General features: G+C 40.2%; 4 protein-coding genes across 6 annotated transcripts in view; 3 read left to right on the top strand and 1 right to left on the bottom strand.

Moving 5' to 3' along the window:
* The first annotated feature begins 92,093 nt into the window (after nucleotides 1-92,093).
* Nucleotides 92,094-266,267, top strand: LHFPL2 (LHFPL tetraspan subfamily member 2). 2 transcript variants are annotated; one of them, XM_082620319.1, is made up of 5 exons: nucleotides 92,094-92,136; nucleotides 104,087-104,165; nucleotides 185,310-185,367; nucleotides 242,040-242,685; nucleotides 262,072-266,267. In XM_082620319.1, exons 4-5 carry the CDS (start codon nucleotides 242,256-242,258, stop codon nucleotides 262,326-262,328), a joined length of 687 nt encoding a protein of 228 aa, XP_082476445.1. In that variant the 5' UTR covers nucleotides 92,094-92,136; nucleotides 104,087-104,165; nucleotides 185,310-185,367; nucleotides 242,040-242,255; the 3' UTR covers nucleotides 262,329-266,267. The 2 variants fall into 2 exon arrangements, with proteins under 2 accessions (XP_082476445.1, XP_082476446.1); XM_082620320.1 differs by lacking the exon at nucleotides 92,094-92,136 and adding an exon at nucleotides 92,143-92,256.
* Nucleotides 266,268-272,936: 6,669 nt separating this feature from the next.
* On the bottom strand, nucleotides 272,937-382,611 carry SCAMP1 (secretory carrier membrane protein 1). The gene is made up of 9 exons (XM_082620318.1): nucleotides 382,441-382,611; nucleotides 356,085-356,162; nucleotides 335,589-335,687; nucleotides 334,214-334,322; nucleotides 331,904-332,032; nucleotides 327,494-327,653; nucleotides 299,622-299,723; nucleotides 295,929-296,046; nucleotides 272,937-276,290 (listed from the first exon to the last, which is right to left on the bottom strand). The coding sequence occupies exons 1-9, from the start codon at nucleotides 382,495-382,497 to the stop codon at nucleotides 276,126-276,128; spliced, it is 1,017 nt and encodes a 338-aa protein (XP_082476444.1). The 5' UTR covers nucleotides 382,498-382,611; the 3' UTR covers nucleotides 272,937-276,125.
* Nucleotides 382,612-445,525: 62,914 nt separating this feature from the next.
* Nucleotides 445,526-576,716, top strand: part of AP3B1 (adaptor related protein complex 3 subunit beta 1) — a 263,029-nt gene continuing 131,838 nt past the window's right edge. The window contains exons 1-14 of one of the 2 annotated variants that reach the window (XM_082621919.1): nucleotides 445,526-445,805; nucleotides 480,146-480,221; nucleotides 493,775-493,849; nucleotides 514,159-514,254; nucleotides 514,899-515,059; nucleotides 517,599-517,665; nucleotides 526,691-526,873; nucleotides 552,284-552,439; nucleotides 556,007-556,104; nucleotides 557,841-557,895; nucleotides 557,983-558,054; nucleotides 560,074-560,136; nucleotides 562,683-562,815; nucleotides 569,752-569,861. In XM_082621919.1, coding sequence (XP_082478045.1) covers nucleotides 445,678-445,805; nucleotides 480,146-480,221; nucleotides 493,775-493,849; nucleotides 514,159-514,254; nucleotides 514,899-515,059; nucleotides 517,599-517,665; nucleotides 526,691-526,873; nucleotides 552,284-552,439; nucleotides 556,007-556,104; nucleotides 557,841-557,895; nucleotides 557,983-558,054; nucleotides 560,074-560,136; nucleotides 562,683-562,815; nucleotides 569,752-569,861 — 1,473 coding nt within the window. In that variant the 5' untranslated portion in view covers nucleotides 445,526-445,677. The remainder of the gene's footprint in view (nucleotides 445,806-480,145; nucleotides 480,222-493,774; nucleotides 493,850-514,158; nucleotides 514,255-514,898; nucleotides 515,060-517,598; nucleotides 517,666-526,690; nucleotides 526,874-552,283; nucleotides 552,440-556,006; nucleotides 556,105-557,840; nucleotides 557,896-557,982; nucleotides 558,055-560,073; nucleotides 560,137-562,682; nucleotides 562,816-569,751; nucleotides 569,862-576,716) is intronic. The other variant, XM_082621920.1, reaches the window with a different exon arrangement.
* On the top strand, nucleotides 495,452-496,622 carry LOC309804236 (BET1 homolog). Its single transcript, XM_082621471.1, has one exon. It carries the CDS (start codon nucleotides 495,470-495,472, stop codon nucleotides 495,824-495,826), a length of 357 nt encoding a protein of 118 aa, XP_082477597.1. The 5' UTR covers nucleotides 495,452-495,469; the 3' UTR covers nucleotides 495,827-496,622.

The raw sequence follows: 576,716 nt of genomic DNA on the forward strand, positions 1-576,716 counted from the left end.
CTCAGCCTGATGGCAGCCCTGCCCCGCTGCCTGCTCTGGGGAAGTGTGTGTCTGGAGCATTGGCTATCTTCAGAGGGCTTTGTCTGGCTCAGCTGGAAGGACTTCAGCACCTTCATCCAATCGGGGTGAACATTACACTATCCAGACTCCTCAGGCAGGTTTTGTTTACTCTGGGATCTTCTCCAAGATACCAGCTGATGGCTTCAAACACTTTTTATGGTCTCACATTTGGACAGACTCAGATTTTCCTCCTTCATCTTCCAAACCTTCCCTAAGATTTTCCCTCTTCATTTGTTCAAGCTTTATTATAAATGCTTTTCCCTGTGCGACTTTCCCTGCAGAAAACTGGCTGCGTAGCTTCTGCCTAGAGCTGAGAAGTACTGCAAATGCCAAGGACTAGCTGCAAAGGGCAGGCGGCATGTCTCCTGATGCCCTTTAGTTATCCAACCATCTTTAAGAGGCTTTTCTCCTTCCACAGGGTAGAGTAGGTGGGTTTTTTGGTGTAGATACAGTGGAGGTAAACTAATGGTTTCCTTAAGGAAAGTGGAGTTGGAATTTTTTTTTTTTAAGATCGGGGCTGGTGTTAATAGAGATCCACTCTTAGTCACCCAGGCGCAGAGTAGGATAGCATGAACCTTGGTGAAAAGTGTTAAGACACAAATGTATTTAGGGGACTTCCCTGGTGGTCCAGTGGTTAAGACTCTGTGCTTCCACTGTAAGGGGTGCGGGTTCAATCCCTGGTCGGGGAGCTAAGATCCTGCATGCCACATTGCACGGCCAAACACACACACACACACACACACACATATACACATACACACACACACACACATGTATTTAAAACACACACATACATTTGTTGGGCACCTACTATGTCTGGCACAGCCAGTAACAAAGATACGTAAGCCATGGTCTTGACCATCAAGGAGCCCACAGTATATTAGGACAGTGACAGCATGGAATGGTGAATGCCATGTAGAGGTAGGGAGGCGGGAGTTAAAGATAGGGAGAGCAGAACCATCTGGGTTGCACACATGACCCCTGACCTGGCAGCACTGGTACTGACTGTGGCAATGGGACCTAGAAAGCCAGTTTTAAAAAGCCTCAAATCCCTGGGGCCCCAGATCCCAGATGTCTTCACAGTCATCAAGATTGTTTGAGTCTCATATTTTTCTCTCAGCTGGACTCAGAAACCAGGGAAACAACCCAAACACAATACTCCTGCCCCATGTATTGATTACCTATTGCTGTGTAACAAATTACCACAAAATTACATCTGGAGACAAAAAATATTTATTATCTTGTAAAACAAAGGATGTTGCCCACCATCCACTTCTATAAGGATCAAGTCATTAGCCACTGCAATTACTGATTGACAGTATACCCCAAAAGGAATGCAGGATGAGGCACTCTGTGCTTTGGGGGAAAAGGCCCCTTAGAAAGTTAGATATATCTCAGGAGAACTTGTTTTGTGAACCTGTGTTCTTGCATCTTCCCCGTACTTAGCAAAGCATTGAAATCATTCACTGAGATAGTTCCTCGTTAAGTAGCAGTAATCTTCTACTGAGATGTAGGCTTGACTGCACGTACTCCTTAGCCAAAATCACACATATACTGTACTGGCCTTTCCTCCACCGCTTCAGAGGAGTTCCTCGCAGCTACCTGAGAGGCTCTCTCTTGGGCTATAATCCTCAGTAGGACTCAACTCACAGCTCTTACATTGTGTGTATGTGTGGGGGTTTTTTTCAGTCAGCAATCTCCTCCAGTTTCTGAGGGTAAGGAATCTGGGTGCATCTTGCCTGGGTGTTTCTCAGGCAAGGTTTCTCATAGGGTGGCCATCTCAGTGAAGACTTGACTGAGTCCGGGGGTGGTAGGATTTGAGAGAGGGCACAAGTACCCATGATGGAAGCCACAATCATTTATAACCTACTCTCTCAGAAGTGACATCAATTACTTCTCTCATGGTCTATATGTTAGAAGCCAGTCACTAAATCTAGCCCATACTCAAAGGGAGGGGATTACTCAAGGGTGTGGATACCAGGGACAGGGATCCCTGGGGGCCTTCTTAGAGGCTGCCCACTGTGCCTCTCCCCTGGCCCATTCTCCTCCCTTTCTCATTGTTTTCTTCCCAGTTCAGGTTTCACTTATAAAAAGGACTAGTGATTGCTTTCCTCTTTCCTCTGTGTCACCGAGAGTGGGGAATGGCCTTACATCATAGCAGGATATTAGGTTGGATGTTCCACTTGTACATGTGGGGGACTCAGAAGCACTTGGCGGTGCTGGCAAAGCCTCCCTCTCAAGAGGCCAAGTACTGGACTTCCCTGGTGGTCCAGTGGTTAAGACTCAGTGCTTCCAATGCAGAGGGCACAGGTTTGATCCCTGATCAGGGAACTAAGATCCCACACTCTGCCTGGTTAAAATAATAATAATAAAGTTTAGCTTTAAAAAAAAGAGGCCAAGTACTGAACGGGAGGCAGTATGTTCAGGAAGAGGTCATTTCTGGAAGTGTTTGGCTAGAGGGGAATCATTTTTCAAATTATGACTTGAAGCCCCGGCCTGTCCCTTGATGCTGCTAAATCACCTGCCATCTTCTAAAGATGCTTGTAGTCTCCTTGAAGGCACAGGGCCGAATAGCTGTCTTGCAGAAGAGTACAGTTTCTGTGCCTTTTCAGGGCTAAGCCTTTCCCATATGGTCACAGAGGCCAAACTGTTCTTGGTACCTTCCCCATCTTCCCTTTCAGAACTTCCAATCCCTTCCTGGCTCTGCGACTCAGCATAGTCACCCTTAGAACCCAGTCATCCTTGTCTCCTGTAAGCTCTCTGCAAGATCCAGTCAGTCCTTGCCTCCATCTTAGCTGAGAAGCTCTTAAGGTACAACTCCTTCGTGGGGACAGGCAGAGGCCCTTGCTTATCCCAGGGTTCAGGATTTAAGCCCCAAAGTTATAAGGTGGCATGGGGAGCAACAGTTGTTATCACACAATAGTGACAATGAACTTACCCACCACTCATAAAAGGTGTCATGCAAATACCTTGATCCTAATTAAACCAGCCTCCTTCCTAACCAGCCACATCCTCCTCCTTGTCAGCCATCCTCCAGCTGATTTCCAGTGTCTTACAAATGCAGAATAAGATGTAAATCGAATGCACTTTGATGAAGTTGGAGAACTACTCACTCATGGGTAAACCCCCTAACAAAGAAGGATCTGGCAGAAATGGAGCAGTTAACAGAGGAGAGAAAATCGACAAGGATATTGACACAACAGGCTCTTCAAAAGAAGGTGATTTGAATATCAGAGATGGAAGAGCAGCCCTCAGGAAACTGATGAAATTCTTGAATATTTTTGCAAAAATATTCCTTTTTATCTTCCTGTCCTTGAATGTAAAATGAAGGAAGACATACTGTGTTGTTATATAATTTTATCAAACAGCTAATGCCCAAAAAACACAACTCATTCTTTTTATTAGTATAAGAATTGGTGCACAATTACACAACATCCATTTTATAGAGTAGATTAAATATGTATGTATAATTTTGGGGTTTTTTCGAAGATCAAGTTCTAACCAAACCCATTTTTTCCCTTCCTATTTACCACGATATTTTAGGTAAGGTTGGTGAGAGCACTGTTATGAGGTGCAAGGCAGGTCTAAGGAAATAAAAACACTATTTTAAGCAGAGACAACAGCTAACAGGATGTGGAATGGAACTTTTCCTGTAGTCTCAGGTGTTGGCTAAAGCTTCAAAGCTCAAGCCAATGTGATAAGAACCCGCACATTCTAAAGAGAGGTGCTAAAGAAATCCCACAGGACGTGTGAAGGAAAGGCTAGAGGTTCCTGAGGGTTCTTTGAAGGGAATTTGTTAGAGAAGCAAGCTTGGTTTTTTTCCCTCCCTCCCCAGGGGGAAGGGAATCCAGCCACCCAAAGCAAGAAAAGAGGGGGGCCAAGAGACCCTCAGGTTTGGGGGTGTCTTGCAAGAAAGGGAGACAAACTTGCCTCTCATTCCAAAGAATCTTGTTGAGTGGTGAAAACATGTTGGTCTGCATAGTGCTGCTACTGGAATGGAGGATGCCAAGCGTCTTGGGAGAGCTTGCCTTGTGTCTCCTAGAGTCTGGGGCTTGAAGACTGGGAGTTCTGAAAGTAGGAGGCTAGAGTGGAGCTGGGTGGCAGGGATAGCAAGATGAGGCTCTGCCATTTGAAAGGCTAAGAGTGAGAAGATTCCCATGCTTGCTTTAGTAGTGAGAGGACTACCTTCTGGGGCAGGGGGTTCCAGCAGAGAGAGAGACTAAGAGATCAGCTGGAGACTGCAGTGTGGGAAGTCCCTGTAGTGGAGGTGGAAGAGGGTACCTCAAAAGTCCCATTCATATGCCTTATGAAAGAGCTAGACTGAGAATGCAGGGGACTCCAGACCTTCAGACACAAGCCACACACACTGCACATGTTGAACACCATGGCCTCTGCCCCTTTGCTCTCATTTTTCCTCATCTGCTAAGCCCTAGAGGATCCTGAAGAAGGCGGGATGGGGGAGAGAGGAGGAGGGTGGAGGAACAAGCCATGCCCCCATCTCCATTATAGGGCCGTAACCACCATGTCAGACCCAAGTTGGAGGGAGGGAAGAAACATTAAATTGGAGGTGAGACTCAGGTTGGGTGTAGATTGGAACTTTTAAGATCCTAAAATGGAACTGATATTTGAAAGCGATCGAAGTTCTGAGATCTGCCTGGAGAAATCACCAAAGAACAAGAAAGGAGACCCAGACAGAGCTCATTTGAAGATAGTGGTTTTGGGGGGCGGGGGAAGGACTCTTACCAAGTTCAGCTTGCTCACAAAACTGATGAAGTGTTTGGGGAAGAGTAGTATTCTAAATTGCAATAGAGGAGTTTTCTCATTTCACAAGTGTACTTACTCCTGGAATTTCATACCCAAGACATCACTCCTTTCCTAAAAGAATGCACAGTCTAGTGGGAAAACTGGAAAGAAAGGATTATGGACTATAACACAGTGTCATATTGGGAAAGTACAGGGCACTATATGAACAGAGAGGAGGGCCACCAACCCAATCCTGGGGGCCAGGCAAGGCTTCCAGTGAGGTGATATCTTGGTTTTTATGGAAAAGACAGAGCCGACCAGACAAGGGGGGAGTGTTGATGAATTAACTTTTAGTTGTGTTGGTCATGTAAGTATCAACTGAAGAAAAAAAAAAAAGGCACAACCTAAAAGTTGAGAATTATGTTTTATTCGGCAGACTTTCTGAGGACATAAGCCAGGGAGGCAGCCTCTCAGATCCCTCTGAGGGACTGCTCCAAAGAGGTGAGGGATGAGCCAGGATACATAGGAGTTTTTGCAAGAAAAAAAAGAAAAAATCCAGGTAGTCAGAACATCAAACGATTACTTTTAATTAAATAAAAACCAGACATCCCAAGTTAATGAAGTTAGTGCTTTTCTGTGTATGGGAAGATGCAAGAGTCTGGGCTTATTGAAATCACTGCTTTGATATACACCTTGACTATCTAGGGCCAGCATCCTGCTTTTCTACAGCCTGAATCCCCAGAGTGCACAGTCGGGACAGCTACAGTGGCTGATGGCTTGATGGCCGCCACATCATTTGTTGGCTTATATGGCAGGCAACATTTTTCATCCACATAAGTGAATATGGGCCTGGAGGTCAGGAGCCCTGTCTGTGTACTACAGATCGTGATTCAGCAACATCACCAGAGTGCAGAGTTTGGAGCCCTGCAGGTGGATCAGATCTCTCAGAAAAAGTACATATAGAGAAGACAGAGGCCGTGGATACAAGTTGGTCAGATTGGGATGCACTTGAGAATACCTGTCCCCAGGACCTCAACACCTAAATCCTGTTCTAGGACGCTGGGGCAGGTAAGTACATGAAGAATGTAGCCAAACAGAGGAATCCCCCAAGGAATGGACGTTTGAGGGCTTTAGCCCAGGACCTCAAAGAGGAGCCCTAGCCCTGGTGAGCTGGGCTTAGGTAATAGAGCTGCACAGACTCTCTGGACTGCGGTAGGCAGATCTAAGAACAGACTGAGTGGCCACCTGTCTTCATAAGCCCAGATGCAAGTCTCCACTCTGTCTTATCCCCTTTAGAGAGAGACCAGGTAAACCCTAGAAAAGGCATGACCCAAAAGATAAGGAAACAAAGAGAGGTTTATACTGGTGCTTGGAGCATTGCTAATGGACATTGCACCTTTAGGACATGTGCTTTCCCAGCAGCAGGTGGCCACCGGCTGACTCACTACACCAGATAGCCAGGAAGATAAGAATCCCAAAGAAGGGGCCAAGAGAGAAGGCACCAACTCCAAAATTTGGGGCTCAAGAAAGGGTCTTGGCTCTGAAGTAACTATGTGCCAACCAGTTTCCTCCTAAGAGTTAAAGAACCATCCATGCCCCTAGAGGCCAAGAGGGATCCCCAATATTTGAGGAACGAATAGAGGAAGAAAAATGGGACATGACGGTTGGAAAAGTGAGAGAAACAGCAGGAGGGTGTGTTCCCATAAAAGCTGAGGGAAAAGAGTTTAGGAAGTTGATCAATATAAGAGCAAAATTGTGTCCTTTGGATTTAGTGGGTGTGGTCACTGACCACCTTGACAACACCAGTTCCTGTGCAGTGATGGATTCAGGAGCCAGAATATACTGAGCTCAGGTATGAATAAAATGTAAGCAGCTGGAGGGAGGGAGTAGAGATTGCCCTTTCCTGATGCTGCCTATGAAGAAAAGGCAATCGTGTGAGAAACAAGAAGTACCTGTAGGAATGTAATGGCATGAGAAAGGGTTTTTCTCTTTTCTAGTTGTGAAATCTTAGAGCTTGTTTGAATGATGATGGGGAAGAGTGAACGAATGGGTCATAACTGATAAAACAAAGACTCAGGAAGCAGGGAGGGATGGATCTAGAAGAGCACAGGCATTGCACAAGTAATTAACCTTGGATAACAATAGGAACAGTCTGTGACTAAGCTTGGGAAAGAGCAAAGAGCAGAGGAGATGGGGTAGATATAGGTAAGTGATAACCGGAGGGGAAGAAAGATTGATGTTTATTTGCTTTCCTGGTGGATAACAAGGGTGGTGAATAATATATCAATGAAAGCATTTTGTACTTTCAAAATATTTGCATAAATATTTAATCCTCCCAAGAAGCCAAAGAGGTCTTCTGGTTGGTTCCAAGTCTGGGTACACACCACGGGTGCTATACTACCCTTGGCTCTGAATTGGTGTTCTCTCCTCCCACACAGCTAAGAACTCCCTCAAACTAATCTTTCCCCACACACTGGCCCAAGCTAACTCATAAGTATTTCTTACAGCTGCTGCCATTGAGGGAGTCCAAACAACAATGGGTTCTTTTCTACCTTACCTCTGTGCCACAAACTTCCCTGCCACCCAGTGGCAACCAGCACCAGCATGGCTCTCCCGTGTTCGTGTTCTGGGCTGTTGCCAAAAAGGACCTTGACCAAGGTCCAGATCTATATTAGATGCATGGTGCTACCTCTTGGCTATAGCCAAGAAATATTCCCTGACTTAATGAGGGTCCAACTTGAGATGATTTGGGTTGAGGACACTTTGGCCAGTTATCCGCTTCAATTTCTTACAGTGACTCAATATCCAAAGGACCTGAGGCAGTGGCCATGCTCCATCAGTCTCTCAGATTCCAGGCTGTTGTTTGTCCCACAGTCTTTCTCCCGGACCTTTCCATTCTCAGGTAGCACCATTACAACCATCTCTTGGGATCCCCTAGTTATTAGTTCATGATGGGAAGGAGGGGAAGAGCAAGGTTAAAATTGCAAAAAATGTGAAAGGCAGAGAATTGCATTGGATCAAAAAAAAGCAACCCTGGGCTTCCCTGGTGGCGCAGTGGTTGAGAGTCCGCCTGCCGATGCAGGGGACATGGGTTCGTGCCCCGGTCCGGGAAGACCCCACATGCCGCGGAGCGGCTGGGCCCGTGAGCCATGGCCGCTGAGCCTGCGCGTTCAGAGCCTGTGCTCCGCAACGGGAGAGGCCACAACAGTGAGAGGCCCGTGTACCGCAAAAAAAAAAAAAAAAAAAAAAAAAAAAGCAACTCTGTGACTATTAAGTTAGGTGACATCTTTCTGCTTTTGTGCCAGTTGTTTTGAAGGCAACTCAGAAAGAGAAATTCGGAAAATGCTTTGGGCAATAATGGCATCATTTGACTAAAAAGATGCTTTCAAGACCAACATTTATTTGGGTATATAGACATATATTTGGGTTGCACATTCTAATGTATTTGTTAAAAAATTTCATTATTTTATGGTCATAGTTTATAAGTCTATCAAGCGGGCTTTGACAGTTAAAATGAAGCTCTTCCAGCTGAGATAGAAAGATTTCTTTTTTTTTTTAATGTGGATTCAGTATCCAACTTGGTGCCAAGTATCTTTAAAACTTTCCAGTCCAGAAGAAGTTTGAGGCTTTTTGACATTGTGAATCAACAGTGCAGTTAAAGGTCATAGGTTTTAAAAATTTGACACAGTTTAGCTTTGACTTGTACATTCAAGAGGCAGATCTTTTTGACCCCAGAGTGAAGATGAGACTGCTAATGCTGATAGGGCAGCTCCAGAAAGCAAAATCACTTTGTTCTGAAGGCAGCTGTTTTCCTGGGTGCTGTGATTTAATGTAAACCAAACAGATTCGCCATGCACTGGGCAAGCAATAAAACACAAGCTGGGACATTACGTCTGCTCAGGGAAACTGTCCTGGTGACCCAGGACAATTAATACAGTAGATCATCCTGGCCTCTCCCTATCACCTCCTACCCTTTCTTTCACTTTCCGTCCATTTCAGCAGCCAATCCAGCGGGCTTTTTGTACTTGTTCCAGGCACCATGTTAAATGCACTGGACACAGACTCGGGCTCCCCCAGTCTTGACCCTTGGCACAGTCCAGGCATGATGGACACACTCCCTGTGGCCCTCTTATTCTTGGCTGTTTCAGGAACCACCTCTCAGTACCTCCACTGGACAAGGCCCAGTCTCTCTGGAGAACAGCCAGTAACTATCATAGTCTGTAACTCCTGAGGGGACCACGGGGCCATATGCAGCAGGTGGGCTGTAACAGGGAGTGAACAAAACACATTTCTCCAAAAATGCTGAGGTCCTAAGTTGCTTTTTTTTTTAAGTAGATGTCTCCCCAAAGAGGCCTTTTTGAATGCTATCCTACTACTGGAGAAGTGCCTTTGTACCCTGATTTTTGCAGTAAAATCCCACTTAGGCTCATTTTACATTTACTAAGCTCCCAGTGTACACAAGTCATTGCAAGTATGTCTACTCTGATTTTCTCCTCTCCCTGAAAACCCTCCCCAGCTCCAGGGCAGAACCAATGCCACCCAGGCCCCATCTGCTGAGTGTCAACAGCTCTTTCCTCTCATGAACACTGTACATGACCACGGGTTTGGGGTTTTTTCTTCATTTTGGAAGAAAAGAAAAACATGCAGGGTAAGGACACAGTTATGTTGTCAGAGTGATTTTTTGGCTTTTGGCTAAATCTTGGTCTCGTGGGGGGAGAGAGGAGAAGACTTGGTAAAAATTAGCTCAGTTTTTCCTTTTTGTAAACACAATCTGAAAAAAATGTAAACGAGCTGAGTCAGCAGAGCATTTGCCTGCCCCAAATGGAGGCATTTATGGTATCAAAGAAAGTTTACTTAAAGACATTTCAACTTGGGTTTCCTGTGAATGAGTTGGGAAGCAAGTGAATAGATAAGACCTGAATGGAACTGGACTTTCTTCATTCACACAGTCCCCTAGAAACCAGTGCCCTTTATGGAAAACAGGGAGGTTTTGTTTGGAGGATAGGTCTGGGGCATTTGAAGAAACCTCACACCAGAACACACTTTGATGTGCCCTGGATTGAAATTCTGTTTTCTTGGCCATCAGCCTTGGGGTGGACATTAAGACTGGGGTAACACTTCAGAGAAGGTTCTTGGATATCAAGGTTTTCTCCTCCAAAATTATGATGCTAATAATCCAAAGTATACAACCACGGTGGCTCAGGCAGCCAGCCCTACCTTAACAACACAGAGTTAGTGGAACCATATTTTTATTCATAGCATCTTAAATCAAGGCTCTTGGTTAAGGTGTTATATTCTACAGCTATTTCCTCTACAGACTATAGACTGAGTAAAGCACAAACTTTCCTACTCATGATATGTGGTCCAAAATATGTTTAAAAGACTAAAGCTCATTAAGTTGTTTGGACTCACACATCAATTACATTTATATCTAACAGATGTAATATCCTTACTTTTTTCCATCTAAGTCAGTCACACACACGCATCTGGCACCTTCAAGGAAGGCAGTGTTTCAGGGTGGCATACGGAAGCCTTAGATGGGGTCCTGGCCATTGGGAAACTTCATTAAGGAGACAGAACTGTGTGAAAAGTACTGATGTCTGCAACTTACTTGAAAATGCATTTTTAAAAGCAGATGAATTGATGGGTATATAAGAGATTTAATAAGTACGTGGTAACTCATTTATAGCAAAATGCTAATTATAGAATCTAGGTGATAAGTATATGGATGTTCAGTATATAGTTTTCAACTTTTCTGTATGTTTGAAATTTTTTGTAATAAGACATTGAGGAGAAAAATCCACATAGCTCTGACCATTGAAGAGAGCAAATGGCTTTCAGCTCTCACAGACTGGGAAGACCACAGAATATAATGATGTAGGTAGGTTACTGAGTCCTCGCTGTTCACTAAGCATTTTATGTGTACTATCTCACCTGCTCTCACAACCACCTATGAAGTACCTCACTTTATAGATGGGGCACACAACCTGGAAAAAATGGCGCAGAAAGGTCCAGAAAGCATGAAATGTTTGCGCAGAGTCACACAGCTGGTAAGTGTCAGGTTCAGGATTTGAACCCAGGTCTGACTGACTCCAGAACTCAAAGCCATGACTAATGTACCACACTTGGGCCCCAGATGTGGATGCCTGACATGGTGCCTTGTGTTGGGAGGAAAGCACTTGATGTTTGGGGGAAAGTGGGAGGGATGCCCTCATGCTAGCCCTGCCTTCCCCTCTAATGGGTTTCAAATGGTTTGGTTCTTTTTTTTTTTTTTTTTTTTTTGTGGTACGTGGGCTTCTCACTGTTGTGGCCTCTCCTGTTGCGGAGCACAGGCTCCGGACACGCAGGCTCAGCAGCCATGGCTCACGGGCCCAGCCGCTCCGCGGCATGTAGGATCCTCCCGGACCAGGGCACGAACCCGTGTCCCCCACATCGGCAGGTGGACTCTCAACCACTGCACCACCAGGGAAGCCCAGATTTTTTTTTTTTAATGCAGCATGTTTGTGCACATACACCATTCCTGGATATACAATAAAGGAACAGGAAAAGGAAAATAAAAGAATAGAGAAAACTGTTTTGTAGTCAGGATGTGGTGGAAACAGATTGTGGTTTTCTTTTTTTTTTTTAATTAATTTATTTTATTTATTTATTTTTGGCTGCGTTGGGTCTTCGTTGCTCTGCCCGGGCTTTCTCTAGTTGCAGCAAGCGGGGGCTACTCTTCCTTGCGGTGCACAGCCTTCCCATTGCGGTGGCTTCTAGCTACTGCACACAGACAGGCTCAATAGTTGTGGCTCGCGGGCTCTAGAGCACAGGCTCAGTAGTTGTGGTGCACGGACTTAGTTGCTCTGCGGCATGTGGGATCTTCCCAGACCAGGGCTCGAACCTGTGTCCCCTGCATTGGCAGGCAGATTCTTAACCACTGCGCCACCAGGGAAACCCCAGATTGTGGTTTTCTAATCGTGAATGTACTCGTGGTCTGTAGGAACAGAGTTCTGGAGTAAGGTACCAGATTCCTTTTTGGCAGACACGGCTAGAACACATTGATTGTATCTTCTCCTCCATTTCCACTTGTGCAGGTGTGTCTGTTTCATTGATTGGCTGCCCATGAAATCAGAATCTGGTCTGCCTCACTGACAAACCCTGTTGTTTACAACAGGCTTCCATTAGGTGGTATAAAAATGCCTCTTAGAGTCCGCCTGCCGATGCAGGGGACACGGGTTCGTGCCCCAGTCTGGGAAGATCCCACATGCCGCGGAGCGGCTGGGCCCGTGAGCCATGGCCGCTGAGCCTGCGCATCCGGAGCCTGCGCTCCGCAACGGGAGAGGCCACAACAGTGAGAGGCCCGCGTACCGCAAAAAAAAAAAAAAAAAATGCCTCTTAAACTGCACCACAGGACCAGCCACCTTCAAGTTAATGTCATCTTCGTTCTCAGTCTTAACTCCTTCCTTGGGTTGTTTGTCGACCTTGGTGAGTGCTGGGGTCTCCTCAGCTCTGCATCACAAGAAGGGTACCAGATCCACACTGAATGAACATCATCTCATCTTGCCCCTTAGTGTCCCTGTGGAGTTGCTTCCAGCTATTTGTTGAATAGATGAAATATGAAAACACTCCCTAAATCAGGCCCTTGATGTAGTTTTCAGTTGCCTGGGCGATCTCCCAGAGTTTGTAAAAAGAAGAAGAAAATCATTGAAAAACCAAATACTCTAGGCCCTCATTTTTCACTTCAAAGACCCTGAATATCTCTTGACTGAGGTGCAGAACCTTTCACATTGTCACGGGGGTTGGGGGTGGGGTGGAGGGGTGGAGGGGAGGGGCTTGGCCATCAGACCTGGGTGCTACTTCTTGGAGGGTCTGGAAATCCCAGTGCAGCCCCAGGGAGGCAGCCTGAGGGTGCTGACCCAGTCAAGAGCACCAAGGCAAGTGTGCTCGGGTCACACAACAGCATGATTGCCCTTTGCCGGCCCACATGAGGCTGTCTGTTCAGGCCTCAGATTCAGCTTGTTTGGGGTTTCTGTTGTTTTGCCCTTCCTTTCACCTTTTAAATGGAAGAGAGGAGGCTGCTTCCCACAACTAGGGAAAAAGAATTAAAGCCCAACTGGATAGCTTTCCCACCTGCATGCCAACAGCTCTCTAAACCCACCACCGCCCTAGAATAGATAGCAGGAGAAAGGATTTTAAAAACCGAAGACAGGGAGCAGGGAAGGAATTTCTCAGGGCTGGGCCTCTGGGTCCTCTCTGAGTTGGCCCTCAAGAAAACTCAGAGGTCAGGCTGTCAGAGGAGCATTTGCTTGCATTTAATGCCCTCCAGGGATTCTGAGCCCAGGGGTTCTAGCGGGAATCACTGTTCTGATTTCTCGGGGATGTGTTTAGTGTTTAGGCTTCACTAGACCACTCAGTTCCAGGACAGTGCGCGTGAGGGGTTGTGCACAGGGGTGCTGAATGCCAGCCTCCCTCATTCTGGACTGAGAATCTCCGTCAGCATCTTGCCACCACTTTCCATGGAAGGCTCAGATCTGAGCCTGGCCTTTCAGGCCTTTAAGTCAAAGTATTGTGGGGTCAGATGGTAAAAAGCTTTACAAATGTTCAAAGGAGTCTTAGAGATCATCTTATCTAACCCTCTCTCTTTTTTTTAATCGTGGTAAAATATACATGACATAAAAGTTATCATTTTGACCATTTTTAAGTGCACTATTCGGTCACATTAAGTACATTCAAAATGTTGTGCAACCATCACCATGACTCATTTACAGAATTTTTTCATCATCCCAAACTGAAACTCTGTACCCATTAAACAATACAGCCTTTTTTTTTAAACAATGAAGAAATCAACCAAAAAGGAGAAGGGCTGGCCCAGTGTCATGCAGGTAGGACAAGGGTTTACAATCTTGGAATCAAGGGCTCTGACATATCACCTGATTTCTTAAAATAGGATTTTACACACACACACACACACACACACACACACACATCTATATTCACCAAGTACTCAGTTCCTTGTTCTGGAAGCCGCACTTTCAGAAGAATGTTGGCAAATAAGTGGGTGTCCAAAAACAGTGGACAAGATGATGGCGAGAGACCTGGGAACCCTGTCCCTTAGAGATAGAAGGAGTTTGTGATGGGGGAATTCAGGACAATAATGGGTGTTGTCTTCAAAAGGTTTAAAATACAGTGTGGAAAAGAGATTGAACTCACCTGGCTTCAAAGGGCAGGACCAGATGGAGGAATGCACATGGCAGCAAGGTCATTTTTATTAGAAGTGTCAAAGATCTCTTTAATAACTCAGCTAAAGCAGCAGGCAGTGAGCTACTGGAGATGGGGAGCAGAGGCTGGGTGACCACCTGTGCTGACACATTGGGGAAGGAATTTACGCAGCTGAGAAAGTGTCCCTTCCCCTCCCTTCCATGAGTCACGTCGTGAAAGAGTAGGAAGATGATGCCTGAGACCGAGAACCCGCCTACTTAATCTAGCACAGTTCATGTTCTCCTGGGGCCAGAGTCCTGAAACAAAGGGCTCTGGAAGCATTTGATGAGAAGGTGTTCATAGTTTTAGCTGATGACGCACTTGGGCAGTGCATGGAATGGTTGGACTATATACTCTCCAAACTGTAGGTTGTGACCTGTCATGAAATCAGTATACTCAGCAATTTTTTAAAAAATGAAATAAAATAATAGAATATATCAGAGTGCAATACGATGGCAGGGGTAAATATTGGTCATTTTTCAAAAAAATATTTTTGGTTATATTGTGTGTGTGTGTGTGTGCATGTACTACTTCAATGTAAAATGTATGTTTTACCATGGGTTTAATTTTCTTTAAAAGTTTAAAATCCACTACTTAACACAAAGCATGGAACAGACATGTCTGGAGTCTTAGAAATGGCTCACAGGTTGATAGAAAGGTCACATGCCAGAGGAGCAAGGTGACGGTACCCACCAGGCAGCTCTGACTGTTTGCTTTCTTGGCTCAGTACACTGTGACGTTCGTGTCTGTGTCCCCATAGTTGGTCCCATAGGGTAAGCAAGTTGCTTGGCTGAGAGCAGTCAAAAACCTCTGCACACCTGAGGAGCAGACAGAAGTTCAGGTCTGACTTTTTGTTAAAGTCTTCCCATCACGCTGAGGGACTGTGGTGAAAATGAATTTTGCTCCGCAGAGAGTAATGAGAAACAAACCCTGGAGACAGAAAACTAAGGGAACGTGCAATCCTTCCCTACCTATCCCCATACGGATCCCCACACCTGTGTGCAATGACTTCACTCTGTCTTACCTTAAATCAGGAATTTCAGTCTCCCTGGGACAGGACTATGTGCACAGATGCTGGGGACTGTAATTAAAAGGGAACTGCTAAGAGGTTCTAGAGAGGGTTTTGAATGGTTAGGCATGTTATGGAGTGCACCTTTTTGGACCACACGGTGCAAGAGGATGTCTATAGTAAGACCAGGAGACAGTTATACATATATAATTATATATATACACACACGGTGTTTTCCAAATTAAGGGGTAGTGCTGCCAGTTTTCTGCTGAATCCTTTCTATAATGCAGGCATGTATAACAGATCTGTTTTTGTCCAACATCCCTTCCCAATTCTGACATCAGTATCCACCTTCCTCCACTTCCTACATGCAGTTGTTCCTGTCCTGCTACCCATTCCATGTGGTTCTCATGGGACTGCGGGTCACAGTGTATTGCCCCATCCCCCTGGCTTCAGGGATTGGTCCATGGAAAAGGCAACATACCCAAGCTGGGCCAATCAGGGATTTTCCTTATACATTATATTAAAACAGTAGGCAAGAACTCAATTTTTCCTATGGGGTTGCTAAGCTTGGAAGCTGTAAGTTCGAACCATTTTTGGCCCCCATTTTCCTCCAGCCACGTTGAGGAAGATTACTGACAGAGTAAGAGAACAAGAAATCTGATGACAGTCATGCTACTTTGGCCAGTTCTACCCCCTACCACCCTCCAGCCCACCCCACTCATGTAAAAGGACGTATAGAGGGGTGTGTATGGTGGGGAGAGGTGTGTGTGTGTTGCTTAGGCTGGTAGGAGTTGGGTTTTGTAATTTACACCTGAGAGAGTTGCTTCAGCATGCATATAATGGATTCGGTTCAGGATTTAGAGTGAAGACCTGTGTTGGAAGTGTAGAGCCGATTCTTATTAACTGTTCAAGATATACAACTTGTCCAAACCTCGGTCTCTTCATCTCTACAAGGTATTTGCGAGGCTTAAATGAGCTGCTGGTGTGAAAGTGCTTTGTATGATGATGAAACATTGTCTGAATGTTAATTACTAATCCAAGCACCTTTCTCCTACAAAAAAGGGAGGTGGGGGGTCTCCCTCGTGACCCTCCCAGCCAATCCACTCTACCCAAAGGAACCACTGTTCTGACCTCTTTCATTAGAGGTTGTCAGAAAACCTGGATTTGAATCCCAATGTTGCTAATTATCAACAGTGAGACTTTAGACAAACTAACTTCTTTGAGCTGTTGTATTATCAGTAAAATGGAGTTAATTAAAAAAAAGAAAAAAGCCTTGGAGGGTCATTGCAAAGTATACTAGGCTTTCTAATATAAGCTTTCTAACAAAGATCCTTACAATGTGGTGAGCTAAGGAATAAGTGGTTTATTTCTCTTCTATGAAACCATCCAGACAGGTGCTTGGGTTGGTGGGTGGCTTAGGCACCAGGTCTGATAGGAACTCATGGGTTTTAAGACCATTATGTTTTACACCAACTTAGCCAACAGGAAAGGGGGAAAGAGCATGGAGGAGGCAGCTCCAGTTGAGTGTGGCACGCTCTTGCTCAGGATCCACCAGTGAAGGTGTAGGCATGTGACCTCACTTGGCTCAAGGGAGGCTAGGAAATGTAGTCCCAGGCTGAACAGCCATGTTCCAGCTACAACTCTTGCCAGCGATGAGGGAAGAACAGATTTCAGTGGAGAGCCACTGCACTGGTGTAAAAGAGATAGTGGGGCTTCCCTGGTGGCACAGTGGTTGGGAGTCCGCCTGCCGATGCAGGGGACACGGGTTCGTGCCCCGGTCCGGGAAGATCCCACATGCCACGGAGCGGCTAGGCCAGGTGAGCCATGGCCGCTGAGCCTGCACGTCCGGAGCCTGTGCTCCGCAACGGGAGAGGCCACAGCAGTGAGAGGCCCACGTACCGCAAAAAAAAAAAAAAAAAAAAAAAAGAGATAGTGCATTTAAGGTGCTTAGAATATTCCCTAACACAGGGTAGTTCTCAAATATTAGCTGTTGCAGTATTGTCAATTCTCTCATGCAATAGGAATTAAGAAAGAAAGCTTTTCCTCAAATTAGGCTACAAAATGACTCTTTCTAGGAAAAATGTTTCTGATCTCATTATCATATTCTGCCAGGTTCCCTTGGCAGCTCTCAGCACATCACTCACCCCTTTTCTCTAAGGGCCTCCATTCCTCTGGCCCGAAGAGCTTCTAAAATACTCCCTAGTGACAATTCTGAAAGACAAGCCATGGAGAAAGTCCAACATCGTCTGCTGGAATGCCCCTTTTACTTATGGGATGAGCTCAGAAGAGAAGACAATTAATGATAAATGTGTGTTAGACTTGTTACATTTGCCAGCCAGTTTTGGCCGAATTATGAATTCATGCAAACCAGTATGTAGACTCTGGGGATCTCTCTTGTTATCTCTGACACTGACTACCTCCTCTTCTGCTGACAGACTCCTGGGGGAGACGGGGTGTGGTGGGCCCCTGGCTGTAAGAGGATGGCTAAGATTGATGGTACGCCTTCTGATGCCATAAATGAAGCAGGCCTCAGTTCCATTAGCCATGAAAATTTGCACTAGGAAACTAATGAAGTCTTTAATTATAAATTCCTAGCTGTTTAGTCTTCCAAGGATACAGCGTTCCTAATTAGTACTCTGGCAGAGGCCATAAGCAGGGGGTGGGCTGTGTTGTGTAGCTGGATGTGTGAGAGGCCACCCACAAGGCCAGGATGGCAGGAAGGCCAGAATAGGGCTTGTTCATGAACTCAGCAGATGGGCTGCCAAGGAAACAAAATTCTCCACCGCTCTTTTCCCCGCCCCTGACCCTACCCTCTGGACCACCCAGATCCAGGAGGAATTGGGCCACTCTGAGGACAGCCCACTTGCACTTAGCTCATCCACAAACGTTACCTGGTTCCTTAACAACCTTGAGCATCTCCATGAGTAATTAATGTGCAGTTTCACCCATCAGCTGTGAGTAAGACCTGACTTCTTCCACCCTGCTTGTTATAGTTTCCAGCTGTGACCAAGTACAGGCATGGCTTAGGAAAGAAAAAGAAGTAGGAATGATTGTCTCCCCTACATGGACTATAAAGGAATATGGGGGAACCAGGAAGCGCTTCTTTGGTCAATCACTCTTATAAAAGTGCCTGCAGGGTAGAGGTGTCTGGTTGGGGATGGGTAGGGGAGGTGGAGTGGTAGGATGGACTGCCCGAGGCCCTGTCCACACACGCAGTGTGAAGTAGAAGCCATTCTCCTGATCATTTGGGCTAAAATTCTTTCACTGAAAGATCCAGAAGATTGAAGCCAGGTTGCTTATCTTTTTTTTTTTTTTTTTTTTTTTTTTGCAGTACGCGGGCCTCTCACTGCTGTGGCCTCTCCCGTTGCAGAGCACAGGCTCAGGACGCACAGGCTCAGCGGCCATGGCTCACGGGCCCAGCCACTCCACGGCATGTGGAATCTTCCCGGACCGGGGCACGAAGCTGTGTCCCCTGCATCAGCAGGCGGACCCTCAACCACTGCGCCACCAGGGAAGCCCCAGGTTGCTTATCTTTATTTATTTCTAGCCTGACTGTCTCAGAAAATTACCTCAGTTTTCTATTTCACTTCACTTGTCCAGCCAGCCTACAGGGAACTCAGTTAATTGCCTTGTTCCCGACAAGGTTCAAGTCCCAAGTCCAAGAGGCAGCTTCTAGAGGCAGCCACGGTGTTTAGGTCACTGCAGTGTCACCTTCCCTATCACCGAAGGGAACTGGTGCCAACCTGGGGTAGAGGACCACGAGAATGCCATGTTGTCTGAACACTAAGAGCCAGATGGACCCCACCGTGGATTTCCAAGGGAAGGACCGAAAGACAGAGGAAGCCTATACTAGAAGCATCCAAAGCCCCTTCGGGTGGTGTCCATAAAAACTGGAGGAAACAGTGGTAACAGGCAGTCTGACTTCAGGCTGCAGAGCCTACCCAGGGTAAGTCAGAGCTAATAAAAATGCTCTGTAATGTCCCTGCACGAACTGTTGAGATGCTTGCAAGCCTCAGAGCATTTTCACTTTGACCTGGAGCCCCAGAATCCATTCAGCTGGTGATTAATTGCAGGAAAGATCCTGGGGAATAGATCAGGAACAGAAAATGGTTTGTATCGGTGTGATCATTAAAACTTGATCAAAAGCTGGACTTGGGGCTTCCCTGGTGGCACAGTGGTTGAGAGTCCGCCTGCCGATGCAGGGGACACAGGTTCATGCCCCGGTCCGGGAAGATCCCACATGCCGTGGAGTGGCTGGGCCCGTGAGCCATGGCTGCTGAGCCTGCATGTCCGGAGCCCGTGCTCAGCAACGGGAGAGGCCACAACAGTGGGAGGCCCGTGTACCGCAAAAAAAAAAAAAAAAAAGCTGGACTTGGCTTACATTTGGATGGCGTTTTCCGAAAGCAAGTTCTAAAAAGCATCTCCCAGTCTTCCCCACCATGAACTCTCCTTGAATTCCCAAGTAATATGTTGAGGCAACACTGCATCATGGGTCAGAAAGAAGTGGAGCAAAGCAGATGAGTGCATTGGGATCTTTTTAGGTGGTAATGTGGAAGGCAAAGCAACAGAAATAGTTTCAGCCTTAAGACAACTGGTAAAAATCAGAAGTCTTAGTAACAATGAGTATGGTTGTTTTTTCTCTGTATTAAGAAGAAATAGTATACAAGCAATGTGAAATTTATATCCTGGCTAGGTCTTTAGTTAGTAAGTCTGAAGTTTGGACTTATAACATTTTCCCATAGTTACAAGGCCAAAGATCCTTATGTTGTAGACGTCACCACAGATGACCATTACTCCAAAAGCATCCCATCCATCCACCCAGGCTGCACTGAGGACCACTTCTCCTGGGGCCCTTGTAGCACCTGAATCCACCCAGTTTCACGTTATTACACTGTTGTGGTTGCCTTTTTATATCTGTGTCCCCTAATAGACTCTAAGTTCATTTTGAGAAAACTCTCTGGCTTTAGCTCATTGCTGGATCCTCAGTAAGTGTTCTGTAAATATCTGTTTAACTAATGAAAAAAATGAGCCGTTGTTAAGTTTTCAGCTCTTCCATAGAAATCTATACACTTCAACAGGAGAAAAATAAAACCCTAACTCTGGTTTTTTATAGATGATATCTGTTGTTCCCTGCTCCCATCCTGATATGAGTATACCCCATGTGAGACCATTCCTCATAAAGTTATAGATTTCCATTGCTTCTGTTGGAAAATGCATTTTGGCTTCGAACCAGGATCTCAGGACTCCCAAAATGTGTTTATCCTGCTTCAGTGTTTTTAATGAAGACAGTTGCTTTCTGCCTCCCCACCTGCTCTTTTCTTTTCTTTATACACCACCCCCTGCACTTAGTGCATAAAGAGGATGTCTCCTAGGTTGTCACAGCAGAAAGAATGCCACCTACTCACATTCATAAACACATACTTGTATCCTGGGGAACATTCCTTAAGTGATGTATTTGTATCCTGGTAACTGCCTCTTCTTCCTCCTTCCCTTCCCCTCCTTTCCTTTCCTTTCCTTTCCTTTCCCTTCCCTTCCCTTTTCCTTTACATTTTCCCTTTCCCTTTTCCTTTCTTCCTCTCTCCCTCCCTCCTTCTCCCCCACCTTCCTTTCTTCCTTCTTTTCTTCCTTTCTTCCTCCCTCCCTCTCCCCCTCCCTCCCTCCCTCTCCCTCTCTCTCTCTCTCTTTCTTTCCTTTTTTTCTTCCTTTCTTTCTTTCTTTCTTCTTTTGAAAGGAAGGAAAATAAGAAGACAGTTTTGAACTTTTACTTTCTCCTGTCACAAAATCATTAAGAATGGTCAACTCCCAGTCTCTTCTCTCTTTGCATTCTCACATTTAGCCAGAAAGAAACAGGTATTCCCATCCGCTTTGAGAGCGCCTACTTCATTTCATTTTTATTCTTTAACACTATTTCATTTGTGCACTCCTTAGCTTTGCTCTTACCATCTTGCAATATGCAAACACATCTCTTTCCATCTTGAGTTGCCATTAACTCAGGGAAGATTTTGCCCTGGCAGTCTGGATTGTGGAGATTTGTAACTACTCAACTGGTAGGTGATGTTGGCGGTTGGGGTGAGGTTTGGAGATGGCAAAGGTATGAGAAAGTCAGTTGGGTAAATAACAGTTAAAGATTAATCTGCTTTGAAGGCAACATCTATCCCATTCATATTTTGTGGAAAATATTTACATAGCCAAAATAATATAAGTAGTGAATATTAATTTAAACAAAATATGCTGTAACTATTTGGGAAGATGGGGAAAGAGAGAAAGGATATATTGGGGGTGGGGTAGGGGGCATAAGAAAATTTTAAAGAGTTAAACTTAGCTCTTCCATAATAGAAAGTCAATAGGCAATGTCCAACAGTTTAAAATCAAGAAATTTCCCCATACTTTAATATATAACATTTTCGTTCATTTCACGTAGTCCCAAATATTTTCTAATTTTCATTGTGATTTCTTCTTGGACACAGGGATTATTTAGAGGAACATTTCTAAATTTCCATATATATGGATGTTTTCTAGTGTATTTTTGTTACTGATTTCTTTTCAAATGCAATATGGTCAGAGAGCATATGCTATGTGACTTCAATCCTTAAAAATTTGAGACTTGCTTTATGACAAGTATATGATCAACTTCTCCATATATGCCTTAAAAGAATATATACCCTTCAGTTGTTGAATACTCCATGTTGTCTATTAGATTATTTCTTAGTCACATTGCTGAAGGTTCTGTGTTCTTACTGATTTTTGTCTGCTTATTCAACAGTTACAAAGTATGTTTTTAAAACTCCCAGTAAAATAATATTTTTGACTATTCCTATTTAGTTCTGTCAATTTTTGCTTTATATTTAAGCCATATTTTTTAAGTGAATGCAAATTTACAATTGTTATATCTTCCTAATAAAATGTACATTTTATCATTATTGTGTCCCTCTTTACAGATATAGTTTATTGTATCTGATATTAATAAAGTTATACCCACTTCCTTTTCATTGGTATTTACATATATTTCTTAATCCATCTTTTTACTTTCAACATTTCTGTATTTATATAGATATAGATAATTCTTATAAGCATAGTTTTTTTGTTTGTTTGTTTTTTGTTTTTTTTTTTTTTGCAGTACGCGGGCCTCTCACTGCCGCGGCCTCTCACGTCGCAGAGCACAGGCTCCAGACGCTCAGGCTCAACGGCCATGGCTCACGGGCCCAGCCGCTCCGCGGCACGTGGGATCCCCCCAAGACCGGGGCACAAACCCATGTCCCCTGCATCGGCAGGTGGACTCCCAACCACTGCACCACCAAGGAAGCCCATAAGCATAGTTTTTTAAAATATGAGTTCAAAGATATTTGACCATTAATTGTCACATTGCGTTATATGCAATTACTGTGATATTGGGGTTTGTAAACTTATTAAGTAACTTACTGTTACTCTTATTTGGTCTACATTCTTTTTTTTTTTTCCTCTCCTTTCTTCTTATTTTGAATTTTTTCCCAGTTTCATTAAGAAATAATTGACATACAGCACTGTGTAAGTTTAAGGTGTACAGCACGGTGTTTTGATTTACATATTTTGTGAAATGATTACAATAGGTTTAATTAACATCCATCATCTCATACAGATACAATAAAAGGAAAGAAAAAAATTTTCTCCCTGTGATGAGAACTCGTAGGATTTTGTCTCTTAACAACTTTCCTATATACGATACAGCAGTGTTAACTATAGTTATGTTGTCATTACATCCCTAGTTCTTATGTATCTTATAACTGAAAGTTTATACCTTTTCACTACCTTCCTCCAATTCCTCCCTCCTCCCACCCAACCACAAATTTGATCTCTTTTTCTTTGGGTTTGGGGTTTTATTTTTGTTTTTTAGATTCCACATATAAGTAAGATCATACAATATTTATCTTTTTCTATCTGAATTATTTCAAGTAAAATGCCCTCAAGCTTCATCCATGTTGTCACAAATGGCAGCACCTTAAAGTTCCATTGTCTTTTGTTTTACATAATTTTACATTGCTTCTGTTAAACTCACTTGTCTGTCTCATTGTTCCTCCTTGAGTGTTGTCTGTATCATAATCAGGATCAGTTTAAGATTTTTCTCTTTGTTTTTAGATTTACAAGTTTTACTATAATGTAACTAGATGTGGTTTTCTCTTTCTTTTTAAAAAATCTGTTTGAGATTGGTGAGATTTGTTGAATATATGGCATATTATCTGTCATCAACTTTGAAAAATTCACATTCTTTCTTCAAATATTACTTTTGCCTCATTCTCTCTCAAATTTGTGTTATCTTCTTATGTATCTTTTTTTTTATCATTGCCTATATGTTGTCCATTAGTTTATCTCATCACAGTTCATTCTGAATTATTTGCTCTGACCTATCTGCCATTTCACCAATTCTCTCTTCATCTGTCTTAAAGTCTTTGTTCAGTCCATCTACTGAGTTCTTAATTTCAGTTGTTATCTTCTTCAGTTCTAAGATTTCCACTTGGTTCTCTCCTATAGTTTCCAGTTCTCATCAAAAATTCCCAGTCTTTCCGTTTGTCTCTCTGAATATAGTAAACAGTTAATATGAGACTTTTCCTGATACTAATTACCATATCTGAAGCTCCTGTGGGTCTGTTTCTGTAGTTTGTTGTTTCTGATTTTGTTTGTTAGTTTGTTTCATGTTGTCTCATCATCTACTTGGTTATTCTTTATTGTGTGCCTGACGTTGTATTTGCAGCATTGCCTGTAGGATCAACTTTAGGTCTAGGGTGACATTTTCCTCCAGAAAAGAATACCACCAATTTGTGTTACCTCAATCCAAGCTCAAAGATGAGCTCTTTTGAAGTTGAGCTCCAATCCTTGTAAGGCATTTCTAACTCCAGTTCACCCTTATTCCTAGAGTAATCTTCTTGGGGTCTCAATCTAGAATTCACCAGAGGTCCCTTTGGTGAGCACTAGTCCAATATGACTGTCAGAAGTGACCTTCAGGGCTTCCCTGGTGGCGCAGTGGTTGAGAGTCGGCCTGCCGATGCAGGGGACATGGGTTCGTGCCCCAGTCCGGGAAGATCCCACATGCCATGGAGTGGCTAGGCCTGTGAGCCATGGCCGCTGAGCCTGTGCGTCCGGAGCCTGTGCTCCGCAATGGGAGAGGCCACAGCAGTGAGAGGCCTGCGTACTGCAAAAAAAAAAAAAAAAAAAAAAAAAAAAAAAGGGACCTTCAGCCTTTCAGCCAGCTCCTTCAGAGTGGCAAAAGTCCCCAGGGAAAACCATCTCCACATGCTGGGTCATTCCTCAGCCTCCCTCCTCTAGCCTGGGAATTCTTTGCTATCTTGATTCCTCTCAGATGCTTTCAAGCAGGCATTTAAAATATTTTGTCCCCCTCTTCTAATTTTCCTCAGTGGATGTACTGGTTTAAGTTAGCCAGTCTATCATTACCAGAATCTCAGCAATTTTTAAAAAGTGAGTAGGGAATCTACATAATGACACCACATCATTACATCATTGAAGTTAAAAACATATCTCAGTTCCAGAGTGATGTATTCCATTTCTATACCAATATTAGAGCATAAAAATACTTTTTCTTATATTAGAATCTAGAAAGAAACCTGCCAATATTACAGTCACAATTTGGGGATTTCCAATTTTTTTCTTATGGTATGAAGTAAACTGATATAAGATATCTCTCTCTTCCCATTTTCAGTCTTCAACTCTGATTTTTAAACTTATTTTAGATATATTCTCACAGGGTAAAAATATATAAATGTAGAATTGCATAAATTTGGTTTGGCCTCTATTCTTTTCGGGAAAGTCTGAAAATGTTTTGGCCCTTGAAAAACTCAGACTTCAAATTTTAAAAAATTCTATATTTCTAAGATTTCTCCTCCTTCCCAAAGAGTATTTAGCTCCTTTCTCACTGGTGGCTATCTTGTGCCAGAATCCCAGGGAATCCTCACTTTAAAGGAACCAGCATCATGGTCATAAGACAGCCATAAAAGTGGAATTTTAAACATTTAAAACAGGCAACGGTATCTAAGGTCTGAGATGACCAGAGTCCAAGGAAATCATTGAAATTAACATGTGCTGGAGCCTCTGGAATTGGGGTTGAATAATCCCTGGGGTCAGTGTCTTGTCAAAGCAGATTGAAGAATGGTTTTTGCTTGATATATTTTCCAATTAAATAATCTTATACACTATGCTTCCCCATAACTGCACCATTATAACTGGATTAGAGCATTTGGGATTTGCTTTTTAAAAAATCAAGCAGTTTATATGTAGGTTGGAAGATTTGGACTTAAAAATTTGCCCAGTGCAATCTTGATACTCCCTTTACTGAGGTATGTAGATTAGAAGATCCTTTCAAGTAGATGGTGGTTCCCTTCCATCATAGTGGGTACCTCTAGTTAGGTGAGTAAGTGACTGACTGACTGTACCTTCCTGAATGAACTATTGTTGGAATTAGAGCATAACCATCCATGCTGGAAATGCTAGCTGGCCACACACCAAGATCAAGCAATCCCAGTCAAATTTGCCTATGCATTTTATTCATAAAAAGCATTTATTGAGTACTTCCCATGTACCAGTACTGGGAATAGAGCAGTAAAAAGTCAGACTTGGTCCTTGCCTAATGGGACTTATGTTCTAATAGAGAAAATATGATAATAGTACTTAGCAGATAAGCTAGAGAATTGCAGGTTGTGCTGTGTCATCAAAAAATAAGCAGGATGGGGCTTCCCTGGTGGCGCAGTGGTTGGGAGTCCGCCTGCCGATGCGGGGGACACAGGTTCGTGCCCCGGTCCAGGAGGATCCCACGTGCCACGGAGCGGCTGGGCCCGTGAGCCGTGGCCGCTGGGCCTGCGCGTCCGGGGCCTGTGCTCCGTATCGGGAGAGGCCGCAGCGGTGGGAGGCCCGTGTACCGCAAAAAAAAAAAAAAAAAAGCAGGATGATGTGAGAGTATCCAGAGAGGCCACTTTAGATAAGGCGATAGGGGAGAGGCTAAGGAAATCAACCTTGGCCGGAGGCATGAGATTGAGCCAGCCATACAAAGATCTGGGGAGCAAGAGGTCCAGGCAGAGGGAACAGCCAGAAAGGTATAGTCAAGGCCCAGAAAGGAGGCCCCCCCACATTAGAATATAGAGAGAAGAGGAAAAAAAAAATTAGGAAGGTGGGCAGGAATCTGGTTTTTAGGAATTTAGAGACCTTTGTAAAGGTTATATGTGACTCTAATGGTGAGTGAATATTTTCTCAGTATGGAGTGATCCAATATCCTCCCCATAAGGCCAAGGAAATTTATCAGGATTGATCTGTCATAAACTGCCTGGAGGTCTGTATTCTATGGGAAAAGCACCGAATCACTAAACCCAAAGTCAGGCCACCTGGAGTATTGGTCTCAGCTGTGCTCATAGTAATGGGATCATAATGATACCTGGCCAATCCATTTCATGAAGGTCTTATCAAGTCTGGATGGACAAACTCATCTGAAAGCACTTGTCAACATGGAGAACTGCATGAATACACAGTGTTATTCTTTTGATTTCTGGCACAATCTATCACCTGTAATGATCCTTTCAAAGAAATTTCAGAGGAGTGACAAACCATCTGGGTGTTACATCCTGGGTAAAGCAGAAAAGCCTGTGCCCACCTACAGGGCTGTAGGAAGGATTAAATGGAGTGGCTTGTGTGTATGTGACACACCCAACACCCACCCCAAAGGCTGTGGCCTCCGCCTCCTACCAATCTTTGTTCAGTGCCTTCTGTTCTATGTTTATATATACTATATCACCTCTAGCCACCACTTCAAAACATACCTGTCCTTCCCTGATGAGTAGTGATTTGAGCATATTTTCATAGACCATTTTTATGTCTCCTTTTGTAAAGTTTCTGTTCAAATATTTGCTTAGTTTTTTTTTACATTGGGTTGTTTAGCTTTTATTATTGATTTGTAAGATTTCTTCTAATTTTTTCTTTATATATTCTTGATATGGAATTTTTGTTTTAATCCATGAAAAAGGTAATAAACAAAAGCTTAGATGGGTACAAGACAAAAACAAAACAAAACAAAAAAAGTACCTATCCTGTGACCCATGTTCTCATGATTCTTCTCCATAAGGTAAAGAAGGATTCATTTATGATATTCCTGCCAAATTATACCACTCAGATAAAATGCACTAGTTTCCAGAAGGCCTAAGCAATAACTTTGATTTGGGGAATATCAGGTACTGCAGAAGTCATTAGTAAGACAGAGAGAGAGAGAGAATTCTGGATTTTTCTGGACTCCCCAAATTACATGGAGTGCATAGCTGCTGATTCTGCCCATAGGTAGTGTTGGCTTTCCCCAGAATGTTAGACAAAATCAACACAACATTGATTGTCCATACATTTCCCCCCTCATCTGAGTCTTATTACCCAATTCCAGGCCAGATCACCCCAATTAATCTACTGCTCTAACACTCCCCACACCTAATCCAACATTTTCAGCAGTTTTCTCCTTCCTTCCTCACTAGAATACCTATAGCTAAGGTGACAATATATATCCCAGGATGATCATGGATTCTACCTGTTTTTCTGGCACAATTATCAATATATTGATCACTCTTTCAAATGTGTGCTAGTTTGGAAAATAAAATACATGGTAACCTGACCTGTAACTGAATGAATTTGAGAGAAGCCTGAAGGCAAATCTAGGGTGAGGAAAGAGAAAAAGCAGAGCTATAAGGCCAAGTTTAGAAGGTGCCAACCATTGTCTCTCCTGCATCCCCATTCCCCCACTCACTGGTCCTCAACCAGATTTGCTGGCATCATAGTGGGGATGAGACTGGTTCTCAGGAGAGGTGTCTGATAAGCACACTGAAAACAAGAGATTCACAGAAATTAGAGGTGAAAAGACTCAAAAGATAATGGAGGATGGTCTTAAGGGGGCATCAAAAGGTTATATACACCCCATGAGGATGTGGGAAGACAGCGTTTAGTTGCTTGAATTTTATCTCCATTCCAGAGGGGTTGGTGGGGTGCAAAGTATTGGCATCTGGGCTGATTCCCTTTGCTCCTTACCACTCAGGTGTTCCTGCCAAGGACCATAGAGGACTCACCCTGACCAGGCAGGTTGCCAGGATTAGATCTGGCTGCCTGGACAAGGAGGTAGGAGACCATTTGTCACTTGGTGACCATGAGAGTTATTTTCACTTTGATGAGCAAGTTTTTAATCTGCAAAGTAAAGAGCACTAAACCAGATAGTCTCTAAGGCAATAGTTCAAAATATTTGTATATTGCTTAAAGAATTTGAAGAACTTTCTCCCTTAGGCAATTTTACATTATTTAAAATGTTTCTTTAACACAAGATGTAATTTCCAACACATGATAAATATGAACATTTTAAAAACCTTGTTACATCATTCTTTAAAATGTATCCAAATACCACAGCCATTTTATACCCACCATCATCATTTTGAAAATATATCAAAAAATTATTCTTAAATGCATGGAAATTTTACATTGTTCCCTTTTCAGTTTGAAGTCATTTTATTCTACTTCCCCCAAAGAATTTTACCCTTGATATAATTTATCTGTATGCTTGAAAACTTTTTTTAAAAAATCACTCTCATTCTTTGATACAACAAAAGTGTGTGAACACATTGAAATTTTAAAAATTTCCTGCTATTGTAAAGCTCAAAGGTAAAAAAAAGAAAAAACAGAAGAAAAAACTTTAGATGGAGTTATCACTACAATTGATCTGACCAACTGTAATCATTGAACATAAAAGTAAAATTTTAGGGCCTCCCTGGTGGCGCAGTGGTTGAGAGTCCGCCTGCCGATGCAGGGGATACGGGTTCGTGCCCCGGTCTGGGAGGATCCCATATGCCACGGAGCGGCTGGGCCCGTGAGCCATGGCCGCTGAGCCTGCGCGTCCGGAGCCTGTGCTCCGCAACGGGGGAGGCCACAACAGTGAGAGGCCCGCGTACAGCAAAAAAAAAAAAAAAAAAAAAAAGTAAAATTTTATTGGAAATGTATCTCTTGGTAAGATAGATAGAGCTGCCTTAGTTTTGGGGGCAAATAAATCTAAATAAATCTAAATTTATTTATTTATTTTTGGCTGCATTGGGTCTTCGTTGCTGTGCGCGGGCTTTCTCTAGTTGCGGCAAGAGGGGGCTACTCTTCATTGCGGTGCACGGGCTTCTCATTGCGGTGGCTTTTCTTGTTGCGGAGCACAGGCTCTAGGCACTCAGGCTTCGGTAGCTGTGGCATGTGGGCTCAGTAGTTGTGGCTCATGGGCTCTAGAGTGCAGGCTCAGTAGTTGTGGCACATGGGCTTAGTTACTCCACAGCATGTGGGATCTTCCCAGACCAGGGCTCGAACCTGTGTCTCCTGCATTGGCAGGCGGATTCTTAACCACTGCGCCACCAGGGAAGGTGGGAGTTGCCATAGTTTTTAAGCAAGTTCAGTTATTTATGGTTGAGTATAATTTATCACATCAAAGTTATTCCCCTTTTTTTGTTTTTACAAATGTCAATGCTGAGGAACGTTATTTATATACGAGCACATGGCAATGGAAGGATTTTTCTTACAGCAATATCTCTTCAATTTTTCTTTGAAGTCCCGAGTTATATGTAAAAAATGGCCCTGTGATCCATTATTAAAAATAATTTTTAATGTTCTATCAGCTGATAATTCAATAGGTCCTCTTTCAATTATTTTGAAAGCAAAAACTTGGAAACTACCTTTCGCAAGAAATTAGACTTGCAAAAGGATTCATTTCCCAATCTTTAAAGTTGTTCACTTTCTCAAAACCAATGCCAATATTTTGAATTGTTCTTTTGTTTGGCCTCCCAGGGGTCTTCCTTCTCTGGGCAACACCCAGAATAAAATGCAGGACAGGTGAGACTAACTTTTGTCAAGTAAGAAAAGGAGGACTGGGAGATAAGAAGTGAGAAAGTAGAGCCAGCCCGGCAAGGTACTTTCCCAGACAAATGAATTTTAGGCCCGAGCACTTGTATTCATTCTACATCTAGAAACTGATTCCAGCCTCCTAACCCATGAATATACACCCTGGAAGAAAATATTCCTGATCCTCAGGACTACATGAACCTCAGTTTGAAGATCCAGCTCTAATATCTACAAGTCCAGACAGTGTTAAGTTAAAGCAAAACAACTAAAAGAGAAAAATTTCAAGTTCATTTTGCTTATTTATTTCTGATTAGGTAATACATTCACCTGGTATAAAATTAAGAGGCATTGGGCTTCCCTGGTGGCGCAGTGGTTGAGAGTCTGCCTGCCGATGCAGGGGACACAGGTTCATGCCCCTGTCCGGGAAGATCCCACATGCCGCGGAGCGGCTGGGCCCGTGAGCCATGGCCGCTGAGCCTGCGCGTCTGGAGCCTGTGCTTCGCAACGGGAGAGGCCATAACAGTGAGAGGCCCGCATACCGCAAAAAAAAAAAAAAAAATTAAGAGGCATTGAAGCACATACAGTAAATCTCCATACACCCCCTGTCTGTCAGCCATCCATTCTTTTCTCCAAGCAATGGGTGTAAATGTGCCTTGTGTAATTTGTGGAGATGATCTATGCATATTCATGCAGTTATGATCAGAGAGATTCTTTTCTTCCTCCTCTTTCACAACTGCTACTGTACTATACATACTGCCTTGTACCTTACTTTTTTGTTTTGTTTTGCTTAGAAATTACAATGCAGTTTTTTTTAATATCATCATACAAAGAATACCCTCATTTTTTGTTGAACTGAACAGCATTCCATTGAATGTTATAATTTGCTTAAACAGGCCCATATTGGTGTCCTTTTAGGTTGTTTCCAACTGTTTCTATTTAAACAATATTGTGATAAATATATTGTACGTATATCACTGTGCATATGTGTGAATATATTCATTGGGAAACTTCTAAAAGTGGAACGTCTGGGCCAAGGGCCTGTATGTATTGATTTTAATTAGACGCTAGTAAATTGTTCACCTCCAAGGAGGATATACCAATTTAATCTACCACCAGCAAGATATGAGAGTGCCTATCTTAGGTATCTATAAATTCTGTAACTATTCCTATAACAAATCATCCCAAACCTTAGTCGCTTCAAACATCAGTGATCATTTTTTATCTTTCATAATTTCTGTGGGTCCAGATGATGAGTCACTTGGCTGGGTCATTCTGGTTTGGCATCTCTCAGGTGCATTCAGCTGGAGGCTGGGGTCATTTCAAAGACTTCTTCAGTCAAGCATCTGGTGCAGGACTGGTAAGAACTGAGTCTCCAGGTGATGGAATTGTGGGGACCACTCAGGTGGCTCTGTCCTTTCATGGTCTCTCTACATAGTTTCTCCAACCTGGTGGCATCAAGGTCACTTGTGACTTCCTTTGGAAGCAAGAGGCAAGAGAGGTCTCTGGACCACAGGGTTTAGGAGGGCATTTTTTTTTAAGGCTGACCCTACACTTGCACACCCTTGAGGATAAGTGCTTTCTGACATTTTGTGCCCTGGCCCCTCTCTTGCCTCATCCTATTTCCAACCCTGCTTTTGTGTCACATAGCATCTCTTCCACACTCCATTCTTCAGAAGAGTTACAAGCCCAGAGGCAAGGGGAGGGAACCCACCGGAGGGAACTCCATTTTGATAAGAACAGTGTCAGTCACACTGTATAAAGGGATAAAGATATGTGCTCAAGTTTTGTACCTTTCCAATCTGAAACATGGCTTTCTATTTGGTTTTTAAAATGAACTTCTTTCTGAATATAATTGAATTGTGCTTTTAAATTTGCATTTCTCTTATTGTGAGTGAGATGAATATCTTTTGAGTGTTTACTTCCTCTCTGGCTGTCTTTAGCAGCTTTGTTCATTTTACTATTGATTTTCTATTGGTTTATGCCCATATTTCTATTGGTTAATGCCCATATTTCTATTGGTTAAGCCAATGTGGGAGGAGGGAAGAAAGCTAATTGTTCTTTTGTCTGTGATGTGAGTTACAAACATTTTTTCCAGTTTATTGTTCACCTTTTGACTTTGCTTATGGTGGCTTTTCTTTCTTTTCTTTTTTTAAAATTGAAGTATAGTTGAGTTACAATGTTGTGTTAATTTCTACTGTACAGCACAGTGATTCAGTTATACATATATATACATTCGGTTTTTTTTTCCATTATGGTTTATCACAGGATATTGAAATTAGTTCCCTGTGCTATAGAGTAGGACTTTGTTGTTTATCCATGCTATATATAATAGTTTGCATCTGCTAATGCCCAAACTCCCAGTCCATCCCTCCCCCATGCCCTCTCCCCCTTGACCACCACAAGTCTGTTCTCCATGTCTGTGAGTCTGTTTTTTAGATAGGTTCATTTGTGTCATATTTTAGATTCCACACATAAATGATATCATTATGATATTTGTCTTTCTCTTTCTGACTTACTTCATTTAGTATGATAATCTGTATGTCCATCCATGTTGCTGCAAATGTCATGATTTCATCCTTTTATATGGCTGAGTAATATTCCATTGTATATATGTACAACATCTTATTTATCCATTCATCTGTCGATGGACATTTAGGTTGTTTCCATGTCTTGGCTATTGTGAATAGTGCTGCTATGAACATAGGGGTGCATGTATCTTTTTTCATTATAGTTTTGTCCATATATATGCTCAGGAGTGGGATTGCTGGATCATATGGCAACTTTATTTTTAGCTTTGTTTTGTTTTGTTTTGTTTTGAATTTGTGATACGCGGGTCTCTCACTGTTGTGGCCTCTCCTGTCGCGGAGCACAGGCTCTGTACGCGCAGGCTCAGTGGCCATGGCTCACGGGCCCAGCCACTCCACAGCATGTGGGATCCTCCTGGACTGGGGCACAAACCCATGTCCCCTGCATCGGCAGGTGGACTCTCAACCACTGCGCCACCAGGGAAGCCCTATTTTTAGTTTTTTGAAGAACCTCCAAACTCCTTTCCATAGTGGCTGGACCAACTTACATCGGTGGCTTTTCCATGAAAAAAAATCTTGTGTGTGTGTAGTTAAATTTCTCTTTTCTTCTAGCCTTCTGGGTTTTTTGTCATATTTGGAAAGGCTTTTCTCACTCTGAAATTGTGAGTGTTCCCATGTTTTCTTCTATTCTGTGTGTGTGTTTGGCTTGGTTTAGTTTTTACATTTTTACCTTTGATGCAGTTAGTATTTATTTTAAGGTGTGAAGTGTGGATTCAAATGTCCTATCTCCCAATGGCTATCCAGTGGACTTGAAATGTTGCCTGTGTCATGTTACATTCATGAGATCTGCATGTCTTTTCCTTCTGTCCCGCTTGTTCCTGTGGGTCTTTATGTGATGGTCCCACACTGTTTTGAGTATTGTAGCCACATAATGTATTTTAACACCTGGTAGGACTACTTCCCCTTATTTATCATATAATTAGATATAATTATCTAGGCTATTCTTTCTAGTTTACTTTTCCATGAAAACAATTCCTTAAGTTAATTGCATGGTGATATTATCGGTCATGAACTGTGATTAGGCTGAGATATTTGGGATTTTCTGCACATAAAAGAAGGAAATGGGAGGTAACTTGATGTCCTAGAAAGAAAACACACAGGGACAAATTTCAATCTCAAATCTGCAGAATATTCTGTGGCCTTGATCTAAGCCATGATGATACTTAAATAGAAATGACCCAGAGTGGTAAAGATTAATGAGGAAAAAAAAAAAAGACCCTAACTTTTTATAAGATCATTTTCCTCTCTTAAGAATTTTAGTGTGCCAACTCTCCCAGGGTAATTGAATCTTTCTTAATGATTAGGAATCATGCAAAAATTCTGATTGTTTGTCTGTATTACTGTTTAAGTCTAGTTTGCCAAAAAAGAAAATTGTCCCTGAAAACATGGTAAGGGGGTAGTGGATGGGATTCAGTCTTTAGAGGTTTTATTCACAAATATTGTGTTAGGCTTTTCCATATATATATATATATATATATTTCTTTTGGTGGTACACGGGCCTCTCACTGTTGTGGCCTCTCCCGTTGTGGAGCACAGGCTCCGGATGCGCAGGCTCAGCGGCCATGGCTCACGGGCCCAGCTGCTCTGCCGCATGTGGGATCTTCCCGGACCGGGGCATGAACCCATGTCCCCTGCATCGGCAGGCGGACTCTCAACCTCTGCGCCACCAGGGAAGCCCGGCTTTCCCATATTTTTCAACAAACCAATGAATCTAATGAAAATCTCTTAGAAGTACATTTTTGTTACTTTTCCATTTCAGTTTCAGGGTTGTAAACACTCACATTTCTGTGTTCTGAGTAATGTACAACAATATTAAAATCATAGAACTTGGCTCTTATTGCAACTTTCCTACTGAAGGGATCAAAGGCATTTGCTATTGTTCCTTCCTTGTTCTCCTGGGATACTGTGAGATCCTTCAGAGTCTCTTGCGTTACATACTTGTAAAATGCCTTGGATTTGCAGAGGTTTTGATATTATTATTTAATAATGTGTCTCAGAATTTCAGGATTTCTATCATGGGAAAAAACCAAAGCTCGAAAGTTCAAATAAAGTATGAATAAAAAGCAAACAGAAACTGAAAACTGTATTGTATATCGAATTGTGGCTCCAAAAAGATATGTCCAAGTCCTAACCTCTGTACCTGTGAATGAGACCTTGTTTGCAAATAAAATCTTTTTATTTTTAAGTTAGTTTTAAAATTGAGATATAATTGACATATAACTGTATAAGTTTAAGGTATAAAACATGTTGATTTGATCCATTTATATATTGCAGTATGATTCCCACCATAGCTTCAGCTAACACCTCTATCACATCACATAATTATTTCTATTTTGTTAAGAGAACATTTAAGATCTAGTCTCTTAGCAATTTTGAAGTATCTAATTCAGTATTATTGAATATTGGAAATAGGGTCATTGCAGATGTATTTTAAGTTAAGTTTCTCAAGAGGCCATCATCCTGCATTTAGAGTGGGCCCTCAATCCAGCAAGTGATGTCCTGGTAAGGGAAAGGAGAGAAAGATTTAACACAGAGACACACAGAGGAGCAGTTGGTGTGAAGACGGAGGCAGAGACGGGAATGATGTGTTTACAAACCAAAGAACACTAAAGACGTCCAGGCAGTGAGCAAAAGCTAGGAAACAGGCATGGACTGGATTCTCCCTCAGAGCCTCCAGAAAGAACCAACCCTGCTGACACCTTGATTTCCGACTCCTAGTCTGCAGAACTGTGAGAGAATACGTTTCTGTTATTTTAAGCCACCCTGCTTGTGGTAATTTGTTATTGGCAAAAAAAAAAAAAAAAAAAAAAAAGGCAGACACAGGAAACTAATATAGACCTCTGTACCCATCAAGAGAGGCTGAGCAGAAAAGCTTTCATTCTCAGAGTCCAGGAAACGTGAAGTAGAAGAAATACCTCTACCCAGCTTCCTCGCTCCCCTCAGGTCCCCCCTGTTCGGGCTCCCAAGCCCCAGCACCCACTCTGCAGGCCTCACTCAGACTTCTCCTCTGTGATTCACTCTCCCCCAGATTCAGGAGTATCCTCACTTCCTCTTCAAATATTCTCCTGTGCCCAGACATCCACCCATGATCAGCTTACAACAGCTTGCGAGCTTGTTCACAGCATGGTGGAAACCAATAACGTGGGGTGTTGACCTTCTCAGGAATAGTTTTATTTTTAAAACAGTTGGAAAGGACCCTATCACAAAGGAATTCCCTCTCCTGGTGGAATCTCTGGAATTGGCATGTGGTGGGGTGGATAATTTTGCAGAGGGTCTTCTCCCCACCTTAGTCCTCCCTGCCTTCTCCCCTTCACTGCTTCCCCAGGACCCTGGATTCTGTGGCTTCATCAGAGCAAAGGAAGGACCCCACCACCTCCAGCTGCACAAAGGCCCTTTCCAGGCCCAGCGCCCTGCAATGAGTGGAGGCCTGGGTGGGCAAGGCAAATTTACCTGGAGGTTAAGGATTGTGGGGTGCTGTGGAGAAACTGCTTTGAAGGAAGGGAGATCTTCCATGAGGGTTGTGAGGCCAGAAGTGGCTACATAATTTTCAGGGCCCAGAACATATTGAAAATATGGGCCCATTGTTCAGACTCATTAAGCATGTCATCATGGTGACAGCCGAGCACTGAACCATGGAAGGGCCCCCCCTTTTTTTTTTATGGGGTATAGTTGTTTTACAATGTTGTGTTAGTTTCTACTGTATAGCGAAGTAGAGTTCCCTGTGCTATACAGCATGTTCTTATTAATCTATTTTATACATATTAGTGTATATAGGTCAATCCCAATCTCCCAGTTCATCCCACCCTACCCCACCCCTACTTTCCCCACCTTGATGTCCATACATTTGTTCTGTACACCCATATCTCCATTTCTGCCTTGCAAACCGGTTCATCTGCACCATTTTTCTAGATTCCACATATATGCGTTAATATATGATATTTGTTTTTCTCTTCCTGACTTACTTCATTCTGTATGACAGTCTCTAGGTCCATCCACATCTCTACAAATGACCCAATTTCGTTCCTTTTTGTGGCTGAGTAATATTCCATTGTATATATGTACCACATCTTCTTTATCCATTCATCTGTCGATGGACACTTAGGTTGTTTCCATGTCCTGGCTATTGTAAATAGAGCTGCAATGAACATTGTGGTACATGACTCTTTTTGAATTATGGTTTTCTCTGGGTATATGCCCAGTAGTGGGATTGCTGGGTCATATGGTAGTTCTATTTTTAGTTTTTTAAGGAACCTCCATACTGTTCTCCATAGTGGCTGTATCAATTTACATTCCCACCAACAGTGCAAGAGGGTTCCCTTTTCTCCACACCCTCTTCAGCATTTGTTGTTTGTAGATTTTTTGATGATGACCATTCTAACTGGTGTGAGGTGATAGCTCGTTGTAGTTTTGATTTGCATTTCTCTAATAATTAGTGATGTTGAGCATCTTTTCATGTGCCTCTTGGCCATCTGTATGTCTTCTTTGGAGAGATGTCTGTTTAGGTCTTCTGCCCATTTTTGGATTGGGTTGTTTGGTTTTTGGATATTGAGGGTTCAGCCCTTCTAAACATGGGGCCCTATGCCACCACATGGGTTGCGTGTCCATGAGGCTGGCCCCACGTGGGAGTCACAAAAAGTTTGAAATCCGAAGTGAGGGTCTGTGGTAACTTGGGTCATTGGGCATCTATTTGTGGACTTGAGCTCATTCCAGAAACTGTGTAGCACAACGAGAAGCTGCCATCATCAAAGACATGGGCTTGGCAAGTGGACCTCGAGGGAGGTACTGTTCAGGCTGCCCAGATGAGTTGGTATAGGTGATGGGGAAAAAAAAGTAAAACAAACATGATCAGGTATTTAAAATTCCTCCAGCAGGAAGGCTCCTGGTAGCTGAGGGAGCTCTTGTTTTTGGACTCCAAGGTCATCTTGCCTTTGCAGGATGCTCTTGCCTTTGCATGAGCCAAGGAGTAAGGGCATTGGAATGGGGAGTTTAGGGTGAGGGGGAAGGTTAGTTTGCTGATGCTGAGGGAGCTTACAGGGAAGGTGAGAGATCTGGGAGGAAAGACACATCTGGGGGACTTTTCTAAGTGCAATTCTGTGTGGGTGGTGTAAACACCCTGCCTCTATACCCCTGGGCGCCACTCCCACCCCACACCCTGGCAAATCTTCAGTAAAGGAATGACTTCTCAGGAATCTGTGTAGAGAGCTTTCTTTGGGGGCATGAAGAGACGGGTTTAGTTCAGGTAAAGGCAGAGAGTTGGGGTGAGGGCTAGTGTATTGCAGCCTTGTCAGCACAGAGAGGTAAGCTTCTGCAGAACTCACTGAATTGAAGGGGGCAGCTGAGCTGAGCAGCCTCAGAAAAATCTCAGTGAAAAAATTTTGCATTTATTTTTGGTCCCTGAACTTGGAAAAATCAGGAGGGGGAAGAATATGGCTGGTGGGCCCAGTCTGGTTGGGGTGGGTCCAGTTACTGTGGAGAGAGGTGTGTGTGCTGGACTGGTGTTTGCTTAGTTCTGGAAGCCAGGGGCAGAGTCCGGAAGAGTACTGAAGCCTCAGTCTCCCTCCTGGTTGACAGCAGATAAGGCCCTGAGAGTCCCTGGGGCTAAAGCCAGGCAATTTCTATTCCTCCTGCCAGACTAGCTTTGGGCTATTTCCTAACCAGGTTCAAAATTGTTGCACTGTTACGTTCTCTCTGGCTCCTGGATATTTTGCTGATGGGTATAACCTTATTATTTTCCTAGTCAGCAAACACTGGGAACTGATATTTAGTCTAGAAAGTGTTATCTCTATATAACTAGTTGGTGGGTTGTGAGTATGTTTGGTTGAACTCACCTATCAAATTGGTCTGAGGCCAAAGTACACGTTTTGGTAACTGTCAGTTCCTGAAATGAACTCAGCATATTTTCTCTTTCAACTAGCACAAAAAGTTTTTATTTGTCTGAAGTAAATGGCCAACAGTGTCCCACCTAAGCAGGTTCTACAGATGAAATACCTCAAGATATAATGTGCCCCCTAAAAACCCTGAGAATGTGTCCACTAATGTTTAATTTCTGTAAACTACACTGGTGTGAACGAAGCAGGAGCCATGGTTGATGTTTGTCATTCTTGTGTTGGGTGGAGCAAGGTATTTCCAGTTACCTGGTTCACCTCTGAGGCCACTTTTCTGAGAAACACCACCATCTTTTACCGCTCTTCCAAACTAAAACCTTAGCTGACCTCAGCTCTGGTGAGATTCCCAGGCACAGCCCACTTGTATATGACACAGCAAAAAAAAAAAAAAAAAAAAAAAAGACATTTACTCCTAGCTGGCAGGTTTTACCTCCAGTTCTCGGGCACAGAATTAACTCAGGTATGTAATCTTCTAAAGCTATGGCTTCAAATCTACTATATGTACATTGGTCTCTGCTTATGGAATTGCTGTTTGTATTCATTTAAGCAGGCCAGAAAATGTTAATATTATAAACTCCTAAAATGTCATTTGGTAGCAAAGTTTAAAAATATATTGTACCCTTAAGCCACAAAAATATAGTAAAACTTAATTTTAGGACTCTATATTTTAAGTTAGGGTTGTATGTGGCATCTGATCCCTGAAAAGTGTTGTTTGCTAGTTTCAAGTAATCCTCTGCCTTTTTCATCCTTTACCACTTGTTATCTCTCCATTCCAGCCCACCACTCCTCCCTCACCCCCCACCAAGAGAAAGCCTGCAGGAGGCCAGTGGTTTTATTCCATTGTTTAAAGGGCTGAGTGAAATCAACCACTTGGGGATTCCATCCATCAAATCCAATGTTTGGGTTTGTGTTGTTTGGTAGATGAAAAAGTCCAAATTGGCTGTTTCCCAGCCCATTCTATATACCACCATGTGAAAGCCAAGACCAAGGGTCCTCCCAGGAAACAATAGAAAATAGGTAATTCTGTGAGCTAAGAGGCCGGCAGTTCTCCATCCTTCCCACCAAAGCCCTTTCAAATTCCAACATGTTTGCTTGTCCATAGTCTCCAGAAGTGGAGGGCAAAGGAGCAGTCACAGCAGCCAGGTTCATTCACTTATTCATTCATTCACTCATTCCAACAAACATTTACTGAGCACTTACTATGTGCCAGATACTGTTCTGGGTCTTGTGGCTACAGCTGTGATCAAGATGTTGATGTGGAGGAAGAAGGTTCAAGAACCCACAAATCATGCCATAATAGATGTAAGGTCAACCCCAGAGAGAAATATAGGCTGAGAACCTTATGGCAAGGACATTGTCATCGACTGTCTCTGCCTCTGCCCTCCATCCCACATCCATCCCAACAAGTGAATATGGCCAACGGCGGAGACCTCTCTCATGTAAGACTACCCTTCCCATCAGTCCCAGCTTTGTCCCCTAGAACTTTACAGAACCACCATGCTGTTTCTCCCTGTGATCACCCTTCCACTGTTTGAAAGCAGCTGCCATGTTTCTATTATTCTTCACATGAAATGTAGGGACAAGGGTGTGGGAGGATGGCCCCAAGTGAGTCCACGCTAAAGTGCAGAAATGCCTGAGCTTTTCTGGAAACTGCTGGAGTGTCTCCACCAGAAGTCTGAATGAGAATGTGAAGATCCTATTAGGAATGAATTCACCCAAGGAGAGGAGTAAGACTGAGGTAACAGCTTGACCCACCACTAAGCCTTGATCACTGGGAGAAAGGGACAAACCTGAGCAGAACTCTGGGTCCCAAAATAGTTTTAAAATACACAGGTGTGGGACTTCCCTGGTGGCACAGTGGTTAAGAATCTGCCTGCCAATGCAGGAGACGTGGTTTGAGCCCTGGTCCGGGAAGATCCCACATGCCGTGGAGCAACGGAGCCCGTGCACCACAACTGCTGAGCTTGTGCTCTAGAGCCCGCGTACCACAACTACTGAGCCCACGTGCCACAACTATTGAAGCCCGAGCACCTAGAGCCTGTGTTCCACAAGAGAAGCCATTGCAATGAGAAGCCTGCACACCGCAAGGAAGAGTAGCCCCCGCTCACCACAACTAGAGAAAGTCTGCGCGCAGCAACGAAGAAGACTCAATGCAGCCAAAAATAAATAAATAAGTTTATTAAAAAATAAAATAAAAAAATAAAAATGAAATACATGGGTGTGTATATGCATAGAAAAGGAGGTAGACAAAATGGTGATTTTTTTATTTTCTGAGAGGTGGGGTGATTTTTAATGTTTTCTTTATACTTTAAAATATTTTTCATATTTTCTACAATAAATACATAAAACATACTAATAGAATAAAATTTTATTTAAAAAATCATGTAGAAACTAATTTTCCATAGTGATTGACTTATTTCCTCCTTTTCACTGTAGAACAAAGGCCCTTTAGTTTACATAATAAACAACCTTCATAGAATGCTGTTGAGATCAATAAGGATGCATTGTGCAATTGTTCCCGTGTTATTTGTTGGTATTAGCCCTCTCTCTCTCCAAGTGTATGATAGAAAGCACCTGGCACCAGGTCCATAAAGACACTTTAGTAGACCTTAATGACTTTCTTTATACAAGCTGCCAGCAAATCTTCATTAGCATCTGTATAGTTTGAAAAAATAAAAGTGACCACCAGTAAAAATCTATGTCTCCTAAAAGATTGCAAAGGATCTCTCCGAGAAGGCTGGGGACCAAGACAATAGGGCAAAATTTCTAGAGCAGTTAAGCACTGCTTCTTAACACATAATCACGTTCAACTAAAATTGATTTTCAAATTTTTAAGAGATTTACAAAAGTGATCAAAAACATTCACACGTGTGAAAATGACCATCCAGAGAACTTGCGTTGTAGTTACAGGATTTAAGGAAAGAGTAACTCTAAATTATATTTTGCGACCAAGTGATATTGAATGCATGGGATAAGATTTCTAGTAAGCATCCTAATGCTTCCAATACTATGAATTCCGTTTTTCTTAACTCTGATTGTTGGGTGGTCATCAGATTCTGTTTCTTTCTAAGATGATGGTAATCACACAAACATGCTGTTTTCTATTTCTTTGCTGGGTTTAAGGTTACAGGGTGAAAATGGTCACAGTATACCAATTTTAAGGCTGGCTCACTTGAGACACATGTTTCCAGATGGGCCCTGGGATGGGATGGGATCTCCTTGGAAACCAGAGGCATTGAGAAGTTCGACAAAACGAGGTTAGGAGTAAACTTGACTCATTGACAATTCATTGATGGTCTTTGGTCTGGACAATGCTCTTTAGTGTAACTAAAATAAGTATTTCAAAATCGAAGTGGAGTGGGGAAGAATGAAAAGGTTAAAATTATTGCCTAAGACTTGAGGTTTTATGGACCAGTTTTTTTTTTTCTTCTCCAACTCTTATTTAGTCTTTTTTTTTTTTTTAAACAAATACTTTTGGGTTTTTTTGGCCATGCCTCGCAGCTTGTGGAATCTTAGTTCCCCGGCCAGGGATCGAACCCGTGCCCCCTGCAGTGGAAGTGCCAAGTCCTAACAATTGGACTGCCAGGAAATTCCCTATTTAGTCTTATATAATGATGACATCTTCACAGTTGCTACGGGGGTAACTAATTTAAGTGGGACACATTGAAGTGACCCTTGTTCCTAGAAAGAAGTGTAGTATACATGAGGGATGACTCTCACCTCAGAAGGAAGGTGAGTTTAGGGCAAACAAACTTGGAAAAGTTCACTTTTTTAGCTTTAGGAAAACATACTTGGGATCCTCTAAACTTACCTTGAAATGAACTCCATGTTGCCTCTGAGCTAGTGATCTAGTAGGTTACCCAAACATTCACTTAAAGTCAATCCTCAACTGTTAGTCAATTCTCAACGTTCTTTTGTGTGTTTGGGAGGTCTTCTTGCTAGAAGCACAATTTAGTGTCCAAAACCTGAACTCTGAAACCAGTCTGAGTTCAAATCCCAGCTTCATTACTTACTAGTGTGACCTTGAGCAAGTCACTTAATCTCCCTGTGCTTTGGTTTTCCACATCTATAAAGAAGAAATAATAATAGTAGCTACCTCATAAAATTGGTGTTAGGATTAAAAGAGTTACTATACCTAAAGCAGAGAGAATAGTGCTTAGCATATGCCATGTAACTCCTCTCTATGTTGTTATTATTATTATTTTTAGAATTAGCCCTTTCTTTCCAAAATGTATGAAAAAATAAGAGTAACCACTGTTATTATTGTGGCCTAAAGGAATGAATATTCTTCCTGAAGTTTCTAATTTATTATCAAATTGAAAATCAAGCATTGGAGAGACTGCAACCCCATATTTCAAAATCATAAAGGTATTTGTTTCTCTACAGGTTTCTTTTTTGTGGTTCATTTTCAAATGTGACAGATGTGCCTTTTTTAAAGGGGCATTTGATGAATTCTCTATATGGGAGAAAGGCTGGAAATGTTAGTTTTTTTCAAGATAATAAAGCAGTGAACCTAAATGAGATTTTAATCTAAACCTTCTATAGGAGTAACAGCCCTTGCTATCATATTATATCATCTTCCCGTTCACTCCAGCGTCCTGTTTACCTTTTCTTCGTGCAGCTGTTTGTTGTTTGTTGACACTGGAAAATCCCCTACTCCCAGGACCCATTTAGCCTTCCAGGTCTTCATGAAGCTCATTCTCCCCCAGACAAGATAGATTTGTTTTGTTTTGTTTGCTTTGCTTTTCTTTTGTTCACTTTTCCTTTTATATTTTCATTTCCTTCAAGAGTTTTAGTGCGATTCTTTCTTTTCTCTTCCATTCCCTTTAATAGTTACTTGGCGTTTCCTACATGTGGGCTACACTTTCTGAACTGTGTTGCTCCACACCTTTTTGGAAGACCTGCTTTCATTTTTCCTGTCCAGGTCATTTGTGCAAATCCTTAAAGTTAGAGAATTAGTACTAATGACTGGTCAACTCCATCAATGCAGTCTCCCCTCTGTGAAAGTTTACTTTTCTAGTTCAATGTCTTTTACCGCAAAGCTTGTTAAGAGCCGTTATTACTTGAAGAAGGTGCCTCCTGGAACCTTAAAACTTCCTGTTTATGCACAGGGCAGGGCCCCATTGAACTCTTGACAGTGTGGGCAGCGCCTGAGCTTTGCCAAAGAGCTTCAAGTAGGATCCAAGAGGAACCACGACTGGGACTTAAAAGCAAATGTCTGCTTAGCTGCCATGTCTCTGCTAGAGGCCGTGAGGAAGCAACCAGCCAGACAGACTGTTGTATTTAGCTCCTGTTCATACAAATAGTGTTTATAGAAAATCCAGACTTCCTCAAATCCCTTCAGTGTCCACCAGGGTCTAGAGGGGTCATAATCTGTTTCTGCTATTGTGTGACACTTGTCACAGATCTGAGCAGGTCTGCAGGAGCTCAAAGTCTTCTGTCCCCGCTGAGTTTCTAAGCCCTACTCTGTATCAAATGCTCTCTCTCTATAAAGCTGTCCCTATGGAATAATTGTTACAATGCCAGCAAACTCCTGTCTCCAAGCAGGGGATCTCTTCCCGGATTGAGGAGTGGGGCGCTTGAGGCTAAATTAATCATTGGAAGCTGCTTGATGAAGCAGAATCTCAGCAGGGAGTCCTGGAGAGGAGCCAGGACAAACCCAGCAGGCTTGCCCCCATGGTGTCAAGTTTCTGGGTCAGGAAGAACCAGATGAGGCACTCGCCCACATGGCCAGAGCAGCAAAGCCAAGGAAAGAGTGTGCATTTTTCATCATGCAGGAGGGAAGAAAGCCATGGATTCAGGAACAGCCCCCTGAGGGGGTCTTACCCAGGCCTGGAGAAGCATGTGCTCCTAGAATGCCCACCCTCCGGCCAGGTTCTTGCTAGCATGACCCTGAATAAAGCTGGCATCATCTTGCTTCCTGGTTCCCTGTTATCCGGGCTCCATACCATTCAGTCCCTTCCGGTTGGTGCAGTCATATTCCAGGTAGCAGGTGAGATACAGCTCTGTTCCAGTATAGTCCTCCTAGATTAGACATACAGGGTTAGTATGTGTTGTTATTGTCAAAGCCCACTGCCAGTTTTCCTTCTAACCAGGTTCCAACTGTACAACTGTAGAGAAGAGCAAAAGACTCCTTGAGGTTATCATGTCTTCCTCCTTTTAAAAGCCATTTTCATCCTTATATGCTGGCCTCACAATACTGCTTATCTCTTACCTCAATCATCTTGTGTAATAAATGACCACAAAATCTCCATGACATATAATGGTAACCAGTGTTTTGCTTGGGTGTCTGGGGTGGTCAGCCAGGCCATCTGCTGGGGTGCCTCACACATGTAAGAGTGAGCTGGCTGTTGGCTGGGTGACCAAGGTGGCTGAGTTCAGCAGGCTAGCCCGGGCATGTTCTCATGGCATGGTGGAGGAACACAAAGGAGGGAGTGGAATCATGTAAGCCACTCTATTTTCTGTTTATGAGGTGTTGCTAACATCCTACTAGCAAACTCAGTCACATGGCCAAGCCCAGATTCAAGGAGTAGGGAAACACATTGCCTCTCTAGGGAGAGGGACCATAGAGTAACATGGCAAAGGGTGCTGGATACAGGGAAGGTTGCAAATATCACCGCCATCCTGGTCTCAACTGGGGTTAGGCTCACTCCATAGAGAAGATAAACTCCCACAATAGCAATCCCAACATAGTGATGAGTTACAACCCACAAAGTCAAATCTTTGTCCCCATGAATGATCTAGAGAAAGATCCCTTTGTTAGAGTGTTAATAACAAGAAATATTTACCACAAAGTTGGTTCTTGTTTGTTTTGGTTTTTTAAACAAGTGTTGGGAGATAATTCTCCATGGATTGCTCTCATTTCTTCATGTCTTGTGAATAGAGGCACTAACTGCCATTTGTTCCTAGCTGTATTTCCAAGTATGTTTATATAGCAGATAGACTTGGAAGGTAGCGTGGCTCCCTGTGGAGCAGGGTCAGAGAGCAGTTGTCTTCCTCTAGAGCAAAAGCCACCAGACCTGCTTACTGCCCACTATAAAATATTCAAGTTCCCCAAGCCCAGGGTTTCAGTTGTGACACAAGCCACTGTCTGTGCACATTCACCTGTGTCCCTCAGCATTGCCCCCGTGGGATCTGGGATGGGGGTGGTGTCAAGAGGCACCAATGCAGATGTGAAGCTCATGCTGCTTGCTGTGCCATGAACAATAAAATTTTTTGTCTCTGACTCAGGAGTCCTCTACCAGCATCCATGAAACTATGGCAGGCTACTTGGTTAGTTTGTAATTAGGGCAAAAACTCAGACCCTTCATGATTCTTGACAAGTCAAGTAGCATCCTCCCAGTCATGTCCATGTATCTTGCTCCTAGAAGCACCATGATCTACAGCCACTACCGTAGAGCCCTCCCTGTTGGCCAGAGCACCCTGATTGCTGCCATGTCCTTCCCGCCCATTATGGCAATTCTGTCTCCTTTGCTCTGATGGTTCACTGCCACCATCCCGTCTGTCATTTCAGAATTCTGTCATTTCCTTTGATACTAGGGAGCCCATTTCTGTGACAGCATCTCCTACTATCAACCCTGGTCCCTGCCAAGAACAATCACCACCAAACTTCTCTAGGATGTCAGTGCCTCCCTCACCTGTACCCATTATTGCCTTAGTGAAGGGAACTTTCCCTTGGCCATCCTGAGGTGTATTGGTGGCTCCTATGGTCTTGCACAATAAATCTATTCTAACATTCCCACATATCTGAACTTTATGACCTCTTCATCAACACAGTGCTAAGGCCATTCAAACATTTCCACTTCATTTCCTGTGGCCATTGTTTGGTCCAAACTTCAAGGAGCTATCCCAGCAGTATATTAGCATCAGTCCTAGATATCATTTCCCTGATGTTCAAGCATGGGAGAGGGCTCCTATATCCAAAAATTCTCTCCTCCAGCCTTGTATTCTGCTTTTGCCACCGATTCCACCTACCCACCCCTGCCCCAGCTGATTCATTAAGACGACCCCTCATGTGATCCTTGGTTCCTACTGGTCCATAATAACCTGGTCCTGCAATGTCTTTGGTGTGTAAGATTTTTACTCCTGGAGAAGGAGCTGTGTTTCTCTGCTCAGACTATGCTGGGACCTACTCTTTTTTTATTATCTGGAGACAATAAAAGGAGGCAGGGTAATCTTGAGGCACAAAGACATCACGGACAGACGTATTTGCTTTCCTCTGCAGAGGGAGGGGCTTCAGAGGAGTGTGCTTCTCAGGTGAGTGCTTCTCAGGCCCATCAATCCAAATTTCCCCAAACCAAACCTCAGGTCTTACCCTTTTTTTTTTTAACCCTGACTTTGACATAAGAGATTTGTTGAAGCTGTGATTTAATTTCCTCTGCAGCTCTGCCATTTTTATAACTATTCTGGGGCCAATTTTGAGCACATTCTATCCTGCAACTGCTGGAGGCCTTCTGGCTATCATATCATACCTTCAGTTGATAGTTGGCTAAACTGAATCATTGGTTTTTCAAGGCGTCCAGAAAGTTAAAATTGGGCCAGCTTCCCCATGTTTTAATTTCCCTTACTGCCATTCCATTCAGGTGTTATAGCTGCCATATAACCCAGTGTTTCATCTTTTACCTGTACCTGTACAGGTGAGTCTTAGTGACCATGATCCTACTGCATGCCGGGGGTTATCCCTGCCACACTCCAAAATCCCATCTGGAGAGCCTGCTTTTTAGGACAACTGCTACCAACTCTCTTAGCCATGTCTCTCTTAAAAGCAGAGTCTGAGACAAAAGCTCGTGTCAGCTGGTTTTCTTGGGAGTGACCCCAACGAGTAGGAGTGTGGAACCAGTGGAATAAAACTGGGAAGGAGGGAAAGCCAATGAAAGAATACAATGTATAACAATGTTTGCCTCACCCCACTCCTATTAATGATTGAGTGCTACACTATTTATGTCTTTAAAATTTTGATTAGAATATCCTTTCTGGGTAATTTTGAATATTTTTAATGAAGTTGCAATCTTTTTCTCATGTTTTTAAATTGCTATTCTGTTTGAGATTTTGTTCTTTCTGTTCTTTGTTCATTTATTTATTAAGATCCAGGCTTGGTTCTTTAAAAATATCTTCAACCATTTTCGTAGTCACTCTTATACATTACTAGTAGGATAAATATTGATAGAACATTTCTAGAAAGCCTTTTGCAGTGTGTATCAAGAATTTTTAAAACGTTTCCACCTATTGAAATCTCTCTAAGGCAAGCTGGACCCAGGGCCCTGGAACAGGGTAGGTTTCAGGGAGCATGGCTTAAGGGTCTGGGTAACACAGAGTTGACTTTTCATGGTCACTTTCGCCTAATTTGTTGTTTGTATTTGTTGTTGTTATTGTTAGTGATATTTCAGGGCATTAGAAATTTTAAGCTTTTATCTATTCAAGCCTGTTGACTTTAGAAAGTCATCCCCCACCTGAAGTCTGAACATTTCAACCATATTTTCTTCCAGTTTTTTCTCCAAAGATTTGATATTTTAAAAACATTTAACTCCTCTAGACCTATAAAACCACTAACATAAAAAATGTAATAACACCAAGTGCTGGAGAGGGTGTGGAGAAACTGGGTCTCCTACATTTCTGGTGGGAATGTAAAATGGTACAGTCTCTCTGGAAAACAGGTTGTTAGTTGCTTATATAGCTAAACGTTACCATTACAACCCAGCAATTGTGTCCTTGGGCTTTATTCCAGAGAAATAAAAATTTATGTTTACACAAAAACTTATATGCAAATGTTCACAGCAGCTTTATTCACAACAGCAAACTATTGAAAACAGCCCAAAGTCATTCAATTGGTGAATAGGTGAACAAACTGAGGTACATCCATACAACAGAATAAATACTACTCAGACATAAAAAGGAATAAGCTATTAATGGCTGCAACTACATGGACCTCAAGGGCATTATTAGTGGAAAAGGACAATCTCAGGAGGTTACCCGTGTGACCCCAATTATATATAACATTTTTGAAATGACAAAACTGAAAGATGGAGAACAGATTAGTGATTGTCAGGACAGGAATGGCGGTAGGCGGGAAGTAAAAGGTGTTGAGGAACCCAGGGGAGCGGAATGGTTGGGGATGTGTAAGGACATAAAGAGGTAGCATGAAGGAGTTATTCTCTGGTGGTAGAACAATTCTGTGCCTTGTTTGTGGTGGTGCTTACACAATTCTGCTCATGGGATAAAATTGCATAGAACCGCACACTCACACACACGTGCACACACATACACACACACAAATGCAGGTTTTAAAAAAATGGTAGAAACTAAGAATAGTGTGTAGTCTGGTTTAAAAGTAACTTTTCATTGTCAGTTTCCTGGTTTTGTACAGCAGCTATGGAAGATGTCATCACTGGGAGACGCTGGGTGAAGGACACTCAGGACTTTACTGTTTTTGCAACTACCCATGAGTCTATAATTTTTTTTCAAAATAAAAGTTTTAAAAAATGTAACACTTTAATTAATCTGAAACTTATTTTATAAATTGTATGAGGTGAGAAACTGAGTTGATTTATATCCACATGGTTACCCAAGATCCTACTATTATATCTTGACTAATACTTTCCTGCCCCACTAATTTATGGAACCTCTTATGGTTTTCATTGAACTCTTAAAAATTCTGGGATCTCTTGCTAAGTTACCCAACTCTACTGTTCTATGTTTTCTTTCATCTTGTGCCAAAGTCTCACTGATTTAATTGTTGTGACATTACAATGTTTCAGTAGCTGATAACACTAGTGATTCTTTATTGCTCTTAATAATAATAAAGAGGGAGGAGGAGGAGGAAGGAAAGTCATGTTTTCTGAATACTTACCATGATCCAGATATAGGGCTAAGATCTTCACTTGGATTGTTTCACTTAATCCTCCCAATACTCATATGAAGTAGGTTTTATTATTATTTCCCTTTAACAGATAAGGAGTGAGAGATTCAGAGAAATTGGGCACTTACTCAGGATCACAGGCTAGTAAGCAGCAGAGCCAGGATTCAAACCCAGGCCTGTAGGATTCCAAAGACTATTCTTTTAACTACTGTAACATACTGTCTCTTTTTTTAAAAAAAGAAAATTTATTTCACTTGTTTATTCTTCTAGTTCAACTAACAAAATCATACAGTCATGTTCTGAATAGAAAAAAAATGATATTTTGGTTGTATATTCTCAACTGTCTAAATTAATTTTGAAAAGAGTTAGCTATCTTGACATTTACTTTTCCTATGCATGGTCATGGCATTCAAGTCTTATATCATTCAAAACAGTTGGTTTGATTTTAAAATTACTTTAAATATCTTTGAATAGGTAATTCAGGTTCATGATAAAAATGTCAAAGGTACAAAAGGGTACACAGTGAAATGTAAGTGTCCATCCCAGCCCATCCCACTGTTACCAGTCTCTTATGTGCCCTTCTAAAAATAAACGATGGAATTGTAATTGTATATGTGTATATAGTCTACACATACACACATACTACTTTGCAACTTGATTTTTCTTTGTTTAAAAATCTCAGAGTCTATTCCATGTTAGTATATAGGGAGCTGCCTATTCTTTTAATGCCTACATTGTTTTCCATTGGCTGAGTATAATAAAATTTATTTTACCTGCCCCACATTGATGGACATTAAGGTTTTCATTTTTTTCCTATTATGAATAATGTTATAAAGAACATCCTTGCACATACTTTATTTCATACATGTGCAAGAATATGTGTATATTAAGTCCCTAAGAGTGAAATTTCTGGATCTAAGGGTTTGTGCACTTATAATTTGAATAGGTGTTTTCCAAACTGACTTTCAGAAACTTGAACAAATTTACACTACCACCACCAAGAGAGTGCCTGTTTTTCCAGAGCCCTTATCAAATTCTTTATCTTTGCCAATCTAATAAGTGAAAATAGTATTTTATTATAGTTTTAATTTGCCTTTCTCATATTACAAATAAGAATGAGCCTGAGTTGTCAGTCATTTTCTTAATGATTTGTAGGAGATTTTATATATTAGAGGATTTTACCCTTTCCTTGAAATTTAAATTTTTCCCCCTAGTTTGTCTTTTTTTTTTTTTAACTTTTTAAACTTTGCTTATGCAGAGGAGTTGCCATGCAGAAATTGTTTCTTCTCATGTAGTCAAGTCTGTCAATCTTGTGTCATACTTAGGTTCCTCTAGTAATTGTATGGTTCTTTTAAGCCTTTCACTTATCTAGAATTTATTTTGTCTTTGTTTGGCTGACTACCCAGTTGTCCCAATATTATTTTTAAAGTGAGCCATTTTTCTTTCTTGATTTGAAGTGCCAACTGAGTCCATCTATACTAAATTTCTGTTTGTATTCGGGTCCATTTATGGACTTTCAAGGCTGTTTCATTGAACTTTATGACAATTCATGTGTCAGTACCTCACAGTTTTACTTATTATATTTTGATAACATGTTTTATTGTCAGATAAAGCTTGTGTCTTCACCACTTTTATTTTTCAAAACAGTGAGCTTGTTTATTCTTAACTGTGATGCTGGGCCCATACCTCAGGGCTCCAGCCAGTTCATATATTCTTCCCAGGCCCAGTCCTGAGTCAGGGTCTCTATTTCTTGTTCTCGTGCACATTTAGAAGACTGCTTAGCAGAAATATGAGCCCCCTTTACTCATCCCCCTCTGGCAGGGGCTTCCCTAAAGGCCTTCACCAATAGTGCTTCCGCGTCCTGGAGGGATTCACCCTCCCTGGATCAAACACAGCGCTTGAAGTAGTCCTTTTGCTGAAGTTCTCAGAATAAGTTCTGAGGTTTGATGTTTTTCTCCAACTAATGTCAAATAGCAGGCCTGTAATTTTCCCAAATTTAAAAGCATTTTCCCCTGGCTTCCTGGCTGGCTCAGACTTGCAAAAATAGTCTCGATTTCAACCTCACTTCCTCTAACATTGTGCAAGACAGTGTGTGGCAAAGCCTTAGAATATAAAATGTTTCTGACATTTTCACTCTGTGACTTGCCAGTTTTTCATTTGATTCTTTTTCCTTTTTATAAAGACAAATTAGAAAGCAATCACTCCATAACCTTTGGCTTTGTTATTTCTTTATCCTTTGTGCTACCCAGTTCTGTTTCCTTGTCTATCACTCTTCTCTATTGATTTTGGATGGTTTGGTGTTTGCCTTTGTGCTTTGTAAAGAGAGCCATTGATTTTGAACAGATCTAGAAACGTTGGGAGCTTTTGGTGACATAGCCAATCTTAGTGTTGCTACTAAAGGCATGAGAAGTTGCCTTGCAAGTGAGTTTATTGTCTCAGTGTATGATTATGGAAATAAAGACTGATGACGGTTTTTGGCAAAGACCTTCAGAGTTATCATCTGCCTATTCATGACAACAAGAACCAAGAATGACCTGTTGAATGTCCTGCTGAACCACTGATGGCAAATGTGTCTTCAATTTCAACTCTAAAAACTAGGATACGCTGTAATGGAGAGAGAATTTTGGAAGGAGAAGCAGGAGAATATAGTCTTAATGTGCTCTGGCTAGATGGAATACCTCACCATGCTCTGGAGAAAAAGGCTGCTGAACAACTCATAAATAGGAGGTTGTATCATACAGACTCTTCTAGATGGTCCCTAAATGATAAGCACTGGGGATAATGTGAATAGTGAAGGCTACCTTATTTTTTCACCTTTCTTCCTCACAAATCATCCCCCAGTTTTGCCCAGTCTCTTGCATACAGCACATGAGAAATTAATGGCCAAAGGACAAGCAGTAGAAAAGAGTGAAGGAAAAAATTTAAGTCATCCTCAGGCTGGATGACTAGATGCTAAACAGTTGAAAGTTTCCTCTAGGGACTTCCCTGGTGGAGCAGCGGCTAAGAATCCGCCTGCAGGGCTTCCCTGGTGGCACAGTGGTTGAGAGTCCGCCTGCCGATGCAGGGGACACGGGTTCGTGCCCCGGTTTGGGAGGATCCCACATGCCATGGAGCGGCTGGGCCCATGAGCCATGGCCGCTGCGCCTGCGCGTCCGGAGCCTGTGCTCCGCAGCGGGAGAGGCCACAACAGTGAGAGGCCCGCGTACCGCAAAAAAAAAAAAAAAAAAAGAATCTGCCTGCCAATGCAGGGGACACGAGTTTGATCCCTGGTCCGGGAAGATCCCACATGCCGCGGAGCAAAAGAGCCCGTGCGCCACAACTACTGAGCCTGCTCTCTGGAGCCTGAAATCCACAACTACTGAGCCCTTGTGCCATAATTACTGAAGCCCGTGTGCCTAGAGCCTGTGCTCTGCAACAAGAGAAGCCACCGCAATGAGAAGCATGCCTACCACAAGGAAGAGTAGCCCCTGCTCGCCGCAACGAGAGAAAGCCCGTGTGCAGCAACAAAGACCCAACAGAGTGAAAAATAAATTAATTTTAAAAAAAAAAAGAAAGAAAGAAAGCTGCCTCTAATTATATAGCAAGGATGATGGTGAGGGATGAGCTCAGCCAGCTCCCCAGCCCGAGAGATGGTGCCGTGAGAATGACCACAATGAAGCCTTTGCCCAGGAACTAAGGTACTTGCTGCTGGCACATGTGGATCCTGCCAGGCTGACCAAGCATCCCCTCCCTGTCACTGGCTCTGCCTCTGGAGAGGTAAGGAGCTATCCCTCCATAAAAAGTGCTTAGGGATTCATGGGCTGAAGTATGGTGATGCTCCAAGCTAAAGGGAGTATTTCAAAACAAGAAGTGCACCTGCCCTTTGACTCAGCAATTCCTGGGTGAAAACCTGTGAGGACATTAATTTGAAAAAATGGATTTTTCGGTTGCTTGGGCTGTGGTGCAAAATATGCCCCCCCCACCGAAATCATCAATAAATTCTATGATTCTCGTGAAAGCAGTAATTTTAATGGCAACTGAGGAAAGAGCTCACACATAAGGTGATGGATGAAGAAATGGGTGGCTCCATAGTGAGAGTTGGGCTGATGACTCGCAGGTTTGTGAACTGATTCACCTGCCAGTCAAGCAAGACTGTGTCCAAGACAAACTTTTGAAGGTAGAATGAAGAAATGTCTCATGAACACTCACCCATATCATCACAGGCTGAATCATTCTTGGTTCATTCAGATTTTCATGTGTTGGCTCTTCCTGGATATTCAGGGAAGCAGGGGTCCTGTGTCCAGCTAGAAGTCGGAAATCTTTTGGAGGTCATCTTATTCTTGATTTTCATCTAATGGGGCATTCTCACATTGGTGAGTCACTGTGTCTTGGGTCAGCTTTCTAGCCACATCTGTCTCTTCCTCGACCAGACCAGCCCTGACTCCTTACTAATCATGGCAGTGAGTGGGGTGAGGGTGGAGTGGGGCAGGGAGCAGAACAGGCATCCTTTCTCCCCTGGTTGAGCACATCTGCGGGTGGCCAGGGAGAGATCCTGCCTATGCCACACCTCAATTTTCATTACCCAGCTCTTCCTCCCTATTGATGAAATGACTCCCTCACGTTTACTCTTGGTGGAGTATCTGGAATCTCATAATCTCACAACATTCATTCCAACTTGTTATCTTCCACAATTTTTACCTCACCCCATATTTGATATAAAAGGACATAGGCAACGTGACAACTTGGATATGAACTTAGTTCAGGGAAAGAAAGCAGTCATCTTTAATATGATAAAGGATACCTAACAGAATCCTACTGAGCATGGAGCAGTACATAATGGAATATTACCTAGCAGTGAAAATAAATGAATTACAGCTCTGCAATAAAATAGGTAGGTCATAGGGCTTCCCTGGTGGCGCAGTGGTTGAGAGTCTGCCTGCCGATGCAGGGGACATGGGTTCGTGCCCTGGTCCGGGAGGATCCCGCATGCCATGGAGCGGCTGGGCCCATGAGCCATGGCTGCTGAGCCTGCGCGTCCGGAGCCTGTGCTCCACAACGGGAGAGGCCACAACAGTAAGAGGCCCACGTACCGCAAAAAAAATAAAAAATAAAAAAAATAAAAATAAGGTAGGTCTTAGAAACAATGTTGAGCAAAAAAAATGTAATTCCCAGAATCTACATATATAATAATATAGCAATTTTATGAAGATAAAATCTAGCTAAGATGACCTACATAGATAGATATTTTACTCGTACCTATGTGTAAAACACTATATACGTGTATTCATTTCCTGTGGCTGCTCTAACAAATTACCACATACTTGATGGCTTGTGATGACAGGTTATCATTCTCTCCCAGTTCTGGAGGCCAGAAGTCTGAAATCATTCTCACTGGTCTAAAGTCAAGGTGTCAACAGGGCTGTGCTTCCTCTGGTGGCCCTAGGGAAGCGATGGTCCCTTGCTTCCCCCAGCTTCTTGTGGCTGCCAGCATTCCTTGGCCACATCACCCCGATGTCTGCCGCCAAGGTCACGCCATTTTCTCCTCTCCTACAGTTAAAGCTCTCTCTGCCTTCATTTTATATGGACACCTGTGATTGTACTCAGGGCCCACCTGGATAATCCAAGCTAGTCTCCCCATCTCAAGATTCTTAACTTAGTCACATCTGGAAAGTCTTTGCCGTATAAGATAACAATCACATGTTCCAGGGATTAGGATATCTTGGGGGTCCATTATTCAGCCTAGCACTACTGAGTGTGTGTGTGTGTGTGTGTGTGTATGTGTGTATACATATATATGTATACACACACACACACACACATACATACATATACATTTTTTTTTCTCCTAGAATGATGAATACTAAATTCAGGGTAAGTGGTGCTGGGACAGGATTGTACAGTCTTGTAAGAGCTGGTTCTACACATCTCTTCCCAGCTCCACACTCAGTTACTTCAGCTTGGTAGTTTGAAATCAGTCATGTGGGAGTATTTACATTGCAAAAATGGATGAGCACTGTAAATGAGAGCTTTTTCCCCAGAGAACTGGTTTATACTGTCAGGAGTGTGATTACTCTCTTGGTGGGTGAGGCAGAGGGGTGAAATTGGGTTTGGTAATGCTCTAGTTTTTAAATTGGGTCGTGTGTTTACAGATGTTTGTCCTATTATTATGTTTTGAACATATATATATATATATGTACACACACACACACAACTGTATAGAATATTGAATTTTTTTATTTAAAGAGAAAAGAAAAGGAAGGTAGTAGGAGGTTTCTTATCCTTCAAAAAAGAAAGAAACCTATACCAATGGCTGGCAAGGATGTGAAGATACTGGATCTTTCTTCTGTTACTAGTGGGAATGTAAAATGGTAGAGCCACTCTGGAAAATGGTATGGCAATTTCTTACAAAACTAAACATTCTCTTATTATACAACCCAGGAATGGCAGTCCTGGGAATTTATCCCAGAGAAATGAAAACTTGTGTCCACATAAATCCTGGACACAATGTTCATAGCAGCTTTATTGGCAATAGCTAAAAAGTGGTAACAACCAAAATGTCGTCCAATAGGTTACTGGTTCAACATACTACTCTGTTTAATTACTGATACACACAAAGACCTAGATGGACCTCAGAGGTATTATGCTGAGTGAAAAAAGCCAATCATAAAATGTCATATATTGTATGAATCTATTTATATTCTCAAAATGACAAAATTATAGAGAACATGTAGTGGTTGCAAGGGGTTAGGGATGGTGGGTTGAAGAGGGGTAGTGAGCAAGACTATAACAGGACAGGAGGAAGAGGAGTGGTGGGTAGCAAGAGGGAGATCTTTGTAGTGGTGAGATAATCAGTATCTTGATCATTGGGATGGTTTCATGAATCTATGTATATGATATAATGGAATAGAACTATATATATGCATTCTATCAATGCAATTTTCATGGTTCTGCTATTTAGTTACCTAAGATGCAGCTATTGAGAGAAACTGGGTGACAGAGACATGGAACCTCTCTTATTCTACCTTTGTAACTTCCTGTGAACCTGTAATTAAATTCACAAAACTAATTAAAGGTAAAAGAAATTTAAATTTTTCAAAAGAAAAAAGCAAAAGGCTGTCATTAATTTTATACCTTCCCCTGCAAAATCAGCTCAAAACCTAACTTCAGGGGCTTCCCTGGTGGTGCAGTGGTTGGGAGTCCGCCTGCTGATGCAGGGGACACGGGTTCGTGCCCCGGTCCAGGAAGATCCCACATGCTGCGGAGTGGCTGGGCCCGTGAGCCATGGCCGCTGAGCCTGCGCGTCCGGAGGCTGTGCTCTGCAACGGGAGAGGCCACAACAGTGAGAGGCCCACATACCGCAAAGAAAAAAAACCCCTAACTTCTGTGCTAATATTTCCTTTGATTTTCCCCAAGTCACCCTTCAAATCAGGGTAAGTGCCAAATCAGAGCACCCACAGTTGTTCAGCATCATCACTGAGCACCCCCGCCTCCCTGTGTAATCTATTTCTTCTGAGAGTCATCATTTAAGATGCCTTTCACGCATTTCTCCCTGTCTCTCCGATGTGTTTATGTAACCTCTCTCTGGCTCCCTTAATCACACCTTATCTTGAGTGAGCATCCCCCAGATCTCCCTAGGACAATTTATTTATCAGTATGGGGAACAAACACAAGGTTTTTTCCTTATCCTGACTTGCTGGAAGTTTCCTTCTGCAACCTGTTCTTAAATCTCTGTCCCAGCCTGCCTTGCTACCCTTTGTCACAGACACTGACCACTGGGAAGCAGGTTAAAAGTATTTTCTGACAAAAGCAGCCCGCTGAGTTGTATATATTTCCTCTTCTTTTATTATCACATTCCCATTTTCCCTAGCCAGCGGGTAAATAACAATTTTTTTTTTCTCTTCTCTTCCAATAAGTGAATTCCAGCCAGGATCAATAACATCCCTGAATAGGCCAGGAAATTTTAACTTTGATAAACCAGGAGGTAGTTAATGGAGGACTTTCTGATCAGGGGCTCTCAGCTTATAACATACAGAGTTACAGGCTCTTAGGGGAGGGGACCTTGCAGCCCTCACACATCCCAGAGGATGATGCCTGGGACCAGGGCAATTTCAGGCTATGATATTCCTCTCACCATTCTTTCCTCAACCATTTCTGCAGATTCCTGCTGAGACCAATGCCTGTTGATGAGGTTTCCACTTCCTGCCTCTAAGTTTTCTATCTTTTTGTAAACTCATTTTTTGTCTACATGCACAAAGTTAAAGTCAAATTGTGTCACAAGACTTGTGAAGGAAGACAGCACTCCTCCACCTTCTACTCAAGTCCCATTTCCCAGAGTAACAATTTTGACCTCTTTCAGTGGTTTCTCCAGATATTTGCCATACTTACATTGCTATTACAGACATATCAGGTTTTTAGACATACCCACATTATCTGTTGACTTTCTAACCAATGGTAGAGTGGGGATTGAACTTTCTTTCACTACCATCCCTCCTTCCCCTCCCCCAATAAAATATCAAAACTTTAAAAAATGTAATTGACATTTAGTTTTTATATTATGTTCCCAGCCAAGCTAAGTAGTGTAAGGTAATTATATTTCTTCTGTTTTACGATTTTTGTCTTACCTGCAGTTATTTGCCTTTCCTTTTTCTTAGGCTTGTATATACTTGTCTCTGAATCTTTCTAGACTCTCCCACAATATTGTAGACAAATTCCTCTTAAAACAATTTTCCTCATGGTAAAGACAGGTTTTCTGATCAGGTTTTTTTTTTTTGCGGTACGCGGGCCTCTCACTGCCGTGGCTTCTCCCGTTGTGGAGCACAGGCTCCGGACGCGCAGGCCCAGCGGCCATGGCTCATGGGCCCAGCCACTCCACAGCATGTGGGATCTTCCCGGACCGGGGCACGAACCCGTGTCACCTGCGTCGGCAGGTGGACTCTCAACCACTGTGCCACCAGGGAAGCCTCTGATCAGGTTTTTGTTGTTTGTTTGTTTTTTAATCTGGAGGTTACCGTCTGGGAGCCTGAAGGCTTTCTACCCTTATGTGGGCTGGTTACTCACCAGGCCTTCTGAACAACCATCAGTCTAGGGCTCCTCTTTTCTCCTCTCCTTGGTCCTGGGCCAAGTTGAATCCTTTGAGGAGACACTAAGAGTTAAGAGAGCAAGAGATTTATTGAGGAGAAATACCAATGCAAGGAAAGAGAAGAGCAGGACTGGACAGGAGAGCTATCAGATTGTGTTGCAGACCCGACTCTACCAGCCCTATAAGGAGTGCCAGTGCAAACAGTGTCCCCTTGGGAGGCCCCATGATAGTGGAAATGGCTCGATCCTTTTGTCACCGCCTTGCTCAATTGTTGACCAAGGGCCACCCCAAGAAGAATGTAACCTTGGCTCAAAGCTGAAGCATAACCCAAAGGAGCTACCATCTAGAGGCTGTCAGCTAACCACACTTCTTTCAGTTGGGCAACAAGTCATTTTCTGAAGGGGGTCTGAGCAGCACATTTCTAGGTCTGCACAGATCACATTTTCTGAATCCTGTATCTTCCTCTTTCTTATTTTCCTGCCTCATTTTGTTGGCGCACACTCTCAGTAGTTCCTTAAAGCACTTAGAATGTAAATTTTTTGAAACCTGGAATATCTATAAATGTCATTATTCTACCCTCATACTTGGTAGTTTGGTTGGGTATAGAATTCCACATCCCTTTGACTTATAATTTTGAAGTAATTGTAAGAAGATAACTGCTCTGTCGTCTTCGGGATTCTGATGTTGCTGTTCATAATTCTGATGCCACTGTGTTTCCCACCCCTTGTATTCTCTTTTTTCCCTACTATTTTCTCTCTCTGGAAACTTTTAGGATCTTTATTCCCAGTGTAATTCCCACTGTAATTTAAAATGATGTGACTTGGTAAACTTTTTTATTAATTATGTTGGGCACATAATGGGCATGTTGAATCTGGAGAATAATGACATTATACACTGAGAAAATTTTTTTAATTACCTATTTAATAATTTTCTTCACTTAATTTTTTCTGTTCTCTCTTCCTTGAGCATCTGTTAGTCAGAGGTAGAACTTTCTGGATTGATCCTCTTTTGTGATCTTTTCTCTCCTATACGTATCTTTTGTCTTTTTTCATAAACTCTCTAAAAAAAGATTTTATCTTCCAGTCTGTCCATTGAATTTTTCATTTCGCTGTCATGGCTTTCATTTTCAAGGGTCTTTTTAAAATTCTCTGATAATTCCATTATAACATCCCGTTCCTGTTTCACAGACACAGCATCTTCTCCCATTTGTTTGAGGATGTTAGAGTTTTGTTGTTCTTTTTTAAAAAATTCTGCTCTCTGTATTATCTCAATTTCCTCCAGGTTCCTTTTTTTTTTCTTTTTTTCCTTTTCTTGTATATTCTGTTCTCTGTCTTTCAGGTTGAAGGTTTTCTTCAAGTATCTGATGATCTTTAGTTGTCTGATCAAATTTAAGAGTGAGATACTGTAGAGCGCATTGAAAGGTATACAGGTAGGCTTATTAAATGGTAGGCTCTGCTCTAGAGAGACCAAGTGGCAAGCTGGCCTTTTAATTGGGGGTCCTAAAAGGTCAGAATCTGTAGAACTTTTCTGTGGAATCTTTAAGTTTCTCTCAAGGAAGAAAACTCTAGTCTCCTATCTGTGTGCTGCAATCCTGGCTACCATTGTTTTGAAAGCCAGGAGGAAGAGAGACTGAGGGACTCTCCATTTAGTACACAGATTTTTATTCAGCCTCTGTTTTCAATAGGGCATATCCCTCCCATCCTCTCCTAAGATCTAAGATGTGCTGGTATCCCAGAATGGGGAACTTGTTATGTTTACATGTTCCAGAGAATAAATATCTAGTTTCTAAACTAGAGGGTGCGGTTAGGAGGTGGTTGCCTGCTGGGTAGGGGAGAGGAAAGACATGGGGCTATAAATTCTCTTTATACAACTTTCAACTAGTCCCCTGTTTTCATTTCCATACTTAACTGACATCTTCCATAACACCTAACACTCCAGTTCTTGAGACTTTCCAGGGTTCTGTAGTGTGAACTGTCATGCTCCTCACTGTGCCTCTCTCTGCAAGCACATTCTTACATTCAGCTTTCTCTGCTCTGCTGTATCAGTCACTTCTCCTATGTCTATCTCTTCCAAAATCTTTATACCTTTAAGTGACTGTTGTCTTCTGTAATTTGGAATATATATATACATATTTGTTAAATATCTTTACTAGCGCTTTTTCAGACAGAAGAGATATAAATGTATATATTTAATATACCATGTTTAATTGAAAATCCCTGACATGAATTTCCGGTGGGTTTACAGGAAGACCATAGTCATTTCCCTTTAACTTTATTCCAATTCTTGCAAACATTTGGGCATCCTTATGATACAGGGAAAACAGCAGTTCCAGAGTCCCATGATTCTCTGATATGCTGTTTCCTTGATTGTCCTGGATGTTACACAGTGTTCTTCATGCAGTGTGCTTGTCAGGCAAGACTTTGGTTCAGTTATTTTCCCAGCTCTTTTGGAATGTACTATGCCATAACTTTGTTTTGTGATTCATATTCCAAGCTTTGGTATTAAGGGTGGAATAGGAATGAACATTGTGTAATATCATAACTTCCCAGTAGAAATTCACATCATAAGTCCTCAGATTTTTAAACTCAAAGGCTAAGTGTTGGCTGCCTAGAGAGAGTAAATGTTTCCACAAAAGGAAAAGAATAACCTTTTTGCAAGCATAAAACTATGTTCTCTACCTCTTCTAAGATAAACATAAAATTGCTCACGGTGAAAAGGACATGAAAAGTTGTCCAATTCAACCACTCATACAAGGCTTAGAGCCCCCCACTCTCCATCATCCCCATCAACCTGTAAAAGGAGGGTGGAGACCGTGCTTGAACTCATCTGGTGATGAAAATTTACTCTTCCTTTAGGCGACCTCTTCCCCCTTCACAACTCTAACTGTTCTGATTTTTATTATCTACCCCTTACTGAGCACCAATGATGAGCCTAGCTCTCTGCCACGAGCTTTACAAATATCTCATTTAATCCTCACCACAGCCCTGGACGTGTTATCATTCCCATTTTGCAATTCAGAAAACTCAGAGAGATTAACTGTTTGCCCAAGATCCCACAGCTAGTGAGTGGCAGGGCCAGAAGAACAGTGGTCTCTCTGGCTATAACTCCTCATTTTTTCTATTGGTTTTTCCTTTTGTCAAGCCCATAACACCCCCTTTTGATAGCTTTCATCCACCAGGGCTATTTCTCTCCCTTGGGAGCATAGAGGGAAAATCCTCACCTCTCTTCCACATTAACACTCTTCAGCTATTTCAAGATATTTATCTGATGTCCTTTCCACTCCAGGCTAAAGCTTTCTTAAAAAAAAAAAAAAGAAGAAAGGAAGATCAATATCTGTTTTAAAGATATTAAATGTATTTCTCCCTTTAGTTTCTGAGTTCTTTTCCTACTTGTGATGCTGCAGGACCACTGGTCCAACCTCATAAGGGGGCGTACCCTGGATCTCTTCAGTGTGTGGTTGGAAGCTGCTGCCCAGAAGATAGCTATGACTCTGCCCCAAACTGATGGTTGCAAAGGGCCAAGATGGGCCTATATAAACTGGGAGCATCTAATACATCAGCCTCTGAAGTTGCACCAATCATAATGGAATTCCTTCGGGAAGAGACCCAGATGAGTCCGGGGCAATATTAATTGCTTAATAAAAGGGTTCTTACATAGACTTTGTTGTGTGCCCTAAAGCAACTTCAAATTATAAATTGACGTTGAACCACTGCCCATATAAGTCCCACCAGATAGCCTGGTTCCTTGGTTGCAGGTAGATTTGTTTTATGGTGCTGTTGCCCAAATTTGCCTGATCATAAGCCCCTGGGATCTTATTTAAACTACAGAGTTCTGCACATCACCCCAGACCTCCTGAGTCAGAATCTGCAGGAGAGGGATCTGCATTTTTAATAAGCCTTTCCAAGGGATTCTCATCATCACCAAGTTTGGAAAACACTGTTTTGAGGAGTTCATTGCCTGAAATTCCATTCCTTGTTTTTAAAATTTGGAGAAGAAAAAGAGTTGAATGAAGATTATGAGGGTTAATTTTATGTGTCAAATTGGCTGGGCCACCATGCCCAGATATGTGGTCCAGTGTTATTCTGGATGTTTCTTTGTGGGTGTTTTTGGATGAGATTAACATTTAAATCAGTGGACTTTGAGTAAAGCCAAGTGCCCTCGGTAATGCAGGTGGGCCTCATCCAATCAGTTGAAGGCCTGAATAGAACAAAAGGCTGATCCCCCTCGAGCAAAAGTGAATTCTGTAGCAGACGGCCTTAGACTTGAACTACAGCATGGCTCTTCCCTGAGGGAGGTGGATAGAATAGTTGAGAAGAGAAGAAATGAAGAGAGCCGTAGTATTCTTCTGAAGGGGCAAGGGGAATTGAAAGGTACAAAAGAGCTGTAATAACCTTGCTGTGACAACAACCCATAACAAATACTTATGGAAAGCAGCAGGAGTAGAGACTGAGGCCTGTTTTTAATACTAGATTTGTTTTTACATCAGACTAACTGAGGTATAATTTACACACAATTAAACCTACCCTTTTAAAGTAGAAATTGGATGAGCTTTGATGAATGTATAATATAAACTCATGTAACCACTATAAGAATCAAGATGCAGAATATTTCCGTTACCTCAAAAGTTCCCTTGAACTCCTCTTTAGCCAATTCCCTCTGCCATACCTGGCTCCTGGCAACCACTGATTTGTTTTCTGTTGATATAGTTTGATTTCTAGAATTCCATGTAAATAGAATCACATGGAATATAGTTTTCTGTGTCTGTCTTCTTTTACTTAGCATGATGCTTTCAAGATTTATCTATAAATTTTTTTTTTTTTTTTTTTTTTTTGTGGCACGCGGGCCTCTCACTGTTGTGGCCTCTCCCGTTGCAGAGCACAGGCTCTTGACGCACAGGCTCAGCGGCCAAGGCTCACGGGCCCAGCCGCTCCGTGGCATGTGGGATCTTCCCGGACTGGGGCACGAACCCATGTCCCCTGCATCGGCAAGCGGACTCTCAACCACTGTGCCACCAGGGAAGCCCCAAAATTTTTTTAAGTAAAAAATTAAAAAAAAATTTTAATATATAAAATAAATTAATTTAAAAAATTTTTTAAAGATTTATCTAATACTGCTGCATCTATCAGTAAGTTTTCCTTTCTGTTGCTGACTAGAATTCCACTGTATGGATGTACCACAGTTTATCTATTCACCAGTTAATAGACATTTAGGTTGTTTCCAGTTTGGGGCTAGTATAAATAATGTTGCTATGAGTATTCCTACTCAGGTCTTGGTCCAGACATGTGTCTTAATGTCTCTTGGGTAAATACCCAGGAGTGGGATTGCTGCGTCATATGTTAAGTGTATGTTTACCTTTATAAGAAATTGACCAACTGTTTTTCAATGGCTGTACCATTTTGCATTTGCAACTGCAACGTAGTACTGAATTTTTTTGACAAAGACATGATGTAGACATGTACAACAATTCATTGCAGACAGATCTACAAACACCTTTCTTTGGTGTCATCAGTGTTACCGAGTCCAAGCTCACTCTGCTTGCTGCACAACAGGCCAATAAATCAGGAGACGAGGTGTTGAGGCAAGGAATAGCGACTTTATTCGGAAAGCCAGTAGACCATGAAGATGGCAGACTAGGTTCCCCAAAAAAACATCTTATCGGGGTCTGGATACCAGTTTCTTTTATGGAGCAGAGAAGGGGAGGAGGTGAGGAAGTAAAGTAAAAGGGCCATTAGTTTTCCCTGGCTTGGCCAGCATCGGGGAGGGGATGTGTTCATTTCTTCTTTTTTGCAGCCATTCACAGGTGGGCAGGCTCAGGTTATCTCCCTGTGAGCTGAACAAAGGCATGTTAGTTTAACATTCAGGCAGAGGTGCAGGGTTCCCTGAGGCAGGCCATTCTGTATGATTATATTAACAAAAGCAAAGAAACAGATCCAATATGGGGTCAGATTTTGCTCTTCCCTGTTACATCAGCAGGGACAGAGAATTAGCTTTGTATAAAATACTGCTTAAGAGCACTGGACCTGGAGTCAGACTGAGCTGGGTCTATCACTAGATTCAACAATATTACTTCTGTAACTCGGGAAAAGTCACTGGATCTCTCCAAGCCTATTTCCCTCATCTGTAAAATGGAAATAGTAATAGTTCCTCTCTGCTTAGGCATGTTGTGAGGATTAAATGAGATAAAGCACATAATGTACTTAGTATAGAACCTGGTACATAATGAGTGGTCAATATAAATTACTCTTATTGCTCTCATTACCTTCTTTGAAATAGTATTTGTTGCAATAGGGTTTAACTATGTGAGAACATGGACTATGAACTTGACTTCTTCGGAGTTTCTTTTTGGTAATAACTTAGAACTCAAGAAAACCATAGGAAGCTGGAAAGGATGTTTTGTCACTGAAAGAAGGTATTTGTGGTTATCTGGAATGAAAAACCAGCAAGTCTTTCTACATCCTCTCTAAATTTTCTGACTTTAGTTTCCTAATCTCTAAAGCACGGGTAATAATTCTTGCCCCTTCTCTCTCACGGGTTTGATGTGGCAGTTAAAGGAAAAACACTTTCATTAGAAAGTGTTAAGTGTTATAGAAAAATCTGCCACCAGTGAAAGTTTTAGAAGATAGCTTTCATAAGAGATGATTTAGTTAGAAATAATCAGAAAATGGTGTCCTTTAAAAATTTCCTTTTTCCAATGTTACATTGGAAAAAATAAACTGTTAGTTGGGGAAAATTGCAACAAAATGCTATTAAAGTAAGACTTGTAAGAAATTCGTACCAAGAAGATCAAATTACCACATAGGTCCTAAGCCAGCACTAATGTACCTCCAGTGTAAAAAAGAACACCATACACCTGGTACCTTTCAAACCTACAGTAGGCTAGCAAGCTGAATTCAACATGGTATTTTAGTGGCTACAGGAGAATGGTTTGTCTGTGTATGCATCCAAACATCTGCTTTCAGTTGCTTAGTTAGATGACACATGAGTTTGAACATGTGACTTGAAATCTTTTTTGAGACCCTATTAATTGCGTGAAAAAAGCTGTTTACACAATGGCATTTTCTACAGTCAGGAAAGTTTTAATAGAAATATAAATTATATAACTCTCCATCGCAACCATGTGAAGAACAGAATATAAAGTACAAAGTTGCATTTGGGAACAGAGAGTAATGTGTATTCAGAATGGAAAAGAATTAATTGTGCCTTCCATAATTTATGAGCATTGCCAGCAGTCAGCCTAAGCATCTAAGTCATGTTTTTCCCCAGGATCCAGATCATCAGGGTTTGGTCCTACCTGTCTTGTGGAGGAAGTCTAATTCCACCTTATTTCCCCAATAAGAAGAGGAGAGAGAGGAGAGAACCTTTGACACAGCTGCCCCCAGCCCTATCTAGGTGATGTGGACTCTCAAATGCAGATACTTAGCATTTCTTATTTAATAAGTTGCCTTTTTAAACCAAAGTCAGAGCATTTATCATAAATTATTTTTAAAACTCAGAAATAAATGAATGAAGTTGTATTTTTAATATGCTAATGGATAAATGTATTCATCCATTTTATTTCTCCTATATATTTTTAGTGTGGACATTCTGATATTTACTATGTGGATTGAAATTATTATGTGTGGCCAGACATATAGAACATATGGTTTAATCAGAACTCAGCCCCAAATGTCACCATTCAGAAGCATTCACTGAGCACCTATCTACCTCAAGAATACTTAGAATTATCATGAAAATGAAATATGATCATGTTTGTGAACATGCCTAAATATTATATATACTAAATAAATAATAGTAAATATAAATATATACATACATATACATATATGTATATGTATATATACATATATGTGTATGTGTGTGTGTGTATATATACATATACATATATATATATATATATATATATGTATATATATAACAGATGAGGAAACCAAGACCCAGAAAGGTACAATAACTTATCCAACATTTCACAGCTAGTAAGCAGGAGAAATAGAATTGAAATTTAGGTCCTGCTATTTGGCTGTTGCCAAATAACAGATGTATAACCCAAAAAACTCAGGACATGAAAACTCTAGAAATATATTTTGACCTGTGACCCCAAGGAGAACTGCAGGAATACCTCAGTTGTTCTCCAAGGAAATCAACCTCAAAATTAAGACATACATCTCAAATATCACTACTTTCCTTAATAACCTGAATAGGTCTGTAATCTATAAATTTCTTAATATTTCCTAAATTTATTTCTAGTTCCAACCCGGAATATCTCTTGGGATAAGAAGTAACTTAAGTTTACTAGCAGTTGTGTTTTTCAGTATTGCTTTTATATCAACATAAAATATTTTTCACACTTCAGTGAATATTCCCCATTTCTAGTGTTCTGAATTTTGGGGTACATATTCTTTCCCTATCCATACTTTCAGAATTTTATAAAGTTTGCTTGTATCTTCCTCCCTAATTAAGAACACTCAGTTTCTGAGTCTGCCTTAACCACTGCGCCACCAGGCCTCATAAGCAAGTCTCTTCAGCGCAGAAGCTGACTCTGGGCATCTTACAGATGAAAAAAAAGATAAAACCTGCCTACCTGTCCTCCTTCACAGGCCTCCCCCTGGTTGGACATGGTCTCCTCCCCACTGTGTCTGGCAGGTCTTCCTTTAGGACACCTACTCCCTTCTCTTCTTTCCACTCAAGGATTAATAACCAACTAGAATTTAGGTTCTTTCTTGCCCTTCATTATTTCACACAGTTAATAGGCCATAATATCTCCTACCTTTCTGATGAGTGTTAACATTTTAGTTTATGAAAGCTGTCACATTACAAAAAAAATTTTTTTAATGAATCAAGCAAAGGATGTGGGAGAAAGAGAGAGGAAAAAATCCCACTATCTTTGGCAATCAAAAGTTCTGTGCTGGGCTTCCCTGGTGGCGCAGTGGTTGAGAGTCCGCCTGCTGATGCAGGGGACCACGGGTTCGTGCCCCAGTCCGGGAGGATCCCACATGCCGCGGAGCGGCTGGGTCCGTGAGCCATGGCTGCTGAGCCTGCGCGTCCGGAGCCTGTGCTCCACAACGGGAGAGGCCACAGCAGTGGGAGGCCCACATACAGCAAAAAAAAAAAAAAAAAAAAAAAGTTCTGTGCTACTGTATAGCACAGAGTACTGTGTTCAATATTCTATGATAAACCATAATGGAAAAGAATATTTTTTTAAAAAAGAAAGTATCTATATGTATAACTAAATCACTTTGCTGTACAGCAATAATTAAAACAACGTTGTAAATCAACTATACTTGAATTAAAAAACTAATAAAATAAAATAAGATTTTAAAAATTAATTAATTAATTTATTTTTGGCTGTGTTGGGTCTTCATTGCTGCGTGAGGGCTTTCTCTAGTTGTTGCGAGCGAGGGCTACTCTTCATTGCAGTGTGCGGGCTTCTCATTGCAGTGGCTTCTCTTGTCGTGGAGCACCAGCTCTAGGCTGCAGTAGTTGTGGCACATGGGCTCAGTAGTTGTGTTGCACAGGCTCAGTTGCTCCACGGCATGTGGGATCTTTTCAGACCAGGGTGTGAACCTGTGTCCCCTGCATTGGCAGGTAGATTCTTAACCACTGCGCCACCAGGGAAGTCCCAAAATAAAAATTTTTAAAGGAAAAAAAAAGTTCTGTGGATCACAAGTGTGGTGGGCATCAGAAACATCTGTAGATTCCTTGGCTCAATCCCAGACCTAATAAATGAAGCTCTCTAGAATGGATTCCAGGAATCTTCAATTTAACTAGGTCCCCCCCAGTTTAATTCTGATGTAAGGGGTCAGAAGCACTGAAATGGTGTGATGTGATCAGTCAAACCATTCTCTTCCGGAAAGAGGCAGTGTAGCTGATCTAAAACTAACACTATTCATGACTTCTCACTTGTGATAGAAAATTCCACTTAAAACTATGAGCAGTCTGGTTCTTCCCTGGTGGCACAGTGGTTAAGAATCCGCCTGCCAATGAAGGGGACACGGGTTTGAGCCCTTGCCCGGGAAGATCCCACATGCCGCGGAGAAACTAAGCCCGTGCTCCACAACTACTGAGCCTGCGCGCCTAGAACCCATGCTCCACAACTACCGAGCCTGTGCTCTACAGCCCACGAGCCACAGCTACTGAGCCCACGTGCCACGACTACTGAAGCCCGTGCACCTAGAGCCCGTGCTCCACAACAAGAGAAGCCACTGCAATGAGAAGCCCGCACACCACAACGAAGAGTAGCCCCTGCTCGCTGCAACCAGAGAAGAGCCTGTGTACAACAACAAAGACCCAATGCAGCCAAAAATTAAAAATAAATAAATCAAAACAAAAACAAAAACAAAAACTATGAGCAATCTTAGAGGCTCTTATTCTTCTGAATAGTCTAAAACAAAAGACCAAAACAAAACAAACAAAAATATCCACACGTCGAATCAAATAAATGCTGCCTGAAGCAATAACAACCACTTCTTGCCCATGATTCGGAGAGAGGGTTTTTAGTTCTTCCCCATAAAGTAATAGAAAAATAAATGAGTAGAGATCTGTGGGCTCCTCTTTCATGGGCCCTCTGTAAAACCTTTGGTTTTTGCCCTGAATGAGAAATGTTTAAATGTCCACATGCACAATCAGATAATTTCCAAAATGCCTTCCCCTTGGTCTAACTCAATTCAGATAACCGTGTTTGTCTGTGAGAAACCCTCAGGGAAAACATTCAGGCCGAATGATCTCATGCCTGGATTTTGCAAAACAATATGTGCACAAGAGCAGAATTTATATCATCATCGAATCTGTGCCATTTCCCAATCCAGCCCCGGAATATTCTTCAACAACGTGTCTTCTTCTCCATGTCTGAGTCATTTCCTAGGCCTGGATCCAGGACAGCCTGCAGACCCCTAGCCACCACGCAGGCCACATGGGGAAGCACTTCTGTACTATTTCTAGGAATGGCGTCTTTTAAAATTATTTTACACTTACCTCACCCATTTTGCTATCCCAGATGGTTTTAAAAGGGGGGATTGCATGGCTGAAAGTTTTATCTTTCCTCAAAATAATTTAAAATTTCTGTTGTGTCCAACTGAGAGAAAAGTCAAAGTTGTGCCATGGTGGTTATGACTGTCTTTGGAGATATTGGACTAGTCTCTTGGGGCAACATTCTGGAAACTTGTTTGCTGCCTTTGGAAATGAGTTGTCTTTGCACCCCTGTTTTGCGGGACATCTGGCGTACTCAGACTCTACCTCTTTTTCAGGGAGATAGAAGAAGCAGTGAACGTTGTTCTGGATAGAACCTCTGACCACAAACAACTGTTAGTAATATTTCTTGGTGCTTGTGTTTATTAGACTACATCTTTGTGGTCGAAAAGCTTTGGCATCATTTTCCTGGTTGTCATCTCCAGAAAGGCACATAGCATGTGTGATCTACACGTATATTTTCCCACTGAGGAGAAGAGTCAGGGAGAGTTACTCTGTGCTCAGCCTCTGGAGAGGAAGCTGCAGTTTTCAGACAGGCCTGCTCAGAAGATTGTCCTGGAGGCTGGTCTGGGATCCCCCGAAAGGGGGCACATCCAATTTGGTGACTGCAGGGTGAGACTCTGAGCTCAAATTTCCCCACACATTGCCTGTTCCAATTAACTCTTTTGGCTTGGTTATAAGTTCTGAAATCTCACCATTGGAAATTCATTTGAGTTGATAGATCTCCTCTTTTAGAGGTCAAACAAGAATGAGTTGGGGGCCTAGAATGTTCTTTCTGTAGCTCTTGTTACCTTACCAACCGGGTCCTATAAAAATCAGGTATCACCTCTTGCAGAAACCTCTTTCTGGTCATTGGCCCTTCTTTGAGCTCTCATAGTCTAGGGCTGTGTCGTCACTTCCTGTTTGTGGTTAATGTTCTCTACTGGCCTTTCTGAAGGTAGGAACTGTATATGTTCATCGTTGTATCTTCACGGGACCTGACACATGGTCTTCACTGTATAATAGTTGAATGAACCCCAGTTTCTTCCCTTGTAAAATGGGGTTGATGGTGGTAATGCTCCCTTTCTCAGGGTGTCTGTGAGCATGAGGTGAGATAATCCATGTCAAAATGTTGGTCAACTATAAGGAACTGTGCAAATGGAGGTCATTATAATAACTTGAGAGGAGGTGGGAGAGAAGTCCCGAAGAGGGACACACAAACCTCACCATTTTGGATATTTTCCTGGGGCCCAGTCTAAGTGATTACACATAGAAGTCATTATATATTGGACTTCACTCTGTCTTTATACCAAGATCCTTTGCTCTGTGTAAACCTGAAAGGATTAATCCCATAGATGTTCCCAGAGCTCATCTTTTTGTAGAATGAATAACCAGAGGTAGGAAAATCAGATACTAATTTTCACAGAATCTGTTTGATAACTGCTTCGGTGGATAATGGCGTTAATTGTTAAGAGCAAAAAGAGACCGGAATCTGTTCATTACTCACATGGACCATAGTCGAGCGAAAGACTGTAGCAAATTGTAGAGGAGATGCTAGTTGCTTCCTCCCCACTCACATCTGCTCATTAGAGAACCTGCCTCCCCTCCCAGCCCTGTTCTCAGCTGTTTGGACAGGGCTGGAGAGCCACAGTTCAAACCTTCTCACCCCAGAGAAGTAAAGTCATGACAGGGCTATGCCATTTGGATTATTAAGAGTTTGAAGAGAGACACTGAGGAAGAGTCTACCTTGGAAACATGAATGGGGAGGCCATGTTACGCTAAGCTTGAAGCACCGGTGCACATCAAAGCAAAGAGAGCCAGGCCTTGACCCTGACCTGCCATTTTACCAGGCCCTGTCTGGTAACATTTCCACTGTCACCATGCCGAGTTCAACTCTAAGAAAGGATCTGTCATTTAAAAGGTAGCTGAAATGTAATGGGAATGAAGAGGATTAGAAAGCAACACACCTGTATTTAAACAAGACAGGAAAAAAAAAAGTAAATAGAAAAATAGTGTTTATTTATGGTAAATGCTAGAGCATGCAGCAGTAAACTGATAGAGATTTTTTTTGGATATTCTGGATGGAATTTCTAGGCTGGTTTAAGTTCTTTAGGGACTGACGATGCTGGTGTCTTATATTTATTCAGGTTAAGAAAAAATAAATTGCCTAAGGCAAAAGTAAATGTCATATGAAAGGTGGAAAATGGAGGTAAAAAAGGACTCATGTCCAAGATTAAAACTGAGGAGATGAAGGAAGTGGTGAGGAGGCAACAGAGGAAATGTTATTATCCAAGCTTGTCATCTGTGCCATGTAGTTTGGCCGCCCTCTGAAGTTGGTAGCAAGAAGGATTTTGATGGGGGTAAGGGTGTCAGAATTGGCTATGACCTGGCATAGCATTCTAAGTCATATTCATAACTGAGTTGTTCTTACTTGGAGATAGTATTTCTCCTTGAGAGAAAGAGGGATTCATAGGAAATCTGGATTGCTGTTGCAATGTAAACATAAAACACCAAGCTGTATTTATAAGACGCATATATGGTATACTTTTAAATTTCAAGACTTCCCGAAAGACTTTTGCTCTGTGGTTATATTTTTACTATTTTTGCAGATAGAGCTTCAAAGGTCCTCCTCTTATACTTATAAGGTCCTAGAGTCTTTATTCATACTCGTGCTGTCTTTTTTTTTTTTTTTTTTTTGTGGTACGCGGGCCTCTCACTGCTGTGGCCTCTCCCATTGCGGAGCACAGGCTCCGGATGCGCAGGCTCAGCGGCCATGGCTCACGGGCCCAGCCGCTCCGCGGCATGTGGGATCTTCCCAGACAGGGGCACGAACCCGTGTCCCCTGCATCGGCAGGTGGCATACTCGTGCTCTCTTTTCCTTTGCTAGTCCTTAATCTTTTTTCTTCTTTTTCCACATATTGTATTGTTTTTTTACTTTTGCTTTTCTTTCTACCAACCTCCGTTTTGCTTTCTAGATCTTTATCCATTTAAAAAAGTAGCTGGACTTCTGAAACATGCAGTCAGGAAGAAAACAGGCAGTCCCTCTTCCTGTTTATCCACCTTGCTTGCTTTTTTGGCATAAACCTCACACTCTTATGGTATTTCAGGCCCACCACGTATTAGAATAATAATGTGAAAAGTTTAAAAGAACTGTAAATCTGAGGCCATTTGCAAAGTGTTCATTCTGCAAGTACAAAGTTTAAGTGAGTTTGAATGTCAGCTTATCTCCGATTCCCATTTGTTGTCCATTTAAGTGATAAATATACTCAGTTTATTGCTCTAATCTTGTGCTGGCTGAACTCAGGATCTGCCTGAACCATTTGTGGTCCTTTTCCAAGTCTACAGCATTTCCACTGATTGCCTCCTTATAGCTCTTCACTGTGATCCAAGGTTCTCCTTTACTTGCCAAACTGCATATTATGTGGGGAGATTGGTGGTGCTGGGGGTTTTCTTTTGGGCTACTTCTTTACTTTCATAAATAAAAAGTAAGCTATGTAATACTCTCAGGCAGTAGGTAATCAAATCTATTTTTTTTTTGTTTAATCAGTTGCTCTGTGAGTGCCTACCCTGAGCCAGGCACTGTGCTTGATCCTGGGGATGTGGTGATGACAATCATGCTCATAGTCTAGCACATGTATCACAAAGAGAAGTAATAAGAGGGCTAAGGTGCAACCCCTAGAGGCCCAGTTTTACACCAGCCTCATAGAAGAAGATTGCATTATTCAGACATTTAGTTAGAAAATATTTTATTACATCTTCCTGAGGGTCATTCTGGACATCACTGTTGAATTTAAGATGATTTTTTTCTTATTCTCAACAGCGGCGAAGACCTTCTGCTCAGCATCCTCCTAAGGGGAACTCTATAGATTTTAGTAGAGTAGCTATTAAGTTGCTCTTTTCTATTTTTCTATTGCACTATTTATCTCTTGAAGGTCTTATTTGTCAGGAGTTCCTGCAGAGCTCATGCATATTGTCAAGCATCTAACTGGTCCCTAGGGGGGTTTCCTTGACTCCAGAGAGAATAGAGCACTAGGATATAAGCTGAATAACAGTGGACAGCACTTTAGAAAGAGATTTTTAATTTTCAAGGGGGAAAAGATTATGTTCTGGAAGTATAGCATGCATTTTCTTTTAGATAACGCATTTGTTCATTTGGGCCACTAGCTTAAAGGAAGTAAGAAGCCCTAAGTAATATATTTTTCATCAGAACTACTACAGCCCCAAATCATGCTAGGTTTTATGTAGCATCCAAATGAAGTTTAATGCCTGACCTTATATAAACAAAAAGTGTCGTTATTATAAGCAGGGCTGTTGTTCCAGTCCTGTGTTACTAATGGCCTTTTGCTGAAGGTAATGGCCGACTCTATATGTTTAAGCAATTAAAACATATAGAATCCTACATTAGAATCCTACAATGTTATATCTTGGTTTCCATGATCTGTTTGTACATTTCCATCCCATTACCTTTTGAGGAAGCTTACCAATACCTGCAACAATCCTAATGATTCTACCTTGTGAGACCCTTTGGGTTTTCGAAGGCAGCTGCTCTGCAAATCAAAGACTCCCCATTTTCCTTAAGAATTTCTTACATACTATCCTGGCTGCCTGCTTCCCAATCCAATTGGGCAATAAGTCCTACATTTCTTCCTTTGCTGTATCTCTTACATTGGTCCCTTCTTTCTTTGTCTTCCAACACCTTTACCTGTACTTCTGTGAAAATTCACTACCTCTCCCTAGACATGATCAGACAGTTCAAATTTTGGGAAACGTAACATTAGGCTCAATTGTATGATTGTCTTTTGGAGAATGTGGGAACAAAACAATGGGTATCATCACTACCAATCATTCTGGGGCAACATTCAACATGACATTTAGTTGTAGCTTCACCTGCAATTTGCAAAAGAGACTAGGACTAACACTTGTGGACACAGAAAAGTGGTATACCTCCTCCAAGTCTAATTCTGACAATTCTAGGCAGAGCAAGTACCCACTGTAGAAACTTTTTTTTTTTTTTTTTTTTTTTTGCAGTACGTGGGTCTCCCACTCCTGTGGCCTCTCCCGTTGTGGAGCACAGGCTCCGGACACGCAGGCCCAGCGGCCATGGCTCATGGGCCCAGCCGCTCCGCGGCATGTGGGATCTTCCCGGACCGGGGCACGAACCCGTGTCCCCTGCATCGGCAGGTGGACTCTCAACCACTGCACCACCAGGGAAGCCCCTGTAGAAACATTTTTATATCACTTAGAACTTCTCCCCTCCTCAAAAACCATCAATGGCCTCCCATCACATAAAGTGTAGAATCTAAACTTCTGAGCTGCCTTTGAAGCACTAATATACACAGCAAAATTTGTCTAAATTATTTCTTACCCGTCCTCCCCAAAATAAAAGCTCTGTGCTTTCCTGACTTTCCTCTTTGGTTACAGCTGTTTCCTCCATCTGAAATGCCATCCTTCTTCTCTCTGCCTGGCAAAACCCAACAATTCTCAACACTGATGACCTCACTCAATCACCTGTGCAACTTAAAAAAAAAGAAGAAGAATTCAGCAAGTAGATCTCCACTTTGCGGGTAGAGCCCAGCACATGTATTTCTTTAAAATGCATTTAGGGGCTTCCCTGGTGGCGCAGTGGTTGAGAGTCCACCTGCCGATGCAGGGGATGCGGGTTCGTGCCCCGGTCCGGGAAGATCCCACATGCTGCAGAGCAGAAGGGCCCGTGAGCCATGGCCACTGAGCCTGCGCGTCCGGAGCCTGTGCTCCGCAACGGGAGAGGCCACAGCAGTGAGAGGCCCGCGTACAGCAAAAAATAAAATAAAATAAAATAAAATAAAATAAAATAAAATAAAATAAAATGCATTGAGAACCACTAGCCTGACTAATCCATTAATATTCAGTTCAAATCCCACCTCTTCTGGGAAGACATCCCTGACCATTCCAGGGAAGAAAGTCCTTCCTGATTGCCAGTATGAGTACATTCAATGGCACCTAACACTTATAGCCTTATATGACCCTGAGTTAGCTCAGAAGCTCATGGACCATGAAACTAGTCTTATAATCTTCTATTCTTGGGCCATTACTGAAACTGAGTCCCCCAAAACCAAGTTCTCTTACTGAGTTTAGGTTTAATCTCTCTATCCAAAACTTTATACCCTTTCGTGTCCCACCCTGTTCCCCTCAGGATCCAGGAGTATCAAAGAAAAGGGGTGGATTGAAACCAAGCAGGACTCTTCGGGGCCTTCCTAAGTACAAAAGCCCCCCTGTGTCCCTCATTTCTTGTTTGTAGGGAAAAAAGGCTTTAGTCTCTTAGGCTTTCCCCCAGTTCCAAAGAGCAGACTCAAGCAGTTAATGATTAGAGCAACAGAGTCACAGGACTCCTAGTTCCTCCTGTAAGGATATCGATAACAATCTTTGAGTTGTTCTGTAGAAACTAAGATCCCCACCCAGGTGGAGTATAGTGACTACATGCTGACCACAAGCACGTAGACCCCAGAGAGGTTGGAGCCAGAAGGTTGACATTCCCCAACATCCCGCTATTCCTGTAACAGAGAAGAACAACATCCCCCTGTTCCTGTAACAGAGAAGAACAAACCTGACACCATATTGGATCTATTCCTTTAGCTCTAACCCCTGTGCTCTCTTGCCTGCACTTTAGTCATGCTGGCTCTGTACCTTTGTAAAAGAATGTTGCCTACAACCTGAAATATACAGGATAACCCATCCTCAAGGCTCTGACCTTTAAAGGTATAATACTTTTCCATTCATATAAGGATAAAAAGTTGCAGAACAGAGAATAACATTTGTCTTACTGGAGGTTTACAGGAACATTGGGAAGAGCTATATAGACAGCTGCAAAAACAAAGGATTCCTGCACCAAGAAGTCTTCAGCAACTAGCCACACCCACCCCCCCTTTTAGTATAAAAGAAGCTTGAATTCTAACTCTGGTAAGATGGTTCTTTGGGACATTAGTCCACCATCTTCTTGGTCTGCTGGCTTTCCAAATCAAGTTTCAATTCCTTACCCCAACACCTCATTTCCCGATTTATTGGCCTGTCTGGTGGGAAAAGCTTGGATTCAGTAATATTACCTCACTACCAACCAATCAGAAGAAGGTCCACAAGCTGATAATGCATCCTTCAACCCTCTCCCCTAACACTGTATTTAAAATCCCTTGCCTGAAAGCCATCAGGGAGTTCAGTTCTTTTGAGCATGAGCTGCCCGTTCTCCTTGCTTGGCTCCCCGCAAATAAACTCTTTGCTGCAAACACTCACTGTCAGAGTTTGGCCTTCTGTGCTGCCGGCACATGAGCCCTTGCTTGGTAACACTAGCACAGCGCCATGCCGCAGGGACCTTTGTAAGTATTTCCCAGTTGTTTGCCACAGGCTGGAGGGGCAGGTGTAACCAAAAATAGATATGGAACATGTGATGGAAGAAATCCAAGGCAGGATGTGGGAGCAACAGGGAATTCTCTAACACCTTATGTCCAGAAGCGAAGGCAAGCTGCAAGAGGGCAGGAGCTCAGTTCAGGCCAGATGAGCCCAGCGTGGGATCCTCAGAAGTGGGGCGAGGTGGAGTGAAAGTCCATGCAAAGTTCTAAATGCACTGCATTTTAGAGGCTTGGGGAGGCAGCTTTCAATTGGAGAGAGGCTGCCCCCCGGTCCAGGCAGATAACTTTGTTACTGAATTAAGTCCTATGGACCCTGCTCGGGCTCTAGCCCAGCTGAGGCTCTCTGCCTTAGCAGGGGAGGGTTTGTTTTCTGTTGGGGTTTGAGCAGCCAATAACGATAGTGAAGCTGAGATGGACACAGCAACAAGCTTTGTTCACTGGCCAAAGAATGAAGAAGTGGGAACTAAGTTCACAGATCAACTTCTCACCCACTTGGTGAGAGGTGTCTTTAAAGAGTAAAGACGGAGGAAGAGGGAGGCTGATGATGGGGAGGCATATGCATTAGTCTGTTGGGGAAGGGGCAGTGCTTTTTCCGAGGGAGTGGGGTGCCACTCCCTTTTTATCTTTTTTTGATTCCTTAATGTCCAGCCCTGGCCTTTGGTAGGTGCATTGTTTAATATGGTAATGTAGTAAAAATCAGCTTATAATGAGATTCAGGGTTTGTTGGAGGTCCGATTTATCATCATCTTGGACCCAGCTGGTTCCATCTGGTTTTTGGACTGTAGCTTCCTTTCTTATCTCTGGACCCTCTAACTTAAAGATTTATGTTAACTCCTGCTAAAGGTGTGGGTTGGCAGGTTTTGATCAAAGACCTGGAGCAGCTCTGACAACAAGTTGAGTCTCCAAGGTGGGTTTAAGGATATTAAAGAGGAGATCCCAGACTTGGATAGGGGGCTGAAAGTAAGGCAAAATACAGAAAAGGAGCTGTTCCAAGATGGAGTTGGAGGAGGAATCAGGATTTGGGGGGTGGAAGAAGCAGGCCCTCCTCAGAGACAGATAAACTTCTGGAGTCATGTTTTCATCATTCATGAGATACTTGAGTACCAGACTTACATATTAATTGTTTCCTTTTATTCCCTTTCCTAATTCCCAGAGTAGTTAGGCACTTTAAAAATGGCTGAGCCTACGTGCTGTGCTGCAGTAAAAGGGGCAAAGAGAGGGACCACCATCCAAGGCCCTGTCTGCTGAGAACCACCTCTTCTCCAACTGCTGTCCCGCACTCTGTGGACTTGCCTGGGGCAGGCCAGCCAGAAAGGAGCCTTTGAAAAGTCACCCAAAGAAAACTCTACAAAGAAATCTTCTGTTTGGGAATGGCCTGGGGTGCCTGTTTCATCACAAACCCTTCCATTTCTGTGATTCCACAAGTGGTAGATATTTTTTAAACAGAGAAACTAGATCTTTCCGATAATACATTCATTGAAACATTCCCACCCTACCACAGCTGGAAAAGTCCTCCAGCCCTAATATTTGATGAGAAACAAATTAAGGAAACTCAGACAGTCTGCTGGCCCAGGGGTCCCTCTCACATCCATGGGTGGGTCTCAGGGTAGTGAGGACCCCTGAGGCCTCTCCACTTAGTCGTCAAGAAGGAAGCCACCCAAATACTGGCAACTGTGCCCACTTCCTGCCCTTAAAATCCTCTGTCTCCAAACTTCTCCCCTCAGTTCCCTGAACACTTGCTCTGTGGTGTAAAAGGGGCAGCATCTTATAAAAGGAGCCTGAGACCACCACCTCCTGTGTGTCGGCTGAGAGCAAGTCCTGTAGCTGCTCTGTTTTGAGTTCATTTAAATGTCCATCCTCACAGCAACCCCATGAGATGGGTGTTATAAGACCAATTTTAGAGGGTAGAAAACTGAAACACTGAGAGTTTAAACAAGGTGCCCACTGACATTTGGGAACAAGTAGAAAATAGGGGCTTCCAGCCCAGGGCTGTCTGTTTCTGATGAATAATAATAATATCTAAAATGTATTGAGTATTTATTACCTGCCAAACATCGTTATAAGTCCTTGACATGTATGTCCTCACAACAAACCTACATGGTAGGAGCTATTACTATCATTTTCCTCCTTTTACTTATGAGGAAACTGAAGTACAAAGAGATTAAATAACTTGTCTGAGATCACAGGGTTACATAGTATGGCTGGGTTTGAACGTAGACAAGTAGTCCAGACGCCTCACTGCAGGCAGGCCTGGGTCTTCCTTACTCTGTTTGTACTGCCTGGGCCTTCTCAGGCTGGCGGTAGAAGGTACCGTGTATCAGCAATGCAGGACACGTGGTGTGATAGAAAATTGAGGTGTTTTTAAAAATGATTATTGAAATATATAGGGTCTTAACAGAGATGCAGGAAATCCATGAGGATTGGAGTGGACAGACTTTTTACTAACATGAGGAAATGTATAGGTCATGGTGTTAAGTGAAAAAAGAAAGTGACATAGCTACCTACACGGTTGAAGTATATCTGAGTATGATCTCAATGATGTAAAGAGATACATAAAAATGATGAAATAAATGAACTTACAGTTTTTTCAAAAAAGATTTGTTAATTTTTTAAGTCAAGCAACGAGAAAGAAGAATCTTTCCACTGGTCTATGTTATTCTAATTCAGTAATAGTTCAACAAAGATTTTTGAGTACCTGCTGTGCCGGTGGTTCAATGACACAGGTGTCTTGGCCTTGCCCTGAGAAGCCTGCCCACTGGTGCAGGCTGCAGGGGCCGTGAAGTCTCCTCCCCACTACCGCCCGATCCTGGGTAAGCAGACTTAACCCAGCCTGGCTGGGCAAACTTTTGAAGTAGGCAGACGTTTCAGTTGTACACTTTCTACCATCTCCTTTCTGCATCCTGTCCCACCACCCAGCCAAATTTCTGGCATATGGAAGGAATTTTAATGTTTGTAAACTAAAAATACATCTCTCCCTGTCACTCAACATAAAAATGTTCCTTAATGCTGAATAACTTTTTTAAAATTTGCTAATCATTAACAAATAACCTTGAACATATTATTTGTATTGAAATTAAATCAGCATTATATATGTACAAAGAAAAAAGCCTTACCACCTTTCAGTCTCACCTTTCTATTTTATACTTTCTCAAGATAAACCGATGGCTTTTAATATAGGAGTGGAATTGTTGGGTCATGTTTTAACCCCTATGTTCAACTTTTTGAGAAACTGCTGAGCTGTTTTCCTAAGCAGCTACATCATTTTACATTCCCACCAGTGATGCCTGATGGTTCCCATTTCTCTATATCCTCACCAACACTTGTTATTTTCCCTTTGTTTTTTATTGTAGTCATCCTAGTAGGTATGAAGTGCTGTCTCATTATGGTTTTGATTTACATTTTCCTAATGACTAATGATCTTGAGCATCTTTTTGTGTGCTTATTGGGCATTTGTATATCTTCTTTGGAGAAATATCTATTCAGATCTTTCACCCATTTTTAATTAGGTTGTTTTTTTTTGTTATTAAGTTATAAGAACTCTTTATATGTTCTGGATACTAGATCTTTATGTACAGAAGTTTTAATTTTTGATGAAATGTCACTGACTTATTTTTCTTCTTTTTCTTTTGACTGCCATATCTAAGAATCCATTGCCAAATCCAAGCTCTGGAAGATTTACTCCCATGTTTTCTTCTTAGAATTTTATAGTTTTAGCTCTTATATTTAGGTTCTTATCCTTTTTTTTTTTTTTTGCGGTACGCGGGCCTCTCACTGCTGTGGCCTCTCCCGCCGTGGAGCACAGGCTCCGGATGCACAGGCTCAGCGGCCGTGGCTCATGGGCCCAGCCGCTCCGCGGCATGTGGGATCTTCCCAGACAGGGGCACGAACCCGCGTCCCCCGCATTGGCAGGCAGGCTTTCAACCACTGCATCACCAGGGAAGCCCTCTTATCCATTTTGAATTCACTGTTTTATATGGTGTGAGGTAAGGGTCCAACTTACCCTTCTAATAAATACTTTGAGAGGTTACTGGAAATTGGTCATGAGACATTGAAGAGTGAGACCTGGGTCAATAGACACTTGGTGTCTTCTGGAACTTCCCACTCAGCAAATTATATCATCATGAGTTTGTCTCAATGGGGGATATAGTCTAACATAAGTTCTCTCAAGATGTAAATAAAGTGAAACCTAGAAATGAATCTTTTAAAAGCATTTCCTCACAATCCCACTGCCATATAGAATGTTTGGTTAGGTTACTTTATTCAAAAAATGGTCTATAATTAAATCATGATCCTGATTGGATCATGATTTAGACAATAAATTGTGAGACAAGAAACCAATGTTTGGTTCTCCCATTCTGCCACTACCTGAAATGGCTCAAGATAATAACTGAACCATCACAGCTACAGTTTGTACTTTGTAAAATGCTATAAACTATTGCTAATACTTTCCATAAAACTTTGTGAGATTTGGGGTTTAAAAAATGTGATAAAACTTTGAGTTCATTAAAGTTCAATGTATGCATATAAGCAAGCATTATTAAATGGCTTTATTTTGCAATATTGAGAAATGAGAGACATTAATACATTTTCTCAAGGTAATTTCATAAGTCAGTTCCTTGAAGAACACAGTAAATGCACAAACAATCTCTTACATTAAAATGTTAGCAGGGTGCTGGCATTGTTACCTTCAGGCATTGGCAGATTTCCTTTACTTACAATGTCATGAGCTTGGAAGCTTTAAGAGGTGTTCTGGGCTGAGAGAACGAAAAGCTATGCTTCTGGACTACAGCCAGTTTCAGACAAAGAATAAGAAAGATTTAACAATTTGTCTTCTAAGTTTGAAATGTTTCTCCTGAATTCCTTTTGTATTATCAGTAAACGTGGCAGTTGCTTTTTCTTTTGAGGTCTCCGAGGTTAAAATGCACTTTAAATAATGCTTTAGTTCTGAACAGGCATATCATATTGTCTTTGTATTGCTGAAGTGGCTAGTTCCTATCAGGCCAAAGAAAGTTCAGGTTTCTAAGAAAACATTGCACTGACAGGAAAAATCCCACATTAGAAGACACAGAGATGGTGTCTGATGTAACTTTATTTTTAGGATATGTTTATCGATTATTTTTTCATGTTAATTTTGATCCCATCAGCAATCACTAAATGCATTAAGCCTTGCATTGAAACTTTATTTTGACTTGAGGATCAATAATTCCCTTAGGATTTGAAGGCCTTATCTGGTTCACAAAGATATGAAGTTTTCGAAAGTAGTATTTTGTATAATTACAAAAGAACAACTCAGAAGAAGGGAAATTTTCTTTTTACTTGTTATTAAGTTGTTGAACTAGGTAATGAGGTGACACCCATCAGGAATACTGATTTAGACCACTAGTAGGTTTCACATGTGCCCATAATAAATGACAATGATATATAATTTAACCCAACCAGGATAAACTTCTAGAAAGAGTTTCCCAGCCTCTCTCAAACCCTGGATCATAAAATCGCCTGGGAAAGTCTTTCCCACAGCCTGTTAGCTGACATTTTTCATTTGGCTGGAAAGCGTGCAGCATGCCAACATTTATCAGCACTATGTAATGTTGGTGTAGTTCAAGTTATTGAGACAGAAGCTGGTATCTTCTAGCGCCTGAAGGCCTGTTCCTGGCTTGAGTACCAAGGAAGGTATAGCTGAGCCCAACTCCACCATCTTTTGGCAAAGGGAAGGATTTGACATTGGTCTTTAAAGTTTCCGGGAGGGAAGCTCCAGTGTCACATATCTGTGGCCCCTCACATTCACCATGCCTCTCCCGGAATCTGGTCACTTGTCCCATGTTTGCTGCCTCTGTGACTGATGCAACCTGCTATGCATCCCCCAGCCTGGAAACCTGGAGGCCATCCTTGACTCCTTTTCCTTCACTGACCACCCAGTTGGTGCTGCAAGCCCACTGCCATCGCCAATGTAAGTCCTCATCCCCTCCCCTGGAAGGTAGGTCTCTCCATTCCCGGTATAGCTCTCATCCAATCCATCTCTTCACATGGCAGCCAGAGCAATCTGTCTAAAACAAGATCTGATGGTTCCTGGGATTTAAAACCTTCAACGGCTTCCCATGGACCTCGGATTGAACTTCTTAATGTGACTCCTAGAATGTTAGTGGTCCCACTGCCATTCACCCTCCTTCCCCAGTCAACTTCTTCTCATCCCTCGCTTTTCCTCTCTGAATACCCTCAGCCATGCATTCTCTGGTGCTTCGGGGCCTTTGTGCAGGCAGTATCCTTAGTCTGAGTGGACTGCCTTCTACCTTTCACCTTGCGAACTCTTACTCACTCGTGAAAAAAAGGTCACAACTCCCAGAGAACCTCCTCTAATACCCTCCCCTCTCCTCACCTGTTTTCACTGCTGCTGGGCTCCCATGGCACATGCTCTTATCTGTAGCACAGCACTTTTACCTAGATCCTTCCTCTCACCCCCAAAAGGCTGGGTGCCTTTAGAGGACTGGGACATGCAAACTCTGCATCCTTAAGCTTAACACAGTGCTCAGCATTGTGTATTAGAGGAATGCTATGTATAACAACTATTTATTTTATCCTGGCCTCACTGGCAATCAAAATATGCATTGATCTTCATTGAACTACATCCATTCACTAGATTTTATGCTCTTTGAGGATGGAGTCCATGCTTAGTCATCTTTGTATCCTCCTTACACACAGTAAGTGTTTAGCAAATGTTTAACAAAATTATTCCTGGTTGTATCTGATAGCGCAACCATTTTCTCCTATCATTTTTCTTTTTTTTAATTGAGATGTATTTCATGTACCATAAAATTCACCCACTTCAAGTATATAGTTCAGTAGTTTTTAGTATACTCACAGAGGTGTGCAACCATCACACAACGTAATTTTAGAACATTTTTGTCGCTCCCCCCAAAAGAAATCTGTACCAATTAGCAGTCGCTCCTCACTTTCCCCTACCCCCAAACTCCACCCCAGCCTAGGCAACCACTAATCTATTTTCTATTTCTATAAATTTGCATATTTTAGGCATTTCATATAAATGGAATCGTACAGTATGCAATCTTTAATCATTGGTTTCTTTCACTTAGCATAATGTTTTCAAAGTTCATCCATGTTAGAGCATGTATCACTACTTCATTCATTTTTATGGCTGAATAAAATGAGAGCATATTATGTGTATATATACCACTTTCTCTTTGTCCATTCACCAGTTGATGGATATCTGGATTTCCACCTTTTGGCTATTATGAATAATACTGCTTGAACATTTTTGTACATGTTTTTATGTAGACATGTTTTTATTTCTCTTGGGTATATAACAAGAGGGAAATTTCTGGGTCATATGGTAATTCTATGTTTTGCCTTTTGAGAAACTATCAAACTGTTTCTCAACATAGCTACACCATTACAGTCTCACCAGCAATGTTTGAAAGTTTCAATTTCTCCATTTCCTCACCAATACTTGTTATTATCAGTCTTCTTTATTTTAGTTATCTTTGTATGTGTAGTGTGGTTTTCACTGGCATTTTCCTGATTGCTAATGATGTTGAGCACCTTTCCAAGTGCTTATTGGTCATTTGTATGTATTCTTTGGAAAAAATATCTATTTAGATTCTTTGCCCATTTTTTATTTTATTATTATTATTGACTTGTAAGCATTCTTTATATATTCTGGATACACATCCTTTGTCGGGAACATGTTTTGCAAATATTTTAACCCATTTTATTATTTTTTCCACTTTCTTGATGGTGTCCTCATGCCAACAAAAGTTTTTAGTTTTTATGAAGTACAATTTATGTATTTTTCTCTTTTGTTACTTGTGATTTTAGTGTCATGTCTAAGAAGTTATTGCCTAACCTAAGGTCATTAAGATTAACTCCTATGTGTTCTTCTAGGAGTTTTATAGTTTTAGCTCTTACATTTAGTTGTATGATCCATTTTGAGCTAATTTTTTTGGTATGGTGTGGGGTAGGGATTCATATTCCTTGTTTTGTATGTGGATATCCAGTTGTCCCAGCACCATTTGTTGAAAAGACTATTCTTTCACCATTAAAGTGTCTTGGCACTTTGTTGAAAATCAGTTGACCATAAATGTGAGAGTTTATTTCCGGACTTTCAATTTTACTGCATTGAGCTATATGTCTGTCATCATGATAACACTACAGTGTTTTGATTTTCATATCATTTTTAAAAAGAAGACTAGGAAAGCTGTGTATTGGCACGTTGGAAAGAGTGGTCTCCTTGAACTGGGAGAAGATTCTTTTTGCAAAAATATGGATGTCAGGGAAGGAAATAAACATCTACTGAGCACTATTATATGTTAGGCATTATAGTAGACGCCTTCACATATGTTGTGATAACAATCATGTAATAGTTGTAATAACCCCATGCAATAGGTAGAATTATCTCCATTTTAAGGCAAGAAAACTGAAGTTTGGAGAGGCTAAGTATCTTGCTTAAAATAATTTAGTAACTGGTGAAAGAAGTGGGATTTGTACACAGTCCCTAGGACTTCAAACTCATGGTCTTTTCATAACAAGGAACTTTTCTTACCACACATCCAGTGAACACAAGCTGCACGTGAAGGCAGTGGAGGGACTTGAATTCATTAATATCAAACATTTTTCTCATGACACTCTAGGAATTAAAGGAGTACTTGTAACTATTTTGAGACAGTTGTCTAACAGCAAAATTTCACAGGATATGTCAAGAAATCACTCTTCAACTATAAAAACTAGCTTTGTGGTTAATTTTAACTTCACAGCATATGTTATTCTCATTTATATGACCTCAAAAGTGTTGAACGTTATTTTGTATAATTAGCATAGCACAATGCCATCCTGTTGGAAGAAAAGCTAGAACTAATCTCAGCTATGTGGGTGGATTAGCCTTGTCCTTAGTTCTTGTTTTCATTGAAAACCTTCCCAAGGTTGTTCTGAAATGAATACAGGTCATAGTTGTCAAATGAGTTGTATGTGAAATAATAGAAGATTTAGAATTGAGAAAGATTTGTGAAGTCAACGAAGAAATGGCATTATTTTTTTTTGCATAATTCAGTTGATACAAGCTCCATTCTTTTTTTTTTCTTAAGTGAGAGCACAGAGAGTATCTTCTGGGTCCCAGAGTCTGGGTAGAAGTTAAGTTTAGATAATGCAGATTCAGCCATGACAGAAACACAGTCTAGACAATTCTGTCATCTCTTGTTAACTTTCTACCCTCTCTGCTCTGCAGGGCAAGAATCTGTTGCTTTCTTTCAGTGAAGATGCTGCACCTAGATGTTTAGATTGTTCAGTGTCGCTTATGTAAAGATTCCCATGACTCAATTCCTCTTAGAAGTTAGTGCCAGGAAAAAGTTTGCCTAACTTAAGAGCAGCTATGATGTTTTTGCCAGACCATGAGAACTATATTATTCATTGTATGTCATTCTTGTCTTGACTCTTGGAAGCCCAGAGCTAAATTTAACGTTCGACTATGTTAATCCAGGACCCCGGCAAGAGGATCTCTTACCTCCTTCTGTTGTTTTTAACAACAAGTTACTCCAGGGCAATTTGGAAGTAGGTAGAGTACATGTTATAATCCATAATTCTAAATATTTTTATTATCAATAGAAAATCATATATATTCTAACTCTAGCACTGTGTGAAAATAGGGTGCCCGACAGTTGCTAGTTTTACAGATATACATGTTTATGCTCCTTGTTTCCAGAAAGAGAATTGTAAGGAAAGAAAAAGAAAAAAAAGTTTCTTATAGGCCAGGTTTTCAGATTGGAGATTAGGTTTTTTCAGTCTGGGTTATATTAGGCACAAGTATCCTCTTCACAATGCAAGAAAACAGCAGGAATTTCCTCAAATTCTCATCCTAGCATTGCTATTAAAACAGGCTGAATATTTTCCAAATTTCACTGTAGGTACTAGTGAGGGTAACAGTAAAACCTTACCTATTAGAGGTTTTGAGAGCAACACATAATTCATAATCGAAAACATAAAGCTCCTGAAAGCACAAGTCAGGGACCAGATGCACAGCATTGTTCTTATAAAGGGCTACAGCATGCTTTCTCGGGGTGGTTTTATGTACGTCATGAATACTGTAAGACAGCAAATCCCCCAAGCTTCTCTGTATTTTGTACCTCTTCCGAGAAAGGTTTGTAATCCAGGAAAATGTCTGCAGGTGAAGATTCAGAGTGAATAAAAGTTCAGTGAATTGAGTTTGCCAGTAACATATTCTTGAGCAGCTAAGAATGTTGCAGAATTTGCATGCAACTTATAAAGTAATATTGCAATAAAACATTCTCTCATATGGAAATTTCCACCTCACTTCACAGTAAGCTCAACTGGATGAGGGCCAGATACATTTGTTTATGGCCGTGATGACATAATAGGAGGAAATAAATGAAGCACCTTCTTGGGTTTAGTTTTACCAGAGTCACATGAAGTCTAGTTCTGGAACTAGAGGCAGGAAATTTGACAATTACTTTAGTAGTCAGTGGCAAATTAAGGCTATTGCTTCATTGATAGAAGAAGGGAAGGCCTGGAGGTAGATACTGTGGCTGGAAGATAAAAGTGGCTGACAGCCCTCAATTTCTTCCAGAAGAGGGCAAATGCCCAAAGTTCAGTGCTCTTATTTCTCTCATGACTTAGCCGTGGTGTATTTTCAGGGCCATGTTTCTCCTTGGCTTGAGTGTGGACAGTGTCCTTAATAGATCCATGAGGGAAAAGGAAGTCTTTTCTACAGTTCATTGAGATTTCATCAGGAGCCCATGGCTGACTTGGTCCTACTGCTGTCCCTTTATGTGGTTATTGGAAAATCCGACATGCTCATCTGCACTTGTAATATTTGTTCTCAGTTGGAGACATTTTGCTATCCTCATTCAACAGATTCAACAGCACCTTGGTAATGGGGGAAAATTTCTTTTGTATTTACAGGCTTAATTTTCACCCTTGACTTAACTGCCAGTTGGAAGCAGAAATTGAGATATGACATTACTAAGTCCATTGGAGACTTTGGCCAGGTCATTCCTATGGCCCAAAGGGTGGCTTCTGTCTCACATAGATCAGAGAGCACTAATTTTAATTGACAGAGTCCTTTTAAATCAGTAGAGCCCTTCAAAATTGCCTTTTATCAACATGTACTTGTCAAGGAAAATGGATTCTTAGAATTTCAGATGGCTTCTTTGTATAATTCGATCCATGGAATAAAAAGGCAGAATGAAAATTTTTAAGAGAGTGATTTTTCAGAGGACCCCAAGTTGGTAAACTATAATTTTGCTAGTTTCCTTGAAGAGATTCTCAGCTTAAATTGTTTCATTTTTTAAGTGATCTTCAAAAGACATGATTTTCAAGTTTGTGTCTAGCACTGAAATCCTATGATTACAGTTTTAGGAAACAGCAAGCTCTCAGAATGGGGGTGAGGGGGCTGGTTCTGAGTGATAGATTTTTATAAAGATGAAGAGACAAACTTAAAGCTACTCAATGAAATAGAGTTATTTGTAGTGAGGTGGATGGACCTAGAGTCTGTCATACAGAGTGAAGTAAGTCAGAAAGAGAAAAACACATATTGTATGCTAACACATATATATGGAATCTAAAAAAAAAAGGTTCTGATGAACCTAGGGGCAGGACAGGAATAAAGATGCAGAGGTAGAGAATGGACTTGAGGACACAGGGAGGGGGAAGGGTTAGCTGGGATGAAGTGAGAGAGTGGCATGGACATATATACACACCAAATGTAAACTAGATAGCTAGTGGGAAGCAGCTGCATAGCACAGGGAGATCAGCTCAGTGTTTTGTGACCACCTAGAGGGGTGGGTTAAGGAGGGTAGGAGGGAGACGCAAGAGGGAGGAGATATGGGGATATATGTATATGTATAGCTGGTTCACTTTGTTATACAGCAGAAACTAACACATCATTGTAAAGCAATTTTACTTGAATAAAGATGTTAAAAAATAATCAATATTCATTCTGCTGAAAATCATAAAAATATATCCAATGTATCTGTCATAAATGCATAGTTTATTTACATTCCAGATTCATACTCAGAATAGGATAAAAAGTGTTCACACATGAAAAATATCTAGCTTTGTTGACGCCAGTTACACTAGGTGGGGTATAATGTTCAGAGAAATGAGTGATCTGCACAGGCAGTTAAGTTCAGAATCACAACATTCTAGCCAGGCACCACTGTAATTTTACCTTATGACCCACTGGCTCATAATTATTTTCTCCCAAGGTCTCCTTGTCATCTGACCAAACGTTGTAGGTACGCTTTAATTCCTTATAATTTCCTCCTCACTTATCTCCCAGTAAATATTTCTTGAACATTTGGCTGAAGCCCATGATAGAAGCAGCATTCACAATAACCCAAAGTTCCCGCTATTGTTCTTTCTCCAGCCCTGCCTTTCCAGAGAACTTAGCGGCACTTTCTTCTTGAACTACACCTTTTAGCCTCTCTCTCCTTCTGTTCTCCCTCCCCTGCCCATGCCTACTTTCTTGCTTCCTGTTAAGCATAATTTATCTACTCTTCAGATCCAAATGACCCTATCTGGGGATACTTGCTTTGACTTTAGTCCAAATAGCAACAAACATGGTCCTGAAAAAAACTTTCTTTTTAGATTTCCCAGGTGGTTCTCCTGTGAATTCAGTAACACAAGGTATAAAATGGGTGTAAACTCCCTTTTTTACGTATTCCGGTAGGTATTTACTGTGTCAGACATTGCAAAAGATACACAGATATGAGGCCTGACTCTAGCCCTCAAAGAGACTAAAATGTAGATGAGGCATCAAGTTACATAGATACGAAACATAATACAACTCAATAATATGGATCATCCTGTGATGCCATGTTCAAGTTCCCACCATCCATGAGGGCAGACATTTTTGTGTTTCTCTTTATTCACCGATGCATTCCCAGTGCCTGAAACAGTCCCTGGCATATAGTAAGTGCTCAACAGATGTGTGGAATGAAGTAGAATCTATTTTCTAAGCATGGAATTCAGTACAGTACAGTCTACTCTGTTACCAGCATGTTTCTGTAATGAAAGCATGTGTAACAGAAATTAACTCATTCATGACTGATATGTAGGGAAAGGATATTAGTAAAATGCAGTGGTTATGTTGGTTCACATGCAATTGTTGCCAGTGCCTTAATATTCTGCACCATCAAGAAACAGAAGCTGCAAACAAAACACAGCAGAATGCCAGTTGGGGAGGACACACAGTGCTACGCCCGATGTTCATTCACTCTATGTTCTTTCTCTTGGATTGGTTTGACCATGAGCTCTAACTTGGGAGGGGTGAATTCACTTCTTACTTGTACATTTTGTGCTTATCTTCCTAACTCAGCAGCCTCAAACAACTCTCCTTCCAATCTCTTCATCAGTTACTTCCATCTTTTTATAAAGGTAAAGTCCTATATTTATATTTACTGTCATGTTTATTAGGAATTGAACGTGGCTCTTAAACTCTCCTAGCATGTTTTTTGGAATGGTTACTATTTTTGCTGGTGCTCTGGTTGCAGTGTTACATAACCTCTGAGTTGTTTGTTTCTTATCCTATTTCCCCCATAAGCTTTGTTATTTCTAGTGCATGATTTCAAAAGTGGGAAGATCCCACACATCCTTTTATAGAAGAAATGTTGTACTACAAACTTCATTTTCAACGAAGATAAGTGGGATTTGGCTGTGGGAGAAGATGAAAGACAGCATTCCAGTTCTGGCAAGAGCATCAGCACCTCCCATGTTTCATACAGTATGGAACCTTCGGGGGGAGGGGAGGATCCCCCCCCCCACGCTGGTGAGAGTGCCAGGCTCCAAGGAGTGGGTAGGTGGATGGCTTTGAATGGAAAAGTTTTTAAGTAATTCATAATTTTCTGTGGCAAAGTGCCTCCTAGAGCTTCCAGAACAGGAAGTAGCCTGTCAAAGCGGTGTTCTAGAACCATTAGCGTGCAGGCTAGGCGTGTGCAGATGGATGCCAGTACAAAGAAGGCCAAAGCAGGGAACCAGGGAGGAGGTCACTCAAGTTATGAAGTCCTGAATCAGCGAGAATCAGGAAGGTGGCAGTGGGCTTGGAAAGGACGGGGCAATTGGAAGGACCTTAAAGAATCAATGGGGGCGGCTATTGGCAGTGGAGGAGGGAGGCCCCAAACTGACTGCTAGGTTCTGAGTTCTCGCGACTAGTGGCTACAGGTGACCCAGACGAGAGGCTGAGAAGCTGGGGACAGGAGCAAGTTTGCCAGGAAAAAAAGACAAGAAGGGTTTGCTTGGCTAAATGCTGCGTCCCGACGTTAAAATCACAAGGAATCTTGTCACCTTAATTCGTGGCCATTTAACTCTGGGTTCTTTGCTCACCCCCCCCCGGGGGGGCGGTGTGGGGCAGTTAGTGAGTCCCCTCTCTGGGCAAAGATGCCTTTCCAGACTATTAACTAAAGTGCCTTAGAAATTCACCCCGAAACCATATTTTAAGTTCAGGGGAGGATGTATCAGGATCCCAAGCAATCAATTTACGTATATTCTTCGCGGCTGTTCGCACTGAGTTTCCTTTCTTAGAGACTCCCAGGGCGAGGAAATTTACGCCCGGAGCCTCGACTCCGGGCGAGGAAGGCGAGGATGGGGGTCCAGGCACCCCCAGCCCACCCTCCCGCTTTGGATTCTCCAGGACCAGCGGGCGGACATTCTTCCCGCTCGGGCCCTGCCTGGGGAAGCGCCCCGGGCGCCGCCGAGCACGCTCTCCGCCGAAAGAGTCCGGGCTCTCACCCCCGACTCCGACTTCGCCGTTCCCCGCCTCCCCGGCCGGGCGGTGCGCGCTCTCCGGGCTACGAAGACGATTTCCCGGAACTGTGCTCGGAGGTTCCCCGGCGCGGCTCGGGGGACTCTGGCGGAACTCCGGGAGACGCTGCCGCCGCCCGGCGGGCGCAAGGACCGGCTCCCAGGCCCACGGGCCTCCGCCCCTCCTCTCGGGGATCCCCTTTCGCCCACACCGTCCCGGGCCCCGCAGGACACTCCCCCCGGAGGCCGGGCCTCATCCGCCCGCCCCCGCCGCGTCCCCGGCCGCCCGCCCCGCCCCGCGCGCCGCGCCGGGAGAGCCCCGGGCCCCGACCCCTCCTCCCGACGCCGCCCGAGAGCGGGACGCGGCGGCGATGGTGACTGGGCAGCGGCTCGGGGCCGGGTCCTGGGCAGGGAGGCTCGGCGGCCTCTTTCTTTCTCTGCCCCCGCCCCTCTTTCCCCTTCCTGAGTGCTAGCCCCGGCAGCGGCCGAGGTCGGCGCTCTCTCCTCGCCTCCTCTTCTTCCTCCTCCTCCTCCTCCTCCCCTGCCCGGGGACCCTCTCCCCTCCCTCAATCGCCCCCTCCTCTCGCCGCCTCCTCTCCTCTCCCCTCCCCTCCCTCCTCCTCCTTCCCCGAGTGGCCGGCCGGGCCAGAGAAAGAGAGACCGAGAGAGAGAGAGAGAGAGAGAGAGAGAGAGAGACAGAGACAGAGACAGAGACAGAGAGAGAGACAGAGGTGGCTGCGAGGAGGCGTAACGGTAAGCCCCGGCTTGGGAAAGCCTGCGGGCTCGGAGCCGGGATCACAGAGCCGGGACCGGCTGAGTTGAGGTCGCCGGGCCCGCGCGCTCTGCGGAGGGAAAGCCCGCAGCCTCCGCTAGGTAGGGCACCCGGCGCGGGGCTCGCGGAGCCGTCGGCGACCAGCCGAGTCCGGGTTGCGTGCGCGGCGGCCGGCGCGGGAACTTCTTCCCGGCGCCCGAGGAGCCCGAGGGGAGGGAGGACCGGGCCGGGGAGGTGCTGGAGGGACGGGTGCTGGACGCTGGGAACGGGAGGGAGCGCCGCTTCGGCTCTGGTCGCCGTGGTCGCCGTCAGCAGAAGTGGAAAAAAGTTGTGCCTGGAAAGACGATTTGCCGGGAAGCCGGCAGGAGCCCAGCTCTCTCGCCGCCGCCGGCGGACTGCGACCGGCGCTCGGGTTCTGGGCGCAGCTTGGCACGGGGCTCAGCGCGCCTGGTACCGCGCCCGGGGGCCGCCCCGCGGTCGCCCCCGCGGGGCCTGGTCTGTGGCGTGTGGGTCACGCCGGCCACAGACGTCAGCGGCTTCTCAGATCTGCGCTGCATTTTTGTGGGCAGCGCAGGGATTGGGGGTGCGGGCTGGAGGAGGAGGAGGTGGGCGTGGAGTGGGGAAGACCACATCTGGCCTGAGTGGGTTGAACCCAAGGGATGGGGTGAAGGACGGGGGGGGACTCTGTGTTTCCGGACGTTTTTTAGGCACAGAGTTGTGTGTGTGTCCTTTTCCCCCTTTCATTCAGCGGTCTGGTGTCCTTTGAACTCAGAAGGGCGAAAGCATTTTCTTCAATCCTGTTCACCTTTTCTCCCGTTTCAGGAGGGTCGTGAGTTTTATGAGAATCCTTGAGCTGTTTCTTCAATGGGAGTAAAGACTCACCCCCCCATCCCACCCCCACCCTCACTGCCACCTGGGCCATTTCCTGTATTTAGCGCGTTTTCTACTGTGATTGTGTGCGTTCCTGTAGGTTGCCATCAGCGACCCACAAGTAAAAGGAGAGCTTCTGTCTGAAATCGCAAAGCGGCCTCTGTAGACAAGTGTGTGCTGGAGCCCGAGCGGGGAGAGGTGTGGGCGGGAGGGAGAGGGGGAGCTGTTAGAGCCTGGTGCGGATAGTTAAACCTGAGTAACCGAGTTCCGAGGGACGTTTCTCCTCCGCACGTTGCTTTTGCTTCGCCCATTCGCCTGAGAGAGCTCCACCCGCGCCAGGTTTAAGCGATGGTGGATGCGAATTTCTTTGGCGTTGCTCTTTCCCGGATATTCCTCTTTTCTACTGGTCCTCTTTAAAAAACGACTTCTCCTTTTCAAATGTAAGAGATAGGGAACACATGCTGGTGGGGAGATTAAATGTTTTTACAGATAGGGAAAAGAAAACCCAAGATTCTCATTTCTTTTTGCTGTCATACTGTGATAGACTTGTTATTAATCTTTGTCAGAGATCTGATTCTGATGAAATAATATTGGAGGAGTTTGAGGTAATACCAGATAAAACCCAACGTCATGATAATATTTTTCCTAACTGGTCACACAGGGAGCAGATAGTGTGGATTGTTGTGGTGTGTTTGCAAAGGGTGCAGCAAACATTTTATGCCAGGAAAGAAGACATTGTGTGGTGCAGGAGTTGATGGGGTTAGGGAGGGGAAATCATTTGTCTTCAGAGCAGTCCAATTAAGAAGAATAATTACACTGCAAATGAACATTCTTGAATATAATATAATTTGAGTCGCGAGACATGAACCAGTAATTTGTCTATAGGAAGGAAAATGAATCTTTGTGGATTAGAGCAAAACGGTGCCTTCTGGAAAAAATAATATATGCTGTTTATGCATGTAGATGGGCTCAGATGTGTGGACTGACGAATTATAGAGATTTTACTGCATGTAGTGTTTGGGCAGGGCAGGGAGGAAAAGTCCATAGTAGGAGAAGATAGAAAACATATAGAAAAGTATCCATTTTTAATGGACAACATATACAACTTCTCAACTTCTTTATTGCAAAGAATTGACAAAATAGGAGACCAAAATGTAGGAGACTGTTGAGTTTCCAGAGGTGTCACTTATTACCTGAACCTGGGACAAGTTACTTAATTTCTCTCAGCTTTGGTTTCTGTGTCTGTAAAATGATGGTAATAAAGTTCAAGTCAGAGAATCACCTGGAAGTTTAACTATGATTATGTACTTTTGTATAGAACTTAGGGTGGTCCCTCACGCTGGGTAAGTGCTCAGAAAATGTTGATGATGGTTGTCAAGTATTTCAAATGCCCGGGAGAAAGCAGTGCCATTCAGAGAACCGGGCTGCAAGGGGAGCTGACTTTGAGCGACTGCTGATTTTAGGTTGGCCGATGGTCGACCCTTAGTTGAGGCTGTCCCTGTGCCCCCAGCAGCCGACACTCAGAAATATTTGATCTTTCTAGAGCTTGTAGGCTGCATCTTTTTGGCCCCTCTAGTCAGCCTTTTCTGGGACTCCAGCTGTGGGGAATGTGTAGTGCAGGCTCTGTGTGGGTCTGAGGACCTGAGCACAGGTGTGGCCTGTAATTCCAAGCCTCACTGCCCCCTTGCAAAGGCACCTTCTCAGGTTCCAGGTCTCACCAAAGTCAATATCGACATTTTATTTAAGAAAAAAAAGGAAACTTGAGTGGTGGACATGGTGTCTCTCTTGGGAAGTCTAAAGCAGTGTTTTCTCAGTGTTTACTGCCCTTAGAAAAATACAAATAGTAAGCAAATACCTGATCTGTAGAATTTATTCCAAAAAGCACCTTTAAAGTATGTCTTGGGGTTAATGGGACATTGCCCAGTTTTTCCTAAGGTTGTACCTAGTTGCAGAATGAACAGAAGGCATTCTTAGCAAAACAGTAGTTTATGGAGCTGGGGAACTATGCTGTATATTTCTTTTCTAATCTGGGAGGAATGCCTGTTTGCTCATTCATCCATTCTTTTATCCAGTCGTTCAGCAAATACCCATGGAGCCTCTTCCATGGGCCAGGAGGCTCTGTTCTGGCCTCTGGGAGCATAGGAAGAACCAAGAGCAGGCCTCTCCACTCACAGAGCCCTCATTCTAGTTGGGGAAGCAAACTCTGTGTGCGAAGGAGCTCCATAAACCCAAGAAGTTCTCTTTTTTGTTTAGAAGTGCCTGCGCTGGGAAAGCAGCGTGCTGGGCGTGCTTCTCTTCCACAAGCCAGCCATCTTGGAGGGAAGTGATCTGGCTGGGGGGTGGTGGCTGGGGCCAGCTGGTCCTATGGGTCCTCCACAGGGAGAAGGAAGAAGGGGGAGCCTGTTTCTTTCTGTGCTTTATAATAAAGCATGTGTCCTGTTTGAGTACAATCACCAGCCAAAGTGCCATGAGAACAAACAGGTTTTTCTCCGAAGTGAGACTTCACAGCCTTAGAAAGGCAAAGAAGGAATCAAAGGTCAGATCTGATCATCAGCTTATAAAACCCAGATTGTGTCCAGGGAAGAGTCTGGTCTGGTACTTAAAATACTGGACCCTTCGCTGTAGGAGGCAGGCCCGTGAGTAAAGGGAAGAGTGGAGACTTAGTCCCTCATGTACCTTCAAGGTTTTTTTTTCCCCCATTACTTTTAAGATTACAGTAATACCTGGTACAGTAAGGATGCATTATGTTTGGAGTCTAGAAGGCTCGAAATGGTATAAGGTCAACAGGGCACTGAGAGTAGCTGTTTGGACTAGAGGCAGAGTGGTGTAGGGAAGTCCCTGAGGGTGCTGGATCTTGGGTGCTGAGCTGGGGAGTCTGAACTTCATCTCGAAACCTGTGTGGAAGATGGGAAACTTGCAGCAGGTGATTGACCTGATCATATTGTGCTTTAGAAGGAACTCTAGGTGGGCTCGGTGACAAGGAGGCCAGGGCCGGGGATAGCAGGTGAGCCGGGAGGTTAGTACAGGAATCCCGGTGGGACTTGGTGAGGGAGAGCGGGAGAGACCCGGAGAGGCTGACCGCACTTCCTCGGTCTTGTCCCATGGGTGAGAGTCCAGGGTGACTGGAGTGGGTCATGGCGCCTTTCACTGAGTTAAGCAGCTATGGGAACCTCAGTTTGGGGAGATGGCGAGGAGTAACGAGTTCAGTTGAATCCACAGCTGAGTTGTGAGGCGCCCAGGGAGAGATGCCCAGCAGAGCATTGGATCCACAGGCAGGAAGAGAGGTCTGGAGCTGGAGGTGAAAGATGGAGTTATTTTTACAGTAGCAGCAAGTGGTTGGCTGGTCTCTTGAGGTTTACTGAATAGTGCTCAGGGTGAGAGTAATCTGTGTCCTTGTAACTGAATTTTTCTCTTTCATCCTTTCAATGGGACTAATGGGGTAATCAAGCCCCTGACCTTGGCCTTCAATGATCAGACTCTTACTGGTGTTATTTTGCCGACTTGTGAGACCTGTTTATTGTTTTGAACTGAGATAATTTAGAGGAATGTACGTAGAATGGCTCTGAACATTTTTAATAGCTAGGATGTACAACTGCTAAAATTGATCCTCCTCCACCCCCGACACATCTACATATTCTGGACAGACTGTGTTCTTCCCCGAATTCCTAAATAGAAACCCTAATCCCCATTGTGATGGTATATGGAGGGGGCACCTTTGGGAGGTAATTAGGTTTAGATGAGGTCATGAGGGTGGAGCCCCCATGATGGGATTAGTGTCCTTCTAAGAAGAGGGAGAGAGTCTGGAGCATGCTCTCTCCACCATGGTGAGACTGTGGCCATCTGCAAGCCAGGAGGAGGGCTTTTCCTGGGAACCCAGTCTGTAGGCACCTTGAGAACTTGTACTTGGAGAACTAGTGTTTTCATTTCCACCAGGGACAAGGCTTGTCTGCCTTCTTTTTTGAAGTTACCATATGGCCCTCAAGGGGCTGTTAATTTGAATTTCATTCATTTGTGGAATAAAAAAACGTGTGCAAAGTAGGCCCCAGTGAATGCCTGTTAAAGGGCAGGCATGCAATTTGATTTGTGTACAGCCTTACTCCTCTTACTGTTGTGGATTTAGGGTACGGCCAGTGGGAATTATTAATCATCGTTAGTCTGTGTAACCAGCAATAATGCCTCACCTTGCTCTTGCCTGCCTAACTGATCTGCCATTGAAAGGAAAACTGGTAGCCTAGACAGACTGCAAGGATGTAGACTAAAATTCTGACTGGTTATTTTGGACTCGTGGGGTTACAGGTGACTATTTTCTTTACTTTTCTGCTTTTCAGATTTTTAAAAAGTAGATGTTACTTAAAAAACCAGAACAAAACAGTTGTTGGTGTTTTCTTCCATTCTTTTTTTGTGCAAAACTGTATCAGCAGTTTTGGCCACAGCACCATACACCTCCTTACATCTGTGCTACATCCATGGTAAAGCAGGTCTCTGTCTTTAAAAAGACTTGAAGTTCCTATTTGTTGTAAATGTAGTTGTGGAGGAATGTAACCAGGCCTGGGTCCTGTGACCCAGAGCCAGAATGGGGCAGCTTCCTCCCAACAATAGGGAAGGACCCACTCCTTCCTGTCGGTGCACTTTGTATGTTTTCATAAACACTGTTAAGTGTGATCTGAGAGGTGTTTCACTTCTATATCTAAATGTGTAAACTTCTGTCAGATTGATATGTACCTAATTAAATATCTATAAATATCTATCTATCTATCTATCTATATATATACTATACTCACATGTAAGTTTTTTTTTTTTCTTGTTTTCAGTTGTTTCAGTGTTCAGTAGAACTCAAACCAGCAGTGAGATCTTAAATATCCCTTTAGCATCAACCTCCCCACATTCCCGGAAAATTAGAGGGACTCTCTTTCCTCTACTGATTCTATTGTTCAGCAGTTTCTCTCTTTCCACACTGAGCTGTGTTGTCAAGGGCACCTGGAGTTCAAGCTTCCTTTCTCCTGGAGCAGGCTGCAGTTGGGCTGAATTTCACATGTTGTTTTCCAGTTTTGAGGCAGATAGCCAGTTGTTTAAAGATGCCTGTAACTGCATAGACAGTAGCCACATTTAATCTTCAGATAAGTGGTGCATGACACACTTATTACTCAGGACAAATTAACCTCTTAAAAATTTATAACTTTTCTCTCACCCATAGGGATCAAATTTTCTGAAATTAAAAATAATAGACTGGCCAGTCTCGCAGCTACAGACTTCACCAGTAATTGGTGTTTTTGTGTTTATAAATGGCTACCCTTTGTATATGAAATATACACGTAAGGAAAACACGGCTCACAACTTGAAAAACAATCTAAAAATCACTTTTTTTTTTTTTTTTTTAATGGCTAACTGTCCATTCCTAGAAGATGATTCTGCACAGGGAAGTATGTTTAAACAGATATTTACTCTGTCATTTGCTCATTCTTATTATAGCCATTTCAGGGCTTTTCTCTGCTGGAAGCTCATAATTTACCAACCTGATTACGATTCTGCACAGATCCATGCTGTAATATGTAGCCTAGGGTGCCAGCTTACACAGGTGACTATAGGTCTTTTGGGTTTGAATCCTTTTGGTAAATGGGTTGCTTAGGTTGTCTTGTCTTTTTTTTTTTTTTTTTTTTAATGTGTTTTTTCCAATTTGTGCTCGGGTCTGTTGTTCTTTTCTTGATTAGTAAAGAAAAGGCAGCATGAAAGGGAGCTAAGCTGATGTGGGGAATGTTTAAACTATAATCCAAAGCCAAAAAGAACGGTAGCCAGGTGCAGAGGCCATACTGAATAATAAGAACACAAGTGGTGGTAGCGATGAAGAGATGGGACAGGTTGTGTATACACCTGTGTGGACAGGTGGCCGGGGGACTGTTGAGGATAGTCTGGTCAGCTGTGCTACACAGGGACCACTGTTCCCCTTGGTCTGGAAACTAGACTCATGGACCCTAAGTATGTTAGCTTTCTTAGCAACTACATTAGTCAACAAAACTTACATGTTTAAAAAAAATTTAAACATTTTAAAACATTAAAACATTTTAGAACTGTCGTCAGGTTAGATTTCCTCTAGCTTACATATGTGTATTTGATTTTTAAAATCTTGGCTGTAGGACTTCCCACTTCTTGTCAAATTTCAGCTTTCTCATCCTGGTGTGTGTTGTTCAGCCCATTGGGATGATTTTGAATTCTCACGGGTCATCTGTCATGTCAGCCACCCCTCTGGGCTGAGTGCTGTTCTTCAATCCATTCTGCTCACCAGTCATCCAAGCTCTTTGAGTCCTTTTCTGCCGCTGCTCTGTTCAGCCTCCCCAGTCATTCTCTTCTTAGTAACCAGGGGTGTGTCAGCCTTTGCAGGCAGCTAGAGGGCAGAGGGTTGGAGTCTGTGCCACGATACCCGAGGAAGCTAATCATACTCGTGACCTCGACCTCATTAACATTGTGCTGGCAGAGAGCGAGCCAGCATTCCGTAGTATTGTTTGACTTTGGGTCGTCTCTACTGATTTGTGGTCGTGGGGTCCATATTCCTGCCCCCTCAGGGAGCCTGATAGGTAGAGGAGCCGGAGGAGAATGTGAGAGACGGTCAGTACTTACCGCCTCCTTTTAACTCCCTAAGGTGGTGGGGCTTTGGATTGTCAGCTGTCACTGGGCCCTGCTGATGGTGATTTGGCTCCAAGACAAAGCAAGTCTGAGAAGATTTGTGTAAGGATTGTGAGGGAAGAAGGCCTCTTAGAGTGTGGGGTCGCAGTGGGTGCGCTGGTGAGCTGGTGGCTGTACAGGTGGGGTGAGAGTCTCCCCGTGGTGGCGCTCTCCGTGCCTTAAAGCAGGGCTTCTCACGCTGGAAGGTGCACAAGAATGATCTGGAATCTTGTGAAATGGCAGATTCTGATGAAGCAGGCCTGGGCTTCTGCATCGCTGATAGGCTCCCTGTGAGGCTGGTGCCGCTGGTCCTGTGGAGCAAGGCCTCACATAGACTGGGACACAACTGAGGCTACGGATCAGTCAGCCGGAGACTCAGACCTGTAAAGGCTGACACCAGGAGGGCACCAGCAGGGTCTGGTTTAGAGATTGCTGCCTGCTCCTTGGGGCTGTCTTTATTGGGATAACCCTGAGGGCTCTCAACCCTGTCACTGCCATTCGGGCCAGCTGCTCGGGGATTCCCTTCCATCCTTAGGGCAGGGAGGGAGGTCATGGGAGGTCTTCCAGGTGGAATATGGTTAAGCTAAAGGGAGAGGTTTTGTTTTTGCTACATTTTAATCAAATTGACTTCCTCATTACCTGATGATTATATTCCATAATTTTAACTACTTAAAGAAGGCTCTGACTTCCTCCAGTTAAGCCTACCTTTTCACACATACCCTATCACTTTGAAGTTATGTGACTACAACGTTTTAAAAAGTTACATATTGTTCCCTTTGGAATTGTTTCTGAAACTTGCCTGACCCTCTGCTGGGTGCTGGTTAGACCTATGTGTTCTCAGACCCTGCCCTGGAGTTTTGACTTCATAGGTTTGGTGTGGGTCCTGGGAATCTGAATTTTTTAAACAAAGTGTCTGGATGGTTTTTATAATTGGGCACGTTCTAGAAACACCATTTTCGAGAAACATCAGTTTAGAACCCTGTCCATCTGAGCCTGTGTTATCAGCCATGTCTGAGGGGCACCCTTACCTGTTCTTTTCTTGGCCTCTTAGATACTTGGTTGTGAAGGGCTGGCTTTTGTCCCATTGGACCCACTTCAATTTTTATCTTGACTCATGTTTTCATTCTTACAATAAGGCTCTTTTTTATCTTGGATGGGACCAAATCAGAGTCCCTTGTCAACAGTGTAAGAGTCAGTTCTGAAGCCGTTATTTTTAGGAAGGTTTTACAGACACTGATTATTAAGTGCTTTGGGGCATTCTTGGAGATACTGGGCTGTATGCTTTGGGCCTCTGCAGAGAAAGGAATGTCTTGAGGCTGACTTCTCCCACTCTCTCCCCTGCTTGGGATCAGCGTGTCCCCTTCCTAAGTAAGCGCTGACCAGAAATGGATGGAGAAGGGATCCTCATCCTCCAGAGACAGTTTGGTTCTGACACAGGTGAATTGACAGATGGAGGAGATGGACTTTGCACGTTATTGTATCAACATTAACCTCCATTTTTACAAATGCAGGATCCATCTCATCTCCATCCTAGGAGGTGGAGGTGTTTTCATAAGCTGACACTTATGAAACAAATGAAGTGGGAAGTGGTCAGTGTGATGGGATTGGAGGAGTATGGAAGGGGCTCTGTAGCGAAAAGCTGGAATTCACTTATTGTTGTGCCTAAAATTTTACCGTTAGAGGAATTTGGGCAAAATGGTTCTCTTTAAACCTCTTATTCAACATGTAAGCATCCATAGAACAGGCACTACATTAGTTACTTAGGACTTAACAGGAAGAATTTCATAAAATGCCAGCAAAGATCAGGGTATGAAGAGAGTGGACTTTGATGGGTGAAGTGTGGGCACTGTGAGGGCAGGGCTGGGGCAGGGCCACCAAGGACAGCTCAGGTGTCCAGAGGAGCCCAGGATACCTGGTGGTGGGGGGCACTAGGCAGAACGAATTCTCATTCACTTAATGTGTGTGTGTGTGTGCGCGTGTGTGTGCACGCTGTGTAATAGGGGCTTTAATATCTCTGATGATGCATCTGGCATACTTCTTTCTATCTAGTGTGGCCATTTCACATATACCTGACCAGTTGTAATGAAAAGCCAGGTGATCTAGATATGAAAGTTAAGATTAAACACCGTACTTGTGCTTGGGATTATGTTGCTCTTTTTTTTTTTTTTTTTTTTTTAGTCTATTTGATTTTGAGAGAGAAGCTCAGGAAATGATCCAGTTTCTGTACATGCTTATCAGGAGAACTTGGCCCGCAGCAGAAACCTTTCCTTCTCCACTAAGGGCCTTTTCCCAGTCAGTTCTGAGGAGGGGCTTGACTCTTCTGAGACCTCATGCCACCTAGAAAGTGCTTTAGGGCATGCTTTCTCTCTCATAACTGAAAAAAATATTTACATTTTAAAGAACTTCTCAGCTCTTAGCTGGCTGAAAGAAACTCTGAACTTGGCCATTCTGGTGCCCAGCTGAAGCTTGTCTGAGTGGCCTAGGGTGTTTTCAGAATAGCGTGGAGATGGTGGGGAGAGTCTTTTTGCTACTGCTTGACCAACAGAGAAGTTACACACAAGTACATCCCAGGGACCAGAACTCTGGGAACTTTTACAAACTGACCAACTCCAGAAAGAAACTTGACCCTTTGATGAAACCACGGGAGCTTTCTGGATGGCTTCATTGTTTCTTTTCTGGAGTGGTCAGGTTCTGTATCTGGGTGGGAGGAGAAACATTGTCCCTGTTCCTGAAGCTGGAGTTTCCTTTGTCTATTCTGAAATAAAGGAGGGCCACAGAAAGGATGGGGCATTTCTTAGGGAAATGAAATTCTCCCGAAGTACTACATCCCCACTCCAGAAGTGGGCCCGTGTACTCTTCCCCATGGTCCACAGGGCTAGCATCATTTCTAAGTATCGATAAAAACAGCATTGTGTGAACTTCCCTGGTGGTCCAGTGGTTAAGACTCCACACTTCCACTGCAGCGGGCATGGGTTCGATCCCTGGCTGGGGAGCTAAGATCCCGCATGCCGCGCGGTGTGGCCAAAAAAACCAACCCCCCCCCCGCCCCCGGCAAAAGCTGTGTATTTCCTTTTAAGCATAAATGGACATCACAGTCCCTGTAGAGTGTGAGGCCTTGAGCACGGAGGTGCTGTTGGGGTATCAGACCGGGCTATCTCTGTACCCTGTACTCTGCTCACCGCCACCCCCGTGCTGGCACTGCCCCCACTTAGTGCTTGCTGCCTTTAGGGAGCATCAGAATCACCTGGAGGCTGGTTAAAACACACACTGGCTGGACCCCACTCCCGGAGATTCCGAGTCACTAGGTCTGGGGTGGGCTGAGAATTTGCATCTCCAACACATTCCCAGGTGATACTGATGCCTCTGGTCTGGGGAGCACAAGTTGAGAAGCACTGTGACACCAGTCACTTCTCCACCTTCTGGAGGGTGTGTTGTCACAGGCAGACTCTGCTCCTGATGGCGTGTCTGCCTGGGTGGAATCACTTAATGTTGGAGGAACCTGTAGTTCAGAAGCTGTGGTTCCCTGGAGGGAGCCCTAGCCCTGTCTCCCTGGGGCCTTCTCTCCTGGTCGTTCCCACAGAAGACCAGGGATGTGGCATTTGGGGTAGCTGAGGGGGGCATTCCTGGCCTCCTTGCAATCCTTTCTCTTTGCTGTTGCAGAAAGCTTTCTGGAGCATGCCACTCTCCTATGGGAGACCCTTCATTGGCTTGCCATTGGCCTTAAGAGAAAGTCCAAGCTCTCCTAAAATGACTGCCAGTCTCCCTCTCGGCCTCTGAAATATTCCTTTTTCTTGTGAACTCACTATGTTCTTCTTGCTTCCTGGGCACCCATTTTGCTGTTTCCTCTGCCTGGTATGCTGGTAATCTGGCCACCTCTTGCTTATCAGACCTCAGCTTAGCCATCACCTGCTCTGGGGAGCTCCCTTTGACCTCTCTGGGGTCAGCTGGTGCCTCTGCAAAGGCTCCACGTCACTTTGTATTTTCCTCAATTCAGCTTCTCTCAGCTGCGTCAAGGTCATGATTACCACCCATTTACTTCTCTGTCTTTGTGGACTGTTGGCTCCCCGAGGGCGGGGAACCCATGACATGGTCATTCGCATGACTCCAGGCTTGGCATGGTGCCCGGCATATTGAAGGCCTTCTTGATCATTCTGTGAGATAGCTATGGCGGGGTGGAAACCAAGACACAGGTAGGTTAAGTGCCTGGCTCACCATTACCCTCCGAGTTAAACACCACGATTCTCACCCACTTCTCTGATCCAGCCCCTTGGCCAAGTGACGCTGGCCAGGTTTTCTGCTTTGAGACCAAGGAGCCTTAGGCAGGGTCTGCAGGTCTCTACTGGGGCTGTTAAAAGACTGGCTATTCCAAATTAACAGAAATGGCCCTCTCCTGTTGTTTTTCAGGTAAACTGGGAAGCAGACTCCTGAGTTCACAGCTGGCCTGTGGTTTTTGCATCTCATCAGGGAGCTCCTCCTCGTACAGGTAAGGGGTTGCTTCCTGGATCTGCTCATGTTCAGGCTGGTTCTGGGAAAACTCCAGCCATGCGATGCACTCTGATAACCACCCCAAGTTCTCGTGCATTAAAAAGACAATCCTTAAATATAGGGTGGCAGCTCCTCTAAGAAAGGTGTAAAGGGACTTCCCTGGTGGTCCAGTGGGTAAGTCTCTGCACTCCCAGTGCAGGGGGCCCGGGTTCGATCCCTGGTCAGGGTAATTAGATCCCACATGCATGCCACAACTAAGAAGTCAGCACGCTGCAGGTAAAGAAGTCCGTATGCTGCAACTAAAAGATCCTGCATGCCGCAACTAAAAAAAAAAAAGATCCCATGTGCCGCAACTAAGACCTGGCACAGCCAAAAAAAAAAAAATTAAAAAAAAGAAAGGTGTAAAGTGGTTACCTGCCCTATTGAGTTATCGGGTGAAGATGTTTATTGACCTGCCTGGCTTTCTCCTGGATGTTGCTGCCCGTCTCAGTGCCCAACGCTCTTTCCTTTTTGCTGGGCACCTTCACCTCTCCATTTGAGTTGGTGCTTTAGAATTCCTTTTCCTCATTTAAGACTCAGCCAACATTTCACTTGTTATTTACAAACTGTCTGAAAGAGAGGGTGTTCGGAGCCTAGCCTTTTCCCAGCTTTCCAGCAGAACGAATCGCTGCCCCTCTGCTGACACAGCACACTGCACGTGCCCGTGGTGAGCTTTACTTACTTGTTTGTACACGTCTTTCCCCCTAGTGTGTGAGTTCTTTTTGCTACCATCTCCAATCTCGCATGGTTTCTGGCGTGGAACAGACTTTCAGTAAATGAGTGAATGTTCATCTGAGGAGGAAAAAAAAAAAAAGCCCTAGTAAACTAAACTGAGGCACAGCTACAAAAAAATGTATTCCTAAGCCAATGAACTGATGTGTAGAGTGCCTTTTTGGATTAATGACATGGCTGTTTGCTCACATTACCACGGGTAATTGAGAATGTGCCATAATATGTTAAGTCGGCAGGAGTTTAGATTCTTACCACTATTGAAAAGGATGAGAAATCAGGAGTTTTTGTGTCATTGTCAGTAAGGTGCTAACTGACAGCCTGGGACCCTGAGCCGCCAGCCCCCTTGGCTGCCCCGGGAGAGACATCTGTCTGCCAGCCCCTGGGAGTCTTGGGCAGCCCCAGGATTGAACGTGTAACCAAATGTATGGCAGTAAGGGAGCAAACAATTGACTTGACCAATTTATAACCCAGAGGAAGTAAAAATATTTCTAAAACACAGTTTAGCTTTAAATAATTTTAATAAAAAGCTTTTAAATCATGCATTTCCATTTCCCCTGTAGTCTTAGTATGCTGGGATCTTTGAGAGACACACTGATTGGCTTGATGCCATTTTGCTTCATCCTGTGGGTTGGGAGTAGCAACCCCCAGGGCAATGGTTCACCTGAATCTGGAGCCAGAATGGAGCCTGGGTCCTTTTAGGAACTGGCAGGTGGCTGGGTTCCCAGAAGCCAGGGTGGAGGTGGGGCGGGAGGGACTTCAATCTGATTAAAGACCACATTCACACAGGAGAATGAGGTCTTGAGTGTTTGTTCCTGCCTTTTTATTTATTTATTTGTTTATTATTTATTTATTTATTTATTTATGGATGGCTGTGTTGGGTCTTCGTTTCGGTGCACAGCCTTCTCACTGCTGTGGCTTCCCTTGTTGCAGAGCATGGGCTCTAGGGCGCAGGCTCAGTAGTTGTGGCACACGAGCTTAGTTGCTCCGCGGCATGTGGGATCTTTCCAGACCAGGGCTCGAACCCGTGTCCCCTGCATTGGCAGGCAGATTCTCAACCACTGTGCCACCAGGGAAGCCCCCGTTCCTGCCTTCTTACCCTGCCTCTACATGAACAATACTCATTGTTCACCCTTTCCATTTGCTTTGTTTGGGTGTGTGCAGCACGAAAGCAAAGAGAAGTTGTTTTCTGCTTTCTGGGTGTGCTTTCCACCACTTAGCAGAAGTACCAGCCACCTAGTCTCACATAAAAAAAGCGGTCACGTCTCCATGGTTTCTTCTGCTTGGTGCTGAGCCCCAGCCAGAGAGCTGCCTGAAGGAGAAGTTAGTGGAAGGCAAAGCAGTAGAGGAAATTGGACTCTCACCTGACCCTGTTCATCTTAAAGTTTCCTAGGGCTTGGGGAGAGGGAGGGTTTCAGCTTTGGCCAGGGATTTCTAGTCTCCATGAACTCCATTTTGTCTATCATACTTGAAAAATAAATGAAGAAAGTTACAGTTTAAAAGCCCAGATGTTAATATATGAGTGAGTTTTAGCTTTTTAGTAGGTTATGGAATTTGAGATATTACCAACTGTTTTCTGTTGTACCAATGCCTGCAGAAGCTGAGTGCAAGGTGGTGAGTATGTCTGGTCTTCCTGCCGCCAAACACATGGGGAGTACTTCCCAACTGATAATAATTGGCCACTCACTGAGCTCCTAAGAGATCTCTGATTCTCTGAGCTTCTAGAAGACCTCTGATTCTCAGAGTGTCTCCTGTTTTATGATAACAATTCTAATCTGGTTAGAAAAAAAAAATGAGGCAGGTTAAGTCATCCAGTTACTGAGCTGGTCCCTCTCCACCCAGGGCGTCTCACACGTGAGTGTGCGTTTGGGCACACTTCACAGAGCTCTCTCGTTGAATCTCGGCAACCCAACGTCATCCTAATTAGAAAGTCCAAGAAGTGATCTAGTTCCTGAATTTCCTTAGAGCTTCTGAACTTTGTTTTGGATTTCTAATGTGGTGTTCTTCTTTCATGCAACTGAATGTTTACTGTTTTCTAAAGAACAGTTTTCCTAAGAAACCGCTAGTGCCCCAGCAGCAGTAAAATTGTGTATCAGGGTGCGCGAGCATGTGTGTGTCTGTGTGTGTGCGTTTGATTTAGCCATTTTGGAGCCTTGGCCTTGATCCAAAGACACTGTCCAGCATGGGCCCCTTGTATCCAGGGCAGACATTTGGGAGCAGTCAGAGCAAAGGCAACTAGCAGACACAGCAACTGGTCTGCTGGTCCCGGACTCCAGTGTTGTTAGCATGCTGGTCTCTGACCAGCCAGTTCCTTTATTGCTGAAATGAGTGGGAAGTCAGATTGCAGCTGCTGACAGATACACACACAAAGTGGCACGTCCCCCCTTAGGTGTATGGTTTTTCTGGGTGAAGCCTTTATCTTCAGCTTCAGGTGGGCCTTTATCTTATCCTTCTCTTAAAGAAGAAGCAAAATCTCCAAAATCGGTTTCCAAGTTTCACTGTAAAGCTGCATCCAGGTATTGACATCTCTGGGGAAGAATTTGGTTTTTTCTGCTTCAGAACACAGTTGACGCATAATTTGGGAACCACTTTCTACTTTGATCACGTCACTTGTCAGCTGTGATTTGATGGCTGGTTTGTCTTATCTACTGTGGGGATTTTGATATTGATGTGAAAGAAAAACTTAGAAGTACTTGTTTCCAGGGAACGTTGGTTTTAAATGGAATATCTTAGGCTTTTGCTTTACAAAAGGACAGTAGGTGTTTTTTTTTTGTTTTTGTTTTTTGTATTTATTTTTGGCTGCGTTGGGTCTTCGTCGCTGTGCATGGGCTTTCTCTAGGTGCGGAGAGTGGGGGCTACTCTTCGTTGCGGTGCGTGGGCGTCTCATTGCGGTGGCTTCTCTTGTTGCAGAGCACGGGCTCTAGGCATGCGAGCTTCAGTAGTTGTGGCACGTGGGCTTCAGTAGTTGTGGCTCGCGGGCTCTAGAGCTCAGGCTCAGTAGTTGTGGCGCACGGGCTTAGTTGCTCCGCAGCATGTGGGATCTTCCCAGACCAGGGCTCGAACCCGTGTCCCCTCCTCCCTTGGCAGGCGGGTTCTTAACCACTGCACCACCAGGGAAGCCCCCTGTAGGTGTTGTTTTGATCACTCTCATGTCCTCTTTCAGTTACGAAGTGACTATTTTCTGTTTCTTAAGAGTCTTTTTACAATTATTATGGATCTGAGTTGGAGGGAGGCCTTCAGATAACTAGGTAATAAAAGTAACTTTTTTTTTTTTTTTTTTTTTTGCGGTATGCGGGCCTCTCACTGCCGTGGCCTCCCCCGTTGCGGAGCACAGGCTCCGGATGCGCAGGCCCAGCGGCCATGGCTCACGGGCCCAGCCGCTCCGCGGCATATGGGATCCTCCCAGACCGGGGCACGAACCCGTATCCCCTGCATCGGCAGGCGGACTCTCAACCACTGCGCCACCAGGGAGGCCCAAAAGTAACTTTTTCAAATAGGCGAGAGAGTAAAAAAATTTTCTCTTCCATCTCTTAATGAGAAAGAGTAAATTCCCTGCATTTTAAACGCTTCCTTTTCTCTATAGAGTATTTCTTAGAAGGAGCGGTTTCTGAGGCTTTCGGAATTCTCTTCTCTCAGGTTCCTTCTTCAAAGCTAGAGGCCAGCCCTGGCTGGCTCCCTTTAGACTGATGCCACGGATGCTTATCTTTCCTTTCCTTTATTTCCTGGTGGGCAAGCCCTGCTGCTCACCTCGCCTGTGTTTTATGTGCCTGCCTGGGGTTGCTGCAGAGAAGTGCTTCTACCCTTTATGGCTACAATCTGAAAAAGAAAACAAATAGCTGAAGCTCCATCAAGTCCCAGCAGGCTGGGGAAGATAGTTCTCATCCTCCTTGTTCCTGGGTTCAAAGTGCACGTTGCATTTTACAGGGGTGATCAGCCCTCCCAGGTGCTGGTTTGAGTGGGCCTGCGTTTGAGCCTGGTGGACAATTAACCACGCCGACCTCCTCTTGCCTCTGCCTTTCTGGCTGAGTTGCCATTACTGCTCTGAGTGGGAAGCAGCTGCTGCTCCTTTGAGCGGAGCACCAGGCAGGGGTGCGGGGACATTTGATCCTGTTCAAAGGGGATGTCTCTGAAGCATGAAGATTGAACTGATTGTGACCCCACCCGAGGGGGGAAAGCAGAAGCACCCTCTGGAGAGCCGGCCAGGAGGAAGCCATCAATTACTAATCCCATTGGCCTGTGGGGTCTTCAGGGTCTCATATCCATTTAAAAGAGAATTAGGGTTGAAGGTAATAAAACAGGCCTTAAATTAGAGGAGCAGGGGGTCATTCTTATCAAATTTTGTGGTTGTTACAGAGGAATAAAAGGCAGAGGAGATAATTTCATTAGCCCCTTGAAGATCTGTATCACAGGGCCATGGCATTTGGGGATGGGGCAGAGCCTCACAGGGGCTGGCCAGTTGCCTCCTGGTAAACCTAGAGCCCGATTTCAATAGCACTGGGGAGGGCTTGCGAGGCCCAGTGATCAATTAGGGCACTGTGGCCAGGAAAAGAGTTTCTCCTGCTGCAAATGAGTTAGCGACTTCAAACCAGCTGATACAGGTCTTGATGGACCACTTGGCCTGTTACTCAGGAACATGGCATTCACACTGAAAATACAGACATCCGCCGGACAAGAGAGCTCGTTCAGAGCTGGGACGGTGCCTTTACCTCTGAGGAAGGCTTGCCAGTCATCTGTTGTCGAGGTCACTGCTTCAGAGCATGATGGCCCCGAATTCCCGCGAGCGAGCTGAGCAGTGTCCAGGTGCCGGGGAATGAGCAGAACGGTGAGGCTGTGCCTTCTGTTTGATGAGCCCTGTTCTGTTCACGGTGTACTCGCACTTCTGCTGCTTCATAAAGACCCTGCTGGGTAGGCAGGTCTTTCTGTCCATGTTTACAGAGAAGGGAGCGAGGCAGAGAGAGGTTATGTGACTTGCCCTCTCTGGGTAGGGAAGTGGGGCATCTGGGATTCTATCCCTGGACTTCTGACTTTCAAATTCAGCCCTCTGTGATGGTAATGAGAAGAAACCGAGGAAAGAGGAATAGGGGATGAATGATAGAGAGTCCTCCAAGAGAGGGGAGAGAAAAGTTTGGTGATCAATAGATAGTTCTCTATACCAGCCACCAGCTGGCACCATTCCCCAAGGCAGCCTGGTTTCTTTCTGAGGGTGAGCAGAGTGATCCAGGTGGGCAGGGCAAGGGAGGTGGGAGTTGGGGGAGGTTGGAGAGAGGGCAGGATGGGAAAGGGCTCTTTGTATGTATGAAACAGTCCTAGGTAAAGTGTTGAGTAACGTCTGGAGAGCCTGTGTCTATGATCACAAAGGCCAAGGCATCAGCTGTCTGCATCACTGCTTCTGGGTGGTTTATTTCCAGGGCCCAGCCTTTTCCGTGTCCATCTTCATTTACACTCTTATTATCTCATATCTGCTTGCTTTCCAGTCTCCAGCTTCTCCCTCTCTGCTGTAGACATTTCCGCCTAATATTTGTGAACTCAGCTCTGAATAAAAAGAAAACTTCTATTAAGATGTGCTAATAAAAACCTTAACTACTAGTAAGTACATTTAATCATAGCTTCAGTTTGTATAGTTCTTATAAAATCCTATCCCCGCATTGGTTCAGGAGCCAGTATTTTCCCATACAAGTTGATAATGGAGACCATAGATGCCTCCCTTTTGGGTGTGTGTGGTGCTCTTGGGAACTCCAGCCAGTGTTTTCCTGAAATGTTGTCTGAGGGGAATTCCAGGGGTTGGAGGAAGATTTTCACTTGTTTCACTGGTGCTTCTCCATATCCTGTACAAACATCTTTGCCCTTACAGTCCTCAGAGGCCCTCTTACTTTGGCCATGTACTGTTCTTTTCCTTCATTACTGTGGCTAATCAGAAGTTGGCTGGACTTCAGTGACTCTTAAAAGCCTTTCTTTCTAGCTGTGTCCAGGCAGTTGAAGTGCAGTGTCAGAAATGATGTGAGTTGATGAAGAAGAAATAAACAAACCCAGGCAACATGTGAGGAAGCCTTGGCAGCCCCGCTCCTGTTTTTCTGTAGTTTTGATCTCAAGGAACCAGATTGCCTCTGTGTAGAAGGAACAAGGCCGTGAGGGTCCCTGTGCCGGGAGCCTGAGCTGTGCCTGCCTGTGGGCCTTCTTTGTTAGGGCTACACTTAGTCTCCTAAACTCTGGGATGAAAACGAGTCATTTATGTTCAGCAGAGTGCAGAGAAGTCACACGTCTGCAACCTGAGCTATATGAATATGGAGTAAAACTAGCATTTGTTCAGGGACGCAGAACATTCCAGAATGCTTCAGTCCCCTCTTGGCACCAAAGCCAAGAGTGGAGAATAGGAGAGCTGGGAGGGACTTGAAAGAGCTTCTTGTCCAAGCCTTTTAATTTCAGTCCAAGACACTGAATGACTTGGCCCAGGCTCTGCCCAAGCTGTGTCTTGTTTGGACAGCTTCATACATTTGGTCCCTGGCATGTTTTATAATAGGTGCTTCATGTGCACTTGTTAGGCGGGTGAATGATGTACATGAAGCTATGACTTCGGACTCCCAGTCTAGTGCTCTTTGACATACTTTGATAGGCTGAAAAGTCTGTAAGAAGTGGTGTCAAGTAGCTTGTACATAGTTGAGGCTTTCTTGAGATTACAGGTAGGTTAGAAAATTGAGACGTAGCAAGGTTAAACTGATGCCGTAAAGTTGGTGGTGCAGTTGACGCAAGACAGGCTTTCTCAGGCTTGGGGGTGGCTGGGAGGCAGGATGCCACGTGGTAGCCTGGGTGAGCGGTGCCCTGTGGAGTTGGGCGGAGCCTGTGCCTTATGGAGGTGGTGGTCCCAATCAGTCCGGAGGAATCAGGACAGCTGTGGAGGTTGGGCTTGAAGTTGCCCCTCTACCCAAGAACAGTACCCGACAGCCAGAGCCCACCCTCCTTTCATGGTTCAGTGCTTCCTTTTCAGAGGGACATGCTACTTGGAGCTTATCAGACTTGCAGTCTGTTGGTGGATGTGTGTGCGTGTGTACATGGTGCTGTGGGTATGAGCGGAAGGCCCTGATACGTCTGAGCACAGTAGCCAGAGGAGGAGGACTCAGGCCTCCACACTGATAGATGCCACTGACCAGTAAATCAGGCTCGCCACCACTCCCAGCCTCATTTTGAAAGTTGCAGCCCTTCTGTCAGTGGCCCCAGCCAAGTAAATCAAATCGTGCGGTGTCACGTGCCTAGAGACCCACAGTGGCGGCAAGCACGCAGCTGCTTTCAGGCTGGTAACTCCAAGCATTGCAGTTCATTTACCTCCCTTATCTAACCTCCCAGTTAACTCACAAAAAGATGTACCATTGCAAGCGAGTTTTAAACTTTAGAGTAGTTAATAGGAGATTCATTCAAGATGAAAAGTTGCCAAAGAGCATTTGGAAGGTCAAGATATTCTGTTTGAGTTCACAATCACTGAAGAGATGTCATTGTTTACTGCTTGGTTGGTTTCATCCACCCACTCTGGCCCAGCCTCCTAGCCTAGCTGAGCATTTTGCATCTTTTTAAATTGACCTCTAGGCTTCACCACGTGGCCTTGATGTCTGCGGGTGAGTGTCCTTCCTCTGGAACCCTTGGCACCTGACCACTTTCAGGTGGACTTTCTGTGCTGCCTCCGAGGGAGAGAGCACAGTTCCTTCTGGAAACCTGTTCTAGCCGATAGTCCCTTCACAGGTTCACCAGACCTCTGCTGATGCTGGCTTTGCATGATATCGCCTTGCTTCTCTTCAGGAAATAGGCAGCAGACATTCAGTCTCCTGGTGGGTCTAACCCTGATTGATGCCTGCAGGAAGGTACCACTGGGTTATCAGCTTCTGCTCTGTGTTATGGATCACAGGGCTTATTGATCTAAAGCTGGCAGGCATTCTGCAGGCCAGAGGTGGGCCTGACCAGGTCTCCATAGCAGCAAGAAGAATGATGACTGTTGGATAAGTTATTAGATCTTGAATAAAAAGAACAAACTTTATCTTGCACAGTGGCATTAATCATTACTTTGTTTTTTGGTGAAAGTCAGGCCTGGGGAAGTGATTTTGTGATAGTGCCGGCATGGTCGGGTGTTTGAACTTCTCATGGGGGCTGTTCCTTGGCACTGATATGGTTCTTTGTGATCCTGTGCTGTTCAGTGCTAGCATAGTGCTTTGGAAGTGAACAGTAAATATTATACTCGAACCCAAAACATTTTATATGAAAAACCATGCAAATGGGAAACAAATTCAGTTTTTAAGAATACATATATGTTGATAAAAACAGTGTGTTTGGAGCATCTGGTTTCTTGAATTCATTTACATGTGGGGAAATCTTGATTATTCTCTTTAGATTTCTTGAAAGTACAAAGAAAATTGAGGTGGGAGTGCCTGACTTCCCAGCTGTAAGCCCTGAGCTTTTATTAAGGGTGATTTAGAAAGCAAACCTTTTAGTGGAAAAGTGTTTTGATACTGCCTGTTGGTGAAGGCATACTTTTTGTTTATTTATTTACTCATTTTATTGCATGTGATAATCGTTTCAATTCAGTAGTTCTCTTTCTCTCTTTTTTTTTAAGCAATCTATGGGGATTTGTAACCACAATGGCAAAAAAAAAAAAAAAAAAGGCTCATGGAGGTTTATATAGTAGTGTTCATGTTTACAGAATTAAATGCTGAAATGTGATGGAATTCTCTATTCATAGGGTTCCAACTTGCTATAAAAGTTTAATAAGTTAGAAGATTGATTCACATTCATGATTTTCTTATTGGAAAGTGAAATCATAGTATATGTACCTTCATTAGTCATTCCCCAAATAAGGTATAAATCATGTACGTACAGTTTTATAGGGAGTAGGAGAGTAAGAATCAAAGTTTGTAGTTATTTTGCAAGCACCTTGCTCCTATTTTTTTTTTTGTTTTTTTGTTTTTTTTTTTTAAAGAAGATGTTGGGGGTAGGAGTTTATTAATTAATTTATTTATTTTTGCTGTGTTGTGTCTTCGTTTCTGTGCGAGGGCTTTCTCCAGTTGTGGCAAGTGGGGGCCACTCTTCATCACGGTGCGCGGGCCTCTCACTATGGCGGCCTCTCTTGTTGCAGAGCACAGGCTCTAGACGCGCAGGCTCAGTAGTTGTGGCTCACGGGCCTAGTTGCTCCATGGCATGTGGGATCCTCCCAGACCAGGGTTCGAACCCGTGTCCCCTGCATTAGCAGGCAGATTCTCAACCACTGCGCCACCAGGGAAGCCCTCCTGTTTTTTTTTAAAATTTATTTATTTTATTTATTTTTGGCTGTGTTGGGTCTTCGTTGCCGTGCATGGGCTTTCTCTAGTTGCAGTGAGCAGGGGCTCCTCTTTGTTGTGGTACACAGGCTTCTCATTTGCAGTGGCTTCTCTTGTTGCAGAGCATGGGCTATAGGCGTGTAGTGGTTGTGGCGTGTGCGCTCAGTAGCTGTAGCTCATGGGCTCTGGAGCACAGACTCAGTAGTTGTGGCACATGGGCTTAGTTGCTCCGCGGCATGTGGGATCCTCCCAGACTAGGGCTCGAACCCTTGTCCCCTGCATTAGCAGGTGGATTCTTAACCACTGCACCACCAGGGAAGCCCTTGCTCCTGTTTTTGTAACACAAATCAGAGAAGTCTTTCATGCGCCCATCTGTTTTTCTTCCATTTATACCTTCTGTATTTTTTGTAGGTGATTTCCTCCCTTGCCGTGCTCTTTCCCCAGAACCTGTATTAAATCCCAGATCATCACCCCAGTTTCATCACCCTCTGTTTATAAGGACTCAACCGCAGGGTCTTCATGAGAGGACCAAGTTCTTCCTCCAGTCAGGCCAGGTCCCAAGGATGTCTTGGTCTGTGTCTCTGGGTCCTTTCTGGATCCCAGTTGTACTTAACAAGCAGCCCAGCTCACCTTGAATCTGAAGAGTATGCATTTTCTATAGCCTAAACTTGTTAATGATTAAACACACAGGATTAGATGTTGTTTGGTGAGTATGCAGCCTGTTTAAGTATATATTTTACCAGTTAGCAAACACTAGAGAGCTATATATCAGGCTCTTTGGAGGAGAGAGTGTTTGGAGACAGCCCTTCTCAGCCCCATGTTGTCACAGGGGAGAGTGGGCTCTGTGTTTGGGCAGGATCTGGGATGGGGCAGAACCAGCCTTGAGTCAAGCAGGCCTAGGTTCCAGTCCCCACCCCCCATTCCTAGGATCCATGGCCCTAGGCAAGTTACCAATCTCTCTAGGCCTTGGTTTCCTTATCTGTGAAATGGAGAGAACTGTTATAATAATAGAGGCAACCTCTGTAAGGCATATCTGGAACACAGTAAGTGGTGGTTATCACCACTGTTAAAATAGGAGCAAGTCAGCTTTAAGTAACCCAAGAACTCTGAAAGTTTCTCCCGAATTTTTGGCCCCTCAAGCCAAGGTGCTCAAAGCGGTTTTTGTAGCTGACATTTTCAGGCATGTGGTGTGTTTAATGCTGGTGCCGCCCTTTCCATGCTGAAGCTCGCCGTGAGTTTCCTGGCACTCCTTGCCTTGCTTGCCCTTTCTTCAGCTGGCAGCTTCTGTAATCTGGCCTTTCCCAGGGCTTCCTTTGCCTTAAGGATCAAAGGAGTGTGTGTTTTTGTTTTTTTTTTTTGCCGTACACGGGCCTCTCACTGTTGTGGCCTCTCCCGTTGCGGAGCACAGGCTCCGGACGTGCAGGCTCAGCGGCCATGGCTCACGGGCCCAGCCGCTCCGCAGCATGTGGGATCCTCCTGGACCGGGGCACGAACCCGCGTCCCCTGCATCGGCAGGCGGACTCCCAACCACTGCGCCACCAGGGAAGCCCAGGAGTGTGTATTTTGACATGAGGTAAAATTAATAGTCGTCATTTAAAAGTTAGTCCTGTGGTCAGATTTGTTAGCGGGTATGTGTTTCTCAGGAGTGAGGGCCACGCTCCATGGTGATGTGTGGGATAGCTAAGGTTCTCCCTCCTGGGGCAAAAATCTTTGTTGGAAAGGGGGGTTCAAAACCCAAAAATTGTATAAAAAGTGTTTATGTTTATCCTGGGAGAATGGCAACACATCACGTGCTGTTAACGGGCCTGGCCCACACTGCAGTTTGTGCCAACTCAGCGATGTAATTTATTTCACTGAGGGAATTGTGGTTTTTTTGTGCCATGGATGGGTGTCACTGAAACCTTATTTTAAGAGGAAAATAGCAATTAATGTTAGAAGTAGGAAATAGCTTTACAAATTTGTGGTGGAAGAGACCCAATAAAAATGACTGTCAGAAGTTCCCCAAAGGTGAACATCAGAATCTATGAAAAGTGTTCTCTGCCTGGTAAGTTGACAGCTTTTGATTTGTAAGTATAAACCGAAGGATGAGTGCCATGAACAGAGCAGAGCGTGTGTGAACGTTACTGTAGGGAAGAAAGTCAGTCCCTGGGCTCTTCAGGCAGTCATCTGTGTTGTCTTACGGACAGGTGGCGGAGGACCGGCTGTGTTTGGTCAGATTCGGCCTTGTCTGTGTCAGTGTTGCTGTTCTCCTGCTGGGAGATGACAGATGGGAGAGGCTGTCCTGAAAGAGCGGCTGTTAATCTGTAACTCAGGGTTTGCTCGCACCCATGCATAAACATTTCAGCTCATTATTTTAAGAAACAAAAGACCACAGCATACGGGAGCCCCTCAGTTCTGATTCGTTTAGAGTTCGTTTTTGGTTTGCCTGTCTGTAGTATTACTGATGTGACTGGGTCATCTAAATTAAAAGGGACTCTTAAAAATTAAGTTAAAGAATGATTTCATGATGAGAATTATGAGTTTCAGACTTTGAGAACTCTTTGTTTAAAATGCCATATTCCGGTGGAGCCATGGCATCTGTGCATTTGACTCATAGAAATTCCACTGTACATGCATGGTGCAAAAACAGAGGAGAGAGAAATAACAATGAAAATGAGAGAAATAACAATGAAAATGATGGGGAACTGCTAAACAGTCTGCTCAATTAGAGTGTGTGCTTTAGAGCAGGATTTCTCAACCTTGCCACCATGGGCATTTTTGTGCTGAATCATTCTTCGCTGTGGAGGCCGTCCTGTGTATTGTAGGATGTTAAGCAGCATCTCTTGTCTCTGCCGACTGGACGCCAGCAGAACTCGCCCACCCCAGTTGTAAAGATCCGAACTTCTCCGGACACTGCCCCTTCTCCCCTGTGGGCTGGGGACAGGAAACGGGGAGAAGCAAGATCATCTTGGCTGAGAACCACTGCCTTAGAGTGAGAGTGTTAGGTTCTTTTCACTCTGTTGTTACCTCAGGTGACCTGGGTTCCAGGTCCTCTCATACATCATCTTGCCTTACGGGGTATGATTGAGTTAAAAGAAAATAAAAACTGAGGCCTAACAAGTGTAAATTGCAAAGGATAACTCAGAGAAAATGAGTTTAAAGCATTGGGGATTATGCCTCAAGGGAGAGCGGCCTCAGTGAAATCTCTCCTAGAAGTTTCTGAAGGCCAAAACCTTATAAAGAAAAGCGACTGGTCCAAGGGGGAAGGGGGGAGGGTGGGAGGAATTGGGACATTGGGATTGCTTTATATACGCTATTGGTACTATGTATAAAATAGGTAAGTAATGAGAACCTACTGTATAGCACAGGGAACTCTACTCAGTGCTCTGTGGTGACCTAAATGGGAAGGAAATCCAAAAAAGAGGGGGGATATATGTATACGTATAGCTGATTCCCTTTGCTGTACAGTAGAAACTAACACAACGTTGTAAAGCAACTATACTCCAATAAAAATTAATGTAAAAAAAAGAAAAGTGATTGGTGCTTTTACACAAATCCTTGCCTTGTCAGTTTAGAATTTCTTGGTAATAGTTGGGGCTCATTGCCAATTTCTAAACCCCAAGTCTGTTTATTGAGTCTGGATAATACCACTGGGCTGGTTCCCTGCTGTTTTTGACCAGTTTTCTGAAAAGCAGTCACTGGTTCCTTTTTCTCAGGCTCAGCATCCCGAAACAGGCAATTCTGAATGGATATGTTCAAGGCTCGGTGCAAACTACCTTTGTCAGAGTCTTTGAATTATTTTTTATACAGTATGGCTGGGCAGGTTCTGGATTTTAAAAACAAGCTTTCTTTCCTTGAATCTGGGTGGGCTTGTCACTCCTCTCACCAGTAGAGTGTGACAAAAAGTGTCAACATGTGACTTCCAAGGCTAGGTCATAAAAGGCCATGCAGTTTTGCCTTGATGGTGGGAGCACTGCTCTTCAAGTCCTGAGCCGTCATTTAAGAGGTCTGCCGTACGGTCATTGTGGTAGGTGCTCCAGGGGACAGTCTCAGGTAAACCCAACCTTCCAGCCAGCCCCACTGACATGTGAATGAACCATCTTGGACCCTCCAGACTAGCCCATCCGTCTACTACCTAATGACCCCTGCCATTGCTGCATGGAATAGAAGCATCACTCAGCTGTTCCTTGCCCAGATTCCTGGCACACAAAATGTGAGACACTATCAAAGTTGTTGTTTTAGATGATCCCTAATAAAATAAATCAACCACTTTGTCTAGTGTGCTATAAAACTTATTCTGGAAGCTTCTTGAGAGGTGGTTTCTTGGTCTTCTAAAGAAATTTTGAAGGGTAATCATGACTGCACATGTCATGCCTCACTGCCGACTGTGATGCCTCTCGGGCATTAAAAAAATTTTAATGTTAACAAATATCGCTTAATAACAACTATTCAGCAAATAAAAGTGAAGTTGCTATGGTTTAATCTGGAGATAAGGGTCAGAGCCCCTTGCCTTCATCTGGTGCCTTATCCCACATTAATGTTCTCTTTGCCCAAGGCAACTCTTTGGAACCTCCTTGAAGTGCACAGTTCGAAAGAGCTTTTCAGTTATTCTTACTAGATTAGATCAATTTGCCCTAAAGCCAGTACTGGGGTTGCATGCACTCTAAAAGGTATGTCTCCTGGAGGTGATCAGAATTAAAGTATAGGTTGTAAAAATGGGATCTTTGGGAGTATGGCTGCGTGTCTGTGTGCTTGTGAGCAGCCAGAATGACTATCCCTGAGGCTGACCCAATTAGGGAGGGAAAACATACAATTATTTGTACTTGCCTTTTTCTTACAAGAGAACTGTTAGTGTCCTTGTAAATGTGAAGTTACTGGCACTCTTAAGAAGCCTGGCAATAACATAATGACCATCGTAAGAAGAGACGTGCGATGCTTCAGATTTGAAGTGTGCATAATGAGTTCTCCCAGAAGCCAGGGTTTGCTTCAGGAAGGTCAGGATTAACAATTCACATGCAGGGATCATCTCTCCTAACTTAGGGCAGGTGGGTGGGGTGAGCTGCCCACATATCAACAAGTCCAGGTTGTCAGGGGTGTGGGCGTCCAGGATGCCACTGTCGATGCTGATGTCAGTGCACGAGCATCATACTAGTCTCAGGGACTGTTGGCTGTAATCTGACAAGGAGAGTGGTGGTTACCTTCTGCAGAGCCGGGGAGGGCTGCTGGTGCACATCAGGCTGCCTTAGGGTGAGCTGGAAGGCTACCCACATTCTGAATTCCTTGTAGCATCCGTTCCTTTTCTCCCTGGGATATGTCATTTCACAGTCCAGGGGTTAGGGGGTGCTGAGCGTCTGTTGGCATGGTGTTCTGAAATTTGGATATGACTATCTTGGAATTCTTGCCAAAATCCCTTTCTGGCTTTGTGATTTTTGTGTTAAATGTCCTCAGAAGCAATCCATAGTCAGAATGGCTACAAAGAAAACCTGAGAAAGGATGTTTGCATTTGCTAAGGGAATGGGAGAGTGGGGAAGAGAGGAATAGAGGGAAGAATGAAGGAGGAGAACAGGAGAGAGGAGGAATGGGTGAGGGGCTGGAGGACACAGTGTGACTGTTGGTCCTGAGAGCATGAGTACCACTGGCCCCTTCAGATCCCACATCCTGGCACCAGCTTTGCAAAGGTGAGCTCCCTCTGTGTCGTCATCTAGGGGAGTTACCTTTGGGTGTTCCTGCTGGCGTGTTGCCTCATTAGATGGCAGAGAAGAGAGGGCAGGCTGAGGAAGGAGTGTGGTTGTGTTTCATGCATATCTATCATTATGACCATCTTGGTTATTTGTATTTTTGGAGCCAATTGAGCGGTTCCCTTTGTGTCACAATAGAGGTTCTTATTAATTGTAGTACCAGGTTTTGGCTCCAAATTGGATTTTTTATTTTTGGACAATCTGAGTTCTTTTGTGTTAGTCTGAACAAAGGGAAGGGCTTCTCATCTGTAGATTGGAGATCGTCTGGCACGTCCTAAGTTAATTTGAAATCTTGGGCTTAGAGTTTATGAAAGAACAGATTAAGAATGCCTACCATATATGGATTTTTTTTTTTTAATATTATTGATTGATTGAGTTTTGGCTGTGTTGGGTCTTCGTTGCTGTGCGTGGGCTTTCTGTAGTTGTGGTGAGCAGGGGCTACACTTTGTTGCGTTGCATGGGCTTCTTATTGCTGTGGCTTCTCTTGCTGCAGAGCCTGGGCTCTAGGTGCCCGGGCTTCAGTAGTTGCAGCACGTGGGCTCAGTAGTTGTGGCTCACGGGCTCTAGAGCGCAGGCTCAGTAGTTGTGGCGCACGGGCTTAGTTGCTCTGCGACATGTGGGATCTTCCCGGATCAGGGAACGTACCCGTGTCCCCTGCAATTGGCAGGCAGATTCTTAACTACTGTGCCACCAGGGAAGTCCCTATATGGATTTGTTTTTAGAAAACAGTTTTCTGTCAGCTGCTGAGTCCTGATGACTTCTCAAACATTTGGATTGTTTTTAGTCTAATTGCTAAACTAACAGTGCAGCGTTGAGGCAGGGGAAGGGAGGAAATATGATATGTGTCTTCCTCTTGTCTCTCTTTCTTCATCTGCCTTTGCTTTCTAACAGGTATTTTTTGTTTCAGTTTTCTTGATGTCCTTTTGATTTGCTTTTCTGTTTACTGTAATGGTTCTAACTGAGGCAAACCCAAACACTCTCCTCCCCTGCCCCTCCACATTCCAGGGGTGTTTGGATCTGGAAGGGGGATTTTAGGATCCCCAAAGGCTTTTAGGATTTCCCAAAGACTTTTAGGAAATAGGGACCAGGGATCCTAAATGTCTACGTAGGAGTCCCTCCTGAAATGTTAATACTGCCTGCATTGTAGATGGCAGTCAAAGGCTCTTCCACAATTTATGGTAGAGAAAGAGTCTTGACCCTTGATTTATAAACTGTGACTAGCTAAGATAAAACAAGCTAGTCGAGTTGAGTGGTTAAAAGGCCAGGCTTTGGAGCCAAACTGCCTGGGTTTGAAACCAGCTCTAACATTTGCCAGCTGGGTGATCTTTGGGAAGTTAACCAGCTCTAACGTTTCCCAGCTGGGTGATCTTTGGGACACTACTTAAAGTCTCTTTGCTTCAGTACCCTCATCTGTAAATAGGGGTTAATAATACTTCCTAGGGGCCTTCCCTGGTGGCACAGTGGTTGAGAATCTGCCTGCCAATGCAGGGGACACGGGTTCGAGCCCTGGTCTGGGAAGATCCCACATGCCACGGAGCAACTAGGCCCGTGAGCCACAACTACTGAGCCTGCGCGTCTGGAGCTTGTGCTCCGCAACAAGAGAGGCCTCGACAGTGAGAGGCCTGCGCACCGCGATGAAGAGTGGCCCCCGCTCGCCGCAACTAGAGAAAGCCCTCGCATGGAAACGAAGACCCAACAGAGCCAAAAATAAATAAATAAATAAATAAATTAAAAAAAAAACTGCATAGGTTTTTGTGATGATCGAATGGGTTAGAATGATACTTGGCATATTTTAAGTATTCAATAGTTACTTCTTTCTAATAAAATATCATTCTAAATGATCTCAAGGCCTTACCCCTATTCTTAAATCTTTTAGTCTTTTTTCTTTTTCTAAACATGAGCTATATTGATGTTCAGATGTTTATATTTACAGACCCAATATGAATTTTACCACAATTTAAAATTCAAATATAACAAAATGATTTAAGAGTATTTCTTTTTAAAAAAATAATTAATCTATCTTTGGCTGTGTTGGGTCTTCATTGCTGCACGTGCGCTTTCTCTAGTTGCGGCGAGCGGGGCTGCTCTTCGTTGCCATGCGCAGGCTTCTCATTGCAGTCCCTTGTTGCAGAGCATGGGCTCTAGGCACGCAGGCTTCAGTAGTTGTGGCTTGTGGGCTCTAGAGCATAGGCTCAGTAGTTGTGGCACACGGGCTTAGTTGCTCCATGGCACGTGGGATCTTTCCAGACCAGGGTGTGAACCTGTGTCCCCTGCATTGGCAGGCGGATTCTTAACCACTGTGCCACCAGGGAATTCCCTAAGAGTATTTCTTAAAGGCTTTTAATGAAATTGGGTAGAGTCTTGCAATAGAAACAATGTTTGTATGCTAGATACCCTGAGAAGAACTTGTAATAGTCTGATTTAGGACTGCTTTTCTAATTCTAGAGGTGGCGCTAAAAAGTAGATTCTTTCTCCTTAAAATGAGTGGGCTTTACCCAGAGCCTCAGATGTTCAGAGTATGGGTAATAACGAGCTTTCTTGACCTTCCGCACCCTCCTGAGACCCAGTGGAGATGAGCACCCCCTAGCCACGGAAGGTGGGTAGAGTTGTTCTAGTAGCATTTATCTGTTGGGCCCTGCTTCCTAGGGGTCCAGCTAGAAATGGTGCCCATGCAAACCAGGCCAGTCTGCCCAATGGCATTGAAGGAGACCAGACCAGATTCAGGGCCAGGACTGTCCAGGTATATTTTACCCATGAAGGCTTTAAAACTTAGAGCTAAACCCCGTCATCCACTAATGTTTCTAACATAGCATTGCCACCCAGGTCATCAGTCAGCAAGCATTGTTTCGAAGTTCTGTTCTTCAGTTATTGTAGAGTACTCTGACCTAGGAAAGAAAGTGATGTTATTATTTTTTAAATTATATTTATCTATCTGTCTATCTAATCTATCTATCTATCCCACTCTGGGTCTTCGTTGCAGCATGCGGGATCTTTAGTTGGGGCAAGTGGGATCTTTTAGTTGCAGCATGCAGGCTTCTTAGTTGCAGCATGCATGCAAGATCAACCCCAGGCCCCCTGCATTGGGAGTGCAGAGTCTTACCCACGGGACCACCAGGGAAGTCCCAGAAGTGTTGTTATTAAGTGTTATTAAGTTGTTATTAAGTTGTTATTCCACCCCCCAAAAAGTTTGACAGCTTTTGGACCACATCTCTGTTTGATCCAAAGCCTGTTTTAAATCACTACTTTGGCCTTTCTCTTAGTATGAAATAGACATGGATAGTCCATTTTGAAATAGATTTAAAAATTTGAAACTGAGAATAACAAACAAGCACAGAGAGATGGAAATCACTCATGATAGGAGAAGGTTGACTTTATGTAAACAGAAGACAGTAATAATTAGCATCTGTTTTATGCCAGTGTTCACGACCTCCCTATAGAGTATTAGATCCGTCTTACAGATGAGGCAATAGAGGCTCAGTGAGTATAAGTAACTTGTGTAAATAACACAACCAGTAGGTAAAAAGCAGGGATATGAATTCTTTTCTCACCACACCATGCTGTGAAAAAGCTGGGAAGGTCTCATTGCCTCATCGCTTCCAGTCACTCCTAGGGTACATGGGACAATCCCGGAATTAAGACCCAGGAAAACGAAGTGTATCTTCCAGGCTTCTCACTGTCTTATGGAATCAACAGCCTTTACCTTAAATTCATTTCTCATCCAGGAAACTTACCCGTGGCTAAAGAGAGAAATAGCCCACAAGGGAGGAAGAGGACTGGCAAAGGAGGCATGACCTCTAAGTTGTCAGTTCCATGGACTTGGCCTTGTTCCTGTGGCCTCTGCTCTGCAGAACCTGGAAAAGAGCCCGTGAGAACTGGCATTCTTTGCACCAGCAAATGCATCAACTTTGATGCACAACTGCCTGCCCCACTGAGCCACCCCATCTTCCTGGTGCCTTATCTGCCAGGAGAACCTGAGGGTTGCCAGGTGTGCATGTGTTGGAGTTCACTGGGGAGGAGAGGCTGGGATGTGTCTGTCCTGGAGCAATTAGTGGACCATCCCACGTGCATCATGAAGGATGGCTCTTTGCTCAGCCTTAATTCATTAGGAAATCGCTATCTCCCCAGCTCATTTGGTGCTGGCCTTAAGGGCAGTGTAAATAGAGGACCAAGTACTGCTATAAAATGGAGTCCAGTGCTTTTGACTCAGCCCCTGGCACCGGGCCTCTGAGCCATCATTATAGGAGCTGGTTTCATAGCAATAATTCTGGGTATTGGGGCAAGGAACGGCAGCCTTTGTGGAGGGGAAATGGGTAGGTAGTTGACTGCTTATTAGTTTACTCTTTCAGCCAAATTATTTTTGTTGCTGTTAAAAATTAATTTTAATAATTGCTTTTGGATCAAGCTGTTGAATAACTGAGCCAAGTTTTCATGCCCAATGAACTTTTATAGCAAACTCTCCTCTCTTTATGGGGTTATTATGAGGATGATACTTGTAAAGCGCTTTAACTGCTTAACAGAAGGCTCTGGATAAATAGTGGTCGTACTTTCAGAGTTTTGGATCATACAATGGCATTCCAGTCCTAAAAGATGCAGATCATACTCTCCTACTAACCATTTACTTCAGTGGCTATTTTCCTATTGTTAATTTCTATAGAGCAACCTATGCAAAAGACTTGGAGTGATTTTTATTTTTCCATAACTTCATTCAACTGTTTAAAAAAAATCTCTTTGAGAGGAAATGTTTTCAGAGTATCAAAGTTTGAATAGTAAGTAGATAGTTGAAAATGCTCTATTGTCAATGAACAGCCAACTTTGCATTAGTTTGTAACAAAATGTCTAGTGAAAGGGGAGTCCTTTACTATCAAAGAATGTTTTCTTCCTACTGTTCTCTTCTGTTTTGCCTTTCGTCTTAGGGAAAACACCAAAACATAAAAATGGTTGTTTTGTTCTTTCAGAGAGAAATACAGTCCCTAAAAGGGACTAGCATACAATGTACTGTGGGTTTTTAAAGAGTGAAGCACCTATTGTGTGTGTGTGTGTGTGTGTGTGTGTGTGTAGTCTAAGGGCTTGTCTGTATGACATGTGGGGAAAATGGAATTAGAAAAAGACTCCCCTTTGTGGCCTCAGTACATTCTGAGTTTTAGCTATAGATTTTCAGTAAGACTTAAAGTTTGAGCTCCCACATGATCCATTATACACACAGCAGCTGTCGGGATTGTTAAAAATGTAAATTAGAGTACATTCATTCACTGCTTAAAATCTTCCAATCCTTTCCTGTTGCACATAGGATAAAATCCAAATTCCTTGGTATGATGCATGAGGACTGGTGTGATTTGGTCCTGTCTTCTTCGCCAGCCCCAGCTCATCCTGCTCGAGTCCTGAGACCTCTTTCCTGGTACTCAGCCACCAAGCTCCTGCCCTACTCAGGACCTTCACATGTGGCCGTTTGCCCTGAGATGCTCTTGTCCCAAGTCTCTGGTGTGCCTTCCTGAGGCTTGGGGCTCAGCGCTACTCCCCAGGCTCTGATGTGTCAATTATTGAGAAGAGCTCAGAAGCCTCCTGGGCCAGGGTCAGATGGTGCTTCTTTCCCAGCAGGGTGTAGGGACGGACAAGGAACAGAGGTCAAGGCCCAGGCTGAGTTCCACTTTGAAAGTCTTTCTTCTATACCTCAGCCTACATTGACCTTGCCCTGCTCTGTACTGTCCTTGGAGCCAGGCCACACAGTTTAGAGCTGCCTGTTCCCTGGCCCAATCTGCTGTCAGCTTTCTGCTGGCAAGGCAGGGACTGTCATCCCTTGCTTGATGAACACTGGCATTATGTCTTGTTTGATTTTAAAAACTAGTGCCTTGGAAGAATTTATACCCCTATCCGTTTGTTTGATGGCTCGTAGCAATTCATAAACTTTTTTTTTTTTTCCAATAACTAAGCAATGAAAACTGAATCTGGAGCTGTACCCCTTAACTCTGCTTCTTGCTTCTTGGGAAGAAACACTTATACATCCTATTAATGCCCAGGCAACGCTCCTTTCTTTATTTAGGGTCTAATCATATCTTCTTTTTGCCACGTGATAGATGTCAGCATATTGGTATAATCCCTGCATATGGCAAAAAATCACATGTTTAAAACAGATTAAGAATTATTCAACAATGCACAGGAGAGAGAGGGAGAGGGAGAGAGAAAAGAATGAGAGGGAAGGGGGTGGGGAAGGGAACGGGAGGGAAGAACAGTGACTGCTAAAGAAACTCTTCTTTGCTGCTTTAATTGTTGGAGAGATTGGACTTTGAGGTTGATCTGCATTGGAGAGACTACTGATGGCGTACTTTTCCCTGGACTGTGTAGCCTTTTTGCTTAATATCTTTCTTATTTGCTGATGCCCTGAATTTTTGGAATATTTGAAGGGGGGGCTTCTCCCCACCCACCTGTAGTGTGTACCACAGTTCTAGACCCATAGTTGGCCTCCATTAGGGACTTATTAACTGGTAATTGTTTAGATCCTTTACTCCTTGAGTGGAATCTTGCCAGCACAGTTTACCCTTGAACAATGCAGGGGTGAGGGGTGCCAACCCCCCCTTGCAGTTGAAAATCTATGTATAACTTGACTTACCCAAAACTTAACTACTGATAGCCTACTGTTGACCGGAAGCCTTACTGATAACATAAGCAGTCTATTAACACATGTCTTGTATGTTACATGTATTATATTCTGTATTCTTACTCTAAAGTAAGCTGGAGGAAAAAAAATGTTAAGGAAAATACATTTACAGTACTGTACTGTATTTATCAATACCGTGAATTCACATCATCTGTTTACAAGATGAATCGTCTGTCAGTACCTACATCAGTATTGTCTTATACAAAACACTGTAGATGTTATATGTATTGTTAACACTAGACATCAGAAATGAAAAGAGTGTGAAAAAGAAATTCATATTTATTTACAGGTGTAACGATTCATGCATTGATAATGAAGAAGAAGCAATGTAATTGCTTTATGGTGACCTAGTGTAATAATCAATGTGATTGCTTCACAGTAGCCTAGCCTGTACACTAATGAGTGAACCGTTATACAGTTTTTATGGCATACAGTCATTAATAGTACAATATTGGAAACATTGTTACTTTTTTTTTTTTTTTTTTTGCGGTACGCAGGCCTCTCCCGTTGCGGAGCACAGGCTCCGGACGCGCAGGCTCAGCGGCCATGGCTCATGGGCCCAGCCGCTCCGTGGCATGTGGGATCTTCCCATACTGGGGCACGAACCCGTGTCCCCTGCATCGGCAGGTGGACTCTCAACCACTGCGCCACCAGGGAAGCCCAACATTGTTACTTTTTAAAAAAAAACACTTACCTGTGATGATAGGCTGATACACATTTTCTCCAATTACAAGAGAGAGAGGCATATTCTACGGTAATGTAATTCTTTGAAAGCAAAGTTATAAAACCATAAGAAAATGAACACATTATTAGTTTTATATTAAATATTACTCACCTTAATGCCCATGTAAGTATAGACTAGTATCTACTTCTACACATCCATGACCTACCCGACTTTTTCTTAATTTTTTTTTATATTTCTAGGCTATGCCATTCGTCTGTAAGTTTTTAAAATTGTCACAAATCCCCAAAAAAGTTGCCAGTACATTTATCGAAAAAAAGCCTGTGTATAAGTAGACGTGTGCCGTTCAAACCCGTGTTGTTCAAGGGTCAACTGTATTTGGTGGGTGAGCTTAGACCAAGTCTTTTCCGGTGGCCGTGGGCTGCCTTCTCTCCTCTCTCTTCTTTCATCACCTCTGGGTAAAGTTTCATTTTAGCACCATTCCCTACCCGGACAGAGCACATGCCGAGTACAGAGGGCCCGCCTGGCATTCCCTGAACTAGAACCTGTGATTCCACCTGCCCCTTGTGGAGTCACAGAGCAGGAAAGTGTGCATGTGCTGCCCAGGAGGCTGGTCCAGTGGGTTCAGGTGGGGCGGACTGGAGGCAGCTCTGCCCAGCTTTGTTCAGGCCAGTCTGGCTAGGTGACTCCAGGAGTGCTGGGAGCTGTTAGCCAGGCACGCTGTTTCTACTCAGCAGCTTCTGATGTATGGCAGTGAATTTTCACCCTATGGATAAAGGATGACTCTTACTGTCTCTAGAAAAAAAATTCCTTTTTTAAAAAAAATGTATTAGTGACTTTTTCTCCCCCCAAATGGAAGAAGCTTAATTTTCTGGTTTCTTTTCTGTTGCTTCACAAAAATGCTTAATGTAGAAAGTTCAAACAATACAGAAAAGTACAGGTAGAGGGCAAGCCATGCCAAGTACTAACCTTCTAAACGTAATTATTGCCCATATTTTTGATGATTATCATACATATATACACACAACCTTAGATACATGAAATCATATTACAAGGCATTGTTTTATTCTTTGCTTCATAATAAATTGTGGTAGTCTTTCCATGTCAATAAATTTAGACACCTCCTTTTTAATATCTGAAGAATATTCCATTTTATGAATGTGCTGTGGTTTATTTAATCAAACTCTTATAGATGGAATATTTTCCCTGTTATGCATAATACTCCATTAAACGTCCTTGTACTATACTTCTCTGATGATCTCATAGGGTAAATGGATTAAAACTACTGAGTCAGAGTATTTTGGATTTTCATGCACGTTGACCAACTACCATCAGAAAAGTTGAACCATTTTTTATTATCCCATAATGAAGGAAAGCCCTTGCTGACTTTCTTTAGTGTTGTACTTTAATGTATTTTATTTTAAAAAATATTTATGTATTTATGTATGTATGTATTTATTTATGTGGCTACGTTGGATCTTAGTTGCAGTACGCAGGATCTTTGTTGTAGCATGCGGGATCTTTCGTTGAGGTATGCAGGCTCTTCATTGTGGCATGTGGGTTTCTCTTTAGTTGTGGCACATGGGCTCAGTAGTTGTGGCATGTGGGCTCTCTAGTTGTGGCACACAGCTCTAGAGCATGCAGGCTCAGCAGTTGAGGCACATGGGCTTAGTTGCCCCACGGCATGTGGGATCTTAGTTCCCCAACCAGGGACTGAGCCTGTGTCCCCTGCACTGGAAGGCGGCTTCTTAACCAGTGGACCACCAGGGAAGTCCCTTTAATGTATTTTAAATGATTACATTTTCCAAACTTTTTAGCTACTTTTTTTCTTGGCAAATATATTTGGGATAACTACATAAGAAGAGATTTAATGATTAATTTTGTAGCTTCAGTGGTTAAAAACCAAAAATGAATATCCAGTGTACATTTTCCCTCACGTTATTCTGGTATGCAGTTGTATCTTTTTTTGGCTTTCAAATTAAGTAGTCACCACATTGGAAATTATGTAATTAAAACAGTTCCCTTTTCAGTCTTTGTTTTGAAGAGTCATGCTCCATATTTTCATATTACTCCTAAAACTTTGCCAAAGAGGGCTTTTTGACAGTAAAAGTAGCAAATACTATTTTGCAATTTAATAGGGATTTAAAAAAATAACTCTGGAGTTCTTATTTGGAGGTGTAATCTTCAGGTGAGTATTCTAGCATTTCTACCAAGGAAGCACTGCTTTCATGACCATCTCTGGTTTCTTCTAGAATGCTTTCTCCGTTCCTTTCAATCTGTGAGAGTTTTCCCAGATCCATGTGATTCATGACCTGTTGTTCCACCTCTTTGAACTTTATCTCCTTGATCTCATTTGTCCATCCCCTGGTGTCACCTGAAACTTTTTACCAGTTCATTGGTTAATTGCTTATCTTTCTTTTACACTTTCTTGAGTTCATGTAATGATAGGGAGGGATATCATGTATCTTCTTAAAAAGCTTTTTTGGTGTGTGTTCTTTTACTGCCTGGAGTGATTTAACATTTGAAGTTCATTATGTGCTCCCTTTGTCTGGGCCTTACACAGGTCCACAAAACCCAGACTTTGGCTGCTGAGATTATTGCAATACCAAGGTGTAGGCACCTTTAGCTTAAGGGAAAAAAACATTACCAACTGTTTGTTTGGAACCTTATTTGGAATTGAAGGGATGAGTTTTAAAGTAGTTTGGGAGAAATTTTTCAATGTCTTCTCTCCTCATTAGGTAAAGCCTTCCAGAGGAGACAGACTTTTCATGTTGAATTTTGATTTAAAAGACTGGGGTCGCTAACTGGAGGGCAGGGATAGCTATTGAAGAGGCTAGTCTAGAATAACATGGGAAATGAGAGGTGGGAAACAAGAGGAGGGGAGTAACACAAAAAAAGATGCACAAAAAAGACATCTTGGAGAAGGTTGGTGGAGCAGATATGGCAAATTTTATTTGTAATTAGATCATAGCTTATTTTTAAATGTCCTTTGTTCACGTCAGAGTGGCAAAATATAAACCTATGGAAGGAGATGCACGACAACTTTGGGTGTGGATTCGTAGAAGAGAGGGGTCTGTGATAGACCCAATGAGGCTGCTGTCTTTTCACACCCAGTAGTCAGGCTGCAGGGCAAACCAGAATGCGGGGGACTTTCATTGGGGATGTTGAATAAAGTGCTTGCTCAGGACTTTCATTGGGGATGTTGAATAAAGTGCTTGCTCATCCATCTAGCTGAATGCCAGGGTTCCAGGCTAGAGTTGGCTACTCTGTGACAGTTCATGTTGTTTTCTAGCAAACAGCTGGATTCCCCCAGTGTCTAATTCTTCTCAGAGTGAGTTGTATGAAAACGACTCTTTCAGGACATGAAGGTACTAACGAACTGTTGCTTTAGTGCTATTTAATAACTCACAGTCTTAGTGCAGTAAGTGGTAATTAATTACTGACTCTTTGAGCCACTGGGGAACCATTTGGTAATTACTGCTTCATTGCTGTTTAATAAATTTCTGTTGTACATTAAATAGCCCTCTGCAATAATTCACGGCCTAGTCCCTAGTGGCAGAAAAAAGTTAATGCTGCTTCTGGAGATGCTCATCTGAAACCAGACGGTCACTTAGGCAAGGGAAAGTAAAGGTGCAAGAAAATCTTTCAAATTAATGGTGCCTGGACTTCTGGATTTCATGGACTAGTTTTCTTGTTTTGTTTTGTTTTGTTTTGCTTTAGTGTTTAGAGACATACTTAATTTAAGGTTGTTAAATTTTTGATTTTGTCAATTATTTTTCCCCTAAAGAAGCCTGACTCAAGAGCTCATTGCCTAGGGCATAGTGGGCACTTGGTAAATACCAGCTGAGTTGAATGGAGTTATGCATTTTAGGACAGACTTTTTGCTGATGATACCTGTTTAATTTTATTCCTCTTTCATCAGAGCTCATACTGGAGCTGTTAATTTTGTAAAAAGTGTTCTTGAATATGGCTGACTAAGGAAATTTCACTTTATGTGGGGATTGTGAGGGTTAAATAGCAAATGTGAAAGCTTTGGAAGGGCATCAAACCAGATTGTAAATGTAAGGTAATTAATATTGTCCACTGACAGTACTACACAGAAATGATTAATCTTGGATTATATTAAATTCTGGGGAATTCTAAAATACGGAGCTGATTAATCTAAAGATAACTCATCCTCAGGTGGTTGTGTCTTGATTCCTGAGCTAAACTTATGACAGGTCAAAGGAGAAAGTCTTAAGATTGATTTAATTAAAATTGATACTTTAAAAAAGAAGCATAAAGGCTGCCTTTTCTGTGATTTTGCCTGTCATAGAAGCCGGATGTGTCATAAGGTGACCTGTCTGAATTCTATCCAATTTAGGTGGTATCGTGGTCATGGTGGTAGTAACGGTGACGTAAAAAATACTAAAAATCCTGGTGAGTATTTTGAAGGATGGTGGAAGGAATGATTGGCAGCTAATGACACAGAGAAGTGGCCCATGGAACAGGTTCCTGGAATGGCTGATGCCCAAGTTGGTGCCATCTATTTCCCAGATAGATGTCATCCTGTTTGGAGGCCAAGTGATGCATCAGTGCATGTCTTGCTTCTAATGACCACCAGCTTTTGAAGTTGCATTGATTGCCTGGATGTCCTGTAGAATGTCTCATTTTGTCAGCTTATCAACAGTTAATTGAAACACTTTTCATTAAACTCCTCTTTCTAATAATGTTTAAAACATAATTTAAACCCTAGGCAAACCGTGGCTTCTGTCACCTGGCTTCAGAAGCCCATTAATACAGGCAAAGTCTACTACAGTGGGGCTGGAAAACCTTTTCTTACCCTGGAGGTAATGGAAACCTCCCATCACATTTTCTGATAAAACACATTTTAAGAGATGAGTTTTCAGACGCATTATTTTGTACAGGTTCATTCAGCAAATTACTAATGTATGAAACTGTAAACACATTGATCAGACATAAAGTTAAGTACATTCTTGAGAAAATTCACCACATCTTTAATCCTAGCGGTTTAGTGCTATGGTTTAAGTAGAAGGGATTTAGAGAGTTCATAAATGCAGGGAATAGAATAAACAAAAAGGATTAAAGGAAATGTGTCCCAAGCGGCACTGATGTAGAACCTCATTCCTCTTTACTCTCCCCAGGGATCCTGCTGGCTTTATTGTAAAGCCAGCCTTCAAGAAGCCACAGAGCAGACAGGTATTTTAATAACACAAATTAATAAATTAATTTTAATGGTCAGAGTGTACATGTGATGTTGGCGTGAATACAAGGTTCTCTGATCACATAGCAATCTATTACCTGTCTTTGTTTTGACTTTTTACAATTTCGTGTTTGTTCAGCAGCTTTATAATCACCAATCAACAAACTATAGCAGATTGAATCCTCATGTCTCTGTCTCTGCTTTTGGTTCTGAGATTGTATCCGTGTGAGATTGTTTTATGGTTTTAAGTGGTGAGCAAGTACTATTATATTTAAAATATTTACTGTTATGGTAATTTACGTTCCATATAGATGCATGAACCACATTTAGCTCACTTTGAATAGCCCATTTAAGAAATTGACCCTTGAACAACGTGGGAGCTAGGGGCACCAGCCCTCCACGCAGTTGGAAATCCATGTATAATTTATAGTCAGCCCTCTATGTCCGTGGTTCCTCCATATCTGCAGATTCAACCAACCAGGGATCATGTAGAATTGTAGTATTTACTGTTGAAAAAAATCTACATGTCACTGGACCCATGCAATTCAAACCTGAGTTGTTTAGGGATCAACTGTATTTCATCATTTTGTGTGTTATAGTGTGCTCAACTAGCCCCATATTAGGGCCTTGGAACTCTTTTCGGTTTGAGGCTGGCATAAATAATCCTGCTGCAAAGATTTTTTTTTTTTTTTTTTTTAATGTGGTACACGGGCCTCTCACTGTTGTGGCCTCTCCCGTTGCGGAGCATAGGCTCCGGAGGTGCAGGCTTAGCGGCCATGGCTCACGGGCCCAGCCGCTCCGCGGCATGTGGGATCCTCCCGGACCGGGGCACGAACCCGTGTCCCCTGCATCGGCAGGTGGACTCTCCACCACTGCGCCACCAGGGAGGCCCTGCTGCTGCAGACATCTTTAAGCAGATTGCCTTTCCCATTGGAGTTCGTTCTTGGGGCTATATTTCTCCAAGAGAAGTGCCTGCTGGTAAAGGGTGTGGACTCGTGTAGCTCTTGCTCCATTTTGCTACTTCCCATTTGCTTCAGGCGCCCTCTGAGGAGATGTAATGAGAAAGAGAAATACGACTGGAAGGAAAAGGAATTGTCTCTGAGGTGTGGAACCTTTTTATTGGTTCAACTGTCCGAGAACGATAGTTGTCGGATCTCTAAACTGAGGCTCTGCCTGCTGTGAGCTAACAGGTGAATTAGGCGTTTGGAGGTAGAAGTTCAGAGCACAGGCTATGGGGTTAGCCAGGCGTGGCTTCACCTCCTTGGCCTCAGTTTCCATTTCATAAAATGCATGTTAACACCTGCCACATCGTGGGTGGTGGTGAGGTTTAAATGAAAGGATGTGCTGTAAAGTGACTCACTAACAGAGGTCTGGCTCATGTTCAGTGCTCAGTGCGTGCAGCTGCCGTGATTTGCTCTCACTTGGGGCCTGTGGCAACAGACCTCTGACGTGGAGTTCATGCAATGTTGGCAGGTTGGTCCCCAAGTCCTTGGGCTCTCGGGTGTGTTCACTGAACCCCAGGTCAGTGCGCTTCTGCCTGGGCTAAGTCCTCACCGTACAGCTCATTCTCAGGTTTATACGTTGAATGAACATTGGTGGTGAAGGGCCTCTGTGGCTTAGACTCCTGCACAGAACTAAATCTAATAAGAGTATCAGCATCTCTGTGTAGCAAACTTACACCATCCTCTTTTTGTTTGGTGAAAAAATGGAGAATTTGAGAAGGATATGTTCCTTCCAATCCTGTATTTTCTTAGCTTGAACAAAATGCCTTTAGAGAAGCGGGCAGGTAAGAATTTTAACTTATTCGGGTTTTATAAGAAAATGTTGCACCTTTCACTTTCCTGTGACATTAGAAGGAATCTTTCTACCTTAAAACCACCTAATTTTATCAAGTCCAAGAAGTGTCATGTCATTTGGACCTTAATTTTTTTTTTCTTTTCTATTTCCCTTCTTCAGTGCCTTCATCGCCCCCTTTAACCATATGTGTACTTCTGGATCAATGACTTGTCTTTCTCCAGAGTTTGTATCAGATATGCCTTCCTTTTCTGGAAACTTCAGTGGAATGTCTTTTAAGTATGGTACCATATTTCGTTAGTATTTGGGGGGATTAGAGTATAAACTAATGTGTGTGTTTTCCACATAACTATATTTTTTAAAAGCACTTTTCAATTTTTTGGTTTTAAAGAGTTAAACTTCCCCACCCATTTACTCTTTGGTATTGAGGGTCCAGCCACAGCACAACATTTATACTTGTTCAGCAGTGTTCAAGTAGGAATGTGGTGACTCTCTACACCCGTGTTTCCACTGCTGGAGGGACTGAGGATCTGAGGAAAATGACTTTAGGGTGAGGAGACTAAAAGCCTGGAGAAGAAGCCCCCGTCCCTCCTCAGTCCTCTGGCTTCTCTTCTTTCTCCAGCAAGTTAGCAGGTGGCCTGAGGAGAAGGCAGCCAACATGGGGCGGGGGGCGGTGTCTCATCCTGTGTTGGCCCTAACCCTGAGGAATGCTTGTGAGGGGTTGGAAGGTTTTGTATTGTTTTGGTTTTTGCCTCTTCTAATGCTGTTGAATTCATCAGTGGTATAAGTTTGCTACATAGAGATGTTGGTACTCTAATTAGATTTAGTCCTTATCTGTTGGTTCTTAAAGAACTAACATCTTTCTGTTGGGGTTCTGCCTCACTCACCAGAGCCCTTCACTGTGAGTCTTAATTCCTATACAAACCTGAGAATAATTTGCATTGTTCATGGGCACTTGTCCTGGGCAGAGGAATTCAGTGAATGATCCATGACTCTGCACTCTTGGGACTGTCTGCTCTGGGACCTACATTCTCAGTGGTAGTTTTGTGACCATGGTAGACTCATCTCAGCTTAATAAATCTCAGGCCAAACCCCATCACCCCTTCAAGAAAAGGCATTTGTTCTGTTACCTTACTGTCACAAAGAAGTCAAGGGTCCAAATATTTATCGTCCTCACTGACACCTCACCTCTCCTTTCATCACCAGACCAAATGGTAGGCGTTGTTCTACTTAATTGTATTTTCACAGTTTTTCCTCTGGGGCTTCCCTGCCTGCTGTTACTTGATCTTTCAGACGTGAGTGCCCTCCTGGCCTGTGGGGTCTGGCAAATGGCAGACTTGCTGGTCAAGTGTTGGGCAGATTTAGATGTGATTCCCTTTCAGTTTTTAGTGTTTGGGGAGTTTCAGTTAATTCTTTTGCTTTTTTAAACAGCTAATTTAAGTTCAGACACAGGCCAAAGTAGAATGTTGTCCTGGTTGTCTACTGTTTATGTTCATTGGGGAAAGTATTTCCTCTGAACATTTACTTTAGTTACCAACTTCATAGTATTTTGTCGGTACTGTCTTTCTGAAGGGGCAGGTATATATGAACTTGCGTTCATTAGTCATTTCTCTCTATGAAAGCTTTATGATTTGATTTTTCAAACTCACAGTAGAGAAACTATCCTTTGGTTTGGGTTATAGTTTTAACTCCTTTTTTCATAACCCCTAACCCCAAAACTGAAGGGCTTACTGATGAGCTCTTACTCTGAACTTTGATGTGGCCGTATTTTGGGAGAATACCATGAAGTAACAGGGCTTTTGTTAGAATTGGTATCTAGTTTGCTTACTTGACAAGAATATATCTGTAATTTTATTTGAAAGGCTCACTTTTAAGTGAAAGACCTCACATTGAAATTTTCAAAACTATTTGGGAACTTAGTAAGTGCAATGCTTTCAATTTCAGTCTTTCAAAATAATTTTCATACATGAAAAACCTCCCTTTATTTGATCTCTGTTTCCCTAAGAAGCATCTCTTTCTGAAGAGTATATTGCCTGCTTATTATTAATCTAAGTGAGAGATTAATTGCTGAAAGTCACAATTAAGGTTTGCTTGGCCACTTAAAATTTTCTTTTAGAGATTTGACTTCTGAACAGTCACTTCAAAAATTCTATCTTTTCAGGCATTTTCTGAAGAGAACTCCAGAAACGGCCAGTGATTTGGGGGACAATTTGAAAAATCCCAGATTTAAGGGCTAAGAAGCATTCAGAATGGCCGAGGTCATTACACATGCACAAGGATGTCTCATTTTCTACACCAAGTCACAAGCAGACAAGATCCCAAGGCTAGGCAATAAACCTTGATGTTTCTTATTCATTTAACTGTTGGGCTGGCAGGCAGAGCCTGTGTATAGACATATGGCCTCTTCTTAACAAAGTTCTACCTGCTAGGAGGAGGGTTTATCCGTGGCCATTTAATCCTGGGAAGTTTTTATCTCTAGGAATCATGGAAGTCACAAATAAAATACATTTCACATTAGTTGAGAAAATAAAACTATATCTAAAACCCTTGGAAGGACAGAGGAATGACGTAACAAAACAAAGAGCACGGCTGTGTCAAAAACGGGCTGGAGATCAGGATGCTGGGCTGACAGTTAAGCACACCAACAGTTAGAGCTCAGCATTTCCTGTGACTTGTTGCTTGAAAAACTAGAGATAACTGGACCTGGATTAACTAACACGCCTGTTAATGAAATGACTGTATGTTCAAATTTGGTGAAATAAGACTTTCTCATATCTGAGGGCTTTGCATAAATGCAATAATGCTAACCATGAAAACAATATCCTTTTTTTTTAACCTTGGAATATTATTTGAAATATAACATGAAATAATTCATGAGGTTATTGGTTAATTGGTGGATAGACATTCATGATTATCCATTGTTCTCACTTGAGAATACTTAGGAGAGTACTATTCTGGAACTCCACTAGAATGCTTTCTCTACCAGAATGCAACATTAGACAGATCTGTTTTGATCAAGTGAATTAAATTGTGCTATGAAAAGAATCTCATTGTGAGGTTGCCTTGACCCAGAAGTTCCTAAATTGTCTCTGTCTTGGTGCCCTAAGTGTCTTGATAATGTTTTCAAAAGAAATACCCTACAGTTTTATTAAGTATTGATAGATAAGTACAAACAACCTACTAAGTATTAATGTCCTAACAACTTAGTTGCCATTTGAAAAAGTAATACCTATAAATTGAAAAAAATATATATGTTTTTCTCTTTACAAAATTTTAAAATTTATTTCATTCTTAAATACCCTCCATTATTTGCTAGTGGGATGTGTCACTAAAACTTTGGAATTAGACACTCCCACCCTTATTTTTTGCTCCACATTGATTTTCAGATATACTTGGCTTGGTATCATAACAATTATAAAAAACTCAATTTCACAATGATAGGATGTCATCAAAAGTACAATGTGTGAATTAACTTGAACTAGTCATTTTTACAGTGTCCAACACTTCACTCTGTTTTCTTTGAAAAATTGAAATACCCTTCCATCCTCCTGTGAATTCACTGTGGCTCACCAGGGCACTTTGGCACGTACTGTGGGAAACCTGGTGTTAACCTGTATTTGTTCTCTATAACTAAGTTGGAGTTGCCTGAAAGGGCCTGTGTATTTAACTGCATTATCCAGAAGTTGCCTCCCATTGTTATTTAGTTTGTTGTTGTCAATTTTTGGTGAGCAACAAAAACATTTCTAGACTTGGCCTCCTAGAAATTATTTTTTTTCCTTTTTTAAAAAAATTATTATTGGAGTATAGTTCATTTACAATGTTGTGTTAATTTCAAGTGCACAGCAAAGTGATTCAGTTATACATATGCATATATATATATATTCTTTTTCAGATTCTGTTCCATTATAGGTTATTATAAGATATTGATTATAGTTCCCTGTGTTATACAGTAGGTCCTTGTTGTTTATTTTATATGCCTCCTAGAAATTCTTATTCTGTATGTTTGGGATGAGTGGTTGGAACCCAGGTATCTGCATTTTTAACAAGCTTGCCTGGCAGTACTGATGCATGTGAGGTTTGAGAACCACTGAATTCCATCACAGATCTCTTAAGTTCAGGAACCATGTTGCTTTTCACTTAAACACCTTCTTATGCCTATAATATAGCATAATGTACATTTGACAAATGTTAATTGAATGTATTGGACTTATTTATTGTCTCTTACTTCACTTCTCTCTCCTTCACAACTTCTTTTGTTCCGTCCCTTAAAAGGGGGAGCCAGGGGGGCGGGAGGAAGGATTGGGTCTGAGAGTTTTGTGACTTTCCAAGCCTCCTGTCCACAGTCTTCCCTGTCTACCCTGCCAGTTCCTCACTCTCCCACACATATCCTTTCATCTTGTTGAATCAGTAGCCCATATCCCCTGAGATACACTTGGTACGTTTCTCTCTCTATCTTTCCTTGCTTCTGTCCCACGCTAAGAGATGTAAGTTTCCTAAAGGGGAAAAACTCTGGGTTTGGGAGAAAATTGAAAAAAATTTTATGTTAGGCTAGAAGAGACTTAGATTATGCTTTGATACAGTACTCCCATTTTAGACTTGAGGAAACACAGGGAAGAGATGTGATGTACTCAAGGTCACACAGGGAGTGAAAAGCCCCGCTTGGAAAGTGCATCTCCTGGCTCCACGCTCAGGGCTGTTTCCACTCCCCGCCAGACCCCCCTCATTTCTGGGGGTGTTACAGGATCATCTGTGAGTTTTCCAAGTCCCGCAGGTAATTCTGGTATGGACCAGAGGCTGATAACCGGGCTTGGAAATACGCTTTGCTCACACAGTTATCATGTGTAGTATGTTAAATATTACTTTCTGTTTTATTTAGTCAGTACTTACAAATTGTTTCCTTTTAAATGTCTGAATTTTCATTTCATATGAATTTAGACTGTGGAACATGGACAGCTTAGAGTCAATGTTTGTGTTTTAATGGGAAGAAGGCAAAAACTTGAACAGAAGAAACTATCAACATTATCATAAAAGGAGGAATTTGTCTTTTCTGGGTGCTTATTTATAAATTACATTCTGCCAGCATCCAAATGTGGTTTGTTGACCAGCCGAGCATTTCCCTACTCAGAGCCTCTTTCTCCTTCTGGATTCCTAGCTGGGGTCTGAATGGTTGGGCTCTGGGGGCCTGACTTTTGGACAGGTGGGACATGGCTGTAGTGGACATTTTCACGCAGCGGGGTGACACCTTCACCCCTAGGCAGCATTGGAGTGATTAGATTTAAGACTCACGAGGATTGTCCAAGGAAGATCAGTGATTTTTACTGTGCTTCTCTTTATCACATTTCTGGTATATTTTAGAAGAGGTAAGACCAACGTATGTTGAAGGAAAATTGGGCACTGTGAAACTCATGAAAAATACTCGTGGAACTTTGGAATTCCAGGGCTACTTCATTCAAATATTCTATCACTCATTTGTGCCTGCATGCTTCATTCATTTACTCAGCAGAATTAAAGTCTCTCTGAGAGCTCATCCTCCAAGAGCTTCTTACCTCCTGCGAGATGATGCCGAGCTAGGTTATCTTAAGCAGGCATGTGTGTCCTGGAAGTCTAGCCTTCTCTCTTGAGAACTAATCTTGTAGCTGTGCATTTTCAATTCGATTTCAAATAATATTTGTTTGCCTTTAAAGATAGACATCATAATGATAGTGGAGGAAAAGAAATGTATAATTTGGATGTCATATGAAGTTGCTTGTAATTTATTATCTCTTGTGACCTATTTCTTCAGTCCAGAATAGCTGGAGAATTGACAATGCCACTTTTTTTTTTTTTTAAACTGATGAAGGAATGTTTCACCTTTATTATCTAATATAATCAAGAATAAATTTAACTTAAATCCACAGATAAGAGTGATATCACTTAATACCATTATTGGTAATGTAAACCCCCCTCTCCCTCAGACTACCCTTTCCCAGAGGTGCTTATAAGGAAAAAAATGCTATTTGATATTGGGTTTCTTTTCTGGTTTCTCCTTGTCTGGAATCTCCTCTAAAGATGGGCAATTTCCGAGAGAAGGAATGCCGTGGATTCTCCTGATGCCATCCTGAACAGCCAGGACTGCTCGTCATGTCTCTCATCACTGAGACATCATCCATCATGATAGAAAGCGTGTGCAGATTCCAGGCGGCAGAAATCTGTCCACTCACTGCACTAGAGTTGCCTGCCTTTAAGCACTGATGTGGCTTAAACTGCGTTTGACCTGGTGCTTCGGATTCAAGCCAGTAGGTGACTCATTATTTCAGATGTTTGGTTTGTGCTCTTATAGTTGAAGCAGTCTGTAAGGAAAATAGAAAAGCCTGTTGTAGAAATATGGTCTGTCTCCAGGAAGGAGAATCCCTGACTCCTGACTGGGGGTGGGATGTCAGCACAGGGCTCATCTAACTTGTTGTTTTACTTTAAATCCTGGTTTGAAGTGGTCCTGGCAACTGTCCATCAGCGTGTGTGTCAGTGGCATTGCTGGCTGTGGTTGCATTTTTTTTTTTTTTTTTTTGACGGTACGCAGGCCTCTCACTGCTGTGGTCTCCGCTGCCACGGAGCACAGACTCCAGACGCGCAGGCCCAGAGGCCACAGCTCACGGGCCCAGCCTCTCCAAGGCATGCGGGATCCTCCTGGACTGGGGCACGAACCCGCGTCCCCCGCATCGGCAGGCGGACTCCCAACCACCGCGCCACCGGGGAAGCCCCCTGTGGTTGCATTCTTGATTGTGAGTTCAGAACATACTGGGTACAAAGTTTGCTGTCTGGTCACTGAGAGAGAGCTGTTCACACTGAGGATAGGCCAGCCAGGCACCAGTCACCAGGCTCCATCCTGAGGGAGAGCAACAAACACAGTGCTCACACCCATTAGAAGGTTAACCTTGTCAGATGGTTTCTCTCTGCACTTTGGGATGTTATATGCAATTATGTTCTTTCTTTGGTCATTGGAGGCTGTCCATTTTCTATAGGTGATTTAGTAATTGTGGAATGTTTACCTTTCTAGAATCAAACTAAGACTATTGTAAGATGTTGTTTTAAAAATTATCTTCAACTCTTGCATTACGTTTTTAAGTGAAACATTCTGTTAACTTGTAAATTTGTCTCTTTTTTCTTATGTCTTGGTTCTTAACTATCCCAGGGGAACACTTAGGAAAAATTATCGAATCCCTCCCCAAACAGTGTGGTATAGGAACTGCTGAAGATTTGTAGCTCTGTGGCTATGAACTCACCATTACATGCGGTTGTAGACTTATAGCCATTATTACTTTCTTACAGTATTTTGATTAATTTATTAGATGGTGACTGTGTGTCAGATGCTTGTTTTGAGAGCTTTCAGCTGGTCGAATAATAGATTCTATCTATTGGGTATGTGCCAGGAGCCCCATTTAATCCTCACAGATACACTAGACAGCATAACTTACAGATACAGCGAATAGCTAATTCTCAGAGAGGTTAATTAACATGCGCACGGCCACACAGCTAGCAGGTAAGAGCTGGAAGAGTTGACCTCTCACCCACACTGGCGTGATGAGAGGATGTGTCTCAACCAAAAGCTCTACTGCCTGTCCCCTAAAAACGAGGGGGCAGACCTACCATGCCACCTAGTGCTGACCGTCCTTCAGCCTCTCAACTTGTCTTCTTGCAGAAGAGCAGGATAGTATAATGGTTAAAAAGCAAGGGCGATGCCCGAATTCCACACTTATTAGCTTTCAAACCTTGGGCAAGTTCCTTAGCCTTTTTATGTCTTCCTTTCTGCATCGGTGGATAAGACAGTGCCTCCGGTTTTGAGGCTCAAATAAGTTAATATCTTAAAGTGTTAGAAGAACAGCTCATAATAAGCAGTATGAGAGGGTTTGCTACTCTTGTATATTATCTTGAGGTCCGACCAGAATGAGAAGTCCTCTCCATCTCTCTCTTTCTTGCCTTATCAAGCAGGAAGCCCTGGGTTAGCTCGTGGGAATGCTTCAGAGGAGGGAGGGTGCTGAACTGTCAGTTGGTGAGGGCGGCCTCCTCTGGCCTCAGTCCAGTCTTTACCCTCTAGACCATGTGTGTTGCTCCCAGGTTCTTCCTCCCATCCTTCGTCTGTCCAGTCTCTGGTCCAGTTCCCTGTTCTCCCCAAAAGGTGTGTGTCCTCAACCTCTACCACATGTGCTATAAATACACCATGGCCCACCAAACACTGATTGGGTATCCCAGCCTGTTGTCCATATGTTTCACCTGATGTGGACACAATAATGTATCATAAATTATGACCTCCCGGAGGCAAGGAACGAGTCTGTGAGGACCTTATAGAGCAGTTTTTTTTTTTTTTTTTTTTGCGGTACGCAGGCCTCTCACTGTTGTGGCCTCTCCTGATGCGGAGCACAGGCTCTGGACGCACAGGCTTAGTGGCCATGGCTCACGGGCCCAGCCGCTCCGTGGCATGTGGGATCCTCCCGGACTGGTACACGAACCCGTGTCCCCTGCATCAGCAGGCGGACTCTCAACCACTGCACCACCAGGGAAGCCCCAGTTTTGTTTTCTTGTTTAATTTTTTAATTTAATTTTATTTCTTTTTTTTATACAGCAGGTTCTTATTAGTCATCCATTTTATGCACATCAGTGTATACATGTCAATCCCAATCTCCCAATTCATCACACCACCACCACCACCCCTTGCCGCTTTCCCCCCTTGGTTTGTTCTCTACATCTGTGTCTCAACTTCTGCCCTGCAAACCGGTTCACCTGTACCATTTTTCTAGGTTCCACATATATGTGTTAATATACGATATTTGTTTTTCTCTTTCTGACTTACTTCACTCTGTATGACAGTCTCTAAAATGACCCAGTTTCGTTCCTTTTTATGGCTGAGTAATATTCCATTGTATATATGTACCACATCTTCTTTATCCATTCATCTGTCGATGGGCATTTAGGTTGCTTCCATGACCCGGCTATTGTAAATAGTGCTGCAGTGAACATTGGGGTGCATGTGTCTTTTTGAATTATGGTTTTCTCTGGGTATATGCCCAGTAGTGGGATTGCTGGGTCATGTGGTAATTCTATTTTTAGTTTTCTTTTTTTTTTTTTTTTTAAGGTAATTCTTTTTCTTTTTCTTTTTCTTTTTTTTAAGAAGATGTTGGGGGTAGGAGTTTATTAATTAATTTATTTTTGCTGTGTTGGGTCCTCCTTTCTGTGCGAGGGCTTTCTCTAGTTGTGGCAAGCGGGGACCGCTCTTCATTGTGGTGCGCGGGCCTCTCACTGTCGCGGCCTCTCTTGTTGCAGAGCACAAGCTCCAGACGCGCAGGCTCAGTAGTTGTGGCTCACGGGCCTAGTTGCTCCGCGGCATGTGGGATCCTCCCAGACCAGGGCTCGAACCCGTGTCCCCTGCATTGGCAGGCAGATTCTCAACCACTGCACCACCAGGGAAGCCCTATTTTTAGTTTTTTAAGGAACCTCCATACCGTTCTCCATAGTGGCTGTATCAATTTACATTCCCACCAACAGTGCAAGAGGGTTCCCTTTTCTCCACACCCTCTCCAGCATTTGTTGTTTGTAGATTTTCTGACGATGTCCATTCTAACTGGTGTGAGGTGATACCTCATTGTAGTTTTGATTTGCATTTCTCTAATAATTAGTGATGTTGAGCAGCTTTTCATGTGTCTCTTGGCCATCTGTATGTCTTCTTTGGAGAAATGTCTATTTAGGTCTTCTGCCCATTTTTGCATTGGGTTGTTTGTTTTTCTAATATTGAGCTTCATGAGCTGTTTATATCTTTTAGAGATTAATCCTTTGTCCGTTGATTTGTTTGCAAATATTTTCTCCCATTTTGAGGGCTGTCTCTTTGTCTTGTTTATGGTTTCCTTTGCTGTGCAAAAGCTTTTACCTTTCATTAGGTCCCATTTGTTTATTTTTATTTTTATTTCCATTACTCTAGGCGGTGGATTAAAAAAGATTTTGCTGTGATTTATGTCAAAGAGTGTCCTTCCTAAGTTTTCCTCTAAGAGTTTTATAGAGTCCGGTCTTACATTTAGGTCTCTAATCCATTTTGAGTTTATTTTTGTGTACAGTGCTAGGGAGTGTTCTAATTTCATTCTTTTACATGTAACTGTCCAGTTTTCCCAGCACCACTTATTGAAGAGACTCTCTTTTCTCCATTGTATATCTTTGCCTCCTTTGTCATAGATTAGTTGACCAGAGGTGCGTGGCTTTATCTCTGGGCTTTCTGTCTTGTTCCATTGATCTGTATTTCTGTTTTTGTGCCAGTACCATATTGATTACTTGATTACTGTAACTTTGTAGTATAGTCTGAAGTCAGGGAGTCTGATTCCTCCCGCTCTGTTTTTTTCCCTCAAGACTGCTTTGGCTATTCAGGGTCTTTTGTGTCTCCATACAAATTTTAAGATTTTTTGTTCTAGTTCCGTAAAAAAATGCCATTGGTAATTTGATAGGGATTGCGTTGAATCTGTAGATTGCTTTGGGTAGTATAGTCATTTTCACAATATTGATTCTTCCAATCCAAGAACATGGTATATCTCTTCATCTGTTGGTATCATCTTTAATTTCTTTCAACAGTGTCTTATAGTTTTCTGCATACAGGTCTTTTGTCTCCCTCGGCAGGTTTCTTCCTAGGTATTTTATTCTTTTTGTTGCAATGGTAAATAGGAGTGTTTCCTTAATTTTTCTTTCAGATTTTTCATCATTAGCATATAGGAATGCAAGAGATTTCTGTGCATTAATTTTGTATCCTGTAACTTTACCAGATTCATTGATTAGCTATAGTAGTTTTCTGGTGGCATCTTTAGGATTCTCTATGTATAGTATCATGTCATCTGCAAACAGTGACAGTTTTACTTCTTCTTTTCCAATTTGTATTCCTTTTATTTCTTTTTCTTCTCTGATTGCTGTGGCTAGGACTTCCAAAACTATGTTGAATAATAGTGGCGAGAGTGGACATCCTTGTCTTGTTCCTGATCTTAGAGAAAATGCTTTCAGTTTTTCACCATTGAGAATGATGTTTGCTGTGGGTTTGTTGTATATGGCCTTTATTATGTTGAGATAGGTTCCCTCTGTGCCCACTTTCTGGAGAGTTTTTATCATAAATGGGTGTTGAATTTTGTCAAAAGCTTTTTCTGCATCTATTGAGATGATCATATGGTTTTTCTTCTTCAATTTGTTAATATGGTGTATCACATTGATTGATTTGTGTATATTAAAGAATCCTTGCATCCCTTGGATAAATCCCACCTGCTCATGGTGTATGATCCTTTTAATGTGTTGTTGGATTCTGTTTGCTAGTATTTTGTTGAGGTTTTTGCATCTGTATTCATCAGGGATATTGGTCTGTATTTTTCTTTTTTTGGGGGGGGGGTACACGGTCCTCTCACTGTCGTGGCCTCTCCCGTTGCGGAGCACAGGCTCCGGACGCGCAGGCTCAGCAGCCATGGCTCATGGGCCTAGCCGCTCCGTGGCATGTGGGATCTTCCCGGACCGGGGCACGAACCCATGTCCCCTGCATCGGCAGGTGGACTCTCAACCACTGCGCCACCAGGGAAGCCCTGTAATTTTCTTTTTTTGTAGTATTTTTGGTTTTGGTATCAGGGTGATGGTGGCCTCACAGAATGAGTTTGGGAGTGTCCCTTCCTCTGCAATTTTTTGGAAGAGTTTGAGAAGGATGGGTGTTAGCTCTTCTCTAAATGTTTGATAGAATTCACCTGTGAAGCCATCTGGTCCTGGACTTTTGTTTGTTGGAAGATTTTTAATCACAGTTTCAATTTCATTACTTGTGATTGGTCTGTTCATATTTTCTATTTCTTACTGGTTCAGTCTTGGAAGGTTATCCCTTTCTAAGAATTTGTCCATTTCTTCCAGGTTGTCCATTTTATTGGTATAGAGCTGCTTGTAGTAGTCTCTTAGGATTCTTTGTATTTCTGCAGTTGTAACTTCTCCTTTTTCATTTCTAATTTTATTGATTTGAGTCTTCTCCCTCTTTTTCTTGATGAGTCTGGCTAATGGTTTATCAATTTTGTTTATCTTCTCAAAGAACCAGCTTTTAGGTTTATTGATCTTTGCTATTGTTTTCTTTGTTTCTATTTTATTTATTTCTGCTCTGATCTTTATGATTTCTTTCCTTCTGCTAACTATAGGTTTTGTTTGTTCGTCTTTCTCTAGTTCCTTTAGGTGTAAAGTTAGATTGTTTATTAGAGATTTTTCTTGTTTCTTGAGGTAGGCTTATATAGCTATAAACTTCCCTCTTAGAACTGCCTTTGCTGCATCCCATAGGTTTTGGATCCTCGTGTTTTCATTGTCATTTGTCTCTAGGTATTTTTTGATTTCCTCTTTGATTTTTTCAGTGATCTCTTGCTTATTTAGTAACGTATGGTTTAGCTTCCATTTGTTTGTGTGTTTGATGTTTTTTTGCCCTGTAATTGATTTCTAATCTCATAGTGTTTTGGTCAGAAAAGATGCTTGATATGATTTCAGTTTTTTTAAATTTACTGAGGCTTGATTTGCGACCCAGGATGTGATCTATCCTGGAGAATGTTCCGTGTGCACTTGAGAAGAAAGTGTAATCTGCTGTTTTTGGATGGAATGTCCTATAAATACCAATTAAATCTATCTGATCTATTGTGTCATTTAAAGCTGGTGTTTCCTTATTAATTTTCTTTTTGGATGAACTGTCCATTGGTGTAAGTGAGGTGTTAAAGTCCCCCACTATTATGGTGTTACTGTTGATTTCCTATTTTATAGCTGTTAGCAGTTGCCTTATGTATTGAGGTGCTCCTATGTTGGGTGCATATATATTTATAATTGTTATATCTTCTTCTTGGATTGATCCCTTGATCATTATGTAGTGTCCTTCCTTGTCTCTTGTAACATTCTTTGTTTTAAAGTCTATTTTATCTGATATGAGTATCGCTACTCCAGCTTTCTTTTCATTTCCATTTGCATGGGATATCTTTTTCCATCCCCTCACTTTCAGTCTGTATGTGTCCCTAGGTCTGAAGTGGGTCTCTTTTAGACAGCATATATCTGGGTCTTGTTTTTGTATCCATTCAGCAAGCCTGTGTCTTTTGGTTGGAGCATTTAATCCATTCACGTTTAAGGTAAATATCAAATGTATGTTCCTATTACCATTTTCTTAATTGTTATGGGTTTGTTTTTGTAGGTCCTTTTCTTCTCTTCTGTTTCCCAGTTAGAGAAGTTCCTTTAGCATTTGTTGTAGAGCTGGTTTGGTGGTGCTGAATTCTCTTAGCTTTTGCTTGTCTGTAAAGGTTTTAATTTCTCCATCGAATCTGAATGAGATCCTTGTCAGGTAGAGTAATCTTGATTGTAGGTTCTTTCATCACTTTAAGTATATCATGCCACTCCCTTCTGGCTTGTAGAGTTTCTGCTGAGAAAGCAGCTGTTAACCTTATGGGAGTTCCCTTGTATGTTATTTGTTGTCTTCCCTTGCTGCTTTTAATAATTTTTCTTTGTCTTAAATTTTTGCCAGTTTGATTACTATGTGTCTCAACGTGTTTCTCCTTGCATTTATCCTGTATGGGACTCTCTGCGCTTCCTGGAGTTGGGTGGCTATTTCCTTTCCCATGTTAGGGAAGTTTTCGACTATAATCTCTTCAAATATTTTCTTGGGTCCTTTCTCTCTCTTCTCCTTCTGGGACCCCTATAATGTGAATGTTGTTGCACTTAATGTTGTCCCAGAGGTCTCTTAGGCTGTCATCATTTCTTTTCATTCGTTTTTCTTTATTCTGTCCCGCAGCAGTGAATTCCGCCATTCTGTCTTCCAGGTCACTTATCTATTCTTCTGCCTCAGTTATTCTGCCCTTGATTCCTTCTAGTGTACTTCATTTCTGTTATTGTATTGTTCATCTCTGTTTGTTTGTTCTTTAATTCTTCTAGATCTTTTCTGTCTGTTAAATTTGTTTTTTTTGTCAAATTTTTCTAGATCTTTTTTGAACATTTCTTGCATCTGCTCGATCTTTGCCTCCATTCTTTTTCCAAGGTCCTGGATCATCTTCACTATCATTATTCTGAATTCTTTTTCTGGAAGGTTGCCTATCTCTACTTCACTTAGTTGTTTTTCTGGGGTTTTATGTTGTTCCTTCATCTGGTACATAGCCCTCTGCCTTTTCATCTTGTCTATCTTTCTGTGAATGTGGTTTTTGTTGCACAGGCTGCAGGATTGTAGTTCTTCTTGCTTCTGCTGTCTGCCCTCTATTGGATGAGGCTATCTCAGAGGCTTGTTGAAGTTTCCTGATGGGAGGGACTGGTGGTGGGTAGAGCTTGCTGTTGCTCTGGTGGGCAGAGCTCAGTAAAACTTTAATCTGTTTGTTTGCTGATGGGTACGGCTGGGTCCCCTCCCTGTTGGTTGTTTGGCCTGAGGCGACCCAACACTGGAGCCTGCCCGGCTCTTTGGTGGGGCTAATGGGGCACTCTGGGAGGGCTCACGCCAAGGAATACTTCCCAGATCTGCTGCTGCCAGCGTCCTTATCCTCACACTGAGACAGAGCCACCCCCTGCCTCTGCTGGAGACCCTCCAACACTAGCAGGTGGGTCTGGTTCAGTCTCTCTGGGGTCACTGCTCCTTCCCCTGGATCCTGATGCACACACTACTTTGTGTGTGCCCTCCAAGAGTGGAGTCTCTGTTTCCCCCAGTCCTGTTGAAGTCCTGCAGTCAAATCCCTCTAGCCTTCAAAGTTTGATTCTCTCCTGTTTCCGGACCCCCACGTTCGGAAGCCCGACGTGGGGCTCAGGACCTTCACTGTAGTGGGTGGACTTCTGTGGTATAAGTGTTCTCCAGTCTGTGAGTCACCCACCCAGCAGTTATGGGATTTGATTTTACGGTGATTGTGCCCCTCCTACCATCTCATTGTGGCTTCTCCTTTGTCTTTGGATGTGGGGTACCTTTTTTGGTGAGTTCCAGTGTCTTCCTTTCGATGATTGTTCAGCAGTTAGTTGTGATTCCGGTGTTCTCGCAAGAGGGAGTGAGAGCACGTCCTTCTGCTCCGCCATCTTGAACCAATCTCGAGTCAAGCATTTTTTTTTCCAAAGCGTTTAATCACGAAAATGATATTATTATGGGACCTTGGGCGTGAAGGGAGAGGCACCTGGGGTAGACACTCGTGCCTTTAAGTTCCCAGGCCCCATCTTCCTCAACCATGAAACTACAAGGTATACTCGTGTCCCCAGGTATCCTAGGGCCTTGGGCTCTTGACTTTAGCTCTTCCCCCTTCCTTATTCAGGGAACCTGTAGGTCTTATTACCCATTCCCCTTCAGAGCAGTGAAACATTTCTCTTCTGATTCCCACGAGGAAGCGAAGTGAGTCAGGCATTCCTGCTGTAGAAACTGCTCCTGGGAAAGGACTCCATGCAGGGAGTGATGGCCCAGCTCCTTGGGCATCTCCTTTCACCCCACATAAATGTCAGAAGCTGCTGGGCACCTGGCACTGCTGTGGAATGCCCCTCCCAGCCAGAAACCTTCAGTGATGGAGGTTGTGCACTAATTGCCAAAACCAGGTGTGGCAACAGCCTGTTGCTTTTTGTTTTGTTTTTAATTGTGGTAAAATGCTCATAACATAAAATTAACCATCTTAACATGTTTAAATGCACAGTTCAGTGGCGTCACATCCATTCATGATTTTTTGTGCAATCTTCACCACCATCCATCTCCAGAACTCTTTCTTTCATCTTGTGAAGCTGATGCTCTTTACCCATTAAACAGTAGCTCCCCACTCCCTCTTCCCCCAGCCTAAGGCAACCATCCTTCTGCTTTCTGTCTGGATGAATTGGACTACTCTAGGGACCTTGTAGAAGAGGAATCATACAGTGTCCTTTTGTGACTGGCTTATTTCACTTAGCATGATGTCTTCATGGTTCATCCATGTTGTAGCATATGTCAGAATTTCCTTCCTTTTTAAGGCTGGACAGTATTCCGTTGTGTGTATGAGCCACGTTTTGTTTATTCGTCTATCTTTTGATGGACTGTGGGGTTGGTTCCATCTTTTGGCTATTGTGAATAATGTTGCTGTGAACATGGGCGTACTGCCCATTGGTTCTTGTTCTGATGGGATGTTAGGGACCCAGGAGTAGATTTTGTTCTGACTGGTTGTGTAAAGGAGCCTCTATTTGTACAGCTTTGAATCTTTTTTGAAATTCAGAAAGAACAACCGCCTGATTGTCAGGAGTGATTCAGCCAAGTGTGTGTTTCTAGGTACCTGGATTTTTCACTAGTTGAGGAATGATCGGGCAGAACTTAATGAGGATGAAATTAGAAGGGAAGAAAGCGAACAATGTTCCAAAAGGGTCAGTTTGGCACCTAATTGTGAAACTTTGGTAGAGAAAAATCACTTCACTCCCCTCACAGAGCAGAGAATTTATGCAGTTTACCTGGAGAACTATAAACCACCCGGGAGATAAACCCAGGTTAGCTCTTACTTTGTAGAACCACCAGTGTATCTTTTAGAGCCAGGAATCCCCTCCACATGACGGGCTCCTGTTTGCAGAGGCTTCCTTCTGCCGTCTGAGGCATTCATCCTCCCACTCCTTTGCTGGAGGTATGCCCTGTCCTTCCTGAGCTGTTGGGACCAAATGCCTTGCCATCTCTGGCTTCTTCTGGTCTCTTCCAGAGTTCCCTGTCTGGAATTATACTGCCACACCTATATCTTCCCTTTGACCTCTAACTGTAGGTCTGTATTGCTTGTTAAAAAGAATATTGTACTGTATGCTAATTCATTAATACATGTTCTTGACCATTGAAAAGATCACCAAATGGAAATGATTTGAAAGGGACCATTTCTTTTCAGAAAAACTTTCCAGGTATAGTGTTTGGCACATCCTTCCCAGCCCTCCCCGCAGGCTGTCAGTCCTGAATTCAGATGGGAATTAGTCTCAGCTCTGTCAACTGCATGTTCATGTCAGTTGTGTGTGCCCAGATAGAACCATAAGAAAATTTGATGAATGTATGCAATGCCCATTATTTTTTTTCTATCCATGTTCTAAATCATGCCTAGTTTTTGTTTTTGTTGCCTCAACTAACCAGCTTCCCTTATGTTTCTTTAAGCCGTCACAAGACAACTACCCCTGACTACCACTGACTTCTGCACCCCTCACTTACCTTCCAAAGGACTTGGTTTTAACAATGCTAATTATTCCACAAGAATGTCTGTGGTTTTGTTTGTTTGTTTGTTTTTGTGGTACGTGGGCCTCTCACTGTTGTGGCCTCTCCCATTGTGGGGCACAGGCTCCAGACGTGCAGGCTCAGCGGCCATGGCTCACGGGCCCAGCCGCTCCGCGGCATGTGGGATCTTTCCGGACCAGGGCACGAACCCGTGTCCCCTGCCTCGGCAGGTGGACTCTCAACCACTGTGCCACCAGGGTAGCCCAGAATGTCTATGTTTGATAGTTGTCGGAATGAAAGAGCTGCGTCAAGGTGGGAGGGTAGAGGTGATGATGTGAAGGATTACAGGGCCAAAAGGATTGCAGGCATTTTCTTTCCGTTGGTCTCAGGATTTACTTTGAATTGCACGTTGCCGTCCTATGTTTCTATCCCAACTCTTCGGCCTTGCTCTTCCCAGATGATTTCACTGAAAAGCAATGGCAAATTATGACTTGTCTTTTCTGCTAGAGCCTTAACAGATAGTTTATTCCCAACTGTAAACATTTTAGTAAGCCTTTTGTTTAGTGACTTATTAATTTGATGAGGAAAATGTCCTAATAAAGATAAAGAAACTGTAAACTGTTTCAAAAGCTGCAGAGGGAAAAATGTTCGGGCCCTTGTAGGTCAACTGCTTCCCTATGTTCCTTGCAGTTTGTCTGTTGCTTGGTCATGGGAACAGACAGAGTGGTCATTTAGGGGTTATGTCCTCATCTGAATTCCCTTCTGTGAGCTTAGCACATGCCAAGAATGATGTCTGACTTCTGTGGAGTCTTTTTTATGTGGACAGGGACTATATACGAGGTGGTTTTATGAAAAACAGTCAATGAGATTTCCCCCTTCCACCACAAACTAGTGCATTAAATGTGTCACTAGGTTAGCACCAAGAAATACTTGGTTAATTTTTACTAGAATGTCACAAACCCCCAGGTATAAAGGGTCAGAGATCCTAAAATAGATCAAAGGCTTAAGAGACAAGACAACCTCCTTAGCTATAAGCCTGTGGTTGCATAAGGCAGACTCTGCATTCTCCATTTGTATAAAATTTTTCTGGGGGTATTACGACCTTACATTCTACATAATTTTGGTAAGACTCAGTGTTCTCGCCTGGCTATAACTATTTCTTGGTTTTGCTTGAGTGTCTAATGAAGTATAAACTTATTTCGTGTAAAATATTCTTTGTGAGAAAAATATAATGATCTTTATTAAATCCAAGAGTAAACATCATAGATATTTCAAAAACAGTTGTCCTGGGAGTTTTCACTTAAATGTCAAGAGGCAGTTGTATGTCTCTGTGATTCTCAACCTTTCAGAAGGAAGACACAATTGAAAACGGGAAAAAAACATTAAATAACACTCTCCAAACTTTCTTTGATAGAGACTTTGCTTGCAGTATTCATTAGTTGTAAAAATGTATAAAGTGAGAAGGGAAAAATGAGTTTGTAAAAATAAAAGATCAAGAGGCAAGGTAAATTAAGGCTCTAAATACATTATAAAGAACTTGGGGGCTTCCCTGGTGGTGCAGTGGTTGGGAGTCTGCCTGCCGATGCAGGGGACATGGGTTCGTGCCCCGGTCCGGGAGGATCCCACATGCCGCGGAGCGGCTGGGCCCGTGAGCCATGGCCGCTGAGCCTGCGCGTCTGGAGCCTGTGCTGCACAACGGGAGAGGCCACAACAGTGAGAGGCCTGCGTACCGCAAAAAAAAAAAAAAGAACTTGGATTTTGTTTTACTTATATAATCAGTTAATGCCTTTATCTAAGTTTGTATCTACTCTCTTGCCAGGTACTTGTTAAAAGGAAATATAATGATCCAAAGGCAACCTTTCATTGCAACATACCCTTAAAAGTACTGCCAAATGTTTTATTGCTGACGGGGTCTTCCTGGACTACCTCAGCCCCCCTGCCCCTGCCCCCCACGAAGAAAGAAGTGGCATAACACAGCCAGCTGCGTGTAGTGTGTGCATTTGTATCACGATGCAAGAACATTTCATAGCAGACATGACAAGTCAAGTTTGATAATGATATAAATATGCTTTGGTTAGATGTCTTTATAATTACATAGAATTATGAAATGCTCTTTGTGAGGTGTGATCTTGCATACTACACAGGTCATATTCCGCAGTGACACCCTGCAGGGGCCAGGTTTAATTCTGGACCCCCTTAACCTCTCATGATTGTCAAATGAACCAGTCTTTGGTGTAGCAGGGACTATGGGAAGGGCCAGGATTCATGCATCCATTCAGCTGACAGCATTGTGCCCTGCTGTGGGCTGGGTGTCGGGTGGGGCCTTGGGCACATGAGGTTGAAGCAACTCACGGTCTCTTGGAGGAGAAGGAGACAGACAGGAGCCCGCAGGTGTGCTCCTACGCCACAGGTGCTGCCCCGGGGTCCATACAGGCTGGGGCGGGGTGTGCCACAGGAGCCTCTCTCACCACTCACTGCAGTTAAGGAGCGGTGGGGAGGGAAGTCAAGGGTAGGTGCCAGCTGAGCTGAGCCTTGTCAGCTTACGTCCAAATATTAAAGCTGTTTTTTTTACAATAACCTTTGAACCACACTGCCTGTGTAAATTAGGTGACTTTAAAATTTTTTAGGGAAACCTTTATTATACTTCCGCTTCATATCTAAATGGAAACAATGCAATGGAAAACATAGTCTGGGCCATTCAGGCCTGACTTTGTGTCCTGGCTGCCACCTAGTAGCCACTTGACCTTTCTGGACTTTACATGAAAGGGGATAATGAAATAGCACGTGTTGGTTGGCAGCATTAAATGAGGTAGGCTACCTAACGATCATTATTAGTCCCCCCTTTTCCCTTAGCACACCAAAGTTGAATGCCTCGAAAAAGGTATTTTATTTTGAAAGGTGCCTGATGAACTCAAGAAAGAAAATAAGACTAATGACAGGATAACGAGAGTGACTAATATTAGGCACCGTTTATTGTTCCTGGCACTGTTCTCAGTGCTCTCTTTACATTTCCTCATCTAATTCTCTCAGTAATTCAGAGTTAGGTGCTGTTTTCTCATCCCCACTTTACCGATGAAAAAAGTGAGGTTAGAACAGTTACGTAACCTTAGTTAACCCTGTCCGTCTGGCTCCAGAGCACTTAACTGTCAGAATGGAGCTTCCGAAGAGGATAATGAGGCTGACAGTAATAATAATGCTTCACCCTTTGAGGAGCACTTCTGTGTACCTTGTTATGTTTGTTCTTCATACAAAAAAAAGGGGGGATGGCTAGAAACGGGATTAGAAAGCGGAGGCCCCCAGGTGGGAGGTGATTTGCCCAGGGTGACTGAATCCGTACGTGGCTGAATTGGTGCAAGAATTTTCCTGCTTGATTCTTGTGAGTGTTTATGGAATGAAGATAGATCAGTATAGGAATCCTTTTAATAAGTGAATGCTGTTAAATATTTAAAATACAGAACAGACTCATGGAGGTTAATTGCATTGTTCAGGTGTCACATATCACTGTCACATTGCCGTGGCCAACTGTAATTAGAAAGGGCATATCAGCCCCAGAGCCACACAGCTTCTGAGCAACCCAAGTGAAAGAAAGAGGTGGGGAAGTACCAGTGCATCTGTCTTCTGGTCCCCTTGGAGCCGGGGTGCCTCCTCAGGCCGCCTCCTGGGATTCTGAAGCCACCAGGGAGGAACATCACTGGCACAGGGCCCCTCACTTGCTTTTATAGCCCAAATTGCCTCCTGCTACAATCGGAAGGGAGACGGTAAGGATTTGCTGGGGCCTGTGTGGTGAGGGTGATACGGAGGACCTGGGCCGCCTTCTCCCGATGCTAATCAGGCTGTCTGCAAGTTGAAGGCTCAGCGCAATTTTAAAGAAAGCAAGAGAGACAAGAAACCAAATATGGTTGGGTCAAAAGCCTCTTGGAATTATGTGGTGTTTTGCCCTGTAGCTGGAGATCCAGTTACAGATGACTGTGATTACGGCCTTTGCAAACAGTTGTCAGAGAAATTCATAAGATTTCCAAAGGCTGCAGAAGAGCAGATGAGGAATTAAATTTCAAGCACAGTTACTCCTAATGGCTTACATGTGGACATGGAGTATTTAGGATGAAGGCCTGGGTCCTTGTGTCCAGGAGGTGTGGGATGCTGAGACTGGAGGTGTCAGCATTTTCTGGTGGTCTTTTCCTGTCGTATCCATTGTTCTTGGCTCACAGACCCTCACAGGTGGTGAAATCCTTCCGCCACAGCTAGCTCACAGTGCCTGACATTGTCATCCTTTGTCCTGTTTAGTAAGAAGACTGTAACTGGCTTCTTTGCTAACAGGCATCAACCATGCCAGTAGATAGACTGTGGAAAGCGTGAGTCTCTATGGCCAACTTTAATTGGCTGTGCAACAGACATTTTCACATTGTTAGCAAAGTTCAAAGTATTCAGGCTTGCCTTGTTTCATATCTGTTTTTTCACAGTTCAAATGGCCAGGACGTTAATGACTGTAAGAAATACCTTTATTTTATTACTAATAATGAAGGTCAAGATCGAAAGGATAGGTATAAATATAATAATCTAACTGTTGTTCCTTTTGAAGCAATAGCTACTTTCTCCCATCTCCAATAAAGAGGTAAGCTTACTGAGTTAAAAAATCTAGTCAGTGTTCATTAGGCAACAAAAACAATTAAAAAGAACGTTCCAAGCCTTAGTATATATAAAAAGAATATTCTAGTTCTTGTTATATTGAAATGCCCTTTTCTAGAGCTTTTCAAATAATAATTGCTAGGAAACGCAGCTTATACTATGTTAATAAGCAGAGAACCTACAATGAGTGGTGGAACAGAATTTAAGGATCAACATTTTTCCCCCCTATAAAATCTGGACGTTTCTGCTGTTGCTTCATTGGATGTGTGCGCCTGCTCTGTGAGGGAGAGAGCTGGAGAGCGTGTAGGGCTTGTGTGGGATCACTCTTGGGACACTTACACGTACCACGTGGGAGTCCTCTTCGCAGGCTTGGCTGCCAGTGTGTGTCACCATTTTGCGGTGACTGAGACGAATGGTGGAGGGAGGAGCGGAGGCTGCGGAGCGGGGGCACACCAGCCCTGCGACGGCTCCGTGCGCGGGGCTTCAGTCACTGCCCGTTACTGCGCCCAGACGCTGCTGTGCCTGAAATACACGCACTGCGTCTGCAAAACCAGATGGGGTAGCACTCTTCTGCAAATGAGGCAACGTGAAACTCCAGTGGGGTAACATGGAATAACAACCACCAGTACTTGCCTACTGCTTCATCGTGAGGAAACCATCTCATTTAATCCTCACAGGTGCCCGCTGAGGTAGCATGATGATGAGCTCGTGTTAGGAGGGGAGAAGCTCTCAGAGGTTTGAGTAACTTGCCCCAGGGAAAGGAGACCAAAATGGACAGGTTGTTTTGTTTTTTTTTTTTGCGGTACACGGGCCTCTCACTGCTGTGGTCTCCCGTTGCGGAGCACAGGCTCCGGACGCGCAGGCTCAGCGGCCATGGCTCACGGGCCCAGCCGCTCCACGGCATGTGGGGTCTTCCCGGACCGGGGCACGAACCCGTGTCCCCTGCATCGGCAGGCGGACTCTCAACCACTGTGCCACCAGGGAAGCCCAAAATGGACAGCTTTTGACCACCCGTGTTCATTATGTCCCCACACCGAAAATGGTGAAGCCGGTACTTAAACCCAAGAATTTGAACCCCAGAGTTGATGCCGTTCCTCCTTCTCAGGTCCTTTAGAGAGGCGCAAGCATTGTGTAAAAATGGCCTTGCCATCCCTTCCACTTTAAGTTCCGGCATTGCATGGCCTTCTAGACCACTGGGAGGTTGTATGAGAAGGGTCTGACCTCAGGCCCCATCTGTAAAATGGAGTTAATAGCTTGTCTCATGTAATTGTTGTAAGTGATCCGTGGAGGGCAAGGGCTCAGTCCATACATGATGAGGAGGAGGGGGATTGTTGTTACTGTTAAGGTGCTCAGTGCTCTTGAGGTTTTAGTTGTGGGAGGTTCTGTCTCCCTGGATGCATGCTTGGGATGTTTCTGTGCTGAACATCCACTCCTGACCCTCCCATGCTACACACACCCACAGTAGCTTCCTAGGGGCTGGTTTCCAGGGCTAACAGCTTTTTTTTTTTTTTGCGGTATGCGGGCCTCTCACTGCTGTGGCCTCTCCCGTTGCGGAGCACAGGCTCCGGACGCGCAGGCTCAGCGGCCATGGCTCACGGGCCCAGCCGCTCCGCGGCATGTGGGATCTTCCCGGACCAGGGCACGAACCGGTGTCCCCTGCATCGGCAGGCAGACTCTCAACCACTGCACCACCAGGGAAGCCCGGATAACAACTTTTGAACCTCTCTCATCATCTGTTTCCTATTTATTCCACATACCCGAGTTCAAACTTTCAAGATTCTTATTCTTCATCAAACAGTGGAGACAGCTGGGCCTCTGGTTCTTGCTGACCCCGACACCTTCTTAAGGCCAGTGGTATTCATAGTCTCTGTCCAGAGCTAATCTTTTAATTCATCCTTTAAAGGTTTATGGAACATTTTTGTCCCGAGCAGAACCAAATGCTTCATGTCCCTCTGCATCACTTAAGCAGGAGTAGACATGTATCATCTTATCTCATTTCCTGGAAACAGGTAGAGACAGGCCCACAGGAGGACCTAAAATCTGAGGTCACACTGCTTCCCTCATTTTCATTGTCAGCGAGAGGTACTTCCCAGCAAATGCTACTGTTCTTCTTCTTACTTTTCTTAAGAAGGTTTTTTTTTTATCCCGGTTGTCTTTTCTTCCTCATTTACTTATGGGAAATTGAAAGAACATAGGAGGCTCTGTTCCTACTTTTTCAGTGTTAACCTAAATTTTGTGAAAATCCTAAACTGGTCAGTTCCTCCCCTTCCCAACTGAAATCTCCTTGAGCTTAGAATGCCATCTCCATTTACAAAGTCCTTCTCATCAGCTACTTGCCGAGAGCTAGAATCATTTAGATCGGATTGTTTCAACATGAAATAAGACTGAAGATCCCTTATTTATCATCTAGAAGAAAAACCATTTATAAAACTGTCACTCCTTTAAAAAAAAAAAAGAAAGAAAAACTGAGCCTTTGGTACTAGACTGAATCAATGAAAATTTGAGTGGAATGGGGACAAAATTCCTTCCCTTATTTTTATTTATTTATTTATTTATTTATTTATTTTTGTGGTATGTGGGCCTCTCAGTGTTGTGGCCTCTCCCGTTGCGGAGCACAGGCTCCGAACGCACAGGCCCAGCGGCCATGGCTCACGGGCCCAGCCACTCCGTGGCATGTGGGATCTTCCCGGACTGGGGCACGAACCCGTTTCCCCTGCATCGGCAGGCGGACTCTCAACCACTGCGCCACCAGGGAAGCCCCGTTCCCTTATTTTTAATTGTAGGGCTCCTGTTTATGCAGAGTGGCCCAGGGATAAAGAAGTAGCCAGTCTGAGTTGAGCTGGATAAAGATGAACAAAAGGGTTGAAAACATTTATTGAGTTATTTATTTGCCTACTCATTTCCTGTTATTGTTAATTGAATGAATTTCTCTACCAGCCTCTTCCTCAAACATCTTCCTTCTGATTATTATAGTTGAGGAAGCTCCAGGGACTTGCTTGGTCTTTTCCTTCACCTAAAGATCCCTGTTAAAGTCCTTGATTAGCTATGATAAGCTGGAATATAAATGAAAAGTGGTAAATGAGATTCCAGGAGCAGTTTTTCAAGAGTGCTACAGCTCCATCAGTCCACTCAGTCAACCAGTATAAATTATGCAGTATGGTGGGCATTTTGACAGATGCATCTTTCTACTTGGCTCAGTCCTGAAATCTGAGAATATTCCAACCACGGCTTCAGTAGTTGCTCTGCTTTGACCCATGCTGCAGGAAAATGGCCCGGCCAGAATCACTCAACTTGGGGCCCTTCATAGGCCGTGTGAGGGCCTTTTTTGCTTTGTTTGAGGGCAGTTTTCATCTTTTTCTTTTTTCTTCCCCTTTTTTTTTTTTGGCAGACTCAGATTCAGAAAGGTGGAGGAAATAAACTTTTGTACTAAGGTTTGAGTGTTATACCTAGTGTGATACTGAGTGTACCTTCTCAGAAGGGTCTGCTCAAAACACAGCTATTTATGAATAAGCAGCCTCCCTGCCACTGAATTGTAGCTTCTAGGCATCAGAGAGCTGGACTTGGAGTCTCTGAGCCCTCACAGTGCTCATGTATGTTGTTGATGGATCACATGGTAGTTTTGTCCTTGTTAGAGGACATATAGCTAAGAGCAAGCATGCTACTGGGAACCTAATGTGTGAGATGAGTGGAGTGGAATGGTGTTGGAAGCCTTATACTGAATGATTCCTGGAAGAGAATTCCTAGAGGAAATTGGCAGTAAAGTGAAGCCATTCATCTCATCCCTTGATCTCTTAGCAGAGGAAAGTACCTGTCCCCAGGTGGACTGAGAAGGCCCTGAAATATATATGACCCAAGCCATTCCCAAACAGGTTTCCATTTGAAATGGAACTGCCAAAAGCTCCACACCAGGAACCTTCTTTCTTCCAAGAAAAGGAAATTATCAACTACACCTGGTTGTAGGTGCTCAATTCCAAACCTCTCCAAATGCCCCCGGCTAGAGAGAGCCTGAACTCAGCCTCATTTAGACACCAGTTGGCAAAAAGTGGTCTCATTCCTTCTTCTCTCTGCCCCTTAGGTCGTAGTTTTTTCCTGCTCTCTCATTGCTTTTGAAAAACCCAGTAATATTCCCTTTATTCTTTGTGTAATTGACATCTTTTTTTTTTTTGTCACAAAGGTAATGTGCTGGCATTTCCTATCTTTACATTGATCCTCTGAAAAGGTGAAGTGCAAACAACCATGCCAGAGAAGAGAACATACTTAATATCTTTGCGATGCTATCCAAGTTCTTGAGAAACTTATTAGAACTGGATTATCTTGGTGTTTGCCAGTTGAGATCAAGCCAACAACTGTACTTGTCTTTCTTTCCCAGAGGGCACAACAAGAAAAGACAGAAAAATTCAAGGAATTGAAAATAGATCTTTCATTAGGAGGTCAGGTAAACATCTCTTTTGAGTTTCATTGAAAAATTCCAGGAGGTCAAGGGCAAAATCTCCAGAAAACTTGTTTCAAGGGGTAGCTCAGTGGAAAGTTCACCTTAAAAAAGATTTAGGAAACCTGAGTATGATATTGCTTGGGGGACTCTTAGAAAAACAGAAAAGGAAAAGGACACCAAAACCCAAAATTTCTACTCATTTGGAAAGTGTGGAAGACCTGGGAATGATTTTCACCAGTGACTACGAGAGACCTCTTCATTGCACATGAGTTTCTTTCTTTCCAGAAGCTGTAGAGTCATTTCTTAAACTTGTGAATTTGAGTCATGAGTGCAGACACCCATGGTGCATATAGGGTCATCTGGGCGGAGAGAACAGCATAACCATCCTTGTAAGCTAGGCATATTTCTGATGTCTGTGGTTTAACCTATAGCATAGTTCTTGGTTATTCACTTTGTGTTGTTCCAGTTACTGGTTTCAGGATTCAAATGACATCTTTTAACAAGAGGTAAGCTCTTGTTTAACTTTTTTTAAAAAGTTGAAATAAACAGTCACCTTTGACTCTGAAGGAAATTAAACCACAGTTGAGGTTACCAGCGAAGATTGTGGAATTTCTGTCCTGGAGATCTTCAAAAGTAGAACGTGAAAATTAGGTCACTTAGGTAAGTCTGTTTGGAGGCTAACCGAGATGGCATCTTGCAGAGTTCCCAAGTTTAGAAAACAACTCATGTTAATATGCATATATCCTTAGAACATAAGGAAAATCAGTACTTTGTTCCATTGTCTTTTGACTTCTTAAAAATGTTTGACTTCCCCATGCCCTGAGATGACTGTGTCTCTCATTTGTGTTGTATGCTAATGTTGCTTGTGGAAATTGGGGAGTGAGTAGGAGGGAGGAAGGAGGAAGTCCTTTTAGAAGATGACATTTGATCTTTTCAGAGGGTGGCACTGGGAGCTCACTTGGCTTCAACAGAGCTGACTTGACTGAGCGTATTAACAAACTCCCCAAAGAGCAGTGCTTAGCTTGAGGGCACTTCCTGTAAAGAACTATTGCTTTACTAAATGATCCAACTTGCTGGCTTTAAATGGTCTATAAAATGCGAAGAGGTTGGTTGGTTCAGTGTCATTGGAAGCTATTAACTTAAAAAAGTTAAGAAGATTGTCTGAAACAAGATTTTTAAATCATCTGGCTCCAGTAGGAGTCTAGAATGACAAAAATGAAAAAGTCAAGAAAAGTTTTTGTGGCATGCCAAACCACAGTGAGCATAGTTCTTAGTGACTTGTTGAATTCCCAGTGTCCCCGGGGCTGGCCGTCTACTTCTGCAGACTGCATCCAGCTCTAGCCTACCACATAGTGACAAACGAGCTTCCCTCCCACCTACCGACCTTAAAGACACACTGTTCATTGGCTTTTGAGCATCTGTAAGAAAGAATTGGTTTTTTAGAAATGGGAGACGTTATAAGCTATTAAAGGTGCTCAGCAGACAGGAAAGCAAAAGGTAAAATTGGAGGGCTTTTGTGTGTGTGTGTACCAGTAATTTATGAAAACCTTTCTTCCATTCTTTTTAATGAAGATAGATTTATCTTAAGAATTTTAGTTAGGTCAATGTCCTATGTGACTCTGTTTCTTGAAATTGCCCAGTCAATGTAATATGGATTTAAGACATTCCCAGGAACCTAGAAACTAAAATACACTACCTTCCCTTTGTTTTTCTTCTCTCTGTCTTTTTTGTTTGTTTATTTTCCTAGACAGGCAAAAATAAAGGAGAGAACCTTAAGCTATAACATTTGGTTTTAGTGCTGGTTTCTTTCCTTGTTCCATTTAAAAAAGGACACATTCATTAAAGTAAGACCCTATGTTTTTAGTTCTTTCTTTTAACTTTCCATTTATTTGAAGTTGGTTCTGCCATGTGGTGGTTTTCAAGATGTTTGTTTATTTACAGTGAAACCCTTTCTTTCAAATGAAATCTTGTGTTTAATATATGAAACAGATAAACTGCAGCTGTTCTGGGGGTTGCCCCTCGGCCGCCTCCTGCCTCATGGTTCCTGAGACACAGCTGAGTAACCCAGGGCCCTGAGGAACCTGGTTTTTAATCCCCTGGCATGAACACAGGGTTCGGAGGGAGTGCCCAGTTTGCTGTCCCCAGCTTCGCCACCCAGACTTTTTTGTCACTTCACTTCTCTGGACTGAGTTCCCTGTTTGAAAAAATGATGGCTTTGTATCAGATCATCTCTGAGGTTCTTCCTGCCCTAACAGTCAGCAGTTCTGAGCTATACACAGAGAGCTTTGAGACGCTGAAATGTTCGGTGACTGAGGAGTACACACAGCGAGAGCAGGAGGCCTGGCTAAAGGAAGAATCGTCCTGTTCTAGTGTGAATGGTTCATGTAAATGAAAGCTCAGGAACCAAAACTGATGCATCAGCAGAATTGTCTCTGGGGAAAGTGTTATCTGGAGATTTCAGTGAGGCATCCTCTAACACAGAAGAGTGTTGCGGAGAGAGGGATTTAAACCAGTTGTAGGTTGCTGTTTACCATTGATTGGTAAATCAATTGATTGGTAAATACAACTACCATTGTAGTTGAATTTGCTGCTAAGTGTTTAGCTATTGATATTAACAAATAAAATAATATTCTCTTACTAGAGAAAAGTCTGTCCTATCACTGTGTGTGTGTGTGTGTTGGGAAATGCATCTGAGGCATAGTTCAAGAATCTGCAGCCAGTTAACACATTTGGTTAGAGAATGGGGTATGGTGAAGCCAAGGTCAGGGTTCAGTAGCTCTGGGGGCCAGTTAGCTGGGCAGGGCTCTGGGGCCAGACTGTACTTTTAACCCTGACCAGCTGCTTCTCACATGTGTGCCATGGATCACAGGGAGGGTCAGAGAGCCTGGAAGGATATCCGAACTCAGCTTTTCCTCCTGGGACCTTGCAGGCAGGTCCTGGTTACGGAGAGCTTGGCATCTCATCTTGGTGGATGGAGGGCATGCTGCCCACATCTTTAACAGCTATGAGAAAAATCTTTTAAATACTCCCTGTGAGCCAGGGTCTTGGTGCCTGCTGCTCGTGGGTCTCTCTAGCCTGAAGACAAAACTTCCAAGGCTAAGTTAGAGTAGAGATTACTGAAATAATGCTCTATAGTTCTTGCTGTGACAGTACCCTCCTCGTTTTTGGGAATTGGGAGAAGGGTTGGCATTAGAAGAGAAATCTGCTTCTATTTTAACTCCTGAAAGTCCATTGTTCTCTGTAGCTGTTCTCATTTCTTCATTGAAATACCATTTTGTAATTAAAATTTGAAACGCTTGGTTTTCCTCTGTACAAGAATAGCGTACAGGAATCTTACGAAAGTTGTTTGGAAAAATATGATTCCAGGGCACACAGTTCCCCCAGAGAATGGTTCTGTATGAATAGATTTTTACTACTAATTACACACAGAACATTTTCTCTTGTTTCTTAGCATACATGCAGTCATGTATGAGCCCTCAGTAGGATTTCATTTTTGCCCAGGGAAGCAATTAGACTTAGCTGTAATCTGTCTTCTATGAAAGATAAGGAAAGGCAAGTCATCTGAACTAACGTCAGTTATCTCTTAACACTCCTTTGATGAGAAAAGTATTCGTTTTCATTATAAACATTACAGAAGTATAAAACTTAAGTGCCTCTTGATCTCTGCACCAATCATCATAGTCTTGAGCCAATTGTGAAAATGGGTATAAAAATTAGAATTTTAAAATGTCTGTTGATTTTTATCCCTGGAATTAATTTGCTCCAGGTCAGTGGCTTCCAAAGTGTGTGTTTTCACCGTGGAGTGCTTTTGTCAAGCAAGATTTTAAGTGAGATTTTAACGCAGAAGAAAAAGATAAAAGCAGAGACCCCTAAGTTGTAGCTGGGGAAGCACTCTGCTCGCTTCCTCCTGCACCCCACCAGCGGCACCCCTGGGGCCCTGTGCTCAGGGACCCTCTGCAGCACACTTAGAGCAGGCGCCTCACCCAGTTGCTTCGGCCCCTGCGCGTGTTGAGGTTGGGCCTTCCTTCGCCTCCTTGACTAACTCTTCTGAACGGGGCACTCACGGTGACGTGTGTTTCCCATTGCTGATTCTGGGTGGGTATTTTTAGTTAAGCTACAGTTCGTCACAAACTTAAAAGCAAACCACCTAAGCCAACCAGTGATTTTTTTTCTATCCTGAGATTGGACCTTTACATTTGACTCATCTTTTGAATTTAGCTCAAATGCCACATTGTCACTGCTTTTAGTCTGTGCCAGGAATCTTTTCTCCTTGTGGATTTACGTTCAAACCTGTAACTACAGTGCTTGCGCCATGGTGGACGCTCATGTTCACTGACCTTGTAGGAATGAGCTTTTGCCTCTTATACCCCATTCTGAGTAATTGTGTTCCTGACTGCTTTCTTTCCGGCACTGGATAATAACCCATAATGCAGCGCTATTCCACACTGTAGATAACGCTGGAGTATCTCTTAATCTTTGATCAGACTGGACTAACTCAGAATCCTACGCGAGAAAAACAGCCTCGTGTAAATATACAATTCTCGAATCCATGTTGTGCGGGTAAGGTGGCACTCAGGATGGTTGGTCTTAGTCTTAATAGGTGTTCATATATTCAATAATAGTTTTTCGAGCAGCTGCTGTCTGTAGAGTAATTTGGCTAAGCCTCGACGAGACAGATCAGATATTTCACATGCAGTCACTCCTTTAGTATGCATCCCTATGAGGTAGATGCTATTAATTTTTTTTTTTTTTTACTATACAACAGCCAGCTCTTCCCTTACTCCAGGGTAATCTCACCCTTAACTATGGCTTCAACCATCTCCTGATAATTTCCCAAATTCTGTTGTCTGCTCTAAACTCTTTGCTTCAGTTCCTGCCTTTTGCTTACTGGAATCCCCCCTACCTGGTTGCCCAACCAGTTACAGTTGGCCCTCATATCCGTGGGGTTTAATTCTTTTTAATATTTATTTATTGGCTGCGCCAGGTCTTAATTGTGGCACGCAGACTTCTTACTCATGGCATGCGAACTCTTAGTTGTGGTATGCGTGTGGGATCTAGTTCCCTGACCAGGGATTGAACCCAGGCCCCCTGCATTGGGAGCATGGAGTCTTACCTACTAGACCACCAGAGAAGTCCCTATCCATGGGTTTTATGCAGGTTCAATCAGCCTTGGATTAAAACCTGCCAATACAGAGGGCCAACTGTACTTCAAACAAGAATTAAAACTGTCACTGTTTGCCGATGACATGATACTATACATAGAAAATCCTAGAGGTACCACCAGAAAACTACTAGAACTAATCAATAAATTTGCAGGATACAAAATTAATGCACAGAAATCTCTGGCATTCCTATACACAAACAACGAAAACTCAGAAAGAGAAATTAAGGTAACACTCCCATTTACCATTGCAACAAAAAGAATAAAATGCCTAGGAATAAACCTGCCTAAGGAGGTGAAAGACTTGTACTCAGAAAACTATAAAACACTGATGAAAGAAATCAAAGGTAACATAAAAAGATGGAAAAATATACCATGTTCTTGGATTGGAAGAATCAATATTGTGAAAATGACTCTACTACCCAAAGCAATCTACAGATTCAGTGCAGTCCCTATCAAATCCCTTTCAAATGGCATTCTTCACAGAATTAGAACAAAAAATCTTACAATTCGTATGGAAACAAAAAAGACCCCAAATAGCCAAAGCAATCTTTTTTAAAATTAATTAATTAATTAATTAATTTTTAACATCTTTATTGGGGTATAATTGCTTTACAATGGTGTGTCAGTTTCTGCTTTATAACAAAGTGAATCAGTTATACATATACATATATCCCCGTATCTCTTCACTCTTGCGTCTCCCTCACTCCCACTCTCCCTATCCCACCCCTCTCACAAAGCACCGAGCTGATCTCCCTGTGTTATGTGGCTGCTTCCCACTAGCTATCTATTTTACGTTTGGTAGTGTATATATGTCCATGCCACTCTCTCACTTTGTCACAGCTTACTCTTCCCCCTCACCATATCCTCAGGTCCATTCTCTAGTAGGTCTGTGTCCCGTCTTGCCCCTAGGTTCTTCATGACCTTTTCCCTTAGATTCCATATATATATGTTAGCATATAGTATTTGTTTTTCTCTTTCTGACTTACTTCACTCTGTATGAGAGATTCTAGGTCGATCCACCTCACTACAGATAACTCAATTTCCTTTCTTTTTATGGCTGACTAATAGTCCATTGTATATATGTGCTACATCTTCTTTATCCATTCTTCTGTTGATGGACATTTAGGTTGCTTCTACGTCCTGGCTATTGTAAACAGTGCTGCAATGGACATTTTGGTACATGACTCTTTCTGAATTATGGTTTTCTCAGGGTATATGCCCAATAATGGGATTGCTGGGTCGTATGGTAGTTCTATTTTTAGTTTTTTAAGGAACCTCCATACCGTTCTCCATAGCGGCTGTACCAATTCACATTCCCACCAGCAGTGCAAGAGGGTTCCCTTTTCTCCACCCCGTCTCCAGCATTTATTGTTTCTAGATTTTTTCATGATGGCCATTCTGACCAGTGTGAGATGATATCTCATTGTAGTTTTGATTTGCATTTCTCTAATGATTAATGATGTTGAGCATTCTTTCATGTGTTTGTTGGCAATCTGTATATCTTCTTTGGAGAAATCTCTATGTAGGTCTTCTGCCCATTTTTGGATTCAGTTGTTTGTTTTTTTGCTATTGAGCTGCATGAGCTGCTTGTACATTTTGGAGGTTAATGCTTTGTCAGTTGCTTCATTTGCAAATATTTTCTCCCATTCTGAGGGTTGTCTTTGCGTCTTGTTTATGGTTCCCTTTGCTGTGCAAAAGCTTTTAAGTTTCATTAGGTCCCATTTGTTGATTTTTGTTTTTATTTCCATTTCTCTAGGAGGTGGGTCAAAAAGGGTCTTGCTGTGATTTATGTCATAGAGTGTTCTGCCTATGTTTTCCTCTAAGAGTTTGATAGTGTCTGGCCTTACTTTTCAGTCTTTAATCCATTTTGAGTTTATTTTTGTGTATGGTGTTAGGGAGTGTTCTAATTTCATACTTTCATATGTACCTGTCCAGTTTTCCCAGCACCACTTATTGAAGAGGCTGTCTTTTCTCCACTGTATATTCTTTCCTCCTTTATCAAAGATAAGGTGACCATATGTGCGTGGGTTTATCTCTGGGCTTTCTATCCTGTTCCATTGATCTATATTTCTGTTTTTGTGCCAGTACCATAATGTCCTGATTACTGTAGCTTTGTAATATAGTCTGAAGTCAGGGAGCCTGATTCCTCCAGCTCCATTTTTCTTTCTCAAGATTGCTTTGGCTATTCGGGATCTTTTGTGTTTCCATACAAATTGTGAAATTTTTTTGTTCTAGTTCTGTGAAAAATGCCAGTGGTAGTTTGATACGGATTGCATTGAATCTGTAGATTGCCTTGGGTAGTAGAGTCACTTTCACAATGTTGATTCTTCCAGTCGAAGAACATGGTATATCTCTCCATCTGTTTGTATCATCTTTAATTTCTTTCATCAGTGTCTTAAAATTTTGTGCATACAGGTCTTTTCTCTCCTTAGGTAGGTTTATTCCTAGATATTTTATTCTTTCTGTTGTAATAGTAAATGGGAGTGTTTTCTTAATTTCACTTTCAGGTTTTTCATCATTAGTGTATAGGAATGCAAGAGATTTCTGTGCATTAATTTTGTATCCTGCTACTTTACCAAATTCATTGATTACCTGTAGTAGTTTTCTGGTAGCATCTTTAGGATTCTCTATGTATAGTATCATGTCATCTGCAAACAGTGACTTCTTTACTTCTTTTCCGATTTGGATTCCTTTTATTTCTTTTTCTTCTCTGATTGCTGTGGCTAAAACTTCCAAAACTATGTTGAATAATAGTGGTGAGAGTGGGCAGCCTTGTCTTGTTCCTGATCTTAGTGGAAATGGTTTCAGTTTTTCACCATTGAGCACGATGTTGGCTGTGGGTTGGTCATATGTGGCCTTTATTCTGTTGAGGAAGGTTCCCTCTGTGCCTAATTTCTGGAGGGTTTTTATCATAAATGGGTGTTGATTTTTTTTTTTTTTTTTTTTTTTTTGCGGTACACAGGCCTCTCACTGTTGTGGCCTCTCCCTTTTGCGGAGCACAGGCTCCAGACGTGCAGGCTCAGTGGCTATGGCTCACGGGCCCAGCCGCTCCATGGCATGTGGGATCTTCCTGGACCAGGGTACGAACCCGTGTCCCCTGCATCGGCAGGCGGACTCTCAACCACTGCGCCACCAGGGAAGCCCCCGGGTGTTGAATTTTGTCGAAAGCTTTCTCTGCATCTATTGAGATGATCGTATGGTTTTTCTCCTTCAGTTTGTTACTATGCTGTACCACATTGATTGATTTGCATATATTGAAAAATCCTTGCATTCCTGGGATAAACTCCACTTGGTCATGGTGTATGATACTTTTAATGTGTTGTTGGATTCTGTTTGCTTGTATTTTGTTGAGGATTTTTGCATCTATGTTCATCAGTGATACTGGCCTGTAGTTTTCTTTCTTTGTGACAACTTTGTCTGGTTTTGGTATCAGGGTGATGGTGGCCTCGTAGAGTGAGTTTGGGAGTGATCCTCCCTCTATGTTTTGGAAGAGTTTGAGAAGGATAGGTGTTAGCTCTTCTCTAAATGTTTGATAGAATTCGCCTGTGAAGCCATCTGGTCCCAGACTTTTGTTTGTTGGAAGATTTTTAATCACAGTTTCAATTTCAGTGCTTGTGATTGGTCTGTTCATATTTTCTGTTTCTTCCTGGTTCAGTCTCAGAAGGTTGTGCATTTCTAAGAAATTGTCCATTTCTTCCAGGTTGTCCATTTTATTGGCATATAGTTGCTTGTAGTAATCTCTCATGATCCTTTGTATTTCTGCAGTGTCAGTTGTTACTTCTCCTTTTTCATTTCTAATTCTATTGATTTGATCTTCTCCCTTTTTTTCTTGTTGAGACTGGCTAATGGTTTATCAATTTCGTTCATCTTCTCAGAGAACCAGTTTTTAGTTTTATTGATCTTTGCTATCGTTTCCCTCATTTCTTTTTCATTTATTTCTGCTCTGATCTTTATGATTTCTTTCCTTCTGCTAACTTTGGGGTTTTTTTGTTCTTCTTTCTCTAATTGCTTTAGGTGTAAGGTTAGGTTTTTTATTTGAGATGTTTCTTGTTTCTTAAGGTAGGATTGTGTTGCTATAAACTTCCCTCTTAGAACTGATTTTGCTGTATCCCATAGGTTTTGGGTCATCATGTTTTCATTGTCATTTGTTTCTAGGTATTTTTTGATTTCCTCTTTGATGTTTTCAGTTATCTCTTGGTTATTAAGTAGTGTATTGTTTAGCCTCCATGTGTTTGTATTTTTTACACATTTTTTCCTGTAATTGATATCTAGTCTTCTAGCGTTGTGGTCAGAAAAGGTACTTGATACGATTTCAGTTTTCTTTAATTTACCAAGGCTTGATTTGTGACCCAAGATATCATCTATTCTGGAGAATGTTCCATGAGCACTTGAGAAGAATGTGTATTCTGCTGTTTTTGGATGGAATGTCCTATAAATATCAATTAAGTCCATCTTGTTTAATGTGTCATTTAAAGCTTGTGTTTCCTTATTTATTTTCATTTTGGATGATCTGTCCATTGGTGAAAGTGGGGTGTTAAAGTCCCCTACTATGGATGTGTTACTGTCGATTTCCCCTTTTATGGCTGTTAGTATTTGCCTTATGTATTGAGGTGCTCTTATGTTGGGTGCATAAGTATTTACAATTGTTATATCTTCTTGGATTGATCCCTTGATCATTATGTAGTGTCTTTCTTTTTCTCTTGTAATAGTCTTTATTTTAAAGTCTGTTTTGTCTGATATGAGAATTGCTACTCCAACTTTCTTTTGATTTTCATTTGCATGGAATATCTTTTTCCATCCCCTTACTTTCAGTCTGTATGTGTCCCTAGGTCTGAAGTGGGTGTCTTGTAGACAGCATATACGGGTCTTGTTTTTGTATCCATTCAGCCAGTCTATGTCTTTTGGTTGGAGCATTTAATCCATTTACATTTAAGGTAATTATCGGTATGTTTGTTCCTATTACCATTTTCTTAATTGTTTTGTGTTTGTTATTGTAGGTCTTTTCCTTCTCTTGTGTTTCCTGCCTCGAGAAGTTCCTTTAGCATTTCTTGTAAAACTGGTTTGGTGGTGCTGAATTCTCTTAGCTTTTGCTTGTCTGTAAAGGTTTTAATTTCTCCATCAAATCTGAATGAGATCCTTGCTGGGTAGCATAATCTTCGTTGTAGGTTTTTCTCCTTCATCACTTTAAATATGTCCTGCCACTCCCTTCTGGCTTGCAGAGTTTCTGCTGAAAGATCAGCTGTTAACCTTATGGGGATTCCCTTGTGTGTTACTTGTTGTTTTTCCCTTTCTGCTTTTAATATTTTTTCATTGTATTTAATTTTTGATAGTTTGATTAATATGTGTCTTGGCGTGTTTCTCCTTGGATTTATCCTATATGGGACTCTCTGCTTCCTGGACTTGATTAACTATTTCCTTTCCCATGTTAGGGAAGTTTTCAACTATAATCTCTTCAAATATTTTCTCAGTCCCTTTCTTCTCTTTCTCTTCTGGGACCCCTATAATTCGAATGTTGGTGTTTTTAATGTTGTCCCAGAGGTCTCTGAGAGTGTCCTGAAGTGTTCTTATTGTTTTTTCTTTCTTCTGCTCTGCTGTAGTTATTCCCCCTATTTTTTAAAATTTAATTAATTAATTAATTTATTTATTTATTTATCCGCCCTTGGCTGCGTTGGGTCCTGATTTCTGTGCGTGGGCTTTCTCTAGTTGCAGTGAGCAGGGGCCACTCCTTATCGTGGTGCGCGGGCCTCTCACTTTTGCAGCCTCTCTTGTTGTGAAGCACAGGCTCCAGACGTGCAGGCTCAGTAGTTGTGGCAAACGGACCTAGTTGCTCCGCGGCATGTGGGATCTTCCCAGCCCAGGGCTCAAACCTGTGTCCCCTGCATTGGCAGGCAGATTCTCAACCACTGTGCCACCAGGGAAGCCTTTTTCCCAGTATTTTATCTTCCAGGTCACTTACCCGTTCTTCTACCTCAGTTATTGTTATTGATCCCTTCTAGAGAATTTTTAATTTCATTTATTGCATTGTTCATCCCTGCTTGTTTGCTCTTTAGTTCTTCTAGGTCCTTTTGAAACGTTTCTTGTATTTTCTTTATTCTATGTCCAAGATTTTGGGTCATCTCTACTATCATTATTCTGAATTCTTTTTCAGGTAGACTGCCTATTTCCTCTTCATTTGTTAGGTCTGGTGGGTTTTCGCCTTGCTCCTTCATCTGCTGTGTTTTTTTCTGTCTTCTCATTTTGCTTAACTTAGTGTGTTTGGGGTCTCCTTTTTGCAGGCTGCAGGTTTGTAGTTCCTGTTGTTTTTGGTGTTTGTCCCCACTGGCTAAGGTTGGTTCAGTGGGTTGTGTAGGCTTCCTGGTGGAGGGGACTAGTGCCTGGGTTCTGGTAGATGAGGCTGGATCTTGTCTTTCTGGTGGACAGGTCTGCGTCTGGTGGTGTGTTTTGGGGTGTGTGTGGCCTTATTATGATTTTAGGCAGCCTCTCTGCTAATGGATGGGGTTGTGTTCCTGTCTTGCTAGTTGTTTGGCATAGGGTGTCCAGCACTGTAGCTTGCTGGTCGTTGATTGGAGCTGGGTCTTGGCGTTGAGATGGAGATCTCTGGGAGGTTTTCGCCGTTTGATATTACATGGAGCTGAGAGGTCTCTTGTGGATCAGTGTCCTGAACTTGGCTCTCCCACCTCAGAGGCACATCCCCGATGCCTGGCTGGAGCACCAAGAGCCTTTCATCCCCACGGCTCAGAATAAAAGGGAGAAAAAAAAAGAAAGAAGAAGGTAAAATACAATAAAGTTATTAAAATAAAAAAAAATTTTAATAAAAAAAACAAAAAACGGACAGACAGAACCCTAAGACAAATGGTAAAAACAAAGCTATACAGACAAAATCGCAGCCAGAATCATACACATACACACTAACAAAAAGAGAAAAAGGGAAAAAATATATTTATATCTTTTCTCCCAAAGTCCGCCTCCTCAATTTGGGATGATTCGTTGTCTATTCAGGTGTTCCAGAGATGCAGGTACATCAAGTTGATTGTGGAGATTTAATCCACTGCTCCTGTGGCTGCTGGGAGAGATTTCCCTTTCTCTTCTTTGTTCGCACAGCTCCCGGGGTTCAGCTTTGGATTTGGACCCGCCTCTGCGTGTAGGTCGCTGGAGGGCGTCTGTTCTTTGCTCAGACAGGACGGGGTTAAAGGAGCCGCTGATTCGGGGGCTCTGGCTCACTCAGGCTGGGGGGAGGAAGGGATGCGGATGCGGGATGAGCCTGCGGTGGCAGAGGCTGGCATGATGTTGCACCAGCCTGAGGCGCGCCATGTGTTTTCCCGGGGAAGTTGTCCCTGGATCACGGGACCCTGGCAATGGCTGGTTGCACAGGTTCCCGGGAGGGGAGGTATGGATAGTGACCTGTCCTTGCACACAGGCTTCTTGGTGGCGGCAGCAGCAGCCTTAGCGTCCCATGCCCGTCTCTGGGGTCCGCGCTCGTAGCCGCGGCTCATGCCCGTCTCTGGAACTCCTTTAAGGGGTGCTGTTAACCTCCTCTCCTCGTGCACCAGGAAAAAAAGAGGCAAGAAAAAGTCTCTTGCCTCTTCGGCAGCTCCATACCTTTTCCTGGACTCCCTCCCGGCTAGCTGTGGCGCACTAGCCCCTTTCAGGCTGTGTTCACGCAGCCAACCCCAGTCCTCTCCCTTGGATCCGACCAAAGCCCGATCCTCAGCTCCCAGCCCTTGCCTGTCCTGACGGGTGAGCAGACAAGCCTCTCGGGCTGGTGAGTGCTGGTTGGTACCGATACTCTGTGCGGGAATCTCTCTACTTTGCCCTCTGCACCCCTGTTGCTGCGCTCTCCTCCGTGGCTCCTAAGCTCCCCCCCAACCGCCACCCGCAGTCTCCACCCATGAAGGGGCTTCCTAGTGTGTGGAAACCTTTCCTCCTTCACAGCTCCCTCCCACTGGTGCAGGTCCCGTCCCTATTCTTTTGTCTCTCTTTTTTCTTTTTTCTTTTGCCCTACCCAGCTATGTGGGGAGTTTCTTGCCTTTTGGGAAGCCTGAGGTCTTCTGCCAGCATTCAGTAGGTGTTCTGTAGGAGCTGTTCCACATGTAGATGTATTTCTGATGTATTTGTGGAGAGGAAGGTGATCTCTGCATCTTACTCTTCCGCCATCTTGAAGCTCCCAGCCCAAAGCAATCTTGAGAAAGAAAAACAGAGTTGGAGGAATCAGGCTCCCCAACTTCAAAGTATACCACAAAGCTATAGTAATGAAGACAGTATGGTACTGGCACAAAAACAAAATTATAGATCAATGGTATAGGATAGAATGCCCAGAGAAAAACCCATGCACATCTGGGCACCTAATTTACGACAAAGGAGGCAAGAACATACAGTGGAGAAATGACAGCCTCTTCAATAAGTGGTGCTGGGAAAACTGGACAGCCACATATAGCAGAATTAAATTAGAACACTACCTAAGACCATACTCAAAAATAAACTCCAGTGGATTTAAGATGTAAATGTAAGACCAGACACTATAAAATTCTTAGCGGAAAATATAGGAAAAACACTCTTTGACATAAACCACAGCAAGATCTTTTTTTTTTTTTTGCGGTACGCAGGCCTCTCACTGTTGTGGCCTTTCCCGTTGCAGAGCACAGGCTCTGGGCATGCAGGCTCAGCAGCCACGGCTCACGGGCCCAGCCGCTCCACGGCATATGGGATCTTCCTGGACCGGGGCACGAACCCTTGTCCCCTGCATCGGCAGGCAGACTCTCAACCACTGCGCCACCAGGGAAGCCCCAGCAAGATCTTTTTTGACCCACCCCCTAGAGTAACAGAAATAAAAACAAAAAAAACAAATGGGACTTAATTAAATGTAAAAGCTTTTGCGCAACAAAGGAAACCATGAACAAGATGAAAAGACAACCCTCAGAATGGGAGAAAATATTTGCAAATGAAACAACAGACAAAGGATTAATCTCCAAAATATACAAACAGCTCATGGAACTCAATATAAAAAAAAAAAAAACAGTCCAGTTAAAAAATGGCAGAAGACCTAAACAGACATTTCACCAAGGAAGACATACAGATGGCCAAGAGGTACATGAAAAGATGCTCAACATCACTAATTATTAGAGAAATGCAAGTCAAAACTATAATGAGGTATCACCTCATGCCAGTCAGAATGGCCATTATCAAAAAATCTAGAAACAGTAAATGCTGGAAAGGATGTGGTAAAAGGGAACCCCTCTTACACTGTTGGTGGGAATGTAAATTGATACAACCAGTATGGAAAACAGTATGGTGGTTACTTAAAAAATTAAAAATAGAACTACCATACAACCCAGCAATCCCACTACTGGGCATATACCCTGAGAAAACCATAATTCAGAAAGAGACATGTACCACAGTGTTCATTGCAGCACTATTTACAATAGCCAGGACATGGAAGCAACCTAAGTGTCCATCGACCGATGAATGGGTAAAGAAGATGTGGCACATATATACAATGGAATATTAGTCAGCCATAAAAAGAAACGAAATTGAGTTATTTGTAGTGAGGTAGATGGACCTAGAGTCTGATACAGAGTCAGGTAAGTCAGAAAGAGAAAAACAAATACCGTATGCTAACATATATATGGAATAAAAAAAATGGTACTGATGAACCTAGTTGCAGGGCAGGGATAAAGAGGTAGACAAAGAGAATGGACTTGATGACATGGGGTGGGAGGGCGAAGCTGGGGCGAAGTGAGACTAGTATCGACATATATACACTACCGAATGTAAAATAGTTGGCTGGTGGGAAGCAGCAGCATAGTACAGGGAGATCGGCTCGGTACTTTGCGATGACCTAGAGGGGTGGGATAGGGAGGGCGGGAGGGAGGCTCAAGAGGGAGGGGATATGGGGACATGTGTATGCATATGGCTGATTTGCTTTGTTGTGCAACAGAAACTGACAAGGTATTGTGAAGCAATTATACTCCAATAAAGATCTGTTAAAAAAAAAAAAAGCCTCAATGAGCAAATAGAGGCTACCCTCACCTGATCTCCTTTTCCCCTTGGGTTTCTTGACCAAGATGTTATCATCTACCCATACATGTATTCATCAACTGATATTAAGAACTCAGTCTGTCTCAGGTGCTAGTCCAGATATTAGGGGTCCATACAGCACAGACTCAAGCACATTCAAGGCCTTGCCTTAATGGAGCTTACACTCTAGTGGACAAACAATTGACTTAGAAAAAAATCTGTATCTGTACCTATATATCTAGATATGTCTATAACTGCCCATTCATCCATCTGTATGGATGGCTGTCAGGCAGTGGTGAGAGCTTGGAGAAATAAAGCTGGGTGAGGATGGCAGACAGTGCTGGAGACTGAGAGGATGTATGCTGTGCTCTTCAGCTCGGGCGGTGAGGGAAGGAGGTGACATTCGTGCAGGGACTTGAATTAAGTGAGAGGATAAGCCATATGAATATCTGTGAACTGGAGAACGCCTCTGTTCCTAGTCAAGGACTTAGTCATGGCCATTTTGTAATGTTGCCGAAGCCACAGTTCGTAAATGTTAGCTAGCAGATGGATGGATGTACTTGGACCTGGGAGTCAACCAAGGAAATAATTATTACGCAGTGTGCTGGGAGTGACAGAGCCATGCTCAGAAGTCCGCATGGGCTCAGAGAAGAGAGGGATGGGAAGAAGTCAAAGGCAAGAGCAGGTTTAGAGAAGGCTTCGTGGAAGATGACACTTGAGTTGGGTCTTGAACAGAGTTCCACGTATGGAATTAGGGAAGATATAGAGGCAAACGGGCAGATTTGGAGGACACAGCATCAGATTTGGGGTCAAAGCGGGCCATGAAAGAGGGACACATAGCCCCATGACTTGTCATGGGGAGTGGTCAACAAACCCAGGACAGGTGAGCTAAGGTCAGGTGTGTTCTAAGAGGATGCATTCATTAATCTGACCTTGAATGCTGTCCTTGGGGAAGAAAAATACGGGAGAAAGAATCTTGGGTTTTCCCCTTTTCTCCCCTTCCCAGGTGCCCCCCTGAGCGCGTTCCTTCCCCACATCCCCCTTATCCTGTGTCCTTCTCTGATTTTAAAGACCACTTCGGCAAGGTTCCTGTTCTGAGAGCTGTTGCAGAAGTCTCTGCCATCTTGGCTGGAAGATCAGTCATTTATGTGTTTTGAGAAAGAACTCCACTGTGTGGTGCCACCGGGAAGGGACCTGGTTGTGATGCCTGAAAGCTTGAGGGAGAGAGGACGGGGCTTGGCCTTTGCTTCTGACCCAGGGTGAGGCTGTCTTGGTGGCGGGGTGGGCAGGAAGGACAGGCTGTGGCTCTCCTAAATGAGGGGTGTGGGCTCTGAGGTCACCCCTGGTCTGGGCGCTCATTGGGAATGGGACGAATGAGCAGCGGGGACTCCGCAGAAAAGCTCTGGCATCTTCCACGTGCAGCTTTGGCATTATTTTGGTTTTAGTGTGTTTGCCTTCATTTTCTCTAATTTATCAGGGCAGGTTTCCTCCACCTCCCACTTTAAGTTTTATATGGAAGGCTTTATAAATACAGTGATTCTGCAATAAGATTTCTGTCATGTATAATAGCTTTTTCTTTTTAATTAATTTATTTACTTTTGGCTGTGTCGGGTCTTTGTTGCTGCGCATGGGCTTTCTCTAGTTGCGGCGAACAGAGGCTACTCTTCGTTGCGGTGCGCAGGCTTCTCATTGCAGTGGCTTCTCTTGTTGCGGAGCATAGGCTCTAGGTGCACAGGCTTCAGCAGTTGTGGCACGCAGGCTCAGTAGTTGTGGCTCATGGGCTTTAGAGCACAGGCTCAGTAGTTGTGGCGCACGGGCTTAGTTGCTCCGCAGCACGTGGGATCTTCCCGGACCAGGGATCGAACCCATGCCCCCTGCATTGGCAGGCGGATTCTTAACCACTGTGCCACCAAGGAAGCCCCATGTATAATAGTTTTTATTCTTTAATACTAAGTCATTGTATTCCTTTGTGGTGTGCACATTCCTCTGCTTAGTTAAGCAGAGCTGTCCGAGGAGATGTCAGGAAATTTCAGTACCCACCTCCTTCTCTCCCTCCTTAGAGTGCAGCAGCTGTGCTCCCCTCTTCCTTGTGGGGTGGTGGTTGTAGTACAGGCCTCATTACCGGACTCCACCACCGAGGAGTATTAGAATTTATTTTTATTGATAAATTATACTGTACATTACTGTGTGAGATTTAGTGCCAGCTAAGAATATTTTATTAAAGGTTCATGTACCCTTGGTTTTATGGTGATGCAGATTTTTACACATTTCTTGAGATTTTTTTTTTTCCTGAAAGTGAGGAGCGTTTGAAGTGATTTTATTCCTCCAGCCTTCATTCAGAGGGTATCCTCACGCGTGCCCCAGTGACACTGGCCTTCTGGGCTCTCTCTGGTGTAAATGAAGGTCCTCTTCATTGTCTCTGTGCCACCAAAATCCTGTTACCTGCTCACTAATGTCAAAGGTTTAGCAAAGCTCAAAGCCTTTGATTATGAAGACTGAAGCTTAAGGTACACATACCAGCAGTGACCCACATACATTGTGGTAGAAGCAAAGGCTGCCAGCCCTTCCCGCAGTAGGGGTCTTGGGGGTGCAGCGCGGGGGCATCCGGGCAGAGAATTGCTAACAACACACGAGAGGGAGTACTTTCCTGGAAAGGAGCAAGGAATGCCTTGTTCGTTTTGGTCTCCCCAGTGCCTGGCAGATATTTTTTGACTGGGAGAAGATAAAATAATGGACAGATAAATGCTTTTATGTATATGTAAGATAACGAAAAGGGTAAATATTTAAGCTGGGGAAGCTGGGCTTCCTAAAGCAAGCTCTCCATTTTACCACTAGAGCTACCTTGCTTAGAGGCAGACTCTCCCTTTCTCTGATTTCTTGCCTGTGTTTTCAGGAAATTGCAAATCCTTTAAAGGAAAGGCATTTCCACAGTGGTGAGTTGGCCTGTCCCGATGGTGTAACAGCCCTGCCCCTCAATGAGCTTCACCTCTGTGAAGGCAATGCCATGTGAGGGTCTTCAGGAAGCATTCCATAGGTCAGACAGGCTGGTTCCTGGACTTCAAGGGGTTTATCATTGACAGCCAGCCCGGGAGCAGGGTCTCTAGTTGCTGTATATATGCCTTGGCCTGTGTGAGTCTGAATTACCCTTTGGTAATTGGTTTGGAAATCTTTTTAATGAGTAGACGTTCTTTATTTCGAGTTTTCATCTTGGCATCTGTTTTTCAGAAACACTGGTCTGTTATTGCTTAAAGTTTATTCCCAGATTTGGAATGCAGACTGCTAAGAAATGTCAAACAGAAAGGGCTTGTCAGCACTTACAGTCCAAGTTCCTCATGGGGCCGCCTGTTTGCCTGGCATGTGCCCCGGCTGTGCTGCGCTCACCCGCCCTCCTGTGACACCTGGATCTGTCAAATCTCAAATGACCTGTTCTTGAACAAGTGGTTTTTGGAGGATTGGATGAGCTTTACTCATTGCCAGTGCCTGATGATATTCACAACTGTTTCTCTCTTGCAAAATGATCACATATCTATACTCAAGTTTAAAAAACAAGCAAGCAAGAATATTAAGAGTAGTTGTCATCCGGAGGAATCTTTCTCAGAATTACTTAGAGCTTTTATTTATTTATTTGTTTGTTTGTTTGTTTGCTTATTTATTAAAAAATTTTTTTTGGCTGCATTGGGTCTTCGTAGCAGCACTTGGGCTTTCTCTCTAGTTGCGGTGAGCAGGGGCTGCTCTTCGTTGCAGTGCGTGGGCTTCTCACTGCGGTGGCTTCTCTTGTTGCAGAGCACAGGCTCTAGGCGTGCAGGCTTAGTAGTTGTGGTGCACGGCCTCAGTAGTTGTGGCAAGTAGGCTCAGTAGTTGTGGCAAGTAGGCTCAGTAGTTGTGGCTCACGGGGTCTAGAGCGCAGTCTCAGTAGTTGTGGCGCATGGGCTTAGTTGCTCCGTGGCATGTGGGATCTTCCCCAGACCAGGGCTCTAACCCATGTCCCCTGCCTTGGCAGGCGGATTCTTAACCACTGCGCCAACAGGAAGTCCCTAAAGAGCTCTTTAATTGTGCACACTCGCTCCGTTAGCCTCCTCCACCACCTGTATTCTAAGGATACTCCAGGACAGAAGACATTATGCACCGACTTGAGGACTCCCCTGCGAGGACAGCATAACCACCACCCCGTACTCTTTCCACGCCTGCTGAGTCACCCTTCACCTCTGGTGTTTTCTCCTCATTCTGGAATTCCTGCTGTCATCTTGGCTTGATGATTTTCTCATTCCTATTAACCTCTTTCCCATATCGTGCCTTTTCTATCTGTGGCAAGTTTTCCTAATGTGATCATCCATTCGTTTACACGGTAAACATTCATGAAACATCTGCCCTGTGCCTTGCACTGTCCAAATGCAGGAGATAAAATCCAAGTAGGCTATTCTGTGGTACGCAGATACTTAAAAACTTACCCTTTAACAGATTCATGCTGATGTGGGGAGTTTTGAATTGAGTCATTTCTCCTTCCTTACGAGTAAAAGGAAGTTTCTGTGATGAACATTCAGCTTGTAGTCTGTGAGGTCTTTGGAAACTTGAACTTCAGTCATTCCCTGTGTGGCTGAGTGGCGGGGCATGCATTGTAGAGGTTCAAGTTCCCAGGATTTCACATGAGTTATCACAGTCCAGCCTTTGGCAGTCTGCCACCCTCTCTACTTGGTAGACAGGTTCGTGAAATTTGACGCTCTTACGTCTTTCCTGGAAAATCTTGTAAGGTTCAGCGGTCCTTCACTGGCTGACCCATTTCTGTTAAACTCCTGTTGTCAGACCCAAGGTTATCCCGGACCTGTTGTTAGAATAGTCAGTGCATTCCACTGACTTTCTTTTTTTTTTTAACTCCCAGCCTAGGCTTTGAATGACAATTTATACTTTACATGCAGAAATGGGACACTGCTCTTTTTTTTTCTTTCTTTCTTTCTTTTTTTGGCTACATTGGGTCTTCGTTGCTACGTGCAGGCTTTCTCTAGTTGTGGCGAGCGGGGGCTACCCTTCATTGCAGTGCACGGGCTTCTCATTGTGGTGGCTTCTCTCTTCTTGCAGAGCACAGGCTCTAGGGGTGCAGGCTTCAGTAGTTGTGGCACATGGGCTTAGTTGCTCCATGGCATGTGGGATCTTCCCAGACCAGGGATCGAACCCACGTCCCCAGCATTGGCAGGAGGATTCTTAACCACTGCGCCACCAGGGAAGTCCTGGGACACTGCTCTTTGTGTGTATTATGCTGCCACTAACTCCCCTTAAAATGTGAACCAACTGCCTCAAGCATTTATTGTATCAACATAGCACAGTAAAGTAGGATTTGGACAATTATTCCTTTAGTGGACACATGTAAGCGAGAGAAGTGTCTCTACCAAAAATATAGAGTACTTCTTAGTGAGGTAGAAGGGGTGGTTTGTGAGAGTAGTAGGGCTCTTACCGTATTTTGCTTTCAGCTCATCTCCTTTGGTATTCACTTCCGTGCTTCACATCTTTGAGACCCATCATTGCCCCTGTCCTTGATGAATAAGTATGGTCTTGGTTGTTGCAATATTGCCTAGTTGGAAATACCCTGGACTTGAGAGTCAGAAGTCCTGTGTTGGAGCCCAGATTATAGCGTTTACTGTGTGATTCAGTTCAAGTTGTTCAAATTCCTAGTCTGTAAAATGGGAATAATAAATGATGTCTGTTCCCACCCCCACTCCATCTACCTTCCACTCCTAGTGTTGCTCAAATGAGAAAATGAATTTCAAAGTGTCGTGTAACTTACACAGTGCTCTGACACGGGACCCCCCATCCTTACCAAGTATGGGCTTTGTGAACTACCGCAGGGTTCATGAAATGCCTCTTTCTGTTACAGGACGGTTATTAAGACTTTCCCCTTCTACGGGCATCTGTGATCACAAGCAGCTGCCTCTTCACCCACCCAGAGGCAGCGTAGACCTCTGTGGGACAGCTGTTTATGATGACATTCTTTCTTCAGTTAAGCTGAAATCTAGCCTCCTAACTTCAAGATAACTTACACTTCTTGGTTCTAGTTTTACAGAGTAACAAGAAACAGTTCAAATCAGTGCATGTCAAGTTATAGAAATTTATAACTGAGAAAGGGGTCTTAAACTCAGCTTCCTGTTTTTGGCAATTCAATTCAATAAATAAGAGCTGGGGCCTGTCACATGGGGGCTGTGCTCCGGCACTAAAGGCAGCTATTGTTTCTCCTCCTGATCTCCGGAAGTGGAACCAAAGGGCAGGGAACCAAATGGGGATGAATGGGAAGCAAAAAGTTTTTAACTCCTTAATATGCACAAATGTGGTGGTTTGAATTTTTTTAAGAATCCTTGCTAGAAGAAATAGTACCTGTATTTATTGGGCTCAGCAGACTTCTAATCTACAAATGAACATATTTACAAAATAGAAATAGAGTCAAAGATGTAGAAAACAAACTTATGGTTTGTTTTACCAAGGGGGGAAGGGAGGGAGGGATAAACTGGGAGTTTGGGATTGACATATACACACTATTATATATAAAATAGACAACTAATAGGAATCTACTGGGGACTTCCAGTGGTTTAAGACTTCACCTTCCAATGTAGGCGGTGCGGGTTCGATCCCTGGTCGGGGAGCTAAGATCCCACATGCCTCTCTGCCAAAAAAAAAAACAAAACATAAAACAGAAGCAATATTGTAACAAATTCAATAAAAACTTCAAAAATCGTCCACATCAAAAAAATCTTTAAAAAAAAAGAAAAGAATCTACTGTATAGCACAGGGAAGTCAATACTCTGTAATGACCTATATGGGAAAAGAATCTAAAAAAAAGTGGATATATGTATATGTATAACTGATTCACTTTGCTGTACAGCAAAAACTAACACAACATTGTAAATGGACTGTACTCCAATAAAAATTAATTTTAAAAAACCTACAAAAATGAAGACAAAAGAATGATAAATAAGAAACACAGATATTTCTAATTTTTATAAGCTCCTATGTGTTTAACAACCTGTAAATGAAAAACATATTTGCACGTAGAGAAATGGAAAAATGGTGATATGGCAGCATGATAATGCCTTTGTGAGTGCTGCACTTCCAATGCAGGGGGTGTGGGTTCGATACCTGGTCTGGGAGCTAAGATTTAAGATCCTACATGCCTCTCAGCCAAAAAACCAAAACAGAAACAGTATTGTAACAAATTCAATAAAGACTTTAAAAATGGTCCACATCAAAAAAAAAATCTTTAACAACACTGTAAAGCAACTGTACTCCAATAAAAATTAATTAAAAAATAATAAAATAAATGGGTATATTTAGTACCTACTTCAGGGTTTTTGTGAGAAATAAAAGACTTAATTTCCATGAAGTACATAGAACAGTGCCTGACAGTTAATGCCTAATACATTATTTTTTATGAGCTTTTGAGGACTGTGAGATTTGACATATTTTTAGTCTACTGTATTTTTTTGAAATAGCATTAAAAAATAAAAAACTATAACACCCTATTTACCAACCATATCCAATAACAGAATTGGCATGGTTCATCTTTCTGATCACTTTGGTGGTTTCACAAGATGGGACTTGGCTGTCAGAAAAGCTTTATCATGATACTGAAAACTTACTCCCAGATAACATACTTCTTTGGACCTTAGACCAAATTTATGTATTCTAGGAGGTGCTTTTTTTTGGCATTGTGAGTTTGGAGAATTTTAGGTGGGAATCAGGATTCAACCCTGCCTTCTCTGTTGTTAGGGTCTTGATATCTGCCTTAACTGTCCAGAACTTTTGCTTGCCTTGTATGTAACAAAAGAGATTTTTTAAATGTTATCTTTGGGCTTCCCTGGTGGCGTAGTGGTTGAGGGTCCGCCTGCCGATGCGGGGGACATGGGTTCGTGCCCCGGTCCGGGAGGATCCCACGTGCCGCGGAGGGGCTGGGCATGTGGGCCATGGCCGCTGGGCCTGCGCGTCTGGAGCCTGTGCTCCGCAGCGGGAGGGGCCACAGCGGTGAGAGGCCCGTGTACCAAAAAACAAAAACAAAAACAAAACAAAACAAAAATGTTATCTTTGATTTGGAGGTGTGCTAATTCAAGTATTTTTGTGACCCATTTAGCTTTTAGAGGTAATGAAACATTGATCAAGAACTTCATTTATAACAGGCCCATTCATAATAATCCTAGTGGCTTATTTCACAGAAGCTGTTTCCAGATAAAAATACTGATCATGACTTCCCATGATGTTCCTGAAAGGGTAAAATTAAACTGTGGGAAATTCTTGGAATTTAACTAGTAATTAACTTATAAAGAACCTTTTAAAAAAATCATAACTCCCCCAAGCTATTATATAACAAAGGACCTTAGGAGTTCAGAATTCTTTTATGTACGTATTTTTTCTTAACTGAAACCCAATGAGCATTGTCAAGTATCCTCGAGTTTGAACTAAAATGATTTCTTTAGATAGAGGAGCCTTTGAGTCCAGTATTGGCTTTCCATCCTTAGGTCCAGTCTGAATTTATACTGATGCTTCACTTGTTAACCTAGTTATCTGGACGTAAGTTTTTACTCATGTACTGTATTATGTTACAATCCTAAATGGCATGTTTAGGCTCAACATTTTTAAACATGCAGAAAGCACAAGTTAATTTTATCTGCTAGTCAGTTTCCTTTCCAGACTTTTACTTTAAGGAATGTCAGATTTCTATTTGGGGAGGTGATGAATAGACTACACAGAGTGAAAGGAGTGCTTTCAAGGGGCCACATAGCAGAGTGAAAAGAGCATGATTTGGAAACCCTGGATCTGTGTGATACTGGGGAAATTTCTCTGCTTCTTTCAAAATCTGCTTCCTCATATGTTAATGGACATACTCCGTGTCTGGAAAGGTTATGATCTGATGCCACACAGTCCTGGGTGCACAATAAATTCCCAAGAAATGGCAACTGTGATATTTTATATAAGAAATTTGTTCCATTTATGTTTAATATTTAAAAGCAGTGCTGAAAGACATTTTGGTCTATTTTGTGACCATATTAAATAGACTTATAATTTTAAAAGGTTATCTAAAGACTTTGAGAACACCAAAAGGAATACTTGATTTTGGAATAAACTAACTAATCATTAAAGAAATTCTTCTTCTCGATTCCTCTGTTTACTATGTGAGGGTTTTAATGACCATTTCCCCATTTCTCCAATTTTTGACATCCTTGTGAATTTAGCTTTAAAAAAAGTTAACAGAATAACTGATAAAGGATATAAAGTGCTGCCAGGATGGATTCCTCATTCACAATTTTATATTTCATTCCATAATTCATTTTTGGATTATTTGAGCTTTTTTTGTTTGTTCATAAAGTGCCCTCAAGGTCACAGGTTGTGTTTTCAAGTTGATCCCCTTGTGAGGGGAAAGGAAAGGATGTCGTAAGGTACATGTTCATGGGCTGCACCTCCTTTCCCTGCTCTCTTATTTTTTTCTGGTTCATCAGTGGTTTGGACTTTGGGTTAGTGCATCAGTGTTCCCAGGAAGGGGTGGCTACATTGTAATGCAAACTGAACTTATATGCAACCTGGGGCCAATATTTGAAACACCACATATTTTAATGAGACATAAAATTGTATGGTAAGCCTTCCTTGTGTGTTTAAAAAAAAAAAACCAGTAATGTTTCGTTCAATTTGTTTCTCCAGGTGGCATTTTTCTGAAGTTGTTCATCGAGACTTCCCAGCATCCCTGCAGATATAATAGGTGAGTAAATGAAATCAGATACCCTTACTATCAGTGATCCTTTGGAAACCCTTTCGAGGTGGGTGGCAACTTACTTCTTGAAAGAGGTGCAGTGTTCCAAACTTTGGGGCCCTGAATGATAAACACTAGTTTTTTTGTTTTTGTTTTTGGCTAGAAATACCACTTTGATGAACGTACACAAATGTTGTAAAGGACCCTGTAAAGTTTCACTAATGATATTAAGTTTAATGATGTAAATTCCATACCTTCAGTTCTGACATGGTTTGTTCTGTCACCATTTACAAACAAGTTTAAGACCTCTTTATAATGGGCACAGCTGGCTTTAAGTTGTCTTTCCTTTTGAGCTTGTCTGTGGATCATTCACCCTTTGTTATCATTTCCCTCTGAAAGGGGAAGTAGAGGTGGCCAATTCGAATTACCCAATTTTAGTTTTTGATGACAGCATGGGTAGAGGAATTGCCTAAATAAAAGTTGAAAACAGTTGACTAATAGGTGATTTATGATTAACTCTATAGATTTTAATTTATAAAGGTCACTTTAGGAGAATATTAGTAACAGGAATAGGGGCTGAGTAACCTCCTACAGTATGCATTCAAGGAAAGCAAAGTGGAAAGTTAAATAACTGTCCCCAAAGACTTTGATCCAGCTCTGTTTCTCAAAAGGGAGAGGCCTGTTCAACCTCGTCCTGTAGGGGCCTTGCTCTTGTCATGAACTTGAGGGTGGGGCTCAGGCCAAGGGAACCAGTGCATGGTATGTACTTGGGACTGACCGACACCCTGTCCAGGAGGGTCTGCCACGTGCAGGGGATTTGAAGAGTATTTTCACAGATACCGTCCCATTTGTGGAAAAGTGATCTTTTTGTTTACAGATTCTGGGGAAGGAAAAATTGCTCTTATGTCGTGAATTGAACTATTGATTTCTCAAATGTTTTTAAATTGTCCTAACAACTGCTGGTTGGGTTAGGTGAGGAAGCTTGGCTTGTTTTTTGTTTTTTTAAATGGGAACTGTAAGCACGTATGAGTTATGAAATTATTATTTTACATCTTTATTGGAGTATAATTGCTTAACAATGGTGTGTTAGTTTCTGCTTTATAACAAAGTGAATCAGTTATACATATGCATATGTTCCCAAATTATGAAATTATTTGAGCAAAGTTCCTGCTCATGGGAAAGCTGAGGCTGACCCAAGACAGGTGGGTATCCTGTTGGCACTTTATCAAACTGATAATCTTTAAATATCTGCTCATGTTTATATAGTGGGGGTGGGAGAAACTGATTGTCTATTAATAAAGACTATTAATAAAAAATACATACTTTTCCCTGAACGTTGAAAATAAGGGATTTATTACTTGTGATTTTCTGAACCAGGTGTTCACAAACCTGCTTAAAATTTGGCTAATAATAACAGTCTGCCATGCGCTGTTCAGATCCAGAATTCCAGAGACCTGCTAGCCTGGTGATAATTGGGGTTGGTGGTGAGGCCTGCTTTTGCTCATACAGTTCTATGAGGGGAATATTCTCAACAGAGACAGTCTTGTGCTGGTGAGGGGTGTTTCTTTCCACTCAGAGGCATTGTCTGCTTGAGTGAAAACAGGTCTGATTGCCATTTTGCCTGTTATGTAATGAGTCAAGTGCACCCCCGAGTTAAGTGGCTCCATGTTTCCAATGTATTCCAATGATGATTTAGTCCCCCTTTGTGAGTTGTCACCCTGGATCAGTTCCAGGCTGGCCTGTTTAATCCAGCTCTGGGGAAAAGCCAATTCCATCTGCCAGTGCCTTCAGCAGCTAAGTCGTGTTTGCCCTTGAAATCCCTGTCTCTGAAGATTTAACCAGATAAAACCAACCTGCTCTGTATCTTTTTTGGTTTTTGTTTTTTGAATTGTGAATTCATCCCATGTAAATACAATAAAACTTTACCAAATCAGAAGACATAAGAACAGTCACTCTGGGCTTCCCTGGTGGCGCAGTGGTTGAGAGTCCGCCTGCCGATGCAGGGGACACGGGTTCGTGCCCCGGTCCGGGAAGATCCCACATGCCGCGGAGCGGCTGGGCCCGTGAGCCATGGCCGCTGAGCCTGCGCGTCCGGAGCCTGTGCTCCGCAACGGTAGAGGCCACAGCAGTGAGAGGCCCGCGCACCGCAAAAAAAAAAAAAAAAAAAAAAAAAAAAAAGGAACAGCCACTCTGATTAACAGCATCTAAATTACGAAGAAATCTGATCCTACCTTCTGCTGTATATGGTCGCTCATGTTATATCAGCTTGGTAGAAGGTTTCTCTTGAGCAAAGAGAGTCACTGTGATTTGGGGAGAGTCTTATCATCAGGAGGCCCTAGGCTGAGGCTCCACCTCGGCCGGACGCAGACCTGGGTTGGAATTCCAGCTGTGGTGCAAGCTGGCTGTGTGACCGAAGGCAGCCTTCCTTACCTGACGGAACTCTCATCTCTTTATGTGTGGATACTACTTCCTTCCAGAGTGGTTTGAAAGAGTGAACAAGGCATGATGGCAGCATGCGTGGTACATAGTAGACGACAGGTACCCCCTGCCTGGCTCCTGACCCCAGGCATCTTAGAAAAGGCATTGGACACGAGGTGGAGGGACTGCTCTGCTGGGTAGCTCCTGTGTCTCCCTGGTAAAGTACAAGGCGATTCCTGCTCTGTTCTGCCCCGCCTACTCCGTGAGAATTGTGAGGAGCCTTTGAAAAGTAGGAACTTAGGGTGTGTGGTTAGAATCAGAGGGCTTCTGTGGCAGGCTTTTTTTTTTTTTTTTTAAATCTGACTTTCTGGGCTTGAATCCTAGCTCTGCACCTTATAGTTAGGTGTATGACCTTGAACAAATTATTAACACCCTCTCTGGCTCTCACCCTATCTCACAGGATTGCTGTGAGATTAAATGATGTACTGTGTGTAGAGTGGGGCATATGGAACTAGTACCTGGTGAATCTCAAGAAATATGCCAGTAAATTTGCCAGAATACTTTTAGAAGGGAGACAGAGAATTTCACTCAAAAGAATATCCGTGGTTTTAAAATCTCTCCAGTTTGAACCTCGGCTTACTGTGCTGCCTTTTCTATCATGTTATGATAGTTTAGACCAGGGAAGGTCATCTTTGTCCTGAATAAACGAAGAGTGACCATATCCTGCCATGTGAGTCTCATTCATTCAGAAGGGCAGAGCATTGGGAGTTAGTCTTCCTGGATTTTCTTCATGAGTAAACCGATCTTTCCCTGTCTGGAAGAATTCTTACCAGAATTGACCAGATTTGCAAAGTGAAAGCTCTAGACCTGCATTGTCCAATATGGCGGCCACATATGGCCATTGAGTATTTGAAATATGGCTAGTATGACAGAGGCACTGAATTTTTAATTTTATTTAATTTTAGTTCATTTAAAATTTAGAACTAATAGTTCAGTTATTGGAAAACTTTTACGTGTGTGTGGGACAACTTGGGCATCTACTTTTCAACTATAAATTTTTAAAGTTTAAATCAGATCAGGTATTTCTGATGAAAATTCAGTGCCTGAGTTGAGATGTGCTGAAAGTGCAAAATACACACCAGATTTTGAAGTGTTACTATGAGAAAAAATTGTCAATATTTTAATACTTTTTATATTGATTCTATGTGGAAATGATATTTTAGATATTTTGAGTTAAATACATTATTTCAATTAATTTCTTTTTGCTTTTTTAATGTTGCTCCTAAAATTTTAAAATAATGTACATGGCTCACAAAATTCTATTGGACAGTGCTGCTCTAGACGATCCTTGAAAGAATCGGATAATTTCTAATTTATTAAGTGAAGTACAAGTTTTTCCAATAGACTGCAGATTATAAAAGTGGTTTTTTTCTTCTTTTAAGTTTTTTGTTTCAGTTTACCAATTAACAAGTTTAGAGGAATTTTTTAAAATACTTAAAATTGGAAAGAAAAAGAAAAGGCACGTAGCTGATTTGTTACCTGAACTTTTACGTGGTACAGCCTGAGGAGGCTCCATTTAGACGTCTTGGCTGTAGTCTTTCCCCTCAGCCTTCTTACGAAATGTACGAAGGGAGGCACTCACCGCCATCCACCAGGATATGAACCCACACACTGTTTTTCAGCTAAATATTCTGCTTCCTTGATGATTGTTGGCTCTGACATTTGATGCAGATACCTTGTTCCCTGGGTCACATTTTGCCGTGCCCAGGAGATCGGTTTAGGAACTGTCATCCAGGAAAAAATGACTTTTAATCACCTATAACAAGTAGCACTCCCTTCTTACTATAGTACCAGAAATACAGAGATACATTCCTAAGGGAATAATTGCTGGCTTGATGTTTAGTTGTAACTGGTGTGTGTATGAAACGTGAGAAGATAATACAATGAAAATCATCGGTATTCTGTTTCACATTTATGCCCTGGGTGACACTTAAGTGTGTTTTAAGTGGTGGGGTGAAGAGTACTAGATTCAGAATCATCTTGGTCTGGGTTTGAGTCCTGGCTGTGTCACAAAGTGATGGTAGTGAGGTTTCCTAACTTCTCTGTGTTCCTGTGTAATTGGTGCCAACAAACACCAGTCACTTTCCTTGTCAAAATTCTTCCATTGTAAGTACTTTATCTGTGACATCCGCACCCCTTTTCTGTAAGAAACATGGCAAATACCTTGCCGTCCTCATACTTTTCCATACTGAGCAAGTGAATGAGAGAGTTTACTTTCCAGTACTGTAAACTTTATCCAGGAATTAAACAGGATTTGATATTTATATATTAGATAGAAACCATTATCAAATTTCATGAAGAATCTTCAGCTAAGGAAAGGTAGCTTTTCCTTGCAGAGAGTTTAACTGTTTTTAAATTCCAGTATTAGAGTATAGAATTCATTTCCACCAGCAGCTTGAAAGCAGTTAATAGGAGAGGAGAAGCACTTAGTAAGAGAGGATATTATAGCCTTCTCCTTTTACTGAGGGTAAACTGGATGAAATGTACATTCTTTGGATAGAAAATGATAAAGTATAAGTAGTCAGTGGTTTACAAGATTTAGCAAAAGCAAATCAAGGTAATTAAATGCATTAAAGACTTAAACTGAGTGCAGTTCTTTTTCTATTTCTGTTACTTGCATGTTGATAGGTTGTCTTTTTTCTGGTCAGAAGTCTGGCTGTAGACACTGTGCCTGTCTGAAGGAGAGTCCTGAGCATTCTTCCCAGCAGGGGCATTCCCTTTCTATGAAAAGTGGCTTCCCTTGGTAGGCTGTAAACCTCCTGAGGGCTGGTCTGAGTCTTTTATTATACCCTCTGTGCCCAATACAGTGTCTGATGCATGGTAGGTGCTGAGTGAATATCAGCTGAATGGATGGAGGATAAATGATGCTTAGACTGTAGAGCTGGTTCTGTAACATTCTCTGAAGAGAACTTTACTTCAGGTACGTTATAGGCTGCCCAGCACAGTGCCTGACACGTGTTATGTGCTCAGTAAATGTTGGGCAAATGGAGGGGTGAATGTGGGTTTAAGTATAACTTCCAATTTATAAAGGACTTTTGGGAGTATGACCTGTTTGTTTATTTTTTTGATATTTAAAGATATCTTTATTAACATGAGGTCGGAAATAATTTCTTAAGAAACAAAGAGCATAAGTCACATAGGAAACAATTGATAACTTTGGCTACATTAAAATTATGAAATTTATCAAAAGGCTATATAGAGAGTGAAAAGATAAAATATTTAAAACACTCATAAATTCACAAAGGAGAATATGTAAAGAATGCCTGTGAATCAATAAGGAGGATAGGGCTTCCCTGGTGGCGCAGTGGTTGAGAGTCCGCCTGCCGATGCAGGGGACGCGGGTTCGTGCCCCGGTCCGGGAGGATCCCACGTGCCGCGGAGTGGCTGGGCCCGTGAGCCATGGTCGCTGAGCCTGCACATCCGGAGCCTGTGCTCCGCAACAGGAGAGGCCACAGCGGTGAGAGGCCCGCGTACCGCAAAAAAAAAAAAAAACAAAAAAAAAAAATAAGGAGGATAGGCAACCAACTGAAGCAAAAATCCAGGAGTGGAGAAGGGTGGTGAAATACTTGAACAAGCACGTCATAAAGAGGAACTGCAAGGAACCAGTAAAATGAAAAGTTGCTCAACCTCTTGAGTAATGTGATTACAACCCCCCCACAAGATACACCCTCACCTCCACCTGATAAGCAAAAGGTTTTTAAGTCTGATAATGGCAAATCCTGACAAGAATGTGGAACAGTATGAACTCTCAGATACCACTGGTGAGAATCAAATTATTAGACTCACCCACTTTGTTTTTTTTTTAACTTCTACTTTTTTTTTTTAAATGAAAAAAAGTTGACATACAGTATCATGTTAGTTTCAAGTAAACAACATAGGGAATTGACTTTTAAATACATTATGAATTCATCACCATGATAAGTCTAGTAACCATCTGAATATAACCCATTTATAATTTGGGAAGCAAAGAAGGTTCTTTTAAGCAGAGAGTTGAAGTTGAACATTAAGAAGGCACCACGAGTGACAGATTGACCGGAGCCCAGGAGCCCAGGTAGGAAGGTGTCAGTGGCAAGAAACGACGAGGGCTGGGGAGGAGAGGGTGGGCAGGGCTGCAGCTAACTGATGAAGCGCAGTCCCGGGGGAAGGGGGAAAGGTGCCTGTGGGGTTAGCTCTGGGCAGGGGCTGGGGCAGCTGTGTGGCAGAGGGAGGGAGGGTTGCAATAGGGTAAGATTAAAGTACAAGGAGTAGATGTTAAGAGAATTCCCACGTGGTGGCCTCAGTTCTTTTGAGAAGTAGAAGTTCATCTGCTTTGGGGAGAGGAGGTGAAGCCTGGGGTTAAAAAGAAGAATCCATGATCCCCTACATGGAAAGGAACTCTTCTCAGTGCTGATGTAGCCATCTTCCTATGAATTCTGGTTCTTTGTCTAATGGATTATTCCACAGGGAATTCTGGTTCTCCAGCTGATGCAGTTGGTCCACAAGGACCTTCTGGATCTCTCATCAGTAGACATAGTTTTGTTATGATCAAATGCCTAAGTCTATGAAAAACGCTATTTGCAAACCCTCCAGCAAGTTGATTTGGTTCCAGCTGGTACCTCTCTTGTCCGTCCCATATACATGGAGAAATGCCATAATCCTTATGTAGAAAGCTTTTCTACTTTAATGGTCCACTCTTTAAATTGTTCCTTGAAAGGAAGGGGTGAACTGACCTCAGGTGAATGAATATACACTGGGATAGTGTAGAGGTGTCTCCCTCACTATCACCATAAAATATATTTATGCTTTTATATGAAGCTTGTTAATACAGGTAAATAGTACCTGCATACATTTTTATTTGGTATTCTTTTTTTTTATTAAATCATTTGCCATGTCAAACCACAGCAATCCATGCTTACAACCAAAGAAGGCTGTAATATAGCTGTGAAGTTCCAAGATCCTGCCCCCTTAAACACCCTCTCTACTCTTTGAAATATCATCATGGCTTTGTAACAGAAACTGACTTCTTCTGAATTAAATATTGATTTAATCTACATTTCCTTTTGGATTAATTCAATAACCAAAATAAAGTGTTCGTAATCTTTTCCCTCTTGTGCTCTCACGCTGTGGGGAGACCACTAGTCATACAGCGGTCCTCTCCTTCCAGACACCAGCATCCCCTGAGCCACGGGGCAGCCATTTACCAGGTATTATAGGGCTGGGGTGCCAGGCAACCTGTAAAGGTGGGACTGGCCCCTAGTCTTTGTGCCTTATGTTACCAGCCTAGAACAGCCTATGAAAAACTCTTAAAGCTAATTGGCAAGCTCAGATGGACTTGGAAATGTACCTGACTTTGATCCAAATTATTCTATATACACAGCCAAGTTGTGTTAGGAAATGGACACTTCCTGTCATTAACTCACAGCTAATGAAGACAAATATGACTGCAAATCCACTTTAGAAATCTCGTGTGATTAATCTGTAGGAGCTGGGTTCTCATTGCCTCACTGCCTCATTTCTCTCTTCTTCCTTCTTTCTCAAACTGCATTCCTGATTCAATTAAAGTTCAATCTATTTTTCTCCTACTGTTCATGGAATGACTATGGATTGGAAAGGTACGTTCAGACTAGGGTGGTGGTCAACTGCTGTCATGGACTCATCATTGTTCAGGGTCAGAGTAACCAGTTTATTGGCCATTTACACCTCACATCAAGTATATTTAAGTCTGCCCTTCTAGAAACTCAGGCATTTTGATACGAGGGTAGTTACAGAGAAAGTCACTTGGGCAAAAACCCAGGAATTACATTTTTATTTAGTCTATGTTTTATGCTTGTATATTTATGTTGTCTGCACATCTTAAAGATGGTTTTTTTGTTTTTTTTTTTACCTGCTCAAAGGTCACATCTCAGTCTTTCTTGTGCCCTTGAGCACTGTATACTCTTGAAGCCAAGCAGTAGTCCTTATGTACTTACTCTTGTGGCTGGACTAGAATTGCCAGAAGATGTCTGTATGTGTTTTTCTCCCGATTATCAAAATAATCCATGTTCATACAGAAAAGTATAAGCAGGAAGGGAAAAATAATCAGTTCCTTTAGGGATCACCACTGCCAATCTTGTGACAAGGTTTTCTTTTTGTACGTTCTTTTCTTCACATAACTGAGCACTTATTCTGTATGCGACTTTATATTCAGTTACTTTTTTGTTTAATATTATAAGCGTTTCCCCATATCATAAAAAGTTTCTTGTTTAAAAGAAATTTCAGTGGTTGAATATTGTCTTACGGTATATATTTAAATCATTTTAACATTTTATTTTTGACATTCGAGTTGATTTCTGATTTTTTTAAAACCATTAAATATAAACTTTGAATATGCTTTTATAGATATTGATTCAGTTTTAAAAATATATCCAGGAAAGTTGGGCTGTCATTGGTAGTATAAGAGAGTACTTGTTTTGTCATGCCCTGAAGATGATCAGATCTTTTCATCTTTGCCAGTTTGGGATGTGAGAATGGCATCTCATTTTAAATTTTACTGTTTTTATTACTAATGAAATTGAATATTTTTCATAAATAGAAGAGTCATTTGTTTTTTCTCTTTTGTGATTGTTTCTGTCCTTTTCCGGTCAAATTGTCATTTATGGTAATTGTGACATTTATGATTTTCCATTTTCCTAGAAGGATGTGTTGGAATGCATAACTTTGAGCATGGTGTCTTCTCACTGATAGTTAATTGCGTGCCAAATTGGCCTGTATTTGAGGGGAAATCAGGCGTGGAAGTGTCAAAGAGAACACACTCGGAGGTTGTGATGTGGCTTGTTGGTTGTGACAGTCAGCATCTGGAAAGTCAAGTCTACCCAGTGAGCACCCATCCTCCCTCACCCAGACCTTGTGGGTACCCCATCATCACCCTGCATCCTGCCCTGTCCTGGCAGACATGGTATAATGCCTGTTGACAGAGGAATAATAAAAACACAACATGTTGGCTCATAATGAAGTGTTCATTGACCCCTTGAAGTGATTCTTACCTGCTTCTTTTCTGCTCATGTTTCTTCTCAGGCTGCTTGGCTTACTTTTCCTGCCTACCCTTTAAGATAGTTTCCAGGCAGTCCTTGACCCCATCTCTCCTGCATCTCCTTGCATTCTCCAAGTTCTCTACCGTACTCCGTGCCTTCAGTTGCTGCCCACAGGCCAGACCTCCCCAGACCAAACCTCTTCTCCAGTCTGCAGACCCATGTAGCCTTCTGCCTGTTGGGGGTTTCCCCCTCGTGTCCCACTGGCACATCAAATGCAGTGTGCCCTCAAATGAACCTGTTCCCTTTCCCTGACTGGCCCTGTGGCCTGGATTCTATCTCCTGGTAAAAAGACCTCTACTTCATCCTCCATGCTACTCAGACACCTGAGTAGCATCTCGAGACCCTGCTTTTCCCTCACTGGCAACATCCCATGGGTTATATGACGATCTGTCACTTCTGCCTCCTTCACACCCTCCATCTGCATCCCTCTTCCTCCTGCCCTAGTTCAGGCTTCACTCCCTGAATGAATGATTATCACTTTCCCAATTAGAGACAGTCTTTAAAAATAAGTAAATCAGGTTTCTCTAAAGTAAAATTGATGTTTTGCAGGGCATGGTAACGGAATATTTATTAATTAATATTTATTAATTCTATGTGTGAAGTAAATCCTCATCCGTTAGTTTATCTTTTATAGAAACCTGAATTCTTCACCTACTTGCTTGGCTTAAAGCAAAGTACACCTTGAATAACCTCTACCACATATTAGTCAAGTGAGAGGCCTTGGGCATTACTCTCTATTTAAAGGGTTTTTGATTTGAGGACTTGACATTTTTCCTTTGGGTCTTAATTCTTTCCATATTCCACGTGTGTTGTTTTTCTGTAATATTGGAATTATCCTTTATTAACTAGTTTTTCAATTCACCTCCCATGGAATCAGGCAAGAAATATAATTATTTTCATAAGATTCTTTAAGGGAGTAAAATTAATATTTTGGAGAATGAAAATATGGTGAATTGTCTCCTAAGGATTGAAAGACTTTATTAAGATAGCAAAATATCCTTCCCCAGGGTTACGTTTTTTTCAGGGCTTATTGGAAATATGGTGCTGGGAAGAATAAAAGGAAATTTAATACCCTGGAAGCTGGAAACAGCCACTGAAATCCAATCTTTAGAACACATATAATGCACTAATTCCCAGAGATTTAAGACAGCTCCATTCGCTTCTTGAGGCTCTCAGACTCCTTATGACCAAGACATGAAAAGGTTCTTCAGCATAAATATACCATGACATATTTTGTTTACTATGAATACTGACTACACCTGAATATTGGATGTCCCAGGGTTCTGCCTTCCCTTATCGGTATCAAGTTGCTTCATTGTGGTACCTTTCTTAGATGGGGTTCCCCCAGTACAGATCCTGTGACAAAGGTTCAAGCACAAGTAGGCTACCTGGGAGGTTATCCTGGAAAGCATTGTTTGGGGAATAGGCATGTGAATTAGGGAGGAGAAGAAAGCCAGTAAAGGGATGCTCTTGAGCAGGTTGCTCAATCCCTAGTGAACTCTAGGAAACTTTCTTCAGAATCATCCCATCTGAGGGGCCGGCAAGCTGGGATATGTCTCCTCCAACTCACATTCGTCATTGATGGGTGCTCCTCAGGCAAGCGCTTAAGGTCTGTTCCTTGCTGGGGCCAAAAAGAGAGCCCTCACGTGGAGGTCCTGGGTGCTTGCTGTCCACATGTTCAGGAGAGGGGGCTGAGGGCAGTAGGACTGGGGCACCATCAGTGCCTGCTGAGTCCACTGCTTTAACATTCTTAACGTTGACAGACGAGGTCACTTGAGAGAGAGACACCTCAGGCGGTCAGAAACAAAGCACATGAGTAGAGTGTACTTAAGTCGTATCAGTGCCTGATAGATGTCGGAGTGAATTTAAAAGATACTGAGAATTGGCCATTGATCCTGAACCGGGGAAGGGACGATGTAGAGGGAATCTCTGAGAGGCGTCTAGATGTTGTTCCTAAAATGACACATCATGCCTCAGTCACAAAGGCTGATAAGCCATTACGGTAACAAATGGAACAGCTGGACTGTCCCAGCTCCTTATAGGGTTGCAGTTTCTTCAGTGCTAATCAGCCTACAGAATGATAACTAGGCCCACAAGGAAATTACGATATTTTTTCCATGCACTCAGATCTGGAAGAAAACAAAAATCTGGCGGAAACTGTGGCCAGCCAAGTGTGAATGGGGCCACCTTCGTTACTTGGGGAAATTCCTGGGGAAGGAAAAAAAGGTGGAATCCAGTGCTGCTAGTAAACCTTAAAAAGAATCCTTCTCTGCTACGTGTTTGTCTATTCTTTCTGTTACACAACAGTCTTGATGATACATCTTAACATGGACAATATATCCTAATATCCTGTTATCTGTTCTGTTGGTGTCATCTAGGGGACAAGGGGATAAGATCTTGACGCTATCAGCCATCTAATTACTTAGACCTGTTTCATGATGGCGGAACAACAGGAGAGTGTTCCTGCCCTAAAAGAGTCCCCAGTGCAGCCATGAGACAAGCAGAGAAGTAGCTGCCACTGTGATAAACTGATTATACTGGGGACAGAGGAAGGAGCAATTAAATCTGCTGTTTGGGGAGGCATCCCAGAGCTGTGACATTTGATTTGGGCCTTAAAGATGAGTGGGTTTCACTCAGGGATGAAGGAGGAGAATGGCAGTCCAGGCAGAGACCAGTGAGGGCAAAGGCAAGGGGCCTGAAAGTGCAGAGCGTGGTCAGGCAGCGGGGCGTGGTTGGTGTGAGTGAGATTGTGCCGGCAGGCAGAAGTCAGCCTGTGAGAGTACTGAGGGCCTCGCCCCTGCCTGTGCCATCTCCCCTGCACCATTGTCAACAGGTATTAACCACTTACAGCCACACCATTTCTATTGGCTCATGGCCACGTTCCCATCAAACATCCTGCTGTCATAGAAACAAACAACTTAGGTGCAGGATGATGAATGGCACTTATAGAACTTGGGTGAGGTTCGGAGTCCCATCAATGCAGCCTTTTGGCAGTGAAACCTACGTTTTGTGCTAAGTGGCTGGTCAGTGATCCCTGTAAAGCCTGTGGATGCCTTGTTGAAGGGGAAGGTGACATGCTTCATATAGGTGGTGAATATTATGCATAAAGTATACTATTTATCCTCTCTTTGCCATGTATTTTCTATCAGTCCATCAAGCCCCAAGTGTTCTGTGTTCTAAATATCTAGCTATGTTTAACAGTATATGGAATTAGTTACTTCCTCTTGTATCATTTATGGAGTGTTTTTCCCCATGGAATTCCCCATTCCTCTGTAGATTCACTTTCATTTCCATCCTTTGAAACTGCATTCAGGCTTCCAGGAGATGCTTCCCTAATGATTTCATAAGATAAGATGAAGACTTAAAAGTAGTTGATGCCAAAGAAAGAAACGTGAGGACGTCTTGAGTCTGATTTAGTAAATTGGCCCCTGGCTGCTCTGTATGTTTGGATGAATCACTGTCCTTTAGTGAGTGAATGTAAGAATAATCAAGTCTAAGAAACAGATCCAGCAGCCAGATGCATGAATCCTTCTCTCTATCCCTTGTCAGTCACTCTCCCCAGCACGAGAGAAAAAACAAAAGTAAATAGGATATATGTTCAGTTTTGTATTTAGCATCCAGTTTGCAGTGTGCCTTTGCTGTGCGCCGGTACTCTTCTCCAAGTGCAGGGACTGGGATGGGGGTCTGGTCCTTGAATTTGGGGAGATTGCTCTTGTCGTTTCCAGTCTGATAAGTGCTGTCATCCTAACAGCCCTAAATCTTGATTTGACCTGGCCTTGCCCACATGAATCTTCACCCACTATTGAGATCATCATAGTCTAATGACCAGAGTGTTAGATTTATTGTTTCTGTATCATAGCCATCGAAAGCTTCCAGTAGAGAACCTGGTTTTGAGGATGGATGAGCTTTTTTCTTTCTGTATGAGCATAAAATTGTATGGGAGGGTACAGATGGTGGCCAATAGATAAGAATTAAAGTAGTTCTTGAGTGGTTCATCAGCCCCTTGTGGAAGAATATTGGTTATGATATTTTCACTGAATTTTAGGCTTGTGGAGGTTTGAGTGAACCCTAACATCCATTCTGTAAGAATCAGGGCTTCTGTCAATGCTCAAAAATATTATATCTGAAGATGAAGACTCCAAACCTTTGTGTATCAACTTTGAGGAAAATTTTTTAGGGCTAATCAAGATGATTTTGAGTAGAGGTTTCTCCATGTCTAATTACCTGAGAGATAACTGTGGTGATCTTTAGTTTTATGACCTCAACGCAGGACTTCTGGTAGTATGTGCCAGTTTCACACATTAGAGAGTATTTTGGACACATATGACATTTCTGGGATGTTCCAAAAGACAAAAGTATGCTAAACTAGAATTGTTCTCCAAATCCAGGATTCATGACCACACTTTCCAAAATGGTGTTATAAGTTCCTTGGCTTCTATAAACATATTTGTTCATCATGAAACAAAGTTAAACAGGATTTATTTTTATTGTGGGACTTCTCAGAGACTTTACCATGCTAGTGAGTACAGTGGCTTTTCAGGGGTGGCATATAGGATTCGGCATTTGTCCTGGGATCCCTTTGATCTGAAAGCACCTGCAAACCGTCTCCCAGAACTCATGTCACTCTGACACAGTGGGGGAGATGCTGACATGTGGTAGATTTAAAGTAGATTTAAAGTCTTCCCATCCAGGACTGGAGCCTATTTCACTACCCCTTGAATCTGGGCTGGCCTTCTGACTTGCTTGGAGTGATAGATGCAACCCAGGTGTCATGTGAGTTCCAGAGTCCAGTTCTCTAGAAGTCCGGCAGTTTCACTTTTGCCCTCTTGGGGCTTTGCCCTGAGACCTCCATGTGAGGAGGCTGGTCTAGCCTACAGGAGGATGAGAGGCCGGTGGAGGAGAGCCTAGGTGCCCCCATCAACAGGCAGTGTTAACTGCCAGATGTGTGAATGAAGCCTTCGAGGGCCTTTAGCACAGCTGACCCAGCTGAGAGCAGTGCGTGGGTGAGCCCAGGCAACCCACGGAATTGTGAGAAGTCATAAGTCACTGTTGTTTTAAGCCACTAAATTTTGAGGCTCTTTGTTACACAGCCATAGTCAATGGATACACTAACATAAGCAGTAGCACCCGACAAAAACTTTGAAACAAGACAGAAAAAATATGGTTGTTTATCTAATCAGATACTTTCTATGAAGCTTTTCTAGCTTAAAACTAAATTTCTGGACAGGGATTTTCCAGAAACCCGAGTCACATGAATAGTTAACAGGAACCTAAAATGTCTGGCATGTGGTTCGCAGCACCGGAAAATGGCTCCTAATCACAGATGGAGTGGTCCAGGGCGGTCGTGCTAACACTGCCTCCGGAAGGTTAGAGGGACTGAAGGAGTAGTTGGAGCCCGTTCACCTGACATTTTCCCGAGGGCTGGCTGACACCTATCTCTGAAGGTGACCAGTGTCACTTAGGGCTCATCCTTCCAGCTTAATGATTAAATTCCAGCAGACATCTGTTCCACCTGCCAACCAGCTGTGGGGATGTGAGGTCTCATGATCTCGCCAGCATTCCCGGCATAGACCTAGTTTAATTTTTCCTGGCTCCGTGGAGCAAATCTGATTAGCAGATGTCGAAGGGGCCCGTTTTCGGCAGGCGCTGGTGTGATGTGGAAGTGGACGAGGCCTGGGTGCTGCCCATTGCCAAGGCCTGACTGTGGAGGACCCAGGCCTGGCAGCACTGGGTCCTGGGACGTCACACCCGCCATCCTCTCAGTGCTCCAAGGCCAGGAGGAGCTGTGGACAGGGACGTCAGGGCCGCAGGCTCGTGCACTGCAGCTGGGAGGCCTCAGGCAGAGCCCCGTCAGTCGCTACATCCGGGCCTTAAAATGCTCGGGCTAGAGGGTCGTGACAGTCAGGCCACAGCCATGCTGGCCACGATGAGTTGGGAAGAGGCAGAAAGATGCGAGGATCATGGGAGCTGGAGCTGGAGAAGACCCAGTTGGTCCTGAAGCCTCTTCCTCCGTCATGGCCAGATGGTTCCCCTGGGAAACTCTGGAGCGCTTTGTAAAATCTGTTTCCAAATGACTCAGGCTGGGAGTCTTCCAGCTGTTCCCTCGGGACACGGGGTGGCTTTTTCTGTGAAGGAAATACTTTCCTCACGATTGGTTGGGACCTTTTGTTGGTCGGCTGCAGCCCCATCACTCCTGGCTGGTGTCCCTTGGACCACCCTGGACAAGTCCCCCTCTCCCTCTTGCCTTCCCACAGCCAAATCTCCATCACACTTCCGCTGAGCAGCGGTGAAGCAAAGGAGGAGGGGCCTGCTTCCCAGTCCCCAAGCTTTCTGAAATGACGACTTTCTCCAGCTGCTTCAGTATTCTGACCCCCTGCCCCGAATCTCTCTCATTTCTTATCCCTGTTACATTTCCCACATGTGAACCCTGTGCCGGTAGTTCACAAGCTCTGTGAGGAGTCTATGCTCCACCACGGCCATGTCACCGTCACTGAAAATTCTTTGGAGTTTTGTTAGGTTAGATCGACCCTGGTTTATACGTCATAGCCCAATGGGTGCAAACAACTCTAGATGGAACTCGGCTCCTCCAGAAACCAGTAACAGCGATATCCTGCATCACACACAGCGACTGGCACGGCCGTGTGAACACCGTGGACCTAGGGCATTTCTTTTGGGGGTTGATGTATCTCAGGGTAAGTCAGTAAAACAAAGAAAATAAGCCTGTGTGTCTGCACAGACCACAGCCATGTTAGGGACAGTTGCTAAGCGAGGGATCGTGGTTTTGTGGGTCTCTGACTTTGCCATCACTGATGAAACTGGGACACGAAAAGCCAGAGCTCCGCAGTGTGACTTCACGGTCAGGGCATGTGGTGTTTGTGGGCCATGAGGACCGAGCTGCAAGAGCGGTTTAGATCAGGGTTTTTCTGAGCATGTTGCAGAGTGCTACAGTTCCTGAGGGCATTTCAGGGGCTCACTGGATGTAATGGTTGTGACAGGAGCAAGGTGGCCCTTGTCAGCCTCTTACTTTTTAATCAGCACAGCTCTGCTTTGATCTGTTTCATATACAGAACTGGGGTTGCTTGTCAGATTCCGTTTGATAAATAGTGTTCTATGCTCAGAAGAAAGTTTGCAAACCACAGGTTCAGAGGACTGACTTCTAGTAAAAACAAACACAGAGAGAAGCCTCTTTAGCCGAGCAAGTCACGATTACATTTCTGGGATCCACATAGATCAATCCGCAGACATTTGGAAGCAGCAAAAAGCAAAGAACTAAACAAATAGATGTTTCTGGGTAACTGCTGTGTCACCAGGAAACTCTTAGTCAATATAAACGGAACATGTAGACTGTGACCTAAGTGGCAAGGGGAACAGGAGGCCAATTCTGGTCATCTGTGCAGGTGACTCTGCCAGAGAGTGTCGTTCTTAAGTAAGCCCCAGTGAGCCATGGAGCAGAGGTTATAAGAGTCACGTGATAAAAGCTACCATTACTGAGAGCTTTCCATTTGCTGAGAGCTGTGCTGCGGATACATGCCCGTGGTAGTAAATGTAGGTTCTGTTATTATCCCCATTTCACACAGGGGGAAACTGAGGCTCAGAGATTGAATAACTTGCCCAAGGTCACACAGCTGATACAATAGGGGAGCTGGGGTTAGGTCCCTTTGGTTAGAGTTTATGTCTGTAAATGTTCTGCTACATTGCCTCTCTCTGTTAGTCCCTTTTTAATTTTTATACATGTGCGTGTTTTCCTCCCTAATGGTTTTGGTAAGTGGAGTACCTAAGGATACCTAGTTTGAAAAATGTCTTTCTTGTCATAGTTACAACTTTATGATCAACCCTCTCCAAGATGGCTCCATATAAAGCTGAAATGTAGTGTTGCGTGTAAATGATCCTCATTGGTTGTAAAAAGAATGTAGAGAAAAGGAGCTGACAGTCTAAGCTCACGGGGGGGGGGGGTGCTAATACTAAGCAGGCACGTGCAGCTCTGGAAGTGTGTGTTTGTGCCTGGATTTAATGGCTCACAGTCACTCCACAGTTTTACTGGTGCAGGAGAAATTAGGACTCTTGAAGCCACAGCAGCAGGTAGCGTTGCTAAGGCAGATGGAATAACCTTTGCACAGGTTTTAAGTTGTTAAATGTTGGGTGTTTTTCTCAGGTGGTACCTCGGCTTCTCCAGTCCATCCTCTGTGTCACACACGGCCTTCACAAAGGCTGGGGAAGGGTAGTCTTTGTGCGGATCTGCTCTTCCCTTACTTCGTGCCCTTCCAAATGTGCGTGAGCTATTCCTTATTTCTGCCAATAACCACGTGGTTCCAGTGAGAGCGTTAGGATCTGCTGAAACTTCTCTCCAGTCAGTTGACTCTGCTGGAGCAGGGCAGTCCCTTAAAGAGTGAATTTAACAGGCATTTAGGTTTGTTTTTGTAGGTGCATTTGGAAAAGCTGGAACTGTTTGAGCAGCTATTGCATAGCACATCCAGGCGACTTGAACAATCTGCCTCCGTGCAACACACCCATTTTAAACAAGACTGAAGCCTGTAGTGCGTTTCTCTTGTGGAGCCAGTGAGGCCCCCAGGGAGAAACATGAACTTGTGTGGGTGCTTAGGAAGTATTGAGCAATAACTCTCTCAAGCCACAAGGGCCCCATTTGCCTAGCAGAAATTTATGAACAGGGCCCTAGTGGCTTATACAAGTTCATTTTTCTTTCCCAAGTGCCTCGCTCACTTCCTGAAAGTAATGTTTTCATCGAAAGATTTGACCATACTGGATCTTTACAGAGACGCCTGAGAAATCCCACCCTTGATGCTGTAGCAGATGAGGATGACTTTGCTGAGATAGGGTCTTGGATGTGGCCTCCTGGTGGGGAGTGTTGGTTAAAGGGGATATGGAGAAAAAGTTGCTAAATAACAGGTATCTGTCTGACCTGATCTAACAGTTACCTAAGGTCTTGCAGGCCGTGGTAGAGCTGGGTAGTTTGGACCTGAATGGTCGTGACAGTGCCTCATAGTGACGGGCTGCTTGTCAGTGGTTTCCAAAACATCTGTCTCAAAGAGGGCGGTTGAAATTCCTACCGGGGAGCGTTTCCAGTCATTGTCCATGAGAAACGAGAGTGGGAGTAAGTGAAACAGATCAAGAGGAAATGAGTCTGTGCTCCACTTGGGATTACATGCAGATGAATTCCATATTTTGGTTAGGGAATGTTTTCTTTTAGAAAAGAGAAGACAAGAAAGAAAAGCTTAGAGTCTGACCGAGTTACTAAAAAGCAGACTGAGATGCAGATTAATGCCGGCCGAAACAGTCACTTCGGTTTGCCGTTTTTGTGTTCTGGTGTGTGTGTGTGCGCGCGCGTGCACAAGAAAGTGACCCAGGACTTACTGGCACGCTTTTCTGCCCTTGGCCTGACATCCCCGCCAAGGTGGCCTGACCTCGCCGGAACGAACTGTTATAAAACTGCTGTAGTCAGCAGAGCTGTGGTTCCTCGCTGCATCTGCACAGATCGGTGACTCGAAGATTCAGACAAATACAATAGCCGCCCACCCCTGCCTCCACAACCCCATGCGTGGGGAACACGTTCCAGGACCTCCGGTGGATGCCTGAAAACTTGGGGTACCAAACCCCGTATATCCTGTCTTTCCTATCCAACACACCTGTGATAAAGTTTAATTTACAAATTAGGCATGGTCAGAGATTAACAACAATAATTAATAATAAATAGAACACATAATAATATACTGTAATAAAAGTTATGTGAATGTGGTTTCTCTCTGTCAAAATATCTTACTGTACAGATTTAATGCCTTTTCCATCTTAACCACTTGTCACGCACTGTGTCTGTAACTTTTGCAGTTTGAGGTGCAGCAGCAAAACCAGAACGAATTTCTTTTTTCTTCACAATTTCGTACATAGAAGATTCATTCTTACTGAATATTAGCAACCGCAGCATATGCTTTTTTTTCTTTCCTTATTAAGTTGAGAACTTTTACCTTTTCACTTAAAGAAGAAGCCTTTTACGGCTTTTCTTTGGCGGATTTCAATTGCCAGCATCACTATTCTTGACTTTGGGGCCACTCTTCAGTAAAATAAGGGTGACTTGAGCACAAGCACTGTGATATAGCGACAGTCAATCTGACAATTGCAGCAGGGCTACTAAGTGACTAACGGGTGGGACAAGCTGGACAAGGTGATGATTCATGTCCCGGGAGGGACGGAGGGGGACTTTGGGAGATTTCATCACACTACTCAGAATGACACGCAATTTAAGGCTTGTGAACTGTTTATTTCTGGAATTTTTCATTTAATATTTTCAGACCATGGTTGACTATGGGTAGCAAACAACAGAAAGCGAAACCATGGATAAGGGGGAACTGCTATAATACGTATTCATCCTATTGACAAAAATCACCACTGAGGTTTTCCTGACTTAATTACAAGAAAGTGTCTATCGATTTTGATTTAAAGATTTTATTTGCCCCCTCTGTCCCCTGTGTATAAATGATGGAATGGAGACGCAGATTTGCTCTTTGCCCGTCGTGTTCAAACGGTGCTACTTCCTATGATTCCAAACCAGACCCGAGCTCTGTCTTGCCCGCTGAGGAGTCATCCAACAGGTAGTTAGGAGACGCCAGCTGTGTGCGCCAGATGCCGTGTGAGGATATAATAGTGAGCAGGGAGCCAGACGGGGTCTCTGCCCTCCTGGAGGTCATGGTTTGCAGCCGCGTGGCAGCGGAGCTCTCGCAGCCTGGGGACCTGGAGTAAGGGAGGCCCCGGAGAGCTGGGCAGAGCTGAGAACCTGGAGATGCTCCGTTGGCAGGTGTCTCCTCATTGCTACCCTGGCACTGGTGGGTGGTCAGTGATTTTCCTAAGCCGCCCTCGGGCCCCCAGCTTGCTCCCAGGTCAGTGGGCGGTGCTGTCAGCCCCTCAGGACCACCAGGGACGGGAGTGCTGCTGCCCCCGCCCCGCCCCGCCCGGCTCTGCCTCCAAGGCGGTCCCCTCCACTGTCTCCACAGTCACCTCTCTGCCCTCAGCTCCCAGACCACAGTGCCGCTGGCCCCTGCCTCATCCTATTGATACTTTGTCCTCAGTGTCACTGTGCAGCTCTCCCCGTCTCCTTACTCCTCCATCTGTGTGGACCTGAAGGTGACCTGACTGGGTGAAGAAGGGCTCTTTTTTCAGCCCCTGCACGGCCTCCCTGTGCTGCCTGTGCTTCTGGGACCTGCACGGGGGGCGGCCAAGGTGGGGCTGGAGAAAGAGCTGCAGCAGCTCCTGGCCCTGTGCCCCTGCACCTAGGAGGCCAGGCCTGGGGGCTGGAGTTGTCTCTAGGGATAGGGCTGAGGGCGGGGCCATCCTGCCACTCTCTGTCCCCCCGAGAGGGGCAGTGAGAAAGGTGGGAAGCCCGGAAGCCCAGAGCGCCTGGGTGGGAGGCCGGGAGGCCGGGGTCCCGGCGCCTGGCCTGCGGAGGCCTGCGGGCTCACCCGCCCTCCCTGCAGGCGGGCCGGCGCTCTAGGGGGTCGCTGAGCAGAGACTGCGTGTGCGGCCCTGTGGGGATGTGACGCTGAGTCAGACGAGGATTCAGAACTAACGTGTGGACTGTCCAGTAAGGGAGAAAAATCGTGTTCTTAAACCCACCCTGCTCTAGAAAGTGCTGTGCCGTCCGAGGGGCTCCAGTAAAACCTGGGCCACCCGGTGGGGGAGACCGTCTAAAGGGAAAGGCTTCCTGGAAGAGATGGCATTCGAGCTAGACCTTGAAGGACAGGTGGGAGGGGGATGCGAGGAGATGAAGGGGTGACAAGATAACAGCACCCACGTGGGCACAGGGGGGAGTCCCCCCACCCCGTGGAGCAATTCCTGGAAATCCCAGGAAGCAATTCACAAGTGGCCTTTGCTGGTAGATTCCGCAGAGGGACAAGGGCCAGTGGGTTTGGCAGCTCTGTAAAAGTGGGTGTGTTTGATTGTCCTGCTGCCCGGGCCGTAGCCCTGTCCCCCATTCAGAAACCCGAGCCTCTCTAGGGACCCTGCTGGAGGAAGCGTGCTCTGGGGTAACACGAGGGCCCGTCGATTGTTAACTTTTCTTTCCCTGATGGCAAATCAGAGCCATCACACAATGCCGGAGGATTTATTTCTGAAGGATACGGAGGTAGTTGGACAAAAGCTTAACTACAGTGGGGTTGTTTTTTTTTAACATCCAAGGTCACAGCTATTAAATTTCTGTAACTTAAGGATTCTAGAATTACAAATGGCTTGCCTCTTAAAGTGCACCCTTGTCATAATTCAAACTCAAAGCATTCTAATGCCATTTCTTCTACAGAAATACATTTTTTAAATGGGGGTGCTATTTTTCTTTTTCAAGTTTAACTTAAGCTCAGACCAGTGGTTCTGGTTCCCGTCCTCTGTCGGCTAGGTGGGCGCAAGCCAGTGACGGCTCTCACTTCTGTAAGTTTGCAGGTACTCGGCAGTTGCTTTAATTATTACCATTTTCCTGTGGTGCACATCTAAACTGTAAGTTCTCTTTTCTGTGGGTTTTGCAGCACAGTATTATTTTATGTTTTTTTTACGTTTTTCCCCCCTTTTGAGTGTTACCGGATCCCCAGTCACCAGAAGGCCAGGATCTGTTTCAGTAACTGATTTATCAGGTGCTAGGCTGGTGACATTGCGAGAGGTTATGGAAGGGACCCCACCCCCTTTCCCGGGGACTTTGTGACTGGCTCGGCCGTGAGCGCAGCACCGAGTGTGTTCTCCACACGGTGGAAGGTGAAATGGCTTCTACGAGCAGTGGTCGCCTTTGAAGTGGGAGCTCTGGAACCTCCTCCAGCGGCTTCTGTGTCTCATGCCTGCACTCAGGGGTCATTCAGGAGGAGTGAGAAACTTCCAAGGAAGTGCCACAAGGCCTTGGGCCTCTGGTCAGAGTGTTTGTAGTTTGTTATCAGTAAATACTTGGAAGATGCTCTTCCCACTCTCTCCCCCTCCCTCTACACTTGATCTTAGCCAAAAGGCCGAGAAGCGATTCCCCCTCCCTCTAGTTCCCCAAATGTTTCACCTCCTCCGCCTACACTGCTGGCCAACTGCGAGGTCCCGTTACACGACTTCTTTCAAAGCGGCTGATTTAACGTCTGTCCTCAGGGCCGGCACCACCCAGGTCTGGGGGTGACGGATGGTTGGGAAGGTGAGGCTGCAACTCCCTGGTGACACCTCAAGCAGTTAATCAAGGGACACACTTCCTCTCAGTGGGAGGTAAGGGATTTTCTGTTCCTTTGTTCTTTTTTTTTTTTTTTTTTTTTTTGCGGTACGCGGGCCTCTCACTGTTGTGGCCTCTCCCGTTGCGGAGCACAGGCTCCGGACGCGCAGGCTCAGCGGCCATGGCTCACGGGCCCAGCCGCTCCACGGCATGTGGGATCTTCCCGGACCGGGGCACGAACCCATGTCCCCTGCATCGGCAGGCGGACTCCCAACCACTGCGCCACCGGGGAAGCCCTGTTCCTTTGTTCTTAATGCTAGTATTCAGGCCATTTTCCCTCCTGGACACCTCAGGCTCTGCTCAAAGAGGCTTCCGTGGTTCCCTCTGGCAGGGCTAGAGGTCAATGTTGTTCCCTCACCAGAGACACAGGGAAGTCACAGACCTTGGGTTTTCCTTGTTGCTAAAGGCCACGAATGTGGGATGTCCTCCCTGTCTCCATAGCAAGGTAGCAGCTGCCTTTCCGGGCTGTGTGGTTTGTTCAGACAAACAGACCATTCCAAATCGGCCCCAGAGAGCCGCTTCAAAAAGACCATTGTCTGCCCCACGGAGGAGCCATTGTCAAGGGCTGCCATTAAAACAGTGAATTTTGGAGCTGCTTTAATGTGCCACTTACAAGTCAAGGCCAGTCATGGAGCGGCAGCAGCAGCGGATGTTTGACTAACTGCCGTCGACCACAGGTGCCAGGAGTGGTCCCAGACACCTCTGTTTCCTCCCCATCTCTAGGAGACTAAAAACAGCCAGGGTGGTTCTCTTCCCAGCCCGCCCCCGCTGGTGACCACCATGCCCCCCCTGCATTCTCCAGGCTGTGAATGGGTGGCCGCTGTAGTTTCTAAAAAGGATGGCTGAGGCCAAGGTCTGTGGCCTGTTGAAATCAGTGACTGATATTATAGAACCGAAAAGAGGAGCTTGCATGGAAGCTTGCATTGCTTTTGGAAAGATACATGTTTCTTCCAACAATTTTGCAGTGTTGGCAGACAAAGTGTTGCAGCTCAGAGATCATCACCAGTCCCTTTTTAAGGAAACAAGCCAGTGACCCAATTCAGTCCCTTTTCATTTATTTTACAGTGCATGGGTCAAACATTACCAAAGAAAACTGGACGAGTTCCATTTCATAGTTTAGTTAACACGAAGCTTGTCTTTTAGAACACAAGGGGATGGTTACGGATGGGCATGGCATGTATTGTGTTTGTTGTGTGCTTAGCACTTTGCTGGTGCAAAATGAATGCCAAGAAAGATCTGTTTTGCCTGAAACAAGGAAATTGTTGTGTATGGACGAGTGTGTAGGTGTGTGTACTTTTAAAAACACCTTCTGTTTGCCACACAGTGTGCTAATCACCTTGAGAGGCCACTTATGGGTTTTTCTGTATGAAACGTGGAGAGAGCCCTAAACGCTGAGCTGTGTGGTGTCCTCACCAAGTGCAGTATGAGATCAGCAAAGGGAGAGCCTTGTGTGGGTTGAAATGGAATTTTAAAATATACCTTATTAACTTCAAGGCAGGCATATGGAAATGCTAATAACTTTTCAAAAAGCACAGTGTCTGGCGGCTTTGTGTAGAAGTTGTGAGTAGGGGTGAGGGAAAAATGCCAGGCGTGGCTGTGTGGTTTTAGGGCTCCATCCCACAGGCCCACATCCTGTAGTGCTGATGTGGGTAGCCTGTCCGGAGACCAACCCCCAGAGGCTACAACACCTCATCCCCTCCCCTAGGTGTCAATGCAGAGGGTGTGAGAGCTGACCATTTCTCTGGGGAGGGGGATGGTCCAAGGTGATGGGTCAGTTAATCAGTTAACAAATCTTTGTTGAGCACCAACTGTGTATAATGATAGGAATAGCCACTTTTATTGAGCGCATAGGTATGCGGGGCACTGGGCTAAGCACTTGGCAAGCAATCTTTTGTTTATTTCCTACAATAACTCAGTGGAGTACTGAGTTAAGTGCTCCCTCTCAGTTCACAGATGAGGAAACAGGCTCAGGGGGAGTTAGTGGCTTGCCTAGGGTCATCACACTGCTACTGAGTGGCAGAGCTGGCATTTGAAGTAGGTTGCAAACAGGATTGCGTTCCCTGATGTGGGCTTGGTGCTGGGCACTAGACAATACAAAGGATACGTGGTGTGTGGTTGCAGACCCCAGCAACCTGTGGATCTCAAACAAGACAGGAATGGCATGCAGAGGCAGCTCACACAGCACGTGGTCCTCTCCCCAACACAGGGATCATATGGAGAAGGGGAAAGTGCCAATACAGGTGCAGTTGCTTACCTTCAGAATTAGTACAAAGAGTTGAATGTGAAGGTGGGTGTCGTGGGCGATGGTTCTTGTCGATTTTGGAAACATAGTCTCTATGATGTTATAGTCACACATTCAGGTAGGCAGCTCAAAGAGCAAAACAGGCTGCTGTACTGTAAGGCAATATGGAGTAGTGGAGACTGGGGAAAATTGGAGAATCTGTCTAAAGAGAACAGCCACTACTCAACTCCAGTCATCTGTTGTCATGTGGAAATGTAAGTCCAGTATTGCCAGTGTACTGATTTTTTTTCACCTGAAAGAAAAGCCAGAAATTTGGATTTTTACATTGTCTTCCAATCTTTGAATGTTTGCTACCTATTTTTAAAAAGTTTAATGGATCAACTGTTGCATATATAAGCCTCCAGTTTTTGAAACCTCTGAAAGAGTTGGAATAGAAGTGGGGATGTAGAGGTTGGAAACCCCAAGATAGTAGACCAGGAGTGTCAAGTGCATCTCACATCAGGTCCAGCTTGCACTAGTGTTTCTCAAACTTCAGTGTGCATGCGAATCACCTGGGGTCCTGTTCAAATGTGCATCCTGGTTCAGGAGTTCTGGGGTGGGGGTCTGTTGAAAAGATTCTAAGGCAGTGTCTAGGCTTAGTGGGGAAAAGCACTGTGATAAATTAGTGCCGTCTACTGTGAGCAAAGAAAAAGGGAATGGCCTGACCTATTTGCCATCCCTGTAGTATGGCAAGATGATAAGGTAAATTGAGCACTTATGGTCATTTCCAGGGTTCCCCTAAAAAGTCAGAATTTGAGAACACAGCTAGGTCAGAAGCTTTTGAAGTTTACATCCTCCCTTATTTATGCACGCTTCTCCACATAAGAAGAACTTGGATTCATCTCTCTATCATCTGGGAAATTGGGATAAGACTATCAGACTTTCAACTTGGGTGGGATAAAAGGAGAGTTAAGTGATTGGCTCTCTGTTCTTTCTGCTGTATTTTGAGGGTTAAAAAAAATGTCTTGCATATGTTGGTGTTCTGTTACTTCCACGTGGCCTTGGCATCCCTTCAACATGGGGTCCATGGTGGGAGGAAAGGGTGGGTGCCGAGGAAATTGCTTTGAGCAGAAATCATCTTGTTTCCATTCCCTTAGAGCTGTTCTTGGAGCCCTCTTCTGGTCCCCTGCCTGTGTTCAGTGCCCTTAGAATTGGATGCCAGGAAACAAGATGATCTTTCTAATTGGGCAAGTGGGAAGAGAGGGACTGGGTGAGCCAGGATGGACTGGCAGTTGACGCCTAAAAGTAGATCTTTTTCCTCATGAATAAACATTTTTGGGGGGCAAAACGCCTTGCTAACCGTCCCGGACAGGTCAGCAGAGGAGGCCAGCAGGGTCAGGGTGCAGCCAGGTGGGTGGAATGCCAGCCAGCATGGGGTTGCCACAGCAACAGGGCCCCTTTGAGAAAGCTTCAGTGGCCTCCAGGGAGTGGGGGCTGATCTCAGATCTGAGGCCAAAGTATATGTAAAAGTAGGGGGTGGACGGGGGAGTGGGAGGGTGGGAGGGGAAAGGGGTCTGAGATGCTATAGTTCTAACAAGCTCCCAGGGGATGCCGATGATGCTGGTCCAGGGAGCACACTTTGAGGGGCAAAGGGTTCGAGTCCACCATGATCTTCAGGACTCTGAGGAAGGGTGAAGGCACACCGGCAGGGGAGTTAACCCCATTCCATTTTTTTATCATCTTGTATTTGGCCTAAGCTAAAAAAAAGAATGGCAGTGCTTTAACAGCTGTTTCTCATCATACTGAGATGTTTTCCTTGCCTGGTGGTGGTGGTGACACTTTTAATATAACAACAAAATTACGAGTGTTGTGTATTATAATTTTGCTGGTCAAAATGTATATGATTGGGCAGACTCTACTGTCGATATAACAATTAATTCAGTAAAATGCAGCCTGTGCTAGTGGATGTATAATTGAGGCTCTTCTAAAATAATGGGGCAGATTTTAGCAACATTTTAAGAGCAAAAGAATAGCTCAGACACTAGAGCTGGGAGGTGAAAGTCATTTTGATAATTTAAAAACTTTGATGAGAATGTAGGTAGCTTGCCCTGTGCAGGAGATAGAGTCATTCCTTGAGAGGCCAGGGTCCTTATCCAGTCTCTCAGAGAACGAGCATGACAGGCTGGTCGCTTGTGTCTGGACAGTAGAGGCACCCGCTGTTTGCAGGGCCACGGCCAAGGTGGACCTGAATAATGGCATCCTTCCCCACGCCCCCTGTGCGCCCACTCTTCACGTGATCCCATTTTCTCCCTGCGCCTGTTTTCAGGCTCTGTCATGGGTCTGTTCTTGGCATGGCCTCCTCAGAAACTGTAGCAACGTCTGACCGTGGAAGCCGTGACTGGGTGACCATAGAAGGAAGCCCAGCGAGCTCCCTTTTCACGGGTCTTTTGATCGACTCCCAATTCCCTCATGGGAGGATGCCTAAGTCCCTTCCAAGGGTATCAACAGTCAGTCTGATTATTAAAACTCTGAGACCGGGAGGCTCCAGCTTGTGATTTTGATTGTATTCCAGAGATGGTTATCAGTTTGTGTCAGGATCCAGAGCCCATTGTGGTGGGGAAATGGTGCGGTCAGGTCTGTGGAGGAGCCCACAGCCTGCCTGCCCCTGGGGATGGGGTCCTGGAGTGACGGAGCCCAGTGGGCAGCAGTCACGATGTGTCTGTGGTTATCCACAGACACCCCCAGCCAGGCTTGGCAAGGGAGCAAGGGCTAGGCCTCCCTACTTCCTGCATGAGGGCTCCGGGCCTGGACAGCCTCGGCAGAGGGGGCGGGGCTGGGCATCAGCAGGCGTAGCCGGGGGGCCGGCAGCACGGCTGACAGGGAGGGGCTCTCTGCCTGGATTTCCGCTCCTGGTCTCATCATGCTCCCATGACTCTGGGCAGCTCTGGTGGAGACTCTAGGGATGGTGCTTCTCCATCCCTGCCCAGCTCCCACTGGCCGCTGTGGATGGTCCCCTCCCTGCTCTGGGGAACATGCGGCTAGCAGGAGAGGGGCTGAGACGTGAAGGGGGTCTCTGCACCAGAGGGGTCCAGAGGGGGCTCTCTGAGGATCGTCTTTATCTCTGTCCCCCCCACAGTGATTTCCTCAGGGTGAGAGTTGAGTGGGACGCCAGTCCCTGTGCACGTGGGTGCTGAGTGTCGTACTCCAGGTCAGAACCGCCTCTGCAGTTCCTTGGCAAGAAACCACCTTCTCTGGAACCCCATTCCTTTATGTCTGACCCTGTGGTATGACCCAGGACTCAGATGAAGCCTCATTTCCCTTTGTGGGATACAAAGAACTAAAATGTAATGGGGAGCAGTCCTGGGACACTAGAAAAAAAAATTTTTTTTTTCTTTCTCTTTCACTCCTAAGAAGTTGATGGTTTTTCTCTCCACATTCCAGCACACTTGTTCAACTTGAAACAAAATGCTATGATAGCTTTTAAGTTTTTGCCATGGACTTTACAGTACAGGGTGAAAAATAATATTCTAAGATTTGAAAAGCTTAAGTTGAGGTGGCCGGGTGGTTTTGGCAGTGTTTCTCTACGTGAAATCCCCGGGCCTCGTCCCAGCCTCTGCGTCCCCCGTCACGGGTTGGCAGGAGAGGTGAGTTTTGCCGGAGCGGAGCGGGGGACAGCAGGAGCCTGCTTGGGTAGAGGAGGCCCTGGGGGCCAAAGCTTGGGCCCCAGGGGTCTGCAGCCGCTTTAGTAACATGGGAAGTAGGGAAAACGGACCCCACATCTGGAGTTCTGCCTTTGTGTTCCTGTTTTTCTTTGAATCCAAAGGGTGGTTGGGAAAAGAAAACCCAGCGGTCACAACATGCTTGAGTCAGCACCAGGGATGGGTGAGGCATACAGACAGGGAATCACTGAGTCACGGGTGCTGCAGCTGTGAGAATCCTCCACAGCTCCCTTTCTACCTGCCTCATTTATGGGCCTGCCACGGAGGCCCTGGAACAGAAGAGGACCCGCCCAGGGACACACAGCTGGGGACAGTGCTGGGAGAGGAGCAGGTTCCTGGAGTCCCAGGCCAGTGCTCCAGCATGATGCCCAGGACACAGTGACTTGCCCATCCTCCCTGTGGCCCTGAGCACACTGCTGGGTCCAGGCCCAGGACACTGCCCTTGCCTGTTCCCTCACTCTCTGGGCCCTGAGAGCCCCCGCTGCGTTCCCTCCAGGAGGGAGTGCAGGGTAATATGATGCCAGGGCTCTGGTTCCCAGAGAGCCCCCGCTAGGACCTTCTGGGGCATAGTGACGAGCTTCCTTGTCCTCCTGTCCCTCCTGTCCCTCCACCAGCATCCAGCGTCAGGTGGAGGTTTGGCTGCAGCTACCCAGCTTCTCCCGGCTGGGATGCCATCTGGGGTGCTGCTCTCTAGAGCTGCCTAGAAAGGCTGGGTGAGTAGCAGCCCTGCAGAGGCTTACAGGGGGAGCAGTGGTGTCTGCATCCCCACAGGGCTGGGAAGGCTCAGGGGCCTCCACTCTTTTCTTGTTCTAAGAGTCACTCTGGCTTTTTTTTTTTTTTTTTTGGTCCCTTTCTTTCTTAGAGTAATGGCTTCGAATCTGAGGCAGAGACTGCAGGTTTGGAAGGGAATGGTGGACCTTGGGCTTAAAAATTTAATAAAACAGCCCTAGTTCTGGGAATGAAAAGTAACAATTTAAGGTGTTGATAAATGCTTGGCAGAGTTCTTTTCCTCTTTTCAGAGCTGATCCTGCAGATTAGGGTTTTGGCACATGGCTTATTACTTAACAACCCATACAAGCAGGCAGAAATGTAAATGACGCTTTCTTTTCTTTTCTTCTGCTGAAAAGGGGGCTCTGACCTTGGAATACGAGCCTTCAGTTTAAGCACTGACATCTTTCCAGCGGGAGAGGACTTTTTCCCCTTATTTCCTTTGTTCAAGAAGATTGAAGAGTTCTGCTTTTACTTACCTTTCCCAGGGTGTCCGCACCTCCCAGCCCCAGCTCTCACAGTGTTAACAGACCATATACAGACTGGTACTTGTATTGTTCATTCTGATTGATTCTCACATATATTTGTCACATGTCTTCTCAGGAATGTCACGGAGCAACACTTTGTTCATATGGTTTGAATTACTGTTGTACGTAATAGAACAAAGCTTCATTTGTTTAAAAGTATCCAATAGTTAAGGTTTAATGGTCAGTGCTCCCCAGTGTATCTTCATATAGGAGTGTGACTCTTTTGTAGGGGGAGCTATGCCGGGAATGTGAAAGATGTCTTTCTCAAACCTTGGTTTTTGAGAAGATGAACTGCACTGAGTTAGGCCTAAGTTAATTTTTCCTGCAGTTGAGTGGTGACTCCCTAACTTCTGAGGAAGCACAGAATTTCAGCCTACTGGACCCCATTTGTAAGGATATAAGTGGACTTGGTGAAGGAGAAAACAGGAGATGAGCCTCTGAAATCAGTCATGTGCTGCCCGGTCTCCATAGCACCAGGTATACACCAAAGCAGGGCTCATTTGGCACCCTTGGCTTGACTCAGCATGTCTGCTTGTCAGCACGCAGCAGGCAAGTGTGCTGTCAGCCTGCTCACCATCCTGGGAAATGCTACTAATCCATGCATGTCTTTTCCTGATTTTTGCCTCTGTAATTACTTGGAGAGCCTGTGAATTGGACCTCATAATAATAAACTGACACTAGAATCATCTGGATGGAAACACTGGTGTTTTGGTTAATAAGATGGAAAGAGAAGTATCTGAGATGGTGGTGGTACCTCTCAAAACAACCCCACCTAAATGGCTTTCTCACGGTGTTTCAGTTTTTGTTTTGTTTTTTAAGTACTCCTGGTGTAGATGACCCTTGAACAACGTGGGTTTGAACTGCATGGGTCCACTCATACACAGATACTTTCCAGTAGTAAATACTAGAGTACCACAAAGTCCGTGGTAGGTTGAATGCACAGATGTGGAGGAACCGTGGATACCAAGGGCTGTCTAACTAGAGGTGTGGGATAGGGAGGGTGGGAGGGAGACGCAAGAGGGAGGGGATATGGGGATATATGTATACATATAGCTGATTCACTTTGTTATACAGCAGAAACTAACACACCATTGTAAAGCAATTATACTCCAATAAAGATACTAAAAAAAAACACACACACAGAAAAAGAGCTCGCTATACATTACACGCAGATTCACCCCTGTGCTGTTCAAGGGTCAACTGTTCATTAGTTAAGAACTGCGCTTGTGGGGCTTCCCTGGTGGCGCAGTGGTTGAGAGTCCGCCTGCCGATGCAGGGGACACAGGTTCGTGCCCCGGTCCGGGAAGATCCCACATTCCGCGGAGCGGCTGGGCCCGTGAGCCATGGCCGCTGAGCCTGCGCGTCCGGAGCCTGCGCTCCGCAACGGGAGAGGCCACAAAAGTGAGAGGCCCGCGTACGGCAAAAAAAAAAAAAAAAAAAAAAAAAAAAAGAACTGCACTTGTCAGTTAACTGAGACGCACTTGCAGCACTTTCAGAGTTTTGCTGTCTTCATGTCACAAACAGTCCTGAGGTGGGCCGATCAGATGTTAACTTCACGATGTTGTCAGGGACCCAGGCTCTTTCTGTCCTTCTGCTCCACTGGTGGCGCAGGACTGTTCATTCCTTAAGTCCCCATTGGAGCCTTATGGTCACATTCCCCAAACATAGAGGAGCCAGTGTCAAAGCTGAGTCAGGTCCTTTGGTTTTTTTTTTTTTTCAGGTTTTTGTTTTTCAGCTTTATTGAAGTATAATTAACAAAGTTGTAATAATATATATAAGGTTACAATGTGATTATTTCATATACATTTCACATTGTGAACGGATTCTCACCATTGAGTGAATTGACACATTCATCACCTCACAAAGTTTTTGTTTTGTTTCAGAGGTTTTTTTTTGTTTGTTTGGTTGGTTGGTTTTTTAAAAATTTTTGGTGAGAGAGCCAGGTCCTTTTTAATAGCTTTTGCAGAAACCCCTCCCCATTTCGTCCACTTAAAGCTCATTGGCCACTCCATCTGCAAGGGAGGCTGGGAAATGGTTTTTTTAGCTGGGCGCATTGCCACCTCCCCACTCCCCATCCCCCATATGATAGGGTTTCTTTCAGAGCCAGGAATGAGGTAAGGCAAATAAAGCATTCTTCTTTGGTGTAAAATGTAAGGGAGCACCAAAAAACTCAGTAATCAAGATAAATGATGTTTTAATGCAATGTTACAGTGCCATATTAGAGCCTGAGGCAAAAGAAAAAATTGGTAATGTTGATCCAGTCTTTATTTAAAATTGTGACTTTTTTTTACTGGATTTTTAAATGAATTAAAATTTTTTACATTATTGCTTATTAAAGTATTTATCATGATTAATCAATTTTGGGCATTCCCTTAAATTTTGTGCTCAGGGCAAGTGCTTTACTATCCTCACCCCAGTCCCAGCCATAGGTTTTCCTAGTCAAGAAGAAGAGAATGATACTGGGTAGGAACAGCAGTAGTCTCTGCCAAGGAACGATCCCATTGTTTACCCAAATCCTTACCCACTGCTGATTGTGAATGAGTAAACTTGTGGTTGGCAGGGGGGCGATATTCCTACAGCCTGAGAACTGTTCAGAAACAACCCCAGTCTTTCGGTAGTAAACTTGCAGTAGCACTTTTGTATCTGCAGGGAGAATTCTCAGATGGGTGTAGGTGCTTTTGGTGACCAAGGATGAGTGTGTGTGATCAGAGTCTGGTGGCCACTTTAGGGTCCAAGTGGCAGAAGTCTGACCAAATAGGTACAAAGTCAGAAACCATGGAGCATGGAACTTCTGGGAAGAACCTTGACAGGACAGCTTATCAGCTGCTATAGAACTCAAGGCAGATGATCTCACTAAAGGATGGGTCCTCACTGGGAGAGAAATTAATGAAGAGATCACCTTCAGGGTAGAACTCTTCAGCTCCCCAATCCATGTGTGGACACATCTCTCAGTATGAATGTTTCTGATTCATCTTGGTTTCGTGTGGGCCTTAGTGGTTATGGCCTTCTACAAGTATTGGAAAAGCAGTAGACTAAGGCCACGTGTGTGTGAAACCAGAAATAGTTGATTTGCTGTTTTTAAATCCTACAACGTACAGTTGACCCTTGAACAACACAGGTTTGAACTGTGCTGGTCTACTTGTACAAGGATATTTTTCCAATAGTAAATGCTACAGGACTATATGACCAGCAGTAGGTTGAATCCACGATGTGGAACCCTGGATACAGGGGAACCGTGGATGTGGAGGTTTGACTATAAGCTATACTTGGATTTTCCGATTGTGCAGAGGAAAATCCCCTGTGTTGTTCAAGTGTAAACGTAATTTGATTATTAGATAGTTTAGAATTTTAAAAATAATTTTAAACAATCATCTAGCATTTCAGAGAATTTCATTTTAAATTTCATGACAATCATTTGTAGTTTTAGAAGAGTTCTACTGATGGTGTTTAGTTATGAATTGGAGTGCCTTTGAATATTTATACTAAAAATAAAGTGTCTAGTGGATCTTATGGCTTAACTTGGTATCATGAGAAAGAGTAAGATGATAATCTCCCTTTTTGGTAATACTTCTGGTGTAGATAAAATGGCATGCAAACAATCTACCATGCTGGGGTGGGAACTAGTTTCTTTCTTTCCCCCTTTCTTCTTCTAGTTTCCAGAAATTTTAAATCTTCAGGTAGATTTTTAAAATTATTTTTACAAATTGTTAAATGAGTCAGTACCTAAAACAAAAAGACAGGTGCTTTTGGAAGTGTTGCTGCATTCACAAGGGTGATTTTTACAAGGATGTTAAAAAAATTTTTGTGGCTATGATTCATACCCTGATGCTTTTATAAATTCTTGCATTGCAGAAATTCGTGATTCAGTCTGTCAGATGATTTCCCTTCTTGAGACTCTGTAGTGTTGCGAAAATTCAGTGATTTGTTTCACAAATCCTTTCTTCTGTGTCCTCACATAATGCTTTCTGTTTTTAAAGCTGTGAGCATTTTATCACCCAGCCCCACCCACGCCAGCCTTGCTGCATGGCCTGGCTCCATCCTACACTAGGCCCTGTTGCCTGCAGACTGCAAAACACTTTTCAGAGGCACTCTGTGGCTTCATGCTTCAGGGAAACTACTATACTTTGTCAGTTCTTTTCAACCTTTCACAGGAATGCTGTGACAGTGAAATGAGGTCATCAGTAAAAGTACTTTTCAGTTCTTAGGAAGACACCTGCTATAGGATTCCAGGTGTTGGCATGGGTGAACTTTTAATTTTAAGGTATGAAGGGGCTTGCCTTTGACAGGAGTCTGCCAGTTAACATTTGGTTGTGTCCAGTTGAAGAATTAATTTCTAAAACACGGTTTTTCAAAATTTGTTAGCATTAGACTGATTCAAATAGAAGTATCTCGGTTGTCAGTATTTATTAGCTCTTTCAAATGTGGACACTGTATCTTGGATGTTAGACAGAATGCTCTGTATTTACTGATTCGATTAAATGGCCCATGCCTCAGTTTCCCCATCCATGATACGAGATCCTAGCACCCACCTAAGAGCTGAGAGGGAGGAAGTTGAGCAGCAGTGCATGCGTGGTACACGATTAGCCCAGTGCCTGCTGCTTTATAAAGCCTGTAAATGGCACCACGGCTGTGAGTTACTGCTGCCTGAACACATTCTGCATCAAATGCACAAACATGGCAATGAGTTGAAAAGAATACAGTAAAGGACAGTGAGAGCATAAAGTAGGGAGCATGCAAACAGAGTTGAGTTAGGACCATGGTACCAATTTTTTTTTTTTTTTTTTTTTTGGTGGTACGCGGGCCTCTCACTGTTGTGGCCTCTCCCGTTGCGGAGCAAGGCTCCGGATGCGCAGGCTCAGCGGCCATGGCTCACGGGCCCAGCCGCTCCGTGGCATGTGGGATCCTCCCAGACTGGGGCACGAACCTGCGTCCCCTGCATTGGCAGGCGGACCCCCAACCACTGCGCCACCAGGGAAGCCCCATGGTACCAATTTTGTACGGCGTCTTTTAACTCAGAAGCCCGCAGCAGCTACAGTTCTGTGGCTAAATGCCCACGTGAAATGCATTGGCTTAAACATGTCAGGGTTTTCGACAGATGGTGGTACTTCCAGAGGTCGACTGTAATCAGTGAAAGGTCCTGGCAGCTGTCAGATTCTGAAAATAAAGAAGGAGCGTTATCAGAACTGAGAAACAAGAGAAATAGAAAGTAGAGATTGATGAATATTGGGTGTTGCAGCTCCCATCCCTGCTCACTTTCTTCAGGACTTGAGACCAGAAATGTTGGTGACACCTCACATTCTCATCCAGGCAGTTCAATAAACATCATGGATCTGGATGAATAAATCTGGGGGTAGGTGGAAGGGTATAGCTGATTTTTCCAGTTGAATGACATTGGTCAGCTTCTCTTTTGATGAGATTAAAAACTGTTGTAGGGCTTCCCTGGTGGCGCAGTGGTTGAGAGTCCGCCTGCCGATGCAGGGGACACGGGTTCGTGCCCCAGTCCGGGAAGATCCCACATGCCGCGGAGCGGCTGGGCCCGTGAGCCATGGCCGCTGAGCCTGCGCGTCTAGAGCCTGTGCTCCGCAACGGGAGAGGGCACAACAGTGAGAGGCCCACGTACCTCAAAAAAAAACCAAAACAAAACAACAAAAAAAACCCTGCTATAATAATGAAATCCAAAAATTTCACCATCTTTCTTCCTTCCTTTCCTTGTGAGTGAAGTAAAATCTAAAATCCTTCATTCCTTGGCTCCCCTAGAAGTACAGTGAAGCTGGCCATCTTTACCAATTTTTAGGTAGGGAACTTTGTGTATCAAACTGGCAAACACAAAAAGGGTCAGGTAAAATCATGAGATAGGAAGCTGATCCAAATTTTGATCCTTTTGAATTAAAAATTATCCCCAGCACTGGGGGTGGTCAATGCCTCCTGGGAGGCCATCGCAAAGTCATGGCGCCATTTATCAGCCTTCCTCACGGCTGAGCTCTCCGGGACTTCTCATTTGTACTTCTGAAAAATCTCCTCAGCATTAAGAGCTTCCCTGAAGCTGGATCTTCAGCGTCTTGCATCCTGATTTCCAGACCGAACTGAGTTAAAAACATAGTAACTGACTCCATTTGTTTTTCTGTCTCCAAGGTGTTTGGCCCTGCGTTCCTCCTCCCGGCCCCTGGGAGAGAGGAACACTTATTTACTCACTGACAGGAACAAGCTCTGGAAATGGTGACTTGACCAAATGTTGGCTGGGGGAAGCCCAGTTCTCCCTCAAGCAGGACTAAATGTTTCCCAAATTAATTCTGACAAAGTGAGTTTAGATTCAACTCTCTGGAATTTCTCAAAATGATTTAGGGTATTTTAAGTCTACTCTTTATTTGTTGCCTGTTTTTCCGATGTCTAACCCCTACTACCTGTTGGGTGCTTCATTTATGTCAAATATTTTACTTTCTAAGCTGTGCTGTGGGAGTTTTTATCGTGTAAATATTTCCCTGGAATGTAAATGCCCTGTGATGTCTTTGATTTGATGTTGGGGTCAAATGCAGGCCGCTGTGTGGCCTTCCTTCAGGAAAGAATGGAGGCTTGTCTTGTTTTACTCATTTGGTTCTCAGCGTGCATTCAACTGACAGCAACATAATAGTGTATCCGGGTAAAAAGTCACTCGCCTGCACGGGGTTTTTGGGTGGACAAGAGTTGGGCTCAGAAGATTATAGATGTTTGGGCGCAGGGTCCCGTGTTAATGTGTGCAGCCTTGAACTCTGGGCACAAGCCTACTACTATTCTGGGTTATTTATTTTACTTTAATGAGCAAAGAAAAATATGGTGCATTTGAATGACATAATAATAGACAGTTGCATGTTCTCGAGTTATAAGTAAATCATGGGTCAGAAAAAGACAGTGAAGAGGGTGTTTCACTAAATATGTTCAGGCTGTCTCACAAAGACTTGGTTGTATTTTGGAATGACTAATTAGGAGTTAGATCCAATTTAGCATTGCATTCTCTGTGAGTCAGATGACTGTTTGAAACAGCTTATTTCAGACTTCAGCTACCGGATAAAGTCACCGACTGTTTCCAAACCCAAGACGGTTTGGATGCTGATTGACTCACAGTGTTTGCGTTCTGATTGTTCCGTCCAAACCCAGGACGCGTGGGAAGCACAGATGACAAGGGCTGGGTGGGAGAGGCAGCCTCCGTTCCCCGGCTGTGGAGGGGAGGTGCAGGTGGGCCCTGGGCTGGGGCTGAGAGGTGCGGTGGCCCACTGAGCAGTGAAATCCCACCTGTCCCACTGAGGGGCCAGGGAACAGCTGGGGGGAGATGTCCTGGTCTGAGGTTCCTAATCACTCCCTTCAAAGGCAGTGGACTTGGGGCAGCCCTGGGGGCTCTGCCACCCTCCTCAAAAGGCTCGGCTGTGTTTCCCAGAACGAGCTGTAAGAGAGCTCCTGGCCACAGAGGGCATCTCCAGTGCTTGCCGCTCCCCACTTCTTTGGCATTTGCTTGCATTACTTTTCTTCCTTGCTGCTTCAACTTAGGACTGTCCTCTTCTCCTTCCAGTGGCCAGCTGTCACTATATAGATGCTCACCAGCTCTTATCATGGGACCCTGACCCCAGATTCAGCATGTTTATTTGATTGATGGCCCAAGTTGTTTTTTTTTTTTTTTTGCGGTACGCGGGCCTCTCACTGTTGTGGCCTCTCCCGTTGCGGAGCACAGGCTCCGGACGCGCAGGCTCAGCGGCCATGGCTCGCGGGCCCAGCCGCTCCGCGGCATGTGGGATCCTCCCGGACCGGGGCACGAACCCTCGTCCCCTGCATCGGCAGGCGGACTCTCAACCACTGCGCCACCAGGGAAACCCCCCAAGTCGTTTTTTTAAAAGGCGTGAATTTTTACCTGTAGCCTTTTTTTTTTTCTTTTTCTTTTCTTTTCCCTTTATGCCTACCCCCCTTTCGTCCCCACAGGGATTCAAGCAACTTGATTTTTTCAAGGTTAGTACCATAGTAGTTGTGTTTCTAACATTCTAGCCGTAAGTGCCCTTGTAGAGACTGTTTAGACGTGAGCTATGTGGGCAGCTTGTTCTTACCTGATGGACAAACAAATGACCTGCTCAATTCTGTCTTCCAAGGTCATGGGACTACAACTTTCTTTTTTAACAGTATCATTGCTGCCATTTACTAAAAGCTTACTGTGTGTCAGGCTCTGTACCAAGTATTTGACATTAATTTTCCCATTTAATCTTCATCAATCTCATGAAGTAGATAGTATTATCCCTATTTTGCAGCTGGGGAAATTGATGCACAGGGAAGTTAGTTACTTGCCCAGCTTTATTCTGCTAGTATATGCCATTTGCCAGGACTTGAATCTCATCTCAGTCTACGTCCTGTGCCTTAACCACAAGTGGGTACCTTCTAGGGCAGAATTGTCTTTCAGGGACATATGGCAACATCTAAAGACATTTTTTGTTGTCACAACTAGGAGAATACTACTGGCATGTAGTGGGAAAAGGCTAGGGATGCTGCTAAACATCCTCCAACTACAGGACAAAGAATTATCCAGCCCCAAATGTCAAAAATGCTAGTGTTGAAAAACCCTGTTATAGATAGAGCAGACCATTTGTGTTTAATGGTTAAGGGATACCAACCAGGTGATGTTCTGAAACTTTAGTTATTTCAAGAAATATTCCTCGGGAGATAGAAAAGCTCAGTTTTTTGGCAATAGCAATTGGAGACTTAAAAAAAAAAAAAAGAAAGAAATATTCCTCGTTTGTATAGTTTTAAAAAGTATTTTAAAATTTCTCAATAGGGAGAAAATATATATAACTGTTTACGTTTTGTGAACTTCCTAACTTTGGAAATGCAAAAAGGTGGCTAACAGTTCCTATACCTCCGTTGTGATTTGGTTATCGGAGCAGTGCATGCCATGTGGATAATTACATCAGAGTTTTTCTTTGGTTCCCACTGAGAGGCTTCGTACATGTAAATTCTCTGCTAGATGTCAGCAAAAAGTTTTAAAATTGTGAAATTTTGTGTCCTGGCCTCGTTTGGGTCTCACGCGTGTGTGAGGCTCCTGTGGTCCCACAGGCCATGTGCGCAAAGCCCCATAGACCAGCCGGGGAGGGCGCAGGCTTGGGGAGCAGGGTCTGCGGGGCATAGGCTGCCTGCAGGTTCCGGGTGGAGCAGTCCTCGCAGCCTTAATCACAACCTTCTGTTTCTGTGTTCCAGCCATGTGCTCAACCCCTCTGCTCAGCAGGCAAAACTGAGCGTTCCCAGTTGGAGAAGTTTAAGGTCTTCCTGTTTGTCTGATACTCCTGGCAGCGAAAACGTCCACATCTGTGCATTGTCCGGCCCGTTTCCTTCCCCAGCACCCCTCCTCACGCCCCCAGCAGCCTCGAAGCACTGTATTGTTCACATTCGTCCTCATCTTGACCTTGTGCTAACTGCCTGTTTATTGTAATGACTCCTCAGATAAGGTACTCCTTGGGACTTTTTTTGCATTTAATTAAATGCCTGGGGCTGGGAAATTGAGGATCAGCTAAAATGCAGTGCACAGCATTTTGAAGTGTATCTCAGGCCACAGTGAGACTGACCGGCTCCTGCTTAGCCGTCTCGTTACCTCTTTTTTTTTTTTTTTTGCGGTACGCGGGCCTCTCACTGTTGTGGCCTCCCCCGTTGCGGAGCACAGGCTGCGCACGCGCAGGCTCAGCGGCCATGGCTCACGGGCCCAGCCGCTCCGCGGCATGTGGGATCCTCCCGGACCGGGGCACGAACCCGTGTCCCCTGCATCGTCAGGCGGACTCTCAACCACTGCGCCACCAGGGAAGCCCTCGTTACCTCTTTTTAGGATTCTGTGTTTCCTGGGTCATGAATGGCCCTGTAGGCCCTGGTCTCTGCGGACCTCGGGGACCCGCGCCCATCTCCCTCCGCCTTGCCTTCCAGGACACGTGGTCCCCTCTATCTTCCCCGTTGGCCTGCTCCTCCATCCCTTTGGCAGTTTTCTCCTATACCCAGGGTACGTCCTGTTCCTCCTGTCTTCTTACTAAACAGCGTCACTTGGGAGATCTCATCCATGCCCTTTGCAGCCCTTACGGCCGAAGACCCCAGAGCTCCCAGTGCCTCGTGTACGTCCGCACAGACCTCAAGTTCTTCTCCACCCGGACTAGACTCGTGATCTCACCCAACATGTCCCTCCTCCCATATTCCTACTCCAGGGAATGGAAACATTCAAGTAGCTGTACAGAAATCTGGGAGTCCTCCTTGACTCCTCTCCCCAGTAGCCTCCAGGTCCAGTTACTCTCTGAGTCTTACGGCCCCTCCTAAACATTTCTCGAACCTGCCCCCTCCAGTGCAGTAGTTCTGGCCCTTACCCTTCCTTGCTTGGATCCCTGCCAGAGCTTCCTAACTGGCCTTCCTGGCGCTAAACATGTGCCCCTTTCTACGTCACAGGCAGCAATCCGCTGGATGGAGGGGGCCGCTGCCCCCGTTGAACAAACCTGGTGGTCCCCAGCTCCCACTGAGCCTGTGCGCAGCTCTGGTGCAGCTCTGCATGCACGTGTGCAAGGGGCACACGCAGACACTCACTCGGGACAGGTTTATTCCATCCGTTACTTGCTTAACCCTCGAAAGTGTCCACAGAAATAATCGACAAACAGTCTGTAACAGGAATGGGAAAGAGTTTTATTTGAGCTACACTGAGGAGATTAGCCCCACAGTCTCTCAGGTAACCCCGAGGAACTGCTCTGGAGAAGCATGGTTTTCAGCACAGTTTTTTTTTTTTTCTCTTGTCAGAACAAAGAGCATCAAACAAGTCAGAGATACATTCCTTCAGGATTTTAAAAGAAAAGCCAAAAAAAACATCAGTATGTACACAGCGAGTCAGTATGGCCTTGGCATCTGGGAAGGGAGTCTTATCACGGAAGGAATACCAGCATTGGCATCCCAGGAGGAGAGGCATTTAATCTTTATTTTTAACATCGACATTCTTTACTTCTGGTCAATGTGCCCTTTTCTTTAATAATTCAAGCAGATGTACAATGTATGTTTGATAGACCACCAGCAGGCTGTTTTAGTTAGCATAAAATTCGAGTTAAATGATGTATAAGCCAGAATGACTTCCCCATGCCTCAGTATGTGAATATTTCTTCCATCACAGGTATCCTAGAGATGAGTTTTCTAAAATGCAAGTCGAATTTTGTCACTTTTATGCTGAAAATACTATAGGGGCCCCTCATCATAACGTATAAAACAGAGTTCAGAAATCCCAAACATGGGCTTCCCTAGTGGCGCAGTGGTTAAGAATCCACCTGCCAATGCAGGGGACACGAGTTAAGCCCTGGGCTGGGAAGATCCCACATGCCGCGGAGCAACTGAGCCTGAGTGCCACAACTACTGAGGCCCTCACGCCTAGAGCCCGTGCTCCACAACGAGAGAAGCCACCACAATGAGAAGCCTGCGCACCGCAATGAAGACTCAATACAGCCAAAAATAAAAAAACAAATAAATAAATTAAAAAAAGAGAGAAATCCCAAACATGACCTATCCAGTCCCTCCCAGGATGGCTCCTGCTCTCTCCTCCTGCCACATTTCTGCTCCCCACCCCCCACCCCACCCCCGCCGGCTTCGAGGGATGACCTTGACCCTGACAGGCCATGTGCTCAGCACTTGTCCCCATGGCCTTCTCTGCTTCCAGGCAGAACAGGGCGCCCCTCTTGACTGCTTCCATAGCACCAACTGCTCTGTGCTGGGCCCACCCGCTGACTTCGCTGTCGCCCCGCCGGCCTGTGACCCCTTTGAGGAGGGGGGGTCATCATTTTGGTGTCACAGCACTGGTTCTAAACCAGGCACGTGAACAGACTTCAGAAGTCACTGTATGTGAATGTGATCTTCACTCTCAGAAATGAGATCATATGGTTTCTGAGGAATGAATACTACCAGCCAGCCTGCTTCAACTTTGCTTTGTTTCTGATGAGGAAATTAGGGTTCCCATAGCCATTGAATGTCTTACATAAAATGAAAAACTTATAGTTTTCTTAACCACATCCATCGGAGCCCCCTTCCTTCCTCTCCTGAAAAGGTCCCACGTGGTCAGGAACTGAGAGAGAATTTAGTGGGAAGGGACGGCTTGAAAAAAGGGTTGCAAATTCCTTTTGGGGATCACACTTTATACTCACAGACTCTTCCCCTAGAGTGGTCATTTATTTTTTTCCTGAGCCGAGTTAATACATATTTACTCTATCCAGTACAGACTATTTCTATGAATGATAAAGAGTTTCACTAGCAGCGTTTTTTAAGGACCAGAAGATACCACGCTCTGAAACAGAGGCAGAAGAGGGCAAAGCACACCAGCCTCCTAAAACCATCTGGGCTTCATGTCAGGAGCGTGTTTATCTCTTAAAGCTGTCGAACTCTGTGTGTCCTGGGAGTTTCTTTCTTGATCGAATTTGGATTAGAAAGCCAGACTCACTTAAAGGCCATCCGAGTTCCTTGAAATCATTATAAAAAGTTCACAAATAATCCTGTAAGTTAAAAAGTGAATTTGGGGACTTCTCTGGTGGCGCAATGGTTAAGAATCCGCCTGCCAATGCAGGGGCACATAGGTTCAACCCCTGGTCCGGGAAGATCCTACATGCAGCCGAGCAGCTAAGCCCACGCACCACAACTAAGCCCACACACCACAACTACTGAGCCTGCGCTGTAGAGCCTGCGAGCCACAACTACCGAGCCTGCACTCTAGAGCCCGCACTCCGCAACAAAAGAAGCCACTGCAATGAGAAGCCCACGCACCGCAATGAAGAGTAGCCCCTGCTCACTGCAACTAGAGAATGCCTGTGCTCAGCAACGAAGACCCAACTCAGCCATAAATTTAAAAAAAAAAAAAAAAAGTGAATTTGGGTAAAGGGACTGTTAGAAAATAAGGTTAATTTTCATTCTTCTGTTTAAAATTCATCATACTAAATAGCTAGCAGATATGCCTGGATTAACTGTCATTCACCCTTTCAGCCATCATTTCTACTTACACCAAAAAAATGTGAGGGTTATCAGCCACTTCTGTTTTGCTCAGAGCATAAGCAATGTCAGCATGATCCAGCCCTTTAGGTTTCTTTTAAGAAGTGTTTTTATGCCACCATCCAGGGTTATCCAACAGAAACAGAAAAATTCCAACCTTTCCCCACCCCAGCTGCGACTCTCCCGTTTGAACTAACGATAGATTTACTTCCCAATTATAATACTCCTAATAAAACCTTATTTTGTTTTCCTCAGTGTTCTCCATTATCTAGTACTGCCCTACCCACCACAGCACACTTCTCAGTGGCTAGTCACGCTCCACTTTGCCTTGGTCTGTCTTAAGTCTCTGTTTCCTGATTCCAACTTTAATGACGTTTCCATGAGGCCAGTAGGAGTATCTTTGTGTTGTCCCTCTCCCTCCCCTCCCATTACCCAGTGTGTCCCCTACACACCTTGGACTGTCAGATCTTGGACAAGGGCACTTACCTTGTCTTACCTCTTTAGAGCTTCAGTGCCTAATTCAATAAAAGTTAGCAGTTGCTAATCACCGTGATAAACAAAGGTCAACAATACACATTAATAGAAATTCTCCAGTTTGGGAAGCCCACAATATGTGACTCCTTTATAAGTGCTTTAGTTTCAGCAGATGTTTTATGAGCATTATTTTCAAAGAAGGGTGGGATTTAATGAGATAAGAACAGAGGAAAAATCCAGAAATCAAATATTCTGGGTCCTGGGAAAAGTAAGAGCTATTTTTGCAGAATTGGTGCAGTCACCCAGAACCGCAGCAGTCCGTTGCTTCTGTTCTTTGAAGCCTCTGAGCTCTTGGCTTCTTGGCGGGGGTGGGAGGTGCGTCTGTGTGTGCACACCTCAGTCATCAGCTCGTTAGTCACCTACACAGAGTGGCCTTAGAAGGGCTGCGCTTTTCTTCTTGCCCGTATCACAGAGGCTGAATACAGTTCAGCCCTTGCTTTTGTGAATGGCCACCTCCGCTAAAAGGCAGTTTGGGACAAAGATCAGGAAGTTAGGAGAAGTGAAACTGGGCGTGTTTGTGAGTGGTGTTCTTGTTGACGTAGCTTTCTTCTCGCAGCCCATGTCTGCAATTTAGGATCTGTGTGGTTGACCGCCAAATAATTTGTCTTACCAGAACCTCTCCCACCCAGGCCTTTGCTATCTGTGATTATCATTGTAATCAGATCAGTTTTACCGAACCTTGGTAAAATATTGCCTTTGACACCACTGAGACCAAAATTTAAAAAAAAAAAAGTTTTTAAAATTCTATCCATGATCTCACTGATAGTACCAAGGAAAATTGAAAATTGCTTTAAATTTATGTCAGCTCAGCAGCTTCATCACCAGGCTGTTGGGTTGGAGTGTTGGATTTTTAAACATCATTTGAATTATTTCAAATGATCATAACAAAACAAGACATTTTATTATATCATTAATAAGAATACTTATCAGAAATAAGTGCCCCTCGATGGATGCAAAACAGCCTTCTGGGGCCATTTATAACTAATAGGAGAATTGCACTGCTTGACTTTAATAATTCACCAAGGAACAGAGAATAAATAGCAGCAAACATTAATTTTATTGGACAGTTTCATACAGTTTATGTTTTGAAATAAAAGGGATATGACTTGATTCTGCCTGCAACCAAAGCACTTAAAAAGGAGTCTCTCATGTTGTTGGCATCTCCAGCTGGAGAACTTGTACTCAGATGCCTTTGTTAATCAGTTGGCACCCTTCTTGCAATAAACAGGAAGCCAAAATATAGATACTTTAAACAGTGATCAAAACTTTGTATTCTATCATGTCCTTTGGCGTATGGCTATGAAATTCCTTATAAGCAATCATTGTACTTGTCTAGAACAGAAGCTAACGTATCTAAGAAATGAAGGACTCTCTTTATAACCATGGGTTTTTCAGAACCAAGTAAGGGTTCTTTCATTGCTGGCTCCATATGTGAAGCTAAGGATAGAGAGGACCTCGTTTTTAGTTGTTACCCGAAGACTGGAGTGGGGACTGCTCTGCTGTGGTTCCAAGAATGAGAGAGACACTCTGCACCTGGAAATGAACGGTTACAGGTGGGTTCTCCCTCCCCAGAGGAGAAAGGGGAGGATAAGAGGGAGCCAGTCTAGCCCGCGCCCTCTGACCGGGACCCTTGGACAGCTCCCCGTGCTCAGATGCACCTTCTCTTCTGCCTCTGCACTTGGCACTTCTCATAAATGTGTCTTTCTCCCCTGCAACCGGAGCCACAGGACTTAGAAAGCCACCTGCTCCAGGGGGAGCCCCTGGTCTGGGAGAAGATGACAAGGGTGGTCATGTTCTTGAAATGACTGAGTTTGGGAGCTAGAACTGACAGTGGTGATCTGCAGCTCCAACACCCCCCCACACACTTTCTACCTGAGACCCTGAAGCCAGAGCAGCTAAGGATGCTGCATGTGGTCACACACCATTAGCCAACAGCCTAGACCAGAGCCCGTGTTCCCCTGCTTCCTGTCTAGTGTTTTTGTTCCCACCTATGACTTTGCCATTTGATGAGCTTCAGTCTATAGAAGGATATTGATAGTAGAAGGTGATTTTTTGTGGCTGTGTGGAGACAGCCCACCAAGAGCATGAAAATAAATGTTGACCAAATATGGTAATAGTGATGATTCCTACTACCTGTTGAGTACTTCAGATTATACCTTGCTTTACATGCAGGATTTTTAATCCTTGCAACACCCTTTGGGATAGACACTTTGAACACCTCCACGTCATTGTTCAAAGATACAGAGGTAAAGGTACAGCCAGGGTGATAGCGTTGAAATAGGTCTTTTGTATCCTTTTTGTATCCATTTGTATCCTTTGTGCTGTAGAACTCTTTTTACCTGGAGAAGATTGATATTTGATGGTGAGGCTAATTACTCATATGCCAGGTGGGCCCTAAAACAGGAAGATCTAAATGGAGAAAGGAATGCCATGGTGTGACGTCGGAAGTGGCCTTGTTGATGTGGGATTTGGGGCTGGGGATGCTGGATCCTGCTCGAGAAAGTGTACTCCACCTGCCTGGAGTACTTACCATCCAGCAAGCACTGTTCTAAGCTTGTTACTTACTCTAACTTAGTTGATCTTCACAACACTCCTGTGTGGTAGGTTCTATTCGTATCCCCATTTTATAGATATAGGAACTGAGGTACAGAGCCACATTTGGGCCCAAGGTGACCGCCTAGGAAGTGGTAGAACCAGAATTCAAATCCAGAAAGTCTGGCTCCAGACTGAATCACCCGCCCCCCTCTGCCCGAGGCTGCCTTTCTGGGTGTGCTCATTGGCTGGAAGGGTGGAGCAGTGGGTTTGGTAGCAACCTTGGGAGGGTGACTTTTGAGCACACCTTCATCCTGTGCGTGAGCCTGAGAGGCCTTTCCCCAAACATTGTCCTGCCCACGTTTTCTGCTGGCACCCAGAATGATCAGCCACCCTGCTCATGGTGGGTTGGCACGTGGGATGTGGAGAAAGGGCCTTTCTCTGCCACATGTGGGTGTCTTCTCCCGAGGCCTGTGGTCATCAGAGCCGTGGGAAATGTTTGCTGTAACGAAGTCTGTTAGCTCCAACCACCTCAGAGAAATATGTGTCAGCACCCCAGGGTGCTCCTTGTTCTTACCTAACCAAAACACAGTCTTATTTTTCCCCTCCCCTGATTGCCTGGGGCTCCCTTGCCAAGCACCTTTCTGTTTCTGAGCCATGAGGGTTCAAAGGGAGGTGCCCACAGCGGCACCTGGAGTCCAGGGCACTGGACACGTGCGTAAACTGGGACAGGTCCCTCTTTGCCCACCTCGCTTAGCAGCCCTTACAGGTGAGAAGGTGGGGAACAAGTGGTTGGGATGTCTCAGGGAAGTGAACCTAAAGCCGTTTGTATTCCTAGTCTTTCCAGCACTGTTGCTTTCATTTTTAAGTGGCCTGGTCTTCTGATCTGTACTCTCTTCTTCTGAGTTCATCTCTGTTTACGAGGCCGTGCTATTGTTAGAAGCTGTAACAGTAAGTCCCTGTTCCCAGAAAGAGTCTTGGATCCTATGAACAAGGACAAGAGTTCAAATTTCCACAATGGGGTTTTCTGTGACCGGCTTGAACTTTGAGTCTGCACTGACTTCATCTGAGCTGCAGTGAGAAAAGCTCACTGGGCCGCCTCCTCCCACCTGGCACATTCCTGAGTCCTTAGGCCAGTTCAGTAATGCAGGCCGAGGCCTTGCCTGCCTTTAAGGATGGTCCCGAAGCTGCTGGCAGCTCCATGTTGAACTTGCTTTTCCTCGAAGAGTGTGCATCCCTTTGGGAACTACACTTAAGCTCATCTGTTTTCAAAACACAGTTTGAATCCTAAATGTCTGGGGAATTCCTCTAGTTAATAAATGAAGGAAGTTTAAACCTGTCTATGGTTTTGAATTTGGCATTCTCATTAGGGAAAGTTGAAAAACACTGGGTGGCTTGATATCTGGCTGTGAAATCACTGAGATGGATAGTGTTTAATGAACTGGGCATGGATGCAGCATACAAATCTGTCCTGCTGACTTTTTAGATGTTAAAAACATCTAACATTACAAATGCGTGTGAATGTGTGTCTGTATGTGTGTGTGCATTCCTCATCACACGGTATTTCATGGGTCTTAAATATTTGAGAGAAGTAAGGCACTAAAGAGGGGAAATTTTTTTTTTTTTTTTTGAGGGGAAATTTTTGATGCATGAATGAAGAGCCATGTTTGTGAATATCCACTTGTGCATTTTGTTCTTTATTGCTTGTGTGTTCAATACATAAAGCCTTAGGCTGTTTCCAGATCCTTCTCTGAGCTCACTGGCTTTCAGGAAGTGTGTACTGTGGACACAAGACAGGGCAGTTCAGACGTAAGTCTGCAAGTTGTACCTTTGGTTGTGAAAGACCAGCGTCGGTGTGAGTGAAATAATAAAAACAGTGAGTTTGAACATTTCAGTGATGCTTTTAGAAATATGAACCAGCCTACAATAAACTTTGGCCCTTTACTTTAAATCATTCAAAAACTTTCTAAAATACCACTACTGCTTAGCAATGTTGGTTAGAAATGGAAGTGACCTCAGTGAGAATATAGAAGGTGTTGTGTTTGTTTGTTTGTTTGTTTGTTTTTTGTGGTACGTGGGCCTCTCACTGTTGTGGCCTCTCCCGTTGCGGAGCACAGGCTCCGGACGCGCAGGCTCAGTGGCCATGGCTCACGGGCCCAGCCGCTCCGCGGCATGTGGGATCTTCCCGGACCAGGGGCACGAACTCGTGTTCCCTGCCTCGGCAGGTGGACTCTCAAGCACTGCGCCACCAGGGAAGCCCTGTTTTTTTTTTTAAAGTGAGCAATGGCTAGCATTGTCTTGGTCCCTGGGTAAATCCCGAATTAGGTCCTGGTTTTTAAGGATGCGGGTTATCTTACATCATTAGGCCCGTTTCACTGATAATATCCTTTAGTGGGTAATTAGAAATGCGTCACTCTGCTGAGAGCTTTGCAGGTAAATCCGATGGCAGTGCAATCCTTGTGGTGTTTGTCTTGATGGGATTCTGGGTGAAGGTTGCTGCTGTTGTGAGCTGCTCCTGCCCTATGCCCTCCAGGAAGTTCCTGGCTTGGGGTTTGGGCTGGCACCCCTCTCTGTGAGTCATGCAGCTGGCCTGTCCCCTGGGCCACGTTGGGATGAGGTTTCCGCTGCGCTCACGCTCACACCCGTCACCTCCTTAACGGCTGCTTGGAACCTTGGCACTAAGGCCCAACTTGAACATTAACCACTCGCGTTTCTTCTGTCAGTAGCACTAATTGGGTCAGGTTTTCAGGGCCAGTAGAGATACAAGGAAAGAAAAACGTTTTTGCCATTCTTTAACTACCTGTGACTATTTCCAGATTAACATTTTTGTCTACTACTAATTTTTGAGTTTATAAGATGATACCACATATGTGTGTGTGTGTGTGTGCACGCGTCTGTGTGTGTCTGTGTCTGTATACACAGACTTGGTTCAAAAGGAGGCAATACCTAACTTAAAACAACTGTATTTTTAAAGTGACAGGTGTTCTCATGTGCTGATGAACGTTTTCTTCACGGAAGCCACCAGCTTTCACCCTAATGCTATGTTTTTCTCCTTCATCTCTGAAATGACTGTATTCCTGGAGGGAATATTTGGATTCTCATGGTGGAGATGACCTGAAACCAGTTAAAAGTGTGGTCACGGCCCTTTGTCTGCCTGTGACTTGCTTCTTCCACCTCATGCCCCATGGGCTCAGCTTTTCATTCTCTCCGCATTTACTGCCCTGCATCCTGAGCTGTCGTTACTTCTTGTTTGCAGCCAGAGGCCCAGGGCTTCAGTCATCCCCACTGCCCTCGTCCGTGGTCTCTTGCCCCCTTGGTTTGTGGATACCCTCACTCCAGCCCTGTGGGCTCCATTCCTTGGAAAGACCTGACCTGATGCCCATTGGAGACAGGCCCCTGGGCAGCCCTGCACCTGTGTCCTGGTCTGACACCTGGTACCAGCTGGCCCTGGACGTGTCTTCTGCGCTGCTGGTCTGGCTGAGCCTCCCTCCAGGCAGAACTGAGAGCTCTCTTCTTGTGTTCGTTAGAAGCACACTTCCTAGTTGCCATCCTAGCTGGCGGCTGCACAAGGTAGCTGGAGCCATCCCAGGATGGAAGAAATAGAAGGAAAGCCGAGGCAGCTCCGAGTGAGTCAGGACTCTTTGGAAAGAGGCTCGGAGAAGCGCCTGATGTGGGAAGCGATTCTTCCAGCTGTCACTCTCAGAGTCACTGCTGATGTCCTCATTTACTCAATTGGGACTTTTTCTTCTTTCTTAGCACTTCCATTCATTAACCCTAAAATAAGTATATTAAGAAAGTAAAGTTTTTATCAAAGCAGTTTACCTCAGTGAGTTGTACAGTGAATGTTTCTGAGATAGTTGCCAAGCTTTCATGTGTCTCACTAGATGAATTTTATTGTTGTTAAATTTCAAGCAGTTCTTCGCCGTGTCTGTCGTAGGGGATGGTGGAGTGGAATGTATCCCAACGCCAAAGACAGGATGCAAAGGCACTGGCTCTGCCAGGAGCTCAGCCCTCAGAGGAGGTTAGGTCGTGCCGTGACCCTAAAATCTCAGCATCGGCAGCAACAGAGGTTGGGTTTTTTCACCCACACTGCATGTCCGTCAAGGGCCGGCTATGCCTCTGCTTCATGTTGTCAGGGACCCAGGCGGATGGAGAGATCTCTGTCTGGGATTTTTCTGATTTCATGGGAGTGGGAAGAGAGCTGGACAACAAAGCACCAGCTCCTAAGCTCTTCTGCCCAGAAGTGGCATGTGTCACTTCTGCCCATGTTGGATTGGCTGAACAAGTCCCGTGGTCAGGTCTGATGTTGATGGGGTGGAAAAATATCATCTTCCTCAAAGAAGAGACAGAATATTTGAAAGTGTAATACAGTCTTTCACAAGAGCTTTCCCAGAAGCTTCCAGTCAGGAAGGGACTTTTGTTCTAGTTGATTCTTGAGTTTACTTGGTGTTTTATGGGTTTGTGTGAGAGGCTCAGAGTAACAGGTGGCATAATCCTCTCCACTCATCGTGTTTGGGCCTTCTTAAGCTGCTGGAGGGGAACCTGGCTGATGGCCTTGTATCTTGTGAACAAGCAGCAATTCTTTCTGCCTCTGTGCAGAAGGGACAAGAAAGCCTGCAGTTGCTGTAAGAATGAACATCCGTGCTCCCCAGTGCTGGGGCAGGCTGCCCAGCTGTCCACAAGGGTTATTAATTCTCAGAGTTGGGTCACTAAACAGAGGGCATTTGAAGTCCCCCTCTATGACACCAGGGAGTTCACGAAGCAGGAAGTATCTTGATTTTTACGTGTAAGGTCTTATAAGTTTTTCGTTTTCCACCCTGTGTTACTTTTGTCCATTAAAACTCTCTGCTTTCTTATTGATCCTGAAAATACTAGTGAGGCTCACGTAATGGCTTATATTTTGCCAGAATTCATTATGAATATGAAAAATACCTTCTGTTTAAAATCATGTAAAACAGTAACATTAAAAGGCATCTCTTGAAGCTCAAGTTGTAATTCCGCTTCAGCAAACCCGAAACCTTTGACACCCCACACAGTGCGTACAGGGCATAGGCATGTGGGCCCTGGCTAGCAGTGTCTGTGCTGAGTCACACCTTGGTGCCCACCATGGAAGTTGGTTCTTCAGTCTTTCCTGTTGGACAGAAACAGAAAGACACATAAAGGAAGACTTGCCTCCTGCAGATTTTTAGATGATGACGTTTGTAGAAAGAAAAGAAGTTATAAAATGTGTAAGTGGGGGACTTCCCTGGTGGTCCAGTGGTTAAGAATCCGCCTTCCGGGCCTCCCTGGTGGCGCAGTGGTTGAGAGTCCGCCTGCCGATGCAGGGGATACGGGTTCGTGCCCCGGTCTGGGAGGATCCCATATGCCGCGGAGCGGCTGGGCCCGTGAGCCATGGCCGCTGGGCCTGCGCATCCGGAGCCTGTGCTCCGCAACGGGAGAGGCCACAGCAGTGAGAGGCCCGCATACCGAAAAAAAAAAAAAAAAAAAAAAGAATCCGCCTTCCAATGCAAGGGATGCGGGTTCGATCCCTGGTTGGGGAAATAAGATCCCACTTGCCGCGGGGCAACTACATCTGCGCCCCGCAACTACTGAGCCCACACGCTCTGGAGCCCACTCACCACAATTAGAGAGAAGCCCACAAGCTGCGACTAGAGAAGCCCACGTGCCGCAGCGAAGGATCCCACATGTCGCAATGAAGATCCCACATGACGGAAATAAGACCTGACACAGCCAAATCAATAAATCAATAAATCAATAATGTGTAAGTGGGCTTGAGAAATCTTAAAGAATGGATCATTTAGAAAATAGGACCAGACAGGTGGACCTGTTGTCCCTGGTTGCTGATGCCTCAGGACAGAGTATAAAAATGATCCCTCTAGAAATGTGTGCTCAGACAGCAAATTGATTGGATACAGAGGAGTTGGAGTGGGCATCAAGGAAGACACATGTGACCTGCCAGGACTGGTGAATTAAAAAACAAACTTGACAGTGAGCGGCTCCTCAGCGAGTGATCAGACCCAGAAAAAAGAGGCTTGCTGAGGTGTTCTGGAGAGTGGAAGCTTCACTTCTCTGGAGGGGCCACCAGGCAGCTGAAACCACCTCTGGGTTCAGTGGGAGAGAGAAGCATCTTGCAGAGGGGAGCCAAGCTGGGGTCAGGTAATAACTGGAATGCCTGAAATTACTTAGGTCTACTTGGTAAGTTCCTTGAGATTCCCTGACATTTGCAGTGGCCAAGGCCACCTGAGCACGTACTGAGTGGCCAGCCCAACTCTGGAGAAGGAGAATTCGAGAGAAATAAAGGCGATGTGACCAAACTTGCAGTTTCGAGAAGCCCCATTTTGCCATTCGTAGAGTAGAGATTACTGAAAGCAAAAGCTGATTTTCGTTTGTGGTCCAGAAAAACTGCCAGGACCCCGGGAGAGGCAGGGTCAAGGTTCTGTCAACTCTGGCAAGTTGGATTCCACATCCTGTCAGCCTGACATCTTGGACATACAGATTAGCTTGGACCTTAAAAGAATTTTGCAGAAAAACGGCTGCAAGTGTACTTAATTTAGTGAATACTGTGCTTGTCCATCCAGATGATAGAACATGACTTGCTCATTAGAGCAGACCTTTCTAAAGTGTGGGGATTTTCGAGCTCTGTTTTAAGTTGCACCTACAAATGTGAAGACTGCAGGAAGGCCCCAGAGCGGGGCTGTCACCCTCCACGGCCCGACTTGCTCTGCTGCGGGAGGGCCGCTGTTAGCAGCACCCTTGGCCTCTGCTCGCTACATACGAGTAGCACCCCTCCCTACTCCAAGTTGTGACAACCGAAAATGTCTCCAGACATTGCCAGGTGTCCCCTGCAAGGCGGGAGGGGCACAGTCGCCCCCGGTTGAGAAGCACAGCTTGAGGGTTTGCCCGTAGAGTCAGAGGTGGGATGGAGCGGAGGGGTTTATCCCTGAGGAAAGGGTACTGGCAATGGGGTGATCTCCTCGTCAGCTGGTGCTGGGCGGGTCTGCCTCACACGCACTCTCTTCCGCTTGCACTGACAGCACGAAGCTGCCAAGGAAAGGACCCCGTTCAGAGGTGTCAGCTCTGCTCACACCTCCCCCTTCTTTTAAATATTAGGGCTCTTTGGAGAGCTATGTATGACGACTCCCATGGACCAACCATTTGTCACTCCTCCTGGCTTTGTATTCTGACTGTGGTATATTAATTACCCTAGGTTTCTGTAGGAGTCTCGTTTGTTTTGGTTTTTTTCCTTATTTCTTGCTAAGAGGCTTTCCTCTGTGGACCTTCGTGACAATCATAGCATCTTTTTCTGAAAGTCAGAGGGCTGTCCACATTATCCGTCAGGGATGGGGTAGGAAAGCCAGGTGTCCTGGAGGGGATGTGTATTTAGTGGTCCACAGAGAGAAAATGTTTACATGGAATGTCAACAAGGGTCTGGTCTTACTACAGGATCTTTGGAGGAGTGGGAATCACAGTGAACAGCAGGGTGGTGCTAAGGAGCCCTGTGCTGAATCCCCGGGTTAACAAAATCTGTGACAGGGATCTGTCTTCCCATGATGTGGATGTTGTCTCAGTACGTGACTTTCCGTGCACATCTGCTATGGCCAAACGGGCATTTGACCAGAGTACAGAGCACGGTAGAAGCCCCTTGCTGCACTTCCAGATTTTCCCCTATCCCACGGACCCGAGGGCTTTTCTTGGATGCTGAGGAAAGCCAGTTTTTGTCAGTCAGCCTTGCATATTGTGGCTGTTCCTCTAATAGTGGTAATTAGCAGATCTGCTGGCAAGACCAAAACATCTTATCTCCCTGTTGCAAACAGAAAAATGAAGGCGTCATTCCAGCCACTCTGGTGTGGATGTGAGAATCTGGTATAGTGGAGGGGGGAATTGTTTCAGTACAGATGGACGGACGACCCTACTTTCTGAATTTAAGCACAGGGGTCCCTAAATAATCTTGCCTCAAATTTGGCATGAACCATTTTGCTAAGCCTGAATGTGCCATCTCCCCTTCTCCTGAAGTTTCACATCCTTTCTCTTTAGAAGTTGCACCCTAATTGCATCCCTGACTCTGAGGTGAGCTTGCTGACCAGAACAGTATACCCTTCGCATATTCATCAAGATCCAAGTCACCTGAGAGGTTGTAGCAGAGTCTGAGGTTCTGCAAGAGGACAACTCTGTAGAGGTTTTCTATTCATACTGAAAAATTGCCATTAAACAGTAGAGGGGCAGCAGGGATTCAGAGCACCTGGGCCCATCAGTAAACTGGCTTTTTCTAATCAAGTGGGAAGATCTTGCAGAGCCTCATTCTCTCCTAACAAGCAGACTCTCCACCTGTAGATTGAAAGTGTTTGTAAGTCTGGTGGGTGGGCCCAGCTTGCATGGGGTGGGGCGTCCTCCCGGGAGTCATCCTAGCTTGTTTGCTTGTTCTCATTTAGAATGATCACTTTCATTATACACAGCCTCCTCCAAAGCTCTTTTGTATTGGTAACGTTTTACTCAAAAGGCATTTCTCTTTGGTAATATTGGGGGGTGGGGGAGGTGAGAGTGAGTGAGTGGGAGTAGGTTATACTTCTGGCCTGAGGCTAATTTATTTTCCCCAGCTGAGCTTGTCAGCTGTGTTAGGCAGTAGGGAAACAGGAAGTAAGACCAGGACCTCACCCTCAAAGCCCACCAGGGAAGCTTTAGACATGAGTGACCTCATCCATCTCTAAATAGCCTCTGCTTAATCTTTTAACGGCCAAGTTTCTGTTATCCACGGTGCACTTCCCTTGGTTAAACAGTTGTCCGACCAGTGTCATCCATGTTAGGGGAAAAGCTTCTGAGGCAAAGGAGTTGATATTTACTAAGCACCTACTATGCCAGGCACTGTGCGAAGTGCTTTCACAGGATGTTGCTTATTTCTCCCAACAATATTGTGAGGCAGGGTACCCTTTTTTCTTCATGTGTCCATGAGGCAGCTGAAAGCTAAGGTTCTGAGAAGTTAGATGCCAATATGGCCAGTCTGTGGTGGAGCTAGATTTGGAGCCCAGACTTGATGAACACCAAAACCCTTGCATGCAGCACACCACCTCTCCCTTCCCCAGTGCCCCCACACACACACCCATGATGGTTAAGTTCCTCTGTTCCTAGCTTTGCACTAGCTAATTTTGCAATATAGCATCTTGTATAAGTGCAGTCATGTGAGGATTGTTAAATACACTGTTTTATAAGGTAAGTAATCACCTCTAACTAGGATGTTAGCCAGCATGGTGGAGAAGCTGTGACACCCACTCCCTTCTTTCCCCACTTCCCTCCCTCTTCCGTAACTCCCTGCCCAACCATTGCCCACATGCCATGAGGCTCTTTGTAGTCCTTGGGGAGTTGACATGACCTCAGTTAATAAGATCTAACCATTCAGAACAGAGCCATGTGCCCAGATGTCAGATGTGAGCTGTGCGATTCTTCCTGACCTTGGTGGGCTCGGGGCGGGGGGGAGGCGCGCAGTAAATGGGGCTGTGAGGAGGAGCCCTGCGGCCCATTTCAGGGTTCAGGCCTCCCTGAAGGGGGTTTAAGCTGTTAGAGCCCTCTGGTAATGAAGCCGTTTGTCCTTGGGAACAGAATGAGTCCTTGTGAGATGAGAAACAATGCGCATGTTGAGTTTCAGACCTGGGGTGAATCTAAGCTCAGGCAGAGAGGCACATGTGATGAACTGGGACAGTTCAAGGGACGCATTCTTCACAGGCATGTCTCTGTTGTCAACAAGTCCCCTCAGTGGTAATGATACTTAGTCAATGGTCATTAATGCCTCTGTTTTGAATAATTTCCCCAAGTGAGTAAGTCATCAGTTCTTCTTGGAGCTTTATTTTTCTTCTTTGTATTTTAACTTGTGTAGTTCATTTTGTCTAAAAATCACCCTGTGAGAAATGGATGAAAAATAAGTTTGGGTGGCAAAGTTTTATTATTTGTCGTGTCATTGTTTTCCTTTTAAATTCTCATTTACCTCTGAAGCAAATACTCCCTCCTTTGTCTCTGCTAGTAATTTGATTCCCAGGAAATAAAGTTGGGTGTTACTACTCTCTACTGTTAAGCAAAAAGTTTTGATGCAAGTTTTTCTAACTTAGCTCATCTAACACCAAAACAGCAGGCAAAGAGTCCTGTAAACTTTAAAAAAAATGCAGGCAGTCCGTTGATGTAGTTCACTGGCAGTCATATCTTCATCTGTCTGGATCCCTGTGCTCTTGGACTTTTTCTAATAAGATATAATAGAGCAGGAGCCACGTCCCAAGAGCATGCAGCTGGGGCAGGAACCCCATGCACAGCGTGCCCCCGGGTGGGTGCAGGGACTGGCATGGGCCCCTCTGTCGTGCTGCCGAGAGATAAGGGTAACCACAGACGCCTCTGAGAGCGCAGTGAGGGAGACCTTGAAACAAAAACACCAGCCGACACCGCCGAGGACGGCGGCGTGTTGGCGGGGGCGCAGGATTCGCCGGGGCAAGGTTCTGTGGGCACGAGGGGCGCCGCCGGGCAGGGCTGCGCAGGGCGTGGGGCAGCCGTGCCGCGGGCGCGCACCGGGGTCTGAGCACCGGCCGGAGTGCAGGCGGCCGGGCGGGCAGGCGGCGGGGGCGGGGCCAGCGCCGCTAACCGCTCTCCTCCCCTCTCTCTCCTCCGTAGGTGAGGCTTGCGGCCGCGCGGAGCTGTGACATGGCAGCATGACAGCCCCGGAGAGCGCTGCCCCACGACGCCGCCGGGACGAGGGAGCCCCCGAGCAGCGGCCACTGCCGGCCCGGAGCGCCTGAGCCTCCTTCCCGCGCCTTCCCCACCGCCCGCCGGGCTCGCCTGTACAGTTCACCCCGTGGCCTCCCGACTCCTGACGCCTCGAACATCAATATGTGTCATGTCATTGTCACCTGTCGCTCGATGCTCTGGACCCTCCTGAGTATTGTGGTGGCGTTTGCCGAGCTCATTGCCTTCATGAGCGCAGACTGGCTGATTGGAAAAGCCAAGCCCCGCGGCAGCGCCGAGCCCAGCGAGCAGGGCGGAGGCTCCCTAGAGCCCCACCACCCCACGCTGGGCATCTACGCCCGCTGCATCCGGAACCCCGGCGTGCAGCACTTCCAGCGGGAGACGCTGTGCGGGCCCTACGCCGAGACCTTCGGAGAGATCGCCAGCGGCTTCTGGCAGGCCACCGCTATTTTCTTAGCCGTGGGCATCTTCATTCTCTGCATGGTGGCCCTGGTGTCCGTCTTCACCATGTGTGTGCAGAGCATCATGAAGAAAAGTATTTTCAACGTCTGCGGGCTGCTGCAAGGAATTGCAGGTAGGCGTGCGCGGAGGGCGAGGGAGCCTGAGAGCCATGTGTGTGCTCGTGCGTGTGTGCAGCACCCTCACTGCTCGTTCATTTGCTGCCACACTTGAGGAGGACGGTCTTCTGTCCGGTTCCAGGCAGCAGGCGCGCGCTGCCCTCATCGCTCCCTTTCCCTGCGTCACTCCCCTGAAGTGAAGGAAGTGTCTGTTCTCTGCTCTGGCCTGCTCTTCCTTGCTTATTTCCTCGGGTTCTACGTTGCTGGGTTTTGTTTGAGTAACTACTCCTACTTTTTGCTTTTCCCATTAAATTAACAGCATGCTTTGCGCGTCGTGCGTCCAGGGAAGAACTGCGGTGTGTGAGGCCCCCCAGCAGCGGGCCCTGTGTGCTGGGATGAGCGTGAGCGTGGGGCGTTCATTCACAGGCAGTGAGCCTGGTGCTGCCACCCACTCTCGGCCCCGTCCTCGGCCCCATCCCCGGCCCCAGGATGATTTCAGCTTTCGCAGGCGAAGAAGCTGGCTGGAAGGGAATTAGTATCAGCTGCTCTGTGTTTAATAATGTTCTGGTTTAAATTGTCTGTCTCCTGGAGACAATTGTCAGAATGTTCTGTGCACTCAGATCAGAAATTACAAACTAACTGTTCCACTTTCTGGGAGTTTCTCACTAATGAGCTTGTTAGAAATCAGTGGAAAGAAAAGTATGAGCACTTTACGGGGATCCCAGAGGGGAGGCCGTGAGCTCCAAGAAAACTTCCATGGCCGCTCGCATTTTCATAGGCTGTCCCATGTGGAGTTGAAAAGTGGATCTGGAACCAAGAGGGTATCCGTCTGTCCACGCTCAAGGGACTTGTTCTGAGCAGCAGAAACACACACACACACACACACACACACACACACACACACAGCCACAGTACTCCCCCTCCACAGAGTTTGAAGACATCCTCAGGAAGCAGAGGAATAGACTCTTGCTTTGATTCTCAGGAAAAAAATTCACTTTTTAAACAACCACAACCAAGGTATTTATTAATCTGAACTCTAACAGGAGAAACAGCAATCCACTTAGAACCCTCATTGAAGGGCACATCCTGTAGCTGTGTTCACGGGGCTGCTGACAATGGAGATAAGCACTGAGCCTGGCATCCAGGCCTGTAAAGAAGCAGACCTCGAATGAATTAGCTCTTGCCTGCCTTATAGCAAACTCTTGAGCTCAGCAGGGCTGGCTTCCAAACAAACAGGTCAAACAGCAGTTTTTTTTCCAAACAGCTGATAAGATGATGTTTTCTGTTTCTCAAACCTTAGGGGGCCCCATGTGTGTATGTGGGGGAGAGGGTAATGGGCTCAGAGAAATGACAGAGGATGTGCTTCACAGTCATGCTCTGTTTCAATGGGGGATATACTCGTGACAGATCTCAGGACCCCTCATCTCTTTATCTGCCAGGATCAGCCGTACCATGAGAGACCCAGGCACTCATAGGCACTCACGGAATTTGGGAGGCCAGGATTCTGATTTTCAGCTTTGCTACTAACTTGCAGTTTCACTTGAGATAAATGCACCAATTCTGTGGATCTTGGCATTCCTCTTCTGAAAGATAGGGAGATTGGAAAATATGATCCTATCTTAGAGTTTTGATTCTGTGAAGCTCATTGTCCCCCTTTTGATTCACTTCTCAAATCTGCAGTTCATCCCCTAAGCTTGGATTTTCACTTCCGAGAAATGTTCATTAAGGTAGGTTTCCATCCTGGTTCATCTTTTTCTTGTCAAAGAAAGGCCTCTACTTTATCCCCCCCCAGGCACACAGTGCCTCGGGGGCATGTGTATCTTACACCTTGTTGAGGAGTGTTACCAAAGTGTTACTAAAGCTTTTGAAAAGTCAAAATAAACATGTAGATGAAGGGAAGCCAGTTTACACAAATAATTAATCCTGTTGAAGAGTCCTGGTTCACCAGAGAGGCGTATTTTTGCTCAGTTTGCCCTGACTATATTTTATTTGCTTATCTTCGATGACTTCATGCTTTTATTATGAGTTTTGTCAATATGCTGGTATGCAGATGAGACTCCTGGTTTGTCATCCCTAGGAATGCTTTTCATCTTGAGAAACTTAGTGCTTTCCAGCAAAGGACTGGCCATTTACAGTAGGGTGGGACATCTTGGGCCATACCACCACAATCGGTCTTTTGCAATCAGTTTGCAGAAAATTATAGATGTCTTTCAGTCTCAAAGACTGTTTACATGCAGTTTTTAATAAGGTGTTACTCCAGTGAATTTAGTCTCTAAGAATGTGGATTAGTCCAACAAGTCTTCTGGTGCTCTTGTTTGCTATTTCACATAAATGGCTAGAGTGTTCATTTTGGCACAGAGATGAGTACATATTTTAGGTATTATTCATACACTCCAGTGAGTTATTCTTGACTTTTCTCTTTCTCTCTGCCTCAGGCCTCTAGGAAGAAGGGCTGGGGAGAAGGGAGCAGTAGCACACCCAAGATGCTGGGCTGTTGGTCATCTGTCTCTCCAAAGTCTTGATTTTTCTAAAAGAAATTTTTCTCCTCATCCCCTTTCACGTATGTTCCCCATGCATACATATGGCATTTCAAAACGTCTGAAATTGCTAAAAGTTGGCCAGAGGCAGAGATTCCTGTACAGTCAGATTCTGCCTCTCTAAGGGGCCACTGATCTAAGGCTAAGAACTGAAATACAGGAAAGTGGATTCTCCTCACCTCCCAGCCCAGCAGCACCCCTCTGAGAAGAAATCATTGGAAGGATGGACTGAACGCTGGTCAGCTGGCTCCCTCATGTTGGGGAGGGGATGAGGGGCACATCTTTGAGGGATGCCTAGTGGGCTCTTTCTCCAATAGTAGAGGTCTCCACCAGACAGTTCAAGCCAGCATCAGTGGCAGCCATGGCCCTTGAATCTATGGCTTAAGAGAGTTGCCCCCTGGGTGTCTGAAGCAGCTGACTTGCTTTCTCTCCTCTTGGCTGGTCTCTAAGAGCATCTGGTCAGCCCCAGCCTCAGCCAAGGACTTGCTGCAGCTGTGAGCATCAGTCTCTGCTCTCCCCACAACCCTTCTCTCAACTCTGGATCCGTTTGACATTGAAACAAATGGTGGGAAAGGAGACTGTTGCCAAAGCAACGAAAGGATCCTTCAGAAAGATACTCAGATTGTGTTTGTTCTTACAACTCGCATTGGCAAAAATGACATTTTTGTAAAATGTAACTGGGTGACGAATTACAGGCTATCTAGTATGCTTTTACTATGCCTAATCTTAAAGGCCACAGGTTCGCATGGTTGTCACTGTCCATAGTATAACAAAAACCATCAAAATCTTAGTATTTTGATTTTAGAAGTCGGGTATAAAAGAATCTGCTACCTCAGTGGAAATCTCAAAATTTGGGTTACTTAAAAAAAAAAATGAAAATACAACTATTGACCATTAAGCTAATTCAGATAGCAGGATTCGCCTTCAAGGCCTTACCTAATGGTAGGCACCCAGCTGACACTTCTGAAATGCTCATGTACAAATGCCCTGGCTGTTCAGTAGGCGCTCTCAGCAGCAGTTAGAGCTCAAACCTCATCTGGCTCTGGATCAGCGCTGACCTCACCTTAAGGTGTCTGTGAAATGTTAACCAGTCTGCCTCATCTCTAAGCCTCAGTTTTCTTACTTGGAAAACGGGTATAATAGTAGTACATACCTCAGGGTTGTTTTGAGGATTAAATTAGATAATATATGAGAAAGGCTTTTAAGCACACATAGTAAATAGTAAGTGGTAGTAGCTATATGGTGATGATTAAAGTATTTATGCTTTTTGGGCAGGTTTTAGTACCTTCTTTTGTGTTCCCTACAATTGCTGCATTCTAAGGAATAGGGTCCTTAGAACTGATCTTATTCTGTCGAAACCAAATGTTAACTACACTGTAAAGTGCCATTCCTGGCCCCTTAATAGCCTGTCTTTTTGGGACTGAAGAGCACAGAGCAGTCCTGTGGCTCCTATGGGCCTCTGGGTGTCCTCAGGCTTTTTTTTAAAAGCTGAATTGACAGGAAAACAAAGAGCTTCTTCCTCTCACTCCTCTTCCCCTGACCTGTACGTTCTCCATCCTTTCCTTTCTGGAGGCAGCTTCTAGCGGTTGAGTCCTGATTGCAGGTGGCTTCTCAGGCTCCCCTTGCAGACTAAATCACAGGCTGATTGGTCTTCACTGGGTGAGAACTCGTCCGGGACTTGGTAGAGCCAGAAACACACGTCAGTTCATAGCCCTCTGGGATTCATTACAAAAGCTGGGGAATCAGCCAGCAGGGTCGTTTTCGCCAGCTGCCTTCCTTAGGCTGTGACCTGGATGTGGTCCACAGTGAAAGCGTAGAATGCAAAGATCCAGGTTTTCCATGACAGCGTCAAGCAGTTTGGGTTTGGAAACGCATGTAGGGCCCCCTTAGAAGTCCGCGGAATCCCCAGTGACTCAGGTCTGGGACGGGGCCACGGCAGTGAGCTCAGGAGTTGGCCCACTGCTGCTGGCCCGGGCTGTTCCCCTGGGGTTGCCACGAGGCTTGGACTAGCGTGTGAGCTTCTGGCCTGGCTGCCTACTGTCCTCCAGTCCTGCCTCGCCGGCTCTGTGCTGCTTCGTGTCTGGCTGGCTCTCACGCTGTCTAGTCCCTGTAGCCCTCTGTCTGTCTACACCGCGTTCAGCCCAGCAGGATGGCCTCAGCGAGCTGCCCCACTAGTCTGACTGGATAGATCACCGTGGCGCCATCCATGCTCACTGGCATCGCTCTCTGCAGCAGGGGCTTAGGGCCTGCTGTGCAGACTCAGTTTTCTTAGAAGTGAGCAATGATTGAGGGTGAAGGAGAACAGTATGAAAAAAAGAAAGGGACAGGAATAAAAGAAGGATCTTAGAAGAGAAGTGGAGGGTTTTGTTTCTGCTGTGTGTAGAATTGCTTTGTCGTAGTCTGGCACGCGTGGGGAAGTCAGGGTGGGCATGTGAGATACACCATGACTGCTTTCTGGGTCTTGGCATTCTCATTGCCATTTTTCAGAGGGTGAAAGATAACCACGACTCAGCCTGGTCGCAGCATCCGTTTTGCCTTATCCCATGCCCTACCTGTTCACTCCCGGTGACCACGTCGGTCACTGGAGAGGAGAGAAGTAAGAATAGGACTTGGGGAACGTGGGGAGAGGGGAAGAGATTCCTGACTCTTTCAGAGACCTGGCCCCATTTGACACCTGAAAAATTCACCTTGCTTTCTCTGAGAAGGTAGTGTGACCTTGGTTGCCCGACTTCAAAGAAAAGACATGAGGGAAGTAGAGGGAGCATCCCCTACTTCTCCTTAGAATGAGGCACTGGAAGCTTCTGGCTGTCTAAAGGAGGCTCTGGATTTCTGGCTCTCCAGACAGATAACGCCTCCACCAGAAGTCAGATGTAACCGTTCTATGTCTGAGTCAATTTAAGAGTACCCCTGACTCATTCCTCAACCTTGTGGAAAACTAAAGAATGCCAAAATGTTATAAGGCAGGCCAGAATTAAATTTCAATCCAAGGAGCTTTTATTGGATGCCCGATAAATACAAAGACCTATAGACTCAGGTCTACAATTTCTTGAGTTTCTGCTCCAAAACCATATTAGAGAGTCATTGCTTTGGAAGCTGTACCCTAGAAAAGCAAAAACAAAGCAAAATATCATCATATATAAAGGGAGCAAAAGAATTCAACTTTATCATTAGAGGAAAAACAGAACTACTGCCTAAGAGCAAGTGGACCAAGCACGCATTAATTTGAGTAAATCTAGGGACTGGGATCTCTTTTTAAAGAATCAGTTGGAAAATCTAGACAAAAATTGCAAACTCTCTTAAAATTCAGATAGAATATGCAGTTGATATGCAAATAAAGTACTTTGCTATGGTAACCACTTAATTGTAGACAAATAATCTCAGAGCCCTGGATGATCTATGTTCCAATTCCAGTAACAAATCATCACATTAAGTATGGCTCTCAATATTTATACAAGTGGTTCAGGCACTCTGTTTTAAGAACTTAATGCAACAGTGGTGTTCTTCTAAGCCCTGACGTCACTTCTGAAGTAATCTGTGCACTCTTATGTGCCCAGGCACAGTTAGCCACAGTTATGAGTTCAGTTGTTGTATAGAGGCTTCCCAGTAGCTTTATTAATTGGCCCTCAATCTCTTTTATTAAAAGATAGCCCCCAGGGCTTCCCTGGTGGCGCAGTGGTTGAGAGTCCGCCTGCCGATGCAGGGGACACGGGTTCGTACCCCGGTCCGGGAAGATCCCACATGCCGCGGAGCAGCTAGGCCCATGAGCCATGGCCACTGAGCCTGCGCGTCCGGAGCCTGTGCTCCGCAATGGGAGAGGCCACAGCAGTGAGAGGCCCGTGTACCGCAAAAAAAAAAAAAAAAAAAAAAAAAAAAAAGATAGCCCCCAGTACAGATGAAACCTAAAATACACATGTTGAGAAAATGAAGCCAATATTAAAAATTTCAAACCAAAATACTCAGTGGCTATGTGTTCAGGGTTGAGAGGCCAGCCTCAGGGCCCTAGTGTTGAAAAGATGTCACCTGCTTTGTTGCAGGAATTATTTAACATTATCTGGACCCCAAAACTTTGAGCAGGCAAGAAATTTACTTACTGTCCTGAAAATTTCAGAGCTCAGTAACTAAATTTTTTAAGTGTCTTTTATTCTGCTATGCACTTCATTTGATTTTTGGTGGGGGGGGCGGCAGCTTACTTTGAATTATAAGTGTATTTTGGTTAGAGTCAAACAGGAGCTCTTTCTAATCCTACATGTTGGATGAATAATTTATCAAGAAATAGTTTTTAAAGTTCTTCCAGTTGCATAGAAACAGTTTAGGAAACACCTTCTCACTTGGAATGCAAAGTAAAATTTTATCACTAACTCATGGGAAGGAATAATCTGACTAAATTAGTTTGTTGGGATGCATTTTAACGGGTAAGAGTTAAAGTTTTAGAAACTGCCAGTGAAGTAATTTGCATATAAACATGAATTATTGCTGGGAAAGGTTTAGGGAGGCTTCAGTGTGGGAGAAACTGCATCTTTCTTGTGGATTGTTTCTCCACATATTCTAGGGGCATCCAACAATTCTTAATTGATGGTCATTAATTTTGAGTAATTGTAACAGAAACTTCCTCTGGGGGGCTTGGCTGTAAGGTCTTTTTATGACAACTATGCTCTGATTGTCTTCCAAAGAATTCTCTTTATTGCTTTGTCATCCGTTCTCCACCCACCACCCTGGAAGAGTATTTTTCTTGCCAATTATAATTCCATGGAAGTGTTTTTAGTAGAAAACAAGTACCCTACTAGACTCCTCCAGGGAGACGGTGTAAGCATTAATACAAACTTTAAGTAAAAAATTACTGACACCGATCCTTCACTTTTCTTCTCCTTCCCCTCAGAAAATCTTGTTGGTTAAAAACCTCTAATGTTATTGATCATGTTCTAAAATGACATGTAGATATAATCTGCTCTGCAAAGACACTGGTTATAGGCTGAAAACCCTTTTCATTACCAGTGACCTCCCATTTCTGATCTGGCCTTCAAAGCAGAGTTTTTAAATGTCAGTTGGGCCCAGTCTAGCTTGTCCATAAACCCTTGAAACTTTAAAATGAGGTGCAGTGAAAACTCTTTACCTTTTCATTTATACAGTAAACAAACAGGCTTCTTAGAAAGATGTCCCCATCCTAACACACACACCCCAGCGGCCTCTCACTGCCTTTGAACAAGGGCGGGTCCACTCTGCTAAGGTTTGTCGACTGAAAAAAAAAGTGCACAACGTGAGAGTTGTAAGTTAAGTTTTATTGGGGGCAAAATGAGGACTATAACCCAGGAGACAGCGTCTCAGATAGCTCTGAGGAACTGCTCGAAGAGGTCAAGGGGGGAAGGTCAGTGTATATGTGATTTTGGTGAAGGGGGTGCATGCAGTCAGGCACACATTTTTGCAGAAGGTTGCTGCTAGTCACGAGGAGAAAATGTCTCCGTTAATGATTTTAGTACTTTTCTAGAGATGAGAAGATGCAAGAATTTGGGCTCATAAAATCTTCTCCTGCAAATATCTATCTGAAGGCCTGTTCTGCCAGTTTTTCCCAGAACACAGAGTGCCTCATTCCTGATCTCCACCCTGAACTCCTTTCAGGGGGTGCTGAAGGTCAGCGGCTGCAGTGGCCAGTGACTTAGTCCTTGTAGAGGCAGATGGCAAGCCCCAATTTTTAGTTTCCACCAGTCCTCAGCGAAAACAGGAAAAATAAGGACAATGTTGTAAGATTTCATAGTGCTATAAATGTGTTCAATTTAAAGAACTGTCCTTTATTCTTAGATTACATCCTTTACCCTTTTTGTGTTAAAATACGCTTTTTTATGAAATGATAATGAGAGGAGATAACGGTTATTTTTAGTATCCTTATATTAGCAAAAGAAAAAATATTGACCTCCCAGTAATTTTTCTGGAGATTTTGCTAGTGTCTGAAGTCCAGAAGCTTGGGAACCACTGTTCTAGAATATGAGCAAGGGTGTGGATTGTGACTTTTTCACAGCTCTCTAATGTTCAGAATGGGGCCTGCCACATACACACTAGGCGCTCAGTAAAATGTTGTTCACTGACAGAAACATAGTCTGTTCTGTGCTCACTAATCCGTGCTAGAAACTGTGAGTTTCTAGGCATTGGGAAAGAGTAAAGGATGTAGTAAATGCTGCTGAGTCTCAATCCTAGCATGTACTCTGCCCTCCTAGACAGAGCATAAATAAATGAGTCATCATCCAAAGAACCAGTAAGAATCATTTCAGAACTGGCAGTCAGTAAAACCAAATTCTGTTTGGGCTTTATAGAATAAATCTTCAATGAAAATTTGAAAAGCCTTAGCGGGCAAAGTGATTTCAAAAGTAGAGAATAACCAAAGGTGGCAGTTCTTAGGCAGAACTCCTTGATTCATGGTATAACTAATACTTTGTTATATTACTCTTATTTATAAATACTGTTCGAATATCCCTGACTCTGAATGGCTAAATGGCATTTTGGTACTGAGGGTAGTGTCTTGGCATCTGGAGAAGTCAAGCAGGCTGGAATAATAGCATTGTTAATTTAGCTTTGGGGCTTGGGAGACAAGGACCAGAACTCTTCTTGGGTAGAAGAGACCTGGGGGGGCCCCATCCTGGTGTCTGTAGTTGTCATAAGCAAGATTTCATGAGAGCCTGATGCCTTAGATTGAGAGCAGCATCCCCTGAATGTAGACATTGAGGCAAGCAGATCTCTTGTTAGCACAGGATTAACTAAAACCTACTGCCTGTGTACAGGTAATGGTGAATTGTGCAAGGGTTCAGGGTTAGGAGGAGGTCAAGGCAGAGATCCTCAGCTCTGTTCTGTGAATGAAGAAAGGCTACTTGGGGCTTCCCTGGTGGCACAGTGGCTGAGAGTCCGCCTGCCGTTGCAGGGGACACGGGTTCGTGCCCTGGTCCGGGAAGATCCCACATGCCGTGGAGCAGCTGGGCCCGTGAGCCGTGGCTGCTGAGCCTGCGCGGCCAGAGCCTGTGCCCCACAACGGGAGAGGCCACAACAGTGAGAGGCCCGTGTACCACAAAAAAAAAAAAAAAAAAAAAAAAGGGCCACTTGGAGGAGGCGGGATGGTTAAACCATGGCCCCCGGCTGCTGGAGGAGGGATGTAATTTGGGGGCTGTCTGAGAATGCTCTCGGTGCTCGATTTTGTCTAATCAGCTACAGATGTCTCTCCTGGAAAGTTCATAGGATGTGGTTTTTTTGTGGAGCAGTTTGTGGATGGCATTAGTATTCTAGGTAGATGTGCAGTTTCAGATGGTTCCCAAGTGCACAGAATCTCAAGGACTAAAATGTGAACAGATTATACGGCTTACATTTTCTCCCTCTGGTCTGATGGGTTTTGTGCTTTATTTCCAGTTTTCTGCTCACACAGATTCTTCAGGAGAGGACATCATAGCGAACATTATGTTGGTTTGACCTGTTCATAGGTTTTCTTTCTAGAAGTTTTTTTTTGGCCAGTGGCAGCCATTCCAAGGTGACACCTATATTGCAGTAAAGGAGGCTGATGACACTCAGATTGTAATGAAAGAGAAGGGGTGGTTGGAAACTCTTTATCTTGTTGTTGTCTTGCTGTAGTGTTAGCAAATCAACCTGCCTCAGAATAGGTGAGCCTTTATTTTTGTGCAGCCTTCCTCTCCCCGTCATCCCCTTACAGCATTCCTGTGGTTTTTTTCCACTTGAGAGCTGTTCATCGTCATCTGGTCTCTCACGTCTCGTAGGTATAAGCCAGCTTTTGAGGATATAGCAATCTCCCCTCTTCAGCTGCACAGATGCTTTTGTTTTGGAAGCTAGTCTTTGGTGTGCAGTAAAGCAGCAGCCTGGATTTGAGTCCCAGCTCCACCATTGATTAGCTGTGTAACCTTACTTAATCCCTCTGTGCCTCAGTTTCCTTGTCGGTCAAATGATGATATTAATAGTACCCACCTCACAAGATCCTCTCATGGAGAGACTCTCATTTGAGTTGTATTTAAAGTGCTTAGCCAGTGCCTGGCACACTGTAGTGCTTAGCACTTAATAACTGCTGCCGTTCTTATTATAACAATTATCATTATGATCATTAAAAGGTTCTAATCACCTGTATAAACTTCCAGCCTTAAAGTATTAGTTGTGAATGTGTGAAATTGGGGGAGGGTGTTTATAGCTTAAACTCCATGTCATCTTTGCTTGGAATCTACCATTTTTACCGTAGACGATCTTTCCAAAAGGTTCTTCCAAAAATGAGAAGACTAGAAAGGAAATGGGAATCAGAAATGACATGTGAAGTTGATCAACACCACAGTATGTGTAGAGGACTGTGTTGGATTTGGGATGGAGATGGAGGTAGAAGCCAAGGAATAGAACACACTCCTTACTGCTGTCCAGTTTATAATCCAGCGGGAGTTCATCTGAGCCAAATATACATACTTTGAGGCATCTAAGAGACCTTGGAGCCAGTGCTGTTCTATTATGGGACAAATGCATAGTATGTCACAGTAAGATTCCTAGTTTTTTTTTTTTTTTTTGCGGTATGTGGGCCTCTCACTGTTGTGGCCTCCCCCGTTGCGGAGCACAGGCTCCGGATGCGCAGGCCCAGCGGCCATGGCTCACGGGCCCAGCCGCTCCGCGGCATATGGGATCCTCCCAGACCGGGGCACGAACCCGTATCCCCTGCATCGGCAGGCGGACTCTCAACCACTGCGCCACCAGGGAGGCCCAAGATTCCTAGTTTTTACTATCATTGTTCTGGATAATTTTTCAGATAGTTGGTTAACCATTTACTTGTAATTTTTTATTTAAACTTTTTACCCATGAAATTCTGAGTTGCCTCTCTTCTTAAAACAGAGTGTAGGGGACCTAGTTCAGCCTTGCCTTGGTGAGTGAGAATGATCACTACAGGCTGTCTCCAAAGTCCCTGCACAGGAGGAATATACAGGTTCATACTGTGATCTTTGGAAAGAGAATAGCTTGATGGCAAATTCGTCGGTCTGACATGGTGCCTTCCTCAAAGCACAGTCTTAATAATACCTGAGAGTTTGCCTTAGGGTATTATGAAAGAGAAAAGATCCCTACCTAACAACAGTTGATGACTTTCAAATAGCTATTAGGGACTGCCAAAATGACTTCCAGCTGTCAGCATGGAAGATGACTCTGGAAAAAATAAAAATTTAGACAGAAAAGAGAGGTAAACATACAGATAAATGTTAACTAGCAGGCCCAGGGTTGTTGTGTATCACTCTGTACATCAGTTGTTGTACCCCATGATGGTCCCAGACTTAGAGTTAAATAACTAAACGTATTATTCCTCTTGGAAGCAGAGAATCACCTCCTCTCCCTCTCCTGACCACCCCCCCATCACTCCACCTGCGATTGATCTATGACACTGTCCTCAGGACTGCTGATGGGAGTGGGTGTTTTCCTGGGCCGTCAGCAGTTCTACATTCCCGCCTTCAGTGCCAGCACTTTCTGTTAGTCTCTGCATTCTCCAGGCTCATGCTGCTTCTGGATACCGCCCTTACCACTTCTGCAAACTGCCGTGGTCCACCTCCCTCCTCATTGCCCCTGGTGTACCCTTCTGCCACCTGCCATGTTCCTGAACTTCTCCAGGTTTATCCCTGCACTGCGCCTCCCTTCCCAGCTGGTGTCCAGGGCAGTTCCCACAGTCAGTCACAGCATGTCTTTATAGATGTCGTTACCGCAGCCAAGCATGGTTGGAAACAATTTCAGAGTTTTGAGGCTAAAATGATCTCTAGATTACTGAAAACTTATTACATTTAGTTGACTTACTGCTTTTTTCTATGTCATCTACCAACAAAGATCTATTTTCTGTAGCCAGAAAGGAGATAGTCAGTGCTTGCAGTCAAGTAGAAGGCCAGTCCCATGGTTTGGTCCCTTTGTGTGTCTCATTAGTAAGTGTGGCTGGTGTGCTGTTAGCCAAAACTGCCGACCCCTGGGATTCACCGTTATCGAATGTAGCTTTTCCTCCAACCATTTAAAAAACTTGGCAAGAACTTAAAATGGCTTCATTTTAAAATGTAACCATCCACATCATAGCACTCTATCTTTTCATTCATCCAACAAATATTTACTGAACAGCTATTACACGTCAGACATTGTTCTAGGCAATTGGGATACATAAAGAAAAAACTGCACAAAGTTCTCTATCCTCACGGGGTTTACATTCAAGCTGGTGGAGACACAATAAACCAAATAATTATACAGTATGTTAAAAAGTGATGGGTGCTATAGAAAGAAAAAACAAAAGGAGTAGCCAGGGTGAGAGAGGTTGGGTATGCTGGGGTGATAAGGGGGGAAGCTGCAATGTTAAATAGGGTTGTCAGGGTAGGATTCGGTGAGGAGAGATTCAACCAGAGACTTTAAGGAGATATAGGAGTCAGCCATATGGACAGTCAGGAGAAGGAGCTCTCCCGGACAAGGGGGCAGCTGGAATGAAGGCCAGTAGGCTTTGCCGCAGAGGGATGTGGGCCCTAAGAGAGGAATCAGGGAGGATTCTAAGGGTTTTGACCTGAGCAGGTGTAAGAATTGGACTCCCATTTGCTGAAATGAGGTCCACAGGGCAAAGGCCAGGTTTTGAAGTGGGGAGTAGGAATCAAGAGTTAGGTTTGGACATAGCTTTCAAGTACCTTGTTAGATATCCAAGTGGAGGTCAAGTAGGCAGTTGGATATGCAAATCTGGAGTTAAAGGTGGAGATCAAAATTCAGGAGATGCCAGCCTAGAGGCAGTGTTTAAAACTGTGGGACCGAGTGTGATCAATAAGGAGAATGTGGACAAGAGGACAAAGGATTGGGCCCTGGGCCCCCCAGTGTTGAGATTGGAAAGGTGAGGAAGAACAGCCAAGGATACCGAGAAGGGACAGCCAACATGGCTTCCCGTCTGGAGGCAGGACACTGGCAGATGATCGTGCAAGGAGCACTGCCGTCTCCTTAGTCTTCCTTTACTACAATATTGTCAGTACTTCCTGAACTTGCTGATTGAAGCTGTCACCCCCAGCAAGCCTGGAATGCTCTCTGAGCTGTGTCCCAGAATAGGGATGGGATGCAGGAAGCCAGTCACTCTCCCGTCTGATTTGTCTTGCTTCTTGTTAGAGAGATGGCCGCCTGGGCAAGAGGTTGAGGGGCAGGGGGTGTGGTGACAGGGGCAGCCTCCTGGCACAGCTGAGCTGAGCACCGCAGAGACTGGAGCTCAGTCTGAGTCACAGGGTAGACCTGATAGGGATAAACACCACCAGGTGAATTCCCCCCCACCCCCACCCCCCCACCCCCCACCCCCGCCAGAGCTATGTTGAATGGGAAATGGATGTTTGATAGTTAGATGGTTTCCTGCCAGGTTCCTAAATGAGTCAGTGGCTGTTTCAAAGCCAGAAATAAGTTGAACTCTTGACCTCTGTTACCCAAGGTTAACTGTGTGACATACCCTATGGTAAATGCTAAAGATAAAATTGTGATGTAAATCAAGAAGGATAAAGCTTTTCTGCCCTCAAGGGGCTCAGAGTCCTGCTAGGGCATTGCTCTATCCTCAGGGCCGAGAATAATGCCTGCCACTTAGTAGGTAACTCAGTAAATTGAGTTGAATATACAAAAATAACATACGATAAAGAGCTGAAGAGGGATGTGCACAGGGCAGTGGGAACACACAGAGAATAACATTCTGGCAGAAGTGGTGACAAATGTCACACAGAGGTGACATTTGGGCTGGGATGGGGGAGGGTATTTCCAGGTGGATGAGTGCCCAAGGGGTCAGCATGAGTGAGACCCCAGCATGAGTGAGACCCCTTGTTCAGGGAGCGGGCACTCCTCAGTTAGACCTAGTTGGAGCCCAAACGTATCAAATGATGCTAAGCCTGCTATCCGCTGTCTGCTGTGAACTCGCTCTCCAGAGATATTAGGATATTTCAGAGCTTCAGAATGAGCATATTATGACCTAGTGGAGGCTGAGTGTGCGTCCCTCACTGGGGGCTTCTCCACAGGCTGCTGGTAGCAGTAACAGACGGCCATCTTTTCTTCCCGTCCTTAGAAAATTCCTTTGCAAACTGAGGTCTAGTCAGTCTTTACTATTTAGTCTGGAAGCCTGTCTGAAGAGGAGGCGGGAGTATGATGTCCAAAGACTCACTTGTTCTTCTGTACAACAGGGACCAGCCTCTAGTTGTCACTTGTCAGGCCAGGAAAAAGGGCCTCCTTCTGTACAGACAGTGGGTGACCCACAAAAGGCAAGAAACCTGGAGTCCGTTCCCTTGGCCAGCAGGTAGTAAAAGTGTGGGGTGACTGGGTGACAGACTAGCAGGGAGGGAATCGGGGCCGACACAGCCAGGGAGAGCCTGTGAAGTAGCCACGGATCCTTCCACACTCTTCCTTCACAGGCTGAAGAGCAGTGGTTCAGACTTGGCTTCCCCGTTCCTAGCGTCCCGGACGCTTAACGTTGGAGGTGGTCACCTTCAGACAAGTAAAATATTATTTACTGTATTCAGCAACTCCTAGTCTTTCCAAAATTGGACGCTTGGCAAGATTATGGAGGTTGTTTCCCCCACCTAAGGGATTTGATTAAAACTTATATTTGATAACATACTGTTTGATTTCAAGGCAGTAGCAAGAAAATTACCTAAGATATATAATTTTGTGGCTGGTCTAATCACAGTCAGTGCTGACTGTTGATCAGGAAGACTATGACTACTTTTCCCAGGGTGTTTCACTGGAAACTCAGCCATGAAACACAGCTCCTGACCTCTCCCTTTCAGAGCTCATGGAGTCTAACCCAAACTACGTGTTTAGGTCGCCCATAGACTCTAAAAATTCCTGTGTAGCAGGATAGAAGTGCTGGGAATCCAAGGTTGAGTCTGAAACCTCCTTCCAGGTAGGGGAAAATATTACTAAAATGGCAGAGGGACATGATGGGTGTTGCAGTGTGATAGCTGGTGCCCATGAGAGTGCCAGCACCCTATGGTGAGCCTTGGTAAATTGTCAGGGCTCTGTCTCCAACCTGGTGTGTCATCCGTGGGGTAGTCCAAGTGACTAACCATCCATGCCCTTCCATTAATTTCTTTCTTAATTAATTAATTTCTTCCCCAGATGAGGTTGAGTCATCCCCCAAGGGACCCCATGGTGAGCATATGCTGGCATCTTCTAGTCCTCTTGGTACAATGAACTGGGAGGCTGTTAGCAAGAGAAAAGACAGGATACAAGGGAGAGGATATCTCTTAAGGTTGGGGAAAATGGTACCTTCTTGGGTATCATCAAGTCGAGCCACTGCAGAAGCTACCAGCCCTCTGAACTGCCTGTGGTTTCTTGTAGTGGTGGCTGTTTTCTTGGGTAGTTGGCCAGTATCATCCTGCCTGCCTTTCCTCCTCCTCCCAGCTGGGCCTGTCGCAGCTCAGCCAGGCACCAGGAAGAGATGCCAGTCAAAAGAAAATGACATGCCCACTGGCCTAGTCCCTTATTTTCTCTGCCACCCTCCCAACACACATTCACACACAACCAAAACTGTGATGCATTAAGGCAAGGAGAGGAAAGGCCCCAGAGATAGGCTGGCCTCACTTCAGGAGCTGCCTGGGAGAGCAGACCATTTTCTGGTGTGGCTCTTATGTGAAACTCAATCCAAAGCACAACTCAGCTGACAGTCCCTGGTGCACTCCAAATTGATGACTAGAAAAGCCACGCCACATTTGCAGCAGACTTGGTATGTGTCTTACTATGTTCTCTTGCCTGCTGTCTGATGTGTTCATCTAAGAAGTCGTGGACTTTAATTCTGTTCTCGGTAGCAGGTGTCATCAAGCCTATTTGGAATCTGGGGCATATGTTTGCTTCTAGCCCCTGGGATTCACAGGCCTGGAACAGGCAGTGTGACAGGAGAAGCCAGCCAACCAAGAGTCCGCATCTCCTTTCCTGCCGGGATAACTTCATTCTTGTTGATTGGCATCTGCCAAAGTTATTTTACTCTTTCTCCCCAGGGGCATTATGGTTTAGAAAAACTGTATTGCAAAACAAATTGCACTGACATTGATAAAGTTTTATTAAGAGTCTGCTCTTTGCCAGGCACTATTCTGAGCACCGCCCTCGTGGAGCTTAAAGTTTAGAATGGAGGTGGATTAACAATCAGAATAACTAAGTGAAGTATCAGGTTGAACCACATGAAGTGACCATTTTTGTAGGTAAAAAATAGACAAATATTGACAGTTTCATATGACTCAAAGTAATATATTCTGTTTGTCAGTAATAAATGCTAAGGAGAAATAATAAAGCAAGAAAGGGGGAGAGCAAGTTAAGGGAGAGAGGTAGGTGTTTGGAATTGTAAATAGACGGGACCGGAAGACCAAGGAGGTGGCATTTGAAGATGGCTGGAAAGCCGTCTGGAAGAAGGGTGGTGCAGGTGAGAGGAGCATAACAAGAGCGAGGGCCCGAGTGTGGCTGGAGCAGAGAGCAAGGGCAAGAGAGGCAGGCGACGGGGAGCCGGGACCCAGAGGACCTTGAGGGCCAGGGAGGGAAGACTGGATTTTACTCTGAGAGCTGGGAAACCTTTCTGGGCTTCTCGATAATTTTACTCGGAAGCAGAAAGAACCTGTTGAGATGACAGCTGTGACTAAGGAGTGCTCGTTAGGGCCCAGGAGCCGGCGCCCAGGCTGCTCCAAAGCTGCGCCGGCCCCGGGAGCAGTGGAGAGTCCGGCCCGGCGAGGTGAGGTGAGGGCCGCGTGTGGCCACCTGAATCGTGAAAATTTCTGGAAAAGGAGCATTTTTTTAAATACCTAGAAAGATGACAAATGCTTGTTCTGTACTTGCTCACCTGAAGGCTGGCTGTTTTCTCTCTCCGACTGTCCTGTGTTTTCATGGCATTAACCAAGCTAGGGGCAGCTCTGGCGATTGCTGGGAGGAGAGGCCCACCAGCCAGGCTGCCCAGGTTGGGAGCCTGTCGTTTGGGCACACATGCACTGGGGCTCACAGACATACCAGAGCCACTTTCTGTCACCCTCCCAGGGGACTGCCCTGTGGGCTTATAAATAGTCAAGCTGAGGATTTTGACAGACTCTTAAGCATGGCACCCTTTTATGATGAGTCTCCCTGCTGTCCTTATTCACAGACCGATTGGCCAGTAGCAGCCACAAGATTTTTAAGAAGGCCTGAAGCACTTCAGGAACCTTATCTGAGCTACCAGCAAAGAGGACAGCTAAGGAGAAGTACAGGGGTGAATGTTCCTGAGGGTTCTGCAAAAAGGGGTCTGATGATATTAAAATAATAGTTATTTTAAAACTGCTGGCTTCCCAGGATCTGAGACAGCCACATTATGTTGTGCATCCTACAAGCCAGAGCCCAGCACAGGGTAGCAGAGCTGCTACGTGACGGCAGACTGTGCTTTCTGTCTTCTGTCCTTAACCCCTATCCAGTGCAGGAAAGGGCGTGGAGCAAAGGGAACCCTGCTGTGATGGTGGTGGGAATGTAAATTGCTAACAGCCACTCTAGAGAAGGGTGGTTAAGAAAAGTATTTTGCCATAAAGAGAAACCCTTACAATTCAAGGGTATAATGCATATTAAAATGCATTAATTTTACTAACTGGACTTGTTTGACCCACATAATACAAACGATGTGTGCAATTAATATTCAAATATAAACACTCTGGCCTTTTAAAAGGGAGAGCCGTTAATACTCCCTTGCCCACAGGCTGCAGGTCCCAGCGATGGTGCCTCTGGTTTCCAGCGCAGTAACTTAGGACCTGAGGGAGGAAGCTCCCAAGGTTCCATGTGCCTTGGGCGAGGTTTCCCTACCTAGGGAACAAGGTAGGAATTAATCGGGATTTATCACAGGCTTAGAAATACAAAAGAATTAGCTCAGTCATCCTAGATCTCCCCAGCTGAGTTACATTTGTTCAGATGGAGAATAGTTTATTCTTTCAAGGGTACTAATTGTAGCCTCCTCTCCCCCAGTTTTGACACCTTTCAAAATATCCACACACACACCCCGCCTCCCCCCATCCCCTGCATAGGCCGGCCTGTCTATTCATAACTGGTAAACTTTACACTGCTTCTGCATGGAAGGGGCCTGCCAAGGGCTTTAACCTGTTACCTAGTGCTAGTCTGTGTTCCAGGTTGTTGTTAGGGACACAGCACGTACTCTTTACAGACTGTGTAATACTCACACCCACCTTATGAGTTAAGGATTAGCTCACTTTACAGGTGAGTAATCATACTTAGGTTCAAAGACTTCTCTAAGGTCACCCAGCTGAATGCCAGCAAACAGACTCCTCGTGGGTTTATCTTTAAAGCATGACACCCAGCTTAAGATGTGGTCTCTCGCATTTAACCATGGTTTTCTGTGAATTCCCTCACACCGGGGTGGGCAAACTTCTCCTGCCAAAGACCAGAGAGTAAATATTTCAGACTTTGCAGGCCATAGGGTCTGTAGCAACTCTCCCTGTGCTGTTCCCGCACAGAAGCAGCCATGGGCAGTCCATAAACGAATAGCTGTGCTCCAATAAAACTTTATTTACAAAAACAAGACCCCACTTGACCTTAGTTTGCCGACCTCTGCCTCAGACCAAAAGGGAACTAACTGCTCACTGCAGTAACAGCCCTGTGGGAAGAAGTAGTAACAAGGTTACCTGCTTTTCTAGAAGAGAAATTATTAGTGGGTTCACATTCCAACATGTACAAAAGCAGCTAAAAATATTTTCAGTAAAGTGATTGATTGTCTTGATCAGGCCAGATCAGTTGCCTAAAAACAGTCCCTAACACTTGCTATTGCAAAACGGATGCCATTGCCCACAGCAGGCAAATCAAGTAGCCACTTCACAGATTGGTACAGTTACTCACTTGCCATTGGAGAGCCGTGGGGCTTTCACCTGTTTTTCTTCTGCCCTGCAGGCCTCTTCCTTATCCTGGGTTTGATACTCTACCCTGCTGGCTGGGGCTGCCAGAAGGCCATAGGCTACTGCGGACACTACGCATCGGCCTACAAACCCGGAGACTGCTCGTTGGGCTGGGCCTTCTACACCGCCATCGGGGGCACGGTCCTCACTTTCATCTGTGCCGTCTTCTCCGCACAAGCAGAAATTGCCACCTCCAGTGACAAAGTACAAGAAGAAATCGAAGAGGGGAAAAACCTTATCTGCCTCCTTTAGTTTGGAAGAGACATCAATGCCGTTTTCTTGCTCCCGTAACCTTGTGAAACACTTCACTTCTGGTTCTGTCGTTTGAATCAAGTGAAGAACTAGCTTTTACCTACCAAAGCCACGTTCCACAGCCCTGAGCCTTGCCAGGGCCAACGACAGGCAACACCCAGCTGCACAAAGTGACTGCACAGGAGGGCCACAGTGCAAACTGTAAGAGATGGAACATGAAAATAGTACATAAACCCTGACATGCAGTTCAGTTCTGTCAGACTCCATCTCCCCCCAAGGCTCAATGAAGGATGATCTAAACCATTAAAGCAGCAGTTTCTCTGGTAACAGAAGAGACCATTGGCCAGATTTGCAGGCTGTTGAGAGACGTTTCTGCACAGGTTGCATGCCTGTGAGCATCTCTGCCTCAGAGTGAGGTTTGGGGGTTGGTGCTTTTGTTTCCTCCTAGTTCTTTCAAACTGTCTCAGGTGGAGACTGCAATGAAGACTACACACCCACCGGGGAGAGGATGTGTGCTAAAGGGCCGAGCAAGACACTGTCTGTTGCTTAGCTGACCCGAGGGGTCAGCAGGGACAGTGTGGAATTCTGTGGTGGGACTTAATTCTAGGCTGAATTCCAGAGTCAGGTGGATCAATTGATCTGTCACTCCAAGAGTTTAGAAATTTGAGTAAAGGAAGAATAAGGACCTGTCCAATCATGAGAATAAAAGTACAAAATCCTGCTAGTGGAGACAAATTCATTCCACTCCTCAGCAGCCAGGCTAGCACCAGTACTGGCCCAGTCTCCTCTTCCACTGGAGATCCCATGTTGTTCTTCTAGGGCTAGGACTGTGCTTTGACTGCCAAAGGAAACCTCACTCTGCTTCCTGATTCCAGGGACAGAGGTCTCCGAGCCAGCTGTGGCTCATTCATCTGGTGACTGGGAGAGCTTGCCAGGATCTCAGCACTTGCAGGGAGACCTTTTCCCACTGTGTGGTAACCATGCTGTATTCAGCTGTATTCTCACCCCCCAGCAGCAGCAGCAGGATGGCATTCTGTGCAGAAAAAGGAGCTAAAGATGGGAGTTAAGTTTTTCTTTCTAGTTACTGGTGTTGGTCCTGAAAGCAGACTGAAATAACATTAAATTGCTCTAACTGGTGAGTTACATCAAAGGCTTCATTCTCAGGAAAGCACAGAGTAGATAGAAAGTTAATGCAAAATGAGAGCTAGACCAAGCTCATAGCACCTGCCTATACCTGTTTACAAAATGAATGAAACACCACTATGAAAAAGGATTCAGGGGCTTTTAATCTAGTTTCTATAAATCAATCACCAACATAATTGATTCAGGAAAATGATATTAGCCATCACTTCAAACTTACCTTGGAACGATCAAAGTGACCAGAAAGAACCTAGTCTGGTATTATCCTAAGCTTCAGAATTGCAGAATGCGATAGAAACACTTCTTTGCAATTTAAGCAAATGGAGTGGACCTGCCAAATTTCTGGAAGGACTAAAAGGACAGGTCTCTTTAGGCTTATGAATCTGCTTACTTGAGGGCTTGCTTTGTTTTGAAAATTTAACAAATAACTATGAACCTTGTTTGGGCAAGGTATTGTGTGCTAGGCACCACCAGGCATAGAACCCTGATTCAGATTTTACAACCCTGCCCTGAGTAAGTCATCTTAAAGCTGTGTGAGTCTAAAACCATGCCTTGCTGCAGAACAAGTAACTGCTTTAGTTGTTCCATTCCAGTTTAATTCCATTCTAGCCTTCGGCCTGTACCAGAAACCATTTTATCTCACAGATAATGAGCTAAAGGGCAGGAAGGCAGGGGCATGGAACCAGGACTTCATGAGCTCACCATTCTTAGACCAAAGTTCAGAGTAAAAGCAAGATGTACATCTGTGACTTCAAGGGGTAAATGTGTATCCTCATAGCAGCCTGTCATAAGGGCTCAGGACACAATAACTGTGTCTGACGCCACACAGAAATAAATAATAGGTTATGGCAGCCACTGGACAGGACTCCCATCCCTTATTGTGCATCTGTATGCTCTAACCAAGTTCTGATGCCATCACAGTCATCGCTTTTTAACCCTTGGCAATAATTTTCATTAAAAAAAAAGTAACTCCCTCCATCAGGTAAATAATTTAAAACCCAATTTTTTTTTCTTAAACTTATCATCACAAGATTCACTCTACTTTTTCTTCTATACAAGATAGAGAACCCATGTTATAACACTAATTTTACACTCTCACTCTCCTCACAGACAAGTCATAAGCTTAGAGGATCCTCTAAGCACGTCCATCATCTTTACTGCCTGACTGCGCCTTCACTGAGGGGCGGTGGAGGGTGGGATATTCCTAGGTCACTCTGATAACAGAAGTCATGAGCGAAAATGTGACCTCTCTTGGCCAGAAGAAAGTCACTTGACAGTGTTTACTTCATTAGTCTGAATGCTACAGAAGACCAAAAAAAAACTGCACATGCACACACACAAAACCCCAAACCACTAAAAACTGCTTAAACACTGATTTGTTAAGCAGAGCAGAGATTAAATTTCTCTAGCAGAGAAAGTAAAAAGGTAACGTGGGCCTTTTAAACCTTTAGTCCATTTAGCCAGGCTTCAGTTGGGATAAATGGAATATCAAAATCAGGCTAGTCTAGACGAAAACTGCATGGCTGTTTAAAAACCACTGAATAGGAGGAATGTGTTAGAAGGAAATAGATTAAAAACAATTAGACAATCGTTGACCCGAACCTATTTTTCTAATAAATTTCTATCAAGCGCCTCAGTCTAAAAATCTAATATACCTGGACCATTACTACTACCAGCAAGTCTTATTTATTTTTTGCCTGCGTTTGTGCTTAAAGTTTTGTGATGGGGCTGGGCTTCTCAATGAACTCCAAGAAGGCAGAAATGTTTGCTTTGGATTCTGTGGATTTTTTAAACCTGTGTGCTAATTCAACAATGTTACATTAATTGTGTAAGGGTTTTTGTATAGTTATCAAACATCTGTGGTGTAATGATCTTTGTTAAACATGTATTCTGTAAAGTGCCATAGTCTTTTTTATGTGTAGCATATTTAAAAAATATATATGTATATTATACATACACAAGTCTGTGTGAAAGATGTGCAATAACAAAGGTGTATGTATGTTTTGTTTTTTGGAAACTGGACAGGAGTCAGAACAGAGATTGTTTCTGTTTTGGCAAAGGAGAGTTAAACATTTTGCCTTCATGGCCTAGTCATTAACCCATAACCATTTTAATGCTACACAAACCTATGTGAAGAAAAGACTGGTATGAAATCATTTTTTCCTGGGTCTAAATTAAAATAATCACTAGATTTATGTGAAAGTTAAGCCAGCAAGACAGGCCCAGTTAATGCTGGTCTTTCATGTGAAATGTGAAGCTGCCACGTTGCCTTTTCTGTTTGTGTGATAACTAGTAGCTGGTACATAATCACTAAGGAGCTATTTCTTAACATGCTTTGATAGACCACGTTAATGCTAGACCACTATTTAAGGGCTAATCTCACACCGTCTTAGCCATAAGGGTCTGCTTAGAACAGACCTCTCTGTGCAATAACATGTGGCCACTGGAAATCCCTGGCCTGCGTTTGTATTTGGGCAGCAATGACTCCCAAGGGCCAAAAGAAATAAAAGCACGACTGGGATTTCTTCTGAGACTGTGGTGAAACTCCTTCCAAGACTGGGGGGTCATGAGGTGCTTTGGAGGAACTCAGCACCATATTCAACAGCCACTTGAGCCAAATATAAAATTGTATTACCGCTGATGGACTCAATTTGAGCCTTTGAATTTCTGGTTATCCTATTATATTGTAAACTAATACATTATTTGTCTAGCATTGATTAGGTTCCTGTGCATATGTATTTTCACAACATGCTCCCCTACCCTCCCCAGATATGAATTAAACCAGATTTTGCAAACTCATTCTGATTCAAGTCTCAGTATATTGGTTGCAATATGATGTGTATAATTTCATCAAGAAAATATCTACCAATCAAATTTTAAAGACTAACTTATATGTAATAGTGATGACAGGAAAAAAGATATTCAGGTATTTTAACTATGCCATTCAGTAGTAACATATATACACCTACCTTAGGTTAGCTTTAACTTCAAGATAAGTATATGTTTCTTTCTTGGAGAAGCACTGATGTAATTATAAATAGGGAGAAATAAAACCCTCTCAAATACTATACAGATATCTTAATTTTAAAGTAAAGAAATATGGAAATGCTTCAAAGTATTTAAAAAGCTTTATAAACAATGTAAAGAAATGTGTATAACAAGGGAAAAGTCAACAGGACGACACATTCACCCCTTCCAACAAAAATACCAAAATTAAAAGCCAGTCATGGAGCAGTTCACATCCACATTTCCTGAAGGTAATCCTGCCCATAAAAAACCTCATCTAGAAGCAAAATTCTAATTTAGAAACTCAAAGAAGACACTAACAACCCTTTTCATAAACTCTTACTCAACTCTGTATCGCATGAAGCACTTAGTCATAGAACATACAAAAATAGCTATTTCCTGATCTAGGGCCTGTGACAGCTGAAACTACATGTATGCTTTGGCTTCTAAACATACCTGACACATGCCAGATTTCTAATAGGAATAAAAATTAAAACTGACAAAATTACCCAAATCAATAAAGGCAAAATTCTTCCATATTATGATCTAAATAATCCAAGCAAAATTGGACATTTTCATTTGCCTTTTCAGCTCTTGTTACATCTTCCTCAAAAGTTAATCCACAGGAGAACGGACTCTGGCTTTAAATTGCGGCACAGGCTGGGTAACCTTCACCTGTGCTTCCCATTTCATCCTTAGTTTTTTACTTAGCAATTTTGCTACCGGATCAACTTTCCATGATTGATCTTCCTGGAACACACTGCATTCAACTTACTCCTAGCTCACCTAAAAGTCTTTGCCTAACATAATAAGAGTCTTGACTATTCTGGGCATTTCCTTTAAATGGGTTATTTCAGTAGCTTCCAATAATTCAGTACCTTTTTAGACTCTCAAAACACTGAAGGGTAAGAGCATCAAAGCAAACTTTTAGCCTACTCTCCAAAGCAGCAAGAACCAATAACTGTCTTGATTTCAGGGTCCTATCTGGTTGCTTAGTCACTTGGCTGGGGCCATCCACTGCTGCCCCTGCTATCTTCTTCCTTACAGCTTCCTCCTCACCCTGGAGAGTTCTGCAAGATAACTCTTTAAGACATGAACAGCTCATTTTGCTTAGATACACAGGATGTAAATAAAAGCATAAATGAATAAGAGGAAGTAGTAAAACCACACGGAAAAGAAAAATCAATCAAATAACTTGTAGCTCTTAGTAGCTCTTTGGCTTTTTATAGCCAAATATCCTGAAAAACCTAATACCTATGCAGGCAGTCCACCAAGTGCCTGTGTTTGGGAGAAACCACTAAAAATTATTCTCAAGAGAAGGAAGCCTGAATTAAGGCAGGAGATAGTGAAGACAATGAGATGAAGTGAGTTAGGGAGAAAGAAGGGACAGCTTGGGGACTGACTGGAAGCAGTGGGGGGAGGAGGGGAAAGAGTCTAGGATGACTCCCAGGCATGTGGTTTGGGCACTAGGCAGAAAGTGGTGCCATCACCTAGACCAGGAATCCATCGGGAACAGAGACAGTGAAGGTGTTAAGCTTCAGCTTAGGCTGCCAATGGTAAAGTCCTGTGTGCGGCTAGGAATATACCATGGAGAGAAGACCAGCTTGGAGATAGAGATCTGAGAGTCTTCAATACACATGGACAGACAATAAGAATTTTTAACCATTATGCACTTTTCCTGTGCAGGTACTGAGCTAATAAGCACTTCTTTTAATTCATTTATTCATCAAAACCCTATGAGTAGAAATGATTATTATCCTCATTTTATAGATACATTAACTATCACCCAAGCAACTTAACTGAGGTTAAGTAATTTGCCCCACATTAAAAAGCTAGTAAGCCAAAGCTCAAATACAGGTTTGACACCAAAGTCTACATTCTCAAACAGCTGTAGTTTCTTTCTACCAAGAATGTACTGGATGAGAAGGCAAATATAACACAAACCCCCAGGGGACACCAACATCTCTGCATAGTAAACTCTTAGAATAACCTCCAAGTTCAACTCCAAAAAAGACCGCACCATAAGATGACAACTGATGAAAACGCTGCTCCCTTTCAGAGAAAAACCTGGTAATTTTTCCTAACTTTTCAAGATGAGAACATACGTACCAATTTGCTCAATCCTGAAAACAGAAACTAAAAATTCATCAAGTATATGACAGTGGTAAAAAAAATGACAGTTTTGTTTTCTTATAATAAATAATCTCTTTACAACGAGGTCCTACTGTACAGCACAGGGAACTATATTTAATATCCTGGGATAAACCATAATGGAAAATAAAATAAAAAAGACTGTATATGTGTGTATAATTGAGTCACTTTGCTGCACAGCAGAAATTAACACAACATTGTAAATCAACTATACTTAAATTAAAAAATAAATTATAAAATAAATTAATAATCTCTCATCCAGGATAAGCAGCTATTATGATTACGTAAGAGGCCTATTTTCTTCATAGCCAATCTAATAATTAAATAAGGATTTGTTTTCAACTAAAGTTTCTCCAAACATACACACAAATGCCAAAGACCATTTAGTAAGTTAGCACTGCTGTGAAGAGCAGGCAGCAGGTACTTACCCACACGTGTGGAGCTAGGCCTTGGTCTGGAGATTTCAAAAATAAACGTTGTAACTTTTTTCTTGATTACTGAATTTTTTCTAGGGCCCACTGTCCCTAAAGGATGGATATAAATTACTGGAAATGTGGAAGGATGAAAAAGAAAGAGAGAATTGGAGAGAGGTGACACCATGTGGCAGAAGCAACCCCATGCTTGGCAAGAGTCACGGGACATTGGTCTAGCTGCCTCTCCCTAGCCCATCACCACCACTCACTAAGTGACTGGGATAATTTCCTATTCCTCTATAAAAATGGGGCCAATAATAGAAACACCACCATAGGTTTGGTGTGAGGATTAAGTGATGTATGTGAAGTGTTTAGTATAGTCTCTGATATACAGTAAGTCCCCAATAAGTATAAGTTATTATTAGAAGAAAATTAAAATAATCTTCTGTCCAGACTGATATCATTTGGAGTTGATCTTAAAAATTAAGAGTTGTTCTAAAAATTGTGAAAAATAACCAATTGGTTAAAACCAATCTAGTTTTGGGACTTCCCTGGCAGTCCAGTGGTTAAGAATCTGCCTTCAAACGCAGGGGATGTGGGTTGGATCCCTGGTCAGGGAACTAAGATCCCACATGCCGTGGGGCAACTAAGCTTGCACACCGCAACTACTGAGCCTGCGTGCCACAACTAGAGAGCCCACATGCCACAACTAGAGAAGCCCGTGCGCCACAACAATGACCCAGCACAGCCAAAAAAAACCAAAAAAAACCAAAAAAAACACAGTCCAGTTTTACCTAGAGAGGCTCAATGGATTGGCTACCTGAGGGCACCAATTTTTTCCATCCTGTACTAATCATCTAGCTTAGTGCTTTCAGGAAGTGGAAGATTTCCCTGTGGACACAAGATACATGGTCACTCCTATTTAGCAAAACTAAAAAATAAAAATGTAGTGTCAGGTGATCCCATCATCTCTGGAAAACCAGAATGCTCAGAAAACCTCCTGATTATTTGTCAAACTTGTTGATGGCAAAGCCTTTTTAGAAAAGGAACATCCAATCCTGGTAGAGTGTAAATAAAGAGGCCCTGCTCCTGCAGATGGAGGCACAAATTGGTACAATTTTCTGGACAGCCATCTGGCAATGCACATCAAAGATCTTAAAATATATACTTACGCTTTGACCCAACAACTTGTCCAAGGAAAGAACACAAACTTGGGCCCCAAATTTAGCAACAATATATCCCTTGACTATATTATATTAATTATTAATGATATTAATTTAATTATATCATTTATAATAACCGAAATTCAGAACCTAAAGGAATAACAGGACTTTGAAAAATAATATATGATACATGTATATAAAGGTAGCTATACAGCTACTAATGTTACAGAAATAGAAAAATTCCACATATTTATATCATCATTGAAAAAAAGATTACAAACCATTGTGTTAGTTAAAATTCTCTAGTAAAAAGTAATAGGAAACCAACTCAAGATAGCTCAAAGAGAAAAGAGTAAGAATTTTACTTGGAGAATGTAATATCCAAATAATGAAATATGGGTGAACAGTCAGGCCTCATACAGGAAATAGAAAGCTGTTAAGATCTTTTCTATGTCCTTCATCCTACTTGTTTTTGCATGTCTGCTTCATTCTTCACTTTCATTACAGATCAGCTTTCTAGTAACTCTTCTGAAGTCTTGGCAGAATATGGCTATCCACATGTCCCAATTCTGGAACAGTATAATTCCAGACAAATCTACATTCAGAGTAAAAATTTAATGAGCCACGCATGACTCCACTATAGCTAGATGACATCCAGTACCAATGTGGTCTTCAGGGGCCCAAAGAAATGGGGCTTGTGAGAGCTAGATAAGCCATCCCCAAAGGATCTATTACAAGGATGTAGAAGGAAATCTCATTTCTTAATATTAGGGAAAAAATTGTCTTCCTAGGAAATTAACAGAAAGATATGAACCAAATTTTAACAGTAGTTATTTATGGGTGTAAAATTATAAGCAACTTTACCTCCTTTTGCTGTAAATATTTTTTATAATTTATATGAAATGTAATTTTATAAACTAAATAAGTTAATTTTTAAAGCTAAACTATCAGGTCATTATGATATAATGCTAAGTGAGGGAAAAACAGGATAAAAGTTCACATTGTTTATATCCCTTAACTGTATAAAATGTATGTATAGAAAAAAATGGAAAAAATACAATAAACATTAGCAGTGGTATCTCTAGATGATAAAATTACATATTGTCTTTATTTTCTCATTTATCATTTTCCATACTTTTCAATATTTCTACAACAGATATATATTTTTCATACTGGAAAAAAAAATTGCTTGGAGGGATATGTATGCCCAGTGGGCTCAGTTTCTGTATAGGAGACTATAATATTGTAGGAACCACTGTCACCACCAGATAAAAAAGTTATTCGGAGCATCTTTTTTCCTCACCCCCAAGCACCTGAAGAATACTATAAATTGCCAATAGTAACAGCTACACACAACCATGATTTATCTTGAGAATCACTGGCCCACAAAATTTTTAAAGAGTTCTGGAGGAACTCTAGGATTACAGCTAAGTGCTAGAAACAAGAGTTAAAAAATAAAATTTGCAGGCTATGATTCTACAGATTCAACTGTTTAAATGTAGACAGGATAATATTCAGAGTAATCTTATACAAGTATATGAAACACTACTAGGCACAAGAGGATTAACGACTTTCTGTCCCCAGTAGAAAAAAGATAAAATGGGTTTTAGTGGCAGAAGGATTTTAACTACACCATCAGCCATGCCAAGCCCAGAAAGTTATAAGCTGAAAAATAAATCAAGATTTGGATAAACTTAAAATTTAACACTTGCTGCATTGTTACATACTGGCTCCCATGTCCCCTGCCATTTGAAAACATGAACAGTGCCAATGAAAATTCTCCAAGTTGAAGGCTTTGTCTTACCAAAACCACAAAGTTAAATTGTAAATATGAAACCTACAGGAAGGGTAAGAACACTAGAAGGGAACCTTTCCCTATTTTCCTGGAATCTTCAAATTAAAGATATCTATATATCTAGGATAGATTAGTGGCAATGCCTGGCTGGCTTAGAAATTTTCTACAGATTCCTTCCTATCTTTCTGTAGACTGTGATAAAACCTTAAAATAAGGTTTAAAAACACCCATCCTTACAAAAAGCATGCTGTTTTGTATAATGTACCCTAAAATTCTAGTAGAAATACTTCACTTTCCATAATATTTAACCACTGAGATACAATCTTTTAGTTTAATAAACAAGTATTTAAAACAACTCTAGTGTTTTAAAACATATTATTCTACTCTAAATAAATTTATACTATGGTACTTGAAAATCTATCGAAGTGTAGATTTTAACCATCCTCAATTATTTTTACATTAACTGCTTTTATTTCCCCCCTAAAGTTCTTAACCACATGGAATCAACAAATTCCTCTAAACATTTACCTTAAGGATAAAATGGAAGGAGATACAGTGAAATGGTGCGTGATGGCCACTGTCATTCTAATAAGGGAAAGTTGCACAAAAAAATGTAACAAATTCTGTATATAAACAGTCTAAACGTACATTTTTACCAATAAACATATAAAATTAGATGCTAATGTCACTGTTTTCAGAAAAAGATAAAGTAATAACTGTATAAGCATTATAGTACTACAAATGACTTACAGAAACTAAGAAACTTAATTAAACATAAACCCCCTCTAAAATGCAAACCATACATTATCTCAACATGATTTATAGAAGGACTGTATCCAATGAAAATTCAAGCTCACTTTTAGGTAACACCCAGAAAACTGAAAATGCTGTTCCTATTTTAATTTAACATGTATTTCTCAAATAAGATTCACCATGAACATTATTTTAGACTATATTTTTATATCCTCTTTAGATAGCCAAGTGAAAAATCCAACAATACACAAATTTGTACTTTCATCAGTACATAAAACAACAACAGGTAGTGAGGCTAGAAAACAGAACACAAGTTCAATCGAATCAATACAATACTAGTACAGAGGCATCCATGTTAACCTACAAGGAAAAATCTGGGCCACAAAACAGGTTTTCCATTTTAAATCTCACTAACTGCTAGACAGTCTGTGTATTTTGACCTTAAAGTGGTCAAAATATTTAATGAGTGAACCTCATGTTCTACTACCTACAAAGGTCCAAAGCAACAGAAAAATTGTCATTTTATGTTGCTAAGAGTTTTTAACTAAGTCTTTTATATTACTTATTTTGTTTAGTAGCACGTGATAGAATTATACACAAATTATTTTTTAAAAATTAAATGTGGTTATTTCTATATACATTAGGCCCTCAGCATAATTTCTGCCTCTGAAGTGCTAATACAGTATTTAAAACTATACAAACAAACATCCAGTAAACAGCATTTTATTTTATGACACTCTGTGTTAATACAATAAATATACAAAACTTCCAAACCACTGAAAACATGCAACATTAGAGGGACAGATGGAGGGCGTTTATGCAGAACCATGACAGTCACCGTAATGGCAGCGCAATATTACTCGTTGACAAAATATACAAACATCCCTAGATAAATAATCCAAGTCCCAAATTAAAAACCACTGAGCAATGATTTTCCAGTGTTCAAACTTTAGTTTGAAATAAAATAGCCAAAACTTAACATTACCAACTGAAAAGTGACATGGATACTTACAATGTGAAGACCATTTCATGACTGAGATACTGGGTAATGCTAATATTAAATATAAAACACTAACAAGTGCCAATCTTCTACTGAGTGCAAATGTGACTATTTACTAATAATTATTGTTAAGAGAATAGAGATTATAAGAATTAAAAACCCCTCTACCTTAAACTGTTAAGCAGTGCCATCATTTTAATGCATTTATGTTTTTAAAAAAACATTTTTCTCTTATAAGCTTGTATTAACCCAAATAACTGGAATTTAAAACATTTCCCCCACCCAAACAAAAAAAGGTACAGTTGGTTGTAATTATTCTTTGCTATTTAGCAATAGAGGATTTCTACAGAATAGAGAGAAGCATTCCTAATTCTTGAAGGAAAGTATCTCAGGATTTTTCAAAAGTCTCTATGATAAAGTTTTCATTTTGCAGTTTAAAGAAAAACAAAAGGAACTTAAGAGATGAATTAATGACAGACATAAGTACTTCTGCTGTATTTTGTGGTTAATGTTTTGAATGTTTGTAAAATCCACACTCAACAAAGCATACTGATGAGACAGATTTTCAGTAAGATTATAGACTCTAAAAATCTTAAACTGGCTTATTTGGTTGAGAAAGTAAGTAGAGATTATCACTGATGAGAAATATTCATAAAAACAGCTTTAAATTCATACTCTGAATCCTACTTTCATCAGAATAAAAGAAATATCTTCCAAGTATATTACTTCAACAAAGTCCCGAATAAATCAAATGTAAACACCATCTGGTTGGATCCGTGTTATATCTAGTATCACACAAAGCTTCTTTCATAAATAGTGAGAACTCACCATCCTACCCCCAGCATGAAACTCATTTTAACTCCAGATTTGGGGGGAAGAATAAAAGTGATTTAACCATTTACACCCAGCCAATTTTTTAGTCTCAAATAATATAATCTAATAGAGCACCCTTACTTGTCAAAATCAAGTTGAATACTTATTATTCTGCAATCTTTTAGGTTAGCTAATGACTTCCAAAACAACAGTATCGTGACTTTCCAAATGTCTTTAAGTCATTTAATCAATTATTAAAAATGACTCAAAGTTTCAACCCAAGTATACTATAAGGATGAAGTTCTGTGCTGCATGGTAATAATTTTAACATGATTATATCCATAATTAATGCATTCAACTGTATCTGTATTTTCTTGCTTGATGCAAGTTAAATGTTTTATTTTTTCTGTTGCTACAAATTTTAATGTATTCAGTCTGTCTCAAAAATTCAAAGACTGAGGTGCGTTAGGGATTCAAGTATATGTGAAGTGCCAGGGTCTTTTTATTTTTAATGCCAACTAGACATGAGAGGCTAAAAGAAAAATTTCTTAAATACTGTTATGTTCTTTTTGGACATGGAGTTAGGCTAGACTTTAATACCTCTGTTAAAAATTACACACACATACCCCAGAAAAGAGCTGCCAAACACAATCTCAGTTCAATTAAAAAGAGTAGCCACAAGAACATACCAAAGTTTCCATACAGTAATATTTTACTATGATATGAATACTGAAAATTAAAAACAAAAAGGTATTATCATCACTACATTCTATTCCATCAATTATCTACCTTTTCTTTTGGATAATGCACTGCATATTATATTATATCCTCGTATTGCACCCCAGTGAATTTTTATTTAGAAGAAAGTATTACAGAAAATCATTTCTATGATTCTATAAACAACTCCCCAATCCTGCAACCATAAGCAGTGCATAACCCAAAATACTAATTCTTTTAAGAAACATGGTGACCATGCAAGATCAGAGCTTGATTATCAAAATATCAACTACTCTAAAAAAAGAAAATAGAAAGATAAAATTTACATTATCTACCATGAAATGTACACAGGCTCTTCACTGGTGACTGAAACTGCTAAAAAGCAAGCCAATTACAAAATCCCTAAGTCTCTGATGTCCTATTTCTTTCAATATAAATAAGGAAAAGGAATGAAGCATTGCTTTACTGCTCCAATGTGTAATCCTTACGTCTGACTCTTGAAAGAATGACTGCAGCAAGTACTAAGTGCATTTTTAACCATAAGTGCCATGTGAATTTCAGTGTGTCACCACTGAAATAATTCGCTGAACATTCATCCCCCCAAAAATATGGAGAATATTTATGTCACATGTAACTTTTTTTTTTTTTGCAAGGGGCACTGAAATATTAAGAAACTATCAGGTAAATGATAGGACAAGGAAGTTTTTCTGGTTTTAGCCCATGCACAAGTGATTAGGAAATACACGTGCTGTGTGTACTGTGTTTTGAACAAAAAAAATATGGATAGAATACAGTAAGTGGAGAAAACAGTACAGTCAGAAGGTAACAATGTATTGTCTGAAGACTCTAAATTTGGTTACCCTTGAAAGCGCTCTGAGCCGCACTAGTTGCTGCGGTTGAAGCTGCATTTGCAGCTGCAGTCTGGACAGTTCTGTTGGACATCACACCTGTTGCAAACTCTTGTTGGGCCTTCTCAAAACTAGCACCTGTTGTGCGGTACAGTCCATGTACCTACAGAGGCACAGAAAAGTGGGAGAAGGTGCGTGGTCATCTATGCGTTCATTACCAATAGCTCTTCAAGTAATCCCAACATGACTCAGAGATAAAAACACTAGATTCTAGGCAGGATTCCTAAGATCAAGAACATCAGCCACCACAGTGGCACACGACATTGTTTGTAAATATTTTCTTAAAATAGATTTTTCCCTTTTATCTCCAATGCAGAAGAGATAATTATGCCTATGCCAAACCAAAAATAATATAAAAAATGACTTCTTAACCAAATGCACAAAGCTATGTTTTCCACTGTACCTAATTAAGATATTACAGCCTTACAAAAGAATGCTTTAAACATAACAGGAGACATTCTGACTTAAATACATTAATTTACTACCCTAGACAATTCCAAAAAAATAATACCTTACCTATTTCTATGTTGGCTACATACACACCACTGCCCCTATTGTATCAAATGGTATCGTTTTATCATTTAATGTAGCGAGCAATATGTGTGTCCTTAAAGATAATTCACTCTGAATACTATTTATGTTTTTGTGTATGGTCAAGTCCTAAAGGATTTAAGAAGAAACACTTCTGAGCAATATCTGTCCATACTGATTCATCACTCACATCTTAGATTTTTATGAGCAGGGTTCAAAAATACTCTTTCTGTTAGCATCTCTCTCGAAGATGCATAAACTATGAAGCACATCAATCCATAACATCAGCCACTCCATCTAATACAAATTTGAGAAAGGAAATAACAAGGCACATTAGGACAAATATTGATATTTACTTATTACATACCTACAAACTTGGGGGTATGAAAGATGAGGAAAAAAGATGAAAAGGAAAGATGAGACAGAAAAGTGAACTTGTAATTACACTGCATTGTGATTAGGTCTAAATTAGAAGCCTGACTAGAATGTCATCCAAGTAGGTTTGGAGGATGGGGGCAGTACACCCAAGTCAGCCCTTTTCCCAAACCTAAATACGTAGGAACTGGTTAATTGTGGAGTTAAGTGTGGAGTGAGGAAAAGTAGGAGTCAAGTACTTTCAAGTCAAGTTTAGATACTGGGAAGTTGTTTCACAAAGAGAGAATACAGAGGATACGTTAGTTTGGGGGAAGAGTAGACGCTAAGTTCTAAACATTCATCCATTGCACAAATGTTTGTTGAATACCTACTCTAAGCCTGCCCCAGCAGACAGGTGAAAATTTGGTTTGGAGGTAGAGAGGAATGGGCTAGAGACATGGACTTGGAAACCAATGGCACATAATGGTAGCTACAACTCTGACGTAATGAAACTGTCCACAGAGAGATAACACATAAAGTAGAAAGAGAAGAAAATCAAGTACCGAAGCCTGTTTAGACACCAATATTTAAGAGGTACCCATAACAACAAGAAATGATTAAGAGAGGAATGAGTAAAACCAGGGACCTTTTCACAGATGCCAAGGGAAGAAAGCAATTAAGGAATGAAGAGCTGTCAGGGAAAATAAGGGGTCAAAGTCCCAAGTTCTTCTGATACACAGTAGCGAAAGCAAATGCCATATTACTATGGATCAAAGAATTAAAGGGTCAGGGAAAGGGACTTCCCTGGCGGTCCAATGGTTAAGACTCCACACTCCCAATGCAGGGGTCCGGGGTTCAATCCCTGGTCAGGGAATTAGATCCTGCATGCCGCAACTAAAGATCCCACATGCTGCAACTAAAAGATCCTGCATGCCGCAACTAAAGATCCTGAATGCCGCTACAAAGATCCTGCATGCTGCAACTAAAAGATCCCACATGCCACAACTAAAGATCTTGCGTGCCACAACTAAGACCCAGTGCAACCAAAAAAAAGAATAAAGGTCAGAGAGAGGGACTTCCCTGGTGGCGCAGTGGTTAAGAATCCGCCTGCCAATGCAGGGGACATGGGTTTAAGCCCTGGTCCGGGAAGATCCCACATGCCACGGAGCAGCTAAGCCCATGTGCCACAACTACTGAGCCTGCTGCGCTCTAGAGCCTGCGAACCACAACTACTGAGCCCGTGTGCCACAACTACTAAAGCCCATGCGCCTAGAGCCTGTGCTCCACAACAAAGAGAAGCCACCGCAATGAGATGCCCACGCTTAGCAATGAAGACCCAACACAGCCAAAAAATAATAATAAATAAAGTGCAAATTTAAAAAAAGAGAGAGAAAATAAGGGTCAGGGAGAAAAAGGGATCATTGACAAGTACATATACTGGTGAACCTTAAAATTCTTTTAGTACCACAGCACTACCATAAGTATATTTTTTATTCCCTTTCCAAACCAAGTTTTTAAAATAAAAAATTAAAGATACAGATAAATTACTACGCCTATGTTCAAGAAATTTATCTCACAATGAGTACATATGATTAGATCCTACAAATTAAGTGTATTATAGAAATCTAATAAACCTTCTTTACTTACTAGACCTAGCCACAGTGCAAAGTAATTACAGGTTAACTTGTCTGTCTCTCCCCCTTCCCCCCACCCCAATTTATGGGCATGTAATTAACAAACATCTTTCTAATTTATTCCTTTTTTCAAATTTGTATTAAATTGAGTGGCTGATGTTATGTATTCATGAACTTCATGGTTTAATTACTTAAAATGTAATTCATAGCCCCACAGAGCAGAGAGGTAAAATAAAGGTAGGAATAATACATTTCTCAATAGTCTAAATCTATATAAACCCAGAGAGCCACCTAGAGGGAAAAGACTGCATATGTATTCAGTGCACAATGCTCAAATACTGCATTAGATCCACGATATCCATGTGAAAGGGGTGATTCTTCATTTCAGTGTCCCAGCAAGATGATGGGCTACTTACAAGGATCAACATCTCAAAAAGCTGACCATTTCCCTGTTATGTTTCAGTGATATCTACTGATATCTATTGATAACACACTCCTTAAGAAATCAGGGAGATAGTTTTAAGATAAAACAGTGTAATTAAAAAGCAAAAACTAAACAACTTAAATACTTGCTATCTCTTCTACTTATGAGAATTGCACTAACCTACATATTTAGTCCTAGAAGTACCACAGAAAGGACACTAGATTTGGTACCTAGTGATTCCACTACTTTCTGCAGGGCTGGACACCACTCAAAACCTCAAGTTTACTTCTCATACAACAAGAATATTTCTTGTCCTATTTGTCTCTCAGAGTTTTCCTGAGGATCAAATGAGAATTATGTAAATGTGTTAGACTAATAAAAATTAAAATTAACTTTAAAATATCTGCAAAAGTGTCACAGCCAAGACACAACTCCAGAAAAGAATCCTGATTCCTTAATGTATCTTCAAAAATATCTTAGTGTACAATGTGGTTGAATGACACACAAAATATTATTTACTATGGAAATTAAAAACCATGGTACTTTATTTAAACAAAATAATCCAAATGTATTGTTTCCATTAATGCTTCCAGAACACCATATCAAGAAATCATGCTTTTGGATGGCAGAGTAGGAAGACCCTGAGCTCACCTCCTCCCACGGGCACCCAAACTTACAGCTATTTACAGAGCAACTATTGATGAGAAAGACCTGAAGACTAGCAGAAAAGATCTACTAAAACTAAAGTTATACAGAAGGAAGCACAATAAGACAGGTAGTAGGGGCAGAGATGCAGTACAGTCAAGGCCTAAACCCCTGGGTGGGCGATCCACAAACGGAAGGATAATTAGAATCACAGAGATTCTCCCTGAGAAGTGAGGTGTTCGAGCCCCACATTGGGCTCCTCCACTGGGAAGGTGAGCCCCCAGAACGTCTGGCTTTGAAGACCAGCAAGGTTTGCTTCCAGGAGAGCCAGAGGGCTGTAGGAACAGACTTCACTTTTTTTTTTTTTTTGCGGTATGCGGGCCTCTCACTGTTGTGGCCTCCCCCGTTGCGGAGCACAGGCTCCGGATGCGCAGGCCCAGCGGCCATGGCTCACGGGCCCAGCCGCTCCGCGGCATATGGGATCCTCCCAGACCGGGGCACAAACCCGTATTCCCTGCATCGGCAGGCGGACTCTCAACCACTGCGCCACCAGGGAGGCCCCAGACTTCACTTTTAAAGGGCATGCACAAAATGCTACCTGCTCTGAGACACAGGGCAGAAGCAGTAATTTGAAAGAAGCCTGGGTCAGACCCACTTGAACAGCCTCCTGCAGACACAGGAGGCAACTGAAACTCACCTTGGGGACACAGATGCTGGTGGCAGCCAATTTGGGGAGCTCAGTGTCCAATTTGGGGAGCTCAGGTCACCACAAGGGCACTGGTGATAGAAAGTGCCATTTTGGAATCCTCCTTCTTACAAGGGCCGGGACCTGGTCCCACCCACCAACCTGTCAGTACCAGAACTGGGACACCTCAGGCAAAGCTACTAACAGGTGGACACAGCCTGACCCACCAGCAGACCAGCAGCCTTAGGATCCCCAGAGCCCCCAGCTAACCCAAAACCCAGCCCCATAAACCACTGGCCAACATCAATCCCCAGATCTCCAGGGTCATGCAGCCAGAAACCCCAGAACCTGGGTCCACCCACCAGTGAGCCAGCACTAGCCCTGGGACCCCACTATGTCCCATCCCCATCCACAAACAGGCTGACCCTAGCTTCAGGATGCCCTGGTTCTGCAACCAGAGACCGCAGGACCTGCCTATATTCACCACTGGGCCAGCACCAGCCCCATGACTCAGCCTCATGCACCAGTGGGCAGTCACCAGCCCTGGGACCCCTTGGGCCCCAATCACACCCAAAAGAAAGCCAACACCAGCTTCAAGGCACCATGGACATGGCAGACAGTTATGTCAGGAACTGGCCCCACCCACCAGCAGGCCAACATGGGATCTGGGACACCTAGCATACAAACCAGCCAACATGAGACCCAGCTCCACCTAGTAGTGTGCCAGAACTAGCCCTGGGACCCCCTGGGGCTCTGTAACCAGCCACCTCATGACACGGCCTGGCCCATCAGTGGCCGGCAGCCTCTACATAAGGCAGGGCATAGCAACCAACCAGACCAGGGGCTAGCCATGCCTACCAGATTGCCCACAGTAGTCAGCATACCATAACAAAAGGGCCCATGCAACCTATCTATGGGGCAATCCCAGAGCATATAGCTCTGGTGACCAGAGGGGAGTGCACTGCTGGGACACATAGGACATTTCCTACATAAGGCCACTTCTCCAAGATCAGGAAATATAACAAGCCTACCAAATACAGAAAAATGAAAACAGTGAATGAGCCAAAATGAGGTGACAGAGGAATATGTTCCAAACAAAGGAACAAGATAAAACCCCAAAGGAAGAACTAAGTGAAGTGGAAGCAGGCAATCTACACAATAAAGAATTTAAGGTAATGATCATAAGGATGCTTAAAGAACTCAGGAGAAGAATGGATGAACATAGTGAGAAGATTAACAAAGAGTTAGAAAATACAAAGAAGGGGCTTCCTTGGTGGCGCAGTGGTTGAGAGTCTGCCTGCTGATGCAGGGGACGCAGGTTTGTGACCTGGTCCGGGAAGATCCCACATGCTGCGGAGTGGCTGGACCCGTGAGCCATGGCTGCTGAGCCTGTGCATCCGGAGCCTGTGCTCCGCAATGGGAGAGGCCACAGCAGTGAGAGGCCTGCGTACCGCAAAAAAAAAAGAAAAGAAAAGAAAATACAAAGAAGAACCAAACAGAGTTGAAGAATACAATAACTGAAATTAAAACCACACTAGAAGGAATCAACAGTAGGCTAGATGATACAGAGGAACAGATCAGAGAACAGGAAGAGAGAGCAGTGGAATCACTCAAACTGAACAGAAAAAAGAATTTTTAAAAATGAGGACAGTTTAAGAGACCTCCAAAACAACATCAAGTGTACTAACATTCACTTTATAGAGGTCCCAGAAGGAGAAGAGAGAAAAAGGGACAGAGAACATATTTGAAGACATAATAGCTGAAAACTTCCCTAACCTGGGAAAGGAAATAGACATCCAGGTCAAGGAAGTACAGAGAGCTCCAAACAGGATCAACCCAAAGAGGATCACATTAAGACACACTGTAATTAAAATAGCAAAAGTTAAAGATAAAGAGAGAATATTAAAAGCAGCAAGGGAAAAGAAACAAGTTACATACAAGGAAACTCCCATAAGGCTATTACCTGACTTTTCAGGAGAAACTCTGCAGGCCAGAGGGAGTGGCACAATATATTTAAAGTGATGAATGGAAAAAAAACCTACAACCAAGAAGACTACTCAGCAAAGCTTTCCTTCCAGTTTGAAGGAAAGATCAAAAGTTTTACAGACATGCAAAAGCTAAGAGTTCAGCACCACAAAACCAGATTTATAAGAAATGTTAAAGAGACTTCTCAAAGCAGAAAAGGCTACTACTAGAAATATGAAAATTACAAAAGGAAAACTCTCATTGGCAAAGAAAAAACAAACAGTAAAGGTAGTAAATTAACCACTTATAAAGCTAGTAGAAAGCTTAAAAGACAAAAGTAGAAAATTTTGGACTTCCCTGGTGGTGCAGTAGTTGGGACTCTGTGCTCCCAATGCAGGGGGCCTGGGTTTGATCCCTGGTTGGGGAACTAGATCCCACATGCATGCCACAACTAAGGAGCCAGCGAGCCACAACTAAGGAGCCGGCAAGCTGCAACTGGGGAGCCTGCCTGCCGAACTAAGGAGCCCACATGCCGCAACTAAAAGGAGCCAGCAAGCCGCAACTAGGCAGGCCGTGAGCCACAACTAGGGAGCCTGCCTGCTGCAACTAAGACCTGGTGCAACCAAATAAATATTTTAAAAATAATAATAATAAAAGGTAGAAAAACTATCTATATCCACAATAAGTAGCTAAGGGATACTCAAAATAAGATGTAAAATACGATGTCAAAAACTGTAAATGTGGCAGGGTGGAGTAAAAATGCAGGGTTGTTAAAATGTGTTCAAACTTTAAGAGATCAGCAACTTAAAATAATCATACACACACACACACACACACACACACACACACACACACACAGACTGCTATATATAAACCTTATGGTAACAACAAACCAGAAGTCTATAATTGATACACACACAAAAGAAAGGAATCCAAACATAACAGTAAAGATAGTCATCAAATCACAAGGGAGAGAGCAAAAGAAAGAAAAAAGAACTACAAAAAATAACCCAAAAAACAATTAACAAAATGCCAATAAATACATAACCTAACAGTCATTACTTTAAATGTAAATGGACTAAATGCTCCAATCAAAAGACATAGAGTGGCTAAATGAATACAAAAACAAGATTCATATATATGCCGTCTACAAGAGACTCACTTTAGACCTGAAGTAACACACACGGACTGAAAGTGAGGGGATGGAAAAAGGTATTCCGTGCAAACAGAAAAGAAAGTTGGAGTAGCAATACCTATACCAGACAGAATAGAGGTTAAAACAAACAGTAACAAGAGACAAAGAAGAACATTAAATAATGATCAAGGGATCAATCCAGAAAAAGGTATAACAGTTGTAAATATATACGCACCCAATATAGGAGCACCTAAATATACAGACTACATACAGTAAGTCCCCTACATATGAACCTTCAAGTTGTGAACCTTCAAAGATTCGTTCCATCAACGTCAGGTGTGAGTGAAACTGCAGCTTACCCTCTATCTCCTATTGCTGACGATCCGTTACCTCTACCATCTCCCACCCCTTCTCCCTCCTCTAGTCAGTAACTCTTCTTGTCTGTTCACTTAATGCCAACCTCTGTATGCCAGCTATTGTACTGTACTGCTGTACTTTCCAAGGTACTGTACTGTAAGATTAAAAATGTTTTCTTGGGCTTCCCTCGTGGCGCAGTGGTTGAGAGTCCACCTGCCGATGCAGGGGACACGGGTTCGTGCCCCGGTCTGGGAAGATCCCACATGCCGCGGAGCAGCTAGGCCCATGAGCCATGGCCGCTGAGCCTGTGCTCCGCAACAGGAGAGGCCACAACAGTGAGAGGTCCGCGTACCGCAAAAAAAAAAAAAAAAAAGTTTTCTTTATTTTTTGCATTTGTTTTTTTATGTATTATCTGTGTGAAAAGTATTATAAACCTATTACAGTACGGTACTATATAGCTGATTGTGTCAGTTGGGTACCTAAACTAACTTTGTTGGACTTACGAACAAACTGGACTTACAAACACGCTCTTGGAATGGAACTCATTTGTATGTAGGGGAATTACTACACTAACACACATAAAGGGAGAAACTGACAGAAACCCAATAATACTAGCAAACTTTAACACGCTACTTACATAAATGGACAGATCATTCAGACAGAAAAAAAGGCAACACTGGCCTTAAATGACACAACAGACTAAATGAAGCTAATAGATAGATAGAGAGCATTTCATCCAAAAGTAGCAGAATCACGTTCTTTCCAAGTGCACTAGGAACATTCTCCAGGATAGATCACATGGCAGGCCACAAAACAAGTCACAGTAAACTTAAGAAAACTGGAATCATATCAAGCATCTTTTCTGACCACAACGCTGTGAGACTGGACATCAACTACAAGAAAAAAAAAATGTAAAAAAACACAAACACATGGAGACTAAACAATATGCTACTAAACAAACAATGGGCCACTGAAGAAATCAAAGAGGAAATTTAAAAAAATACTTGGAGAAAAAGGAAAACAAAAACACAATGATCCAAAATCTATGGGAAGCAGCAAAAGCAATTTCTAAGAGTGAAGTTTATAGTGATACAAGTCAACCTCAGGAAATGAAAAATCTCAAATAAACAACCTAACCTTACACCTAAAGTAACTGGAAAAAGAACAAACAAGACCCAAAGTTAACAGAAATCATAAAGAACAGAGTAGATATAAATGAAATAGAGACTAAAAAAATAGAAAAGTTCAATGAAACTAAGAGTTGGTTCTTTGAAAAGGTAAACAAAATTGATAAGCCATTAGCCAGACTCATCAAGAAAAAAAGAGAGAGGGTCCAAATCAGTAAAATCAGAAATGAAAAAGAAGTGATAACTGACACCACAGATATATAATGGATCATAATAGATTGCTGTGAACAATTATATGCCAATAAAATGGACAACCCAGAAGAAACAAATAAGTTCCTAGACATGTACAATCTCCAAAGACTAAATCAGGAAGAAATAGAAACTAGGAACAGACCAACTACCAAGAATTAAATTAAATCAGTAATTTAAAAAAATCTCACAGCAAACAAAAGTCCAGGACCAGATGGCTGCACAGGTGAATTCTACCAACATTTAAAGAAGAGTTAACACCAATCCCTCTCAGCTATTCCAAAAAACTGCAGAGAAAAAATGTTTCTGAACTCATTCTATGAGGCCAGCATCACCCTGATACCAAAACCAAAGATATCACAAAAAAAGAAAATTACAGGCCAATATTACTGATGAACATAGATGCAAAAAACCTCAATGAAATATTAGCAAACCAAATCCAACAATACATTAAAAGAATCATACACCTCATAATGTAGGATTTATCCCAGGGGTGTAAGTATGCTTCAATATCTGCAAATGAATCAATGTGACACATTAACAAATTTTAGAATAAAAATAATATGATCATCTCAATAGATGCAGAAAAAGCTTTTGATAAAATTCAACATCCATTTATAATAAAAACTCTACAAAGTGGGTACATAGGGAACATACCTCAACGTAACAAAGGCCACAAATCACAAGCCCACAGTTAACATCACACTCAGTGTTGAAAAGCTGAAAGCATTTCTAAGAACAGGAACAAGACAAAGATGCCCAGACTCTCTACTTTTAGTCAACATAGTATTGGAAGTAATACACATAGCAATCAGACAAGAAAAAGAAGTAAAAGGAATTCAAATTAGAAACAAGTAAAACTGTCACCGTTTGCAGATGACATGATACTATGCATAGAAAATCATAAAGACACCACCAAAAAACTACTAAAACTCATCAATGAATTCAGTAAAGTTGCAGGATACAAAATTAATATACAAAAATCTATTGCATTTCTATACACTTACAATGAACTATCAGAAAGAGAAATTAAGGAAACAGTCCCATTTACAACTGCATCAAAAAGAATAAAATATGTAGGAATATACCTACCTAAGGAGGTAAAACGTCTGTACTTGGAAAACTATAAGACGCTAATGAGAGAAACTGAAGACGACACAAACAGATGGAAACATATACTGTGTTCATGTACTGGAACAATTAATATTGCTAAAATGACCATACTACCCAAGGCAATCTTAATATTCAATGCAATCCCTATCAAAATACCAATAGCATTTTTCACAGAACTAGAACAAGTCATTTAAAAATTTGTATGAAAACACAGAAGACCCCAAATAGCCAAAACAATTTTGAGAAAGAACAGAACTGGAAGAATCACAGTCCCCAACTTCAGACTATACTACAAAGCTACAGTAATCAAAACACTATGGTACTGACACCAAAACAGACACATAGATCAACAGAACAGAGTCCAGAAATAAATGCGTGTACTTATGGTCAATTAATCTATGACAAAGGAGGCAAGAATATAGAATGGAGAAAAGACAGTCTCTTCAATAAGTGATGCTGGGAAAACTGGACGCCTACTAGTAAAAGAATGACATTAGAATATTCTTTAACACCATAAACAAAAATAAATGCAAAATGAATACCTAAATTTAAGACTGGAAATCACAAAACTCCTGAAAGAAAACATAGGCAGTATACTCTTTGACATCAGTCTTAGCAATATTTTTTGGATATGTCTCCTCAGGCAGGGGAAACAAAAGCAAAAATGAACAAATGAGACTACATCAAACTAAAAAGCTTTTGCACAGTGAAGGAAACCATCAACAAAACAAAAAGGCAGCCTACTGTATGGGAGAAGATATTCCAAACAATTTTATCTGACAAGGAGTTAATATCCAAAATATACAAAGAACCCATACAACTCAACATCAAAAAAACAAACAACCGGGCTTCCCTGGTGGCGCAGTGGTTGGGAGTCCGCCTGCCGATGCAGGGGACACAGGTTCGTGCCCCAGTCTGGGAGGATCCCACGTGCTGCAGAGCGGCTGGGCCCGTGGGCCATGGCTGCTGAGCCTGCGCATCCGGAGCCTGTGCTCCGCAACGGGAGAGGCCATGACAGTGAGAGGCCCGCGTACCGTAAAAAAAAAAAAAAAAAAAAACCTCATTTAAAAATGGGCAGAAGACCTAAGTAGACATTTTCCAAAGAAAACAAACAAATGGCCAACAAGCACATGAATACATGCTCAGCATTACTCATCATCAGGGAAATGTAATTCAAAACCACAATGAGATGTCACCTCACACCTATCAGAATGGCTATTATCAAAAAGACAACAAATTACCAGTGCTGGCAAGGATGTGGAGAAAAGGAAACCCTTGTGCACTGTTTGTGGGAATATAAATTGAAGCAACCACTATCAAAGACAGTATGGAGATTCCTCAAAAAAATTAAAAAGAGAACTGCCAAAAGAGCCAGCAAACCCACTCCTATGTATTTATCTGAAGAAAATGAAAACACTAATGCGAAAGATATATACTCATTGTAGTATTATTTACAATAGCCAAGATATGGAAGCAACCTAAGTGCACATCAATAGATGGGAGAAAGATGTGGCACACACACACCCACACACTCACACACACACACACACACACATGCACACACAACAGAATACTACTCAGCTATAAAAAAAGAATGATATCTTGCCATTTGTGACAACGTGGATGGACCTAGAGGGTATTATTCTAAGTGAAATACTGTATGATTCCACTTACACGTGGAATCTAAAAAACAAAACGATTGAACAAACATAGCTAAACAGGAACAGAATCATAGATACAAAGAACAAACAGGGCCTCCCTGGTGGCGCAGTGGTTGAGAGTCCGCCTGCCGATGCAGGGGATACGGGTTCGTGCCCCGGTCTGGGAGGATCCCATATGCCGCGGAGCGGCTGGGCCCGTGAGCCATGGCCGCTGGGCCTGTGCGTCCGGAGCCTGTGCTCCGCAGGGGGAGAGGCCACAACAGTGAGAGGCCCGCGTACAGCAAAAAAAAAAAAAAAAAAAAGAACAAACAGGTGGTTGCTAGAGGGGAGGGGGTGGGGGGAGGAGAGTAATAGCCGAGGAGATTAAGATTAGAAATTTCTAGCTGCAAAATAAATGAGTCATAGGTATGACATGTACGGTGTGGGGAATATAGTCAATAATTATGTAATATCTTTGTATGGTGACAGTTGGTAACTAGACTTATTGTGGTGATCATTTTGAAATGTACAGAAATAGCAAATCACTATGTTGTATAACAGGAACTAACAGTGTTAGAGATCAATTATACTTCAAAAAGAAACAAATTCATAGACAAGGAGATCAGATTTGTGGTTATGAGAAACAGAGGGTGGAGGGAGGGGGAACTGGATGAAAGTAGGCACAAAAGGCACAAACTTCCAGTTATAAGACAAATAAGTACTAGGGATGCAATGTACAACATGATGAACATAAGTAACACTGCAGTATGTTATATACAAAAGTTCTTAAGAGAGTAAATCCTAAGACTTCTCATCACAAGGAAAAAAAATTTTTTTTGGCGGTACACGGGCCTCTCACTGTTGTGGCCTCTCCCGTTGCAGAGCACAGGCTCCGGATGCGCAGGCTCAGCGGCCATGGCTCACCGGCCCAGCCGCTCCGCGGCATGTGGGACCTTCCTGGACCAGGGCACGAACCCGTGTCCCCTGCATCGGCAGGCGGACTCTCAACCACTGCGCCACCAGGGAAGCCTGGAAAAATATTTTTGTATTTCTTTCATTTCGTATCTATACGAGATGATGGATGTTCACTAAACTTATTGTGATAATCATTTCATGATGTATGTAAGTCAAACCATTATGCTGTACACCTTAAACTTATACGGTGCTGTATGTCAATTATATCTCAATAAAACTGGAATTAAAAAAAGGAAATCATGCTTTTCAGATCCCTGTCATACCAAAATGATTTCAACATTTTTTAAAGCTGGGAAAAATGAGTTTTTGAAAATTGTTTCATTCTCATTTTGAGTTTCTGAAAAAACTTCTGGACCTCTAAACCTAATTTTTTCAATTCAACATTTCTTAGAGACTCTCTATGAACCCTCCTGCCCATAGATCTGGGTCAGATACCTTTTCTGTAACCTCTTAAACTACTACTCTAGATTCACACTATTGAAATTCCACTCATCCTTTGAGGTCTATCTTAAATATTGCTGTCCTCCTTCTGCCTGAAGTAGCTGTGGCTCTCCCTTTCGTCAGCACTTCCAAGACTTTTAGGGATGTATATTGTGACTCTTCTTTTGCAGGGTTTATTCACATGTCTTATATCCTACATGCTTTTTAAGTTCCTTGAGGGGAAGTGGCAATTTCCACTCATAGTTATACCCCCAGAACACATAGTAACTTGTGGTAGAAGTCACTGAACAATTATTTGTTTCCATATCTCCCATGGATTAAACAACTGGCCCCAAATCATCCTCATTATTTAAAAAAAGTTACCAAATAAGTTCAGTACTACTCTAGCAGACTATACCTGTGTTACAAAGTAAAATGCTTATTAGCTTGCAATTACCTCAGAGGTTGTTTTAAAAGTGAACATACTATTTGACACCTACTAGGATGGCTATAATCAGAAAATGGAAAATAAATGTTGGCGAGGATGTAGAAAAATTGGAACCCTTGCACATTGCTTGCAGGAATGAAAAGCAGTGCAGTCACTGCAGAAAACAGTTTGATGGCTCCTCAAAAAGCTAAACATAGAATTACCATATGACCACCAAGCAATTCCACTCCTAGGTATATACCCATAAGAACCGAAAGCAGAGACAGAGCAATATTTGTACACCAATATTCCTAGTAGCACTACTATTCACAGTAGAAAAAAGATGGAAACAATCCAAGTGTCCATCAACAAACTAAGAAACACAATGTAGTATATACACAGATTGGAATATTATTCAGTCATAAAAAAGAGTGAAATTCTGACACATGCTACAACATGGATAAACCTTTATGTTAAGTGAAATGAGCCAGACAAAAAAGGAAAATATTGTTTGATTCCAATTATATGAAATATCTAGAATAGGCAAATTCATTGAGCCAGAAAATAGACTAGAGGTTATGAAGGGCTGGTGGTAGGGGGAATTGAAGAGTTACTGCTTAATGACCACAGAATTCCTGTTGGGGTGACGAAAAGTGGAAATAGTGGTAATGGTTACACAACATTGTGAATGTAATTAATGCCACTAAATCGTACACTTAAAAATTATTAAAAGAGCAAATTTTATGTTTTATGTAGAGCCACAATTTTTAAAAATAATGTAATATACCAAAAAGCATTGAATTATACAATTTAAATGGGTAAACTGCATGACATGTAAGTTACATCTCAGTAATAAAGCCATTAAAATATGCATATAAAGATTATTTGGATGAAAATATCATATGTACAGCATTATAAACTAGCAGATCCACCGAATTTGAAGATGCCTAGGTAAAGATAATTCACAATAATTTAGTTATATTAACTGAGGTTTGGGACCTAATAAGTAACTAGCCTAGTACTTATAGAAAAGGATAACAAAATTAAGATTTGGGCAATCAAAAAAAAAAAGTGAACATACTAAGGATACCGACTGATGACAGATATAAACAATCTGCTCAGAGTGCCAATTTTTCTAGGGATTCAAAAGTATTACTGTACCTACTCTCTGTCCCCTGGATGAAGATAAGCAGCATGTGGATTAGCACTTTAATAGGCAATGTGAATCATCTGAAATTGATACCTAATCAGGAAAGACCTTAGTGTTGGATGATTCAGAGAGAGGAAGAGAGAGAAGCAGCATGCCTGTCTGTGATAGTACAGAAAGATATTACAGTAAAATTATCAGCATTCTGTTCTAGATCCAAAATAAATCAGAAAGAAAAGGGGGGGGGGAGGGTAGTGAACAACTACAATGCTTTCAAAGAAAGTGAAATTCACTTTTAATCTAAGAGGACTATCACTTTATATACAGTAGGATAGCTTCACAAAGCATTTACTGTAAAACACCAATTTAACTAATAAATGAGACTTTTCATTATTGTGGATCTTATACCCCAATTCTAAACTCTCACACAAAATAAAAGATTATTTGCAAAACAGATATTTTGGTATAGAAAAAAATTTTTTAAGTACTTTAAAAACTTGTTTTTTAAAGAAGTGAAATAACTTTTTTCTAAAATTCTTCTGAAGTGCAAAAAAATCACTACTAATAATTATTTTATTAATGTGGACAAAGTCTATTAACAATTTTTTAATTTCATAGAAAAATAACCATTCACAACTAGGTCCCAAAGGAAATACAAATTATGTATTATCTATTTATCTCTAGCACACGAAGTTATTCTAGCTTATATCAATTAAAGGATGGGGGAAATTTTGTATTCCACTTATATATAATCTCCTATGACTCATTCATTTGTTATTTGACCCATTTATAATACCTCTCCCTTAGCCCAAAACTATTATTTAATTCTTTCTAATAGCTTACTATAAAAAGATGGGCCTGTAAAAAAATATTGTTTGGGAATAATCTAAAAGAAAAATTTAAAAATCTATCTGTGAAAGGTAAGAATTAAACTATTCCCTTATCTATGAAGAGGTACAAGAGACAGATATTCTTGCATTTCAATTATTTTAAATTTGGATTATAAGATGACACTATGGGGAAAACAAAGATACCATAGTGCTCATACTGGGCACTTTAGACACCAATGATTAGCTAACTCCAAATTATGCAGGACTTCAGAATGTCCACAAAATTCTCAAAATTGTATTCATTGCCATTGAAATAAATATATACCACAGAGCACCATTTAGCTGGTACTGGAGACACAGAATAGCCTAATAAAAAGCAACTATTCTAAAGCCAAAACTGTGCACAGATAACTTTTAGAGGGCATTAACTGCTTATGGAAAGCCTGACTCCTAGTGGTTATAAACTATGGCTACATAGCCCCAAAGGACTTTTTTCTTTTAAAATGTCCAGTGTGGGGAATATAGTCAATAATAGAATACCGTTATATGATGACAGATGGTAACTAGACTTACTGTGATGATCATTTTGAAACATACAGAAATATCAGATCAGAAACTAACATAGTGTTGGAGGTCAATTATACTTCAAAAACAAACAAATTCATAGAAAAAGAGATCAGATTTGTAGTTATGAGAGGCGGGGGGTGGGAGAAGGGGAATTGGATAAAGATAGTCAAAAAGGTACAAACTTCCAGTTACAAGATAAATAAGTAATAGAGATGTAATGAAAAACATGATAAATATAATTAGCAGTGCTGTATGTTATATATGAAAATTGTTAAGAGAGTAAATCCTAAGAGGTCTCATCACAAGGAAAAACGTTTTAAAAATTTTTATTTTGTATCTATATGAGATGATGAATGTTTGCTATACTTATTTATTTATTTATTTTTTGCGGTACGCGGGCCTCTCACTGCTGTGGCCTCTCCCGTTGCGGAGCACAGGCTCCGGATGCGCAGGCTCAGCGGCCATGGCTCACGGGCCCAGCAACTCCGCAGCATGTGGGATCTTCCCGGACCGGGGCATGAACCCGTGTCCCCTGCATCAGCAGGTGGACTCTCAACAACTGAGCCACCAGGGAAGTCCTGCTATACTTATTAAAAATCATTTCATGACGTATGTAAGTCAAATCATTATGCTGTACACCTTTAACTTATATAGTGCTGTATGCAATTATATCTCAATGAAATTGGAAGAAAAAACAGCAAGTTTTGAGCAAGTATGGAAAAGAAAAGAAAAATCAGGTGTTTTCATTGGATCTCAATTTCTATCAAATTAAAAGACATCCTTGCTGTTACAAATATGAAAGCTGGCTCAAACTATATTTTAGCTTATATTACCTCCATTTATTGTACTTCATAAAATCATCTCATCTAAATTCCTTATTTCACAGACGAAGAATATGAGACTGGAACTAGGTCTTGAAAGAGCACTTGTAAGACTTCAACTGGCAGAGAAGATAAAGTAACCCAGAGGTCAAGAAGCATACCATGAACAAAAACTGAGACAAAGGAATGTACGTGATGTATTTAAAGAAACCAAGCAGTAACTTTGAATGGAGTATAAAGTCTGGATCCGGGAGTTGTGAAAGGTCACCACCAGCCCCAGTACCACTACCACCACAATCCCATTCCCCAACCTGAAGTCCACTTCAAAAATCTTCAGCGTGCTGGCTTTGTTTGGGATTTTTTTTAGATTAAAATAGTAACTATACATAAAGTGAACTGAAGGAAGTGGGAATGGGGTATGAGCGACCTGTAAAAAAATCTCTGGGTTAGCTGAGGTTGGAAATGGAAAGGAAGAGAAAGATGGAACAGACACTAAGAAAGTATCTAGGAAAGTGAGTAAAAAAGTAATGGAGGCACTGACAAAGTACTGACATAAGTTTTAAATGGAATCACATGAAAAAGTACTTAGAACCACTCATGTATAATAGCTACTTTCCTTTTTAAAACACAGCTTCATTGAGATAAATGTTGTACACTATACAATTTACCCTTGTAAAGTGTACAATTCAATGGTTTTTAGTATATTCATAGACCTTTTTCATCATCACACCAAAAAAGAAATTCTATAACCATTTGTAGTCACCCTCTACCCCACCCCTGGTTATAGGCAACCACGAAACGACTTTCTGTCTCTATAGATTTACCTATTTTGGACATTTCATATAAGTGGAATCATACAATGTGTGGTGTTAATAAATGTTTCTTGAATATGAATCAGAACTTCTGGAAGGAGTGCTGGTTCTGAGAAAAGAATGAGTTTATGATGCATTACTGTGAGATGATGATACCAATCAACTGGAGATATAAACGGTCACCTGAAGATGCAACTAAATGTTTGTGAAAAGCACTGTCTTTCAACTCCAACATTCTAGTTCATGCAGGTAGGGAAGAAACTGAAACAATGAGGGAGGTTGAAATTCCCAAGGAAAAAATACTGTAGAGCAAGCACAAAGAGCAGAGACCTGACTGCATTTAAGAAGACCTTTACTTAAGAGCTGAACAAAGAAATGAAGGAGAAAGACTAGCCTCAGAGGCAGGAGAATCAGAACATAACCATAAAGGCTGAGGAAGAGGGGCCACCTGTAGAATAGAAGGCTTCAGCATCCAAGGAGGAGGAAAATGGAAAAAAAGGCTGGTATAGGATCTAGTAACTTTAGAAAGCAGAGTTTCAATAGTTATGTATGTGTATTTCTAAAAAGAAGTAAAAGCTTTTAAGAGGGAAAATGAGTAACAAAATATGGACAGAAAGAACATAGCCTAGGTTTCACAGTTTTGAGAAGGATTAAAGACAAATGTACAAGCAAAATATTTCAAGAATGCAGTTTTCTTAAATATAAGGTACAGTTATTTCTGTGCAATCCTTGTACATATTCCCAAGTTGCCATAGAGTAAAAAAAAACAAAGAAAAAATGTTTTAAGGACTTATTTTCATTAATGTGAGACCCACCAAAAAGTATTATTTTAAAACATAGGTGTTATTCACAGGGTCTCTATATTATGTTGGAACATGTGTAGAATATCAAAAATACATACCCAAGGCACGATAAAACTTTATATATAAAAAACCTGACCTTTCTCCCACCCTATGGAATGATTTTCTTTAAGGCAGTGAAAACAGCCATGGGAATTTGACAGGAGGAGGCACAGTCATCCCTCAGTATCTGTGGGTACGGGTTCCATGATACCCTCATCCCCACGCCCATGGGTACCACAATCTGAGGGTGTTCAAGTCCCTTATACAAAGTGGCGTAGTATTTGCAGGTGACCTACGCACATCCTCTCCACATCTGTCCCATATGTATACTTGAAATCATCTCTAGATTACTTATAAAACCTAACATAATGTAAATGTTATATAAATAGTTGTAAAAACAATGTAAATAGTTGCCATTGTGTGGCAAATTCAAGTTTTGCTTTTTGGAACTTCCTGGAATTTGTTTTTCCCTAATATTTTCAATCCACAGTTGCTCAAATTAGATAATGTGGAACATGTGGATATAGAGGGCCAACTGTATAGCTAAGATAATTGGGCAGTTACTAAAAATAAAATTCAGTCCATAATCCAGCCTGAATCTGTTACCAGCTCACTTTATACTCTTAGATAAAATAATTTAGTGTCTTTAAATTTTAAATACAAATAAAATGCATATACTACACAAGAGATTTACTTCTATTTATTAATCAGTCTACTATGTTTCATATTCAAAAAAAATCAGAATATATAAAAAGATACAAATTTTAAAAATGAGATTGACTCTTCAATTGATAAAAGAAGCCCTCAGTTAACAGAATTTAAAAATATTCCCTATCTATGGGAAACATTAAATGTGATGCAATTTTCTAAAATTTATCTATGCATAACTTTTAATTGTAAAAAGTAATCCTCAGAGAGCAAACTTGCATAAGAACAACAAACAAATGGCTTGAGGTTACACTAAATAAAGAGCAAAATGGGAAAATGAGAACTGAGTATCAGGCTCACTAAAAAAATTTACAGACATAAAATTTCACTTACCTTTTTAAACATAACTAGTGAGATGACTGCTGATGCTGTGAAAAGTGCTGCTATGATTATCATCATGATTCCAACAGGAATACTTTTGTTGAGACCAGTAAGGGATGAAATCCAACCGCTATGAAATTAAAAGAAGAAAACTAAAATTAGGCAAGTAAGTTAATGCACAATTTTTAAAAACAGCATAATAACTAACACATTTTCAGCACTTAAAATCCAGGCAACATCCAAGTTCTTTACATGTATTAACTCATTTAATTCTCACAACAACCCGCTACGATGTATGCTATTTTTTTTTTTTTTTTTTGCGGTACGTAGGCCTCTCACTGTCGTGGCCTCTCCCGTTGCGGAGCACAGGCTCCGGACGCGCAGGCTCAGCGGCCATGGCTCACGGGCCTAGCCACTCCGCGGCATGCGGGATCTTCCCGGACCGGGGCATGAACCCGTGTCCCCTGCGTCGGCAGGCGGACCCTCAACCACTGCGCCACCAGGGAAGCCCCTGCTATTTTTAATCCCTATTTTACAGATAAAAAACTGAGTCACCAAGATTATTCAGTAACTTGCCCAAGGTCACACAGCTAATAAAAACAGCACAGTCTGAATTCAAACCTAAACACCAAAATCCAGAGCCTTAAATGTGTACCATGAGATTTTACATTTTTTAAGCCTATGATTTCATTATTATTTTTTAAAGTTCATTTTAAATTCTGCTTAATTATGTAAAAAAAATATTTGAGAACCATATATTCAACAAAGGGCTAGTATCCAAAATATATAAAGAAACTTCAAAGCTCAATAGTAAAAATAAATTCTTAAAATTAAAAAGTTTCAATTAGAAAATGGGCAAAGGACTTCCGTGGTGGTCAGTGGTTAAGAATCCACCTGCCAATGCAGGGGACACGTGTTGGATCCCTGGTCGGGGAAGATCCCACATGCCGTAGGGCAACTAAGCCCCGCACCACAACGACTGAGCCTACATGCCACAACTACTGAAGAGCCCACGCACTCTGGGGCCCGCGTGCCACACTACTGAGCCTGCGTGCTGCAACTACTGAAGCCCGCGTACCTAGAGCCCATGCTCCACAACAAGAGAAGCCACCACCACAATGAGAAGCCCGCGCACCGCAATGAAGGGTAGCCCCCCCACTCGCCTCAACTAGAGAAAAGCCCACGCGCAGCAATGAAGACCAGTGCAACAACAACAAAAAAAGAAAATGGGCAAAGACATGAAGAGATATTTCACCAAGAGGATATATAGATGATAAGCACATGAAAAGATAAAACGTCATGAGTCATTAAGGAAATAAATATTAAAACCACAGCAAGATATCATTACACACCTATCAGAACAGCTTAAAAAAAGAAGTAGTGACAACACCAGAGGCTGGTGAGGATGTGGAGGCTGAATCACTCATATGTTGTAGTTGGGACTGTAAAATGGTACAGCCATTTTGGAAAAGACTGTCAGTTTTTTTAAAAATACTGAACAGGGAATTCCCTAGCAGGTCCATGCAACTTCCATATGAACCAACAATTACATTCTTCTCCTGGGTATTTATCACAGAGAAATGAAAACTTATGTTCACATAAAAACTTGTTCACGAATGTTTTTAGCAGAATAGCCCCAAACCAGGAACAATCCAAGGTCCCTTGGACTTGTGAATGGTTAAACAAACTGTGGTCCATCCATACCACGGATGCTGTTCAGGAATAAAAAGGGATGAACTACTGAGACACAACAACCTGGATAAATCTCCAGAGCATTATGCTTAGTGAAAAAAGCTAAAGTTTACAAACTGTATGATTCCATTTATATAACATTCTTGAAATGACAAGCAGATTAGTGATTGCTGGGGTTAAGGTGGGAAGTAAGTGCGGCTATAACGGGCAGCATAAAGGATCCTCTGGTGATGGGAATGTCCTGTGTCTTCACTGAATCAATGTCAAGATCCTGATTTTGATATTATACCATAGTTTTACAATATGTTACCACTGGGGAAAACTGGATAAAGGATACTTGGGATCTCTCTGCATTATTTCTTGTAACTGTCTGTGACTCTACAATTATCTGAAAATAAAGAGTCTAATTTTTTAAAGTCTGCTAAATTACATGAGGTCTATCTTACAACAGGTCACCTTGTATGCACCCTCGCTAGCAGATTCCTGTGCTATTTAGTCACCTCACAGGCTGCTGTGCTCAATTTTAACACTTTTTTCTAAGTCTGTTCTAAAAAGCAAAAGAAGGGCTTCCCTGGTGGCGCAGTGGTTCAGAATCCACCTGCCAATGCAGGGGACACCGGTTAGAGCCCTGGTCTGGGAAGATCCCACATGCCGCGGAGCAACTAAGCCTGTGCGCCACAAATACTGAGCCTGCGTGCTACAACTACGGAAGCCCACGCGCCTAGAGCCCGTGCTCCAGAACAAGAGAAGCCACCGCAATGAGAAGCCCGTGCACCGGAACGAAGAGCAGACCCCGCTCACTGCAACTAGAGAAAGCCTGCATGCAGCAACGAAGACCCAATGTAGCCAAAAATAAATAAATTTATTAAAAAAAAAAAAAAAGCAAAAGAAATTATTTAGGTTTCATTAGAATACAAAAAGTGCTGTTAACATAAGCAGTGTATTTTTTAAATTAAACATTTAAAACATTTCCTTTCTCTCAAATGCTAAAGACTAAACACTTTTTAAAATCATAATGAATGCTACTCTTTCCTAGAACTGATTTAAAATACCCAAATAAATTCTCTGCATGTATATATGCCCGTTAGATCTGCAAAGCTATCAACAGTTGTCTGACTTCCAGTGACTACTCTAATTCAGTAGCATACTAAATGTTGTCTTCAAATACACTCTAGTTACATGATCGTTTCAGTTTACGTACGTAGCGCAGCAAAGTTGCCTCGCACATGCTTTTAGCTTATAAAAATTCAACTGTACACAATGGTTGTAAGAGAAAGAAGAGAGGGAGGGATGATTTTATACATAGGTACTCTTCTATGCACCACTTCATTCAAGGAATGTTTGTTCCAGAGTGTCTGAAGAGAGATATAAATCTATGACCTTCTACCCTGTGTCCAAATAGTCTCAGTTTCTGAGGGTCCCCCACTGAGTGAGCATTTTGCCAGGCTAAGAATGATTCTATTTGTTTAAAGATATATCCATATATGTGCATGCAGCGACTCCACTTTTCAAAGATGTGTGTATGTGTGCACACATGCATTTGTGTGTGTATGAAAATATATGTTTGGGGCCTCCCTGGTGGCGCAGTGGTTGAGAGTCCGCCTGCCGATGCAGGGGATACGGGTTCGTGCCCCTGTCTGGGAGGATCCCATATGCCGCGGAGCGGCTGGGCCCGTGAGCCATGGCCGCTGAGCCTGTGCGTCCGGAGCCTGTGCTCCGCAACGGGAGAGGCCACAACAGTGAGAGGCCCGCGTACAGCAAAAAAAAAAAAAAAAAAAAAAAAAGAAAATATATGTTTGTATACCTAAAATAGTGCTTTACACATAACAGATAGCCTTTTCTTAAATTCCTTCAAAGGTTATTCCTTAGGAAACTTTTAAATTGCATTTTTTATTATTTGTATACTTTTGCTAATCTGGTTTTTCTATGTCAAATATTTTTAGGAATCCAAAAATTATATTAGGATACTAGATGAACAGATTATAACTAGAGTAATTAAAGAAAATGACTTACCAGTTACCCCAATTATGAAATCCTGCAGCCTGGAGTACATGTACAGCAAACTGACAAATATAGACGAAAAAGAATACAAAGAATCTGAATGAACTGTCACTCCTGTTTTTAAAAAGGAAGAGAGTAGGGAGAAAAAGAAAGGGGAAAATGTCATTGTTCTCAATGCCTTTACATTCACTTGTAGACTGACATTCAAACATTAAAAAATATTTTTAAAAATACCAGTGGCAACTACCTGAGACTTGAAATTAAAATAATAACATAATAATGTATGTGAACCATTTATCCAAGTACTAGACGATGTTGTTATTATGATTCCAGCCTCACTTTGTCTTTTCAATTTCCAACTGCACTGCAAAACATCTTGGCAAAAGAAAAATTATTTTGTTTTCCTTTTATTTTTTATCAAATAGCTTCACTGAATTATAATTAACATACAATAAACTGCAAGTATTTATAATATACAATTCGGTAAGGTTTGACATAAGTATATAACTATGAACCTTCTCTAATCAAAATAGTGAACATATTCCAAATTTTTCCTTGTGTTCCTGGTTAATCCCTCCCTCCCCACCAACTGCTTTCAGTCACTATAAATTCGTATTTCAGAGTTTTATTTAAATGGGAATCATACAGTATACACTTTTTTCTTGTCTGCCTTCTTTCATTCAGCACATTTTCAGATTCACTCATGTTGCTGCATGTAACAAAAGTCCATTCTTTTTCATTGCTGAGTAGTATTCCATTGTATAGTACCACCACAGTTTGTTTATTCATTCACCTGTTGATGATCAGTTAGATTGTTTCTAGTTTTTTACTTCTATAAACAAAGCTGCCATGGACATTCATGCATATGTCTACATATGAACATATATTTTTCTCCTGGGTAACTACCTAGAAGTGGAATGGCTAGAACACATAGACAGAAGTTTAACTTTTTTTTTTTAATTAATTAATTTTATTTTTGGCTGTGTTGGGTCTTCGTTGCTGCGTGCGGGCTTTCTCTAGTTGCGGCGAGTGGGGGCTACTCTTCGTTGCAGTGCACGGGCTTCTCATTGCAGTGGCTTCTCTCGTTGCGGAGCATGGACTCTAGGCGCATGGGCTTCAGTAGTTGTGGCATGTGGGCTTCAGCAGTTGTGGCACATGGGCTCTAGAGCGCAGGTTCAGTAGTTGTGGTGCGTGGGGCTTAGTTGCTCTGCAGCATGTGGGATCTTCCCGGACCAGGGCGCAAACCCGTGTCCCCTTCATTGGCAGGCAGATTCTTAACCACTGTGCCACCAGGGAAATCCCAAGAGTGTCTTTTAAAGAACAAAAATTGGATTTCATAAAAAGACAAAACTTATCAATTTGTTCTTTTATGGATCTTGATTTTATTGCTGTATCTAAGAAATCTGTGCCAAAGACAAGGAAACAGTTTTTTTTCTTGTCTTTCTCCAGAAGTTTTATATTTTTTTGGTTTTACATTTAAGTCTATGTCCCTTTTTTAGTTAATTTTTAAAATATAGTATGAGGTATGGATTAAAGTTCTTTTTTGCATACAGATACGCAATTATTCCAGCATAATTTCTTAAAAAGACCATCCTTTCTATACTGTATTACCTTTGTACCTTTCTAAAAAAATCAGTAATATATATATGGGTGCGTTTATTTCTGGACACTCTATTCTGTCTCATTGTTCTATATGTCAACGTTTATGTCAATACAATTACCTGGGTTTTCTAATAAGTCTTCAAATTTGTAGTGTTAATCTTCCAACTTTGTTGTCCTTTCTCAAAGTTGTTGTGGCTATTCTAGACTATTACATTCCTATATACATTTTAGAATCACCTTGTTCATTTCTATAAAACAACATGCAGGGATTTTTACTGGGATTGCATCACATCTATAGATCCATTTTGAGAGAATTCACATCATCATAATGTTGAGTCTTCCAATCCATTAACAAGGTATATCTCTCCATTTATATTTTCTGCATAGATGATTATGTAATCTGTGAATAAAGACAGTTTTACTTTTTCCTTCCTAATTTGATGCCTCTTACTTGGTTTTCCAGCCTGTTTATACTGCCTAGAACTTCCATTTCAATTTGAATATAAGTGGTGAGAATGAACATCCTTATCTTGTTCTTGATCTTAAGCAGAAACCCCTTTCAGTCTTTCACCATTAAGTATGATGTTAGCTGTTACAGTTTTTCATAGATGCCCTTTATCAAGTTGAGAAAGTTACCTTTTATTCCCAGTTTATTGAGTGTTTTTATCATAAAAGTGATTGTTGTTAGATTTTGTCAAATGCTTTTTCTGCATCAATTAAGATGATCATGTGGGGCCTCCCTGGTGGCGCAGTGGTTGAGAGTCCGCCTGCCGATGCAGGGGACACGGGTTCGTGCCCCGGTCCGGGAAGATCCAACATGCCGCGGAGCGGCTGGGCCCGTGAGCCATGGCCACTGAGCCTGCGCGTCCGGAGCCTGTGCTCCGCAACGGGAGAGGCCACAGCAGTGTGAGGCCCGTGTACCGCAAAAACAACAACAACAACAACAAGATGATCATGTGGTTTTTCCATTTTAGTTTGTAACATGGTGAATTACAATAACTAATTTTCTAATATTAAACCAACCTTGAATTCCAAGAATAAGCTGCACCCACTTGATCATGACACAGTATCTTTAAACATACTGTTGAATTTGATTTGTTTGGCAAGATTTTCAAATGTCCTAAGTTTACTCCATTCCTGTTCATCCCAGTGACTATTCCAACCCCAAAACACATTTTTGGAAGTCTTCATTAGAGAAGATTTGTCCCTTCCACTTCATTTACTTATCATTTGTTTATGTGAGCATGGCTCATAGATATTTTCTTTTTTCTTGTTAATTATTATCTTGCTTTATTATTTATGTACCAAGAAACCAGAATATCAGAATGGTTAAAATTATATATGTAATATATTCTCTGAATAAGGGCCTCATAAATAGACTAATTCTAAAGGCTTCACAACAGCTATTTCAGTTACCAAAGACGGATCTTTCTACTTAGTTCCAAGCTCACAGATATAGTCTAGAAGCTGAAACTGCCTAATAACAACCTCTAAGAAATCTATTACAAGGTACAGAATATGTTTTAAAATTTAAGCTGTCCTACTAAAAAGGAACTACTTCTAAAACATTGCTCTCAAATACAAATGGAGGAAGGTAAAACTTGGTTCGCCTTCCTCTTTTATAGGTACAGTTAGTACCTATGAAAGCACAGCTAGTATACTAAGTTGATGAAATGGAAACCTCGGAGCCCTTAAAACTCATTTTTTCTACTTTTACTATTGAAGGAGGCTAAATATCTTTCTTGATAGACTGTGTTTGCCTCATGTTATCAACCAACTATCCTGTTTCTGGACAAGGAGACAGTAAAGTTCATTTTGTGTACATTTACCATGCTAATACAAATGATTATTTTAAAAATATTTCAACTTTCTCTGAGATTTAAACTCCATGTGCCAGCACTTACTCAACTATCTGGACTCTTACAAGGTCTTACAACTATCTGGACTCTTACAAGAGTGCACAAATCTTCCTCTATCTAATCTATCCAAATTATTACAAATGTAAAATCAAATTCAAATTTTTTTTTTTTGTAGACACATTCTTTGTGTGGCCAAAAGTCCTGTTTGTGGTGGTCACACCACAACTAGATTAGAATGTGGGGCAGCCCAACAAACAAGTGTTAATTTAAATTTATTTATTTATTTATTTTTGCTGTGTTGGGTCTTCGTTTCTGTGCGAGGGCTTTCTCCAGTTGCGGCAAGCGGGGGCCACTCTTCATTGCGGTGCGCAGGCCTCTCCCTATCGCGGCCTCTCTTGCTTCGGAGCACAGGCTCCAGATGCGTAGGCTCAGCAGTTGTGGCTCCCGGGCCCATTTGCTCCGCGGCATGTGGGATCTTCCCAGACCAGGGCTCAAACCCATGCCCCCTGCATTGGCAGGCAGATTCTCAACCACTGCACCACCAGGGAAGCCCCCAAATTCAAATTTTTAAAAGGTTACTTTGTTTTTAACTATACAAGCAGTCACTGAAAATATAGTTCTTCATATCAAAACAATATAAAAGGGCTTCCCTGGTGGCGCAGTGGTTGAGAGTCCGCCTGCCAATGCAGGGGACATGGGTTCGTGCCCCGGTCCGGGAAGATCCCACATGCCATGGAGCGGCTGGGCCCGTGAGCCATGGCTGCTGAGCCTGTGCATCCGGAGCCTGTGCTCCGCAACGGGAGAGGCCACAACAGTGAGAGGCCCGCGTACCGCAAAAAAATAAAATAAAATTAAATTAAAATTAAAAAAATTTTTTTTAAAATAAAAAAGTGAATCTGACTCCCCTGTGAAAACGATTTTACAATACCGGGTTTCAATTCCCTGTCAAAAGCCTAAAATTTATTAAAGACATATGCAAAAAACTGAGGTAGTCATAGTGCTAGAAAGCACATTAAGTATAAATAATTTCCCGTATACTAAACAGTAGAAAACTCTGTGAAGTGTAAACTTAAACAATACAATCATCACATGAATTTCAAGTTCATTTGAGTTGCTTTAACAGCCAGGTAAGTCTGCGAAGCTCTTACAGGGCCAGATAACCACTCCCCACCCCTCAAGTGGAGGGCTGTACCAGAGCCAGAATCAGAAAAGGTCCAGAAGAAAAAACATCATTGCGGGTGTAGACAATGTCTATTGGCATACCAAAGCAAAGGCGATGGGTCTTGTATATAGAAAGAGGTTACAAAGCGACTGTTTAAACAACCCAGCTTGTACACAGCCATTTTAATCCAAAGAAGAAAGAGTAGAACTACAGTTAGAAAAACACTATCAATTGACTTAAGCTAAGTAGTTTTAAATTGTAATCCGCCTCAGTTTACAGTGAAGTACCTGTATTCAAGTATTTTGAATATTTATTCATAATAGATCCAACTATGTAACCAATTTCTTCATCAGAATAGATAACTAAATAATAAAAGCTTCCTATCGCTTGCCATCCTGGCTCTTCCAGATCAAAGCCTATTGGAAAACTTAATTTCAAATAAGCCAGTTGTTTTTGGTTTAACTGTCTTCAAATAACATACTGACAAGTTATAGTACACCTTTCATAAAAATATCCTTCCCTATATTATTATTAAAAATCTCAGAAAAACTGTATTAAGATCACATAAACCTTTTATTTCACATTACATATCAATAACAGAGATTAATCACAACTACAGTTTGAGGAATCAGGGAAGACAAAGTATTTCATTATTTTAAAAGGGAGAACAGAAATTTTACATTTAACCAAAATAAATGGGTACAACTTAACTAAAGTACTAAACGTTTTACTTTTGGTAACTCAGCATAGTAGTTAAGAGCATGTAGCTTTAGAGAAAGATTTGAGTTTGAATCCAGACTCTTCCAGTTAAAGTTGTATAACTTCAAAGAAAATTTAGGCCTAAATCTGAGATCTTCTATTTGCAAAATAGGAACAACAGTGGAATCTACCTTTATATGGATGAAATAATACATGTAAAGTGCTTAGTGGGGGATGTACAGGCACATAGGAAACAATCAATAAATGTTACTTGTTGGTACCTCTCTTACACCAGTAGAGTACTGCACTGCAAACAATTTTGCTCACAGAAGTAATATTCTGCCTACAGAAGTGACATTTGGCTTCTGATAAAATCTTGAAATTTTCTGGGACATGGGTGGTAACTTCATTACTACCAGAATCAAGTAATACATGAAATTCCTGATGATGCAGATGATGTAAAGGCAATAGAATAAAAAGGAACCTAAGAAATACAGCTGCTTTCCTTGTCTTAGTCACTTTAAGATGCAAGGCTATCTAAACCAGCCTCATTCTCCCCCTAATGCTTTTGTGCCAAAATCAATTCTTTCTCCAAGAACAGGGTTCCATAAGTAGGCTTTAAAAGGCAGCACCACGAACCCACCCAAATTGTGCATAATATTTTGTATGTCTGCATCAGGAAGAGGAGTCACAAATTTTAGATTCCCATTGGAATCTGTGATATAAAATCTATTAAGAACACTCACTAGCCTAAACTAAAATGCATAGAACTGGGATGGAAGGGACCCTAGACTTTGTCTTCTTTCCATCTGTGTTCTGCTAAAAGCAGGGGGCATAATAAAAAGTTTGTATGTAATGAAATTTTAAACTTGGACAATTTTAAACCTAGTCCACAACCTGGGTTCAAGCTTTGGAACTTCTATACTTAATTGACTCCCTATTTTGCAATATCAGCTAACATTTGTTCAACATTATGTGCCAGGAACCATGGCAAACACATGCATTACCCATTTAATGCTTACATTACCCCCATGAGGTAGACACTAATATTGACTCCATTTTACTGATGAATAAACAGATTCAGAGAGGTTAAATGATCCAAAAACAGAGCTAGTAACAGAAATGCTGAGACCTGTCTGTGTACACTGATGTTTTTAACCATGTGATAAAACTATCTCTAGGATGTTATTTTAATTCCATCTTGTCCAAGAAAGCTAATCATCAATCAAAAGAATACCACTATCTACATTAAATTAATCCCAAATGCTCAGTCTTTCTTATATGAGAAGATTATAAATTTTTTCATTTGTAATAATTTAGGTTCTTTAAAATACTTCCTTTTAGAAAAAGTCAGGGAGGATACAATAGACAGAATAGTATTTTGCAGGTAATAAGAAAATAGGACTATAATTTACTAAAACTTTTACTTGATTAGTCAAAGATTTTCTTGAGTGACAACTAAAATCTCACAGTTGAATTGCAATTCAATTTAGAAAGCATTAAACAGCTAAACGCAGCCAATAGCCAACCATTTTCAAATTACCTTTGAACAGCAAAACTAATTAATTTAAAGCAAAATAGAAGTCAAGTTAACATTGGTTAGACTCTAGATCACAATTAAACTGTTTTCATCATATTACACAAGGCTCTTATCAAAGAGAAAACTTAAGAACATATATTTTTTTCCTACAAATATGCCTCTAAGACACTTCTGTCAACAAAGAATACTGAACAATAATACAGCTTGAGTTTTGAGGTATCTAGCACTCTTATTTTAAATAAGAAATTTAAAATAACTATGATTAATATGTTCAAGACTCCAGTCAAAAAGGTAGATACCATGAATAAAGAGGACTCTCAGCATATAAGTAAGCTATAGAAAATAAGCAAATGACTATGGTAGAAATGAAAACCATGGTAATAGACATGAAGAATACCTTGGACAAGCTCATCAATACACTCAATACAGCTGAGGGTGAACTTGAAGATAGAAACTATACAAACTGAAATGCAAGGATTAAAAGAGTGGACAAAACAAGAACAGAGCATCTAAGAGCTGAAGGACAATATCAAGCAGTCTGACATACATATAACAGTAATTCCAGAAAAAAAAAAAAGAAGTGGCAGAAGAATTACCTAAACAGATAATGACTGAGAATTTTCCAAAATTAACTAAATACTCCAAATGACAAATCCAAGAACATTAGAGAACACTAAAGATACACACCAAAACACACACAAATGAACACACAAACATGCACATCATAATCAAAATGCCCAAAATCAGAAATAAGGAAAAAATCTTGAAGGCAGAAAGAGAAAAAATACTTTAAAAACAGAACAAGAGGGGTTTCCCTGGTGGCGCAGTGGTTGAGAGTCCATCTGCCGATGCAGGGGACGCGGGTTCGTGCCCCGGTCTGGGAGGATCCCACATGCCGCGGAGCGGCTAGGCCCATGAGCCATGGCCGCTGATCCTGCGCGTCCGGAGCCTGTGCTCCGCAACAGGAGAGGCCACAACAGTGAGAGGCCTGCGTACCACAAAAAAAAAAAAAAAAAAAACAGAACAAGAATTATAACAGACATCTCATCAAAAGCTCTGCAAGCCAGAACACATCAAAGTGACGTTTAAAATATGGAAAGAAAAAAAAACTGAACTCAGAATTTTATACCCAGTAAAAATATCTTTCAAAAATGAAAAACTAGGGCTTCCCTGGTGGGAACTTCTCAACAGTGGTTGAGAGTCCGCCTGCCGATGCAGGGGACACGGGTTCGTGCCCCGGTCTGGGAAGATCCCACATGCCACGGAGCGGCTGGGCCCGTGAGCCATGGCCGCTGAGCCTATGCATCTGGAGCCTGTGCTCTGCAACGGGAGAGGCCACAACAGTGAAAGGCCCACGTACCGCAAAGAAAAAAAAAAAAAAAGAAAGAAAAACTAAAGGACTGGTTACCAGCAGACTTGTACTAAAAGAAATATTTAACAAAATTCTTCTGACAAAACAATTATGATATGAGACAGAAACTTGGGTCTAAATAAGAAAATGAAAAGTGATGAAATGGCTTTAATGAAGTCCATTATAAAATTCATTTCTATTTTTAATTTTTATAAGAGACAACTGTCTGAAGCAAAAGTAATTGCAATGCATTGTATATTTCTAGTGTATGTAAAAATAAAATACCTACCAAAAATAGCACAAAGAACTGGGGAAGAAAATGGGAGTAATCTTTTGGAATGTCCTTACAGTACACATGAATAGGAATATTATAATTTGGACATAGACCAAGACAATTAAAAATGTATACTATAAAAACTCAGGCATCACTAAAAACGATTTTGATAAGAGGTAGAAATAATGAAGACATAGGAGAACATAAAATTATTTACAAATACTCAATTGATCCAGAAGAAGACAAAAAGGAATAAAAAAGAAACAAAAGTTGGAACTAATAGAAAATAGTTTGTAAAAAGACAGATTCTAATCTAATCAGATCAATAAATGTAAATGGCATAAATGCACAATTAATATAGACTGACTGCCAACTTGGATGCAAAAGCAAGACCCAAATAAAGATTGCCTACAAAAAAAGTCACTATAAATATAAAAACATTAGTAGGTTAAAGGTAAAAGAATAGAAAAAGATATAATATGCAAACATAAATTAAAAGAAAGCTGGAATAGTTGTCATAATATCAGATAAAACAGATGACATAAAAGGATTATTATACCAGCGATAATGAGGGAAACTACATAATGATAAGGAATTCAAAGCACAAAGAAAACATATCATAAATATATATCTACTTAACAAGAGTGTCCAACTACATGAAGATAAAACTAAAAGAAGAGAAAAATCCATAATTAAAGTTGGAAATTTCAACATTTTGTCAATTCTCAGGAACTGACAAAACAAGCAGACAAAAAATCAGTATGAATACAGAAGACCTGAACAACACTATCAACCATTTTGACCACACTGATATTAACAGAACATTTCATCCAACCAAAGCAGAATATACATTCTTTCAAGTGTACACAGAAGGAAGTGTCAGTTTCAGAGTTTTTAAATCCCCAGCACTGCTACATTCTCTATGGATTTTCATATCAGCTTCTGCCCTCAATCTATTCTATATTATTATGGTTGAAAATTAAGAAAATCAGCTTTACACAGATATACAGTTAGAAAAGGGAGAACCTTAAGCTCTCTGAAAGGAGAATACCAAGGGTCCTTTCATCACACTAGAAAAACTACTATAAAATAAGCCACATAAAAATTAACAGACCATTTTCCTTCTCCTCACTCTCAACACTCAGCTGGTACAGAACTTTGTAATGAATAGTAAGCTCTTAACTACTGTGGATAAAGAACCATTCAAGAAATAAACATTGCCAGTAAATATAGCCGACCTTTGAACAACGGGTTAGGCGTTCGGACCCCACCCCCGCCCCAGTCAAAAATCCGTATAGAACTTTACAGTCAGCCCTCTGTATCCAAGGTTCCACCTCCACATATTCAACCAACTATGGACCATGTAGTACTGTAGTAGTATTTATTGAATAAAATCCACGTATAAGCGGACCCAAGCAGTTCAAACCCATTTGTTCAAGGTTCAACTGTATTCTAAGATTAATTAACCCACTGAACAGAGATCACTGAGTTACCTAGATTCTGCATATTAAATAATAATGTAAACATAATAAAGTAGAAAGGAAAACAGGAGCCCTAAATTTCCAGTCTGAAGGCCTAGGTGAAAATCTTAGCAACTAATGAGCCACTAGAAAGATTCTAAACATTAAACAATATAAAGTACTGAACAAGACTTGTAGGCTCTAAAGCACTATATATTTATATACACATGTAAGAAGCTAAACAGTAGGTTCCTCTTGCAGGTATAGAAAGAATAATTACCCTTCCTTAAGATAAATTTAATATGAGACTTCACTTTGGAATCAAAAAAGAAAAATTCTCTTTTTCTGGTTATACAAACAGGATGAAAAAGAGTCAACTTAATTACAAAAGTCAGTATTTTAACGTACATTAAACTAACTTGAAAGACTATTTAAACAACATAAAAATGAACTAATATCAACTCCTGAGCTTTGGATGTTTTTACACTTAAAATCAAATATAAAGTATCTTTTTACAGAAAAAATTTGATTGACTTTCTGGTTCATACACTAGTATAACACTTTCCAAGATGTTAAAATAGTGTTATAGTTCAATTATATTTAATTTTTAATTTCAATTAGCAAAATATTCCAACATAAAAGGTGCAATATCCCTACATATACTAAGTATGTTCTAAAGAAACAGGACCAAAAATATACTGTCTACTGCCCAGAGATAGCTTACTTTTAAAAAGTATACCTGAGGGACTTCCCTGGTGGTCCAGTGGTAAAGAATCCACCTTATAATGCAGGGGATGCAGGTTCGATCCCTGGTCAGGGAACTATGATCCCACAATACCACGGGAAAACTAAGCCCGCACGCCACAACTACTGAGCTTGCACGCCTCAACTAGAGAGCCTGCATGCCACAAACTACAGAGCCCATGAGCTCTGGAGCCCGCACACGACAACTAGAGAGAAGCCTGCGCACTGCAATGAAGAGCCTGCGCACCACGACAAAAGATCCTGCATGCCACAACTAAGAGACCCAACGCAGCCAAAAATAAAATAAATAATAAATCTTAAAAAAGAAAAAGTATACCTGGAAGAAGCTTAGAAGTAGCAAACCATCCTACCTACAAGTAAAAAGTTGAACAAACTGAAAAGTCAACAACTCTTCTTAGATCTGAAAGAGAAGTGAAGCCAGAGGGCTAACTGCAACCCCAAAACTGGGAGACAGATAGATGAATACAGAGAATCAAAAGTTATTAGAGCAAAAACCCATAAGCAGAAACCTCTGCAGCAACCATTGCCAGGGGAGGAATTCTGAACTGTAATTGACAAGAGGCTCAGAGTGGACAACTCTGAAGAGTTAAAAACTCCAGGGAGACCTAGTCATATGGGGAATCCCACACATTTGTGAATTTTACCAACAACAGCTCAATATGGTTCTCAGAATGAATTCTTTAGAGAAAAAAATCCCCTCAGGCTTCCGGGAGGAGGTGGGGAAACTGAACCATCTGCAAATACTCTAGAGCACTCTGTTCTTAACAAGGACTGCCCTCAGGAGAAACTAATTAACCAGAGCCCAACCTGCTGCGGTTTTATTAGAGCCTAACCTACATGAGGAAACAGAAATACCCAACTCCAGCCCACTGTAGGCCAGCCTGTCCTACCTGAGGAGGAGGAAGGACTGAGAAGCACTGGTGCAGTTCACAGTCCAGAGGCTCAAGCTAACTGAAAGACAGAGACCTAATCACAGGCCTACAGAACGCTTCCTCTCCCTCACACCTTACCATCACATTACTAAAGGTCTATTTACAGCAGTTCCTTTTACCTAGTACATCATGACCAGCTATCAAGTAAAAATTACAAGGCATACTAAAATGCAAAAAACAGTTTGAAGAGATAGAGCAAGCATCAGAACCACAGTCAGATATGACTAGGATGTTGGAATTACCAGATCAGGAATGTACAACTGTGATTAATATGCTACGGGTTCTAATGGATAAACTAGACAGTATGCAAGAACAGATTAGCAATGTAAGCAGAGATGGAAATTCTAAGCACCAAATAAATTAATTTTATTTTTACGGTTCCAAATATGACAGAAAAGCTGGTGTCAAACACATCCCTACCAAGAGCAACTAGAACAGTAGGATAAAATGGGAAAAAAAAAATCTGCTTAAATCTGCTGAAGCATCCAGGAATAGACTGATTCTGGGGTGGAAGAGATCTACAGAAATGTAAGCGGACTTTCTACGGCCTCAATTCATTTTTCCTGAATGCAAGACAATAAGTTGAAAATTCAGATTCTGCCTGCAGAGAGTGCTGCTGCCAGGGAACAGACAAACCAACTGAGATTTGGCAAATTCACAGGACTCGTAACACAAAACTAAGGATGCACTGTAACAAAATACTGATGAGAAGTGAGAAGTGAGAAGCATAAAACTAGCCCAAACATGCAGCCAACTTTTCTCTCAAGGCATGTACCAAATACAGAAGCTAGAGAGATAAGCAGAGCCTCTGAAAGCAGAGGAGACTTTTCTGCAGTGTTCCCTAGTGGGAAAAGGATTAGAACAGCAATTCTGAAACTTTTGGTCTCAGGACCTCTTTATTTTTGAGCATCTCAAGGAACATTTGCTTATATGGGGTTGTAGCTCTTGCTTTACCAAATGAGAAACTAAAATTGAGAAATATTTAAAGCATTCAACTAATTTTTTAGATAATAAATTGCTTACAATAACATTTTCATGAAAACTGAAAAAAAACAGCAAAAAGAGTAGCATTACTTTATATTTTTGCAAACCTCTTTAATGTCTGGTTTAATAGAAGATAGCTGCATTCTCTTTTCTGTTTCTACATTCAAACTCTTTGCAAGTCATGTAAGCCTCTGGAAAATTCCACTGTATACTTGTAAGAGAACAACATCTTAATGTTATTATGAAATAGTTTTCATGTCATGGACCCTCTAAAAGGATGTTGTCCTCTCTCCCTTCTCCCCTCTAGGGATCACAGGACTATACTGTGTGAGTCCAGGACTTGCTGAGGGAGGAGCCCAAGTGAACATATCAGGTTCTCAATTAAAAACCTAGAGGGTTAACCTCTATGCCTAGGGCAGAACCAGACATAGACAGAAATTAAACAAAACTGCAACTCAGCCTTAACTCAGCTCAGCCCCTGACTTATGCTCTAACTGACAAGCATGGCAAAGGTGAACTTGCTCTGAAACAACTGAACATCATCAGAATCCTCCACAATTCTTTATTCACCATATCCAGATTCAATCAAGTCTTGTTAAGTACACCAAAAGATGCACGGTATGATTAAATACCAAGAGTAAAATATGGACAATACAAAACAAATTCACAGAGCATTCTAGATACTGAAGTGTGCACACAAAGACATTAACAAAATTTCATAAGAATAAAATCTTTAAAAAATGTTCAAGTACACATGGCAAAAATGAAAGAAACTACTGAAATTAAGAATTTAATACATGAGTTTATACTGGGATAAATTCCTAGAAACATACAACCTGCCAAGTCTGAATCATGAGGAAACAGAAAATCTGAACAGATCGATTACTAGTAAGGAGATTGAATCGGTAACCAAAACCTCCCCAAAACAAAAGTCCAAGACCACATGGCTTCATTGGTGAATTCTACTGAACATTTAAAGAAGAATTAATAACAATCTTTCTCAAACTCTTTCAAAAAACACAGAAGAGGAGGGAACACTTCTAAACTCATTTTACAAGGCCAGCATTACCCTGATGCCAAAACCAGACAAGTACACTACAAAAAAAGAAAATTACAAGCCATTGTTTCTAATGAACATAGAGGCAAAAAACCTTCAATAAAACATTAACAAGACAAATTCAACAACAAATGAAAAGGATCATAAAACACAATTAAGTGGGATTTATTCTAGGGATGCAAGGATGGTTCCATATCCACAAATCAATCAATATGATATACCATATTAACAAAATAAATGAAGGATGAGTATCATATGATCATCTCAATAGATGCATAAAAAAGCATTTGCAAAAATTCAGCATCGATTTATGATAAAAACTCTCAACAAAGAGGATATACAGGGAACATACCTCAACATAATAAAGGTCATATATGACAAGCCCACAGCTAACATCATACTCAACGGTGAGAAGCTAAAAGCTTTTCCTCTAAGATCATGAATAAGACAGGGATGCCCTCTCTCACCACTTTTGTTCTACATAGTATTGCAAGTCCTACCCAGAGCAATTAGGCAAGGAAAAAAAAAATCCAAATCAGAAAGGCAAAAGTGAAATAGTCACTATTTGCAGATGACATGATATTTACATAGAAAACCCTAAAGACTCCACCAAAAAACTGTTAGGACCAATAAACAAATTCAGTAAAGTTAGAGGGCACAAAATCAATATACAAATACCTGTTGTGTTTCTATACACAAAAAATGAACTAATAGAAAGAGAAATTAAGAAAAAAATCTCCTTTACAATTGCACCAAAAAAGAAGAAGAATAAGATGCCTAGGGAAATTTTAGCCAAGGAGGTAAAAGACCTACACAATGAAAACTATAAGACACTGATGAAACAAACTGAAGACATAAATAAATGGAAAGATATTCCACACTCACGGATTGGAAGAATTAGTATTGTAAAATAACCATACTACCCAAGGCAATCTACAGATTCAATGCAATTCCTAACAAAATACCAATAGCATTTTTCAGATTCACAGAAATAGAACAAACAATTATAAAATTTGTATGAAACTTAAATAGATCCTGAATAGCCAAAGCAACTTTGAGAAAGAAGAACAAAGCTGGAGGAATCATGTGCCCTGACTTCAAACTATATTTCAAAGCTATAGTAATCAAAACAGTATGGTACTGGCACAAAGACACACACATAGATCAATGGAACATAATAGAGAGCCCAGAAATAAACGCACACATATACGGTTAATTAACATTCTACAAAGGAGCCAAGAATATATAATGGGGGAAAGGACAGTCTCTTCCATAAATGGTGCTGGGAAAACTGGACAGCCACATACAAAAGAATGAAACTGGACCACTATTTTAAACCATACACAAAAATTAACTCAAAATGGATTAAAAACATGACCATAAGACCTGAAACCATAAAACTCCTAGAAGAAAACATAGGTGGTAAGCTCCTCAACATCAGTCTTGGCAATGATTTTTTGGACTTGACTCCAAAAACAAAAATCAACCAGTAGAACTACATCAAATAAAAAAGCTTCTCGGGACTTCCCTGGTGAGGCAGTGCTTAAGAATCTGCCTGCCAATGCAGGGGACACAGGTTCGATCCCTGGTCCAGGAAGATCCCACATACCATGGAGCAACTAAGCCTGTGTGCCACAAGTACTGAGCCTGCGAGCTACAGCTACTTAGCCCACGTGCCACAACTACTGAAGCCTGTGCACCTAGAGCCCATGCTCCTAAACAAGACAAGCCACTGCAATGAGAAGCTCACACACTGCAAACAAGGAGTAGCCCCCGCTCACTGCAACTAGAGAGCCCACGCGCAGCAACAAAGACCCAACGCAGCTTCAAAAATAAGTAAATAAAGACCTGACCTTTAAAAAAAATCTTAAAAAAAAAAAGTTCTGTACAGCACAAGAAATCGTCAACAAAATGAAACCTACCAAATGGGAGAAAATATTTGCAAATCATATAATAAGGGATTAATATCCAAAATATATTAAAAATCTCATACAACTCAATACCAAAAAACCCCCTAACAATCCAATTAAAAAGTGGGCAGAATGGCCACACAGATGGCCAACAGATACACAAAAAGATGCTTAATGTTGCTAATCATCAGATAAAAGCAAATCAAAACCACGAGATATCACCTCATGTCTGTTAGAATAGCTACTATCAAAAAGACAAGAAATAAGAAGTGTTGGTGAGGAAGACGAGAAAAGGGAATTTAATACATGAGTTTATACTGGGATAAATTCCTAGAAACATACAACCTGCCAAGTCTGAATCATGAGGAAACAGAAAATCTGAACAGATCGATTACTAGTAAGGAGATTGAATCGGTAACCAAAACCTCCCCAAAACAAAAGTCCAAGACCACATGGCTTCATTGGTGAATTCTACTGAACATTTAAAGAAGAATTAATAACAATCTTTCTCAAACTCTTTCAAAAAACACAGAAGAGGAGGGAACACTTCTAAACTCATTTTACAAGGCCAGCATTACCCTGATGCCAAAACCAGACAAGTACACTACAAAAAAAGAAAATTACAAGCCATTGTTTCTAATGAAAAGGGAATGCCTGGGCACTTGATGGAAATGTAAACTGGTGCAGCCACTGTGGAAAAGGGTATGGAGGTTCTTCAAAAAATTAAAAATAGAACCACCATATGATCCAGCAATTCCACTTCTGGGTATTTATCTGAAGGAAATGAAATCATTATCTGGAAGAGATTATTTGTAATCCCATTTTCATTGCAGCATTGTTCATAATAGCCAAGGTATGGAAACAACCTAAGTGTCCACTGATGCAAGAATGGATAAAGGAAATGTAGAGTGTGTGTGTGTGTGTGTGTGTGTGTGTGTGTAGTGTGTGTGTATATAAATAAAATGGAATATTATTCAGCCTTAAAGAAGAAGGAAATCCTGCCATTTCCAACAACATGAATGAACCTGGAGGGCACTACACTAAGTGAAGTAAGCCAGACAGAGAAAGAAAAATAGTTCATGGTTATCACTTATATGCAGAATTTTTTAAAAACAAAGTAGAACTCATAGAAACACAGAGTAGAATGGTGATTACCAGTGGCTGCAGTAAATGGGGAGAAGTTGGTAAAAGGATACAAACTTTTAAGATGAATAAGGTCTAAGTATCTAATGTAGAACCTAGTGACTACAGTTGACAATACTGTATTCTATAATTGAAATTTGCTAGAAGAGTACATTGTAAGGAAAGAAAAGGTAAATATGTGAGGTGATGGATGTGTTAACTCAATTGTGGTAATGCTCTCACAATGTGTATGAATATCAAAGCACCATGTTGCATACCTTATATATATTATAATTTTTTCAGTTATACCTCAATAAAGCTAAAAAATGAAGGTGAAATGAAAATGTTTTCAAACAAAATTTAAAGGAATTCATTGTCTGTAGACCTATAATAAAAAATGATAAAAGAATAGATGAAAAATAGAATAATACTTTATTAATCTAAAAGGTAAAGAAAGAAAAAGGTATGTAACAGATATGCTTTATATGGTAAGTAGTAGCTATAAATATTAGATATAAATTCATGTACATCATTAAAGATAAACAAAAATGTAAATAAACTACATATAATTTTAATGTAATTACATACGTGTAATTACATCAAACATAAATCGACAAAAACTCCACTTGAAAGACTAGATTATCAGAAATTTTTTTACAACTCTCTTTATTAGCTGTATTTTTGTATATTTCTTCCCATTGATAACATGCACATAACCATGTACAGAAATGCAAATATCATTTCAACTTTTTTCTTTTATAGAGCAGGTTCTTATTAGTCATCAATTTTATACACATCAGTGTACACATGTCAATCCCAATCACCCAATTCATCACACCACCACCACCACCACCCCCGCCACTTTCCCCCTTTGGTGTCCATACGTTTGTTCTCAACATCTGTGTCTCAATTTCTGCCCTGCAAACTGGATCATCTGTACCATTTTTATAGGTTCCACATATATGCATTAATATACAATATTTGTTTTTCTCTTTCTGACTTACTTCACTCTGGATGACATTCTCTAGATCCACCCACATCTCAACAAATGACCCAATTTCGTTCCCTTTCATGGCTGAGTAATATTCCATTGTATATATGTACCACATCTTCTTTATCCATTCATCTGTCGATGGGCATTCAGGTTGCTTCCATGACCCAGCTATTGTAGATACTGCTGCAGTGAACATTGGGGTGCATGTGTCTTTTTGAATTATGGTTTTCTCTGGGTATATGCCCAGTAGTGGGATTGCTGGGTCATATGGTAATTCTATTTTTAGTAGTTTAAGGAACCTCCATACTGCTCTCCATAGTGGCTGTATCAATTTACATTCCTATCAACAGTGCAAGAGGGTTCCCTTTTCTCCACATCCTCTCCAGCATTTGTTGTTTGTAGATTTTCTGATGCCCATTCTAACTGGTGTGAGGTGATACCTCATTGTAGTTTTGATTTCCATTTCTCTAATAATTAGTGATGTTCAGCAGCTTTTCATGTGTTTGTTGGCAATCTGTATGTCTTCTTTGGAGAAATGTCTAATTAGGTCTTCTGCCCATTTTTGGATTGGGTTGTTTCTTTTTTTCATATTGAGCTGCATGAGCTGTTGATATATTTTAGAGATTAATCCTTTGTCCACTGATTCATTTGCAAATATTTTCTCCCATTCTGAGGGTTGTCTTTTCATCTTGTTTATGGTTTCCTTTGCTGTGCAAAAGCTTTGAAGTTTCAGTAGGTCCCATTGGTTTATTTTTCTTTTAATTTCCATTACTCTAGGAGGTGGTTCAAAAAAGATCTTGCTGTGATTTATGTCAAAGAGTCTTCTTCCTATGTTTTCCTCTAAGAGTTTTATAGTTTCCAGTCTTACATTTAGGTCTCTAATCCATTTTGAGTTTATTTTTGTGTATGGTGTTAGGGAGTGTTCTAATTTCATTCTTTTACATGTAGCTGCCCAGTTTTCCCAGCACCACTTATTGAAGAGACTGTCTTTTCTCCACTGTATATCCTTACCTCCTTTGTCATAGATTAGTTGACCATAGGTGCGTGGCTTTATCTCTGGGCTTTCTATCTTGTTCCATTCATCTATGTTTCTGTTTTTGTGCCAGTACCATATTATCTTGATTATTGTAGCTTTGTAGTATAGTCTGAAGTCAGGGAGTCTGATCCCTCCAGCTCCGTTTTTGTCCCTCAAGACTGCTTTGGCTATTCGGGGTCTTTTGTGTCTCCATACAAATTTTAAGACTTTTTGTTCTAGCTCCGTAAAAAATGCCATTGGTAATTTGATAGGGATTGCGCTGAATCTGTAGATTACTTTGGGTAGTATAGTCATTTTCACAATATTGATTCTTCCAATCCAAGAACATGGTATATCTCTCCATCTGTTTGTATCATCTTTAATTTCTTTCATCAGTGTCTTAGTTTTCTGCCTACAGGTCTCTTGTCTCCCTAGGTAGGTTTATTCCTAGGTATTTTATTCTTTTTGTTGCAATGGTAAATGAGAGTGTTTCCTTAATTTCTCTTTCAGATTTTTCATCATTAGTGTATAGGAATGCAAAAGATTTCTGTGCCTTAATTTTGTATCCTGCAACTTTACCAAATTCACTGATTAGCTCTAGTAGTTTGCTGGTGGCATCTTTAGGATTCTATATGTATAGTATCATGTCATCTGCAAACAGTGACAGTTTTACTTCTTCTTTTCCAATTGGTATTCCTTTTATTTGTTTTTCTTCTCTGATTGCCATGGCTAGGACTTCCAAAACTATGTTGAATAATAGTGGTGAGAGTGAACATCCTTGTCTTGTTCCTGATCTTAGAGGAAATGCTTTCAGTTTTTCACCACTGAGAATAATGTTTGCTGTGTTTGTCGTATATGGCCTTCATTATGCTGAGGTAGGTTCCCTCTATGCCCACTTTCAGGATAGTTTTTATCATAAATGGGTGTTGAATTTTGTCAAAAGCTTTTTCTGCATCTATTGAGATGATCATGTGGTTTTTATTCTTCAATTTGTTAATATGGCGTATCACATTGATTGATTTGCATATATTGAAGAATCCTTGCATTCCTGGGATAAGTCCCACTTTATCATGGTATATGATCCTTTTAATGTGTTGTTGGATTCTGTTTATTAGTATTTTGTTGAGGATTTTTGCATCTATATTCATCAGTGATATTGGTCTGTAATTTTCTATTTTTATAGTATCTTTGTCTGGTTTTGGTATCAAGGTGATGGTGGCCTCATAGAACGAGTTTGGGAGTGTTCCTTCCTCCACAATTTTTTGGAACTGTTTGAGAAGGATGGGTGTTAACTCTTCTCTAAACGTTTGAAAGAATTTACCTGTGAAACCATCTTGTCTTGGACTTTTGTTTGTTGGAAGATTTTTTAATCACAGTTTCAATTTCATTACTTGTGATTGGTCTGTTCATATTTTCTATTTCTTCCTGATTTAGTCTTGGAAGGTTATACCTTTCTAAGAATTTATCCACTTCTTCCAGGTTGTCCACTTTATTGGCATAGATTTGCTTGTAGTAGTCTCTTAGGATGCTTGTATTTCTGCAGTGTCTGTTGTAACTTTCCTTTTTCATTTCTAATTTTATTGATTTGAGTCCTCTTCCTCTTTTTCTTGATGAGTCTAATGGTTTATCAATTTTGTTTATCTTCTCAAAGAACCACCTTTTAGTTTTATTGAACTTTGCTATTGTTTTCTTTGTTTCTATTTCATTTATTTCTGCTCTGATCTTTATGATTTCTTTCCTTCTGCTATCTCTGGGTTGTGTTTGTTCTTCTTTCTCTAGTTCCTTTAGGTGTAAAGTTAAATTGTTTATTTAAGATTTTTCTTGTTTCTTGATGTAGGCTTGTATAGCTATAAACTTCTCTCTTAGAACTGCCTTTGCTGCATCCCATAGTTTTGGATCATCGTGTTTTCATTGTCATTTGTCTCTAGGTATTTTTTGATTTCCCCATTGATTTCTTCAGTGATCTCTTGGTTATTTAGTAACGTATGTTTAGCCTCCATGTGTTGGTGTTTTTTACGTTTTATTCCCTGTAATTGATTTCTAATATCATAGCATTGTGCTTAGAAAAGATGCTTGATATGATTTCAGTTTCCTTAAATTTACTGAGGCTTGATTTGTTACCAAAACGTGACCTATCCTGGAGAATGTTCCGTGCACACTTGAGAAGGAAGTGTAATCTGCTGTTTTTGTTTTTTTGTTTTTGTTTTTTTTTGCGGTACATGGGCCTTCCACCGCCGTGGCCCCTCCCACTGCAGAGCACAGGCTCTGGATGCGCAGGCCCAGCAGCCATGGCCCACGGGCCCAGCCGCTCTGCGGCATGCGGGATCCTCCCGGACCGGGGCACGAACCCACATCCCCTGCATCGGCAGGTGGACCCCCAACCACTGCGCCACCAGGGAAGCCCCAATAATCTGCTGTTTTTGGATGGAATGTCCTATAAATATCAAGTAAATCTAGCTGGTCTATTGTGTCATTTAAAGCTTGTGTTTCCTTATTAATTTTCTGTTTGGATGATCTGTCCATTGGTGTAAGTGAGGTGTTAAACTCCCCCACTATTATTGTGTTACTGTCGATTTCTTCTTTTATAGCTGTTAGCACTTGCCTTATGTATTGAGGTGCTCCTATGCTGGGTGCATATATATTTATAATGGTTATATCTTCTTCTTGGATTGATCCCTTGATCATTATGTAGTGTCCTTCCTTGTCTCTTGTAACATTCTTTATTTTAAAGTCTATTTTACCTGATATGAGTATTGCTACTCCAGCTTTCTTTTGATTTCCATTTGCATGGAATATCTTTTTCCACCCCCTCACTTTCAGTCTGTATGTGTCCCTAGGTCTGAAGTGGGTCTTCTGTAGACAGCATATAGATGGGTCTCGTTTTTGTATCCATTCAGCAAGCCTGTGTCTTTTGGTTGGAGTATTTAATCCATTCACGTTGAAGGTAATTATCGATATGTATGTTCCTGTTACCATTTTCTTAATTGTTTTGGGTTTGCTTTTGCAGGCCCTTTTCTTCTCTTGTGTTTCCCACTTAGAGAAGTTCCTTAACATTTGTTGTAGAGATGGTTTGGTGGTGCTGAATTCTCTTGGCTTTTGCTTGTCTGTAAAGCTTTTGATTTCTCCATCGAATCTGAGTGAGATTCTTGCCGGGTAGAGTAATCTTGGTTGTAGGTTCTTCCCTTTCATCACTTTAAATATGTCATGCCACTCTCTTCTGGCTTGTAGAGCTTCTGCTGAGAAATCAGCTGTTAACCTTATGGGAGTTCCCTTGTATGTTATTTGTCATTTTTCCCTTGCTGCTTTCAATAATTTTTGTCTTTAACTTTTGCCAATTTGATTACTATGTGTCTCAGCATGTTTCTCCTTGGGTTTATCCTGTATGGGGCTCGCTGTGCTTCCTGGACTTGGGTAGCTATTTCCTTTCCCATGTTAGGGAAGGGTTCGATTATAATCTCTTCAAATATTTTCTCGGGTCCTTTCTCTCTCTCTTCTCCTTCCAGGACCTCTATAACACAAATGTTGCTGCGTTTAATGTTGTCCCAGAGGTCTCTTAGGCTGTCTTCATTTCTTTTCATTCTTTTTTCTTTAGTCTGTTCTGCAGCAGTGAATTCCACCATTCTGTCTTCCAGGTCACTTATCCGTTCTTCTGCCTCAATTATTCTCTATTGATTCCTTCTAGTGTAGTTTTCATTTCAGTTACTGTATTGTTCATCTCTGTTTGTTTGTTCTTTAATTCTTCTAGATCTTTGTTAAACATTTCTTGCATCTTCTTGATCTTTGCCTCCATTGTTTTTCTGAGGTCCTGGATCATCTTCACTATCATTATTCCGAATTCTTTTTCTGGAAGGTTGCCTATCTCCACTTCATTTAGTTGTTTTTCTGGGGTTTTATCTTGTTCCTTCATCTGGTACATAGCCCTCTGCCTTTTCATCTTGTCTCTCTTTCTGTGAATGTGGTTTTTGTTCCACAGGCTGCAGGATTGTAGTTCTTCTTGCTTCTGCTCCAGACAACATTTTTTAAAGTTTATTTTTATCAAGCAATACAAAGAACCTACATACAGTTTAGTGTACATTATGATTTCCTCCAGGTTAGACTGGGGTACCAAAGAACAATGAACTAAAAGCAGCAAAAAATAACTTATAACAAGTAACTGTTTTATGGATCATCAAAAGTAAATGATAGGGCTTCCCTGGTGGCGCAGTGGTTGAGCGTCCACCTGCCGATGCAGGGGACACGGGTTCGTACCCCCGGTCTGGGAAGATCCCACATGCCATGGAGCGGCTGCACCCGTGAGCCATGGCCACTGGGCCTGCGCATCCGGAGCCTGTGCTCCACAACAGGAGAGGCCACAACAGTGAGAGGCCCGCATACCGCAAAAAAAAAAAAAAAAAAAAGTAAATGATAAAACCTAACAAAAACAAAAAAATAAAACATTCCAGCTACCATTTGTTGACCACCTTTAAAGACAAATATTTTGCACATATTACCTCTAATCTTCTTAGCAACTCTGCAAATGTTATGGCCAATTTATACTCAAAAACCTGAGGCACTGAGAGGTTTTACTGCATTTTTGTAACAGCACACAGCTTTTAAGTGGGGAAGCCAGAATTCTAACCCTTTCTCAGTCTGTTTCCAATAATCATACTTTTTCAACAAAACACCGCTTCATTAATAATTACCTAATATTTTAAAGTATTTACATAATGCTTGGTGATTTGTGGAAGCATAAAATTAAGAACAAAGTTAGTCTTTTAAAAAATATGTAAATGACAACTCTGAGTTTAATTCTGATACCTAATAAACTTAATTTTGAAAAGCACATATGCTTGAAACTTCTCTATAAAATTCTCCTTCAGATTCAGTCAATGGGATTAATTCAGGGAGGTCAAAGTCCTTTGCATATATCAGTAAAAGGAGCTTCTTGTTTGAAAACTAATGTAACTGAGCAGGACCCTATGGGGCCTTCCTGGGACAGACCATTCATTCCCTTATATCCTCCACTGTAGCACCTCTCTGAAGTACCTAGATAATAATATCTGATGCACACTTCTGGGGTTGTTTTATAGATGCTAGAACTACCACCAAACAGAAGAAATTAACTACTTGACAAGCATGAGCATGTAGCCCCCAGACCTCCTGGCGCCTATGCATTGATAACGTTAACCCCTGTTACATTACCAACAACCAGTCAGAGAATTGTGTATGAGCTGATCACATACCCTGGGACACCCTTCCCTCCCCTTGCCTTTCAAAATGTTTTGCTGAAACACTTCAGGGAGTTCAGGGGTTTTTGAGCATGAGCCACCTGTTCTCTTTGTATGGTACCTTTACAATAAATGCTGCACTTACCTTCACCACAACCCGGTGTCAGTAGATTGGCTTTACTGCACACAGGTGAGTGGACCCAAGTTTGGTTCAGTAACACTAAGAGAAGTCATATTCATATAGAACAGTATTTTATACAGTTTAAAACTCATCTTTTTCATGGACATTCTGATATTTCAATGGTTCCAGTAGAAACAAGGTTTGGGTTTTTTTTTCTGATTTCAGAGAAGAATGTTTATTAAAAACATAAATCCTCAAAAAGATAATCCAAGAAGACTCACTTGAAAATAACTAATCTTCTATTTAGAGATATATCACAGGTATGATATCAGTATTAAATTACTCTGTATTTCAAATTTTGGGGGTGTTTGAATATTACTCTGTTCTACTGTATAAATTCTACTAACCAAAGTTTCAGTAATGCCTACTTTTAAACTCATATATTATATATTTCTACAGGGCAAGTACCACGTCTTCTTTGTATCTCCAGCCTAATATATAGTGTCTGTGTTCAGTGAGTGATTAATTTAACCTTAGGTACCTATTTTCTAACTGCTTTACAATCATTAGTTATTTATCTTAACATCTCCCTAAGAGCATCAAGTGAACTCAATAACAAACTTGTAAATGAAATACTGAAACAGAAACTCAGATGACACTGGAAAACCAACTTCTCATGCATGGTAACTAATTTTAAAATGATTATTCCTAAAGGGAATCAACCTTTATCACATTTTAAAATCATTAAATGTAATTATCAGTATGATTTAGTATATGAGATTATTGATTATAATCACTTAAATGTAGATTTAATTTTTTTCAGTAGGCTCTAAAGCTATTAGCAAATACTTTAACTCAATCTAAAGGCATTTTATAATTCAGTTAAAACAGTTATATTTTTCTTCGCAGCTTAAGAGTTTATATACAAAGAAGGTTTACTCAGCCATCACGTTATTAAGCAAAGTACAACAAATTCTTGATAACAAAGTTAACTATTAACCTTTAGAAAGGTTTTACTTTTAGATTATGAGTCAACAGGGAGGCAAAGAAGGAGATTAACTATATATGGCAATTGCAAATGCAACTTCAACTAACTAAGGGACAAAAAACAAAGAACTGATCATTCTAGAATAAAGACTTCCTAAGATGCCCTCTAGTTATTTTCAGCACCCCATGACAAAGATAACAGCTACTCTAGAAACTTGGAATTACCACCTATCTACAAGGGGGGGAAAAAAATTCACCAGACAACTAAAAAAAAATCTGATCACATTCTCAGACCTAATGTCCCTCTAACTTGTATGTTTGCAATGACTGGTTTATTCTAAAATCAATCCCTGCCATGTTTTTCTTATTGCTTACCATTCTTTTCTTCACTTCTAGGGAAACCTGAAGAAATCAAGTTCACAGTAGGTATTTAAATATGGCAATAGAGGCAAATACATCATTAGTCAGAGAAGAATAAAACTTGAAAAACGTTTAAAAAGCACTTTAGCTTCACTCCAGAGTCTGATTAATAAAAACTAAATGCTTTCAATAACAACTTCTTTTAAGAAATATGTGCATCTGGCCTAAAAGATTTTAGTTACCCATTTTCTACTGACTTACGTAATATGTTCAGATGCTTGTGTTTCATTTCTTAATCATCAGTCTTGAAACAGAATATGAAACACTTGCACATCCTGTGACTCTGCCCCTTCTCAAAAGGCAGTAATCCCTGTCAAAATAGATCTCAAATAAAGCACTTACGTGAATACGTAAAGTCTATTTAAAACCCTGTGTTTAATATAAATAATCATATCCAATGTATCTGGTTTAAGATTTCCATATTTAAGGGAGAAATCTGTCATCAGTAAATGTCTTAAAAACTTTACCAGATACTTTAGAAGAGACTTAACAGACCCAGAAACCACTGGCAATCTGGGTGAAGAAAATGCCAAAGTTATACACTGAGAAGGTGTATTAATTAGTGATTTAAAATACTTTCAACTTTCTCCTAAAAAAACTATTCCTCTCAGTTCTGCTCCAAACAGTAAAGCCCAGATAATTAACATATTTGTGATACATATACTCTAAAGGGTTGAGATGCAGCTAAGAATTTAGCCCAGGGGTTAATAATGCCAGAAGTAAAAATGTTCCACAAAGCATTTTTATTTCCACTGGCAAAGAAAGGGAATAAAAGGAACCAAGTGACTTCAAGTGATAAATGGCAGAAAACTGGCTTTTTATAGTTTGTTCTGGCTACATTTGTCACAGAAGGCTTAAAATTCAAAGTCTCTAGTTTCAGGTCATTTTCAAAGTCTCAAAGACATCCCCATTCCCACCCACAAGCATCATTATAGATACACTGGTAACATGATGGAAGTAGGCAAGCAGAGGCCACATGTCAAAAAATTTAAAAACTTGTGGGCCAGACTTAGATAACAAGGAAAAGAGCAGCAGTAACTCTCCTTCTGTTCACGCAAGGAGTAAATAGGTCCCTTTTATTCTTCTCCAACCTACATCTATAGGGGTGCCCCTCCCCATTCCTTGACAACCAACCTCTCACATTCCATTAGATCCAAAGATTTTCCTCCCTTTCCCTCCTCCCATATATTTTCTTCCCTTCATTCCATTTCTAACCAATTTAGTTTTCTGTTGAATGACATCTTTTTTCTCCAAATTCCCTGATCTTCCCCCTTCTTCTTTTTCGTTTTCTGTTTACCTATCTGCGTTTCTAATTTCATTTGGCAGGGCTTTGGGGGATGAGGGTGGTGATACACATTCTGAATAATCAAAGAAATTTTTTGTTCAAATAGAAAAAAAAAGTTAAACAACTGAATGTGGCCCTCTAATTTCCCTAATATATCATCTGCACAATACATGCCTATTTCCTAGTAATGCTGCTCCTCATACATGAGAGTTGAAAGAGGTTTGTTATTCATAAATGAGTTTACTCAAATAAAAATAAGTTGATAAACAATTGAATACATGGACTCATCTAGGGCTATCATCTAAATCAGCATTTCCCAATGTTTATTTTCTAAAGCAAGAGTCCAACAAGGTACTCAACACACACACACAAATAATGGTTTCATGGTCATATCACAAAGCACATGAGGCTCTTAAAGAAGTCTAAGAAATTCTGAAATGAAGAAACTTATTTATTATCCCACTGTTCCCAAACTAATGAACTTTTTTTTCTACAACACCTAGTAATACCCCACAGAACATGCATTTAAGAAATGTTAATCCTAACCATTGATTAAAATATACCATGCAAAGTAGTATAGTTAATCTTATAGGCTAAACAGTTTTAAAACGTTACTGCATTTTGAAAAACCAAAAATGAATTTACACAGAAAATAATTACCAAGTTGCTAGGTGAAAAGTGACTCACTTTAAATATCACATGTATATTCACCCTACCTAGGCTACCTAGGTTCATTTAAAAATTAGGCTGTAATCACCACTTCTGATTTTTTCTGAAGGGGAGAATAAAAAGTAAAATTTTCTTTAAAGTCAAGTGTATCATATGGAATAGAATCATTTACAAATATTAAGACCTAAGGTTGTTCTCATTTTTCCCTCATTTATTTTCATGTTTGATCTTTTTCTCAAGTGGGAGAAAAGAATGAGATATTATTTGTTACAAAGTCAAATGAATACACGAGCATGTTATATACAGACTTAATACACAGAGATGTTACAAACGGACTTTTCTGAAGGTATATTATACAATAATAAAAAATTTGAAAAATGAAAATATGTCACTTTTCCCTTTAAGGTGTACTACAAATTATTTACTTCACAGGTTTTAAAGAGCATATTTTAAAGTACACACATTTTACCTGAAAGCTCCGTAAAGTGGTCTGTACCAACAGACAAATGAACAAGGAGTAAAAAGCAAGAACCACAGGATACTCAATCCAAAATCAACCCCTCTTGGAGGATCAACACAAAACCAAGCCAAGCATCCGAAGATATTTAGAAACAGTGTTACAGCATGGACTGTGGAATCAAAAAACAAAATAGAAAAGAAATGTTTACATTCAATTTATGTGTTCATTCAACAAAAATTATAAATGAAAAAATACTTCCTAAGATCAAGTGTATTCTACCCCATGTTTCCATTTAGTATTTTTCAAAACATTGTTGCTATTTCTTACATGTTTGATTTGAAAACAGAGTATTCACAGGTAGAAGAGTCCTAATACATGCACTGTTTGGCAAAAATTCTTTTGGCCCTCCCCTAATGGGCAATTACACAGCTAAACCAGAGACGCACAACCTTAAAGGGTTCTCCCCTGGGAAGGAAACATGTGATGACATGTGATGTGTCTCTTGACTCAAGGCCCAAGCAGAAAAATAGTGGCTGCCAGGAAAAGAACCAGGACTTGAGAGGAAAAAGATCCTACACTCAGAACTATAATTTTTACAGAATGGGGCTGCAGGCTCCTCGCAGTGTGAACTACACAGAGAAGAGAAAATAGAGAAGTGCCCTGCACAATCTCACTGTAACATTTTTAAGCAATAAAATTAATTAGAATCGTTGGACTAAAAATACTAACACAGCAGAAAATCCAGTGACTATACAGTCAATCCATAAGGATTATTAACTCATCTTCATAAAGCTGTCCACTTTTTAAGGTCCTGGTATTAACAACAATGTTCTGGTAGGGGATTACACTTATTTTAAAAAAAAATAGTTTACTATGATGCACTTTACCTGCTGTGGCAGATCTTTCTTTTCATTAACACAAATAGATCTTGGCAAATTCTTCCTATATTGTTAGTAATTACTTTCCCTGACAGACCAAAACCCAAAAATCTGAGTAACATCTAAGGACACTATGATCCTAAAGAACAACATTTACCCATTATAATAACTTTTTAAAGAATTTTTTAAAATTTATTCACAGGCTGAATTTATTACAAGAAAGAAATTATTTCAAAAGTTAAAATACTGTTTAATGTAAACTACCAATACAATAAAAATATACAAGCCACTACTTTAATTAAAAATAACAAAGGGAAAACCAAGTGAATGTAAATTTTAAAAATCTACATTAAAAAAAAACTTTAAAATCTCTTTAAATTATTAATCAAATAAAATTAATACTTAATGAAACAAGGTATAAACACATTCTAGGATGCCTCTAAATTTGCTCTCATCTAACAACCAGATAAACACACAAACTCCACAGAAGGAGAAAGAGCTCCAGAGGAGGAATGAAAACACCTGGGTTATAGTGATATAATATCGAGCTAATCAACCTCTGTGCATTTCAATTTTTCAGCAGGAGAAATGCAGGAGGCTCTTCCAGCTTTAAAATTCCACCCCATTCTACTACACAGGAAAAGACTCTTACTTATTCCCATTAGGATTTCTAACTCATGAAAGCTAGCTTACTAATAAATTTACTCAAAATCCTTCGCCTCGAAATAAAAGTAGTTCTGTTAAGGGCTTAAAAACAGAATTCAAGAGATTGTGAGATATTATTCTGTAATATTAAATGGCATCCAATTGCCTAAAAAAGTTTTAAATGTTCAGAACATTCTAACTCAAATTTCAACCCCCAAAGAAATAACTTTTCAAGGTTTATCTCCTAATCTGCTTAAGAAAAAAAAGACAGACTATATCGGTATGAGTATTTTAAAGTTCACAAAAATTCTTCCAAGTATAGATAAAAATATCAATTAAATTTTGTGTAACCTAATAAAATTTTTTCTGTATGTGTTTTCATAGTAACCAACAACCATGATCAATAATAGGTCATTTATTTGTACCCCGATGAAGAGTAAACGTCCAGGCCTACTTACTAAACAATCAGTCCACTTACACAGAGATCAAAAAACACATAGAAAGGCAAGGTAATGTGAAATGCATGATTCTATGTTGCTAATTTCAATCCAATTCCAATCCACTTGGTGGATTCCAAGTGTAAGTAAAACACTAAAGAAAATTTTAGGCCATTTCGTTTACATGATTTCCAAGTTGAATGACCCTCCTTCTTATAAAATTTCAACTTGCTTTATTAAGCACTCAAATCTGGTATTAGTGGACCTAAATTTGCAACTATCACTAGAATCTAAATTTGCAACTATCACTCTTCTTGCTAAATTCTGCATTACAATATAGATACCTAAAATAAACAAATTTAGGACAATATATTATCTTCCTCACTAAGTGGTCTTTAATGTAGCTGGATATTTTTCTTTCTCTTTAAATTCAAGAGTATACTCAAAGAGGTTGAGATTCATTTCATAGCGTATTTCTAATTGCTTCAGTTCCTTTAGAGTGAAAATTATTTGCTTCAAGTAAGGTAACTTTGAAACCATATCTTCATCATATTTGGGTTTAAAATGTAAATTACTTCTTTATTTTGGTACTTTGTAGGTGGTATAACATGGAAATCTAGACTCTGGGATCTAGAGTCAAGCTATCCAACCCCAACCTTACTTGCTGTGTAATCTTGGACAAGTTACCTCAAATTCTCTAAGCTTTAGTTTCCCAATCTATAATACTAGATAATATAGTAGCTGCTTCATAACATGGTTAAGATTTAATAACATAATATATATAAAGTGATTAGTTCTGTGCCTGGCACAAAGTATTGATAAATCCTCCATAAATGTTATCTCTTGTTATAATTATTAGTACAATGTGAAAGCATTAGTCAACTCCAAAATCAGTAACAAGATGACACTTCTTGAAAATAATTTATTAAAACATCCTATATTTTATGAAATTTAGAGATAGTGCTGAACTAGCACTAGATCTTACTTTGTTCCAGGTAATGCTTCTTCAAATTGGAACCTTAACTGGATGGAATCTTGAGCCCTCTTTGAATAGTTAACAGATCTGCCGACTGAATAGGGCTAGGAAAAACTATAGCCAACTATATTATTTCTAAGAACCTCAGAAAGTTATATATTTCTAAGACAAAGCAGACCTATTTTGAAACAATCAGCATTGGTAAAGCAGTTAACCATTCAGTTAAAATTAATCATCTTCCCCATTCAATCTCTATTTACTAAATTCCTTATAGAATTTTCTTCCAACACCCATCTCCCCCATTTAAAGTGTTTTTCTCACTAAAGTCAAAGAACTTATACTTAAAATGTGAGGCCAATTTCTGCTCATTAAGAAAATAATTATTTTATAATCTACATATATTTTATGATTTATTGATCGAATAAAATATGAGTTGTTTCGTATGGACATATATGGAATCAAAACCTTTAAAAATAAAAATATGTAATACTACTGACACTCAGGATTAACCAAAGAAATCAGATTAACAACATAACTCAAAAGAAACGAAGAGTTAAAAATGTACTATCCATAAGGAATCACTTCTCATATTCCAAAGCAGTTTCACAAATGTGAAGAATACTCCTAAAAGATTTTGAGGAAAATGATCTCATATACTTGGTGGAGGGAGGCTCCCTAATCATACAGTAAGAACACACAAATTTCCTCCAACGAGAGTTTACTCCACAATGTGTCCATTAACCCAGCAACTGTGCAGATGAGAAGTCATGACAGCTACCTCTCCTACTGACACAATGATGTTAAATGGGGCTGAGACTGCTGTTTGGAATAAAAATGCAACAGAATAAGTGGGAATTCTGTGTACACACAAAAAACTGGTAACAGCTTGACATTTAGTTTTAATATTCCATGTGTCATAATTATATTCAAAGCAATGTGAACATCATAGGCTAAAATGTATGTCCTAACATTCTATTTAATGAAACATCCTATATTAATTAGGCACTTCCAATAATAAAAGTATTCCTCACCACTTGAAAATGAAAAGTAAATTGTGCTCAAAGCTCTAAGAAAAATAGTTTATAATATTTCAATATTTTATGCCCCCTTTTAAAAAGTCGTAATGCTTTAATAGCCTTCATTTGCATAAAAATCATATGAGTAATTTTTTCAAAGCAAATAATGCCTCGATAACATTTTGCAGGGAGGAAGGATCATTGAAAATTCTACTGTATGATAGGGAAGTCCTTTCCTCAAAAGAATGCCAGTTCTCAATATATAGGTCTTCCTCAGCTAAGAACTTAGATTGTCACATAGTATACAATTTTGACATACCTAAATACGACATGCTTCACTCAAAATTAAAATATCTATAGGAAAAGACCAATTTATGATACTACCCTTATATGAGTTTTTAAAAAGTGGATTTTGACAATAAAATATAAACTTTTTCAAATAAATATATAATTTGTTCTATACTCACACATCCATAAGTAGTACATAATCTTTACTGTCTTTTGGAATTCTACAGGAATGTCTACAGAAAAATCCTGATAGAAACAAGGTCCCACAGGAAAATTGTCAGGAAGAGGTGGCCAATTGTTTTTTCTGCCTGCAAATAAAAAAACGAAGTTATTTATATAAGGACAAATGTGTGTTATTCTTTTTGCATGTAATTATTTGTTTCATAATAAAGAATATTATCTATTCTTTTAATAGGTGTTTCAAAAATATAACACTGTATCTCTACATTCCTACAACTCTGAAAACCAAGCTTTTTATTTTTAAAAATTTTCCCAGAATATCAATTTAGAACTCATTAGATGGTAAAATAATTTTCCAGTGTCATACCACTTATGTAAGTTGAAACAAGAAAAGAAAAAAGAGCACAGGGACATATCCTGTGACTCTGCCCTAAAAAGAGATTTATTTCAAAGTCCCAAGACTCTGGCTCTCACATGAAGGCCATGAAGTTTTCAAGTTTCTACAGATTTCCTCCTCCACGTCTTCAATCTTTAAATATAACTCCTAACGCATGTGGAGAGGGAAGACCAGCTTCTGAATCTTTCAAGTTTTCTACTGTTAACTCCATAAAGAAACAAAAGATAACCCGTACCAAAGAATCAAATTTGGAAATCTCCAAGTCTGAAAGAAATAATGTCCAAAAGACACATGTAAGAAAAGCATAAAACTATGTGAAAACACAAAACAGTCATGAGAAAGAAGCTGAGGAATTATAGCACCTTCAAAAACCTAGAGAAAAAACAAATTCCAACGGTAAGGAGAGAAAATGTGTCTATTTAAAGAAACTAGACTGAAAATAAGGCTTGGGAAGTGGTGTGGGGAAATAAAAAACTAAAATTAAAGAAGACAAAACATTGAAAACAGAGAGTAAAAATAGCACCTAAAGGCCATTTTCTCATTTTAGATATTATATCCCACACTTACAAAGATTAGATTTTACATACTTTTTCATAGACCAGGAAATTCTTCATAGTGGGGGAAAAAAGCATCCTCTATTTCTGATTCTTCCCAACATGTCTCCACTGTTTTATCATTCTTTTCAAACTACATGTTGTTCTTTCATTTCTCATACAAGTCTCATACTACTCGAGAAGCAGAGAGTAGTAGTAAAGAACAAAGGCTCTGAAACTATCAATAGAAGCACCTAGGCACTTACTGGCTAGGAGGCCTTGGGCAACTTATTCAACCTGCTGAAGACTTTGTTTCTACATCTGTAAAGTGAGAAGAACTCACCACCCTTCACAGAATTGTACTGAGGATGAAATGAGCTAACAGATGAAAAGTACTTAAGTGTATAACATATGGCAAGTCTCTTAATTTACCACACTTCATAACTACTTCATTTACTAAAACATCTCTCATAGAAGTAATCTGTATTCATCAAAGCTAAGGGAACAGGACAGATTTTCGTTACATGTACTTTAGAAATATTGATCTCAATTAAACCTCTAGTTTCTCCTTTCACAGATGCTGTCTCGGATGTTGCAAGCAAGAAAATGGCCCAGGATAAATGTGTCCTCATGAGGCCCTAGACTTACACATTCTAGGATAAGGAAGAAATAGTTCAGTATCACTGAATGTTATCACTGTCCTAACATTGTCACTCCATCACTATCCAGACATACAGTGACTTGTCTAGTTATCGCATCGCTTCTTACCCAGAGACTTGCTAGCTTTCCCTAAGCTACTCCCTTGAAGTGACCTTTAGTAGTCAGAGCCTGAATGAATTTCATAGGACATAATCAAAATTCACCACTTACTTATTTCTTTGGCATCATCAGAATACCCCAGGCTTCCTAGAGTCACCTCACCCCAGATGCTTTTTTTTTTTTTTTTAACATGGTTTGACATATACGGATATACTTGTGAGGACAGGGGCAGATTAATTTGAAACTGGTCTGAATAAACCAGAAGTTAAGAGTTAAATGCAGTAAAACATAGGGCACATTCCCATGTACGCATAAAGCTTTAACAGACCGAGGTAAAGGCCCAAGAGCAGAATCAAAGACTCCTGACCTTACAATAAACCAAAATCATCATATTTGTACTCAGAGGCTAACACTTCTAATCTATCAAAACACTAGGTAAATCAGCCAAGATCAGAGAGCCACAGAGCATCAGGTAGAAAATCTGCCATGTCTGACCTCCTTGCTAGAATAACAGGGCAGAGTTTTATATCCACAAACCAAATGATCTAGAGCTAGCACAAAACCTTAAAATTTTAAAGAATTTTAAAGTTATTTTTATTTGAAATTTCTTTGGATATTACCATGTTGACTGAGATTTTGCATTTCTCGTTCTCGACGATCTAATTCTGCTGCTTTTCTTTCTAGTTCTTCCTGGCGTTTAAGAAGTTCAGCTTGGGCCAAGGCATGCTCCTAAACAAAAAATAGGGGAATACATTGTCAGAAGTATAAAAAACAGTAACATTTCTACTTCTACTTCTACTATACTCCTACTTCTCTACTATGCTAGAAACCTAATTCAAATGCTCTTTCCACAATATAGGAATTCACTAAAGATTACAGTTTCAGAAAATATTATGGAAATATTTGGCCCATTTTGGCCTTTTGGTTATGAAAACCCACAGTAGAAATGTTGGGCCCATTAGGACAAGAAAAAATTCTCTCAGTAAAAGCAGTTAAAATTCTAAGGTAGGACTTGAGGACACAGGGAGGGGGTAAGGGTAAGCTGGGATGAAGTGAGAGTGGCATGGACATATATACACTACCAAATGTAAAATCGATAGCTAGTGGGAAGGAGCCGCATAGCACAGGGAGATCAGCTCGGTGCTTTGTGACCACCTAGAGGGGTGGGATAGGGAGGATGGGAGAGAGGGAGATGCAAGAGGGAGGAGATATGGGGATATATGTATATGTATAGCTGATTCACTTTGTTTTAAAGCAGAAACTAACATGCCATTGTAAAGCAATTATACTCCAATAAAGATGTTAAAAAAAAATCGTAAGGTAATTGGGAAAATGAAATTAAGGTGAACTCTGTGCCTAAACGAGAGTGAGGGACTGAGACAAAGAGAACAGCTGACGTAAAGAGACGGAGAAAAGGGCAACTGAATTGGCTCTTATGAATTGGGTTAAATGGTACATAAGGTTCCCAATGCAGGAATATTATATAATATCTTATATTTTATAAGATAATGAAGTGAAAGGAGGATATGGTTAAGAAATTCTGGTTTATAATTCCATCTGACTTTATGTAATACCAGGCATTCTATTCATCTCCTTTTTTCTTGGTATTTTTGCCACCTCCTACTTCCTACCACTGTGCTTTGCTTAGCCATCATAACTCTCTTCCAATAATATCTATTGATATATCATTGTTACTTTAATGGAATTGTGCATTAAAACGTGAGACCAAAAGCAATAAAAATTTCTCTACACAATTTATACACCAAGATGATGTATGAATTCAATAACTGCTAATAATGGAGTGAAGCAAATGCTATAAGCTGAAAAAGAGGTATGAGTATTATAGGATTGAGAAGCTAGCTAACCCAGACTCAAAAGTGAGTTAAAAATTAAACAATAAGGAATGCACTATACAAAGAATTATTTTGCTCTGAAAGCAAATGTTATTGATATTGTAATTTCCAATATGAATTTACACATGTAACATGAACTAACCTTTGCAATCTGTGTATAAGCCGGATGCTCCTCTGTTGGTTTCATTATTGCTGGTTGTGTACTGGGTACGTTAGGCATTTTCACATTGCCCGGTGGAGGCTAGGAAGGTTAAGAAAAGGACAAATTACGTAACATAGAAGTCCAACTTCAACTTCTTTCAAAAAGTGCAACACCAATAAAAACCAAAATGGCAAGAACTGCCTCACTTCCTCCCCTGAATTCTCATAATCCAGTGTGCTGTAAAGAGCTAGTGAAGCTCTTCATCTCCATTTTCTCAAGCTCACTCATTTCTTCACTCTTCAAAGTGGCTGCTACCTCTAACACGACACTGTTAGCACTCTCCTCCAGAACACTATGCATTCAAAACAAAACAAAACAAAAACAAAACACCTTCAAGCATGTTGTTTTAGTAAAATACAGATAGCACCAAACTGAAGAATTTACACCAAGGTTCACTGTCAACTAGGCTGTCAACTCTTCCCACCTAACAAAGCTATGTGCCAGTGCCCTTAAAAAGTAAATAGAAGGGCCTCCCTGGTGGTACAGTGGTTGGGAGTCCGCCTGCCGATGCAGGGGGCGCGGGTTCGTGCCCCGGTCCGGGGGGATCCTGCTTGCCGCGGAGCGGCTGGGCCCGTGCGCGTGGCCGCTGGGCCTGCACGTCCGGAGCCTGTGCTCTGCAGTGGGAGAGGCCGCATCAGTGAGAGGCCCGCGTACCGCAAAAAAAAAAAAAAAAAAAAAAAAAGTAAATAGGAGAGGTCCTGGCAGAACCCCACTAATACTCCTTGAAAAGAATAAGAGGGGAGACATTAGGGAGATGGAAAATAAACTGCACAACCTCCACTTTGCCAGTGACGATCGACAGTACGTGAAAGTAGCTGCAAGTTCAAAAAGTAGGTAGATATCTACAAATCCATCAAAGGGGAATTGGTTAAATTACTATATATACATACAATGCAGTCATCAAAAGGAATTAGTTAGTTCTACAGGAGAATGCCCTTTTAAATACTAAATGAAATAAAGCCAACTACAGAACAGCACGCATATGACCAAGTTTTTTTCTTTTATGAACACACATTTGTATATGTCCAGAAAAATATCTGGGATGTCTTAGCAAACTATCAAAGGGATTTGCACCTTTTGCTTTATACACTTCTCTATTAATTGCCTTCTCTCCCCATTATACTACTTTTTTTCAGTTAGAAAATAATTGTAAGCATTCTTTAAAATGGCCATAAGAAAAATAGGACAAGAAGAAAGGGAAAGGAAAAGAAAAGAAAAAAAAAGAGAAAACATAAAGCAAGCAGCTGCAAAGGGAAGTTCAAAGATCAGAAGAACTATTAAAGTCAGAAGACACCACAAATGCAGCTTGATTTTATTCTGACACAGCAAACAGCAGCCCTGAAAAGGAAGCCAGACACAACCAAAGATATAAATGGAGTGCAGCTGATTCTAAAATTCATATGGAAATGCCAAGAGCTAAGAATAGGTCAAACAATTTTGAAGAAGAGTAAGGTAGGCAAACCTATAATATCAAGACTTAATATAGTAATAAACAGTGTGGTACAGATGCCAAAGATAAGAAATATACCAATGAACAGTAGGGAAACAGAAACAAACCCCAAAAAACTTGATACCCAACAGAGGTCACACCACAAAACAGTGGAGAAATAATGTATTAGTCAGTAAATGGTTCTGAGTTAACTGGTTAACCAGATGGAACAATTAAACTAGATTTCCTACTTGACATTACATACAAAAATAAATTCCAAGTGGATGAATGACTTAAAAGTGAAAAAGCAAACTTTAAGCACTTTCAGGAAAAAAATATACATGAATATTTTCATGAACTCAGGGTACGTAAGAGCTTCTCAAATATAAGCTATAGAAATCTTTGTGTATCCTATCTATGATGTATCCCAAGTACCTAAAACAGTGCCTGGAACACAGTAAATGATCAATAAGTATTTGTAAAATTAAGGTTAGCAAGCACATAAACCATAAAGTTAAGATTGTTATTAAATTTCAGTACAGTTGAATTTGTCAAAGTGAAAAGTCAAATCACAGACTAGAAAAAATTGGTTATAATAGATTTAACAAAAAGTATTGCTACTCAGAACACAGGAAGAACTGTTACAAATCCATAAAAATACAAACTACTAATAGGAAAATGGGCAAAATATCTGAACTGGACTTCCCTGGTGGGGCAGTGGTTAAGAATCCACCTGCCGACACGGTTTCAAGCCCTGGTCCAGGAAGATCCCACATAGCGCGGAGCAACTAAGCCCGTGTGCCACAACTACTGAGCACTCTAGAGCCTGTGAACCACAACTACTGAGCCCGCATGCCACAATTACTGAAGCCTGAGCACCTAGAGCCTGTGCTCCGCAACAATAGAAGCCAGCTCAATGAGAAGCCCGCGCACCGCAACGAAGAGTAGCCCCCGCTCACCGCAACTAGAAGAAAGCCCACGCACAGCAACAAAGACCCAATGCAGCCAAAAATAAATTAATTTAAAAATTTATAAAAACAAAAAATATATTCAAAATGTCAACCTCACCAGTAATCAAAGAAATTCAACTTTCACCTAATTTATTTTTTAAATGATTATTACCATAAGACTACTACCACATTTTGGGAAAGATGTGGTAAAATGGGCATTTCTCACACATTGATAATGGGAATATAAACTAGTTCATATAAAAATCCTGGAGCACAATTTGACATCATGTTTAAGAGGCATTTAAGTATTTATACCCTATGACCCATAAATAGCTACTCTTTTCTTTTTTTATAAATATATATATATATTTTTTTTTTTTTGGCTGCATTGTGTCTTCATTGCTGCGTGCGGGCTTTCTCTAGTTTCATCAAGCAGGGGCTACTTTTCATTGCGGTGCACGGGCTTCTCATTGCATTGGCTTCTCTTGGTGTGGAGCATGGGCTCTAGACACGTGGGCTTCAGTAGTTGTGGCACACGGGCTCAGTAGTTGTGGCTTGCAGGCTCTAGAGCGCAGACTCAGTAGTTGTGGCACACGGGCTTAGTTGCTCTGCAGCATGTGGGATCTTCCCGGACCAGGGCTTGAACCCGTGTCCCCTACATTGGCAGGCGGATTCTTAACCACTGCGCCACCAGGGAAGCCCCATAAATAGCTACTCTTAAAAAATATACAGGGGCCTCCCTGGTGGCGCAGTGGTTGAGAGTCCGCCTGCCGATGCAGGGGATACGGGTTCGTGCCCCGGTCTGGGAGGATCCCATATGCCGCGGAGCGGCTGGGCCCGTGAGCCATGGCCGCTGGGCCTGCGCGTCCGGAGCCTGTGCTCCGCAACGGGAGAGGCCACAACAGTGAGAGGCCCGCAAAAAAAAAAAAAAAAAAAAAAATATACAGAAATAATCCAAGGTATGCACAAATGTGTGTATGCCAAAGTACTCCCTACAGCATTATTTGTAAAAGTTAGAAATACCCCCAAATGTCCAACAGTAGATAAAATATAGACAAATTGATAAATTATGATCCACCCACAGGAGAATATATTATGCAGCTATTTAAAAGTTTTGAAAGAATATGAAATGGGGAAAGCTTGTATCAGTTATAAGTTATGGGACTTCCCTGGTGGTCCAGTGATTAAGAATCCGCCTTCCAATGCAGGGGACGCGGGTTCGACCCCTGGTCGGGGAACTAAGATCCCATATGCCGTGGGGCAACTAAGCGCGTGTGCCCCAACTACTGAACATGCGAGCCACACCTAGAGAGCCCACATGCCACAACTACAGAGCCCATGCACTCAGAGCCCACACACCACAACTAGAGAGCCTGTGTGCCGCAACTACTGAGCCCGCGTGCCACAACTAGAGAAGCTGCGCACCACAACAAAAGATCCCGCATGCCACAACCAAGACCCCATGCAGCCAAAAATAAAATAAATACATTAAAAAATTATAAGTTATAAAACAAAACTGTATATACAATATAATCCCAATTTTTTATTTTAAAATGTATCAATATGTTAACAGTGATCGTTGCTGAACAGTGGGATGTAAAGCTTTTTCTTGTATTTTTATCTCCACTATAATTTTTATCACCAAAAGAACTGTAAATTCTCTATTCCAATTGCCTGTTCTCCCACCCCAATATTTCATATTAATAGGCAGAAAAACTGAAGCTTATCAATCCTAACTATTCTCCAACTAGAAAATCATGGCCCTAAAGTATCATTCTCTTGGTTTAAATAAGTAGCAACAACAAAACAATGACTGAATAAAACGCCTGGCAAAGTTAGTTTGGCAGCACACTTCAGGAAAAGCACACAGAAATTACTCAAGAATTCACCCAGCTGAAACCATACTATAAATTCTTTACTGCTTTAAGTAACAAATGAAGTATTAAGTATAAAGAATTACCAGATAAGAATGAAGGCTAGTTTAGAGCTAGTATTTGATATATTCGAGGCAATAGTTGCTTGTGGTATAGCAATCATGAGAATTATTGGAGAAGCACAAATCTCTAACACCACTGATATTAACCTGATAGCTGACAATTTCTTCAAATTTGCCAACGCAAGCTAAATCTCTGTCCAGCTCTGGAACCCAGTATTTTCATCAGCCACAACATGCTTGATTAGCCACCTCAAGCCAAGTATAGCTCTTGTCATAATTACTAAAGACCTATTCTAATGACGGCTCCAAATTATTTTCCAACTTTTCACTTCTGCACATATGAACAAAAAGAAAATTAAAACAATCCACTAAACACTTCCATTTATGGCAACACAGCAGACCACACATCTGTGACACCCTGATACGCAGTACCTAAAAATGTTGAATCAAGTTTCATTTAAATAATATTGTAAATACACGACTAAGCTGATAGGAAATCCTGAGAGGGCAGAAAGTAGGAAAAACCACAAATCCAAAGAAGAGCCTTGATGCCATACCACTAACAAAATCACCAGGATTCAATAAGCTGGAGACAAAGCTTGGGAGTCTGTATAAGGTAAAATCAATCTGTGATCACCGCATAAAGCCAGGACTTCCTAAAAAGCAACATTCTCAGTGGATAAGCAGAAAAGCAGCTTCACAGAAAGAAACAGTATGAATACTTACCTGTCTTGCCCTTGACTCTGGATAGGGAAGGAGAAAAAAAAACAAAAACAAAGAAATCTTCCCTGAGAACTCCTAATCATAAACCTACCACCTTGCAGACTTGGGGCCAGGTTTCACACTACCAATACAGATAAAATATTCCAAGTTGAAATTTTCATTTCCAGATATCCCGGGTTGGTAGTGACCTCAAGTACCTGGCAAAAGTAGAGGAACACACTTTAAAACCAGGCTGCAGGGCTTCCCTGGTGGCGCAGTGGTTAAGAATCCGCCTGCCAATGCAGGGGACACGGGTTCGAGCCCTGGTCCGGGAAGATCCCACATGCCACGGAGCAGCTAAGCCCGTGCACCACAACTACTGAGCCTGCGCTCTAGAGCCTGCGAGCCACAGCTACTGAGCCCACGTGCCATAACTACTAAAGCTCGTGCACCTAGAGCCCGTGTTCCGCAACGAGGGAAGCCACCGCAATGAGAAGCCCGTGCACCGCAACGAAGAGTAGCCCCCGCTCGCCACAAGTAGAGAAAGCCTCCGCGCAACAACAAAGACCCAACACAGCCAAAAACAATAAATAAAAATTAAAAAACAAAAAAAATAGGGCTTCCCTGGTGGCGCAGTGGTTGAGAGTCCGCCTGCCGATGCAGGGGACACGGGTTCGTGCCCTGGTCCGGGAAGATCCCACATGCCGCAGAGCGGCTGGGCCCGTGAGCCATGGCTGCTGAGACTGCACATCCGGAGCCTGTGCTCCGCAACGGGAGAGGCCACAACAGTGAGAGGCCCACGTACCACACACACACACAAAAAAACAGGCTTCAAAGAATTTTCACAGCTCAAGTTCCAAGTAACATTGGCTCATGACTTAAACACAGAAGGAAGCAAGCCACCATGAGCAAGGATCCACAGACATACAAACTACAAAGTAAGATCAGAGATACTGGAATTATCAGATGCAAAATATAAAATAGATATGCTTACTAAAGAAATAAAAGAAGGTAATAAAAGCATGACTAAGCAACAAGAGACTATAAGAATTGACCAAATAAATATCTTTTAAAATGATACAAATGGAACTTACAGAAATGAAAACTATAATAATTAGAATTATAAATTTAATAGACAAGTGTGAAACAGCAGACTACACAAAGATGAAGAGATAATTAGGGAAACAGAAGTGAGTCTAAAGAAACCACACAGGTTGTAGAGAACGTACCTGAGGACACGGTGGGGAAGGGGAGGCTGGGAAGAAGTGAGAGAGTGGCATGGACATATATACACTACCAAATGTAAAATAGATAGCTAGTGGGAAGCTGCTGCATAGCACAGGGAGATTAGCTCAGTGCTTTGTGACCCTGTGGAGAGGTGGGATGGGGAGAGTGGGAGGGAGGTTCAGGAAGGAGGGGATATATGTATACATGTGGCTGATTCACTCTGTTGTATAGCAGAGACTAGCGCGACATTGTGGGGCAGTTATAATCCAATAAAGATGTAAAAAAAAAAAAAAGAAAGAAAGAAATTGCAGAGAATGTAGCAGAAAGATGAAAAAAAGGAAAATACGAGAGCTTAAGAGAAATGAGAATAGAGTGAGAAGGTACGTACAATTGAGAGTTCCACAGGAAGCAAACAGAGAGAATGAGGGAGAGTCAGTGTTCAAAGGGAACGTGAGGACACTAATTCTCAGACTCCAAACTCCAAAACCCAAACCAGATGTTTTAAAAGTTAACACCTAGACACACGATAGTGAAAGAGCAAATCCTAAGTATGAGAGATCTTAAAACCATCAAGAGAAAGGGGGTGTGACCAAGATGGGAGAGTAGGAAGACCTTCAGCTCACCTCCTCCTACGAGCTTCGCCAAAATTACAACTATTTACAGAGCAGCTATTGATGAAATGACCTGAAGACCAGCAAAGGAGATCTTCTGCAACTAAAGATATAAAGAAGGAGGCACAGCAAGACAGCAGAGTTGCAGTATAGTCAAGACCCACATCCCTGTGCAGGCAACCCACAAACAGGAGGATAACCACAATGCAGAGGTTCTCCCCAAGGAGTGAGGTGTCCAAGCCTCACCTCAGGCTCCCCACTCTGGCAGTCCTGCACTGGGAGGACGAGCCCCCTAGAACATTTAGCTTTGAAGGCCAACAAGGCTTGCTTGCAGGAGAGGGAGAGCACTGTGGGAAGCGGAGACCCCTCTCTCAAAGGGCTCACGTGAAATGTCACCTGCTCGGAGACCCAGGGCAAAAGCAGTAATTGAAGGGAGCCTGGGTCGACCCACTTACTTCTGGAAGAGCCTCCCAGAGAGGGAGGAGGCAGCTGGGTCTCACTCTGGGGACATATCAGTAGATGCTGGTGGCAGCCGTTTTGGGGGAGTTCATTCTGTCACGAGGACACTGGTGCTGGCAAGCACCATTCTGGAATCTTCTCTCTAGCTCAGTAGTGCCAGGACCTGGCCCTGCCCACCAGTAGGCCAGCTGCCATGGGACACAGCCCAGACCACCAGAAGGCCCAGAACCATCAACAGACGAATGGATAGAGAAGATGCAGTATATATATAGAATCAAATATTTCTCAGCCATAAAAAAGAATGAAATTTAGCCATTTGTGACATGGATGGACCTAGAGACTGGCATGCTAAGTGAAATAAGTCAGACAGAGGAAGACAAATACAGTATGAGTTCATTTATATGTGGAATCTAAAGAACAAAACAAATGAACAAACATAATAAAATAGAAACAGACTCATGAATACAGAAAACAAACAGGAAGCTGCCAGAGGGGAGGGGGGAAAACAGAAAAAGGTCAAGGAGATTAAGAGGTCCAAACTTCCAGCTACAAAATATATGAGTCAGGGTATGAAATGTACAGTGTGGGGAATATAATCAATAACTATGTAATATCTTTACGTGGTGACAGATGGTAACTAGACTTACTGTGGTGATCATTTAATACTGAATCACTATGTTGCATAACAGGAACTAAAATAGTGTTGTAGGTCAATTACACTTCAAAAACAAACACACAGAAAAAGAGATCAGGTTTGTGGTTACCAGAGGCAGGGGGTGGGGGACAGGGAATTGGATCAAAGTAGTCGAAAGGTACAAACTCCCAGTTCTAGGATGAATAAGCACTAGGGCTGTTATGCACAACATGATGAATATAATTAACACTGCTGTATGCTATATATGAAAGTTGCTGAGAGTAAATCCTAAGAGTTCTCATCACAAGGAAAAAATTTTTTTCTATTTCTTTCATTTTGTATCTATATGAGATGAATATTCACTAAACTTGATGTGCTAATCAATGCATGATTTAAGTCAATTTTTTTTTTTTTTTTTTTTTGCTCACACCACATGCGGCATCTTAGTTCCCTGACCAGGGATTGAACCTGTGCCACCTACACTGGAAGTGCAGTGTCCTAACCACTGGACCACCAGGGAATTCCTGTAAGTCAAATTATACTGCACACCTTAAATTTATACAGTGGCATATGTCAATTATATCTCAATAAAACTGGAAGAAAAAGAAGGAAAAAAAAGAAAGACACGATACCTATACAAAGGAATGCCAGTAAGACTGAGAGCTATTTTCTCTACAGCAACAATGGGATCCCAAGAAGAGTGTGCCAAACTGATGAGAGAAAGTAACTGTCAATGCCGACCTCTAAATCCAGTGAAACTGGCTTTTGAGAACTAAGGTGAAATAATAAGTATTTATAAATATCCAAAGAGTTACTACCAACAGACCCTCACTAAAGGAACTTCTACTTTAGGAACAGGAAAATTAGTACCAGAAGAAATATTTGAGATGTAAGAAGTGGTATCTTTCTGCCTCATTGGACTCTCTTGCGTATATCATCTTCCTTTTACACTCATCAAAACTGCAGATACAGAAGGAAAGTCAACCTATCTGTAGAAAAAAAGAGTACTCTAGTGCACCTAGATGTACTAGAGTAAGATAGGCTCTTCTCCTGACAATCCTGAAACTGTGTCTGTCACCGCTATGGCAGCCCCTGGGAAAAACTTAAAGTACTGAGAAAAGTACAGAAGGTGGAAAGATGGAGACAGAAAAAACTTTAGAGAAACCAGGAGAATAGGAGAGTGACCTCGGGGGCAGAGCTCTGGCCGGAGCAAGGCTGTACATCCTTCTCCCATGGCGGATGAAATTTCACAAGTTAGGAACAGACTACATTTCTTAAATCTCTGTAAAAGTTATTCTTTTATACTTTACATGGTTATATTTATATTTATATATACAAATTACACAAATTTATATATACAAATTTATATACACAAATTACATTACTACGTTTGCCTATCTGTGTGGCTTTGGAAAACTCAACCAGGATTAACAGATTAAAAATTATAGTAAGATATATTTTCACTCAACAGAATTAAGAACATTATAACAATCAAAGAAATACAACTATGGAGAGACTTTTCTGTTATATAGTGAGCTCTCTGCATTGTAAGTTCCAAAGGTGTTTCATTATTAAATAAATGAGCATATAAGATCCCTTCAAAGAATGAGAGGTCCACAAGTTGTCTTTCTCATGTATACAACAAATATGTTCTCCTTCCTGGTTTTCTTTCATATTCGAAACACCTATTCAAGAAAATTTCTCCTTGCTTTTCCCGGCTCTTTCTCTTCCATCTGTGAACCCATAATGTTTCTAAGTATACTCAGGTCTAAAGCAATGTTTCTTAACATGTTCATAGATCTCCTGCATCAGAAAGCCCTGGTGCTTACTGAAAATGCAAACTCTACGCCCCACTGTGGACATAATGATTCAAAAACTCAGGTGTTGAAGAGAAGGGGTTTGCATTTTCAAGATGGTCACATTTTAAGTTAGCTCTCCAGGGTGATTCTTATACACCCTGAAATTTGAGAACTCCCCTCTGAGGCAACAAAGTTTACAGTTTCTGTAAACCACTGTCTATTCTTTCACCTAATGGAGAGACTGCCAAAAGAAACCTTAAACTTTTTGCAGCTTCCACTGATCTTATCAGTCTCTGATAGAGCAGACAGAACTGATTTTGGATCTGCCTAACACAGATTCCCTTGTTATTAAGGGTGGTGAAAATTAAACATACTAATGTCAGAATCAGGACAAGTAGAAATAATTTTATCTGAATAGATGACCATTTCAAAACGTGGCTTTTAAAGATTAGAGTAACTGGGGGAGGAGGTAAGTAATAGGAGGAAAGAAGGGATATACAAGAATGGGAGTTCCCAAATAGAGAAAGGCACATGAAGGAAGAGAGGTGCAGCCAGACATATTTATTCATACGTTGAAACATTCATTGATCAACTGCAATGTGCCACAAACAATTACAGACACTTGGGAGACATTAATGAACACGGCAGGCAAACATCCCTACTCTCATGGAGCTTACAATCTAGCAATGGAAGATAAACAATACATATAATAAATACATTATAGAGTATCTTAGAAGGCAGTAAATTTTATGGAACAAAAAAAAAAATGAACACGGTAAACGGGTCGTGAGTATAAGCTGAGTAGGGATAATTTTACAAAGGTGGTTAAGAAAGCAAATATTTCAGCAAAAATTTTATGGAAGTGAACAAGTCAGCTTTGCAGATATCTGGGGGAAGACCATTTAAGGCAGAAGGAATAGCCAATACAAAGTCAGGAGAATACCTGGCCTAAGGAAGACCAGGGTGCTGGGAAAGAATACACAAAGAAGGAGTGAGGAGATAAGAGTGAGAGATATTAGAGATCAGATTATATGCTATTTTAAGGACTGTTTTACTGTGGAAAAAAATCAAAAGCTAGTGAAGAGTCCTAAGCAGGAGACTGAAATGATCAACTTTTTTTTTTTTTTTCAAGGTTATCACTCTGGCTACTGAGCTGAAAATAGATTAAAGGTGGAAAGAGAGAGAGTAGTCAAGAAACCACCACTGTAGTAATCCAGGCCAGGGATGATGGCAGCTCAAGCCAAGTGGTGGCTATGGAGATAAGGCATCAGATCTGTATGTATTTGTAAGGGAGAGCCAACAGGATTCCCTGACAGAAATGTGGTGTGTAAGGAAATGGAAATAACGCAATACCACCAAGGTTTTGGCCTAAGCAACTAACAGGATAGAAATAAGAAAGACTGAAAACGGGCAGGTTTCTAAGGAGGGGGCTCAGTTCAGTACTGGACAAGCTGAATTTGCAGTTTCTAAGACATCCAAGGTAGACATATCTAGCAGGCAGCTGAATACATGAGTGTGGTGTTCAGAGCAGAGTTCTGTGCTGGAGATGTAAATTTGGGAGTCATCAGCACGTAGATGATATTTAAAGCTGTAAGACTGGATGAAATAACCATTTGAGTGGCCCTAGATAGAGAAGAGAAGCAAAGCCGAATTCCTGGCACACTCCAATACTGGGGCTGAAGGGGCAGGGAAAGGAGAGAAATCAGCAAAGGAGACGGAGAAGGAAAAACTTAAGTGCTCTGAAAGCCACACGAAAAAAGTTTTCTAAGAATAAGATAGTGATCAACTGTCAGTGCTGTTGATAGATGGAGTAAGACTGCAGTTTTACCACTGGATTTAGCAACGTGGAAGTCATTGGCTACCTTGAAGAGTGTGTTTTGGTGGCGTGTTGGGAGCAAAAGACTTACTGAAATATCTTTTAGGAGAAAGGGCTGAGGGGAAAGAGAAGTAGACAGCTCTTCAGAGGAGTGCTGCAGCAACTGGGAGCAGAGAAAGTTTTTCAATGACAGAAATGTGAGAATTAGACTCGAAAGGAAACAAGGTTAACATAAAGTTTTGTTACAAAGTTACAGTAATCAGGACAGTGTGAGACTGGCATAGGGATAGACACAGATCAACAGAGTAGAAGTTAGAGTCCAAAAATACGCCCTTACATTAACCATCAATTGATTTTCATCAAGAGTGCCAAAATAATCCAATGCGGACGAAGAGTCTTTTCAAAAAATGGTGCTAGAACAAGTGGATATCCACATGCAAAAGAAAGAAGCTGGAAATCTATCTCATACCATTCATGAAAATTAATTCAAAATGGATCATAAACCTAATGTAAGCACTGAAACTATACAACTCTTAGAAGAAAACTTAGGAGTAAATCTTTATGACCTTGAGTTAGGCAATGGCTTCTTACATATGACACCAAAAAGAAAAGCAACCAAAGAAAAAATAGACAAATGTGACACCAAAATTTAAAACTTCTGTGTGTCAAAGAACACTATCAGGAAAGTGAAAAGACACCCCACAGAATCAGAGAAAATACTTGAACAATGCAAGGGTTAGGCACTGATCCTCCACACAGCTGGAAATCCATGTATAACTTTAGAGTCGGCCCTATATATCCGAGGTTCTGCATCGGGGATTCAATTAACCACTGATTGTGTAGTACTGTACTATGTATTTAGTGAAAGGAATTCACGTGTATGTGGACCCCCATAGTTCAAACCTGCACTGTCCAAGGGTCAACTATATCTGCAAATCACTTATTTCATAAGTGACCTGTATCTAATATCACGTATTCAATATCAAAAAGAAAATCCAATTTTAAAATGAGCAAAGAATCTGGACACTTCTCCAAAGATAACATACGAATGGCCAATAAGCACATGAAAAAAAAAAGTTCAACATCATTAGCCATCAGGGAAATGCAAACCAAAACCACAAGGATATATCACTGCACATCCGCTAAGATGGCTGTAAGCAAAAAGTCAGACAATAACAAATTTGGCAAGGATGTGAAGATACTGGAACCCTTCTACACTGCTGATTAGATTATAAAATGGTGCAGCCACTTTGTTAAACAGCCTGGTCGTTCCTCAAAAAGTTAAACATATTATTACCATATGACCCTACCATTCCACTCCTATGTATATATCCAAGAGAAATGAAAACATATGTCCACACAAAAACTAGTTCACAAAGGTTCAGAGCAGCCAAAAGTTGGAAACAATGTAACTGCCCATCAACTGATGAATGCATAAATAAAATGTGGTATAAGAAGCCATAAAGAGGAATGAAGTACTGATATATGCCACAACATAGTTGAACCTTGAAAACATTATGCTAAGTAAAAGGACCAGTTGCACAAGACCACACATTTTATGATTCCATTTATATGAAATGTCCAGAATAGGCAAATCTATAGAGACAGAAAGTAAATATACTTGCCTATGGCTGGAGAGGGAGGGGGAAATGTGAAGTAACTGATAAGGGATGCAGGGTTTCTTTCAGAGGTAGAAGAGACAAAAATATTCTAAAATTCAAATGTGGTAATGGTTGTACAACTCTATTACTACACTAAAAACATTTAATTGTACACTTTAAATGGGTGTATGGTATATTAATTATCTAATAAAGCTGTTAAATAAATAATAAATTTTTGTGATTTTTTTTTTTCCTAACAGAAGAAAACATGTTTTTATGATAATGTGAATGATCCAGTAGAAAGTGATAAAACTAGTGATGTTGGAGAGGAGCAATTCAGCAAAGTTCTTAAGTGAAAGTACATGGAATCTACTGCACAAATAGAGGGAATGGCTTTAGATAGAAGCACAGACAGTTCAGCTATAAGTAAAAGGCAGGAAAACAGAACACATGGGTATAAACGCTGGTAGGTAGGTAGACGTGATGGTGGAAGTCTGTGGATGTTCTCTACTGGTTGCTTCAATTTTCTCAGTGAAATAAGAAGAAGTAAGGTCATCAACTGAGAACGAGGATAGGAGGACAGATTTTAAAGATGAGGAGAGAGAAGAAGAGAGTGGACAATTAAATAACTAGGACATTCAGTACAACTTAGAGCTGGTTATGAACTAAAAATGAGGCCATTCAGTATGTTTACATGTGTTTCTCCATATTTAGCTGCAAGGTAAGGGCAGAGAGTATACAGAGTTGTCTTTAACCAGAGCTTGGCTTCTAGCCAAAAGATTATGTCAAAGTAAGGGGGAGAGGGAAGGCAAGGGAGTTGAGAGTACATGGAGAGTGATTATGACAACTGGATGTGGAATTTAGGCTGAGAGAAGAGAGTAAGATGTAGATAAAGGACAGTGACATAGTAGGATCAACAAACCAGAGGTCCTGGTGGAACTGAAAGGTGTGTTGAAATTGAGGAACCAGAAGAGTAACCGAAAAGATATAAGAAATGGGAGTGAGTGACTTGAGATAACATGGAATGCAAAAATCAATGGAAGAGATGAGGTCAAGGCACTGACACGCAGGACGTTGGAAAGATCATCACTAAGAATTCAAAATAGGACAGTGGGGACTTCCTTGGCAGTCCAGTGGTTAAAACTCCACGCTTCCATGCAGGGGGCATGGGTTCGACCTCTGGTCAGGGAACTAGGATTCCGCATGCTGCGTGGTGTGGCCAAAAAAAAAAAAAAAAAAAAATGACATTCAGGAGGAGTTCCCTGGTGACCTAGTGGTTAGGATTCCAGGCTTTCACTGCCATGGCCCAGCTTCAATCCCTCGTCAGGGAACTGAGATCCAGCAAGCCGTGCAGCGCGGCCAAAAAGAAGAAAAATACATAATGGTGGATGGGGAAAATAGAGTAGGGAAAAGATGTTTTTAAAAATTACAAAATAGGAATAGTGTCGGAAAGAGTAATAGTGAACCAAGAACTAAAATTAAGAAATGAAAACAAAGAGAAATAAGGTGTAGTAATTCAGAGATCAGTAGATGACAGCCACAATGAGACCTGGGACCCAATTATAATCTGATGACATGAGATTCAAATTATGACATGGGATTTTTTTTAGACAGGAAGGAGGAAGACTGTCTAGAAGCAGCAACTAGAAACCAAGACAATACCTACCCCAATTTTATGCCCAGTTGTCTGAGAACTATGAGAGAAAAAGCAGCTAGTTTTGGACAAGGTTACAGGGGAAGCAGTGTCCTCACAGAAAGGCCAGTTTCCACAAAGCAAAGGATAAAACATTCAGAGAAAAAGATAAAGATATAGGGGATTTTGATGAAGTTGGACTCTGACTTCCAGAAAGCACAAGTTTCAGGAATTCACAAAATAGAACGGTTCAGACTAAGAAATGTGCAGTGCATCATGAGGATTAAAATCCAGGAGATGAGGAGGAGTCTGGGGCTTCTCATAGAGAATGACATAAACAGGAATCAAAGGCATAATGAGATTAGTTGATAAACTTAGGGCAGTCAAGTGTTGAGGGTAGGGAGGGATAAGTGTTCTGCAGGCTCCACTTTGATCCTTTTAAATGGGCATGAAGAGATATGAAGTTATACGTCCTAACCCTAATGTGCCATCTTATTCCCAGTGTGGCATACAAACCCTAAGGTGAACCTCAATGATTCTACACTCCTGGTGTTCACGTCTTAATATAATACCCTCTCCTTGAGTGTATGCAGGACCTGTGACATGCTTCTAATCAACAGAATTCGGTAACAGTGATGGGATATCATTCCCTTGATTACATTATGTAACATAGGGACTCCATCTTAGTAGCAAAGTGTGAGAGACTCTCTGCAGACTCTGAAATAAGTGGCCATGATGTTGAAGCTTGTGTGGCAAGAAACCATGCAGCCTCTAGGAACTGTAGACAGCATCGATGACCTGAAGGTGGCCTCCAGCTGAAAACTGGCCAAAAGCTGGGGCCCCCAGTCATACAATCACAAGGGTATTAATTCTGGCAACAACCTGAATGAGCTTGGAAACAGATTCATTCCCAGTCAAGCCTCTGGATGAGAATACAGCCCAGATCACACCTTGATCACAACCTTGTGAAACCCTGAACAAATGACCCAGTTAAGCTGTGCCCAAACTCCTGACCTACAGAAATGACAAAATAAAAAATGTGTGCTTTTTCAAGCTGCTAAATTTTTAGTAATTTGTTACACAGCAATAGAAAATGAATATACCTAGTATGAGAGGTTCGTCTTGGCCCATGAAAGGAGGTAAGGATAACCTAGCGAAGCCAGGCATTATGACCACACACAGTGTCTCTTTACTCCATTCAATGACCAATAAATGTCCTAAGGGAGGTGGTCTCAACGGGGTTGTGGGTTAGAGAGTAGATGACTTTAGCTGGAGCAAATGGCACCTTAGAGGATAAGATTAAATGGATAGTCTGGGGAAGAAGTCTATGGAGACTCTCTACTTTCTGCTCAATTTTTCTGGAAACCTCAAACTGCTCTAAAAAATAAAGTCTATAAAAAATTAAAAATAAAAAAAATAGTCTTAAGTCAAATCATGGAGGCCCCACATGGCTCACTACTATGTAGGCAATGCATAATCAATGCACACATTTCTAAGGAGAAAAGACCTAATCTGAACTTTGCCTTAAAAAAATAATTCTAGTCATAGTGCAAAAAACTGATTTGAAGAAGAGAAACTGGAGACAGGCAAGTAGACAGGTCATTGTATTATCTCACATGAGTACCTGAATTAGGACAGTTTAGTAGGAATGAAAAGGACAGACAGGTAATATCTCCTGGAGGTATAAATAACAGGACGTGGCTACTGATTAGATGTAGGAAAAGAAGCTGTTTGAGCCAAAGACGACTCAGGTACTTCCAGCCAATGACACTAGAAGAACAGAAGGCAATAGTTATCATTAAATGAAACAAGAAACAAAGAAGACTGGTTTCGGAAGGGACAGATAATGAGCTCCAAGAAAGACAAGAAGCAAAGGAGAAAGAAAAAAAGAAATGCGTGCCAAGGGAAAAGAAAGACAGATATTACAGTACAGAAATTGCTTTTGTGGTATTAAAAATAGGCAAGCTACTATGTACTATCCAGTCAGTGCCTGGAGCTAAAAGTTTTATCCATTTTCAAAAGGAAAGCTGACATCAGAAATTATTTAACTCAACATCTTCCTCTCTGCCTCCACTGTTACACATTGAAAAAAAAAAAAGATGCCCAGAGAGGTTAGATGGCTTGTCTAAAGGTACCAACTAATTAGTGGCAAGGCCTAGATTAGAATCCAGGTCTTATGACTCTCAGTCTACTCCATGTCCTGAATTAACTTAGTCAGAGGCAGTTCTTACTTACATAAATCATTTATCTATGTCCTTTATGGTCAGAAATGACCACTTGAGCTTGCCAGTACTTGGAATTTTCTTCTCTTGGTTCTCCTGCAGATCTTGCTGCTTTATATGACAGAAATCATATATGTCAACAACTAGCAGAACAGAAAAGGAACCAAGCAACCTATTCCTAAAGAAAAAAAATATGACAGTAAACTAGGCCTTGAGAAACATCACTAAAGATTTTATCAAAAAGCACCACACTTCCCCCACACACACATAGGTCTCCCTATCCTTGTACTTCAACATCCGCCAGAAGACATCCTGTCTGAAGCCGTGAATGCCATCACCAGTGGCTGAAACTAGTGAGAATCAAGCTGCAGTAGGCATTTTAAACTGTTGCCTAATTTAAAAGGAAAACATTCCCCCTAAATACATAACAGTTTTCAAGGATGAGCTAATTCTTCTAGTAATTTATGCATTAAGCTTTAGAGGGCAGGCCAGGGAAGCTACCCACCAAGCTCAACATAATTCCAGTGGTAAAATACATTTTGAGTTCAAACAGAAAAAAATTATTTCATAACCAAAGACTACCCTCCATTTTTTTTTTTTTTTTTTTTTTTTGCGGTACGCGGGCCTCTCACTGTTGTGGCCTCTCTCGTTGCAAAGCACAGGCTCCGGACGCGCAGGCTCAGCGGCCATGGCTCACGGGCCCAGCCACTCCGCGGCATGTGGGATCTTCCCGGACTGGGGCACGAACCCGTGTCCCCTGCATCGGCAGGCGGACTCTCAACCACTGCGCCACCAGGGAAGCCCTACCCTCCATTCTATAGCACATCTCAATTCAGACCACCACATTTCGACTGCTGAATAGCCTTCCAGTACACTGCCAACAGACTAAGTCTAAACTATGTGGTGTTTTATGAGGATTCCTTTCTCTGAATTTATAATACAGAATGAATTAATATGTAAATTATTAAAATTATTTAAATATTTAATTGTTATTTTCCTTAAAGTTTCCAATCAAACAGAAAACTAAATATAAAAGGAAACTAATAAAAAAATTAAAAAGACAGGAACTTTCTAAAATCTTAAGGTTATATGCTCATTCTGCTGAAGGATCTTCCTACTTGACCTCAAGTAGCTCACCACACCCTTTTGCAACAATCTAGAAGCTTCATTTTCACAAATACTTTTCTAAGACAAATATAGATAACAACAATCAACTAAAATAGTATCTGGACTGAGTTCTGACATATCACTTACATCAATTATCCAAGTACATTTGCTCTTAGAAAATAGTCACAGCTGCAAAACCCGGCGCCCGGGGCGGGGGGTGGGGGGGGAGTGGTGGGACAAATTTCTAAAATCATACATATAGGAAACAGAAGAATTTTGAATTTTTAAATTATTGCATCTGTATTTTCCATCATGTAAAAAGTTCCGTGAAAAATGCCTAAGTGCTCTTGTAACAATATTTTTCCTGGTTCTGACACTATCTCACTCAACAAATCTAAGAGGAGTGTTTCATTGTAAGCTGGCTTTTCATTATTGCCTAGCTACTCTCTTTCAGAAAACCTTTCCTTGACTGTAAAGTCTCAACATTTAGAACCATAATTTACATTTTTGTTTTATTCTTCCTGGATATATCTAATTCGTGTAATTTTTTTTAATCCCAATTAGGTGAGAAATTTTCCATAGACCGGGACATTATCTTCTATTTCTTAGGCATCTGTCTCTAAAGACAGCACTAACAAAATGGAAAAGGCAAAAGCTTTACAGAAAAAAGATGAGTTACATAAACCAGTTCTGCCACTTACTAGCTGGATGACTTGTGTCTAAGATTCTTTATCAGTAAAAGGAAACAAAAAATATCCATTTTGAATGCTGTTATAAGAATTCGATAAGGTAATACAGGTAAAGCACATGGCACAGAGTAGACAACTTGTTGAAGAACATTACTACTTCTAAAAAGAATAATCTAAAGCTGCTACTGTAAAAAGGTTAAACATTTTTTGCTAGTAAAATCTTCCAAAAAATTATATAAAAATCTCCCTTTATTCTTTACCAACAAATTTAACAGTCTTGTTCCCATCTCCACCCCCCCCAGAAATTATCAAACTACATATAGTGGAATAAAATGTTCTGGGCTTTTCTTTTTCTCCTTTCAACTCCTAACAAGTTACAATCTCATACATTTTCACAGTTCACTATAAGGTTGAGCCATACGACACTGCCATCTTTACATGTCAAAACTGGTCAACTTATTGGCCATTTCACAGGGTTCAATCTGAAACTGACATGCTCAAAGAACACTTGATGATCCCAGCCTGGGTTGCAGCTGCTACACATAAACAGAGGCTGTCAAAATAAATGAGGGCTTTGAAGTAAAGTGAAATTTTAAAGTTCACTCTTATTTTAGTGCTTTTACTTTGTACAAAGCTCTTCTTAAAACTAAAAAGTTAATACATCTTGAAGATATTTCCAAGCAAAAGCCTACACAATCTTCTAGAATTATTTTCTAGACTATGAAAAACATGCATCAGGGAGAGATGATCAAGTAAGGATCCTTATAATGACATGTAAATCCAAGCACATAACTGAAGAACTTTAATATCTTTAAGAGGATGACTAACAGTTCAAGAGCCAACAATGTTTAAAATTAGGGGCCTCATGAGTGTGATATTTGAGCTAAAAACTCAAATACAGGAGACAAAATTATTTGCCAGAGAAATTCTGAGGCAGAATTCTCAACAGAACCTACCTTCAGTAGTCCTCAAAACTGGCTCACAATAAAATCATCAAAAGCGCTATAGCAAAAACAAAAAACAAAACTGCCCTGTGAGAGATTAGAGCCCTAACAGATACTGTAATAAAGTTCTCCAGGTGCTTCTAATATGCATTCAGGGTAGAGAACCCTGTTCTTTAAGGGTTTTTTCCATACTCCTTCATTTTATAAACCAAGACTACATTTTGAGAAGAATATACTCCTAGGCCAGGTTCCAGAGGTTCTAGTCTACCAGAGTAGAAAGCTAGTCCTATTCAGAATCACCTAATTCAAATGACAATATTACAAATATTCATGGTACAGCTCCAGACGAACATCTCTCTTTGTAAGAAAACATCACCCTGTATTACCATGAAACTAACATGTATACCAAAAAACCTCTCCTGTTTAAAGAACTGTGGTAATATTAACATATTAGAAGGGTTATTAGCAATTTAATTTGTAGAACCATCATGGTAATTTTCAATTACTAGAAATATTCCTTCCTGTTTTAATAAACTTGCTAAATTCTAAATAAAACACTAACAGCTTATTTTATATAAATTTAACCAATCAACTAAAAAGAAACTATAATTGAAATATAAATCCTATTTAATTTCCATTTTAATATTTAAAAGTAGTCCAATTAAGAAGTGTCTTACTGTTCTAGAATCCGAAAATGGATTGTATTCATCAAGTCCTGGTGGGACATTTCTTGTCACTTGTGTAACTGATGGGTCCTGGAATAAAATTCGAAGGAGAAAAAAAAGGTTACTTATTCTTTAAGATACAATTATGATATTTACAAAGCATTTGCTTTATCTGTCCTTTTGGGCACCCAGCAAAGCTAACAGAGGAAAATAAAGAAGATTATCAGATTTACTCAGTCCCACTTCCAGAAAGTTGAAATTTAAACCCACAGCCCTCACACTCTCAAAGAAAAACAAATGAAAACTGGGTTAGATGCAAATCAGCTGCTAGCTATTATTTAAAGAATGAAAATAGACCACCTCATAACAGCTGTGTGGAACCGATTGCACAGGGCATCTCAGCAAATCTTGAGTAAACCCATCCTTTCCTCTGGGCTCCACAGAGTTCACGTTCCCCCTTTTTTTTTTTTTTTTTTTTTTACGCGGGCCTCTCACTGTTGTGGCCTCTCCCGTTGCGGAGCACAGGCTCAGCACGCGCAGGCTCAGCAGCCATGGCTCACGGGGCCCAGCTGCTCCATGGCATGTGGGATCCTCCCAGACCGGGGCACGAACCTGTGTCCCCTGCATCGGCAGGCGGACTCTCAAACACTGAGCCACCAGGGAAGCCATGTTCCCCTTTTTAAAAAAATAATATCTTCAGTTTTCCCCACTGCAGATTTAAGTACCATGATACAAATCAATGTCATGTACAGGAAACATCTAGAGCATTCAAGATTAAGCACCTCTTACTTGTTTTATTCTACTACAGTACTTCTCCATGACTGTATTTATTGTTCCACATGATCCTAGACTGTCTCCCTCTTCCAAGTATAATATATTACCACATTAGCCCAGCTTTTCAAATCTTAATACTAGGCTTTCATATAAGTAACTAAATCACAAAATCCTAGTTATTCTATTTCTCTTGACTGTGAAAGTAAGACACAAATATAATGATCATCTCAACAAAATCAACTACATAATTAATGTGAAAGGCATTTGCAAACCATAATATACAGCCTCATCAGCCTTCATATCCTTAGTCTCAAACTTTCACATTCACCAGAATCAAATAAAACACAGATTGCTGCACCCCACTCCCAGAGTTTCTGATTCAGTAGGTCCGGGGTGGGACCTGAGAATCTGTATTTCTAACAAGTTCCCAGGTGATGCTGTTGGTCTGGGGACCATTGCTCCCTTGTCTACACTGTACATTGTCCAATCCATCTTCCTCAACACAGTCATCAAAGTTACCTTTCAAAAATGTAAAGCTAATCTTTTCATTTCCCTCCTCCAATCCCTCTCCTCTGCCCCTTATCCATTTCAGATTTAGAGATTCAACTATAAAATACACATTTCTCAAAATGAGATACAAAGTTTCCAACTAGCCCCTGCCTACCTTTCCAGCCTTATCAACTCTCTTATAACCAGCCTCACACCTTGCCAGTCCTTTCCCTTAACCAAACAAAACAAGCTATTGGGCTTCCCTAGTGGCGCAGTGGTTAAGAATCCGCCTGCTCGGGCTTCCCTGGTGGCCTGGTGGTTGGGAGTCCACCTGCCAATGCAGGGGACGTGGGTTCATGCCCCGGTCCAGGAAGATCCCACATGCCGCGGAGCGGCTGGGCCCGTGAGCCATGGCCGCTGAGCCTGCGTGTCCAGAGTCTGTGCTCCTCAACGGGAGAGTCCACAACAGTGAGAGGCCCATGTACCACAAAGAAAAAAAAAAAAAGAATCCCCCTGCCAATGCAGGGGACATGGGTTCGAGCCCTGGTCCGGGAAGATCCCACATGCCACGGAGTAACTAAGCCCGTGCGTCACAAATACTGAGCCTGCACTCTAGAGCCCAGGAGCCACAACTACTGAGCCCGCAGGCCACAACTACTGAAGCCCACATGCCTAGAGCCCGTGTTCCGCAACAAAAGAAGCCACCACAATGAGAAGGCCATGCACCGCAACAAAGGGTAGCCCTGGCTCCCACAACTACTGAAACCCCACATGCAGCAACAAAGACCCAACGCAGCCAAAAATTAATTAATTAATTAATTTAAAAAAACAACAAGCTACTATATAAGGAGCCTTGAACTTAGCAATAAGCAAGCGGTAAGTATAAATTAAAAGTACAGCAGAGATGAAAAATAAAGTCTTTAGGCTTGCTCAACAATAAAATGGGAAGGGGGCAAAGAAATCACTCTACCTCCTCTCAGGGTTACCCTCCCCAGTTTATACAAAAATGAGTAGGAAGATTATCAAGAGGGGATGTATGCTTCAGGGGGAAAATTAAGAAAATAGAAACATGAATATTTTAATCAAATTTTTAATCAAGTTGGCATTGTTGTGCTTAAATTTAGAAGTGGGCTCAGGGTCAAAAAGTGGAGACCTAGCAAATCCAGATGGTCCAGCTGCAGTCATGTCACAACGCCCAGCCCACCACAACCCACCACAAAACGAGGCAACCTGTGAATGCTCAGACACCATATTCTTCCTTGGCATTGCTTCCTCTGGCAGCAATACTCTTCCAGGCAGGGTCAGCCTAGCAATCTCCTCCTCTTCCTTAAAGACTCAACCCAAAGACTACCTCATATGCTAACCAATAATCTTCCTGATACCTTCCTGATATCCAAGTCACTCTATCCCAATCTCAATGCTCCCACAGAACCTGGTATTTATCTCCATCAGCATTTATTTCACTGAACCATGATGATCTTCATGCAAGTCTTTTTCCCCAAATTAGACTGTGACATCTCTGAATACAAGAAATATGTAAATAGGTTTTTATTTAATCATACATGAGAGGTAATACTGTTTCTTGAGTGATTATTATTACGACCTCTGGGGGGGAAAATCCAGAATAATTATTCACAACAGTAGCAGCAGTAATAACCAAGAAATACTTCCTTAAAAAATTAACATAAATATGAAGTTAATTCAAAAAGTCTAAGTGAAAAGATGTTTAATTAATGTTTACTCTCACTCATAAGAAGAGAAACACTAATTAAAACTACGGCTGACCCTTCAACAACACGGGGGTTAGGGGCACCAACCCTCGGCTCAGTCAAAACTCCTTGTATAAGTTATAGTTGGCCCTCCCTATACTCCACATCCATGGTTCTGCATTCATAGATTCAAGCAAGCACAGATCGTGTAGTACTATAAAATTTACTATTAAAAAAAATCCACATATAAGTGGACCCACAAAGTTCAAACCTGTGTTGTTCAAGAGTCAACTGGATGCTGATGTAATCATTTCTCACGTATCAGATTAGCAAAAATCCAAAAGTCTGACATACTCTGTTGACAAAGCTGTAAGGAAATAAAGATTCTCACACATTCCTAATAGGAAGAGAAACTGTTACAACCTCTATGGAGGGAAAGTTGGCAAGTGCTAGCAAAACTACATCTGCATTTAAACTATGACCCGCAATCTCATTTCTAGGAATTTACTCCGAAGATATACTGCAAAATACTATTTGTAATAGCAAAGAATGGAAGCAAACTAAATGTCTATCAATAGAAGATGGTTGAATAAACTACAATACATCTATATGACAAAGTACTATGCAGCTGAGTATTATGCAGTTGTAAAGTGGTATAAGATCTACGTGCTATGGAATAGTGAAAAAGTAAAGTGCAGAATAGTGTAAATATAATGTTGCCTTTTATCCACAAAGGAAGATAAAAATGAATGTGTGTCTTTGTTTTTAAAAAAAGAATAAACCAAACACAAACAAACATGATTGCCTATAGGGAGAGGAAGAGAACAGTGAGCAGACAGCCTAAACTTGGAAGCTAGACTTCTCTGAAGGTACCGTCTTTTACAGTTTTTCCTTTGGAACCATGAAAATGTTTTCCACGATTACAGAAGAAAATTAATTCAAAAAGAAAAAAGGGGGGAGCCAAAAGGTAGGGTCGGAAAGTTGGATCCTGCTTAGCCAACATTCATGCCATCAATGTCATTCTCTCAACGCTACTTAAGTACAATGAGTTCCAACTTTCATTCTACAAATACGTATATCCAATTATCAAGCGTCCTAAAATTCGAATTCACATTAAATTCTTTTTTTTAATCCTACATAAGGTATAACTTAGTTCTAAAGAGGCCTAGAATGAAATCATTCTTCCAATTTTCTACTTGTGACTACAATAATTTAAATGATCTTGTTTCCTTTTAGATTCTAGAAAAGTTTAATCTAGGCTGAAAGTTAACTGGCAGTTTGCTAAAATCACTGTCTCAAGTGAACTGAGTTCAATTCTAGTCGGTCTGGAATTTCCCCTAACATAGTATTAGGTGACCAAGCAGTAGACTATATGCCAAGAATGATCTAGCAAGAATGATTTAGGGGGCTTCCCTGGTGGTGCAGTGGTTGAGAATCTGCCTGCCAATGCAGGGGACACGGGTTCGATCCCTGGTCTGGGAAGATCCCACATGCCGTGGAGCAACTGGGCCCGTGAGCCACAACTACTGAGCCTGTGCGTCTGGAGCGTGTGCTCTGCAACAAGGGAGGCCGCGACAGTGAGAGGCCTGCGCACCGCGATGAAGAGTGGCCCCGGCTCGCCACAACTAGAGAAAGCCCTCGCACAGAAATGAAGACCCAACACAGCCAAAAATAAATTAATTAATTAAAAAAAAAACACCTCACTCCCTAAAAAAAAAAAAAAAAGAATGATTTAGGAAGATAAAGAACTGATATCTCTGAATTATCACATAATTAACATTTCAAATTAGTTTTTCAGTGTTGAGGGAGCTATAGTCTCTAAACTGGGAGAAAAACAACAAAGCTGATGATTTAAGTAATAATGAATGATCTTTCAATGCCTATTAAGTATTGAGCACTTATTTACATTATTTCCAACCCTTTCTATGATCCTCCCAGGTGGATGGTATTGTCCCATTTTTCAGAAAAAGAAGATATGGCCGTAAAAAAGAAACTTCCTCAAGGTTAATTAGCATATATCTGAGATAAACTAGGAAGCCAGGACTTCCAATGCCTATATATACTCTTTCCATCAGATATACGAAAAACAGTTTACCACAATCATAACTTTATCCAGAGAAGACACTGGTTGAGCTCGTTGTTTACTGATTCTAAGAATTTAGCAGGAAAATATCTCACTTCTTCTCCAACACAATCAAAATGAAATTGTTTTAACTTAAGTTGGTTGCTTCTATGACAGTGATTCTCAAACTTCGCAAGCACTGGAATCACCTGGAGGGCTTGTTAAAACCCAAACTGCTGAGGCCCACTCTGAACGTACCTTGATGTGCAGGATGGTGGCTGAGAATTTGCATTTCTACCAAGGAAAGCATTCTGACCTGGTCTTATTTTATTGACTTAGAGGAATGTACTAGACTTCTGTATTTTACGAACTTTCAAGAATCAAGACATTCTTTAGAGTTTAAATATCCTTTTGGACCTGACTATCCATAAAGGTATGTCATTTAGTCAAGCCGGGGCTATTCTGCTAACCCTTTAGTAAGCAACTTAACTCCATGGTCACGTTTCATTAAAAACCAAGATGCATTACAAAAATAAATGTTTTTTCAAAGAAGAGAAAAAGTAAATATTTTACATCTAGCATAATTAGCTCTTTTCTATCTTTTTTTTTTTTTTTTTTTTTTTTTTTCTTTTTGCGGTATGCGGGCCTCTCACTGCTGTGGCCTCTCCCGTTGCGGAGCACAGGCTCCGGACGCGCAGGCCCAGCGGCCATGGCTCACGGGCCCAGCCGCTCCGCGGCATATGGGATCCTCCCAGACCGGGGCACGAACCCGTATCCCCTGCATCGGCAGGCGGACTCTCAACCACTGCGCCACCAGGGAGGCCCTCTTTTCTATCTTTAATCCAAGTTTCTTTACCAAACCCTCCAGGGTTGTGCACCTTCACTGTATTTCAACTGATTTCCTCCATCATGCTTTATATGTTGGACTTTCTCAATCACTGCCACATATAACCACAGGAAGATTCCAACCTGGCAAGAAAGTACTTTCACCTTCAGCTAGACATGAGGACATTAATTCAATAATAGTTTCTGCAGGAAACTAAGATCCTGCATGCCGCCTGGCTCAGCCAAAAATAATAATAATAATAATAGTTTCTTCAACAAATATTTCTTGTGAATAATCAACTCCAGTCTCTTCTCTGTGTATGTGTGTATATATATATATATATATATATATATATATATCATCCTCAAGCTAAACAGTAGGCTAAAAACAAAAAAAGCTTACATGGATGATTGTGTACAACCATACATTATGTATCTACTTACTGTATCTGCTAACACTTAATAGGTTTGGGTTTCAAAATTAACATTCAAAACTTTGTGTCTTAGGTACTTGTTCTAAAGCAGAAAAGAGGACTAGGTCTAGGAATCATTAACTCTGGGTTCGCTGGAAATGACTAGCCTCTGCAACCTTAAGCAAGTCAACTAAACTCTCAATTGCCTCATATGTAAAACAGGAGAAATATGATAGATGACTGCCCTGGTCAGTTGCAGCTCTGAAATGTTATGCTATAGACTATACGTCTTTTATTGTTTGAAAAGGTGACTGCCTGTTTTCAACCTTCCCCACCCCACTAATGAAAAGCTGTAAACATTGAACAGGCACTTCATATTTCAATGTGACTCAGGTTTTTCATCAGTAAAATGCATCACATAGCTCATGAACTACTACATGTAAAATGCTTAATACAGTTCCTGCACATGGAAAACACTTGTGTGATAGCTAAGGCTGTTATCATTATTACCAACAAAATAGGATCAAACAAAAAAAGCTGTCCATTTTTGATTAACTGAGGTATCAAGAACGTACAGAGCATCCTATGAAATGAATAGGCCAAAAAACAACCACAGCCACCTCCTGAGGAAAGCAATCAGGAGTTCTCCACCTAGCCTTGTGTAATGTGACCCCAGTAGCTTAGCTACATATGAAAGGATGAAGAATGGGCCTCTGTGCCAACGGCAGCCATTTTTAGAACTGGACATGAGGGAGCCTAGCAGACCCCAACAGAAGTGACTCTATATTGGATAATAACTAATCAATCCAATTAGAGCCTATTTGTTGAGGCACTTGAATATGAGACATAAAGATTGTACTATAATCAGTAGCAGCAGCAGCAGATGACACTAGTTCATGGTGTAAAGACAGACAAATAGAAGCTAAGTCATAAGAAGGTGACCAGAAAAGCGGCAGTAGGTTCAGCACCTGAGGGGAATGGCATTTACTGGAGTTGCCAGTGAGTGATCAAAGCAAAAAGAGGGCCAAGAGAGTTACTGCTCTTCTAGTTGATGAGGAATGACTCATCCTCAGGAGGATGTTAGATGTTAGGACGTTAGAGGAGTTTTCACATGTTCCTATAGATCCTCAGACGGGCCTCGGGAAGAATGGAAAAGGAGGAGGAAGTGTCAGAGGGGCGGAAGAGGGGAAAAAGGCTGGCAGAGATCAGCCCCCTAACCTTCACTTGAATCAGTGAAGCTCAATTTTTATGTTTTATAAATATTGATTTCACCTGAAAATGGTTTCCACTGTTTGGCAGGAGGGAGGTAAAGGGCAGGGGCTATGGATTGAGGAAACACCTTGTTAGCTCTCAGAAACTGTTTCATCACAACCGCAGAGATCGACTGCGTTGGGCTTCCTTCCCTCCCCAAGAATCCAAAACAAAAAGACCTCCATCACCTGAGGTAACCTGAGTGCATCTCCATGCCTTAAAACCAGAACAGGTGGAACCAATGTTCTTTGCCATTTTGTGTTCCATTAAAACTTTATGGAAAAAACAGTGTACTGCCATTAACTATATTTAAATAAAATCTTCTGGGTGAGAAAGATTTTAATAAGTATATTTTCTGATGCCTAGTATACACACTGATCACAAACATACTTACTGATCCAAAACTGCTGTTCAATCACTTTTTTTACTCAAGTATAGTTGATTTACAATGTGTCAATTTCTGTACAAAGTGATCTAGTTACACATATATATACATTCTTTTTTTAATATTCTTTTCCATTATGATTTAGCATAGGATACTGAATATAGTTCTCTGTGCTATACAGTAGGACCTTGTTTTTATCCATTCCCTATATAATAGCTTACATCTGCTAATCCCAACCTCCCACTCCATCCCTCTCCCAACCCCCTCCCCCTTTGCAACCACAAGTCCGTTCTCTATCACTTCTTAATTTAACTCTAATTTCACCTTCTCTCTCCCTTCCAATTTAAAAGAGAGGGAGGAGAGTACAACTCTAATTTATCCTTTATTTTTCTTAGTGATAGATATTCCCCACAGTTCTAAAGTTTAAGCCAACTTGACAAAACCTATTTTTAAAAAAACAACAACAACAAACCTCTCTTTTTTTTTTTTTTTTTTTTTTGCGGTATGTGGGCCTCTCACTGTTGTGGCCTCTCCCGTTGCGGAGCACAGGCTCCGGACGCGCAGGCTCAGCGTCCATGGCTCACGGGCCCAGCCGCTCCGCGGCATGTGGGATCTTCCTGGACTGGGGCACGAACCCGTGTCCCCTCCATCGGCGGCGGACTCTCAACCACTGCACCACCAGGGAAGCCCAAACCTCTCTTTATATACAAGTTTCATCTCTTCCCATCTTTGCTCAGGATCACCCTACCAGTTACCCTTTTCTCTCATGTTCATCTGCTTCCTCTCAACAGGATGCCTCACATCTACATTTCAAGTCTCAATCATCTTTAAAATGCACACAAGCAAAGAAAACCAAAAGCATTCCTTCAATAACTCTCAAGCTACTATCAGCCCCCTTCTTTCCACTTCTCCAACTCCCAACCCACACTCCCTCCCATTAGCTGCCAGTATTTCTCACATGTAAACTGCAATGGCCTTCTTACTGTTCCCCCCAATCTTCTGACCCCTTCCCCAACGTATTCTTCACAGTGATCCAGGATGAGCTTCTCAAAATACGATCTTGCTCATGTCACACCTACAGATTTGATGAATGTGAAGGGAACAAACATATATTAAGTTTGGTTTATGCTCTCAATAATCGAAGAGCATATTTTGGGCCTATGAAAATTTACGAATCTTTGGGAATGGACAATGAATAACTGGTAAAATCATTTATGGGATAGAGATTGCAAAGATGGGTAAATTCTTACCACCCACATAAATGACTGCTAAGGCATGAAGACAAGCTTTAAACCAGTGATAACCACTGACATTTTTATCAAACACAGCTAAAGCCCACTACTGCTGTAATATTATATTTTACTCACGTAGACCTTTGCTATATAATGTAGTGGCCACTAGCCACATGTAGCTCTTGAAATATATCTAGTCCAAATTGAAATGTGCTGAAAGTATAAAACATAACATGTTTTTGACTTCAAAGCACAAAACAATGTAAAATATCAATAACTGTTATGTTGATTATGTGTTGAAAGATATTTTGTATATATGGGGTTAAATATATTATTAAAATTAATTTCGGGCTTCCCTGGTGGCGCAATGGTTGAGAGTCCGCCTGCCGATGCAGGGGACACTGGGTTCGTGCCCCAGTCCTGGAAGATCCCACATGCTGCGGAGCGGCTGGGCCCGTGAGCCATGGCCGCTGAGCCTGCGCATCCGGAGCCTGTGCTCCGCAGCGGGAGAGGCCACAACAGCGAGAGGCCCGCGTACCGCAAAAAAAAGAAAAAAAAAATTAATTTCACCTGATTTTCTTCCATATGGCTACTGCAAAATTTTAAATTACATGTGGCACAAATATTTGATTCAACAGTGCTGATCTAGTCATTATAATTTATTCAAGAATGGCTAATAATTTCACTTTCATCCATTTGGGCAAATTCAGTATGTTACAAAAAGGAAAACAAACTCAGACTTAAAGCTAAATTCCCTCGAAGTTTTTCAAAATTACAAAAGATGACAAGAGACCTGATCAGAAGTTTTCCAAGCCAACGTTCTTATACAACACAGTAGCAGACTTTCACCATACTTTTTCACTTTCCTCACACTTTTTCACGAGATATCAGAAGACAATAATTTAAATATTTTTAAAAATTCAGAAAAAGATGAATACTTACAATTCTATCAAGGAAACCTATGGGAAATTGAAGATAGCTAAAGCAAAGACAGACTGAAGGAGAGAGAAAGAATTCATCTAGTTTAGCACAATACTAGATTTTTAAATTATCTCATGTAATCCTCAGAGCACCCCTATGACTTAGATTCTATATCCTTTCTTTCACTGCTGAGAATACTAGCTCAGAGATATTTAAGTAATTTGCCCAAAGTCATATAGTTAACAAGTGACATGGTCAAGATTCAATTTCAAATCTGACTCCAAAGACCAAGTTTTTAGAAGAAAATCTGATAAAGAATACAAATTTGTGTTTCAAACAATATGTCTTCAAAAGAAAAAGGCTGAATTAAACACTGCATTGCTCCACAAAACTTAATTAAAATACTCAATAGCTCTGCTTAATCCAATCAATATTACACACTAGACTAGGCAACTTGATTAAACAAGAAAAGTCCCAAACTAGGGGCTATGAGAGGTACTACCTTCAGAGAGTAAAACTTTTTTCCTAGTCTATACTTCTCAACGCTATTGTAATCATATGAATTTAAAAGACACTGAGAATTTCAAGGGGGGAGGGGGAACTACTACAAGAAGCCATTAAAAATCTCAGCAAGACTCTAAAACATTTAGCAAAACTTCTATAACTCATTATAAGGAGTGCTTAATAATCACTAGGAATTATTCAATAAATCATGATGTTGAAAAATTAATATTCATTGTCACTGCAAGTCATGACAATTTTAACTCAAACCTGAGAGACTCAAAACTAATTTTTTATGGACCAGATCTCTCCTTAGTAGATTAGAAACAACTGAAGCAAACACACCCAAGCAGATTTACCTCATAAGTGCAACTTAAAAGTTAACAAACCACACCTTAAATTGCAATTTTTGTCCATGTTAACACCAGCATTAAGTGCCAAAAAAAAAATTATTTCACTATCTAGCCCCTCTACATTCTAAAGGAAGAATTCTTTGGAAACAAAACATAATTTCTGAACATAATATAATTTGGTGAAAATTTCATCCAGATAATTAATGATCTATGGAAGGGACTTAAATAATATAGAAAGCAAGAAACTCTAGTTTCTTAGCCCACAGTCAAAATGAAATTAAGAGATCTGGTGCTTTCTATTCTATATTATATTGTGTATATATATGTTCTATTTTATACTGCCAACAGCACTCTGAGCAGTTGCTTTAAGAAATCCTCTATCCTTATTAAAGCCATTCATGGAATAGTTTTCATCCAAATTCTGTAATTCATGACTAAACTTGGAACTATTAACCTCTGTGTCTGAATTTTCCCATCTATAAAATGAGGGAGGCAAACTATAACAATACCTAAGCTTTCTGCCTCAGACTCTGCATTCAGGGGAACTGAGGCTACAATACTGACCAATTCCTTCTCCTTCAAAGCACTTAATTGCACATTATGTCTCCCAACTCAAGTGTGGATCCTTAACATCAGGGACTTCTTCATCTCTGTATTCCTAGTGACTATCACAGTGTCTGATTCACTTTCAGTGCTCCATAAATTTTTGGCTAAATAAATAATCTACTCTTGTTCCATCTTCAATGATAATAACCTCTAGAAGACAACTGAATTTGAAACTGTTTAATCTCTAATACGATCACAGCAATTACACAAAAACTTTAAGTAACTATAAAGACCTTATCAAACTGGCAAATACTAAAGTTTAAATATAATGGTGATAAAGACAGAGGATATGCTTGGCTTGTTTTTCAAATTATGCCACTGGATCCACATTAACCATCTAACCAAAATAACAGAAAATAGTCCACTGGCAAAAGAATTAGCAAATGCCATATCACTAAAGTAAAGGGGTCCTACAATTCCAAACTGCATATTTATTACGTGGCACCATTTTGAGCTACATGAATTACATGAAAGCCAGACAAAACAAGACAATATGTCTAAAGATAGAGCAGTGGCTAGAAACCTAACAAATGATTTCTTAAACCAACAGGGTAAAGAAATGAACATTAAGATAGTATCAAAGTGTCCTACATCTATAATAAATCCTTAAAGATTTTAAAAGTTAAGTAACTTTAGAGAACTGACACCTCTGACCATATACAAAAATTAACTCAAAATGAATCAAAGCCCAAAATATATGCACTAAAATTATAAAACGCTTAGAAGAAAACACAGGAGTAAATCTTCATGACCTTGGGTTAGACAGTGTCTTCTTAGATATAACACCAAAAGCATAAGCAACAGAAGAAAAAAACAGATAACTGGACTTCATCAAAATTTAAAATTTTCCTGCTATAAAGTACACCATCAAGAAAGTTAAAAGACAACCTACAAAATTGGAGAAAATTTTCACATATATTTGATAAGTGACCTGTATCTAGAATATATATAAAAAACTTTATCTCAGTAATAAAAAGACAACAATTTTTAAATGGGCAAAGGATCTGAATAGACATTTCTCTAAAGAAAATGTACAAATGGCCACTAAGCACATGAAAAGACACTCAGCATCACTGGCTATCAGGGAAATGCAAATCAAAACCATACTGAGATACCACTTCACACTTCTAGAATAGCTATAATAGAAAAGATAGTATTGGCAAGGATGTCAAAAAACTAGAATCCTTACACTCTCCTGGTAAGAATGTAAAGTGGTACAGCCATTTTGGAAAATACTTTGGCAATTACCAAATGACCTAGCAATTCCACTCCTAGGTACACATCCATACATCCACTTGTAAAAAACTTGTACAAATATTCATAGCAGCATGATTCCTAACAGCCAAAAGTTAGAAACAACCCAAATTTATATCAACTGACAAATGTACAAATAAAATGTAGTATACCCATGCAATGGAATTATAATTTGACAATAAAAAGAAATGAAGTCCTGATACATGCTATAATATGGATGAACCTTAAACACATGATGCTATATGAAAGCTACCAGTCATAAAGACTACATACTGTATGATTCCATTTGTATGAAATGTCCAGAAAGAATATTAGTGGCTGCCTAGTGCTGGAGAAGTTGGGAGGGAAATGGGGAATGGCTGCTAAAGGGTATGGGGTTTCTTTTTGGGGTGATGAAAATGTTCAAAAATTGATAGTAGTAATGACTGCACAACTGTGAAAATACTAAAAATCACTAAATTGTACCCGTTAAATTGGTGAACTGTATGGTATATGAATTATATCTCAAAGTTGTGTTTTAAAAAGATAATCAGATGTAACATTTCTTGGAAGAAATGTTGCCAACCAGCTATAAATCCATATGTCTTCAAAATCTAAGTACCAAATCACTCACTGCCCTCATTAACTAGAGAAACGCTCATTAGGAAAGTGAAAAGGGATGGGGTAGGGGGATTGGCAAACGGAGACTACAATGACACCAGAGTTTGAATACTTACAAACTGGATACTTTATTTTAGCATTCTATTATATGGAATCATGAAAATTTCTTCTGAAACTTGAGAAATTGGGTAGCTAAAAGAGCTAGGTGCCCCAATACTAATGCACAGACATAAAAAGAAAAAGGTTGATCACAAAGAACAGGAAAATATTCGTCATATGTCTGTTCAACTGACTGCCAAACTCAAATGACCACTAATGAATGAGCCACTGAACTGATATCCTAAGGATGGGAGGACATCCCTTATTTCCAATAAACTCTCAAGAGATTTTTGCAACAAAAAGTTTGTTTTATCATACATAGTGGTTCTCCACCAAGATTAATGAGTTTTCTGTCATTCATATTAAATACTGAAATAGAAAAACAATTACCGCTAAATGTGGCAAGCAAAGACCTGTGAAAAAAATTTTTTTAAGTCTTAGTATTTTGGTCATATTATAGGCAGTCAACTTTTTTTTTTTAACATCTTTATTGGAGTATATTTGCTTTACAATGGTGTGTTAGTTTCTGCTGTATAACAAAGTGAATCAGCTATACATATACATATGTCCCCATATCTCCTCCCTCTTGCGTCTCTCTCCCACCCCCCCATCCCACCCCTCTAGGTGGACACAAAGCATCAAGCTGATCTCCCTGTGCTATGTGGGGCTTCCCACTAGCTATCTATTTTACATTTGGTAGTGTATATATGTCCATGCCACTCTCTCACTTTGTCCCAGCTTCCCCTTCCCCTTCCCCATTTCCTCAAGTCCATTCTCTACATCTGCATCTTTATTCCTGTCCTGCCCCTAGGTTCTTCAGAACCTTTTTTTTTTTTTTTTAGATTCCATATATATGCATTAGCATACGGTATTTGTTTTTCTCTTTCTGACTTACTTCACTCTGTATGACAGACTCTAGGTCCATCCACCTCACTACAAATAACTCAATTTCATTTCTTTTTATGGCTGAGTAATACTCCATTGTATATATGTGCCACATCTTCTTTATCCATTCATCTGTCGATGGACACTTAGCTTGCTTCCATGTCCTGGCTACTGTAAATAGAGCTGCAGTGAATATTGTGGTACATGGCTCTTTTTGAATTATGGTTTCCTCAGGGTATATGCCCAGTAGTGATTGCTGGGTCATATAGCAGTACTATTTTTAGTTTTTTAAGGAACCTCCATACTGTTCTCCATAGTGGTGTATCAATTTACATTCCCACCAGCAGTACAAGAGGGTTCCCTCTTCTCCACAACCTCTCCAGCATTTATTGTTTGTAGATTTTTTGATGATGGCCATTCTGACCGGTGTGAGGTGACACCTCATTGTAGTTTTGATTTGCATTTCTCTAATGATTAGTGATGTTGAGCATCTTTTCATGTGTTTGTTGGCAATACATTTTGGAGAAATGTCTATTTAAGTCTTCTGCCCATTTTTGGACTGGGTTGTTTGTTTTTTTGATATTGAGCTGCATGAGCTGCAGCAGTCAACTTTTTTTTTTTTTTTTTTTTTTGCAGCACGCGGGCCTCTTATTGTTGTGGCCTCTCCCATTGCAGAGCACAGGCTCCGGACGCGCAGGCTCAGTGGCCATGGCTCACGGGCCCAGCCGCTCCACGGCGCGTGGGATCCTCCCGGACCGGGTCACGAACCCATGTCCCCTGCATCGGCAAGCGGACTCTCAACCACTGTGCCACCAGGGAAGCCCCCAGCAGTCAACTTTTAACTGTAGTTTTTCCACCTCAGATTAAATATATGTTTTACAGAACATTTTTTTAAATTTATTTATTTTTGGCTGCGTTGGGTCTTCATTGCTGAGCACGGGCTTTCCCTAGTTGCAGAGAGCGGGGGCTACTCTTCATCACAGCGCGCAGGCTTCTCATTGCAGTGGCTTCTCTTGTTGCATGGGCTCTAGGCGCGGGCTTCAGTGGTTGTGGCTCATGGGCTCCGGAGCACAGGCTCAGTAGTTGTGGCACATGGGCTTAGTTGCTCCACGGCATGTGGGATCTTCCTGGACCAAGGGTCGAACCCGTGTCCCCTGCACTGACAGGCAGATTCTTAACCACTGTGCCACCAGGGAAGCCCCCAGAACATTTTCTTATGAAATGATTTCTGGCTAAATGACCTACTCTTGTTAACTTAGTGGTTAAGCTCTTCAGACCAGTACTTAAAATCATACCACCAAATCCCAATCTACAACTATATATCCATGGGGAGAAAATGTTCAGAGTTCCAACTGTGACACCAGGGATTCATCTCCTGCTAACTTCCCATGATGTCAAAAAGTAATCATAATCACAACTTTAAAAAATATTAGACTCAAATATAATAAAAAGAACACTAGATAGCCTTTTCAAAAATCATCAACATTAAACAACCAAGTGTACAACTTTCCAACATTTAAACAAAGTTTACATCACAAGGTGATTTGTCATAAAAATAAAATGAGCTCTCATTATTACTACCCTCAGTTCAGGTTGTGATATATAATAGCTTCTAAAATCCCCACATTTTGTAAGACAACCAGTAATTTCTATGTTTTGTTTTTGTTGCTATTTCTGTTGATACCAAAAGTTTAAAAGTTAATAAAAATTAGAGTCTGCCTTAGGAAACATAGGCAATTTAGGGATAAAATAAACGAGAAGAATAAATAATCACATGTTGCAACCAAAGATAATCTTGCACCATAATTTATTTCCTTTATCTGTTATTTTAAGAGCTTCCCATCTTTGTCTTAATTCAAAAGCTAAACTTCTGGAACTATAAGAAATGTAAAAAAATAAAAAAATAAATACTGAAGGCAGAAAAATTAAGCAATTTGCCTAAGGTCACCTAGCTAGGAGGCAGACAAGCAAATCTAGGCTGCCTGGTTCCAAAGCCACCCTTTTACCAACTCCCCCTGGGCCACCTCTGTAAACTTCATTAACTTCTTCCTCTAAGCCCCCAGCACCAGGCTAAGAACACAAAAATGTTTGTCTGCAATATATATAGCTCACAGAATATTTTCTTACGGACTCAACTCTAAATGGTGGTTAAGTTCCCCTGAGATTCAAATATAAACATTTCCATAAAAATTTTTTTAATCAAGTAGAAAAAGCATGTAACTCTTTGAAGCTTAGGGAATACATTAATTTACATTTTTATAATATGCCACTTACTTATAAGCAATTCACTAAAATTTATGACTATTTGAGATGCCAAAAATTAGGTATGCTAGGCCATAAATAAAACCACAAGACTGGCTAAATCAACGCAAAAGAAGCATCAACAGCTTCGGGAAAATTGCTAAACGGTAGTAAAATTACACTAGTACACCAGCCCCTGCTGTGACTGGCCCATATTCTTTTTTTTTTTTTTTTTTTTTGCGATACGCAGGCCTCTCACTGTTGCGGCCTCTCCCGTTGCGGAGCACAGGCTCCGGACGCGCAGGCTCAGCGGCCATGGCTCACGGGCCCAGCCGCTCCGCGGCATGTGGGATCCTCCCAGACCGGGGCACGAACCCGTGTCCCCTGCATCAGCAGGCGGACTCTCAACCACTGCGCCACCAGGGAAGCCCTGGCCCATATTTTTTCCTATCTCCTATCACCTACCACCTTCCACATATATTCCACATCACTATATGAGAATTCTAACCACCATTGGAGGGTTCTCACAGATAAAATGACTGCCAGTAGCATATATACAACTCTGCCTTTGCTTATTTCTCTTGAACAAAGTGGAAACATCCAGTATTTGTTGTGTACATATTGTTTTTTCTATGATATGCATTGTTTTGGCTGTGTTTGATAAGAAAAAATCTGTAATAGCTACATATACTAAATCACTTGCATTCAAATGTCTGATTTATTTTTCTTCTATGAACAATCAATTTAGAATTATAATGCATACCTATCACAAATCCTTTCTTCCTAGTTTGACCTCACCAATACTCAAAATGCACTACACTTTATAATATACACTTATTTCTTGCTTTATTCTTTTAAGAGGTTCCAACAATTCTGCTGATATGCAAAAAAAATTCAGTAATTCATCTGTACTCTGTAAAATAAATGGAAGTGTTTCTTTTAAAGAAAAGGAGAAGTATCAAGTTGGTAATATTGATGTATTTAGAATTACGTTCTAAAAACAACTATAAAACCCACTATTAGGGCCTCCCTGGTGGCGCAGTGGTTGAGAGTCCGCCTGCCGATGCAGGGGATACGGGTTCGTGCCCCGGTCTGGGAGGATCCCATATGCCGCGGAGCAGCTGGGCCCGTGAGCCATGGCCGCTGGGCCTGCGCATCCGGAGCCTGTGCTCCGCAACGGGAGAGGCCACAACAGTGAGAGGCCCGCATACCGCAAAAAGAAAAAAAAAAAAAAAAAAAAAAAAACCCACTATTACTTTTTTTTTTTATGCTTTGAAACAAGCAGAGATTAGAAGGAGTTGCAACACTAGCTCTGGCAATTTGGGAAGCTGGGAAAGCTAATATATATACTCTAGGGACTTCAGCAGGTATTTGGGAGCCATTTTGCATGAAATACGAAGGGCTTTTTTAACTAAAATATTTCATTTCTTTTGCAAGAACACAGATTAAGAATAGAGATTTTTCAACGAGGGTGCCAAGATCATTCAAAGGAGAAAGAACAGTCTGTTCAACAAATGGTGTTGGAACAACTGGATATCCACATTCAAAAGAATGAAGTTCGACCTTACTTCACACCCTGTACAAAAATTAACTCAAAATGAATCATAAAGCTAAGAGCTAAAGTAAGAGTAAGAGCTAAAACTATAAAGCTCTTGGAAGAAAACACAGGGGTAAATGTACATTACCTCAGGTTTGGCAAAGGATTCTTGGATACAATATCAAAACAAAAGCCACTAAATATAGATAATTTGAACTTAATCAGAATTTAGAACTTTTGTGCTTCAAAGGACATTAACAAGAAAGTAAAAAAGTAATCGACAAAATGGGAGCAAATATTTGTAAATCGTATATCTGGATAAAGAACTTATATCCAAAATATATTTAAAAAATCACTTACAACTCAATAATAAAAAGGCAACCCAATTTTAAAATGGGCAAAGGATCTGAATAGACATTTCTCCAAAGATGATACACAAATGGCCAATAAGCACATAAAATATGTTTAACATCATACAGTCATCAGGGGAATGCAAATCAAAACCAAAATTAGATACTTCACACTCACTAGGATGGCTAGATTTATTAACAAGTAACAACAAATGTTGACTAGGATGTAGAGAAAGCGGAACCCTCATACACTGCTGGCGGGAATATAAAATGGTGCAGCCACTTTAGAAAACTGTCTGGCAATTCCTCAAATGATTCAGCATTGCTACCAGAAGACCCAGAGATTCTACCCCTAGGTATATACCCAACAGAAATTAAAATAAGTGTTCAAACAAAAACTTGTATACAGATGTTTATAGCACCATTATTCATAATAGTCAAAAGGTGGAAACAACCCAAATGTCCATCAACTGATGAACTGGCATTACTAATTCTTATAAGCACCCCATGCCAAACGCCAGGGAGAAGGAGATTATTGAGATTGCTATCTGCATACACGCAAGGATTTCTTGTGGCATTTCTTGCACAGGGAAGACACTTGATACAAAGTCAAATCCAACCAACCTCCAACATCGTCTTTTATGCCCATACCTATTAAAAGTTGGGAAATTTCCTTCTTGTGATTTAAAAACATCCCATAGCGTTTGGACTTTCATTACCACCAAAAACTAAGTACAACATTAACTATATCATGTAGACCTCTTCTATCATTTTTATCTGTATTCGGTCTAAATACAGGTTTTTTTCTTTTTTCATAAATTTATTTATTTTTGGCTGCGTTGGGTCTTCGTTGCTGCATGCGGGCCTTCTCTAGTTGCAGTGAGCAGGGGCTACTCTTTGTTGCGGTGCGCAGGCTTCTCGTGGTGGCTTCTCTTTGATGTGGAGCACGGGCTCTAGACGTGCAGACTTCAGTAGTTGTGGCACATGGGCTCAGTAGTTGTGGCTTGCAGGCTCCAGAGCACAGACTCAGTAGCTGTGGCACCCGGACTTAGTTGCACTGTGGCATGTGGGATCTTCCCGGACCAGAGCTCAAACTCGTGTCCCCTGCATTGGCAGGTGGATTCTTAACCACTGCACAACCAGGGAAGTCCCTAAATACAGGTTTGATTTTTTTTTTTTTTTGGCTGCATTGGGTCTTCAGTGCTGCGCGCAGCTTTCTCTAGTTGTGGCGAGCGGGAGCTACTCTTTGTTGCACAGCCTCCTCAGTGTGGTGGCTTCTCTTGTTGTGGAGCACGGGCTCTAGGTGCGCGGGCTTCAGTAGTTGTGGCTCGTGGGCTCTAGAGCGCAGGTTCAGTAGTTGTGGTACATGGACATAGTTGCTCCGCGGCATGTGGGATCTTCCCCGACCACAGATCGAACCCGCATCCCCAGCATTGGCAGGCAGATTCTTAACCACTGCACCACCAGGGAAGTCCCTACAGGTTTGATTCTATCACTATTTGGGCAAGAAGATATTGCTTTGCATTTACCTTTAGGCAATTCTGGTTGAAAGAAACAGACTCTGCACACAGAAAGAAGGATGCCAGGTTTCACAGAGGCTGGAATTCTTCAAAACATGGCAATATCTCTTGTAGTTCAAGAGCAGCTCGAATAAGGGACTGGAATTCTATAAAATGACCTCAGAAGCCCTGGTCAGATGATTCCTACTCCAGTGCTTCATGATTTGCATGATAGATAATTTGGCTCTTTCCCCATGTCTTTCCATGGTTATCCTCACTACAACTACCTGACTTTTTCTCTGTGCTCTCAGTTCATGTTCCTGAGAAAGATAGCTCAGTTAACTATCACTGTTCTTGTTGGGGCAAAGTTTTTGGACCAAGCGATCTTATCTGTTCCTGATCAGCTCAAAGACTGGCTTCTGCTTGATAAGATCATTCAGCTAAGACCAGCATGGCAAGCATAACACGGTAAAGGACATGTTCGCCTATGTGTAAGTAATCACTTCAGGCTGCTCCCTCAGTAGATGCTGGGGCTCAGAGCACAGCACCCTAGAACATAAACCTACTCTTCTCTGAGATGATCAGACTCAATTCCAATAACCAGTAGATTAAAACATGAGAGAACTTATGCATTCACAAAATGGTCCATAAGGGTACAAAGATGTAACAGAGAGTTTTAAAGTAGAAAAGAAACTTGAGACACAAATCTCTGCCTTAGCATCTGTGATAGGTTATTGAAATTCTGTTTGAATTCCTTCAAGTGCTGGGGAACTCCATACCAAAAGAGCATTGTCAGGCTATTCTAATAGACTTTTAAAAATCTTTATGTTAGGACAAAATCTATTTTCATATAAACTCTGCCCATTGGCCTTTTTTTTCCTGAAGCAAGAACAAATTTATTCATTCAACCAACTAAGAACCCTTCAAGCATCTGTATATCTCAAACTTCCCTTTAGCCTTCTATAGACTAAACCCATTGAGTAAACTTAATTTTCCTAGGACTTGATTCCAGACCCATGGTCATTCTGTCTTCTTCTTGGGAACAACCTATCTTGTTCAAACCAGGCTTTAAATATGCACTTGGAACTGAAGACAATATTCACTGGATGGACAAGAACAGAATACTGTAGATTCATTTTTAAGAACTGGTCACTAACTTCATTAATCCAATATATATTTTCAGGAACTACATAACACTGTGATTCATATTAAGAAAATATCCAGTAAGTTTCCTGGATCTGCATTTGACACTAGTAAATATTAACTGCACTCCAAAAAACCTTTCTGGTGGTGGTGGGGGGGGGGGCAACATCAGCAAAAGAACAGTTTATATTCAAAATTTTCACACTCACCATCATTTCTGTTACAATTATTGTTAAAGCCAAGGACCAAAATAAAACATGCTCAAACACTAGTTTTGTCATTTAGCATTTGTGAGAGGTACCCCGCCCACACTAGCAGCCTCCCATTGTACCTGCCTGGGAGCTTACACTGCCCTAGGAGATAATCTATAGACAAAAGGTTTTTACATATCTTAAGAGCGTTGATCCATAGCACCCTGACACTATACCCTAAATAAAGAAGACTGTCTCAAAAAGAACTACAGACGTGTTTTAAGCGATAGTTTGAACCCAGATAAGATTAACAAATTGTTAAGAGGGTTGTACCAGCCTGGACTAAAAGAAACAGAGACATTTCAAATTGAAAAGAGGTTTCTGGACTCCCAATTTTCAATGGGAAGGAAGCAGACTGAAAATACTACTCAGTTACAAACTGAGGTAATTTACAGAAAAGGACTTCTCAGAGGGTAGAGCCAAAAGCAGAAGAAAATAAGATTAGAAAAAGACTTCCAAGGTAGTAGAACTGGGCCCTAATCAAAGAACTCTCACTGCCCCCAAAGCAGGGGACCCTGACTAATGAGCCTGGCTGGATTTCAGACCTGCTATTTGTACCAGCAACTGCTACGTGCCTCCCACTCCTCCTCCATTTGATGGGAGTTCTATTGAGGTTATCCTGTACCTGTCTCACCATTTTACACTGGGTTTATCTTTTCAGTTCCTAGGTCTGTATCAAGAGGGACAGAGTTCCTTTCATCAAGATGTGAAGTCTAATCCTCCCACTCCTTTTCTGAATCTGGGCTGGTTTTGTGGCTTGTTTCGACTAAAAGAATGTAGCAGAAGTGAACTGACTCAAGAAGCCTTGTGGCTTTCACTCTTGTCCTCTTGGAACACTGCTACCACCACGTAAAAAGCCCAGGCTATTCCTAGGAAAGGCCACATGAAAGAGCATCAATCGCTGCCCCCACTGACAGCCCCAGGTAACTGCCAGGTACTTGAGCGAGGACATCTTAAACCACCCCACTCTAGTCAAGCTGCTGGATGATTGAAGCCACATGAGTGACTCTAGACAATAACATTTAAAAACAAACTGTCCAGCTACATGTAGCTCAAATAACAAAATACTGAGCAAATAATTTTTGTTTCAAGCCACTACATTTTGGGATTACAGTCAATCGTCCCTTGCTATAAGCAGGGTATTGGTTCCAGGAGCCCCCTTGGATACCAAAATCCTCAGATGCTCAAGTCCCTTATACAAACTGGTGTAATGCAGTCGGCCTCCATATCTGCGGATTTTGCATGTATTTGTTACACAGCAAGAGATAACTGAAACAGAGTTAAATAAAATAATGATGCATCTTAATTTGATGAAATATAATCAGCAGCTCAATGGACTCTTTTTTAAAATATCGACCTGAGGAAAAGAGAGTGGGAACTCATGCAGTTCACATGAACATAAAATACCACAGACCATAAATTACTACCACTATGTTCCAGATTAATGCTGAAAGATAAAGAAAAAAATCCTTTCCTGTTGCTATCCAATCTCCAGTCTTAAAATTTTAAATGGCTAAGGGAAGAGTGGCATCCACTTTATTGTAAATGAAAACAAAATGGGTAACATCCTTGAATTATGGGTCTCTCTCTCTCTTTTTTTTTTTTTTTTTTTTTGGCTGCGTTGGGTCTTCGTTGCTGCGTGCGGGCTTCTCATTGCGGTGGCTTCTCTTGTTGCAGAGCACGGACTCAAGGCCTGCGGGCTTCAGTAGTTGTGGCTTGTGGGCTCTAGAGCACAGGCTTAGTTGCTCCACGGCATGTGGGATCTTCCCAGACCAGGGCTCGAACCCGTGTCCCCTGCATTGGCAGGCGGATTCTTAACCACTGCACCACCAGGGAAGCCCATGGGTCTCTTTTTAAGACAAAGTTTTCAATTTTCAACTTCAACTAAACTCTTAGGATACCACTGATATTACTGCAACTAAAAAGATAAATAAGAACACTGAATTGTACGTCATTTTAAATAGATTATTTCAATAGAGTAGAATTAATGTTTGAGGCCAAAATAAAATGGACAGTTGCTCAATTTTAATATAAAGTTCTTTTATTAGGGAGGAAGCATGTGAAGTGACAAAGCACTAGGATTCAGACAACCTGGGTCTATACTCTTAGTAGGGTGACCTAGGGCAAACCACTTAATTATTTTTAGCCTTGATTCCTCAACTATGACCCACCAAACAGGTACTATTAGCACTCTAGAAGATTCAAAGGTAACATGAACTTCACCAAATTAATAAGCTAAGAATAATATCGTCAACTATAATTAAATACAGTTCCTTGAATTCCTATTAATACTACCTATTATTATCTAATTAAAGGCACCATGCATTGAGCACTGATAACACACTAAATGTATGTTCACCTAATCCTATTAACAATCCTATGGAGAAGGTACTATTGATATTATTCTATTCTACATAATAGTAAACTAAAGGCATAGAGAGGCTAAGTAACTTTCCAAGGTTTCACAGCTGGTCAGTGACAAAGCCAAGATTAAATGCAGTTTTGGGTTTTTTGTTTGTTTGTTTAACTCTTGAGCCAAAACTTTTAAATACTACATGAGAGCCTCAAGTCCAAGCTCCAAACACAAAACAAGAATTTTGGTGAAAGAAATGCAAACAGAGAATATATAGTGCCATCAGCAATTGACTAGGAATCAGGTGATCTAAATTCCAATGTTAATTCTGCACTACCTACACCTTGATGTAAGACAATGGGCAAGTTAGCAATGGAAATCAAATAGCTTTTAATCAAGAAGAAATTAGGATGGTTGCCAAATGTGAAATATATATTTTGAAAATATGAACTTTATTTTTGAATATTGAAATATTTCAAATATTGAAAATAAGAACAGATTTGAGAAGAAAGATGACGATAAGGTAACACAAAGATGCACCTGAAAACTTTTTATAAGTAAGTAGAGAGGACCAGAAATGCTATTTCAAAAATCACATTTACATAAAAGGAAACCAACAGTAGAAAGTAGAAGGAATATGCTATAAATGTAAAGCTTTACTTTGAGAGGAGGAAGGGTAGCTGAATTTAAGTAGAAAAATAAAAGGTCAGATACACAATGCCCTGACAGTCACTGAAAATAGGGAAAGATCATAAACAGAAACGTGTACAACCGAGTCTTCTTTAGGCCTAAATTATCCATTCTTTGAGGCATTTTATGAACCTAAATAATCCCTGTCCTCTGAATGCACCCACTTATAAAGAACAAAAAAGTTTATAATTTTATGCCACAATGAATATTTAAAGCTACTTTTGGGTTTAGAATTATTACAGCAACCTTCTGTACAGCAGAAGAGGAAAGTGTCATGGCAACATTACACATCACAAAAAAGCGGTCTGGGCTAAGAAGCCGACAATGCCTTGCCCTAACAAGAGAACTAGCTACGTAAATTAAGCCAGGAAATGGAATGACAGAACAGAAAACAGCCAAACTGTCAGATGCTGAATAAACAGCATCAATGAATTATTTGAATTAGGAAGAGCTAACAGGTTCTTAATGTTATACCTCAAAATATTCTAAAATAATACCCGTTTGGCAAGTTATGAGATGTCTCTTTAGAATGTTTATGATTTAAGAATAATCCGATTTTCCACAACATGGGATGATGGAATACTAAATACTAAACTTCTGGGGGGAAAAAATTCTACTCAGAGTATAACCATATCATCTTTAATACCTAAAAGTTTCAGGCCAGGTGTAGAGAATTTTCTTAAGTGATATTAGAGGCAAAGGAATAGTTGACTGAGTCTATTCTACATTTCTACAGTGAGTCAAGCTGTCAATAATTATTTAGTTAAGATAATCCTCCATGAAATTAACAGGCAAACAATCAGAAGAGGGATGTTTTTCCTTTTCTAGAATTCTTAATAAGAGATAAAACCAGGAGTAAAAGAAGAGATGTAAACTCAACAAGCCAGAAGTGACCCTTGTAGGACCACAAATTAAAGTTACTATTGTACATAACCAGGAGAAATTAACCAACTTCGAGCAACAGAAACAAATTACACCTGCTAAACAACAGCACTCATTAAGAAACCTGGAGTGGTACTTTTTAAGATATTTATATAGACGTTGCATTAATTTAGGCGCAGATAATGAACACCTTAGTCGTCTTCCTTTGCCGGTTTCTATGCCAAGCCCTCTCGAAGCTGGGATCCAAAAGGTAAGACTCCAAGAAAGAAAGAAGCTCATGTGGGAAATGGTATCCTCATACAGCCCAGAGAACAGCTGACGCACAAGGAGCTTGGAAAATATCCCGTCGTTTACCTTACTAAGAGCGGTTAGGAAGGAAGATGATCGTCCACGTGCACTATTGTTTCCAGGTGTGTTTATTTATATTTAACTTACGCTTTGATATCAGTACCCTCAACCTCAAGCAAATGGTGGGGAGGAGGGATGGCAGCGCCGCTGGTGGCACCTGGGCGCACCACAAGTTTAAAAAATAAAAACAAAAACCTTTTATTTTTAATTGCAGCGTACTCGGTGCCCTCACCTCTCCTCCACCATCTCTGCCATCACCCACACAGCTCCTCTCAGCGCCGCCTCGGGTCCCCATGACAACCCCTCCCGAGGGTGAGCCCCCCTCCGCCGCGTCCCGGCCCCCGCCCCTGCCCGGCCAGCCACACTTACCTGACAGGTGACAACTCCACCTGCTCTAGGCTCTCACTCTCCCCGCTCCCGAGAGGCGGGCCGGGAACCCCGAAGCCCCGGGAACCCTCACTCCCGAGCCAGGGCACGACCCTCTCCAGTCGGGGACGCGGGGAGGGCCGGCCGTATGGGGAGCTTGGTAGGTTCCACTCCGACCCCAAAACGAGTGACGCGTGGGCCGGAGCGCGACCCCCCAGAGGGGTGCGGCGGGCCCGAGCCCCTGTCTTAAGGGGCTGAAGGGGGCCGAGTGGCGGGCGCGAAGGAACTTGTCGGTTTAAACAAACAACGACGCGTCACGGTGGCGGGAGATGCTGGGGACGACGCTCACCTTGAAAGGGTTGTTGAGATCCGGGTCTGCAAACGGGTTACTATCAAAATCCGACATCTCGCGCTCGGCGTCACCCACCCGACCCAGGCGCAGAGAGAGAGAGAGAGAGGAGGCGAGGCCGCCGCCCCCCTGCGCGCTCACGTCGCCGCCGCAGCCGCCGCCGAGCAGATCCGGGTGCAGCTCGCGAGGCCACCCAGCCGGCCGTGCCACTGAGCATGCCCGGTGCGACGGGCTGCTGGACGCCGGCGCCGCTCCTAGTTCGCCATCCCGTTCCCCCGGGCCGCACTCCAGCACTCCGGGCTTTAAGTACGACCGAGTAGGAACTAGGGGCGGAGGAAGCTGGGAACGGTGGAAGGAGCGCGGAGGTGTACTGTGCTAAGCGCATTTGGAAGAGCGGCGCGTCTGGCTGGACTTGATGGTGTTATCGATTTAAAACCGGCGCCATGTGGCCAAGGATGACTTACGGGAGAGGTGACACTTTGTGGGCAAGAAAGACGTACACTGAGACCACTTCCCCAGGTTGGGAAGGCAGCTTGGGACGCAGGCTGCACACCTGGGGAAAGAGTGGCAGCTTAACTGGGCTCAGAGGCGCGGAGACCTAGAGAAGCTCCGCACCTGTAACCACAGATAACGCCCGGTGGGGCCTTGTCCTCACTAATGAATTTCGCACACCCCTGATTCCACCTGGGAAACCCTGCCTCCCGTCTTCCGGTTTTTTCAGACTCTAGGTTGCTGCTAAATCACGGAGACCAGCCGTGATGCTACCGATCCGGACTGGCTCCGCAGGCGTTTGGGAAAGAGAGATTCAGTACCAGGGTCCGGCCCTCGGTACCGTTCTCCAGAATCTGCAAAATGGCTACTTCTCCAGAAATGATCGCGGGGTGGCACAGGTCCAAAGATCAAGGCCCTTAAGTTAATGTTAGTGGATGACAAAAAGATGCCGTTTTTGTTTTCTTTCAAGCATTCAGGCGCAAAATATACACTTCTGATTTTTTTCCTATCCACTACCCAACACCAGAGAGTACCAAAAAATGAGTATGTGTGTGGAATTTATTTGTACCATTCGTTGCCCCACCCTTGAACTTAATGAGGGGCCATCTCTTCCCCCCCGCCCTCACCTTCTTTTTGCTCTGACAGCAAAACACTTAGCAGATAAAGCTATAAAAAGCCAGAATTATTTTCACTTGATAGGTGCCTAAGAATTGGAAGGAACTAGAGTTAGTCTTCTTGGTCTTCTTGCACTATTCAAAATCATCTGGGAAATAGTTTCTCCCCACTGTGAAAACACTAGCTAGTGACGATAGACAAAAAAGCACATTTGCTGTAATCTCTCTTTGGCGGGATCCAGGTTGGGATATATGACAAAGAAGCTGCTTCTAGGCAGCCGACTAGGACTGTCAACCAATAAGGGACAACAGACTGGAATGATCCTGGCCGAGCTACAAGATTGTGGACACGAAAAAGAGCAAACCATCTATTGTGCTTGCCCTCCTATCCTCAGCAGCTGCCAGGAGTCTATAGCTGAGTGCTCAAAGTATGCGTGGGGTTCAAATCCCAATTTTGATACTGCTTGTGCTACCCACGTCACCTGTCTGAGTTTGTAAAGGGTTATTTTAGAATTAAATGAAATTAGAGAAAAGTGCCCTGCCTGTATATAGTGCCTAACAAATACTGTTGAATGTTTGAAAATGCCAAGGGAGCCCAGTCCATTGTTCTTATGTGTTTTTCCTCATGGCTCCTGAGCTTGACCTTGCCCAGCTGATCGACTTCTCCCACCACTTTGGCCCTCACTCCCTCCACCTGTCCTCCAAATGACTCAAATAATCAGCAGCTATTTATTATGCATCTATTATGTTCCAAGACAATGAAGATCGGCTGAGCCTGCATTGCAGGATGGAAATTTCCAACGAAGCTGTGTTTACAGCTAATGGTATTAGCACTTAATGCAAAGACTTACAGATTTCATTGTTACAGAATCACTTGGAATATTTGTTAATGATGCACCTCTCCATATCTCCTGTCCCTGAGATTTGGCTTTACAGTAGGGACCATGGATCTGCATTTTTAATTCTATTTTTAAATGTCTTTATATATGAATATATTCCTTTACATAAATGCATAAATGGGTTCATAGCATACACACTAGTGTTTTCACCTTTTTAAAAATTTTTTTATTTTTTGTGCTCCTTCCTCTCTTCCATATGTTAACAACCCAGTATGTTCCTTTCAATATTCTTATAATACTGTATATCTACAAGCACATAACGTAACTCACATAATCATATACAAACAGATAATACATATTCATGCAGACATGCTTATACATAGTCATACAGAATTTTGGTATTGTCTTGAAAAACGGGGATCTTTTTTTTTTTTTTTTTTTTTTTGCGGTACGCGGGCCTCTCACAGCTGTGGCCTCTCCCGTTTCGGAGCACAGGCTCCGGACGCGCAGGCTCAGCGGCCATGGCTCACGGGCCCAGCCGCTCCGCGGCATGTGGGATCCTCCCGGACCAGGGCACGAACCCATGTCCCCTGCATCGGCAGGCGGACTCTCAACCACTGCGCCACCAGGGAAGCCCCCATTTTTCTTTTTTTTGCAACTTGTTTTTCTCACTCAGTGGCACAGTTTCTCAGTGAGAGGGGAATTGGCAAAGAGACAGTCAGTCTAAAGATTCTTACCCCAGTACACCACATAAATATTATCACTTTTTATGTGTACCATTACTATAAAGGTGGAAAGTGTTAGGAAGCATAGCTTAATGGAAATCCCTCCAAATCAACAACTACGTGTCTAATTTATATTTTTAACAATTACAAAATCAGCATAGTTAAAGGACCCCAGGTGATTCTGATAGAGGTGATGCAATGACCACACTTCAACGACACTGATATAAGGATATTCAGACATACAGTCCACAGGTGAGCTTATTAGAACCTTTCATGAAATTTAGAATCACAGGGACAGGAGAACTGAAAGAACCTTTAGCCCCTCTCACGACCAAAAAAGAAACTGAGTTTGAACAGGTTAAGTCATTTGCCTCAGTTACAAAGGAAGTGAGCAGAGGAACTAGGAACAGAACTCGAGTCTCTCAACTCACATTTCAGGCATTAAATTGATATTTTGGTTGGTAATATTTCGTATAGGAAGAAGAAATGCTATGTGCAAGGTAGAGAGAAAGCATACAGGAGGCTTCATTCATCGGAGTAGTTCATTTTTTAGGAGCTGCCTCCTAAATTTGATAGAGCAAAGAATGAAGAGTCAAAACTAGTTGCTAGATCCAGCTCTACCATAAACCAGCTGAGTGACCTTGATCATATCAGTTCACCTCTCTGACCTGAGTTTCCGTACTAGTCAGTTAACAAGTATTTACTAAGCACCTGCAAAGTGGTGAACATTGTTTTAGGTGTTGGGGTTAAAGCAGTGAACAAGCTGCTTTAAGGGAGGTTCTGTTCCCAAGAAACTTCCTAAAAGGCCCAGAACATGGCTAAATGGTATCTCGAGTCCTTTAAACAGCTAGAACATTCTGTTAATCTGTGCCAGTGACCCACCCCTCCCTAACTCTGTTTCTTTTTCTCCTTAGGGTATGCCTCACCCCGCCATCATGCTGCTTCTCCCTCAGTCTGACAAATTTAATTTGTGAATCCTTTGGGCAAGGGCTATAATCTGAATTCCATGTTTTCTATACTGACAGCCGGTGAGTATTGAGAAAACGTCAAGTTAGAAAGTTATATTTCTTACCTCAAAAGTTTCACTGGACTCTGGGTTCACTAATGGGTTAAAGCTGAAATCCATCATCTCTTGCAGTAGAGAGTCTCCAGTCATGCTGCTGTGACTGCTGCTACTGACACCCACCACACACTAACAGGAACATACGTGGCCCTCTGTTCTGCCACTGGCTACACTTCCAGGAGGTATCCAAACAGCTGAAGGCACTGTGTGGTAGGCCTAATGATGATCCCCCAAAGATGTTGACACTCTACTCTCTGGTACCTGTGAATATGTCACCTTACATGGCAAAAGGGACTTTACGATTAAGGTTAAGGACTTTGAGATGAGGAGATTATCCTGGATTATCCAAGTAAGCCCGATGGAATCACATGAGTCCTTAAAAGTGGAAGGGGAAGGAAGAAGAGTTGCTGGTTTTGTATATGGAGGAAGGTGTTCATGAGCCAAAACACATGAGTGGCCTTTAGAAGCTGGGGACAGCCCTCAGCTGACAGCCAACAAGGAAATGGAGACATCAGTCCTAAAATTCTGCCAACACCCTAAATGAGCAAGGAAACAATTCTCCCTGAGAGAAAAGGAACCCAGCCCTGCTGACACCTTGATTATAGCCTCATGAGACCCATAAACATATTCACAGCACCACCCATTACCCAGCTCACTGCCTTCCAAACTCACCACCTAAGCTAAACCCAGCCCAACCAGCTCTCTCTTGTCACCTTTTCCCCTGTGATTATACGCTGTTGAAGAGGCTGATGGTCTGAGTATCCTTCAGATAATTATTTCATAGTGGCATTCTTTTATGATTCATTGGATAAAAGTATTGTGTAGTATGGAAACACAATACACTTACCAAAAATAAATGTATGTTCTGAGTCTCAGTTTACCTACGACTATACGTGCACATACAGTCCCTGCTACGAAGAATGTCCTTCTCCCACTCAGTTCTCACTTGTCAAAGTGCAATCAATCATTCATGGCCAGTTTCAGATAACATGCCTTGAATAAATCCTTACTGGCTATCCCTAATCCAAACTTGTCTCTCCTTTCCCATAGTATCTAAACAATCCTGTATCTTTGTTATAGAACTCACAATGTACCATCTCCTATGGGTATAAAGTTGTTAGTACATGCCGGGCATGTACAGTAGCTCTCAATATTTGGAGTGAATGAATGTATCTGTCTCTCTCCATGATGTGAGCTTCTAAAGGCAGGGAGAAACTTCATCTTTGTATTATTTACAGAGCCTAGCACAGCATCTTGTTCAAAGAAGGTACTCAAGAGATAATTGTGTTTACTGTTAAAATGTCTTATCTTATAAAAGAGATTGCCACTTAACATCTTTGGTCAGAGTAAGTTCAAATATAAAATGAAGAGTAAGCATTTTAGTAGTCAGTACAAACAGAATTGTGCAGCTACTGTGATAAAATCTTCTGTCTGAAAATCTAAACGATGACTTCATAGAAAGACCATGGAACATTTCAAATGGTATGGACCAATGAGATGTAAGAACTAACTGTGAAGCTCATTTTATTACCTAGAGTATTCTGCATAAGAACATTATGGTGAAATTATCCTCATTTTGAAAGACAGAAAGACATTATTGCACATACATATACATTACGTAACACACAACATGTATACGTATACCTAAATATTAAGGAGGCATTTACCAATAATCATATATAAAATACTATTTTTATAAAGCAAAACAGTATTATAGTGAAATATATAAATTAGATAGTAAATTGTATGGTATATAATGTATACTATAATATGTGATAAATTATATAGTAATAGTAAAATATATAAATATAGCAATATATAGTAATATGTAGTAATATATACAGTAACATATAAATGTAGTAAAATAGTAAAAGAAGCATTACAGTCCTGTGACTTTTTTGGATATACTATTTGTTCTTGTGTGAACAGACAGAAAGAAGACTACTCTTATTTTTATCTAGGTACATTTTCAGAAAACTGATTTTGTTTTTTTCATGAACCATGAATTATATAATCATACTTGATATGACCTAATGTCTATGCAATTTCATATATGTCTTCAAAGTAAGGACAGTTTATAATTCTTAGATTGCAAAATTAGGCATAACTTTTCAGGGGGACTCTTATAAGTGAGGAAATAATCAGAGCAATCTAACCCATTTTCTCCCATCCAAGTACTAACCAGGCCCGACCCTGCTTAGCTTCCAAGATCAGAAGAGATAGGGTACGTTCACGGGGGTATGGCCCATTTTCTGATCTCCCGAAAGAAATACCCCAAATCTGATTATTAGGCCTTTAAGGAAAGAAAGATTGCTTTCAGGTTCTCCCTTTACTTTAATGTTGAGAATTTTAAGAAAGAAATCAGATTTATTTTAAATGGCTATTCTCTTCCTTACCTCATGAGAAGAGAGGGTAGAGACAGCTAAAATTTCTTGAATGCCTGGCATATGTCAGGCACTGAGATGCTGGAGGCTCAACAGACATTTTCTCATATGCAACATACCTTTGGGAGGTAAGTATTATTATTTCCATTTTACAAATGAGAAAATGGAAACTCAGAGAAGTGAGTGAATCTGGAAGTAATTTTTTTAACTGTGTGTCTTTTATTTGGTTATATAAATAATATGTAAAAGATTCAGATAATCCAGAACAGAACATAAAGTCCCCTTTACCATTCCCTCCCACGCCCAGCTCCCTGTGCCTCCCTGCAAGTAACCACTGTCAACAAACAGGTGGCTCCCTTCCAGTCCCCTTTCAACACCTTTACACTCTTACACACGTCTTTTATGTATGTTGGACCTTATTATACATCTGTTCTGCAACTTCCCATTTTTTTTTATTTTAAGAATTATGTTGAGAAATAGAGGCCTAAAGCTGGGGGTTTGTGTTGCTTGTCCTTGCATTCTACATTAGGCTTTATTATATTGCCCAAATGAAGAAGTCCATGTTGGTTTTTTATAAAGAAGTGTCATAGTCTTGTTGGTTCATTAAGCATGACATGGTAACTCATGCTTGCCCAGTGTCCAACTACCAAATGACCAGGGAGAAATGGTGACTGGGTTGTGGATAACCATATTCATAGTCTCTGAGTCTGAGAACCAGAGATCTCACCCAATCCCCACTACATAACTGCCTTCATCTGCCCAGTTCATGGGGCAGCTGCCACAGTTGGCTTCCCGCCATTTGTGGCCTCAGGAACTTCGATGGTTCTGCATGCCTCTTGGCATGGTTAGAGGCTCTAGAGTCGAGGGAATACATTGTTCCTCCCAACAACACCAGTATGGACCTGCTCAGACCTCATACTCTCCAGAGGTCTCAGGCAAAGCACTGGGTTTTCCTGGGGGATGGGCCTTCCCCAGGGAGGTTCTCATAATTTTAGGGTTTTTTTTACAATGATTTGATGAATCACAACTTTTCCTTTTGACCTTCTCTTTAAATTTTTACAGCCCTTCTCTCATGGAACCTGACACACATTCTCCTGGGAGCTTGGTAACAAGACAACAGAAAGCCACCACACAGTGTTGCAAGCAAACTGTCCTTTCATCCCTGACCACAACCATTATCCCTGGACCAAGCCTGGATATCTTGACATTCTCCTACCTTGAAGCATCCTCCCTGGTCCAGGGTTGTTTTCAAAGGTCAAAGCATAACTGTTCCTTTTCTTAGTTCTAAAAGCTACTTAGTCTGAGAACTGGGCATTAGCTCCACCTTATCATTCACTCCTCCAGAAAGCCTAGAAAAGCTCAGGCATGTATAAGTCACGCAAATAACAGGAGATATGCAAAGTAGCCTCTATTATATCATCCCAGAACTATATATCTCATATTGAGCTATAGTTAAAGAAATTGGAGAGCTTTATCTTTCAACTATCAATTTTGAATTTCTCCCTTTCTTTGGCTCCTGCAAATAGTCTTTCCTGGCAACTCCTACCGAGAGAATTAGTTGCTCCATCCTCTGTAGAACAAGAGAACTCTGTTTATATCTTCATCACCCACAGATATTATTACCTTGTATTAATAATACAAGAATTGGGTTTGACCAAAAGCAGGATCTGGGGTGAAAGTGACGAGGAGCTTGAGTACACATAGTCTATTTGGGTCGTGTTCCCAGGAAGACAGAGTGAGGAAGAGGGAAGGAAGAGACAGATAAAGAGGGAAAGCCAATAAAGGAGGAATTATTAAGCAGTTTACAACTGTGGGTAATTAGGGCTCAATCCCAACAAACACACACACACACACACATAACACGCACACACACACACACATACACATGCACACACACAGAGGCAAATAGTAGCTTCAGGGAGAGCCCTGAGGCAGTAAAGCTGAGAAACTCAGTGGACACTAGTAGTGAGAAGCCTTCATGGGACATCCCTGGTGGCCCAGTGGTTAAGTATCTGCCTTCCAATGCAGGGGACGCAGGTTCGATCCCTGGTTGGGGAACTAAGATCCCACATGCCGCAGGGCAACTGAGCCCACGTGCCATAACTAGAGAGCCTATGTGCCGCAATTACAGGGCCCACGCGCTCTGGAACCCATGTGCCACAACTAGAGAGAAACCTGTGTGCTGCAACAAAAGATCCCACATGCCACAATTAAGACCCGACTAAGCCAAAAATTAATTAATTAATTAATTTAAAACAAAAAAGAAGGCTTCAACATACATGGCACTGTCTACCACAGCTCAAGTTAGAGGTGGCCAAAGGAATGTGACCTGGGGCATCAACAATGTCTATAATACCCCTTGACACATCTCTGTCCCCCTTTAGATTATATATCTCTCTGGGGCACATACCATATCTGGATCATTTTCATATCCTTGATACCCAGCACAGCATCTGGCATAATGTGAAAACTAAATGACTGCATGGAAGGATGGATGGATGGAGGGATGGATGGATGGATTTAAGAAAGAAGTTTCTTTCACATGAGATTTGCACTCACCTAACAGCTTTTCTAACCTCTTTTTATTACTTGCTTTGTTAATAGTAGTTTTTACCATACCTTCTGAAGCTTTGCCATAAAGGCTACATTTTATCATAGTACATAAAAGCTGTAGGAAAAGTTTCTAAAGAGATTTTTTAAGAACAATGAAATTTCTATATAAAAATTAAAAAAAATTATTTCCTTTCCTTTTGCCTACTTTGTCACCCACTTTTCACCATAAAGGGCACGGGAGAGAGTGAACATAAAATAAAAACAGAAAACATCTACTTCGTCAGGCAAGGTTCCAAAGAAATTAATCACATTTTCACAAGGGTATTAGACCAGTTTCCTGATTAAATTGTAGTTTGGTACACAAATGAATTTGAAAAATAAACTCAGTGGAGATTTAGTGATGTGAGATTTTAAAATTAGTGTTAACAAAAGAATAATCAAGTCCAATAATTTCTAAATCAGTGGAGTGAGGGTCCCAGAACATTAGCTCAAGTTGAGAAGTTGAGAACTCAGACAGGTCTAAACACGTCAGGGTAGCCTGTAGACAGGCTCACCAGAGCACAACTTTAAGAGGACCGAGGAGCATCATGGGAAGAACAGTGGGAGATGCTGACAGCCAACGTCTAGGCCTTAGGCCCTGAAACCACTGGGGAGCAGAAGCTCTTCCTTTATCCTCTGACAGGCAATGTACTTGGTGGGGAAAGAGTTCTACCCCAGAGGAGGGAATAAGAGAACCAGGCTTGTTAAGTAGACAGGGCTGAGGTCTGAGAAGGAGGACAAATCTGGATGCAGCATGAGATTGCCTTCCCATCCAGCCCTTAGAAACTCATGCCAAATTCCTAGGGAGAGAAAAGCTGTAATAGAGAGGAAGCTAAATAAAGAACTATTATCACTAGAAGCACAGAATGACGCTGAGAACAGATAGCTCTGTGTCACGTGAGGAAAGAAATAACCTCACTTCAGAACCAAGAACCTTGCCAGTATTGGGAGAACGGAGAGAAGGGGTTAGGCTGAGCAACAGGGGTGCGACGTCATGTACTTCTAAGCGGAAGAAGAGGGAGGTCATGATGGAATGACCTACAGAGAAAAGTAGTACATCAAGAGGAAGGGTGGAGGCATCCAGGCCACCAGCTAGGAGGCAGAACTGAGATTAAAACCCCACTTCCTGCCTTCTGGATGGCAGAATCATGAAGAACATCCTCTTACCCTCTAACCTTGTGACTGCCCATCTCAGGCCAATCCACACTGCCCAAGACAATCACTCCTTACTAGACAAAATTGATTTTTGTTCCTTCCTTATGTGGAAATCTTCTGAAAACTCGATTTGATTAAGCATACAAATGAGACATAGCATTAAATATTTCTTAGTATTTGTCAAGGTGAAGAAAATTATAAATAAGAAAGCTTATTTGACTTGATTATTAAATTTAATTCATATGTAAATACATGTGTTTTATTATATAAGCAATTGATATCTATTAGAAGAAAGGTTCTGGATTACCCTATGGTTTGCATAGATTTGAAAAAAAATGTTTGAAGTGGCATTCTGGTGCATTATCCCACCAAACAAAGAAATAAAAACATTATTTGAGAAAAATATAGAAAACTAAAGTCAAATGGTAAAATCAACAATGCTAAATCCATGCAAGAATTATTATATAACCATCAAAATGATGTTTTTTAAAAATGTGTAATAACTTGAAAAAACAAGTATAATGATGAATGGGGGAAAGGTAAGATATATTGAATATAAAGAGTAGAGATACGACTTCTTTTTTTTTTTTTTTTTTTTTTTTTGCGGTACGCGGGCCTCTCACTGCTGTGGCCTCTCCCATGGCGGAGCACAGGCTCCGGACGCGCAGGCCCAGCGGCCATGGCTCACAGGCCCAACCGCTCCGCAGCATGTGGGATCCTCCCGGACCGGGGCACGAACCTGCGTCCCCTGCATCGGCAGGTGGACTCCCAACCACTGCACCACCAGGGAAGCCCACGACTTCATTTTTAAAACCTAAAATTAGAAGATAGATGAGACAATGGACTATTTGTTTTCTTTTTCTACTTTGCCTTCTATTTATTCAATGACCATGAATTATGTTAACAACTTGAAAATAGGCACAGGAGAAAGAATATGGCTTAGTTTTAACTTAAATGATTGTGTAGGAAAAAAAACACACCAGGGCTTCCCTGGTGGCGCAGTGGTTGAGAGTCCGCCTGCCAATGCAGAGGACACGGGTTCGTGTCCCGGTCTGGGAGGATCCCACATGCCGCGGAGCGGCTGGGCCCGTGAGCCATGGCCGCTGAGCCTGCGCATCCGGAGCCTGTGCTCCGCAACGGGAGAGGCCACAACAGTGAGAGGCCCACATACTGCAAAAATAAATTAAAAACAAAACAAAAAACAAACAAACAAAAAAAAAACCACACCAAATCTTCACAGGGCTTAGATTTGAAGAAAATGACTTTACAGATCTAGAATAAACTGTTTTGAATCAAATAATTCTGTGCCTTAGTTAGAAAATCACCTTTTTCTCCTGCATTGTCTGGAACAAATATATGAAAGATTGGAGAATTGTATGCCCGGCAGTTACCTTGCCGAAAGGAGGCCCTCGATAAACATTTATTAACGGCATGGTAAGTCCCTACTACCTGCTCTTTCCCAAAATTTAATCACCCTACTAGGTGCAAAACAAAACAAAACAATGTTCAGAGGTTTAAATCCAGCCTTAGCAAGGAGACTCCCTACGTATCATCCTTTTTGTTACCAGTATCATTTGCCTGTGAACGTCTTAGAACGAAACACTGATACTGGTATTAACTATATTTTAAATTTTTAATTAATTAATTTTTGATCAACAGGTACAAAAATGCTTCTGGAAGGTGACCTATGTCATAACTAATAGGACTGTCTTTGTTTAGGATGCAAGCTGGCCATACCAGAGAGACGAACCACATGATTTGAGTCACACGGTATCAGTTATCTGAGTTCAACCACATAAGCAAGAAATCAGTCAATTATGCCTGTGGAATAAAACGCCATTAAAACTCTGGACACAAAAGCTCAGCTGATCTTCCCTGGTAATACTCCCGGCATATTGACAAACATCAGTGCTGGGAGGTTAGTGGGTCATTACTCCATGGGAGAGGACAACAAAAGCTTTGTGTTTGGAGCTCTCCCAAACTGTGGCCTATGTGCCTCTTCCTTTGGCTGATTTTAATGTGTCATTTCCTGTAATAAACCAGAATCATGAGTATAATAACTTTTGCCGAAAGGAGGCCCTCGATAAACATTTATTAACGGCATGGTAAGTCCCTACTACCTGCTCTTTCCCAAAATTTAATCAACCTACTAGGTGCAAAACAAAACAAAACAATGTTCAGAGGTTTAAATCCAGCCTTAGCAAGGGGACTCCTTATGTATCATCTTTTTTGTTACCAATATCATTTGCCTGTGAATGTCTTAGAACGAAATACTGATACTGGCATTAACTATATTTTAAATTTTTAATTAATTAATTTTTGATCAACAGGTACAAAAATGCTTAGGGACTTACCATGCCGTTAAGTGAGTTCTATGAAGGCTTCTAATGAATTATCAAACCAGTGGGTGGTTTTAGGAACCTCTCAAACTTTCAGTTGGCATCAGAAGTGAGAGCAGTCCTTAGGGGCTGTGCCTTAAACTTTGCAGTTTGAATAACTCCAGGCATGAAGATAATATGTAAACAAATGGTTGTGACTGAACTGGCCCTTGGGTTTGCCAACCCCTGTTCTAGCTCATTAAAATAGCTGTACAACATAAGTTCCGCACATATGTTTTGCTGTGATGCATAATTGTGTCCAAACAAGTACAATATTCTACCAATCAAAATAAAATCTGTAATTGTCCAAATTTGCAGATATTTTATATATACACAGAGTAACTGAACTGCAACATTTTTTGTGACAAAACTGATGCTGAAAACAAAATAATATATTGATTTTAGTATGTGCCCATCTCTTTCCTGCCCATCTCCAATTAGATTTTTTTAGTGTTTCTGCTTTTGAAGAACTATAATACTTTGTAAATCAACCTAACTTTCCCACAGTGCTATTGTAGTAAGTAAATAATCCCCTCAGCATGTGTTTAGAACAGCATATTAGGAATCCTGACAAGAAAAAAAACCACACAGAAAACACTGGGTTATTAACAATCTTGAGTGTTCTAGAATTTTCCTAGGAAACAGGAAGAATTTATACCTTTGGCCCACAAACAAAGAGATGCCAAACAACACCTGTCTTTAACATATAGACATTTGTCCACATGTCTTGGTCAACATGTTCCTTTATTCTAGTCAAAGAGATTATCGGGAAAAATCCTGTGGGAAACAGGCTGCATTCACTTTAAATCTGGTTTTCTTTTGGTATAAAATCAATTTTCTGTTCTTGTCATATTCTTTCTCAACATTAGACATTTTTGAGAAGGTAATAAACTCATTTTATTATTAATTATTAACCATGAGTAATTTAGTTCTTCATTGAATTTTCTGTGGTAGTTATTGAATACCACAAGCTGGTACAGCTTAATTGCCAAGATATCCTAACTGGCATGAATGACTTTTTCTATGTGATGGATGTACTGTAACTAAAATACCTACTGGCTAGATAGTCTCATGTATACGATATCAGAATATCTCCCAACGCTGACCAACTTCCTCCTTTTGGAATATTAGCAGGGAAGATGTCTCACATTGGTAATATAGCGGCCACTTGCACTCAGCTATTGCCTGGTGTATGACAAATACTCTCTACTCAGTCAAGAGGTCCATTCAATTTTCTGACAACTACCACCAAGCTGACTTCAGAGGAGAGGGCAGAATGGGGGAAAACTCACATTATTCCACCACTCCATTTCAGCAGTGAACACAGACTTATTCCTAATGCCCCACAACATGAATAACACTGAACCGTAGCACTTGAAATTTTAGTGAAGGCTGAAAAATATTAAAGGAGACTTAGAACATACAAAAGAAAAAATGTAAAATAGAAATTTAGATATTAGTACTAGAGTCAATCAGCCATTGCTCTGCGCTGAGGATCCACTTGAGCCATTTCCCTCTTTAGCCCGTAGCATGAAACAAATAGTCAACGCCACAGTCATTTATCTCTATCATGTCCTCCTTAACCAGAGTTGCATCCCACTGCCTCCAACCAGGAGAGAGGATGAAGTCCTCCCTTCCTTAATCCACAACTATTTTTATTCTTTCTCCAGGAAACTAACAATGGGTCCACCATTTTCTTCAGGAGAGATTTCCCCACCCTCACCTCAGATCCTTTGGACCCCTTAACCTATACAAAGTAAATAAGTACAGTAGTTCAAAGTACACCTCCCAAACTCTGACTCATTCAGTTATAAATGGTACCTCATGTGGGACGTTAATTATTCAGTACATGGTAGGCTGCAACAATCCAGTGCAGTTTGGGACAGAAATAGAGACACAGATGTAGAGAACAAATGTACGGACACCAAGCAGGGAAAGTGGCAGGGGGTGGTATGATGAACTGGAAGATTGGGATTGACATATATACACTAATATGTATAAAATGGATAACTAATAAGAACCTGCTGTATAAAAAAAATTATTAAAAAAAAAACTAAAAAAAAAATCCAGTGCAGTTTCATTTCATAGTCTTTCTTTCAGTATGCAGAAAGGAGGAAATTAGACCCATGCATCCCCTCTGGTGTGGTCCTAGTATCATGATTTCCTGTGAGGAAATAACTGAAGAAAAAGGCGCTCATTTCTCAAAAACAATGCTCTTTGAATTAGTAGAATGATTTTTTCCCCCTAAATCTGAAGTGGCCTCATCCTAGAAAGACATAATGCAATTTTTACTGCTAAACAAAAATTAATATTTAAATCAGAAATATCTGCATTTGGTTCAGTGTATCCATAAGAACAATGGCCAGGTACCTGTCTACAGCAAAACTATTTTAAAAGTTCACCAAAGCAGCCACAACCAGAACAAGGAAGAGAGAGGTTCCAGATTCAAGGACAAATTCCAGAGTTCAAGAATGTAGAAACTGCTCACTGCTATCCCAAATGGTTTTCCAGTTTCAACAATTTTCCTAAGGCACCATTTACACTGGGGTGTAATTATAGTCCAGCTGAGTCTTGGCTGGTTGAATTCTCTTGTGGTTTAGTTTTCCAGAAGCTCAGTTAGTTGTACAGAGTCCAAAGTCCAGAAACCCCAGTTAGAGTAAAGAACATGTATATGTTTTTCTGTTTCAATTAGTACTTCTTTTCCAACAATATACTATTAATATTTAATTGATTCTGCTATAGAAATACTTATAAACATACCTCCACCTTAGAGATGACTGAAAATACAGGCACATTGATATTATATGCCTTAACCCAACAACATTTGTGTGAATGAAACAGAAATGTTATGAAATAGAAACTATTGAATATTAAGCATTATTATGTTAGAAGAGCAATTACAGTAGTGTAGCCTATGTAAAGTCCTAGATATGGCCTAGTTTATCTACAAAACAGTGACTTTGACCAAAATATGTCTATTTTACTAGTCTTCATAAAGAACTATCTTGAAGAACAAAAACATAACATATGGCTTTTTTTTTAATTTTTATTTTTTTTGCTTTATAACAAATTTAATCAGTTATACATATACATATGTTCCCATATCCCCTCCCTTTTGCGTCTCCCTCCCACCCTCCCTATCCCACCCCTCCAGGCGGTCACAAAGCACCGAGCTGATCTCCCTGTGCTATGCGGCTGCTTCCCACTAGCTATCTACCTTACGTCTGGTAGTGTATATATGTCCATGCCACTCTCTCACTTTGTCACAGCTTACCCTTCCCCCTCCCCATATCCTCAAGTCCATTCTCTAGTAGGTCTGTGTCTTTATTCCTGTCTTACCCCTATGTTCTTCATGACATTTTTTTCTTAAATTCCATATATATGTGTCAGCATACAGTATTTGTCTTTCTCTTTCAACATATGACTTTTTAAAAGGGAGTTTATAGATTGTTTTTCTTCTTTCTAATTCATTAATGTCTGTATCTTTCATTAATTCTATTTTTTACACTTATTTTGCAATTATTTTCCTGGATTGTTGAGATGAATGCCTAGTTATTTATCTATCTTAAAAAACTTTTAAATGATAAAAGCATTTACATCTACAAATTGGCCTTTAAATATAGGAACCACTCTCATGTGTTTTAAGTATGTTATCATCATTATCATTAATGTCCAAATTATCTGTAGTTTCCTAGGTATCCTATGTACATGCACTGGAAGAATTAATATTGTTTAAATGTCCATACTACCCACAGCAATCTACAGATTTAATGCAATCCCTATCAAAATGCCCATGATATTTTCCACAGAACTAGAACAAATAATCCTAAAATTTGTATGGAACCACAAAAGACCCTGAATTGCCAAAGCAATCTTGAGAAAAAAGAACAAAGCTGGAGGTATCACACTCCCTGACTTCAGACTATACTACAAAGCTACATTAATCAAAACAGCATGGTACTGGCACATAAACAGACACATAGATCAATGGAAAAGAATAGACAGCCCAGAAATAAACTCACGAAATTATGGTCAATTAATCTAGGCAAGAAAGGAGGCAAGAATATACAATGGAGAAAGGACAATCTCTTCAATAAGGGGTGCTGGGAAAACTGAAAACTACATGTAAAAAAATGAAATTAAACATTTTCTCACACTATATACAACAATAAACTCAAAATGCATTAAAGACCTAAAGGTAAGATCTGAAACCATAAAATTCTTAGATAAGAACATAGGCAGAACACCCTTTGACATAAATTGTAGCAATATATATTTTTAATCTCTCTCCTAAGGCAAAAGAGACAGAAGCAAAAATAAACAAATGGGACTTAATTAAAAGTTTTTGCACAGCAAAAGAAGCCATTGACAAAACAAAAAGACAACCTACTGAATGGGAGAAAATATTTGCAAATGATATGACTGACAAAAGGTTAATATACAAAATATATAAACGGCTCATATAACTCAATATCAGAAAAACAAACAACCCAAGTAAAAAATGGGCAGGAGACCTGAATAGACATTTTTCCAAAGAAAATATACTACACAGATGGCCAACAGGCACATGAAAAGATATTCAACATCACTAATAATTAGAGAAATGCACATCAAAACCATAATGAACTATCACCTCACACCTGTCAGAACAGGTGACACCTATCATCAAAAAGTCTACAAATAACAAATGTTAGCGAGTATGTAGAGAAAGAGGAACCCTAGTACACTGTTGGTGGGAATTTTAATTGGCACAGTCACTATTTAAAACATGTAGAGTTGCCTCAAAAAACTACCATATGATTCAGCAATTCCATTACTGGGTATATATCTGAAGAAAATGAAAACAGAACTTCAAAAGCATATGTTCACCCCAATGTTTATAACTGCATTATTTACAATAGTTAAGATATGGAAGCAATCTATGTGTCCATCAACAGATGAATGGATAAATAAAGAAGATGTGATATATATATATATATATATATATATATATGAATATATATGATGTAATATTACTCAGCCATAAAAAAAATGAAATTCTCCCCTTTGCAACAATATGGAAGGATGGAGAGGGTATTTTATTTAGTGAAATAATTTAGATAAAGACAAATACAAATGATCTGTAATTTCCATTTTCATTTTATTTTTTGAACCCAATAGTTATTTAAGAGGGTGTTTCTAAATTTCAAAATGGTTAGAATTTATTGCATTTTGTGATCTGAGGATGTAGCCAATACAAATTATACCCTTTGCAATATTTTCTTTTGGCCTAAAATATGATTTTTTTGGTAAGTATTGCATGGCAGTGTAACAAAAAGTGAGTATTCACTGCTTGTATGGTACATATATATTCATATTTTTAAATAAAATTATTTATTAATTATGCTCAATGGGTTCAGCCACAGATTTGAGGTGGCATAAGAATGAATCAGTCAACTGAGATTATCTAGTCTGAGGAATAGAAAGAAAAAAGAATGAAGAAAAATGAACAGATAAAATAAGTCACAGGGATGTAATATACAGCACAGCAAATATAGTCAATAATATTGTAATAACTTTGTATGGTAACAGATGGTAACTAGACTTATCATGGTGATCATTTCATAATATGTAAAAATTTTAAATCACTATGTTGTACACCTGAAACTAATATAATATTGTAAGTAGACTATACTTTTGTAAGAAAAGAAAAAGAAAAATGAACAAATCCTAAGAGACCTTCAGGACTTCATAAAGCATACCAACATATGTATAAGGAAAATCTCAGAAGGAGAGGAAAGAAAGAGGCAGAGAGAACAAAATAATAGCCAAAAATGGCCAAAATTTGATAAAAGACATTAATCCACACCTCTAAGATGTGCAATGGATTCCAAGTAGGATAAATTCAAAGAGATCCAAACCTAGATATATCATAGGCAAACTGTCAAAAGACAAAGACAAAGAGAGACTCCTGAAAGCAGCAAGAGAAAAGTGACTCACAAGTACAAGGGGTACTCAGTAAAATTTACAGCTGACTTCTCATCAGAAACTATGCAGGCCAGAATGTACTAGAATAATATATTCAAACTGCTGAAGAAAAAAGACTGTCAACCAAGAATTCCATATCCAAGGAGAAATTAAAAAATAAAGAGAAATTCAGACATTGCCAATTAAAAAAATGCAAAACAGCAGATTTCTCATTAGCAAACTTGCCCTACAAGAGAAACTACAGGGAGTCCATGCTGAAATGAAAGGACATTGGATGGTAACTCAAATTCACCCAAAAAATAAAGAGCACCAATAAAGTTTACTACATAGGTGAATATAAAAGATTGTATGAATTATTTTTGTTTATAGCTATTTTGTCTCCTGATTTAAAAGACAGTTGCACAAAGCAATAATTATAAAATCACGTTCATAGGCTTATAATACATTAACATGTAATGTATATGTATATAACAATTATAGCACAAAGGAGCTATATTGAGGCAAAGTTTTTGTATACTACTAAAATTAAGTTGCCATTGATCTAAACTTGATTGTTGCAAGTTAATATACTAATTGTAATTTCCTAGGCAACCACCATGAAAGTAACTCAAAAAACAATATAGTAAGAGAGACTATAAGAAAAAGGCATGGGGACTTCCCTGGTGGTGCAGTGGTTAAGAATCTGCCTGCCAATGCAGGAGACATGGGTTCGAGCCCTGGTCCAGGAAGATCCCACATGCCGCAGAGCAACTAAGCCCGCGCGCCACAACTACCGAGCCTGCACTCTAGAGCCCACAAGCCACAACTACTGAGCCCGTGTGCCACAACTACTGAAGCCAGTGTGCCTAGAGCCCATGCTCCGCAACAAGAGAAGGCACTGCAATCAGAAGCCCAGGCACCTCAACGAGGAGTAGCCCCTGCTCTCCACAACTAAAGAAACCTCGTGCACAGCAATGAAGACCCAACACAGCCAAAAATTAATTAATTAATTTAAAAAAGAAAAATAAAAAGGCATGAAATGATGCTCATCATTAGTCATTAGGGAAATGCAAATCAAAACCACAATGTTATACCACTTCAGACCCAATAGGATGGCTATCTATAATTAAAAAGATTAGCAATAATCAGTATTGATGAGGATGTGGAGAAATTGGAGCCTTCATACATTGCTGGTGGGAATGTAAAATGGTGCAGCCTCTTTAGAAAAAATTTTGCAGTTCCTCAAAGGACCAAACATGGAGTTACTATAAAAGCCAGCAATTTCACTCATAGGTATATAAGCATGATTATTGAAAACACAGATGCATGCAAAACTTGTACATGAATGTTCATAGCAGCATTATACATAGTGGTCAAAATCAAGGAAATAAAATTGAATGCAGTTTGTAAAATGTTCCTCTGTCACAAGCCCTAGGTATTACATATATATGAAGCTATTCTATAGCCTTGTATAGAATTTAAGTTAGTATCAATAAATGAAGGATGGAGAAAGCAGAAGGTAAGAGGTAGAATGGAAGAAGGCAGAACAGAAGATGAATGATCACTAGATAGGCAAGGTAACTACAGAAATAAGAGGAGAAAAAAAAAGATGCCCAGGTATTTCTTCTTCGTGGTATCGGTGTCCCACAGTCTTTTTTTCCCTCCCCTAAGAGATATTGCTACATATAAAAGTGGAAACAGAATAATAAGGATGAAATTAACATGCTAAATAGTTCTACAGCTGTTCTTACTCTATTACTGGTGTTAACTTATATGAGACACTCTCAGACTTTCTGTTTAAATAAAAAAGTCTGACTATGGCAGATATGAAGAGTCTCTGTCCAGAACCCCCTTCAAGAAAGGACTTTATGCCTAGCAGTGGGGAGTATAGCCAGCAGGCAGCCTCTAGCTCCGAGCTTTTCCAGAGAGCTGCTTTGCCAGAAGCCTCCCTCTTCTTGGGGCAGCCTGCATCTGGTGACTGAGTGAGGTAGGGATATAAAGTCTTCACCATTTGGGGTCCTAGTCTCGCAGAGTTCCAAACCGGGGCGGATGAAGTTTTTGGACCTGTATAGTAGCTCTGCTTCTCTCTCTGCCCAGTCCTGTGTAACCTCCCTGCTCTTCACAAGTATTGCTCCTAATAAAACAACTTGCTTCCAAAGCTCTGCCTCACTATTTGCTTCTAGAGAACCTAACCTGTGCTGTGATACAGTCATTTGGTTTTACCTTCGTGCATGAGAGAAAAAACAGAAGCCCCCAAATCCTCTGTTCAACAAAGAAAATTCACAAGTATTTATGTCTTCTGGAAACCAAGGATGTCAATTTAAGTATTTATTACTAGGCAACACATTATTAATAAGACAACCCGTTTATAAACTTTTAAGGATTAAGGATTGCTTTCACAGGCCATAGCAACAATCTCGAGCCCAGATGTTTAACAGGAGTTGGCAGCTAAAGGAGTCAGAAAACTACTGCCCAGTCCAGCTTCCTGTTTTTGTAGATAAAGTTTTATTGGAACATAGCCACACCCATTCATTTGGCTACTTTTCATTAGCAGAATTGAGGAGTAGCAATAATGACCACATGGCCTGGAAACCTCAAATATTTACTATCTGGACCTTTAAGAAACAGAAAATTCTTTTGATGGAAATAACTTCTGCAAGGGTGGTTTTATGATGCAAAATACTATCTACTTTTCTCTTCAGCTGCAGAAAGAAGGAGCAGTCACAAGTGCCTCCAGTTTTTAAAGGCCACACCTGGGATTCCATTAACTGGCACTGAGAAAAAAGCAATCTCAAGAAACCCAAAACAATATGGAAAGAATGAGGCAAAATAGGATTATTAACGAATGAAATAAGGAGTGTATATTATTTTGAATCTACACTGATCAGAAGTTAAAAATATGAAAGGGGTTTTAGGTGTCTCAGGGCCAAGTATGAGAAGATTGGGTTTGGGAATAGAATGACAAAAAGGAAATGGATGGACTGTGACTTGTTCTGTCATAAATTTTATCAAAAATCAAAATGAGGAACCTCCCTGGTGGTGCAGTGGTTAGGAATCCGCCTGCCAATGCAGGGGACATGGGTTCGAGCCCTGGTCCGGGAAGATCCCACATGCAACGGAGCAAGTAAGCCCATGTGCCACAACTACTGAGCCTGCACTCTAGAGCCCTTGTGCTACAACTACTGAAGCCCGTGCGCCTAGAGCCCGTGCTCCGCAACAAGAGAAGCCACCGCAATGAGAAGCACACGCACCACAACGAGGAGTAGACCCCACTCGCCGCAACTAGAGAAAGCCTGTGTGCAACAACAAAGACCCAATGCAGCCAAAAATAAATAAATAAAATAAATTTATATATTAAAAAAAAGACTCCGCACTCCCAATGCAGGGGGTCCAGGTTCGATCCCTGGTCAGGGAACTAGATCCCACATTCATGCCACAACTAAGAGTTCACATGCCACAACTAAGGAGCTGGCGAGCTGCAACTAAGGAGCCGGCAAGCTGCAACTAAGGAGGCTGCCTGCCGCAATAAAGACCCAATGCAACCAAATAAATAAATAAACAAACAAAATGAACAGGGAGGGGCAATATAGGGGTACGAGGTTAAGAGGTGCAAACTGTTAGGTATAAAATAAGCTATAAGGATATATTGTACAACATGGGGAATATAGCCAATATTTTATTGTATAATAACTACAAATGGAGTATAACCTTTAAAAATTATGAATCACAATATTGTACACCTGTAACGTATAATATTGTACAGCAACTGTACTTCAATAAAAGCAAACAAACAAGCAAAAAAATCAAAATGAAATGTGAACAGCATAAACAAAAGATACAGTTAAGTGAGCAAGACCTTCTGGTGACTTCTTTCAGATCCTCTTTGGGATGCATCAAGGTGAAGATACATGGTGAGGAATTCTCTGGGTCCAATGATGCCCACATAAAGGAACCCTAAGGAGAGTTCTGTGCTCCCAGCCAGGAGAGCCACATCGGTACCTGGAAACAGTTTACAGTTCACCCAGACTCCATGTATGGGCTCCCTAGGTTCTGAGATTCTTGCTATCCCATACTTATCAAGTCCTTCCCTGTTCTGCTCCTTTAACATAGGACCTATGAATTTTCAATGTATAGCCCAGTTACGGTCTTTATCATGGCCACGAATAATCGGAAAAGAAACTCAGGGCATGCAGCATGTTCTGAAATCTCTTTCCCAACCTCTGTTTCTTTCACTTAACTACTCTTCCTTTCAGGTCTCCCAGGCTCCCTTCTTACCCTAGGACCTAAGTCATTCTGCATTCTCTCAATTGCTGTTCGTAGAAACGGGCAAAAAAAAAAAAAATGCATCATTCATTTATTAATTTTCTTCAAGTAATACTTATTGCAGGCAAGGTACAGCTTGACACTTGACACAAGGCCTTCGAAATATTTTAAAATCATACACATAGCTCTTCCTACCAGCTTTCCTGTGCCTTCCAGTAACAGCAGAGCTTTCATTCTGGGCAAAACAGATTACCAAATACCAGTCTTAAGGGCATGTGTTTTCCGTGAAAAAGGGTTAGAAAATGTGTGTAGTCATCGATTTGACATGTGATCTGTGCCTCTTCAGTCACATGTCACATTTCTCTGGCATTGTTCCCTTTTGCTTTTCATGAAAAGTGCTTATCTATCATTTATAATGATCTCACTTTTTAATGTTATACCTTCTTTTTCCAAAACCTATTTATATACCACTAAATCAAGCTGTGATAAGACACCACTTTTTATTCAATTCTGATTCTACATAATAATTTCTTATTTGAAACAACAGTTATTTTATCAAGAAGAAGCAGCTGCAAACACAGCAATTCCTCTGAATTACCATTAATAGAATGTCCCCTGCTGTCAAGCCAGATGTTTAGCTCTAAATATTGAGCTTTCTGGAGCTGAGACTGGCGGCTCTCCTCTGAGATGAGGGTGTGGCCCCTCCGCCAGGCTTGCTAACACCGGAGACAGAGTACCCTTCCCCTCACTCCTTGCCTTTTGACCCTATTCTCCCTGGGCCTCCCACTCTCACTTCCTCAGGAAGTTCTCATAAGCTAGTTGTATCATCTGAGTTCAACTGTTCACATCTGTCATTCCAGAGAATTCGAGTGTTATAAAAAGTCATAGAGACACAAATGAACCTATCTACAAAACAGAAACACTCACAGACGTAGAAGACAGACTTGTGGTTGCCAAGCGGGAGAGGGGCTGGGGCAGGCAAGGATTGGGAGTTTGGGATTAGCAGATGCAAACTGTTATATATTGGATGGATAAATAACAAGGTCCTACTGTATAGCACAGGGAACTATATTCAGTATCCTGTGATAAACCATAATGGAAAAGAATATGAAAAAGAATGTGTACATATGTATAACTGAATCACTTTGCTGTACAGCAGAAACTAACACAGCATTGTAAATCAACTATACATCAATAAAAAAATTTTTTTTTAAGTCAGAGAGGATTAAACTTATTAATGCACGAGTGTCCACAGCTTCTTTCCCTCTCTCCAGAAGCTAATTAAAATTCTGGAGCTGTTCATTTTCTAGGCATTTTTCCACTTACCTTTCTTCTGGGCCTGTTAGAGAGATTGGGGAGGGGAAGGACACCTACAGCAGCTGACACGCGGTCTTGGTGGAAGGTCTTGATTGGGAGCTGACAGTGGGGGGATAGGGTTTGCAGGGGCAGCTGCTCGAGAATGGCAGAGGCGTGCACAGAGGATTTTTCAGCACATTGCCTGTGCCTGCTCAAAACTGTGAGAATTATGATTATACGATAGAAGGTAAATGTCTTGAACTGGAGGAGGATAAAGAGATGGATAAGAATCTGAGGATACTAATGTTCTCATCTTTTAAAGCAGAGAGTCCTTGATGATCCATCCAATTGAAATGTGTGGGGTTTTTTTAAGCACAGTGACTCTAGCCTTTTAATATTTTAGAATGTTTAGAATCCTTTAGAAAATAATATATCTTGTGGTAGAGAAATATCTATTTGAAGTTCAACAATTCCTTCAATTTTTCTTTTCTTCTATTAAATTCAAGTAAGATTAACTTTAATATGTTTAATATGAATAGTGTGATCCCAAGTTTACAAAAATATTGTTTCTATTTGTGTATGTGTTTAGAAAGATGTATATAATAATATTCTTCTAAAAGTAATAATGGTTATTTCTGGGTGGTAACTTTGGAGTGATTTTTGAACTTTTAACTTTGTGCAATTCTGTTATGTGAATTCCTATAATAAGTATGAAAATAGACTAATTTGTCTTTTAAAATGTGAGAAAAAATGCCAATATGATAATAGTGTTTAGTTCTGGAAGGTGGGAATATGGATGATTATTATTTTTTCTTTGTGCTTGTCTTAGCCCATTTGGGCTGCTATAACAAAATACCATAGACTTGGTAGCTTATAAACAACAGACATTTATTTCTTACAGTTCTGGAGGCTAGAAGTCCAAGATCAAGATACCAGCATGGCCACCTTCTGATAAGAACCCTTTTTCTGATTCATAGCCAGCAGCTTCTGGCTGTGTCCTCACTTGGTGAAAGAGGCTAGGGATCTCTCTGGTGCCTCTTTTCTAAGAACACTAATCCTATTTTTTTTTTAATTGAAGTATAGTTGATTTACAATGTTGTGTTAAATTCTGCTGTACAGCAACGTGGTCCAGTTATACATATATATATATATATATACATTCTTTTTTTAATATTCTTTTCCATTATGGTTTAGCATGGGATACTAAATATAGTTCCCTGTGCTATACAGTAGGACTTTGTTGTTTATCCATTCCATATATAATAGCTTACATCTGCTAATCCCAACCTCCCACTCCATCCCCCCCCATCCCCTCCTCCTTGACAACCAAAAATCTGTTCTTTATGTCTGTAAGTCTTTTTTGTAGATAGCTTCATTTGTGTTGTATTTTAGATTCCACAAATAAGTGATATCATATGGTATTTGTCTTTCTCTTTCTGACTTACTTCATTTAGTATGATAATCTCTAGTTGCACAGGACACTAATCGTATTCTTGAAGTCTCCACTATCATGGTCTAAGCATCACCCAAAGACCCCACCTCCTAACACCTTACCTCAAGGATCAGGATTTCAACATATGAATTTTGGAGGAGGAAACAAACATTCAGGCCGTAGCAGTGTTTCTCTATATTTTCTAAATTTCCAAAAATTAAATTATACAATTAAAATGACAGGAATACCCAACTGCCATTATACATTCCTTCTCTGTTAATATTTGTTTACTTATTCCATGGCAGCTTTATGAAGATGATAATAGCAAAGCATTATATTTTAACACAGAACCCTTCAACCAAAGATGATTTTTACAGACATACATTTAAAACGTGTCACTAATTCCAAAACAAATCATTATTCATCTAAAGATTGGCATGTACAGATGTAAAGAAATAGCAGCAATAATTGCTGTGTCTAAGAAAGAGAGTCTGAGGAGGGCAAACTAAGTCTAGGAGAAAGAGAATTGGAATGTCAGGGGATTTCAGAACTCTTGTGAAAATTACCCCAGCAATCAAATAAATGACTAATAGTAAATAACTAACAGAATCAAATATCTAACTAGTAACATGTAACCTTTTTCATGCCTCAGGAATCTACTCTATAAAGTAGAGATAATGATTTCTTTTCTAGGTTAAATAACATCAGGAGGTTAAGAGAGTGTTGCCTGGTGAAATTCTGGTCCTCAAGACAACTCAACAACGTGGGGGAGGTGGAGGTTAGTTGCAGTCTCACTCTGAGATTTGTATCAAACGTGTGGTCCCGAATCTACTCTCTTCCATGAATTAATGCTCTATATTTTCAATATATTATTTTCAAAGCATAATGTTAATGTATATAAAAGGAAATATAAAAAAGTAAATAAAAATTTAGACCCCTCAGTTTTTCTTTCATGTCCTCATCGACCCTCCTTTTACTTTTTCTTTCCTCTGTCTGTTTAAAAAATATTTTTCTCTTCTTATGTTTTCATTATTTTTCCTTGAAGACTCATTTATTCCTGGCTCTTTTCAACCAATATCTTCTTTCTCGCTTAAGTAAGTGTGCACCTTTTTTCTGATTTTCTTTTAAATATTCATCTCTGTAGAAAACCTTACTGAAATTTCACTGCACTGGTTTAAATGGAACCACCATGCAACTTTTACTTTTTTTTTTTTTTTTTTTTTTGGCTAGAGCAGGTTCCTGGAAAACCACTCATATCAATACTCTTGATGCAAAACTGACTCTCATGCTGGTCTCCTGCTTCCTCGTCCTCACAGATGATGTGCAGATGGTACCATGACTTGTCCTCCTCACCCCTTTCCAGACCCAGTACCACTGGTCTGCCCCTCCTCTCCTCCACCTCCAGACTATGCACCACTGCTCTCTCTCCGTGAACCACTGCAATTCTCTCAAGTTTGCTCTCCTCTTTTCAATCTCTGTGCTTTCACCTCATTCCTCTCTTCTCACAGCTGAAAGCTATGGCCTTTTGCAGCCCTGTTTACAGACTTTCAATAGCCCTCCATCGTGGAACAGGCTGAAGTCCAAACAACTGGCACTGTAGGCCCTCTGTCATCTGACAACTGTCTACTTCTCTAAGCCTCATTTTTCTTGAAGTCGTACTCTCATCCCCTATATGAAGCAATCTCAGCCCCCCTAAAACACCTTGATACTGTGCAATTAATAGATCTATGCCTTTGCTCACAGTTTGTCCTCTGCTGAACACTGATTTATCTTTTAAGATTAGATTCAGACATACATAAAAGATGCTTAATCTCACCAGAAGTCAGGGAAGTGAAAACTTTAAAAAATAAGTTTTCCCTTATCTGACAATCAAAATATTAAAAGATTTTAAACATTCTATTTCTGGTTTCCAGTTCTGTATGTAAGGAACTTGGAACTTGCCACTCCATCCTAACAACAAGTAAAAAACTGAACAGACTGAAAAATCAACAGTTTTCCTTGGATCTGTAAAAGAGGAGGACACAGAGAAAACCACTGCCCCCAAGACTGGAGAGACAGGAGAATACAGTGAGTGCTGGCTTGCTGGAGCAGAGACTCACAAGCAGAAATTGCCAAGGGAACCAGTGCCCGGGGAAGGAAAACCTGAACGGTAATTGATGACTTGCTGGAGACTCAAGGAGGACAAGTCTGTCAGTTAAATACTCCAGGATGACCCAGTCATTAGGGAGCCTCCATACTTTGGCCTCCAAGAGCTCGAGCAGGTTCTTACAGTGACTATCAGAGGAAAATTCCCTCATGCTTTTGGCAGAAGGAGGGGAAACTGAACAAATTTGTAATGCCAGAGCACTGTGTTCTTAACGAGGGCTGCCCTCAGGAGAAACAAATTAACTAGAGCCAAACCTGATGGGGTATTATCAGAGCCTAATTGACCTGGAAGAAGGGATATAGCAAACTCCAGCCCACTTGTTCCATTTAAAAGCGGAGAAAAAAACTGAGAAACATTTGTGAAGTTCACAGTCCAGAGATAATACACTCAATAAAAGACTGAGACCTAATCCTAGGACTACAGACACTTCCCCTTCCCCACACTTCACTACCACATTTACTAAAGCCTGTTTACAGAAGTTCCTTACACCAGATACATCATGTCCTGTTATCAAGAAAAAAATTCAAGGCATATCAAAAGGCAAAAAACACAATTTGAAGACATAGAGCAAGCATCAGAGCCAGACATGGGACAGGGATGTTGGGATTATTAGACCAGGGATTTAGAAAAACTATGATTAATATGTCAAGGGCCCATGCCCTTAACATGCAAGAACAGCTTAGCAAGTAAGCAGAGAGATGAAAATCCAAAAAAAGAACCAAACAGAAATGCTAGAGGTGAAAAACACTGCAACAGAAATGAAGGCTGCCTTTGATGAGTTTATTAGTAGACTGTACATGGCTGAGGAAAGAATCTCTGAGTTTGAGAATATCTTGACAGAAACCTCCAAAACTGAAAAGCAAACAGAAAAGAGACTGAAAAAACAGAATATCTAAGGACTGTGGGACAAAAGATGTAACATGCACATAATGGGAATACCAGAAGGAGAAGAAACAGAAGAAATATTAGAAAAAATAGACTTGAGAATTTCCCCAAAATTAATATCAGACACCAAATCACAGATCTGAGAACCTCAGACAACACCAAGCAGGATAAATGCCTAAAAATCTCTATATATGCAAGTCATATTCAAACCACAAAGAGCACTTAAAACTCAGCAATAAGAAAGCAAACAGTCCCATTAAAAATTGAGCCAAAGATCTTAACAGACACTCCCTCAAAGAAGATATATGGATGGCGAATAAACATACAAAAAGATGATGTACATCATATGTAACTAGGGAATTGCAAATTAAAACAACAATAAAGTACCACTACAGATTTATTCGAATGACCAACATCTGGAACACTGACAACACCAAATGCTGGCAAGACTGTGGAGCAACAGGAACTCTCATTTACTGTTGGTGGGAATGCAAAATTGTACAGCCACTTTGGAAGACAGTTTGGCAGTTTCTTACAAAATTAAACATATACTTACTATATGATCCTGCAATTGCTCTTCTTGGTATTTACCCAAAGGAGCTGAAAACTTATGTCAACACAAAACCCTGCACACAAATGTTGACAGCAGCTTTGTTCATACTCGTCAAAACTTGGAAATCATCAAGATGTTTTTCAGTAGGTGAATGAATAAATTGTGTACATCTAGACAATGGAAAATTATTCAGTACTAAAAAGAAATGAGCTATCAAGCCATCAAAAGACATGAAGGAAACTTAAGTGCATATCACTAAGTGAAAGAAGCCAATTTGAAAAGGCTGCATACTGTATGATTCCAACTATGTCAACTGTTTGACATTCTGGAAAAGGAAAAACTTTGGAGACAGTAGAAAGATCTGTGGTTGCCAGGGATTGGGGGCAGGTGGAAGATGGTTTGACAGAGAAAAGAGAATGTTTAGGGCAGTGAAATTACTCTATATAATACTAAAACGATGGATATATGTTATTATGCATTTGTCTAAACCGATAGAATGTAAAACACCAAGAGTGAACCCAAATGTAAACTATGGACTTTGGGTGATGATGATGTGTCAGTGTAAGTTTATTAATTGTAGCAAATGTATTGATACCACTCTAGTGGGAATATTGGTAATGGGGAGGCTACGCATGTGTGGGGATAGGGTGTATATGGGAAAATCTTTGTACTTTCCTCTCAATTTTGCTAAAACTACTCTAAAAAAAGTCTTCAGAAAAGATTTACAATGCTCTCAACTGGTAAAGGTGTGAGGAAAGAGGCAGTCTTCTACCAAGTTGATGGGTATACATATTGCTACATGTGTTTTGAAAGACAATGTGATCACATTTATCATGATTTTAAACTATTTATTCCACTGTTAGGTATATGCTCTAAAGAAACACTCACACATGTGCAGAAGAATGTTTGTGGGTGCTCATTTCATTATATATAATAGTGAAAATTTTGGAGGAAATTCTAAATTTCTACCCATAGGGGATTGGTTAAATAAATATAATAATCCCAACTTCCGGACTTTGACATAGAAGCACTGTAATGAAACAATACCCATGACAATTATTAAATGAAAAACAAATTGAAAAGCAATATTTATTTTTATCATTTGTGTATAATTATATATGCATATATGTTCATACATGTATATAAGTAAATGCAAATATATGAATATACATAAATGTACAGAAAAAGTTCTGGAAACATACATACAATGTATTAAAAGTGCTATCTCTAAGTAGAAGAATAATGGGGAGCAGGATGAAGAAAGACTTCTACTATTTTTTTTTTTTTTTTTTTTTTTTTTTTTTTTTTTTTTTTTTGCTGTACGCGGGCCTCTCACTGCTGTGGCCTCTCCCGTTGCGGAGCACAGGCTCCGGACGCACAGGCCCAGCGGCCATGGCTCACGGGCCCAGCCGCTCCGCGGCATATGGGATCCTCCCAGACCGGGGCACGAACCCGTATCCCCTGCATCGGCAGGCGGACTCTCAACCACTGCGCCACCAGGGAGGCCCAAGACTTCTACTATTTACATACTTTTGTATTTCAATATTTTAATAAACTGAAATACATTCATGTATAACTGGTTAAGAAAATGTATACGCTATTTTTTAAAGTTTTGAGCAAAGGTTAGCCAGATGAAGAAATGAAGGAAGGGTATCATAGGAAGAGGGAACAGAATGAAAAAAGGGGGACAAAAGGCCAAAGCTCCAGCATTTCCTCCTCAATAGACTTTCCACCCCATGCTCACCCATTCCCTCATTCTCCACTCTTCCCTCGTACCCCACAAAATCCGGAGGTACTTCTAACCCAGAAGCCATAACAACTAATGGCACCCATTTGTTTACAAATGTGTCTCCAACCAGACTGTAAACCACTTGAAGACAGGGACCTTATCCTATTTGCTTTTGTAACCCTAGGCCCTAGGTCAGCTCCTGGCAAAGAACAGATGGGCATCTAGGTATTTGATGAAAGAGCAAATGAATGAATGGATAGGTGGATGGATATAAGGTCTCCATCCAGGAAAATCTAGCTGTGAAAGTACAAAATAATTCCAATATAAGGCACTTCTTTTAATCTTTGTGTTGAGTAATGATTAACAGCGCAAGTTTCAACAATTTGGGTGGGAAAATATTCTGGGCTAACTCCAGCCAAAAGCTCTGTAATATTCAGTCACGGAAGCTCAAAAGGAATAACAATCTAATGAAGACTCAAATATGACATTAAACATGAACACCCTCTGGCATACTTAACGCAAAGCATGGATTTGTGAATTGCGCACAGCTTTCAATGTGCTTTTTACATTTATTGCTGCTTTTACCTCTTCGTTATATAGAGAACTATCCTCTAAGTTGCACTTATATGTTCTCAGAGCTATTCTGAGTAAAAATGGTTTACTATTAAACATCTGAAGTTTTATTTTCTAAAAGTATTTTTTGCTCACTTAATTAGTTTAACCAAAGGAGCTAATTACTACTTGGTTTGCATTATAATCCTGTTAATTATTTTCCTGAAGTTTTCCTCCCAGGGGCATGGCTTTTGCTGGTTTCATTATTCATTTCTCAATACCCTTTGAGATAAATTAACCAATAATTTACATCTGGAAATCCCTATGTTCTCTTTGACAAATGATAGTTCCCTAACTGCAAAATCTCAAAGAAACAACGTCAGAAGGATCTTTATTTGCTGCTATGCTCTCTCTGTTACTCCATGCTTCTCTAAAAGCTCTTGTCACCATAATGGGTAAGTTTTAGTATGCTGTTCAGTGGAAAAACAGTTATAGCATTTGCATGTTAGCATAGCGGGAAATATAGAACATTTTCACCTCTCTTATCATGTGAAAACTTTCTGGTGCGGGAAGATGAACTTTTAAGGTTGGGTGTTGTAGGCAAGATAAGTCGGCATGTTTAGGTTGTTGCAGTTTATGGGGCAGCTATGAATCTAGGTATGGCCCTGCTTCTCACCTTGGCTCTTTATTTGGGAGTATGCAGGCAATGGGAAAATTGGATTCAAATGATATTTGTGTTCACATGAGAATTATTGCACTTGAAGACTTGTTCACTGATCCTGAATTTAGATTTTTTTTTTTTACGAGTGACTTTTGGGAAATTTTCTCTAGGGTCAGATCCAGGACAGACGTGGGGTGGAGTGGGGTGGGTACAGCTGGTCAGCTCAAGAGGCAATTCCAAGGGGGGGCTCAGACTCAGCTATATTGCATGTGCGTACAAATCCTGTGTGAAGATTTTCATCTGGTTGGCCCTTTGGGGAGAGGGGAGGATGGAAAAAGTGTTTTTACTCCAAGCTGCAGAAACTAGTTCTTGGCAACACAGAATGGTTCAAATCTTCCTTCTTCAATAAGGTCTTTTTATTATAGTCTGTCTTCTTTAGTTTGATGCACAGCAGTCTTATCCAGTACAATTTTCTGCCATGAGGACTTGCTCCATAATTTTCCAGTCCCAGTGCAAAATGAAAATGTTGGGCCCTTTGTTTTAAAATTATTAAGAATTTCAAGACAGCAACAGCAAAGCATTAAACCAAACATGGGCTCTTGGAAGCTTGGGGCCCTGTGCATGCCCATGAAGCTGGTCCCTTTTATCATGATCGAACCATTGAATATGGTAGCCACGAGACACATATGGCGTTTATACACTAATGTAATATGGCTAATGCAATTGTGGAGCCGAATTTTTTAAATTTTAATTAATGGTAGTTTAAATAAACACATGTGGCTCATGGCTACCATATTTGACAGTGCAGTACCTAATAGATTATAAATTATTTGGGGAAAATTACTTAATCTCACTGTTATTCAAGTTTTGTCACCTGTAAAATGGATGTGATAATAATACCTACCTCCCAGGTTTATTTTGAGAATTAAGTAAATTAACTTATCTAGACCTCTTACAAAAGTGTGTGGTATATAAAAATTGTTAGCTTTAACAATATTTATTATTACTAACATAACCCAATATATTTTTTAAAGTATTTCCTGAACTGGAGTAAATCCAGCAAGTCATAGTCATCCTATTACCCTTGGCTAAGACTGGTTTAGCCCTGGACATAAGCTGAGGTCTGCTGAGGGTTTGGGGAAAGGTTCTGAGAATCTCAGTAACTGTAAATAAATCAAATGATATAGAATTCGATAAAGTAAGAAGTAAAAGCTCCTGGAAAGTAATACCACCTCACCTCTCAAAACACACAGTTAACACTTTACCTTTTAATATGTGTAAGGTGCTAGGTAAAATACAGGATGCCCCATTAAATTTGAATTTCAGCAAAACAATGAATAATCTTTTAGTATAAATATGTCACAAATATTGCATGGGATATAAAAAAGTTGTCCATTAATGATCTGAAATTCAATTTTAATCCCATGTCTGTATTTTTATTTACTAAATTTGCCAAACTTAGATATATGGCTTCCTAAACTAATTATATTGTCATTTTTCTGAACTCAGCCAGACTGGGTTAATTTATAATCCATGTAAGATTTGACAGAGAAATTATTGTCTCACTCTCTTTTATGTGTAATGTACCAAGAACAGGGGGTTGGAGTTCAAGGGCAAGGCATTTCACCTCTCTGGGCCTCAGGCAGTTTTGCTTCTAAAATGGATGTTGGACCAGGTTGCCCCGGAGGTTTAAAATAAGTATAGAGGTTAGAGAAGGGGCAATAGAATCAGACATTCTATTAGGTTGGCCAAAAAGTTCATTCAAGTTTTTCTGTTACAACCATGAAATATCCGAACGAACTTTTTGGCCAAGCCAATAGATTGGAATCATAACAGTCACCAGCTGGGTGAGCTTTAGCAAGGTGCTTAACCCCCAGGTGCTTTGGTTTCTCCTCCTGTAAGAAAGGGAATAATTAAAATCCATACCTCTTAGGCTGCTGTGAAAGTTAAATGAGTTAACATACTTAAAGTTCCTAGAACTTTAAGTTTGGTACACAAGAAGTGTTCCATAAATGTTAGCTCTCACTGTTATTCCATCTCTGGCTTTCATTGTCTTTTCAATCTTGAACAAACTTCCCAAGACTCAGAGACTTAGGATGTCAGATCTCGGTAGGGAAAAGTGCTACCAAGAGGAACATTGGGTATGAAACACAACTTTTAAATTACATATCTGCTTAGAAATGAATTTAATGAATAGTATTTGAGATTACATTGAAATACGTTTTGAAATTGTAATAGATTCTAAAGTATTGCTACTGAAAATTGAAATAGGTATACTTTATTGGCAAGCAGACTTGCCATTGGTCTCAACATGGGAATTCTCATCAAAACGTGTTTTTCCACCCAGAAAATGGGCACATTTTGTAATGCAAGTTATTATAGAAGAGAAGACAATCTTCAGTGATGGAACTATGCAAATAAACGTATTTAAGGAATGAACAGTGTTTATATGTCTATTTTTCTAGCTAGAAGAGCTACAATTCATTTATTTAACATTGGAAAAAATCAGATGTCAGGACTCAGAAAGTTTTGTGTAATCAGTAGTTTGGAAAGTTTGCAACCTTTTGTTTGGTTTTCAATAATACAGATTCCAACATTAAAATTTCAGCTTTTATTTTCCTTTTATGGCAGTTGGTTCATTTTCTGTAGAGGTTCAATTTGTTGCCAGAGAGTCATCACTAATTTGAATAATTATATACTGAACTGTAGGGTAGAACTGAAATTGGGGTTGATTGAGAGGGTTGGAAACAGAGCAAACTCCTTCCTGCCATAAGAATTACAGATTCCTACGTAGCAAAACACGGCAGTACAAGCAAGCATTTTCAATGAATTTAACTTGTTTTGTAGGAAATAGCAAAAAAAAAAAAAAAACCTTCCAACAGCAGCTCAATTTCACTTATAATTGGAGAGCAGCAAACTAAAACTGCACCAAGATACCATTTCAAAAATCTATCAGAGTGATAAAACTCTAAATCTTTGACAACACATTCCATTGGCAAGGCTATGGGGAAACAAGCCCTCCTGTACATGTTGATGGGAGAATAAACTGGCATATACACACACCTGGAGAAAAATTCAGCAAAATCTATGAAAATTACAAATTAAAAGTGCATATGACCTTTGACCCACCAATTCCACTTCTTGGATTTTATCCTACAAAAATAACTACACTTATATGAAATGATACATACAAAAGTTATTTTTTAAATTGAAATGCAGGTACTTTCCTGTGGCACAGTGGTTAAGAATCTGCCTGCCAGGCTTCCCTGGTTGCTCAGTGGTTGGGAGTCCGCCTGCCGATGCAGGGGACGAGGGTTCATGCCCCGGCCCGGGAAGATCCCACATGCTGCGGAGCGGCTGGGCCCGTGAGCCATGGCCGCTGAGCCTGCGCGTCCGGAGCCTGTGCTCCGCAACGGGAGAGGCCACAACAGTGAGAGACCCGCATACCGCAAGAAAAAAAAAAAAAAAGAATCTGCCTGCCAATGCAGGGCACATGGGTTTGATTCCTGGTCCGTGAAGATCCCACATGCCGCGGAGCAACTAAACCAGTGTGCCACAACTACTGAGCCCATGCACCACAACTACTGAAGCCTGTGCTCCTAGAGCCTGTGCTCCCCAACAAGAGAAACCACCTCAATGAGAAGGCTGCGCACCACAACAAAGAGTAGCCCCCGCTCACCGCAACTAGAGAAAGCCCGCGCACAGCAACGAAGACCCAACACAGCCAAAAGAAAAGGAATACAATTCACATGTCCTAAAATTCACTATTTTAAAATGTATAATTCAGTGATTTGTAGTATATTCAAAAGTTTATACAATCAACACCACTGTCTAATTCCAGAACACTGTCAACACTCTTAAAATATCCCTGTACCCATTAGCAGTCACTTCCCATTCCCCCAACCCGTAACCAGTTGCTGCGCGGGCTTCCTCTAGTTGCAGTGAGCCGGGGCTACTCTTCCTTGCGGTGTGCGGGCTTCTTATTGCGGTGGCTTCTCTTGTTGTGGAGCACAGGCTCTAGGCGAGCGGGCTTCAGTAGTCGTGGTATGCGGGCTCTAGAGCGCAGACTCAGTAGTTGTGGTGCACGGGCATAGTTGCTCCGTGGCATGTGAGATTTTCCTGGACCAGGGATCAAACCCGTGTCCCCTGCACTGGCAGGCGGATTCTTAACCACTGCACCACCAGGGAAGTCCCTACTAACTTACTTTCTGTCTTTATGGATATGTGGCCTTTTATGTCTGGCTTCTTTTACTTAGCATAATGTTTCCAAGATTCATCCACGTTGTATTATTTTTATGGCTAAATAATATCCCATTGTATGGATATTCCACATTTTCTTTATCCATTCTTCAGTTATGACATTTGGGTTGTTTCCACTTTTTGACTATTATGAATAATGTTGATGTGAACATTTGTGTAAAAAGTTTTCGTGTGAATGTATTCTACTGGGTATATGCCTAGGAGTGACATTGCTAGATCATATGTCAAACTCTACGTTTAACTAAATGTTACTTCTTGCAGCATTATTTGTAACAGCAAAAACAGTTGGAGCAACCAATGTATTCATCAATAGAGGACGGGTTAAATAAACCAGGTCACACCCATGCAGTGGAATGCTGTGCAGCTTTAAAAACAAGAGAACAATCTCTATGCGCTATGAAGGGAAGATTTTTAAGATGTGTTAACTTGATGAAAACAAGGTGCAGAAGAATTTGTGCTCTAGCTTAGCTTTGGTATAGGACAAGGAACCTTGAAAGGATGCACAAAAACCTGAGAGAATTAAGGGACAAAGGGCAAGGAGTGACTGCATTACTTCTAATCTATATCTTTTAACATTGTTTTGAGTTTTAAACCAGGAGAATGTATTATCCACTCAAATAAACTTAAAAAAATTTTTTTTGTAGAACATGCAGTGATGGAGTCACCATTAGGGGTGTCTCCAAGTGACCGATTTGGAAGTACCCTACATTAATAGAGCACTATTTTAAGGAAGCAACTAAGTAATATTTTACAGTTATAAATATAGTTCATACATTATCCAGTTCAACAATATTTAACCAAAGGCTAAGTCCATAAGAAAAAAATGTGGCACGAAAGAGTTAATAGCAGTTTCTAATAAAGTTTTGGAATATGAGGCATCAACATTAGAATGTCTGGGAGTACTTGCTGAGAACAAAGACCATTTAGACCAACTGAGTCAGACTCTCTAGATCTTGGGCCTAGGATTCTGCAATCCTAGCTTATTGCACTGCACGCAAAAATTTAAGAACCTTTGACCTAATAAAGTACACAGAAAGATTTTTTTAAAGTAGTACCTACTATACTTCATATTAGTTATATTATAGTCTGAGTTTTCTCCATGAAAGAATTCCACAGGCTTGTCATCCTGTTAAAAACATGTGATTTTAGCCTGACATTGAGGGGAACTACATGGGGTCAACTTCAGAACTCCTAGCCCCATGGAAACAAGGCTGGGTCAACCAGATTGATCATTGTTTTGCTGGCATCAAACTCAGTGTCTGTGCTGTAAGTGGCATCTAAGAAACATTTTACTAATTTTCCCCGTGTCACTCAGTCCTGATGGCTAATTTAGTTTTAGACTAGTGCAAGGGCACTGGGTGAAGTTTGAAAAGGCGCTGAGAGCAAGAAGGGAAGGAAACACCTCACAAAGCATTATCTACAGCAGTATTAAGTGTCTCATGTAGAAGATCCCAACACTGTCGTTTGGCAATGCCAATTACATTCTCTTGAATTTAATCATAAAATAACATTAATATACATAAAACTAGGTAGAACCACAGAATGTAAAACCAACTAGGTTGAAGTTTCCATCTTACAAATGAGATCAAGTGACTTGCCCTGGTTTACAAATGTTGAATTAGTGGAGTTGGAATCACTGAAGATTTTCACTGCTTGGCAATGCCCATTGCAGAAATTCAAACGAGAACCATGAAATAAAGCATGGCTAAATCCAACTCTCTCATCTTATTGGTGAGGAGATGAAGGCCCAGGAAAGTGATGTGGCCACATTAGGACTTGAAACAGTACTCTGACTTTAATCCCTGTGGTCTCTTGACAATATCAAGCCAATTTATTCACCAAAGTGTGCATTTTCCAACATACCACTCTTATACTTTAGACTTGTTTGGTTCACACCCAGTTTGGATTACTAGGGCCAATTTTCATAATGTCTTACCTAATGTAACACTTTTTAGTACCATTAAACTGGATAGTAGAAACTATCTGGTATATATATATATATATATATACATAAAACAATAGCATATTTCCAAAGTATTTTACAATTGGCTCTTTTTAAATGTCTAGAAGAGGCCTCCTCTTAATCTGCCCCTCAAGCTGTGTAAAGAGGCACATGGAGGGCTTCCCTGGTGGCGCAGTGGTTGAGAGTCCTGCTGATGCAGGGGACGTGGGTTCGAGCCCTGGTCCAGAAAGATCCCACATGCAGTGGAGCAGCTAAGCCCATGCGCTGCAACTACTGAGCCCGTGAGCCACAACTACTGAAGCCCACACGCCTAGAGACCGTGCTCCGCAACAAGAGAAGCCACCGCAATGAGAAGCTTGTGCACCGCAAGGAAGAGTAGCCCCCGCTCGCTGCAACTAGAGAAAGCCCGTGCGTAGTGACGAAGACCCAACGCAGCCAAAAAAAAAAGATTTTTTTCAGCCCCTAAAGAGTTCGCAAGATGTTGTATTGGAGAAAGAAAAATATATCACTGATAAAACCTGATGAGATTATAAAGTCATTTTTTTTCAGTTTCATTAATATACAAGTAATATAATGGTCAGTAACATTATCTTCAAGTATGAAATAAAATAGAATTTTATTGCAGTATTTAATTTTTCTGCAACACCTTTGATACGTAGTCTATGGAATTTAACAGGTGTTAAATCAAACCCCATTCCCTCTCAATTCATCTGCCCAAATAAAGTAGAAATAGACATATTCCTCATGGGTTTAAGAGTGAGATTTCTAAGACTTGGTCTTTTGAGAAACCATAAAAGAAATCTTGAGGGATCACAACATCCTAGATTAAAATAAATGTGGAAAAGGTGGGATTTCCAATTTATTTATTTTTTTGATGGAATTGAAGGCAAATAGCAGAGTTGCCAGTAATGTGAATTCAACTTTTTCTATTAGGAAGTTTGAAAGAGAGGGGAAACTGAGATGTGTGAGAAATTCAGATTGTAATGAGTTTTCACACTCGTCTCAATTCGATGAGTTTACTAGTCAAACGACTTGCCTTTTCCGTGGTATTTTCACCTCTACCACTCTCCTTTATAGATTTGCTTCATATGAATTCATTTCTGAAAATGAAAGAGGGCAGAATAAAAAGTGAATGTTAAAGCAATGACAAAATTTTTTGTATTTTCATTGGATTTAACTTATCGTAAGCCAGATTTAATTTTCTCTCCTGAGATTGTGATGACTATTGTTGTTATTTTTATTAAAGTAAGAATTACTCTTAGATTCCCCAAACTAGAGTAGACTCAAACATTATATGGTCTAACTGTCCTTCCAATGCTTAAAATCATCTTCATATGATTACTGGCCCCTGTCTCCCCAGCCCCCCTATCCCTAGCCCATGACCACATACTTCATGTGTCAGGGTATTCACTCTTTGTCCTGCTATAATGACCAGAAAACTGTATCTATCAGATCTCTTCCACTCACTAGTCCTGATTCTCTACTGTAGCCATGCAGAGAAAGCTTAATCCTTTCTCTACCTGGAAGCCTTTTAAAATATTTGAAGATATACAGTTATTACATTACCCAATGACTCATCTCCTGCAGACTAAACATATCTAGTTCCTTTAACTGTTCCCTGAGCTCTGCTTCTGAGCCCTTCACTTTGAAGTGGTTCTTCTAAGGGAACTCTTGTTTGTCTACATACACAGACTTGTTACAGACTTCTGCTCATATTTATAGGGCCTCTTACCACACGTAAAATGTGTCCCAGTCTAAGAGATTTGAGGGAGACCTTGAGATGGGCCAGGTGGATTCCCCTTCAAGGAACGACTTGTTGCCCCAAGCTGCTGGCAGTGCAATCAGCAAACAGCCTTGAGCAATCAGCCCTTTGAGGGATTGCCTCAGCTGCAGTGAGCTACCATGCCCAAGGTCATACCCTTCCCAGGGAAGCCTACATCCAATGACTGATGAAGGAGGGAGTAGACATACTACCATTTTAGTCCAATGCAGGACACCTTTTGTTTTTCTCAGTTAAAAAATTTTTTTTTAAATTTTTTGTTGAAATATAGTTGATTTACAATTTGTGTTAGGTGTACAGCCAAGTGATTCAGTTATGTAAATGTACACACACACATATATATATATGTATATTCTTTTTCAGATTTTCCATTATAGATTATCACAAGATATTGAATATAGTTCCCTGTGCTCTACAGTAGGACCTTGTTGTGTTTCTATTTTATATATAGTAGTTTGTATCTGATAATCCCAAACTCCTAATTTATCCCTCCCCCACTTTCCCCTTTGGAAACCATAAGTTTGTTTGCTATGTCTGAGCGTCTGTTTCTGTTTTGTAAATAAGTTCATTTGTATCATATTTTAGATTCCACACATAGGTGATGTCATATGCTGTCATTCTCTGACTTAGTATGATAATCTCTAGGTCCACCCATGTTTCTGCAAATGACATTATTTTATTCTTTTTTATGGCTGTATATATATATATATATACCACATCTTCTTTATCCATTCATCTGGCAGGACAACTTTACAGGTTGTTTTTGCTCCAAAACCCTTGGTGGTGTTGGCTGAGACTGTCATTAGTTCTGCAATGTAGCCTGACTTCTCCCCCTGCCAAATCATGTTTCCTTCCCCTCCCTTCCATAGAGGATGGATCACAAAGGCACTTCCTAATAAACATCTGCATGTGAAACTCCATTTTGGAGTGTGCTTGCCAAAAAATTCAACCTGCAACAGGACCCCTAAGCGCTTCTCCTTCACTTAGAATAAAGCATCAAATCTCAACTCAGGTCTCGATACCATACAGCAATTCTATTATTTATCCTTCTTTGGGATATTTATTTATTTGTAAGCCCACTTTTAATTATGCCCTCTTTTTCTTCTTCTCTGAAAGGGCTGCCTCTGCTAATCTGCTAACATATGGGACAGTCACAATGTGAGGTCTTCCCAGCATAAGTATGATCTTTCTAGCATAGGTCTTTGTGTGGGATCTCTTCCATTTGTCCCTCTAGAGCCATTTTCCACCCTCACTCTCCCCTCTGCCTGAGGAAGATCATCTGTATGGGCTGTATCATTGGAGTCATGTGCCCTCTGGCTTCCTGGTGGGTTTGGCCAATGAGGAACCCCAGCAGGAGAAGGGAGGAATAGAGGAAAGTGAGATCCGTCACAGTATTTATACCCCTGCCTCCCTCTCTAGGAATTTGCCTTGGGCTGACTATTTGCTTGACTGGTTGTCACTGTTTGTCTCGAGTTCACATGCATTTCTCTTTTTCTAGGCTCCAGTTATCTCTCCCTCCTCTTGTCCCAAGAGGTAATATAGACTCTGTTGCTGCTAGACCTGGGTTTCCCACACTGTATTTATGGTTCCCCTCACCCCTAGCCTCTTTCTGTGAGTAAATCCTCTTTGAATTATTTTATCTTAATTTGAGAGTACAACAGGAAAGATCCTGTTGGGACCCTGACTAATACAATCTTTTTGGACTTCTTAGATCTTTTTTTTTTTTTTTTTTTTTTTTAAGCGGTACACGGGCCTCTCACCGCCGCGGTCTCTCCCGCTGCAGAGCACAGGCTCCGGACGCGCAGGCCCAGCGGCCATGGCTCACGGGCCCAGCCGCTCCGCGGCACGCGGGATCCTCCCGGACCGGGGCACGAACCCGCGCCCCCTGCACCGGCAGGCAGACTCCCAACCACTGCGCCACCAGGGAAGCCCCTGGACTTCTTAGATCTTTACATGGAACTCTCCCAATAGGTTTCACTCTTTCTCCTCCTGACTGGCTATGCTGACCTCTGCTTTACACAGCCTCCTCACTAATCCTCTCATTCTAACACCACTTGCCTCTCCCTCAGGAAAGCTCTATCCATTTCCAGAGGAGAAGGTTTTACTGCTTTGTTCCTTCTGTAGACTTACAAATCACATGAGGGCTTTCAGGATGAACAGAGATCGAGAACCCCTACCAGGTGCTATGGAGAGTTTCTGAATCCAAACAAAGCAAGAAGATAGTCAGATAAACCTTCTTGAAATCGGTGCTATCTAAGCTGATTTTGGGTAGATGAGTAGGCAATAGACAGAACTCAGGCAGAGCGTAGAGAGAAGGACATTCCAGAGGGAGGAAAGAGCATTCTCAAAAGCCTACATAAAAGAAGAATTCAATGTGAGAGCCTGGAGCACAGATTGAATGTCTTTGTAGGATGGCGTAGGGAGGGATATTACAGGAGATGAGGTCACTGTAGTCATAATTTCAGCCAACTCTAGTCCCTTCAAGATCAGTAGCTGAAGCTTGTACTACTTAGGTGAGAATATATTTTTCTGTTCAAATTCACAGTCATCTATATTTTTACTCATCTTTCCCTTCTTCCTTCTTTCTATTCAAGGCTATCACCTTCATCTATATCTTGATTTTAAGAAGGGTGGAAACAGGGAGGCCAGTTAATGAACTATGCAGCAATTCAGATCAGAAGTCAGCAAACTACAATCTATGGGCCAAACAGGCCCAGGCGCTGCCTGTTTTTATAAAAAAAAATTATTGGAACACAGGCACACCTATTCATTTAAGTATTGTTTGCAGCTGCTTTCAGCCTACAACAGCAGAGTTGAATAGTTGCAACAGGCACCATAATATGGCCTGCAAAGCCTAAAATATTCATCTGTGGCCTTTTACAGACAAAGTTTGCTGATACCTGATCCAGATGAATAACCCAGGTGAAAGTGGTTAGTGAAGTGTATTTGAGTGATAGTTATAAACGGAGGAGGTGTGATCACATTCTTGACACATTTTATACGTAGAACCTACAGGATTTGCCAATGAATTGGATATGAAATGAAAGAGAGGAGGTAAGAATGACCAAGTTTTTTGTCCTGAGCAACTGAAAGAATAAAGTTGCCACTTGCTGAAACGGGGAAGGCTGTGGGAAAGTAGATGGAGGTGGTAGGTAAAGAAAAGTTTAGTTTTGCACATGTTCAGACATAAGTTTATGATGCCTATTAGAAAACTAAGTGGAAGGACTTCCCTGGAGGTCCAGTGGCTAAGACTCCACCTTCCAATGCAGGGTGCATGGGTTTGATCCCAGGTTGGGGAACTAGGAGCCCACATGCCATGCTGTGCAGCCAAAAATTTTAAAAAAGAAAGGAAAATTAAGTGGAAATATCAAGAAAGCAGTTATATGTACAAGGATGGATTTCAGGGGAAAGGTCAGAGCTAGAAATGGAAATTGGAGAGTTGTCAATACATAGACGTTATTTAAAACCATGAGACAGAATGATATCATTTAGTAATAGACTGTTAAGACAAAAGAGGACTGAAGACTCGGTCCTGGTGTACTTTCAGATGTTGGGGGTATGAGGCAGAAATAGCTAAAGGAGACAAAACAGGTAAGTGAGTTAGGTGAAAAACCAGGGTAAATGGTGAGCCAAAAACTGTGTGAAGAAAGTATGTCAAAGAGAAGAGAGTGATGAATTCTCAAAGCCGATCAAAGGGCTTATCAGTGCAATAGGGTGGCATGGTCCACTCTCTGGAGGATGGACAATAGGGAAAGTGTCACACAGTCCTTGAAGTAGTCTTTGGGCCATTTAGTTGGCCATTGTCAAGACCTTGGGTAATTAAAGTGGTTAAGAAGGGAGGTGACAGGTCTAGATGGGCACATCCCCTTGTCCTGCAGAGAGTGGTACAACCAGAGGGAAATTTGGGGCTTTCTTGCCCAAATCTAAGAGAAGGAACCATGCCTTATTCTTACTTATATGGGTTGTTGTAAAGATTAAATGGTTGATGCATGCAAAGAACTTAGAACAGTGTTTGGAACACTCAGTAAATATTTATCTGTTGGTATTATTGTTTATATTCATAGGGTCCAGCACAGTAACTATTATATAGCAGAAAATTAATACATTTTAAATGATTTTTAAAATGAATCTAGATTTCTTATTTTCTCTGATTCTTTAGATGCTCAATGAGAGAATTCAATTTCAAGATTTCAGCTGGAGGGGGTGGGGAGGTGGGGGAGGATGGGTTGAGAGTTGGGGATTAGCAGATGCAAACTGGTATATACAGAATGGATAAACAACAAGGTCCTACTGTATAGCACAGGGAACTATATTCAATATCCTGTGATAAACCATAATGGAAAAGAATATGAAAAAGAATGTATATGTATGTATAACTGAATCATTTTGCTGCACAGTAGAAATTAACACAACATTGTAAATCAACTACACTTTAGTAAAATAAATTTTTAAAAAAGATTTCAATTAAAAAAAAAAGGTTATGCTATATTTTTAAACCACTGTTGCAGTGTGTGTGTGTGTGTGTGTGTGTGTGTGTGTGTGTGTGTGTGTTTACCCTGACGACCAACTTTTTGATTCTTTGATGACTTCTCCAAAGAAGCATAGAATTTTTGACGGTCATTTGCCCAAGCTGCCTAGCAAGTTTACTGGAGCCTCACCAAATTGATTAGCCTGTGGACTGGGAGTTTGGAACCAATGTGAATCATCCCGAGGGCAATTAAAGCAAGAGGAAATGCAGCAAGGGCATCTTACTTACAAAATAAGAAGATAGCCTCAGCCTCTATGCCCCTATCCTCAGCCTTGTCAAGAGAGCAAAATATTGCTTGTCAGTCAGACCTGTGTAATGTCTTAGGAACACAAAAAGAACCAAGGAAAGCCAAATATTGTCATTTGATTTTTCATGATTTGATTGATACCATGATTTAGTAAATTACTTTTTTAAGGCTTCTTCTCTTTTGGTTTGTTTAAAGCCAAGGAGTAAATGTAGCAATAAAAATTTGAATTACTTTGCCTCTTGCCTGAAATGCTCACTATTCTAATCCCTGTGCTTCACTGTGGTGCCAGGGAGAGGAGCAGAAACAGCTGACAATGATTCTGCATTACTGATTCACCCTACTCATTAGATTATATTGAAATGTTATGACTTTCTGGGCTCAGAGAGTTATTCCATTTTTGCCTCCAGCCATTTCAAGTAATTTTTTGCTACTACATAACAAAACATAAAATTATTTGGAGTAAGACTTTGTAATTGGAAATAATAATTTTTGGATAAGAAATTAAGCCCTTTACTAAATAATGTTAAATTATCATCAAAATTACATTTCATGAATAATGAATCAATACCACTGCAGCTGTTTTGCTATTTTAGTATTGCTGAACTCTGGTAATTATTAGGTTTAGTTGTATTCCCTTGAATTTGGTAGAAAAAATAAAATGAGGTCACACATTTTCAGTGTGAAGTATTATCTTGTTAGGCAAAAAATTCACTGAATAAAAATACTGCAGGGAAGTATGTTTTTGGTAAACATATTCCAAAATGTTAGGTTAGCACTTGTGGCTTCAATTTTTGTACAATTCCTTTACTTTAATCAAAACAAAGCAAAGGTTTTCCCTAACACAGCCCCAATATAGCTTTCATGTTGTATATATCAGGGATTTTTCTATTTTTATTTTTAAGTGAATGCATGATCAGTGTAACAGACACCAGTTTTGGGTTGAATTATTTATTTGTTCCCTCTGTCTAAAGAGGGTAAAAACAATGGGCTTTTCTTACTGATTTGACTAGGGTTTCAAACATATGAAGATAGCACACACTCGTATCTATTGAGTATAGTAAAAATGCTACAGTTCATCCTGAGTATGATGAAAACAAATACAACCTAGTATAACAGGGCATTATCACCATCTCTTGACTCTTTGGCAATGTCTTAAAATGATTTTTACCATACTTAAAATGATCAAATTTACTTGTTCTCTCTTAGGAATTTTGCCCCGTTTTCCACATATCAGAAAATAAATGAAATATGTTAAATTGCTATTAGTGTTATTCCTGTCTTTGTTCTCAAGGTACCATCTAAATTATTCCTTCACCAACATTGGTGTGCTTTGCTATGTTTATAGCTTCAGCTTTTTTTAAACAAGTGAACTTTATAAAAGTAGGATACTCGGTGGGAAATGAGCCTTGGGCTGTTGGGATCCTGAGAGTGGCAGCTGGGGTCGAGGAGTAAGGGGAGCAGGTGGAACAGACACAAAGTAAACAGAAAAAATTTTTCGGCACAGAAGTTTTGAAGTCAGCTTCTTAATAGTAGCAGCTAGAATTATCACTGGCATCAGCCTAGTATTATCATTTATCTTCACCACACTTCCTTGTGGTCCAGAATGTCTAGATATTCCAGTTGGGTAGGTGTGTTGCTGGGAGACACTCAGAACAAGAAAAAGAACTCATATTTATTGAGCACCTCTAGGTGCCAGGCACTGTACAGATACTTTCATATTCCATATCTCATTTGGTCACTACTATAATCCACTATAGTTGGTGTGATTATCCTCATTTGACTGTTGGACATATTGAAGGTGAGAGTAGTTAAATAACTCACCCAGCGTCCCACTAACCATGCAGTAAATGGCGCTAAGTGCTCTAGCAGCAGCATTAGTTAGGGAGAAAGAAGGGACCAAATAGGTCAACATGGATTTGGTCTTGTCCTTTTGAATGTTGACACTAGAGTCTCATCTCAGGACACAACGGCCCTAAGGTGGTCACATGAGAGTACCTGGAATTAAATGGTTTCCAGAGGTGAATGTCTTGTGTTCATTATCCCTAGACTCTTGCTTTAAACCTCTTGTCCTAGAGTAGACATGTGTTCATCTTTATTTTTCCCATGCCACATGCCACAGTACATTGTACATCATGATTATTTAATAAATATTTGTTAAATTTAATTTAAAATCTTCTTACAGGAGCAACAAGAAACAGTCATTTTATAATAGTGATATAATTATAATAGTGTCCACCCTGGGATATTTATGCTTGTCAGAGTAATTGAGGACCCAATTAGAGTTAAACACTGAGTAAACAAAAAACAAGTGATAGTGTTGACCTAGAGCAAAACATACTTTCTAAAGAAAGGGCAGGGCTCCCCTGGTAGCGCAGTGGTTGAGAGTCTGCCCGTCAATGCAGGGGACACGGGTTCGTGCCCCGGTCCGGGAAGATCCCACATGCCGCGGAGCAGCTGGGCCCGTGAGCCATGGCCGCTGAGCCTGCGCGTCCGGAGCCTGTGCTCCGCAACGGGAGAGGCCACAACAGTGAGAGGCCCGCGTACCGCAAAAAAAAAAAAAAAAAAAGAGAGAGAGAGGGCAAAGGAGAGAGAGAAGGAATTATAATGCTTAAGATCAATAATTTATAAGATTTTAACACTTGAAATTATGATTAGAAGAGAAACTCAAATATAAGTATCTCATGTTTTCTGTGAAAACATCTACCTCTGCTGCCTACAACTGGAATTACCACTTATCCCAGACAAGAGATTCTTTTACTAATTGGGTCAGATTATATTTTTAGTACAATTTTATTCTAATGAATGTGGGCCTTTTCTATTAACCTTAACAGTCAAGAAACATGAAACAACGGGAGAATACACCATCTGGGACTTCAAAGTAACTCTATATGCTAATGTGACAGGAATGACTGCTTGAGGACAATTTTATCATATCGATTGCAATTATGAAGGGAAAATAAAATCTCAAGTATTCTTCACTCTCTCTGAGTTAATTAAATTTTATAACCTTTGCTAAACTCTTCAAACAATAGAATCTTACTCAGGCAATATCAAATAATTGTAAAGAACTTGATTATTGTCCAAAAATTCCGCTGGGTTGATAGATTTAGTCTGTTCCTTTATTTTCATTGCAAGAAGTTATCATCAACATCATCACTGTTGCAAGCATGATCACTAATAACATTTATTGAATCCGTAGGGCCCACTGCTAGGGAGAGAGACACCAAGAAGTGTAAGATATGGTCCCTGCCCTTGAGAAATTTATAATCTAAATGGAGCTATTTAGATTGGTTAAATTTGGTCCAAAATAATTTATTTAATCCTGTGATTTATAACAGTCATTCAGCGGGGACACATATGGGTAATATTGGACTCCCATCTTTTTAAAAAAAATTTATTTATTTATTTATTTATTTTTGGCTGGGTTGGATCTTCGTTGCTGCGCGCGGGCTTTCTCTAGTTGTGGCGAGCGGAGGCTACTCTTTGTTGCGGTGCACGGGCTTTTCTTTGCGGTGGCTTCTCTTGTTGCGGAGCACAGGCCCCAGGCACACGGGCTTCATTAGTTGTGGCACGTAAGCTCAGTAGCTGTGGCTCGTGGGCTCTAGAGCACAGGCTCAGTAGTTGTGGCATACGGGCTGAGTTGCTCCGCAGCATGTGGTATCTTCCCGGACCAGGGCTCGAACCCGTGTTCCCTGCATTGGCAGGCAGGTTCTTAACCACTGTGCCACCAGGGAGGTTCCCTTGGACTCCTATCTTAAAGTTATCTTAAAATAGATTCTACCTCCTACCTTTGCTAGGAGATAAAAATTTGTTTTCAAAATTAATGCAGATGTCATTAGTTACCTTTTTGCAGAGAGAATGAAATCTGTTGATCCCTAGAAGATAAAACACTAATCCTCTGGGCATTTTATTTGGGTGATTTGGGGAAGCAGTTCAAGTCCCATCTCTGCAACTAACTGGCAGTGTGACTATCACTTGTAGCACATTATTACTCCAGCTGCTAGGCTAAAGGATGGGCTCTCCATGTCTTTGATTTGAAAGAAATTCTGTATCATTGAATACAATGGCATATTTGCATCAGTAAGCCATAGTCTCACCTCCCTCCCTTTGTAACTAACCTGGCCAACAAATAATGCTGAAATTGCAGTGCACTCTATGCCTCTGATGTATTTCTAAATCAGTTTTCTGTGTGAAAACTTACCTAACATTTCCATGACATAGATATCATGTACCAAAAAAGGTCAAGTTTTCTTTTTTTTTTGCGGTATGTGGGCCTCTCACTGTTGTGGCCTCTCCCATTGCGGAGCACAGGCTCCGGACGCGCAGGCTCAATGGCCATGGCTCACGGGTCCAGCCGCTCCACGGCATGTGGGATCTTCCCGGACTGGGGCACGAACCCGTGTCCCCTGCATCGGCAGGCGGACTCTCAACCACTGCGCCACCAGGGAAGCCCCTAGTTTTCTAATACAGAATACAATAGTACTCATCACATGTTAGTATAAAGAAAGTATTTAATATCATGAGATGTTTTACATTGATTTTTAATGCTTGGATTCAGGAAAAAAGAGAATTTTTTCCCTTGCAAATTGCGCATATGGAAAGAAGTAATGAGGATAATTGGGCAAGTATATTTCCTGAAAAAATGCTCTAAGTGTATCTTTCCGGTTCATTTTGTTTGCTTGGTAATCAGGCCTTACATGATTATCAAATTTCCTTTATAATCACATTTAATTTTAAGTTAATGATCCATTTCCTTTATCAGTGGTATTAGTGGATGACTTTTACAACATAACATGCAGTCATGCAGATCAGCAGGTTCTGTGGGTAAAGCAGGTCATTGAGGCTTTCCAATTCACACTGCAGTGTATTCTCAATTAGGTACTTTGAAGAAGTTGCTTAGAACTTTAAGAGCCTTTACAACCTTGAGATTCTAGATATATGTGCTTTCTCTTTATTCTTTTTGTTTTCACAATAAATTTTCAAACCTGTAGAAAGTTGAAAGAAGAAAACAATGAATACATGTATACTCTTCACCTAGTTCACCAAATATTAACATTTTGCCACATTTTTCTCTTGATATTATATATACCTTTAAGAAGACTTTTTTTCCCCGATCCACTTGAAAATAAGTTGCAGATATCTTTACCATAGGTGTTTCCACATACATCTCCTAAAAACAGGACTTTATCCCACCCATCCAAAATACCATTATATCACCTAAAAAGGTGACATTAGTTTAATAACATCATCTAATATACAGTCCATATCCACATTCTCCTAATTGTCCACAACATATTTCTTATGTTGTTGCTTTTTAAATCCAGGGTGCAATCAAGTTTTACACATTGCATTTTTTTATGTCTCTAATATTTTTTTCCTAAAGTAGTTCCCCTGTCTTTTTATACTCATAACATAGAATTTTTTGAAGAGCCCAGGTCTGTGTGTTCTGTCTTAATAAAAAAATTAAAATTTTGAAAAAAAAGAGCACTGATAAATGGACGGTATGTTACTTTTTCTGTTGCCAGTGCCTGAGAAAAAAGCCTAACTATTGGGCCTAACTTCTTTAGTCCGGCAACATGACTCATTTTATATAAAAAATGTTGATAAAAAGGAGAAATCCTATAATGTGTCTGTGATAACAAGGAATGCCAGGAATGCCAGGAACACATAGATCATTAAAATTTTCCTGAGTCTGATTAACTATCCAAGATAATGTCCAAATTTTTGAGCTAGAAGAACCTCAGAGGCCAATTAACTAGCTTAATTCCTTATATTAGAAGTAAGGAAAGTGAGTCTCAAAGAGTCTGTAATTTGCCAAGGTTACACTGCCAGTTAATTGTAAAGGTGGGACTAGAACTAAGACATCTTGATTTCCAATATCCTCGTGTCCCTGATTCTCTCATCATCTTCTCTGCCATCACTATCCATCCTTTTATTTCCTTTCTTTTCTAATTCTTCCTGTCCTTCCTTTTTCTCCTTTTTATTGAGCAGGCAACAACAGATCTTTTTAAAAAAAAAAATCACTTCTGTTACACTTCTGCCAGGCTCTCTCAATAGCTACACTATTGACATTTTGGGCTAGGTATTCTTTGTTGTGGGGTGCTGTCCGGTGCATGGTAAGATATTTAGCAGCATCATTGGATTCTAACCACCCGAGGCCAGTAACACTCCTCTGTTTGTGATGATCAAAAATGTCAAATATAACACTACCAAACGTAAGGTAAATAGCTAGTGGGAAGCAGCCGCATAGCACAGGGAGATCAGCTTGGTACTTTGTGACCGCCTGGAGGGGTGGGATAGGGAGGGTGGGAGGGAGACGCAAAAGGGAGGGGATATGGAAACATATGTATATGTATAACTGATTAAATTTGTTATAAAGCCAAAAAAAAAAAAAAAAAAAACCCAGGACCCAAAAAAAAAAAAAAAAAAAAACCCAGGACCCAAAAAAAAAAAAAAAAAAAAAAAAAAAAAAAAAAAATGTCAAATATAGCTGGGGGCCGGGGGCTGGGGGTAAAATTGTCCCTGATTGAGAACTACTGCCAAATGCTTCTTATTTTGGAAGTGGTTCTTGTTTTATTTATTAACTCTCCTTTTATTCCACATCAATATGCATTCAAAATTGTATGTAGTTGTAATCACAGTATAGATACAATTTTTCTTCTGTTATTTTTACTTATTTCATAATAAGTATTTTCACTGTTGCCGTATGACATTTGTTGTTTTTGTCTACCTAGGATTCCCTGCTCCTTCTTCCAGTAAGACCACCCCTTTGTCGATTGTGGAACTGCATCTCCCTTAGTCCAATCATTTGATTCTAGGGTCCTTCCGCTTGTCCAAAGTGTACACAAGGGACTCAGGCCTGACCAGTCATAATAATCCATCTCCAAAGCCACAGTGATTAGTCTCAGTGATAGGCATATCACTCAGTTGGGCCAATGAGAGCCCTTTCCTGGGAATTTGCTGGAAGACTCTATTTCATTTGGGTTGCCAAACTGATGCTGTAAAGTTGAAGCTCCCTGCAGCTATGTCATCGGCTTGTCGGCAGTTCAAGAGAACGAAGCCAACACAGACAGAAAGCAGGGCTTAAGATGGGAGAGAAAATCCTGGTGGTATCATTTGAGTCCCTATATCCATTCACCTCTAAGGGCAGTGAAACCCTTGTCAGTAAATCTCTTCCCCCACATCCTTTCTTTTTTCATTTATTTTTTGCTAAGAAGGTTTGACAGGGATTCTTTCACCTGCAACAAAAAAGAGTCCTGATTAAGAAAATAGTGTTCATGTTTATAATATTTAATGGTTCATATTTCCTCAAGTTGTAGTGCCATGACTTCCTTAACTGTTCTGCTAACATTAAACTTTAAAGTGATTTGAGATATTTTTCCATTATAAATGCAGTGTCCTTTTTCAGTGCCTTTTGAATGACTTCTAGTAAATTTTCCATTAGTTTCCTCAAATATGGGCCCTTGGTTTGAATTCCGAATTACAAGATTTAAAATTGAATGATCTACCACCTAATTTAAGGCCATTTGTTTTTGCTTTACTCTCTTTTGCTTTTATACTTCTATTACAGTCATTCCACCTGTGATTATACCAGCTGTTGTGGTAGTATCTGCTCCAGCTGCATGGGCATATTTGAATGCATTAGTGTGCTATGGCAGTGGTTTAGGAAATTTTTTGTGGTACCACGAAGATTAACTTCTGACCCTTGTAGTATGTATGTAGTGTTTCTTTTAACTATTAACTGCAAAACCAATGTTGTTCAATATTAAGTTTTCAAATCTTTGCATTCACTTCAGATAAAGAATTACTCTATTATCCTAATGTTTGTGAAAAATGCCTCTGATTGTTTCATTACTATGAAGTCTATATGTATCTCATTTACCTGCGTAAATTAACTTTTCCATATCTAAGGTCTAGCTCAAATGTTATTGCATTCTATGTGATTTCTTTTATCACTTATTCAGTTTGTTTCCATCTCTCATTGCACTTAGTAAGTCTACCTTATAACTATGAGAGATGATGCATAATGAGGGGAGTGCCAATTTAGGGTCCTATAATAGTCATGGACTTGCCTTTCAGAGAATCATAGGTAGCAACACGCTACAAAATATATCACCATCAAATTTATGGAATCATAGTTTATAATAACAAAAAAAATTAGAAATAAATCAATGTTCATCATTGGGGGGCTAATTTAATGAATTATGATACAGCCATAAAATGGAAAAGTATGCAGCTGGAAAAAAGAACAAATAAGTTTTAAATACATTGATACATCTCTAAGATATATTATTAAGTATCTGAAGAGGTGGTGTAGCAGGGTAATTAAAATTGTGGACCTTGAAGTCTGGTCTAGGTTCAAAGACCAGGTCTGCTATTTATTAGTTGGGTAAACTTGGACAAATTTCTTAAGCCCAATTCTTCAGTTTTCTCACCTATGAAATGAAGATGTAATGGTAACTACCTTACAGGATTGTATGAGGATCAAGTGAGTTAATACATGCCAAGCACTTAGAAGACTGTCTGGTTTATAGTAAAACAATAGAACTATAACAATGGGATGTGAGTGAATGATTTTTGAATTATTTAATATAACTAATAAAAGTAATAAATTTAATTTTTTGAATATATTGCAATATATTGAATATATTAATCTTTATTGAATATATTACATATTTTCACCATTACTACCTTGTACTATAGTATTACACATATTCATGTAGAGGGTTATCTCTTCTTACTATGATGTCTTTGAGGAAAAGGCCTGGCTTTTCCTCAATTTTGTGCCAAGCATGATCTCCAGCACGTGCCATGTGCACGGTAAGTTCCATATGTATTTGTTGACTGTATTAATGAAACATTCAGATTCCTCTCTGCATATAAAAATTTCAGAGCTTTCACATTTTAAGGAGTTTTAGAAGATATCTAAGGGAGTTGATCCTATAATTTCAACATTTAGGGGCAAGTCCAGAGATTTTGTTAGCATAGAAGTTAGGAAGTTCATTTGTACCTGGATGAGCAGTATTCTGAATGTACTTCCTTTCGTTAAAAAAAGGGTTTGGGGCTTCCCTGGTGGCGCAGTGGTTAAGAATCAGCCTGCCAATTCAGAAGACAGAGGTTCGATCCCCGGTCCGGGAAGATCTCACATGCCACGGAGCAACTAAGCCCGTGCGCCACAACTACTGAGCCCATGTGCTGCAACTACTGAAGCCCACGTGCCTAGAGACCGTGCTCCGAAACAAGAGAAGCCACCGCAATGAGAAGCCCGGGCACCGCAATGAAGAGTAGCCTCCCCTCGCACAACCAGAGAAAGCCCGCGCACAGCAATGAAGACCCAACGCGGCCAAAAATAAATAAATAAATAAACTTTAAAAAAAGAGGAAAAGAACTAATAGCTTTTAGGAACTTTCAGTCTCAGAAAGATTAAGAACTTGCCTGCCTTTGTACATCTAGCTGGTGATGGAGTCAGGGTTCGAACCTGGATATGGTTGATTGTTCTTTCGGCTGTAAAAGGGAGGTAGGAAGGAAAGCTACATTCACTGATTTGTAAGTGAGCCTCTGTGAGAGGACATGAGGAAGATGTTCCCACTAGACTTTTACTTCAGCAGAGCTTATCTTTGCTGAGCACATCACCTAGCTATTTAAATTTCCAAAACCTAGGACTGAATAAAAATAGTCAATATGTTAGGAATGTGAGGAAAAATATAACAAAATCATTTTGTACAACTTAAGTCATTGCCTCTGAGATTAAGTCCATCTAAAACTCTTAAATAAGAGAATACAAGTGGCCTAAATGTTCCCTTTGTGATATTTAGAGATAATAGTTTCTATTCTTATCTCATCATCTCAAATAAATATTAGTTATTGTCTAATGTAGGGTTTATCACATTGCATTTTTCCAGATCAATTTCATTATAAAATATAATAATGAGGTCATGGTATTTTCAAAGCATAAGTTTGCAGGTGTGTACCACTTCAGAAAACCTGAAATATGGAATTCCCCAAATGCTTGGTAAATTGGAGGATTGCATAAATTCAGTTACAGAAGAGTTCTTCACATTCTAAAAGAGTTGATCATGGGGTTTCTTTAAACAGGAGGGCATGACAACTCATATTCATTTGGCAAAAGAAACTTTGTACTCTATCTGGGCAAGTTGTCCTCTTTAACTCAATGCAAAACTTCCAGAGGGATTTGTACCACAGAGCAAGGCATAGCTAACTAAAAGTCTCAGCTGTCCCAATCAATTCTGTTTACCAATGGGAGTGAGAATCAGGGCAAGTACAAAATTAGAATGGGTGGTCAGGGAAGACCTCTGATTAGGTGATATTTGAGCGAACAGCTGAATAGAATAAAGCCTGAATAAAGCTGATGGAGTCAGCATTTTGATGACCCATTGGAAGAATGTTCTGGGCAGAGAACTCAGCAAGTAAGGTCTCCCAGGTCAGAACAAGCTTGGTGGATCAAGAAACAAAACACCAGACTGTCTGGAGTGTAGTAAACTAGGGGGAGTGGCTCACAATTAAGTCCTTAGATGTAAATGAGGATCAAGCAGGACGATGGTAAGCACATGTAATTAATTTGGATCCTGAAATACTTAGGAGCTCAATAAATGGAAACTCTTGTTATTAGAGATCAAATTATTGTTTTCTTCATAATTCATATTTAAATGTTTTTTGAAATGGGAGCACTTAGAAAAATACTTGTGAAATTTGTACCTCATGTCTTCACTAACGCTGTAAAATTTAAATTCTATTAAAAACCATAAGAGAGTCATTTTCTAATTGTAAAGGCTGCTAAAACTATTTGTATAAAATTTATTGTTTTATAAATATTTGTTTATTGTTTCTAGCCTAGATTTATGCTGAGAGTCTTTTTTACCCCAATCCTTAACCATCCTCAATCCTGAAAATATTTTCCTAAAATTTATTCAAGTTTTGTGGTTTATTTTTGATCAATCTGGAATTTATGTTTAGATTGTGTGAGTTAGAGATTGTGGTAGGCTGAATGATAACCGCTAAATACCTAGAAATTGTGAATGCTACCTTATATGGCAATAGTGACTTTGCAGACATGATTAAAGTAAGGATTTTGAGATGAGGAGATTAGCCTGGATTTCCTGGGTACGTCCTAAATATAATCACAAATGTCCATGTAGGAAGGAGGCAGAGGGAGACTTGTCACAGATTGGGAGAAGGCAAAGTGAAGACAGAGCAGAGAGTTTTGAAGATGTTATGCTGCTGGCCTTAAAGACAGAAGAAGGGGCCAAGAGCCAAGGAATGCCAGGAATGCAGCTCTAGCAGCTAGAACAAGCAAGGAAGGTCTAATCCCCTAGAGCTCTGGAAGGAGTTGCCCTGCCCATACTTTATTTTTTTATTTTTTATTTTGGCGGTACGCGGGCCTCTCACTGTTGTGGCCTCTCCCATTGAGGGGCACAGGCTCCGGACGCGCAGGCTCAGCGGCCATGGCTCACGGGCCCAGCCGCTCCACGGCATGTGGGATCTTCCCGGACCGGGGCACGAACCCATGTCCCCTGCATCGGCAGGTGGACTCTCAACCACTGCACCACCAGGGAAGCCCGCCCATACTTTAGAGTGTATATCTTGATTTCAATCTTCTGAGCTCCAGAACTGCAAGAGAATAAATTTATGTTGTTTTAAGCTGCTAGTCTTCTGGTAATTTGTTACAGCAGCCATCAGAAATGAATACAGAAATCTAACTTTAGTTTTTGCCCTATAGTTAACTAATTAATTATCCCAGTACCATTTATTGAAGAATACATTATTTCATAAGTGTTCTGAAATATTAACTTTATCAAAATGTCAATATTCACTTAGAGCTAGTCTGTTTCTATTCTATCAATCAGTTTACTGATTCTTGAGACACTACCAAACGTTTAAATTGCGATAACTTTATAGTACATTTACGTGAGTGGTAGGGTAATTCCTTCACCATGCTATACTCCACTCCCCCTCAGATTTCTTGCTTTAAGCTGCATTTATTTTTCCAGATAAACTTTAGATTCAATTTGTCTGGTAAAATTTTTAAATTTTGATGGAAGCTGCATTAAGTATATAGAAACACTTGAATATTCCTATCCAGAAACACAGACTCTCTTTTCAGGTCTTTCCCCTGCTGCCCACCCTTTGGTGAAATTTTATAGTTTTTCTTCCCTTATGTCTTGTAAATTTCTTAAGGCTTATTTGTTGCTACTGTGGAATAGGGTCTTTTTAAAATTACATTTTGTAAGTAGATATTACTGGTGCATAGGAGTGCTATTGGATTTTGAATCTGGCCACTCTGCTGAATCAACGTAAAGGTCTAATAATTTTCTCTTAGATTTTCCTGCAAGATAATCATATTATCAATAAATATTATAATCTTTTCTTTCCCACCATTTATTTTTTAATTTATATTTCTTATCTTATTGCATTATCTAGAATCTATAGAAGAGTATTAAATGGTAATGGTGTTATAAGGCCTATCTATTCTTTTTCTGACTCTAGTTGGAATACTTTCATGTTTCACTATTAAATATGAATATGTGTTTTACTTATGTGTTTTGTGGAGGTATTTTAACATAATCTATACATACAACATTTATACAGTAGTCCTCCCTTATCCATGGTGGATATGTTCAAAAACCCCAGTGGATGCCTGAAACCATGAATAATACTGAACCGTACATATACTATGTTTTTTTCTATCCATACATAGCAATGATAATATTTAATTTATAAATTAGGCACAGTAAGAGAGTATTCAAATTGCCGGCATCACTACTCTTGAACTTTGTGTCTATTATTAAATAAAATAAGGTTTACTTGAACACAAGCCCTGTGATACAGATAAGTGAGATGGCTACTAAGTGACTAACGAACAGTTAGTGTATACAGCATGGATATGCTGGACGAAGGGATGATTCATGTCCTGGGCAGAATAGAGTGAGACAGCACAAGATTTCATCATGCTACTCAGAGCAGCATGCAATTTAAAATTTATAAATTGTTTATTTCTGGAATTTTTCATTTAATACTTTTGGACTGCAGTTGACTGCAGGTAACTGAAACTATGGAAAGCAAAACTGTGGACAAGTGGGGACTACTGTATATGTACAATAATGGTTACACTATTTCCTTCCATTTCTTAGGTTATTAACTATAACTTTAAATCAGAAGAGCTGATTGTGTTATTAAACCCATTTCCAATATCTATTGATATATATACTATATATAATAAATATAATAAGCTTTTTAATGTTAAAAATTATTTTATTATATGTAAAACCTACTGGGTAATTTTATGTTTTCATTTAATATTAGTTCAGTATATTATTTAGAAAGTCTATAGCTCTCCTTTTTTTGTATTAAAAAAATGTCAGGCTTGGATTTCATTAATGCTGGTCTTAACAAAAGGAATTTGGAAATGCTTTGTCTTTTTCTTTTTAAAAATTCAGTAATAGTTTAACATAAAAGAAATTGGAAGTCCTTATAGGCCTAATAGAACTGTATTGGTTTAGTATCTCTCTGGTGGTAGATTTTTGACAACTTTTTCAATTTTTTCTATAATTATTTAGTCTATTCATGTTTCCTACAACTTTTTGAATCAATTTTTATAACTTACACTCTCCTAGAAAATAAAGAGAAAAGTTTAACATTCATTATTTATAATGTGCCTACAAATAAAAGAGACAGATAACTCATTTAAAAATAAGCAAATGTCAGCTCTGCATAATTAATAGAAAAAATTCAAAAGGCCAATTAATGTATGCTTTAACTCCATCCCATTTGGGGTAATCATATAGTCCTGTTTCCCTGGGAAAGGCCTGGTTTATATGTGCTCTTCCAGTAAAATTATGACTAGTGTCATAAAGAGTCTTAAAAGTTTCCAATTTGGACAATACGTTATTATGTGGACCCTAATTATAACAAATGAGATAAAAGTTTAAACAATAGTGAAGATTTTATTATTGATTTTTTGCCAATAAGATTAGCAAACATTGAAAAGATTTATAATATTCATTGCTGGAAGGGGTATGGTGAAACAGAGGAATATTTGTAGAAGAGATAAATGGTACCCTCCTTTTGGGTTATACATTTGGCACTATCTATTAAAATTTTAAGTGTGCACATCATTGGACCTAGCTATTGGACTTCTGGGATCTTACTTTATGGAAAAATTGAAGCTAGTGTACAAACACACGTATGGCCAATGTTGTATGGGCTGTTGACTAAATACATAAAGGTGCACCCAGAGAATGAGCTATTATGTATATATTTAAAACAATGAGGCAGCCACATATAATGGAATGGAAAGATTTCCATAATACATTAAAAGAAAAAATAAGATGCAGAATGATAATACAGTTTTTTTTGTTTGTTTGTTTTTTAGGAAAGGGTTTAATATTACATGGATTCAGAAGAAAAAAAAGAGATCTGGAGAAAAAGAAGGGCTATTTCATAAAGAAGGGGATCAGGGGAAGTTTCAGAGTGAATTGGCAGGAAAAAAAGGATGACAGCTGTCGTGGCCCACGAACTGGTGTGAACAAAGACACAAGGGCAGAAAATTGAATTGGAAGTTGGGAGTTTAGTTGGTTTAGAGTTTGCCATAGAGGTTAAAACTAAAAGTTCAAGGACCAAGGTGCCACTGGCTGAAGGCTTTCACTGCCCACCCTGGCTCTGCTGTCTCTTTCGGGACCTGGCCAAGGACAGGGTGCCGTCATGGAGTTGACATCCCCATAACAAGGACAGAAAGGTTTGACGCAAGGAGGGTGATAAAAGAAATGTTCACATATTGAGATATAGGGAAGTCATTCTGGCTTATACATGAGTTAACTTTAATTTTATGTTAACTAAAATAGCCTGTTGGGGCCTATCAAACATACATTATACATCTGCTTTAATTATTAAAGAAAAAGGGCACATTGACCAAAAGTAAAGAGCGTCCATGTTAAAAATAAAGATTAAATGCCCCTTTTCCTGGGACACCAATGCTGGTCCTCCTTTGATGATAAGACTCCCTCCCCACATGCCAAGGCCATGCTGACTCACTGTGTGTGTCCTGTTTTTTTTTTTTTTTTTTTGAAACCCTGAAGAAATGTAACCCTGGCTTTTTTTTTTTTTTTTTTTAATAAGTTTATCTTTGGCTGCGTTGGGTCTTCGTTGCTGCGCGCAGGCTTTCTCCAGTTGCGGCGATCGGGGGTTGATGATACAGTTTTAATTGACATTTGGTAAAATATACACATGTATAATTTGTATAATTTGTTTTTCTATGCTTAGATAAAAGTTTGAAAATATATATACCAAATTTAACACCTATTATCATGAGGGTTCAAATGAACAGAAGCTGAAATCAGAAAATTCAATAAAAATTTTGTTAAAAGGTTAGGGAAAAAATCATTTTGAAAAAGTAGCATATTTATCAATGATCCTGAGATTCTATATATGTGGGTAGGAAACAGAAAAATCTGCTTTTGGCTTGGTAACAAGCATCAAAGAATAAGTCTTTGGTTCAACTAGAGCTGATATTTCTTCTGGTTGGAAGCATGACCATTTTTCCTGTCAGAAAACGTCATAAATATATAAAAGCTTTTTGAATTCTGAAGAGATGTGAACACTAGACCTCAACGTATGTAGTTATTATTTTTATATATTTTTGTATATTTCTGTAAGAATACTTCTGTAACAGTCTTAGAATCTTAAGGCAGTAAGGGAATTCATCTTGTCAAGTCCCTAATATATTTTCAGTGATAAAAGAAAGTTTCATCTGTTTTTCTAAAGAATATATGCTTTTCATCTTATACATAATAATCCAGAGAAGAGAAAAAGACAGTTACCCAACAAATATTTTGAGGAATATATAATCATAATACCCACACCATTCAAGGGCAATGTAAAAAAAATTGTATTTCAATCTCCTACACTAGTCTGCATGAAAAAATTAAAATACGAAAATATTACCAAATAAAATCAAGCAGTGAAAGACAGACTCAAGAATAAAGAACTTCAAATCTATAAGGAAAACAAACTACTCAGTGTAAAATTGAGTAAATTTCTTTATGTGCAGTTCCCAGAAAAGAAAATGCAAATGGAACAATATCATAAAAAGATGTTTAAATTCATTATGAACACAAAAATGAAAATCGATTACAATAAAATAATATTCATACCTATCATATTGATGAGGATAAAAACTTTTAAGAAAACAAAGTATTAGTGAGAATGTGAGGAAAGAAGATCTCTCATACATTGCTGTGGGAGTGTGAACTGTTAAAATTATATTGGAGAACAATTTAGGATATTCAGTAAAGGTGCATATAATCTACAACCAAGAAATTCTATGCCCAGGAATATATGCCAAAGAGTCTCTAGGGTATGTGTATATCAGTGTCCTTATTTCACAGATAAAGGAAAGCAAACCTTAGCTTCTTCTACTATTAAATAAATTAATATATGAAAATCATTTATGTGCCTCGTACATACTAAGCCATCTACTAAGTATATATCATCATCATCAGGAAAAATCAGCTGTAGGTGAAATTCCCTAAATTGATCGATATCATCGATACTGACAACAAAACATTTTAGGTGCTCCATCATTTCATCCCTGGAAGGATATTCCAACAGCTGAAGAAAAAACCTGCCAAGTTTTGACCAGAATATGAAGTTTGGAGGGCGTTCTGTCCTCCCCCACCTAGAGCCGTGCGTTTTTCCAAAGTAACAGTGTGGCTTTTCTTTTTAAAAATATTTTTTTAAAAAAAATTAAGATTCTATTTTCTAGAATATTTTTAGGTTACAGCAAAATTGAGAGGAAGTTACAGAAATTTCCCATATATGCCCCGCCCCTACACATGCACAGCCTCCCCGGTTACCATATCTTCACCAGAGTGATCATTTGCTACAACTGATGAACCTATATTGACTCATCACTATCACCCAAAGTTCATAGTTTCCATTACGGTTCACTCTTGGTGTTATTCATTCTATGGGTTTGGAGACATGTATCCATCATTATGGTATCATATAGGGCATTTTCAATGCCCTAAAAATCCTCTGTTCTCTCCCTTTCATCCCACTTCTCCCCAACTCAATTAGAGGCAACCACTGATCTTTTTACTGTCTTCATAGTTTGGCCTTTTCCAGAAGGTCGTATAATTGGAATCACAGAGTATGTAGCCTTTTCAGATTGGCTTCTTTCACTTAATAATGTGCATTTAAGTTTCCTCCATGTCCTTTCATGGTTTGATGGCTCATTTCTTTTTAGCACTGAATAATATTTAATTGTCTGGATGTACTACCGTTTGTTTATACATTCACCTACTGAAGGACATCTTGATAGCTTCCCAGTTTTGGTAATTCGGAATAAGGCTACTATAAATATCTGTGTAGATTTTTGCATGGACATAAGTTTTCAGCTCCTTTGGATAAGTACCAAGGAGTTCAATTGCTGGATTATATGGTAGGAGTATGTTTAATTTTGTAAGAAACTGCCCAACTATCTTCCAATGTGGCTGTACAATTTTGCATTCCCAGTAGCAATGAATGAGAGCTTCTGTTGCTCCCCGTCCCCACCAGCATTTGGTGGTGTCCGTATTCTGGATTTTGGCCATCTGGGTAGGTACGTAGTGATACCTCAGTGTTGTTTCCAGTGTGGCCATTAGAGGATGTGAGGACAGCAATCTAATCCTTGTACGACGCTCTCCCCTCCCCCACCCAGGCGCTGCCTCCCCAGACTGTTTCCGTGGTCCCCTGACAGTTTCTCAGCGCTCTAAGCTTCAAAGTCTGCCTAAAGGGGAAGCAGTACGGAAAGCGTAGGGTAGGATCTGAAATCCACCCGAAACGTCAGGCTGAGGGAAGTTACTCCTGGGAAGCTTTCTCAGGTGCTACTCAGGGGCCAGGCAACTTTCTGCCTTGACTCCCCAGAAGACTTTAGTAAGTGATACCACAAGCGGCAGAACAAAGGAAGGAGGTGCCCAGATGATAGGCTACTCCTGGGGCGTGAGGCGCACTCTATTTTGTTTTATTCTACTTTTGGTAGACAGACGCCAGTAGGAATCACTAGCTCCTTGAAACCAACGGCCCCAGGATTTTCGTTTGAAGCTTTCACTGCAATGAACACATCTGGCAGGCGGTGGATCCTCAAAGACAGGGCCCTGGAGGTTTCCTTTAAACGGGGAGATCTGCGACAAAGGTTGCCTGGGGCAGGTGTAAGACACAGATGGCTGGAGGGGGAGGAGCAGAAACCAGCTTAAACAGGAAAAGCAACCCTGATATGTTTAGGAAAGTTGATCTGGTGTGTTAACTGGAGTTTCAGGAAAAATCTGAAAGCTACTGGTTTACAACAGGAGTCCGACAAAGGGGTGTCCGGGCTCGGGAACCTCCTAGGGGATCGAAATGGATACACGGGTATTTGTCTACAAAAAAACTTTAAAAGTCGAGAGTCTATAGTCTCCAGTATGCGCGAGGCCTGCCTTCCGCAGAGCCGAGGTCCGAGCCTCTCAGCTACCACAAAAACCCGGAGAAGGCAAATCCAGTCAGGCCCTGGAGTGCCCGGCGCGGGGGTGGGCTCCGGCCGCCTGCACACTGGGCATGCGCAGGGGGTGGACCGCCAGGTCGGCTTTGGGAGCCGTGACGAGTCCGGAAGCGCTTGCGGGCGCCCCTCCAAAGGAGAAGTAGTTCGGTTTCGCGTCCCTCGGACGGGAGCCCGTCGGAGAGAACCCCCGGCAGGGCCAACCCGACGCTCGGCAGCACCGCAGCAATGTCTAGCAACAGCTTCGCTTACAGTGAGCAGTCCGGAGGAGGGGAGGCGACGGAGCTGGGTCAGGAGGCGACCTCAACCATTTCCCCCTCCGGCGCCTTCGGCCTCTTTAGCAGCGATATGAAGAAGTGAGGAGAAAGGTTTGGGGTGTGGGGACGGGACTGGGGAGCTGGTGCCCGGGAGGAGCAGGCACCGAGATGGGGCTCCCGGGAGAGGGGTGGGGTCGCGCTGAGACCGCCCCGGAGCCGAGCGGTAATGTTTCCCGCAGCTGAATCAGTTGGGACTGATGGGAGTTGTTGGAAGTTTGGGATGAGTGTGTGGAGGGGAGTCTCTAGTAATTTTCAAACTTCAGTGAAAAAAGAACCATTTGGAGCCCTTAGGTGCTATCCCCAAAGACTCTGAATTGGTCTGGGCTGGGGCACAGGCATCTGAATTTTGAACAAACGCTTCAAGCTAATTTAATGTTTGCTTGATCACACCTGGAGAAATCCGCTCACTAGCGTGGAAGGGGTGTTTGGGGAGTTGAGAGGGAACGTGAGTGTGGCTAATGGGAAACTGTTCTGTGACCCTCGAATGCAGGAGCGAGGAGGTGTTTTAGGCGCTTTATGAAGGGACAAGCTGGTTTATACAGACATTAACGTTGTCGGGCAACGTGCTTTGCACTACAGACAAAAACAAAAACAAAAACCCTAAAACAAAAAACAAAACAAAAAAACCCACCCCCAATCCTAAACACAGTAATAAGCATATGAGTAGAGAATATTTAGTGTTACTCTGAGCAAGTGGTAAAATTTTACAAATTAATAGTGTGAATTTTAAAAATGAACACTAAACATTGTATACTTGTTTTTTTGAAAAGTTATTAAGAGTAAAAAAAAGAATTATTAAGAGTATTATAAGTACCACCGAAAAAGGAAAGAACCCCTCCGCCCGCCCTGCATTGATTTTTTGGGGGGCGAAGGAATGGTTTTAAACTTACAGAATTCAGGTAACTTTGTATTTTATTGTAATCATTTTTACATTTTTCTTTTTTTTAATCTCAGTGCTAACTAAACACTATGGTCACATAATAGGCTGACACTAGATTTATGGTAAATTAAGGTAAAGTAGCTGTGCTGGTGGCTTTGCGGTGTCAGAAAGATAAATTAAAATTTAATTTAAATTTCAAATTTATTTTAAAAGACATTCTGGAAGGTGCTAGTAGTTGAAATTGGGATTACATTTTCACTGTATTAAGCTAACTGAAATCCTGTATGGAGTGTGTGAAATAGAGTTTTTGGTTTGTTTGTTTGTTTCCTTATTCGCAGGTTAGAAAAATTTTAAAGTAATATAACTAATTTTTCATTTTTCATTCTGTGTATTTAGATGATAGATTGTTCCAACAAGGAGCTTGTTGCAGCTCTGCTGTTCTATTAGCAGATGTTTCAACTGTTGAATTAATGTATGTCTGTAGAGGTCTGTTTTGCACGTGATATGCTTACAGTTGATTTACTTTTATGTTTTGTGAACTTCTAAGATGTTTTTCTTTTAGAGCCTTTCATTTCCTATTTTGTCAGATTTGGGCCTGATTTGGAAAAAACTGTGTGTGGCTTTGACTATGACCAGTGCTGTTGAGGTGACTGAGCATGTTGGATTTAAAATAAAAATAGCTAACATTTATAGAGTGCTTGTGCACACTACTTTACATTTATTATTTCATTTGGTCCTCCTAACAACCCTTTCGCTGAGTGTGAGTATGGCTTATGGGAAACTATTCTGTGATGCTCAAGTGTCACAGAGGATCAAGGAGCAACCCAAAGCTACTTCTTTTTTTTTTTTTTTTTTGTGGTACGCGGGCCTCTCACTGTTGTGGCCTCTCCCGTTGCGGAGCACAGGCTCCGGACGCGCAGGCTCAGCGGCCATGGCTCACGGGCCCAGCCGCTCCACGGCATGTGGGATCTTCCCGGACCGGGGCACGAACCCGTGTCCCCTGCATCGGCAGGCGGACTCTCAACCACTGCGCCACCAGGGAAGCCCCAAAGCTACTTCTTTGATCCCACTTTGCGGATGAGAAAATTGGAGCAAAGTGGTTAATTTGCCCAAGATCACAAAGCTGGAACCACTGCACTCCCTGAATTTGAACTCAATCTAATCTAGGAACCCATTCTCTTGAGCACTTGGATATGCTACTTACTACTTGATGAAGTTTATTGTGCTTTTATTAGAGAATGCATACAACTCATTAAAAGTTTAAAACTTTGAATAGTAGTTGTAGACAGTGTATGACCTTGAGGCTTTCAGGAATTAGAAACATTTTGGCCATTGAATTGCAACCTAATGGGGCTGTACAGAAACAAGGAGACCCCTGTTCTGGAAGTGGTCACTTAATCTCTCTTGAGCTTGCATTCTCTCATTTATTAAAGGGTGATATTTCTTGCCTTTTTAAAAACCCAAATGACAAAATTTATATAAAAAACTTAAAGCTTACCCTGTTCCTCTGCTCTAATTTATTTTTTTATCGAAGTGTAATTGACATGTAATGTATTAGTTTCAGGTGTACAACGTAGGTAGGTATTCAGTAGGTATTTTTATATATTGAGAAAGGATCACCACAAGAAGTCTAGTTAACATCCATCACCACACTTAGTTACAATTTTTTTTCCTGTGACGAGGACTTTCAAGATTCACTTTTTTAGCAGCTTTCAAATAAACAATACAGTATTATTAACTGTAGTCACCATGCTGTACATTACATCCCCCTGACTTATTTATTTTATAACTGGAACTTTGTGCCTTTGACTCTCTTCACCCGTTTCGCCCACCCCCTCTGCTCTCATTTTCTTTTTTTAAAAAAATTAATTAATTAATTTTTTGATTTTTGGCTGCCTTGGGTCTTTGTTGCTGTGCGCGGGCTTTCTCTAGTTGCGGTGAGTGGAGGCTACTCTTCATTGCGGTGCGCAGGCTTCTCATTGCAGTGGCTTCTCTTGTCGCAGAGCACGGGTTCTAGGTGCGCAGGCTTCAGTAGTTGTGGCATGCGGGCTCAGTAGTTGTGGCACGCGAGCTCTAGAGCACAGGCTCAGTAGTTGTGGCGCACGTGTGCTCTCATTTTCGATGATTTATCAACACTTTGAAATCGTTTCAGGTTTGCAAAAAAGTTGCAAGAATAATACAAAGAACTACTCCTGAGGCACATTCACCAATTTAAAAAAATTGCTGCATTGCTTTATTTATTTCTCCATACACACGCAGACACATACGTTCCATATTATTATCTCTTCTGATACATCTGAGAATAGGTTGTATACATCATGTCTCTTTATCTTCATACCTCAGTGTGTATTTTTTTAAGAACTGCAGTACTTTTACAGCTGTAGTACTGTTATATTCAGGAAATTTAACATTGGTACAATCTACAGTCTATAATCCCCGTGTTGTCATTTGTCCCAATAAATAATTTTAATTTTTTTAAACATTTTTTTCTCTAGTACAGAATCCAGTCCAGGATCATGTATTTCACTTAGTTCTCATATCTCTTTAATCTCCTTTAATCTGGAATAGTTCCTTAGCCTTTGTCTTTCACTACCTTGACACTTTTGAAGAATACAAGCCAATTACTTTATAGCATGTTAATCAACTTGTCTCTGCTGGTTCATACATACATTCATGTTATGTATCCCAGGCTACAGTACTACCTTCTTAGACTATTGTGTCGGGAGGCATAGGATGCCCATCTTCATGATGTTAATTTTCCCAGGTAAAGGGTTGTCCATTATTTATTTATTTTTCCAATAATCTATCTATGAGGGGGACAGTTGGAGACCATGCAGATGTTTTGCTCTTCATCAGGTTCACCATCCCCTATATTTAGCAACCATCAATGAATCTCTTCAACCAGTCTTTACCACAGTGTCTGCAAAGTGGTGATGTTCTAACTCCTTCCACTATTCTGTTCTTTGGCCTCTTATCCTAAAGCTCTATGTCCTTTTGATTCTTCACTAACTATCTCAAGGATGCCTAATCACTTCCTAGTCACAGGATTATTGATGATTTTTGTTTTCTGAATTTAATCCTATTTATCAATCTTATTTATTCCCTTCCCTTTTAAATAGAACTAAAGTTAGGGAGCCTTAAATGGTTTTACGAAAGCAGATTTTATACATCATTTATTGGTTAATCAAGCCTGTGTATTAGATGATTGGTGTCAAGATTTGCAATTTTGTTATTTAAAAATGTAAAGAATTAATTTTTTGTAATCGTTTCCTTTGAGACTATTGTAAACTTTTATTGCTTTTAGCTTTTTCCTCAATTATTTTTCTTTTGTCTTAAACTCTTATCTTAACCAATTTGGCTGTGTGTGTATAATTTAAAAATTAATTTTAATATTTTTATTTCTGGATTAAACATTTAATTAGGAATTAATTTCTAGAAGGAAACAGACAATACTAATTAATTTTTCTTAACAATGGTAAAACTACTAAATTTCCAAATCTCTTTTCTTTTGAGAACATCACAGTGTATTAGAAAGAGCATTGGACCTAGAGTGAGAAGGCCTGGATTTAAGTTGATGTTTTCCACCTGTAGTAATGTTTCCTTGTTCAAGTTGCTTGATCTCTTCAAACCTCAGTGTCCTCATTTCTAGAGAGGACTTGCCTATTTTGTGAGTTTTTCATAAGATGGTATAGTTGAAAATGATTTCTAAACTAGAATATTAACTAACACTATTTAGAAAAGTTGTTGAAAGCTTTGCTGAGGTGGTGATGTTTTAGGTCATAAAGCCTGGGAAGATTTTTGCCAGGTGGAGAACAGGGGGAGTTCTTCAGGCAACGTATACCGAAACCAGGAGAGTTGCAAAAAAAAAAAAAAAAAAATGCATATTTAGATAAAATATAGATTATAGATCAGCATTTAGAATTGTGGGTAGTAATTAAAGCATGGGAATGGATGAAATCACCCAGGGAGAATTTTTCTGGTTAGGAGACAAGGCAGTTTAGACAAATCGCTAGGGAACACCAACATTTAAGGTGTGAATGGAAGAAGAACTAGCTAAAGAGTGCTCAGAGGGGTAGGAAACCAGAGAAAGGTTAAAAAAAAAAAAAAGAAAAGAAAAGGAAGCTGAGAGGAAAGTTGGTTAGAGGAAATGGTAAACTATGTTAGGAATTGCAGAGAGAGGGCAAATAGAATGAAGGCTGAAAAGAGACCATTGGATTTAACAATGAATAGGTAACCAAGGTAGCAGTTTTAGTCCCTGCTGAAATTGGGGTGGACTTTTCATTTGTTTAGATTCACAGAGCTGATTTAGACCCAAACAAAGAGCTGCTTACTTTTGTGTTGTACTACATCATATAGTAGTATGATATAATCAATACTACATCAGTGTATTTGCATTGAAAATGATAAGGCCTAGCTTACTTTTTTAACTTAAATTTTATTTATTGTCAGCTTGATATCAGCCATGAAAATTACATTACATATAACCCTTTAACCTTTAATATCAGTGTTTCTCAGTGGAATCCACTAGGATTACAATGGGGCTCTAGTTTGCGTATAATTACAGCAAATCTAACTTACCTCCACTGCTTTTTCTCCCTTTCAAGAGGGCATATAGAAATGTATCTGAATGAGAACAACCTTCTTATAGGGATGTTTTTGAGTTAACTTTGTTTTTAAAATTTATTTATTTATTTACATCCTCCATAGGAGGATGTGAGCTCAGGATCTTCCTCCTCCACCGTATTGGCCACTCCATAACACATTATTTTAGACATACTTTAAAGAGTCATTGTGTCTCCATATGAGGGTTTAAACTTTTTTTCCCATTTTTTATTTATAATATTTAATTTTAATTTTTTATTTATAATATTTAATTTAAATTAGGGTCTATACCATATTTAAAAATTTTTTCATATGACAGTTTTATAGTTCCAGTTGTTCAAAGCTTGCTCTACTTTCTTTTTACTTTTCCTAGTATTTTCATTGATACCTTTATCTCATTCAGTCATTCTGTATTTTCATTTTGTAGTGACTCATTGAATATTTGTTGAATATTGTATAGAGGACTCTTTCTTTCACATACTCACGTAATATTACATGGTATAATTTATGTGAAGTTGCTTAGCAAAGTGTTTGGCTTATAATTTTGCATAATAAATGTTTTAGGTCTTTTACTCAATTGAATGATTCAGATTCTACTAATATTTACTGTTTCTTTAGCCAGCGTAGTTAAAAAATAAAGCATGACTGGACTCTGTGGACCTTATACAGAAGGAAAATTTAGCCTGATATCCCTATTAATGTATTATTGCATTACCCTGAAGTTAATTGTATATAGTTCCAAAACAGTCATTTTCTTTATGTCATTGCTTGAGTTTTTGTCGTGGTTAGGGTTATTGACTTAGAATTGTCACATAAGTGTTGAATGAATTTTACAATCAGGATTTTTGAAGTCTATACCATTCTTGAAAGGCATCTTTATTTATACCATCTTTAACTTTATTTATATCATCTTAAAGGCATTTTTAACTATACCGTGAGTATAGTTAATTCCTCTGTGTTTTCAGCAGAAAAATAAGAAATAATTATAAGATCTTTATCTTGCCTTTAAGAATTTAGTTGGTGAGATAAGGCTAATGTGAACTAATACAAGTAATACAAGTATAAAATTAGTGTTAAATTGTGTAATAATTCTCAACTTTTCATACCTACCAAAAGGTATTTATTATAAGCCTTTATTTTTGTAAACAGTGATTTACTGAAGAAAATGAACGTGCTGTAATTTTAAAATGTCAAACACATTTTAGTCTGAGATGATGAAAATGTTGGAGTCCTGAGTTGTTAGCGTATTATGAAGAGGCACAGGCTCCTCATTGTGAATTCCTTTCTGTCGTGCTCAGGAGTCCAGTGTTGCCAGTATGAAAATACACTCCATTAATGATTTCCATAGCATACCTTTGTCCTTGTCATTATCTTCAATTTCTGAAGATTAAATTCCCTTGAGTTCTAATAACTCCAGTTTTGGTAAGTGCTCTTCTATCTTGTTAATTCTGCTTAGCTTTTGGAATTTATGGTCACTAGATCTAGTTATGGAGATGTAAACAATGTATTTGCCATGCTGTATATGTAAAATGGACCCTATTTTTTTTTTAATTTACAAAAGACATATAAAATATAAGCAATTTCAGTGTTTTATTTTATTTTATTTTGGCTGCACCGCGTGGTTTGCGGGACCTTAGTTCCCCAATCATGGATTGAACCTGGACCACAGCAGTGAAAGTGCTAAGTCCTAACCACTGGACTGCCAGGAAACTCCCAATTTCAATGTTTTATTGATCTTTCACTAAGTAAAGGTCATTTGTTCCAAGATGGCTGTTAACAAAAGAAGGAACTAGTTGTCTTTGTCTTCACATAAGTAAGACTGTTAGTTCTACAAAGGGCTAACTACACAGGTTAAGGATTGTCACTTTAGTGGTGCAGTAGGGTTCCTGTAATTTAATTCTTGAAACATACTTGAAATCAAATAAGATTTTACCACATTGAACAAAAAATTGATGAAATACTGCAGAGTCCTACTTTCCAACAGATTATAAGTGTTCCATTTTATTTGCTTAGCTTGCATTTCTTCTTGGAGGAGAGTCACTTCTTTTTTAAAAAAATTTTATTTATTTATTTATTTATTTTTGGCTGTGTTGGGTCTTCGTTGCTGCACGCGTGCTTTCTCTAGTTGAGGCGGGCGGAGATTACTCTTTGTGGCGGTGCACAGGCTTCTTATTGCAGCGGCTTCTCTTGTTGCGGAGCAGGGGCGCTAGGTGCGTGGGCTTCAGTAGTTGCAGCATGCGGGCTCATCAGTTGTGGCTCGCGGGCTCTAGAGCGCAGGCTCAGTAGTAGTGGCGCATGGGCTCCGTGGCATGTGGGATCTTCCCAGACCAGGGCTCGAACCTATGTCCCCTGCATTGGCAGGCGGATTCTTAACCACTGCGCCACCAGAGAAGTCCAGGAGAGTCACTTCTGACTTTTACAATTTATCTTAAATACTCAACCAAGAAAATATTCATCCCTTGATATAGGATGTGTTATGTTAAGATCACTGGTTTTGTGAAATCCAAGGAGAAAATATGGAATACTTAAATTCAGGCCTTACCATTAAATCCCAAAGATGTGAGATATTACTTCTAAAAATATTTAGAATTTAGGGTAACATTACTAGAACTGAATGAGTAAAACCAAAAAAATCAGACAGATGGTCAGTTGAAATGTTCTTTTTTACTGCAGAAAAGTTACAAATGCTCATGGAATGACAAATGTATTATAGTGAAATAATTGGACAGTATTGCAATTGTGTATATAAATGAACTACTGCCAAAAACAAATTGCCTGCAGTCCAAATTCAAAATTTAAAGCGAAGAGCCCAAAGTGGAATAATCAAGAAGGAAATGATTTTCCTATATTTCACATTATTATGAATAAGATTCTTTGGTTTGCGTACTTAAGGAAGATTTATTTAGCATGTCAGCTGGAAAGAGTTCATAGATCTACAAAAGTGAACAATTTATAGTCAATGTCTGCTTATTGATGGGTTGATTATTTGTACTGCTGATAGGAATTGACCTAATTAGAAGGCCAGTGTCTTTAATCCTGCAGCTGAGTGAGTTAACATGGCAGCTGGATAAGCGAGAGACTTATGAATAAGGCTGGTCCCAATATCGTGGGTTGGCAGAGCTACACATCACCCAGCTTTACTCTAGAAATGGGTTAAAGTTTCTTAAAGCCTCGGTTAAGGATGTGGTCATGAAGTATGAGGGGGGAATTTAGTACTGTGGGGGCAGAGAGGTAAGGTGTAGAGTGGAAGGTCCGGTGCCAGATTGTGTAGGGCCTTATAAAGGCTTTGGATTTTACTATGAGTGTAAAGAGAAGCCATTGGAAGGTTTTGAGCAGAATGGGCATTTAGAAGTCAGTCAGTAACTATTAAGTGCTTGTGGTGTGCCAGATATATTTTCAAATGTTTTCAAAAAGTTTATGGTCTGTAGGATACTTGGGACCTGTTTATTCATTTCTAATTTTTTTCTATAACTAAAAAAATATAGAAGTAACTTACTGATTTAACAAGTACAAGTGCCTTCTTATGCTAGGTACTATTCTTGATACTGGGGATTAATCAATCAGTGGACAAAATGCCTGCTTTCATGGAGCATATATTCCAACTGGAAGCAGATAGGTAATAAACAAGTAAATATATGGTTGGTCATTTGATGACAAGGAGCGCTGTAGAGAAAAGTCAGGCAGGGCAAGAGGATAGAGAGTTAAGGTGGAGGTTGGGTTGAGTTTGAAATAGCAGGGTCAGGAAAAGATCCTTGACAGTACTACCTGGAGTACCTGAGGGAGTGACATGCAGATGTCTGGGGAGAAGTATTCAGTCAAGAGGAATTGCATGTACTCAGGCCCTGAGGCAGGAGAGTTTCTGACCTGTGAGCATCAACAAAGAGGCCAGTATGTCTAGATAGAGTGAATGAAGGAAGAGGGGGAACTTAGCAGATGAGGAGGTCAGAGAGGTAAGGGCCAGATTGTGTAGGGCTTTGTAAATCATTTTAAGGACTTGGATTTTACTCTGTGTGAGAAGGGAAGCCATTGGAGGGTTTTGAACAGAGGAGTGAGATGATCCACCTTACATTTTTAATGTATCACTTTGTCTCCTGAACTAGAAATAGACTGCAGATTTGAGGCAGGGAGACCAGCAAGGAGACCACCACAGTAACCCAGGCAAGAGAAGGGGATGACTAAATCAGATTGGTGGTAGTGGAGAGCAGTGGTTGGATTCTGGATATATTTTGAAAGTAGAGCCAATGAGATTTGCTGATGGTTTAGATGTGGTGTGTGAGGGAAAAAGATACCAAAGATGGACACAAGGTTTTTTTGCCTAAACAGCTGGAAGTTTGGAATTGTTATCAAAATGAAAAAGATTGTGTAAAGAGGAATTTTTTAAAGGGGGAAGAGGTTCAAGAGCTTGAGCATGTTAAGTTTGAGATACCTATTAGGCATCCAAGAGGAGATATTAAGTAGGCAGTTGGATATATGAGTCCGGAGCTTAGGGAGGAGTTAGGCTAGAGATATTTGGGAGCCATAGGGTTATAGAGGGTATTAAGTACCCTGATTGGGTGAGACATCAAGGGAGTGAATGTAGAAAGTGAAGAGGTCAGAGTACTAATCTCTGGGGCATTCCTGGAGCATTTCTGTCAGATAGGGTCAAGTAAGGTGATTACAGTACTGACAAGTGGCTTTGGAATTTGTCACTTTGGAGGTTTTTGGTGACCCTGACAAGCAGGTTAGGTGCAGTGGTGGGGCTGAAAGCCTGACTGGAGTGGGTTCAAGAGAGAAAGGAGAGGGACTTCCCTGGTGGTGCAGTAGATAGAAATCCGCCTGCCAATGCAGGGGACGCGGGTTCGATCCCTAGATCAGGAAGATCCTACATGCTGTGGAGCAACTAAGGCCGTGCGCCACAATTACTGAGCCTGCGCTTTAGAGCCCAGTGCCACAACTGCTGAGCCCACATGCCACAACTACTGAAACGTGCGCACCTAGAGCCCGTGCTCCACAACAAGAGAAGCCACCACAAGGAGAAGCCCGTGCACCGCAACTAGAGAAAGCCCAGGCACAGCAGTGAAGACCCAATGCAGCCAAATATAAATAAAATTAAATCTTAAAAAAAAAAAGAGAGAGAGAGAGAGAAAGGAGAGTTGTAGTTAGTATGTATTACAGTATAGGGGAGCAAGGAAATGGAATGGTATCTGGAAGGGAATGTTAGGTTATGAAGAGGAAGAAATAAATTGATGATGCAACAGGGAAAAGATAATCACTGGACTGATTTCCCTCTTTCCTTATAGAAAATTTAGCAAATACAGATGAGTTAAATAACCCTAATTTTAATATCCATAGAGAATCAGTTAAAAAGATATAGGTCTTCCAGTCTTTTTTGCCTATATACTGTGTATTTTTAAAGCAAAGCTATATACTTTTTAAGTGTAATATCGTAATTTGCTTTTTTCACTTACTAATATGTGGAGTCTGTTCATTTCTTAAAGTGATAGTCATTTTAGGGCAAATTGTAATTTAACCACTATCTTGGAAGAACCACTAAACTATTAGAAAATAGTGTCTTATTTTAAATAGTGTCTTGTATAGAGTGGGACCTTATTAATTACTAACTACAAGAACAAAGGGAATAAGCTAACAGAAGAGTCAATACTAACAATGTTACATGTTAGCACTGACCAGGGCTTTCCACACATACCTGTATACACATGAGGCAGAGGGAATAGCATATACCTTGGTTTAGAGCTGTGTTGTTCAGTACCGTAGATACCAGCCAAAGGTAACTATTTAAATTTAAACTAATTGAAATAATTTTAGTTTCTCAGTCACACTAGCCACATTTTTATGTGCTCAGTGTAGCTAGCAGTTAACATATTGGATAATGTGGATAAAGAATATTTCTTTCTGTCATCATAGAGCATTCTATTGGACACTGCTGGTTTAGAGGCAAGGATTTAGGGCTTATTTAAAGAATAGGAAAAGTTCAGTATGGCTGGAGCACAGAGTTGGAGGGAAATTGGGACATGTGAAAGATGGTTGATAGATAGGGTCCATATTATGAAGGGTCTTGTATACCATGCTCATAAATTTGAACTTATCATAAAGGTTTGCACAGTAAGAAGCTACCAAAGGATTTTAAGTAGAGGTACAATGTGGTGAGATTTATATTTTAGAAAGATCACTCTGGCTGCACCTAAGTGTTTGGAATGGTCAGCTATGTGAATGGTGGAAGTATTCTGTGATATTGGAAACCCAGAAGATAGAGCAAGTTTGGAGTGAGGAAAGAAAGTGTTGAGTTCCATTTTGGACCTGTTGAGTTTGATAGTTGGGTGTCCATTAAGCCATTAGATACATGGGTGTGGTACTCAGGAGATATACCTAGGTTGGAGATATAGATTTGGGAGTCATCAATTGATGGATGATTTTGGAAGCCATTGAGGGGAAGTTGTGTGATATGTGAGGAGAAGGCCAAGGAGGAATCTTTGTACTAAGTTAACATTGAAGGGAGTGGGAGAATTGAACCTCACTTAGAAGACCAAGAAGAGAGAATGAAGTTTGGGGAAATGCTTGAAGTTCATCATACAAACAGAGCTTTTGCATTGTGCTTAAGATTTAGGAAAAGGGTCAGACCCACTTCCTACTTCTGTAGGAGGAAAATGGAAGATAAAGTTGTTTATTGTGGTTTACTGAGGCAGTATGGCATAATGCTTAATTAAGCACACCCACTCTGGAGCTACTCTGCCTGGGTATGAAAACTTGTTACAGAGTTAATAAGTGGCACTTGGGCAGGTTACTTTATCACTCTATGCACTTGGTTTCCTTATCTGAAAAATGGAGGTGAGGATGATAATAGTACTTGCACTCACTGAAATATTGTGAGGATTAAAAGGTTTAACATATGTAAACAGTTAACAGTGCCTGATACATAATAAGCACAATTATTATTAATACTATTTTAAACACCATTAAGATCAATTGAGCTTTTTAAAAGTTTTGTTTTTAATATACTTTCTCAACTTAAAAGTTTAGAATCATTGTTAATTTTCACATTAACCATTGCTTTATGTTTTTAATTTTCAAATTATCGTTAAGTTTGACATAATTGTTTTTCTGAATTATATTTCACAAGTACTTGAAACTATAAAATCATATAGTATCTTTAATGTGTACTACATAAAAATAAATGAAGTTAATAAGCACTAGGCCAGTTCTTCTGTGTGGTTATCAAGGATTTGAGAATAATGATTATAGATAGTATAAATGAAAAAATATATATTTGTTTTAAACTTCTTGCTTAACTATCAGTCTTGCTGATAGGTATTCTGTTGCTTTAAAGTTGTCTATTCTTAGAGAAGGAGTACATTTTTCCTAAAAGAAGAGGGACTTACATATGTTTTGCTTTAACAGAAATTGAAGGAAGAGAGGGTTTCAGGAAGGAGTTAAGTGGTCAGCAGTGCCAACTGCTGGTGAGTAGCCCAGTAAACTAAAGTCAGAGGTAGTGTTTCTTGGACCTACTGATAAGGTTTGTGATCGTGGTGGTAACAGCGGTGTCAGGGAAAATCAGATTGCAGAGGATTGACAGGTGGGAGAGAAGTGAGTAAAGGAAGAGCACTTTTCCAAAGAACTTTGGCTTTCAGGGGGAGAAGATAAGGGCTATTATGTATTTGAGAATGTATATTTGAGAATGTGAGGGAGCAATATACATAGTTGTCTGTGACTGAGGAATTGCACTTTTCGTTAGATTTAACCAAATTCTGTCAAAAATTTCTTCTTGAGATATGTTTGTGATTATTGAAAAGGTCACTGTAATATTGGCGCAGAATAATGTGAGCAGTCAGATAACAAAAGGAATACAAATGGCTACTGCAAACATCCTTTCTACTTTATTTTATGAAGAGGGTAGTTTTTGTTACATTTTTATTTGGCAGACAAAAAAGTGGGCCACCCTGGGTCATTGCCTAGAATTTTTGTTGAAATTTTACCTAGGTCTTTATATCCAGAAGTCTGGAACACTATTCTGAATATTTGAGTTCATAGCCTTCAGGGGCAGTGAGAATTTTACAAACACTTTTTATGTACTTTAATAAAATAAAAACAGATGCCTTATATTTAACATTACATGTTGTAGAAATGCTAGGGTTAATTAAAAGTAAATTAAATAAAGTTAAAAATTCATAGTTCTTGTAGTTTCTGCCTATCTGTCAATATCAACAAGTATAAAATAACAGATTGATTTTCCCAAGGTGATTGGATGCTTGAACATTTCTTTAAAGAGAAAATGTGGTTAAGTTTCTGGAAGTCAGAGATAGTTTTTCTTTACACACACACACAGAGCCATCTTTCCTGGAACCTTGTACAATGCTTAACAGATGATTTTGGATAATAGTGACCACAACTGATTTTTTTCCCCTTCTTTAGCATTCTTAGTATTTTAAAACTTTTCATTAATGTGGTAAAAATTATAAAAATTTTCAGTATAATCTGGTCAATATCATGTTTTATATTTCAAAAATTTAAAACCATATGTGGAAATAAATTAAACTTTTGAAAATGACAATAGTTGTTCAACAGATGGCAAAATTTAAATAATCATGTAAACTTCAGTGATTTGCATTTTTAGATTTTTTTTCCTGTCAAGTAGGACATTATAGGACCTTTTCTCTGTTTCTAGGCCTACATTACCTTCATCAGGAAATTGACAGGGCCATGTGACTTTTTAATTGTGATAAAAAAAACATACGTAACATAAAAATTTACCATCTTAACCATTTTTAAGTGTACGGTTCATTAGTGTTAAGTATATTCACATTGTTGTCCAGCAGATCCCCAGAACTTTTTCATCTTGTAACAGTGCCAAGTGACTTCTTAAAAACTGAATTTTTTACTGAGATTTTGAAGTGCTTCGGGGACAAAGCTGATCTAAGGTAGAGATTGCATATTGGTTTCCTCAATTCCCTGTACAAAAGGCTGATCCAAACTCATCAGATGGAAAACTTGCCTTCTGTGGCCTTGGAAAGTTTTTTTAAGGATTTAGAAATTAATCTGGCTTTGAGTTGGCATATCTTATTAACATAGAAGTAGAAAACTTATATTATTCTACTATAATTTATGAATTTCTTGGAGGAAAATCTAATACTAATACTCAAACTTGATGCACACACTGATTCTTTGGCATGTCTGTATTTATGCCCATCTGTTACTGTGGCACCATGCCCATTATTACAGTGGCATGCCAGCAGCAGTGAGGCATGTGAGCCAACAAAGATGAATTGTTTGGATGGAATACACTATTCTATAATACTAATTAATTTTGAGCTGATGAATGTACATGAGATAATGTTAACCAAATATAGTCAAAGTAATGTCAGTGAAAATAAAATTTATTTTGACTTATACAGAAGTGTATCACAGATGTTTTAGACTACTACTGAGAATAGTTAGAATTAGTGTTTATTATGGTTCCAGTGATCAGTTGTCTTTTCATAAAAATTTTGAATTTAAGAGAAAAAAGAATGCAGCAGTTTTCTTGTGGTCGATTATAGATTACGGAGGAAGTGTTGTAGCGCATTAGGCTACGGATTTTATACTTATATTACAGTTCTTGAAATGTTTTTTTTTAATTTATCAATTTTATTTTATTTTTTATACAGCAGGTTATTATTATCTATTTTATACATATTAGTGTATACATGTCAATCCCAATCTCCCAATTCATCCCAACACCACCACCACCCCCGCCACTTTCCCCTCTTGGTGTCCATACGTTTGTTCTCTACATCTGTGTCTCTGTTTCTGCAGATGCCCTCCAAACTGGTTCATCTGTACCATTTTTCTAGGTTCAACATGTATGTGTTACCATACAATATTTGTTTCTCTCTTTCTGACTTACTTCACTCTGTATGACAGACTCTATGTCCATCCACGTCTCTACAAATGATCCAATTTCGTTCTTTTTTATGGCTGAGTGATAGTCCATTGTATATATGTACCACATCTTCTTTATCCATTCATCTGTCGATGGGCATTTAGGTTGCTTCCATGACCTGGCTATTGTAAATAGTGCTGCAGTGAACATGGGGGTGCATGTATCTTTTTGAATTATGGTTTTCTCTGGGTATATGCCCAGTAGTGGGATTGCTGGGTAGTATGGTAATTCTATTTTTAGTTTTTTAAGGAACCTCCATACTGTTCTCCATAGTGGCTGTATCAATTTACATTCCCACCAACAGTGCAAGAGGGTTCCCTTTTCTCCACAGCCTCTCCAGCATTTGTTGTTTGTAGATTTTCTGATGATGCCCATTCTAACTAGTGTGAGGTGATACCTCATTGTAGTTTTGATTTCCATTTCTCTAATAATTAGTGATGTTGAGCAGCTTTTCATGTGCTTTATGGTCATCTGTATGTCTTCTTTGGAGAAATGTCTATTTAGGTCTTCTGCCCATTTTTTTATTGGGTTGTTTGTTTTTTAATATTGAGCTTCATGAGCTGTTTATATATTTTGGAGATAAATCCTTTGTCCGTTGATTCATTTGCAAATATTTTCTCTCATTCTGAGGGTTGTTTTTTTATCTTGTTTGTAGTTTCCTTTGCTTTGCAAAAGCTTTTAAGTTTCATTAGGTCCCATTTATTTATTTTTGTTTTTATTTCCATTACTCTAGGAGGTGGATCAAAAAAGATCTTGCTGTGATTTATATCAAAGGGTTTTCTTCCTATATTTTCCTCTAAGAGTTTTATAGGTCTTACATTTAGGTCGCTAATCCATTTTGAGTTTATTTTTGTGTATGGTGTTAGGGAGTGATCTAATTTCATTCTTTTACATGTAGCTGCCCAGTTTCCCCAGCACCATTTATTGAAGAGACTGTCTTTTTTCCACTGTATACCCTGCCTCCTTTGTCATAGATTAGTTGACCATAGGTGCATGGGTTTACCTCTGGGCTTTGTGTCCTGTTCCATTGATCTATCTTTCTGTTTTTGTGCCAGTACCATATTGTCTTGATTACTGTAGCTTTGTAGTATAGTCTGAAGTCAGGGAGTCTGATTCCTCCAGCTCCATTTTTTTCCCCCAAGAATGCTTTGGCTATTTGGGGTCTTTTGTGTCTCCATGCAAATTTTAAGAATTTTTTGTTCTAGTTCTGTAAAAAATGCCACTGGTAATTTGATAGGGATTGCATTGAATCTGTAGATTGCTTTGGGTAGTATAGTTATTTTCACAATATTGATTCTTCCAATCCAAGAACATGGTGTGTCTCTCCATCTGTTTGTATCATCTTTAATTTCTTTCATCAGTGTCTTGTAGTTTTCTGCATACAGGTCTTTTGTCTCCTTAGGTAGGTTTATTCCTAGGTGTTTTATTCTTTTTGTTGCAGTGGTAAATGGGAGTGTTTCCTTAATTTCTCTTTCAGATTTTTCATCATTAGCGTATAGGAATGCAAGAGATTTCTGTGCATTAATTTTGTATCCTGCAACTTTACCAAATTCATTGATTAGCTCTAGTAGTTTTCTGGTGGCATCTTTAGGATTCTCTATGTAAAGTATCATGTCATCTGCAAAAAGTGACAGTTTTACTTCTTCTTTTCCAATTTGTATTCCTTTTATTTCTTTTTCTTCTCTGATTGCTGTGGCTAGGACTTCCAAAACTCTGTTGAATAATAGTGGCGAGAATGAACATCCTTGTCTTGTTCCTGATCTTAGAGGAAATGCTTTCAGTTTTTCACCATTGAGAACGATGTTGGCTGTGGGTTTGTTGTATATGGCCTTTTATGTTGAGGTAGGTTCCCTCTGTGCCCACTTTCTGGAGAGTTTTTATCATAAATGGGTGTTGAATTTTGTCAAAAGCTTTTTCTGCCTCTGTTGAGATGATCATATGGTTTTTATTCTTCAATTTGTTAATATGGTGTATCACATTGGCTGATTTGCGTATATTGAAGAATACTTGCATCCCTGGGATAAATCCCACCTGATCATGGTGTACGATCCTTTTAATGTGTTGTTGGATTCTGTTTGCTAGTATTTTGTTGAGGATTTTTGCATCTATATTCATCAGTGATATTGGTCTGTAATTTTCTTTTTTTCGTAGTATCTTTGTCTGGTTTGGGTATCGGGGTGATGGTGGCCTCATAGAATGAGTTTGGGAGTATTCCTTCCTCTGCAATTTTTGTAAGAGTTTGAGAAGGATGAGCGTTAGCTCTTCTCTAAATATTTGATAGAATTCACCTGTGAAGCCATCTGGTCCTGGACTTTTGTTTTTTGGAAGTTGAAATATTTTCTTAATATACTCAACTTTAGAAGTTCATAGCAATGTGATAAATGGGCAGAATGTTGGTTTGAAAACAAGACTCAAGTTTAATTCCTTGTTCTGCTGTTCCCTAATTCTGTGGTGGTATACTTAAAAATTGTGTTTAGAGAGCAATACCACTTCAGGTGGCTAAATAAGTTAATTATATGTCATAAATGTAAGGCATGTTAGTGGCTAGTTAGTAATAGAGAAAGTGTTTAAACCTCCCATTCCTATACCCCGCATGATAACCACAATGAAAATGTTCTTGTGTATCCTTCTAGAAAAAATTTTTTAAACTAAATGATAATACATATCCTATTCTCTATGTATTTTGCTTTTCCTTTAACATATCTTGGAGACCTGTCCATATCAGCATATGAAACTATTTGTCTTTTTAACTACCGTGTAATATTTCCCAGTGTTGCTTTTATTTAGTTAGTTCTCTTTTTGAAGAGTATTTGATTGATTGATTTCACTTTTTATTGAGTATAAGAAATACTGCAACATAAATTTTTGCATATTTGTATGAATTTATTTGTAGGAAAAATTTCTACAGATAGAGTTGTTGGTCAAAGTTTATTGCATTTTAATTAGGATAGATCTTATTAAATTACCTTAGAGATAGGTAAGGTAATTTAGTCGAGGTTTTCTCCCTCCACTAACAGTAAAGTCTGTTTTCCTTACACCTTTGCCAATATTGGGTACCATCAAATTTCATATTTGCCAGTCTTATAGGTACAAGATGTTATTACACTGAGTCTTTATAATTGTCAGTGCATTAAGTCTTCCCCCTCATATTTATTGGTTTATTCTTTCAGTGAAATACTTTCAAATGTCCTTTGTTCATTTCCCTATTGGATCAGCTCTTATTGATTAGTTAAGGGCCCTGTGTATTTTAAGGAAATTAGCCCTCCTATGAGATGAATCCCAAATTCATTTTACCTGTTTTTTGACTTAGTTTATAACAGTTATTTTTAGTGCAAAATTTTAAAATTTTCTGTGTTTATATTTATCAATTTTTTTTTTTTTTTCCTTACGCGGGCCTCTCACTGTTGTGGCCTCTCCCGTTGCGGAGCACAGGCTCCGGACGCGCAGGCTCCGGACGCGCAGGCCCAGCGGCCACGGCTCACGGGCCCAGCCGCTCCGCGGCATATGGGATCCTCCCAGACGGGGGCACGAACCCGTATCCCCTGCATCGGCAGGCGGACTCTCAACCACTGCGCCACCAGGGAGGCCCTATATTTATCAATTTTTAATGGCTTTTGAGACTCCCCCAATCTTAATCTTTTACCGAAAGTGGCATCTTTGGTTTATGGTGCTCTTAAACAGTGAAAAAGAACATTTGCCTGTTCAAAGCAATATTTTGTCTCAGCATCTATAAATCAAGTAGCTGAGTGGCTCTGTGACATTTCCTTTAAAACTTTAAGGTTGAGTAGTCACATTCTAGAAGGTATTCCTTATATCCTGAGCAAAAGTAGTATCTACTTCCTGTTGGCTGCCAACAGGATAAGTAGCTGAGGGTTTTGGTGAAGGGTTTGACAAATATGGAGATTTCCTGTGATATATGTATAGAATTATGGTTTTTAAAACATGCACAGATGGTATGCATACATGGAAGATATATGCCTAGTTTTTAATCTTTATTGGGGCCCATGACCAATAAGAATCCAGTGAAACCTTAAGAGTTTTTCTGTATCCCTCTAAGGAACACGATTAGCATATAGCCTATGTTCATTTATTCTGTCAACTAATATTTATTGTGTGTTTAGTGTACTTGAGAAAACAACCATAGTCTACATTTATAGACACTTTGTAGACCTTCTTTTGGGTCTTTATATATCCATGTTTATTCCTTCCATAGTATCTTTGCAAAATTCCTGTGATTGGCTCCTTGTCATTTGAGATCTCAGCTTAATTGGTCACCTTTACCCATAGAGGTGTTTTGTGATTGCCCAGAGTTACTTTATTGTGTTACCCTATTTTAATTATTTCAATAGTACTTATTTTGTCTTTCTATCTTTATGTTTTCCTTCCCTTTCCCTCTCTCTTCCCTCCTTCCCTCCCTCTTCCTTCCTTCTTCACTCATTTCTGTCATTCCCCGTCACCTCTGCCCCACCCCACTGCATTCTCACTTAGAATGTAAGTCCCAGTACTTAGAACAGTTCATGGAACCTAGTAGATACTGAATAAATGAATGTGTTAGGCCCAGTGATAAGTGCTTTACAGTCATCTCATTAAGTCTTCATAACAACCTATTTGAAAGATACCAACCTTTAGTTTTGCTGATTTTTCTCTATTGTAGTTTGCTTTCTATTGTATTGAATTCTCCTCTTATCCTTTATTTATTTGCTTGTTCTTTGAGTTCAATTTGCTATTCTTTTTCTAGTTTCCTGAAATGGAAGCTTAGAATATTGATTTTCAATCTTTCTTCTTTTATATTGCATTCAGAAATATAAATTTACTTTAAGTACTGCTTTCGCCGTATCTCATGAGTTGTGAAATGTTGCAGTTTTATTAGTCAGTTCAAAATATTTTCTAATTTCCCTGATGATTTCTTCTTTGGCCCATAGGTCACTTGAAGTGTGTTGCTTATCTTTCCAGACATCTGAGCATTTTCTAGTTAGTTTTCTGTTATTGATTTTTAGTTAGATTCCACATACCTTATATGATTTTAGACCTTTGAAATTTAAGATCTATCCAGCATATAGTCTATTTTGGTAAATGTTCTGTGTGCACTCGAAAAGAATGTTTATTCTGCAGTTGTTGGATATAGTTCTGTGCATGTCAGGTTAAGTTGGTTATTTGTGTTCAGATTTTCTACATCGTTATTGAATTTTTTACCTGCTTGTTCTAAGTGAGGTGTGTTAAAATTGCCAGTCATGATTGTGGATACATGTTTTTCTTCTATTAGTTCTATCAGGTTTTGCTTTATAGATGGAAGCTATAAATTTAGAATACATACAAATTGCATATAAATTTCGAATTATTTTATCTTCCTTTTGAAATCATATCCTTTTATGTCCTGGCAGCAGATCCTCAGCAATTATTGGTCTGAAAACCACTTTTTTTCACCTTCAGTTTTGAAGGGTATTTTCAGTGGGTATAGATGGTATGTTGGCCTTTTTTCTTTCAGCTTTTAGAAGATGTCATTTCATTGTCTTCTGGCCTCTATAAAGTCTGTTGAAAAGTTGACTTTCAATATTATTGTTGGTCCTTTTAAAACAGGGATTAGCAAACTATGGTTTGCCCATTTGTATAAATAAAGTTTTATTGGAACACAGCCATGCCCATTTATTTATGTATTGTACATAGCTGATTTTACTCTGCAATCATCAGAGACGGTATGGCCTCTTGTAATACCTAAAATATTTACTATCTGGCCCTTTACTGAAAAGTTTTGTTGACCCTTTCCTTAAGGAAATGTCTTTTTTTCTTACATGCTTTTAAGATTTTTCTCATTGTCTTTTGATTTTCAGCAGTTTGGCTATGCTAGGCCTCATGTAGTTTTCTTTATGTTTTTCCTGTTTTCTTAAGATTTTAAAATATGTGGGTTTACATCTTTCATCAGTTTGGAAAAACTCTTAGCTGTTAATTTTTTTTTAATATAAACTTATTTATTTATTTATTTATTTTTGGCTGCATTGGGTCTTTGTTGCTGTGCACAGCCTTTCTCTAGTTGCAGCGAGTGGGGGCTACTCTTCATTGCGGTGCACGGGCTTCTCATTGCGGTGGCTTCTCTTGTTGAGGAGCACAGGCTCTAGGTGTGTGGGCTTCAGTAGTTGTGGCATGTGGGCTCGGTAATTGTGACTTGCGGGCTGTAGAGCATATGCCTAGTAGTTGTGGCACACGGGCTTAGTTGCTCTGTGGCATGTGGGATCATCCTGGACCTGGGCTCGAACCCGTGTCCCCTGCATTGGCAGGTGGATTCTTAACTACTGCACCACCAGGGAAGCCCTTACCCATTAACTTTTGAAATGTTGCTTTTGTCCCATTCTTTCTCTCTCCCTTCTCTTTTTAGGACTCTAATTTAAAGTATGTTAGATATTTTGACCATATTCTACGTGTCTCTGATGTGCTGTTTGGTGTTTTCCATTCTTTTATTTCTTGGTGCTTTAAATTGTATAATTTCTCTTGACCTGCCTTCACATTCAATAGTCCTATCTTCTGCTATTTCTAGTCTAATGTTAAACCTATCTAGTGAGTTCTAATTTCATAAACTGTACTTTTCATTTCTGAATATTTATTATTTTGTATAGAGTCTACTACTTTTTTTTTTTTTTTTTGCGGTACGTGGGCCTCTCACTGTTGTGGCCTCTCCCGTTGCGGAGCACAGGCTCCGGACGTGCAGCTCAGCGGCCATGGCTCACGGGCCCAGCCACTCCACAGCATGTGGGATCCTCCCAGACCGGGGCACGAACCCGTGTCCTCTGCATCGGCAGGCAGACTCTCAACCACTGCGCCACCAGGGAAGCCCTAGAGTCTACTACTTTAATGACATTCTTTATCATTTTGTCTCTTTTGTCCATCTTTTCCTGACCATATTAACTGTAGTTATTTTAAAGTCCCTATCTGATAACTGTAGTATCTGAATTACCCATGGATCTGTTTCTCTTCCTTTTGTTCTCTTTCTCTCTCTTCTCTCCTTCTCTCCTTCCTTCTTTCCTTCCTCCCTCCCTCTCTCCCTCCTTCCCTCCTTATCTCTCTCTTGTCATTTGTTCCTGTTTTTAGCCTGTCTCTTAAGTTTTGATCAGATGCTAGATAATTAAGATAAGAACACTGATGAGTCTCTGGATGCTGTCTTCTTCCAAAGAGAGTTGTGTTTTTTTTTTTCTGATAGGTAGATAGAGTTCTAGCAGATAACTTTGATCCTGTTTAAGCTCAATTTTAGGCTTTTAAAGGTCTTGTCTATTTCAGTTTTTCTTAATACTCCTAGGGAATATCCTTACTTTTCAGTTGTGGCCCTTCTGTGGTCTTAACTGAAAGGCCAGGGTATTTACCAGTGCCTCTCTACTTGGGAGACTTGATTTCCAACTTCTCTTCCCAGCAATGTGTGGCTCCTGAAATCTCTGCTCAGGTATTTAATCTCCCAGCTGCTGTTGTTTTCTGCTGGATTTCCCAGAATCTTGCCCTGTGAAAATGTAGTCAACTACTTGAAGGGAGTTTGTACACAGATTTTTGTGTACCTTTTCACTGATTCCCTCCTCTGTAATTTTGCCCTTCAAGTTCCAGTGCCTTTGGTAACCCCAAACTTTAACATTTGTGTCCTCAGTCTTTTAAAACTGTCATTTCTCCTTGGGTTCTATTCTCTCCGATAGCAGTTGGAGAAGTGCAGTCAGGGAAAAAAAGCTGATGTGAATAAAAAGTGCACTTTGTGTGCTTCTTTTCTTTCCAGGATCTTGGCCCCTTAAGTCCCGCCTGCATGGGTTGATCTCTCCGGAGATCAAATAAATTACTTTATTTGTTTTTTCCAGCTTTTATAGTCATTTTCTGTGGCAGGCTTAGTATCTTACAAGCTACAGCACCATGGGCAGACCTGGAAGTCTCTACAGTGTGTTTGAAACATAACAGCCAGAATGATTCTGTATGTGTATCAGATTATGACTCCTCTATTCAGAACCCTCCACTGGTTCCTGACTTCATTCAGAGTAAACACCAAAGCCTTTAGTATTGTTTACCCTCCTTCATCGTCTCTGCCTAGAGTGCTCTTCCTCCCTGTTCCTCCCCTCCAGTATCTGACTGGCTGACTACCTCACTTGCAAATCTTTGTTCAGACGTCTCTTTATTTAGCCTATGCCGACCACCCTGTATAAAATTACCTCCTCCTTTCCCTCCTGCATTCTCTCTCCCTTTGCTTTATTTTTCCCTCATATCATCTCATGACTGTAAAATTTACTTTTTTATTATGTTTGTTTTTTTACTTACTAAATGAAAACTCTACAAGGGCAAGGATTTTTGCCATTTTTTTCTCATTTGTGTGTCACAAATGCAAATGAGAACCAAATGAGAATAGAGAATTACAGAATCTAAGGTAGGGAATTTAAAGATGGAAGAGTAGTGGTCAATTATATCAAATAATCTAAACGTATTCATGAAACAGGGGAATGGATAAAGAAGATGTGGCACATATATACAATGGAATGTTACTCAGACATAAAAAGGAACGAAATTGGGTCATTTGTAGAGACATAGGTGGACCTAGAGACTGTCATACAGAGTGAAGTAAGTCAGAAAGAGGAAAACAAATATCATATATATATATTTTAAAATAAATTTATTTATTTATTTATTATTTTTGCCTCTGTGGGGTCTTCATTGCTGCGCGTGGGCTTTCTCTAGTTGCGGCGAGTGGGGGCTACTTTTTATTGTGGTGTGTGGGCTTCTCTCATTGTGGTGGCTTCTCTTGTGGAGCATGGGCTCTAGGTGTGCGGGCTTCAGTAGTTGTGGCACATGGGCTCAGTAGTTGTGGCTTGCCACCTCTAGAGCACAGGCTCAGTAGCTGTGGCACATGGGCTTAGTTGCTCCGCGGCATGTGGGATCTTCTCAGACCAGGGCTCGAACCCGTGTCCCCTGCATTGGTAGGTGGATTCTTAACCATTGCGCCACCAGGGAAGTCCCCAAATAGTATATATTAACGCATATATGTGGAATCTGAAAAAATTGGTATAGACAATCTTATTTACAAAGCAGAAATAGAGACACAGACATAGAAAACAAACCTATGGATACCAAGGGGGAAAGAGGGGTGGGTGGGATGAATTGGGAGTTTGGGATTGACATATATATACTATTGATACTATGTATAAAATAGATAACTAATGAGAACCTACTGTATAGCACAGGGAACTCTACTCAGTGCTCTGTGGTGAGCTAAATGGGAAGGAAATCCAAAAAATAGGGGATATATGTATACGTATAGCTGATTCCCTTTGCTGTACAGTAGAAACTAACACAATGTTGTAAAGCAACTATACTCCAATAAAAATGTTTTTTAAAAAGTGAGAAAAAGCCAAAAAAAGTACTCATGAGATTTTTGCATTGGATTTTTAAATAAGGAAATTATTTGTTACTTTTGTGGAGAAGTTTTAATAGAGGAGTAAGAGAAAAAGATTACCAAGGGTTGAGGATGTTGCGATAGCAATTGTAGACTATTCTTTCTTTAGTTTTGTGAACACTGTAGGAGGAAAAGTTCATATTTACTTGGATAATTTATGGTTTCTCCTTTTAGAGGGTTGATAGATGGATGATTAGGTAGATAGAGTTTTCTGGTTTTATTCACTCTTGTATTTATTAAGTGAATACTTTGTGCCAAAAACTGCATAAGGTTCTGAGCGTCATGCAAGGGACGTACGTATAGGCCCTAAATGAACTGAAAGTTACTAAGCCTTCACCTTGTGCACGTAAACTAATTATGAAGGCCAGTTCCTTTAGATGCATAACGCTAGAAAAAAGTAAATTCTCTTATTCCCAACTTTTTTTTTTTTCTGCATACCTATTCATGTATACAGTGGACCTCTTGGAGTAGAAGCATCTTTCATTTGAGTAGTTCTCAAAGCGTGAAGAGGTGCCCATGTTTTAGAATTTTTCGGTAGGGCTTAAGAATGATCCACCCCTCCCCTTTTCATAGATTTTGATGCATCCTTTTGGGGATGTACCTCCAATTGTAAATCACTCTTCCTTATCACTTTTCTTAATCCATCATTCCTGGACTTAAATTTCAGGTGTTGCTTTCTGTAGTACACAAATTTTGGTGATTCTTTTGAGGGAGAAGGAAGTAATTGTGTAGTTCAGTGCTCTCAAACTGGTGAAGGGCCTTTTTAAAAAAAATTTCCAAACCATTATGGATGGATACTTATGTAAAATAGAATAAAAAATAAATTGCTAGAAAAACGAAATGGAAAAAAAAATGCAAGCCCCAATTTTCTATTAGATTCAAAAATATAAAATTACACTGTGGAATTGCTCTAAGTGCTTGCTCTCAGTTTCTTTTTATATTTCCTTATGGATTTGTAACAAAAGTTTGTGGATTGGCAATGGTTCTTGGACCAGTCTTTCTCATCATACTTGGAGAAGCACTGAGAGAGTGCTACATAGTGCTACAGTGTTACATAGTGTTAATATGTCAACAGTGCTACATAGTGTTAATATTCCCCTTCATTTACACTGCCTTTCAAAGGAGTAGAAGGTTTTAATGAGTTATGAATTACAGATATTTTTAAAAAGAGGTAATTTATACAATGTAAAAGCCCTGCAACTTCTTAAATTCTGAAAGGTAACTGATAAAAATTTGCTTTTTGATTATAGTTGCTGTTTTATACGGTACTGAAATAAAAGTGACTTCTTGGTAATAGTAAGATTTCCTTTAACCTTCCAGTTACATATTTTTCTCTGGTCGTTGAAACTATAAAAAAAGGCATATTTTGATCATGAAAGGAAAAGTTATACCGCTTAACACCACAAGATGTCACTTATGTAAAAATAAAGTTGGTATTTTAATGCTCAAAGCTGGATAGCTACAGATAAATAGGTAAATGAAGAACTAGGTAAATTAAAAAACAATATTTGAAACACATATTGGTTTTTGGTAAAGAGTTAATGAAAATATTACTAATTCAGCACTGTTTTGAATCAACTCTTCTGATGTTTAGCAAAAAGAATTTCTCAATTTCTAAGATTAATGTAGTAATACATATTAATAGGCCATATTTGAATCCATATAATGAAGGAGATAGACCTAAAATGGCTCAATACAAGTGAACATATTTTGAGGGTAAACTAGGTGTTATGGTATTAACTTCCCCCCAATCTTTACTGTTTTGGTGACAAGCAGAGAGGAATTTGTGAAGAGATATATAATTTATGTCAGAATTTTCAGTAGGTATTTATGACATATCTGAGAAGTTGACTATTACATCAGTTTGAAACAGTGCCTAGGACTTGTCTCTTTTCTCTGAACCTCAAAGTTATTAGCTCTCTACGTGAGTTAACACAAAAGATATTTGTATTGGTTTTGAAGACCATCTTTTCTGTTAAACATGAAGAGCAAAACCTTTGGCTTTAATATTGAATTTGTGTTTTCTTGTGTTTAGTTTGAGAGAGCGGGTCAGGACCTAAAGGTGGTTGGGAAGGGGACTGTGGCATCTCGAGCTTTAGAGGAACAAACCAAGTTTCCATTAGGCCATGAACATGATTGCACCTGGGGTTAGAGGTTGGAATGTCCTAAAAATTGACACTTCATTATTCTTCATTGCTCACTTTTCTCTCCAGATAACACTGGTGGAGAAGATTGGTGGAACACTCTTGGGGAAAAAAGGGATCAGACATGAGAAAATGAATTTTCTTTCTTTTTTGGACATGTATATGTGTGGTTACATTTTCATTCTATTTACTTCTTATCTAATTACTTCAGCTTTTTTTCACTTTCTTATTCCTCCAGAGTTTTTAAAAGTTTCATTTAGGTTTTTGTTTTTCATTCGTAAAAGTCTACATGGTCAGTAAGGAAAACAACAAAAATTAGAAGGGAAAAAACCTCATTTGTGGTTTTATTGATTTTTGTTCCTTTTCAGTTAATAGTGCAATGTGAAAGAACAAGAAGTTTTAAGAAGGGATTCTGAATTCATTACAGAGAACAGTTACAGTATTTTATATTTGGTAGATGTATATCCTCGGATGTAGTTCTTATATGTTCCTGTCTTACTATTTATATATTTTCTAGCTGTATTTTTAATTAGAGAAAAGTAGTTATTGTAATTATTTAATTATTTTTGTGTCCTGCTAGTGGTTACCATTGCATTTAATTTTATGAGCTGCTTGGAAAGAAAGGGAAATTTTTTTCTTAGTAAATCCCATTGGCTTTAATCTTTTTGGAAAAAATATACTTAGCTTCCATTTGTTTATTTATTTATTTTTTACTGCCATGACAGTTTGAAACATTTAACTTATATGTTACTTTGCTAGTACTGCCATAACAAAATGCCACAGACTTGGTGGTGTAATTAACAGAAGTATATTTTCCCTGGATTCTGGAGACTAGAAATCTAAGATCAAGGTTTTGGCAGATTTAGTTTCCTCTGAGGCTTCTCTCCCTGGCTTGCAGATAGCCACCTTCTTGCTGTGCCCTCACATGATCATCTTTTCGTCTTTGTGTATCTGTCCTAATCTGCTCTTCTTGTAAAAAATCAGTCCTATTGGATTAGGGCCAACCCATGTTGACCTTATTTTAATTTAATGACCTTTTTAAGGACTGTATCTATAAATACATTCATATTCTGTGGTATTGGGGGTTAGGATTTTAACATAGGAATTTCGGAAGGGACACAACTCAGCCCATAATAACACATGATCAGTCATTCATTATTGGTAAGTGCTTACTTGCCTACATTAGGCCTAAATTTGTAAAATGTACAAAGAAAAGCTTTTTTGTCAAGGCTGTCTATTTGGAGTAGTTAAGGAAGTTCTTGTCACCTACTTTTAAGCTTAAGCTGAGATGAAAGGGCTTCTGATACTTTTGTGTGTGTGTGTGTGTGCGTGCGTGCGCGTGCATGCGTGCTTGAACCATATTGCATGAAGGAGCTGTGTGGAGTAAATTTTTAAATCTCTTTTCTGGAGAGTTTGTTGTAGAAACTATTAATAATTGCTAATCATAAACTAATAACTAGTACAAGTAGTTAATTATTGTTGGTAATACTACAGTCTTAGTTTCTTATCAATTTTCTTATAGTCATTTAAGAGAATTTTCCCTTGATGTCCTAAAATAAAATTGAGTGATTTAAATTCTTAAATAAGGGACTTCCCTGGTGGTGCAGTGGTTAAGAGTCCGCCTGCCAATGCAGGGGACATGGGTTCAATCCCTGGTCCGGGAGGATCCCACATGCTGCAGAACAGCTAAGCCCGTGCACCACAACTACTGAGCCTGTGTGCCACAACTACTGAAGCCTGCATGCCTAGAGCCTGTGCTCTGCAACAAGGGAAGCCACCGCAATGAGAAGCCCGTGCACCACAACAAAGAGTAACCCCCGCTCACTACAGCTAGAGAGAAAGCCCACACACAGCAATGAAGACTCGGTGCAACCAAAAGTAAATAAATAAACCAAAACATTAAAGAAAAAACCTGTAGAAATAAATAAATAAATAAATAAATAAATAAATTCTTGAGTTAAGCTTGAAGCTTAAATGTGATACTCTAATTTCAGAGTATGAAAATGTGGCTTATCTCATCCTTAATAATGTATTTCTCAGAAATAGATATATGACTTCTGGTCTTGTTTTGGACGATTAGTGTCTTATTCACAACATGTGAATAAAACACTGTGAAACTTTTTTTTTTTTTTTTTTTTTGCGGTACGTGGGCCTCTCACTGTTGTGGCCTCTCCCGTTGTGGAGCACAGGCTCCGGACGCGCAGGCTCAGCGGCCATGGCTCATGGGCCCAGCCGCTCTGCGGCATGTGGGATCTTCCTGGACCCGGGCACGAACCCATGTCCCCTGCATCGGCAGGTGGACTCTCAACCACTGCGCCACCAGGGAAGCCCTGTGAAACTTTTTAATATCATTTTTATGGAGGTATAGTTTGCATACGACAAATTACCCACCTAAAGATTATAATTAGATGAGTTTTGACAGATGTATACACCTGTAAAATCACCACCACAGTTAAGAAGATACAGAATATTTCCATCTTCTTATGGAATAAGAAATTTTTTAATGTCCTTTTCATGTCCATTTTTCCTTTTGCCTATGATACCACTGATCTTGGTTTTATCACTACAGATTAGTTTGCATTTTCTAGAACTTTAAATGAATTAAATTATGCTCTTTTGTGTCTGGTGTCTTTCACTCATAATGATTTTGAGAATTCATCCATCTTGTTGCATGTATCAGTGGTTATTTCTTTTTCATTGCTGGGTTGTATTCCAGTGTATGGCTAAATCACATTATGCTGATCGACATTTAGATTGTTTCTAGTTTTTTAATATGTATAAAGCTGCTATGAATATTCATTTAAGTTATTATGTGGAAATATTTTTATTTCTCTGGGAAGTGGAATGACTGGATCACATAGTAGGTTTATGTTTAAATCTGTAAGAAACTTCCAGTTTTCCGAAGTGGTTGTACTGTTTTACGTTGCTACTGGCAGCATGTGAGAGTTCTAGTTGCTCCATAGTCTTGGCAACATTTGTTATTGTCATTGTCTTTCATCTATTCTCATGGGTGTGTAATGGTATCTCATTTAATTTGCATTTTCTGATAGTTAATGACCTTAAGTATCTTTTCATGTACTTAGTGGTATTCCTAATCTTACTTTGTGAAATATCTGTTCAAATTTCTTGACCGTTTTTAAAAATAGGCTTCTCTTATAAATGAGTTGTAATTGTCATATAACTTTTTTCTAATTAAACTTTTGATTTTGAGATAATTGTAGATTCATATGCAGATATAAAAAATAATACAGAGAGATCCTGTGTGCCCCTTATTCAGTTTCCTTCAATGATAAACTATAGTACCATATCACAACCAAGATGCTTACATTGACATACTTCACCAGTCTTGTTCAGATTTCTCCAGTTTTACTTGTACTTATTTGTGTGTGTTTGTTGGGGTGGTATTCTGTTCCCATTTAATCACATCTCTAGTTTCATGTAGCTACCCCAAAGGTAAAGATAAAACAGTTTCATCACCATAGGGATCTCTTGTGTTGTATTTTTATATCCACACTTCCCGCTTCTTGTCCTTACCCTCAGCAACCCCTAATCTTTGTCCATTTCTATAATTTTGTTATTTCAAGAATGTTGTATAAATGGAGTAATATAGTATGTAACCTTTTAGGATTAATTTTTTTCACTCAGTATGCTTCTGTGGAGATTAATCAGAGTTGTTGAGTTGTCAACAGCTTGTTTCATTTTACTGCTGAGTGGTATTCCATGCTGTGGGTGTACCACAGTTTGTTGAACCACCCACTGACTGAAGGGCATCTGGGTTGTTTCCAGAAGGGTTTTTTTTCCATTTTGGCTGTAGGAATGAAGCTGCTGTGAATACTTGAATACAGATATTTGCCTGAGTATAAATTTAACATTTCCTGGGGATAAATGCGCAAGAGTGCAATTACTGGCTTGTATGGTAATTGCAGGTTTAGTTCTATAAGAAACTGCTAAACTGCCAGTGTGGCTATGACTTTTACAATGCCCACTAGCAGTATGTGAGCAATCCAGTTCTTCCACATCCTCACTATCATTTGGTGTTGCCACTATTTTATTTAAGTGAGCCATTCTCATACGTGATATCTTTCTGTGGTTTTAATTTGCTAATGGCTAATTATGTTGAATATCTTTTCATGTGCTTTTTGCCATTTGTTTATCTCCTTCAGTGAATTGTTTGTTGATGTCTGTATTAGTTTACTAGGCCTGCCATAACAAATAGCACAGATTGAGTAGCTTGATCAACAGACACATTATTTCTCACATTTGAATCTGGGACTCAAGATCAAGGTGTTGGCAGTTTTGATTTATTCTGAAACCTCTCTCCTTGGCTTGCAGATGGCTGTCTTCTCTCTGTGTCCTCACATTGTCCTGTCCTGTAGAATCCAGCTTTCCTTTGTTTTGTCCCAACTCTTCCTTTTAGTCCAAACTGGTAGTGTCTCTGCTGGTATAATCCCATCTCTGTTCCTGGTTTCAGCTGAGATGTCTGATTAAATCCACGAGGGGCATCCGTGATTTCATTATCAAATGATTTTTCAGTGTTCTCTGGTGTTCTCTTCTGAAGACAGTTGCTTGATTTTTGCAACATGGATAAGCTGAGATTTTTCCAAATCTTCAAGTTCTAGTTCCTTTTTTGCTTAACAATTCCTTAAATTTATCTTTCTTTCTCATTTTACTGTAAACAGTAGGAGAAACCAGGCTGTGACTTCCACACTTTGCTTAGAAATCTCCTCGGCTAATATTCAAGTTCATCACTTTTAACTTCTGTTTTCCACAAAACACTGGAACATAGTTGGACCAAGTTCTTTTCACTTTATAATAAGGATTGCCTTTCCTCCAGTTTCCAGTAGTATGTTCCTCATTTCCATCTGAGATCTCATCAGAATCACCTTTAACTCCATATATTTACCAACAGTCTCTTCAAGGCATGTTTAAAAAAAAAAAACATGCACTTCAGAACTGTTCCAGCCTCTACCTGTTGCCCAGTTCCAAAGCCACTTCCACATTTTTAGGTATTTATTACAAGAACACTTCACTTCTTGTTACCAGAATCTGTAATAGTTTGTTAAGGCTGCCATAACAAAATACCATAGACTGGATGGCTTAAATTTATTTCTCATGGTTTCTCACAGTTCTTCCAGGAGGCTGGAAGTCCAAGATCAAGATGTTGGCAAGTTTGTTTTCTCATGAGGCCTCTCTCCTTGCCTTGCAGGTGACTGTCTTCTCACTGTATTCTCACAAGGCCTTTTTTCTGTGCATGTGCACCACTCTCTGTCTTAGGACACCAGTCCTTTTGGATTAGAATCCCATCCTTATGACCTCATTTAATGTTAGCTACCTCTTTTTAAAGGCCCTGTTGCCACATAACGTCACATTGAGGGTCAGGGCTTCAGCATGTGAACTTTGGGGAGGCACCAATTCAGTCTGTAACAATGTGTTCTGCCCCTTTTCTAATTGAATTGGTTGTTTTTTACTGTTGAGTTTTGGGAGTTCTTTTTATATTTTGGATACTAGTCTTTTGCATATATGTGGTTACAAACATTTTCTGCTAGTCTGTAATTTGTTTTTTTCTTCTTCTTAAGAGAGAATTCCCTGGAACAAGTTTTAAATTTTGATGAAATTAATCAGTGTTCCCTTTTATGGACTGTGCTTTTGGTGTCAAGTCTAAGAACTCTTTGTCTAGCTATATAATAACTTTAAAAAATTATGTTTTTCTGTGTTGAAGGAAAAATGATTAGATATTACAAATTATGAATTTTTTTTTTTGGCTGGGAGGGATTTTGTAATTGCTGGGGGGAACGCTCACTTTGAAGAATAGGAGCAGGTCAGTTGTAAGCCAAAAAAAAAATATTGGGAGGCAATTCTGTGTGGGTTTTTCTCCTTTTTGCAGCCCTTCTATATGAAGGCATTGATTGTTTTTGTTCTAAATTACCTTTTAAGGATGTTTGTATAGCAAGCAGCTTTGGAAAGGAGAAAATGTCTACCACTTCAGCAAAGTTATCTTACTTGGTAACATCATCATCTGCTTGGTCATCCAAGCTGGGAATGGGGGCATCCTTATTGAGTGCCTGTCTTACCCTTTACATTCAGTCACTGCTTCCCACTGATTTCAACTTCCAAGAAGTTCCTAAATCTGTCCTACATTTTCATCCTTATCACTAACTGCTCTGGTTTATTACCTCATCCTCTCATTTACATGTTAAAATTGCCTTAACTTAATTCTTTGAATTAGGGAGTATTGATGTGGGTTTCCCTACAGATTTATGTTTTTTTCTTTTTGCGAGCTAGGAAGAAAAAAGGATGTGTGAATGACACATAGCTTTTCTTCATTTGGTGCTCTTTCTTGACATATTCTGAAGAAAGTTCTTACTTTTTTTTTTTTTTCTGTTATGGGGAATTCTTTGCATTTCTATTTTGAGTAACAGTTTATTTGGGGGAAGTCATATTAAGCAGAAATAACTGCTATTGGTTCTTTTTTTTCTTTAAAGATGTGGACCATTTTTTTTTTAAGTCTTTATTGAATTTGTTACAATATTGCTTCTGTTTTTTTTTTTTTTTTTTGTTACGTGGGCCTCTCACTGTTGTGGCCTCTCTCCTTGCGGAGCACAGGCTCCGGACGCACAGGCTCAGCGGCCATGGCTCACGGGCCCAGCCGCTCCGCGGCATGTGGGATCTTCGCGGACCCAGGCGGACTCTCAACCACTGCGCCACCAGGGAAGCCCTGCTTCTGTTTTTTTTTTTTTTTTTCGCGGTACGCGGGCTTCTCACTGTTGTGGCCTCTCCCGTTGCGGCGCACAGGCTCCGGACGCGCAGGCTCAGCGGCCATGGCTCACGGGCGCAGCCGCTCCGCGGCATGTGGGATCCTCCCAGACCGGGGCACGAACCCGCGTCCCCTGCATCGGCAGGCGGACTCTTAACCATTTGCGCCACCAGGGAAGCCCTGCTTCTGTTTTATGTTTTGGTTTTTTGGTCCCGAGACATGTGGGATCTTAGCTCCCCCACCAGGGATGGAACCTGCACCCCCTGCATTGGAAGGCGAAGTCTTAACCATTAGACCGCCAGGGAAGTCCTGAAAGATCTTACATTTTGGCTTACGAAAATATTTTCGTGCTGATTCAAGAATTTTAATTATCTCTTTTTTTCTGATGATTATACAAGAGAAATTTTGGGATGAGAGAATCTGTATGCCTCTGATTGTTGATGTTTTGCCCAGAATTGAGGTACAGTTCTATATTTTTGTTTTATTGATGGGCTTTGTGACAACATAGCACTTTGGTGTTATTTGGTAGGGTTAGATGAGAAATATATCTTTAACTATAAATAACAAAGTAGTTAGATAACATTGTACATCAGGTTATTTCTAATTCTTATATTATTAAAATTACATGTTTTAATACCTGTGTAGTGTAAAAATCTAAATATGTAATTTTTTCTTTTGTATAGGAATGAAGATCTAAAGCAAATGTTAGAGAGCAACAAAGATTCTGCTAAATTGGATGCTATGAAACGGATTGTTGGGGTAGGTAAAAGAGTAGATCATTTCGACTTTTGGATAAATGACAAGTAGTGATATATTAAAAATATATATTAAAAATATGTTAAATACCAAACCTACCCTTTATTATTAACTTAAAATTTCCTGTCTAAAATGTTTTGGACGAAGTAATGAAGTGACAGAATTCAGAAACTTGAGTTCCTATTCTGTTTTTTCTGTTTTTTAATTTCTGTATCTCTAATATTAAGGTATTTCTTCCGTTAGAGAGTGCTAATCAGTTTGAAGACAAAATAAGATTACATACAACAATATTTTGACTTCCTACAAAGAGTGATACTAATGAGCTAAATTCTATGACCTAAAAATTGTGAGCATGCTTCTGATTTTCAAGTTCCATTACTACCAATAGAAATGCTTTATTCAATTTATCAGTGTAGAACTTCTAATGAATACTAGTAAATGTAAGAGCATTTCTCTAGTTTAAGTTGTAATGTAAAATTCAAACAGTGGACTGATATGTTATTATGTAGAGGGTTCCATTGTCAGAGAACTAAATATAACACCATTTCTGATTATATATAAAATCTTACGTAGTTTTGTAACTTGTGTTGGTCTCACTTTTTTTTTTTTGTATTTGATTGTTTACGTTCACAGTGAAAAAAACTGGCTTAATTCAGTGACTGTTTGATGCTAAAGAGTTCTGCTCGTCTCAGTGGAATTAAATTCATAAAACCTTTCTTATTCTTACTATGCATTTTTCACCACCACTGCTGATTTTGTTTTCCAGAAATTTTTGTATAAGGTCAAAATGTAGTAAATTTGCATAATTGCACAAATAAACTCTACTGTAGTAGGGTGTAAACACAACTGAAACAATATTGTTTTCCAGCAGACAGTGCCACCATGTGAGAGTTTGAGAGTCTGTAGTTTGAGAATCAGGTAGTTCTTGCTTTGCATGACTTTGATATTTGAATTTCAGTTACCACAGTTTAGTTAAATAACACCAGTCCCCTAACAAGACGGTTCAAATTTCAGATATCGTGGTATATTAACTTAGTAATTGCATAATGTACAAACTTCATCACTAACTCTTCAGTCCACAACTCACTATGTATATAACAAATGTGCATCATGATCAGTGACCAGTAATGTTACTTCTTTCAAAGTTATTTTTAGTGATTGGTCGCTTTGTATTATATTATTCAGTTTGTGTACAGACTGCGAAGCATACAGCAGTGGTCCCTACTTGTTTCCCAGTGAGAAGCCCACTTAACATTTTATAAAAATGGTTAATTAAAAGAGGGATTTGGTCAACAAAGATTAAAATGCAGCAAGGAAATGAAAATAACACTAGAAATGAAATTCAGATAGAATGTAGCTGGAGTTATAGAGAAATAGCTGACTGTGGGAATGGTGACACTGCCCCTTTTTGAGAGACTCTAAATATGTAGCTTGAGGAACTTCACTAAGGCAAGATTTCAACATAAATGAGGAAAATAGTTGTGATGAAAAGGCCGAAGATATGCCAGAGGAAGTGATGCTGCCAAAAATCTTCACATTAGAGGAACTCCAGGAGATAATTCACAACATTGAAAGTACAAAGGATACAATGTTGGAAGCTGATCCAAACTTAGAAAGGAGTAATTTACCAAGGAATAGAAAAGATGCTTGCTTGGTACTTTTCTTTCTCTTTTTAAAAATTAATTAATTCATTTTTGGCTGCATTGGGTCTTCGTTGCTGCGCACGGGCTTTCTCTCTAGCTGTGGTGAGTGGGGGCTACTCTTCGTGGTGGTGCATGGGCTTCTCGTTGCGGTGGCTTCTCTTGTCGTGGAGCACGGGCTCTAGGCGCGTGGGCTTCAGTAGTTGTGGCACATGGGCTCAGTTGTGGCTCGCAGGCTCTAGTGCGCAGGCTGAGAGTTGTGGCGCATGGGCTTAGCTGCTTCGCGGCATGTAGGATCTTTCTGGACCAGGGCTCGGACCCGTGTCCCCTGCATTGGCAGGTGGATCTTAACCACCGTGCCACCAGGGAAGCCTGCTTGCTTGGTACTTTAAATCAGTGGTCCTCAACCTCTTTGGCACCAGGGATCGGTTTCTTGGAGAACAGTGTTTCCACGGACAGGGGTGGGGTTGTGGGGCGTGGTGGTGATGGTTCAGGCGGTACAGCAATGGGGGGGAATGGTTCAGGCCAGGGGTCCTGTGGCCTGTTAGGAACTGGGCCGCACAGCAGGAGCCGAGAGGCAGGCGAGCGAGCTAAGCTTCGGCTGCCCCTCCCCATTGCTCACGTTACCGCCTGAACCATCTCTTTCCCCCCAACCCCATCCACGGAAAAATTGTCTTCCATGAAACCCGTCCCTAGTGCCAAAAAGGTTGGGGACCACTGGTTCAGGTGGTAATTAATGTGAGCGATGGGGAGCAGCAGATGAAGCTTCACTTGCTCGCCCGCCACTCACCTCCTGCTGTGCAGCCCAGTTCCTAACAGGCCGCAGACCAGTACTGGTTGGGGGCCCCTGCTTTAAAGGATGAGAATAAGGCGAGTCCATTCAAACTACTCTTGGTCGTTTTTTATTTTCCTATACATTTCTGACTGACAGTAATAAGAGAGTTTTAAATGTTTCTACAAAATTTTTAGAAGTCACAGATCCGGGACTTCCCTGGTGGCGCAGTGGATAAGACACTGTGTTCCCAATGCAGGGGGCCTGGGTTCGATCCCTGGTCAGGGAACCAGATCCCACATGCATGCCACAACTAAGAGTTTGCATGCCACAACCAAGGAGCTGGTGAGCCACAACTAAGACCTGGCTCAACCAATAAATAAATAAATAAATAAATAAATAAATAAAATAAAACTTAAAAAAAAAAGTCACAGATCCATTATAAGTTTTACAGTTGGTTATCAAGATTGCTTTGCATGGTTTCAGCTTGCGGTCCTGCAGGTTACAGTCCTGCACTGCCATCCATTTAAAGCAGGCAGTGCTCTTCATTATTTCATTAAACTTTGGCTTTACATTCCATTAAGGTAAATGATTTCATTAAATCTGAGGATACTATTGAAATTACTAAATATGAAAATGAGATATTTGGTAGTTTTTTCTATATTCCTCTTTCAAACTGATAAATAAAAATTGATATTCTCATAATCTAGACTACTTGACTATTATAAATGTAACTTAAATGTAAATAAACATCATAAAGAAATGTAAATATATCAGGAGATGGGGGTGGTGGTGGGATGAATTGGGAGATTGGGATTGACATGTATACACTGATGTGCATAAAATGGTTGACTAATAAGAAAAAAAAGAAAAAATAAACATTAAAAAAAAAAGAAATGTAAATATAGCCATGCTAGTAGTTAGTCTAGTAGTTACAGACTGTCTGTCATTAGGAAGTTTGTATAAAGGTAAATCTGGAATTTGATCTTTTAAGTGTAGGAAAATGGTCATTAATTCAAAGTTATTCTGTCACTTTACATAATGTCTTCAGAATCTAGTCATGTTGTCAAAATGGCAGGATTTCTTCCTTTCTCGTGGCTGAATAATATCCCATTTTACACACAACACACATACGGATGGATGTATATGTGTGTGTATAAGAAATATGTGAGATCTATCTCACATTACCAGTTTACCACCAGCAGTGCACAGTGTTTCCCTTTTATCCACATCCTCGCCAACTCTTGTTATTTCTTGTCTTTTCGGTGATAGCCATTCTAACAGGTTTAAGGTAATAACCTCACTGTGGATTTGATGTGCAGTTCCCTGATAATTAGTAATGTTGAGCATCTTTTCATGTACCTGTTGGCATGTTAAACTTACATAATGTTCTATGTCAGTTATATCGCCATAGATCTGGAAAAAATTATTATGCAAGTGGCACAAATATGTATTTGTAAATTTTCAAATAATATTGCGGTATAAAAAGTAAAAGTTTCATCTTCCAGATAAACTTTAGGATCAAATTGTCAAGTTCTGTTAAAAGTAGTTTTTGGAATTTGATTAGGGTAATGTGGAATTTGTGTATTTCCATCTCCCTTCCCTCCCTTTTTTCCTGTCTTTCAGTAGCATTATATTTATATTTTATAGTTTCTAATCATAAGGATTCTTAAGCATTCCTTGTTAGATTCATTCCTGTGTACTTTTAAATTTTGGTTGCCATTATGAATGGTTCCCTTCGTTATATTTTCAAAATTAATTATTACTGGTGTATAGGAAAACAAATGACTTTTCTCTTCTGGCATTTGGCCTTCTCAGTGAACTCTCTTCTTAGATCTGGTAGTTTTTTGGTTTCTTTGCTTGGTTTTCTGGATACTTAATTACATTGTCCAGAAGTTATGACAGATTTATATTTTATTTTCAAATATTTTTATCTCTCATTTGTTTTTCTCCTCTCTTTGCTTGGATAAAGCTCCACTATGATGTTGAATAGTAGTGGTGGTGGAAGACAACACTATCTTGTTTCTGATTTTATTGGAAATATTTGTAATGTTCTAGTCTTGGTTTCAATATATTCCTGCAGAGTTCAAGTAGATATATTTCTGTGTATTTAAGTGATGTTGGATTATAGTTTTCTTTTTGTTCTCTGTTGAGGTTTTTGATTAGGGTCAAGCTAGATTCATAGCATGAGTTGTTATTTAAGCCATCTTGGCCTGCTCCAAGTTTTCAAAGATTTCCCCTCTTGTTTTTAGCTTTTATGTTTAGGTCTATGATCCATTTTGCATTATTTTTTATGTATGGTGTGAGGTTAAGAGCCGAATGCATGTCTGATTTTCCTCTATTTGTTATTAAATATTCCACCTTTTGTTATTAAAAAGCTGTCCTTTCCCCACTGAATTTCAGCTTCAAGTGAAAATCAGTTTACTGTGTGTTTGTTGATCTACATCTGAACTCTCTCTTCTGGTTCATGGATCTTTGTGGGTCTCGGTTTACTTATACCTCACTCATGATTTCTGTAGTCTGTAGAGAAAACAAAGTTTTTTTTCTGTTGAGAAAACAAAGTTTTCTCCATGGCACTACCCTACACCACAGTCACAGTAATTCAACTGTGTTCTCATTTGGCAATAATGTCATGCAAGTGAATTTGCTGATGACTAGCAAAATTACAAAATGAACCCAAGGCCACTTAATCAAGAGTCCCAACAACAAAGAAACCCTAGGAAGGAAGGTCAATGCAGGAGGTTGCAGCTGGCCAGATATGATACCATTTGCCCAGTTTTCAAATAGGAATTTGCTACAACAAATAAAATAAGGATCTCCTCTTAGTTACTAGAAAAGAAAAGAAAACAACAGGTATTACCTATCACCATTCTTTGACCATGAAATTAAAATATTTCCTGAATGTATGATTTAGAAAAGAGTCTTTAAAAAGAATATTAATCATTCTTATATGTTCACAGTAGAAGCCCTATATTTGAATTTAAAACACTACTCAGTATTTGCCTAAGGAACACATTTAGACAATATGGCTTTTGACATATTAAAGTTCCATGGGGAAAACTAAGACATCTTTTAATTTTGCTTTAATATCAAACTAACAGCAACTTAAAAATTCAGTAAGAGCATGGTTGGTCTGTTTCAAGATGTGCTTCCAAAATTCAGTCGCCTAGTCTCCTTTCAGGAGAAACTGTTCATCATCACAGATCTTTTCTAACTTAACTTTTGGAGAAGAAAATGGAAAATCAAAGTCATAGCACAACGGTTATGTAAGATATATCCTCCCCTGTATTTCACTTTTTTTTTTTTTTTACCGGTACGCGGGCCTCTCACTCTTGTGGCCTCTCCCGTTGCAGAGCACAGGCTCCGGACGCGCAGGCTCAGCGGCCATGGCTCATGGGCCCAGCCGCTCCGCGGCATGTGGGATCTTCCCGAACCGGGGCACGAACCCGTGTCCCCTGCATCGGCAGGTGGACTCTCAACCACTGCGCCACCAGGGAAGCCCTGTATTTCACTTTTAAACTAGCAGTTATTGTTTGCTCATTTCTTTTTTTATGAAATAACTAATAGTTATTTTTCTTGAAATTTTTTCCAGTGAAATATTATAACAATCATTTGTTCACCTTCACTTCTGTCCAGTTTTTAGTTCGATTTCTAGCTAGCACCATATTTCTATGTGGGAGCTTTAAAAATTATTTTTAAAATGTTATGTTCATATATGCACATGTATGCATCATTTCAAAACATCTGTTGGGTGGAAGTAGTTTGCTAGAGGTCAATTAGCAGAATATTATATTGGCTTCAAAATTTCTTGGATTTTTAAAAATGTAATTGTCAATATTTACATTTCTCTGCATAATTTAGGTTTCATGAGCCCTGAATATGGGGTTTTATCACCTCATGATTACAGAGTAGTTTTAACACCTTAGCTTTATAGTTAAAAACCTTTAAACATTTCTAAATTTTAATCTGCCGAAATTTTAAGTGTTATGTATTTGTTTTAACACATTACTTTCTAATATATATCAAAATGCTGGCAGTGCACATCTGGCCGTCTTTCATAGTCGGTAGTCCTACGAGTCAACAGAGCATCTTGTCAGCAATATCTACTAGAGAGAAACCCTAATGATAGTTTCAGTTCAGTTTATTATCTTTCTTTGGTAATATCTGAGGCTTGTTTAGAATCATGGGGAAATGTTTCCAATGGTTCATATGTTGAATAAAGTCTCATGTATGCCAAAGCATGCTTAGGGAAGAAAAGCTACCTACTTCAAAATCTTGTGGTCACTTATTACACAGCAGGACTCAAGTTGAAACATACATATGTTATTTTTCTTGATATTTCTGAAAAATATCTGTCTAATGTTTAAAGCACATGTTTGTATTTTATCTTGGCCTGATGAAATGTGAACTAAGAATATGAAATGTATTGCTTCATATAGTGAACTTGTAATAAGTGTTTTAGCTAAAATACTGATGACTTGATTATTCAGAGTCCTTGAAAGAATGGAATATTTTGGTGTATTGAAATCTTTGATGTATTTTCTTTTGGTAAGTGTTGGATATTAAAGGTCTTTCTCAGATTAATTTGCTTGTCTTTGTAGTTTTGGGATAATGAGCAAATCTGAACCTTTCTTTGATAGATAAAATTCTTAAAATTCCTAATTAGAGTTATTGAGCTATATTATTTCATAGCCATATATGTTACATGGTATTTGGTTGGATATTATTGACCCTAAGAAAATTAAAGGTAATTTCAAAGGTCTAGATATTTTTGTTTAATATTTGTAAAAAAAAAAATAAAGCCAAATTCAAATGGTATATTATTGTTGTAGAAAAATTTTGAGAAAGTCCATGTAAGAAGAAGAAAATAAAAACATGCGTAATTCTTACTGTCTTGAGTTAATGATTATAATAAACATTTTGGGCTAAGTCTTTCTAGACTGATTGCCCATCCCTTTTTCTCTTTCTCCCTTCAACAAAAATGCTTCAGTTCTGTGTATACTTTAAAGGATTCAACTTGTGGCTCATGTTGGCATCTTTTTTTGTTCTTAGGTTGGAAGTTGTTTAAAGGGTCAAGTTTTTTCTGCCATGCTAATATACATCAGGACCAGTTCCTGGTTAGCAGGCCTGAATTTTTACTAGTGATGTAATGCCTATAGAACCTGTTTTTGCTTCAGAGTACTTTCTGGGATAGAAGTCAAGGGTCAGTTCATTTTCTATTTCTCTATTTATTCTTGGGGGCTGATTCTTAAGAGTTGCAGTTGGGTCTGAAAATTAACTGCTGGTTTGTAAATTAACTAGTAATTATTTATAAAGTAAAAATGCTGAATTTTCTCCCCATCTGTATATCTGTAAAAAATGAAGCTAGTTGAAATTGTTGAGAAAGTAAGTGCAATTTCTCCTCTTTATCTTGCTGAGTTAAAAAAAGATTAATGCTTTTTAACATTAATTATGTTTTTAGATCTGAAGTTTTTGGGAGGGAGCCATGCTGTGTGGCATGTGGGATCTTAGTTCCCTGACCAGGGATCAAACCCGTGCCCCCTGCATTGGAAGCATGGAGTCTTAACCACTGGACCGCCAGGGAAGTCCCTAGATCTGAATTTTTAGATCTAGATTATTATTCAGTATTTAAAAAATAACATGAATAACATGAAAATCATCATTGTAATATACCACATTAACAGAATGAAGGAGAAAAAACAAGTTTATTTTAATGATACAGAAAAAGCATTTGACAGAATTCAACACCCTTTCAGGATAAAACACTCAACAAACTAGGAATAAAAGGAAGCTACCTCAACATTTTAAAGGCCAAATATGAAAAATTCACAGCTAATATCGTACTCAGTGGTGAAAGACTGAAAGCTTTTCCTCTAAGTTCAGGAACAAAACAAGGATGCCCACTTTCACCACTTCTATTCAACATAGTATTGGAAGTTTTAGCCACAGAAGTTGGGTAAGAAAAAGAATAAAAGGCAGCCAAATTGGAAAAGAAGTAAAATTATCTTCATTCACAGACGACATGCTTTTATATTTAGAAAACCCTAAAGAGTCCACAAAAAACTTTTAGAACTAATAAACAAATTCAACAAAGTTGCAGGATACAAAATTAACACATAAAAATTAGTTGTGTTCCTATATGGTAACAGTAATCAATCCTAAAAGGAAGTTAAGAAAACAATCTCATTTATGGTAACATCAAAAAGAATAAAATACTTAGGAATACTTACCCAAGGAAGCAAAAGATTTGTACCTTGAAAACTAAAATGTTGCTGAAAGAAATTAAGACACAAATAAATGGAAAGATGTCCCATGTTCATTGATTGGAAGACTTAATATTATTAGGATGTCAGTATTCCCAAAATTATCTACATATTCAGTGCAGTTCCTATCAAAATCCCAGGGATGTTTTTTGCAAAAATAGAAAAATCTATCTTAAAATCATATGGAATCTTACTGGACTCTGAATGGCCAAAACAATCTTGAAAAAGAAGAACAAAGAAGTCTTACACTTTCTGATTTCAAAACTTACTACAAAGCTACAGTAATCAAAATATGTGGTACCAACATAAAGACAGACGTATAGAGAGACATATACACACAATAGAGAGCCTTAAAAGAAAACCCTCACTTATATGGCCAAATTATTTTCAACAAGGGTGCAAGACAATTCAGTGGGGGTAGAATTTCCCCAAATGGTGTTTGGAAACTGGATACTCACGTGCAAGAGAATGAATTTTTAGACCCCTACCTCATACGATGTATATAATAAGTGAAAAAATGAATCAAAGACCTAAATGTAAGAGCTAAAACCATAAAGCTCATAGAAGAAAACATAGGTTAAAAACTTCATGACACTGGATTTGTCAAAAGATTCTTGGATATAACATCAAAAGGTGAGCAACAAAAGAAATAATTTAGACTGTGTCAAAATTTAAAAGTTTGTGTATCAAATGACACTGTCAACCAGTGAGAAGGCAACCCATAGAATGGGAGAAAATATTTTTAATCATATATCTGATACAGACTCTCCAGAATATATAAAGAACTCATATAACCCAATGACTAAAAACAGCCCAATTAAAAATGGGTGAAGACTTAAATAGACATTTCTCTTGTTTTATACATAGACATTTCTCTTGTTTTATACTTCAGTAGTGAGTAATATTAGGGCCACTTATGATTGGATGGTAAGTTACGCTAGGGAAAGGGATATTCTATCTCTACTTATTCCCCACGTAGTAACTAATGGGTAAATAGTTGTTTTCCAAAATATATCAAGTGAACCACATCATTAGAAATTTGTTGAAATTTCTGTCATGTGTATAGTGTCATATCTGGATATCTTTTTTTTTTTTTTTGGCCACAAAACGTGGCATGTGGGATCTTAGTTCCCTGACCAGGGAACAAGCCTGTGCCCTGCTACAGTGGCAGCATGGAGTCTTAACCACTGGGCTGCCAGGGAAGTCCTAGTATCATATCTGAAATAAAAATATCTTGGGTTGACTAAATAGCAGAATTGATATAATAGAAGAAGGAGTCAAAAGTTGAAGACAAATCACTAGAAATTAGTCAATTCTTAGAATAGAGATTAAAAAGAAAAGAGATGAACAAAGCCTCAGGTCTTGTTGGATGATACCAAAACATTATGTCCATGTAACATATATTTTTTAGGGTGGAAAAAATACTTGAAGACATTATTGCTGAAAACTTCCCAAACTGATGAATGACTTAAATTTATAGATGAAAGAAACTCAATGAACCCCAATCAGGATAAACTGAATGACTAAGTACTGAAAGAAAATAATTGTTAACCTAGAATTCTCTATCCAGTGAAAGAATGAAGATGAATAGAGACATTCTCAGGCAGAAAAAAATAGTAGAGTATTTCTAGCCGATCTGCTTTAATGAAAGGCTAATGGAAGTTCTCCAGGCTGAAGGGAAATATGTGATGGATTTTGAGGGAGACCAATAGAAATGGTAAATATCTGGTAAGCATAAAGGACTAATTTTATCCTCCTAAGTATCCCATTGTCTGAGAGGTTTTCGATGGATGTAGATATAAAATATATGATGGCTATAACATAAAGAGTAGTGGGGAGATCAGATTAAAAGGGCCTATATGGTTGAAAGGTTTCTACATTTTATTTGACCTTGTGAAATATTAACTCTAAGTAAACTGTGGAAGGTTTGACATATCTTGACTTACCTGTCTATATGTATCTGTCAACTGTGTTTGTGCATCTATGTAATTATCTGGTAATCTCTAGAAGAAGAACCAATAAAAATTATACAAAAAGATATAGCCAAATAGTCAATATAAAAATTAAAATAAAAAAGAAAATTTAAATTATTAAATACTAAAAAATTTCCAAATAATGAGGGTAACAGCAATCAGAACAACAAAACACAGGGAATAAACAGAAAACTGATAATAAAATGGTAGACCTGAATATAACTACATCAATAATTATATTAAATGTAAGTGATCTAAAGTCACCAACTAAGAGAGACTGTCATATTTGATGAAAATATCAAGATGCAACTGTACGTTCTCTAGGAAAACCCCACTTTTAATATAAAGGAATAGATAGATTAAAAATATAAGGATAAAAAAATATATGCTGTGCAAACACTAACCAAAACATAAAACAGCAACTCCCACCCTTACCCTAGCACTTCCCATTTCTCCTGCAGTTCTTTATCTTTCTCCATAGTACCCTTTTTACCACCTCACATACTATATTTGTTTATTGTCCCTCACCCTCATTAAAAGGTCAGCTCCGATGGGTAAAGACTATATTGTTCACGGTTGTATCCCCAAGGCCTAGAAGAGTCCCTGGCATGTAGTATCCTCTTGGCAAATATCTGTTGAATGAATTTGACTATAGGTTTTTTTTTTCTCCCTTGTGTATTAACATCTTTTTGAATAGCATTCTGTAGAGTAAAGGTGGGGAAGCCTTGGAGTAGGATATCATAGGACAGGATCTCTGACTTTAGGTAATGACTGAATGACCGAAGGAAGGGGCCCTAGAGAACATTTAATCCCTCTCTTCTTATTTTACAGATGAGAAAATTGTAAAAGTCATATAAAGATACTTCAGTTGCACTATTTTGTGAACCTTCTTTAATACTCAGAAGGTTTCACAGAATACTCAAATAATTTCACAGGTAAAAAATAGAAAATGAAAAGACTAGTTAGTATTAGAGTGTTCTAAAGCTGTCATGTAGAAAGGTCTTCTGAGATATTGTTAACTGGGATTATTGTTGTTTAAAATGTCACATAGTATTTATAAAACAGTTTTGTAAATTTATAAAACTAATGCCTTCTACCTTTTTAAGGTAGTTTCTTAGATATGATATATAATTCATAAAGATCCCTTTTTTTAAAATGGTATTTTAGATTTTATATATATATTTACTTAGTTTTTGATGTGGACCATTTATAAAGTCTTTATTGAATTTGTTACAATATTGCTGCTGCTTTATTTTTTATTTTTTTGGCCCTGAGGCATGTGGGATCTTAGCTCCCTGACCAGGGATTGAACCTGCACCCCCTGCATTGGAAGGCAAAGTCTTAACCATTGGACCGTCAGGGAAGTCCCAAGATCTCTTTTCCAAAAAATTATCCCGTAGTTAAAACTTTATTTTGTGGCTGTCAAAGTCCGTACTATTAAAAGACATAAAGATATATTCTGGGAATGAGAGTGAAGGAAATGGAACTACAGGTAGACATAAAACTGAAATAAATAGAAATAAAAGGTAACACATAGGAAATTCTAAATGAAAAACGTAGATTAAAAAATTCTAGAGGAAATTAGGATTGGACGCCATAGTGGACTAGGTGTTAGGAGATGGCTCTAGCAAGGGAGAATGATTAGAATTTGATGATACTCTAGATGGAAGGGTAGAACTTAGAAAAGTAAAAAGAAGTGGGTTGGGGGCATGATATGAGCACCAGCATAGAGGAGCCACAGAATGTGCAAGAAGTGAGTAGATCAGTTTACTTTTATAATGACATTGGTGTAGAACAATAATGGTTGATGAGCTTAAAAGGGATGTTAATGCAATTAAGTCATTTGAATAGTAAATGAAATAGTTTGGACTCTTAGGCAGTCAGGGGCTTTTGAGATCTTTGAGGGGGAGCTGACGTGCAAAGTGGTAGTTTGAGCACGTTAAACTGTCGGTGATGTACGTTATGGACAGGAGGAGATTGTCGGAAAAGTCCTCTGTAGGTGACATTGACCTGTACTAGGATAGTAACAGGAGAAAGGGATTAATGTGAGTGTGCTAAGAATTCACAACAGGACCTGGTTACTGTGTAGATGTGAGGAGAGACCAAGATAATTTCATGGTTTCTGGTATCTGGGAAAATTGGTGGAAATAGGAGATTCTAGCACGAATGCCATTTTATCAGGAAAAATAGGTTTGGTTTTAGACATAGCAAGTTTTGGATGAGAAAGACATCTAATAATGTTCAGTTAGAGAAGTGGAACTAGGGCCTAGAGTTAGGGCTAGAGTTTGGGGAGTTGATCCCTGTAGAGGTAGGAGTTAACATATTGCGGGTGAATGAACTCTCAGGCGTTTCAGAGATTGTAGAACAGTGTAGCCTGAGAAGATGTTGGTGCACAGAACTTTTGTGGGGAAAGGAAGAGGACCTGGTGAAGGGAACTTTGAAAAAAATGGTTGGAGAAGTAGGGGAATCTATAAAAAGAAAGCCGAAGGAGAAAGAATTATTGTAGTTTGTTTAAAATAACATTCATTCTCCACTCCCACCCCCATTGCAAAAGCATTACATCTTTAATGTAAGAACTTGGAAAATAAAGAAGAGTACAAATATTTAAAAAGTGTTTACAACACCATTAGCCAGAGAAAACTATTGTAAATATTATGTCTTTAAATTACTGTTTCTTCCTTAATATGTCTATGTGTATTTATATTGATTCCCAAGAGAGTGTTTGTTCTTTGCTGCAGATAGTTGGAATAAATAAAGTGACTGAAAAAGAGTTGTTTGTTAACTCTATAGCTTATTTGTTTCTGTAGCTTATCTTCTAAATATTTAATGTATGTAGAATTTATGTTTTGTTTTCAAATGACTAATTTTAAAAAAGTTTCAGTCCTAATATTCCACTTTTATTCTTCAGATGATTGCAAAAGGGAAAAATGCATCTGAACTGTTTCCTGCTGTTGTGAAGAATGTGGCCAGTAAAAATATTGAGGTACTGTTTTGCTTCATAATTTTCATGATTCCTTTTGTTGTGAAAGAATCATATACTTTTCAGTTACTTTGAAACACAACATATTATAAGATACTTGTGTCACTAGATTTTCCATACAATTACAATGTCCATAATCTTAAATAGGTGAAATAGAATACAAAGTAGACAATCTTAGCTTTGGAATTTTGGTGGAGAATATGAAAAGTAAAATTGAGATTAATTCACCTGGGTGAAGGGTGGTAACTTGCTGAATATTCTTAGAAGCCAGTTTAGTTGAAATTCTGCTCTAGGGACTTAATTGTAAGATACCATTATGTCCAGTGAAACAGACCTAAATTCCTGCAGTATCAGGGCAGGGATTGAACCCAGGTGTTGTAACTCCAAATCTAGTGCTCTTCCTGGAGCATCTTAATTCTGATAGACCTTGCCTCAGTATAGTAGGAGGTGAGCAGAAGGCAGGATGTGGTGGGAGCCTTCAATTATTGGTCCCTGTATAGCCTTGTACATGGAATTTGAAACAGAGGAATTCACAGAACTTTGAGGCCAAGGTAGTTAATGTTAGGTCACATGGACTAATGACTTCTAATAGAGTGCAAAAGAAAAATATGAGCCAGTGTAGAAACCATTGAGAAAGATGAGTAGTATGAAAAGTTCAATGAAGAGAATTAGAGATTGATCTGAGCAAATGCCTTGTATTTCAAAAGAACAGAAGGTTGTAATGAAGATTGAATGGCCACATCTGTCATGAGACTCAACTTCAACTGATGTTGGGTAGTGATTGTCTGGGGATATGTTGGAAGTGTTTTTGAGGAGGGTGTGTTTACTCAGTAGGAAGTGGTGATATCTGCATGAGAATGAAAATGCCAGCACACATGTTTCATATTTGCCCATGCTAGCAACTGTGAGCATCAAGAAATAAGCCTAGTCCTCTTTTTCAGTCTGGTAAATTTGGGAGAAGCAGCAGTCTCCATTGACGAATATTTTCAAGGACCTGGTGACATCAGGGGCAGGTTGTTTTAGGTGGAGGGAAATGGAGTATAAGTAATAGAAATTAAAGATAAAGGGAAGTTTTTTCACATATAATCTAGTATTATTAATATTACTCTTGAAGCTGTACCTCTTTATTCTGTAGGTGCTTGCTCTAGGGGCTACAATATATATATTTAACTTACTACAGTCTACCACTAGGATTTACATACACATTTTTAAGTTATCACTGTCTAGTTTCAAATAATTATACCCCTTCATATATTCTTACATCAGTACATTTCTATTTGCTCCCTCCAGTCTGTTCCCATTTTATGCATTTTACTTCTAAATATGCTAAAGCACCCTAAATACATGGTTATTATTATTATTTATTTTATTTTATTTTTGCGGCACGCGGGCCTCTCACCACTGTGGCCCCTCCCACCACGGAGCACAGGGGACGCGCAGGCCCAGCGGTCACGGCTCACGGGCCCAGTCGCTCTGTGGCATGTGGGATCCCCCCGGACCGGGGCACGAACCTGCGTGCCCCGCATTGGCAAGCGGACTCCCTACCACTGCGCCACCAGGGAAGCCCCCATGGTTATTATTTTTACTTTAAAGAATCAGCTTTTCCCCCGCTCCTCCCGCAGGATGAGGCGTGCAGGCCTGGGTGAAGGAGTACCTCCTGGCAACTATGGGAACTATGGCTATCCTAATAGTGGGTATAGTGCCTGTGAAGAAGAAAATGAGAGACTCACGGAAAGTCTGAGAAACAAAGTAACTGCTATAAAATCTCTTTCCATTGAAATAGGCCATGAAGTTAAACATCAAAATAAATTATTAGCTGAAATGGATTCACAGTTTGATTCTACAACTGGATTTCTAGGTAAAACCATGGGAAAACTGAAGATTTTATCCAGAGGGAGCCAAACAAAGCTGCTGTGCTATATGATGCTGTTTTCATTGTTTGTTTTTTTTGTCATTTATTGGATTATTAAACTGAGGTGATGCAAGTAACTGTGAGTTTGGAACTTGTTCCAACTTAACGGCTTGGAGTACCACTTTAGTAAAAAAATCAGCATCAAAACATTCCTAAATTTCAAATAATACCATGGCTTTTTCCATCAAAGATTACTGAATTTTACTTGTTTTATAAATCACATTAGATAATACAGTGCTCTTTGAATACTGTTTCTTAATGATTCCTTTTTTTGCCCCTATTTTCAGGGGTATTGAGATGTTCTGAGGTCAGTCTGGCCCTAATAAGTTTTTTTCCTGTTTTTTGCTGTCAGGTTAAATAGCAGTATAATATCCTGTTGTTACCATAAATGCAGGTTTACGTTCCACATAAAGAAACTTAGTGGGAAAATAACAATGCCTGGAGAGCCTTGTGCTGAGCTCTTGAGGTGGTGAGAAAGTTTGTGATGGATGGTGAATGTATTTTCCTGAACTGTCATCGCCCCTGATGATGTACTCTCCTTTCCTCCTTTATTTGGTTAAAATTGTAGGCTGATTTCTTTTTACCTACAGTTTTCCTAATAATTTTTGATGATATGACTCTTCTTCCGCTTCTGCCCAAGGACCTCATTCTTTAATAAAACTTGTTATTTTGGCATATTTCTAGTAAGGTTCAAAACAAATGTGTACCCGTATAGTTGTCATTTTCTATTAACTTTATATATATACCATTGACTTGGCTTATAATAGTTTTATGATTTTAGCTACTTAGGCCATTTGGTTATCATTTATGACAATAATGTGAAGCTAAAGTAATTGCTAAGCTCTTAATGGAAATAAAATGTTCAAGAAAAAAAAAGAATCAGTCATCTTTTTAAAAGATTATCAAAACATAATTAACATGTTACAAACTTCTCACTTTTAAAGTGTACAATTCAGTGATGCGTAGTGTATTCACAGAATTGTGCAATCATCACCACCATCTAATTCCACAACATTTTTATCACCTCAACAAGGAACGTTATATTCATTAGCAGTTACTCCACAACACCCCCTGGCCCTAGGCAGCCATTAATTTACTTTTTGTCTCTATGGATTTGCCTACTCTGGGCATTTCATATAAATTGAGTTATACAGTATGTGCTTTTGTGTCTGACTTCTTTCACATAGCATAATGTTTTCAAGGTTCATCCATGTCATAGTATGTATCATTACTCTATTGCTCGTTTTTTGCTGAATAATATTCTATTGTATGGATATACTGCATTTTTTTTTTTTTTTTTTCTTTTTGCGGTATGCGGGCCTCTCACTGCTGTGGCCTCCCCCGTTGCGGAGCACAGGCTCCGGACGCGCAGGCCCAGCGGCCATGGCTCACGGGCCCAGCCGCTCCGCGGCATATGGGATCCTCCCAGACCGGGGCACGAACCCGTATCCCCTGCATCGGCAGGCGGACTCTCAACCACTGCGCCACCAGGGAGGCCCGGATATACTGCATTTTGTTTATTCATCAGTTGATGGACATTTGGGTTGTTTCCACTTTTTGGCTCTTGTCAGTAATGTTGCTGTAAACATTCTGTAGAAGTTTTTGTGTGCACATATGTGTTCATTTCTTTTGGATATATACCTTGGAGTGATATTGCTAGGTCATAAAATAACTTTGTGTTTAACATTTTGAGGAACTTCAAAACTGTTTTCCACAGCAGCTGTAACCATTTTATTTTATTTTATTTTATTATTATTATTATTTTTTCGGTACGCGGGCCTCTCACTGTTGTGGCCTCTCCCGTTGCGGAGCACAGGCTCCAGACGCGCAGGCCCAGCGGCCATGGCTCATGGGCCCAGCAGCTCTGCGGCATGTGGGATCTTCCCGGACCGGGGCACGAACTGGCAGGCGGACTCTCAACCACTGCGCCACCAGGGAAGCCCAACTGTAACCATTTTATATTTCCATCAGCAATGTATGCGAGTTCTGATTTCTCCACATCCTCACCAACACTTACTTTCCTTTTTTTAAAGAAAAATTGTCTGTCTTTTAGATTGTATACTGTAGTGGGTATGAAGTGGTATCTCACTGAAATTTTGATTTACATTTCCTTAATAGAAAATTGTTGAGAATCTATTGGCCAGTTGTATATCTTCTTTAGAAAAATGTCTATTCAGATACTTTTCCCATTTTATAATTGGGTTGTTGGTCTTTTTATTGTGTATTTTTAACAGTTTTTTATGTATTCTGAATACTAGACCCTTATCTGATGTATGATTTGCAAATATTTTTCTCCTATTTTGTGAGTTATCTTTTTATTTTCTTGATAATGCCCTTTGAAGCACAGAAGTTTTTAATTTTGATGACAGCTATTGATATATATATATATTTTTGCTTATGCTTTAGATGTCATATCTAAGAAACTGATGCTTAATTCAAGGTCACAAAGATTTACACTTGTCTTTTTTTCCTAAGAGTTTTATATTTTTAGCTTTTATATTTAGGACTGTGATCCATTTGGGGTTAATTTTCGTGTATGGTGTCTTCATGAAACTACTGATCTGCTTTCTGTCAGTATAGTTTTGTCGTTTCTAGAATTTTTTATAAATCAAATCATACAGTATAGAAGCTGTTGTGTTGACTTCTTTTACTTAGGCTACTGAGATTCATCTGTGCTGTTTCATGTGTTCATGTTTTGTTCCTTTTTTTGCTATAATATGGATATTTCACAGTTTTTAAATTTACCCATTGAAATACACTTGGATCGAATAAAACCCTATTTATGGGCATATATTTTAATTTTTCTTGGGTAAATACCTAGGCTTAGATGTGTTGCATTGTCTGGGAAGAATATGTTTAGTTTTTATAAAATAGTACCATGTAGTTTTCCAAAGTGGCTGTGCCCTTTGCATTCCCACCAGCAGTGTGTGGAGTTCCAGTCAGCTCATATCCCTTTCAACACTTGATCTTGTTAGAATCTGACTTCAACCATTTTGGTGGATGCGTAATGGTGTTTCACTGTGCCTTTAACTGCATTTTCCTGATACTTTGTGGTGTTGAGCATCTTTTCATGATCTTTTTGATCAGTCGTAAAACTTCTCTAAAATATCTGTTCAGATCTTTAACCTATTTTTAATTTTTTTGTTTAGAGTATAAAAATTCTTTATATATTCTGATACAAGCCTTTTGTCAGATTGATGGTTATTTACTATTATTTATTTTTCCTAGTCTGTAGCTTGCCTTTTTGTTTTCTTAATGTCTTTCAAAGAATAAACGTTTGATTTGATAAAGTACATTTTATCAGTTTTCTTAGTTATACTTGAGGCTTTTTTGTGATCTGCTTGATAAATCTTTGCCTAACCTAATGTTATGAAGATTTCTCCCAGTTTGTTCTAAAAGTTTAAATAGTTTTAGCTATTAAATTTTGCACTATGATCCATGTCAGGGGAGAAGTCCAAGACTACTCACAGGTTCCCTCATTCTTTGGGCTAATCCACAGGATCTCAGGTTATAGTCAGATTCATAGCTATGACTTATTACACTGAAAGATGCACAACAAAAATTAGGTACTGAAAGAGGTGCGTGAAGTGAAGTCCAGAGAAAACCAGATGAAAGCTTCTAAGAAGCCTCCCCAGTGATTTTCCCTGTGACATTCGATTCCTCCAGCATCACCTCTGACAAAATGTGTGAAGTGTGTCTACTAGGAAAGTTCATAAGAGACTCAGTGCCCAAGTCTTTACTGGGGGCTGCTCGTGTACCCATTAACGGCCTAGCATATTCCAGAATTGCAGACTCTCAGAAAGTAAGCACATGTTCAGCATAAACCATATTGTTTTTATGTAAACCACTCTTATCAGTTAGGAATGGCAGCAATACCTCTGAAGTTCAAGTTCCCAGACAACAGTCAAGGCCAACTTTATAAGTAGGCTTTCTAAGGATAGCAATCTCTGCCCTACTGTTTTAACTCTTTACTACAGAATCATTTCAAATTAGATTTTAAAAAATTAAAGTATAATTGACTTACAATATAAAATTATTTTGAGGTGTACAGCATCATGATTCGATATTTTTATACATTACAAAATGATCTTGACAATAAAGTCTAATTACCATCTGTTGCCATACAAAGTTATTACAGTATTATTGACTATATTCCCTATGCTGTACATTACATGACTTATTTATTTTATAACTGAAGTTTGTACCTCTTAATCTCCCTCACCTATTTCACTCATGCCCCCCTGCCCCTTTCCCCTCTGACAACCACCAGTTTGTTCTCTGTATCTGTGAGTCTCTTTCTATTCTATTTGTCCATTTGTTTTGTATTTAGATTCCTTATATATGTGAAATCATATGGTATTTATCTTTCTTTGTCTGACTTATTTCACTTAGCACAATACCTTCTGGATCCATACGTGCTGTTGCAGATTTCATTCCTTTTTATGGCTAATATTCCATTGTGTGTGTGTGTGTGTGTGTGTGTGTACACACATCTTCTTTATTCATTCATCTATCGATGGATACTTAGGTTGCTTCCATATCTTAGCTATTGTAAATATGCTGCAATGAATATAGGGATCATGTATCAATATCTTTTTGAATTAGTGTTTTTGTTTTCTTCGAATGTATACCTACCTAAGAGTGGGATTGCTGGATTGTATGGTAGTTCTATTTTTAATTTTTTGAGGAACCTACATTCTGTTTTCCACTGTGGCTGCACCAACTTACAATCCCACCAACAGAGCACAAAGGTTGCCTTTTCTCCACATCCTCACCAATACTTGTTACTTGCTGTCTTTTTTTTTTTAAGTTTATTTGTTTGTTTATTTATTTATTTATGGTTGTGTTGGTTCTTTGTTGCTGGGCACAGGCTTTCTTTAGCTTTGGAGAGCAGGGGCTACTTTTCATTGCAGTGCGCGGGCTTCTCACTGTGGTGGCTTCTCTTGTTGTGAAGCATGGGCTCTAGGCACGCGGGCTTCAGTAGTTGTGGCACACGGGCTCTAGAGCTCAGGCTCGGTAGTTGTGGTGCGTGGGCTTAGTTGCTCTGCAGCATGTGGGATCTTCCAGGACCAGGGCTCAAACCCCTGTCCATTGCATTGGCAGGCACCAATAACCTGTGGTGCGTAACCACTGCACCACACCACAGGGAAGTCCTTTATGTACTTTTTAAAATTCTTTTTTTAATTGAAGTATAGTTGATTTACAATGTTTTGTTAATTACTGCTGTACAGCAAAGTGATTCAATTATACGCACACACACACATAAATATACATTCTTTTTTTAAAATATTCTTTTCCATATGGTTTATCATAGGACAATGAATATAGTTCTCTGTGTTATACAGTAGGACCTTGTTGTTTATTCATTATATATAAAAGTTTACATCTGCTAACCCCAAACTCCCACTCCATCCATCCCCCTAAAAATATTTTCTTATTTTATGATTTCTTTTTTGACTTATGGTGTATTTAGAAGTATGTTGTTTAATTTCCAGATATTGGGGGAGGGTTATCTCATTATCTTACATTGTTATTGCTTTGTAATATTCCTTTTTAGTCAGGAAACATCATTGTCTTAAAATTTTATGAAGACTTGTTTATAGCTAATCATTTAGTTTGTTTTGGTATGCATATCACGTGCAGTGGAAAAAGAATGTGTATTCCACTGTTGGTTGTAATGTTCTATAAATATTATTTAAGCAAATGTGTTGTTTAGATTTTTAAAATGTTTTTACTGACCTCTTGTCTAGATGTTCTACCAGTTGCTGAGACAGGGATCTTAAGTCTCCCAATCATGATCCTGAAACTGTTTATTTTTCCCTTTAATTTAGTCATTTTTTGCTTATATTTTGAAGCACTCCTATTAGGCATAGCTCTTTTCAGGTGTTCCTGATGAATTGCCCCTTTATCCTAAAATAAACCTTTCTTTTTCTCTGGTAATACTTTACTGTCTTAAAGTCTATTGATTTCTTGTTATTAATATCGTCATTCCAGCCTTCTCATCTCTTTGTATGGTATATCCTGTTTTCATTCATTTGTTCCTAGCCTGTGTCTTCATATCTATTTGTGTCTCTTATTGACAGCATCTAGTTCCATGTTTTTCCCACCCATTCTGTCAGTCTCTGCCTTTTAATCGGAGTGTTTATTCTGTTAACACTTGATGTATTTATTGATGTGGTTGGATTTGAGTGTAGTATTACATGATTTCTTTTTTTAAATTTGTCCCCTTTATTTTTGTTCCTCTCTTCTTCTTTTCTTCTTTTTTATAGAGGAAATCACACTTAAATTTTTCCTGTTTTTATTTTTAACCTGTACTTCTTTGCAGTTTTTTTAAGTGTTGGCTGTATCCATTCTTAACTTTTCACAGTTGGATTATAGTTAATGTTGCACTTCTTCACATAAAATATAGAAATCTTGCAACTGTATACATCCATATCTCTCCTTTTATGTTTTAGTTATTAATTTATCAGATTTATATAAGTTAAAAGCATCATAAGGGACTTCCCTGGTGGTACAGTGGTTAAGAATCCGCCTGCCTGTGCAGGGGACACGGGTTCGAGCCCTGGTCCATGAAGATCCCACATGCTGTGGAACAACTAAGCCCATGCGAGCCAAGCTCATAGCTACTGAGCCTGCGCTCTAGAGCCCGCGAGCCACAGCTGCTGAGCCCGCATGCCACAACTACTGAAGCCTGTGTGCCTAGAGCCCATGCTCCACAATGAGAGAAGCCACCACAATGAGAAGCCTGTGCACCACAACTAGAGAAAGCCCGCCTGCAGCAGAGAATACCCAACACAGCCATAAACAAACAAACAAATAAATAAAAAATAAGCAAGCAAGCATCATAAGGCAGTACAATTTTTCCTTTAAATATCAATACTTATGACATAAAGAAATTAAAAGGAAAAACAGAAAAGAGTATTTATCATTTATTAAGATATTTATCATGTCCAGTGTTCCCTTTGAGTTCTAAGGATCCAAATTTCTATCAGTATCATGATCCTCCTGCCTTAAAAACTTTTGTTGGCTTTTTCTATAATGGAGGTCTGCTAGTGATGAATTCTCTTACTTTTATCTGAAAATGTTTGCATTTTACCTTCATTCCTAAAGAATTATTTCATTGGTCATAGACTTCTGGATTAATAGTTTTGTTTTGTTTCAGCATTTTAAAGATGCTTTGAAGACTCTTCTGCCCTCCATAATTTCTTATGTAAAGTCCCTGTTAATTGGATCATTCATCTTCCCATGTAATTTGTAATTTTTCTCTTGACACTTTCATGTTTTACTCCATCTTTGGCTTTTGGTAGTTTGACTTTGGTGTACCTTGGTGTGATCTTATTCCTGTTCATTTGGTTTTGTGTGTGTTGAGCATCTTAGTTCTAAAAATTACTGTCTTTGATCAAAAGTAGGAAATTTGGGGCCATTATTTCTTTTCTTTTTTTTCTTTCTATAAATTTTTTAATTTTTATTTTTGGCTGCATTGGGTCTTTGTTGCTGCACACAGGCTTTTCTCTAGTTGGGGCGAGCGGGGGCCACTCTTTGATGTGGTGTGCGGGCTTCTCATTGGGTGACTTCTCTTGTTGCAGAGCATGGGCTCCAGGCACGCAGGCTTCGGTAGTTGTGGCACACGAGCTCAGTAGTTGTGGCTCGCAGACTCTAGAGCGCAAGCTCAGTAGTTGTGGCGCACAGGCTTAGTTGCTCCACAGCATGTGGTATCTTCCCGGACCAGGGCTCGAACCCATGTCCCCTGCATTGGCAGGTGGATTCTTTTTTTTTTTTTTTTGCGGTACGCGGGCCTCTCACTGTTGTGGCCTCTCCTGTTGTGGAGCACAGGCTCCGAACGCGCAGGCTCAACGGCCATGGCTCACGGGCCCAGCTGCTCCGCGGCATGTGGGATCTTCCCAGACCGGGGCACGAACCCGTATCCCCTGCATTGGCAGGCAGACTCTCAACCCCTGCGCCACCAGGGAAGCCCGGCAGGTGGATTCTTAACCACTGTGCCATGAGGGAAGCCCTGGGCCATTCTTTCTTCAGATAGTATTTGCCCCCTTCTCCTTTCTCTTTCTGGTATTGAAATTACATACATGTTATATTGTTTTATTTTTATCTGACAATGTATGAAACATTGTTGGTTTTTTAGATCTTTTGTGTGTGTGTGTAGTTTACATTAGGTAATCTTTACTCACCTGTTTTCAAGTTTGCTTACTCGTTCTTCTGTCCTCTCCATTTGATTAAGTACATTCATTTTTATTTTAGAAATTGTATTTTTTCATTTTAGAATTTCAGTTTGTCCCTTTTTTTATCCTTTCTGTTTCTTTGCTGAGATTTCCTCTATTCTTTCTTAATGGAAAGCACATTTTCTTTTACTTAAGTGTAATAGTAGCTCTAAAATCCTCACCTGCTGGTTCTAGTATGTTTTTCTCAGGCTTTTGTTTAGTTAATTTCCTTTCCTTGTGTGCATATGTTCCATTTTTTTAGTTTTTCATATATTGGGTAATTTGAGTTGTATCTTTTGACATTATGAATATTAAATTATGTTGATTCTGTATTCTTTTATATTTACTCCATAGGTGGTGCTTTTGTTTTAGAAAGCAGTTATTTTGACAGGGTTCAAATTGCAAATTCTGTTGCTTAGGCAGCAACTTCAGTCTCATATTTTTTGTCTGTTGCTGAGCTGCTTTGAGTCTATTCTGAGCTTGCATGGTTCAGGAGTTTGACAGATGTGGGTAGAGATTACTTGAAGAGTAATTACGATTCATATTGTCCTGATTTTTGTTTAAATTGTGTTGGGTTTTCTTGTGATGCACAATTAAGTTATATGGAATCACTTGATTCTTTCAAAGCATACTTTTAATCTTTAGTAGGGGATATGGAAACACCTTTAGTCTAGACTAATGTAATCCCACTATTAAAGCAATGCCCTTCTTAGGATTCTGCTCAATGATACATGTATTTATGAGATACTTTCTCTCTGGCTGGTGGGAATATGAACTTTTCCTAGCTTTTTGTGATCTTTGAGACCTGTTCTGCCTACTTCTTTCCAGTGTTTTTTTGGTCTGGCCGCAGGTAGTTTCATCTTACTCATGTGCATGACAGTGCTTAGCCCACAGTATGATGGTACTTCTCTCCAGAATGCATTCTCCCTCTCTCTCGCTGAAGTGCCCTCCTCTTTGTTATTCTGCTCTGCAAATTCTAGCAACCTTGGCCTCTGTGAACTTTGATCACTGTCTCCTCAGCACAGTGAGTCTTCTGGATTCTGTTTGAGTTGCCTCCCTTTCCTGGTAGACTCACCCTCAGTTGAAGGCTCACCTTGATTTTTTTCCCTCTCTCAGGGCTCACAGTAATGTGCTGCCTGTTTTCCAACATATGAAAACTTCTTTTTCATTTTTTGCCCCTGATTTTCTGTTTCATTAAGGTAGGAAGGGTAAATCAGATCTCTCAGTTACTATTTCTAAATTATAGCTTTATGTCATAATCTGTAAATATTTTTAAAACCTTAAAATATACGGAATGTTATCAGTCAAATGAAAACATTAGTCTCAGTTTTCCCTACTTTCCATGCAGAATTTTCGATTTGTAACTGGTGACATACTTGAAAATTCTCTTTCTCTTTTCCGTCCTTACGTCAGAGTTCTGTAACGGTGTCTTGTAATGCTTTATAGCCAGAATATACCGAGTGGACCACATGTCATTAGCAGTTTTATAGTCAGTACTTAAGTATTTATAGTTTGAAAAACAAGGCATTTTCTAATGAAAAGATTGCATCGGTACAAGAAAAACAGAGTGTATAAAATAATCATCACCTGAGAATGATGGTAGAATTTTTTAAGTGGAGCAATAAGATCAGCCAGGTCACACTTCATTTGTATTATACAAGCACAAGGTTGATATGATGTAGACACTAAGCTATTATTTTTACACTATGCAGTAGATTGGGTGTTACTGTGTCTCATATAAGGAAAATGAGTAGTTTAAATAATCTTGCATTTGTATGTTCAAAATCTGGAAAAGTACACTGAAGTATATGTTATACATTTTCTGGAGTACACATTTCTATATACAAAATGAATTATTTTCCTATCATCTTAACTTTTTTATTAGAATAATTTATATTATAGAATTTTAAAGATATGTACTTTAAACCTACTTTTTAGATACATTTTAAAGTATACTTCATTTTTTTGTTAGGTAGTAAGTACATTACATATTTCAGATATTGAAATATCTGAATTTTGCTGCCAAAATGAATAGGCATCATAAAGTGAATTTGACTAACTTGGGTAAATTAAAATCAAAACACTTGTACACTTATTGCCAACTTAGGAACTAAGATAAATTAATTAATATTGGATTTAAATAACTTGATAAACCATCCTTTCTAAGATTCTAATTAATGGGAGAAGTCTAGACTGCACATGTAATCTTATAGTATTTGCAGAGTTTACTTATGATTAATTTAGTAGATACTTATTAAGCACTATTTATGTGCTTGTTTCCATGTAAATATAATTGAGTTATTTGTAGTGAGGTGGATGGACCTAGAGACTTGTCATACAGAGTGAAGTAAGTCAGAAAGAGAAAAACAGATACTGTATGCTAACATATATATGGAATCTAAAAAAAAAAAAAGGTTCTGAAGAACCTAGGGGCAGGACAGGAATAAAGACGCAGATGTAGAGAAGGGACTTGAGGACACTGGGAGGGGGAAGGGTAAGCTGGGGCCAAGTGAGAGAGTGGCATGGACATATGTACACTACCAAATGTAAAATAGATAGCTAGTGGGAAGCAGCTGCATAGCACAGGGAGATCAGCTCGGTGCTTTGTGACCACCTAGAGGGGTGGGATAGGGAGGATGGGAGGGAGACGCAAGAGGGAGGCAATATGGGGATATATGTATATGTATAGCTGATTCATTTTGTTATACAGCAGAAACTAACACACCATTGTAAAGCAATTATACTCCAATAAAGATGCTAAAAAATAAATAAATAAAAAGTTTATTTAAAAAATTAAAAAAATATATATATATAATTCTGAATTGATAGTTCAGTTAAACTGTCTTTGACTTGTTATGGCCATGATATCTTAGCTTCTAATTTGATATATACATTAGTTTTATGGCTTCTGGTATAAGAAAGTTCAAGTAGCTGAAAAAGAAAAATCAAGATTTCACTTAGAAAATTTGTGAGCTGTAGGTAAATCTTGTTTTAGTGTTACTGGGAATAGAGTCTCTCAGTAGCAACAATGATTGCTAACACTTAAAAAATGCCGTCTGTGCTAGGCTGTTAATGCTTTACTTATATCAACTCATTTTATCCTCACAAATAGCCCTGTGGAGTTGGTTCTTTCATTTTCCATATTTTCTGTATGAGGATAAGGTAGCAGAGAGGTTAGATTATCTGACCACGGTTACATAGCTACTATGTGGCAGTCAGAATCTAAAGCCAGGTAGCTTGGCTTCAGAAATTATTTTAGGTCATTCCCCTTTTAGAGCCATCCTTTCTGTTTGATTCCTTCCTCCTCTTTCTTCTTTAGTGTCTTTGACCTCTTATCATCATCTGGTATTAGATATCCTTTGGAGGTATCTGGCATTGGTATAATTTTTTTTAAACTTTATTTTATTGAAGTATAATTGATTTACAATGTGTTAATTTCTGCTGTACAGCAACATGATTCAATTATAAATATGTATACATTCTTTTTCATATTCTTTCCCATTATGGTTCATCACAGGATATTGAATATAGTTCCCTGTGCTGTACAGCAGGACCTTGTTGTTTATCCATACTGTATAACAGTTTGTATCTGCTAAGCCCAAACTCCCAATCCATCCCTTACCCTCTCCCCTCCAGTTTGGCAACCACAGGTCTGTTCTTTATGTCTGTGAGTCTCTTTCTGTTTCATGGATAAGTTCATTTGTGTCACATTTTGGATTCCACATGTAAGTGACATCATATGGTATTTGTCTTTCTCTTTCTGATTTACTTCACTTAGTATCATAATCTCTAGGTCCATTCATGTTGCTGCAAATGGTATTATTTAATTCTTTTTTTATGGCTGAGTAGTATTCCATTGTGTATACCTACAACATCTTGTTTATTCATTCGTCTGTCGATGGACATTTAGGTTGTTTCCATGTCTTGGCTATTGTGAACAGTGCTGCTATGAACATAGGGATGCGTGTATCCTTTCAAATTATAGTTTTGTCTGGGTATATGCCCAGGAGTGGGATTGCTGGATCCTATGGCAGCTCTATTTTTAGTTTTTTGAGGAACCTCCATACTTTTTTCTAGAGTGGCTGTACCACTTTACATTCCCACTAACAGTTTAGGAGGGTTCCCCTTTCTCCACACCCTCTCCTGCATTTGTTATTTGTAGATTTTTTTTTTAAAGAATCAATTTTATCTATCTATCTATCTATCTATCTATATCTATTTATTTATTTATGGCTGTGTTGAGTCTTTGTTGCTGCACATGGGCTTTCTCTAGTTGCATCGATCAGGGCCTTCTTTTCCTTGCCATATGCAGACTTCTTGTTGCGGTGGCTTCTCTTGTTGTGGAGCACGGGCTCTAGGCATGTGGGCTTCAGTAGTTGTGGCTCGTGGGCTAGAGCACAGACTCAGTAGTTGTGGCACACAGGCTTAATTGCTCCATGGCATGTGAGATCTTCCTGGACCAGGGATCGAACCTGTGTTCCCTGCATTGGCAGGCGGATTCTTAACCACTGCTCCACCAGGGAAGTCCTTGTAGATTTTTTTAATGATGGTTATTCTGACTGGAGTGCGATGGCACCTCATTGTAGTTTTGATTTGCATTTCTCTAATATTTAGTGATATTGAGCACCTTTTCATATGCCTGTTGACCATCTGTATGTCTTCTTTAGAGAAATGTCTATTTAGGTCTTCTTCCCATTTGGGTATAAATTTTTTATGTTTTAGATGTGGGTAGAAATGACCAAGTCCTGAGATATTGGTAATAAGTTATGCTGTAAATAGTTCACTCTGGAATTCCAGTCTTGTTGTAAACAGAAAATTCTGTACTGTTTATTATTTATTCAGAGCTGTTTGTAATGTTCAGATAGTTATCAACAGTAGAGCTTTTCTATTCATCTTTATCCTTTACAATCAGATTCTGGTATGCTATCTAATGTTCTGTAACAAAAATGTCACTATAAACATAATTACAGTAGTCTCCCCTTCCTTGTGGTTTCACTTTCCACAGTTTCAGTTACCTGTGGTTAGCAGTCCAAAAATATTAAATGGAAAATTCTGGAGATAAACAATTCATAAGTTTAAATTGCACACTATTACGAGTAGTGTGATGAAATTTTGTGCCGTTCTGTCTGGGATCCCCAACCATCGACATTATCTGCTCCTGACATCTAACCATCGACACTGTCATGTTCAGTGATCCAGGATCACCTAGAGCAGATGATCCTCCTTCTGATGTACCATGAGAGGGTCAATAGTAGCCTAACTCTGCATCACAATGCCTACTTCATTCACCTTGCTTCATCTTATCACATAGACGTTTCATCATCTCACATCACCACAAAAAGAAGGGTAAGTGCAGTCCAATATGAGAGAGAGAGAAAGAGAGAGAACACATTCACATAACTTTTATTTAAGTATATTCTTACAACTGTTCTATTTTATTACTAGCTATTGTTGTTAGCCTCGTACTGTGCCTAATTTATAAATTAAACTTTATCATAGGTATCTGTGTATAGGAAAAAACATAGTGTATATAGAATTTGGTAGTGTCCATAGTTTCAGGCATCTACTGGGTGTCTTAGAACGTATCCCTCACAGATAGAGGGGGACTACTCTATTGATCTATTTGTTTTGGATTTTTTTTGTTCTTGAAATACCTTGTTAGTTCTTGGAAACATGCTTAATCCTCTAATGTTGTGGGAAAACTGACATAGGCTTCTTCAAATTTGTGTTCAGAATTGATTGATGTTTCATTGCTATCAAGTACAAAATTTCATTTTTACCAGTACATACTGCCTTAGACACACAGTTGAGCTGTACGTCATCTGCCATTCGATGTCAAATGATACCAAAAGTGACCTAGTAAGCTATAGTACTAAAATAATCAAAGGTTTAGTCAATAACTCATGAAGTTTGATGTGCTAGTATTGATAAACTAATTAAACAGATCTGCCTGTGTTCTTCCAGCCTACTGGGGCTCTGCTATGATTAGCTTTACAGCAAGGAGTATTGTAACACTGAATGAAAGTAACTGATAAGAGAATGGTGTAGTCACGGAACTTTAAGTACTCCCATTTCTGATCACAGAATGGTGTCAGGGAAAGTAGGCTTTCTCTGCACACCTGCAGCCGGTCAGTGCATAGGCCTCTTGTGGTCAATTTTGATTGATTCTTAGAACTAGAACAAATTTAGTGTTTTGCAACCTTCTGTGATTTAATAATGTTATGCTTTTTGCTATAACAGTCACAATAATCCTTCTCCAATAGTGAGTAATTATAGCAGTGCCTGGTAGCTCAGCTGTGGTTTGAACGTTTCAGTGTTGCCAGTATAAACTCCTGGATATATTCTGGAGTTCATAATTCACCTTTAAAAGTTGGCTGTACAGTTAAGTAAATAAAGGTGTTGCTGAGAAAATACATCCCAAGAAGATGAGGGTGTGGGTGGATCCTAACCCATTCTTGTTTCAAAAGTTTCCTGAGAACTGTAGACTGGGATCTGAATATAATTGGTAAAGAGAAAGAATATTTTAAATGATTAATTTTCTAAAAAACCCCCACAAGTTAAAGACATTTGAGGCAGTCTTCTTAATACCTTTTGTTTTCTCACAGTATGTTGATGTCCTTTTAGACATCTACTTCATGAATTATATCTATTGGTGGTAAGTTAGGTCCTAGATATAGCAATCTAATGGGAAATGTCTTTTTTTTTTTTTTTCCAGTCTCTCATTGGGCTGTGATGTTTCATTCAGCTGATAATTATTGGGCTTTTACTATATTGCCAGGCTATGTGATAGGTTGTGGGAATATGTAGATTAATAAAGAATGGTTCCTGTACTAAATAACCTCATGTTCATTCCAAGGTGAATTTGAGAAATATCTTATTTAAAATACATCTTGTGTGTTGATTTGATATATTTAAATTGGTATAAATCAGTCAACCAGCAAGTGTTGGTTGCTTTTTGGCACTGTTGTAACTTAGGAACTTTTTTTTTTTTTAATATCTTTGTTGGAGTATAATTGCTTTACAATGGTGTGTTAGTTTCTGCTTTATAACAAAGTGAATCCCAGCTATGCATATACATATATCCTTAACTTAGGAACTTTAAAATCTGGTTGGGGAGAAAATCATTTATAACTCAAACAATTAGATAAGTGCTTCTTAAACTGTGATTTAAGAATTTTTAAAATTTATATTTCCATTTAAATATAATCTAAAATATTGGGTATATTTTGGATCATTTGGTTGCCATCTTGTACACTAGTACCACATAATATTGGAACCCATTTTTTGTATTCTTGTGTGAGAACACTTGATTCCATGATCATTTGAAAATTTCATGGACTTTAAGGGGCCTGAGTGGGTTGATATCATCTGTAGATGAGTGGTCACTTGGGTGAGACTACTTTTGATTGATTGGCACTAAGAGGTGTGTTTTTTTAGAGTGAATTTGTTCCTGATTGGCTAACGTTCAGAAGCAAGGGGCTGTCCCAGGTTGGTTGACTTGCAAAAACTTGTTGATTTAGCTGAGTTTTTGTCTATTGAACAGGTTTAAAATAGTTCTGGTGGCTACATGTTGCCAATGCTATAGAAAAAGCCATCATAGGAATGTGGAAACTTAAAAATATTTTCAGTTTCAGATTGTTTATAATGAAAAATTTAAAATACTTTTATAATCAGAGAAAGTCCTATTATTCTGTGTTGGAGGATGTCTAGAAAGATGAGATTCACCCCTAAAATGAAAGTGTCTTTATTGTTTTATCTGAACATAAAATTAATATTCATTGTAAAAAAATTAAATAGTATAGAAAGATGTAAAGAGTGAGGGTCACTGGTTAATGCCGTCACCCAGAGATAGTCACTGTTAACATTTTACTATATAAATTTTTTCAACTTTTATGCTTATCTGGTTTGAATCCTGGTTCTTCATTTAATAGATTTCTATATTGGTCAAGTTACTTAACTTCTCTGTGCTTCAGTTTCTTCACCTGTATAACAGGAAAGGTAATACCTGTTCATTGAGTTGTGAATATAAAATGAATTAATCTAAATATAACATGTAGAACAGTACCTGACACATAGTTAAGTATATAAATATTTGCTATTATTACCATATAATGTCCATTCTAAGACGTCTGTTTTCTATTTTAAAGTTTATGCAGTTGGGACTTATCTTAACAATTGAGGGTGGCTTACAATTGGCAGATTTTTTTCTTCTTCTCTTTGTGGTCTGTAAAATTATGGTACATCTTACAATTGGTGGTTTATCTTAGAGTGATAAAATACAATATATGTGTATCTATTTTTTATTAACACAGAAGTGCGATCATACAGTGCATACTGTTTTGCACCCTTAAAATTTTTTACAAGGACATATTTTCAATGTCAAGTATAGATTTACTTAATTATATATAGTGACCACATAGTACAGCATTATATGGATGTACTGTAATTTGTTGTACTGTTCCTCTCTTAGTGGAAATTTTATTGTTTCATTTTTGCTTTTGTGGAAGATTTTGATTAGTAGAACTTGGGAGAAAGTAGGATTGATAGAATGAGTGGAGATTGAGACAAAAAGTCAAGTTATATTTGGGGACTCTTCCTTGTTTGACTTTAAAGGAAGATTATGGGCTGTATTGAATACTTAGTTAAGGATTTTAGGTTTCGTTTTTAAGATTTTGTGGATCTATTCAGCACTGAAGAGTAATTGGAAATATGTTTTTTGTTAGTTTCACCTATAACCCTGTCAATATAGTACAGATGAATCGATTGGTATCATCTTAAAATGGTGTGTTTAGCATTTTATCAATAATGATAAAGATGCAGAAAGTATGTTCATTAAGTTTTCACTTGTGTCCATGAAATTGTGAAGAATAGCAAAATAGGTTGGATTAAAGATTAAGATCTAAAATATCTGAGGAGGGTGCTGTGATGTGTTGAATTTAAGTTGTTGAAAATGTCTATAGGTAAGTGTAAGATATTGCCCTCCTTTTAAAAGAAGAAACCTCACTAGGACAATTACTCGAGTATGGATTGATTTAGTCAGTAGCACATTTGGAAAAAAATATGGTTTTAATCAAGAATTAGTTGTATCAGTAGAAACACCTCATCTGGAACAAAATCTTAACTAGTTTGTCTTGCTTAGACTTCATTTGTAGTTTGGAGTGCTGTACTGAAAAAAATATAGACAAATTGTGTGAGTTCAGAAGGGAACAAACAGGATGGTGAAGGAACTCAAAACACTGCTGTGTCAAGGGAAACTGGACTGTAAGGGAGAGAAGGCCATGACAGTTGTCTTTAAAGAAGTCCAGATTGGTTACTGTGATATAAAATATGGCCCAGTATAGCACTGTTTTCCTTTTCAGCATTGATTCCACCTATTTCAAGCTACTTCCCCTCATTTCCCATGCTCTTTGAACATTCCATTAACTTTTAGATATGTACTTTGGGGATGTATCAGAAAATTAATCAAGCAATGGTATCTGAAGATATTTGAGAAGGGAGATACAAGCTACAAGCAGTGTCAGAAGGAAGCAGTTGATGAATTTCAACTCAAATTCCAATTTTCATTTAATTTTTCTGCTCATCATAATTTTGTTATAAATATAGTGATTAAATTGACTTTGAAAACAGTTTTCAGAACACACTTCCATCCTTTTGGAATTTTTATTACATTAAATTAATATTGTCACACATTATTCTTACTGAGCTGAAAATATCATGTAATGTATATTGGAATGTGACTATTACCATAGAATCAGAGTTGGGCCTCAGAACCTTTTGACAGATGAAGAAACGTAAGCTCCCATACCATATAGTTAGTGGACAGAGCCCAAGGTCTTTATATTATTTGTATCCCTCATTTTGAAAATACTTTTCCAAATCAGTTAATATTTTAATATTCTTGTGTGAGTTTTGCTCAAGAACTCTTTTTTCCCATCAAGAGGAAGGACAACTTGATAGGATATTGCTATTGTGGATTGGATTATTAAAATGCTTATTACTTGACAAGCTTTTTCTGTTTCTATTCATTATCCTACAATACATTATCTTTATTTTACCATCTAGGCTAGCTATGATCAGGTTCAGTTATTTAGTTCAGGAAAGTTGAGTGTGGATTTTAGTATAGAAAATATTAAATTTTTAATTTTCACTCTGGCTAGGATTAAATTATTTTTTCTTATTCACAGATCAAGAAGTTAGTATATGTTTACCTGGTCCGATATGCTGAAGAACAGCAGGATCTGGCACTCTTGTCCATAAGCACTTTTCAGCGAGCTCTGAAGGTAAATAATAGAGTGAGTAGGCAAATAGTTGCAATGTTTCTGCACAGTTGAAGGTGTGTCATTTAAAGAAGTGGAGCAATAATCCACTAAATGGTACAGTCATGTTTTGAAAGAGTTAAAAGGCCTCTCACGGTCCCTATTCAATGCCCTTAGAAAATAATTTATTATTATAATCAACTGGACTTTGCCTTATATGTTTCAGTTTCTGTATGTTCCTTTATGTTCAATATAGTCATTATTGTGCCTCAAAGAGCTCTTCATCATTACACCAACTAGTTGTTGAAAGTGTACAAAGAGGGGACATGACTTTTTTTAAAGATAAAATTTATGACCTGCAGCATTTTGTTATTATGAAACTCTAAAAACCCAGCATGTTTAGTAATATATGCTCAAGTAGAATTATAACCATTACTTTTCTTGTTAAAACATTATTCAGAGAAATAAACATTTATTTAATTCTCTTTTTCCTCAGCCATTTCCATATACTGGGTATTTAAATTAAGTAGCCTGTTTTTTTTTTTTTTTTTTTTTTTTTTTGCTATTGTTGTATTACATCCTATAAGCACCTGTTAACTGTATCATAAAGATGTATTTGAAATATTGAAAACTTGAAATTTTGATGAATATTTTTGCACTGTCTTTAGGACCCAAATCAACTAATTCGTGCAAGTGCTTTGAGAGTTCTGTCAAGTATTAGAGTGCCAATTATTGTACCTATTATGATGCTTGCTATTAAGGAAGCTTCTGCTGACTTATCACCATACGTTAGGAAGAATGCAGCCCATGCGATACAAAAATTGTACAGGTTGGTACTTTGTAAATAATACCAAAGATCCCTAATGTCGTGTGGAATGTTAAAGCCCCTGGAGGCTTATTTTATTAGCGCTTATAACTAGTCTGTCCTTAAACTAAGTAAACTCAGTGACTGTGTTTCCCCTGCCCACAAACATTCTTTAGACATCTTTAATTTTATTTTGGTTATAGAGACCCTAGGCAGGTTCTTATTTGTGAGCCTGTTAGGGCCTGTGATAATTTATGGATTTTATAACTTAAAAATAATCAGAAATTGAATTATCATTTATATAGTCCATCTCTCATTACACATACACATATGTTATTAGAAAATTAAGATTTTTTTTCCTGTTTATTGCAGGGTAGAATCTTAAGTGTGTTATTGTCTCAACTCACTTTGTTACCCCTTCTTCCGTCTTTGATCCTGCTGTTCCCTTCCTTGCCTGATTCTTTTCCAGAGCTATTTTATTAAATATTATTTTAATACTGATTTTTAAATATAGCACCATACCATATTTATATGATATTTATTAAATTATCGTATGATACCTTGATCTCTGGAAAACATTTTGCCTAAATAAAATAATTATTATCTGTAATCATTTGGTATTATTTTCTGTTACCATTTATTCCACAAACTTTTATCAAGATCATTTTGTGTTTCTAGTGTTGTGTTACATGCATAAGATGTATGAAAATGATAGGAGATGTGGTATCACATCCCTATTGAGGGAAAAAAGTCAAATGTATGCCAAATAATTAAAGGCAATTTATAATTGAATAAGATATTGCTATATGATAAATATGTACATACAAAGGCACACTAACAATGCCTTTGATAGGATAGGGCTCAGAGATTATCATATAGGGTTTCATAAAGTAAAGATGTAAAGAAATGGTATTAGTTAGGAAAGACTGGAGAAGGGAGTCTGTTGTTGGCATTTGAAAGAATTAAAAGGTTTGAATGTTCAGATAATTATAATGGTCAGTAGTAAACTTATATAATGTTTGTGAAAAGTAAAAAATCATTTTCTTAGGTTAACTGTCAGACAGAGTTATCTCACACTTCTTAGTCATTATCCTTTCTTGTTATCAACTTACAAAATAAGATCCAAGCTCACTACGATAGTTTAAAAGCCCATCACTGGGCTCCATTTAACCTCTCTTTGTCTTGAATTTACAGTCTCGTAGCTCAGTACTGCCTGTTAGTCCTCTACATAAAATGTTTTTATCTCATTACCATCTCTTGTTCCTCCTTTAGTCTCTACCTAGAGTATTTCCTACTTTTTCCAGCTCTAAAGTCCAGTTGTTTAAGATTCATCTGAGATGTCACTTCCCAGAAGAAACCCTCCACAACCTTCCTGCCTCCATTGGTGTCCTTCTTCTTTATCCCCATAATCCCTTATATATATCTCCATTATATGGTATGATTATGTTTGGGACTGTCTTTATTAGACTGTCTTACTTATCTTTGTATGCCCATCATTTAGCTTCTCAGTAAATGAACAGCTGAATTCTATGCTAGGAAGAAATTATATTATTTATTTATTTATTTATTATTTTTTTTTGCGGTACGTTGGCCTCTCACTGTTGTGGCCTCTCCTGTTGCGGAGCACAGGCTCCGGATGCACAGGCTCAGCGGCCATGGTTCATGGGCCCAGCCACTCCGCGGCATGTGGGATCTTCCCGGACCGGGGCATGAACCTGTGTCCCCTGCATCGGCAGGCGGACTCTCAACCACTGCGCCACCAGGGAAGCCCCAGAAATTATATTATTAACAATATTTCAGTGCTTACAGCTGCTGTTTAGATGCATCTGTCAATTCTGTGCATATGTGGGCCTTTGTTTATATTTCTTGGTTTTAGATGGCAGGTTTTATTATGCATGTCTCTATCAGTAAACTAGAATGGTGCAAAATTCTTATTTGGAAATTCTGTATATTTCTTTTTGACAATTATGTGTCCATGCTCAAAAATGATTGCTATCCTGTTATTTTCCCCCCAGTTAAAAAAAGATTTTGTGGTTTATCTACTTGCAATTACTTTCTTAAGGCTTTCCAACTTTTTTTTTTTTTTGGCGGTACGCGGGCCTCTCACTGCTGTGGCCTCTCCCATTGTGGAGCACAGGCTCCCAATGTGCAGGCTCAGCGGCAATGGCTCACGGGCCCAGCTGCTCCGCGGCATGTGGGATCCTCCCGGACCGGGGCACGAACCCACATCCCCTGCATCGGCAGGCGGACTCTCAACCACTGCGCCACCAGGGAAGCCCTCCAACTTCTTTTTAAGAAGTGGATTTGTTCTTTAACTATTTTCTTAATGGTATTGGTATCTGGGTTTAATTAATATGAGCAACTTTAGATAGAAAGATTAGGGCACATCTGTGGGAAAAATCAACCCGTTCCACTTTAAATTTGTTTTCTGTTTATTTTTGTCTAGACATAAGTCTCCCCCACTTTAAAAATTTTTCAATATCCTTGAAATGATTAGCTTCATTTAAAGTTAGAATTAAAGGAAAAAAACCTTAATGTAAATTTTTTTCTTTTTATGGTTTAGCCTTGATCCAGAGCAGAAGGAAATGTTAATTCAAATAATTGAAAAGCTTCTGAAGGATAAAAGCACAGTAAGTAATATCTTTTTATGTCCAAGTAAAATTGTGCTTTATTTACATAGTATCATTTTACTGTTGTATATTTGATATAATTATTCTTATTGATTTTGAGATGGTATAAATATTAATGGAGCTCATTAAAATCCTTGAAGAATAAAAATGTCCAGGTAAAGAGAAAGATTGCATTTGGAATTTTAGTTTGTTACATGTTTCTTCATCAGAATCTGAAGAAGAGAAAGTTGGGGAAAGAAAATTCTTTTCTTAACCTGTGGCTAAATTGTTGACTGCTTTTAAGGTCAGCTTTTTTATTTCAAGCAATGATTTATTAGGATTTTTAAAGGCTGAATCACTTGGGAACAAATAATTATTTTAAAATGGAGTATTCAGTATTAAAGAGATAATGAAAAATTAGAGGAGTGTGTTTTAGTATTACAAGCATTTTTTTTTTCTTAAATACTATAATGTTTTCATGTGTATAATGCTGTTTTATTGGCTCGGTAGAATGATCTTACTGGATAAATTTCCCATCTTTTGGGAATGTACATGTCTCTTCCTCCTTCCTATTCCACTCCTATTCTTTGTGTGTAGTGACATGATAATGAGATCTACAAATAGTGATGCATGGGGTCTCTGAGCAGACCTCTGGAGGAGCTGGTGTAATGGTATCTTTGATGGAGGCTTCTGCACCCATATATATGGCTCAAAACTATTCAGGAAAAGAATTCCAGCTCATCTTAGGATGGTATCACCCAGGTGCACGTATATCTGTATATAGCAGCTATCTGATACAATAACCACTAGACTCATATAGCTATTATTATATGACTTAGCATATGGTCTGTCTTGGAGAATGCTCAGTGTGTATTTGAGAGGAGTGTATTGGGTTGGCCAAAAAGTTCGTTAGGGTTTTTCCATAAGATGGTATGGAAAAACCCAACCAAACTTTTTGACCAACCCAATATATTCCGCTCTTTTTGAGTGGAGTGTTCAGTAGATGTCTCTTGGGTGTAATTGGTTTATAGTGTTGTTCAAGTCTTCTATTTCTTTGTTGATCTTCTTTCTTGTGGCTCATTGAAAGCAGAGTGTTGAAGTCTACTATTGCTATAGAGCTGTCTATTTCTCCCTTCAATTCTGTCAGTGTTTACTTCATATACTTAGGAGCTCTGGTATTTGGTGCATCTGTATTTATAATTGTTTTACCTTCCTTTTGTCATTGTAAAATGTCTCAATCCCTAGTAACAGTTTTTGTTTTAAATTGTATCTTGTCCTATTTAAGTACAACTTTCTTATAATTGCTGTTTACATGGTATATCTTTTTCCCTCCTTTTACTCTCAACCTGTTGGTATTTTTTATTTAATATGTGTCTCCTGTAGACAACATACATTTTTTAAGTCTAGTCTGATGATGTATGCCTTTTGATTAGATTGTCTAATCAGCTGACATTTATTGTTACTATTGATACAATTGAATTTATAGCTGCCATTATGTTTTTCTAAGTCTTAGGTCTTTTTTTTGTTCCTCATTCCTCTTCACTGATTTTTTTTTTTTGTATTCAATGGATATGTTGTATATGTTAATTCTTTCAATGATTTTTTTCACTGCGTATTTTTGAAAATGTTGTATTTACCTGAGACTATATTTGGAGACTAGGCCATTCAGCAAATTTCTTTTAGTCTATAATGTAGCAGAAATCTTCATTTCTTCTATAGTGGTTGGCATAATGAAGACAGAGAAAAGAAATTTGATTCCTTTTTGTCTTCTGTATGGCATACTTGTTATCTCCTTCTAGACCCAAATATGAAATCAATATTATTGATAATTGTGCTTAACTTGATTTTAGTAATAATAAAAAAAACATTTAGTTTCTTCTGTGTTGAAGACATTTGCCAGGTATTGTGGAGAATACTAAGATCTGTAAGAAACAGATCCTTTGTTTTAATGTAGATTGCCATGATTTCTGCTACATAATAAACTAAAAGAAATTGGTTGTATGGCATAGAAATGAAATCTCCGTATATAACGTGTGCATGTCTAACAAGATATAGCATGTCACAGGTAAAAACTACCTTCTTTGGAATTAAACAGAATTGGATTTGTGTTTGAAGTTCCACCACTTAGTAGCTATGTGTTAAGCCTTCATAAGTTTCAGCTTGCAAATTTTTAGGGCTTATAATTTCCCATGTATAAAGTTTTTGTTTGTGTTGAAAGAGCTGTTGTATATAAAACCCTCAGCACGTGCCTGACACCATAAAAGGATAAATAAGAAACAAATAACTCAAAAAGAAATGTAAAGAATACAATTTCTTTGTAAATTTAGAATGTCTGTTCTTGGGTTCTGACCATTTATTTCCAAAATACAGTAGAAAAAAATATTGTACTTGTTCATAGTAGGTCTTTAATAGTTGTTGAATAATTGTGAGAATTAATTTGTTAATATTCTTGGTGATAGTAATTAGGTATTTTCTATTATTTTCAGTGTTTTGCTTCCCAAATGGTCTGTGTCATGCTCAGAGTTCATAGGTAGATCCTTTGGGAGCTTTGACTGTCTATCATTTATAAGGCACTCTGCATTTCTAAAGTGTTATATAGGATACGTTTATTTTTTAAAAATTAAAAAAACACCTATATCTATTTTTCTATCCATATGAAACAGCAGTAGTTTATACTGAATTCTCTAATTCCAGAGCAAGAGCACAACGTTCCTTCCAGTGTCCTACCTTTTCATATTTGTAACTTCCTTTTTTCCAACATTAAGAAATGTGACTTGCATTATCCACAATATATTTACTTATTTACTCAGTCCCAGAATGCAGATAAAGTATTGTTTCAGAATTGCTAGCATGTACTCTGCGAAGAGTAGTGAGATGGGGACTACTAATTGAGTTAAATATTGGTTTAGAGTTATATTTATCGTTAGCCTTACTTCTATGAATGCTGTTGTAAATTGAAATCGCTTTATCATTGTATGGTTGAACTTGTTATATTGTTCTTTAAGAAAGCTATTGATTTTCTGTGTGGTAATTTTATATCCTGCTTCTTTACTGAATTCTTTTATTGTTTGATTTAGTTTTATCTTTCAATCTCCATTTGTTTTATTCTAGAAAATAAATCATATCATTTGCAAACAGATAATTTTACTTCCTCTTTTCCAATACCTATGACTTTAATTTTTCTTGTCTAATTATATTGGTTTATAACTTTAGTACAGCGTTCAATAGTAGTGGAGATGGTGGGCATCCTTGCCTTGTTTTAGTTTAAAGGAAATGCCTGTAATGTATCTGTGTTAAGTAAGATGCTGACCCTGAGGATTTTCTCTTTATCTTTGAAATATAATAGTTTTACCTGGTGTCTCAGGGTTAGTTGATATGGGTCAATTTTCTTCCTAGTACCCGGTGAGGCTTTTTAAAATATAGATTTAGAAATTATATTATTTCTGGCAAACTGTTGTCGTTGTTGTTTAAGCTTTAAATATTAATTCTGTTCCATTGTTACTTTTTCTTCTTCAGGGATTTCAATTTTCTCTAAGTTGCATTTTCTTTGCCTGTCTTACATTTCAACCAGTATCTCTCTAAACCTTTTTACTTCTTTATCTCATTTTCATTCTTTGGTTCTTTTTGTACTTTTCTTTAATGCCCCTTCCTAAATTTTTATTCAACTGTTTTCTGCCAGGGGCACTTTGCAACTTAATTATGATGTCTGGTTATTTCTTTTCTGTTTCTTCCTGATGTCTTTTAAAGTTCATTTCTGTTGTCTGTTTTTCAATTTCTGATTCCTGTTCATTTTTCTGATCTTGAAATTCTTCTTTGAGGCAACTTAATTCATTTTGAAGTGTTGTGTTACAGTTGGGTTTTTGTCGTTGTTGTTGTTTTGCTTCATCATTGATTTTTGTGTGGGTAATTTTCATGAGTTGAATTGTCTTGATTTTCATTTTCTGTTTTCAATACTTACAGATTACTTGCATCTTTACGTTTCTTTGGACAGGGTTGGTGGTTTGAATATGAGGTAGTTTGCATGATTCCTAGTATAAGAGCACCCTCTCTGTCAGAATAGCAAAGTATGATTTTTTATTAGATGGCTTTTGTGGAGAGGACATATATAGGAAGGGGTGTATGTCCTAAGATTATTCTGATTTTTTTTTTTTCTTGTAGGGGCCTAAATTTCCTCTTCTTATTTCTTTTTTCTGTCACCTTACAGTTTTTAAGGTGCTCCTTTTCATCCACCTCTTTTTTAAACTTGTTTCTTTTTGAAACTTTACCTTTCCAAGGTAGCCTCATTGAATCTTATTCTCCTTTGAAGTCTCTTCCCTGTATCTGCTCTGATCTCCCAGGAATCTTTTTTAGTATTTTCACACTTAGGGTCCTTTCTTTCTCTCTGCCTTTGATTTTAGTTCCCTCCTTTGCCCACCACTAACTCCTGTCTGCTTTGTTCTGGGCAGTTGTTTCAGACTGTCATAGATCTTTGTGAGGTTTTATGATGTATACATGAAAGATAACTCTCTGGGATTTAGGACTTATTTTTCTACTTATGTATAATCGAAGTTTGGAGATTCTCTGTATTTTAATTATGCTTAGAACTTAAGTTTTAATCTTTTTGCTTTTTCTGAGTTTGGGTTGAGAGATTCAGATTTCCCTAGGTACCATTAACTTGTCTACCCAGTATTAAATTATGTTTTGTGAATGCTTTCTGATAATTTTTTCCTTTGTGAGGTTATAATTTGATGTAGAAAGGTTAAAAATATTCTGATATCTATATAGATATTTATGAATCTTATCTTTATTATTACTTTTTCTTGTCACGTATAATATATTGAAGGGATACAGCTATATTTCTTCTCCCCTCCCGTAATTAATAATGTTAGCATTGACATTTGAAGTCAGTAATCCTAAATCATTTTTGTTTAAAAATTTCCTAATTAAATGAACCAGGTCTAATTTATTTCCACATTTTGAAAAGGAATTTATTTGCTGTCAGCAGGAGCTTCTTGGGATCATGATGATGATGATAACATTGCTATTGCTACTGATAAATATAAATTTGAAAGGTGTTAACATGTTTAAAAACTTTTCTTTCTTTAACCTCTGTTGATTATGAGATATACCTTCTGTTGCTTCTTTTAGCCTAAAGGAAGATTTTCTTGAAATTGAGATCTCAAAGAAAATTAGTTGTATAATTCTCATTTGAAGAAAAGGTAGAAATAAAAAGCTTATTAAAATATAATAGAAATGTTGTTCACTTTTACTGGAGAAAGACCAGTATTTGTCATATGAATAGTCCTTTCCCCAAAATAAGTCACTTTGGGATTAGGAATACAGTTATGGTAATGTAACTAGAAGAACATTTTAGAGTTACTTAGATAACTGTTGTCTGAAGGTATCTAAATTTTAAAAGGTATAGTAGAAGCTTAAAATTGTCAGTATAATTGAAAGGGAACATTTTATTTATCCTTGATCATACACAGTCAACTGTTATAAGTTTTTTTTAATATAATTTCTTTATTGTATATTCCTACATTTATCATTTTCATCATATTTTCTCTATTTAACATATCCTAAACACTTTTCTTCTTTATTGAAAACCTTTCCTAATGTTCAGGTATAAATTCCTTTTTAAAATTTATAATACTTTCTCTTGTTTTTCTTTAAAATGTAGAAATTCATACTTGTTGAGCAATTTAAGCTTTGTAGTGAACCTTCTTTCTTTTATTTAGAACACCTCAAAAGGTGTTTATTTCCTTTTCCTTTCAGGTTAATTTTAAAGAAATCCTTTTGTAGCATTTAACTTTCTAATAGAAAACAGTTTCTTAGGAAAACAAATTAGGTCAGTGCCTACTGAAAATCTGAGTTGTTTATTTATATTTTTTTTATGACAAAGTTTCTTCTTAATTTAGTTACAAAATGATGTTTAATGAATATACTGGTAGTTCATAGCTAAGCTGTGAGGGTAAGACACCATTTTATGAGTTATTGGTTTAATGTTGGTAAAAGCTTCACTATTGTGGGCAAAAAAACACACCTCTTCGTTTGTGCAGATGTTTTATTGTGTTAAATCTATTATCCAACTATTAGAAGATAAATGACTGATCTTTCCCATTTTCTATGCCTCAAGAAAATTGAAATAAGAAGGGGAATATCATTTGGGCTGTATGATTAGGGCAAGTTGGATGGCCATTAATTTAAGAGAAGAAAATCTTGGCTGCATTGGCCAACTTACACCATATTATCAATCAAACCTTGATGCACTTCTTGTGATGACCCAGCACTCTCAGGTTTTTGCAACGTTAATTAGAATTCATGACAAAATAGATGCAAGGAAATGTTTTGTACCCTTCATAATTTTATAGAAAATTTATTGTTATTAGAGGAACCATTTGCTTAGTGTGATTTTTTTCATTACCAGCTTGTCAACTAGCATAGATAATCTGGTGAAAATATGAACTCCATAGATGGAGTGTCACTTTTGTTGATGGTTCATGTAGTTTACCTTGGAGCACAGCTAATGGCTGAAGTTCATAGCAACAGCACAGAAAAACGTGGCAACCAAGGGAAGATAAATGAACCATGTTTATTGCTTTAATATAAAAAATACATAAATGGAAAACTGCATTTGAATTTGATGAGTTCATTGCTAGTTTTGTTCGAGTGATTTATTTTTCCCCTTATATAAAAAGCTACTATTGACACAGTGAGATGGAAATTAACTGTCTGTTTTTGGGAAACCAATATTTTTGTTTTTTAAATCTGAGTAGATCATTTTATTTTAATTCTGTAAGTTGTATAGAATATTGAATATTGAATATACCAGAATAATCAATTCTTCTGGCAGTGTTTAGGCTAGAGTCAATTGTTAAAACCATATAATGAAATATCTAAAATCATCAGTTTTATTTTGTAAAAGTTCTTTTCTTTATGTTCTTCCTATTTTTTTTGTGTTTCCATGAACTTTATCTTTACTTAAGTAGTTAATTATTTTCTTTCATTTTCATGTTATTTGTTAATACTTTAGAACTATTTTGTACCTGTAGCTCTTGTTTTGATAAATTTAGTACCATGTGGGAGCTGATTTTCCTTTTAATTGTTTGGTGTCTAAACATATTTGAGAAAGATAATCTCTAGGTTTGGCCAGAATAACTTGATTTTACATAGTATTCCTTAAATTGAAACTTTGTTGAATTCCCATTTCAATTTCATAGATTATTGTATTCTAAGTGGTATTATTTAGTTTTGTACCTTAGCACCCTTGCCAATTAAAAAATATATCTTGGGCTTCCCTGGTGGCGCAAGTGGTTGAGAGTCCGCCTGCCGATGCAGGGGACTACGGGTTCGTGCCCCAGTCTGGGAGGATCCCACATGCCGCGGAGCGGCTGCGCCCGTGAGCCATGGCCGCTGAGCCTGCGCGTCCGGAGCCTGTGCGCCGCAACGGGAGAGGCCACAACAGTGAGAAGCCCGCGTACCGCAAAAAAAAAAAAAAAAAAAAAAAAAAAAAAAAATATATATATATATATATATATATATATCTTAATATAAGATTGACATATATAAATATAAATGTATTTCACAAATACTGTGTTACTCTATAGTTTGATGTCATAAATTTAGTTGTTTTAAGAGATTTTTAAATGATAATTCTAATCTTTTAGAAATATGATTATCACAGAATATAATTTTTGAAGAGTGATTTGTGCAGAAGACATCAAAATGTGGTGTTGAAAACACAAACATAACTTCCTTCCCATATCAATAGCACATAGAAAATTATACATATAATACATTTTTATTTAGTTCACACAAATAATCAATTCTTTGCTTTTTCGATTGAGGTGCATACATGCTGGGACCAGCAGGCACCAGTACATGGGCAGGGCTGGAGTCAATAAATGCAGCTTCACGTTTATACTGATTGGTAATTCACAAAATCCCCACAGGACTGGAAACTTGTTTAGCATAATAGCAAGTCTATATTCTGAGCTGTTTTCTTTCAATTGTATTGTTGGTTGCACATTAATAAACTAAATGTCAGCCAAGTAGAGGGACACTAAACACTAAAAATATGAATATCATTGTATCTAATATTTTTCAAAAAGTACCATTTCAGTAAGTTATATTTCTATTTAATTGCTTATTTTAAGACATTGGGGAAATTTTAGATACTAAAATGAAGATCCCTAGTGTTCAGAAAGAATATGATATTAATTTATTTTTTCAAAACCATATTATATTGTGGGCTAACAGCAGACATACCAGTGTACCTATATAAAAATATTTGTATATTATATATTCTGCTTAGCTTGTATATTCATACCAAAGAAATCTTAATTTCATCACTTTGCAAAAACATGGCAATTCCAAAAACAACATTTATGTTTCATTAACTGGTCTTGGAGAAAGCTACCTTTTGTTGGTAATATATTATTTCAATTTATACACATTATTATATAAGTAATAATAATGTTCTAAAATTTTAGCCAGTATTTTTTCCTTGTAAATAAATTATATCGGTAAAAATTAACAGGTTGATTAAAGTGTGTAAGATTTTAAAGTATTTTTATACTAAAGACATTTATGAGGTCCTCACACGCTTTAAGATAAGTTCATTGTGGAATTGTGGTCATTCTCATTTTAAACTGACATGATACGGTCCTTGTTATTGTACTAAATAATGAATTTTTAGATTAGAGTTCAGGTAAGCTTTAAAAATGAAAACTGTGCATGCTTAATATGTCTAATCCATATGTGAACAATTTGTTGAAATTTTATGTGATGAGATAAAAAATATTATGATTTTTTAATGCTAATACTTCTAATTCAAATACTTTAGAAAAGTATTTGTTTTTCAGACATGTTACGGCTATCAAAGTTATTCTTTGAGGGAGTGACTCTTCAAAATTTGTTATTCAGACATGAACATTTTATTAATCAAATGACTGAATACTTTTAATATTGATTGCCATAACACCGATTGCCTCTCTATAATGCCTGAGTGGAATCCTTGATGGAAGGAAAACATTTTTTAATGAGTTACTATTTCTTTCTTTTCTAGTTGGTGGCTGGCAGTGTTGTCATGGCTTTTGAAGAAGTATGCCCGGATAGAATAGATCTCATTCACAAGAATTACCGCAAGCTGTGTAATTTACTAGTTGATGTAGAAGAGTGGGGGCAGGTTGTCATAATCCACATGCTAACTCGATATGCTCGTACACAGTTTGTCAGTCCTTGGAAAGAGGTAAGTGTTGAATAATCTTACACTTAAAAATTATAATAAGAAAATGGATGAGTTTTTTAACATGTGTACAAAAAATTAAGAGTAGAGAAATATAGAAGTCTGCATGTTTAAGGAGGACTAATTTTTCTCATGTTCTTTTGGAAAGCAGGAGAAACCAATATAAATGCAAGGATAATTGTTCGTTGTTTTGGCACTGATTGACGCATATTTAATGGCATAGTGTATAAACTTTCAGTATGAGGCCTGGCAAGAGCCCCTTGTTAGGAGTGGCAGCATGATACGATGTTTGCAGCGACATTGCCAGATCATGGATATTTTTGGTTATTAGTCAGTTTCACACCTTTGAGACCCAGCTGTTCCAGGTACTCACTTGTGAAGTAGGTAATGTGACTCTAACATATGTGAATTTATACCTAAGATAATTTCTCACCTTTACAGATAAATTATTGTTGAACTTTTAAACTACTTTTTTGTAGTTTTAAATTTCTAAAATGTTTGTTTGACTTTTTTTTCACTTAAGCTGGTAGAACTTTAGTAAAATTAATAATTAAGTATACCTTACAGTGAAGTTATTTGTTTTCTTTGTGCAGATTAACATTAGAAGCATACCTTATTCTTTTCATTAAATTAACAATTTAGAAAGCTTTATTACACAGTTTGCAATAAAGATCTCTCAGTGTATATCTAAGATTTAAGTGTAAGCTTTAAGTTGTTTAAAGAAATCATTAAATATTACAAGAATAGCACTCTCATTCATTCTAATCTTGTGATATTTCTTTTTTGTTTTTTTAAAAAGCAGTATTATAGATTTTAAAAGCAGTATAGAAAGTAAAAGACCAGATATCTCCCAATTATGTCATAGTGTTTTTTATACAAACTTATGAATAGGCTTTGATTGAGTGTTCAGTACTAATTGCTTTTGTTAATTAGAAATAATATTAAAGTGAGAGAAAAATGTATATAAAATGGAAAAATGTTTGTAATTCTTGCTTTAGGTGACATGTCAAGTTTTCAGATATTTAAGGAGTTTAAATGTTTAAAATATTCATCAATGTTTTCTGCCTTTAGTAAGTATCATTAGTATTAAAAAGTATTTAAAATTTTAAAAATATATCTTTATCCAGAAGGCTATCTGTAATATTGACTCTATCTTAATTTTAGTATTTAAAAAGTGATTGGGTTATTCTACTTAAAATTCAAAGTATGTTTTAAAGTATTCGTATGTAAAAGTCTAATACCACATAAGGCTCTTAGATTGATGAAAATTTATCATTGAACGAAGTAAACTTTTGATGGCACTTTTGCTGGATTAAGCAACATGTCCATGCTGCAAGTGTCTTGACCCTTTTGTCTCTCCTTTGAAGAGAGATTTTTGTTGCTAATAGCCATCTGTTTGATTTCAGCCAGTTCCTTTCCAGAATGCTTTCAGATATATTTTTTTCCTATTGTGTAAGATTGTAGGTAATTTTATGTTGTCTAACCACTGTCTCTATTTAAAATTTAAAATTTTACTTTCCTGTCGTCATCAAATCATCTTCAGTAGCTGTATGCAAGTGATCCCTGCTTTATCATTATATAGAAACTGGAGTTTAAAAAATGTATTTTCCTTACCTTATCTTCTAAAAGTAGACTTTAAAATCTCTGTTTTTGTACTTTGTCTGTTTGTGTTTCTGTTCCTTGAATTTTGTTTCATCTTATTTTAGATAAAATTAGTTTTTAAAGCTATGCACAAAGCAGGAGAGTTAAATTCTACACTAACATATATATTTATTCTTTCGACAGATAGTTTTTAAAATTGGTACTATAATGCATTCTTTGTGTTTCACATGTAGCTCTGTGAACGTTAATTTTTACAAACATGAGATGAAGTCTGATCATTGTCCTGGGTACACTGGAATTGTGCTAAATCATTTCTTATCTTTGCCATTTATTTGCAATCTGACTTTGGCATTATTCTAAATTATGTGGTTAGTAGACGAATTTTGTGGCTTCCGAGTGCGCAGCTGTCCTCAGGAAGCTAGCACTGCCGCAGGAGCAACCACGGGGGGCAGTGACATTCTCGAGTGTGCAACTCTCTGGCTCTTGCCACCATTCCAACGGAGCAACTTCACCTTTGCTTGCCTTTCATAGGCAGCTTTGCATATGATTTCCCTTTGAGAAAGACTCCTTGGCTTAAGGAAGGAAAAGAAAGAAAACCACTTCAGTAGAACATTTATAAGGGTGTAGCTAACTATAATCATATGTATTTTTTTTTTTTTTAGTTACAGAAGCAATTCAAGCACATGGTGAAATAAAAAATAAGTCTTCCTTCTCATAACTCTTGGTCGACCCCTTAGAGACAATTACTGGCAACCACTGAATTTCACTTGTTTTGGTGGTTATAGATTTTACTTTGAATAATACATTTCACTTTATTTATTGATTTAAAATGATATCGGACTCCAATAAAGCTATTTAAAAAAATGATATCGGTTGACTCCAAAATAATCAGGATAGCAGGCTTGTGTCTCCTTGTATACATGTGTTCTGTTAAGTACCAGAGGGAAAGATTTGAAAGTGTCAACCTTTATTGTAGTGTTAGAAGTAAGGGATTGTCAAAGATGTAAGACTTTTGGTGCAAGTATATTTTATAAAATGAAAGTTCAGGTGGATTATCATAATTTAGACTATGTCCACGCTCACTCTTTCAGTTAACCCATCTCTGTGACTAGCTGTTAATTCTGTTTAATGGAGAAACTTTAGAATGAGCAGTCCAGCCACTTATAGTCTTGGGGACTTTTTGGCCTAGACTTCAAGTTGCATCCAACTTTTTAGGACTAGGCAGGGTGATTTTAACTTTATGATTCAGTTTGCCGATTTCTAAAGCAAAGTTTGACCATACCTGGAAGAAACTGAGAAGTATTCAGCATTTATATCTGCTTTCATTCTTCACTTCTCATGTTGTAAAAAGCATACGATGGAGTAAAGAACTGTTAAAGTATTATAGAATAGAAAGAAATTGGAACAGTACTCCAGCAGAGTTAGTGCTGAGTTGTTAATATCCTTTTATGTCTCTTAATCATCAACACTTGAATGTGTTTTTTTCACAGAATTAGCAGAATAGAAGGGGGTTCATTCTAGCATCCCATTTCTTTACATAAGGCAGAAGTCACTTGCATAAATGCTATGTAAACACCATTTTATGATGTTAAAGAGCCATTTACCTTGAAGAGAAAGGATTTACGAGTGAGAAAACTCACTAAAATAATTCATTGACTTGTTACCTAAAATAATAAATACCGAATTCATTAAAATCAAGAGGTTTCTCTTTAAGTACTAAGAAAATGTGAAGAGTAATACTCTGATACTTAATATTTAGCAAATTATTATTTTGGTGTATTTTCTTATGTTCTATTTTATTTGAGATAGGGCAGTGCGAATTATTATACCCATTTTATAGGTGACAAAACTGAGATGTATAGATTTTAATTACTCACCTAAGGTAATATTGCTTATAAAAGGTGGAGCCAGAAATATAAACAGAATAATCTAATCCCTAGGTCAACATTCTTTCCTTTATATCTGTTCACTCGTGACATTTAAATTAAAATATATTTTTGCTCACTTTAATAAGTTTCTGAGTGTTTGCTTATCGTGTTCTAGTCAAAGCTAATTTTGAAGCCCCCTCCCCAATCCTTAGTGCTCAGACATTGCAGTTAGCTAACAACCATAATTACATTTGCTTTTCAAAGAGAAAAATTATGTTTCTCATTGAATTCTTTAAAACGTTTGTGTTCATACGTTTGAAGGGTAGCAAAATTGTTTTTTTTGAGGAATTGAAAATTAGTAGAAGTACTTTTTGAGATGAGCTGATATACATGCTTTTGTCAGTAAGTCCTCAAATGAACACATCATATACAAACAAGCTTCTTCAGGGGCAGAAGAGATTTTTAATTTAGTTTATTTGCATCATTATAGATCAGTACTTAGCCTGTTTATATGTAAATGTATGATTTGAGGAACAATTAAGTGTTGACAAAGTAGATTGCAGTCATATCAATTGCAGTGCATTTTCCATAATTTTTCTAACTGACATCTTTGATGATAAATAGTGGATGCCAAGTCAAAGCCGATTATACAGTGCACTAGGAATTCATGGGGCTGTCAGGGAGAAGACCGATTGACTTTGAATTTACATATTAATGAGAAGATTTGTTAAGAGGGTGCTTGACTATAGAAAATAACAGCGTTGTTTATAGGGCACGACATTTTATAAATACAGCTGATGCAGGAAAATGGAAATTAAACCTTTTAGGTTAATAAATTCAAGAGACTGCTAAAATGCATATTTGCATTTTTATTTTCTTAAATTTACCTTACTCTTTGCAGTCCAAGTGGCTTTTTTAAAATTCTAGGTCAACTTTGTATAATTTTCAAGGATATAAAATTACTTAAATGTTTTCTTTGTATCATTCAAGCCTATTGTAGGAGAATACTTGAAGCCTAAATGTAAGTCTCTAAGTCTAAAGTTGCTTTTATAGAAGTAATAGATTTTTAAAAATAAATGTTATAAAAAAACCAAGTAAATTTTAAGAGTGATTAAAAAAAACAGTAGTGGCATTAATTATAAACTGAAGTGAAACTGGGCCTGACAAGAATGTCTTTAATTTTATGAATTAAAGTTGAACTTCCTCTAGGATGTGATGGTTTTGCAAGAATTATCAAAATATTTTACTTCACTAATTTAGAACTTAAAATTCTGTATGTTCACAGTTACTTTTTAGCATATGAATCTAGGTAATAACATTCTGGTGGGAATATGTATGTCACTTTGAAATTGAAAATGATGATTTTACTTTTCTTCCTCTCATTATATCTGTATTTCAGTTATAAAACCTTATATAGGTGTATGAAAGTTCCAAGTTTACAATTTTCTTTCAAGTATTTTTAAGATACGTTTCTTAAGTTTTTCAAGGGTAGCTATAAAATAAGAACCCATCAGAACACAAAATTCATGTACATACTTCTTGATTAGCAATTTTCTGCAAGTACAAAAATATTTTGGGAATAGACTCGAAACTCCACATCTAGGCCCTGTTTTAGAGGACCCAAGTGTTAGAGATTATTTTTTATTTTTTAAATTTTCTTTATGGGTTAACTTTCTTTGTAAAATAAATTTTGTATTTTGTCTTACTAATGGGCTGTTTTTGAATCTTACTTGCTATTCTGTGGAATTTTTAAAAAACAAAATAGTTAAGAGTTGTGGTAGAATTCGTGCTTTACAATGCAAATAAAGTTTTTAGCTCACTCTTTCAGGCAACTATTGACGGAGGAAGGGTTCAGTGTGCAGTTTAATGGGAAACTATGGACCATGTGCTGATATTGAAATGAGGTCTCTGTTCCCTGCATTGGTTATGGAGCATTTATCTTAAAGTTTGCTTATTCTTTTTGTTGTTTATAGTTTATTTTTGATTGGGTTTTTTAAACTTACATAGTTTCTTTTCTAAAGAAACATTTAAAATTTTATTCAAGTAACATGTATGTGGTTAAAAAAAAGAAGTTAAATAATACAAGGCTTATAAGAAGCAACACTTTCCTATCCCACCTTTTCCCATGCCTGAATTAGCTCCTTCAAATTCCTTTAGGCTTTTGTATATTTGTGTGCATTTAACTTTCTCCATTTCTGAGTAATATACATATATTGCTGTTTCTTGATTTATCAATTTTAGACATGACTTTCAATTATAGAAATGGAGGATTTGGCATTCTTCTATTGTATTACCATGTGCTTCCATTTTCTCTGTTCCATCTTTGCAATATAATTGTATTACAGTTTTTCAACCAGTGTTTATTGTTCATTTAATTATGACTATGAATATTATTTATGCTGTATAGTAACATTTTCATCTCCTTTTTTGTGGAACTTTAAGTTCTTCCGGGAATCAAAAATTACCTCATTTTTAATTTGCCTAGTTTATCATGTCACTATTACAAAGCACTCCAAATTCTCCATCAGAAAATTAAATCCTCTCCAAATATTATTTTATATGCATTTGTTGAGATACTGCTAGTTGCCTACCTAATATCAGTTCTCCAACTCCACTTATTAAATAACAGAATCCTGATTTTTGTTCAGAGTAGTGATAAGTCTAGTTAAAAATAACCAACTTCCTCAAACACCCTTGGAGTCGGAAATGGCTATATGACCCAGTTGTAGAAATTGAGATAGTTGTAGAAATATTCTGGCAGAGATTCTAGGAAAGCTATTATTTTTCTGACAGGCTTACTTGACATATATATTTTACCCTTTGCCTTTTTTCATTGTTTCTTCTTGGAATGTATGTGTGATGATTAGAGGTACAGCAGCCATTTTGCAGGCATGAGGATGAAGCCACACTCTGAAAGTGGATGGTACTGAGAAAAAAAAAATGTTCTCCTATGGATAACTTGATATTTCTGTTATATATAGCTGAACACAGTCCTAGTTAGTACTGTTGTCATATATCCAGTATTCCAATAACTTCATACTCTTCCAGGAGACATTCTCCTGGAGGCTTTACCCTCCTTTTCTAACCTGATTGCTTGCTAGGCTTGCTACACAGCTGTTGTTCTGGAACATAATTTCTTCTCTTTTCTGTGTTAAATCCTCTATTTCTTAGGCCTTTGTCTCCCTAATGTCTTCTTTTTTGGTCTTCCTGGATGGAGAACATCTTCCAGTACCTTCTTAAGAATGGGTAGATTAGAGATAAAATTTTGAGACTTTGCAGTGTCACTCTCACACTTGATATTTTGCCTGGACTCTTGGATCAGTATTCTCTTAGGTCTTATATGTTTGAAATGTCTTGCTACTTTTACACTTGACTTCTTGGTTGGATATAAATGTTGGGATACCTTTTGAGAGCTCTGTAGCCACAGATTTTTCTTTTCTGCAGGTAACTTGGTTTTTTTGTTTGTATCCTCAAAAATCTGTTTTTTGGGGTTTTTTTTTTCTTAAAATAGTTTGAAGATTAGCAAGGTTGCCTCTCAGTGTGGATCATTTTATATGCTCTGTATATTCACTTCTTCCTTTATTTTAGGGAATTGCCTTTTATGTTTGAATTTTTAAATTTGATATTCAAACTTTTTTTCATACTCCATTTGTCAATTATATGCTTCAGGAATACCAATTATTCTATTTTATAATCTTTGCCTAGTGTATCTGTCACCTCTTTAAAAAATTGCTTTAATGTTTGTCTTTTTATTTGTATTCCTTTATCTCCAGTCTTTTTTTTTCTGTCAGTAATTTGATTTTCAGTGATCTAATCTGTTATTTATAGTTTTTATTTAATTTGGTAATGATACAGCTTTCATCTTTAAGTTTCTATACTCAGGTTTAAATCTTATATTTCCTTTATTCTGTGGTTCGAACATGTGGTTTTTTTGAGTTCATGTTCTTAGTAACTTGCTGGAGAATTTCTTTTGATATATGGAGGATTTTCTTCCAGAATGATTTCTTTGTTTTTTGCATGTTCCCCCCCCCTTTTTTGCTGTGAATGTATTGCAGTTATTATGCTCTTTTCATATTGCAACTACTTGGGAAGTGCTGGTATAGACATTTTATTTGTTCTGATATAGTGTGACTTATTCATTCTGTCCCAGCACACCTAAAGACAGTTTGTTTCTTCCTCTCAGTTTCAATCTGATTGTGGGTATTTTGTGCCTTATTCCTTTTTGTTTAGTAGCCTTAGGGCATTTGGGGAAAGGAGTAATTTGTGGGATAGTACATTCAGTCGTAGCAGAGATGGATGTCGTTTTCAGAATACTTGAGCACTTCTTCGGGACCTTTCTTAAATGTCCTATAGTGACATTGATGCCACCTACTATGTTCCTATGGAGAATTTTTCTTGAACTTTAAATTGTTCTTTCTTATTCATTGTTTAACCCAAGAATTCTCCTGTCCAATATGGTAATTGCTAGCCACATGTGGCTATTTAAACTTAAATTAACTGAAATTGAAAATCACTTCCTCAGTTGCACTGGCCCCACATTAAGGGTTCAGTAGTCATGCGAGGCTAGTGCCTACAGTGTTGGATAGTGTGATATAAAATGTTTCCGATATCACAGAAGTTTCTATTGGGCAGTGTTGCCCCAGAATCATCAGTTCTTTCAGAGAGAGACAGGCTTGTTGTTTACTGTCCCACCTGCTTCTCCTCACCACCTGTTTCCACTGCCAACCTCCCTCACCACCCCCCCACCCCAAGTAGGATGAAAGGTAAGAATAACCCCTCAGTTTTCTTCTGTCTAGCAGGCAAAGGTTAATCATGAACAGTCTCAAGAAGTGAGGAATATGTTTTTCTAGAGTCTTTTCTTTTTAAAAAAAACTTTAAAAAAAGTTTATGCCATTAGATTGTGTTTCTCTTCTTGTTTCTTTCTCCACTGACTTATTTTTGCTAGTTTTAATTTTCCGCATATTATTTATATTGGGGAAAGAAATTCTGTTTTCTGTCTTTCTCTCACCATATTTACCTAGTAGCCCCAAAATGTTCACAGTATTAAAAGTATTTTATGAATTTTAACGGGTACTAAATGAATTTTAGGAGGAGAAACTTAGAGCTTAAGACGTTAAAAAATGTGATGAATTCTGCTGCCCTCCTCTGATGTCTGTCCTTTTTCCACTGTGCTTTTCTCCTTGACATTCTGTCATGGATATTTATATCATTGTGTTTTCTTGACCTTATAGTCCATTTATTTCCTTATATTTTTCTCTGTGTTAGTCTTATTACTGTAGCATAAAGGAGTAAATATGATTAATATTGAATTTATCTTCTGACAAGTCAGTTATTTAATTTTTAAATTTGTGATTTTGCTGCTTAGTAGTTTTCTATATTCATCTCAGAAAAGATTATGATTTTATGTAATCTAATAATGTGGTAATTTAAAACAGTCAATTTTATTCTATTATTCATTTAGCTGTATATATACAAGACTTTAAGTTTCTGATACATATCTTAAAATTACTGAAGTCCTACTGGAAGTTGCAAGCCTTCGATAGACTCCAGAGTTCCAAAATGGTTACGTCAGACAGATTCTGCTACTGCATTGTTGTCTAGGTGGTATAGAGAAAGTGGCAGACACTGTTGATTGTCTCCAGCAGACAACCCCTATGCAAACAGGTCTTCTTCCTTGCAGACAGATTTTCTACAGGGATTGAGCACCCAGGTGTCTTTGCAGAAGCTATGTTGCTTCCCAGCCTAATCTAGTCTAATGTTAATTACATTCCCCTTGTAGGTGATAGGTTTAGGAATGGGCATATAACACAGTTCTGGCTAATGTGAAGTAATGGGAACTATGAGGAAAGTGGGGTGTAGAGGGTTATATGAGAAAGGTTTACTTTCACATAAAAAGCATGAAGACATCTGACCTGCGGCTGAGATATACTTCATGGACTTACAGTTTCCGCTTCCATTGATGGAATACCTTGATCAGATTAACTCTCTGGGAAATTATTTTGAAAACCAGCAGCTAAAGGTGTACTATAGGATGATCAAAAATAGGCAAGGGCTCCCCTGGTGGCGCAGTGGTTGAGAGTCTGCCTGCCAATGCAGGGGACACGGGTTTGTGCCCCGGTCCGGGAAGATCCCACATGCCGCGGAGCGGCTAGGCCCGTGAGCCATGGCTGCTGAGCCTGCGTGTCCGGAGCCTGTACTCCACAACGGGAGAGGCCACAACAGTGAGAGGCCCGTGTACCGCAAAAAACAAACAAACAAACAAACAAAAAACAAACAAAAAGTAGTCAAAACTAGAGAGGACTCTACACATGAAGGACTGAAATTTCAAGGTGTGAGTTTCTAGGTTTTTGCCTGGGGGAATTCCCCTATCCCATATAAAAATGGAAAAAGTTACAGCTTCACTTACCTAGGTATTAGAGAACAGACTTCAAGGCTGGAAGAATACCTAAAACTTTTGGGGAGAAATTCCAGAAAGGTGTGGGAACCACAGGAGGGTGCAGCCCTGGAAATGCATGTAAACACCATTCAAGTCATTGGCTGACCAACTCTACATGTGTGGAGAAGACTCCAGTGTGTCTAGCAAAAAAAGAGCAGCAACTGGAAACTAAATGGAGATGTCACTTGTTGGTCATATTAGGATACCCAGAGTTTGGAGTTTGAAACCAGTAAAATGCCTGCTATAACAAATATTAATACACTTCAGAGGAATGCAACACAAGGAAGAATTTATAGTGTATGGTTGATAGTATTCAGAATACGATTTGAAAAAATCAGCAGACATGAGAAACAAAAAAATAACTAATGCTGAAGAGAAAAAGTAGGCAATAGAAAGATAATCAAGAAGAGGCAATTACTAGACAAATAATGCAGCTATTTTATATATTATATATATTATATATATATGGCAAAAATATTAAAAAGCAACATAGTTGTATTGATTGAATAAATGAATCTTAACAGGAAAGACACTATAAGAAAGAACGAAATGGAAATTCTAGGGCTGAAAAATACAATGATTCAATGAAAAATAAGCTAGATAGGTTTAATAGCCAGGATGAGGCTGTAAAAGTGTTAAGAAACCTGAAGATAGATTAATAGAAATTATTCATTCTGAAGAACAAAGAGAAAAACAAGTGAAGAAAAGTGAACAGTCTCAGAGCCATGTGGAACAATATGAAACAGAATAAAATACTTGTAATTGAAGTCCCAAAATGAGGGAAAAGGGTGAATGGAGTAGAAATAATACCTGAAGAAATAAAAGCTAAAAAAATTTCAAGTTTAAGGGGGGAAAAAAACAAGTGTACAGATCCAGGGAACACGTCAAATTCCCAGGCAAAATATTAAAATGTCACACCTATGTACATAATAGTCATACTTCTGAAATCAAAGGGGAAAGAGAAAACCTTGAAAGCAGACAGAGATAAACAATGCATTATATACAGAGAAACAATGATTATGACTAACTGCTGATAAGAAACAATGGAGTCTAGGAAGCAATGGAATATCATCTTTAAATTGTTGAGAGAAATCTGTCAACAAAGAATTCCATATTGAACAAAACCATTCTTCAAAAATATAGATGGAATGAAGACATTTTCAGATTAACTAAATTGAAAAATTGATATGTAGAACTGTATTACAAGAGATACTGCAAGAAGGTGTTTAGGTTGAAGAGAGATGATAATAGGTGGTAATTTATAACTATAGAAAGGAATAAAGAATGATAGAAATGATATATATGTAGGTAAATATTAAAAATTAAACTTTTTTCTCTTAATTTCTTTAACATAAAAATTCTGTAACACACACACAAAAGATGTTACATATATATACATCTATCTGTCTATCTATCTGTCGCTGTGTCTTCTTGGCATAGATTGTACTTGCTTATGCTTAAACTCTGAACTTTTCTGTACATCCATGGAGCTGTGACCTTGGCCTCCAGTGCCACAAGTCTTTGTTTGGACATAAAATGTTTTCATTTCTCTAGGAGTGGAATTACTGGGATGTATAGTAAATATATGTCCTTCCTTTTCACACCACCAGTTCCTACTCTCCAGATGCAACTAGTTCTAACTCTTTTAGCTTTAGCTTCTAGTAGTTACCCTCATATTATTTTTAAAACAACTTGTTTATATATGTTTTTCTAGTGACTCAAAGGGCATTATTTAATTTAGGTATATAAATATTTTGGGATTAATGAAGAAGAAACAGTCCCTTTACAAAATTTTATGTTTTATATGAAAAGTTTTTCATAACCTAAATTATATGCTTTTTAAAAAACTTTAACTGTTGTTTCTTGGAGCCCTAGTTTCCTACCCCCACTTTATCTAGAGTACAGATTTTTGCTTTTGTTTTTTCTATTTAACTATTAGAGTTCACCCTAAGATTAAAACAAACTACTGCTTTATCCCCTCCCCCATGGATGTCCACCAGTATTTTAAAACCTCTGCTCTAACCCTCTAACCTCTTTTTTTTAATGTCCTAAAGGATAATTAAGTTTATCAATTTCAAATCAATAGACACTTACCTTCTTTAATACATTCTCTTTATTTCAGGGGTTTAGGTAAGGAGGGAGTGAATACGTGAAGAATTATGATTAGTTCTACCTAGGTTGGGCTTAATTTTATTTTGTAGTTTATGACTGAGTGAGAACCACTCTAAAATGCATTCTGCTTAACAAAAAACAGTTCTTATTTATCCCTGTAATTAGATTGAGATTGGTTTTCAAATGACTGGGACTCTTCTTTCTCATGTCTTAGAACTCTTAGACCTAAGATCAACTTGTGTCATGAGTATATTTTACTTCAGAGAAACATGAAAAAATTCCTTACGTAGATTCTTCAGATCTCTCAGTAACAAAATTTGGAAACCACTGCATTCGGAAAGCTTATTTCCTGTATACTGGTGCTGAACATATAGTCATAAGAAATGAGAAGTGTTGTGGGCAATTGAGCACTCTGAATTTTCAGAGTGGTTCAACTCAAAGTTACTGGACACAGGTGTTTCCATAACTGTGATGTATTGAGGGAGATTCAGTGTTCAATGATCCTCAAACCCATACTTCCACCTGTGTGGTGTAGTATAAAACATGTAAAGTGAAGAGCATAGCAGTTACCTCATGGAAGGAAAAAATGTCTCAAACCAGTACGCATACAATGTGTTGTTTTACATAGGCCTAATCGGGGGAAAGAGACTTTTTTTTGAGAAAAATATTAAATTAGAAAATTTATTAAATGTGACTTTTTAAAAAAAAGTAAACATGTGCTATCCATACTGAATAATTTAATTGTTTATGATATTGCCAATCACCTACCCACTCTGGTCTTTTCAGGGAAATCTAACCCAATGTCAGAGAGATGGACCACCAATACACTGCTGTGGTATCTATGGACTGAATGTTTATGTCCTCCGAAATCCACATGTTGAAGTCCTAACTCCCAATGTGATAGTATTTGGAGGTAGGGACTTCGGGAAGTAATTAGGTTTCAGTGAATTGGTGAGTGTGGGATTGTCATCATGGAAATAGTGCCCTTATAAGACGACACACCAGAGAGCTTGCTTCCTTTCTCTTTCTCTGCCCACGTGAAGACAAAGCAAGAAGGCAGCCAGCTGCAAGCTAGGAAGTGGGTTCTCACCAGGAACCGAGTCTGCCAACGCCTTGATCTTGGACTTCCCAGCCTTCAAAACTGTGAAAAATTGTTGTTTAAGCCACCCAGTCTATGGTATTTTGTTATAGTAGCCCAAGCTTGCTAATATGAGTATCTTATGGCATGACAATGTCATGATGTGTTCCCCTGTGTAGCTTTTAAGTAGTCTGTGTCCACAGAAGATAACAGACATGGTATTGTCCTGGTACAAAACTTAAGTTGGTACTAATGCCCTCCAGGCTGTCTTGGAATTCATAAGACAAGTGGGTACATTCAGTGTCTTTTTCTCAACTTCAACAAAAAGCACGGTAATAAAAGAGATGGCAGGATGAAGAATAAAGTTTATAAACTATGCCTTTCCAAAATATGCTTTATGAAATGTAATTTTTTTGGACTTCATAGAGCTTATATTTAATGTAACAACATTTCTCTTACTGAAAGTGAATGTTTTAGAGCAAGGTGAAAAGCTAATTTTATTCTAATGTTTTTATTTTAGCGTTTGGGGTAGTCAGTACACATGAGTGGAGGGAGACCTATTTTCATATGAAATAGCTCAGGTATATTAAACTCACTGTTTCTTTTAAAAATTTGTTTTAATTTTTTTTTTTTAGAGAAGTTTTAGGTTCATAACAAAATAGGGTGGAAAATGCAGGAGGTTCCCATATACTCTCTGCCCCCACCCATCTCCTGACTATCAACATCCTTCACCACAGTATTACATTTATTACAGTCAATGAACATATGCTAATACATCATTATCACCTGAAGTCCATAGTTTACACTGAGGTTTGCTCTTGGTGGTGTTCATTCTGTTGGTTTTGACAAACGTATAATGACATGCCTCCACCATTGTGATATCTTACAAAATAGTTTCACTGCCCTAAAAATCCTCCATGTCCTGCCTATTCATTCCTCTTTCCCCTACAAATCCTGGCAATCACTAGTCTTTTTACTATCTCCATAGTTTTCCTTTTTCAGTTCTTTGCCTTAGTAATATGCATTTAAGGATGCTCCGTGTCTTTTCATGTCTCTATAGTTCATTTCTTTTTAGCGCCAAATAACTTTCCATTGTCTAGATGTACCATAGTTTATTCATCCATTCACCTGCTGAAGGATATCTTGTTTGCCTCTATATAAATTGGCAAATATGAATAAAGCTGCTATAAACCTTGTGCAGGTTTTTGTGTGGACTCATTTTGGTATAAACCAAGGACTCTGATTGCTAGACTATTTGATAAGAGCATATTTAATTTTGCAAGAAGCTGCCCAATTGTCTTTCATAGTGGCTGTACTGTTTTCTGTCCCCACTGGCAATGAATGAGTGTTCCTTTTGCTCCACATTCTTGCCAACATTTAGTGTTGTCAGTGTCCTGGAGTTTGGCTATTCTAATAGGTGTGTAGTTGTATGTTTTTTTAAAAAATATTTATTATTTTTTGGCTGGGTCAGGTTTTACTTGCAGCATGCGGTCTCTTCCGTTGTAGTGTGCGAGTTCAGTAGTTGTGGCGCACGAGTTCAGTAGTTGTGGCGCGTGGGCTTAGTTTCCCTGCAGCATGTGGGATCTTAGTTCCCTGACCAGAGATTGACCCCACGTCCCCTGCATTAGAAGGCGGATTCTTTACCACTGGACCACCAGGGAAGTCCCCGTATCTTGTTTTAATTTGCACTTCCCTAATTACGTATGATGTTGAACATCTTTTCATAAGCTTATTTGCCATCTGTATATCTTCTTTGGTGAGTTGTCTGTTCAAGTCCTTGGCCCATTTTTTAATCAAGTTGTTTGCTTTCTCATTGTTGAGCTTTAAGAGCTCTTTGTATATTTTGGATAACAGCCCTTTATCAGATGTATCTTTTCCAAATATTTCTCCAAGTCTGTGGCTTGTCTTGTCTTTGTCTTGACATCTTTTGCAGAGCAGACATTTTTAATTTTAATGAAGTTCAGCCTATCAGTTATTTCTTTCATGGGTCATGCCTTTGGTGTTGTATCTAAAAGTCATCCCATATCCAAGGTCATCTAGATTTTCTCCTATCTTATATTCTAGAATTTTATAGTTTTGTGTTCCTTATTTGTCTCTAATCCTTTTTGAGTGAATTTTTGTGAATGGTGTAGGTCTGTCTAGATTCATTTGTTTTGCATGTTGACGTTCAGCACCATTTGTAAAAAAGACTATCTCTTCTCCATTGTATTAACTTTGCTCCTTTGTCATAAATCAGTTAACTGTGTATTCATGTGGGTCTATTTTGGGGTTCCCTGTTCTGTACCATTAATCTCATTGTTCTTTCACCAGTACCACACTGTCTTAATTTTGATTACTGTAGCTTTATAGTAGATCTTGAAGTCAAACTCACTGTATAAATGTTAAACTACTGAAAAATTTAAGCATACACAAAGATAGGGCTAAGAGTCCAATGAATCCTCATGTACATATCACCTAGATACAACATTCATCAGCTCATGCCTGCTCTCAACTTTAACTCAACCCCCTTCCCACTTCAATCCCAAATTTCATATGAAATTCAAGATACGGTATAATTCCATCCATATCTATTCAGGATATATTTCTAAAACACTGTCTTCACTTTAAAGAGACTGCAAAGCTGTCTCCATTTTCCAAATAAGAGGATTTAAAGCTTTTTTTTTTTTTTGGTTCAGCTTGAATGTATACTCTTTTAGAAAGATGGAGAAAGTTGTTTATTCTAGTATATAATTTCATTTTCTACACATACTGATATTTTAAATAACAGAAAAATCTTCATTTATAAATATAACATTTCTATTCTCATGAGTTTCATCACAAAGATTTTATGTATTTGGGTCCTTATTATTACCAGGGTTCCTTTTTGAGTCATTTAATAATTTTCCATAGGGAACCAACTTTACTTCTGTATAGGTTGTTTGAGATGCTCATCACCTTGGAATATGGATAGGATGCTGACATGGAAATTACATTTTAAGCCTCCAATACTCATTCACATGATATTAGTATAATTCTTCTGTAAGGAAGACTTGACTTTTCTCTCCCATTTATTTATTTTTTAGTCATTTATTTACATAAGTATGGACTCCTAGATATTTATTTTATCCTTTGGGTTATGAACTAATACTGTCATTATTCTACTGCTAAAATTTTTCAGCTTTGGTCTTAGGGAGTTGTTTTCGTTTGTTTTTTAAGTACCTGATGATCTAGATTTATTTTAACTGCCTTAGTTTTAGAACCAGCCATTTTCCAAGGTGCAAATGAGCAGGTTTTACAGGTTCATTAATGTTTTTTACATCAGTCAGATTGCTGTTAAATGGTTCTCTTTGTAATAATCATATCAGTAATTTATTGGAGTAAAGGTGACATTACTTAAATGACCATGAGGCTTAGAAAAATTGCCAACATAAGCCACAATATAAAATATTTTAATTAATACCCATTAAAAACCCCCAGTATGATAATGCCTCATTTCTCTAGGCTCAATACAAACAATACATATAATAATTGATTTTTTAAACCTTTTTGATGCAAACACTTCTAAAACAATTTTCTGTTTTCCAGCCCCTTGACAGAGAATGAAAGACATAACTTAATATTTTTTTCTTTCTACATTACACCTTATATTATCTGAGTATCAAGAGATAGATGGTTAAAATTAAAAGCATAATATACTCTGCATAAGAACTTTATACTTAGAATAATACCTAAAGTCTTCATAACTGCTGTTTCAGCTATGTAGGGGAGACCTTTCTACTTAGTTCCAAATTCATAGATGTATTGTGTAAACTGAAACTGCATTGTATCAATTTCTAGATAAGAAATATATTAGAAGGTACAGAATACGTTAAAAAATTAAGCAGTTCCATTAAAAAAAAGAAGTATTTCTAGGGCTTCCCTGGTGGCACAGTGGTTGAGAATCTGCCTGCCAATGCAGGGGACACGGGTTCGAGCCCTGGTCTGGGAAGATACCACATGCTGCGGAGCAACTAGGCCCGTGAGCCACAACTACTGAGCCTGCGTGTCTGGAGCCTGTGCTCCGCAACAAGAGAGGCCGTGATAGTGAAAGGCCCGCGCACCGCGATGAAGAGCGGCCCCCGCTTGCCACAACTAGAGAAAGCCCTCACACAGAAACGAAGACCCAACACAGCAAAAATAAATAAATTAATTAATAAGCTCCTACCCCCAACATCTAAAAAAAAAAGTATTTCTAAAATATTGTTTTCAAGTACACATGGTGCTGTATTAAAATTGGTTCATCTTCCTTTTTTAGGTATATGATGTACAATTAGTATACTAAGTTGAGCAAATGGAAATTTTTTTCTATAGATTTCAGCAACTTTGAAACCTATTTTATCTGTATTTATCCTTAAGCAGACTAAACATCCTTCTGATTATATCTTGTTTACCTTATTGTTTATTTAATTTATTTATTTATTCGGGGGTGGGGGAGGCTCTGCTGGGTCTTTGTTGCTCTGCGCAGGCTTTCTCTAGTTGCGGCGAGCGGGGGCTCCTCTTTGTTTCGGTGTGCGGGCTTCTCATTGAGGTGGCTTCCCTTGTTGTGGAACATGGGCTCTAGGCACGCGGGCTTCAGTAGTTGCAGCACATGGGCTCAGTAGTTGTGGCTCACGGGCTCTAGAGCGCAGGCTCAGTAGTTATGGCACACAGGCTTAGTAAGTCCGTGGCATGTGGGATCTTCCCGGGCCAGGACTCAAACCCGTGTCCCCTGCATTGGCATGCAGATTCTTAACCACTGTGCCACCAGGGAAGTCCCTGTCTTTTTTTCTTACATGCATAATTTTAAGATTTTTATTGAAGTAGAACTAGATAATACATATGTGTCAGAAGCAAATGGTCTCATGAATTTTGTAAACTGAAGAGCCCAATGTAACGAGTACTCAGATTAAGAAACAGTAATTATATTTCAGAAGCCCCTCCTTTGACACCTTCCACTTAATATCCTTCTTTCCCTCCCAAATGGAAACAATATCCTGACCCTTAATGACTCTACCTTTTCTTCCCTATTTTCCTCCCTCTTTCCTTACTTACTTTCTGAAAAATTGTTGAACTAGTTTGAAGCTTTGGATGATGGGTTTGGTTTGCTTGTGGAATATTACTAGGTAAGGGTATCAGCAATCTGAGTTCCTTTAATCACCTCAGTTATAGATTTGACATGATTGGAAGGTGGGCTTTAATTTTATCATCTTTACTCTCTAGGATATAGACTCTCAAGATTTTAAACCAAAGACTAGGGAGAGTTAGGATTCTTGGTTTTGGTGGATCCTGACCTCCAACTTTTGCTTCTGTAATTTTTGTGAATCTGCTAAAAGCTCTTTAGGTCTCTCGGCTTTTTGTTATGTAATAACAATGCTTTTGGGGGAAAAACAATTCCTAATGTCAGTCAGATTTCTTGGTTTACTACTTCTTCTGGATCTTGCCTGCATAATTCATCACTGTTCTTTTAACTTTTCAGTGCCTTCAGACAGGTGTGTTTCATTTTTCTTCCCTAGCTCGCTATAAGTGTTATTCCAATTTGCTTATTTCTAGAAGCAGAACTCTGTAATCCTGTATTACTTGTTTTTAAAAAGTAATCTTTCAAGTCTTATTTTTAATGACATTGTGTCATTGGAGTTTGTGACTTCTTTTAAGCATCTATAACTGGCATTGATTAAAGTTGTTTCAGTGTAATGAGTTCCCCAAACTGTACATTTTGGTTCAAAATGAAGCAGTTGTACAAAAACCTCATGATATTTTTGTAAATTCTCAAATATGAGGCAGTTTCTTTTCTGAGGGATAATTTTAGGGGGAAATTTTTCTTCATATTTGGCATCTAAGGATATTTGATTTACGGTGAGGTAATAGTTTCTAGAAAAAAATTTAATAATAAAAGCAATGGTAATAGCTACTATTTGAGTGTTTAATATGCACTAGGCACTAAGGGCTTATATAACCTTCACTAAACTAATCAATCTTTATGAACACTTTCATGATATAGATACTGCTTTTATTCCATTTTACAAATGGGTAAATTAAGACAAGGGGAAGTCAAGTAATTTAACATGGTCATAGAGGCAACCCCGATACTGAACTGGCATGAACCTAGTATTACCCATTCTGGCTGTTTTCATCTGGCTTCCATTCTGTTCTGGCCAATGTCTGTTCCTGTGGGCTGAAAACCTGAGAAAACAGCTAGCAGTGACACAGATTCAGATATAAAGTTATTGGAGATTGGCTCCCATCCTGTGTAGAAGCCTTATCTCATTTGTTTCATTAACCTCATGAAAACATCAGTCCTTAAATTCTTTTCCTTTTAGTTCAAACTAAAGGAATTATGCTGTTGGTGTATATATACAATTAGTAATTAGCAGCCAGATCTAAAAAGCCATGCCATGATGTTCTCATAGCAATAGAACCAAATTGAAATTTCATAAAAAGTGTAAGAGAAAGTTTCTTTTGAGGGGAATATACTTTGAAATAATAATTGATATCAATAACTATTTTAGGTATTAAGCAACATGTTCTTCGTGTTTGTTATCCAATAATCCTGTTGTTAAAACTTTGTACTGTTTCAAAGAATCCCTTTCATTTTAGTAAATTATACTAATTTATTTAATGTTAAATGTTAAGAAAGAATTAATTTACAGATCTTTAATAAAACATATCATGAAGCATTAATCTGTAGAAGTGTTACTTAATAGCTTTGTAAAATCTTTGGATGAGGGAAAGATACTAATGAAAAGAAAAATACTCCTTTATAATCTTTTTACTATAATTACTACCATAATCCTAAATATTTGTACAGTAAAATAAACAATACAAATATTTATTAAAATAATGTAATTGAACTTTAATAAAGAGTTAGTAGAGAAGGAGAACTGGAAAGCGCTCTGTTAATACAGCCGTTTCATCATATATCAGTTTTAGGTATATTTTGAACATTTGTTTGATTAACATTCAGTAAAGATTGTTGGTGAGTGCTTATGCTTAAAGAATGAGATTATTTGTGTATCATTTTATTGGTTTATTAATGCACTTAATAGAATCAGTTTAGTCTGAAACTCCATAAAGGAGAAAGACCCTCAAGTCTGGCCTTGATAGAAAAGTATGTCTCAGTTATTGTCCTTTTTTTTTTTAAGCACTAAGAGACAAGTAATTTGTTTTGAATTGTGTATTCAGAGACGATGATAAATGTTATAATTTATAGTTTACTTTTAAAGTGCCTTTTGTTTTCAAAGCATAAATTTGGTGAGTTTCTTTTGTTTGGAGAATTTCTTAAGATTTTGTTTTTATTGTGGATTTAAAAAACACTCAGATAATATTATGCTTACATCTAAGAAAACTAAAGGTCATATTTTTTGATGAAAAGTGTTTTCAGTGATATTTAAGCAAAGATTGTGTCCTAACTGTAAGCACTTAACAAGGAAAACATAATTCATTAAGTGATATTAACCTATAACAATTTAAATAATTTATTTTATTGTTATCTAACATTAAATATATGCAAATTGCTTTCAAGTGATTTACTGATTTTTTTCTCCTTAATTTTATTTAATTAAATGTTCTCTTTTAAGGTAACTGTAGATTCACATGCAGTTGTAAGAAATAATATAGAGAGATGTGGTGTAACCTTTATTCATTTTCCTCCAGTGGTGACATCTTGCAAAACTATAGTAAGGTATTACAACCTTGATATTGACATAGATACAATCATGATTCAGAACATTTCTATCACAACTATCCTTCATGTTACCATTTTATAGTTAAACCCATTTTCTTCCCTGTGCTTAACCCTGCTCCCCCTTAATCCCTGGCAACCACTAATTTCTTCTCCATCTCTATAATTTTGTCATTTCAAGAATGCTATATAAATGGAATCATAGAGTATGTAACCTTTTAGGATTAATTTTGCTCACTCAAGTTCAGTGTACTTCTCTGGAGATTAATCAGCATTGTGTGTATCAGTCATTTGTTTCTTTTTATTTCTGAGTGATATTCCATGGCATAGATGTTTAACCATTTGCTTAACCAACTGTTCAACCATTCATCCATTGGAGGACATCTGTGTTGTTTCCGTTTTGGCTAATAGGAATAACACTGCTATGAATATTTTGTGTAGAGATCTTTGTGAGAATTTCCATTTCCCCATGATAAATGCCCAACAGTGCAGTTTTTGGGTTGTATGGTGAATACAGGTTTAGTTCTGTAAGAGATTGACAAGCTGCCGGAATGACTGTAACCTTTTACATTCACCACCAGCATATGAGTGATCCTTTCCCTGGACTTCCTTACTATCATTTGGTGGTGTCACTATTTTTAAGTTTAATTTTAGATGAGAGCCATTCTGATATGTATGCCATAACAAAACCACCTTGCTGTGGTTTTAATTTGCATTTCCCTATTAGCTAATGATGTTGATTATCTTTTCATGTGCTTTGTTTGCCATTTGTATATCTCCTTTAGTAATTGTTTATTGATGTCTGTATTAGTTTGCTAGAGCTGCCATAACAAAATACCACAGACTGGTTAAATAAACAGAAATTTATTTCTCATAGTCTCTCACAATTCCTCCAGGAGGCTAGAAGTCCAAGGTCAAGGTGTTAGCAGGTTTGGTTTCTCCCAAGGCTCCCCTCCTTGGCTTGCAGATGGCTGCCTTCTTGCTGTGTTCCCATATGCCCTTCTCTCTTCTTATAAGGATGCCAGTTGTATTGGATTAGGGTACCACTGATATAATCTAATTTAACCTTGAAGGTCCCAACTTTAGCATATGGTCGCATTGAGGCTTCAACATGTGAATTTTAGGGGATACACAGTTCAGTCCATAAGAATATCTTTTGCCCTTTTTTAAACTGAATTGTTTTTTTTTAATGTTGAGTTTTGGGAGTGGTCTTTATATTCTAGATACTAGCCCCTTGTTTCATATGTAGTTGCATATATTTTCTGGCAATGTGTGATTTGTTTTTTTCTTCCTCTTAAGCAGTTTTTTTTTTTTTTTTTTGTGGTACGCGGGCTTCTCACTGCTGTGGCCTCTCCCGTTGCGGAGCACAGGCTCCGGATGCGCAGGCTCAGCGGCCATGGCGCACGGACCCAGCCGCTCCGCGGCATGTGGGATCTTCCCAAACCGGGGCACGAACCCGTGTCCCCTGCATCGGCAGGCGGACTCTCAACCACTGCGCCACCAGGGAAGCCCAAGCAGTTTTTTTTTTAATGGAACAGGAGTTTTTAATTTTGATGAAATCCAATTTATCAGTGTTCTCTTTTATGGCTGTGCTTTTGTTGTCAACCCTAAGAACTCTTTACCTAGCTATATAAATGTTTTTTTTAAAAAAAATGCTATGCCATGTTGAAGGAAAAATGATTAGAGATCACAAATTATAAATTTTTTTTGCTGGGAGAAATTGTTAATTATAAAAAGAAGGTTCACTTTGAAGATTAGGGGCAGATCAGTCATGAACAAAATAAACACTTGGGAGATAATCTTTCATGCGTTTTTCTCACTTTTTTCGGCTCTTCTGTGTAATGGCATTGATAGGTTTTGTTCTGGACTATCTTTTAAGGATGTTTGTTTAGCAGGCAGCCTTGGAAAAGAGAGGTACTCCCAGACAAGATTATCTTGACTGGTAGTATCATCATCTGCTTTGTCATCCAAGCTGGGAATGGGGGCATCCTTGTTAAGTGCCCCGATGTTGTTCTTCACGTTCAGTCACTGCATCCTGTTGATTTCAGCTTCTAAGTAGTTCTTAAATCCCCCCTGCATTTTCATCCTTGTCACTGACATTCCCTGATCCATTACCTCATCCTCTCAAGTGTCCTTTCTGTAATGCTGCTTTCCAGATCTTTTCCTTCATCTTTAGTTTTCAGAAGTTTGACTTATATGTCTTGTTTTGTATTTCTTTGGGTTTATCCTGTTTAGGATTTACTCAGTTTATTCCATCTGTAGTTTTAGGTCTTTTGCCAAATTTAGGAATTTTTCAGTCGTTACTTCTTGGAGTACTCTTTAAGCCCCACTCTTCAGGGTCACTAACTGGTTCCCTCTCTGGGGAAAGATTTCTTCCTCTTGGTAAGACTTCCACTGCCAGCTGTCTCTTCAAGATCACTACTAACCAGCTCTTCCATGGAAAAAGAGTTCTTTTTTGGGGGGTTTGGAGAGGAGACAGGTGGGTCTTCCATTCCATTCTCCATTTTTCTCTTTTGTTCAGATTGGGTAATTTATGTTGTTCTGTGCTCTGATTCACTGATGGTTTCCTGGTCCTCTCAGTACTGCTTTTGATCCCATTTATTGTTTAATTTTGGTTCCTGTATTTTTCAGTTGTAACCTTTCTTGTTGGTCTTTCTTTATATCTTCTATTTCTTTGTTTAGATTTTATAATTCTTTTCTAAGACCTTCTGTTTTTCACTTGTTTCAAGGATGTTCCTAGTTGCTCACTGAAACATTTTTATGATGGTTGCTTTAAAATCTTTATTAGATAACTCTAATATCCCTATCATCTTAGTGTTGGCATCTACTGTTTATCTTTTTTCATCCAGTTTGGGATCTACCTGGCTCTTGGAATGGTGAGTGATTTTTTTTTTTCCCCAAACCTGGATGTTTTGGATATTATGAGATTATGGATCTTATTCAAGCCTTCAGTTTTAGCTTGGTTTGTTTGACACCATTCCAGCAGAGAAGGGTGGGGTGCATGCCACCTCATTACTGCCAGGTCATGGTAGAAGTCCTGGTTCCCCACTCAGCCTCCATTGATATCTCAGGTAGATTGTGCTCATTATTACTGTGGGTGAATGTGAGATCTGGCTCCCCACTATTATTCCCCTGATAGCTTTCTGGTTGGGAGGTATAGAAGTGCCTCACTACTGTTCCACATGTGCTTCCACTGACACCACAGAGTGGTGTGTCCTTGTTACCACTGGCTGGTGATGTTTCAAGTCCTGAGGGAAGTGTCCACTAAGCATCCTCTTGTACTAGCCCAGTGGGGAGGGATAAAGTTACCTCGACTAATAGGTAGGCTTGGATGTCCAAGCTCCCTACTTGGTCTCTCCACCATGGAGGTGCCTCATTAACGGGTGGGGATTAAAGTCTCAGTTCCATCTTGGCCTTTTCTGATACCACCCCAGTAGGAAAGTGGGGGCTGTTATTACATCCTGGGGGGAGGGGTGGAAATCTAGGCTCTCCATGTCAGCTTTTGCTGGTGGGGTTAGGGGTAAGGTCATGGTTTTTTTCTCTAGTGTTGGCTGCACTAGAGCAGTTATTTTCTTAAAAAGTTTTCTGTCTTGCTAGACTTTCTGTTTCCCTTTCTTGGTCCTTTGGCTACAGAGAACAGGCTTTTGGAGGGTTTGTTTCATCTATACTTGTTGGTTTTCTGTGTTACCCACTTCTCTTCCACCCAGTCTTTGATATATGAGGTAAAAATGAAAATCCAAGGAACTCACTGTTGTGTCATTCTTTGGATCCTGAGATCCCTATCCAGTCTTTCTTCTTCTCTGTGTTTTCTTTTTTATATTTGTTTTATATATAATGTCTTGGGTTTCTAGTTATACTTAGCAAGAGGAATAGGAAAAAGTATATCTATTCCATCTTCCCAGAAGTGGAAAGTATGTTTCAAGTACTTGGTAACAGAAATTACCTCTAAATGGTAGTTGAATTGGATCCACTTAAATATTATTGTCTTTGTGTGCTTTTTTCATTTGTTTGTTTATTTTTAGGACTAAATACCTATAGGCTGATTTTACTGACAGATAATAAAGAATTCAAATGAAAAGTACAAAACAAAAACATAGAATCAACTCTCAGGGATACACATAAATCTCAAACTGAGTCTTGACAACACAGGGATCTACTTAATTACCAATTTTTAACCTGTCAAACTTTATTAATGATTTCTTTTATGTGTGTTGCAGTGCAAACAATTTTCTTCTTTCTTCTGACCCTTTGATTCAGTTACAGAGTGACTGATAATTTATGGAAACATTTTTCAAGTTTTGGGTAGTCTCATATCCTCGGCTTTGTTAGAATTTAATGGTTAGGTTTTCCCTTTGGGCAGCTGTGGGTATTTCTATGGTAATTTAATATTTTCAGAGGTTTACTATATAATATAAAAGTATTATCTATTGCACTAAAAGACAGTTACTGTGTCATAAAATATGAGAAAAAGCAAGGCCTTTCTTCCATATAGGTAACATAATAATTTCAAATTGCCTCAACAGTAGTATTCTATAGTAAAATATTATCATTATTGTAAATGTTTTTTAAAAAGTTTTCTTTGTGTAATATTTGGGCTGTCCCAGGTCTGAACTAATCTTGGGATTGGATTTCTTTCCTTTAGGGTGATGGTCTAGAGGACAATGAAAAGGATTTCTATGATTCTGATGAGGAACAGAAGGAAAAGACTGACAAAGGGAAGAAGCCATATACTATGGATCCAGACCATAGACTTTTAATTCGGAATACAAAGCCTTTGCTTCAGAGCAGGAATGCAGCGGTATGTAAAAACCATTATAAGAAATAATTCACAGATTTTTTAAAGCAGTGGTTAAAAGTATGTAAGTTCAGTAAATAAGTCTTTATTTTTGAGTGTGCTAATGGAGCATTTGTTGGTTTATTTGTTTATGTACTAAAAAGCAGGTTTTAATAGGATTACTTGGTTTGGTAGCTGTATGCCTACTGGACTTCATTTCCTTTTTGTGGTTTTGTTAATTGGATTCCTAAGATATAAATTCAAGATGTTTACCAGTTGATTGGAGGACTGTGTATATTTCTCTACTACTGGATTGTTGTTGTGAGTACTTAATCTGGTATCAGTCCATAATATTTGTATTTACCTGATAAGAGTTTTGAAGAGACTAACATATAGTAAAAGCACCTAGCATAATGCCTCATATAAAAATTTTAGCTGGTAGAAATAATTAAAAATCATCCTTACTTGGGTCCTAAGTTTGTTGTTGTTGTTGTTTACATCTTTTTATTTTAAATAACCCTTTATATTTTAGAAGAATACATGTGCACAGTAGAAAATTAGAAAATACAGACTAGCAAAATTAAATAAAATTAAACCATTACATTCCCATCACTCAGAAATCACTGTTATAATATCTTAATGCAGTTTTTTCCAGATTTTTTTCTGCATAAATGTACCTATTTCACATGTGTGTATGTCTATACATATATATTTTTTAAAACCAAGATAAAAATCATAGTACACGTAGTATTTTTTAACCTGTTTTTTTTTTTTAGTCAGTTCTCTATTTCTATTTCAGTAAAATTTCATCTCATTTAATACCAATTTGTCTTAAATTCTTTTATAACTCATTCATCTAAACCAGTTGTGCTGCATTGGGTCTGGTTGTTACACCTTTTAAACCTCTCAAGTCTTGCAGAATGTTTCTCTGGATTTGTCTGGTTGCTTCCTTTTCTATATCCTGTGTTTCCTGTTAACTGGAAGTTTTGTGTAAGGCTTGATGAATTCAAGTTCAACATTTTCTTAAACTTCTTTCAATTAAAAAAAAATTCTTAATCGTTCTGTTCAAGTAGTAAAAACTTTGAAAATGAGAGTGTCCTTTGTTTTCTGATGCTTGAGAATTTGGTCCCTAGAGCTTTGTATATCTATCTTAGGAAGTTTTTTTCTAATACCTAGTATTTAGTTTCTAAATCATGATTAAGTACTATGTGCACAATAATAACACACGTTATTTTATTAATGTTGTAAAATATGCTTATATTTTAGTATCCTCTCGCTTGACCTGATGGTACTTAAGTACTATAACTTGCCACCTAAAACTACTTTATAATTGACTCACTATTAATTTAACTTTGTCTTGGAAATTGGTTTTATAATTCAAATACTCACTGATCAAACATGTTCTTGAATAGTGAAACAAATAGAGGTAGTTTGTACTTTTTGTACCAGTATGTTTTGGTTCCCCGCTTGTTTGATTGTGTACCAAATAGAGGTAGTTTATTTTTTGTTCCAATACCTTTTAGTATCCTGCTTATTTGATGATGCTAAATATATATAAAGGTTGACTTTTGAAGAACTGTGAATAGAGGTTCTTTTGTTTAGCCTTATTCTCAACTTGCAAGAGAGACTTTGAGAATTTGTTCAGGAAACTTAGTCTGTCAGTGCTGTGTAGATTGAATTGGCGATAAGAGGTACTGGAAGCACTGTTGGGAGGATATTTGGACAGTCTAGGTAAGGTGATACAGGAGGAATGGTTAGAAATAGAAAAGTTCTTATAGGATGTACTTTCTTATGAACATACATAATGTAACTGCTGAAGGCCTATGAGGTATATTTTTAGTTGTTTTGGAGTTTGGAGTTATGGGAGCTTCCCTCATGGCTTTTACAAATTAGACTATAAATGTCAAATTTTGGGTATTGAAGAGATTTAAAAACTGTTAGATTTGTAAATATTGGGGAAAAGAAGATCCTTTATCCCTTTTGGGTTTGGGAGTGCCCTAATTAATGTATCAGAACAGATGACATACTAAGTGGAATCTAGAATCTTAAAAACATCGACACATATAGAAAGTACAGTTTATTAAGCTTCAGCTTTCTCTTCTATCATATGCTAATACTTATTAGCCATCTGTATGCTTTAATATTTTTAAAAAATGACTGTCACCTATCTGTAGATTAAGTCAATCATTAATTGAGTTTTTCTTAATAAGGTTTTAAATTCAGAAGAGTTTGTTATATAATTAAAGTGTATTTGTAGATCACAAGTGAAGAAATAAGATATCCTTAAACTCCTCAAATCCCTAAGTAATGTCTGAAAGCTATAAATCAGTCATCTAAAAAAATGTACACAAAAATGCCATACAGCAGTAACTTGAGGATCCTGTAACTCTATTTTTTAAAAATGTTTCTTAGTTTTGGAAGAAACTCTTTTTGTTTCGAACACCCTCAGGTACTGTATACTCTTTAGGCATATGTAAAACTCCTGCCATATATTTATTAGAACTTTATAGTTCAAGCAGAAGTAAAGTAGTATTAATATATCTTCCTAACCAAAGGTGGTAAGATGATTAATTTCTGTAGCTCTCTATCTGCAGTTGCCACACGCTGAACTGGATACTTTCAGCAAGTGGGAAGTCTGGACTTTTGATCTCTGGATCTAAGTGTAGAGGCATGTAGGGGAAACATAATACTCGTATATTTTATGACAGAGAAATTCTGATTACCCCTATAATAGCTTTGAACCAAAGACTATTTTTAAGGTTCTGCATTTTGAAAAGCAAGATCATTTCAAATGCTGCTGTTTTAGAGGAATTGTTTTAATAGAGTCCCCTTAATTAAAACTTAAATACACTGACCTTCTTTGGTTTTTAAAATTTTAACCTACTTACTGCTGTTATCTTTAAGTGTCTGGTTTCATCCCCTGTCTCGGAGCAGCAGCAGCACTAGGAAGAGTATGGCATTTGGAGTGTGTGTTGAGCCTTGCCGTGTATTGGCTGTCAGACTTTGGGTAGTTCGTTTAACATTCATTTTCTTTTCTGAGGATTTATTGGCTTCCTAGGGTTGCCGTAACAAATTACCAAAAACTGAGTGGATTAAAACAGTAGAAATGTATTCTCTCACATTTCAGGAGGCCAGAAGTCTAAAAATCAAGTTGTCGACAGGATTGGTTCCTCCTGGAGGCTCTAGGGAGAAATTAGCTTCTGGTGGTTGCCAGCAGTCTTTGGCATTACTTGACTTACATGCCTCAGTGCAGTCTCTGCCTCCATCTTCATACTGCCTCTTCTCTGTGTGTCCTTTTCTGTCTCTGATAAGGACACTCACATTGGATTTAGGGCCCCCCAATCAAGTATGATCTCACCTTGGTCATTGCCTTAATAACATCTGCAAAGACTTTATTTCCAAATAAAGTCACATTCTGAGGGTAGACACTCTTAGGGGAACACTATTCAACCTGCTACATAGGGTAACAACATATTCATCTTATTTCACAGCAATTTTGTAGGAGTTAAAGGAAATAATATGTAAGAATATACTTTGAAACTGTAGTATGAAACTGTTATAGTCCTTATTGTTCTCTGCTTTACTTTTTAGGTGGTTATGGCAGTTGCTCAGCTGTATTGGCACATAGCACCAAAATCGGAAGCTGGCATTATTTCTAAATCACTAGTGCGTTTACTTCGTAGCAATAGGTAGGACATGATTTTTTTTTTTTTTTTTTGCAGTATGCGGGACTCTCACTGTTGTGGCCTCTCCCGTTGCGGAGCACAGGCTCCGGACGTGCAGGCTCAGCGACCATGGCTCACGGGCCTAGCCGCTCCGCGGCATGTGGGATCTTCCCGGACTGGGGCACGAACCCGTGTCCCCTGCGTCAGCAGGTGGACTCTCAACCACTGCGCCACCAGGGAAACCCAGGACATGATTTTTTATGTGTTTTCTTTTGTATTACTTTAAAAGTAATGTTTGAACAAATAAAATGTGTCTCTTAGGCATTTAACATGCAGCTCTGACTGTATTTTATCAATGAGATTTCATACTTAAGGGGATTATTATAAAAGCCTTTAGATAACTGATCTCAAAGTTAATGCTAAATATTGAAGGTTTTTTAACCTCAAGCCCAAAGAAGTTGAAAATATTTTTTGGGCATATAGTATATGCTGTTACCAGTAGCCTAGTACTAGTGTTTGATATTTCTAGGTGTGACAGAAATAATGTTTGGGAGTTCTATTAAGTCTGGAATCACTGAAAACCTATATTAAATGTATTATCAGATTGACTTAGTGTAATTATACATGACTTTATGTAAAGCAGTACATATGCTGAATATGTAGCTTATGACAGAATTACTGATCCCTGTAAAGTTACAATATTTAATTACTATAGTTTGTTCTATTTAAGAAAAGAGCTATGTTCTTAATAGCTACTTATTTTAAAGAAATGCATACTCTTTTCATTTCCTGGAGATAGGTAGGTAGGTAGTATGTAGGTAGGTAGATAGATAGATAGCAGAATACTTTTCTCTTTAATTTTACCTCTCTATAATTCTGCAGTTCAGGTCAACAATTCAGAAAACTTTGAGTTCCTGTGGCATATACTTTCAGTGTTTAAAAAGATTTTGCCATTTGTTTTGTTTTCTATATTTAAGAATACTATTGTTTCAAGCTATTTAGCTTACCCTGGATATTTTGCAGTAATTAGTTATTTTAAATTAAAAAATTTTTTTCCATTGAGTACTTACGCTATTGGAGTTGGGAGGAGAAAGATAAGTATTTATTTTCATCCATACTCAAACTTAGTGCCACAACTTTAGCCCTAGTTTGGCTTTTGCCATTCTTTAGTAAGATACTATTTCCTTTGTCTTTATACGTAGTCGTTCTTTCCCTTTTAACAGCTCAATAATTTTTGTTTTCCATAGCTGGTTCAAAGAAGGATCTGGAATGCATCTTTCACATGAAGCATTATACCAGATTCAGTTCCATGTTCATTTCTTAGATAATTGGATGTAAAATAACATGGCTTTTTAAAAAATCTATCTTTCACTCTGGGCAGAATTGAGTCACATGGTGAGCCTTCCAATCAAGAGTTTGTATTAACACTGTGGTCATGTTTGTTCCATTAGCCCTAAGAATACTTTCTTTGCACGTGTTCAGAGCAGCTACAGTATTGACTCTACATCTTAGGAATACAGTATTATAAAATTTGTTTTAACTCTTCCTCATGATGAATCAAATCTAATTTAATAGTTTATAGGGAAAATGTATTTTTAAAAGAAGGCATAAATAAAATTTACTAAAAACTTTGCAGTATTATATTTAAGAGTTCCACTCAATATGAGCCTTACTGCTGATTCTTCTTCTTTAATGTACTGTTTACTTAAAGATATTTCATTGGAGAATATACCCAGTGAAAATTCTCCTTTAATTTCTAGGGAGGTGCAGTATATTGTCCTACAGAATATAGCAACTATGTCAATTCAAAGAAAGGTATGTACATTGTGAACACAAAATTCAAGACAGAAATGAATACACTAGTACCATAAATGTATTTATATATTTATTTTTGTAATCTAGGGTATGTTTGAACCTTATCTGAAGAGTTTTTATGTTAGGTCAACTGATCCAACTATGATCAAGATACTGAAGGTATGATGCTCTTATTTTTCAGATACTCTAATGCATGTTTACTTTGACACTATTGCTGTAACTTTTGGTTTAGCATCTGCAAAATGGAGACTGTTTTTTTTTTTTTAATAGATACACTGAGGGATTTTCTTTATGCTTTTTAAACTACATTATTATATACTAATTACTGTGCTACATTCTAATAATACAAAGTTAAGACATGCTACCTATACCTTGAATAACTCACAGTATGTGAAGTATGTGAAGGAGACAGACATGGAAATAGATCATTTCAGCACTGTGTGTTTTAAGTGATAAAAAGGTTTGAATTGAGTGTTGTGGAAAAAGAGAAAGATGGGGCCAATTCTCTGGGATATTTAGAAAAGACTGGTGGAAAAGATGATGTTTGAGTGGATCTAAAAAGAAGAACATGATTTCGTCAATTTTTTTGTTGTTGGTAGGTAAGTTGATTGGGAGGTTGTAGCACTGGGTATAGGAGAAAGGCACATTTTATGCTAACACAAGGGGTTATGAAAGAGTGTTGTGCTCAGGGAATGATAACTACAGTATAGAACATAGTTATGGGTATAAAGTTATAATGATTAAAACAGTGTGATATTTAGATGGAAAAATAAGTGGAATCGGACATGAAGCCTGGAAACAGATCTATGCATATCAAAATGTACCATATAAGAGAGGAGACATTGTAAACCAGTGAGGACTATTCATTAGTAGACTATTCAGTAAATATTGGAATGATTGGTTCTTCACATGGAAACTGAGTTTAATCACAAAAAAAACCAAAAAACGAAAAACTAAGACACACCCAAACTGAAGGATAAATTTACAAAATAATTGGTTCATAATCATCCAAAGTGTCCACTTTGTGAAGGTCAAAAGAAAGGTTGAGAAACTTTCAGACTGAAGGAGACTAAAGAGACAACTAAATACAATGTATGATATGGATCTGGATTCTTTTTTTATACATTGTTGAGATAATTAGTGAAATTTAAATGTAAGTTATTATTGCATAGATGTGGTGTATCAGTGTTAATTTCCTAGTTTTCTTGGTTGTATTGTGGTCTGTAGGACAGTGTCCTTGTTTGTAGAAAATATGTACAGATGTGTTTGGAGATGATGTAGTATCATTTTGATGACTCTGGACTCAAATGGTTCAGATAAAAACTGCTTTTTACCTTTTCTGTACATTAGAGATTGTTTTTTAAAATTGTACAAAAAATTAAAATGTTCTCATCAAAATAAAATGAAAAGTCAATTCATAATCTAGGAGAAAATATTTCCAGTACATATATCTGAAAATTGACTACTATCCAGAATATATAAAGAACTGCTACAATCTGTGCCTTTTAGTTGGAGCGTTAGACCATTTACTTTTAATATGATTATTGATATGAACATGTTTATGTCTACATCTTGTGTTTTGTTTTTTGTTTGTCCCATCTGTTTCTGTTCCTTTTTTCCTTTTTGAAGCTTTCCTTCAGATTAATTGAATATTTTTTTATGAGTAGAAACTGAAATTTTTTCAGCAAGCCTATTGGAGATGAGCTTTTAATTGCATATTTCTTGTAACTATAAATCTGGAAGAGAGAATTAAACTGTCTAAATATTTGAGATGGTAGGATGAAGAAAAACTAAATAAGGGAATTAATTGGTATCTGGAATATAGAGGTATTACATGGAGGGCAAGTCGTTTTCTAACTTTATTATAAAAAGAAAAAGAAATAAAACTACCTTAATTTGTTTAGGTTAATTAGATATAAATTATAAAGTTGGGACAAACAACTAAGGAAGACGTATGATTTTCTTTTTGTAATTACTTTTAGGCACTATATAATTATTCTCTGTTTGTAGGTGTAGGGAGACAAAGTTCACCTGAAGGGTATAATGCCTCACATTTGTAATAGTGTTAACTTTTTTTTTAAAACAGAAATTACCTTTCTATTAAATGCATAACCTTTATTAAATTCATCCTTTTTATTTGTGTTTTAAACTGTTTACTTTCTCTTTTTTCTATCATAGCTTGAAATTTTGACAAACTTGGCAAATGAAGCCAACATATCAACTCTTCTTCGAGAATTTCAGGTTTGTGTACAGTGCTAATTATACAATAACTTCTAAAGCATCTGTTCAGTTTAAAGTAAGATATATATCTTTCTCAATTTAGATATGTGTAATTGTATAAATAAAACAGTGATTTGGGGCAAGATTGACAACTAATAAATTTATAAATTTTCAAGAATAAACATTAACTACAAATCTAAAATTTAAGGGAAGTGGAATGGTAGTCCCTTTCATGTTTTCATATCATAGAATTTGAGAGACTGGTTTATAACTCCTTGTTTGAAAATAAGTCACTGTAAGGATTCTATCTTTTTTTGCTGTCATCATCAATAGTCCATGCTATACTCTGTACTCATGAAAATGGCTTCACTTCTTACATGGTTGTCCCTATTTGATTGGCCTACTACTCTTTTAGACATTGTCCTCTTAGCTTCATGTATAGCTCCAATAACTTGGTTTAAAATTGGCCTCATGATTTTTTAAATTGTTGTTAATGTTTTGTTTTGCTGTATTTTTTAAATCATGTGTGCTGATGGATAAGATGCTTCCCGGCTACACATCGCCCCAAAATACTAAAAAGTTACCTTATGGATCTTATGCCCTTTATGATGAAAGGGTTAGCTCTGAAGACTTCGTGGTGGAGAACAGTAATAGAAAACCTCATATCAGTATTACGGGTTTTACATCTCATCAGCAGTTTTCTTAGCAAAAGTATACCACATGCTACACACTAATCACAGAATTTTTGTCAACTCCCAGCTTTTATAGATTTAACTTATTTTGTTGCCATAGTCATTCTATATGCCTGCATTAAATTTCTTTTTAGCCATATAGACATTGTATTTCTTTTTAACTGTGTGATCTTACACCTTTAACAGGAGTAGTAGAATATTATAACATATTCATGCTTTATAATTTTGTAACTGAATTACTATACTTTCATGCTATATATTTTTCTAGAAAAAGTCCTTGTAAAATTAGGATATCTGCTCATCTTATATTTACATACCAGAAAATATAGTATCTCAAGTTCTTATCTGGTAATCTGTGGTATAGAACATTGCTTAAATTTGACTTTGTTTTAAAGTTTTTGTCTTTGTGTTTGCAGTTTTTGCTTTTCTTCTTATCATGTGTAATCTGTGTAATCTATTTGGGTGTCCTTTTGCTGTCTATTTTCTGCTTATGTCAGGGTTACTGGGGTTGTAGGGAAGGAATCTCAGGTGATTTTATGGCATTATTTACCTGTTTCAGGATATTGGTGATCTAGTCATTTCATTTAATATCAGGATATTTAGTAAGGTCCACTGTTTAGTCAGACTTTTTAATATATTTCTTCATGTATCCTTTTTTATCACTCTGTATATTTTACCTTTTTTCTGTGTTTATGGGTTATGTTCATAGATGTGTACAATTTATTCATAACTTTTTGAGAAAATAGAGAACTTTTCTAAAGACTCAGTTTTTTGTAACTGACGAGATTAGGTAATCAACTGGGAAATGGTTTTAAATACAGTTGATCTTTCCTACATGGAACTAAGAGAGTTTAATTTGTTTAATTTATTTCCTCAACATTTAATCATGTTTTGATACCATTTTCACTAAATTCGTGTGTCTTTTAGATATTCTTGGATTTTCTCCTCCATTTGCCATTTAGGCACCATTTAAATGTATATCCTGTTTTGCATGTTAGATGAACATGGTGTTAATTCTACATTAGGTACTTGTCATTTGAGGTTGGGAATCATTTTTTAAAATTTCAATTGAAAATGGGATTTAAAATTCCATTTATATATAATGTATATAAATATGCATATTTATTAAAAATAAATTTGTTTCTGTATACAATAAAAGCTTAGTTTTTAAATAAAGAAAGTTATAACCAAAGTGAAATTCTTTAGGTCTGTAATAAATAAGTGATTAATTCTTTTTAAGTTCATATAAATATATGGTTTACAGTGTATTTTTAAAACATTCTTTTCAAGAAAATCTCTTTCAAAAATGTGGTCTTTTATTTTGTTGCAAATCAAGTATTTATAAAGTCTTTATTGAAATGCTACTCACTGTAGCTATTGCAGTTTACTAACATTCAGATACCATTTTAAAGTATAAAATGTTTATCAGTAGCATATTGATCCTTTTCCTCCTCTTCTCCCAATTTTTAGCTTTAGTATCTCTGAAAAAGCAACCCTTTTTTCATAGATTCACACATGCTGCTGGTTAAATGAACTGAAACCTCCAAAGAGAGGGCTCTTATCATCTCTTTCAACCTTGCACTTAAACTAATTGCTGTCCTTGGGTGACTGCTCCCCACTATCTCTTCTGGAGTCACAAGCCACTGTAGCCACAGGTGAATGAACCTGGCTTAAAAATGTGCCTCTTCTGTAGCCACATTCTTTAAGTGAAAAAACAGAACTAAATTAATTCAGGAGTCAGACCTCTTGTTATGCCTTTAGATGAGAAGATTATGTGTTCTAGAATTCTTATATTCTGACAGAGCTTAATATATTAGGGATTTTTTTGTTCACTTGATAGTGCCAATGTATGAACTAACTGAGATAATTTTTTAGACCTATGTGAAAAGCCAGGATAAACAGTTTGCAGCAGCCACTATTCAAACTATAGGCAGATGTGCCACCGACATCTCAGAAGTCACTGACACATGCCTTACTGGCCTGGTGTGTCTGCTGTCCAACAGGGATGGTAAGTTGACAGCTTCATTTTATTTTCAAATAATTTCTCATTTGAATATTCTTGGTATGATCTACAGATTGTAACTTCTTTTTTAGTATTGCATTTTAGTTTTTCCTGTATGTCAGTAGCATGGTTACAATGAATAGTAACATTTTATCTTTGAACTACGTGCACGTGCACACACACACACACACACAGTTTTTTGTTGTTTAGTAAATTAGATAATTAACTTACAAACAGAATTTTCTTGCCTGGCCAGAACTAAGAAAGTATAATTTGTTTATTTTATTTCTTCACAATTTAATCACCTTCATTGCACCCTTTCCACAAAGGTTCTATTTTACTGCTTTTTAATGACATATGTCATGTATAATATTGGTTCACCTGCAGAGGGTGCTAAAAGCAGGCAAATGACTTTACAACATGAGAAGTTATAAAGGCTAGATCAAAAAAGTATGTAAATGTGTAACTTCAAAGTTTTTTTTCCAGAAAGTCACTTAATAATTTTATATTCAAGATTAATTAGATTTAAAAGTCATCGGTTTGGAACAGCTTCATGTTTTTAAGCCAAACAGTGTCTAAACATTTTGTAAAACTGGATAGGTAATATCCAGTAAAATACATAATCTAGATTTCATAATTTCTGTGGTAAGTGTCCGTTATTTCTATGATATGGCTTTAAAATAAATGAGACCTTTTGAAGAAAGAAAGAAAAATGATTCAGCTTTCACCTTTAAAATAATGTATTTAATTAAAATGAGATTAAAACAAGGGTTTTTTTAGGAAAATTTTCTGTGTAAAATTATTGAAATTATTTGTGGAATTCTAAATATAATTATGTCATATCTAGACCCAGGCATATATGACATAGCAACCATAAGGTGAAACATAACAAAATTGATTACTTTTTATATTTTATTTGCTAAGTAACTTTTTACTATGTTACACCTAATTGTCTTTTTCCAGATGTAGATCTCTAGAAAGCTGTAACATTATTGTAAATACTTCTAACGAAAAAAAATTTGAAACAAAATTTATCCCCAAATAAGAATGATCTTTCCTGTAAGCATAAAATGATAAATTTTAACCTGTAAATTCAAGATATTATGATGGATAGAACATTTTTCTATATGCCGTATTATAACTTCAAATAAGTGGCAAGAAAAATTATCAAGGAAGTCGATTTTTAAAAAAAATTGCCTGTAGAAGGTAACTACAGAGGATAGGGTGCTAAATGTCATCCATTTTATCTACTTCTACTTTTAACAATAACATCCTTTTTGTCTCTATTTCTATGTCACACTTTAAAATGTGAGTTAAAAAATATGTTTTCATTTTCCTGTGTCTTTAATAATGACTTTCTATTTGATCAAACAAGACACACTTCAATTTGATTGCTTACAAAAAGCACCACAAATCAGTTAGAATACTGGCTAGTTCTTTCAAATACAAAATGGATCTAAGGTTTGTCAATTTTGTATTTTGACCACTTTTTCTCATGTGAAATTTTCAAGCTGGATTTTAAAGCAGTTGTTTCTACTTAGGCTTCCTAACACATTAATTTCTCAAAAACTATTTTTTATTGACTTTGATTTAAAAGATGAATATTCTGTACCCCTGTAGTACTTTTTTCTTTTTAGCAAGTTTTGCTTTTATCTATTTAAAAAATTTTTTTATTTTATATTGACGTATAGTTGATTTACAATGTTATGTTTGTTTCAGGTGTACAACAAAGTGATCCAGTTATACATATACATATATTTATTCTTTTTCAGATTATTTTCCCATTTAGGCTGTTACAGAATATTTGGTAGAGTTCTCTGTGCTATATAGTAGGTCCTTGTTGATTATCTATTTTATTTATAGTTATGTGTATATGTTAATCCCAAACTCTTAATTTTTTATTGACTTTGATTTAGAAGATGAATATTCTATACCCTGTAGTACTTTTAAGGGAAGAATAGATCATTTTATAATTAGTCAATGGGAAACTAATATAATTTATAATCACTCTTCAAGGTAGATTTACTAACTTAAGCTCTGACATTTTAATGTTCAGACTTTTGTTTTTGGTAAATCTAAACTCTGTTTATAACCGTGGATTTTTTTTCTGCTTTGAACATTAAGAAACTTAAATTGTATTTTTCAGGTTCTGATTTCACAATCATCATTTGCCTGATTCTTTAACTGTTTATCATATGTGCTTCAGTTTCATAGTTTGGAAACTGGCTAGGTGACATTAAAGAAAGTAATAATATTTTTAACTTAAAATGGTCAGTTGTTACAACAGAGCCCCTTTCTTTTCCTATTGAAAGATCTGCTTTTAGGAATAAATGCTGTGAATGAGGCCTCAGTTTCATTAAAATCTGTAAGATCTTTCAGCCCTCTAAGGGTCTATGACTCTTTGATTTTATATTAGTATGAATACCTCATCATCTTTTTAGATAATGTATCTTACAACCCCAGGGACAGCACTGAGACTCCATTGTTTTTACATATATTTAATATATTCTTCTTGACCTGTAGGGTTTTTGTTGTTGTTGACTTCTTCCTTCTTGGCATGGACAGGACTTCTAGGCAGCTTGAAGGTTGCCCTAAAATAGTCCATTATCACTTTGTAAGTTTCACTGATAAACAAATTTCTTAAAGACCTTAAGGAGAAATCTGCATTTCAGTTGACTTAGGATAATTTAATTCCTCAGTTAATTTTCTTTAGATAATATATTAGCAAAATTTGCTTGTCTGAATAACCTTCTTACCACCTACTGTAAACTAAAAGAATTGGGGGCAAAGACTATTTTTTGTTTTGTTTTGTTTTATATAATAGGCATTTGTTGAAAAATTGAATCAGTTGAGGTATTTAGTATGTATAGAATAGATGAATAAGATATTCACCAGCCTATAGAAAGTTTCTGCCCATAAGGAGCTCACAGCCTAATGGAGGGAGGCAATAATAAACAAGTATACTACAGTCTGCCTGTATATTGACCACTTACTCAATTGCCAGCTGTCTGCTCTCATGCAGAACTAGACTGCCTATGTTTGAATGTTAATGTTGTCTTGAATAAATTACCCAATCTCCCTGTGCTTCAGATTCCTCACTTGTAAAATGAAGATAATAGTAGGCTGTACTAATCTTGAGAAACTCAAGTGAAATAATCCAGTCACAGAAAGACAAATACTGAATGTTTCTACTTGTACGACATTAAAATAGTCAAATTCATAGAATCCAAGAACAGAAAGGTACTTGCCAGGGGCTAGAAGAAAAGGGAAATGGGCAGCTACTAATCAGTGGGCATCAATTTTAGTTAAGCGAGGTGAATAAGCTCTGAAGATCTACTGTACAACATTGTACCTGTAGTCAACGATAAAGTATCATATGGTTAAAAATTTGTTAAGAGGGTAGATCTCATGTTAAGTGTTCTTACCAAAATAAAATTACAATGTTTAAAAATAGTAGGCTATACTTCTTAGAGTAAGGACCATTAAGTTCTGTTGAGGACAAGGAGAAAGCTTGGAAAGGCCCAGAACAAAAGATCACTTTGTACTTGTGGTGGAGTACCACTGCAGTGCTGAGTGAGGTCTTTGAAAACCAGGAGGTAGCATGAAGGAAAAGTAGGGTGGAATTACCCAAAGGGAATGAGAAGGCACCTGGGTAGGGTAGAATAACACCCTCCCCCTCCATCCCAACGCCTGAAGATGTCCAGGTCCTGATGCCTGGAACCTGTGACTATGTTACCTAATGTGGCAAAGGGAACTTTACAGACGTGATTAAGATTCTTGGGATGCAAACAATAAATGCTGGAGAGGGTGTGGAGAAAAGGGAACACTCTTGCACTGTTGGTGGGAATGTAAATTGATACAGCCACTATGGAGAACAGTATGGAGGTTCCTTACAAAACTAAAAATAGAACTACAATATGACCCAGCAATCCCACTACTGGGCATATACCCTGAGTAAACCATAATTCAAAAAGAGACATGTCCCACAATGTTGACTGCAGCTCTATTTACAATAGCCAGGACATGGAAGCAACCTAAGTGTCCATCGACAGATGAATGGATAAAGAAGATGTGGTATATATATACAATGGAATATTACTCAGCTATAAAAAGAAACGAAATTGAATTATTTGTAGTGAGGTGGATGGACCAAGAGTCTGTTATACAGAGTGAAGTAAGTCAGAAAGAGAAAAATAAATACCATATGCTAACACATATATATGGAATCTTAAAAATAAAAAAAAAGGTTCTGACGAACTTAGGGGCAGGACAGGAATAAAGATGCAGACGTAGAGAATGGACTTGAGGACACAGAGAGGGGGAAGCTGGGACAAAGTGAGAGAGTGATGGACTACCAAATGTAAAATAGATAGCTAGTGGGAAGCAGCTGCATGGCACAGGGAGATCAGCTCCGTGCTTTGTGACCACCTAGACGGGAGGGATAGGGAGACACAAGAGGGAGGGGATATGGGGGTATATGTATACATATAGCTGATTCACTTTGTTATACAGCAGAAACTAACATGTTAGAAAAAAAATTGAGATGGAGAGATTATTCATCCAATAATCTTGGACCCAGTGTAACCAAGAAAGTCAGATGTCAAAAGCAGAGGCTAGAATGATGTCTTTGCTGTCAGGGGGCCTTGAGCCAAGGAATGTGGGTAGCCTCTAAAATTTTGAAAAGGCAAAGAATGGATTTCCCCTTAGAACCTCTGTGGAGAACTTAGTCCTGTTAACACCTTGATTTTAGCTCTGTAAGACTCGTGTTAACTTCTTGCTCCAGAACTGTAAAATGATAAATTTGTGTTGCTTTAAGCCACTAAGTTTGTGGTAATCTATAACAACAACAGTAGGAAACTAAGGTGCCACCAAAGGGTAAATAATGCCAAATTTATTTCAACTATAGCCAACCCTGCCTCTACATGTGGATAATTAAAATTATACAACTTTTTTTTTTTTTTTTACTTAGGCTAGTTTTGCAATAATATATTTTAAAAAGATAAATTTTTTACTATGGATTCTTTAAAACCACACTTAACCATACTTTGCATGGTAATTGCTTACATAACCACTTAATGTTTCCTAGCAGAGTGTAAGTTTGATGAGAGCAGAGTCTCATTCTGATTTGTTTCTGTTTTCCTCATACCTCCAAGAGATGGTCTTTATAAAAGTAATACCCGCTCATAATAACATAGAACATTAGAGATAAAATGGTACATTCTGGTTCTGAGTTTGAATTCTTCAGTGCGTTTCTCTTTCTTCATCTTTAAGATGATGATAATAAGGTACCTACCATTTGTTATTGTGAGAATTAAAAAGAAATATATCATTTTATAAACTGAAACATTATGAAACATTAATGTATCATTCCCAGGGAGAAAGAGGGTGTGTGTGTGTGTGTGTGTGTGTGTGTGTGTGTGTGTGTGTGTGTGTGTGTGTGTGTGTGTGTGTATACACACACATATATAATATGAAATACATATGTTTAATAATAATTAGAATGATAAAAAATTTTGCTTATATTCTTAAATGGGGCTAGATAAGAAAATGTATTTCAGAGAAAAAGAGTAACAGAACACAAGTCATGGTATATTTCCAGAATAATATTAAAATAAACCTATGTGTTTGCCAGGGGAATCTCTACTATCCATGAATCTCAGTTAATAAAAATGCCAGAATAATAAGTAAAGGCAGTGTTGGTGTATTTATTTGGCATCAGTAACGTTAGTAATCATTTATATAAGATTCATTCCATTAGGTCAGGTGCTCTTGCTAGTTTATGACATTTCTCTACCGGTGCCACTAAAATCGTAACTCTGGACCAGTGATTAGCCTGTGATAACTCAATCTCAGAATCCCAATTTGAGGATCTGCTTCCTAGAGCCAATCCTAGTACCAATTACTATATTAGTTAAGGCCCTGGCAAGAAACAGATGATGCACTTAAAAGGGACAATTGAAGAGAATTTAATGAAGGAACTATGTATTTATAAATTGTGGGTGGGATTAAGGGAAACCAACAAGATATACTGTAACACCCTGGGGCTCGCAGGGTAGCAACGGTGGGAAGCCTTTACCATGTGTAGAATTGAAGGGAAGCGGTTTGAGGAGTCGGGACACTTAACGGACCCTGAAGGAGAGAGCCACTCATAGGAGCTGAAACCTTCAATAGAGGAATGCTAGCACTGCCAGGGAGGTCTGGCAGGAGAGGGATCCAGGATAATAAATATTCTCTCCTGCCCCCTGATTTCTTGCTGGTGCTTCCTATTGGCTAAACATACCTGTAAGTGAGGGACAAAGAAATCTGGTTGATACAGTCCACAGAAGTCAGCCTCTAAGGGCACAGAGTTGGGCCAAGAAATGCAGAGAGTGGATTCATGCATCAAATGGAAACGGTTTAGCTCACAAGCCCACCCTTTCTGGCTTGAAGTCCATGCTATTTCTATAGTAACACCTTTCCTACAACTAATAATACGTGCTACTCACTTTTCTAGACATACCACTTAAGGAATTTTTTTAAAGTTTGCTATTTTCTTTAGAATTGAAAAAATGTTACGTCGATTCTAAGTATTTGATTACCACTATATAACTGCTAGGAATCAAAGAACAGTATTTGAGAGCTGTGATTAAAAGCCAAAGACAGTTGAACATTGTGATTGCATAATCTAACCTCACTTTGCTTTTCTGAATTAAAGAAGCAGAGATTAGAAAGGGATATCAGAAGCTAGGAGACAGCAACAGAAGTTAGAAATTAAAGTATACTCTTCTATTTTAGATGAAGGTTCACCCCCAAAATTTAGATGTACACTCATGGTTATAGTTTTCACCTAGTCATTTAAGACATGTAGAATGTTTTGCTAATTTAAATGTACATTTTACCAAGAATAATGAGTTTGAATTGAATTATACATATTTAATATGCATAATGTGAATTTTTTTTCAGAAATAGTTGTTGCTGAAAGTGTGGTTGTTATTAAGAAATTACTGCAAATGCAACCCGTACAACATGGTGAAATTATTAAACATATGGCCAAACTCTTGGACAGTATCACTGTGAGTACCAATTAAGAGATCTTTGCTTTTAGTACCGATTCAGCCGAATTTTATTCAGTAAATTAGTTTTGTTAAAATAAACAGACATACTGAAGTATAATGGTGAAGAGAGCTGAACTCTCCTTGTTCTAAGATTCCACACTGTTGTGGAAGGGAATCACAAATCTGAAAAAAGGGAAGGATACAATAAATACTGCAGTATTGGCTTGGAATTGGAGATATCAATGTGAACTTCATGGGTTTTTATATAGATAGCTGGATGTGTTGGAGTGTATATGCATGTATGTGTGTGTCTACACATTTGTATGTACACATAGGAGTTCGTACATGAGTATACAAACATCTGTTTCCTAATGCTGTCCTTGAAGAGGGCCTACATGCAATAATAACCCCAGTGCCACTGAGCACACCTAGTGCCCAGATCTTGTTTTTTTTCTTTTTTTTTTTTTTTTTTTTACGGTACGCGGGCCTCTCACTGCTGTGGCCTCTCCCGTTGCGGAGCACAGGCTCCGGACGCGCAGGCTCAGCGGCCATGGCTCACGGGCCCAGCCGCTCCGCGGCATGTGGGATCCTCCCGGACCGGGGCACGAACCCGTGTCCCCTGCATCGGCAGGCGGACTCCCAACCACTGCGCCACCAGGGAAGCCCTGTTTTTTTTCTTTTAACTGAGGTATAATTTCATACCATAAAATTCACCCTTTTAAGTATATAACTCAGTGGGTTTTGGTATATTCACAAGGTTGTGCAACCATGACCACTCTGTAATTCCAGAACGTTTTCATCATCCCTAAAATCAAGTTCCTAACGTGAAACTCCTGATCCTTCCGTTACTGCAGCCCCTGACAACCACTAATCTACTTTCTGTCGCTATGGATTTGCTTATTCTGGACATTTCATACAAATGGAATCATATAATAAGTGGCCTTTTGTGTCTGGCTTTTTTCTTTTTTTTTTAATTTATTTATTTCTTTTTGGCTGCTTGGGTCTTCGTTGCTATGTGCAGGCTTTCTCTGGCTGTGGCAAGCGGGGGCCACTCTTCCTTGAGCGGGCTTCTCATTGTGATGGCCGCTCTTGCTGCGGAGCACAGGCTCTAGGCATGCGGGCTTCAGTAGTTGTGGCACATGGGCTCAGTAGTTGTGGCTTGCAGGCTCTAGAGCGCAGGCTCAGTAGTTGTGGCACATGGGCCCAGTTGCTCCACGGCATGTGGGATCCTCCCGGACCAGGGCTCGAAGCCATGTCCCCTGCATTGGCAGGCGGACTCCCAACCACTGCGCCACCAGGGAAGCCCTGGCTTTTTTCACTTAGAGTGTTTTCAAGGTTCATGCATGTTGTAGAATGTAGTACTGCATCTCCTTTTATGGTAGACTTTGGTTTTTAAATTCCATTCGGCATTTAAAGGAACCAGGGCTCCTTAGAGAAATGGCTGATTTCTGAGCTAGGGCAAGGAAAGAAGATAATCTTGGAACATCTTGTTGGGCCATAAAAACAAGACAGTGCTCACAGAATGGTAGAGGCATGTCAGAAAGATACAAGAGCCAGCTTAAAGGAGCCCCTACTGGCTAATTTGAGCAACAAAATAAATGATGGTAAAAGGATTATAACCTATTGAATAGGGTAAGAATCTCTGAATCCACACTTGAATGGATGAATTAATGAATGAGTAAGGAGAAAGGGAAGTTATTCCTTACAATGCAAAAACAACTAATAATTGTAGAAGAACAAAGGATGGAATTAGAATAGCCATCACAACAGTAATAGATTCACGCGAGAATCATTAACAAATGCTGAAAACTAGGGGGTGAAAATTTGAGTAGTAACAGGATATTTGCAGTTTCAAGGTATAAATAACCTCATAAGTTATTCTTAATTTAAAAGGGCAAATTATTGACTTTTGACTTTACAACGGAGAAGCCTAGCAGACACTACCTGAACCAAATGAACATAGTTATCATTGCCAGAAGTGGGATTATGTACCTTCTGATAAGATACACTGAATAGAACTCAGCATCAAGTCTGTTGAATTCCTGCCAAAAGTGAATAACTTGAATCTAATCATGAGACAAAACCAAATGAGGGTATTCTACAAAATAATTGTCTTACAGTCTTTAAAAATGCTAATATCATAAAATGGAAAGAAAAACTCAGGAACTTTTGCAGGTTAAAAGAGATTAGAAGGATATGACAACTGTATGTAACATAATTTTGGATTTTGTTTTGCTATAAAGGATTTTATAGGGGTAATTGGAAAAATCTCAATAAAATCTTTAGAATAGTTAATAGTATTGGTTCAGTGTTCAGTTTCCTGGATTTTAAATAATTCTACTGTGTTTATTATATAAGAGCATTCCTTTTTTTAGGAAGTTTACACTGAAGTATTTCAGAGTATTAGGGCATATCTACAACTTTGAGTGATTTGGAAACCAAAATATGTTTGTGTATGTAGAAAGCTAGAGCAAATGTAGTAAAATGTTAACATTTGGGAAATGTGGGTGAAGGGTATTCAGAAATTCTTTTTATTCTTCTTGCAAGTTTTCTATACATCTGAAGTTGTTTAAAAATTAAATTAAATTAAAAAATAAATATTAATTTTTACTCTGTCACATTACATGTCCTCACATTAATATCGCTGTACATCACTTTGCCCATCACTTTGCCCACCAATATAAAATGGTGAGGGTAAAAGAACCTATGTTATTGAAAGTATTGTGTTAGTTAGGAAATGTAAAGCTCTTAGAACATTGCCTGGCACACAGCACCGTGTGTTAGCTATTATTGTTATTTGTGTCCTATTTCATTCTCTTCTTCCTTTAGAACTAAAGTTTTCGGAAGAATTACCTGAAAAGAATTTTATTTCCTTACCTTCAATTCGTCAACCCATCACAGTCTGATTTTGTCTCTCCACCACTCCACTACTTCTGCTTTTGCAAGGTCATTGACTATCTCCTTTTATTAAATCCAGTGGATAATTTGCTGTCCACATCTTTCTTGAACTTTCATTAGCATTTGATTTCACTGACCACTGCTTCCCTTTTGAGACATTCTCTCCATTGCTTCTGCTGGTTTTTCTTCAAACTCTTCTCCATTGTGTTTGTCTTTTACTCTGCCTGTCCCTTGAATGTTGGTTAGTTTGACAGCTAATGTTCTCTAACTAGAGGGGTTGTTGTTTAAGGAGGGGGCAGTATATTACAGTCAGCCCTCATATTCATAAGTTTTGCATCCACAGATTCAACCAACCGGGGGTGGAAATTTTGATCCAGGTTGGTTGAATCTGCATATGCAAAACCTGCGACTGCATGTTTTTTGAAAAAAAATCTGCGTGTAAGTGGACCCATGCAGCCCAAACCCGTGTTGTGCAAGGGTCACCCTTCTTCCTTGTTTGAAGATGGGGTAATCTATACTCAGAGTCTGTTCAGAGGGATCATATTTGTATAATTTAAGGTAATAGATGGCTAGGTTTGGAGCCTAGTAGTCAGGACCAATTTTTAATCTCTCTAGTGGAAAAGTTTTCTTTCCTTCAGAGTGTTTTTAAAGCTTGCAGGGCAGTTACACATTTATCTTAAAGCTAAGAATAATACTCACAGGGTCACTTAGCATCTGATCTTCTACCACATTTTCACCACTGTTCTTTGTCTTCATATCTACTGTTATTGTTGATTAATCATCAAAGTCAGGACTTATTACGAAGACTGTGTATGAGAGGTTAAGAGAATGGATTTGAAAACCAGATGAGTTGTGTTCAAATTTAGTCTCTGCCTTTTACTTGCTTTGTGATCTTAAGCAATACTTGACTTCTCCCTGCTCAAGTTTTCTTCTCTGTAAAATGGGAACCGTAGTACTAATAACTATAGATCTCTTGTGAGGAATAAATGAGTCAACATATTTGAAACACTTAAAACAGAGCTTCGTGTAAGCTGTAATTATGATTATGGCTATATTTAAAGTTTTTGAGGAAGACAGACTTAATGATAAGGTTTGAATTTAGTAAACATCCTTGTTGCTTCAATTCTATTTTACTAATTTATTTAACATAACTCCTTTAGTGCTAATCATATGCCAGGCACTATTCTAAGCAACTTAAAAATATAAATCATTAATTTTAATAACAACTCTGAAAGGTAGGTTCTATTCTATATATTTTACGTAAAAGAAAACTGAGGCACAGAGAGGTTAAGTAACTTGCCTAAGGTCACATATCTAGTAGGTCTGCTTTCTTAACCAATACATCATGCTGTATCTGTTTTCCATTTCTAGTCTCTCTTTTTTGTGTTCAATTCACTTGCCTACTCAGTGACCTGGCCAGGACTTTATTGTTGTTTCCTTTTGATTCCCCTAAATCACTGAGAAATTAAGGATTAGATTGGTCCATATTTGCCTACACGTGAAACAAATGTTTGACATTATTTGTCAGTGATCTATTGATGGGAGATAAGAGGGTAAAACCTTTTCCTCAAGTCTACTGAGATAGACATCCAGCATCCCTGTGTACCAAGCATCAAATTTCAGTAGTATTTTTAGTCATTGTAACAATCACAAATACTCCTACAGGTATTTAGATACCTTTTAGACAAGTGTTACATCATCTAGTAAGAACCACTTTTCTAAGCAAGAACTAATGAACCACAGCAGTGAACTCTAGATTGGGGAAATCAAAGAATAGAGATACACAAATATATGTATATATTTATACACATAATTAAAATGTATAAAGATAGACTAGGAATGTCTAACAAAAGTGCTGAGAACTCTTGAAAAAGAAGGGCCATAATATAAGGGAAATTCTAATAATCTGGAACTAAAAATATTGAACAATCTTAGAAAATCTAGGGGTAGGATGGGATTGGGGCAGAATAAATGTGTTTTGAAGGTCTCATGGGAGGAAGAGAGGGGAGAGAAGTGAAATTATTTTTGTATTCTCATCTTGTGTTTAAAAAGTAGTAAGGTGCCCCCCACCTCCTGGCACACCAGCCTGTCTCCCCTCCCCAGCCCTGGCGGGCGGGCTGCCTGAGGAAGCGGGAGGGGAGGGCTGGGCCGGTCGGCAGGCAGATGACAATGCAGAGCTTCTGCATGGCCCCCAGCTGCACGCGGAAGAGCACGCAGTTGGACCTGGCCTTTTTCAGGTTCCCGCGGGATCCAGCCAGATGCCAGAAGTGAGTGGAGAATTGTAGGAGAGCCGACTTAGAAGTCAAAACGCCTGATCAACTAATTTAACATTACCGATTGTGTGCCAAACACTTTGAGACTTATATGATCCATAGAACTAGTCCTTAGAGGGCAGTTCTTCGAGATAATGCAATACCAACAATATTTGATCTTACCGACCATTTGAATAATCCACACAGACACAGAAAAAACGAATAAAAGAATTGAGTGAAGATGAAATCAGGACACTGAAACAGAAGAAAATTGATGAAACTTCTGAACAGGAACCAAAACATAAGGAAATAAATAACAGCAATGCTCAGGACGCCAGTGCAGAAGAAGGGGGTGAAGAGCAGGATGAAGACTTTTACCTTTAAGCCTTGAAGAGAAGGAAAACAAAGAACACTTAAAATCTTTATTTGAAATTTTAATTCTTATGGGAAACAGAACATACCTCTGGATGGACATGAAGCTGATGAAATCCCAGAAGGTCTCTTTACTCCTGATAACCTTCAGGCACTGCTGCAGTGCCGGATCAGTTCTGATGAAGAGGTTCTGAGAAAGCGCTTTGAGACAACGGCAGTTAACACATTGTTCTGTTTGAAAACACAGCACAAACAGATGCTAGAGATCTGTGAGAGCTGCATTTGGGAAGAAACCCTCAGGGAAGTGGGAGACTCTCCCTTCTTTTCCATCGTCACTGATGACGTGGTGGGCATAGCAGGGGAAGTGCACCTGCCTGGGTTAGTAAGGTTTGTTGATGAAGCTCACAGCCTGAGAGAGGAATTTGTGGGTTTCCTGCCTTATGAAGCCGATGCAGAAATTTTGGCTGTGAAATTTCACACTACGATAACTGAGAAGTGGGGATTAAACATGGAGTACTGTTGTGGCCAGGCTTACATTGTGTCCAGTGGGTTTTCTTCCAAAGTGAAAGTTGTTGCTTCTAGACTTTTCGAGAAATATCCCCAAGCTATCTACACACTCTGCTCTTCCTGTGCCTTAAATACGTGGTTGGCAAAATCAGTGCCTGTTACGGGAGTATCTGTCATATTAGGAACAATTGAGGAAGTTTATTCTTTTTTCCATCAATCACCACAACTGCTTTTAGAGCTTTACAATGTGCTTTCTGTCCTCTTTCAGAACAGTGAAGAAAGGGGCAAAGAACTGAAGGAAATTTGCTATTCTCAATGGACAGGCAGGCATGATGCGTTTGGAATCTTAGTGGACCTCCTACAAGCACTTGTGTTGTGTTTAGATGGTATAATTAGTGACACAAATGTTAGATGGAATAACTGTATAGCTGGCCGAGCATTTGTACTCTGTAGTGCGGTAACAGATTTTGATTTCATTGTAACCATTGTTGTTCTTAAAAATGTTCTATCTTTTACAAGAGCCTTTGGGAAAAATCTTCAGGGGCAAATCTCTGATGCCTTCTTTGCAGCCAGTAGTTTGACTGCAGTGCTGCATTCACTAAATGAAGTGATGGAAAATATCGAAGTTTATCATGAATTTTAGTTTGCGGAAGCCACAAATTTGGCAACCAAAGTTGATATTCAGATGAGACTCCCAGGGAAATTTCGCAGAGCTCAGCACAGTGACCTGAAATCTCAGCTAACCTCTGCGAGTTACTAATAAACTCTTAAGTGTTCCAACAGTGAAACACATTATTCAGGGACTGAAAGATATATTCTCAGAACAACACCTCAAAGCTCTTAA

The sequence above is a fragment of the Mesoplodon mirus genome (assembly GCF_964341445.2).
Source record: "Mesoplodon mirus genome assembly, chromosome: 5".
Lineage (NCBI taxonomy): Eukaryota > Metazoa > Chordata > Mammalia > Artiodactyla > Ziphiidae > Mesoplodon > Mesoplodon mirus.

Coding starts and splice junctions, on each gene's coding strand:
- LHFPL2 (XM_082620319.1), top strand. CDS start 242,256: ATGTGTCATGTCATTGTCACCTGTCGCTCGATGCTCTGGACCCTCCTG. Junction 242,686..262,071: donor GCTGCTGCAAGGAATTGCAG/GTAGGCGTGCGC, acceptor TCTGCCCTGCAG/GCCTCTTCCTTATCCTGGGT.
- SCAMP1 (XM_082620318.1), bottom strand. CDS start 382,497: ATGTCGGATTTTGATAGTAACCCGTTTGCAGACCCGGATCTCAACAAC. Junction 356,163..382,440: donor ATCTCAACAACCCTTTCAAG/GTGAGCGTCGTC, acceptor ATTTTATTCCAG/GACCCATCAGTTACACAAGT. Junction 332,033..334,213: donor GCAAAATCTCAGTCAACATG/GTAATATCCAAA, acceptor TTTTATTTGCAG/GCAGAAAAAACAATTGGCCA.
- LOC309804236 (XM_082621471.1), top strand. CDS start 495,470: ATGAGGCGTGCAGGCCTGGGTGAAGGAGTACCTCCTGGCAACTATGGG.